The sequence below is a fragment of the Ornithorhynchus anatinus genome, chromosome 14, assembly GCF_004115215.2.
Source record: "Ornithorhynchus anatinus isolate Pmale09 chromosome 14, mOrnAna1.pri.v4, whole genome shotgun sequence".
Classification (NCBI taxonomy): Eukaryota; Metazoa; Chordata; class Mammalia; order Monotremata; family Ornithorhynchidae; genus Ornithorhynchus; species Ornithorhynchus anatinus.
Window position 1 is genome coordinate 41,672,808 of NC_041741.1, and position 492,821 is coordinate 42,165,628.

The following is a 492,821-nucleotide window of genomic DNA, read 5'->3' on the forward strand; positions in this document are numbered from 1 at the left end:
CCAGGTGAGATAGAGACCTGTTTCTGATCTGATTCTCTTAACTACCCCAGTGCGAGAACACAGCAAGCCCTTAACAGATGTCATTATTATTATTACTACAAACGTGTAGAAGTGGGATAAAATCCGCCAAGGATAGAACACGGGCTTGGGAGTCAGAAGAAACCGAGTTCTAACCCCAGCTCCGCCACATCTCTCCTGTGTGATCTTGGACATATCACAACTTCTCTGTGCCTCGGTTACCTCACGTGTAAGGTGGGGATTAAGACTGTGAGCCCCATGTGGGACACGGACCGTGTCCATCCTGGTCAGCTTCCATCGACCCTAGCGCTTAGTACAGTGCCTGACACATTGTAAGCACTTAAATACCGTCAAAAAGCAGAGGAATAATTAAAAAAGGGCTTTATGCTCATTGTGGAAGAGACAAGGGTGCAGATGGGAGTGATAAATCCCACCTTTGGCCTACCTCTGATACGTGATATAGCTCCCTAATCCCCCAACCGTGTGCAGAATAATTTCCCAGGCACTTCGTCCGTGCACATCGGAGGTTTTGCTCCACCCGCAACTGCCTCCGAGATCTGTACTTAATGATCCAAATGAGGCTGCCCAAACATCTGCCTCCTAGAGGGATTCCTCCGGGCTGGGCCTGCACAGACTTGCAGGTGCGCGCTCACGCCCCTCCTTCCCCCTCCCTCCCCCGCCAACAACCAACTTTGTTGTCAAACAAACACGGCTGCTCGCCACAGGCCTGCTGAGGTGATTTAATTGACGCCTTGCCCTTTTCAGATGAAAGAGTAAAATAAGCCAGCAGTATGCAAGACATCTAGAGTTGGCTTCTGTCCTTCTGCCTTTGGAAAAGAAAGGTTTTTTCACACCCCGAGCATCGAAGATAACTCTTTGGCTTTCTAAGGGGCTGGGCGGGCCATGTAGCAGCTTCGTTACCGGGGCTGCAAACTTCATATCCATAAAGAGAAAAAAATGAATAAAAAGAGTCCAATAAAAATTAATGTCATGCCATTACAATGAGCTAAACCACCATCATTCCCTGTGGTGACGTCAGCGGGCCGCGGAAAAAGTTTTTGCTTTCAAATGAAGACGTCATCGGACAAACCCAGTGCCCAACACCGGGCAACTGTCAACCTTCTCCTGCTTTCCTTCCTCGACAGCACCAGAACTTCTAAATGCACCTCTAAATGCGTCCCAGTTTCCACTAGCCAATCTGTGCCTCAAAGAGCCCACTCCATAAGACAGATTGGTCTGTTGCTATAAGATGTAAGGACCACAATGATTTCATTAAGAGTCACCATTAGGATCTACACCTACCAAGTGCTACTTCTCACACAGGGAATAGGCTTGTTATCTGGGCATAGTTACTCGGTGGTAGCTAGAAACACCACCTCATAAACGCGCATTTTAAGAGAAACCCTTATAGGACATAGGCAAGTTGATCCAGTTGGATCTATCTTGGGGGAAAGAAGGGCATATTGTTTATCTTGTACCTCGAGAGATGAGGAAAAAATGGTGGGGGGGGGGGGGGAAGGGAAGGGGGAGAGGGAAAAGAATAACTATTTGCATTCTTCCGAAACTGATTTAAGAAGTCCTTTCTCTTCAGATGCTTCTAAAATGCTGAGTCCAAAACAGAGAACAGCCGGCAGTGATTTATGCTATCTCCATTTTATTGATCGCTTGGTCACACCAAGGTCTCTGTAATTCACCATCCGGGGTTCCGTTCCAGTGGATACAGATCGGAAAATGAGATGTGCTCAGTCTCAACCGGAGTGCTTGCAGCTAATCAGGCCCAAGAGCCACTCTCAACCTCACAGTTGGGATGATTTAGCATTTATTTACTAAATGCAGAGGTATCCATTAGATACGATGGGACAGCGTACGTACCAAGAAGGTCTTTTATTTCAGCCTTTGCCTTCAGGGTGAGAGGTTGCTAACCAAACTCCCCTCGGGACAAGGATCAAACGTAGTTTTCCCCACTAGCTATTCAGCTAATGCCCCAATACGCCGTCAGGTAGCCGAGCTTTTATCCCGTCAGTAAGGCTTGCGTGTACTAAAGTTTAGATGATTCGGGTCTTTTGGGGGAATTTCCCCTCAACACCTGTCAAGCTACGTCGAGACTTTCTGGTAAGCCTGTCCCCGGATGGTGGGCTTTACATCTCTGATGCTAGTTACTGACTGAGCTGATTTCTTTTTTCAAAGTAAAAATTGAGGATCGCGTAAGAGTAGAGAAATTCATTAGTACTTTCTTAGAAGAGGCAGCACTGCCCTTTAAGAAAGGCCGGATAACCAAAGGAGCAACCTATCCTGTCAGTCATTTTGGAAATGGGAAGTGAAAGCTGCAAACTCAGGAGTCAGGACAGTGATTTGGAGACGGGGTAGAATTCCAGTCCATTTCTCAGCCAAGTCTGGTGACGCCTGGGTTTTCGTATGATCCTGGTCGGGTCACTAGCCTTTGATAACAGCGATAGGTCTCAGTTTAATGGCTTTCTTACTAATGCCGGCATCGTGACAGGTATTCACCACATCTGTGACGTTTTTATAGGATTCCGGAGCCTGCGAAGAGGGGAAAGGAGTACTTAGTTCTCCACCACCAATTTTTGTTCCATATACCCTACTTGAGAATCTTCTCCCTGTTCTGCTTCCCCTTCCCATCCACAGAGAGCATCTGTTAGACTCCGTATAACACAAAGGAGAAGGACTTAACGCCTGTATACTTCAAGAATGGATGGAGGTAAAGGTCACCGTGAAGAAAAACGATCATATCAGTTTACCGTCGTATTTCCGCTTCTTAAAATGGAAGAAACGAGGAGGAATCCTAATCCAGTGCAGATTTTCAAATATGAACGGGATTTTCTCTAGGTCCGGCAGGAGGGGGTCCCCTCTGGCCCGCCGCCCGTGCATTCACGCTTTAGAAAATCTTCTAATGCTCTATGGAACAATCAAGATCTCCACTAACCTCTTCCATCACCAGTTTGGGTGAAGCAACGCGGATCGCGATTCCCATGTCTGCCAGTTTATCTAAAACGTCCTGGAAGTCCAAATTTCGTCGAGATTTTGCTCGGGACAGTGCACGGCCCTGGGGAGGGGGAGAGGGAGGGTGTAGAGAGTACATGAAAATTTCAATACAAAGATATCCTATCTAGAACATGAGGAATCCGGAGGAGTAACAACAGGTTTTGCCCCTGGAATTTCTATCCAAGAGCACCCTCTAGGCTGAGATGATATTCAAGAACATAAAAGGTAGAAGGAATGTGTCCACCAACTGACAGAGTTATATTGTACTTTCCCAAGTGCTTAGGACAGTGCTCTGCACAAGGTAAGCAATTAGTAAATGCAGCACCCCCACAGAAGACAAGATAGAGCAGTTTAGAGAACGACACACTCTGCCCAGTAGAGTCTGACGCTCGAGGACCATTCCAGCCAGCAAGGTTGAGGGGACGGTGAAGCGTACGGCTTTCTGCTAGGTTTGGATAAGTCTGATTCGCCTAGATCATCCCACTGGAAACCCTGCTCCAGGGGAAATCTCTATGAAACCTCTGTGACCAAAAAACCCCTCAAAATTCTCCCCTTTTACCCCCCACCCTCACTCTTCCACCTCATTCAGCCTCTCCTAGTTCACTAGTACCCAGGGGCAGAGGGGCAAAGTCCATTTTCCCAGGTGACGATTCTCTCCATCCGTATGGCTCAAAGCTATTTCAGAACTAAAAGACCCGGGTTTTTGTTTTTTTAAATGGATGTCTACGGTCTTCCCAATTGCGGGTTCGGGATTGACGATTAAGTCCCTTGAACCCGGTATTAAACCGATCACACTGGGCTGCTGAGACACCAGAAAGCTCAAAGAACTGAATGGGAACTCGCCTTAGGGAGGCTGTTCTACTTACAGCTCCGTGGCAGGTTGTTCCGAAGGTCTCGGTCATGCCCTGCTCGGTGCCGGTGAGTACATAGCTGCAGGTCCCCATGGTCCCACCGATCAGCACGGGCTGTCCGGTCAGCTAAGGATACAAAAGGTTTATTTCAAGATTTCAACGGAAACCCCCCTCCCCCACGTTTTATACCCAATGAGTTCCTAAACTTGGTATCACACTGAGATGAACTGCAGTTCTGGAAAGTGAGTACCACAGAGGGGGTCACCTGAGTTTACCACAAACTCGCTGGAAGTCTATGACAGGGAGAAGTTCACTTGTGAAAGCTTATAATGATGTTGGTATTTGTGAAGCGCTTACTATGTGCAGAGCACTGTTCTAAGCGCGGGGGTAGATACAGGGTAATCGGGTTGTCCCACATGAGGCTCACAGTCTTAATCCCCATTTTACAGATGAGGGAACTGAGGCCTAGAGAAGTAAAGTGACTTGCTCACAGTCACACAGCTGACAAGTGGCAGAGCCGGGATTCGAACCCATGACCTCTGGCTCCCAAGCCCATGCTCTTTCCACTGAGCCATGCTGACCCCTACGATGTTCACCGAGCACTCCCCGGTTGACTGGCATTGCACTAAACCGGCAGATGCAGAGTGCGGTGGGGTCTGAAGGAAAAGGGGTCAAGAATAAACAAGGGAATTACTTAAGGAGAAAAGACAGCCAACTGTGAGCAGCTAGAGAACGCGGTCTTTTCTTGCTGGTTTTCCATTCTGACAATCAGAGTGAAACGGTCATAAAAATTCTTAGGCTGAAGTGATTGGAAGCAGTGTGGAGCAATGGAAAGAGTATGAGCCTGAGAGTCAAAGGACCTGGGTTCTAATCCTGGCTCTGCTACTTGCCTGCTGTGTGACTTTGACTTCCCTTCTTTGTGCCTCAGTTGCCTCAGGTGCAAAATGGGGATTCAAACCTGTTCTTCCTCCCACTTAGCGAGCCCCACGTGGGACGGGGACTGTGTCCAACCCGATTTTCTTGTACCTACTGCGGCGCTTAGTTTAGTGCTTGGTATATAGTAAGCACTTAACAAATACCACAGTTACTATTATCATTTGCCTCTGTACAGTTGGATCCTGAATGAACCCAGAACCACCTTTCCTTTCCCTCGGATGAATATCCAGGGCCACTTACCTGATAATCAACAGCAATGAGGGGATGGTGAGGAGGGAAAGCCCTGGTGGACCCTTTCCTGTGTACCAGAAGAGTTCGCTCTTTTCCATCCACCACATGCTGTTCTACCTTGGCAATATTGTGAGATACATCATAAATCACATGTAGGTCCAGGTCATCAGGGGTTGTGTTGAAGACTTTGGCAAAGGCCTAAAAAAGAGAAAGCCAAGCTTTAAATTTAAGACAGATAGGGCACATTGTAAACAACTAGTGAACACACACTGTGACCTCTGCTAAATTCTGCTTCAATGGATGAGAAAAAAATAAATTCATGCGTTCAAAAGAGAAGCCTCCCTTGTTTAACTCCCCAAACCCCAAATCTTGTCAACCCAACAGTTTACCTTAGCATTTATGTATTTATACTCAGATCAGCGTGACAGTATATTCAGTCGCATTTTCAATTTAATCTATTACTTCATCCATACATTCACATTACCACCCGTTCTATTCTCGTGCTTCCTCCTGCTGCCATTATGAGTAAATATTTTTGTCAAGTTCTCTTGTGAGATTGTAAAATTTTTGAGTACAGGAAATCTGTGTTTTGCTTCTGTTATACTTTCCCAAGATACAATAAAAATATCACTATTTGACTGTTTGGCAAGACTAACTGGGAGGACAGGTCCACGTTTTTAAGTTTCAAAATCACAGCAAGAGTAATGGTTTATTAAAACGGGCCCCTTTATTGGCTAAGCAAAATGACACACAAAGTAATAATCCAACTTGGATTCCTTTGTTTGAGACTTCTGAACTGCATTTCAATCTCCCCAGGCAGTATTAGATGCAAGAAATAGCTTACCGTTCACTAAAACTAAAAGATAAATGTAAAATCCAAAGGATTTTTTCAAAATATGGGCACCATGACGAAGGGAAGCTTTTGGTAGACAGGGAACATGTCTACCAACTCCGCTATAGTGTATTCTCCCAAGTGCCAGTGCTTTGCACACAGTAAGCACTCAATAGATAAATTCCACTGATTGATGGCCTAAGTCACAAAGGCATTTATTTATTTATACCCTTCCTTTGCCTTGACCACATTAATGATCAGAAGAGCCTTCTCTAACTGCACCAAGTTAATTTCGTTACCTTGGCAGAGTCACCGTTAGTGTTCCAATTCTTTTTTTGTATCAAAAACAATAAAGACGACGGGGTCACACTTTTTTTTTTGAGGGGAGGGGAAGACGTTTAGCCAGTTACAATGTTCGACGGGGTCACTGCGGTGGTACAGACCACACTTGCGGTAATGGTTTCAAAACTAGCACCGAGCCCTGAAGAGAGGCGGATTGCAAAATCCACTCTTCAAGACGCCTTCAAGTGTGATTCTCCTTCACAGCTCAACCTACCCACTCGGGGGGAATCTAGCTGCCGTCAGCTGGCTGCCTACTTCCCACCACCAGGACTGTGTAGGTGCCAGGGGGCAGAAGACCTGACCCGGGGGAGTGAGGTGGCCTCCAGCAAATCATCCAGTGCTGGGAAGATTGTGACTGTTTAGACTTAGGATGGTCCTGCCCGGGTGGTGAGGAGTCCAAGGATTCTCTCACCCCACAGTAACGCGTCACGCTTTTCTTGATGTTACTGTGATAACTGGGTTGCCTCGTAAAGCATTTGCCCAATTATTTCCTCCCTCACCTTTTGGATGAAAGGTATGTCCTCCCCAACCTTTTGGATGGAAAACTCCCGGTGGGCCAGGAATCGGAGCTGAGTCAATATCTGTGGAACTTTCTCTGGGGCTCAGGCCAGCAAATGTCATAAATTATAGATTATACCCAGGTTTCCCTGCTGGGGTGGGCAGCTATCCACGCTTGGGAGAATTCTGACACCTTACCTGTCGGGTTAGGAAAGTCATGGAAGAGCGGTTGACCCAGGCGTAGTTGCCAGCGGCCGCCATTCCCTTCAGGTAGTCCTGTCCCTCGGGAGAGGAGATTCGGGCGCAGGCCAGCTGGCGGTCATTCACTATGATCTTGTCCCGTTTCATAGCCTTTTCCATAGCCACCAGGGCATCTGGGGGAGAGGAGGGAAGGAGGGAAGAGAGCGAGAGAGATCATTTGAATCTACTGAGCACTTAATGGGTGAAAAGCACTGTACTGAGGGCTTGGGAGTGTACAACAAAACAGAGTTGGTAGACACGTATTATCCACAGTGTAGCTCAGGCCTGTGACAGTTCAAGACACTTTTCAGAGACTTTGGCAGCAAAAAATTGATATAGGTTAAAAACCTTTTCAGTTTCATGGCTCCTTAATGAATTGTGTCTACCAACTCCATTACAGTGACTCCTTAGGTCCTTAAATCCCCTACCCTCTTTGAAAGAAGACCTATCGTAAAATACCCTCTCTCAAATCCCTCCCTCCTTGCAAGACCGTCGAAAAAGCTACTTCCTTAATGCTGTAGCTCCACCCTTTCCCAGTCCCGCCAACTCATCATTCACTTCAGCACTCATGTGCTTATCTACTTATTCCTGATTTATTCCCTTGCCTCTATTACTTTTACCTATTCTCATGTTCTTTTAAATACAGGAGTATCCGCTGACCCGGGGTACCTCTTATAATGTCTCCAGACTTAGCTTATGTACTGGTATTATATCCAATCGCTGTAGGGAAGTCGATTCCCTCCTTACCCCTTCTTCCCATCCATTTCCCATCCCCAGCGGCTAGCCTCCCCCTCTTCTCTGACTCCCTGGTCCCTTCTGCCCGAGAGAGCCGCCATTTTTTTCTCTACTTGTGTTTTATTGCTAATAAAACCAGCAGCCCACCTTTCCCAGCTTTTAGTCCGGCCTCTCCACCCCGGCCAAAGCTGCAGAATATAAGGTCCCTTCCCAAACTCTCGTTACCTTCTCCCATCCCACCCCGAGGCCATAGAAGGGAGGCAGGGGAGCGGTGGAGCCCATAGCTACAGTTTTGCTTCGATTAACCTGCAAAGAAAAGATTATCGGAGTAGAGCGGAGGCACGAGGAGAAGGGAAGGGACAAGAAATCCTCTGGGAACTGGGGAAGGAGCATGGCAGGATTTACCGTAGGGCCCAGCCAGCACAGCAGGGTCGGGGCCGGAACGGACCCTAAATGATTATATGCAAGTCTACGGGAAAATGAACCCCACAACCAAACGCATTTTTGAGGAGCACAACCCGGCGGTCCGAGGAGTAGTGTAAATTAATCTATTTGCTTCTGTTCATCTTTCCTCAGCAGATCAAAAGTTCCTTAAGGACTGAGATCACGTCCTTTAGTTCTTGGTCTATTCAATTTTCCAGGCTCTGAATTCAGTGCTCTGCACAGAGTTAAACATCCAGAGTCAACACATCCTGTTGACGCTGACACTAATAGAATATGGATTAAGTAGAGACCTTCTGAAACTTTAATACCTTTCCCAGGTGTGGTGTGCATTTGACATTTCGACGCCCCTTTCGCCCAAGCCCCACAGGCGGTCACACACAGCCAACGAGAGAGGCCCCTCTACACGTACCTGTAGCGACCTGATGGCCCAGACCTCTGCTGCCGCTGTGGATCATCACGCACACTTGCCCTTTGTGGTCGATGCCCATTTTTTTGGCGGCATACTCGTTAAAAATCTCATCCACCACCTGGATTTCGGCATAGTGGTTTCCCGCTCCCAGGGTCCCTAGCTGTGAAAGTAAGAGTTGGAAAAACTGGTTTCTCCATCACAGGGGACTTACTGGGTCACGGTCTCACTAAGCACGTTTCTATTCAGAAACCTTCCCTAATAGCGTTACCGGAAACCGCACATCCATTCTACACACCATCAACTAGAAAGGGAAAAATTGATCCGTGGGCAAGGATGCTTTTCGGAACACAGCACGTAGCGGGGGGTGGCGGGGGAAGGCAGAAGGTTCGAATGTCAGGATAAACATCCTAGAGTAGCAGTGGAGAGCCGCTTCTGTCTTGCGGACCAGAAAGGATCGACTCCCGGCTCTGCCGCTTGTCAGCTGTGTGACTGTGGGCGAGTCACTTCACTTCTCTGTGCCTCAGTGACCTCATCTGGAAAATGGGGATTAACTGTGAGCCTCAGGTGGGACGATCCGATTCCCCTGTATCTCCCCCAGCGCTTACAACAGTGCTCTGCATATAGTAAGCGCTTAAATACCATCATCATCATTATTATTAAATAATATGCAATCTGTATTTTACTGGCAAGCCACGCTGGGTTTGGAGCTTAGAGAGTTTACAGAGCCGCATTCCATACGTAGAGCCAAGCAGCTGCAGTCGTAGTCTTTACGGGTAGCCTGCTGAGGGGATTCGACACTTCTCGCTCTGGCCTTTCCCAGGTTTTAGGTTACCTCCAGGATAGCACCTCTGTGACTTTAGCTCAACCCGGTCCTTCGGATATACCATACTGCATTTGGGACAACCGACCAGGCCAAGAGTCTCATGCCTGCTTCATTTATTGATGTTCACGTCTGTCTCCCCATCTAGACCGGAAGCTTGTTAATAATGTTGGTATTTGTTAAGCGCTTACTAGGTGCCGTGCACTGTTCTAAGCGCTGGGGTAGATACAGGGTCATCGGTCTGTCCCACGTGAGGCTCACAGTCTTAATCCCCATTTTACAGATGAGGTAACTGAGGCACCGAGAAGTAAAGTGACTTGCCCAAAGTCACACTGCTGGCAGGTGGTGGAGCCGGTTTTAGAACCCATGACCTCTGACTCCCAAGCCTGAGCTCTTTCCACTGAGCCCCGGCAGGAAATGTGTCTACCAACTCCGTTATAGTGGACTCCCCCAACCGCTCACTACAGTGCTCTACACTAGTAAGCGCTTAATAAATACAACCGATTGACTGAAAACCTGATGCACAATTTCCAACAGCCACTGAGCCTCTTTTGCAAAATGGGGAGAATAACCGCCTACCATTTTAGGACGATCTGGGAAGTACCTAAAGAAGAAGTTGGTCACATGGGACCATATCAATGCCACGTAATTATTTAAAGAAGAGAGGCAGCGTGGTTTAGTGGATAGAGTACTGGCCTGGGAGTCAGAAGGACCTGGGTTCTAATCACAGCTCTGCCACTTGTCTGCTGCATGACCTTGGGCAAGTCTCTTCACTTCTGTGGGCCTCAATTACCTCGTCTGAAAAATGGCGATTAAGACCTTGAGCCCCACGTAGGACACGGACTCCGTCTGACCTGATTAGCTTGTATCAATCCTAGTGCTTAGAACAGTGCCTGGCACATAATAAGTACTTAAATACCATAAAAAAAACTCCCTTTTTTTTGACCTTTTAAAAAAAAGCCTGCATATTCTTTCAGATAAGCAGATAACGTTGACGGGTTCCACCAACACCTGCTACTAGTATAATCACGTATGGGGTGACATTTCTGTTTTCACTCAAATCACTTATTTCCAATAAACAGCTGTAACAAGTCATTTCCTTATATTCTGTTTGTAATTTAATTAAATCGGTGGTATTTAATCTATATTGCCAGTGACTTAATCACACTCACGGTGGCTGGTCTGACAGTAATCTGTCCACTCTGCATCCCAACTAGCTCTTCAGGGATCTGATCCCGAGGATTCAGCTGGAAAGCAGAGAACGGCTTTAAAACCGGACGCAAAAGAGGAAGGAGATCCAAAGAGGTCTAAGATAGTCACCTGGGGCAGGCCTCTCTTCTTAGCCCGTGCGGACACCTTGTTGGGGTCAGCTTGCAGCATCCGTCCGTACTCCTCACAGTGCTCCTTGTCCTCGGCCCAGGCATAGCCCTCTCGTAAGGACCAGTCCACACCCATCTCCAGGGCCTCTTCTAGGTCCCTGAAAGCGTCAAAACCGTCCGATTGACGAGCAGCTCGAGGTCTACATTTTATTCAGACCCCTCACCCAGACTATGTCTACAGAGCCATCCCGAACGGGCACAGGTCTCCTTTCCTGACCTGAATTTAGTGGTGATTCAGATTCACACACGAGAGCAGGGTTGGGGTGCGTTCAAAAGTACACAGGCCCGCCATTTTGTCTGGTTCAACGGGACAAGACTAGGGCTTGACGAAGGCAATTTAGCGAGTAACTTGCTCCCTGTTCCTCACCCACGGCCGACTCATACCCGCCCGGCCACACCACATACCGAACCGGAACCACAGTTCTGCTGTGGATGCAGACAAGTTGGGCCGGGTGAATGGCAGGTTTGCAGGTCCCTAATTCTAGTAACTTCTGGGTAAAAGTGACAAGGTTAAGAACCCAAGATTCTGATAATACAACTACTCTTACCTTTAACATTGTCTTGGATTCATTTGGAAGGTGAGATGGAGATTGCTACATTCATTCTGTGACAGAGATATACTTATTAACTAGGTCCCTAAAGCTATTCGGCTGCCACAGTACTATGGATGCGTACAACCAACCGTCAAGCAAAAATTAAGCTAGGCCAAACTGCCATACGCTGTCACTTAAAATAGCACTGGATATAAGCGGGTGCTTAGCCTGCTGGTCCTATCCTCTTGCTTAGAGGATCAGTCGGTTCCGCGAATGGGGCAGTTTTTAAGGTGCTGTTGCATTTCAAAGCTGAGCTGTGTAGGTAGTAAACTGAGGGATAAAAAATAAAAATCAAAACCACTAAGCAGCGCTGCTTAGCGGATAGGGCAGGGGCCTGGGAGTCAGGTCACGGGTTCTCATCCCGACTCCGCCGCTCGTCTGCTGCCTGACCTTAACGTAACATATCCATCACATGTAAACATAACGTATCTGTCACAGCAGCTACTGTACAGAGCTGTCTTCTTTTCCACTCCAGCGTTAATGAGAGGAAAATCTCTGGAATAAAACAATTTACAGTGCTCCACGAGCGTGTTTTCCAAAGCTTTCCATTCTCGTGGTACACTAACCATCAACTCATCATTTCCCCCGTACTCCTCTCAGAAGAAGCGAGTGCCTTACTTGGCATTCATGGGGATCACCCCCTTAGATCCCACCCCGACGGGGATGTGGTCAAACATGGCCTGGGCGAGCTGCTCCTTCACCGGCTGGACGTCACTTTCATCCAAGTTGGTTCTCAGCAAGCGGACGCCACAGTTGATATCAAATCCGACGCCACCTGCGTAGGCAACAAAACTAAGGTTAAACTAGTAGCTGGGAAAGGGGATCTCAGGCCCCTCGTCTTCAGTCCAGGGAAATGAAAGCTAGAGATTCCAGGATGCACTAAACTATTCCAACTGCAACAACCTAAAAGTTTGGGTCACAGCAAAACATTGTAGGTGACTCTCCCTGGATCGTCTACGGGGTTTCAAAGACACCAAAGAGATCCTGAGGATGGGGAAAAAATGGTCATTCCGATAACAAAACTTAGTCGTGTAATTTCTTGTCCAGTGGACGGTATCTGGAACAGGAATCCACGTGGGTTGAAAGTTCTGGAATGGGGTGTCTTTAGTGAATGAATTCCACAATGGCGGTGGTGACTTATAGGGACAAGGGACAAAACCTATGATCTGTTTAGCTTCTGCTTTCCTGCCTGACACTGAGGCCCCACAACCATCTTTGCCATTGGCAAATTAGGAGACAACGGCCGAAGGACACGACCAAAGGACCGCTTGTGTTTCTGTTACAAACCCACAGAAGCTGATGTCAAACTGCAGTCCTGAAGGTGCCGGCTCAAAGAGAGAAAGTGGGGGAAAGAGCAATCCTTACCTGGGGACACCACCGCTTCTGGGTCACTCATGTCAAAGGCGGCCATATTCCCAATGGCAAATCCATAACCAGAGTGGACGTCGGGAAGCCCAATAGATCGCTGAGGGAGAAGGCGGAACATTTTGAGAGCATACAGTGATTTTCTCTCCCTCGCGAAACAATCTCCCACCTCTGAGTCCACACCTCCCTAGTAAGCGGGGGATTAGTCTGACCAGTGATAATACGCAGGCATAGTAAACGTCTCAGGATCGTTCATTCAATCGTAATAAGAGTGTTATGTGCGGAGCACTGTACTAAGCGCTTGGGAGAGTATGATACAACTCCAACCAGCTCTAAGAAGGTTGGAGAATACGGACTAGAGAGACGCTCGGCTTGAACAGCTCCGTAACATGGATGTGTTCTGGGCTCCATCGAAGGCCCATGGCCCAGAAACGGTGTGGCTTAGTGGAAAGAGCACGGGTTTGGGAGTCAGAGGACGTGGGTTCTAATCGGCTCCTATACTTGTCTGGTGTGTGACCTTGGGCAAGCCACTTGACTTCTCTGGGCCTGTTACCTCATCGGTAAAATGGGGATTAAGATGTGAGCCCCACGTGGGACAACCTGATTACCTTGTATCTTCCCCAGCACAGTGCTTGGCACAGAGTAAGTGCTTAACCAAGAGAAGCAGTGTGGCTCAGTGGAAAGAGCGGGGCTTGGGAGTCAGAGGTCATGGGTTTGAATCCCAGCTCTGCCACTTGTCAGCTGTGGGACTCTGGGCAAGTCACTTAACTGCTCTGTGCCTCAGTTACCTCATCTGTAAAATTGAGATTAACTGTGAGCCTCAGGTGGGACAATCTGATTACTCTGTATCTGCCCCAGCGCTTAGAACAGTGCTTTGCACATAATAAGCGCTTAACAAATACCTACATTATCATTGTTTTTTATTATTAATGTTCCCAGGTCCTGCCTTTGATCAGCCCAATACTGGGTCTAGCCAATACCTGCCCCCATCTGGTACCAGCCACAGTGGGAGAGTGGCCGAACCCAAGTGGACGTGGTCGAAAGCTTGCTGAAATGGGGACTGCGAGAGCCTGAGCATGGCCTGATTTGGGCACCCACTCCACTGGGGTGATGGTAGAGGCCGGGTGATGTTCGCCCCGCATCTCTAACCAAACCTGGTTTCCAATCAGGGCCCAAAAGCCTCCAAATACTGGGCTTTCCGACCCATGAGCTCTTCGAAGCCTATTCTTTCCCAGTCTCTAATCCCTCTTAAAATCCCTGCCCCAATATTCAAAACAAAAACCTGGTACCTACCTTCCCCTGGCCCATGCGTGGATTTCCCCGTCAAAGGGAAGGGATAGTTTCTATCTGTGGCCGAACTGTACATTCCAAGTGCTTAGTACAGTGCTCTGCACATAGTAAGCGCTCAATAAATACTATTGAATTAATGAATGAAATAATGGACAGATGGCAAAGTGAGACCACCTCAATTTGAAACATTAAAAAAATACCCGCTGGTAAAAGCCCACACTTCTGTAGTTCAGGCACCTAGGCAAAAATATCACACACACAAAATACACACATTCTGTTCCTTGGTGAGTCCCTTGAGGGACAAGAACTGTGTCCAACCTGATTATTTCCTGTTTTAGCATTGGCTAGAGTGCTTGGCCCAGAGTGAGCATTCAGTACAGGCTCTGCACACAGTAGTCGCTCAATAAATACGACTGAAAGACTGAATATTACAATTAAGTTGAATTTTTCCCACTTTGAACATAGCTGCAGAAGGACTCTCACTGGCGATGCATAAGCCCCAGGACACTATGGCATTAAGGAATCAAGAAAAAAACCTAACATCTACTTATAAAGCACCTGAAACATCATGGTCTACAGCGAGACTGGAAATGAGGTGGTCAGTCCAAAATTACTATTATTCTTCATATTTTATGGTATTTTTTAAGCACTTGTATGTCAGGCACTGTTCCAAGTGCTGGGGTAGATACAAGCTAACCGGGTTGGACACGGTCTGTGTCCCACATAGGGCTCGCAGTCATAATTCCCCATTTTACAGACGGGTAACTGCGGCACAGAGAAGTGAAGCGACTTGCCCGAGGTCACAGAGTAGATAAGCGGCAGAGTCGGGATTAGAACCCCGGTCCTTCCGGGCCCACGCTCTATCTACTAGGCCACGTTGCTTCTCAATACGTCCACGTTTCCTGGGGCGCTCCTCCCAGGAACTTCCAAGTTATCTGTCCTCAGGGGATTTACTATCGTTTCGGTTCGACACCCCGCCCCGAGAAAATGCTTCAGACAGGGAATGAGCGATCCGTTTTCCCAACTGGGACTTACGTGAACGATCCCGGGCAGGGCGGCCACGTTGCCGATCTGCTTCATGGCCGGCAGGAAGCCACCAGCACCTGAAGGAGGAAGACTGTTGCTGGAGAAAGAGCCCGCAACTGGACCTATCGATTCTTTTCTGGCGGGGGAAGGACTAGTAGTAAAGGTACCTGTGGGGCGCCGCGTGGGCGCAAAGCACTGCAATAAGCGTTGGGGAAAATTCGACAGAAGCACGAGACCCATTCCCCGATACCCGAGGGGGTCTAATCAATCAGTGGAATTGATTGTGCGCTGAGTACTGTACTAAGCACTTGGGACAGCTCAATACAAAACAGGGGTTGATGGGATCCCGGCTCACAAGAAGCACACAGTCTCAAAAGGGGAAGGCGGACATAAAAATATTCACAATATAGGGTAACCCAAATAAACTCACCAAAGAATCAACTGAACATATACACACAAGTTCTAAAGGAGGGCTTACATAAATACGGAAGTGCTGAGGGAAGCTGACGGACTGAAGCGATTTGGGGTGTTGGGCGTTAACCGGGAAAGGCTTCCTGAAGGAGATGTGAGTTTTGGAAGGACTTTGAACATGGGATTGAATCCAGGGGGAGGTTCAGCTCAAAGGTTGGCTCAAGCAGAGAACTGGGGAGGAATGGGAGAAGAGGGCCGACAGCTGGGATGGGGAGAGCTGTGGGAGGAGGTCAAAGCCAATTCACCGTGAGGAGTGTTTGCTTAACGTGGAGGGAAATGGGAAGCCCCTGGAGGTTTTCGAGGAGAGGGAAATGTGAGATGGTTCAAGAGCAACAAAAGTAGCTCTTCTTTTTTCCTTGGGCCCCACATTACCTTGTAAGGAGGATCAATATGGCTCACAGCACATGCTAAAGGCCAGAACAGAAGCCTCTTTAATAAATTCTCCTCTAGGAACAAAAACTTTCTGAGATGATATTGTGCACTCCCGGTCTAATCACAGACACAAATTTCACCTAATGGGGATATCAGTCACAAAAACAGCGATCAAACAATAAGCTATACGTTGCCTTCTCTTAAAGCCGTTTGAGTAACACTTTCTGAATTTGCATACACTTTTTTGGTGTCAGGAGACTAATCTCAACATACTTGAGCTTTTCTTAGGACCGGAGAAAGGACGAAGGAGTTGGGTTTTCAGAAAAACCACCCCCATCTGACAATGAAGTAAGGTGACTTTGATTCACTCACCACCACCTCGGCAGGCATTTCTTAACTCCTCAAACATGAGCTTCTCTAGAGGATCGTTCACATAGAATACTCCTTCCACCTGTGACAAAACCCAAACGGAAAGTCAAATTGGCTATTTAGTCCGCACCCATAAGATGTAGGCACCGTTCATAACACAGAAGACACGATCCCTTCTGTTCCCCCAAATTTCCTATCGAAGATTATCAAATGAGCAGAGATCAATCAATTATATTTACTGAGCGCTTACTCTGAGCAGACACATTCCTGGCCCACAGTGTAGAGGGGTAGAGCGAAAAGACATTTATCTGAATCACTAGTAACCTGAAACACGACGGGTTTGGATTATCAAGAGGAAACCACGAACCTAATTGAGCACATCTGTGTCTGAGTTGGGCTAATTTTGTGTATTACCTGAACCAAATAGTTTGGAAAATTGACTTTACTACTTTTCCACGAGTTGATTCCCTGGACAAAATCTCTGCCATCTGGCAGCAGAAATTACAGATGTTCATTTAATTCACCAACAACATAACCAATACAATACACTGCATTTCCATAACACTTCCAGGTAAGCGTGCAATTAATTAAAAAATTTTACTAAGTTACTTCTATTTATCTCATCGTCTCCTAAAACACACAGTAACCTACTCACAGGGCCAAAGCCTTTAATAGTAGTAGCAGAGAAGCAGTGTGGCTCAGTGGAAAGAGCCCGGCTTTGGCAGTCAGAGGTCGTGAGTTCTAATCCCAGCTCTGTCACTTGTCTGCTGTGTGACCTTGGGCAAGTCACTTCACTTCTCTGGGCCTCAGTGACCTCATCTGTAAAATGGGGATGAAGACTGGGAGCCTCGGGACCACCTGATGACCCTGTATCTCCCCCAGCGCTTAGAACAGTGCTCTGCACATAGTAGGTGCTTAATACCAACATTATTATTATTATTATTAAAAGGAGGATGAAGACTGTGAGCCCCACGTGGGACAACCTGATCACCCTGTATCTACCTTAGTGCTTAGAACAGTGCTTGGCACATAGTAAGCGCTTAACAAATACCAACATTATTATTATCATTAAAAGGGGGATGAAGACTGCGAGCCCCACGTGGGTCAACCTGATCACCTTGCTTCGGAGTCAGAGGTCATGGGTTCGAATCCCAGCTCTGCCACTTGTCAGCTGTGTGATGGTGGGCAAGTCACTTCACTTCTCTGTGCCTCAGTTCCCTCACCTGCAAAATGGGGATGAAGACTGGGAGCCTCACGTGGGACAACCTGATTCCCCTGTATCTAATCCAGCACTTAGAACAGTGCTTTGCACATAGTAAGCGCTTAACAAATACCAACATTATTATTGTATCTACTTTAGCACATAGAACAGTGCTCTGCACATAGTAAGCGCTTAACAAATACCAACATTATTATTATATCTACTTTAGCGCTTAGAACAGTGCTTGGCACATAGTAAGCGCTTAACAAATACCAACGTTATTATTATTGTATCTACTTTAGCGCTTAGAACAGTGCTTGGCACATAGTAAGCGCTTAACAAATACCAACGTTATTATTGTATCTACTTTAGCGCTTAGAACAGTGCTTGGCACATAGCAGGCGCTTAATAAACAACATTATTATTATATCTACTTTAGCGCTTAGAACAGCGCTGGGCACATAGTGAGCGCTTAACAAATACCAATGTTATTATTATTAAAAGGGGGATGAAGACTGTAAACCCCACGTGAGACAACCTGATCCCCTCAGCGCTTAGAACAGTGCACGGCACATAGTAAGCGCTTAAGAGAGGCTTTTATGATTATTATTACAGCGCCTGGCGCAAAGTAAGCGCTTAAGACATAGAAAAGGGCACCAGAAAGCTTGGGCGTTTTGATGCCCGTAGGAGGCCCCTCCGAGAAGGAGGAGGAGAAGGAGGAGGAGAAGGAGGAGGAAAAAGAGGAGGAGGAGAAGGAGGAGGAAAAAGAGGAGGAGGAGGAGGAGGCTTCTTTCCAAGCGCTCAGCGCAGCGCTCCGCACATGGTAAGCGCTCAGTCAATCGGGCTGGCGGCGGCGCTTGGGGCCGGGCCCAGCGCGGAGGAGCCGCTCACCTGCATGTTGGGCACGAAGCCCTTCTTGATCCTCCAGCAGTTCTTGTGGATCTTGTCCAGGTAGAGGAGCTCATCGTTGTAACTGCGACTCATGGCGGCGATGGCGGCTCGGCCGCCCCCGAACACTCGCCGCTCCCGTTGCCCGGCGCCGCTCCCTCAGCCTCTCACTGCGCAGGCGCCGGTGGGGGGGAGGGCTCCCTCAGCCTCTCACTGCGCAGGCGCCGGTCGGCTCCCTCAAGCGCCGAGGTCCCGCTGGCTCTCACTGCGCAGGCGCCCGGTGGGGGGGGGGGGAGGGCTCCCTCAGCCTCTCACTGCGCAGGCGCCGGTCGGCTCCCTCAAGCGCCGAGGTCCCGCTGGCTCTCACTGCGCAGGCGCCCGGTGGGGGGGGGGAGGGCTCCCTCAGCCTCTCACTGCGCAGGCGCCGGTCGGCTCCCTCAAGCGCCGAGGTCCCGCTGGCTCTCACTGCGCAGGCGCCCGGTGGGGGGGGAGGGCTCCCTCAGCCTCTCACTGCGCAGGCGCCGGTCGGCTCCCTCAAGCGCCGAGGTCCCGCTGGCTCTCACTGCGCAGGCGCCCGGTGGGGGGGGGGCTCCCTCAGCCTCTCACTCCGCAGGCGCCGGTCGGCTCCCTCAAGGGCCGGCGAGGTCCCGCTGGCTCTCACTGCGCAGGCGCCGGTAGGGGCTCCCTCAGCCTCTCACTGCGCAGGCGAGCTCCTTCAAGCGCCGGCGAGGTCCCCTTGGCTCTCACTGCTTAGGCGCTGGAGGCGCTCCCTCAGCCTCTCACTGCGCAGGCGCCGGTGGGGGGGCCTCCCTCAGCCTCTCACTGCGCAGGCGCCGGTGGAACTCCCTCAGCCTCTCACTGCGCAGGCGCCGGGGAGCTCCCTCTAAGCGCCGGCGAGGTCCCGCTGGCTCTCACTGCGCAGGCGCCGGCCGCCACGCCGGGCCCAGCGGGGAGGAGGCTCGGACGGAGAGCCCCAGGGGACAGACTTCCCCACCCAGCGGAGGCTATTCCCGCCCCTGCCGATGCTGCCCGCCTGCCGCCTGCGCTGCCCTCTAGCGTTCGCAACGTTAATAACAATAATGATGGTATTGGTTAAGCGCTATGTACCAGTAATAATAATAATAATAATGATGGTGATGGTATTTGTTAAGCGCCTACTATGTGCCAAGCACTATTCTTGGGAGATACAAGGTCATCAGGCTGTCCCACTTAGGGCTCACAGTCTTCATCCCCATTTTACAGATGAGGTCACTGAGGCCCAGAGAAGTGAAGTGACTTGCCCACGAACACACAGCTGACAAGGGGCAGAGTCGGGATTATAACTCAGGACCTCTGACTCCCCAGCCCGGGCTCTTTCCATTAAGGCTCTCTGCTTCATAATAATGTCATGAGCTTCTATCCGGGCTCCGCTGCTTGTCAGCTGTGTGACTTTAGGCAAGTCACTTTACTTCTCTGGGCCTCAGTTACCCCATCTGGAAAATGGGGATGAAGACCGGGAGCCCCACGTGGGACAACCTGATCACCTTGTATCCTCCCCAGTGCTTAGAACAGTGCTTGGCACCTAGTAAGCGCTTAACAAATGCCATCATTTTGATTAGACTGTAAGCCTGTCAGTGGGCAGGGACTGTCTCTACCTGTTGCCGATTTGTCCATTCCAAGCGCTTAGTACAGTGCTCTGCACATAGTAAGCGCTCAATAAATACTATTGAATGAATTGCATGCCTCAGAGAAGCAGCGCGGCCTCGTGGAAAGAGCATGGGCCTGGTAGTCAGGAGACCTGCGTTCGAATCCTGGCTCCACTTGTCTGCTGCGTGACCTGGGACATGTCACTTCACTTCTCTGTGCCTCAGTTACCTCACCTGTAAAATGGGGATTAAGACTGTGAGCCCCAGGTGGGACAGAGACTGGGTTCTGGTGAGCTTGTATCTACCCCAGCGCTTAGTATAGGGTCTGGCGCAGATTATTCTCTTAAATGCCATTAAGAAAATGGCCTGAATGTATCCCCTGAATCTGTACGCCATGCAAGGCCTACTCCCATCTTTATCCAAAGATGGTTAAAAGAGAGAAATTCCTGTTGGAGGGAAAACAAGAATATGGTAGTAATAATAATAATAATATTGTTGGTATTTGTTAAGCGCTTACTATGTGCAGAGCACTGTTCCAAGCACTGGGGTAGATTCAGGGTAATCAGGTTGTCCCACGTGAGGCTCACAGTCTTCATTCCCATTTTACAGATAAGGTAACTGAGGCCCAGAAAAGTGAAGTGACTTGCCCACAGTCACACAGCTGACAAGTGGCAGAGCTGGGATTCGAACCCATGACCTCTGACTCCCAAGCCCGGGCTCTTTCCACTGAGCCACGCTGCTTCTCTGGTACTTTTGAGAGATGACCCTAATCTAGGAGCTCTACTTACTTTGCATTTAGGTTGTAAGAAATTATACTAAACAGTGAACACTCTGACACTATAAAAATATAACATCGGTTTAATGGACTATATCAAAAAGCATAACCTTTCCAAGTGAATCTGTAGATGTGAACTCCGTGATCTTCCCAGACAAGAAAAACATCACTTCAGACGAAGGAACGCTGAAGCTCTTTAATAATATTACTTTTTTCAGCTTTGTAAGGACATAACAAAAATTCCTCCCTTAGGCACGAATCATCTTTGAGGTCTGTTGCCCTGCTCTGTCATTGAATTGAATCTCTGGCTATTTAACTTAATAAAAATCACAGGCACAAAATTGTTTGAAGTAACAGGACTAATTTCTTTTGTTGTCATTATACAATGTCAGAGGAAAGCTGAAAGAAGCACGGCAGGCAATGCCTAAACGTACTCAACCCCAAGTCTAAATTGAACCTAAAGTCCAAAGCCACGTGGACTTTTTAAGGTCTGCTGCCAACCGTCAGACTTAAAATTCAGCTGCTCACTGACTTCTTTCTTGAATGAAGTGGAGCCTGAGCTGAAGTACGTAGAAAATATTTTAATTAAAGGGCGGGCACAGTGAGCAGAAAATGTAATGGCGGGTACAAAACACAACAGAGTCCGACAGGAGGAAGGTCAAAATTTTAACAGCCTCTTACTAATGCGAGGAATTGCCAGGCCTGCTGTTCCATCCCGGCAACCATTCTCATGGACATGAACAGGACATTCATGTTCACACACGCACGGATGCGCACGCACAACACCCACACCACTGTAACCTATTCTTCTTTCTGGAGTTCTGAGGCTCTAGAAAGGAAAACCAATTTGAAAATCTGCCTGGGTTTAAAAAGCTCATCACTGTAGTAATAATAGACCGTAAGCTCATCGTGGGGAGGGAACGTATCTACCAATTCTTGTGATATCGTACTCTCCCAAGGGCTTAGTACTGTGTGTTTGGCAAACAGAGCACACGGTAAGCGCTCAATAAATACAATTGATTGATTGAGAGTATTTATTAAGCGCTTACTGTATGCAGACCACTATTCTATGGGCTAGGAAAGAGTGTACGGGTGGGAATTAGACTTTGACCCTACCCCTTGAGGGGTTCCTTGAATGCCAACGTTCCCCGGGCTCTTTCCTGTCTCTCTCCGAGGGACTCGTCTCAATTTTTTTCCTGGATGCTCCGTCGATAAGGAGGTTCAGGTCAGTCTTCCAAATCCAGCCGAAGGGCCCTCTCCTTTCTGGCCACTCTGGTGTACTGCTTTCTTAGGGAAGGATTGTAGTGAACATCAGTGGAAACCAAGAGGAACCCCTAAAGGAAAAAGAACATTTACAAAAATCTACCTTAAAATTATGACTCAGACTTTGCCTTTCTGATTTTCTCCTTGAATAAGTTTCTGCACACACGGAAAACTGGACCAAGTGTGAAGAATTCTAAATTCTATTTGGGTTTTACACCTGGATTCCCTTTCTTTCTTTCCTCCCTTGGTTCTCTCCATTTTCTCTACCCATAAATTGGAGATGATCAAGTTAAACTCGTCGTGTCAGAACTTAGAAAGACTTCTGGTTAAATCGGAGACTCTAAGGAACGTAACCTTCTTGCCTTTCCTTTTCAGTAACTGAATTTTATTCTTCCTTTAATAATAATAATAATAAGAAGAAGAAGAAGAAGAAGAAGAAGAATTATGGTATTTGTTAAACGCTTACTATGTGCCAAGCACTGTTTTAAGTGCTGGGGTAGACACAGAGTAGTCAGGTTGTCCCACGTGGGGCTCACACTTTTTAATCCCCATTTTACAGATGAGGTAGCTGAGGCCCAGAGAAGTTAAATGACTTGCTCAAGGTCACACAGCAGACAAGTGACGGAGCCGGGATTAGAACCCACGTCCTCTGACTCCCAAGCCCGGGCTCTTTCCGCTAAGCCACGCTGTTTCTCGCCGCTTTAGCCTAACTTCCTTCACAGTCACTGGTTTTACTGGAACCAGTTTCTGATCAAGAGGGGGAACTGAAGGAACAGGTCTGTCTGTGGAGGTACAGAAATAAGTGGTTGGCTAAGGGTCATAAGGTATGGTTCGGAACCAAGTTACAAAAGTATCCAAGCAGGGAGTCTATTAAGTAGCTTCTGGGTAGAAACAAGGCTATCCATGTCCAGCAGATTTTCCAAACTTTAGAAATGAGAGAGGACCTGATTATGGTTCTACGAAGAATGAGCACTACTTTGAGTTACTTGCACCTTAGACAAATAATAATAATAATAATGTTGGTATTTGTTAAGCGCTTACTATGTGCAGAGCACTGTTCTAAGCGCTGGGGTAGATATAGGGTAATCAGATTGTCCCACGTGGGGCTCACGGTAAATCCCCATTTTACAGATGAGGTAACTGAGGCCCAGAGAAGTTAAGTGACTTGCCCACAGTCACACAGCTGACAAGTGGCGGAGCCAGAATTCAAACCTATGACCTCTGACTCCCAAGCCCGGGCTCTTTCCACTGAGCTTCCCACAGCTTCCCACGCTGCTTCCCAAATAGCAACCCTGGGGCAAATCCCCAATGAATATCACTTCCAAACCCTCTGACGACTATGGAAAGTGCGTTGGTCACCGGGTGGCAACAGACTAATCCAGGTTCTCATCTCAAATTTTCCCGTTTACTGCATTTCCCAAGAGAGGCAAATGTTTCTGACTTGCAAAGTTCCCACTGGCAGAGGGAGAACTACCCCACCGTAGAGGAAAATATGTCATTTTTTAAGGGGAAACACACATTCTCACCTGATGAACTTCAATGTCGGAATTAACAAGGGTAATCTGGTCCAGGTTAGGCAAAGGGAATCCTTTCTGTAATTTTGCTGCAATATAAACCATGGCAAGAATAAAAAGCAACTCCCAACACGGTCAGTAGACATATGGATGAGCCTCTTCCCTGGTAAACTGGCTTGCAAACTGGTTTCCATTTGGTCATTCTTGCTGTTTCCAGTTTTCAGTTCAGCCTTTTCATCCTTTCCAGCATTTGCCAAAAAAAAAAACACCCCCAAAACTTCAAGCCCACTAACCTTATTGCTCGGTTGACCTTTAGTTATGACCGAGCACATGTGACCAACTGGAAAACCCAAAGACCTGCGGTACCTCTCCAGAAGCCCAAGATTATGAGTTCTGGGGATAGTTGATTTTTTCAAAATTAAAGAATAATTTGTGTGAAGCGAATGCGCATTCAAGGTTCTAGAATGGCAATAATTGAAGATGAGATTCTGTCTGTCTCCACAGGTCATTTCTCAAGTGGGTGTCTCCACTGATATGGTGATGACAGTATTTGTTAAGTGCTTACTACATGCCGAGCACTGTTCTAAGCAATGGGGTAGATACAAGGTCATCAGGTTGTCTCACGTGGGGCTCACAGACTTAATCCCCATTTTACAGAGGAGGTAACTGAGGCACAGAGAAGTTAAGCGGCTTGCCCAAGGTCACACAGCTGATAAGTGGCGGAGCCGGGATCAGAGTTGACATCGTCTGCAACGCCGTAATCCGAGAGTAGGGCCCTTGTCTTTTCTGAATTCTTCTATCCCCAAGCATCTAGTACAGTGCGCGGCAAACGGCAGACACCCAATAAGTCCATTGATGATGATGATGATGATGACAATCTAGATTCTCACTGATTTGAAAGGGAATTTCCCTGAGGAAGAAGATAGGTTCGCCTCCCTGTGTTGACTCCAAATCCCTTTTGAGACATCCAACCAGATCATAATTAGTGCTAAATCTTCCTGGACTTGACCTACATTTCATTTCAGCCCAAATTGCTTAAGATGGCAAAGTTTCATCACTACTGACTTGGGCTGGGCTGGAATGGAACCAGTGCCCTGGAGAGGAACAAGCCTCGGTGTGGGAGTAGGGCATAATCATAGGCACTTTACCAATCCCTCAAACCATGGAGTTTCCTGAGTGTTCAAAAGCCCTTTTAAGGGTTTCGGCCACTGACTTACCGTTGGCCAGCGGGATGAGCCCGAAATGCAGGACGGAGGACAGAATATTCTCAAATCTCAGCATCTGAAACAAAGGGAAGAGTTGAATGAGGGGCCTGGCTCTGAGATGGAGGTTGGACTTTAAGGGAATTGATCAGATTTGGGAAAACAGAGTTGTCAGGGACCTGTCATGATCCTAAACAGATGGACAGGTGAATTGGATCTTTTTATTATTTACTTATTTATTCATATTAATGTCTGTTTACCCCTCTAGACGGCAAGCTCGTTATGGGTCGGGAGCGTGTGTGCTAGTTCTGTTGGATTGTACACTCCCAAGCACTTAGTATAGTGCTCCGCACATAGTAAGCGCTCGATAAATACCACTGATGGATGGATTTTTATGTCCCGGTGGTGTTGGCAGTAGAATCGGAGCAATTTTCACCCGGTGTGGTTTACCGAGGAGAGTTTGGTGGGACGACTTGGAAGGTCTTGGTTGGTTTTCCATCTTCACTGGAAATCCAACCAGTGTTTGTCAAAATTAAGCCGTGCCCTTTGGGTAGCAGAGCTTATCTCCACTCTGCTTCCATGCCCAGAGGTTCCCAACTAGCTGTACGTGTATTTCCACTGGCATTTCAAATGTCTGACTGGCATTTAGGGCACAACCCACTTCCCACCTTCACGATGCTATTATTCTCCACCCACAACCGTAACCTAAAGGTTGAACTGCTCTCAGTGAATCGAAAATATCCTACTCACTTGGCCGTCATACTAACCACCTCATTTCCTCCCTTCCGCATCCACAGTGGGACTCCGGAATATCGGCTAGATTAAAAAAGGGCTAAGGAGATAAGGGTGTGGAAAAAGCTCTGGGAAGCTCCCCCGCTTCCAAGCCTTATTAAGGCACGACTCTTCCAAGAGCCCTTCTCCAACTAAGCCTTCTTTTCCCCGACTCCAACTCCCTTCTTCGTTGTCTTTGCACTATCCTTTGGGCAATCGATATTCACCTCACCCTCAGGCCTACAGCACTTATGTACATACCCATATTTATTTATATTAATGTCTGTCTCCTCCTCTAGAGCGTAAGCTCATTATGGGTAGGGAATGTGTCTACCAACTCTGTGGTACTCTCTCAGATGCTTAGTACAGTACTCTGCACACAGAAAGCACTCGAAAAATACCATCGACTGATGGGAGCTGCTGTAGTATCTTTTCTCCCAGTGATTTCAGAGGGTCAGGAGCAGGAAAGGGGGGAGAAGCATGCGGTGAGGTCCAGGAAGTACTCATTTACCTAGTAAAGTAAATCTGCACCACAACTATTAAGAAATGGCTATAGAAGTCTCAAGGAGTCTTTAGTCCAGGGCACTGTAGCTTCTTCTCCAGGCAGGTGAACTCAAAGGGTTATTTAATCTAGACAATCACAGAATGACTTGAAATTATGAGCTCTCTCTTGCTCCTCCTGCGTTCCGTAATATTTTGGCAGCACTGTGAATTCTTGAGCTAAAGCCACCACACAGGTAAAACTAGGTTGGAAAAGTTCTCTTTCTGGAGTATTAGTCCTCTGGGGGAAAGAGTAGTGTCGGGTACGGAGCTTGTAAGACAGAAAAAACAAAACCACCCAAGTTAAAAGGGAATTCTAGAAAAGATAGAAAATAACCAACCAGAGAAGAAGACAAACAGTAGAGTATGCTTAAAGGAGAACAAAGCGCTTTCCCCTTCCAATTAACCCTTTTATCTGAGATCCTTAATTCCTACCTCTATAGAGCTTCGATTGGACTGGGGCACAGAGAGGCGGAATCTAAAGGAAAATAAGGATAAGGAGAGACGTTTTTAAAAAGCCAAAACCCCCAAACCCAAAGGTATCCTTTAGGTCATGTTCTTTTTAGTCCAATTGGAAAATACAAAAATCCAGGAGGAAATGCTGTTTTACTGAAGAGGTTAAGAGGACTTGTCCTAATCCTGATATGAAGGAAATATTGGACTAAAAGGTGGAATTGATCCCTTGGCCTTCAGGGAGGTTCACATTTAACCAATACCAGGCAGCAGAGAATCCATTCTACTTTCAAAGACTTCCAGATCAAGAGATCTAGATCTAGAAAAGCAACATCACCCAGTGGATAGAGCATGGGCTTCGGAGTCAGAAGGACTTGGGTTCTAATTTTGGGTCTGCCACTTGTCTGCTGGGTGACCTTGGGCAAGTCATTTCACTTGTCTGGGCCTCAGTTCCCTCATCTGCAAAATGGGGATGAAGACTACGAGCCCCATGTGTGACTGGGACTGTGACCAACCCAATTTGCTTGTATCCATCCCGGTGTCTGACCAGAGTAATCGCTTAACAAATACCACAATTATTATTATTAAGAGATCCAGTAAGTATCCTTAGTAATCCATCTTAATGTTTAATGATCCCAAGTGTCCAGATGTCCTTCTTCTAAGCCCACCAAGCTATAAGTGAGATGTGCTAATAGTTCTCAGGGTCTACGAACTCCCGGAGAACTCACTCTTTATTTGCCCCATAGATTTCCCCCGAGCAATTCCTGAGAATATATTCCATTCGAGGCAGTAGTTCCTGATCTGGACCTCGTCGTAGGTGCTGACCCCTGCAGATTTCTTAGAAAAGGTGATGAACGAAGGGAACTCCACCTAGTCAAACCCCAGAGAAACCGCAGTCTCAGTCAGAGTTAGGTTAAAATTCCTGTTCTGGCCCTACCAGTTTGCCCTTCCCTAATTACTAAACATTTGGCTTACGTTTGGAGATGTTTATCTTTCGACATCCATAGACGAGAAGACAATTAGTGGAGTCTCATCCTCTTTCAGGACTGAACAGGTTTGGCTAATTATGATAACTTGATATAATGGAATGGGCTATGAGAAAGGGCTGATTTCAGGGTGGGAGAAGAGGGGTTATGGTCCGTGGTGATAGTGTAAACAAGTTGTAAATGATTCCACAGTAATGCTATGCATTATTCCCTCTGGTTTAGCAAAGTGTGGCTAGTTAGGAATGTCTTCTGGATGGGAATCATTAAAAAAATTATTAAACTTTGGTCTGTGAGTGAATCACAGGAGCTCCTTCACTGTGGAACAAGTACACAGGGGGCTAGATTGAGTATATAAAATGGATGGGAGATCCTGAATTCAAGTTAGTGAAAAAAATAATGGTTTACAGGTGAAAGCTAACACCAGTGGGCCAGGATTCCCAAATTCCAAGGCAAAGTCTTGAAATCAATCCTGTTTTATGATGAAACCCTCTCACACCCAAATTGTTGAACTACTGCACACTCTTCTCGTATTTTGATCAATAGGAGAGGTAATGGAGCGTTGGAATCAGTGCTAATTATACACACTATCTCCAACATCTTTACCTTATTTCGACTTGGGTCGGCACTTGGAGAGTTTCCAGTACTCTATCAACCTCGGCTAAGGGAGGGAGAGTCAAGCAGAGGCCTACCCCTTCCATTCCTAGCTTGGCCAGTGGCTAGCGAGTGGAAAGCCATCTGCTACAAATTAAAACTCTCCCATGCTGGGCTGCAGCGGCATGGGAGAGAGTCAAGGGCGGAGACTCAAGTTTACTGCGCGGAAGAAGGCAATGGTAAACCGCTTCTGTAATTTTACCAAGAAAACTCGCTGGATCCACTACCAGAAAGATGGCAGATGGAGAGCGGGGTGCCCTGGGAGAGATGCGTCCGTGGTGTCGCTATGGGTCAGAAACGACTCGACGGCATAAGAGAAGACAAGGCCAAATAAGTCCCGAGATCTGAGTCTGTTACCCAGCTACCAATGTCCCTCAAGGCCCTTTTGGATCTCTCTGTCTCTCTCTCTCCGATTGGTAAATTCTGGTTCTAAAAGATTTTCTAGTCTTTCTTTACTGAATTAATTAATGTTAATGTTGGTATTTGTTAAGCGCTTACTATGTGCCGAGCACTGTTCTAAGTGCTGGGGTAGACACAGGGGAATCAGGTTGTCCCACATGGGGCTCACAGTCTTCATCCCCATTTTACAGATGAGGGAACTGAGGCACCGAGAAGTTAAGTGACTTGCCCAAAGTCACACAGCTGATTAGTGGCTGAGCCGGGATTCGAACCCATGACCTCTGACTCCAAAGCCCGTGCTCTTTCCACTGAGCCACGCTGCTTTTGAACAGTACCTTGCAGAAGGCAAACCGTCTCATACTGTTACCCTTGGGAGGCTACAGCCAAAGCAGGGACAAAAAGACCAGGCCTTAAATTTGGGATGGTTGGGCCCCTGATTTGCCCTTTCAAGCAACATCAGGTGCACCTGAGAGTCAAGGTTTTCAACGTGGTGATGTTTTAGAGGTGATTTCTCACAGCACACCTGGGATACGCATTGTGCAAGAACACTTCACTGCCTAAGACACCTGCAAATTACTCTAATAGTTAGTGTTTCGGGAAGATTTTCCAAGAGGGACAATGAAAAATTCTAGCCCACGGTTAGGATTCTTAAAGCTAGCCAAAAAAACCCAAACCAGTTTCTTTAGGTGACACATTTTTACCTCTGTTAATTAACATACCAATTAATGATATCAACTGAACTCATTTATTTTAGCTTCTATACTGAAAATGCCCTGTTAAGCTTTTCCTCATACCTATCCAATTTTTAAAGTGTAACATGGTGATTTGAGGTTGCACACATTTTGGGATTCAGGCAGAGCCAGAAAACCCCGGAAAACATCTTGACATTTGCCCTGTGGCCTGAAGAATAAGATGTACTTTCTCCATCTGTCCAGAGGGGTTTGGGGCACGTCACAAATTGTGGCCTTCCTCTAATCTCACCTCCTAGTGATGTCGCCAAACTCCCCAGAAGCCCCACCTCAGAAAATAATAATTATAATAATAATAATGATAGTATTTGTTAAGCCCTTACTATGTGCCAAGCACTGTTCTAAGCACGGGAGTAGAGACAAGGTAATCAGGTTGTCACCCATGGGCTCACAGTCTTTATCCCCATTGTACAGATGAGGTAACTGAGGCACAGAGAAGTGAAGTGACTTGCCCAAAGTCACACAGCTGACAAGTGGCACAGCCAGGATTAGAATCCATGACCGCTGACTCCCAAGCCTTTGCTCTTTCCACTAAGCTTGCTTAACCTGTAGTGGAAATAGTATGACTTTGGAGTCAGCCACGAAGAATCCCTTTATACCTCCCATTACCTTGGTGAATATAATACACTGATGTGAGAGTATAATTATTAATACTGATATTCACAAAAAGAACATCCCAAGTTGTCATTACTTATGATTTACAGCAAAATAAGTCTAAATGACATTCAAAGTCGGCTTGGCAGCGAAGGTTTTTGGAGTATTTATTACTGTGGTCTTGGGAAGGCCAATCAATTTATTCTTACCTGTTCAGAGATAAGGAGCAGATCAGCTTCTGTCCTAAAATAACCAGATCAACGCTGGTACTGGCTACCTGGAGATGATGAAAGTTGCTTATTACTAAGTGCGGGGAATACAAATCGATTCCATAGTAAACACCGCTATCTTATGACATAAGAATCAAAAGGCCCAGTTTCTCTGATTTTTCAATCTGTTGACAATTAGACATTTAGGAAGTAGATTTTCATCATGGGGTTTAAGAATACTGATTTCATTCAAGAGTGGCTTCATTTTTTTAAGAGATAAAACCCATCTCTTCCTTCCCTTCTCCAATTCCCCATTTCCTCCCCAAAAGACCGTTGAAGACGTTTACTTGGAGCTCACTGAACTCCCTAATTCCACATACTCACAAAATTCATTGAAAGAATGGTTTCCGCAGTTGAATTTTCTGGTTGGGTAAACATCTTGATGGAGCCTGGGATTTCTACGGTAAAGTTGCCTGGTTGTAAATTGACTGCTGGCGGAGAAGTAACCACGACCATTGCTATAAACGGCTCAGTATTTAAATATATTTCTGCAATCTGCCAGGATTCAGAAAAATACAAATAAAATTTACAATCTACATCAGAATTTTTTTTTTAAAAAAACCCAGCAAAGTGGGAAGGAGAATTCAGAACTGAAAATGGATTTAGCAAATGCCCTTTCCTGGAGGTACTTTAATATTTTAGTTCATAAGCTCGAGAGCAGAACTGTACCTTCACGTAGTAACTCGATGTGGGCAGGGAACGTGCTTATTGTTATATTTTACTCTCCCAAGTTTTTAATACAGTGTTTTGCACACAGTAAGCCTCCAATAAATATGACTGACTGAATGAATACCTACAGCTCTTAACTGTATGTTGTGCAAGTATAATATTAATTATCTGCTTTAAAAAGTTCTCAAAATTAAGTATCTATTTTCTACTGATTACTTCAAACCATAAAAATCCTAAGGGAGAAAAAATGACTTCATGAAGCCTAAAAAGAAAACATGAATATGGAGCCAAAAGAATTCTAAGAGCAAATTGGATTTTGGAAACATTATCATTAGATGGAGGGTGAAGCCGAGAAAGAAAACATAGATCACTCACCTGAGAAATCACCCTGCCAAAGTTTTTGGAGTTTTGAGGAAAATGCTTGGAAATCTTGAAAAGAAAAAGACAGTCACTCTAGTGTCTCTTTTTGAAAGAATTCATAAAGATAGAAATATAACCTCTTGGGGGAGGAGACAGGGAACAACTAGAGAGGATGCATTTTATTTAAAAAAACAAGTCTGAAAAAAACTGTATGAGAGAATTAAAATGAGTAGTTCTAAAGAAACTTAGGAACAAAACTGATAATAATGCTGCAAATGCTGAGAGTACTCATTTCAAATTATTGTCATACTGCTATACTTGGAGTTGAGGCATAATTAGACATCAGCCTCTCAAGAGAAGAGATCATCTTGTGCGAAAGTTCTGCTCGGTATAATCCTGCAGGCACTATTTATTAAATGAGCGTCTTAACGAACTTTAAGTGCGTGACCCCTCTCACCTCTTTCGTCGTCAAGGTGATGTTGAAGACCCCTGCTGTGAAATAGGCAAATGATGCAGACCTAAAGAAATATTCTGAGATTCCGATGTACACCATGAAGTCATTGAGGTCTGGCAGAGTGAAAGGAGCTGGCCTGAAAGGAGGGTCAGTGAAATTTTCCATTAGATAGAATGTGCCCTACAGGGAAAAAGAAAGAAAAGCTAATACTGCATACACAAAGTCAAGTAGCACATAGTAAGGGAGCAAAGGGCCTATAGAGCTCACAGTAATAATAATAAATAAATCTGTTAAGCGCTGACTATGTGCAAAGCACTGTTCTAAGCGCTGGGGGATACAAGGTGATCAGGTTGTCCCATAATAACCATAATAATAATGTTGGTATTTGTTAAGCGCTTACTATGTGCAGAGCACTGTTCTAATTTGACAATCCCCATTTGACAGATGAGGTAACTGAAGCCCAGAGAAGTGAAGTGACTTGTCCATAGTCACACAGCTGACAAGCGGCAGAGCTGGGATTCGAACCCATGACCTCTGACTCCCAAGCCCGAGCTATTTCCACTGTGCCACGCTGCTCCTCTAACTCTAAGTTCACTGTAGGCAGGGAATGTGTCTCTTCTATTGAATACTCTCAAGTGCTCGCTATAGTGTGCTCTGCTCATGAGTAGAGAGGCAGTGTGGCTCAGTGGAAAGAGCCCGGGCTTGGGAGTCAGAGATCATGCGTTCGAATCCCACCTCTGCCACTTATCAGCTGTGTGACTGTGGGCAAGTCACTTCACTTCTCTGGGCTTCTGTAAAATATAAAATGGGGATTAAGACTGCGAGCCTCACGTGGGACAACCTGATTACCCTGTATCTCCCCCAGCGCTTAGAACAGTGCTCTGCCCATAGTAAGCGCTTAACAAATACCAACATCACCATAAGAGCTCAATAAAAACGACTGACTGACAGCGCAGGGCAGCTAAACTGCACGTGAGCTCCTTTTGAAGTCTCAGTCAGCTTGGAGGGACCTTTTCTTTTCCCCAGGCAAAGTCAGTTTGACACTTGTGTGGGGCCTGGAGCAAATTTATGACACCACAGAGTCACGAAGTTGTGAGACCATGGCATTGGGGTGATTTAGCTGTTTAACTATGGATGCTTGGTAAATATTCATTTCCCTTATCTGTAATTTATTTTAAAGTCCTCTCCCCTTCTAGACTGTAAGCTCCTTGTGGGCAAAGGATCCTCTCAACTGTATATATTTTCATTACCCTATTTATTTTGTTAATGAGATGTACATCACCTTGATTCTATTTATTTGCTACTGTTTTAATGAGATGTTCATCCCCTCGATCCTATTTACTGCTATTGTTCTTGTCTGTCCGTCTCCCCCGATTAGACCGTGAGCCCGTCAAAGGGCAGGGACTGTCTCTATCTGTTACGGATCTGTACATTCCAAGCGCTTAGTACAGTGCTCTGCACATAGTAAGCGCTCAATATACACTATTGAATGAATGAATCTACTAAGTCCGCTGTACTGTCCTCTCCCCAAGTGTTCAGTACTGTACTCTGCACTCAGTAAGGGATCAGTAAATACCACTGATTGATTGATTGATTCATTTATAGTGATGGCAAAGATAATGACGTCAAAATTACCTTCAAATCCATGTCGATGGCTGACTCTTGAATTTCCGGGGAGTTGATGAGAGAATAATCTAACAGAGTATTTTCATCAATCCTGGTTAGGACTGCACGGAGAGCGGAGGGAAGAAAACACCCCAAATTATAAAAATGCATTACAAATGATACTTGCTGTTCTCCCATCCTGAACTCTCAGTGGAATGAAAATGCACTCCCGTGGGTGCTGGGAGTAGAAAATACCTCATTGAACTGCCCCGCCCTTATTCTTGAAGCCATCAATAGTCAACTGTCATATCTGCTATTCCTCAATGTGCCTTTTTAAGGCACACCCACAAGGCGTGTTTTACAAGGCAGGGGAACAGAGTGATAGCGGCTGCGTTAAAGCTGGGGCACTGCCATTCCATCCCCAGCCACGACCCTAAATGGTACTTCAGGCATTCTCTAGCACCCCTAAAAATTAAAATGAAGAATAATTATGGCATGTGTTAAGCGCTTACTCTGTGACAAGCATTGTACTAGATGCGGAGTGCAGACAAGACAATCCGGTCGGACAGTCCCTGTCTGCCACGGTCTAAGTAGGAGGGAGACCAGGTGTTGAATCCCCATTTTACACATGAGGAAACTGAAGTCCAGAGACGTTAGCAGACTTGCCCAAGTTCACGCAGGTGGATAAGTTGGAAGCGGGATCAGGACCCAGAAAATCTTTCCACTAGATCAATGAATAACAAAGGAACACACGGGCCTAAATAGTTTCCATCGAGCCTTTTCTCCCATTTCATGTTTGCAAGGAGCTTTATTGTCTTTTTCTACTTAATACCCCTGGGACGTGGGTGGGAGATTCACTGTTAGTCCTCTGATTCTGCAGAAATGGAGGCAGCATGAGGAGCACCGTGGCCTAGTGGATCAATGGATGGGCCTGGGAGTCAGAAGGACCTGAGTTGTCTGCTGTGTGACCTTGGGCTTAATTTCTCTGTGCCTCGGTTCCCTCGTCTGTTAAATGGGAGCCCCATGTGGGACGTGACTGTGTCCAACCTGATTACTCTGTATCTACCCCAGCACTCAGAACAGTGGCTGGGACACGGTCAGTGAATAACAAACACCGTAAAAGAATGAAAAGTCCAGAAGTGACTGTGACTTTCCTGCTGACTGGCCAACAACCAGTCAGTGACAAAGTTAGATTAGAGCTCATCGGAGACTCTCCTGGGAAGGTGAATCTCTGCTCCCCAGACCACCTATTCATTTGGCTGATATTGGGACGGACAACACGGATCAGAGAAGGCACCGGGTATTTTAATAGCAGACTGGGAAAACCTAAAAAACATCAGTGAACGAATGGGGATTTTACAGAACTCACCATCCAGTGTTCGGAGCTCAGCATTTATCCTTTCCATTTCGTCTTTGATAATTGGACATAACTGAGTGAAGAAAAAGATTCATTTTAAAAAGTGCAAGATAGGTTTGCAGCAAAGCGCTAGATGAGCGGTTTGTATTCACCTTCTTATGCTGAGGGGCTTAAAAAGCACCAAGAAGCAACAACAGACTAATAATCATCAAGAGTATTTTTAAATGAACCATTTCCAACTCCTCATAGTGCATAATTTTCAGCGTTCAGTTGGAGAGACACTGAGAAGGTAAACTCCTTGAGGGCAGTGCCTATGTCTTTCTCAAGTTCTGTACCTTCCTACTGTTTGCCTAGGTGGGTGCTTAACTAATATTAGCTGAGGAGTTTTCATTCAGTCGAATTTCTTGAGCGCCTACTATGTGCAGAGCACTGTACTAAGCGCTTTGGAATGTACAATTCGGCAACAGGTAGAGACAATCCCTGCCCAGTGACGGGCTCCCAGGTTGATGAGGAGGTGCAGAATCACAGAATGCCCAAAGTGACAAAGTAGTGAGTCAGTGCCAAAATGGTTTGGCAAAGAAGTGCTAAAGCCCAATTCAGGTCACTGTCCGAATGTCCCTGCCCTCTGGTATTAAAATTGCTAGGATGACTGGGGAATTATAGCCTTTGAAAGCGGCCTGGAAATTGCTGCCGGGGGGAAAAGAGTGATAATTCGGATGATGGGGCAGGTTTCGCTTTCTCAGGATGCAACTTCTGCAGCCTTTCAGTTCCTAAGGGGAGGTTCCTGTTGACGTCTCTACTCTCCTTGTCATCAGCGTCTTCAGAGTCTTACTTTTTCATTCAAGTTCTTCAGGATGGGTTTCTCCATTGGCTCAGAGAAGGAGTTATAGAGGGGACTAGAAGAATAAGAAAAGAAAGCGCTTATTCATTTTGCTGAGATGGTACCCATCCTCAGTGGCCTGCTGGAATATTTCACCCACCCCCCGCCTTCTTTCCACTCTGGGGGCACCCATGTCTCTGGCCCTGCGGCCGTTTACCTGAGTTCTCCTGAAAACGCAATGTGGGCATGACTGATGTGAACGTAACAGTCTTCGAGCTTCATGGTCGGGTGGCCCATGGCGCTCCGGGACAAGTTGATGATGCCCGTGAAAAACACCTCAGAGAGGAACAGAGAAGCTCCTCCTTCATCTTTGCTGATCAGACCAAAAAATAAAAATAAAAATCACACAGCACTGGGTGAAAAGCTTGACTTGAAGGGGACCGAGATGGATTCTGTTTTTTTCCAAACTGCCACTCTGTGATCCCTGAATTGCAGAAGCTGTTATTCTTATCATAATCATCACCATCATCATTCCAACGTTAGCGTTATTCAAGTGCTTAGGACAGTGCTCTGCACCCAGGAGGTGCTCAATCAATACTATTGATTGATTATCGCCGAACATGCACACTATATAATCCTCGAATGAAGGGGTGAATGAAATGCCTTAGCAGGGAGAAAGGTTTTGCCCCTTGAAGAAATGATGGCATTTTCCTGAACGGAGGTGTGGAAGAAAATCATTACAACTACTTTCCTAGGGATTCCCCTCTGCACTCCCTCACACCCCACACCACAAAACTCCCCCTTCCCAAGATACCTAGCTATTTGGAAATCCCAGTTAAGATGGAACTTTTCAACTGTGCCTGACTGGAGTTTGCTTAGGGGGAGAAAAAAAGGGATTTTTGTGGATTTTTGTTTTGTTTTGGTTTCTTTTCGACTCTAAGACAATCGTAGGAGAAGGCTTTTGGAACAGTTGAGTGCTCGGTGATACATTGTGGCCTAGAATCTACACTTTCTATTTTAGTTCTCTTGTCAACAAAAGTAAAACTGACAATTGGTACTTACAAAAGTGGGGACTTTATTTCCCAGTCTGTGCTGATGTTTGCAGAACCGTGATTGGTTAACGCTTTAATCCCAGTTCCAGGTACAAGAATCAGTGAAGTATTTGGAAATGAAAAGGCACTGAATCGAATGCTATAAAACGGAAAACAGAAATGTTGGCTTGATATTTCTGCAGAACCTGGATGAAGCCCACATGTTCATCATTGAAACTGGCTAAAACAAGTCAAGAGGCACGTGTCTATTTACGCATATCCCCGGGGAGGAGATGCCATCATTCATTCATTCAATTGTATTTATTGAGCGCTTACTGTGTGCAGAACACTGTACTAAGCGCTTGGAAAGTACAATTCGGCAACAAATAGAGTCAATCCCTACCCAACGATGGGTTCATCATCATCATCATCCTTCTGCCTCAAGCTTCTGGCAGGAGGCAATATGCCCCATTCTGGAAGCCACAACTAGCCACCACAAGAGACTGCTAACTGGGCCACTGTGGGTCACGGACTGTGTTCAGACCTGATGAACTTGTATCCACCCCTTTATTCATCCCCCTTCCCAGCCCCACAGCACTTATATATTCATAATTTATTTATTTATGTTAATATCTGTCTTCCCCACTAGACTGTAAGCTCGTTGTGGGCAGGGGATGTGTCTGTTTATTGTTATATTGTACTCTCCCAAGCACTTAGTACAGTGCTCTGCACACAGTAAGTGTTCAATAAATATGATTGAATGAAGATAGTAGTTCTGGCTAAAAAACTCCATCCTCAAGGGTATGGCTGTATTTTGTACTCCGCACTCTGCCTACGGAGATAAACCTCCTGCCAATGACTTAAACATTACACCTTCTTTCTTTCACAGGACATCACATTTGTGGAGTAGTTCACACCCTGAATTTTCAAGACTCTAAGCTCTCATTTCCCATATCCGCCCTCCCTTTTGTGCCCCTTAAACACTTGATATTCATCCCGCCCCCAACCCCTCAGCATTTATATATATTTCTCTACCTTCTCTCATCTTTCCCTAACTTTAACTTATTAGAACGTCTAACTCCACTCTAGACCGTAAACCCCTTGTGGGCAAGGATTGTGACAATTTCTCTTGTGTTATACAGTCTCAAGCCCTTAGTACAGTATTCTGCCCACGGTAAGTGCTCAATAAATTCCATCGATTGACTGAAAAATAATACCCTGCTTCACTCACTTTGAAAAATTGTAGTCGATGTATTCAACTTTCAGAAAATCGAGGGTTTCAGAGCCTTTAAAATCTGGTATTCTCTTTTTCTTTATTAACTTCTCCAGGATCCCCATTCCAGCCTGTACACCTGCAAAAAGAACAGGCAAAATACCTACGACGTGGACTGGAAATTCCAAAGCACGGCCCAGAGTTAAGGTTATCACACTTCCACACGTTGCAAGTAAATAGCCACTAGGACCCTGGACATCCTGTGCATGGCTCCAACTGCCTGCCGTGTGACCTCAGGCAAGTCACTTAACTGCTCTTTGCCTCAGTTTCCTCATCTGTAAAATGGGAATTCAAATCGTGTTCTCCTTCCTACTTAGACTGTGAGCTCCCTTTGGGACAGGGACTGCATCTGACTAGAGTATCGTGTACCTGCCCCAGCACTCAGTACAGTGCTTGCTACATAGTAAGTATTTAACAAATAGCACAATTATTATCATTACTACTACTACTACTAATCATTATTTAGGGTCCTTCATCTTCCCATGCTGTATGGTTGTTATAGAAGCAGTGTGGCTTAGTGGAAAGAGCAGGGGCTTGAGAGTGAGAGGTTGTGAGTTCTAATCCCAGCTCCGCCACCTGTCAGCTGTGTGATCTTGGGCAAGCCACTTAACTTCTCTGTGCCTCAGTCACCTCATCTCTAAAATGGGGATTGAGGCTGTGAGCCTCACGTGGGACAACCTGATTACCTTGTATCTACCCCAGTGCTTAGAACAGTGCTAGGCACATAGTAGATACTTAACAAATCCCACCATCATCATCATTATTATTATTATTTTATAGTAAACCCCTCCTCAGGTGTCCATAGCCAGCTTCCCAGCTCTTTTTAGATTGGTTACCTCCTGAGGTCCAGGGACCAGGTTTTACATATCCTTAAGTGTATTATTCTCCAGCACTTAGTACAGTGCTTTGCACACAGTCAGTGCTCAAAAAATACCACTGAATGAAGACTACAAATCAGATGTGACACAAATGGGTCCCTAATTGTCCCTCACTGAGTCTCTCCTCATATCCTGCTGGGCTTGTCAAGCCCTGTACTCTGGTAACGGGAGAGAAAAACTGTCTCCGACCCTTGGTCAAGGCAAGAGGGCAGGAGGAGGGGTTGGTATTTTAGGGGTGTAGTTTTCTAAGACAGAAAATGTGGACAGTTTGCAAGGAGCGTTGGATGGTTGTCGGAGCTCTATCTGCTCCCATAAATTCCTTCTTGCTCCTGTCCACCCTCTGGTAGGGTCAGGTCCACATCTTTCTCATCACTAAACAGTGTTTCTCCCTTCGATCATCAAAGGTTGTGTCTTCCTGCTGCCAAACATGTTCTGGGCCCCATAAAGGGTTCCCAGGTTTTGGTGGAGGGAGGGACCCATTCTAAGTCAGAATGGGATCCTGCAAATAATAATAATAATAATGTCGGTATTTGTTAAGCGCTTACTATGTGCAGAGCACTGTCCTAAGCTCTGGGGTAGATACAGGGTAATGAGGTCGTCCCATGTGAGGCTCACAGTTAATCCCCATTTACGGATGAGGGAACTGAGGCACAGAGAAGTGAAGTGACTTCCCCAAGCGACGGTCCTTAGAACCAGTGTCCGGGAGACGTGAACCTGAAAGCCAGAAAGCCACGAAAAGCAATTCTGCTTATTTAGGTTGAAGAGGAGCTGAAATGGAAAGTGGCATTGCCATTTTGATTTAATCCAAATTCTAGGATGATATTCTGAGGCCCAAACCAATTCTGCACAATGATTGAAAATGTTTTCTCCACTCAACGCTATATCTTAAAAACGACTCACTTCTCCAGTTTGCCTCAGCATCCTTCCCCTCTTGTCCCAAGTCCTGACCTAGGAGTTTTACATTAGGGAGTTGTTCTTTTTCTTGGGTTCAAGAAGCCTGGTCCAGCCACTTCCTTTCTTCCCATTAATCTCTTCTTTAAAACCCTTTGCCCTTCAATCCGGCATCTCATTAGCAATATGAAAACACTGTGTATCAAAGGGTTTTTCTCTTAAATTATGTGTGTGGTGTCATAATTTCAGGAAGAGAACAGCTTACCATAGTCAAGGGCCTTCTGAGTGATCCTCACTTTGATCCCTGGCTGGTTGAGCGAAGTGATTGAAGATGCAGTTAAGAGGTTCCACAGTAGAAAAAAGCCCCAAACAGTCAGAATCTGCCTTGTTTCCATCGATCTCTGGAGTTTCCTGTTAACCAGGGTTTATGGTTGTAATCATTTTTGACTTTTGCACAAATTAGTCAGTTTCTCTGGGGTTTGTCGCCTACCTGCAAAACTTGGGGTCAATGTATTGTTTTTAAAAGGTGGGTGGAGAAGGCAATGTGGATGGCAAGGGAATGGTGGCTGGGGGCAGGAAATCTAGATTAGAAATGACCAAGATCTAAGTGCAAATTGTGCCCAGGATTGTCCCTGGGGAATGGCAGAGACGGTCATAAACTCACTGGGAGTTTCCTCATATTCCGACAGACTGGTCCAGCCCTGGATCTGTCCGACTCCATTTTTTTTGGAGTAGAAAACCCCGATTCTTCAGTTTAGAAATGACAGTGATTTTTCTGAAATCCCTTCCACATGCTGCATTAACGATTATTATTGCTGTATTTGCTAAGCATTTACTCTGTGCCAAGCACTGTACTAAGCGCTTGGTTAGATACAAGATGATTAGGCGAGGGCAGGCATGAAAAAGGGCAGCCTCAAAGGGAGCATTTCCTCTTTGCCTAAATTTGTGAGTAAACAAAAATCCTGGAAGTTTAAACCAATCACGTATTTATTGAGCGCTTCCTATGTACGGAGCACTGTACTAAACGCTGGGTGGAGTACAGTACGGCAGAATGAGCAAACCCATTCGCTGCCCATAATGAATTTACTGCTCAATGTTTGTGTTCATCCAGTTCTAACTACTTTTATAACTAATAATAATGATGATCTCTGTTAAGTGCTTACTATGTGCCAAGCCCTGTCCTAAGCGCTGGGGTAGATACAAGGTAATCAAGTTGTCCCACATGGGGCTGACAGTCCTAATCCCCATTTTCCAGATGAGATAACTGAGGCATAGAGAAGTGAAGTGACTTGACCGAAGTCACCCAGCTGCCAAGTGGCGGAGCCGGGATTAGAACCCATGACCTCTGACTCCCAAGCCCGGGCTCTTGCCACTGAGCCCCGCTGCTTCGGTTTTAGCAGCACTAATGTGACCCGACGCTAAGGCAATAAGAAAGGCAATTTTGGCCCCTTTGGTCACCCTTTATTAGAAAAAGGCTGGAAAACTCTAGGTTGTGTATTGTTGGGGACCAGGCTGGCCTGCTAGAGAACTGGATTCCCGAAGGATGCCGTCTGCTTTACCTTAGCTCACCGTCCTTAATACAGTCACTGTCTGGGGCTCTTAATGGCCTTGATTTTTTTGATGGTATTTGTTAAGCGCTTACTATGTGTCAAACACTCTTCTAAGCTTTGGGGTAGATAGAAGTGAATTAGATTGGACACAATCCCTGTCCCACATGGGGCTCACACTCTCAGTAGGAGGGAGAACAGATTTCTCCTCTGCATGGTCTCTGGCTTGCCTGGAATCTGGGAAATGCACTGAGGTAATAAGATGGGGATTCAGGGCATTCATTCATTCATTCATTCATTCATTCAATAGTATTTATTGAGCGCTTACTACGTGCAGAGCACCGTACTAAGCGCTTGGAATGTACATATCGGCCACAGATAGAGACCATCCCTGCCCAGTGAGGGGCTCACAGTCTAATGGGGGGAGACGGACGGCAGAGCAGAACAGAATGAAACAAAAATGAGACAACGTTATCACGATAAATAGAATCAAGGGGATGGACACCTCATTAACAAAATCAATAGGGTAATAAATAATATATACAAATGAGCACAGTGCTGAGGGGAAGGGAGAGGAGCAGAGGGGAGGGCATGAAGAGTCTGGTGCCATTCAGAATGCACGGTGAGGCAAGGACACCCAGGAAGGGGTTGGAAATGAGGCTGGGGGTCAGTCAGGCAGTCAGTCAGTCAATTGCCTAAAGAAGCAGCGTGGCTCAGTGGCAAGAGTCCGGGCTTGGGAGTCAGAGGGCGTGGGTTCTAATCCCGCCTCTGCCACTTGTCAGCTATGTGACTGCGGGCAAGTCACTTCACTTCTCTGTGTCTCAGTTACCTCATCTGGAAAATGGGGATTAACTGTGAGCCTCACGTGGGACAACCTGATTACCTTGTATCTACCCCAGCGCTTAGAACAGTGCTCTGCACATAGTAAGTGCTTAACAAATACCAACATTATTATTATTACTACTAAGCACTTGGGAGAGTACAATATAATAGACACCTTCTCTGCCCACAACAAACTTACAGTCTACAGGAGGAGAAAGACATATATATATATATATATATACAATTATATAGAGAGTAACAGTATGGCTTAGTGGAAAGAGCAGGGGCTTGGGAGTCAGAGGACATCAGTTCTAATCCTGGCTTCGCCACTTGTCTGCTGTGTAACCTTGGGCAAGCCGCTTCACTTCTCTGGGCCTCAGTTACCTCATCTGTAAAATGGGTATTAAAAGTATGTTTCCCCACATGGCACAACCTGATTACCCTGGATTTACCCCAGCGCTTAGCAGTGCTTGGCACATAGTCAGCGCTTAACAAATACCATCATTATTATTATAAATATAAAAAATATAGATCTGTACAAGTATGCGGCTCCATGATGGAAAGCGCTAATGTTGGGAAGGTGCTCGGTGTGGGGCTTTCCCAAGGTAGATTCAAGACGAGATCACCGTTTTCTATTGAAAAATCATCTCCCCAGCACACCCCCAATCTAGGCATATGGGTCCTGAAGAAAAACTTTATCTCCAATAGTTGGATGCAGCAGCATAATATGTGAAGAAGGAAATTAAAACCTTGCCTAACCAGTAAATGGTTATTAACAGGTTAAGTCTTTAATTTGCTTGACAAGTAAGGGCAGGTTCTTTCCCTGAAAGAAAGATACAAAGTGATTTTGTGTCAGCAACTTATTCAATTACGTCGTTTCAGGAAAGCTGTGCCTTTTAAAGATTAAAAGCCACAGGGGCTAAATCAATGCACTAAATTAAGGGAAGTTGGGTACAATTCCCCAGGAACTTTTTATTAGCCGCCGGCCTGGTACTGAGGTAAAAGTTTAGCTTACATTTCCCTCAAGGGACCGATAAGTTACCTCTCATTATGGAAGGGACGACTGATGGAATCTGTTGGATGGACATCACAATTTGCCAGCATATTCCTGACCATTAGAGATCAGCTTCCTTTCAGTATCAAATAAGGAAAAGAAAGTTTACAAGTTGTGGAAAAAAATGGAGAGAAATTGCTCATCAAATGCACCCGAGGTTAGGATTGCTCAGGATCTGCTCGGGAGTGCAGAGAATCGAATCCATTAGCTGCAAATGAGGTTGACAACATAATCGGGCAATGATCACTTAATTTTGAGCCTGTTACTTCAGTCGACAGGAAGGTGAATTGGGTGATATCCCAAGGAATTCAGTCCATGGGAAAACACCTAAGCAAAGTTTCTAACCCATGTTTTCACAGATGCGGTGACTGAAGCCTTAATTCAGTACTCTGCATACAGTGGGTCCTCATCACTGTTGTTACGGAAAGCTACGGCCTATCGTGAAAATTCAAGTCAAATTCCTCCGTATACTCTCTCTCCTCCTCTGGCCTCCCCCAAATACCTCATATTTCAGATGCAAGCACAAAGGGATGGGAGAAGGGAGGGTTGGCCAGAATTTTCCAGATCTCTGTGGTTTTCAAGGCAATGATAGGCCCCAGCCTGGCCCCCAGCAGCCTGCGTGCCACGCTGTGAGGCCCCCTACTCTCTGACCTATAACATCATGGATTCTGCCAGCTGTCTAGAAATTCCCACCACACTCCCCCACTACTGTCCCATCTCAGGCTCCCTGATTGTCTTTCCAATACTTGCCCAGATTTCCTAGATTTGGGTGCCTGGGAAACTGTGGGAGATGTTTTACTTGCTGAGACCGAGCCATTGACCCAGATACAGGAGGCCTTCCTTGCTCTTTTCTTCTTCCCTTCTTCAGGCCGGGATGTAATCTAAGAGAGCTGCCCATGGTGATATTAAAAGGTCTAAACTCTAACCAAGATGGGGGAGCAAGCTCTGGTTTCCCACTGAAAGAGAGCAGTGAGGTCTAGCGGAAAGAGCACAGCCTGGGAATCAGAGGACCTGGGTTCTATTCCTGACTTGGCCTCCTGCCTGCTGTGTGACCTTGGGCCAATCACTTAACTTCTCTGCGCCTCAGTTACCTCATCTGTAAAATGGGGATTAAGTCTGTGAGCCCTACGTGGGACAACCTGATTACCTTGTATCTACCCCAGTGCTTAGTACAGTGCCTGGGACATAGTAAGTGCTTAACGAATACCACAGTGATTATTATTAGCTATAATCATAATAATGTTTTTCCTGGGCATAACTAAAAAAGAAAACAAATTAAAAAAGTACCAACCAACTTGCTTTAAACTCCCCCACCAAACAAACCTGAGTAACATTTCCAAGGCTAGCCTCTTTTTTTTTTTTTCTTACAGGTGTTACTGATTTTCATCATGCCTTACATCTAATAGCCTTGAGGGAAGGGAGGGGCAGCATTGGAAAATCCAGAATAGCAAGAAAGGCAATCATCATTTTTGATCCTTATAAGATCAACTTTCAAAGAAATACAAATGGAATTGGGATGTATCCCAGTTTAAATGAAATCGTTCTCTTTGGGCTTCCCCTAAGACATGTCCTGACTGAGCCCTTCAGGTCGTTCACTTATTCTTACCTCGATCAAGCAGAAGTAGCTGTTCAGTTCTGTCTTTCTCACCACCTCCTTTGAAGCCAATATTCTTTCCACACTTGCGTCTTAAACTCAAGTGTATTGGAAAAAGCCAAGGTAATTATTGGCCTGAATAATTTCTGAGGTTTTTTTTTCAAGTCTCTTTCAAAATGTAATAGTAATTGCTTAAATGCCATTACCCAATAGCTTGGTTGAAATCAACAATCTAATTGGTAGCAAGGATAATATCACCTATGTAATTATCTCACCGGAAAACATATTCACTCATGAGGACCTTACAGCCTCGGCACCCAATCGGATTACTACCGAGTTTCAAACGCTTTCAAAAAAAGGTGTTGGAAAATTATATGGAGTAGAAACATGTAGAAATTTCCTTACCAGGATAGACCAAAGGCTCTTCTGAGCAGGGTTCCTATAAGCCGTGAATAATTCCAGTAGCGCTGCAGAAAGAAGGACGTCTTCCAGGTCTCAGCTAGTGGCCAGTTTATGTCTGAAAACGTGAAAATTGAGAACCCAGCAAATTTTTATCTGAAGAGTTTTCCTTCCAAATTTTGCCAATTAGCTTTTGAAAAGCGATCACGTTCTTTTGAAGGGAGTTCTATGGATTTTTGTAGTATTTTGAAATTCCCCACCTACCCACCCATGCCTCCAATCCTTCTCTGATGCTGAGGCTCACCTTTCCAAAACCTGAATCAGGGAACTGTACCTCCACCAACAGGCTAGGCCACTGGGTGGAGGCTTCTAGGGATTGGAGACATCCTGGGTGACATCACTGGGAGGGGTGGGGGGGTTGGGGCAGGCCTAAGGTACTGCTCTCTCTCCCTGCTCTCTGCCCTTCTCACTCACCCCTGAAAAATAGCAAAAAGTGCAGCTACTCCATGGGTCTCGTCTTGACTTACACCATAGAGTCGTTTCCGACCCACGGCGACACCAGGGACACGTCTGCCCGGAACGTCCCGCTCTCCATCTCCAATCGTTCTGGTAGTAGATCCATAGAGTTTTCTTGGTAAAAATATGGAAGTGGTTTACCACTGCCTCCTTCCATACGATAAACTTGAGTCTCCGCCCTTGACTCTCTCCCATGCCGCCACTGCCCAGCATGGGTGAGTTTTAACGCGTAGCAGATTGCCTTCCGCTCACTAGCCACGACCCAAGCTGGGAATGGAATGGACAGGCCTATGCTTGACTCTCCCTCCCATAGCCGAGACTGGTAGAGGACTGGAAACTCTCCAGGTGCGACCCCGAGAGGGGAACTCCATGGGTCACCCACCAGATACCTAAATGTGCTCTGTAGTAGACTGAGTCTGAAGACCATTTGATTTCAATAACCGGCCTAGTCACTGTTACATAATGGAGAATAAGGAACCGCAATAGGCCTTTTTCTATATTTTATCTGACTTGAAAATCTTCAAGTCTAACAAGCCTCCTATTACTTTTTCTTTCTAGCAAACTCAGTCATCCTAGCATTCTGTTTCTCTCTTCTGGTTGAACTGAATGAAGGACAATTGTATCCGGCACTTGGATACAATTCTCAAGAATATCAGCAAGAGCCGAGGGAAATCTTAGAGTGTGGGTTTATCCTTTTCATTATTTCTAGTGTTTAAGTTGGGAAGGAGCTGATTTGCCCAAATGCTTTATTATCAATCACTAGGAATAACATTTAGAAAGATTGTTTCACCCAGTAGTGGCTGTCTTTTGAGATGGTCCCTGGGGCACTCAAAGCAGCTTCATTTAAAACTCCACAAGACATAATGATTAATTTAAATATTTATGGTTTAAAAATGTCAAAGTAAGTATTGAGGGATTTAATAAACTAGTTCTTGGCATTGAAGAAATATTGACTCCTGACATCTACTTCTGGCGAGGAATTTCCTTCAGACTCGGCCTAAAAGAAATTCCCTTTTCTTCGACATGAGGGAACCAAGGCATCACAAAGTTGCTGTTATTATGGCTAACATTCATTAGGTATTTACAATAGGCAAAGCACTGTGCTGAGTGCTGGAGTGATTCTTCGAAAAAATCAGTTAAGACAGGGGGCTCGTCATCTAGAAGCGAGAGGACTGACACATGGAAGAAGGATATAATTCAATCAATAATAAAAAGTAAAAATGCAGCAAATAAAAATATCAACAGCACAGTATATAAGTTAAAATCTAATTGGGGGTGGGGAGCTGTCTTTGAGCACCTCACTACTCCTGGCAAAAGTCCTCAGGGAGAAACCGCCAAAGTCTTCCCAATTGGGAATTTAGGGAAGGAGTCCTTATCTGGTGCTCTGCTTCGGAGACCCTCGCTGGGTCAGGTGGGAAGAAGGGGGCCGCCTCAGACACTGGGAGGCTCCACGCAAACCCCAGAATCCGGCTGACACAGAGAAGCTCTAGGCTGCTGGGATCTAGAGTAAGTTAAGAGGAGATCACAGATAAAACCAGACAGATTATTTCCTTAACCGGTCTCACTAGTTTCTTTGACATTAGAGGTTAAGCTGGGAGTGATTCCCCTTGGGGTAAAACTCAAATCATAGAACTGGAAGGAACCTCAAGCCTTGTCCTGGGTCCCCTCTAATTAGCTTAGCATGAATTCCCAGAGTATAATTTAGTTCCTAAACCATAATCAAATCCATGAAGGAAGCTGAGCTTTCTCTGAAACTGAGTGACATACTTAATGCCCCTTGGAGGATCATTCTGACTTCTCCTAGTTTGGAAATGTTGACTTCTTTTTCTCTCAGAAAGTGATGTATTCGAAGGAATGTCCATTTCTCAAAAGAATGGACTCTTCAGTCATTTGCCTTTCGGATAGAAGAGTCAGGACTCATGTAAAATGGAGATATATAGGTGCTTTCTACCTATCGCGTGAACTGAGGGCAAACTTTGGAATTCATTAGAAGAAAGCAGCTTCACTAATGGTTCATTATTACAATTATAAATTTATATCTATAAAATGTGGATATTTATACTTATATATTTTCTTGATGAATGATGTATTCTTCGAATAGTTTGCTTTCTCATTTGAGAGACAGTGTTGAAAACCTTTAAATATTGAGGAGATGGTTGGAACTGGAGTTTTATCAAAACTCCCATTTCCTTGCCTAATTTGTATTCCTACAATTCACTAACTGAGGATACAATCAGCTACTTATGCTCCCCAGATGAGGATGACCCTGGGCAATTGTGTATGTCACTGTTTTATTGCCTAAGTAGGCAGCCAGCTGCTGATGTCATTCTTGGAGAATCCAGTTTCATGCTCCTAGTTCATCGGGAAGGGGAACAAGATGATCAGCAAATTTCTCTTTTTAATTCTCCGTTAAAATATCATTTAAATGCCCTACTGTATTTTCACGGACAAAGTATTCACCAGATCCTCTCTCACTGATGGATGCAATATCATCCCTGTGTCTCCCCCAGCGCTTAGAGCAGTGCTCTGCACATAGTAAGCACTTAACAAATACCAACATTATTATTATATCACTGTGGGCAGCTTCCAAATGTAATACTCCTACGATCATTTTTAAAGGACAAGCAACGGGGGTGGTTTGTTTTTCATCTACGGTAGAGATTCAAGGACAAGATTCAGAATTAAAAGAAAATTTATAAGATAGCATAGAAGGGGAAGGGGATCTTTTTCCTTGTCATCCAGGTTGTCTTCCAGGTATGCCTTCTTCCCAAGATACTGCCCGCTCTTTCTTTATCTTGTGTAGGCTAAGGCACTCATTCGTCTTCCAGTTCAGGTCCCGGTCTTTCAGGCAGTTTTACTGATCCATCCATCAAAGAGTGGTATTTACTGAGCACTTATTGTACAAAGCGCTTGGGAGATTACCATGCAACAGAGTTGGTAGACAGGTTTCCTGCCCACAACAAGCTGATTTATGATTCTTTTGGAGTCTGTGAGTATTGAAGAGTGGCTTGGCTTAATGGAAAACACAGAGGCCTGGGATTCAGGAGTTGCTAGGTTCTGCTCCCACCCCTGGCACTTGCTGGCTGTGCGGCCTTGGAAAGTCATTTAACTTCTCTGTGCCTCAGTTTCCTCATCTGTCAAATGGAGATTAAATACCTATGCTCCCTCCCTCTTAGACTGTGAGCCCCGTGTGGGACAACAGCTGTATCTGACTGTATTACATCTGTACCCATGCTTTGCGCGGTGCTTGGAACATAGTAAGCGCTTAACAAACAGAACAATTATTATTATTTCAGAACTCCATCACTAGCCCTTATTTTATATGTGTGCTATATGTTGGATTAAAGGTCTGTGAAAAATTTCTAACCTGGGAGATTTGAATTTCACATCAAAGGGAACATGTGAGAAAGCAACATTCTTCATGGTTTATTTCAATTTCAGAGACTATCAAAAATGATTTTGTATCACCATCCCCCAAATAATGTCATGCACTGTAACACTCTGTTCTTTGAGAAATGCCTTGAATTTGTGTGAAAATACCCTAATTTACAGGCAATCTATTCCTTGACATTTCTGAAGAGGCTCTTGCATTTTATTGTGTCCGAAGAGATATTTCTGACAAGGATGCATATGCAATTTTTAAAATCCAGAGAATAGCACTGATAGATGTACAGGCCTAGCAAAGCTTTCAGCTTTGATTCCGCAGGTAATGAAATAAGAGGAAATAGGTTCAAATTACAACAGGAGTAGCTACGTGGGAGAATGTCTCGACAATCAGGTTGCTGACTGTCATGTTGAAAAATGCATTTTCATCTGAAGTGTTTGAAGCCAAAGGATACTTTCAAGACTAAATGATCAAGATAATTTGGTGGAGTAGACCTCTGTATTTCTCTTTAATTTTACCTCATGGCTTTCGGTTTAGACCCATTTTGGCACTATTAAATGACCCTCTCAAAATTAAATGGGACCAATTTTAAAGAGTCCCACCTTATTGCCTAGATAGAGTGGGTTTTATTTTAACTAGGCCACTTGATATCGCCAGAGATGAATGGGGGTGATTTTGATAAAGTACTTTTAATAAAGTAAATCAACCAGTGGTATTCGGTGAGCCCTTACTAAAGGTAAACTAGGATCTGATCTGCGGAAGTGGATTAATGTGGAATCTCTGGAAGGGAATTGAGGAGACTTTGTGTTTTTTAAAAATGGTATTTGTTAAGCGCTTAATATGTGCCAGGCACTGTACTAAATGCTGGGGAGATACAAGTGAATCATGTCCCACATGGGGCTCACTGTCTTAATCCCTATTTTACAGATGAGATAATTTAGGCACAGGGAAGTGAAACGACTTACTCAAGATCACAAGGCAGGCAAGTGGCAGAGAAGGGTTTAGGACCCAGGTCCTTCTGTCTTCCAGGCCCATCCACTAGGCCTTGCTGCTTCTCTGGTCTGGGCTCATTTCCAGACAGAGAAACTAAAGTCACTCAGAAAGGATCTTTTTGGTAAAGCTCTACCGTGCGAGCTGGGAGGTGGAGTTGAAGAGTAGAACTACCCGTCTATCCAGTAGCCCTGCTCCTCGTACCTCCCCTTCCCTGGTTTGAGCTTGAGAAGGCTCAGTTCCAGGATCCCAGCTATGAGCTGGGGGCTAGGTCTGGGGAGGGGGCGGTTTAAGGAGTGGAACTACTGAAGTGGATGCAATTCTGCTTTTTATCCCACCCCCTCCCCGTGAAATGCCAACTTGCACAGGGCTGCCATTTTTCCCCCAAAGAGGAAACTCTGCTTGTACCACCCCAAATATATTCCCATCTCCGTAGCGTCCCAGGGAACCTAAGCCAGCGTCCTGATTGTCGAAACCTTCTTTCACTTAGCTACTCCTGCTTTCATCTGAACCTATTTCCTCTTATTCGGTTGCCTGTGGAAATGACGTCGACCTCATAAAAGAGTTTAATACACTCAGGCAAAATTTCAATTAGTGCCTTTATTTAACCGCGTTTGTTACAAGTTAAGGAGGATGCTGTTTAGGGAATGGGAGTGATTTATATTTAATGTTGGAGAACTTTCACTCAGAACCAAAGTCTCACTAAAATGATTCATTCTAATTTCTCAATTACAAAAATGATGTCAACATTTTTATTACACGGTACGCACCCAGTCCTATACAGTACCTACTTTCATGGCGCTGGGTTCCCCTTTAGATAAAGTTCAGGACAGAAATGACTGTTTCAAGCGGCGATCCTCGTTGGGTGACTCAAACTTGAGATGCAAAGATTTTGCCTTGATGTCTGCCTGGAGCCACCTATCTGGTAGCTGAATATTGTGTTTGGCTGGCTCAGTTGGCAGTCGAACAAGTGAACATATGGACCTTAAATACCGCAGATTGCTTGTTAAATCTGTTAACTGAGAATGCTGTGTCTGAATTTATTACAACCATAGAAATTAATACTAGTCCAGAGTGTGGGTGAAATTAGCTTATGCCCGAAGGAAGAATTTTCATAAAAAATTGAAAGCAGGACTCAACATCTTTCTCTGCTTCTTTCAGTTATTGATACTCAGTGACAACATTGATATAACACAAATAGAGATGGGAATAGCTGAAAAAATCTTCAGAAGGATAGATGATCTTGCATTTATTTTTGAGGCTGATATAGAATAGAGCAGCTATTTCATGTACATCTATTTCTGGCAGCTTAAATACCTGCTGATTTCTGATGGAGGGACATCAACTCCTATATCTATAGAACAGAACTCTAACAAAATATTGTTTCTTAAATGCTGCACTTCCTATCAACAAAAAAACCTCTCTGGGTGGCGGCAGGGGGGTCTACTTGCAAGCCTTCCAGGATTCAAATGAAACCCAGTTACCCTGGTAAATTCTATCTAATAATAATAATAATAATAATAATGTTGGTATTTGTTAAGCGCTCACTAGGTGCCGAGCACTGTTCTAAGCGCTGTGGGAGATACAGGGTAATCAGGTTGTCCCACGTGGGGCTCACACACTTTTAATCCCCATTTTACAGACGAGGGAACTGAGGCACAGAGAAGTTAAATGACTTGCCCACAGTCACACAGCTGACAAATGGCAGAGCCGGGAGTCGAACTCATGACCTCTGACTCCGAAGCCCAGGCTCGTTCCACTGAGCCATGCTGCTTCTCTATTCCTGGACTTCAAATTACTTTTATGTAAGGTTAAATTACTGAGCTACTGTTTTAATCATCATTCTCATAATGAACATTTTTTTATGCAGAACTTTATACTAGGGACTAAGGTCTAGGAGTCAGAGGACCTGGGTTCTAATCCCAGCCTCACCACCTGTCTGCTGTGTGACCTGGGCAAGTCACTAAACCTTTCTGTGCCTCGGTTTTCTCGTCTGTATAAATGGGGATTCAATACCAGTTCTTCCTCCTACTTAGACCGTGAGTCCCGTGTGGGAAAGAGACTGTGGCTGATCTAGTTGAGAAGCAGCGTGGCTCAGTGGAAAGAGCACAGGCTTGGGAGTCAGAGGGCATGGGTTCGAATTCCGGCTCTGCCACCTGTCAGCTGTGTGACTGTGGGCAAGTCACTTCACTTCTCTGGGCCTCAGTTACCTCATCTGTAAAATGGGGATGAAGACTGTGAGCTTCATGTGGGACAATCTGATTACCCTGTATCTACCCCAGCGCTTAGAACAGTGCTCTGCACATAGTAAGCGCTTAACAAAGACCAACATTATTATTATCTAGTTATCTGTATCTACCCCACTGCTTAGTACAGTGTTTGGCTCATAAGAAATGATTGTAATAATTATAATATACTTGTTAGGATTACTTTTCCATACAAACAGGGAATCCCCTGTGGAAAATGAAAGGCCTTTGAGTCCAGGGGAACGAAACTTTATCACCATACATGTTTACCCTTCTAGCCTTTTCGATGGTAATCAACCATCTTTAGGAATGAAAGTTTATTTACTGGATGGGTAGGGGAGAGGAATAATTTAAAATAGTATTTTATTACTGATTCTCTGCCTCTATAGGCCTCTGCATCATTATTCCGGCAGGTGGAGGGTGGGGAGTTGGTAAATGGAATTTCAGGAAGGTGATTATCAGCTTCCTTCAATTACCGTCTCATTGATTACCCATCGGAGAGCTGGGGACCCACCCTTACCTCTGAGTTATCAGATAGGGAAGACAGAGAGGATGAAGGTGTGGTTCATAAACTGGCATGACCTGAAAAAACTTCAAATGCCAACAATGGAGCATACAGGTCCTCAGGGAAGTTGGGTCACAAGCCAGATGCCCAAAATACATTCCAGATATTAACAAATTCAAGCATTAATAACAACGTCGGTCGGACACCAAATCCTCTCAGTTTTGTCTTCGTAACGTCTTCGGAATCCGCCCGGTTTTCTCCATCCAAACCACTGCGAGCCTGAGGTGGGACAGGGACTGTGTCCAACCCAATTACCTCGTATCTATTTAGTAAAGTGCTAAACTAAGTGTAAAGACTTAAATACGATAATAATAATAATAACAATAATATGAAAGAGACAACACTTGGGATTGCCTCAAAAGTTGAACAAATCAACTTCGAAAACAAAGGAAAACAAGTAAAGATGAAGAAACTGAAATTGGAACAAATTATAATGGATAAACACTGTCCTTAGGATAGGTACACTTGCTAAAATAATCTCTGGCCTTCAAAGGTTAGTGTCTTTAAACAGAATCCAGCAATATTTTGTGGTGGATTTTATCTTCCACATTGCTGTGACCACTATCAACTGATTGAGCTAAGCAGCATTAGTTCAAAATGACCCAGTCCCTGCCCTCCAAATAATACAATTAGGAAGATTGGGAGCAGGTATTGTGTTATTTTCTCCTCCATGCTATAAATGCAGGTGTCTTTTATATTCATTTAAAGATATAATCTATTTATTTAGCATTTATGTTGCTGCTCCATGGATTACCAATCTTTCCAACTCCGGGGTTTTTTGTTACTTTTTAGAACTTTCCAATCAGTGATCTTCCAGTTATTCATTTATTTGGACTCATTTCTTTTAATTAGGCACAACACCCGCACATACAAACACACCCCCACCACTTCCTCCGCTGTTATCGTCGTATCATCGATGTCATGGCTCAGATTAGGGAAGCAGCATCAGCAAATCCAAATTAACCACAGACCTGTTGATTTTCATTCCAAGATGTTTGAATAATCAATCCGACGGATGAAAATCGAAATTATTCAAAACATTTATTTAAAAAATGCCTGAGCATTTTGACTGGAAATGAGTCGAAGAAATAAACCTAGAATCCTACTTTTACATTTTGCCGCTCCTACAGTCTGGCTGTCTTCCAAACTCTAACCCTCTGCTCTATCATTGTAAATAAGGAGACTCAGGAATCTCATTAATGCATCCTGGCTCCAACGACCAGCGTTTGGCTCCTGCTACCATGATCGTAGGACCCGCCAGTGATGGTGCTGGTGACATGGGTAATATCAGCCGCTGTGGTTTCCATTCTTGGGAGTCAGAAGGACACGGGTTCCAATCCCGACTCTGTCACCTGTCTGCTGTACGGCCTTGGACAAGTCACCTCGCTTCTCCGTGCCTCAGTTACCCTGCCTGTAAAATGGAGGTTGAGACTGTGAGCCCAGGTGGGGCAGGGACTTTGCCCAACCCAATTTGCTTGTATCCACCCCAGCGCTTAGTACAGTGCCTGGCACATAGTAAGTGCTTAATGAATACCATCATTATTATTAATTATATCAGCTGCTGCTGAACTCCTTACTGCTGTAGATTTGCCTCTCTCTCCCACTTCCCTCTGTTGTGTATTTGCACACAGAGTTTTGTAGTTAAGTGTAAGTGAAGAAGGAAGAGGAGAAGGAAGGACAGAGAGAGTTTTTTTTCTGTGTATACGTATGTACGTGTAAACGCAAAAGGCTTTTGATCCGTTTAAGACCCCGAGGGAGTGAGTATGTTTTATTTGTGTTCTCTTACTTTTGGATGAACCCCGAAGTTATTTTGGAAATCTTCTATCCCTTTCTCATGCCCATGACACATGCATACACGTGTAGGAAATGTGTTCCAAATGTGCTTACAGAATTTCGAACCTCTAAATTGAGGATTAGAACTGAGGCAAGAAGGGCAGGCTCAATTCCTCCTCTCCTGCTCCCAGGATTGTCCCCAGTCCCACTCAGAGGGTGGCCAAGGGGGCCAATTATTTCCATGGAAATTCATATCTAAACTACAGAATTGAATTGAAGTCACTTTATGATTCATTCATTCATTCATTCAGTGGAAAGAGCACGGGCTTGGGAGTCAGAGATCATGAGTTCGAAACCCAGCTCTGCCACTTGTCAGCTGTGTGACTGTGGGCGAGTCACTTCACTTCTCTGTGCCTCAGTTACCTCATCTGTCAAATGGGGATTAACTGTGAGCCTCACGTGGGACATCCTGATTACCCTGTATCTACCCCAGCGCTTAGAACAGTGCTCTGCACATAGTAAGCACTTAACAAATACCAAAATTATTATTATTATCTATCGAGCACTTGCTGTGTGCAGAGCACAGTACGACAACAATAAACAGACACATTCCCTGCCCACAACGAGCTTACAGTCTAGAGGCGGGGAGACAGACGTTAATAAAAATAAATAAATTACAGATATGGACGTAAGTGCTGTGGAGCCGGGAAGGGGGGAAGAACAAGGGCAGCAAATCAGTGCAACGCAGAAGGGAGCGGGAGAAGAGGAGCGGGGAGGCTTAGTCAGGGAAGGCCTCCTGGAGGAGATGTGCCCTCAGTAAGGCTTTGAAGGTAGTAATTGTCTGTAGGATTTGAGGAAGGAGGGTGTTCCAGGCCAGAAGCAGGATATGGGCGAGGGGTGGGCAGCGAGGTAGATGAAATCGAGGCACTGGAGGAGCGAAGTGTGCAGGCCGAGTTGTAGTAGAAGAGTAGCGAGGTGAGGTAGCAAGGTGATGGAGTACTTTAAAGCCATCGGTGAGGAGTTTTTGCTCGACGTGGAGGTGGGTGGGCAATCACTGGAGTTTTTTGAGGAGTTGGGTGACGTGTCCCGAATGTTTCTGTGGAAAAATGATCCAGGCAGCAGGGTGAAGTATGGACTGGAGTGGGGAAAGGCAGGAGGCTGAGAGGTCAGCAAGGAGGCTAATCCGGGGAGGATAGGATGAGTGATCGTATTAATGTGGTACCTGTTGAAATGCTAGCGTTTCAAACTCCAACTTAAGGGACGCTTGTACTTTTCAAAGAGGATGTGACTGCAACGATGGGCCGAGACTTACTGGAGTGAAGGGTCGGTGGGGGCGAGTGGTTGACATTTATCGTGATTATGTTGTCTTGTTTTTGTTCGTCTGTCTCCCCCGATTACACTGTGAGCCCGTCATTGGGCAGGGGTTGTCTCTATATGTTGCCGAATTGTATATTCCAAGCGCTCAGTACAGTGGTCTGCACATACTAAGTGCTCAATAAATACTATCGAATGAATGAATGAATGAGCCCAAGCCTATAGAAACAGGGTCAGAGAGGCATTGAATAAACACTGAGAATGGAACAAACAGCCACACTTCATTTCTGTCAGTGTTAGTTACTCTCAGCTACATCACTACTGTGCCAGACCGGAAAGAGGTGGGGAAATAGGAGGATCAGTTAAAAATCTCTACAGGCTGACAGATTGTTTTAACCAAGAAAAGCATAATAATTTTAAAACCTCTGTTTATACATGAATTAGCCAGATACTAATAGCTCTGAGAGTCAAAATGATTTGCCGGATTTGCGTCTCGGGAACGTTCAGTTTGCGGACGAAGATATACGGAGAAAAAACCGAAGTGATCGGGGATGTTTGGAGGTGGTAGAACGGGGCTACAGATTAGAACAAAAGTGGCGGTTGGCGAGTTGTCTGATCTGACACAAACCGTATGGAGCAACGGCTGCTCGGAATCCGAGATGGAGGTATCATTTAGCGGAACTCTCCTTGCAGTCTGCACCAGCATTTGCTACCAGAGGGACAGACGGTGCAAAAACATGCGGCTGTGATGTACCATGACACATTTTTGTGGTGATGCTATACTTTGCCAATGCAGTCGACCAACTTAAAGCTCTTATTATCATTTTTTTTACGTGTGGTCTGTTGCAAACCACAGGTCGCTATTTGTTCTCTAGGGATCCCATCCCAAGCCTTACAGCAGCTCTGTGCGTGTTTTGCTTTGAATCTCTCTGAGAGGTCGGCATTTCGCCGCTTTACACTAAAGAAGGGGGAAGGGTGAAATGAGGACTGTTTTTGTTGCCCTCGGTCGGTCCTGAATAATACTTTGGTCTTTTGGGAGTTTCCTTTTAAATTATTTAAAGGGAGGTATTACTGTTTTCTCGGTGGAGGTGGTGGTTTGTTGAAATGCAAAGCGAAACAAAAATTTGCCAAGCCATCCAGAGGAGAGAAATCCACACCAAAAAAAAAAAAAAAAGAAATAAAAGATGGTTTGAGCAAAGTCCATATTGTTTTAATGAGATGTTCATCCCCTTGATTCTACTTATTGCTATTGTTCTTGTCTGTCCGTCTCCCCCGGTTAGACCGTAAGCCCGTCAAAGGGCAGGGACCGTCTCTATCTGTTACCGATCTGTACATTCCAAGTGCTTAGTACAGTGCTCTGCGCATAGTAAGCGCTCAATAAATACTATTGAATGAATGAATGAATGAACTTGGTGGCTTCATGAGAAAAGGAACCAAAAATGAAGCACACTGACAGAATCAGTCATTATCTTTTGGTGTACTCGGTAATGAAACAGACAGAAAAATGTATCCCTTCCACAGTTCAGCTACTGAGTTACAGCCACCAACTTAAAAAGGGAAAGAAATGGATACTTAAAAGAAAAGCCACCTTCATTTATCTCATGCTTACAGTTTGAAAAGCAGCTTTCCTTTAGGGAAACAATATGCATTTATATATTTGATGCTGTGGCCTAGTAAAAATGGGAACACCAAAAGTTGCTGTTCCTCCAAACTGAATTTATGGAATCTAGACTGTTAGGTCTCTAGATTGCAAGATCACTGTGGGTAAGGAATGTGTCTGTTATGTTGTTGTACTCTCCCAAGTGCTTAGTACCGTGCTCATCACACCATAAAGTGTTCAATAAATATGATTGATGATGCAACCTCAGTCAAGTAGACCAGATAATCTAATTTTGCTCTACATCATCATCTTCCCTGTTTTGGTGAATTTCAATTTAAATATGTTCTAATGAAGGTGTTTATTATGTAAGTTGGAGGTTTACTGGCTGTGGCTATGTTGAGGTCCCAAGAGGGTGTGATGTGAGCCCTGTCAATAAGCTTTAGGGTTCAGGAAATATTTGGTTTGTATCTTAATGTAAGAATGTTTCCAATAGCTGTGATAATAGTTTCTTGGGGGTAGCTTCCTGGTCTGACATAATAATGATGATATTCGTTAAAAGATTTATTCATTAAAATTCATTCATTCATTGAAATTCATTATTCATCGATGATATTCATGCTATCTGAGAAGCAGTGTGGTTTAGTGGAAAGAGCCCGGACTTGGGAATCAGGGGTCATGGTTTCGAATCCCTCCTCTGCCACTTGTCAGCTGACTGTGGGCAAGTCACTTCACTGGGCCTCAGTTACCGCATCTGTAAAATGGGGATTAACTGTGAGCCTCTCGAGGGACGACCCGATGACCCTGTATCTACCCCAGCGCTTAGAACAGTGCTCTGCACATAGTAAGCGCTTAAATACCAACATTATTATTATTAATAAACGCTCACTACATGCAAGCACATACTATGTGCAAACAGCACCGGGGTGGATTCGAGTCATCTGTTCAAGCCTGGCCCTTGTAGGGAAGCAGCGTGGCTCAGAGGAAAGAGCCTGGGCTTCGGAGTCAGAGTCATGAGTTCGACTCCCGGCTCTGCCGCTCGTCGGCTGTGTGACCGTGGGCAAGTCACTTCACTTCTCTGTGCCTCAGTTACCTCATCTGGAAAATGGGGATTAACTGTGAGCCTCACGTGGGACAACCTGATTACCCTGTACCTACCCCAGCGCTTAGAACAGTGCTCTGCACATAGTAAGCGCTTAACAAATGCCAACATTATTATTATTAAAAAATCACAGTCTAAGGAGAGGGGGATCAGGTGTTTTATTCCCATTTTCAGAGGAGGAAATTGAGGCTGAGGGAAGTTAAGTGACACGCCCAAGGTCATACCACCAGCAAAGGGCAGGGCCAACACTAGAACACAGGGAGGAAGCGTTCCAAGGCCGATCGATTGCCTGGTTGGCCGACCACGTGACCCAGCGAAAAGCGTGCAGGGCGAGGCCCTTCCGCTAGGGGGCGCCGGCGCCCCTTATGCTTTCTGCGCGCATGCGCGCGCCGAACCTTTTCCCCCCTTCCCCGGCGGGATTGCGCGTCCTCAAAGAGCGCAGAGCGAGGCTCCTCCGCTAGGGGGCGCCGGCGCCCCGCCCGCTGTCTGCGCGCATGCGCGCGCCGACCTTTCCCGCCTCCCCGGCGGGGTTGCGCGCGCAGCCGGCGCCGTCGATGGCTCGCGGGCTCCGAGCGCGCGCCCCGCCCCCCCACAGGGCGAGTATCGACTCATCGAGCGGGGCCGCGCGCGCCGCCCCAACAGCCGGCCAGGCGGAGGCGGCCGCCCGAGGAGGAGGAGGAGGAGGAGAAGGAGGCCGCCGGAGGAGGACGGGGAGAGGAGGGCGGCGCCGCGGGGCCTCATGAAGCTCCGCGTGCGCCTCGGGCGGCGGACGGGGCCGCTGGAGCTGCGAGGCGCCGAGCCCACGCTGGGGGACCTGCGCGCGCACCTCGCCCACACCCTCCTGCCCGGCTGGGGCTACAGGTGCCCGCCGGAAGGGGCGGGGCCGACGGCGGGGGGGAGGGGAGGGGAGGGGAGGGGGAGGGGCGGCGCGTGAGGAGAAGAGGGGGGGAGGGGCGGCGCCCAGCCTCGCTCTCCATCCATTCTTCCATTCATTCATTCATTCATTCCTTGCTTCCATTCATTCATTCCTTTCCTTTCCTTTCCTCTCTCCTTCCTTTCATTCCTTCCTTCCATTCATTCATTCCTTCCATTCATTCATTCCCTTCCTTCCTTTCTCCTTTCCTTTCTCCTTTCCTTTCTCCTTTCCTTTCTCCTTTCCTTCCTTTCCTTTCTCCTTTCCTTTCTCCTTTCCTTTCCTTCCTTTCTCCTTTCCTTTCCTTCCTTTCCTTTCTCCTTTCCTTTCCTTTCCTTCCTTTCTCCTTTCCTTTCCTTTCCTTCCTTTCCTTTCTCCTTTCCTTTCCTTCCTTTCTCCTTTCCTTTCCTTCCTTTCCTTTCTCCTTTCCTTTCCTTCCTTTCCTTTCTCCTTTCCTTTCCTTTCCTTCCTTTCCTTTCTCCTTTCCTTTCCTTCCTTTCTCCTTTCCTTTCCTTTCCTTCCTTTCTCCTTTCCTTTCCTTTCCTTCCTTTCCTTTCTCCTTTCCTTTCCTTCCTTTCTCCTTTCCTTTCCTTCCTTTCCTTTCTCCTTTCCTTTCCTTCCTTTCCTTTCTCCTTTCCTTTCCTTCCTTTCCTTTCTCCTTTTCTTTCCTTCCTTTCCTTTCTCCTTTCCTTTCCTTCCTTCCTTTCCTTCCTTCCTTTCCTTCCTTCTTTTCATTCCTTCCTTTCTTTCCTTCTTTCCTTCTTTCCTTCTTTCCTTCCTTCCTTTCTCCTTTTCCTTCCTTCCTTCCTTCCTTCCTTCCTTCCTTCCTTCCTTCCTTCCTTCCTTCCTTCCTTCCTTCCTTCCTTCCTTCCTTCCTTCCTTCCTCTCACTCATATTTATTGTTGCTGTTTTTGTTGTTGTTGTTGGTATTTGTTAATGATAATAATGTTGGTATTTGTGAGGCACTTACTTTGTGCAGAGCGCTGTGCGAAGCACTGGGGGAGATCCAGGGTCATCAGGTGGTCCCACGTGAGGCTCACAGGCTTCATCCCCATTTTAATAATAATAATAATGTTGGTGTTTGTTAAGCGCTTGCTATGTGCAAAGTGCTGTACCAAGCCCTGGGGGAGATGCCAGGGTCATCAGGTGGTCCCACGTGAGGCTCACAGTTAATAATCCCCATTTTAATAATAATAATGATAATAATGTTGGTATTTGTTAAGCGCTTGCTATGTGCAGAGCACTGTACTAAGCACTGGGGGGAGATGCAGGGTCACCAGGTGGTCCCCCGTGAGGCTCCCAGTCTTCATCCCCATTTGATAGATGAGGTCACTGAGGCCCAGAGAATAATGATCATGTTGGTATGTGTTAAGCGCTTGCTATGTGCAGAACACCGTTCTAAGCGCTGGGGGAGATACAGGGTCGTCAGGTTGTCCCACGTGAGGCAAACAGTCTTCATCCCCATTTTATACATAAGGTCACTGAGGCCCAGAGAGGTGAAGTGACTTGCCCAAAGTCACACAGCTGACAGGTGGCAGAGCCGGGATTTAACCCATGACCACTGACTCCTAAGCCCGGGCTCTTTGCCATGTGTTAGGGTCTGCTAATAAAAAAAACCAAACCCAAACAAACCCTCTAAACTATTGGTTTGGAAGTAGGGTTCATCTAGGTGCATTGTAGGTGATCTAGAAAGGAAAGAAAACTCACCGTTCATTTTTATTGGTCAAGTTGACTTTCTATAGGCTGCTCGCCGAGCCGTGCGATGCCCGTGAAACGGCAGGGACCGTCTCTATCTGTTGCCGACTTGTTCGTTCCAAGCGCTTAGTACAGTGCTCTGCACATAGTAAAGCGCTCAATAAATACTATTGAATGAATGCGATGTTATTTTAAAAGAGAAACTAGCCTAATGCGATCCCAACTTCAGCGGCACAGTTAGACTTGTGTGTAAGTTGGAAAAAGCGGAAACGGTCTTGAGGTGACTCATTTTCCCCCGTGGAACTGGTCATGTCGTTTCTGTATTTTGCTTTCAGTGCCTTCAGAGATGGGGCTGACCGCTAGCCACCCACGTGGAAAGAGCCCGGGCTTGGGAGTCAGAGGTCATTCATTCATTCAGTGGTATTTATTAAGCGCTTGCCATGTGCAGAGCACTGTACTAAGCGCTTGGAATGGACAAATCGGCCACAGATAGAGACGGTCCCTGCCCTTCGACGGGCTCACGGTCTAATCGGGGGAGACGGACAGACGAGAACGATGGCAATAAATAGAATCGAGGGGAAGAACATCTCATTAAAACAATAGCGAATAAATAGAATCAAGGTGATGTACATCTCATTAACAAAATAAATAGGGTAATGAAGATATATAAAGTTGAGTGGACGAGTACAGTGCTGGGGGGATGGAAAGGGAGAGGGGGAGGAGCAGAGGGAAAGGGGGGAGAAGAAGGATTAGCTGTGGAGAGGTGAAGAGGTGAGCGGGGTAGAAGGAGCAGAGGGAAAAGGGGAGCTCAGTCTGGGAAGGCCTCTTGGAGGAGGTGAGCTTTAAGTAGGGATTTGAAGAGGGGAAGAGAATTAGATTGTCTGAGGTGAGGAGGGAGGGCGTTCCGGGACCGCGGGAGGACGTGGCCCCGGGGGTCGACGGCGGGACGGGCGAGACCGGGGGACGGCGAGGAGGTGGGCGTTGGAGGAGCGGAGCGTGCGGGGTGGGCGGTGGAAAGAGAGAAGGGAGGAGAGGTAGGAAGGGGCAAGGTGATGGATGAGCCTCGAAGCCTAGAGTGAGGAGTTTCTGTTTGGAGCGGAGGTCGATAGGCAACCACTGGAGGTGTTTAAGAAGGGGAGTGACATGCCCAGAGCGTTTCTGCGGGAAGATGAGCCGGGCAGCGGAGTGAAGAAAAGACCGGAGCGGGGCGAGAGAGGAGGAAGGGAGATCGGAGAGAAGGCCGACACGGTAGTCTAGCCGGGATATAACGAGAGCCCGTAGCAGTAAGGTAGCCGTCTGGGTGGAGAGGAAAGGGCGGATCTTGGCGATATTTTAAAGGTGAAACCGGCAGGTCTCGGTGACGGATCGGATGCGTGGGGTGAACGAGAGAGACGAGTCAAAGATGACACCGAGGTCGCCGGCCCGAGGGACGGGAAGGATGGTCGTACCGTCCACGATGATAGGGAAGTCAGGGAGAGGACAGGGCTTGGGAGGGAAGATGAGGAGCTCAGTCTCGGTCATGTTGAATTTTAGGTGGCGGGCCGACATCCAAGTGGAGACATCCCGGAGGCAGGAGGAGATACGAGCCCGAAGGGAGGGCGAGAGGACAGGGGCGGAGATGTTGATCTGCGTGTCATCTGCGTAGTGATGGTAGTCGAAGCCGTGAGAGCGGATGAGTTCACCGAGGGACTGAGTGTAGATGGAGAACAGAAGAGGGCCGAGAACTGACCCTTGAGGAACCCCAACAGTTAGAGGATGGGAGGGGGAGGAGGAGCCTGCGAAGGAGCCCGAGAATGACCGGCCAGAGAGATAAGAGGAGAACCAGGAGAGGTCATGGGTTCTAATCCCAGCCTCGCCACCTGTCAGCTGTGTGACCTTGGGCAAGTCACTTCACTTCTCTGGGCCTCAGTGACCTCCTCTGTCAAATGGGGATGAAGACTGTGAGCCCCACGCGGGACAGCCTGATGACCTTGTATCCCCCCAGCGCTTAGAACAGTGCTTGACACAGAGTAAGCGCTTAACAAATGCCATTAAGAGGGAACCAGCTCGCCAGGATCTAGGCCCGAGACTGATTCATGCCCGTGTAGGGACCCAGTTAGTTTCACTTTCGAACTTTGTTTTCGTGGTCGAAACTGGGTCGTGCAAAAAGCTAGCTGTGAGCTTGGAGTAAATAGAGGGAGCATTCCTTTTGAAACAGCCTTTTTTGAACCTGAACTCTGGGAGATGCAGAATTTTTCTGGAGCGAGTACAAGCATCTTTTCTAACTCCCGTCATTGCTTTTTTAAAAGCCCCTTCGCCCTCTTCAAAAGTCTTCTCTGGTTTTCAGTAGAAGCCCCCCATTTTTACCAACCACATTTGAAAACCGCCCTCAGCCTTAGAAGCCGGTGCAGGAACGTCATCTGAAACGAGCAAGGGATAGCAGCAGCGTTGGCTCAGTGGAAAGAGCCCGGGCTGGGGAGTCAGAGGTCATGGGTTCTAATCCCGGCTCTGCCAGCTGGGTGACTTGGGGCAAGTCACTTCACTTCTCTGGGCCTCAGTTCCCTCATCTGTAAACTGGGGATTAAGACGGCGAGCCCCACGTGGGACAACTTAATTACCCTGTATCTCCCCCAGCGCTTAGAACAGTGCTCGGCACACAGTAAGGGCTTAACAAATTCCAACATTATTATTATTATATCAGGAACTATTTACCACAATATTTAAGCAGTAGCTTTTTCAGACAGCCCTTATCGGGGCGTGAGAGGGTAGAGGACGGTGCAGGGAGAGAGGGGGTGCAGAAAAAAGGAATTCTAGCCGCTGACAAACACACCCAGATCTGCTGGCTCATTTGAGATAATGTTTTTCCTCTTTCTGCCCCATCAACTTTGAGCAGCTGGCAGGTTTTTAGCATGCTGTTTACAGAAGCAGTAACTAGAGAACTAGCTTCCGTCGCCTAATTTCATCTAAAATGGATACAGCACCGACTCAAAAGCTTGTGATGCCTGATGTGTTCAAATAAGGTGTAGCTAATAAGTTTAATTACACTGGAAACAGGAGAAACTAGCCCGTGATCTCTGGGGAGTGCAAACCCAGAAGAGAATGCTTTTGACAGAATTTGTGGATCTGGTCTATTAGAATATCATTCTAATTTCATTAATATTTAACCGTGCTTTTCAATGTCCTGTTATTTCCGATAACAATCGTTTGAGGCTACTGTTTATACTTACTGTAAAACTAGAAGGTTTTAGCCCCACAATGTGGTGCCTAGGCTAAGGTGAGATACCAGACCTTGTGCTTGTCACTCGGTTGTGTTTATTGAGTGCTTACTGTGTACAGAACATTGTACTAAGCGCCTAGGAGAGAAGAATCTAACACATTCCCTCACAACGAGTTTACAGTCTAGAGGACTGTAAGCTAGAAATGAATGAATGTGCTAGAAATAATAATGTTGGTATTTGTTAAGCGCTTACTATGTGCAGAGCACTGTTCTGAGCGCTGGGGGAGATACAGGGTAATCGGGTCGTCCCACGTGAGGCTCACAGTTAATCCCCATTTGACAGATGAGGTAACTGAGGCACAGAGAAGTGAAGTGACTTGCCCACAGTCACACAGGTGACGAGTGGCAGAGCCGGGATTCAAACCCATGACCTCTGACTCCCAAGCCCGGGCTCTTATTGCAAATACCAAGAGTATTGTATTGCCGCACACTTAGTACAGTGCCCTGCACCTAGTAAGAGAAGCAGCGTGGCTCGGTGGAAAGAGCCCGGGCTGGGGAGTCAGAGGTCATGGGTTCTAATCCTGGCTCTTGTCAGCTGTGTGACTTTGGGCAAGTTACCTAACTTCTCTGTGCCTCAGTTCCCTCATCTATAAAACGGGGAATAAGACTGTGAGCCCCACTTGGACAACCTGATCACCTTGTAGACCCCCCCAGTGCTTTGCACATAGTATGCGCTTAACAAATACCATCATCATCATCAATAAATACCGTTGACCGATTCGTTCTTTGTAATTCAGAGCCCCTTGTTCCTCATCTTGTTGTGTGGTCTAGTGTGACATGGAAAAAATACAAAAAAAACCCGACCAAAAAACTTTTCCAGAGTCGCACAAGTGGTAGAATCAGGAGTAGGATTTGTACAAATATTTTGAAAGACCTCTCAAAAAAATTCATTCGTATTTATTGAGCACTTAATTCGTGCAGAGTTCTGTACCCAGTGCCCGGGAGAGTACGATACAGCGAGGACAGTAGAACTGATAGATGATAATAATAATGGTGGTATTTGTTAAGCGCTTACTATGTGCAGAGCACTGTTCTGAGCGCTGGGGGAGATACAGGGTAATCAGGTTGTCCCACGTGAGGCTCACAGTTACAGATGAGGGAACTGAGGCACAGAGCGGTGAAGTGACTTGCCCACAGTCACACAGCTGACAAGTGGCAGAGTGGGGATTCGAACCCATGACCCCTGACTCCCAAGCCCGGGCTCTTTCCACTGAGCCACGCTGATAGATGCAATGTTTGCCCATCAGGAGCTTACAGCCTTCTTTGTTGAGCTATCTTACGGTCACTGGTCCGCTCGTTGTCGTTTCTGAATATGCAATGAAGGGTATTGGTATCGAATAGTTATTTCTGTCCATCTCCACCATTTTCGCAGCCCTGATACCCGTTTTTCAATAACACTGAACAAGAAAGATGCCCTCACTGAAGATAACGAGACCTTGGCTTCATACGGAATTGTCTGCGGGGACCTGATATGTGTAGTCCTCGAAGATGCCAGCCTCCCTTCACCCACAGATTCAGCTCTTTCCGGACTTCAGGATAGGAGCGAGTCTCCCTCCTTGACCGCCAGCAGGCTCGAGAATCCGTCTCCGGCACATTCAGCCCAAGATGATGTCCAGAATGACGACTTTACGGTAAGTCCCTAAAGGTGAAGACCGGAACTGTTTAGGCGCCGTAAGACGTTAAATCAGCGTATTAAGTGAATTCTGTACTGCCTTACTGCCCGAGGGTTGTTCGGGAAAAAAACTCCTCGCACGATGCAGTTATACTCTATTGCCATTTACACCGTACTCAACCGAGCACTCAGTAGGGTGCGGAGCACCCACTAAGCTCTCGATAAATATACTTGATTGATTGACTGACACAGTAAGATACTTCAGGAGTCTCAGCCTCCCAGCAGTGAAGGTCAAGTGGCGTGGTCTAGTGGAAAGCCCGCGGGCCTGCGTTCTACTAATAATAATGTTGGTATTTGTTAAGCGCTTACTATGTGCCGAGCACTGTTCTAAGCGCTGGGGGTAGATACAGGGTCATCGGGTTGTCCCACGTGAGGCTCACAGTTAATCCCCATTTTCCAGATGAGGTAACTGAGGCACAGAGAAGTGAAGTGACTTGCCCACGGTCACACAGGTGACGAGTGGCAGAGCCGAGAGTCGAACCCATGACCTCTGACTCCGAAGCCCGGGCTCTTTCCACTGAGCCACGCTGCTTCTCTAATCCCGGCTCTGCCCGTTTGTCTTTTGTGTGACTTTGGGCGAGTCACTTCACTTCTCTGGACCTCAGTTCCCTCATCTGCAAAATGGGGATTCAAAACCCGTGCTCCCTCCGACTTAGATTGTGAGCCCTGTGTGGGACCTGATAATCTTGTTTCTACCCCAGCGCTCTCTTCAGTGCTTTGCACATAATAGGCGCTTAACAAATACCACAATTATTATTATTAGCACTATGGGCAGCTCCAGAGTCCTCAGGACGTGCGGTCAAATAGTTCAGGAGGATCAGCCTCCCTGGCAGTGTGGGGGTTCAGCACCATGGGAGGTGCAGTCTAGTCGCTAGAACTTGGGCCCGGGAGTCAGCGGCCCTGGATTCTAATCCTGCCTCTGCCAATCGCTTGCCCGTGACCTTGGGCAAGTCACTTAACTTCATGCCTTGGTTTCCTCGACTGTAAAATGGGGATTAAATACCTGTTCTCCCCCTACTTAGACTTCGAACCCCAGGCGGGACAGGGACTGTGTCCAACCCGATTAACTTGTACCTACCCCAGTGCTTAGCCCAGCATTTGACACCTAGTAAGCGCTTAACAGATACCCTAAAACGTAAATAAACGGGCAGCTCCGGAGTCCCCAGGCCCCTCGGGGTCAGGCTGGGAGGTCAGTCATCCCCAGGGGGATCAGCTCCAAGCCAGTCCGGCACCTGTATCCAGAGAACCTTGGGAGATGTCTCGTGTGTCTCAGATGGGAAGGGGAGGGATGGGAGAGGGAACTCAGTGGTCTGATTTCCTAGGCTCCATCTCTGCGTGACATGGATTTACAGGCTGGATCCCTGGTCCTTCCCAATTCATACCCACACAACTTACACCGTGAGCCCCCGGCGCACAGGGATTAGGGTCGACGTTGATTGCCTTGCATCTTGCCCGGCACTTGGAACGGTGCTTGACGCATAGTAAGCGCTTAACAAGTACCCTAATAATGATATTATTATCCCCAAGTCTCCGTGGTGGATGGGGAGGGGGAGGTGAGTGGCCCTCAGGCTCTTCCAGCGTCCAGTGCTGTCGGCTTGAGGTGCCCAAAATCTCCTGTTGGTTCTACCTGGAGGCGCTTCCCTGTGGCTTCATTCAGGGAAAGCTCCTTGCCGCTCAGGCAATTACGTTCTTATCAATCGGTGATATTTATTAAGCATCCTCTGGCGCCGTTCTAAGGACTCTAAGGATTTAAGGATCTCTAAGACTCGAAGGAGCACGTAGTGCTCAATGAATATTATTGAATGAATGATTCAGAAGGACAAGTGACATCCCCTTCTCTCAAAGAACTCACATTGTAAGGAGGCCCGATGCATCGATTACCTTTGGACCGTGTAGAGATGCGTCTTCTTGGCTCTTCTGTACCCAGAAAGATATTCATTCTAGTAGCAACTTTAGTTGCTCAGGTAAGTTTGGAAACCTTTCTAGGAGCCCAGATATTTCTAGATCGCTCAGCAGAAGTTTTTGGGTTGTTTGTTTTTTCTTGCGTGTGTGTGGGAGGTGGGAATGCATCTATTCCCTCCTGATTTAATTGCGTTTTTGAAATTCTCTTGCCGGGAGTAGCACATAGATTCTAGAGTGGGAGTCAGTTTTCCTCACTCATAAGAGTCCTTTGCTTTTGTTGGTGATAGTAAAATGTTTCAATATTAAGAGGGAGCTTGTGTTTCTTCTAGGCGACGTCATCATCAAATGTGAACGGCCCAGAGGTGAAACATAGTAGAGATTTTGGTTTACTCGCTTATTTTTAGAAAAAAGTTCCTTCTTTTGAAAAGAGTTTTCCCCTGGCTTCCTAATATCAGTCCTTAGGACACAAGCTCTGGAAGTCTTAATATGGGCACCAAACTTGAAAATTTAAAAAGGGAGATGTAGTGCGTTTGGCTTGGTGGAAGCTCCTATCGTGCATTCAGAAACCCCGACGTGTCTTGATTATCAGTGGAAATGGAAATAAATCTTCAAACTGGCGTTTTAGCATTCACTTAATTTTAGCTCCTGTAGATCTTTTTTTCCTCTAGTAACGAGTTACCTCCTTTCTCTGCCTTTGCAAAGCCTCAGGTAGAGTGTTTGTTATAAGCTTGTTGAAATGCCCCAGAGGTAGGCATCAGGAGCAAGAAGAAGCAAAAGAGTTGGAAAGCCAACTTCTGGATAATTCACAGTAGGCCGTATTAAATGATGCAGTAGTTATTTTTCAAAATGAGGGGAAAAATAACTTTTTCAGCCCTCCCACTCCTCAGCCCTCCTCCCACTTTGGAGGAAGCTCTTCATTTTCATTACTGAAGGTGACTTTCGCAGATTTATTTGATCCTGGAGTTTTTCATTTCCCCTTTTAGACCATCCCAACTATTGGATGAATTTAATAGGGGGTAGCAGCAACCCTCCCTCTGACTCTCTGAAACAGCTCTCTATTGCTGCTTCAACAGATCAGTTGCATGGGCAATAATTTGTGCCGAGCAAACCAATCTACACCTTAATGAGGTCTCATTCTAAAATCTCATTCATTCATTCATTCATTCAATAGTATTTATTGAGCGCTTACTATGTGCAGAGCACTGTACTAAGCGCTTGGGATGAACAAGTCGGCAACAGATAGAGACAGTCCCTGCCGTTTGACGGGCTTACGGTCTAATCGGGGCAAGAACAATGGCAATAAACAGCGTCAAGGGGTAGAACATCTCGTAAAAACAATGGCAACTAAATAGAATCAAGGCGATGTACAAGTCATTAACAAAATAAATAGGGTAACGAAAATATATACAGTTGAGCGGACGAGTACAGTGCTGTGGGGATGGGAAGAATCTCCTCCGTCTGAGGTCCGCGTCGCAGTTCGATTCTAGGTTGGGAATAGTATCAGAACAATAAAAAATCGTGCTCAGTTTCAGGAGATGGAAGAATAACGTGCAGTTAAGTTTAGGAATCGGCTACGTTCCTTATTTCTCGTCTCTTTCAGGCAGGAACTAGTTTAGAGTTTGATCCTGGATTAACTCAGCATGACATGGACCTGGAAGAGACTGCAGGAAGTTATTTCTTTGAACCAATGCTGTGCAGTGAAGCTGTGGATGGGCAGGTGCCTCATTCCCTGGAGACGTTATATCATTCAGCCGAATGCACCGGTACCAACGATGCCTTGATTGTCCTGGTTCATCTTCTCATGCTGGAGTCCGGCTATCTGCCCCTGGTAAGCTCTGAAATAAAAAGAAACTGTTTTCAGGTGTCGACAATAAGGACGGTGGTTTTTGGTAAGCGCCCTACCGTGTGTCCGGCGCTGTTCTAAGCGCTGGATCTCCTTTCCAATTTTTGTAAGCGCTAGAGGGGACTTGTATGTCCCTCTGGTGATAGATCGAGTGCCCTCTTCGCTCCGTCTTTTAGTGGTATGTCCTGAGTGCGTATTTTGTGCAGAGCACTGTCCTAAGCACTTGGGAGAGTACGAGACAATAGAGTTGGTCGACGGTCTCCTGCCATATGTACCCTCGTGGGTGCATTTCACCATCGGTAATGGCATCTGCCAAAACGAAGGACATTTTCGCAGTGACCCTGAAGCGTAGTGATCTCATCTACGAGGCTTATTCTTAGCGGACACGATTTCTTCCATCATTTTTTCGTCACGGAGACATTAAGGGACTGGAGAAAGACAGAAAGTGGCCTTGCGGAGAGAGCACGGGCCTGGGAGTCAGAAGACCCGGCTTCTAATCCCGGCTTTGGCACCTGCCTGCGGCGTGACCTTGGACAGGTCACTTTCATTTATCTCTACCGCAATTTCCTCCTCTCTAAAATGGGGACGAAATACCCGCTCTCCCTCCGGCTCGGTCTGTGAGTCCCAAGAGGGACAAGGACTGAGTCCCAGCTGATTATCGTGTGCCTAGCTTGGCACATTGTAAGTACTTAAATGCCACAATGATTAATATTACTATTGTCAATAATGTTGTTATTATTACTATGCCAGTATTACCGAAACTTATTTGAGATCCATGGTGCCCAGGAGCGCTTACATCTTCTTTTCTATCCTTACGTAGAGGCTTCTTGGGAGGATGGGCGATGCTCCCTTGTAGAGAATCTGGGGGCTCTTGCTATTTCAACCGCTTTCTTGGAGAGATTGTCGTTCAACAGCTTTGTCCTTCTCCTTATTTCCACAGGGGACTGAAGCAAAGGCAGGGTCCATGCCGGAGAAATGGCGATCGGGTGGCGTTTACAAATTGCAGTACACACATCCCCTCTGCGAAGATGGCTGTGCCGCCCTAATTTGCGTGCCTTTGGGGAACCTGATCGTTATAAACGGTAACTTTCTAGGACCGGCGATAGCCCTGGGCCGGTGGTGTCCTCGCTACTCTTTCCCAAACGTTTGCCCGCGCCACTCATTTCTTCTCTGAGAATCTGTTCTCATTTCCCAACTGGGATAAACACCACTGAAGAAAGGAGGGAACCTTCTGACCCGCCTGCGGCGTTCGTCAAGAACGTAAGGGAGAACTGAGCACATTTTCAGGGTTTTATCGTGAATCCCGGATCGAGGGTTCTTGGTGCCCATTCCAAAGCTATTACTTTTTTCTTCTCTCTCTATCGGTAGATTGTACTCTCCCAAGCGTTGGGTTCAGAGCTCTACACGCGGTAAGCGCTCGATAAATAAATACGATTAACCGACAAAACTCCGAGGCTCTGCATTTGAAGTGGCAGGCTTTTGCCAGTGTGGATTTGAGCGGCCTCATTTCCAGTTCGTTTTGTTCTTTAATTAGCTCAACTCTTCCACCAGAAGAATACTCTTATTCTCATGGTGGTACACTCAGAGGGCCTTCGGATCCGAGAAATGAGACAGAGCCACATTTGGATTCTGTGATAGAAAATGCGAGTTTTGTCTAGGAAGTAAATAGCCTTTTAAATTCTCAAAAATGTAGCTAAAATAGATGATCCCCTGACATCTATGGGAGCAGGCTACATTTTTTTCTTCCCCTCTTCACTGCCATTTATCATTTCAGAAAAGTGTCTTAAAGCTTGGCCTTAGGCAGAATCGACTGGAACTTGAATCCGAGACATCTCGCGTGCGGTGCCTAGGCAGTTCCCAGGACTTTGTTCCGCCAACCCGCGGGCCCTTGTCTACGCCCCACATATGTCTCCGTACGGGGCCGTAGCCGGACCCTGTTATTCTAGTCCATGTTTATTAGCATCGGGAGACTGTCAGATAGGACAGTCAAGAGAGTTGAGTGTAGCTCGTGAAACTCCTTGACCCTTTCTAACATTTGCCTGCTATAAAATCTTGTTCTTTGGCCATTCTTGGTGTATCAGCCACTTACTGGCACCCAGCCATCGTTTCTGACTTGATTCCGATCCCTGAAAAGCCGCAGTGTACCCTGGCATTTCCCCCTCCGCCCCGCCCCCCCCAAAAAACATCCTTCCATCTGCACGTGAGCCAGAGCCCATCACTGGGCCTTTCATGGAATGTGATGAAGCGCGCCTTTGTTCTTTTGATTCGAATGGAACCCTCCAGCAAAAGCCAGAAATACTGATCTAGGGGAGGGAAGATTCAGCGAAAAGCTGGACCGCAGCATTCATCCGCCGAACGGGGTCCGTGACTCGTTGCCAAGGGGTTAAGCCCAAAATAAACGGAATTATTAGTGACCTTGTTTGCAACAATAGTTTCTTTGTATTCAGCTGCCTCCTCATAACGGTGTGGAAGTCTGTTTCGATTGCTAACAAGTTGCTGCCGGCAGTGCTCGCTGGGCGTTTTTCTGTGGTTTTACGATGCTTTTACTTCATAATAAGGAGGGAAATTGAGACCAAGGGCCTCGCCGATGGTGGAACAACAGGTTAATGGCTTAGAATAACTTCTGCCCCTAGAGAAGGAGTTGGCGGGGTGACGGGGAACAAGGAAACGAAAGACAGTGAAACTTCTGGATTTGCTCATCATTCTTAATGTTTGTTTGCAGCCACATTGAAAATCAACAATGAGATAAGAAGCGTTAAAAGACTGCAGCTGCTGCCAGAATCTTTTATTTGCAACCAGGAGCAAGGTAATTTAAGTGTTGCCTTTCTTAGTTCCCCCCAGATCTCTGAGTAAAGCTTTGGGGAGGTGACGTGATCCTGGAAAACACTCCAAAGAGATATTCAGCAAAAACAGATTCCTGAAGACACTGGTAATACCAAGTAGGCGCTCGCTAATTGGCACGAGGAAATCAGATCAGGTTTTGATAATATTAAGTAGACACCATTTGAAGCAAAAAATCAGAACAGGTTCTCAGACCCGATTAGAGTTTTTCCGTTTCAGCGTTTTCCGGACTATTTTTATCCTTTGGGTGAAATATTTTCTCGTTGCAAAGACAGATAGATGTCTGTGGACCTCTTTGTCCCTGAGGAGTTTAAAGGTTGCTCAGCGTCTGCAGCGGCAGAGCCTCGGAGCAGATTTTGAACCCTGGAGTGGCAGGCGAAGCTCAGGGGTCGGTCAGACAGCCATTCCTATGTATTGAGCGCTGACTGTGGGCGGAGCACTGTACTAAGCATTTGGGAGAGAACAATATAATGACACATTCTCTGCCCACAAGGAGCTTACAGTCTAGAGGTCAGATCTTTCCTCCTCCAGATCACAGAATAATAATAATAATAATAATGGTTATTATTGCGGTATTTGTCAAGTACCAAGCTGTGGGCCAAGCATGTCCTAAGCACTGAAAGTCAGAGTGAAATGTGACCCCGAGTGATCTCGCGATTGCCAACGTCAAGTTCAAAACCCACCCTCGGGGAGGCAAGGAGGTTTGGTTTGATTTTGGTGGTTTTGCTCCATATGACTCTAGTGAAAATAACGATAGTAATAGTTTTATTTCTCAAGTGCTCACTATGTTACAGGCACTGGACTAAGCACTGGCAAAGATACAAGTTAATTGGGTTGGAAACCGTCCCTATCCCACGTAGGGTTTACGGTCTTAATCCCCATTTTACCGCTGAGGTAAACCGAGGCACCGAGAAGTGAAGTGATTTACCTAAGTTCACACAGTAGACAAGTGGCAGAGCCAGGATTGGAACCCAGGTCCTTCTGACTTCCAGGCCCGTGCCGTACCCGTTAGGCCACGCTGCTTTGGAATATTGAAAACAACCTCCTGAGCACTGCTCCATCTAGGAGGCTGATGCCGCGGACTTCTCCAAGTAGAGGAGCGAGAGAGAAGGGAATTTCAAATGACTTTTCCATCTCGACGCGTGGCTTTGGGGAAAGTAGATCTTGGGTTTCCGAATAATACCATACGGATTTAGAATCTTTACCAATTGGCGACGGGTGACATCTGCCTCATACTGTAGTATTTCTGCTGCTAATCGATACCTGTTCTAATAATAATAATAATGTTGGTATTTGTTAAGCGCTTACTATGTGCCGAGCACTGTTCTAAGCGCTGGGGTAGACACAGGGGAATCAGGTTGTCCCACGTGGGGCTCCCGGTCTTCATCCCCATTTTACAGATGAGGTAACTGAGGCACCGAGAAGTTAAGTGACTTGCCCAAAGTCACACAGCTGACAGGTGGTAGAGCCGGGGTTCGAACCCATGACCTCTGACTCCAAAGCCCGTGCTCTTTCCAGTGAGCCACGCTGTTCTCCCTCCTCTGTAGACGGGGAGACCCTTGTGGGACAGGGACAGCGTCTGACCTGATTAACCTGTGTCGGTCCCAGTGGCTTAGAACAGTGTTTGACAGCTAGGGAGTGTTTACCAAATGTAATAATAAATAATAATAATTATCAGCTGAGTGGACTTCTGAAGTCTTTCTGTCGAGTGTGTAGAGGAATAGCTTGGCCTAGCGGAGAGAGCACGGACCTGGGTTCTAATCCCGGGTCTGCCACGTGTCTGCTGGGTGAACCTGGGCAAGCCACTGGGCTCCGCCGTGCCTCAGTTACCTATCCGTAAAATGGAGATTAAGGTTGTGAGCCCCGTATGGGACGTGGACTGTGTCCAACCTGATTATCTTCTTCCTACCCCACTGTTTAGTGCAGTGCCTGGCACGTAGCTCTTAACGAATACCATGAAAAGCTGTATTTTATCAAGAGGATGAGGATCTATTCGGGAGTGACCAATAATCAGATTCTTCATTTTACGGCAAGGGGGTCGCGGAGAATAAGAGCCGCCCTCGATGCTTTTGATTCCGTGGAGCTAAACGGAGGATTACGCCGCTATTTATCTTGCTGTCGTGAGCTCTCGGGTATGTTCTGATTGGAATGTTGACTATTCAGGGGTTTTACTTAGATGTAAACTTGACGCAGATTGAAATTTCACCCAAGAGTTCCCATCCCGAGAGCGGATTTATCTCGTTCCTACGGCGGCTGTATGTATACAAAATGGAATCGAGGTTGCTGGCTCCGGAGGTCTATCCTGGGGTGAAAAGTGCAATCCTTGGTCCAGAGGCAGTGTGGAAGGACCAGCCCCGAGGAGAGATCAGTGAGCTGTTCCACAGTCTATTTTTCACCGTTCCTCTTTCTGCCGGGCTCCCAGTGGCAGTAGGAACCCCAGTTAGAAGTAATTATAATAATAATAACGGTCCTTGTTAGCCGCTCACTATACGCCAAGCGCTGTTGCACCGTTAATAGTAATAATGACATTTGTTCAGCGCTTAGTATGTGCAAAGCACGGTTCTAAGCACTAGGGAGGATACAAGGTGATCAGGTTGTCCCACATGGGGCTCACAGTCTTCTCATGCCCATTTTCCAGATGAGGTCACTGAGGCCCAGAGAAGTGAAACGACTTGCCCACAGTCACACGGCTGACAAGTGGCAGAGGCGGGATTCGAACCCATGAGTTCTGACTCCCAAACCCGGGCTCTTGCCACTGAGCCACGCTGCTAGGGGTAGATACCAGTTAATCAGGTCGGCCCCAGTTCCCATTCCACTTGGGGCTCGCACTCTTCATCCCCATTTTACAGACGAGGTAACTGAGGTGCCCAAAGTCACCCAACAGACAAGTGGCAGATCTGGGATTACAACCCAGGTCCTTCTGGCTCCCGGGCCCGGGCTCTATCGACTAAGTCACGCTGCTTCTCTACCCACTTGACAGAAAGACTTCAAAAATCCATTCAGCTTATAATGATCACTATTATTATAATGTTTCATAATGACGGTATTCAGCGCTTACTATGTTCCTGGCACAGTACTAAGCGCTGAAATGCATACAAGCAGATTGAGTTGGGCACAGTCCTTGTCCCACTCACAGTCTTAACCCTTATTTTACAGATGAGGTAACTGAGGCACAGAGAAGTGAAGTGACTTTCCCAGGGCCGCAGAGCACACAAGTGGCGGAGCTGGGATTAGAACCCATGACTCTCTGACTAACAGGCCCGTGCTCTGTCCACTGTGCCATACTGCTTCTCATATATTTGTTAAATGCTTACTATTTGTCAACACACATCTGCCCTTGTCCTCTTTTTTATAACCCGATCCCACGACCTTTTCGTATAAGAAACCTATAGGTTCGTAGAAACGAAGCAGAGTGATTTCTCCCTCGTGCTAGCCTTTAGGGCGAACTGGCAGCTGGAAATTGCCGGGCAGTCTCAATCAGGAGATTCTTATGAAATCTCTCAAACATCACACGCCCTTATTAAAATAGTTGGTGTTCGTGTCTGGTCTCTGAGATCTTTTGAAATTCTAAAACATCACACGTCCTTATTAAAATAGTTCGTGTTTGTGTCTGGTCTCTGAGAACCTTTGAAAGAGTGAAAACGGGGAAGTGTGTCTCAGGAAATGTTTCTAAAATTTCCATTCTGTTCCCGTTGGATGTGTTTCTTAAAAAGGTAAGTAGGGACAGTACTGTCTGTGAAACTGGCTACAGGTAAATTATGATGTTCACAAATTTTATAGGGATTTTTATGATATCTAAAGCATTCATTAATTAGTGTCATTGTCACTGTGACTCATTTAATAAGAACGTGTAATCGGGGATATGATTGGAGTTGTCACTAGCCATTTAATAACTTCCAATAAAACATTAAAGTGCTAGGCTATTGAGGGGATGGAAAAATATAATGCAAGTTAACAAGTCAGCTCTGACACTTTGACTAAAATAGTTTGTGAAAACACTATTCGGTTGTCTGTTTCAACGCAGGAATGTGGGAGGTATTTTGCCAGTGAAGATGAAGAATTAAGGCTGCATGCAGTATCTCTCTTTCCTGGTCCTTATCTGACAAAGTTATTACAGGAGCTTACTTGTTCAGTCTTCCTTGACGCTTAGGCACAACCCCCTGCATTAATGACTGGCTGGAATGTTTCACCTTATGGCTTTCATTCGGTACAGAAGTCTCAGTTCCTCTTGCAAAATCGGTTTTTTCTAATTTGAAAAAATCGACGGCCTGAAAGAAGATACGGCCAATTTTGTTGCGAAAGTGTACGCCTTGGGCTTACGTAGGATTGCTTGCCCTTACCAACTCTCTCTCTTTATATGTTTTGGCAGAGGAAAATGTAGCCAGGGTATACAAGGATCTTCAGAAGCTGTCCCGCCTCTTTAAAGACCAACTAGTTTATCCTCTCTTGGCTTTTGCCCGACAAGGTAAGGAATGACGAAGGCAGAATCCTTCAGTGAAGGATCGCTTAAACTCTTCATGATGACTTCAGGGATGACTGAAATAGAACAGACGTTACATACGGTATCTCTTTGTGATTATCGAAGAAGGTTTAGCAGAACGGATGAAAACTGGAGATTACTGGTGTAATAGGAGGCAAAAACAACTCTGAACGAACACAAGACTCGTTTCTTGGTGGAATCCTTGCTTTTGTTGTACCGTGAACTACGGGCTATGTACTTCGGGGCTTAGGTTTAACCTGGATAGTCAGATTCAAGGTGTGGGCGGGGACTGTGCCCACCAATTTGGTCGTATTATACTCTCCCAAGGGCTTAGTACAGTTCTCTGCTACAGTAAGCACTCAGTAAACACCACCGATGATGATGAAGAAGTGAATGGTATGTGGGAAGTGAAAGTAAGAGTAAAGAGGGCAATTTCCTTGTAAAGAAAGCCCTTGTCGGGGGAATTTGAGGTAGAAAAGACCGGGTGGTATCCTGGAGTTTGTTGCCTACTTTATACTTTCAAATATTTATCTAGACATTCTAAAAAGGACACTATTTGGCCACATTGCCCTGTCTAACTCACCTCACTGCTGATATTTTTCCTGATAAATGAGGTCTAAACCCTTCGTCTGTGATTTCATTCCCTATCTTCCCTTCACTGGACTAGATACTTTCCCTTCCCATCTTCTGGAGGTCTTTAGATGCAACCACCCCCCATCATTCCATCTCTAACGTTTTCCTTTCCGCAGACTGCGTCCCCTTAGAGGTGTTTCTCAGAGTTCATTGTCATAGCAGCAACTTGCAGGTATTTGTCACTGTCATAGCATCAACTTGCGGGTATTTCCCTTTCACGACCATTAATGAAGGCTTTCATTGAGCGCGCAACCCTGATGGATCGGCAAGAGGCCTCCAGATTTCCTTGTCTCCTTGTGACCAGTTGTTTTTAGGGATTGAGTGTGGGGGCCCTTCTAGTTATTAAGGCTCAGCTAGGGCTAAATGTTCAAGTTCTCCAGGATTACCCTGGTAAAGCTGTCCACACTGCCTGTCCCAACCAGCACTGGGAAGAATGCAGGGACAGAGATTTGTGCTTCCTTTGGGGTTCGAAATTCTCTGTGCTGAATTTCCCTTCCGTTAGTTCCAGATAATTTTTCTCTTTCAGACAGCTTTAGTTAACTCTTCATTTTCCTTTATCTTTATCTGACTTTGTTGTAGTCTACTCTCCAAAGTGCTTAGTACAGGGTTCTGCACACAGGAGGTGCTCAATAAATACCACCGATTAATAAGACACCTTTTTGGTCACCTGTATTCATGATGAAATATGCATTTTCAGAGTGTTGGGGTCGTGGGTGCTGTATGCATTTTGTGGCTCATTAATTCACCACTCGGGTAGCTTGTAACATAGGATTAGAGTTTTCGATTCAGTTATGTGAAGCATCAACAATAGTGGGTTTTAGCTGCCTATTGTGCTTGAGGGTTGGCATTGATAGAATAGACAATAGTTTTCTTCATTGAGTTGACTTGCAATATACCCATATAGCCTTTATGTACTATAGGAAAATTATATCAATTTCAGAATTCTTTTGAGTTAAAATAAACAACCTCCCCCATTTTGAATGGTTAACGGATTGCCAGTGACTCTCCTGTTCCCCTTTTTTTTCCTAGCCCTGAACCTCCCTGATGTTTTTGGCTTGGTGGTACTCCCTCTGGAACTGAAACTCCGGATTTTCCGCCTGCTGGACGTCCGTTCTGTCCTTTCTCTGTCCGCTGTCTGCCGAGACCTCTTAACGGCTTCCAATGACCAGCTCTTGTGGAGGTTTATGTATCTTCGGGACTTTAGAGGTGATTCCCGTAATGGCGTATCAGCGCGAAGCAAGAAAACTGGTCTTCCCACGGGAAGTCTTAATTGAGCGGAGGGAACCAAGGGCTTAATTCAGTGTGGGACTTAATTGTTAGCCCAACAGTGTCTGGAGTTTGTCCATCCAGCCGCACCTGAATCAGACAGCTTCTTGCCTTCGTAAAGGCCCTCTGTTCCCCCAGGCTTTGGCTTCTCCGGAGCACAGGGGACAGTTGCCCCAGATTGTAAACATAAAGTCTAAAAGGAATGGAACCGAAACACCCAGACTTTTTCACTTATCTCTTAAACCCGGATTTGAATTCCCAGGTGAAAGGCTATTCATTATTATGCATGAGAACCGCAATCTACCGTCTACTTGATTCCTCCCTTTTACTTTTTTGTATGCGTGTCGGTCCTCTATTTCTCAAGTTAAAGTGCATTTGAGAGTGGATAAGACTCTTTTTAAATGAGACTTTTTTGAATTAATGAGGAATTCCTCCGGTTTGGTGACCGTGGGCGCTGGCATTACATCCTTGAGTATTTCGAAGCCCTCACCGTGGTACGGAAGTATCTCCGATAAACAGTTTAGTCACCCTATAAAAACTGCAACTGCTGTGGATTGAGAAATTTGTTTTAAGATTCACGTGGGAAGAAATGCTGCCGTATCTGTAGCGTTAAGTGACAGATCCCTCGTTATTTTTTTATGGTATATCTTAAGCGCCTCTATGTGCCGGGCACGTTACCCAGCGCTGGGGTAGACGCAAGATAATTAGAATGGACACAGTCCTTGTCCCACATGGGGCTTACCAGTCTTATCCCCATTTTACGGATGAGGTGACTGAAGCACAGAGAAGTGAAGTGACTTACTCAAGGCCACACAGCAGACAAGTGGTGGAGCTGGAATTAGAACCCAGGTCCTTCTGACTCTCAGGCCCGTGCTCTCTCCACTAGCTCACACTGCTTCTCAATGTGGTATTTAATATGGTATGCCTTTCAGCCCATTTCCCTTATCATCAAAGTCGTAAAAGTTTGCTTCTTAAGGATCAGAGACCAAAGGTTGATCCGAATCGTGTGCAACAGGGCCAAGAGCTTAAAGAACATAGAAGGATAGTCAGAAGCGTGGAGTTCTGACTGGAATGATATGCGGAAACAATCCTGCTTATGTGGGACCCCGAATGAACAGAGTATCTCTACCTCCTAGAGAGAGCGCTCCTGGGGCTTCTGAAAGTACTCATGAGATAAAATAAGTATGAGCATAATCTTTTGGGACTCAGGAGAGAAATCAACACCTCTGCTGGTACTTAATGGGTCTCCCAGAGTCTGGAATGTCTGAACTCTTCCATCCCCTGCATCATCAAACGGCAAAGACAATGAAAGTATCAATAAAAGTGATGCCTTAACTCTTTCTTTTGTAGATTCTACTTCCAGGTCTCGAGACACAGATTGGAAAGAAGTAGGTGTCTTTTTTTTTTTTTTTTTTAACCCCCCCCCATACAAAAAAAACTAGATGCCAACTTTTGCTCCATCCTTCAATGAAGTAGTTTCAGAGTTTCTACTGACTGCCAACATGGCCCGGCAGAGGTGTTCTAAGCCACCTAGCCGGTGAAAGCTGTCTGCTGGGGTTAGCTATTGTTTGGGGACGTTGAAGATATCATAAGGGAGTTGGAATTTGTGTCTTAAAGCCTCGAAGGGACCCCTGGATCCCAATACTCAATCTGAGTGTTTTCCCTCTCCAAGATATGCGGTTGTTTTTTTTTTTTTTTAATGAATCCCTTTGACTAATTTGATATAAAAAAGTAAATCCAGTGCATCCCATTCTTTGATTTTAGTATTTGTTGAATGCAAGTTTAAGTAATTATGTTCCCCGTACGATCACTCTTCTTGGAAAGAGTTCAATTTAGAGATGCCCACAGTTGGCCCGGAAATAGATGGGAACCTCTCTCTTCAGGAAAGCAGATGGCTCTGACTCTGACCTGAGGTGGATCACAGCGTAGTTGCCTGTCTTGCCGAGGTATACAGACTAGTGGCCCAAACCAACATTCTGTCAGGAGCTTGCCTCATCCCTGCAGGTAGATGGAGTGAGATTTCTCCTGCCCTCTTTGATAAGAGGAGAAAATCAGGGTAGTCGGATATGTAAAGTCAATCGACGGTGTGTAGTGAGTGCTTACTCTGAGCAGTGCATTTCACTAAGCGCTTGGGAGAGTCCCAGGTCAGTTGGTAGGCACAATCCCTGCCCTCGAGGAACTCCAGGCGCTTAGTACAGTGCTCTGCAGACGGTAAGCGCTCGATAAATACAGCTGAATGAACTCCCAAGTGAAGGCAGAATTTAGGTGGAAAAGAAAAAGCACTCACCGTACTTGGCTTTATCTCCTTTCTGCAGCTCTACCGGCGGAAGCAGAAGCAGAGGAAGGATGCCCTGAGGTGGAGACACACCATGTTCCTGCCAACACAGCCCCACCCCATCCCCTTCCACCCCAACCCCTTCTACCCGAGTCCGTTCCCACCCAACCCCTTCTCTCCCAATCCTTTGTATCCCCCAGGGGTCATTGGTGGAGAATATGATGAAAGACCTTCACTCCCTTATGTTGGGGACCCAATCAATTCCCTCATCCCTAATCCCGGGGAGACCCGTGGCCATTTCCCTCCATTCCGACCACGTTTCGATCCGATTGGCCCGCTTCCGGGACCCAGTCCGGGGCTGCCGGGACGAAGTGGCCCCAATGACAGGTTTCCCCCCAGACCCGGCCGAGGGCGACCCACCGACATCCGCCTCTCATTTATGTGACCGATTTCCCCGCCTCTCCCCCTCTCCTCCGCCCGCGCGCGCCCCCCCCACCCCCCCCCCAGATCAGTTTTCCATTCGTGCGTGCTTTGGTTTTGTTTTCTTTCTAAAGCAGGAAGCAATATCCTTGGGGCATCGACTCCAGGTGTTTTATTTTGATTGCGGTGTTGAAGCGTGCTCGCTCAAGGGTCCCCTTGAGCACAGAGACAAAGTGCAGCGAAAACTCTGGGTGGGAGGGTCACGGGGAGTTGCCTAAAACTGAAGGCGGCTTCAGAAGAGCTTCACTGGGCATAACAGGCCACTGACTTTCTCCCTCATCGTCGTCTTCGAACAGGATGAGGAAGGGTGTCTATTTGATGCAGCACATCTTCCGCTCAAGAACTTATGAGGGCAAACAACAGGCCGGCTGTGACTTATTACCGAAAAGCGCGTAATAAATCCTCAGGATAACCTCATAACTTGTCGGCACTTCTTAGGAGACCGGCCTTTCGTATGTCGCCTTGCTGATGGGTCTGTATGACGTGGCTGTCGGGAGCTTTTGTGTAGGTTTGGCTGGGAGTTGCGTGAGATGGACGAATGACTCCTGAAAACTGGGCCGATTGAGTTTTACCTCAGACTCCTCCTTGTCTAGCTTTGTCTTCTGAGTTTCAGCTTTTGAAGAACCTTTTAATGTCGGAGAGTTGAGCGCTTGTTCTTCAGAGTCATTTATTGATTTTATTATTTCAAGAGCGGTTTTGGTATCGAGACTTGAAATACACAAAGAATGCAAGATTTATTTTTCTTACAACAGAAAAGACCAAACACAGAAACAGTCCAATGTACGAACAGATATATTTAAACATGCTACAGTGTGACCAGAAGAAAAAAAGAAATAGGAATTAGAGCACGGGGATATCAGAATCGGCCGCAAAAACACGAGTATTGCAAATGTAGGCTTCTGGCTTTTGTTTGTCTGTCTGTTTCATAACTAAGGAAATGGCCTGACAAGTTTTGCATATTATCTGGAGATAAGGGAACCCTCCTCTGTGCCATAAATAGAGAATGAAAGCGGAAGGGACTTGGAGGGAGAATCTTTGGAACGGTATAACTTTCGGTGAGGTTTGTCACCCTAACCTGTGAAACAGTAGCTTAAAAGGTAGGGCAATATTTGGTCCTAAGATCCTTCTTATTTATTGTAAAGTCACTAATCTTGAGGGTAAGCCATTTAAACAGGTTTAATGCAGTAAGAGTTTTAAGTGGGGACCTATTTCCCAGGGCTCACCCTGCATCTTTAGAGTGGGGCAAAGGGAATGGAATTCCTAGAGAGGTAGCCAGCACATTTCCCAGGTGTCGATGATCAATCAGTGAGATATATATATCACTGTATATATATATTGTATAGTACTATATATATATATATATATCACTTTATGCTTCTTCTCTTCCACCATTTTCTCCCCATGACACCGCAGTGCCTTCTGTTACATACCTAGTGCTCAGTACCGTGCCTGGCACATAGTAAGCGCTTAACAAATACCTTGATTTGTATATATGTATACGTACTATAGTACTATATAGCTATAGATCACTGATCGATATATATATATATATAGATGCTGTACTAAGCCCTCGGTAGAATGTAACGGAGTCGGTAGACACCTTTCCTGCCCCACAAGGCCCTTACAGTTTGGGGAGGTGGGGGAAAGACAGTCTTGAGGCGGAGATGTTAACTAATGCTTATCCTCTCATGATGGGGAGAGGATCAGTTAACAGTTATCAATAACATAAAATAGGAATTTATCCTAATACAAGAGGAATTCTAGGAAACGCTGCTGATGTCCAGGACTGGACAATGATGTTTTCTGTCTCTACTTATCTTCAACTTCAGAATGTATTGGCGCTAATTTAATGCTTAATCTCTCGTAGTTCAAACAACAAGCCCCATAAGCACTCTGCCTCAGATCCTGATGGGCAGCCATTCCTTCAGGGTAGCCTAGAACCTTCTTTGAAAAACAAGCCTCCCCCCACTCACTGAAGTCATGGTTAGAAGCTCTTAAATAAGAATTATTTTGAAACTAGAAGGCAGTACTTAATCTATATTGCTGGTGTTGACAAGGGTTAGTCCTGTTAGCAGTATACTGAAGAAGGGGATATGGAATATAGTTCTGATCCACTGAGTAAGGAACACACTTGCACCGCTTCAGTTTTGCAGGGAAGCCTAAACCACCTCTTCTGGCCCACTCTGTTATTTCCATTAATGGGGGCGCAGCCTAATTGTCGCTAATTGTATTTTAACGCAGTTGTAATTGTATTTCGAGGCATTGGGTGGGGAGACCTGGAGTCTCTAGTACCTTACTTCTACGTTTTCTAGTTCTGAGAGATTCCGAAGCCGTGAGGAGCAAGCTAAAGACATCTTTAGCTCAAGCCCATAATACTGGGCCCAACGACTCTTGCTCCACCTAGCTACAGTGTGTCCGGGAATGAAAAAGGTCCTGGGCTCGCACTGACCCTGATAAAGCCTGAGTGTGTCTGTGCATGTGTGATGAAAAAATGGGAGTGCCCAGGAGGGCAGGGGACAACCACTCTAGTCCATTCCGCTGGGCATGTGGAACGAGTTTCTATCCCTTATCCGCCACGTGCCTTGGCCTGGCGGAATTCCAGGGATGAGTAGGAATGGGAGCCTCATTGACTAATCTGTGGCAGTGTAAGAAGAATGCAATTTAGAAGTTAGATTGGGATTGGCAGGGAATTGGGTTGTTCCCTGTCCCCACCCTCATCCCCGCTCATACCTAGGCAGCCACTAAGGGGGGGAGGATGGAAAGAGAGATGGAGAAAGAGAGAAACTTCCCCCAAAACACTCCTATAGGTACTTTAAAAAAAGAAAGGACTAGTGCTTTAGGAAGAAGAAGCAGAAGCTACACGAGGGCATCGTCGCGTCGGTTTGAAAGGGCTCTGCGGTGTCCGTGCTTATTTGTGATTTCAATGAAACCTGTTAATGATTGGGGGTTTTGTTACTACTACGAATGATTATACTTCGGTCGGAAGGCCTGCGACGCATTTGGTTGAAGTCGCGGAGAAGGATTTTTCCTCTGGCGGTAAGATTTTTTGGGGGTTCGAAGCGACTCTGGAATCTGCTCAATTGAGAGCTGCTCCGATCCTGATTTCTGAACCCCACTCCCCGCCACCTTAGGCTCCCAGGGCGGCCCTATGAAGGAAGGGGACGGGGCGGGATGGCTGGCCGGAGAAACCTGAAGTTCTCTCTTGTCAATCGGGCAGACGTGCTGAAGAGTTGCTGGGGCAGGTGTGGCTGGGTTTGTGCTCCCCCCAGTCAAAGGGGCCGATCTTGGCTAGGGTTAGCGTAGCACTTAGGTTTGTCTTGGGCAGACACAGCCACTGCAATAATCAAGGTATCTGTTAAGCGCTTACTATGGGCCAGGCACCATACTGAGCACTAGGTATGTAACAAAAGGCGTTGCGGTGCCATGGGGAGAAAACGGTGGAAGAGAGGAAGCATAAAGGGGAGAGGTGGCAATTTAGTAAAGGCCAGTGAAGCTTGGGCTCATTTTCATTTAATATCTGGAACATTCTGCAAAGCAGCCCTCTCTCTGCCTCTTCTCCTTTCTTTCTTGTACGCTGAGTTTCCTGCAAACAAGATCTCAGTGTGCCAACTGGAGCTCGCCTATTTCTCCCGCCTCTGCGTTCCCAGCATAAAAGAGGGGCTTTGTGCTCTTTATACATCGTGTGACTCGCCCGTGGACGACTTCGACTTACTCGCCTCCAACCAACCTATCCTGGTCTCCACTCGAATAAGGCAGATTATAATGAGCAGTGCTGCCTGGCATTCGTCAGTCTTTAGGCCAGAAGGAGAAAACTGAACCAAACCCCGTTACTCCAAAGACGGCCATTCGAGAGTTTGCCGTGGCTTTCTAAGTACAAAAAGTCAGTCCACGGAAACTTTTCCTTAAAGGAAGAGCAGTATCGGGACTAGTGTGAGCTGTGTGAGGGCAGCGGGCTCTCCGAGAGAAAGGGGCTCTCTAATTTAGGATATTCTAATTGCCCTGGGCAGAGTGCTATTTTCCAGACTCACCAAAAAACAAAGAACTCTCTGTCCATTGGCAAAAAGCAAGGTGGGGTGGTACGGCGACTTTTAGGACAGAAGAAGGTGTGATCATAGGGTAGTTACCTACCTGGTTATCGCTGTTCTGGCAAGTGCTCATTACCACTGTTGGATTGAGAGCTCAGCGCCATGTAAGATTGCATTTGGATCTTGACTGGGCTCGTCTTCAAGCAGATGGCTAGATGCTTGATTGAGTTAGAGGGCAGACCTTGCTATTTCCTTTATCACTTGGTGGCAACTGTCACTGAACTGTCAAGTGCCACCTCTGTTTTATCTCAGCTCTAACTCTACTTACATTCTCATTCAGGCCTTCATCTCCCTCGGTCTGGACAATAGCAACCCTCCTGACTTTTGAAATACCAGCTTTCCAGCCTCCATCCGGTTTAAAGCACAAAGGAGCACGACAACGCAGCCCCTTCTAATTCAGGAATCAATTCTGAATCCCTTTCTTTGCGAGGAGGGAAAATCCCCCATCCTCTCCCTGGTTGCTCTAACCCTCTCATCGCTTATGAGTATTTTTTATCCCTCTCCGCCGTCTCTATCTGTTTTTCTTTCATCCTAATCCTTCCACTTAGAGCATCTGAAATTTAATTCAAAATTAGGATGAAGAGAAACCTACGCTATCGTTCACTGACAACGCTTTTTCCCTCGCCATCTGTGTTGCCTTGTGAAAGATTAGAGGGTTTTATAAGGCAAGATGGGGGCTCGCCCTTTTCAACACTTTTGTCCCGGCTGAGGGAGCCTCGATTTCTGAACGGCCCGACCAAGCTTTAATCTTGAAAAAGCCTAAATGCCTCTGATAACCATGCTTCCTCCTAGTGTGGCTGGTTCCTAGCTTCACTCCACTGCCGTAGCATCTCCAGATGAACTGAAATGGAATTGTCTTCTGTCAAGGTACTCCCCGGGGAGATTTGATTTTAGATTGACAGATTGTAAATGAGCAGGGAGTGAGGTGAGGAAGAAGAGGAGGGAGGCATTCAGTAAGCAGGTGCCTTGGCTAGGTTCAAATGGCCCTGCTTTGAGCATGATTGAATTAATCTGGGAGGCTTAATGTCGGTGGCCTCTCTGGGCCTCTTACGGCTCACTGTGGGCGGGGAGTGCGTCTGTTTATTGTCGTATTCTCCCAAGCGCTCAGTACAGTGTCCTGCACCTGGTAAGTGCTCAATAAGTACGATTGAATGAAGTTGCCTGCTCCAGAGGGCTTATCAAGGGTCAGTGGCTGCTTAAGTGGGCCCATTCGCCACTAGCCTTCGCTCTTAAAAAAGCTGAGGGCAGGGAGTTGAATACTTTCTCCACTCCCAGCTTTCATTCTCCCTATTTCTCTCTCTCCCTTTAAGATGTCACATCCAGACAAAAAGATGAGATTGGCTCTCTACCACACAAACTTGCCATATTTTAGATCAGTTGTCATCACACTACGTGGAATTGCTCAAGGGAGGATGATAATGATAATTGTGTCATTTGTTAAGTGCTTACTATGTGCCAAGCACCGTTCTAATCGCTGGGGTGGATATAAGATAATCAGGTCCCTCATGGGGCTCACAGTCTTAAGTAGGAGGGAGAACAGGTATCGAATCCCCATATTGCAGATGGGGGAACTGAGGCCCAGAGAAGTTGACTGACTTGACCAAGGTGACAAAGCCGGTAAGTGGCAGAACTGGATTTGGAACCTTGGTCTTCTGACTCCCGGGCCTGTGCACTGTCCTCTAGCCTAAGTTGCTTAAGCAGCATGGCTTGGTGGGAAAAGCCCGGGCTTGGGACACGGAGGTCGCGGGTTCTAATCCCAGCTGTGTGACTTTGGGCAAGTCACTTCGCCTCTCTGGGCCTCAGTTCCCTCATCTGTCAAACGGGGATGAAGACTGTGAGCCCCACGTGGGACGACCTGGTTACCTTGTATCTACCCCAGCGCTTAGAACAGTGCTTGGCGCATAGTAAGCGCTTAACAGATACCAACAATATTATTATTCATGGTTCAGAAAGCAGAGATGGCTTTGTACAAACCCCTAGAGGATAGTAAAAAAACACAAGCTATAGGATGACATTCCTGCAGTCACAGAGGTCTCTCGAAACCCGTATCGAAAAGACCTTCCGCTTGGACACGGACATCACACCAATTCTCCGTCCCTGCTTTGTTCATCTTTCCGACTGAGACTCAGCGTAAATGAATACCGACACCTCTTGCACAGCGAATACAAACAATGGCCAGAACGCATCACAAAAGTGGGGCCTGGAATTCCAAATCCACCCGAGCCTGAACTACCTACTGTAAAGGTCTGCCGAGCCTTTCCAACCTGAAACTTTTAGAATGTGTACAAGACGGTATTATGGCACTGAGGCCTCCCCCTGCCCTAGATTACCCCCAAGTTGATTTTCAGTCAGTCTATACAACCGCCCACCCTTGCAAAAGCCTTGCCGTCCGAACAGGTGTCCTCTCTCTTCCCCTACTCCCCTTCTGAAGAGGGTCCTAACGAGTAGGGAAAGGGCAAGGTAGCAGGAGGTAGAAGGAGAGAAGCAAATGGTCCAAGAGTAAATGGCGGCCAAAGAGTCCCCTGGTCCCAGGGGACCGACCACCTGGGAGAGAGACTCCACCGGGAGGGTTTCCGCCGCCACTCGGGGTTGAATACAAGTGCGGGGCCGGGCCTCTGCTAAGTCCACCGTTGCATAGAGCGCAGATATGAACGAGTGAGTGTGTGTATGTGCGTAAAACCTCCGGCAATTCTGGCAGGGAGCCGTTAGCCTGGCATCCGTGCGCCTGTACAGAAGACGTGTACTCACCATAAATACGCAGCTGAAAGAAAGGGGGTTTCTTCTACTAGAAGGACGGAAAGAAAGCACCAGAATTACATTATGCTCCCTTCTCGCTGCCCCGCCCCCGGACTCCGCTATACAATGGCTATTTCATTCATCTGGTATGTGGCCACCACGGCAGACCAGGCCCCAGACGATCCAGGAGCATTTATTGCTTCCCCAGGTTCGGGTGGTCACACGCTACTTGTCACCTCTCGCACGCGGGGAGCGAGGCTGTGGACCATCCCGGATCCTCATGAAAGCCACTCTACAGGAGAGGCGAACGAGGACGATTCATCCTCTCGATTCTCTTGCTTTTCCTGCGCTGCATGGGTGAGACCAAGACACCGGGGCTTTATTCGGAAGGCCAGCGCCGGGCTAGAACGTGCCCTAGAGAAAACAGGCCCACAGAGGCCGGCGTGTCACCTGTCAACGTCCGGAGCCCGGTGGGCTCGGCTCCCTGGCTTTCGGGCTGCAGGGGCGGTGATGGACAGGGGACCTCGGGCTTCCTCCTCACTGGCTCCTGGATCTAGTAACTTAAAGTGACAAAGCTGGGAGAATGAGGAGAGGAGGGGTAGTCCAGCGGGTCCCCGTCCAGGTTCAGAAATACAACTGGAGCTGGAGAACTGCAAAGCTGCAAATGACTCCTGGATCTGAAAATGGACGGTTTCCCCAACCCGCGAGAGGATTACAGACCTCACCGCTGAACGGCAGGCTCCGAGAATCAAGGGCACGATCCTGGAGACAAAAAAGAGGCTTGAATGGCCGCCTTATCGGGGAGGAAAGGCAGGGACCGGTATCCTTGCCAATGGCTTGCCTACTGTGCTGCATAGATTTCCTATCTTTCTTGTTAAGGAAGACTCAGCACTTATTTTGCGGTGGTACTCTGGCCAAAATGCGATCAAGCTTTTTGGTTGGGCTAGGGATGTTGGATTTGAATGGAAGAAAATGAATTTTTTTTTTTCCCCAATAAACGGTCGAAGTCTTACTCGCCTAGTATATCCTTGCCACCCGAATGCAGTTTCAGAATCCGGTGAGGAGATTGGAGAATCTTCTCTCCCAGAGATGGAGAAACGCACACAGAGAACTTGCTACCTGGCTCTGGGTAGGAAAACTAAAGTCCTCAGAGCAGTGAGCCTCACCTTTCGGCCCTGCTCAGAAGAGTCGAGCCTTCCCGGCTCTTCCCCCTTTTGCTTAACGCAGACAACCATGAAAGTGAAATTAGAGCACATATGAAGAATCGGTTTTGGGGTTAAAGGAAATGGGACAAGATCTCCTAAAAGGGCTCGGTTCACAGGGCCGCAACGGACCCGCCGACAAGCACTGAGTGAGGCTGGGAGATGCCAAGTGGGCAAACCGGAACGGAGCTGGGCGGTCGGGGCGGGGGGCTGGCTGGGCACTCACTCCGAGCGCGGGGTGGAGTTAATCAGAAAACAAACTAGCAAATGACTTTCTCAGGTTGCGGATGGTTTCTGCCTTCGCCTCGTCTTCGTTGGGGTTCCCCCGGGGAGAGGAGTCGGCGATGTTGAAGCTGTTGGTCAAAGACTGGGATTTGCTGAAACACAAGGGGGGGGAAGCCGGATTCAGGAGAGCTGCCAGATGAGGTGGTGTATTTTTTTTTTTTTAGTGGTATTTGGTAAGCGCTTACTATGTGCCAGCCACTGTACTAAGCGCTGGGATAGATCCCAGCTCATCAGGTTGGACGCAGCCCATGTCCCACATGGGGTTCACGGTAATAATCCCCATTTTACAGATGAGGTACCTGAGGCACAGAGAAGTTAAGTGACTTGTCCAAGGACATACAGCAGACAAGTGGCGGGGTCAGAATTAAAACCCAGGTCCTTCTTGAACCCAGTAAGCACTTAAAAAATACCAACATTATTATTGTTATTCTGACTCCCGGGCTCATTAGGCCGCACAGCTTCGGGTGGTCTCCTTCTCCCAGGGAGAATCAGTCTATGTCAGTGGTATTTATTGAGCACTTTCCGTGTGCAGAGCACTGTACCGAGCGCCTGGGAGAGTACGATACACCCGAGTTAGTAGTCACGTTCTCTTACTAGAGGAGGTCTGGTGGAGTCCCTCAAATTACCGCCACCTCAACCCTCTCCGCTTCAGAACCCGCCCGGCGGCTCCGTCCACCAAAACCGGGGAAGGGGGATTCGATCCACTGGTGGAATTTCTTCACTGTGTGCAGAGCACCGTACTAAGCGCTTGGGAGAGTACAATCCGACAGAGTTGGTAGGGAAAGGAAAGTCCCCTTCCGCCTTGGCAGTTCCGGTACACCCTGCCCCCTCACCCCAGGTTGGGGAAGGAAAGGAAAAGGAAGTGAAAGCTCTTTGAGGACAAGAATCATATTTACCACATGTAGTGTACTCTCCCAAGTGTTTAGTACAGTCCTCCGCACAAAGTAAGCACGCGATAAGTAGCGCCGACTGACGGGCCGGAGGAGGAGACGGCCGTTATGGAAACCTAATGATGATGATAACGTTGGTATTTGTTAAGCGCTTCCTATGTGCCGAGCACCGTTCTGAGCGCTGGGCGAGATACAGGGTCATCAGGTTGGCCCACGTGAGGCTCACGGGTTAATCCCCATTTGACAGATGAGGTGACTGAGGCACAGTCACACAGCTGACAGGTGGCCGATGTGGGATTCGAACTCACGACCTCTGACTCCCAAGCCCGTGCTCTTTCCGCTGAGCCACGGGATGACCCCTGCTGCGGCTTCCTTGGGAACCGGGACCGGGCCCAACAGCCCGGGGAGCGCCGCATCGGCTTTAAAGCTCTCCATCACCTCGCCCCCTGCTCCCTCGCCTCGCTCCTCTCCCCCTCCGATCCAGCCGGCACGCTTCGCTCCTCTAACGCCAGACTACACACCGTACCTCCATCCCGTCTAATCTCACCCCCGACCTCCCGCCCGCATCCTGCGCTTCTGCCCCGGAACGCCCTCCCTCTTCACATCCCACAGACAATTACATTCTCCACCTCCGAAGCCTTGTCGAAGACTCCTCCAAGAGGGCTGCCCTGACGAAGCCCTCGTCTCCTCTTGTCCCACTCCCTTCTTCCTCGTCCTTACACTTGGATCTGCTCCCCCTCTTCACCCTTCAGCCCCACGGCACTTACGTGACGATAATAATAACAGCGATGGTATTTAAGTGCTCACTATGTGCCAAGCACCGCTTTAAGCGCTGGGGTGGATACGGGCTAATCGGGTCGGACACATCCCCGGCCCAAAGGGGGGAGTCACGGTCTTAATTCCCATTTTACAGATAAGGGAACCGAGGCACGGAGAAGTTAAGTGACTTGCCCGAGGTCGTAGAGCAGAGCCGGGATTAGATCCCAGGACCTCTGCCGTCCGGGACCGCGCTTCTTTCCTCCACGGATACCACTCATCGATGGACCGATGGTATTTTAGCACGGATGGTGATCATTTTCCCGGGCTAAGCTCCACCGTCCCGTTGGAAACGGGAGTTTCCCCGGTCCACCCGGCCACTCCCGGTAGCGCGGCCCGGTCCCCGCAGCTCCCTCCCCGACACTCCGACGGTCAGCCGAAGTCCCCCGAGGCCTCACCCCAGCCCGGTGGGCCCCGCCCCGGCCCGGTAGCCCCCACGGCACCTACTTGAGATGAGGATGAGGAGGAGCCTGGGACTTAGAGACGTCGCCGAGGCCCGGCCGAGCGGGGCCGCGGCCCTGGGCCGGGGGCCGGGGCTGGGAAGGGGGCAGGGAGCCCGGCTTGGAGGTCTGACCGGCGGAGGCTCCGCTGGCAGCTCTGGATTGCTGGGGGGAGCCGGGAGATCTCTGGGGCGAGCTGGACTGCGGGCTCTGGGGCTGTTGGCCCTGCGGGGAGAGTCGCTGTTGAGGGGGCCCTCCTGACCGGGCGGGCTGAGGCGATGACATCTGGCGCGGGCCCCCTGCAAGAAGAAGACACACACACACGCACATCACACAGACGCACCCGGTCGGTGGCACCCCGGTGCTCCCACACGGGGTTCCCAGTCCGAGGGGGAGAGGGCGAGCGGGTGTTTTGTCTCCATTTTACAGAGGAGGAAACTGAGGCGAAGAGAAGTTTATGACTCGCCCGACGTCACACATCAGGCACGTGGCGGAACCGGAATTAGAACCCAGGTCCGTGCCCTTTCCACCCGGCCACGCTTTCTAGTGTTCTTCGGCTTTGCTTTTAGTCTGATAGATATTCCGAACGACACTGAATGGTAAGGATGGACCCTTATCATTATCCTCAGGTGACATTTGCGGAAACAGAGGTTCAGAGAGTCACGTGACTTCTTCCACTCTCACTTCAGGGCTCTCTCTTCGGCCTCTCCTCAGCAAACCCCGGCCGAAGGTGTGAACTTCACCGGGGGCCGGTAACGGCCAGTCGCATAATAATAACGATAATTAATAATTCTGGCATTTGCTAAGCTCTTACTATGTGCCGGGCACTGTTCTAAGCGCTGGGGTGGATAAGAGCAAATCGGGTTGGACACAGTCCCTGTCCCAGGTGGGGCTCACAGTCTCAAACCCCCTTCTACAGATGAGGCAAGTGAGGCAGAGAGAAGCGAATTGACTTGACCGAGGTCACACGGCAGATTAGCCCAAAACTCCTCATTTTGGGCTCCGAAGCCGTCGACCCCCTGGCCCCCTCCTTCCCCTCCCTTCCGTCCTCCTCCCCCTCCTCCCTGGCAGCCCGCACACTCCGTTCTTCTGCCGCCGCTCACCTCCTCCCCGGGCCTCCTCCTCGCCCGTCCCGCCGTCCACCCCGGGCCCGCGTCCTACCGCGGACTTGGAAGGCCCTCCCTCCTCACCTCCGACGAACTCCCTCCCTTCCCCTCTTCAGAGCCCTCCTGGGAGCTCACCTCCTCCAAGAGGCCTTCCCAGACTGAGCCCTCCCTTTTCTTCTGCTCCTCCTCCCCTCCCCATCTCCCCGACCCTCTCTCTCTGCTCTACCCCGCCTCCCCGCCCCACAGCACTTGTGTATAAATGCACATATTTATTATTCTATTTATTTTAATAATGATGTGTATATAGCTATAATTCTAGCGACGCATTCACACTGATGCCGCCGATGCCTGTCTCCTTGTTCGGCTTCGTTGTCCGTCTCCCCGCTTCTGGACCGTGAGCCCTTTCTCGGGCAAGGATCGTCTCCGTTGCCGAACCGCACTTTCCGAGCGCTTCGTACAGAGCTCTGCCCGCAGTGAGCGCTCAGTCAGTACAGTCGGATGAATGAATAAATGAAGTGGCAGAGCCAGGATTAGAACCTATGACTTTCTGAACATGGCTGGATGCTTGGGAGCGGAAGAAGGGCGCATTTCAACGTCGGGGAGAGAGTGGCGTCTATTTATGACTTCTGCGGATGCGGGAAGTGTCGACCTGATGATTTCCCCCCACTGTCCCTCACCCCCGTATCCCAACAACTGTACCTTGAGGGGGTGGGCGTGGCTGGGCTGGTTGTCCAAGATGGGGTTGCCCCTGAGATTTCACCGCCTTCGGCTGGACTTGCTGAAAAAACCGGGAAAAAATCAAATCGCTGAGTGACCCCCCCCCCCCCCCCCACCCGCCCTAGACCGTAAGCTCCCCCTAGACTGAAAGCTCACTGTGGGACGGGAACGTGCCTACCGACTGTTACGTTGTACTCTCCCAAGTGCCCAGTACGGTGTTCTGCCGGCAGTAAGTGCTCGGTAAATACAAATGATTGATTCCCTAATTAGGACATAACAGAGGGAAGGACAAGGAAAACAGTCGGAAGATAGAGATCTCTACGATCCGGCCGTGTGCTACGTGAGGCTGCTCGTACGCAACCACAGACGAGCACGTGCACACGTCTCTCCATCATCTTGACCCCTCCTACCTCACCCTCCCTTCTCTCCTTCTCCAACCCAGCCCGCACGCTCCGCTCCTCGGCCGCCGCTCGCCTCCTCGCCGGGCGTCCTTCTCGCCCGGCCCGCCGTCGACCCCCGGCCCGCGTCCTACCGCTGACCCGGAAGGCCCTCCCTCCTCACCTCCGCCAAAGTCCTCCTCTTCGAAGTCCTCCTGAGAGCTCACCTCCTCCGGGAGGCCTTCCCACACTGAGCCCTCCCTTTCCCTCCGCTCCTCCTCCCCTCCCCGTGGTCCCTACTCCCTCCCTCTGCTCTCCCCCCTTCCCCGCTCCACAGCGCTTGTGTATATTTGTACCTACTTATTATTCTATTTAGTTAATGATGTTATATATCCATGATTCCATTGATCTATTTTGATGCTATCGCTGCCTGTCTACTTGTTTCATTTTGTCTCCCCCTTCTAGACTGTGAATTGTCTCTGTTGCCGAATTATACTTCCCAAGCGCTCGGTACAGTGCTCTGCGCACAGTAAGTGCTCGATAAATACGATTAAATGAACGCATACACATACACACACACAACTTCGTATTCAGTGTACGGGGGACCACAGGTCTTTAAGGGCAGAAGGGAGACAGAGAGTGAGCGGATTAGGGGAAGAACATGGCCGGCTTGTTGTTATGTTAATAATCACTGATCGGTGCGGGCCAGAATACCACTGGGATATAATTTCTCCGCTTAGGGCGATGCTAGGAGAAGATGGTTTTCACCGAGCCCTGCGAGGGCTCTCACGCTTAAATACCAGACCAGAAATATCCCTCCCTAGCACTCTCCTCACCCGCTCTGAAAACAGTCCTAATAGTAATAATAACAAAAAATATTCTTTGTGGCATTTGTTAAGTGTTTTCTAAGTGCCAGACACTTGGGTAGATGCAAGATAATCAGGTCGGGCAGAGCCCCAGTATGACTCGGCTGAGGTCACCCAGCGGGCAGGGGGCCGAGCTGGGATTAGAACCCAGGTCCTCGGACTCCCAGGCAGCTCTTTCCACTGTACCAAGCGGCTCCTTTACTCATTCATTCCTTCGATAGCATTTATTGAGCGCTTACCGTGCGCAGAGCGCTGTACTAAGCGCTTGGAACGGACGGTTCGGCAACGGATAGAGATGATCCCCGCCCAGTGACGGGCTCACAGTCTAAGCAGCGTGGCTCAGTGGAAAGAGCCCGGGCTTGGGAGTCAGAGGTCGTGGGTTCTGATCCCGGCTCTGCCACTTTGCTGTGTGACCTTGGGCGAGTCACTTAACTTCTCTGTGCCTCAGTGACCTCATCCGTAAAAATGGGGATTAAAAAATGTGAGCCCATGGGGGACGATCTGATCACCCTGTATCTACCCCAGCGCTGAGAACAGTGCTCTGCACATAGTAAGCGTTTAACAAACACCATCGTTATTATTATTCATAATCTGGGGAGAGAGACGGACAAAAACAAGACAACGTAATCACGATAAATAGAATCAAAGGGACGGACACCTCATTAACAAAATTAATAGGGTAATAACCCTTCCCCCGTCTCCCTCCCCACCCGGTCTCCCCACCCACGGATCTGGATTCGGGGGCAGCCGGGGATTAGGGCGCACCGGCCGAGGATGTTCAGATCATCGGGAAACAGCGTGAAACGGCCCGGTGCAGTGGACAGACCACGGGCCTGGGTGTTGTTAGAAGGGAATAGCTTCTAATGCCGGCACCGCCTCCGGGTGGCCTTGGGCAAGTCACTTCGCTTCCCTGGGCCTCAGTAACCTCATCTGTAAACTGGGGATTAAGACCGTGAGCCCCATGCGCGAAAGGGGCCGAGTCCATCCCGAACTGCTTATGTCCACCCCGGCGCTTAGAACCGAGCGCTTAATAAATGCCATCATTATCATTACAATTATTCGATCAGGTTTGGTCAGGTTTAATTCTAAACTAGGTCTGCTTATTCCGGGTGCTCCACATCCCTCCCACCGCCTTCCCCGGATCTCTCCCATCCCCTCGGCCTTCCCCTCCCACCTTTCCCTCCGTCGGTTCATTCACTCATTCACCCGTATATTCCGAGAGCTTACTTGTGTAAAGCACTGTACTAAGCGCTTGGGAGAGTACAATATAACCACACACAGACGCATTCCCTGCCCACAGCGAGCTTCCAGTCTACCCTCCCAGCAGCCCTCCTACCCTCCCCAAGACGCCAGCGGTTTCCCTCTCCTATCCCACGTTCGTTTTACCCAAGGCCTCGGGGGCGAAGGGGAGGTCCCGCCCGGCGCCAGCATTTGAGTCATTTTGGAAACGACCAGGTCAGCCACTAGCTGTCTGTCCTCCTCCACGTGCTCCCCGATCAGGGGCATCGAACTGTCCATCACCTGCAAGGAAAGCAAAAGGCAGTGACGAGGATAATAACGTCGGTATCCGTTAAGCGCTCTCCACATGCCGAGCACCGTTCTGAGCGCTGGGGGGGGGGGGGGATACAGGGTAATCAGGTTGTCCCACGTGGGGCTCACGGTCTCCATCCCCATTTTACAGATGAGGTATCTGAGGCACCGAGAAGTGAAGTCACTCGCCCGAAGTCACGCAGCTGACAGGCGGCGGAGCCGGGATTAGAACCCACGACCTCTGACTCCTAAGCCCGGGCTCTTTCCACTGAGCCACGCTGCTAAGGTCGGGGGGGCTACCTGGTAAGGGAAGGGCAGCTCCGAGGCCCGGTTAACGACCCCTACGGCACTCTCTTTAGGACCTCCCCTCATCCTGGCACTAAGTGCTGAACAAAAACCGTCATTACTATTATCATTATTAATAATAATACAGATTAAGCCCCACTCTTCAGCTCCCACTCCCTTCCACATCACCACCACTTGCTCCCTTTGCTCTTCCCACCTCTCCCCGCCCCACAGCACTTATGTAGAGATCTGTAGGTATCTATAATTCCATTTCTTTCTATTGATGCCTGCTTACTAGTACTGATGTCTGTCTCCCCACCAGACCGTGAGCCCACGGTGGGCAAGGACTGTGTCCCTTCACTGCCGTATGGTACTTTCCAAGAGAAGCGGCGTGGCTCGGTGGAAAGAGCCCGGGCTTGGAAGTCAGAGGTCATGGCTTCTCATCCCGGCTCGGCCGCTGGTCAGCTGGGGGACTTTGGGCAAGTCACTTCACTTCTCTGGGCCTCGGTCACCTCCTCTGGAAAACGGGGATAATAAGAATGTCGGTATTTGTTAAGGGCTCACTACGTGCGGAGCACTGTTCTGATAATAATCATAACGTTGGTATTTGTTAAGCGCTTACTATGTGCAGAGCACTGTTCTGAGCGCTGGGGGAGACACAGGGGAATCAGGTGGTCCCCCGTGGGGCTCACAGTCTAAGCGCTGGGGTAGATCCAGGGTCATCGGGTTGTCCCACGTGAGACCCACGGTTAATCCCCGTTTTCCAGATGAGGTCACTGAGGCCCAGAGAAGTGAAGTCACTTGCCCACAGTCCCCCAGCTGACGGGGGGCAGAGTCGGGATTCGAACCCACGACCTCTGACCCGAGCCAGGGCTCTTTCCACTGAGCCACGCTGCTTCTCTGGGAGCCCCATGGGGGACCTCCTGATCACCTTGTATTCTCTCCAGCGCTTAGAACAGTGCTTGGCACATAGTAAGCGCTTAACAAATGCCCATCATCCATCCATCCATCCATCCATCCATCCAAGCGCTTAGTACAGTGCTCCGCACACGGTAAACGCTCAATAAATACGATCGAACGAATGATCACCCCTGGGCCGGGAGCAATCCAAACCCTTACCGCTAGATGGCACTATTCTCCATAATAAACCACATCCCCCTAAAATAGCCGAAAACGTGGGATGATTTGAGGGCTGCTTAATTAATAACTAACAATGACACCAATAATCATTAATAATAATTAACAAACATCGGTTTGTTAAGAGCTTAACTACGTGCCAGCCGCCGTACTAAGCGCCAAAGTGGATACAAGCAGATCGGGTTGGACACAGTCCACGTGGGGCTCGCGGTCTCCATCCCCATTTTACAGACGAGGTAACTGAGGCACAGAGAATAATAATGTAGGTATTTGTTAAGCGCTTACTATGGGCAGAGCACTGTTCTAAGCGCTGGGGTAGATACAGGGCAATCAGATCGTCCCACGTGGGGCTCACATGTTTTCTAATCCCCATTTTTACAGATGAGGTCACTGAGGCACAGAGAAGTGAAGTGACTTGCCCAAGGTCACACAGCAGACAAGTGGCAGAGCCGGGATCAGAGCCCACGACCTCTGACTCCCAAGCCCGGGCTCTTTCCACTGAGCCACGCCGAAGCGACTCGCCCAAGGTCACACAGCAGGCAACTGACGGAGCCGGGATTAGAACCCGTGACCTTCTGACTCCCAGGTCCGCGTTCCATCCGCTACGTCAAGCCGAACCGGAGAGCAAATCTCCCGGCTGCCCGGCACCTTCTGGCCCGCGTCCCCTTGGGGACAGGGTCACGCAGTTAAAGGACCGGGGCCTCGGGGCTGTCCTGGGCACCCGGTGGGGGCTTGGCAGAAGGGAGGGAGCCCAGTTCAGTAGGCTGAACCGCACCTAGGGAGCCGAGAGCCGGGAATCCAGGACCGAGCAACGGACAGGGCAGCAGGGAGCGGCGGATGGCTTCCGTCCACCTCGGCTAAGGCAAGCGCGCTTTCTCCCGGAGGACCCGGGGCATGTACGTCGGGCAGGGAAGACCCACGGAGAAGGCAATTTCCGTTTCCTCCCTAGGGACGGAAGCAGGTGGAAAGGAGAAGGCCCAATTCCACGGACTTCTGCTCTACCCCGCCACACTGATACCCAGAGAAGAACGTCCCCAGACCCCTCAAACGCACCGCCTTCCCTAGCAAACCTTCCCCCGTTTGTCGCCAGACTGTAAACCCCTCCGATACGGGGCCTGCTTCCAGGGGCGATAATAAACAACTGCGTTATCAGTTAAACACCTACTTTGTGCACTCTCCTGCACCGTACACTGTACAGAGAGATGGGGAAGAGCCAAGACAAGCAGGTCAAATGCAATCCCTGCCCCACATGGGCCTCACGGTCCAAATCACGGTCCTTAATCATCCTTCGTAACACCCTTCGGTAGCTAGAAAAGTTGCATCTGACCAGTATTTCTCAAGAACCGACCCCAGCCTTACCGTATAGAGAAGCAGCGTGGCTCACCGGAAAGAGCCCGGGCTTCCGAGTCAGGGGTCATGGGTTCCACTCCCGGCTCCGCCACCCGTCAGCTGTGTGACTGTGGGCGAGTCACTTCACTTCCCTGTGCCTCAGTTACCTCGTCTGGAAAATGGGGATTAACTGCGAGCCTCACGTGGGACGACCTGCTTACCCTGTATTCTCCCCCAGCGCTTAGAACAGTGCTCTGCCCATAGTAAACGCTTAACAAATACCAACATCATATAGATAATACTCATTTTTCAGGAACGGTGTTGAAACGGTTGGTGGTTTTCTAGTTTCTTCGGGTGACTCTACCTCAGGCCATCAGCGTGTTCCAAAAAAGAGAGAGAGACAGCAGCCCAGCGTGTGGGACAGAAAGTGAAAGCTCCAAATCGGATCACTTCTCCTCACCTGGCTTGCCACCCCTCTCGCCTCTTTCGTAACCGCCACAGAAGCCAACAAGATGTGCCGGGAACCCGAGGCCAGTAGACTCCCGAGATTCCCTTCCCCTTCGTGAAGAGTGGAATCTTTTGTCCGCTCCAGGGAAAACTTTTCCATCCCAGAATCACCCTCCTCACACAGGTCAGATGAAAGCGGTTCAACGAAACGGCTTCAAGCACCTCACGGGGCTGGGCTCTGGAAACACTCCACAGCAAACTTTCCATTCTCATCCAGGAGATGACCAGATTTGCTTTTGTGTTTCTTCAATGAAGGCCTGTGGATTTCCAGCCAAGTGGCCTCGTGAAAAGTGGACGGCTGGGCCCGGGAGTCCAGGGGCCTGGATTCTGATCTCGACTCTACCATCTGCCAGCTTTTTGACCTTGGCCAACTTCCCTTAACTTCTCTTTGCTTCAGTTTCCCCAACTGTAAAATGGGGACTCAATACAGATTCTCCCTCCTACTGAAAAGTGTGAGCCCCATGTGGGCCGGGGGACCGTGTCTGACCCGGTTGTCTTGACACGCTGGGCTTGGCACAGAGTAATCAGAGAAGCAGCGTGGCTCAGTGGAAAGAGCACGGGCTTGGGAGTCAGAGGTCATGAGTTCGAATGCCGGATCTGCCGCTTGTCAGCTGTGTGACCGTGGGCAAGTCACTCCACTTCTCTGGGCCTCAGTGACCTCATCTGGAAAATGGGGATTAACCGTGGGCCTCACGTGGGACGACCCGATGACCCTGGTTTCTACCCCAGCGCTTAGACCGTGAGCCCCACGTGGGACAACCTGATTCCCTTGTGTCTACCCCAGCGCTTAGAACAGTGTGTGACCGTGGGCAAGTCACTTCACTTCTCAGGGCCTCAGTGACCTCGTCTGGAAAATGGGGATTAACCGTGGGCCTCACGTGGGACAACCTGATGACCCTGTATCTACCCCAGCGCTTAGAACGGTGCTCGGCACATAGTGAGCGCTTCACAAACACCAACATTATTATTATTAATCACTAAAGTGCCCCAGTTAGCCAGTTAATCACATTTATTAAGCACTTACTGTGTGCAGAGCACTGTACCAAGCGCTTGGGAGAGTACAATATAACAAATATAACAGACACATTCCCTGCTCACAACGAGCTTACAGTCTAGAGGGGGCCATAGACATTAATATAAATAAATAAAATTACAGCTATGTACATAAGTGCCGTGGGGCTTCTTCTTCTTATTGGTCTAGGGAACACGTATGGTTTTGCAGACTCTCAGAACCACTCTACAACTGAAACAAGTCGATTTAAGTTTCCCCGGAGGACAGACCGGATCTCACGCGCCCTCCTAAGCAGTTGTATATCTGTACAGTTGGACATCTGTCAGCATGCTGTACCCAAGCACTCCGGGGAGAGGAATCTAGTGGAAGAACCACCGAATGGAGGGACAGAAGATGTGGTCTGATGGAGGGAGGCCGCAGAGCCCAGACAAGCCTTCCGAAGCAATCGTTCTGCTTTCCCTAAGCAACGTGAAGCAATCTTTCAGCTCTCTGCTTAAGAGCACTGTTTTAAGCGGGGGGAGTTGTAATGCTATTTGATTGTAATATCCTTGGGGCAGGGATTGTGTCTTTGGTGTAGCCTCAAAGGACCTAATTAAGTGCTCTGTAAACAGAAGGCACTCACTCATCCGTTCATTCGTTCAATCCGTCCTGCGCTTTGGCTTCCGGACTTGCTTGCCTTTTTCCTCCATGGCTAAACGGGGAATGGTAATGTTGGTATCTGTTAAGCGCTTACTATGTGCAGGGCACTGTTCTAAGCGCTGGGGGAGATACAGGGTCATCAGGTCGTCCCCCGTGAGGCTCACAGTTAATCCCCATTTTCCAGACGAGGTAACTGAGGCACCGAGAAGTGAAGTGACTCGCCCACAGTCACACAGCTGACGGGTGGCAGAGCCGGGAGTGGAACCCATGACCCCTGACTCGGAAGCCCAGGCTCTTTCCACCGAGCCACGCTGCTTCCCCAGCTACGTTCCCCAGGAAGGCTAGGAGACTCCAGGACGACAGCTCCGTGATGGAAGGTAAGAGGGAAAAGTTAAGGGAAGTTAGGTTTTTCTGGATTGGAGAACCCACAGTAGGGCTGTCTCAGCAAGGGTCACACTCCCATTGAGGAAAATACCACCAAAGCCCCCCTGCGTTCACGGTCTCCCCCTCTAAACTCGAAGCTTACTGTGGGCAGGGAACACACCTGCCAACTCCGTTGGATCGTACTCTCCGAAGGGTTTAATACAGTGCTCGGCACAAAGTAAATGCTCAGTAGATACCATCGATTAGTTGTGGCTAAAAAGCAAATATACGGTATGCTTTTCAATCTCACACCCACAGGTGAATAATACTAATAATGGTTGGTATTTGTTAAGCGTTTACTATGTGCCGAGCACTGTTCTAAGCGCTGGGGTAGATACAGGGTCATCAGGTCGTCCCACGTGAGGCTCACAGTTTTAATCCCCGTTTTCCAGACGAGGTAACTGAGGCCCAGAGAAGTGAAGCGACTTGCCCACCGTCACACAGCTGACAAGTGGAGAACTTCACCCTCAGTAAAAACACAGGGGTGCGCGTACACACGTACAAGCGAATGTGTACGTGCGCCCAGACGTGTCTGTCTGTGCGCTCCACCGTGTAGACTTTGTGTTCCCAAACTGGCTAATTTATGTGGGAGTTGGGGCTTCTCGGCAGTCGAATTGGACTATGCCAGGGTGACCAGGGCGTTTGAAGAATTCAGAATCAAGCGTTCACCTATGGAAAGTAGATAATAGTAACGATGGCGGCTGATAAGTACTGACTAGCTGCCAGGCACTGTACTAAAAACTGGGTCAGATACAAAATTATTAGGTCAGAGTCTCCGTCCCACATGAGACTCGCAGAACAGGAGGGAGGGAGAAGGGGTATTGAATCTCCATTTTACAAATGAGAAAACTGAGGCACAGAGCAGTTGAGTGAGTGGCCCGAGGCCACGCAGCAGGTAAGAGATAGAGCTGTGAGGGGAATCCCAGCCTTCTGACTCCCAGTGCTGGGCTCTCTCTACTGGGCCATGCTACCTAACGTCACGGGTAAAGAGATGCCCTCTGAAGCGTGCCTTCGGGTGACCACTTCTCTCTCTCTGCTGACATTTTGCTCTCCCTGACTCTTCCCCGGCCTCAGGTGCCCTAGTGGGCCTCGGCCGCTTGCTGGAGCACGGCTGGGTCGTGAACCAAGCGAGCCTCTGGAGTGAAGGTCGGGGGCCGCAGGCAAGGCATCGTCACCCGGGGGAATCGAGAGCTGGCCGTACAGAACTCCCATCGATCGTTCCGGTGGCCCTTTCGGTGGCCGGTAAATACTGCCGAGCAAGCTTGGACTTGCAGATGAACAGCAAGGGGACGGGCCCGTCACTGCTGGCCAGTAGCATCCGGGTTGCCCAGTGTGCCCATCTGGGCCACGTGCATACACATACGCGTGCCCTGTTGTCTTCTTTTGTGTCTGAAGATACTCCCGTTGATGTGGAACCACCGTCTCTCTCTACGAGTATAGCTGAAAACGCGCAAGCGATCGTGCACTCCAATCAGCACTCAGTACGGTACTCAGTGCTTTTTACAGTGCCCGACGCTTAGTACAGCGCCTGGCGCAGAGTAAGCATTTAACAAATACCACTGTTGTTATTATTTTTGTTAAAAGGGCGTTTCTCTGATCCACTTAAGGCCTAAGCAGCGTGGCTCAACGGAAAGAGGCCGGGCTCGGGAGTCAGAGGCCATGGGTTCTAATCCCGGCCCCGCCGCGTGCCAGCTGTGCGACTTTGGGCGAGTCACTTCACTTCTCTGGGCCTCAGTAACCTCATCTGTAAAACGGGGATTAAAAACTGAGCCCCATGTGGGACTACCTGATCACCTTGTATTCCCCCCCCAGTGCTTAGAACAGTGCTTGGCACGTAGTAAGCGCTTAACAAATACCATTAGGCTGGAAGCTCGTTGGGAGCGGGGAACGCGTCTGCCAACTCTGTTGTACGGTAGTCCCCCAAACGTTCAGTACAGTGCTACGCACGCAGTAAGCACTCAATAAATTCCACTGAAGATGACGACGGAGGAGATAGATCGCGCCCCGTGCTACACTGCTGTCCGAATCCCCGGCGATAACGATGTTCTTCAGGAGCTAGCCTAGTAGGACTCCTTCCAGACCGGAGGCCTATGGGACACTACAGTCGTTCCTCGTTTTTTTCCCTCGAAGGTGAGCTTGATTTTTAAGATCTTCTTCCTCAGAGCTGAGGAAGGAATGGCAGACGTTCACCCGAGTCACACGCCACTTCTGTGCCTGAAGATCTCAGCCGGTATAATAACTCGAGATCTGGGATATTTACCCTTCATCCTGAAGAGGAGATCGCTTCTTCATCGGGTGCCGAAGTCGTCTCTTCGCCGGCCGGCTGGTCCTCTTTTCTTCGTGGAGCCTCCTTTTCCTTACAGTCCCTTCTAGACTGTAAGCTCCTTCTAGGCAGAGGGCTCATCTACCGACAATATTCTATTGTATTTTCTCCCGATCGCTTCGTACGGCGCTCTGCGCACAGGAAGGGCTCGGTAAAAACCACTGATGGGTTGATTGATTTCAGTGGTAGAAGGTGATCGATTGCCACATTCTTGCGAGCGATGAGGATGAAAGCCTCAACGCTTTCCGGAAATCCGTGTGATAACAGTACTCTGAATTAGTAGAAGAGTGTTTTGCTTTTCCAATCATCTCATTTTATCCTCACCACATCCCTCTGAGGTAGGGAGGGGTAGGCATTTTCACTGTTACTTTATAGAAGAGGAAACTGGAGAACAGAGATGTTAGGTGACTCGGCCAAGGTCACCCAGCACATCAGTGGCAGAGCTTTTCTCCCCCCCCCCCCAATGGTATTTGTTCAGTGCTTACTATGTGCCAAGCACTGTACTGCGCTCTGGGGTAGATTTAAGATAATCAGGTTGGACACAGTCTCTGTTGCACTGGGGGCTCACAGCCTAAGTAGGAAGGAATAGGATGTAATCCTCATTTTCCGGATGAGGAAACTGAGGCCGAGAGAAGTGAAGTGACACGGTCACACAGCAGAAAAGCGGCGGAGCCGGCATCAGACCAGCAGCTGCAGAGAAGCGGCGTGGCTCAGTGGAAAGAGCACGAGCTTGGGAGTCAGAAGTCATGGGTTCGAATCCCGCCTCTGCCACTTGTCAGCTGGGTGACTCCAGGCAAGTCACTTAACTTCTCTGTGACTCAGTTACCGCATCTGTAAAATGGGGATGAAGACTGGGAGTCTCACGTGGGACAACCTGATTCCTCTGTATCTACCCCAGGGCTTAGAACAGTGCTCTGCACATAATAATAGTAATAATGTTGGTATTTGTTAAGCGCACAGAAAGCACTTAACAAATACCAACATTATTATTATTATTATTATTAGAACGCAGGCCCTCTGACTCCCAGGCTTGGGCTCTTTCCCCTAGGCCATGTTGCTTCCTTGGAATTAGCCCTGGGATTAGAACACAGGTCCCCTGACTTCCGGACCCTCCGCTCTTCCTCGAATCCCACTCAGCATCCTTAGTGCTTGCCAGGATGGAGAGAAGCGGCCCCTCGAGGCCTTCGCTCCCTTCAGACTTGCCGTTCCACCGTCGGACGCGGAGGTTCCTTAGTTCCACCTGGATCCAGCGCTAGGAGGATCCCGGGGCTCTGGGAGGTGCTGGTTTTGCTCCCAGCGGCGTCCCGGTCCCTGAGTCTGTGTCACGGGGCCCTCGGGAGCTGCTCTGCCCAGCTGGAGTCCACGGTCACCGCAGCTGGCCTCGAGGCTCACGTGTTTCTCATTAGCTGCTAAAACCTGAGTGGGCGGGAGAGATCTCCCACGCATAGTTTTCCGGCGCGTCAGCCGTCCCGACCGTAATCTCGGGGGAGGGCAGGGCTGAGAGGGTGAGGTCTCGGAAGGGGAGGTCAGTGGGGAGATGAGAACCGGGGGGCTCTTCCTGCGCCTGAGCTGAGGCGAGGGAATCTGCCAGCGGGCCCAGCTGCTGAGCCTCACCTCCGACGGCCGGTTCTTTTCCGCTCTGCCTAGTTTCGCTTTTCTCCGGCCCGGCCCGGGGCCGGCGAATGACAGAATGACGGGGCCCGAACCTCTTGGGTTTCTGACCCCGGCAAAATCTTCCCCGGGGTTCCGTTCGAAAGTCGTTGACGGCTCCTCCCTCACCACATTGCGGGGGGGTGGGAAGTTCAATAAGACGGAAAGAAATGTTCCCTCTTCTCACAGTGGGTGGGAAGCACACAGAATACATTAGCACAGGAAGTTGGGCAGACCAACCACATCAGTGGGTTTCAGAAGGGTTCGGTCGCGGCCGTGGATGAGAGGGCCGAGATGAGTTTCGAGGAGAAGTTAGGGGCGAATCGATCGGTCGATCAATCGTATTTCACTTACGGTGCGCGGAGCGCTGTACTAAGCGCTTGGGAGAGTGCTATACAGCAATAAAACAGACTATTTCACGGTGGTTGAAAATACCGTAGGAATTTATAGTGATAACAATAACGGTCATATCTGTATTGTACTGAGAAGTCCAGCTCTGTCACGAACACTTGAATGGTCACCACAGTCTGAGGACTTGTCTACCGGAGAAGTAAGTCCGCATTAATCCCTGTCACTTGGAAATGATAGATAGGCCCTCCTCGAGGGTGGTATTTGGGCTACAAGTCCAATGCTCGGGCACCAGAGCCAAATGAGAGACTTAAGAGGCCAGAGGTGAGTTGCTGGCTGAGTGCGACAAATCCGATCCCATTTTAGAGGCGGAGAAGCCGAAGCCCAGGACCGGTGAAGCCAAGGACACGCTGCCAGTCGGTAGCTAAGGTAGGAATGGAATCCGGACAATAACTCTCCCCATCTTCAAAGCCTTACTGGAGGCCCATCTCCTCCAAGAGGCCTTCCCAGCCTAAGCCCCACTTTCCTCATCTCCCATTCCCTTCTTCATCTCCCTGACTCGCTCCCTTTGCTCTGCTCCTCTCTCCCTGCCCTCAGCACTTATGTATATAACTGTAATTTTATGCATTTATATCGATGTCTGTTTATTTGTATTGATATCCGGCTCCCCCACCTTCAGAGTGTGAGCTCACTGTGAGCAGGGATTTTCTCTCCTGATTGTTGCACTTTCCCAAGGGCTTAGTACGGTGCTCCACACGCAGTAAGCACTCGATAAATACGATTGAATGAATGAACCCAGCAACCCAACACCCAGACCTCGATCTTGTCTCTCTTACCGCCGACCTCTTGCCCACATCCTGTCTCTGGCCTTTAGTGCCGTCCTCCCCGTATCCGACCGAAAATTACTCTCCCCGACTTCAAAGCCTCACTGAAGGCACATCTCCAAGAACCTTCCCCCAGTAAGCCCTCCTTTCCTCCTCTTCCTTTCCCTTCTGCGTTACCCTGACTTGCTACCTTTATTCGTTCCCCCCGCCCAGCCTCACGGCACTAAAGTATATACATGTAATTCATTTATTTATATTAATGTCTGCCTCCCTCCCTAGTCTGTAGCTCGTTATGGGCAGGGAATGTGTATTGTACTCTCCCAAGCATTCAGTACAGTGCTCTGCACACACTAGGCGCTCAGTAAATATGATCGACTGACTGACCCACACCTTTGGGCTAGCCCTGATCTCCAGATCCTACCTTTCTTTCTGTTTTCCCATCAGCCCTGAGCGAAGTTACCTCCTGTAGGCATCCAGAACCCCTCTCTAATCCCACCTTCTGCTGGAAGTCCTTCACCTCCTCACCTGAACAGCATGGTCTAATTGTCGGGTCTCCTGGAGTGGTTCACCCCACAACGCCGAAATGAGAACATGGCCAAATCGACCCTCTTCCTCCGCCCCACCACCATCCGCCTCTGGTCGGAAATCCAACCCCCCGAGCCTCAATCTGAGGCCCCGGTTGGCCAGTGGAGGACTCGAAGGAAATCACAGATGGTTTACCTACCCAAAGCGGAGAAGGGCGCCCGGCAGGAGAGAAAGAGACGCTAGTCACCTCATTTGACCAGGAGCATTTGCTAGGAAGTCAGCTTCCAGAGAGCGGGTGGTCATGACCCCCACGCCCTTATTCCCCGCCCCAACTGGATTCCTAAAACTTTCTTATTTTGGCTCCCCTCTGTAATGGGAAAAAACACTTTCACAAAGCACATCCTGGATCTGGTTGGGAATACCACAGTTCTGGACTTCTTCCCTGTGGGAAGTGTCTTTCCAAATCTGCTCACCATGGCTTGTGTGCCTTTTTCTGAGAAGTGAACCGCTCTCTTAGCTCAGAGCAAAGCAGAGCTAACCGTGTGCTCAACCACGGGTCGGCCATCCCTCCCCGGGAGCCTGCCCTTCTGACAGTGCTCTCTGGGCTCTAAGTCGATGCTTGCTCAGTGTTTACCGACGAGAGCAGTGATGACTGAATCGAAGGGGAAGATGGTGGGTGTTAACTCGTGTGTATGTTTGTGTGTGTGTTTGTGGGTAAGCAAGCTGGATAGTCTTCGGGCAACCTCAAAAATGACATCAGAAACCCAGAACCTTCCAAAGTCCAGAAAATGCCCTCCTCTTCCCTTTTGATGTGAGTGGCTATGAAAGAAGCGGTTGAGAAAGAACAAAGCTGGTTCTTGCTCATGTCTGTGCCTCGGCCTCTCCCCAGAGGTCACTCGCCAGCGACTTCCTCTCTCCCGTCTCCCCCCACGGCTCCTCTTCCCTGCAGAAAAGTTGTTATTCAGAAATCTGGGGGGGAAAAACACCCCTTCGAGTAAATTTTTTTTTGCTGGTATTTGTTAAGCGCTTACTATGTGCCGAGCACTGTTCTAAGCGCTGGGGTAGACCTAGGGGAATCAGGTTGTCCCACGTGGGGCTCACGGTCTTACTCCCCATTTTACAGATGAGGGAACTGAGGCACAGAGAAGTGAAGTGACTTGCCCACAGTCACACAGCCGACAAGTGGCAGAGCTGGGATTCGAACTCATGAGCCCTAGACTCCAAAGCCCGTGCTCTTTCCACTGAGCCACGCTGCTTCTAAATGACTAGTAAATGACTAGGCTGCGTCAATTTTTTGAGGTTGCGTTGTATTTAGGCACGAGTCTGAAGGAGAAGGTGAATTTGACTGGAATAAGGGAAACGAGTGTGCAACGTATGGGTTGGGTGAGGAGCTGGGCGGGGAAGGAAGGGGAGGGAGACAGATGTAGTTGGAATGCTGCATTTTAGAATATGGGTCTATGACAGAGAGTGCATCTAGGCCCTGAATCCTGAGATTCGTTTGTTCCTGAGAAAAGCTTGTATTTGTAGATTTACCTTCTGCTTCAAGGAACTCAAGCCCCTTACTGTGTACTGCTTTCCAGTATTATTAGTCCCATTTTGCAGACATGGAAATGGAGGCCAGAGACAAAGTAACTAGCTCATCCAGATCACCTCCCCAGCCTGGTGATTTGCAAAGTAGAACCTGAAAGGATTCGTGAGCTGAAAATTGTACATCTCTTGACACGAACGCATGCCTGTGGATACGCAGCTGTGCGCTCTGGAGGCAGGCCTATCGATGATGATAGTGGTACTCATTAACTACTCATTATATGCCAAGCACCAGAAGCAGAGTGCCTAGTGGGTAGAACACGGGCCTAGGAGCGAGAGGGACCTGGGTTCTACTCCGGCTCCTCCGTTTGTCGGCTCTGTGACTCTGAGCGGGTCACTTAACTTCCCTGGGCCTCGGCTATCTCATCTGTAAAATGGGGACGAAGACTGCGAGCCCCTTGTGGGACATGGACCAGGTCCGACCTGATTCGCTTATTTCTACTACAGTGCCCGGCACATAGGAAGCACTTCACAGATACCATCTTTTTCAAAAGGCACTGTGAGCTCTGGGATGGGCACAAGATAATCAAATGGGACACAGTCCCTGTCCCGCACGGAGCGCCCAGTCTATCGGGGAGAATGAGTATTTTATCCCCATTTTATCGATGAGGAAACCAAGGCACGGCGAAGCTGAGCGACGGGCCGCTAGGCCACACCGCCTCCGAAGGCCTCCTTGCCTTTCGATTGGTGGGAGGGGGGTCTCACCTCAATGATGTAATCCTTCCCATCCTTGCTGTGGACCGCTTTGACGGCACAGATGTCCAAGCCGCCGAACATTTCCGCGCAGGTGTCCACCCACAGTCTGTACCTGCGGACACCAGAGGAGACACGATCGGAGACCCGAGTTGACTCTTGGAGGATCGCTACGCGACACGGCCAGTCGACGCAGGGAGGGGAGGGAGTAGGGGAGTAAGGGGTGGGGGCAATGAAGCCTGAGTTGAGGAAGGCCTCTAAGAGGAGATGGGATCTCAGTAAGGCTTTGAAGGTGGGGAGAGTGGCCGACTGTCGTACGTGGAGGGGTAAGGCTTTCCAGGTCAGAGGGAGGACGTGGACAAAGGATCGGTGGTGAGGCGGACAAGAACGAGGTAGTGAGTAGGTTGGCACCGGAGGAGCAAAAAGTGAGAGTGCTAAGGTGGAGCAGGAGGTCAGAGAGGTAAGGTAGGAGAGGGAGAACTCGCTGAGCGCTTTAAAGCCGGCACCAAGGAGCTTCTGTTTGACATGGAAGTGGATGGGCAACCACTGGAGGTTCTTGAGGAATGGGGATTGTATTCGTCTACCAATTGTACTGGAGCGTTCTCTCCCAAGTGCTTAATTCAGTGTTGCGCCCACACTAAGTGCTCAAAAACACACCATGGATAGGGTACTTACAGTGCACAGAGCACTGTACTAAGCACTCGGGAGAATACAACGATATAACACACACATTTCCTGCCCACCACGAGCTCACAGTCTACAGTCGAGGGGCTGGGGGGGGGGGGGGGCCCTCTTTCTTCTGTCAATCAATCAATCGCTTTTACTGAGTGCTCACTGTGTACGACGTAACAGATTTGCTAGACGCGTCCCCTGTCCAACTGTGTCTCCTTTCCTCCTGACCTTCTCTTAGCCCCTACTCGGCCCTGGAAAAGGCTGGGCTTCGGCCGATGGACCAGGTGAGCTCACCCGCCCCCCCCCACCACCCCAACTTCCTCAGGCGAGAGGTGTACCGGGTGTCCTGGGCAGACCAAAGCACCTCGCTATTAAGATGGGGGTGATAACGCGGGAGTGGAGGCGAAGCAAGAAGGCGGAGTGGGAGCGAGGGAGAATTCAAACCATGGACTGAGGTAATAGGATGAGCTAAATGAACTCCTAAGAATCTAATTCACAAACCTAATAATAATAATAATAATAATGTTGGTATTTGTTAAGCGCTTACTATGTGCCGAGCACTGTTCTAAGCGCTGGGGTAGACACAGGGGAATCAGGTTGTCCCACGTGGGGCTCACAGTCTTAATCCCCATTTTACAGATGAGGTAACTGAGGCACCGAGAAGTTAAGTGACTTGCCCAAAGTCACACAGCTGACAAGTGGTAGAGCCCGGGTTCGAACCCATGACCTCTGACTCCAAAGCCCGTGCTCTTTCCAGTGAGCCACGCTGCTTCTCAACCAACCTAGCTGGGTTGGTTGTTCCACGCACGGCAGGCAGGGAACCGAGGCACAGGGAGACCGTGATCCGCCCAAGGTTCGTTGGCAATTAAATCGGGTTTAGATCGTTGATTCCCAAATGGCTGGGCTCACCGTTTGAGACCGAATAAAGAGCAGGGGTGTCTTGAGGCTGAATTTGGAGATGATGATGATGGGACTGGGGCCGTGTCCTCACCCCACTGCTTAGTACCACGGTTGGCTCATAATGAGGGCTCAACAGAAACTATTACTGTGATAGAGAAGCAGCGTGGCTCGGTGGAAAGAGTCCGGCCTTGGGAGTCAGAGGTCGTGGGTTTTCATCCCTCCTCCGCCACTTGCCAGCTGTGTGACTTTGGGCAAGTCGCTTCCCTTCTCTGGCCCTCAGTTACCTCATCTGTAAAATGGGGATTAAAACTGTGAGCCCCACGTGGGACAACCCGTTCACCTCGTACCCCCAGCGCTTCCAACAGTGCTCTGCACTTAGCAAGTGCTTAACAAATACCGCAATTTATTATTATGGTGGGGGTGAGCTTCCTCTCTGACAGCAAGGGACAGCAGGATAGCATAAGGATACCTCACCTCTTACTCTCTTCCTACTCTAGCTCAGCTATCCTTGGTTCCTTCAATCTGCCATACTTGATCCTAATCAAGAGGCCAAGGGGTGGGTGAGGAGGGGCAAAGGGAAGGAAGAGGGGAGGGGCTGAGTAGGGCTGAGTGCCGGTTGAATCATGGAAAGGGAATGGAATCTGCACTGGGGGGCTGGGGGCGGACTTCCCTCCCTGACCTCCTGGGCTAATCCTCAACCATACTACCCTCTCAGGACTCAGCACCTAGCAGTATAGAGCTGGGGGCTGGTGCAGGGTCCCAGAAACTGGAAGAATCATGGGGAGAGATGGAGGGGAGTGGTTGGAGAGAAATGACCAGGGCTGGGCATCAGACCCTTTTGATCCAACCTCCCCCTCCAGAAATGGGAGTTCCGGGGAGTAGGTCTGACCGGATTTTATGCCCCACCCTGCCCCACCGAGTTCAACTCGACTCTCTAGCTCCCCGCGTCCACTCCCTGCTCTGAGAGGCAGGGAGGCGTGGAGACCGGGCCGAGAATCCCGCGGGGGAGGCGGAAATCAACTCCTGGTCAGTCCCCCATCTCCAGGCTCCCTGGCCTTCACTCCTGGAGGCGGAGCGGAAGTGGGGAGCAATCCAGGAATCAGGATTACCGGGCTACCTCCACACCTCCAACCCCCCCTCTCATTTTGGGCAGATCAGAGGCGAGACACCGGGGCGCCTCTCCATCCCTCACCTCCGGACAACTCACCCCGATCAGTTTGGGAGCGAACCTGTTTTCTCTCTATCCCTAGAGCTAAACGGTCAATCGCCTCTAACCCCAGCACTGAATGGCCAACAGCAAGCCTCCGTCCTGAGGTCGTGACCCTTCCGGTCACGGCCTCTGAGAGGAGTTGGGAGTGGAACAGGAAACCCTCCCAGCAAGGCATCTGGCCCAGGGAAAGTGCATTGTGTGGATGGGACTCTCTCTTCCTGTGATGGGCATCTGGAGGTTATGTAACTTAAAAGCGAAAGCGAATTCCACTCCTCTGAATAAGCCCGTTCCCAGGCCGGGTCTCTGCAGAGGAGGATGACACCAGAAATGCACCACTTATCCTAGGGATCAGGGTGGGAGCAAGCAGGTTGTCCGTGGTACCGTCGCCCGGGCTCTTTGGGAGGGTGAAGGCTGGGCAAAACAAGCAGCGTGGCTCGGTGGAAAGAGCACGGGCTTGGGAGTCAGGAGTCGTGGCTTGGAATTCCGGCTCTGCCACCTGTCAGCTGGGTGACAGGTCACTTAACTTCTCTGTGCCTCAGTGACCTCATCTGCAAAATGGGGATGAAGACCGCGAGCCTCACGTGGGACAACCCGATTACCCTGTATCTACCCCAGCGCTTAGAACAGTGCTCTGCACATAGTACGCGCTTAACAAATCCCAACATTATTATTAAAACTAAGGGGCTCTAGGGTGGTCCGTGAAGAACAGGAGCTTTGGGCAAAGGGGGAGCCTATCCTTGAATTTACAGCCCTTTTGGCATCCGTGGGGGGGGGGGGGTGGGGGGAGCACAGCTACTCCAGCACTTTCGGCAGAGACGCGGTTGTGATGGCAGTCACGTTTACGTGAATTTACACAGAGTTGTCAACGCCGAGTCCAAGCCCGTGTCATTCCAACGGGCTACGTCTCCCAGCTGTTCTCCAGTAAAGGCAGAGCTTCTCAACTCCTGCCTGCCGCACCCAGCATCCTCATTTGCAGAATTCGTATCCCTCACCCGTTAAATGGCTTGCCCAAGGTCACACAGCTGGCAAGTCCCAGAGGTGGGAGTAGAACTCACCATCTCCTGCCTCCCAGGCTTACATACTTTCCACTAGCCAAGCTGCTCAATACTCACGTACTCTAAAAGAAGCATAAAGAGAAGTGCCTGGAAGCCCGGGAACTGAACTTGAAGAGGAACGAATGCCTCAGCCCTCATAAGAACCACAGAGAGCGTGCGGTGTCTTGGAAAGAAGGTGTAACTGGTAGACAATATGAGCCCCCTTGGATGACATTTAAAAAGGTCCCCTTCCCTCCTATGCTATCTTATAAATTTTCTTCTAATCCTGAATCTTGTCCTTGAATTTCTACCGTAGATGAAAAGCAAAACTGCCCTAGCGGCACGCCCTTGGAAAATTAGTGTAGTAATAGAGTTGTCGGGTTGGAAGCTGCCCATGGTGACATTGCATCCCCCAATGTGAGTGCCTCTGGGGGGGGTGGGGAGCTTTTGGGGGGGAATGGCCCATTTTAATCTCACCTAAGTCCGTAAGGCACGAGTGCCTTCCGCGACCAGTCTCTCCACAAGCAACTATAATTGCCAGTGGCTTAGTGGATAAAGCACAGGCCTGGGAGCCAGAGGACCTGGGTTCTAATCACGGCTCCACCACTTGCCTGCCGTGTGACCCTGGGTAAGTCACTTCACTTCCTCTGTGCCTCAGTTTTCTCAACTGCAAAGTGGGGGTTCAATACTTGTTCTCCCTCCCACTTAGACCGTGAGCCCCACGTGGGACAGGAACTGGGTCCGACCCGCTTAACTTGTATCATCCCCGGTGCTTAGAACAGGGCTTGACACGGAGTAAGTGCTTAACGAAACCAGCCAACGAACAAACCAAACAGCAAATACCATCATTATTAGGACCAGTCTGCCCCGTGCCCGGCCTGGCTAGCTGGTGGCATCTGAGTGTCAAGCAGGTAAGGCGTGAGTTTTGTGCCGGCCTGAGCCAGACCCAACAGGTTCAGGAGCCACAGGTTTCGCCAGCTGTCTCTACTCCGCATCGGCTGGACCAAGGTGACCGGGAGTAGGCTAGCTGGGGCAACTGGGGCTTAGGCCAGTCAGCCTCAGCCTGTACCACTCAAAACGAAAACCAGACCGGCCTTGCACCGCTTCTCGCCCGGCTCTTGCTGATCTTGGTCTCCGGCCTGCGAGCTTCCCCCTCACTTACCTCTCGGTCATGGCCACCTGTTCCAGCATAGCAGAGCCTGTGTTGGCCTTCCAGTTCCCGGAAATGGATGTCCTCCTGCGTGGGAGAAAACATACAGTCCTTTAGCTGGACGCCCCAAACCCTGTCCCCTACACACTTCACTCCCGAGAGCAAGAAGTGGTCTACTGCGGTTCTTGCCGGAGGGGGAATAGGAAACAGAAATAACATCCAAACAAAAAGGAAGGGCTCTTTTACAGTTCTCCATCACACACACACACACGCACTCATCAGAAATGGGGAAGGAGTTGAAAGGCAGGTTCTACCTTTTAATAAGAACAAACTCCCCCTGTGTAGATCTCGTTCTACAAATGATTCATTAAAAGGGTTTGGGTACTTGCTTCAGAGTCCCTTGAGCTCTCTTTCCCTGGATACGACCAGGCAGAGCCCAGAGCGACGCTCTCTTTATAGATGACGTGGCGTGCACGGTGAGTCTAAATGATTTGGTACAGACAGGGTAAGGAAGAAGCAGACTCGCACCAGAGAGGAGCAGGGGACTGGAGGGAGGAAAGGGAGGCTGAAAGTCATGAGGGCAGAAACCCAAGGAGGGGGAAGAAAGGGAGTGGGAAGTAATAGTTTAGCAAAGGATCGAGGCAGGGATGGAGTTTACTGGAAAATGAATACTGAGAGGGACTTCCTTTCTCCCTTCCCCTCATTCTCTGATTACTTCACCTCTCCCTTGGAAGGCGCTACGTCGTTTCAGTTAAAATGGAATGGGAAACAGTGATCGGGGGCAAAAGCAGGTGAACCCGAATGAAAAGGGTAATGGGAAATGAAGTTCAAATGGCTGGAGTGTGACCTTTTGGCTGCCACATACTGGGGCTAACGCTGGGCCAGATTTTTGCGCTCCAGCCTGGGAACAGATGTGGGGTGGAAATGGCACCTTTCAGTGCTGTTTTCCCAGTTGAACGATTAATTAGTTTGGTCTCCTTGACTGGTCCTTGGCCCGGACGCAGCGTTCGTCCAGTCCTACTCCCCTTTTCACCTTTCCCTGACAGGCTATTGACCCACTTGGGCAGTGGGTATCGAGCTGATTGTGAGCGGGGAATGGGTCTTTTTATTATTGCATTGTACTCTCCCAAGCACTTAGTACACTGCTCTGCACACAGTAAGTGCTCAATAAATACGATTGAATGAATTTAGGAGGGGAAGACAGCCGCGAATCTCCAAGTCACTGCACTTCTCTGTGCCTCAGTCACCTCATCTGTAAAATGGGGATTAAGACTGAGCCCCACATGTAACATGATTATCTTTTATCTACACCAGCACTTGGAAAGGTGCCTGGCATATAGTAAGTGCTTAACAAATACCATTTATTTTTTGAAAAGGCGGACCCAGAGTGACAAGCTTTGGGTGGCAAGTGTCAAAGGGGGAAAAAAAAAATTTCCCTCCCCATCTGAGGTGTTCCCCAACTGGAGCGAGGGTGGGTGGAGTCATTGGAGCGTCTGACTCCGTAAAAGCCACTCAGATTATCCTGGTTGAAGACATTGCAGCTCCCCTCTCCCCTCATGGGTCCAACTTCCCGATTTAAGGGTGTTCGTACTTTCGATTCATCTTTCCATTTGCGTTGGTCCTGTTTTTTCTATTAGACCGTAAACTCCTTGAGGATTCTGGCCATTTCTTTCTCTGCAACTCCCCGGAGTACCAACACAGTTCTCAAGGCCCAGTAGCTGCTCGATTCCCCCACCAAAGTCGTGCCCATCTCCCAGTAAGCACTGCGTCTGTGGAAACCTCCCAGTTTCCAGATTAAAAGCTATTTTCTTTCGACAAGATTTTGAGAGGCGAGGAGGAAAGAAGAGAAAGGTCGGAGATGAAAGGAAGGTCAGGGGAAGGGCGAGGCTAGGGAATGGAAGTTGGGTTTTTCTCCTCCCCTCCAGTGGGAGTTGAGCCGATTAAGGAATAGGCAGATTTGTCCCCTGGAAATGGCCGGGGGTAGTTAGAGTGATTCAGACAGAAATGGGGTAGGCTGGCAGACTGGGCAGTCAGAGAGGACAGGAAGAGAAGCAAAAGCCACTGAAAAGAATGAGAATTCCCACCAGCCGCTGACAAGGGTCCCCTGTTCTTTGACAGGAGGAGAGTGGAGAGGGTGGAATAGCCTCGCCATAAAACCACGCGCTTAGTACAGCGCTCTGCGCATAGTAAGCACTCAGATACCATCGATTGTTGGATAAAATGAGAAACTCTGAAGGCTTGCTCTGGACTCCCCTCCCATTCCCCGGGGCCCTGGCTCCTCTCCCAACTTCCCTGGCCAGGATCAGGCACTCACATGTAGGCCTTGTAGTTACTGCCAATTTTCTGGATCCGAATGTCATATTTGGAGTCAACAAAGGTCTCTGTGGTGGCATAAGTCTTGGCCATGGCCACCACGCTGGCGATGTCCTGGAAGTCATACTGGTTTTCCACTTTTACCTTCAACAGACAAAAGGGCACAGAATAAATAATAAAAGGAGGGTGAGAAGGAGGGGAAGGAGGAAAGGAGGAGGAGGAGAAGGAAGAGGGGGAGGCAGTGGAGTCAGCGTCCACTCAGTAGAGGAAGTTGAGGGGGGGCGGTGACTGGGAACGCAACCGGCTTTTCTCCCCAAGGAGGAATGCACGCCAGTGAACTGAGCGCGGTCCAAGAGTCCGGGGGCAAGCCCTCTGGATGGGGAGCAGGCAAGTCTCAGGGGTATCTCAGAGGCCAAGAGGAGCAGGAGTCGGAGAGTCAGTTACCCCGGCGTGACTCAGCACAGAGGATGCTCAGGGCCTCAGCCCGGCGGAGCCATCTCCATGGGGCCTGTTGCCTCCTGAAAGACTTTCAGCCCCAAATTAGGCCTAGAAACAGGCTCACTTCCTCTTGCCCTCTACCTCACCCATCCCCTAAAGCCCGGGGGGCTGTAGGGGTTTGTATCTTCCTCATCAAAATCCAAAACCTTTCAAGAGTGCCTCTCTGAGCGTAGCGCACCAGAGTGATCCTCGCCCACTACTAGATTCCAACGGCCTGGGTTAAGTCAGTTAAAGCTGGAGTTAACAGGTGAGCAGTTCGCTGAGGTTTGTGCCTGGCAGGTGCGCAAGGAGCCTTGGGGAGTTCTGAAGGCGTGTGGCACCCGGCCCGACAAGTGGGTGTCGGGTTTCCGTTTCGAGCCTCTCCTTCATGATCAAGTGGTGTTTCCTAGAATGGGGTCTCCGGTGGCCCTTGGGGGCTGAGTTTCATGCCAATGGAGTGAGCCTGGGGGCAGGATAGGAAAGGATATTCTAAAGGGAAGGGAGCAGGAGGGAGGAACCGTTCAGAAAGGTAAACTGACCCTGGGTATCGCCGACGACAAGAAACCACCACGGTTGTTGGTCCTGGAGGAAGTGTGAAGATAGAAAGGCTCGTATCCATCCCATCGCTTAGTACAGCGCCCGGCACATAGTAATTGCTTAACAAACACCACAGTTACAGTTATTATTGCCGGGGGCATTTTCCTATGCTGCCTGACCCCTGACCACCACCTCACATTGACCAGAGTCCTGGTTTCTAAGATGGTTCCCAAGGACGGGTATGACGGGCACTCCTTGAATCCACATTGAATCTACCACCATAAGCTCTTCCCAATAGCCATCCACCTAGCCAGGCTCCCAGTGCCTGTATGAATCTCCAAGATGTTCCCTTCCATGCCACATTCGCTTTCCTAATCTCCCTATGTCCTTATTCAGCTCAGAAAAAGAATGGCTGGGTGGGCAAGGCTAGGCTATAGGTGGGTGTGGGGAATAGGACTTAAGAAGAGCCTGAAATTCCTAGGGATCTGGGGTTGGGAGGCCCAACGGATTGATGTTGCCAATCAGTCAGCGATTAGCTATCGAACGTTTGCCGTGCGTAGAACACTGTACTAAGTGCTCGGGAGAGTACAAAGCGAAAGTATTGGTAGATACAACCTCTGCCCCCCAAGGAGCTTATAATCTACAGATATTACAATAAATTACGGGCAGGGCAAATGTTATAAATTACTGCTGGCAAAGTGAGCAAACACGCACACACACCCTTGACTTTTCAGTTTTATTTACTTGTTGGAAACCCCCTCTGAGTATTTCCTAAAGAAATACCAAAAACAGGAAGCCCCAAATGAACCATTCTTACTGGTGAACAGCTCTCTGCTCAGAAGTACTTGAGTGGAGAAAATCCTCATTTTCCTGCTGTAATTATTGATATGACTGTGATGTCTGGGAATGGAGAGACTCCTCAACTCTCAGCAAAGAACATAAAAGAGGGAGATTCTTGTCTCCACGAGAAGCCGTCTCCGCCACCTACCATCACCCCTTCCTTTCCACCGTGGCCTAATTCGGGATGAACAATAGGCCCTTCAGTGTCAGAGAGGGGAGAGTGCACCCAGAAGTAGCCCCAAGAAGGGTCAAAGGCCTGGCCTGGGGAGTCCTGCTGTGTTCCCTCTGCCTTGGGAGTGCCGGAGGTGGGGAACAAATTTTGAAATTGCCTCACCAACCCCAGACCGAGGAACTTATTGGATACCTACAGTGAGGCAACAACCGCCCATAGTGGCTCCCTCTTCTGAAGAATACTTTCCCACGATGCCCCAGCCAGCTTTTGGGCCTGCTCAGGGGTGGAGAAGGATGGGTTGCAGCTGCCTGGAGTCAATTTCTTGCAGCTGACCCTAAGAGGGGCTGACCGTCCTGCCACTCCCAAGCCTTCCCAGTCCCCGTCAGCAGGGTGGGTGGGGCAACGGGGATTGGAATGACCTGACTTGAAGCTGGACAGAATTTGGGGGCATGAGACTAAGGCTGTGGAGGGTTAAGGAAAATCCATCAGCCTGGAAATGTTCTTTCTAGCCGGAAGTCTTTTTCTCTGGGTCACTGGGATGGCCAAAACTGCTAGGAAAGGGTCACTGATTCCTCTAGTTGCAGCATTAAGAGGAATGAAAAAAAAGGTCTCTCAGGGAGATGAGCCGCATTTTCAAAATTTCATCGAATTCGTATCCGTCCAAATTTGATTCATTTCGCACTAAACCCAATCTCTTTTGGGGCCGCCAGGTTCATTCTCCCCATCTGCCTGAAAGGGGCTCATGACCTTGTTCCCATTCAGCTCCTCTCAGGAAGAGTGTGAGTGGCTGAGAATGACAGCAGGGCAGCCAGGCCGAGCTCCCTGAGAGAGGGTGCGACTGGCAAACAGAATTTTTCTTTCTCTACACTGTAAGCTCGTCGTGGTCAGGAAACACATCTACCAATTCTGTTATACCGTGCTCTCCCAAGCGCTTAATAAGGTGCTCTGCACATGGTAACGATTGATCTTTCTCATTCATCCCATTAGACTCTGGGTCGAGTGGGCGTCTGGTAGGACGGAAGGGCGGAGACCCATCCTCTATCTGGAGATGGCTCTCCGTTGAGTGTGCTCTGGACCTCGATCAATCACATTTATTGAGAGCTTACTGTGTGCAGACACTGTACTAATCTCTTGGGAGAGTATAAACTACAATTTCACAGACACAGTCTTGCCTACAATGAGCTTACAGTTTGGGGGGGAGACAGAAATTGATATAAATAAATTATGGATACATTCATAAGTGCTGTGGGGCTGGGGACGGGGTGGTGAATGATGGAAGCAAATCAAGGTGACTCATAGAGGAGTGGGAAAAGAGGAAATGAGGGCTTAGTCATGGAAGACCTCTTGGAGGAGATGCGCCTGCAATAAAGCTTTGAAGGTGGGAAGAGTAATCGTCTCTCGGATGTGAAAAGGGAGGGCGTTCCAGGACAGAGGCAGGACGCGGACGAGACGTTGGTGGCAAAGTAGATGAGACTGAGGTACAGTGAAAAGTTTGGCATTAGAAGAATGAAGCATGTGGGCAGGGTTGTAGGAGAGCAGCGAGGTGAGGTAGGAGTGGGCAAGATGATTGAATGCTTTAAAGCCAATAATAAGAGGCTTCTGTTTGTTGCGGAGGTGGATGGGCAGCCCCTGGAGGTTCTTGAGGAGTGGGGAAACGTGGACTGAATGTTTTTGTAGAAAAATGATCCAGGAATGGAGAGGAGACAGACAGAAGGCATTGAGGTCAGGAAGGAGGCTGATACAGTAATCAAGGTGAGATAGGGTAAGTACTTGGATTAAAGTGTAGCAGTTTGGATGGTTAAGAAAGAATGGATTTTAGCGATGTTGAATGGACAATTTAGAGATAGACTGAATGAGAGAGAGGAGTCAAGGATAACACCAAGGTTACAGGCTTGTGGGACAAGGAGGATGGTAAGGCTGTCTACAGGGATGGTAAAGTCACGGGGAGGACGGGGTTTGAACGGGAAGATAAGGAGATCCATTTTGGATATGCTAAGTTTGAGGTGATGGAAGGACATCCAAGTAATAATAACAATAATAATGGCATTTATGAAGTGCTTACTATGTGCCAGGTACTGTATTAAGCCCTGGGGTGGATACAAGAAAATCGGGTTGGATACAGTCCCTGTCCTGCATAGGGCTCATAGTCTTAATCCCTCTTTTACAGATGAGATAACTGAGGCCTAGAGAAGTGAAGTGACTGCCCAAAGCCACACAGCAGACAAGTGACAGACAGACATGACCTTCTGACTTCCAGGCCCACGCTCTATCCATCAGAGACGACTCGAAGGCGGGAGGAAATGCGAGACCGCGAAGAGGGAGAAAGATAAAGATTAGAGGTGTGGATTTGGGAATCAACTGAATAGAGGTGGTCATTGAAGCCAAGGCCGCAAATGAGCTCTCCAAGAGAGTGGCCGTAGATGGGAGAATAGAGATGGACCCAGAACTGAACCTTGAAGGATACCCACTGCAGTGTCTGGCACATAGTAAGTGCTTAACAAATGCCATTATTATTATTAGTTACGGGGTGGGAGGCAGAGGAGAAGCTCACGAAAAAGACTGAGAATGAGTGTTTAGAGAGATAGGAGGAGAACCTGGAGAGGGAGTGTCAGTGAAGCCGAGGTCGGAAAATACGTCCAGGAGTAGGAAGCGGTCAACAGCGTCAGAAGCACTTGAGAAGTTGAGCAGGATTGGGATAGAGTAGAAGCCATTGGATTTGGTAAAAAGGAGATCATTGGTGATCTTTGAGAGGATGATTTCTGTAGAGTGAAGGAGATAGAAGGCAGATTGGAGAGGGTGAAGGAGTGAATTGGAGAAGAACTTGAGACAGCGGGGGTAAACAACTCATCCAAGGAGTTTGGAGAGGAATGGTAATAGGGAGAAGAGGCGATAACTGGAGGGAGCCGTGGGGTCAAGGGAGGTTTCTCTTAGGATAGGGGAGACATGAGCGTATTTGAAATCGGTGGGGAAGAAGCCCCTGGAGAGTGGACGGTTGAAGTTGGTGGTCAGGGAGGGAAGAAGGAAGAGGGCAAGTGTTTCGTTAAGGTGCTGAGGGATGGGGTCAGATGCGCAGGTAGAGGGGTGGATTTTGAGAGAGGGCAGGCGATCTCCTCTTGAGATCCTGCTGGGAAGGATGAGAGAGTTGAAGAAGGGGCAGGAGGAAGGAGGAAGTGGAGCGGAGCAGGGGAGATTTTAGGGAGATCACTCCAGTTTCAATTTTTTCACTAAAGTAGTCAGGTCATTAGAGGCAAGGGTTGGGAGAGGTGAGGGGGACAGGAGGTTTGAGGAGGGAGTTAAACATCTGGAACAACTGGCGAGGGTAATGGGCACGGGGGGGTCAATAAGGATGAGCATCACAGTGGCTTCGGGTGAGACTTCAGGGGCTCGGTGTGGAAGGGTCTCTCCCAACCGGCATGGGGATGGCTGCTTGCTCAGGCCCAGAATTAACTCAGAGGGTGGGGTGGCCACCACCCGCAGCCACAGAGAGGAGAGGGGGTGGGAGAATGGGGGAGGGGACGGTGGGTCAGTTGGCACCTGAACCAGATAGGGCTCGCCATGAAAGTGTTGGGAGGAACTATGTTGCCCCAGGATGGGATCTGCTGTCTCCCCGACACCAACCTCGCTCCTGTCCCGCTCCCCCCGAGCCCGCACACTGCCCTCCACTAATACCAACCCAGTCCACGTGCCAGGCTCTTGTCTTTCTTGCCATCGACCCCTTGCTCATGCCCTCCCGCCTGCCTGGAACTCCCTCCCCATTCGCATCTGACAGCCCTAGACTGTAAGCTGGTTGTGGGCAGGGAATGTTCCTCTTTATTCTTATATTGTACTCTCCCAATTGAGCACACAGTCAGCGCTCGATAAGTATGATTGAACGAGACCACTCACCCCGTTTTCAGAGCCCCCCAAAAATCTTATCTGCTCCAATCATCGGTCAGTGATATTTACTGAGTGCTTACTCTGTGTGCAGAGCATTGTACTAAGCGCTCGGAAGAGTACGTGTTCTCTGTCCACAAGGAGCTTACAGTCTACTCTGCATCCTAAGCTTCACCCCCCCAGAAAAGTCTTCCCTGTACTCATCCTCGCTCCCTCTTAGTACATTTATAAATATAACCCATTATTATTATTATTATACTGGTTTGCCTCTCCTACCTGTAATTTATTTTAATGTCTCTCTCCCCCGACCTAGATTCTAAGATCCTTGAGGGCAGAGAGCTGGGCTACTAACTCTATTGTACAATCTCAAGTGCCAAAAATAATAGCGATTTGTATTAAGCTCTCACTATGGGCCAGGCACCGGAATAAATGCAGGTGTAGATACAAGATATTCAGGTCTCATAGGGGACCCACAGTCGTAGTAGAAGGGAGAACAGACATTTAATCCCTATTTTACAGATGAGGAACTGAGGCACAGGGAAGTTCTGTGACTTGCCCAAAGTAACGGACAGGAGGAGCTAGGATTAGAACTCGAGTCCTCTGCCTCCCAGGCCCGTGTTCTTTTCACTAGGTCACATTGCTTCTCAGTTCTTAGTACAGTAAGCTTTTGATAAACACCACTGATGGTTTGATTAATCTAGGTTACAAGAAACAGGGTACTTGCTGCAGGATTGGAACTGGGGTCCTCCAAAACATAGGCTAGAGAGCCCTCCCATTCTTATCTTCCCCACACCAAATTGTTGGGAAGAGTTTGATGTTGGGCCAGGAATGACAGGAGAGAGTGATCTCTTTTTCCCTTTCCTTCTGCCACTGTGGACACTTTAGTTTTTCAAATGGTATTTGTTAAACTCTTACCATGTGTCGAGCACTCTTCTAAGCGCTGGGGTAGATACCAGGTCATCAGGTTGGACATAGTCCCTGTCCCACTTGGGGCTCTAAGTCTTAATCCCCATTTTCCCGATGAGGTAACTGAGGCCCAGAGAAGTGAGATGACTTGCTCAGGTCACACAGCAGGCACGTGGCGGAGCCGGGATTAGAACCCACGTCCTTCTGACTCCCAGACCATGCCCTATCCACTAGGCCACACCGCTTCTCAAAAGGCCACTTCTGGCCCCTTCCGTGCTGCTGCCCATTTTCCTTCTCAGTGAGGTCTCCACCAGACAGAGCCCAAGCACCACAGCTTCAGAGTTGCCTCAGAAATTTCATTTTTGCCGTATCGTCCATGGGTCTGTCGAGGTTAGATCACCACTGAGGACTCCCACTATCTTGTCTGTAAGCTCCTTGAGGGCAGGGATCCTATCTACCAACTCTACCCAACTCTTCCAAGCACTTAGTTCAGTGCTCCGCAAACAGTAAGTGCTCAATAAATGCCATTAATCGATTGATTACTAGTCAGACATTTGCCCGGTGACCTTGAGGAAGAGGTGGCAAGAATCGGTACCTCTTCCCCAGCGGGTAATGGGGAGCACTAGCAAACTTAGTCTACCCCAAGTCCCACTCTCCTTTTCGGGTCCCACCGCCGCTCCTCCCCCGTGGCCTGACGAGGCCGTCCAGCCCCGCGGCACGGAAGACGGGGACCCCGGCTACCGTGACCCTTAGCCGGCGAACCTCGGGCCCCGTGCCAAGCTTGAGCCCCGAGGCTTGCCGGACTGTAAGTGGGGGGGGTGGGGGAGACGGCACGGACCCCACCGTCAGAGCCTCTTGGAGGGTGGGCGGCCTAGTCAGGCTGCGGGGGCAAGTGGCGGAGGAGTGAGCCAGGAAGACGATTACGATACAGGTGGCAACACGGGAGCTACGGTGGAAGCTGCCAGACAGCACTGGTGCCCTTAGCCCCTCGAGCACACGCGTGTGCGGTGGCGGGGAAAGAACCCCCTCCAAAGGTTCTCCAACAGGACCCTGCCTCCTTGGCCAGTGAGGAGTCCCCGAAATACGGCTTAGAATATTCCTCTCATTCCCTGTTTCTCTGAGTCCCAGCGGGACCAGTGTAAATTGTACGGGCTGCATAGGATTTCTGTGGCCTAAAGACTTGTGAAAAGTATTTGCCAGGAGGGAGGGAGAGGGTAGAAAGAATTAGGGAGGGCTCGTTACTCTTAAGTTCACCAAGAGCAAACTCCTCTGCCCATTAGCTGTGCAAATGTCGAAGGGCAGCTAAGACACCTTCTCCGGAGGGGGGTCGTGTTTGGCGAGCAGCCCCGGCTGTTTGTTCAGCGGGGGCTTCCTCCCGAAGCCCGGGCAGCCGTTTACCCTGGAGTTAGGTGGACCGACTGAGCAAAGGGTCTAGGCCAGCCACGTTGACAAAGGGTTTCTCCTCAGCAGAGAGGCCGCTGGACCCCGGGAGGCAGGCGGGTTGTCGGCGGCACCTCGCGCCGCCTCTCCGATTTGATCCCGGTTGGCCCGGACACAGACCTCGCCGCCGTCCAAACTGGGATCGGACCCGACGCGGACTCGGAAGGTCTCCCTCCCCTTTCCGGCCCTCCGTGCTCCGCACACAGTCAGAGCTGAAAAAATGGTTCTTTCTCCGCATATGTCCCGGCTTGACTTTCCCCCCGCCTCTGCCCACCTGCCCAGGAAGACCCCACTACTGGCCACCCCGCTACTCGGGAGACGCCCGCCCTGCTGGCCGGAGACCCGGAAGGCGGGGTCTTTTGGAAGCTCATCAATCTTGTTCTTTGGCCTCGAGTGACCTGAATCGTTTCCCCCATCCTGCACCCCTCCCCTCTGGGGTCTGAGAACGCGACCTCCAGACAAGGAGAAAGATCTCTCTCTCCTCCCGGCTGGGCAGGGCATTAATCACCCGTGAAATGAAAGACCTCGAAGTGAAAGACCCAAACGGGGAGAATCAACAAACAACCATCCCTCTCTCTGGCTCTTCCTCTGTGTGGGGGTGTCTGTCGGTCGGTCTTTCTGTCCATCGCTTTCCCTCTGGCCCCATCCCTCTCTTCCAGCTCTGGAAGGGCTTCTTTCTGAGCTGTTATATCCTGACTCGGTCCTGTGCCAGAAGACTGCTGGAGAGCATGCAAAGCCTGTTAGGCGGGATTCCAGATTGTTTTAATAAAAACAAACAAAACAAAACAAATACAACAGATTGTTGCCTAAGCCACACTTGTTATTGCAGGAACAGCCTGGACCATGTAATTGCTTTAGTTCCAACCCCGCGCGGGGTGATGAGTACTCCTTTTTTGGGGGGCGAGGGGGTGGGGAGTGAGGCTCAGACCCTTAAGGACAAGGTCTCATTGAACTTAAGGGAGACCTTCCGTATGTTACCTTTGCAAGGAATCCCTCGGTGCATGGCTTTGTAACCTTTTGATTTATAGAATTTTACTTAGACGCCACTTGACCTCTGTCTTCTACCATCCAGATGATAGCACTGAAGAACCCAAAATGAAGAGGGAAACAACCCTTCCTAGGAACAGAGCAAACTTTAACAGCAAACAACCTCTTTCTAACAGTTAACCTTCAGCAAACAAGTGAACAGAGACGGGCTTCAGGAACTCACCTCCCTTAATTACGGTACCCGTTAAGTGCTTACCCGGTGTGCACCGTTACACTGTTCTAAGCGCTGGGGTAGATTCAACTTAAGCGGGTTGTACACCATCCCTGGTCCACGTGGGGCTCACGCTCAATCCCCATTTTCCAGATGAGGAAACTGAGGCCCAGACAAGCAGAGTGACTTGCCCAAGATTCCCATGGCGGACTTAGAACAGTGCTCGGCACAGAGTAAGTGCCTAACATCTGCCATCATCATTATGTGGCGGAGTTGGGATTAGAACCGACGTCCTTGGGGCTCCCAGGCCTGCGCTCTATCCATCACGTCATGTTGCCTTTCTAAATTGAGCAAACACTTCAGTGATTTACCTAACTCCTTGTGGGGAGGGAATGTGTCCATTTATTGTCATACTGTACTCTCCCAAGTGTTCAGTACAGTGCTCCGCACATAGTAAGCACTCAATAAATATGACTGAATGAATGAAGGAATGATGCCTTACCCGGTCTGTGGGGAAGGGCTCTTAGCTACTAAATCAGAGAAGCGGCGGGGCAGTGGAAAGAGCCCGGGCTTGGGAGGCAGAGGTCATGGGTTCGAATCCTGACTCTGCCACTTGGCAGCTGTGTGACTGTGGGGAAGTCACTTAACTGCTCTGTGCCTCAGTTACCTCATCTGGAAAATGGGGATTAAGACTGTGAGCCTCACGAGGGACAACCTGATTACCCTGTAACTACCCCAGCGCTTAGAACAGCGCTCTGCACATAGTAAGCGCTTAACAAATACCAACATTATTAAATCCTCCGACTGCAAAGTTCTGCCCTGCGGGCCGAGAACTCTGCTCTCCAGATTTCTGGGCCCAGACTCCAAACCTGGCACTCCCGTGGACCAGGAACCATGAGCTGAAATCCTCTCCTTTTCTTGCCCCTCCGGGGCTGTTCAGTTAGGACTCCCAGCTGCCTTGTACAGTAGAAGGAACTGTCAGAAAAGGATTAGCAGCGTCTCTCAGAATGTCACCCATGTTCACTTCTCTTTAACAGAGACCTACCCCAAGTGCCTGCATCAGAGGCAGGGGTCCCTGTAGCCTATTTCAGGACATGATTCCAATGGCCTTTTTAAATTACTAGCGGGGCATTCGTTAAGCATTTGCTATGTGCCCGGCGCCGTTCTGATTGCTGGGGTAGATACAAGGCAATCAGGTTGGACCGTCCGTGTCTCACTTGGGGCTCGCATTCTTAACCCCCATTTTACAGATGAGGCAGCTGGAGCACCAATAAGTTAAGTGAATCGCCCAAGATCACACAGCAGACGGGTGGCAGAGCCAGGATTAGAACCCAGGTCCTTCTGCCTCCCGGGCCCGTGCTCTCCCCACTACGCCACCCTGCTTCTTTGTGGGGATCCAGGGGCTGTCGCCTCTTTGCCTGAATTTCCCTCCCTCCCTGACTTTTGTGAGGTGTATGTTTGGGGGGGGGAGGAGCCACACCACGTTCTCAGTGACCTGCCTCCAAGCCAAGCCACAAATAGATTTGACCCGTAAAGGGTGTGATGGTGGGGGAAGAGTGGGGAGAAGGATCTGATGGCCAAAGAGGGAGAGGAGGCTCTCTCTATCTCTAGGCTGGGGGGATGTTTCCTGAAACAGCATAGCTTAGTGGAAAGAGAACGGACCTGGGCGCCAGTGGGCCCGAGTTTCTGGCTCTGCCATTTGCCTGCTGCGTGACCTTGGGCCAGTCTCTTAACTACTCTGTGCCACTGTTTCCTCATCTGTAAACTGGAGATTAAAACAGCTGTTGCCCTCCTTCGTACACTCTGAGCCCCGAGTGAACTGGTCCAATCTGCTTATATTGTATCTACCGTACTGTTTAGTACAGTGCTTGGCACATCGTAAGTGCCTCACAAATACCACAGTTATGATTATCCTGACCACGGGCCTCTTCCGATGTGAGACCTTCCCTTAGGGTAAAGCCGGTGGCAAGAATCACGCTTGATCAGCCCTGTCAGCAAATGCTCAGGTCAAGGGTCCAGGATTTCTAAACCACTGCAACTGTGTAGATAGAGTCATTAAGTGAGATGGAAAAATCAAGGGGGTTAAGAGGCTGTAGTAATTAATACCTTCATCAAGATCCAAGTATTGGTTTTCTGAGTCCAGATGTCTCCTCTTAGATTCAAGTCCATTTGACACTTTGAAGTCACAAAAACAAAGTGCGTATGCACCCACACACACAAACACGCCCACCCTCCTATGGTGGAAAAAGCCAACGTAAATGGTCTATCTTTGGAATAGTTTATCTTTCCTCAGGCCTACCTAATAATAATAATAGTAACTATTGTATTTGTTAAGAATTTTCTATGTGCCAGGCATCGTACTATGCTCTGGGACAGATACAAGATAATCTGGTCGGGCACAGCCCCTTTCCCACATGGGGCTCACGGTCTCAGTTCCCATTTTACAGATGAGGTAACTGAGACCCAGAGAAGTGAAGTGACTCGTCCAAGGTCATACAGCAGACAAGTGGCGGAGCTGAGATTAGAACCCAGCTCCTCTGACTCCCAAGCCCATGCTCATTCCACTAGACGCCGCTGCTTCTCCAATGCCAGGTGTTTCGCTAGGATGAAGTGAGAACCACCTAGCCAGGCAAGGACCCTTCTCTCAGTCCAGCCTGCTGCTAAAACCATCATATGGTGTTTGGATGCCTTCCAAATCCCGATATATTTCCAGGTCTTGGATCACTTGAGATAGACTCAGGACTATTTCCTGAATCGTTTCTGGTCTCGCTGATTTTCTGGGAGGGATGGACTCTTCCTTATAAAGTCTATTTCATCATAGAACACGCTCTTTAGGTTTTGAGTCCCGAACGTAACTAACTCTGAAGCCGAACCAACTAAAGGCCTTCGGCAGCTTGAGGCTTTCTTTCTTTTTCTTTCCCAATTCTCTCACCTGCCAGCATGGCCTAGTGAAAAGGACACGGACCCGGGGGGTCAGAGGGCCTGGATTCTAATCCCGGTTCTCCCACGTGTCTGTTGTGTAACCTGTCATTTAATTTCTCTGTGCCTCAGTTACCTCATCTGTTCTCCTTCCTCTTGAGACTGTGAGCCCTGTGTGGGGCAGGGACTGTCTCTGACCTGATTCTCTTGTATCTTCCCCAGTGCTTGGAACAACACTTGAAGCCCTTAAAAAATATCACTATTATTATTATTGTGCCACTTTCCATTTCCAGCTAGTGATCTCTCAGGCACTGCCAGGCTGTCTTTTTTTTTATAATAACGTTGGCATTTGTTAAGCGCTTACTATGTGCAGAGCACTGTTCTAAGCGCTGGGGTAGATACAGGGTGATCAGGTTGTCCCGCGTGAGGCTCACAGTTAATCCCCATTTTCCAGATGAGGTAACTGAGGCACAGAGAAGTGAAGTGACTCGCCCACAGTCACACAGCTGACAAGTGGCGGAGCCGGGAGTCGAACCCATGACCTCCGACTCCGAAGCCCAGGCTCTTTCCACTGAGCCACGCTATTTGTTAAGCACTTATTATGAGTGCCGGGGTAGATACAAGCTAATCAGGTTGGACATGGTCTATGCTGGTTTATATCTAACATGGCATTCACAGTCTTAATCCCTATTTTACAGAGGAGGTAATCGAGGCACAGAGAAGCTAAGTAACTTGTCCAAAGTCACACAGTAGACAAGTGACGGAGCAAGGATTAGAACCCAGGTCCTTCTGACTCCCAGGCCCGTGATCTTTCCACTAGGCCACGTTGCTTCTCTTTACCAGGTCTTCACCAGTGACTGTGAGACTGGGTTAATCAGTCAGTGGTATTTATTGAGCACTTACTATGTATGAGCAGAGCACTGTACTAGGGCTTGGGAGAGCACAACACGACAGAAGTACTGGATGACCGTACTCTGAGGCAGAAGCTCCAATTAAATCATCTACTCTTTCCTTCATTGCTGAAACATCGAATTTGTCACTCGACAAACCCAGGTGACGACCGCTTTCTCGTTTGCCTCTTTAAATGGGCTGGATTTTCAAAGCTCTTGTTTTTTAAAACATTCTTCTATTTTTCTTTCTAAAACCTCAGGAGAGACAAGACGGCAGAAGTCTTTCCTGATAAAAAAGACTCCTGGTTTTTTTTCCCCCAATGAATAGAGGCTTTGTTTGTTAGGGAGGTGGGGGGGGGGGGTTATATTTAAAATAAATAAAAATAAAATTCTCCCCTCATCCTCCCAGAGGAAAATAGCCCTGGCCGCATCGTCAGGAACAACACGTTTTCCTCATGGAACAGAATGAATGCCAACTGAGCTGAGATTAGCATTGTGAGAAGGACTTTTAGAAAAATAATTACAGGGTGGGAGGGAGCTGGGGAAATAAGACGAGGGGCCCTTGAGATGGCCTAATTAAAAAGCCCCCAAATAAAAAATAGCAACAGGGTGTGTCTATGTGTGTGTGTGTGTGTGTATCTGTGCACATATAAATATCTCTCTCTTTCTCTCTCTCCAAAATAGGAGCTGTTTTCCTTCTCTCCAGATTTGGCACTTGTGACTCCTTCCCATGATCTGACTGGGGTGAGTGAAGAGGCTCTTTGAGTGAACTGGCAGGTCTGGGCTCCATTCCGGGGCCACTCCGGGGTCACCCAAGCCACCGCTCTTGGCAGGAATTCACACAGCTGGGACTTCGCCCTTGGAAGCCAGCTCAGTTCGGGGGTGGGTAGAGAGGGAGAGGGGAAAACAGAGACAAGTGTCTCCCCCGTCCCCTCACAGCTCAGTTTAATTTCTGCTGCCACAGCAGCGAGCTCTTCCACCATAGGGAGTGAGCAGAGGGCAGGCTTGTGCTGGTTTCGGTGCCCTGGATGGTCTTTTGGGGAAGTCTGAGTTGGATTTTTTTCATACCCACCTGCTGCTTTTCTGGAAAGGTTCTCCTTGCTCCTTCCATTCCTGAACCTTCCCCACCAGAACCAGAAATGCAATCACTTTCCCCTCCTCCCCATTCAAAAGGAGGCTCTTATAAACCCATTAGAAACGGTGGCACTGTAATTCACACCCTATGAAACCCCTACACAACCTTCTCCCTCGGTAAAGGGCGGCCGAATGACCTCTCGGGGTGGAAACGGGGTTTTCCCTGAGACCAAGCCTCGGTCGGCTCAATCAGCACATGGCCCGGGGACTGATCTTCAGCTCCGAGCCAGTTAAACTCGGGAATCTCCTCTGAATCTCCAGGGCCCGTGAGCTCGCATCTCCAGGTGGAGATGGGCTTCCCGCCCACACCAGAACCGAAGGAGTTCTGTTCTCAGAGCAGAGACAAGGGTTTGGGGAAGAACTGGGGCTCTCCGCTGGCCACCTTCAAAGCCTTATTGAAGGCACATCTCCTCCAAGAGGGCCTTCCCTGACAAGGCCCTCATTTCTTCTTCTCCCACTCCTTTCTGCGTCATCCTTGCGCTTGAATTTGCTCCCTTTATTCACCCCTCCCTCGGCCCTTCAGCACTTACTTACGTAACCGTAACTGTATGAATATTCATTCCATCAGATGTATTGAGTGCTTACTGTGTGCAAAGCACTGTACTCATCACTTGGATATCTGTCTCCCCCTCTAGGCTGTAAGCTCATTATGGGCAGGGAATGTGTCTACCAACTCTGTTATATTGTATTCTCCCAAGTGCTTAGTACAGTGCCCTGCACACAGTAAGCGCTTAATAAATACGATTGATCAGATCACGTGTCGCCTAAACAGTCTCCCGCACGGCAGCCGTGCGAGGGCTTGATTCTACTCTGAGAAAGGAGCTCTGTACCTTTGCCAACTGGCATCCTAAAGAAATGCCAACCTGTCTAGAGTGCAGAGTTGCACAGTTCCCTACTATCCAGAAGACACCCTCTACCCTGGAGAACTTAGTACTTAGAGGCGGTGTGGCTCGGAGGAAAGAGCCCGGGCTTGGGAGCCAGAGGTCCTGGGTTCGAATCCCGGCTCTGCCATCTGTCAGCTGCGTGACTGGGGGCAAGTCACTTTACTTCTCTGGGCCTCAGTTCCCTCATCTGTCAAATGGGTATGAAGACCGTGAGCCCCACGGGGGACAACCTGATTACCCTGTACCTACCCCAGCGCTTAGAACAGTGCTCTGCACATAGTAAGCGCTTAACAAATACCAACATTATTATTATTATTATTACTACCCTAGAACCCCGAACTCTAACCTCGACACTGGGCCCCACCCCGCTCTCCCCACTGTGGCGGCGAAGGGGGACGAAAGCATCAGCCAGAGGCCTGCGGAAATTTGTAGTTCGTTGGGGTTTTCGGGGTAGCGGCCACTGTGACTGTTGGACTCGGTTCTGTTGTCGTGAAAAGGACCCTCCTGAGTCTTGGGGGGAGAGAGAAAATTCTAAATAAATCTTTCTCAGCCCATTCCCTGGAGGTAGGTCTGGGGATAAAGCTTGTCCTGCAGACTGTAAATTCATCCTTTAAACTGTAAGCTAGCTGTGGTCAGAGAACATGTCTGCTAACTCTGTGGTTCTAATGGGTTCTAATCCCGGCTCTGCCGCAAGTTGCTGGGTGACCTTGGGTAAGTCACTTCACCGGGTCTCAGTTACCACATCCGTAAAATGGGGATTAAGAGTGTGAGCCGCACGTGGGACAGGGACTGTGTCCAACCTCATTAACTTGTACCTATTCCAGCGCTTAAAATGGAGAGCTGATTGTGGACAGGGAGTGTGTCTGTTGTTCTACTGTTACTCTCCCAAGCGCTTAGTACAGTGGTTTGCACGCAGTAAGCGCTCAATAAATGCGATTGAGTGAATGAAAGCTTGGCACACAGTAAGTGCTTAACAAATACCACTATTATCATTACTACTCTCCCGAGAGCATTTAGTACAGTGCTCTTCACAAAGTAAGCAGTCGATATATAAGGCTGAATGACAAGATCAAACCGAGTGATTTTTGGAACGCGACAGGCGAGTAAACAAGAGCACAAAACAAACACCAAAAAATATAAACTCACTAGGTGAAACTATTTCCTTCTTTCTTTGAGCCAGGTTCCTTCTTATGCAAGTCTGGAAAAACAGTCCTGGGACTGCCTGGCCCTGGAATTACGGAAGGGAGAGAGAGTGCGGAAAACCAGCCCTTCCCGGAACCTTTTCCAGCCTGGCCAAAACACAGAGGTGTGGCCCAGCTGGCTAGTTTGGGCCTCCAGTGCTCCCTCCACCTGATTCCCTGCCCCAGCACCTTCCCACTTCCCTCCTTCCAGAGAGGACATGCAACCCTCCGGCTTTTTTTTTTTTTTTTTTAGTAGTATCTGTTAAGCACTTACTGTGTGCCAGGCACTGTTTTAAGCGCTGGGGTAGATATAAACTAAAAAGATTAACCATAGTCCCTGTCACAGTCTTAATCCCCATTTTCCAGATGAGGTAACTGAGGCAAAGAGAAGCGAAGTGACTTCACACAGCAGGCAAGTGGCGGAGGTGGGTTTAATAATAGTAACTATAATAATAATTACTATGTGCCAGGCACTCTACTAGGCTCTGGGGTGGACACCAGCAAATTGGGTTGGACACATTTCCTGTCCCATATAGGGCTCACAATCTCAATCCACATTTTCCAGATGAAGTAACTGAGGCACAGAGAAGTGAAGTGACTTGCCCAAGGTCACACAACAGACGAGTGGCAGAGACGGGATTAGAACCCAAAGATCTGTGATTTATTTTAATGTTTGTCTCCTCCACTGGACTGTAAGCCGCGAAGGGCAGGGATCATGTCTTCCAACTCTATAGTTTTGTCCTCTCCCGAGCACTTACTTCAGTGCTCTGTACTCAGGAAGTGCTCAATAACTATCAGTAGATTGACTGATAGATCCCAGCTCTGCCACTTGCCAGCTGTGTGACTGTGGGCAAGTCACTCGACTTCTCTGTGCCTCGGTTCCCTCATCTGTGAAATGGGGATTAAGACTGTGAGCCTCACATGGGACAACCTGATTACCCTTTATCTACCCCAGCGCTTAGAACAGTGTTCTGCATATAGTAAGCGCTTATCAAATACCAACATTATTATTATCCTGTCAATTAGAGCGAGGAGCATGTCACTTTTTTTTTTTTTAAAAAAAGGAATTTGTTAAGCACTTACTAAGTGTTGGGGTAGATACAAGCTAATCAGGTTACGGGCCAGGTCCCTCATGGGGCTCACAGTCTTGCTCCCCATTCTGAAGATGAGGTAACTGAGGCATATAGAAGTTAAGTGATTTGCCCAAGATCACACTTCCAGAATGGAAGTGCTTACTACAGTGTTCTGTACACAGTAAGCATTCAACACAGAGCACTGTTTGATTGGCTGGAGATGGTATCAGTGTGAGTGTTTGAGCCCAGACGGAGCTGCCAAGTAAAGCATATTCTGAGAAACCAGAATCTACTCTGCTATGTAGCCCAAAGTATCACACTAGATTGGCGTTTAGCTGTTCACCTTCTTCTTCCTTTAAAGCACTCAATCGTCTTGACCCTTCCTACCTCACCTTGCTACTTTCCTACACAATCCATTTCACATTCTTCTCTCCTCCAACACCAACCTACTCCCTGTAACTCGATTTTGTCTATCTCACCGTCGCCACACGCCTCTGGCCCAGATTGTCCCCGCTTCTTATGTCAGATAATCACACACCCCACCTCCAAATGCTTATTAAAAGGATATCTCCTCCAAGAGGCCTTCCACGACTAAGCCCTCATTTCCTCTTCTCTCATTCCCTTCTTCGTGGCCCTTATACTCGGATTTACACTCCTTATTCACCTCACCCTCAGCCCCACAGCACTTACGTACATAGCTGTAATTTATTCGTCTATATTAATGTTTGTCTCTCCCTCTAGACCGTAAGCTCTCTGTGGGCGAGGAACATGTCTACTAAATCTGTTACACTGTACTCTCCCAAGTGCTTAGTACAGTGCTCTGCACGGACTATTGGCTCAATAAATCGATTGATTGATCGATTAGGTGCTCAGCTCGCACCTCCATGCCGCTGCATGCCTGAATCTTGGAGTCATTCCTAGGCCGGAAAAGTGTTCCCGCCTCTGCTGGAAAATTCACGGGCTGAGGCTCTTGGGAACGAGGAATGGCACCAGGAGTCATAGAGGAAGGGGATGGGAACGGGTTGCTTTATGGCGGGTTTTGGGAATTTCTTAATTATCCTGCTTATCTGTTTTGTTCTTTTCCTTTGCTCTTCCCCTTAATAAATCAACCTCCTTCTGGTGTTATTGTGCTCCTGAAGGTTCATTGATTCCCTTGAGCACATGTTTACTGTGTTGCAGTGTAAATGGAAGGGCCCTACCCGCAGGGGAAGGGCGGTGACCACATAAACGTCAACCCACAGGGTGACCCTGAAAACTTCTCAGCAATGGACAGAAGCCGCCACACCCTCATCTAGAGGAGTTCTCTCTCCTGGAGCACTTCTGGGCACTGACGAGTTGACTTGGGGCTGTTACCATATTTATCTGTCCATAAAGCGCGCTTTTGCGGAGGAAACACTGGCCTGACATTTCTCTGACTCTCATGGTCCAATATCCAAGTTTACTTTTAGGTGGGCCAGAGATTCGGAGGGTGGGGGCAGTCTCTGATGCTGGCACTGCTTGTCAGGCAGGATGACTCTCAGCTGAACTTCCTCCAGACTGACTCTGAGGTTATTATGGGCAGGGAATGTTTCTGTTATACTGTACTCTCCCAAGCACTTAGTACGCGGCCCCGCACACAGTCAGCGCCCAGTAAATACGATTTACTAACTGCGAGTCAGGATGCTTGAGTTCTAGTCCAGGATCCTCCATTGGCCCGCTGTATGACCCTGATAAGTCACTGAACTTCCCTCGCCTCAGTGTCTGCACCTGTAAAATGGGGATAAAATACCCTTTCTCCATCCTTCTCAGATGTGAGCCTCATGTGGGATAGGGAATGTTTCCCATCTGATGATCTTTTAAACCCCAGAGCTTAGTACAGTACCTGGCAAAAAGCAAGTACTTAAATTCCATTATTATAATTATTATTACCACCTCTGGGCTGGCCCAAGGGAGGTCTCTTTGGCTGATTCAGGAGGCAGGATCTTCAAGTAGGGTTACCCAATTTGCCTGACAATCCTGGGATTAGAGCCAGGGACCCAAACTTGCCTTCGGTGGGTTTTATCCCAGGTCCTATCTCGGACTGCAAATGTTGAGTGAATCCACTTATGTAAGCACCCCTCTGGCCCTGCTGGTTTATGGCCTTCACCTGCTAACCCCATGACATTCAGACATGCTAGAAAATGCACCCGGGCTTGGAAAGATCAATTTAGGGGGAAAATATCTCCCCCGAAATAATTTCCATATGTTTTTCATTTTTAAACCACGGTGCAAGGCCAATAGGAGAGTTGGGAGCCTCTGGAGGTGAGATAAAGAGCTAAAATTGTAAATACCTGGAGGGCATGGATGGTGTGATTACACTTGCTTGCTCCTCTCTCCAAGCCCAGGTGAAAGCTTAATAAAAGCTTCTGAGGAAGATGATGATGAAGACGAAGGTCTCCAATTTGTTCACCAAAGTGAGACCAATTGACAATCAGCGGTATTTACTGAGCGCTGACATTATGGTACACAGAACATTGTACTAAGCAGTTGGGAAAGTACAGTATAACGGATTGCTAGACAGGTTCCCTGCCCAAAGTGAGCTTACAGTCTTAGATAAGGTTCCCAGGGGTGACTTGGCTTGCCCTACATCTTCAGGATCAGTGTGGTATAGTAGAAAGACCGTAGACTCGGGAGTGAGAGAACCTGGGTTCTAATTTTGACTTTGCCCCCTGCCTGTTGTGAAACAAGTCACTTAACTTCTCTGGGCCTTTTTCCTTTTCCGTAAAATGGGGATCCGATGCCTGTTCTCCCACTACTTAGAGTGTTAGCTCCATGTGGGACAGGGACTGTTTCCAACCTGCTTAACTTGGATCTTCCCCAGTGCTTGACACAGGGCGAATAACTAACAGGTATAATAATAATAAAAAAAATTCCAATTAGCATCTCTTCTGCTTTACCACTGGAGCAGATTGAGGTCTCTTCTCCCTATATATTTTAGGGCAAAGTTTCTATAACCGCTTTGCTTTCTTTTACTCCTTTCACTCTTAAGGCCCCACCTTTAAACGATACCTGTGGCTCCTACTGCTAAGCCAATCCTGGGCCCTTCTACCATTTCCCCAAAATGGCTCTCAACTTTTCTTTTCCCCCCGTTTCATCCCGGGGCCCACTTTTCCTTCTCACAATTGTTTGGTAGTCTGTACATGGAGTGGTTGAACAGCTCCCCTTGGTTCTGTTTTTCCTCAGAGAAGACTGAGGGGATCCAGCCTGAACCCCACCGGGACCTTGCACTCCCTCCCCTTCTCGCTTCAGGGCAGCAGCAAGGAAAGCTCCAAGAAAGCCCTATAACCAAGCATCCACAAAGACCTTAGCATCAGCACCTACGTTCCCCTTTGTCTATCTGGCTGAGAGGATAGTGAACCCAGAGTTCTTCTTGGGCTGTAACCCTTGGCCTGAGGTCTTTCCACAACAGGCCATGCCACCATGATCCCGGGTTACTGAGGACACAGAATTCCAGGGGTAAAGTTCTCAGAGACTCCCCGACTTTCAATTTACAACTCCTCCAAACTGTCCGCATCCTGTGGGCGGGGAACGTATCTACCAATTATATTGTATTATACTCACCCAAGCACTCATGACAGTGCTTGAAAAACAGTGAGCACACCCGAGCAGTGTGGTCTAATGGAAAGAACCGAGGCCTAGGAGTCAGAGGACCTGGGTGCTAATCCCAGCTGGGATTAGCACAGCACTGTTCCTACTGTATGACCCTGGCCAAGACACTTAACTTCTCTGTGGTATTTGTCTCTGCCTACGAATTTATTTCTCTCTCCCATTTAAGATTATGAGCCCTCTGTGGGACAGGGAATGTGTCTGACCTGATTATCTTGTATTTTTCCCAGTCTTAGAACAGTGCTCGACTCATAGTGAGCGTTTCACAAATACCACAAGTGTCATTATTATTATTAATAAATTCCATCGATCGACTGATTGATTTCAATTTGGCCTTAGTTTCCACCTTCGCTTCCACCCAACATTTTATCACAAGGGCTGCAAAAGAACCCGAGTTTCGCTTCCCTAACTGCCCCCTCTGGTGGCAATAGCAAAGGCCACTGAGATAAGGGGACACTGACGATTCCCCACACCGTGACTTCGACTCCTGAATGTTCTCTGACGCGTCCGCAAGAATGTCCATCACGGGAGCTAAAAAAAAATAAAAATCTACCCTTTATCTCTCCCAGCTCCCCTAAGACAAGAACCTGCCTCAGTCACTGTCATCAGTCTAACTCCAATGTGAAAAAATCACAACGAAGCCATTCTTCCTCCTCCGACCCCTTTCCACTCCTCCGCCACTCAGTGGGTTGGCTGGGTGAGTTGCAGAGAGTTCTCCAAGGATTTTTAGAAGGCCAAGACGTGAAATGCAAGAATAGCTTCCCCAGACCCCACAAATAGTCTGCGCTCTCCGATGCCCACTGTCCCATTAAAGCTATTTCAGAACAAGCCCGAACAACAGAATACCAGTGGGCTGCTTGAATTTCTCTGCACTGTTGTTTGGAAGCCTGCCCAGGGCCCACCAGCAGTGAAAGGGAGCCCTCCCCTCCCAGACACGTCGCTCAGCGGGGGCGGTGAGGGGGAGGCACCGGGAGGGAGAGATGAGGTGAGAGGCCAAGGGACGGGAAAGAGGGATCTGGTCAAGGCTGAGGTCAATGATTTTTTTTTTTTCCCTAACAATCGCTATTTTATCCAATGTCAGTGTTCCTACCACCGTTTCCTCGAATGGAGTTTTCTAAGCCCGTGGCCAGAGCTGCGCAGCAGAGCCTCTGTGTTAGCTGGGGCTCTGATCGTGGGCCCCAAAACTTCATTAGTTCTCTATGGTATTTATTCAGACGCGGTATTTTATTTCTGTCTACCTCACAGGCAAAAATGAGATGAGTCACGTGAGAGAGCTCTGGGCATCCATTAACCTTAATGAAAGTACATCTCCTCCAAGAGGCCTCCATTCCTCTTCTCCCATCCCCTTCTGTGTCACCCTGACTTGCTTCTTTTATTCATTTCCCCTCCCAGCCCCACAACACTTAGGTACATATCTGTCATTTATTTGCGTTTCTTAATTTCTTTCTCCCCCTCCAGACTGTAAGCCCGTTGTGGGCAGGGAACGTGTCTGTTAATTGTTATAATGTACTCTCCCAAGCCCAGTACAGTTCACTGCACACAGTAAGAGCTCAAAAAATTACGATTGACTGATGTTAACCAAGGCATTGTTAAGCACTTACTATGCATCGTTCCCTGTGCTAAGCACTGGAATAGATATAAGAAAATCAGCTGAGATTCAGTCCCGTCCTTTCTGGGAACCACATTCAAAGAGGTAGGTTCTGATGGGGAAACTGAAGCACAGAGCAGTGGACTGACTAGGAGGGGGAATGTGGGCTAGAAAGAGAAAGGCTTAAAATAGGGGAGATTTGATTTCCTTCCTTAGTTAATATTATTCAGTGCCCATTCACTACATAGCCTAATTTAGGGCTCCAATATGCTAATCGGTGTTGCTGGATGTGGTGGTCTGCAGGATTAGATTTACTATGATCTGTTCTGTCAAGGGAGTAGGGAGGGGGCTTGTCTGAGATAGGAATTCATGGGTACTGGAAATGGGATGAAAAACTATGATTTGAATTATTAAAATTTTGTCTGATCGTTCCGGTCCTGAGAACTATTTACCTAGGCTGACAAACCCATCTTAATGTGTTTATAATCACCGGGAGAACACAGCAACGTTAATATATCTTACTAAAATCACATCTTCTCCAAGAGGCCTTACTTAAGGCCTCATTTCCTCATTTCCCTCTATTCTCTCCCTTCTGTTTCACCTAAGCCCCTGACTCTGTGTACCCTCTGAGCACTTGCTTTGATATTCACTCCACCCTCAGACCCACAGGATTTATGTCCATATCCATAATTTTTTTTTAAATGTCTGTCTCCTCCTCTAGACTGTGAACTTGTGGGCAGGGAATGTGTCTGTTTAGACGGTGAGCTCGCTGTGGGCAGGGAATGTGTCTGTTTATTGTTTTATTGTACTCTCTCAAGGACTTAGTATAGAACTCAGTAAGCACTAAATAAATACGATTGAATGAATAGACTGTAAGCTCCTTTGGGGAAGGAACATATCGACCAACTCTGCTGTACTGTACTTTCCCAAACAATACAGTGTTCTGCATATACTAAGCACTCAATAGATAGCATTGATTGATTGATAAGTACAGTGCTCTTCACACACAGTAAGCACTCAAATACTATTGATTGATTAATGGATTCTATCAGATGGGACAATAGATCAGATGATCTATCCTATCAGGGAGGATCCTATCCTATCCTATCAGATCGTCCTATCTCCCTACTACCCTTCCTTTCCAAAATCTTAGAACGAGTCGTCTACAATCGATGCCTAGAATTCCTTAACTCCCATTCTCTCCTAGACCCCCTCCAATCTGGCTTCCGTCCCCTCCACTCTACCGAGACTGCTCTCTCTAAGGTCACCCGTGACCTCCTTCTTGCCAAATTCAATGGCTCCTACTCCATTCTGATCCTCCTTGACCTCTCTGCTGCCTTTGACACTGTCGACCATCCCCTCCTCCTCCATACCTTATCTCACCTTGGCTTCACGGACTCTGTCCTCTCCCGGTTCTCCTCTCACCTCTCTGGCCGATCATTCTCGGTCTCCTACGCTGGAGCCTCCTCCCCCTCCCATCCTTTAACTGTTGGAGTTCCTCAAGGGTCAGTTCTTGGCCCTCTTCTGTTCTCCATTTACACTCACTCCCTCGGTGAACTCATCCGCTCTCACGGCTTCGACTACCATCTCTACGCAGATGACACGCAGATCTACATCTCCGCCCCTGTCCTCTCCCCCTCCCTTCAGGCTCGCATCTCCTCCCGCCTCCGGGACGTCTCCACCTGGATGTCGGCCCGCCACCTAAAACTCAACATGAGCAAGACTGAGCTCCTCATCTTCCCTCCCAAGCCCGGTCCGCTCCCAGACTTCTCCGTCACCGTGGATGGCACGACCATCCTTCCCGTCCCGCAGGCCCGCAATCTCGGTGTCATCCTTGACTCGTCCCTCTCGTTCACCCCACACATCCTATCCGTTACCAAGACCTGCCGGTTTCACCTCTACGATATCGCCAAGATCCGCCCTTTCCTCTCCACCCAAACGGCTACCTTACTATTACGGGCTCTCGTTATATCCCGGCTAGACTACCGTGTCAGCCTTCTCTCCGACCTCCCTTCCTCCTCTCTCGCCCCGCTCCGGTCTATTCTTCACTCCGCTGCCCGGCTCATCTTCCCGCAGAAACGATCTGGGCATGTCACTCCCCTTCTTAAACAACTCCAGTGGTTGCCTATCGACCTCCGCTCCAAACAAAAACTCCTCACTCTAGGCTTCGAGGCTCTCCATCACCTTGCCCCTTCCTACCTCTCCTCCCTTCTCTCTTTCTACCGCCCACCCCGCACGCTCCGCTCCTCTGCCGCCCACCTCCTCGCCGTCCCTCGGTCTCGCCTATCCCGCCGTCGACCCCCGGGTCACGTCCTCCCGCGGTCCTGGAACGCCCTCCCTCCTCACCTCCGCCAAACTGATTCTCTTTCCCTCTTCAAAACCTTACTTAAAAATCACCTCCTCCAAGAGGCGTTCCCAGACTGAGCTCCTCTTCCCCCTCTACTCCCTCTGCCATCCCCCTTTACCTCTCCGCAGCTAAAGCCTCATTTTCCCCTTTTCCCTCTGCTCCTCCACCTCTCCCTTCCCATCCCCACAGCACCGTACTCGTCCGCTCAACTGTATATATTTTCGTTACCCTATTTATTTTGTTAATGAATTGTACATCGCCTCGATTCTATTTAGTTGCCATTGTTTTTACGAGATGTTCTTCCCCTTGACGCTGTTTAGTGCCATTGTTCTTGTCTGTCCGTCTCCCCCGATTAGACTGTAAGCCCGTCAAACGGCAGGGACTGTCTCTATCTGTTGCCGACTTGTTCATCCCAAGCGCTTAGTACAGTGCTCTGCACATAGTAAGCGCTCAATAAATACTATTGAATGAATTGAATTGAATGAAATGAGTGAACAGGAGCAAACTGATTGACTTTCTCCTGGGTACTGCTTTTGTGTGCCACTTTGATCTTCTCTCCATTACTCATCTCCTTTCCTGACACCAAAGGCCCACTTTATTGGGTCTCCTATCCTGAAAGATTCTCCTCTACTCAGTGACTTTCTTTCTCCTGAGTCTTTTTGTTGTCTCAGCTTGCCTTGGTTGGAAAGAGGTTCCTAAAAACCAGCTAACAGCTTGAGTGTTGAGGTACCGTTGATTGGTTCTATTGCTACTTTTATTTTTTCTAAACTTCTTTGACAAGTATTTCATGTAATGCCTTTGGTCAACAGCCCTTAATAATAAGTGTGCCATTTGTTAAGCGCTTATTGTGTGCCCCGAATATTGAGAAAGATACAAGGCAATCAGGTAGGACACGCCCAGGATTCACAGTTTAAGGGGGAGCGAGAACACTCCCTATCTTACAGATGAGGAAACTGAGGCTCAGAGAAGTTAAATGACTGGCTCAAGGTCATACATCAGGCACAAGGCAGAGCTGGGTTAGGACCAGGGTTCCTGACACCCAGTCCTGTGCTCTTTCCACTAGGTTTCTTCCACAGAGTCATCCCCATAAACACATGAAAACGTTTGCTTCTTTCCCTCGACCCTTATAGAAACCTCCCTGGTTCATGTTCTGATCATCCCTGGCTCCATTTCAGTAACTATTAAATGTAGCAAATGATTTATTAAGCACGTACTTTGCGTAGAACACTTTACTAAGCTCTGGGAAATGACTACAAAACTCTTACTGCTCTCTTTGCTTCAGACTTTGTCTGTGCATTTTATTCTATTATCTTCTCCCTGGATCACCTATACCCCTCAAATCCCTCCACCGACTCATCACAAAACCTACTTTTCCCTATATTGAACACACTCTTATCTATTGTCTACTTTCCAGGCCCCTCCTTCTCGTCACTGCTACAACCCAGTTCGCACGCTTCGCTCTTCCCAAGCTAGCAGTCTCATTGCACATCATTCTTGACTTTCCCATCTCTGACCTATGGCTCAGTCCTTTCTCCCAGCCTGAAACTTCCTCCTTCAAATCTGCCCGATTATCAATCTCCCTATTTTCAAAGCCCTCTGAAAAGCTATTTTCCCAATCAAGACATCTCATCAGCCATCTTTCCTGTGCATATGTATATCAACCAGTGGTATTTATTGAGCTCTTACTGTGTTCGGGGCACTTTATATTGTGCTTACTTTGATTCTTAACAGTTGTATCTATGTTTCTCCTCTAGTTTGTAATCAATAATCCTGCCTGTCTTCCCAATTAGGTTGTAAATTTCTTGAGGACAGAAATTGTTTGTTATTCCTCAGATGAATTCTCCCAAACATCTAGAACGGTGCTTTCCATCCAAAAAGCACAGATTAACATACAAAGACCTACTGAGTTAGACCAATGATCCAAACAGTCCAGTATTCTTGTCCCAAGGCACGTATCTTTAAAATTATGGGTGTACCTCCTTCATCGTCTATAAACCTTGTTAACTCTAACTCATCGTGAGGTTTCCAACCAAAATAATAACAATAATGTTTGTTAAGTGATTACTATGTGCTGAGCACTGTACTAAGTGCTGGGGTATTCGGGGCATACCCAATCCCTGCCCCAACCAGGGTTCACGTTCTAAGTACAAGTGGTCAGATATTGGATTCTCATTTTACAGATGAAGAAACTGGGACACAGAGAATTTAAGTCACTCACTCTGGGTCACATGGAGGCATGTGGCAGAGCCAGGATTAGAACCCAGTCCCCTTATTCCTAGGCCCATGCCCTTTGCACAAAGTTATGCTGCTTTCCTAACATTTCCCAGGAACATCCTTAACTTTTTCAGTTAATAATTCATTTTGGGTCTCTATTTCTTGAACTCCTCTTTGACCTACTGATACTTTCTGTTTGTATCACTTCCTGTTTAACTTTTTCAGTATGCTTACCCTCCTTACTGGATTGCTCTCTGCAGTGCTCATTAATGTATCTACCCAGAATTTCATCCGCCCCTCAGCGGCACACCTTTTAGAAGAGCTGTGAACGGGGAAGGGGGTAAGGCGCGGAGAAGTTGAGATGGCCGGTTGATTGAGGCAGGGAGTAATAAGGATATGTGAGCAATAATAATAACGGCGATAGTTGTTCAGAGCTTCTTATGTGCACTGAACTGCGAACTGGGGGAGATACAAGATGATCAAGTTGGCTACAGTCCTTGTCCCTCAGTAGGCTCCACAGTCTAAGTAGAACGGATAGGTATTTAACCCCCATTTTGTGGATGAAGAAACTGAGGCATAGAGAGGTTAAGAGGCTCAACCATGGTCAAACAGCGGTCAGACAGCCGAGCTGGGAATAGAACCGATGTCCTCTGACTCCTAGGCCTGTGCTCTTTCCACTAGGCCACCCTGGGTCAGAGATGGGAGAGGGATGGCCACGCGACAAGTGTCCCAGTGCCATCTGGAGAAGCCCCGCCTCGGAGACTGAGTAAAATCATCCCTATCTCGGAAGCCCTCAGAACTGTGCTCCCGCATGCCTTGTGCTCTGTTTTGGAACCCGTAAGTGGCACTGAAACTCTCTATCCCTGGAAATCACTCTACTGTGTGGAAGCATTTTGATTTCTTAGCCCTTTCCTTCAGTTTTCTTTTCTATATGTTCATTTCTCATAATCCCTCTCTGGTGCAAGGGTGCAAAATGTTATTAGCGAGTCAGCTGAAAAGGAAAAGTCTGGACCCCAATCTCTCTCAGAGCCGACCCTCCAGCTGGGGTGGATGGGAGATGAGCATAGAAATGCAACCTTAGCATTCCCAGGAACAAACACGGCGGGTTCCCAATTTTGCCAGCTGCGACTTCTACTCCTTCTAAGCATGAGAACAGCCCCCATCACAGACCGTCAGCTTGTTGTGGGCGGCGGAAGTGTCCGCTAACTCTGTTGGAGTGTGCTCTCCCAAGAGTTTAGTACAGTGCTCTGCACCGTTGAGTGCACAATAAATACGATTTATTGATTGAGAGATGTGATCGACGGCAACGAGAAGACTCCGGTGGTGGGGTGGGCCTGAGGTAACCTGGCCCTTCGGGGGTTGCTGAGGCCTTGCTCGGCTCAGTTCGAGAATCCAGTTTGTGGGGCTAGCAGGGTTCAGAGGGACTGAGAATAGCCCAGACCTGCACAAACACAACGGCTTCTTTGCTCTGGGCCTGGGAAACACCGTGGCCTAGCGGGAAGAACACGGTCCTACGAGTCCGAGGATCTGGGTTCTAATCCCAGCTCCGCCACATGTCTGCTTTATGACCTTGTGCAGGTCAATTCACTTCTCTGTGCCTCAGTTACCTCATCTGTAAAATGGAGAGCCACATGCGGGGCAGGGGCTATGTTCAACTTAATTGTCTTGTATCTCACCAGTTTTTTTGGTACAAAGCGAGTGCTTCACGAATACCGTTATTATTCTTGTTATGCAATCGCTCACGTTTATCAGCTATTTGTGCATCTGTCCGTTCCTTAAGGATCTTCCAAGTCAATGGGCTCAATTGGAGATTGAGAGGGATTATTTCTTTGTTTAGCAGCAAGTGAGGTTGGCCACTTAATTATTTCCTTTATGAAGCAACATAGCCAATGGAAAGAGCAGAGTCCTAAGAGTCGGGGAGCAGGATTTTAATCCCAGCTCCACTCTGAGCCTGCTGTGTGACCTTGGACCAACTAGTTAACATCTCCATCCCTCAGTATCATCATCCGTAAAATGGAGACGAAATACTTGCTCTTCTCGCCCCTCAGACACAGGATAGGGATCGTGTCTGACCTGATTATCTTGCATTTACCCCAGTGTTAAATCCAGTGCTTAGCACGTAGCAGTGGCTTATCAAATGATCCAATTATTCCTATTATCCCAGTGGGTATGACCATAATACAGTGCTTATTTCTAAAGGGGTGGACACTCTGTGCTTCTTTTTCAGTGAGAACCACAATAATGTTTTGTACAGACTGAGTGGCTGCTCTCCAGAGCCAATATAGGCGCTTGCCTTTTATGACAAGGGGTTACTTGTGAGTTGAACTCAATTCCCTTCTGAACAACTTCCTAGTTGAATGGCTGATTCTCTTTCTTAGGCCCATGGTAAACTAAAAGATGGAGAGGGGGACCTTGGATCGTAGCAAAAGGCTTGGGTTGGGTAACTCAAGTGATGCATTACTTGCCTCCTCTGCCTTTCTCCTCACAGCTCGGACCCAACTGGAAAGGCTTTTGGTTTTGGTTTTGTTTTTTTAACGGTAGTCGTTAAGCCCTTACTACGTGCCAGCCACTGTACGAAATACTGGGGTGGATACAAGTAAATCGGTTGGTCACCGTCCTTGTTCCACCTGAGGCTCACAGTCTCAATCCCCATTTTACAGATGAGGTCACTGAGGCACAGAGAAGTGAAGTGACTTGCCCAAGGTCACCCAGCAGACAAGTGGTGGAGCTGAGATTAGAACCCACGACCTTCTGGCTCCCAGGCCCATGCCCTAGCCACTATGTCATGCTGCTTCTCACGCCATGCTTGTTAAACACAACCCTGCCCTCAACGAGCTTTCATTCTAGAGGGGGAGATCTGGATGAAAGTGAGTAAATGGGTGCGTTTGCGTGTCCTACTAGATTATAAACTCCTAGAAGACAGGGACCTTGTCTGCCATCTCTATTGTACTATACTTTCCCAAGTGCTTTGCACACAGCGTTCAGTAAATACAGTGGATAGTGTCGGGGTGACTCCCCAAACCGCCCCAACTGGAGACACCCAGGAGAAGGTTCTCGGAACCTGGGTTGACATGAGTCTTCTTGAGGCTCTGTGGTCGGCGAAGGGCTCTGTGGGTGCAAAACACTTCCTCGAAAGCCAACTTGGTTTTCCTTACCTTTCCCATTCCAGCGTGAGCATGTCCTAGTTTGACCACCACGGGGAAGTCCGGGCTTGTAAGCTGAAAAAGAGAATAAATCCTTGATCAGCATTTTAAGAATATACATTGCATAGGTGGTCTAATAGATAGAGCGTGGGCCTGGGAGTCAGAAGGATCTGGGTGCTAGTCCCGGCTCCACCACTTGTTTGCCGGGTAACCTTGGGCAAGTCACTTCATTTCTCTGGGCCTCAGTCACCTCGTCTATAAAATGGGGATTAGGACTGTGAACCCCACGTAGGACATGGACTGTGTCCAACGTGATTACCTGTGTCTGCCCCACCGCTTAGAACAGTGACTGGCAAATAGTAAGCATTTAACAAATACAACCCTCTCCCACTCACTCTCCCCCCCTCCCACCCACAGAGTTCCTAGATCACTGGATAACAATCGCATAGAATGATATTTGCCTAGCAACTTCTTTGTACATTACACCGTTCTTGGTGCTGAGAGAAATTACAGGTATAAAAACCATTTTCTACCCTTCAGCTGACACTATGTTAATGAGAAACAAGAAAAATACACAAGACACTCGAAATGCATACAAAATTATAAAGCTCTGGATGAGTGAACTGGGGGAAGCTTGAGTGGGTGGTGTAATAGCTAGAGCAGAAATGGATTAATCATATAAAGCTTCTTGAGCGGGATTTTGAAGGAAGAGGGGGATTGGGTTTAACAAACCAGGGAGGGGAAGACATTGTAATCGGAGAGGTTGTGTAGGTGGTTCGGTGGTGGGAGAGCCAGGTGCAGTGGCTACTGGAGAGGATTGTCAGGAGAATATGAGTTGAGGTGGAGTAACAGCGTGGCCTACTGGATCAAGCACAGACTTGGTTTCCAAATCCCTGCTTCATCCCCTTGCCTGCTGTGTGATGTTGGGCAAGTCACCTAACTTCTCTGTGCCTCAGTTTCCTCAACTCCACAATAGAGATTCAATAGCTCATGGTGGGCAGGGAATGTATCTGTTTACTGTTGTACTGTACTCTCCCAAGCGCTTCGTACAGTGGTCCGCACACAGTTGGCGCTCAATAAATACGATCGAATGATTGAACGAATGCCCTTTCTCCCTCCTACTTGGAATGTGAGCCTCATGTGGGATAGGGACTGTGTCTGACCTGATTAATATCTATCTACCCCAGTGCTTAGCACAGTTCTTGACATATAGTAAGTGCTTAATAAATACCATAAAAAAAATCAAGTAGGGGCAGATAAGTGAGGGAGTTAAAGGTTGAAGCGCTGCAGTTTGAGTATGAGAACTCTTTTTAAAGTTGAAGACATGAGACTGAGCTAAACTAAATTAATCCAAGCACTTAGCCTACCACCCCGCCCTGATTACTGCATCAGCCTCCTTGCTGTCTCCCGATTCGCCCCACTTCAGTCCATACTTCACTCTGATGCCCAGATCGCTTTTCTACAAAGGCGTTCAGTCTGCGTTTCCCCAGTTGTGAAGACCCCCGTTGGTTGCCCATCCACTTTCACACCATACAGAAACTCCTTACCATCGGCTTTAAAGCACTTAATCACCTTGCCCCCTCGTACCTTATCTCACTGCTTTCTTACTACAATCCAGCCCACACACTTTACTCCTCTAATGCCAACTTACTCCCTTTGCCTCCATCTCATCTATCTCACCACTCACCTCTTGCCCAGGACCTGCCTCGGGCCTGGAAAGCTCTCCCTCTTCATCTGACAGACGATCACTCTTCTCACTTTCAAAACCTTATTAAAAAAAAGCACATCTCCTTTCCTCCCACTCCCCTCTGCATTTCCCTTGCCTTAGATTTGCACCCTTTAATCACCCCTCTCTCAACTTCACAGCACTCATGTACATAACCACAAATTTTTAAAGTTATATTAATGCCTGTCCCTCTACTCTAGAATGTTAAGTGCACTGTGGACAGAAAAAGTGTCTACCATTTCTGTTATATTGTACTTTTCCAAGCACTTAGTACAATGTTCTATACAGAGTAAGTGCTCAATAAATACAACTGATCAGTTGATTGCCATTTGCCCACCTGGTACATTATTTTCACTTGTTATGAAAACCTACCCTTTCCTTGAAGGAATGGGAATCCAGTCCTTTTTTTTTTATGTTATTTGTTAAGTACTTACTACTGTGTATTACTTATTTTTGTACCAAGCACTGTTTTAAGTGCTAGGCAGCTACAAGCTAATCAGGCTGGGCACAACCTGTCCCACATGGGGCTCACAGTCTAAGTACGAGGGAGAACAGGTATTTAATCCTCATTTTACACTTGAGGAAAATGAGGCACAGGGAAGTTAAGTGACTTGCCCAAGGTCACACAGCAGGCACATGGCAGAGCTGGGATTTCTGCCACCCCCAGCCCCTCCCCTTCACCTTTCTTTCTTTCTCAGGCAGTTTTTATTTTCAGACTGTTTTGCATTTCCCCTGGAACCGAAGATTACAGCTAATCCTAGAGCAGAGACAGGTCAGCCCGCTCCCTCCCACCAAAGGAAAAAAAAAATCTCATTGGCTATTTTCTCTCTTTCCTTCCTAACAATAGTTTTATTTAGTTCTTCTGGAAGCCAGCCGGACCCTGATCCAGGCTCTCACCGGCTCTCCAGTCCCCGTTCACATGCCCTTCTCTGCCTCCTCTGACTCGCGTGAGAAAATGGTGCCCAATGGTTCCCTCCCCCAACCACCCACTGAAGTCAAGAACAATTTGATAAGCAAATGGACCTCACTGTGATGATCTGCTTTAACTCACGGTACCCTAAGAAAACAGATAGGTGGAGACGAAGGAAATGGTGGGACAAAATAGCTTTCTCCAAGGAGGGAATCAAAGTCAGTCATTAAATCGATATTATTTCCTGAGAGCTTCCTGTGTACAGAGCAACGTAGTAAGTGTTTGGGAGACTACAGTACAACTGAGATGGTAGACATCATCCCTGCCCTCAGCGAGCTTACATTCTAGCCTGGGAGCTAACAGTCTAACTGAATGATATGCCTTACGTCTTAAGAAATTTATATACAGTAAAGAGTTGAGAGTCAGCTCTGAACTTGCTAAACCCAGATAGAATTGCCTTTCTGGTGTGTCCAGGCATGAAATCTACACTACTGCCAATATTTTCCCTGGGCACCACCCCCCCCCCCCGCAACATCGATATCACTTTCTTCCTCACCTAAGCATTCCCTCTTCCCCAGCCCCAGCCCATTAGCCGTTTTTTAAAATGGTATTTGTTAAGGACTGGCTATGTGCCAGGCCCTGTACTAAGCTCTGTGTATGGAGCACTGTACTAAGGGGTTGGGAGAGTACATTACCGCAATAGACACATTCCCTGCCCACAATGAGCTTACACACGCACCCACCAGGCACTGCACTCAGAGAATGCTGTTGACATTATCACATTATATAGTATCTTTCTAGTCAAGACGCCCCCGAATGTGAAATTCACACAGATTGCACCTGTGTGCGTGTGTGTTTATGTGGTCAAAAAGGCCACTGTGGGACCCATAGTCCAGACCACACTCTATACCCACAAAGACTGTCCTTTGTTAGGCTAAATTGCATTACACAGGCACACGTGCTCATTAAAAAACAAATCCCAAAAGTAATAGAGAGGCAGAGCTTATTAAGTTTCTTCTGGCGCTCAGCCTAATTTCACAGGGGGGACAAAGATGTAGTAATAATAATAATGATAATAGTGGTGTTTGTTAAGCACCTTTTGGGTGCCAAGCATCGTACTAAGCGACCGCTTGGTACCGTGATTTAGAAAGGGCTCGGTAAATGATGACGGGGATGAACTCCAGAATGCAGCTGGACAATCACTTGGGGACAGAACTGTGTCAAGGACACAAAGGAAGAGCCACTGGACTTGCTCCCAGTAATAAGCCTCAAGGGACCACAGGTTCATATTTGCTAATCTTAAAAATGAGTTGTATTGAAACTGGCTCAGTTCACTTTGGGAAAGCTTCCAAATGCACGGGTTCTTAAAAATGAAAAGATTTGTTATCATGGCGTTATTTTTAAAAGAAGTGTCGTATGTTCAGCTTGGTTCATTTTACTGCCACTAAACAGTCGGGGCATCAGCAGTTCCGTAGAGACGTGTGATAGGTACCTTAAGAATATTTATGCATTTAGAAGATTTATCAAATCCTAAATGCTTTTTTGCGTTGAGGCTATTATCAGCAAGGAGGTTTTCAGTGCCTCAGTGAGACCGACCAGTTACAGGACTGACCAGAGAGAGTTGGACAAGGGGACCTCTCAAAGACCCTTCTGGCCCTATGATTTTATGGCAGCCGAAAAGACTGAAGTATGTAAAGAGGCTGAAGCCCGTGGTTGGAAGTTTGGCTGAATTAATTAACCAGCGGGATTTTACTGAGGACTTACCGGGCGCAGGGCACTGTACTAAGCACTTGGGAGAGTGCAACGGAGTTGGTAGGCAAATTCTCTGCCCATAAGGAGCTTACAATTTAGGGGATTCTTTCAGATTTCACAATTCTATCTATTTTTCACCTATTGACAATCTTTCTTTTTGCATGTAACAACAACACACTCAGAATGTAGTAATAACAATACAAACTGACAAGAGACCCTTTTCTTTCCTTGCATTTTCTCTTTCTCAGAAAAATGGAATTGTCAAAAAATAAACAAACCCATTGGAGGAGAAAGGGATATCTGTTACACAATCTGTCTGCAACTCTATTTTTCCTGTTTACCTCTTCTGTTTTGCTTGAGATTTACAAAGCTTCACTCTGATAAATTCTCAGAAAAATGTCCTCTGAGAAGTTATGAATAAGAAATGTGTACCATACACTTTTCTCAAGTTATTTTGGATGGCTCCAGTTGGCTTGGAAATAAGCTGCCTTTCATTAATCAATGAATAGAAGATATTAATTGAGCGCTTACTGTGTGCAGAGCACTGAATTAAGCGCTTGGGAGAGTACAATATAACAGAGTTGGTAAATTGAAGTCCATAAATTTGTGAAATTCATCTAAAACTAGATTTTGACATAATGCTGTCCCTTATCCGTAGACTATAAAGTCATCTTCAGACGGTAAGTTCGTTGTGGGCTGGAACGTGTCCACCAATTCTGTTGTATCGCACACTCCCATTCACTCAGTATAGTGCCATGCACAAGGTAAACCCTTAATAAATCCATTCATAGTTACATTATACCGAATGATTAGTTATTTACATATCTATAAACATCCTGAATATGCATATATCTGGACTTCAATATAGATACACCAAAATCTTGTATGAGATAGTAATAGCCAAACGATTGAATTATAAGGATATTTTCATGCCAACTTTTACTTTAAACATACGTATGTGGGAATACAATTTCTGCACAAACGAAAGTGAACAAAGAATATCCTCTCACTTCTGCTTCTCAAGTCTATGCCTGTAATCTTAAAGATTTATTTATAGTATTCATGACCTGACACTGTTTTATTCACTTGATCGTGTTTCTGTTTGTTTGCCGTCTCGTCGCTTACCTATAAGATTGCAAACGTTTTAGAGGGTAGGAATATGTCTTACACGTCTCTTGAAATTCACTGAGAAGCAGCGTGGCCTAGTTGAAAGAGCAGTGGGAGGATGAGAGTTCTAATCCCAGCTCTGGCACTTGTTAACTCTGTGTGACCTTAGGCAAGTCACTTAACTTCTCCGTGCCTCAGTTCCCTCATCAGTAAAATGGGGTTTCAATACCTGTTCTCCCTCCACTTTAGACGGGGTAGGACCATATATGAAAGGTTCTATGCCTGGCCTAATTATCTTGTATTTATACCAATGCTTATTACAGTGCTTGACACATGGTAGGTGCTTAAAATACCACAACCAGTAATGCTATTATTATTTTACCATCAAATATTCACAGATTCATTCATTCATTCACAAATAGATGTTCAATACATATTATTGACGATGGCAGTAGCTAAACTTCATTTAACGTCAGTTTAATAATAATTGAATTTAAGTGTTTACCATATGTCAAGTGCTATACTAAGTGTGGAGCAGATTCCAGATTATCAGTTTGGACACGATCCATTTTCCACACGGGGCTCACGATCACAATCTATTTCTTAGGTTCCGATGGACTGATCCTCATTTTACAGATGAGGTGACTGAGGCCCAGAGAGGTTAAGTGGCTTGCCCACGGTCACCCAGCAGACAAGCGGTGACTGGACAGAGACACTTATCTCAAGCTCCAGCCGAATACTGAACACGCCTATCCTCTGACATGTCTCGCTCTTTCCTGTAAACATATTTTCCGGAGGAGGTCAATCTCTCCTGGACCCGTCAGTTTGGATCGCGGCAGGAAATATTTCCTGAGCGAAGTACATTCCAGCCCATCTCCCCTCTGCCAACACTACCTCCGTACCCCTGGCGCTTGTTCAGATACGAATACCATCATCCTCATCCTCATCTGACAGGAGAAAAATCTGACGACCAGCGTGGCTCTGTGAATCTTTACCAAAGGCAATTACCTGGCTGCCGTGACCCCGCTTCCCCCCCCCCAGGGCATAAGATCCCAGAGACAGTCATTTTTTTTCATGGTATTTGTTGAGCGCTTACTTATTATTACTACTATTAATAATAACGATGGCATTTGTTAAGCACTATGTGCCGGGCACCGAACTAAGCCCTGGGGAGGATACAGGGAAATGGGGTCAGACACATTCCCTGTCCCACGTGGGGCTCACAGTCTCAATCCCCATTTTACAGATGATGTAACTGAGGCACAGAGAAGTAAACTGACTTACCCAAGGTCACACCGCAGACACGTGGTGGACCTGGGATTAGAACCCATGACCTTCTGACTCCCAGGCCCATGCTCCATCCACTGCGCCATGCTGCTTCTCATATCCCCCCAGTGTATGGGAAACTGATCCTGAGGTAGAGGTGGCTGTGCCTCCTGTTTAGGAAGTGGCGGTTTCTTGCCAATTCATGGGATCCGGAGTCCCTGCCAGAACAATCAGGGGTTTTATGGACTGATGGAGTTGGAAAAACAGGAGCTGGGATTTGTTCACTTCAGTTCCCACCCCCAGTGACCTCTCTTCCCTATATCTGCCCTCTCCCTTTGATGGATCCAGCCTAATGCTTCCTCTATCCCAATGGGCAAAAATAAAAAGAAGAGTCCGAATGCTATTCAATTAAGCAAATAAGCAAAGTGGGGGTGTTCGTTTTTGAATTTTGAAAACGTACTGTGTGCCAAGCGACCTCAGGACCGAAAGTACGTGGTTTATACAATAGAACAAATGACCTTCCAGTTTCCAGGATCATAAATAACTCACCGGATGGGGCAGTTCAACTTCTGTCCACTTAGATACCACTGAGGTCAATCCTGGGCCACGACTCAAAGACCGGCCGACTTGATCTCCGGAGCGAAGGCCCCGTTTCCAGATCTCGGAACTCGGAGGGGAGAAGAGAGGAGGTTACCCTCTCCCCACAACACTCCAGTGAGTGCCCCCAGATTGGGAGAACACCCACCCATGGGAGTACGGGCTCAGAGCATAAAATCAATAGCTGCAATTGGGTAGCACGGATGGAATCAGGTTGAGAACTGAAGGCCAACCAAGAAGACGAGCAAGATTGAGCTCCGTATTCTCAACAGCCTTGGAAGTTGTTTGGAACCAGTGTGGTCTAGTGGAAAGATCACGGGCCTGGGAGTCAGAGGGCCTGATTTTCCTTTTTAATGGTATTTGCTAAGCGCTTACTATGTGCCAGACACTGTACTAAGTGCTGGGGTAGATTCAAACGGTCATGCTCACAGTCTTACAGCATGCTCAAAGCATGTCCTCGGGTAAAGAGCCCAGACCTGGGTGTCAGATGACCCTTGGTCTTTCTCCCAGCTCTGCCACTTGCCTGCTGTGTGACCTTGGACAAGTCAATTAATTTCTCAGTGCTTCAGTTACATCATCTGTAAAATGGAGATTAAAACTGTGAGCCCTATGTGAGACAAGGACTGTGTCCAACCGGACAGACTTCTATCTACCCCAGTGCTCAGAGCACTGCCAGGCACAAAGTAAGCCCTTAACAGATACGATTAAAAAAAGAAAATGACAACACCTGATTCTACTCCTTAGCCCTCTGGAACTGTCTTTTAAACTTCTTGGAATCCATTTTGCAAAAAATAAAGACTACTTTTCAATTCTAAGAAATACATTTCAATGTTGGTTCATAATTCCGGGAAGAAAACTGCTGAATTAAATGCTGGAGGTCGAAGTCCAATATCTCTTTTATTTTCTGAAATCTAGGCTTCTATCTACTAGCCTGTAAATTCCCCAGTATGTCGTAAGCTACTTGAAGGCAGGAATTGTCAACGCTCTTTTACTGTACTCCCTCAAGCACTTAGTACCGTCCTCTGCACGCAGTAAGCATTCGATAAGAACCTTTGATTGATTGCTACCCCAGTGTTTAGTGGAGTGCTCGGCACTTAGTACTACTAATATTATTATTATCGTTAATAATAATAAGCCAAAGCTTCAAGAAACCCAGATTCTGAGGCCAAGAAGCAATTCTGCTTTCCAGCACCACTCATTCTAAGGTAGTCCCTCCTAGAAGCCTTTTTGGTCTTTTCTTTCAATCATTTAAATGTATTTATTGAGTGCTTACTGTGTGCAGAGCACTGTACTACGTGCTTGGAAAGTACATTTCAGCAATAGAGACAATCCCTGCCCACACGGGGTTTACAGTCTAGCGTGGTGGGAGAGAGACAGACATCCAAACAAGTGAACAGGCATCAGTATAAATAAATAGAATTATAGGGGTGTATACACATCAAAATAAGTAAACAGGCATCGATATAAATAAGTAGAATGAATGAATAGAATAAATAAATAGAATTTCCTCTCCTTCAACCCCTGAATCATCCTGGAGGATCTTGGAATGGGCTCAAGTTCTTGGGCTCAGTGCCACTCCCACGTTAGGACTTTGCTCCCTCATCAGTGGCATTTTTTGAGCACCCTCCCTCCTGTCCTGTTCCTGGACCCTCACTTTCTGTCCTAGCCCCTAAGTGTGCATTACCTGAAATCCAAGGGGAAATTGTACCGTTCTGTACTTTCCAAGCGCTAAGTACAGTGTTCTGCACACAGTAAGCGCTCAATAGATACCAGTGAATGAATGAATGAATGAAATACTACATGACCAGGAGTGATTCACAGGCTTAGGACCACCCAGCCGGGGTGGATTATTAAAGCCTTGAACATAATTTTCATCCATCAATAGCCGGACAATCTGTTGTCCCTCTCTCTTAGATTCGTGTCTAAGGAGGGATGGTCTTTGTGTCTGACTTGATCATCTTGTATCTACCCCAGCTTTTAGTACAGTGCATGGCACATAGAAAGCTCTTTAATATCCCAGCGTGGCCTAGTGGATAGGGCCTAAAAGTCAGAAGAACTTGGATTCTAATCACAGCTCCGCCACTTGTCTGCTGTGTGACCTTGGGCAAGTCATTTATCTTTTCTGTGCTTTAGTTATCTCGTCTATAAAATGAGGAGTAAGACTGTAAACCTCATGTGGGGCAGCGACTGTGTCCAACCCAATTACCAATTCCAGTCCTCACTATAGTGCCTGGCACATTGTAAGCGCTTAAGAAATACCACTATTATTATTATTAATAATTAGAATTAACTAGTATTTCACCCTTGAAATTTGCATTGGTTTTGCTCCCCTTTCCCACTTCCTTGTCTTATTTTCTTCTAATGCTCCCCATTTCCCGAGCCTAGGAGGACGCAAACAACCACCTCAGAGTTCCTCTGAGGATTCTCATGGAAACAAAACCAAAAAGCCATAAAAAGGATAGGAGGAGTGGCATGGACCAATTAATCCCCTTAGGCCAAATGCCTGATTTTCATTCAGCCCGTCGCCTGACTTCCATTCTCAATTCTTCTGGGCCCTGGGCACTAGAGTCAGTGCTCATTTACATGACAGGATTAGCAAATAATAAAGCTAGGGCTCATCAGCACACCCGTTCCCCAGCCTTCCATCCCTTCGGTGCAGAATGAATGCCGGGAGCTTGGTCAATTTTAGTGTCAGCGGGGGTGGATTAGAACAGCAGAATGTGCAGTAAAATAGGAAAACCAAAACAATATTTATTATAGGGGAAAAAGGACCTGGTGTCCAGTCAGACTGCAGGAGGTCAGCACCTGGGATCATAAAGGGACTTCCCTTAATTCAGAATTGCTTGAGCTCGCACAGTTAAGTAGCCTCCAACGCCTAGCGTAAAGAGGACGCGTGCCTCCGTTGCTGGGAGGGCAAATTAAAGTTTATTAATTTTGAATTAAATGTTCCTTACAATGACCACCTCACCGTTGTTTTGCGCAACTCTGAGGACGCTGCTGATGCTCAGCTAATAGCAAATGACATTAATAAGCCGGCCATGCCCTCCTCTTTTATGAAGCAATCAGCCGAATCCCTTGCCAAGATAAACTGCAAGGCCTCCTGCCTCGCCAGCCCACGTTCCCCCGGCCCCAGCCAGATCATCGCTTTGCGAAGAGAGGGGCACTGACATCATCGCTCAGCGACCGGCTGGAAAGCCATAATGGTCAACCACAGAGCCCGGCCTTGACAGAGAGGCCCTTTGCCTGGGAGGTGCCCATCGTTACAATAATAATAACGTTGGTATTTGTTAAGCGCTGACTATGTGCAGAGCGCTGTTCTAAGCGCTGGGGTAGATACAGGGTAATCAGGTGAGGCTCACAGTTAATCCCCATTTTACAGATGAGGTAACTGAGGCACAGAGAAGCGAAGTGACTTGCCCACAGTCACACAGCTGACAAGTGGCGGAGCTGTGATTAGAACCCAGGTTCCCCAAACTGGTCGACTCTGTTGGTCCGTCAGTGGTCATCGATAGTATTTACTGAGCGATTAATGTGTGCAGAGCACTGTACTAATCACCCAAATTCTTACGGTGGGGATGGGACAGATGGGTGGAAAGCCCACTCCCACAACAACTTTTCCTCACTGCACGGCAACCTCTCTACTCCCATAGAACATCCAGCCGATTGTTCCAGGCTAAAGGCTTTTTAATAACGTTGGCATTTGTTAAGCGCTTACTATGTGCAGAGCACTGTTCTAAGTGCTGGGGGAGATACAGGGTAATGAGGTTGTCCCTCGTGAGGCTCACAGTCTTCATCCCCATTTTACGGATGAGGTCACTGAGGCACAGAGAAGTTAAGTGACTTGCCCACGGTCACACAGCTGACAGGTGGCAGAGCCGGGAGTCGAACCCACGACCTCTGTCTCCCAAGCCCGGGTTCTTTCCACTGAGCCACGCTGCTTTCGACCTTTGTTGCTAGATATGTCTTACCATCGGCTGCTCTTCTCATTTGACCTCTGGACAAATAGTAATAATAATTACATTACTCGTTAAGCGCTTACTATGTGCCAAGCACTGTTCTAAGTGCTGGGGTAGATACGAGTTAATCAGCTTGGACACAGTCCCTGTCCCACATGTGGCTCACGCTCTTCATCCCCATTTTACAGATGAGACAACTGGGGCCTAGAGAAGTTAAATGACTTGCCCAGGGTCACACAGCAGACAAATGGTGGAGCCAGGATTAGAACCCAGGTCCTCCCCAGGCCCTTGCTCTAGCCACTAAGCCACACTGCTTCTCATTTGATATTCTGCCCCCTGCCAACCCCACAGCACTTACGTACATATCATTAAATTGCCTATTATAAATTAAATCACGTATTACAAATTAGTTATTTATTCATATTAAGTTCTATTTCTCCCTCTAGACTGTAAGCCTGTTATGGCCACGGAAAGTGTCTTTTAATTCCGTTGCACTGTACTCTCCCAAGTGCTCAAGTACCGCACAAAGAGAGTGTACTCTCCCAAGTGCTCAAGTGCCGCACAAAGAAAGTACTCAATAAATACGATTGATCGATTGATTGACCTGGCCTACGTGTTGCTTTGTTGGTGACCCGGTCAGCTCTTCTAGGTCATGTGTGGTTCTAGCATGACCTAATCCCGGTTAGACTGACCTCCTTCCCCCCAGGGCTGCCGTCGAGTTTGAATGCCCCTAGGCAAAGTCTGTCTAGAATAAATCATAATAATCGTGATATTTGTTAAGCAACGACGATACGATAAAACACGACGACTAGGTGGGAGACAGTCTCTGTCCCACACGGTGCTTCCGGTCTAAAGGGGAGGGAGAAGAGGCATTGAATCCCCATTTTTCAGATGAGGAGACCTGAGGTGCAGAGAAATGAAATGACTCGCCCAAGGACACACATCAGGTAAGTGGCAGGATCAGGAATACGACACAGGTCATCTGACTCGCAAGCCCGTGTTCTCTCCATTAGGCCAGGCTGCTTCCCGGCAATCTTTTCCAGGCTGGAGAATCCAAATTAGCACAGCAGGGCAATACCGACATGGAGCCGGGGGAGGAGGGAAGAGGTACTGCCGGGAAATGAGAAGCGGCATGGCCTAGTGGGCAGAGCACGGGCCTGGGAGTGGGAGGGACCTGGGTTCTAATTCCATCTCTGTCATTTGTCTGCCGTGTGGCCTTGGACAAGTGGCTCCACTTCTCTGTGCCTCAGCTGCCTCATCAATACAATGGGATTAAGACTGTGTACCACCTGATTAGCTTGTATCTACCCCAGCACTTAGAACACTGCCTGCTTAACAAACACCATTAAAAAACCAGAACATTAGCACCTACTCTTAGACAAGTTTAGGCCCCTTGTCCTCTGAAGAGGAAGCGGGGGATCTCTCCTGGCTATCAGAGTAGATGCCCTCAGTCCCCCAATTGGAGGAGGCCTGAATCTGGGGCCCGGGGGCAACACGTGGGCTTGTGAAAGATCTCCGATTATTCCCGAGTGGGTGTGTGGGGAGGGAGTAAACGGACTTTGATCTCCTGGCCCCTTTTCAAAGAAGATTTTGCATTCCCTCTCTCCGAATCTTCCACTTAGCCAGGGAGGTGGGTGCCCGGTTAAATCAGGCTGGCATTTTGAGGGCTTTTCCACTCCCAGCTCCCTTTGCCCCCATGCCCCGGCCCCTGGCCGTTTGGATAATAGGTGTTATGTGACTATAAGGTACGGTATTAGCAGTGTGACTGCTACTTCCTCAGTTGGGCGTCGCAACTGGGCACAGCATTCTGAACATTTGGGAACACAGGAAGGGAAGCCTTTTTAAAGCTCTCTTTGTTCGGCCGAGGGCGAGAGAACAGGGGCAGGAAAGAAGCGGGACCAGGGAAACAGATGACCAGCAAGGGCAAGGTGGGTGCAGTGGATGTTTTGCAAATACATCTGAGGTGGCTTCTGCCCTTCACCCCACCTGCCTAAACACACAGAGCACTTTTCAAAGGAGACCAGAAAGCGGCAGGACGCCGGCCTTTTATGAAGGTCACTCGGTTGGAAATCTATTTCGGGAGGGTGCGGACCCAGGTCCCCGCCGTCGTCTTGAGCTTGCTGAACTCTGCCCTCTGGGGATAGAGGGCAGGGGAGATCTGTTTTTAAACGTTCCTTCCAGCCCCCCAAAAGTCCTCTTTCATTCTTTTTCTGGAGATGTTTGTGTTTCTAAATTGTTCCAGTTCGTGTCCTCGTTTCATTTACTAGTTAGAATACTCCCCTCCCAAAGTAAACATATTACAAAGTGAGCAGGGAGGAGGAGGGCCACGTATGTGAGGTCGGGTGCGGTGGGAGTGTGTGTGTGTTCGTGTGTGCTGAACACATAGTCCTGCCGGGGGTGGGATTCTGTTGAGGACCCTCTGGAAGGTTCCTGTGGCTTGGAAATCATCTGTTATGAAGCAGAGAGGAAGATGAGGAGATTGAGGAAAACGTTCTCTTTTCCCTAGCCATTCTGGGAAACAGGACTCAACTCGTGCCTGTTAGGCCTGAGAATCTCGATATCTTGGGACAGATCCTTGGAACCTCTAAAGGAAATACTACTACTACTACTAACATTGGATGAGCCCTCACTCTGTGCGAAGCACTTAGATACAAGATAATCAGTTCGGACCCTGTCTCTGTCCCTTAGAAGGCTCACGGTCTAATTAGGAGGGAGAACAGCTGACGAATCCCCATTTTTCCAGATGAAGAAACAGAAGCACACGTCACACAGCAGGTGATTGGCAGAGCTGGGATTAGAACCCAGGTCTTCGGATTTCCTGGCCCTTGCTCTGACCACTAGACCGCTATCCATGCAGCTGAGAGGAAACTGGGTCGGGATGCATTCCGTCCCAGAAGTAAACAAGCTTCCACTCATCATCCTCAGTACCTGACATTATTGAGGGCTTATTGAGTGCACAGCACCGTGCCAAACCCTTGGAAGCCACCACAGAAGGAAGAGGCAAAGTCCCTGGACAACTAATAGGGGAGACAAGTGGACTCAAATGGCCAAATGTATGAGCAGATAAAAGAGTAAGTACGTATATACAGATGATGAATGCAAAAGCACAGATTTAAATAGTCACCCTAGTAATGGGGGGTTGAGGGGCTGACCTTCACCCTCTGCCCTGTTTGACCTTCCGGCCAGTAGACATTTAATGTGACAGTGGAGACCTGAAGAGGTGCTGGTGTTGAACACTGGGATCCCTCTCCCAATCCACATTAAACGCTACTTGGAAGAGCAGGAAAGTTAAAAATCAGTTAAACTGTCCAACGCTGACAGCCTGGGAATCAGAGGACCTGGGCTCTAATCCTGGCTCCTCCACTTGCGTCTCATAATCAATCGGTCAGTCGATCGGTGGTATTTACTGAGCACTTACTACGTGCAGAGCACCGTCCTAAGCGCCTGGGAGAGTGCAACAGAGTTGGCATATACATTCCCTGCCCTCAATTTAACTTTCCTGTGGCACAGTTTCCTCATCTGGAAAATGGGGACTCAATACCTGTTCTCTCTCCTCCTCAGATTGTGAGCCCCTTGTGGGACAGAGACCGTCTCTCACCTGATTATCCTGCGTCTATTCCAGTGTTTGGCACAGAGTGTGTATTTAAAAAACATAAAAAAACATTACCACAGTAACAACCCAGGAGAGAGAACTCTGTTGGAATCATAATCTCTCTTCTTCACACGTGCGGCTGCCTGTCCTACCGCCTTAGCGTTACCCTCCTGTTCAGCTCAGGAATTAGATCTCAGCCCTCCAACTGAAAATCTCTAGGATCCTGAGAGTCTGCTAGTTTCCACTGCTCTCCTACCAGCCCTGGTGATCCCATTTGACATTTATTGCAGCTGGCTGACTGCAAGCGCTTAGTACAATGCTCTGCAGATATTAAGTGTTGAACAGATACCACTGCTTGACTGGCATGATTTTCAGCTCAGCTGAGACTGACCAAAGTGCTTTCAGCTAAAATTCCCAGAGTTTCCAGGGGGCAAGACCCCCATATTCCTCGACTTGCCTGTTTTCTTAGAAAGCTCCGCCTTGCCATTCATTCATTCAATCTTATTTATTGAGCGCTCACTGTGTGCAGAGCACTGTACTAAGGGCTCAGAAGGTACAATTCAGCAACAAATAGAGACAATCCCTACCCAACAACGGGCTCACAGTCTAGAAGGGTATACCTGGACTGATGATGATGAAGGTGATGGGGATAAATGACAGATCAGTCTCAGTCCACCCGAGAATAATTTGGGAATGAGAGCCTGAGTGAATAATAACAATAATAGTGGTATTTGATAAGCGCTTACTCTGTGCCAGACACTATACTAAGCGCTGGGGTAGATACAAGTAAATCAGGTTGGACACAGTCCCTGTCTCACATGGGGTTCACAGACTTAATCTTCATTTTACAGATGAGGTAACTGAGGCACAGAGAAGCCGAGTGACCTGCCCAAAGTCATGCAGCAGAAAAGCATCAGGGCCGAGATTGGAACCCAGGTCCTTCTGACGTCCAGTCCCATGCTCGATCCACTAGACCTCCCTGCGAAGGAACCGAGGAAGGTGTTCGCGGATCGACTAGCGCCGAGAGTGGGTGCCACAAGTAAGCGGGCAGGAAAGAACCCCTCTCCAACCCCGCCACGGCAAAATGCTCCCAGGGATTACACATCCAAAGCCCACGCAGGGCTAAAGTGGCCGGGGCCCAGTGCCAAGGTTGTGCTGGACCACCCCGGACCAGCAGGAGGTGGAACACGGATCCGGGATAGAAGGTCATCCCGACGGAGTCCTGGCCGCCGTTCCCCAACCCGGAATTGGGATCCCCAAGCCTTCAAATGTCACCGGGTCTTGGCTAAATGCCATCGCCTCTGGCGAGTAGTCCACAGTTACAGCAGGGAGTCAAATGGCTCAAACCGAAGAAGTGAATTTGCAGAGAACAAAATCTGGCCAACGGAAGGAGGGAGCCCGCGGTGCGCTTTCTTTTAGCTTCTCCAATTAGGTTGGTCACAAAAACCAGTTCAATAGAGAAGAGCTACGATGCTACAGTTAGCCCTCACTGAATCATATCTGAGCACTTGCTGTGTACGTAGCACTGTGCTAAGCACTTCGGAGGATGCACTGTAATCAGTGATATCTGTTAAATCCTTACTAGGTGCAGGACATTGATCTAAGCACTTGGGAGAGTGCAATACAACAGGATTAGCAGACACTTTCCCTGCCCATAATAAGCTTAGCTCTTTAGAATTGGTAGGCTCGTTCCCTGTCCACAACGAGTTCTCAGTCTAGAGGGAGAGACAGACGTAAATATAAATTACGGATATAGGGGTTGTGGGCTGAGGGAGGGGTGAGTAACGGGAGCAAACCCAAGTGCCAAGGGTGACGCAGAAGAGAGAGGAAATGAGGATTTAGGGAAGGCCTCTTGGAGGAAGGGGTCTCCAGTAAAGGTTTGATGGTGGGGAGAGTCTCTAGACTGTGAGCTCGTTTTGGGCAGGGAATGCACCTGTTTATAGTTGTATTGTATTCTCCCAGACGCTTAGTTCGGGGCTCTACGCACAGCAAGTGCTCAGTAAATACGACTGGCTGACTGACAAAGTGATTATCTGTCACTCCCCCAATCACAGTTCACCCCTTCAAAGCCCTACTGAAGACTCACCTCCTCCAGGAGACCTTCCCAGACTAAGCCTCCCTTTTCCTCTGTTCCTCCTCCCCTCCTCATCGCCCCAACTCAGTCCCTTTCCGCTACCTCCCTCCCCGCCATACAGAATGGGTATATTATGTACATATTTATAATTCCATTTATTTATATTAATGATGTGCATATTGACGCTATTGATGCCTGTCTCCCTCCTTCTAGACTGTGAGCCCATTATAGACAGGGATGGCCTCTACCCCAGTGCTTAGAACAGTGCCTGGACCATAGAAAGCACTTAAATAGAATCACAGGCCCTGCTCTCAAGGAGTTTATAATCTAGCGGGTTGTAAAATCTGTGCAATTTTTAGAGGCGGCGGGTGCCGCCTTAATAGTGATCTTGCTGCTGAGATGGTAGGGGAGTCACCTGACAGCCCAGAATCTAAACTCCCAACAGGAATTAGGTAAATCCACAGTACAGGCCGTATCGGTTGAAACATTTCCTTCCCATTTCCAGTTGTTTGTAAAGAAGAGTCCCACTGTAGGATTAACAGCAGGGAGGAAGCAACTACCCTGCTGAATGAAAGCTCTGGGGCTGAGGCTGCCTGATGGAAATCTTGGTTTGAATCCAAGTCTCACTAAAGGGACAGGGTTGCTTTTGATCAAATGTCAGGCCTGAAGGATCGGATCCCAACATCCTGTAGGCCACTCTGGCATTTGCCCGGTTCTCAGGCTTCGCTAGTCCTTTAGTCGGACTGGAGGTTGGATGTCCGTTGTGGGGCAGTCAAGAGTGTGTTGGTGCTAGGGGGAAAAGGCTGAGAGGAGACGGTGGCCCCTTTAGAAACCTAATAATAATAGTCGTGGTGTTTGTTGAGTGTTATGTGTCAAGAACTGTACTAAGCGCTGGGGTAGATACAAGATAAACAGGTCTCAGATGGGGCTAGCAGTCTGAGTAAGAGGGAGAACAGATATTGAATCCCCATTATGCAGATGAGAGAACTGAGGCACAGCAAAGTGACTTGCCCAAGATGATGCAACAGACAAGTAGTGGAGCCAGGATTAAAACCCAGATCCTCTAATTGTAGACTAGCTAGACCATCTGGTCCAGTCCCTGGCCTTTAGGCAGGTGAATAATCAATCGAATTTACTGAGTGCTTACTGCGTGCAGAGCACTGTACTAAGCGCTTGGGAGAGTACGATATAACCGCATTGGTAGACACGTTCCCTGCTCACGATAAACTTACATTATAGAGGGGGAGATGGACATTAATATAAATAAATTACGGATATGTACAGAAGTGCTGTGGGGCTGGGGACCAAATCAGGGAGATGGAGAAGGGAGTGGGAAAAGAGGAAATGAAGGCCTGGTCAGGAAAGACCTCTTGGAGGAGATGTCCCCTCGAAAGAGCTTTGAAGGCAGCGAGAGTGACTGCCCGTTATATATGAAGAGGGAGGGGGTTCCAGGCCAGAGGCAGGATGTGGGTCAAGGTGAATGCTCAAGTCATTCTGGCCGCCTGGCTGCCCATTCTTTCTTCCAAGATCCATGGGAAATTTGGATAGTTCACACCCTCTTTTAAGATGGGGGAGCAGCTGTGTGGTCTACTAAGAAGCGCATGGGCCTGAGGACAAGGAGATTAGGATTTTTAACCACTTGGCCCGCTGTGTGTCCTTGGGAAAGACACTTAACTTCTCTCTGCTTCAGTTTCCTCATCTGTAAAATGGGGATTCAGTACCAGTTCTCCCTCCCGCTTAGATGGTGAGCCTTATGTGGGACAGGGACTGTGTCTGGTGTGGCTATCTTGTTTCTACCCCAAAAGCTTACCATAAGGCAAATGATTAATAAATACCACAATTAAGATTGCTTCCTGCCATGATTTTAGAAACACTTTGGCATTACATAAATTCAGCTGTTCTCACAGCCATCCAGCAAGGCGAGAGAGGGCAGGTATTCCCTGTTTTACAGATAGGGCACTACAGAACAGAGAAGCTATGTAACTTATGAAAGGTCAACCAGTGGTGGGCTCAGGGCTTGAACCTGGCTCTTTTTTAATGGTATTTGTTAAACATTTACTATGTCCCAGATATTGTTCTAAGCGCTGGGGTAGTTTCAAGGTAATCGGGTTGGACACAGTCCATGTCCCAGATGGGCTCACAGTCATAATCCCCATTTTACAGATGAGGTAACAGGCACAGAGAAGTTAAGTGACTTGCCCAAGGTCACACAGTAGACAAGTGGCAGAGATGGGACTAGAACCCTGCTCCTTCTGACTCCCGGGCCAGTGCTCTATCCACTAGGCCATGCTGCTTCTGAGCATTGCCTGCTTAGTCAAGTGCTATTTTTTCCAGGTATTTACTGATTACTAACTGTTTAAGAAGTACTGAAATATGATCCCTTCAGCCATCTCTAGCACTTCTGAATTTATCTACACGCTCCCTACCACATATTTATGCCCACAAAATATACTTCTTTTTGAGTTCCATAAACCCATCTCCCCCATTAGAACGCAAGTAACTTGTGGGCAGGGAACCTGTCACTTCTTTATTCCGTGCTTCCCAACTTCAGTGCAACCAGTTAAAACTACTATTGATTGATATGAGCCTTCAATAAATGCTGCCGTTCCTGTTCCTACTCCTATTATCTCAGATATCAGGCTTCTTCCACGGAGCTCCAAGTATCAAGCCTGCTCTTTGGTCAGTGGGAGAATCAGCCATTTAATAAAGATATTTGATGTTGAGGATGGTGGTGGTGATGATGTTTCTTTGAATTTGCTTTGTGACTGCTCCCTGAAAGGATCAGCTGCTTCTGCACTAGCTAACATTGTGGGATTTAAGTGCTTACTCTGTGCCAAAATGAGCACTGGAGGAGATCAGACATGGTTGCTGTCCCTACGTGAGCTCACAGTCCCCGGGGGAAGGAAAAACAGGTTTTGAATCCCCATTTTATGGATGGGAAATGGAAGCAAAGAGAAGGTAAGCGATCTCCCCAAGGTCACACAACAAGCCCGGACCCTTCAACTCTTTAATTTTCACCCCAGCTCCACAGAACTTGTGTACGTAACCATCTGTAATTGATTTAAATGTCTGTCTCCTCTAGCTATGAGCTCCTGGTGGATAGGGATTGTGTCTACCAACTCTATTGTATTACACGCCTCCAAGCGCTTAGTACAGTGCTCTGCCCACTCAAATACCTTATGGTTGGCATCTCTGTGGATCCTACACGCCGCTACCCTGCCACTCCCAAATGGTTCAGAGCGCATACCTTTTAAATCATCATTACAGCTGATGTTGTTAGTGATGATACTAAATCGTTAAATGCGTGTCTTTTAAGGATCTGGGAAAAATGCAACATTCGTTCATTCAATCGTATTTATTGAGCCCTTACTATATGCATAGCACTGTACTAAGCGCTTGGAAAGTACAGTTCAACAACAGATTGCTTTTCTTTGAGCATCAACTGCGTTTAAAGTGAGATTATTTGAGCATGGAGTTTCTTCAGTGTAATTTGAAGGCCAAAAACAAACTAAAAAATGAGTTCCAGAGGAGTGGAAGTTCTGGTCCATTACTGGGAGAAGAAATGCAGCGTGCACCAAAAGCGAATTAATCTCCCTGTTGAGGAACAGGTCACGCCTCGTATATATTTATTTAACATCCGTTCCATTGACAGGTCAATGACATTTTAATGCATTGGAACTTTGGGTGTAATGGAAATTCACTCTTTCAGTGAGATACGTCCTGTGTCCAGAAGCAAATGCAGCAGTTGAGCTGCACTTCGGTCCGTTCGCCCACCCTATTGTCTTCTCTTAAAAGTTTTCTGCCCTGCAACCTCTCCAAACACACACACAAGCACACACACTTCCCTTCCTCCCTTTCTCTCCCCTTCTACATTTTATGGTGCCATTTTTCCTAAGCCTGGAAATTCCTTGGAGCTGGGCACCTGGAGCGGTTCAAAGGATTCAGCAGAGGGGGACTTGGCTTGAGGAAGGAGAGCGACAGCCAGAGAGAGAGTGGAGGGAAGGGGAAAAGGGAGCTGCAGGAGGAGGTAGGGAAGAGAGGGAGCGACACAAAGAGGAGGAGAGAGAGGGACGAAGAGGAAGATGGGTGGGAGGAGGGGAGAGAGGAGAAGGAATTTATTAGAAGGGGCAAAGAAAGGGGGTCAATTAGGAGGTAGGTGAACAACAGAGGGCTTCTCTCCTCACTCCCCCATTCCGACCAGGAAGTCGGCTACTCTCGCAAGGCTGCAGGCGGCAGCTGCCCCACCAGGTGAGCTAGGAGGGAAGCCAGCCTAAACTGAGTTACATTTTCAGCTGCTCTTGGCTCTTCCTAACATCTGAGATGAGCCTTTTCCAGCCTTAACAAGCAGGAGGCTTGTTGAACTGACAGACACGCACACACGCATAAATACACGGGAGAAACAGAGCAGACCTCTGTACAGATTATTTTTGTTTTCAGCTAACCACCACCGTCCCAATTAATGGCATTCCTCTCCCTCCTAAACAAACACATTTGTGTATTGGAGACTACGGAGCTGGGGGGTTCTGGAAGCAGGAAGTGAAAAAGTTCCCTCTGGAAAAACACAGCGAGCCCACCCCCTCTTCTTTACCCTGGCACATCTGAGCCTCAACCTAGGCTGCGGTCTTGAGGAGCCCTCTTGCCGTCTCAGGTCGGGGAGGAAGGCCGCGTCCTTTACTGGAAACAGAACGCTGATTCAGTCACGTCACTGTCACACTCTGGCTCTTCTTACCACTGTGGCCATCTCCCCCGCCTTTCCCCGCAACCACAGCGTTGACTCTTTGCAAGTTTTTCAAATGACAAAGAGGAGAATGTGGTGGATTCCCCCTCACCGCCCCCGCCCATCATCTAGTAGGACAGCCGGAGGAGATTCCCAGACGCAGGGTGGGACCCGCCGGGCGCTTGGCGGAGCGGTGACAGTCTGGAGAGTTGGCCAAGGGCCTTCCGGTCTCGCCCAGTCAGGTGCCAGCCCCCCTCACCGTCATGGCAACAAACCCCACCCAAGGCTAGGGGTTGGTGGGTCCTATTAGGCTCGCTCTCTTCCACTCCGGCCTGCTCTGCCCGAGAGGCCAACGTCCCAATTCCCTCAGCCTGTTCGGGAACGGACCCGAGATACGGCGTGGCCTAGCGGATAAAGCATGGGCCTGGGAGTCAGAAGGACTTGGGTTCTAATCCCGGCTCTGTCACTTGTCTGCTGTGACCTGGGGGAAGTCACTTTACTCCTCTGTGCCTCAGTTACCTCATCTGTACAGTGGGGATTAAGGCTGTGAGCCCTAAGTGGGACACGGATTGTGTCCAGCCTGATCAGTCAGAGGTCATGGGTTCTAATCCCAGCTCCGCCGCCTGCCAGCTGTGTGACTTTGGGCAAGTCACTTCACTTCTCGGCATCTCGGTTACTTCATCTGTAAAATGAGGATTAAGACTGTGAGCCTCATGAGCCTGATTACACTGTATCTGGAGAAGCAGCGTGGCTCAGTGGAAAGAGCACGGGCTTTGGAGTCAGGGCTCATGAGTTCGAATCCCAGCTCTGCCACTTGTCGGCTGTGTGACTGTGGGCAAGTCACTTCACTTCTCTGTGCCTCACTTCCCTCATCTGTAAAATGGGGATTAAGACTGTGAGCCCCACGTGGGACAACCTGATTCCCCTAGGTCTACCCCAGCACTTAGAACAGTGCTCGGCACATAGTAAGCGCTTAACGAATACCAACATTATTATTATTATTATTATTATCCCAGCGCTTAGAACAGTGCTCGCCACATAGTAAGCACTTAAATACCAACATTATTATTATTATTATTATTAACTTGTATCTAACCCAGCATTTAGTACAGCAGCATGGCATCGTGGATAGAGCACGGGCCTGGGAGTCAGAAGGTCACTGGCTCTACTCCCAGTTCCTCCACTTGTTCGCTCTGAGGCCTTGGACAAGTCACTTCACTTCTCTGTGCCTCAGTTACCTCATCTGTAAAATGGGGATTAAGATGGTGGGCCCTATGCGGTACGGGACAATGTCCAACCCGATTTACTTGTATTCATTTCGGCACTTAGTACAGCACCTGGCTTATAGAGTAAATACTTAACAAATGCCATAATAATTATTATTACAATGCCTGGCACATAATAAGAGTTTAACAAATACCATGAAAAAAAAATCTCAGCTAGAAGGAGCACAAGGATTTTGGGCAGGAATTGCCGGGTCTCCAGTTGCGGGCTAAGAAGTTTCTTCTCCACCGTCCTCCCGAACTGCGGTTCCCTCCCACAGCTGGAAGCAGGAAGTTTGAGGGAGCAGGAGGGCAGGAAGAAGGGGCGGGAGGGTGCTCGGCCCCCTACCTGTCTCCCCTCTGTGCATTTTCCTAGACTCCCTTTCCTTTCACTCTAAAATCCTGTGTTGCCCGTTTGGGAAAAGCCACTTGAAGGTGAAATCCTAAAACTTTCTGAAAGAGGCACCCCAAATCCCAGCCTCTTACAGATGCCCCAAGTACAGGGGACTGTGGCCGACCTGACTTGAATCTACCCCAGAGCTTAGAACAGTGCTTGACACAAAGTTAGCTTTTTAACAAGTACCACTGTTCACTGTGGTTAACTGTTTGACCCCCACCTTGAATGTTTGCAAATCCTGAAGAACCCAGAAAGGCAGGAAGGCTTTGGAACTGGTTTCTCTCTCAAGTGTGCAGTGAGGCAGGTGGTGATGGGCTGATACCTGCTCAGTGTACATGCAGGACCGACATTAGGAGGAAGGGAAATGGTGATAATAAGAATTGTTAAGCACATCTACGTGCCCAGCACTAAGTTCTGGGGTAGACAAAATATAATCAGGTCAAGTACGCTTTCTGGGGGTTCACAGACTAAATAGGAGGGAGAACGGGTGCTTAATCCCCATTTTATAGATGAGAAAACTAAGGCACAAAGAAGTTAAGTGGCTTGACCAAAGCCACACAGCAGGCAAGTGGCAGGGCCAGGATAAGAACCCACGTTCTCTACCTCCCAGGTCCGCGCTCTTTCCACTAGGCCACAGTGACGTAATAGTAATAATAATAGTTATGGTATTTGTTACACGCGTACTGTGTGCCAAGCACCAATCTAAGGCTGGGGTGGATTCAGGTTAATCAAGTTGGACACTGTCACCGTCCCTCATGGAGCTCGCGACCTTAATCTCCATTTTACGGATGAGGTAACTGAGGCCCCGAGAAGTTAAGTCACTTGCCCGAGGTCACACGGGAGTCACGTGACGGAGCTGGTGGGCACTGCCTTCTCCTGAAGGGAGAATTGTCCATAGCACCGGCACCAGTTCCTGTCGGGGGGAGGGGGGTGGGGTCACCCAGTACAACAGGTGTGACATCCAAGGGCAGATAGATCACTGCCTGGTTCTCTTGGATGGAGCTTAAGGACCCACAACCCTGACAGCTTTTCTACTGTGGAGCCGGCGTTGCTTACTTCACACTGAAAGTGTTTCTTGCCAATCCGGATTCCCTGAATTTCACCCTCTTAGATGTTTTCACCAGGACAATAATCTAATTGCTCTTGCTGAGGGCCAAAGGGAATCGGTTCTACAAACTTCCTACCTGGTAGTCCAGCAAGAAAGCCACAGACAGATGTGTGTGTGTGTGTGTTGTGTGTGTGTGAGCACACGCACATGTGTTCCTGAGCTCGCTCTCTGTTTAGATTGCATCTCAAACACATCATCTCATGGCAGGGATATTATTTCATAACCACTTTTCCAGAATGTGGTGTCCCAGCCATAACTGGCCGAGTAGACTCGTTTTCATTGGAAATGTAAAGCGGGGCTATGGTGAGTTTGTCTCTCCGCTCAAGGATGCTATCTGGTTGCACAAACATCCCTGCTTTCTTCCCATCCTCTTAAATTTAATACTCGGATGACTGTTTCTCCCCTACTCCCTACCAATTTGCAAAGGGTTTCAGTAGCAGAATATGTGTATGCAGGTAGGAGCCCACGTATAAACGTATATTTCCTTAGTACCAGAGTTTAAAATACAGGGCCCTCGGTCTGCCAAGAAAGGGGTATTAGAACTTTTTGAGGACACTCTCCCCCATAATCCATGAAAACTCGCTCTCTCTCACACCCCTCCCCGCTGTGAAATTTTTAAGAGTTGGGAGTGAGTACCGAAATGGCATCAGTAGTCTCCTTCACCCTTCTGATTCTCCTCTTCCAAACCTCTAACACCCCCTCCCTGCCCAAACCATAAGAAGAAATGGGGGAAAAGGGAGTGAAAATCTTCTGGGTAGCCCTTTATTGGGACCCCTGGCATTCTGCAGCTGTTTGGCCAGAACGTGCACTCCCCGGCAGGTGCGTGATTGAATTAATCAGTGGTACTTTTGGGGTGTTTACTGTGTGCAGAGGACTATACTAAACACTTGGGAGTATAGAATAGAGCTGATAGACATGACGGATAATTCAATGCCTTCAGCTAGTGAGCTTCCACATCTGCTGGAGACGCGGAGGCTCCTGAAAGCAGAAGTGGGACATGCCACGAATCAATGAGGCCGGAGGTGTTTGAGGGGGGCTGTTGAGGGAAGCCCCGACTTTGGGTTCTTCACCTTTTGGATCTCTGTAAATCAAGGATGAAGCAGTGACATCTATTCTAAGGGGCAGCCCAGTACGCTGGATTGTTCGGGCCACATGATGATCCTCTCTTTTTGAACATTTCTCTTCAGTGTCTGTCTTCCCCATGAGATTTTAAAGGCCGTGAGGGCAGGGATTGTGTCTACTAATTCTATTGTAGTCTCTCAAGTGCTAAATACAATGAGATTTGCTTCCCTGGAGTCTCCCCCTCTAGACTGTAAGCTCCTTGTGGGCAGGGAATGTGTCAGCCAACTCTGCTGTGTTGTATTCTCTCAAGCATTTAGTACAGCGCTCTGTGCACAGTAAATGCTCAGTAAGTATCACCGATTGAATGATTAATTGAGCAGTTCTCACCCTCCTGGATAGTCCAGGAAGCAGCTCAGAGGGGTCCTGGTTCATCATCTTCTCCCACCTCAGAACTCTTGTGCCAAACCCACTTATATCAATTTATACCCTACTATTTCAGCACTCCCTCATCTACACAGCCATTTTTCCTTTCCTTCTATTTATAAATGATCTTGTGTCTGCTTCCCTCACTGGTCTATAAGCTCTTGGAGGGCAGGGATCTGCTAACTCTATTGTATTGTCCCAAATACTGCCTCAGTAAAGGTCTCTGCACACACTAGGTGCTCAGTACATATAACTGACATTGTGGGACTGGAATCATCTACAAGGGACCTGGCAGAAGAGAAGGCAGAAATATAAATTTGGGCATGACATATTTTTATGCATCCTGGGCAGTCAATCATATTTATTGAGCGCTTACTGTGCGCAGAGCACTGTGCTGTTTGGGAGAATACGATATACTAGAACTGGTAGACACATTCCCTGCCCACGATGAGCTTACATTTCTTTCAGGTTCCAGTGCATGTTAGCAGGATGCATCTAGATTATTATGTTGTGTTTGGAGTGGTTAAATTGTTTCCCACAGAATAATTTTCAGGTGGTCTCCTCTATTTCTCATGCACTGGCGGGGTTAGGATCTCTTCTTCTAAATACAGTCCTAGCTTCGATTGATGAATCTCTCTCATATCAACAAACGCATGTGATTAGTTAAAAATCACTTCACTTTCTTCCAATTAGCACAGATATTAAAGATTAAGTTTTTTTGGGTTTTTTTTTAACCTAGATCCCCAAATCACCTTTACGCTTCAGCAAGTAAGCACATTCGCCGGTTCAGAAAGAACCGACCCTGAGAACAACACTAATCTAAGGAGACACAACTAACTTTACGCATTCCCGCCTGGGTACCCTGAGGAGTCTAAGAGGATCCTTGAAGGGGAGTTTTTTCCTCCAGTGACTGCAGCCAGGAGGGCCTGCTCATTCTCAAATTCAAATTTAGATCCCAACACTAAACTCGAACGTGCGTACCAGTAAATGTGTTTGATAGCTGTGTTGAATGGAGAAGAGCCCACTGGAGATTTCTCCCTCCCCTCTGCCTGTCTCCAGTACACCCTCTCGCTACACACAGGCCTGGTGTTTATGCACAAAGGCATGACATCCTTCTTCCCCTCAACTTAATGATCTCCACCTAACCAATACATTCCAGCTGTCGGTTCTGGTTTCCTTTCAGGCCGATGCAGGATACAAATGGTTCTCCTGTAAAGTTCCTCTCCTATTTCTTTTCTGTCTCCCACCCTCATAACTCCTTCCACCCTCCTTCCGCCTCTCCCCTCTAGAGAAATAAGGAAGCACTCAAGGGCCAGATACCAACCTCCCTACCTCTCCACAGCTGGATGGAGAGGAGAAGAGGCTGCCTGGTATTTCACTTGGCACAGAAGGGAATTCTCAGGTCCTTACACCTGGAAACGAACTGCCTTCTGGTCAGCCTCAACGGGGTCAGGGCAGGAAATAGCCTGTAGCCAAACTTCGGTTTTCTGTCCCGGAGGACGGGAGTCTGCGAAGAGGGGGAAGACTGCTGGGATAAGCGTAGAGCACTGAGAATTCCCCCGTTCACGCTGCCTGTTTGAAAACGCTGGCACGTGCCAGGCTGAATGGGGATCCTTCAGGCAAGAGACAATAGCACGGGTACTACCCACGCATTAAGAAAGGCCCATTGAGGCCTTGGTCTGGGCTGTTGTCGCCAGGTGTCTCTGAAGGGAACTCGTGAAAACAAATTGAGGCCTCAGTTCCTTTGAAGCAGGCTTCTCAGGGGGCTCCCTCGGGCCTTGTGAGCTGTCCTTTCGCCTGAAACAGGTGCACCAAAGAATAAATCCTTCTTACTCAGCCCATTGTGGATGCAGGAAAATGACTAAGAGGCCAAGAACGACTTAAGGAATTAGAGTAGGCTCAGCTTCTAGGGGAATAACCTCCCCAGGGTACCACCCTAGAAAAAGGCCTACCTCCTGCTTCCCATGATGTTGCAGTTTGTACCTTTTTCGCGGTGTTGGTGAGCAGCAATAAGTAAGCTACACACATTCAGCCTATTTCTCCCCAACCCCAATTACCTAGGAATGGGTAACCGCCATATTGGCTGGTTCGGTCTCATTTTTAGGCATTTCAAACCCTAGTACTTGGAAGGCAGCATGACAAATTCCCAAGCTCCACTCCGCGGAATCCCAAATCCCACCCTTGCCCTCACCCTCATTACCCCCAAGACACAGACCCAGCTGGTCACCCCACCAGGGCCTCACTTTCTGACCTTTTTTTTTTTTTTTTTAATGGACATATTTTCCCTTCTGAGCCCCCCCTCAGTTGTGCTGGCCGTCTCGCTGGCTGGAGCCTCTAAGCGCCGATGAAATGGATCTCACTTTATAAACTTAAGCCAACTGATGGCTTTTCAGTACCCGCTCCCCACCCCCAACCCGAAAACGGACCCAGACATTCAAGCCCTGAGAGGAAGCTTTTCTTCCGAACTGTAAACACAGTACAAATGGGAAGAGGAGGGGGTGATTCAAGGGGAGCTGGGAAAGGGGGGCGGTGGGCAAAGGGAGCTAGATCTTGAAAGCCCGAGAAGCAGAGACAGGAAAAAGAGAGGGCGGGGGGGAGAGGATGGGGGGCACTCAGGGGTGGGCTGGCTTGGCAGCAGAAGGCAGTGGGCTTTAAGACTGTCCTTTTAAAGGAAGGTTAATCACTCCCCACGCTAACAACCGACTTGTGACTTCCCAAAAATCCAGGGGTGAGTCGGCCTGCTGAATGTATGGGAAGCGTGGGAGAGAGCCGTCCTTGAGAAGGAACTTGTGTTTGCAAGGCCGAGGGAGGTGACGCCGGAGACCGTGACCCTCCGAGGCGAGCCTGGCCTGAGAGAGCAGGCCCCGCCGGAGCGGCCGGCGGCTCTCTTCCAATTCCTGCCCGCCTCTCCTCTACCTGATTGCTTTTCTGTGGAGAACCGACGAGCAGCTGAGCCCTAAGAATCCGGCCCCATGGAAAAAGAAGTTCAGGTTTTCCCCCACGCTCCCCGCAGCTCTACCGTGTTTCAGCTGGTCCATGAAACACAGTTGGGGGCGGGCAGGAGAAATTTGGCATTTTGCCCGGCAAACCCAGAGCGCTAGACTCTACAGACACCACCGGCTAAACCTGCGCCCCGATAGGCAGAGGGTGACAGAGATGAACCCGACGACGACTTGAAGCATTCCCAGAGGAATCCCGAGGGCCCCAGCCTGGGGACGAGGGGGTGTCGGAGGCCGGGAACCGGCCGGAGAGAAGCAGAGAGCCTTGCGTTTGAAACCAAAGCGGAGATTTGGACCGTCTGCCCAGAGCCAGCGACCATCAGAGCTGAGCCCCGAAGAAAGGCTTGTCACATCCGAGAAATGGAGAACGGGCACGGAAGCCCAAGAGAAATCATCCACTCATTTGGACTGCTGACTAGAAACGCTAGAGGAGGGAGAGAATGAGCAGCATAGGGCCGGTGTTTTTCTTGTGCCTCTCTCCCTCTCAATGAAGGGTGAAACCAACGCTTTCTTCGGCCTTATAAATTCAAGACATTCTGAGTCTTACGGAGACTCTGGTGAGCTCATCGTAGTGACACCTCCAGGGCTTGGCAGGAAACTCTAAGAGATTGCGGGAGGGCACTGCCAATGCTAGACGTCATAGCCTCCATCCGTATTCTTATTTTTTTATGGTATTTGTTAAGTGCTTGACTTTGCCTGACTACTTGTTTTGCTGTCTGTCTCCCCCTTTCAGACTGTGAGCCCGCTGTTGGGCAGGGATCGTCTCTATCTGTTGCCAAATTGTATATTCTAAGCACTTAGCACAGTGCTCTGCACACTGAATGAAGTGCTTCGTGGCTCAGTGGAAAGAGCCTGGGCTTCGGAGTCAGAGGTCATGGGTTCGACTCCCGGCTCTGCCACTCGTCAGCTGTGTGACTGTGGGCAAGTCACTTAACTTGTCTGTGCCTCAGTTCCCTCATCGGTAAAATGGGGATTAACTGAGAGCCTCACGTGGGATGACCTGATTACCCTCTATCTACCCCACCACTTACAACAGTGCTCTGCACATAGTAAGCGCTTAAATACCAACAATATTATTAAGTGCCAGGCACTGTTCTAAGTGCTGGGGTAGACAAAAGTTAATCAGGTTGGCTACAGTGCCTGTCCCACATAGGGCTCACAGTCTTATTCTCCATTTTGCAACTGAGGTAACTAAGGCACAGAGAAGGTAAGTGACATGCCTAAGGTCACACGGCAGACAAGCGACGGAGTCAGGATTAGAACCCAGGTCCTTCCGCCTCCCAGGCCTGTGTTCTATCCACTAGGTCATGCTGCTTCTCAATAGACCACGCTTAAACTTCCGAAGTGCTTTCTCATCAGTGATATTCTTTTATCTTCACGACACCTCTGAGTGACAGGAAGCTACGGGGCAGGCCTCAGTGCATACATTTGACAGGTGGGAAAGTTTTGATTCAGATTAGTAAAGGGGCTTGTCCGAGGGCGTAGACCGTATCCGTCGCCGATCTGGAACTCGGGGGAAGCAGTGTGGTCTAGTGGAAAGACCACGGGCCTGGATTCGAATCCCCAACTCTACCACTTGTCTGCTGTCTGACCTTGGGCAAATCACTTCTCTTCTCTGTGCCTCAGTTATCTCGTCTGTAAAACGGGGATTGAGACTGAGCCCCACATTGGACATGGATTGCGACCAACCTCAATACCTTGTTCCTACCTCAGAGCTTAGTAGAGTGCCTGGCATGTAGTAAGCAGTTAAATACCATCAAAAAAAAAAAAAAAAACAACCCCCAAGTCAGCTGATTTTTGTCTTTCCACTGAACTGGCTCTCGGTGGGACAGAAGCTGCAGGAGTAACTCCTTCCTGTTGATTTCAGTTCCTTTCCCCGCAGATGTTGCTACAGTCTGCCCGGCTACCCAATTCTCTCCACTCTTTAGTAATCAATTGGCCTGTGAACAAACCCTTTCACTAAGAACGGGGCTGGTCTGTTAAATAACATTAAATAACAATAATAATGTGGGCAGGTCGCTTCTCTGGGCCTCAGTTCCCTCATCTGGAAAATGGGGATGAAGACTGGGAGCCCCACGGGGGACCACCTGATGACCCTGTCTCTCCCCCAGCGCTTAGAACTGTGCTCTGCACATAGTAAGCGCTTAACAGATACCAACGTTACTGTGGTCTGCGTTTTTTATACTCCCGCAGGTTCGTGAGCTCCTTGAGGGTAGAGGGTCAGGCTTACTAATTTTAATGTACTCTCCCAACCGGTTAGCACAGTGCTCTGACCGTAGTAGGAGCTCAAGAAATACCAGTGATTGGTTGCCATCAGGGTGGGTCTGCAGCTCGGCCCGTTTTCCTTCTTTTCGGGAGCTCAGGTCAAAACCACATGGCTCAGTGGAAGGAGCCCGGGCTTGGGAGTCAGAGGTCATGGGTTCTAATCCCGGCTCCGCCACTTGTCAGCTGTGTGACTGTGGGCAAGTCACTTCACTTCTCTGTGCCTCAGTTCCCTCATCTGGAAAATGGGGATTAAAACTGTGAGCCCCACGTGGGGCAAGCTGATGACCCTGCATCTACTCCAGCGCTTAGAACAGTGCTCTGCACATAGTAAGCACTTAAATACCAACATTATTGTTAGGGGTGACAATCGGCAGAGTGTCTGTAGGTGGGGAAGAGCAGGGAGGAGAGGGGACTGACTGGGAGCAGGGGTGTCTTACCGGATTACCTGATTACCCTGTCTCTCCCCCAGCGCTTAGAACAGTGCTCTGCACATAGTAAGCGCTTAACAGATACCACCATTATTAAAACCAACCCCCCCACCATCTGGAAGTGCGGGGTTTTTCTGGAAGATCCCACAAGGGGGCGGCATTCCAGCACACTCCACTCCATCCCCCTCTCCTTCCCTTCCCTGGGAAGACAGGTCACGACCGCCAAAGGCCCAAATCCAGTTTAAACAAAAACAGCAATAATAATGTTGGCATTTGGTAAGCCCTTACTAGGCGCCGAGCACCGTTCTAAGCGCTGGGGGAGATACAGGGTCATCGGGTTGTCCCACGTGCGGCTCCCAGTCTTCACCCCCATTTTACAGATGAGGTCTCTGAGGCCCGGAGAAGTGAAGTAATAATAATAACGTTAGGATTCGTCAAGCGCTTACTATGTGCCGACCACTGTTCCAAGCTCTGGGGGAAGATATAGGGTCATCAGGTTGTCCCACGTGAGGCTCACAATCAATCCCCATTGTACAGATGAGGTCACTGAGGCCCAGAGAAGTGAAGTGACTTGCCCACAGTCACCCAGCTGACAAGCGGCAGAGCCGGGATTCGAACCCATGACCTCTGACTCCCCAGCCCGGGCTCTCTCCACTGAGCCACGCTGCTTCTCCAAACCGACTCTTCCCAAGGGCTGCTGTAAAGGTATCTGGGTTCTGATCCCGGCTCCACCACTTGCCTCTTTTATGACCGTGGGCAAATCACTTAACTTCTCCCGGCCTCAGTTACCTCATCCGGAACACGGGGATTAAGACTATGAGCCCTGTGTGGGTTCAACCCCTGAATAGTTCGTCTCTAATCCAGCCCTTAGCGCGGTGTCTGGAAGATAATAAGCACTTAAATGCCATGGAAAACAAACCCTAAATATATCTTGGTTGGGGCAAATGCCTCCTCTTCTAAAACCAGGGAGGTGGATCTTTCTCTACGGTGGAAGCTTCGAAAGTCCCCTGGATGGAGAAGAGTGGGAAATTCGTGGAAGGAGAGGGCATGGGGGAAAAGGAGGCAGGGCTGCACCCCGGATTCTTCTGACTTTGATTCTTGCGGGTGTGAACCGGAACCCCTTCCTTCTCCCACTCCCCTCGGCCTTTCACCTTCCTCAAAGATCAACGGGATTTCCACAGAGAAAACGCGATTCCCTTCAGGATTTAGCTACCCCAAGCGGGGAGCCGAACAGGTGGAGAGTTGATTAGCAGTGTTGCCCAACAGATGTAGACCATGAGCCTAGGAGTCAGCAGGATCTGGGTTCTGATCCTGTCACTCATCTTCTGGGTAACCTTGGGCAAGTCACTTCATTTCTCTGTGCCTCAGTTACCTCATCTGTAAAATAGGGATTAAGACTGGGAGTCCCATGTACCACATGGACTGTGTTCGACTTTATCAGGTTGAATGCACCCCAGTGCTTAGTATAGTGCCTGGCAAATATATAAAAAATGCTTAAATACCATGAGAGAAAAAGAGAGAGAATGAGAATGAACGAATCCTAGTGGCGCGCTAAGGCCCGTTAAAGAGGGCCGAAGCTGCTTCTGACTTCCGACACTGGGAAAGATGGTCCTTTCGGGGATGGAGATGGGGAAGGAGGACGGAATGTGAGAGTGAATCAGAGATCATTTCTATTCGAAATCCAATTTTAGAAGTGGGTTCTCTGCCACCTCCTCCTCTCTCTAGGGAGTTTCTCCAGAACACCCCAGCCCCTGGGTATGAGGGCGTACTGGAGGTGGATCTCCCCCCGACCCTCACCTAGGGAGTAACCCCCAAACCTCCACCCGAACCATCTTCCCAAAGGGCCTCATGCAAATCCGACAACAGCGGAGAGAGAAGGAAACGCATTCGGGACAAGTCCTTGAGACTCGGCGTTCCAGCTCAGCAGAGAGTCCCTGGAACAAGTGGACAGAGCCTCACGGAGGAAGTGATTCAGAGGCATCTGAAGGCCCGGCGGCCATGACTCATAAGAATGACATCAATGGGAGAATTGTCTGGAGAGGCTGAGAGTACCAAGAGTCTTTTATTTTCTTATCCTTTTTTTTTAAAAAAACCGACGGCGGGTTTGCACAACACTTCTGCTGCTCAGAAAAATGTGTTTCCCATTATCGGTTTGAGCATCAACGTTTGCCGATGGGGCGGAGGCAGACAATCTGGAGGAGAACACAGAGAAAATGAGCAGAAGGGGACGCCGTTAGAAGGACGAGATGCAAGGAGGAGATTGGCTACTAGCAATGGAGCCCAGGCCGGTGGTCTTTCCAGCTGGCCACGCCGCGTCCGATCTGGTCTGCTCAACTGAAAACACTCCACTTCTAGGTCAGACCGGTGGCCCACTTAGCTCACTAGTTTCTCTCTCTCTAACAGGAGTCTAAAGACACCTGTCAGACCAGTCAGCATCATCACCCGAACCATCACCGTCGACAGTACAACCCCGTACAAACTACACTACCGGATGTTTAGGGGAATAGACAGATGGAAGGTGCACTTTTTACGGTATTGGTTAAGCGTTTACGAGGCGCTGGGGTAGATACAAGATAATCAAGATAGCTCAGTCTCAATCCTTATTTTACCGTTGACTAACAGACACAGAGAAGTTAAGTGACTTGCCCAAGTTCACACAGCAGACATGTGGCAGAACTGGGATTAGAACCCAGGTGCTCTGATGCCCAGCCCCATGCTCCTTCCACTAAGCCATGCTCCTTCTCCCACTTGCCTCTGAGCAAGCCACATCTTGTAACCCTTACAGGATGCCGTTTCCGGAGCCGCGGTGTGTCAGATGCCACCGGCATCCGCGGATGGCTTGGAGATAAGGTATAGATGGCCCCCGTTTAAGCGTTTGCCAAGTACTGCGCTAAGCACTGGGGCAGATCAAGGATAATCATATAATCAGGATAACTCTAGGCCGTAAGCTCCCTGTGGGAAGGAAGCATGTCCTCTCCTAAGCACTTAACGCAGTGCTGCGCACACAGTGACCTCTCAATAAATACTACTGATGGATCGTTTTGCCCACCTCCTTCCTTCTCATCACCTTGGTGGTCCTCTTCTAAACCTTTTCCACTTCTCTTTAATTCCTTCCTATGACACTGCTCACAGCCCTCCTCTATGGCCAGGGAGAAAATGTTTCATGGACTAATTGTTTTCTATTCTGATTTGCGAGGCTGTTCTAAAGGGAACAGAATTAGATAGCCCTCAAACCTATGACACAGTTCATCCCTGAAAACTGTGTTCTAAGTCTCTGAGGACCAATTTTCTCATAGGAGCAAGAGACGATTGATTTCTGAATCAAGAAATGATGACCTTTTTTTTTTTCCAAAAACTTACCACAATTGTGTACTTAATTACAGGTGTCTATCATAGGTCCATCGATGTGCTTATATTGAGTCAGAGAGGTTCCAAGAGAGGTGAACTGACCTTTGCTTCGTTAGAAGATGGACGAGCCATCAACCCATCCCGGGGCCCAAGTAAGCCCTCCCCTCCGGGCTTCCGACTCCCCATCTCCGCCCTCTTTAAACTGCTCCCCAACCCCACCCCGCCATTCCCATTTCAGCTTTTAAAATTGCTTCTCTCTGGCTCTTGCCTGCCCTTGGAGTTACTGCCTAATGAAGCAGCGTGGCTCAGTGAACAGGCCACAGGTCTGGGAGTCGGAAGGATTTGAGTTCTAATCCTGGCTCCACCACTCGTCTGACCTTCTCTGTGCCTCAGTTGCCTCGTTTGAAAAATGGGGGATTAAGACCATGAGCCCTATTGTAGGACAGGGACTGTGTCCAAGCTGATTAGCTTGTCCCTACCCCAGTGCTTAATATAGTGGCTGGCGTATAGTAAGCACTTAAATACCATAAAATAAATAAAGGAGTCTAGCGCTGCAAAGTCGAAACAGGTCGTAACCACAGATACAGTATAAATGCTGTACGTCAACTCAAAATGGCTCAAGTCGAGGACCGCCTGTATTTTTGAAAGAAAAAGTTGGGAGGGGCAGAAGGATTAGGAAATGAGAACATGGAGGAGGAAATGAAGTATTTTTCAAAATGGCACATGCAATACTGGAAATTATAAATTTCCTGGACTTTTAAATATGCTCCAGATTCTAGTACGCTTCATTTAACCAAATAATGGAAATTTCAACTGCCCTGCTTCACCACTGAGATCCAGAAGGAAATGGGTTTCTCTCCCTTGATTTTATACCAATGGGATGTGCTAGTGACGTTCTTTTGTTTTTTTGCAATTTGAAGCACGTACTGTTTTCTGCGCTTGGTTCTTCTTTTCACCACCCTGTACCCTTGCTTAGTGAACCGATCAATTTCAGCAGAAATATATCCTCTATTGAGTTGGCACCTTCTCTCCCGGGAGCTCAAAGCACTGAACACACAATCCATTCATCAATTAAATCGGTCAATGGGATTTAATCTGTCCCAAGATCCTACGAGGTAAGTCAAGAAAAATTTCCTTTGCCAAATCTGGCAGCAAGGTCAGTTGGCAAGTCATCACTTACTACAGTGCCGATGTTTAGGACAGGGCTTGGCACAAAGAAAGTGTTTAATACCCTAATTTTTTATGGTATTTGTTAAGCACTTACTACTTGTTAAACACTGTTCTAAGCACTGGGGTAGATGTAAGTTAATTAGGTTGGGCACAGTCCCTGAACCACATGGGGCTCAAAGTCTAAGAGGTGGGGAGAACTATTATGGGTAGATGGGCCGTTGGTTTAGCAAGGAGAAGCTATTGGCTCACGATCATGGTGTTTATGATGTGCCAAGCACCGTACTAAGCACTGTGGAGATGAAAGATCTTCAGGTCAGACCCAGTCCCTGTTCCACATGGAGTCCACAGTTTAAGTGAGAGGGAGAACAGGTATTGAATCCCCATTTTTCAGATGAGGAAATCGAGGCATAGGCAAGGTAATAATAAAATAATAATAATTGTGGTATTTGTTAGGTCCTTACCATGTACCAGTCACTGTACTAAGCGCTGGGGTGGGTACAAGCAAATCGGTTTGGACACAGTCCCTGTCCCATGTGGGGCTCAGTCTCCAATCTCCAGGCTTAGAAAAGTGAAGAGACAGGCCCAAGGTCACACAGCAGATGTGGCAGAACTGGGATTAGAACCTATGACCTTCTGAGTCCCAGGCCTGTGCTCTACATCATGGCACTGCAGATATGGCAAGGATGGGGGGAAAAACCAAGAAAGAGGGCAGAAATGAGAAAACCAGGTAGGTAGCTGATAAGGAATGGATATGGAGTGATAAAGAAGCAAACCAAGCTAATGAGACACTTAGGCATCATAGGTGCTTAGAAGTTCTGACACAATATAATCAATCAATAGTATTTACCGAGTACTTAATCTGTGCAGAAAATTGTTCTCATCTCTTGGGAGAGTACAATAGAGTTAGCAGAGGACTTGGATTGGAATTCACCCCCGGAGTCTATTATCAGGACTGGAGGGAGTTTGAAAAGAAACACATTTGACCCTGACTTTGATGCCCCTGTAGTTGCTGGGAGCCAGTTTCAATTTACTTGTGCAATTTTCTAAAATTGCCTCGGGGCACTTTTCTAAAATTCTGAAACATCCTCACTCAAACAGGTACGTAGCATCTTCACGTTTCAGCTGGCCCCTGTAGCATCAAGAGTCAACCCTCGAGTAATTTTTAGAGTTAAGACGCGGTGGGAAGGGCGGGGGGGAAGGAACTCCTCCTGGAGAAGAATTTGAGAGGAATTTAGGTGAAATCTGAGGAAAAGAAATTAAATTTGTCGACCATGTGATTCTGAGACAATTGCTCAAGACACTGAATAATCTACTGATTCTGATAAAGCCCACTGTCGGGGAGGTATACCAGCTGGTTTGAACGCTCCGGTGGCTCTTTTTGGATTGTGGCAGCTCATCTCCGAACTCCTTTCAGTTCCGCCTCCCCCTCAATCCTGGAGGATCCTCCTTTTCAGCTCAGTCTTTCCACAACCACGGCTCTTGCCCGATCCCGTACCCCTTTCCAGCTCTCTCCTCCCCAGTGCCGGCTACTGAGAAGCAGCATGGCCTCGTGGTTAAGGTATGGGCATAAGAGTCAGAAGGAGCTGGGTTCTAATTCCGGCTCCACCACTTGTCTGCTGTGTCACCTTGGGCAAGTAACTTCACTTCTCTATGCCTCAGTTCCCTCATCTGTAAATATGTGATATGGCCTGGGTCCATCTTGAATTGCTGGTATCTACCCCAGCGCTTAGTACAGTGCCCGGCATATAGTAAGCACTTAAATACCACAATTATTATTGTTCTACAGGTGGTCAGGCTGTTGGTTAGCAGTGTCCCGACATTACTGCCTACTTGAAGCAGCTGACACTGAGTTGTCCTGGTACTCTGAGAGGTTGCTCTCACTCCTCCCCTCCGCCCCCCTACACTTTTTAATGGTATCTGTTAAGCACTCACTATGCGTCAAACACTGTTCTAAGTGCCGGGGTAGGTACTGGTTAATTAGGTTGGACACAGCCCCTGTCCCGCATGGGACTCACAGTCTAAATAGGAGGGAGGACAGCTATTTAATCCCTTTGTACAGTTGAGGAACTGAGGTACAGAGAAGTTAAGAACTTGCCCAAGGTCACACAGCAAGCAGTTGGCAGATCCGGGGTTAGAATCCTGGTCCTCTGACTCCAAGGCCCGAGACTCCAAGGTGGTACTTCTCGACCATCTTCCCGCCATTTTCAGAGGTAGAAACCCATCCATTTTCAGTGGGTAAAAATTTAGTCACTTGGTTAGAGAAGCAGCGTGGTGTAGTGGAAAGATTATGGTCTTAGGAGTCCGAGGCCCTTGGTTCTATTCCTGGCTCTTCCACTTGCCTGCTGTAGACCTTGGGCAAGTCACTTAACTTCTCTGGGCCTTAGTTTCCTTATCTGTAAAAGGGGGACTAAACACATATTTTCTCTTCCCTTAGACTGTCCAATCTAATTACCCTATATCCATCCCAGTGCTTGGCACATAGTAAGCTATAATCAAGGCCGGGGAAAAGGAGGTAAACAGCCTCTAGACTGCAAGCTCATTATGGGCAGGGAATGAGTCCACTAATTGTGCGGTTTTGTACTCTCCCAAGTGCTTAATACGGTGCTCGGTAAATAGTCATCGCTCAATAAGTACCGTCGGTTGATTACACAAATATGGTTGAGTCAGTTGTTGTTCTTAACGAGGGAAATATAACAACATTGGAACCAATCAACCAGAGCGCTTTCAAAAACCACCCCATGGCAAGTCTGACTTCAACCTGTTGTTGTGAAATTTGCTTTGGGAAATAAACCAAACCCAGCATCCTACAGAGGAGCTTTTTACTTCAGACTTCTTGTATGGTACTTGTTAAGCACTTGTTATGTGTTCAACTCTATACTAAGCGCTGGGGAGATACAATATAATCAAGTTAGACGCAGTCCATGTTCTAGATGGGGCTTACAGTTTAAGTAGTAGGAAAGAGGATTTAATCCCCATTTTACAGATGAGGTAACCGAGGCAAAGAGAAATAATAATAATAATGTTGGTATTTAAGCGCTTACTATGTGCAGAGCATTGTTCTAAGCTCTGGGGTAGATACAGAGTAATCAGGTTGTCCCACGTGAGGCTCGCAGTCTTCATCCCCATTTTACAGATGAGGGAATTGAGGCAGAGAGAAGTTAAGTGACTTGTCCACAGTCACCCAGCTGACAAGTGGCAGAGCTGGGATTAGAACTCATGACCTCTGACTCCCAAGCCCGGGCTCTTTCCACTGAGCCACGGCACTGTTAGAAATTAAGTCACTTGCTCCCAGTTACACGGTAGAAGTGTGTCTCCCCATCTAGACTGCAAACCTGCTGTGGAAAAGGAACAAGTTTACCAACTCAATTGTGTCGTACTCTCCCGAGTGCTAAGTACAGTGCTCTGCAATCAGTGGTATTTATTGAGCGTTTACTGTGTGCACAACACAGTAAACGCTCAATAAATACAATCGATTGGTAAGTGGTGGAACTGGGATTAGAACCCAGATCTTTTGACCACCAGCCCCCCGCTCTCCCACTAGGCCACGCTGCTTGTCAAGGGCCTTCAAGGGCAGCGCACCGCCTGGGGACAGCTACTGTGGAAGGAATGAGGGTGTTGAAAGGAGGAGGGGATTTTAATTAATATTGCCATCTTATTATTTGTGAAGTGCCCTCAGCGTGATGGGTCGGCTCCATAGTGTGGCCAATACACTGCTCCTGTCCCTCCAGGGTGTGTTGACAAGGAGAGATGTCAATTATTTCTAGGGAGGTTCACAAAAATCTGGAAAGAGTCGCGCAGTGCCAGAACAGCCCAGACTCTTCGGCACCTGTTGGAATTCACTTGGTATTTGAATGCCAGCCTGTTCCATCAGGAGAGATTCCCCGATCGGCACGATCCCGAGGTATGGTGGGCGGGACCCATCACCAGCCAAAGTGACCCAATCTGTTTCCTTATGCCAATCCTAATTTAGGCATCCCCCAGCTTCCTCTATAGCTCCTGTCTGGTAGGCAGCGAGGAAACATCAGGACAAACGACTGAAGGCTTTTAATAATAAAACGAACTCCCAACACCTAACGCCTTTACTTATCGAAGCAACGTGGCCTAGTGGAAAAAGCACGAACCTGGGAGTCAGAGGACTTGGGTTACAATTCCGGCACTGCCGACAGCTAGCTTTGTGACCTTGGGCAAGTCATTTAACTTCTCTGCGTTTCAGATTCCTCAGCTGTAAAATGGGGATGAAATATCACCTCCCTGTCCCACCTAGACTGTGAGCCCCACGTGAGACAGGGACAGCGTCCAACCTGATTAATTCGTATGTATCCCAGGATTTAGAACAGTGCTTGACACGCAGAGTTCTTAGCACAATATCATTATTAATAATAACAGTAGTAATTATAATAATGACGACGGAGTTATGGGGCTCCAGCCTGGGAGTCTGGAGGGCAGAGATCTCATCCGGACTCGGCCACTAATAGGGGCTGATGGGCTAATCGGACTCAGTGGGTCTTATTTATCCCTCTGGAAGACGGAAGTCAGTGCCACGCTCTAGGTAGCTGAGCACGACGACCTTCTCCAGGAGGTCTGGAGAGGTGGGTGAAGGAGGCAAGGGTGACGAGAGAGCAGAGCATATCCATCGTACTGTATAATCAATCGACAATTTGCTGATAGCACACTCTGTGTACAGCACACTACTGAACGCTTGGGAGCGTACAATAGGTCGGTAGACCCGGGAGTTTATAATCTACTGGGGGAGACAGACTCTAAAAGAGTTTACAGGTCGGAAGAGGGAGTGGCTATGTATATCAATCAGGTTTAAACAGTGGGATATGTGAGTCGGTATGTACAGATGGGCTTCACTTGCTGTGTTCCTGACTGTAAGCTCGTTGTGGGCAGGGATGGGTGTGTTTGCTGTTACATTGTACTCTCCCAAGAGCTTAGTACAGGGCTTTGGACACAGTTAAGCACTCGAATACGAATGAGTACATACGTGCATAGTTGATGGCTAGGGCATCGGGGTAAAGTCAACCTCTTAACCACCCCTAACCGCGCCCCCCCCCCCTTTACTATCTCTATGCCTCAACTACCTCATCTATAAAATAGAGTTAGAAATGCGTGCCCAATGTGGGAAATAGACTGTGTCCACCCTGATTGGCTTGTATTTACCTCAGCACTTAGTACAGTGCCTGGCATATAGTAAGCATTTAGCAAATACCATTATAAAACAATTCAGCCTCTGTTCCTTGGTCGTTATTCCCATGGATGTTTCCCAGGACAGCAGGACCACTGGACACAAATCCCCGAGTGAATCAATTTCCACTTTACAGGAACAACAGAACTAGAAGGGACCTCGAGAGATCGTTTGGTGCAGAGAATGCCTGGAGCCAGGAAAAAAAAACAAACACCAAAATCATCCAAGACACATGTATCTTTCTTCGTCTTGAAAATCTCTAGGGCTGGTGACTCCATTCACCTCTTGAATAAACCTGCCTTGTTAGCCTATTCCAATCTTTTAAAATCCCAATTAATCAAGACCTATTGCTAAGGCTCAACTAAAAATTCTCCTCCTTCAAACGAATTTCCTTTCGAATTGGTGCCCACGAAGAACGGGCCGCCCACTAAAGGCCTTCCATAGAGGCAAAGGCAGCTGTTAAATCACTCCCTCTTCTCTACGCTTTTCTCACAGGACCTAGTTTCCATCCCTCCAATCCCGTTTATTGCTTCTCTCTGGCCTCTCTCCAATTACTACTCATCTTCCTTTAAACTGCAGTGACCAAAATTGGACCCACTTTTTTTAACAAGGGTCTGGCTAGCGCAGACTAAAGCGGTGTCAACCCACGGCCCCACCCTCTCACATTCCTCCTTGGCCCTGCTTCCTGGCGGGGTGATGTCTGACGTGTTAAGGGAAACCCTCGGGAATGGCATGGGCGAAGTACAGCTCACGGCCCCTTTCCCTCTGAATTAACCACATTGTCTGGTTCCTATTATGTGTGTTCAGTGGGACTCCCTAACCACATTCCACTGGGACCAGGGTGTGTCTCAGGCGGGGAGGAGGAAGAAGTCGGGCTGCTCCACGTCCACTCCCGCAGGTGCATGAGCAGCAGCATGGTCTAGTGGATAGAGCACGGGCCCAGGAGTCAGAAGATCTTGGGTTCTAAACCGGCTCTGCCCCTTGTCTGCTGTGTGACCTTGAGCAAGTCACTTCACTTTTCTGGGCCTCAGTTACCTCATCTGTAAAATGGGGATTAAGACTGTGAGCCTGTGCGGGACAGGGACTGTGTCCAACCTGATTTGCTTGTATTCACCCCAGCGCTTAGCACAGTGCCTTGCATATAGTAAGCACTTAACTAAATATAATAAAAACACTAAGATCGACAATCAGAATAATAATAGTAGTATTTGTCACGCATTACCAACTCTACTGTACTGTTTACTAGGGTAAAGTGCTTGGCACATAGTAAGAGCTCATCATCGGGCAATCAGGTCACACATAAACTCTGTCTCACATGGGGCTCGGAGTCTAAGTAGGTATGGAACCCCCCGTTTCACAGATGAGGAACTGAGGCACGGAGCTGTTAAGTGACTTACCCAAGCTCACACAGCAATCACGTAGGAGAACCAGGATTAGAACTAAGGTCCTGTGATCCCAGGCCTGTGCTCTTTCCACTAGGTCACACTGCTTCCATGTTGCCTTCAGGATGATGGAGGGGAAAGGAAGTCTCATCACCCAGTGAGCTGGGGCTTCCTTCTCCATGGGTATGGAGAGGATGGTTGAAAATTCGGGAGAGGAAGGACTCTTTGCAACTTTTCTGTGTTTTTTTCCCTCGTAAGGAAAAAGCTGTCCCTTGGTCGTTATTCCCATGGAGGTTTCCCAGGACAGCAGGACCAATGGAGACAAGTCCCCGAGTGAATCAATTTCCACTTTACAGAAACATCATGAAAAGCAGTGGCCCCTGTCCCTCCCTCCCCAAGGAAGCTTAACGTTTGATTGAAAGTTTGGGTAGGTGGGGCGAGGCTCCTCCGTTCCAAGCTAGACCCAAACAGGAATCTTGTGCTTAGGAACCTTGTAAATTCCTTAAGGGCAGGGACCTCCTCTACTACAACTCTATTGTATCCTACTCTCCTAAGAGCTTAGTCCAGTGCTCTGCACGCGGTAAGTGCTCAATAAATACCACTGATCGGTGGCAACTTTGTCGACTGCCCATCACCCTAACGAGAGCTTAGAAACTGGGATTAAGGGGAAGGGGGGAGATCGAGGCCTTCCTTTATTTAAGTAACAAGCTGTGTGGCCTCGTGGAAAGAGCACGGACCTAGGAGTCGGAGAATCTGGCTTCTCATCAAAGCTCCATCACATACCTGCTAGGTGACCTTGGGCAAGTCACTTTACTTCTCTGTGCCTCAGGTACCTCATCGCTAAAATGGGAACTAAGACTGTGAGCTCTCTGTGAGACAGGGACTGGATCCAACCTGATCGTCTTGTATCTACCCCAGTGCTTGGCGCATAGCAGCTACTTTATAAATACCATTAAAAAAAAAAAAGTGAGGCCAGGGGTGGCAGAGCTCAGGTTAGCTGTGAGTGAGGATGGGCAGGTTATCAGTTTGCAATCCCCTCTGGCCTGAAAGAATCACACGATGGCCTGACTAAATGAGTGCTCACCTCTATTCTACAGTAAGGGATGTTGGGGAAGAAGATTCTAGAAGAGGGCTGATAGAAGACCCTGACTCTGGAACCTCTCAAGAAAGAAGGGAAAAGATTTAGATCTCACTCGGTGAGTCAAAGAATGAAACAAAGTACTTGACCAAGGGAGAAGATGGCGGGCCTCTTCTAAGCTTAGGGAAAGATTTGAATGCAAATGCAATATTCTAGCCAAAACCCAACCCCGATGATTTCATTCTCATTTATTAAAATTGCCTCTCTTGGAAGTGATATTCAATTTCATGTTTCACCCTAGAATATGATAGCATATCCCTGAAGTGTATCCCAGAGGCAGGACATTGCTGTTGGGTGAAATGTCTCTTTCACATCCTGTACTTTCTTCCACAGGATGTTGTGAGACTCAACTAATTTGTGTGGGTAAGATATTTTGATACTTTGGATGAAAGGATTTATGGAGGGGCCAAGAGTTGTTGCATTTCTAAACTCGCTTAATTTGAAATGCATTTGTCTGGGATTATGAAATGTTATCGACTATGGGTACACTTGCGATAAATCCAGAAGTCACATCTCTGGAGGACCCAGTAAAGTGTGAAAGATGGGATGCTAATTATTGCCCACTTCTTATTTCGTACCTCTGCCCAGGGACTTTGATAATAGAAGCGTTAAGAAAAGTCACCTCCCCTGAGACGTCTCAAGACCTTTGCAAATGACCGGCTGTGGTACGTCTGACCCAGAGATTCACAGAACAACCAACCCTAGAGAGCCAAGAACAACGGGCTAGCAAGATGCTCCAAGTCAGTCAAGTGTTTACTGAGTGACTAATAGGTGCAGAGCACGGCGTACCACCAGCGTTGCTTAGTGGAAAGAAGTTGGGAGGCCTGGGTTCTACTCCCAGTTCCGTCACTTGGCTGCCGTGGGACAAGTCACTTGACTTCTCTGGGCCTCCATTTCCTCCTCTGTAAAATGGGGCTTCAATGCATGTTCTCTCTTCCCATGAAATTCTGAGTCCCGTGTAGGATAGGAGTCGTGTCTGATCTGATTATCCTATATCTATCCCAGCATTTAGCGTGGCACTGGCACATAGGAAGTGCTTAACTAATACCATAGTTAGGAGTAATATACTGGGTACACGGGCAAGAGGAATTTAAAGGGGACCGATACTGAACTGTCCCTGTGAGCCACTTTGATTTCAAATGAAAAATTCATTTGATCCTGCCATGCTGAAACATATAAAACCAATAGATTGTGAGCACCTCGAGGGATGGGGTCTGCATCTAATTCTCATGTGTTTGCTCTTGCCCGATGTTTAACACTGTGCTCTGCAAATAGTAAGTGCTTTTAACATATGTTATTACTGTTACCGCATCAATCCAAAAGGTGAGGCCACACATTAAAACTCCTTAACGATGATTTGTAGAATGTCACCTTTGGTGGCGTGGGAAGTTAAGAGACTAAGAAAATTGCACTTCCCAAGTCTGTACACGTTGGGATGGTCTTCTATGATCCCACCACCAAAGCCATCCCTGTAAACCTCGAGAAGCCTCGGTCCTCTCTCTCAATTTTCTTATTAGCGAGGCTCAGCGGAAAGAGCCCGGGCTTGGGAGTCAGAGGTCATGGGTTTGATTCCCCACTCAGCCACTTGTCAGCTGTGTGACTGTGGGCAAGTCGCTTATCTTCTCTGTGCCTCAGTTACCCCATCTGTAAAATGGGGATTAAGACTGTGAGCCTCACATGGGACAACTTAATTACCCTGTATCTAACCCAGCGCTTAGAACGGTGCTCTGCACATAGTAAGCGCTTAACAAATACCAACGTTATTATTATTGTTAGGGGTGACAATCTGCAGAGTGTCTGTAGGTGGGGAAGAGCAGGGAGGAGAGGGGACTGACTGGGAGCAGGGGTGTCTTACCTCAGAATCAAACCTCTCGGTTGTGACCTGTTAGAGAGAGGCGAGTCAAAGCCTAGCGAGCCTGAGTGACTGGTAGTCACCTGGCAAGGTAGCGGCTGGTCTGGGGCCGAGGCACAGGCGGGAGGCTAGTGTCTCGGCACGGTGCCCCTCCTCCAGAGCCCGCTGCCAACTCCAACCGGAAGAGTGGTTGGGCCAGCTCTGCTCTTCCACAGAAAAGATTCATTGTCTCGCCCCTGCGACAATGTGCCTCGACTCATATCAGGTGAAAAGGAAATACTTTCCCCTTCATTAGCCGGCTCTGGCCACTTCTGAATAACTCCTACCCCTACTCTCTGATGCTGGGGACATAATGGTCCACTGTAAATCCCATTCATTTTATGGGTTTTCCGATGGGAATTTCAAAAGTGCTTCCTAAATTCCGGGCCTCGGATGGTCTCCCAACTCTCTACACCTGATTTTCCGGAAATTTATTGCCTTCCAGTGCTTCAGGCGGAACTTCGTTGCTTGCTTCGGAACTTCTCGGCCTCTGGCTTCAAGCCTCACTTACCGCCCAGACTGACGGCTTTCTTCGCCACCCATCACTAGGGCCGTGCCTCTCCGGCCTATTCATCCGCTGGAGGTTTTTCCAGTGAGCTCAATTTCTAAACAGGTAATTCTGAAGGGGCCTCTTTCAAAGTGGATTGTCCAAAGATGCTGCTGTTCTCTGGAGCCCATTTCTGACTCCTGAACTGTCGACAGCCGAAGCTGCTCCTTAGCAACTAACGGTTGAGAGTCCATTTATATATTGGTCCCTCTGGGGAGCTGTGACCTGCTCTCTGTGGGAAAGGAGGGGGAGGAAGGGAGATTCCTCCTTAGGGTAGCTGAGGGAACTGAAACAGATCAAAGAGGGTGTTTTGAAGGTCAAGATTTCATGGTCGGCGTTCTGGATCTCGGCGAGAGGCCTTTCAAACTCCCTATGCAGTTCCTCACATCTTTCAGTCACTGGATTTTCTCTTTTTTGTGACGTGCCTACTTTGTGCCAGGCACTGTTCTAAGCACTGGAGTAGATACAAGATAATCAGACTGGACACAGTCCCTGTCCCACCCTGAGACTCACAGTCTAAGTAGTAGAAGTGGGATTTAACACCCATTTTACAGATGAGGCACAGGGAAATTAAGAGACTTGCCCAGGTTCACACAGCAGACAAGTGGTGAAGCTGGGATTAGAACTCAGGTCCTCCGAATCCCAGGCCTGAGCTCTTTCCACTAGGCTAATTTGCCGCTTCATTTTTCCAGTGAAGTTTTGTCATCATCTTGCGCTTCATCAACACACTCTGAACTGGGGCCGCAGTTCTCATAAGATCTCTTCTCTCCTCCCTTTGCAAGCAGGGACCGCAATAAACTGAACTGCGGTGGCACTGGCCCCATCTGGGCAACTCAAAATGTCCTGGGCAGGGAACGTGCCCACCAGCTAGGCTATATTGTAGTCTCCCAAACGCTCAGTACAGTGCTCTGAAATAGAAAATGCTCAATAAATGATTGAGGTAGTAACTCCAAGTACTAAGTCAACTAGAGATACAAGAAGCAACGCAGCCTAGTGGCTAGAGCACAGGCCTGGGAGTCAGAAGGACCTGGGTTCTAATCCCGACTCCACCACTTGTCAGTAGTGTGACGTTGGTCAAGTCACTTCAATTCTCTGTGCCTCAGTTACCTCATCTACAAAATGGGGATTAAGGCTTTGAACCCCATGTGAGACGTGGACTGTGTCCAACCTGTTTAGCTTGCGTCTACCCCAGCGCTCAGTAAGGTACCTGGCACATGGTAAGCACTTGAATTCAATAAAAAAAAGAACTCTGTTCAGAGTCTTTGGCCTTTTCATCCTGATGTGCGCAAAGGCAGACATACACATGAACGCTTTCTAAAATGGGGATTAACTGTGAGCCTCACGTGGGACAACCTGATTACCCTGTATCTCCCCCAGCGCTTAGAACAGTGCTCTGCACATAGTAAGCGCTTAACAAATACCGACATTATTATCGAGAAGCAGCGTGGCTCAGTGGAAAGAGCCCGGGCTTGGGAGTCAGAGATCATGGGTTCGAATCCCGGATCTGCCACCTGTCAGCTGTGTGACTGTGGGCAAGTCATTTCACTTCTCTGTGCCTCAGTTCCCTCATCTGGAAAATGGGGATTAACTGTGAGCCTCACGTGGGACAACCTGATGACCCTGTATCTCCCCTAGCGCTTAGAACAGTGCTCTGCACATAGTAAGCGCTTAACAAATACCAACATTATTATTACTATTATCTAGACACAGGGACAAACCCTCACGGCTTTCCTCTAGTCTAGATTTCACACTTGACAGTCTCTCAAGTGGGTTTTTACTCTCCCAAGCATTTTTAGTACAGTATTCTACATTAAGTAAGTGCTCGATAAATACCGCTGATTGATAGGTTTAGTTGACAGAGGGTGGGGACCAACTGTTTTCCACTTCACTAAATCCATTTTTAATCACTCGTATTTATTGAGCCCTTACTCTGAGCACGGTACTAAGTGCTTGGGAGAGTATAACGATATAACAGGTGGTAGACATTCCCTGCCCATAGCGAGCTTACAGTCTGGAAGGGGAGACAGATATTAACAGATAAGTACGTAAGTGCTCTACGGTTGATGGAGGTGTGTATAAAGGGTACAAATCATTCATTCATTCAATAGTATTTATTGAGCGCTTACTATGTGCAGAGCAACTGTACTAAGTGCTTGGAATGTACCTCTCCTCCCTTCTCTCTTTCTACCGCCCACCCCGCTCCTCCGCCGCCCACCTCCTCACCGTCCCTGGGTGTCGCCCATCCCGCCGTCGACCCCCGGGCCACGTCCTCCCGCGGTCCCGGAACGCCCTCCCTCCTCACCTCAGACAATCTAATTCTCTTCCCCTCTTCAAATCCCTACTTAAAGCTCACCTCCTCCAAGAGGCCTTCCCAGACTGAGCACCCCTCTTTTTCCCTCTGCGCCCTCTACCCCCACCCCCTTCACCTCTCCACTGCTAAACCCTCTTCTCCCCCCTTTCCCTCTCCTCCTCCCCCTCTCCCGTCCCGCCCCCTCAGCACTGTACTCGTCCGCTCAACTGTATATATCTTCATCACCCTATTTATTTTGTTTAATGAGATGTACATCACCCTGATTCTATTTATTTGCCATTGTTTTTATGAGATGTTCTTCCCCTTGACTCTATTTATTGCCGTTGTTCTTGTCTACCTCTCCCCCCCCCCCCGATTAGACCGTAAGCCCGTCAAAGGGCAGGGACTGTCTCTATCTGTTGCTGATTTGTACATTCCATGCGCTTAGAACAGTGCTCAGCACATAGTAAGCGCTCAATAAATACTATTGAATGAATGAATGAATTATTCGGCAACAGATAGAGACGATCCCTGCCCAGTGACGGGCTCATAGTCCAATCGGGGGAGACAGACGGCAGAGTAAAACAGAACGAAACAAAAACAAGACATCATCATCACGATAAATAGAATCAAGGGGATGGACACCTCATTAACAAAATAAAATAAATCCAAGGTCAAGGGTGAAACAGAGGAAGTGGGAGAAGAGGAAGAGAGAGCCTGATCGGGGAAGGCCTCTTGGAGGAGATGTGCCTTCAATAATGCTTTGAAGGTGGGTTTTGGCTAACTTTAGGAAAGAATTTCAAGACTGTGAGGACTGTCAAAACTTGGAATGAGTTCCTGAGGATTCTCTCAAGGTAGAGGTCAGGAGATAGATTAATTAAGCTCTCAGCTCCATTCCAGACTTAAATTTCTGCAACTAAGCATAAAATTCCTTCCTTTAATCTTCCATGGCACAAACAGGGGATCTTTGATTCTAGGTATCAGAGTAGGATTGTCCTGCAGTCTCTATTTGGTTCCAGAAGGGTTAGGAAAACAGAGTGAAATCAAGGCCTCTTTTATCCACAGGCTGACTTAAACTGCCAATGGGCCACGCAAGTGCTTGGGGCCAAACCGAAGTCAAGATCAGAGGAGGAAGATCTCAACTGCCAGAATGGCCTAGTGTATAGAGCACAGGCCTGGGAGTCAAGAAGGGCTTGAGTTCGAATCCTGACTCTGCTACTTGTCTGCTGCGGGACCTTGGGCAAATCGCTTCACTTCTCTGTGGCTCAGTTACTGCATCCGTAAAATTCATTTGGTACATGGACTGTTTTCAACTTGATTAGCTTGTGTCTACCCAGTGTCCAATTAAACTCAGTTCTCCCGTGACGTGAGGGTTATGTTTTTGTGAAACCTAACCCTGATTAAGGAAAATTCAAGTTGTAGTATTCACCTGCTCCAATGCCACATTGCATTCACACATGCTGTTCTTTTCAATCCCATGGCAGACCAAGTCCAACTGGGTCTGTGCTGCTGGAAGAACATTCCCTAATTGAATTTCAGCCAAAATGCTTATTGAAAACATACTTAATGGGAGAAGTAAGCGTCATTTAAACAGGAACAGTTAAATATTTAAATAATTCCTGCTCCGCCACTTGCCTGCTGCGACATCTTGGGCAAGTCACTTAACTTCCCTGTGCCTCAGTTTCCTCATCAGTAATATAGGGATTTGATACTTCTTCTCTCTCTCCCTGAGACCATGAGCTCTATGAGGGTAAGGGACTGGGTCCGATGGGATTATCCAGTGCTTACCCCAATGCAAGTGTTTAATAAATGCCACAGTTTTTATTTAAAATGAGCATTTGCTCTACAGGATGGCCACTCAGTCCTAGATTTGGAGACACTCTGCTCACATTTGGGGAAATCTGGAATTTTGGAGCTATAGTATTCTGGACCAGGGAATACTTTCCAAGCAATTTAATCAACTCTCACTTCCCTCCACAATCCAGATGAAAACAAATAAGTGAAAAAATAAAATGGGCAGGTTGGGGAAAAGTAATAAAAATGGAAATGCTTGCTAATGCAGGGAGAGGATCTTTTGGTACAGAGAGCAGTCATGTGACATCAAGAAAGCATCCTGGCTATGCAAGAGAAAACTTCATGACCCTGAGAGTAAATCCCTCAGTGGGCAGAGATCCGGGGCTAGAATTTAGAAGCTTAGGGGCTGGCAAGAACTGAGAATCAACTGGGTCAGTACCATGGTCCTGGCCCACTCAGATGCCCCAGGGGGAATCAATTTACTGACAAGAGATTTGAGTGGCAAGAGAAAACGCCTTTCTCTTTCAGAAACTTAGCTGTCTCGAGAAATGCAAAGAGAACTGACCAAGACATGTAGTAATAATAATAATAATAATAATAAATACTTAAGAGCTTAGTACATGCCGGGCACTTTTCTAAGCTCTGGGGTAGATACAAGGTAATCAGGTTGTCCCCGGTGGGGTTCACAGTCTTAATCCCCATTTTACAGATGAGGTAACTGAGGCACAGAGAAGTTAAGTGACTGGCCCAAAGTCATACATCCTCCTGTGCTTCTCATCTCAAAACTAGTGGCCCCAGGTATCTAGATACACAGTTTCTTTGGGCCCCTACTGAAGTGAATCAGTTGGCATAGGATCTCATTTGGATACTGTATTAACATTTTTTATTTTCTGCATTTTAGTATTGTGCTAGAAAGCCCTGCAGCTCAACAACAAGTTCAACTACTATAGAAAAGTAGTAAATCAAATAGAAGAACTAAGAAGCAAATTTGATTTTAAAAAAACCCTTGAATTTGGAAGAAGTAAGAGGATCTAAACAGAAAGCTATGATTCTGACAAAATGCTAAGAGCAATATGGTTTAGGAAAAGACAGTGGAGGATTAAAAGATAGTGAAAAATCAGTAATGGAAGTGGAAAAATGAGAGCAGGGAACCAGAGTTGAATATTTTCCTACAATTAAGGGGCAATGAGAAGAATAGCCAGTAGTCAGACATTAATGGCAGCAAAAAGACTAACAGAGTAGCCAATATCCCAGTATTGACTGACCAGTATCCAATCTCTAAAATTCAAATATCCTATCAGCTGCCTCAGTTGTCCTGATTTAGAAGAGGAGGTCGTGTCCACTATTATCTGTAAGCCTGTCGAAGGGCAGGGACTGTCTCTATCTGTTACCAATTTGTACATTCCAAGCGCTTAGTACAGTGCTCTGCATATAGTAAGTGCTCAATAAATACTATTGAATGAATATTATCTCCTCCTCTAAACTATGAGCCCCTTGCAGGTAGGGATTGTGTCTACCAACTCAGTTGTATTGTGCTCTTCCAAGTGCTTAGTACAATGCTCTGCATAAAGTAGGTGCTCAAAAGATTCCATCGACTGACTGATCCCCATTTTGCACATGAGGAAATGCAGGCACAGAAAAGTCGCATGACCCGCTCAAAGTTTCACAGAAAGTCAATAGTCGAGTAGGACAAGAACTTAAAGAACAAGTTATTTAAAGTTTGATGGTGCTTGATGGAAGTTTTAAAGTTTGATGGTGAATGACACATTCTAGTCTGATGACAAGCCTGAAAGAATTCTAATTTAGCTTCCCAAAAACCTCAACCATCAGCCGCAGCAGCATCGGTATCTGAGTATTTCAGTGGGCCAACGACTAGACTAGCAACTTCAAAACACATACTCAAAGAGAGTGACATGGTAACTGTCATATAACTGAAGCAGTTGTAAGAGAAGCAGCGGGGCTCAGTGGAAAGAGCCCGGGCTTGGGAGTCAGAGGTCATGGGTTCGAATCCCAGCTCTGCCGCTTGTCAGCTGTGTGACTGTGGGCAAGTCACTTAGCTTCTCTGTGCCTCAGTTACCGCATCTGTAAAATGGGGATTAAGACTGTGAGCCCCACGTGGGACAACCTGATTACCCTCTATCTACCCCAGCACTTAGAACAGTGCTCTGCACATAGTAAGTGCTTAAATTCCAACATTATTATTATTATTATTATTATAACTGCCATGGTAACTGTCTAGAAAAAGAAAAACTTACTCTCTAATGGGGAAGACAGCGGACACGAGTTACGAATAGGAACAATAATAAGAGCAGAAATGCTACTGATTAAAAGAAAAATACTTCATCAGATAAACAGCTTGTGTGTGCTAATTCTGCCCTATTGTACTCTCTTAGTATTGCACTTAATACAGTGATTTGAAGATAGTAAGCGCTCAGTAAACACCACTGATTGATTATACACAGGAATACTGAGGATGGCTTAGAAGATAAACTGTGTATGAAAAAGTTCAAAAGGTTTCTGGTAAATCCAATCAATCGGTCCCACAAAAGTGGAAAAGTCAGGGCCTTTTTAACAAAAACAACGATACGCACTGGGTAAAAAGCAGGGACTTTTCAGCGGATATAGATTGCGGCCAAAACTGATCTACATTAAGCAAAGAGCGGAGACTTTCAGCCAAGACATCTGTTGCACCAAGGCTCATCTGCACCGGGCAAGATAAAACATTTATTTACCTCCATTTACCCCAACATTTCCTGAACCTCTTGAGCATTGTTTCCCTTATGCAAGCTCCTTGAGGACAGTAATCTTGTCTACAAACTCTACTGTATTATTCCAAGTGCTTAGTACAGTGCTCTACACATAGTAAGCCCTCAATAAATACCTCGGATTGATCTGGTATGCCAACGGCATAATTTTATCCTATCTGCTGGGTGGACCTGGATCCGGCCTTTGATTTTCAGTATGGGCATACCTCTGATGATTGTATGTACTGGATAATGTTCAGATAGCCGATTACTGCCTCCTCTCTCTTCCCAGTCCAATCCATATTTCCTACAAAAACCATTCAGGCCATGATTCCCCACTCCTCAAGATATTCTAGTGGCTGCCCATCCACCTCCACATCAAACAAAAACTCCTCACCATTGGCTTTAAAGCACTCCATCACCTTGCCCTCTCCCGTCTCACTGTTCTCCTTCAACCACCCAGCTCACACACTTCGCTCCTCTCTAAGGCTAACCTTCTCACTCTACCTCGATGTCATCTATCTCTCCACCGACCTCTCGCCCACGTCCCGCCTCTGGCCTCCTTCCTAATACGCAACAGACGAACACTCTCCCCCACTTCAAAGCCTTACTGAAGGCACAACTCCTCCACGAGGCCTTCCCTAAGCCCTCCTTCCCTCTTCTTCCACTCCCTTCTTCATCGCTCTGACTTGCTCCCTTTATTCATCTCCCCTCCCAGCCCCACAGCACTTATGTACATATCTACAATTTATTTAATCTATTTACATTAATGTCTGTCTCTCCCTCTAGACTGTAAGTTCACTGTGGTCAGGGAATGTGTCTATTTGTTGCATTGTATTCTCCCAAATGCTTAGTAAAGTGTTTTGTACACACTAAGCGCTCAATAAATATGAGGGAATGAATGGATAACCAGTGCTGGAAGTTGTATTTTCTATTAAAATTGCTCCCTATCTTTAGTTTGACTTTTCAGACCCTAATTCTCAGGCATAGCTGTATTCCCCTAATGTCAGAGACTCAGCAGCAAACTGGACAGCCATTCCTGACCCCATCACTGGAGATCTGCTGCCCCACTGGAGTCAAGGCCTAGCCACTGAAAAGAAGGAAGGTTTGAAAAATGAGGAGCTGGGTCATAGTTTAAAGATGACTCATCTGCTGATTTGAAATCTGCCTTAAACTGGAAAAACAAACAACCGCAACAAACTTAAACTTGAGCCACTTAGGAAAGAAGAAAGTAACAGAAGGCTTTCCGCTACAGGCACAGGCCAAAAGTGTGTGGGAATCTTGGCAAAGAGGAACTCCTCTTGATTTGGCAGGTGTCAGGGATATAGTCCGCGCCGGGAAGAGAACCGTTGTGCACAGACAGGGTCTTTTGAAAAATGGTTAGCGATCAGGGAGCAGCAGATGTATGGAGTTTGGAAAGAGAGAAATCAAGCACAGTTTTGAAAACAATGAAAGAAGGAGTGTGGCCTAGTGAACAGAACATGGCCCAGGAGTCAGAAGGTCATGGGTTCTAATCCCTACTCCTCCACTTGTCTGCCGTGTGACCTTGAGCAAGTCATTTAACTTCTCTGTGCCTCAGTTGCCTCATCTGTGAAATGGGGATTAAGGCTGAGCCCCATGTGGGACAGACTGTTCCAACCTGATTAGCTTCTATCTATTCCCAGTGCTTAGTAGAGTGACTGGCACACAGTAAACACGTAAATGCCATTTAAAACAAAAGAAAGAATGTGTTCTCTGCTCTCCTAGAACTGTGTTGTGCACTTCCCAGTGATGGAATTCAATCTGAGTTGTAGTTCTTTTGCCGTTCTCTAGACTGTAAGCTCCTTGTGGGCAGGGATCATATCTACCAACTCTGTTATATTGGTTTCTCCCAAGCACTTAGTACAATGCTCTGCACGTAGTAAGAAGTCAGTGAATATCACTGGTTGATTTTGTCAGGTGGGTGTGGGGAGAAGTTCCGAACTAAGAACAGGATTATGTTTTCTCACAGAAGACAGTGGGAGAGGCTCGGCAGGAACGTGGAAGACACTTGTAAAACCTGGCCGGCCAAGATAACGTGGATCTCCAAGGGAGCTGAGGAGACACATGTTGAGTTTTTTCCCCCCAGTCATTTGTATTTCTCCAGTGCTTTCTATGTGCAGGACATTGTACTAAGCGCTTGGGAGAATATAATGTAGCAGAGTTGGTAGACATGTTCCCTGCCTACCAGGAGCAGTCTAGAGGAGGAGTTTACAGTTTAGAGGTTACAATTTACAGTTCACAGTCCATGTCTCATGCTAGGATTCTGGGATGAGAGAGAAAATGAATGCAATAGGTTCTGACTTCACTCCAATTCTTTTTAAACTGGTGCCCTATCACTTTTTAGGGTTGAGCATTATTATTAGTAATAATAGTGTCTGTTAAGTGCTTACTACGTGTCAAGGACTATACTAAGTGCTGAGGTAGATACAAGACAATCAGGTCCCACATTGGACTCGCAGTCTAAGTAGGAGGGAGAACAGGCATTGATCCCCCATTTTGCAGATGAGGGAACCGAGGCACAGAGACGTCAAGTGACTTGGGCAAGTCAAGGTCACGCAGGACACAGGTGACGGAGGCAGAATTGGAACCCAGGTCCTCTGACTCGCAGGCCCATGCTCCTTCCACTAAACCATGCTGCTTCTCGACATTAAGACCACGAGCACGTAGGAAATGTCATTAATGGTCATTCGGATGGTCTACCAGCTCAGGATTCCAACTCCAGCAGTAACAACAAAACGCTGGGAGGTTTAGGGTGAAAGTTGCCCTCTGTGACATCCATTCTCATAGCTAGGCATGTGCTAACATCCCTACCTTGCCCTTTAGCTCCCTTCGTTTGGTGTTTAACAATTCTGCCTTGGTTTAGGAATAATGGTACTGACTGAGTACCCATTGATGCATTTTATTAAATCCTTGAAAAAGTACACTAGGAGCATGAGAAACTTTCCTTGTCCACAGGAAGCTGGCACTCTACTATGAGAGACAGACTTTAAAATATTTACAAATAGATCAAAAAAGACTATGCAATTAATTCTATCATACATAATTGTATATAATTAGACATACATGCTGATGGAGGGTATAAATATGTAAATAATAGAGGTGGCTGCTTTATTGATGTGACTAAGGGTGTGGGGGAGTAAATCAGGGAAGCCTTGTTGGAGGAGGTGAGAATTTAGGAGGGCTTTGGATGTGGGGAACATAGTGGTCTATTGGATTTTGAGAGGGAGGAAGTTCCAGGGTGGGGAAACAGCATATGCGAAGGGAAGGACACAAGAAACTGACACCTGGGAAGAGAAAAGAAGGATGAACTGGAGACTATCAAGTGAAGAGGGAATGAGTGAAGCCACTCGTGAGGTACTTTTTCCTGTTAATAATAGAAATGGGAACCCGGGGGTGGATATTTGAGGAGAGAAGAGATCAATCAGTGGTATTTATTGAGTACTTATTGTGTGCAAAGTGTTGAACTAAGCACTTGGGAGAGTACAACAGAAACTGTAGACATGATCCCTGCTCACAAGGAGTTTACAATCTAGAGGGAGGTGTGAGACAAATCGATGCCAGAAAGCGGCGATCCAGGCAACAGAGAGTATTATAGATTGGAGGGGGAGAGGTCGGTGGCAGGGAGATAAGGTATTTTTTAAAAAATAGTATTTATTAAGTGCTTACTATGTACCAGGCACCAAACCTGGGCACTGGGTAATAATAATGATGATAATACTGATGGTATCTGCTAAGCACTTCCTATGTGCCAAGCGCCATTCTAAGCGCTGGGGTAGATTCAAAAGTATCAGGTTGTCCCACATGGGGCTCACAGTTTTAATCCCCATTTTACAGATGAGGTAACCGAGGCACAGAGAAGTTAAGGGACTTGCTCAAAGTCACACAGCTGACAAATAGCTGAGCCGGGATTAGATCCCACAACCCCTGACTCCCAAGCCCGGGGTCTTTCCACTAAGCCACACAGCTTCCCGTGAAGTTGCAAGGTAATGAGGTTGGACACTGTCCATGTCCCACATGGGGTTCATAGTCTTAATCTCCATTTTACAGATGAGGTAACTGAGGCCTAGGGAAGTTGGGGGTCCCGATCACATTCAAAGTGCAAGATCTCCAAAATAAACTGCCTCAGTACCTGTCTTTTCCACCGTCTACCTCCTTCACACCACCCCAACTCCAAGCCAGTACCCGCTTAATATAGTGCTCATCTGTGAGGAAACAGACACCCAGAGAGGGTTAATCGGTTTGCCTCGGCCTCGAGGTAAGTCTACGGCTAGGCAAGGTGGAGGCTTGCGGAGATCCTGGTGGAAAATGGACTCTCTCAATTCAGTTCTCTACAGAACTACAAAATGGTGAAGGCAGGCAATTACTTGGATAATTCAAAGGAAAAAAGTCTGCCTTGCCTGAATTGCTCTCATAATTGCTTCCATTCTCCTCTTCTCTTTGAAGCAAAGCGAGGCCTGGACTCTGTTTAGTTCTCAGTGTGGAAAAGGCCGTTAGCAAAGGGGGTGGGTAGGAGGGCATTGGGCTGGGTCTGCCCCAACTTACTAACATTCTGTCTTCCATTCTGATCCAGGTGTGTGTAATTTTCACCTTCCTCTCTCTCTTCCTGGGTAAGAGGCAGCGGGGACCAGTGCTCCACCAGAAAAGCAAAGTGAGAGAACCGAGTCTGGGATCTAGATCACACAAGTGAAACAAACAGCTATTTTTGGCCCAGTTATCCAAATAATTCAATGTCAGTTTTTCCTCACGGTGATTTGATTCCGTTCTCCCTTTGGCTTTGTCTGAGGAGACATGGCCCGGGAAAGCTCTGCATTTTCTCCCTCAGAGATTGGGATGCCTGAATTTATTAACACCAAGTTTACAAATTTGGGTTGACATGGGGATATTAAGTCACCATCCTAATTAAAACCTGGAGCAGCGTGGCCTAGTGGAAAGAGCATAAGCCTGGGAGTTTGAGGACCTGGGTTCCAAACCCAAGTCTGCTACTTGTGTGCTGTGTGACCTTGGGCAAGTCACTTAACTCCTCTGTGCCTCAGTTCCCGCATCTGTCAAATGGGGATTCAATGCCTGCTCTCCCTTCTGCTTAGACTGTCAGCCCCAAGTGGGATCTGATTCTCTTGTAGTTATCCACCCTTCAGTACAGTGTTTGGCACATCGTAATCTCTTAAATATTATTATTATTATTCTCACCTGGAGAAGCCAAAAGGGACTAAGACCAATCCTAGAATTCTGTGGGATCAGAAATGAGCAAGAATTGGATTCATGCGTGGCTCAGTGGAAAGAGCCCGGGCTTGGGAGTCAGAGGTCAGGGGTTTGAATCCCAGCTCTGCCACTTGGCAGTTGCGTGACCGTGGGCAAGTCACAACTTCTCTGTGCCTCAGTTACCTCATCTGTAAAATGGGGATTAAGACTGCGAGCCTCACGTGGGACAACCTGATGACCCTGTATCTACCCCAGCGCTTAGAACAGTGTTCTGCACATAAGCGCTTAAATACCAACATTATTATTATTACTGTTGAAATGAACAAGAATAGCAGGGATGCAGTGCAGAGTAAGCTGATCAAGTTACTTGAGATAGTGCCCATTTATGGAACAACTTGAAAAATCCCAAATTGTCCAGCTGTACCGGAATGAATGGTCAAGCTACTTAACTCCCGCTGGTCAATCAAGGAACAGTGCATTTCGTCTCTTTATGGGTAGGAAAGATAGCAGTTCCTCATCTGAGGAAGGGTGTTCGGCATAGGAGCAGAACTGAGAAGCAACACACAGAGAGGACCGTACCTTTGAAAGAGAACAGTGCTTTGCACACAGTAAGTGCTTAGCAAATACCATAAAAAAGAAGTCTGCAGCAGACAGTGCGCAACGTACTGGCAGATAGCTCTATTGTGCTCCAGCAGTCAGCGGTTCAGAAACAACATGGCCTAGTGGATAGAGCTTGAGCCCAGTAGTCAGAAGGACCTGGATTCTCATCCCAGCTCTGCCACTTGTCTGTTGGGTGACATTGGTCAAGTCACTTCTCTGTGCCTCGGTTACTCATCGGTAAAATGAGGATTAAGACTGTGAGCCCCATATGGGACGGGGACTGTGTTCAACCCGATGAGCTTGTGTTTACACTGGTGCTTAGAACAGTGCCTGACACATAATAAACACTTTACCATTATTATTATTATTGAGTGCAGAGAATTGTACTAAGCGCTTGGAAGATTAAAATACAATAGAGGAGTAGACATGATCCCTGCCCGCGAGGAGCTAACAGACTATAAAGCAACGCAAATCCCCTGCATAAACATCAGAATTAGTTGCACAAGAATATAATGTTGGAAACCCAATCAATTCAACCTGCACACACAATGAAGCCTGAATCTTTCTTCCTCAACCCCTGAAGTGCCGATTTCTAAGACCATGTCTTGCGTGTAGAGGAAATGGTTAGGGAGGACCAATTGTAAACAGGAAAAAGGTTATTTTTATGTCTCAGGAAGGAAATTATCCTGCCCTTTAGGTTGTCAGTTCCTGAAGGCCCCTCTCCAGGAAGATAACTACTTTGTAGTTTATCTCCTGATGATTCAGAAGTGGATTACCCAGTTATATTTAATCTATTTCATATAGACTTGCTTAAAAACAATCAAGAACTTGGAAACAGGCCTTAAGGCAACGTTTTAGGTCCTCCGGCAAAAACTTTCAACTCAACAGGCAATGGTCATCCTCCAGAAATCTTTGAGATAGTCGTACCAGATCATCAGAATGCTGACGTCTCTGCTCTCGAGCATACTTCCAAGATGATTTGCGAGAGATTAGCAACTACCTGCTGTGTCTGCTTAGCTTGTATCTATCCCAGTGCTTAGTACAGTGCCTGTCACACAGTAAGCTCTTAATAAATAACATTATTATTCTAATCTGGATAATTTAAGGGCAGAAGAGATTAAGACTGATCATAGAATTCTATGGGCTACCATTAAAAAAATAAAGTATGCACAGCATTTGGGTGGGAGTAAGCTTGAAGGTGAGTTTTTGTATGAAACTGCAAAATAATAATAACAGTGATTATAATAAAGGTATTCGGTAGGTACTTACTATGTGCCAAGAATGGTACAGAGTGCTAATGAAGATAGAAGATAAAACATGCCGTACACAGTCCCTGTCCCACATGGAGCTCACAGTCTAAGGAGGAGGGAGAAAAGGTATTGAGTCCCCATTTTATAGATGAGGAAATGGAAGCACGAGAAGTTAAATGACTTGCCCAAGGTGACACGACAAGCAAGTGGTGGAGCCAGGATCAGCAACCAGGTCCTCCGACTCCCAGACCTGTGCTCTTTAGACTAGGCCACACTGCTACTCAAAGGGGAAAATGGTATCTTGAGCTAAGAATTTTCACTGGAAATACAAAACAAAGTTATCAACTAATTTTCCTACCTGGGAAGGGTATAAAAGGGAGACGAAAGATGGTGGATAATCGAACCACGATTGCCAACAGATAATCATAGTATTTGTTAAGTGCTTACTATAATAACAATAATGTTGGTATTTAAGCGCTTACTATGTGCTGAACACTGTTCTAAGCGCTGGGGTAGATTTAGGGTAATCAGGTTGTCCCACTTGGGGCTCACAGTCTTAATCCCCATTTTACAGACGAGGTAATTGAGGCACCGAGAGGTCAAGTGACTTGCCCAAAGTCACACAGCTGACAGGTGACGGAGCTGGATTAGAACCCCCGACCTCTGACTCCTAAGCCCGTGCTCTTTTCACTGAGCCATGCTGCCAGGCACCCCAAGTGCTGGGGTGGATATAGGCAGATTGGGTTGGACACAGTCCATGTGCCACATGGGGCTTACAGTCGTAACCCCCACCGATTAAGGTAACCGATAAGGTAACTGAGGCATAAAGAAGTGACTTGCACAAGGTCACACAGCAGACAAATGGTGGAGCCAGTATTAGAACCCAGTTCCTTCTGACTCCAAGGCCCATACTCTATCCACTAGACTAGGCTTCTCATTTTTCCTACTGCTGCCATTTCAGCACTTCAATTCAGGTACTCACCCCACCCCATGTTGTATTTTTATACATATTTCTTTGTAGTTTATTGCTTCCTACTCCCTGAAATTTACCCACTAGATTGTAAACACCTGGAAGGCAAGGATCCTTTCTAATTCTTGTACTCTCCCAAGTAGCGCAGGTCAAAGAATAAGCACTCAATACTATTGATTACTATGCCGATCATTGGCATTTATTGAGAACTTACTGTGTGCAGAGCACTCTTGGCAGAGTACGATAAAGTAGACATGATTTCCTGCCTTCAAGAAGCGGACAATCCAGTGGGAATCTGTATAAACGCAACATCGATTCCAGAACTAAACCAAGTCTGAGGGCTAATACTGTCCAATCCTCTTTAGGCCCTGAACACCAGCACTTGCCATAGATATCACATCCACTTTTAGAATACTTCCATCGTTATCTTAATTAACATTAAAGGGATTTTAGAGAATTCCGACTGTGAGGTATGAGGATCTGGAAACTTTGCATTTGCCCTCCCTGTTCCTACCTTTCAAGTGCAGGCACGCATTAGGGTGGACAAAAACAGTCTATCACTGAACATGAGGATTGTAGCATTTCCTTTTGGGATAGTTGGCACGTACTCATCCCTGGAGACAAGGAGATGGAATAGATGACCTCTTGAGGTATGTCATAGTCCTAGAAGTTGATCCACGTTGATCCAGGTCCCAGATATTTCCCTCTCCCTTACCCCCTCCCCAGCTTGGTTAGCTCCAAAATGACCTGGATCCTAAAAATGAATGGATCTCAAGACAGACCGAAAATCTGGAAGTCAAATACTCCTTCCCCCGAAAGTGAAAACCTTTTCACCTAGTGATGCAAATCAGGATTGGAACAGGTGAGGGAACCCAATGCCTGCTCAGCATCTTTTATTGAATTTCTATTTTCCACGTCCTCATGCTCCTCAATCTCTCTTGGGTCCAATCAAATGAAAGAATTGGAGCAGGGAAAGGAGCCGAGATCTACTCGAGTTATGCCTTGGGGATGTCAAGCAGAGTCCAAACTAAAGCAGAAGGCGTTTCTTTCTAGCCATTTCATGACCCCAAAGCATCTACTTTAAAACCTAACAAAGATGGTAGACTATGAAGGTTTTCCACCTTCCTTAAAGACACCATAGACTTTTGCCTTGCTCAACCCCATTCTCCAGGGTAATTAACTGTTCCCGTCTGGAGATTGAACCAAATACTATATATCGATTGACTAAACTGAGAAGGGTTTCTGAGAGTTAACCTTGGAGAAAACGATGGTCTGGAAAATCAGTTTCCCAGCCCCAGGAGAGTGGGCCTCTTTGGGTAAGTGCTGACACAGCCCAGATCAGGTCCCTCCTGGTTCAGTGGGACCAGGCCTGGTTATTTTCCTCCGGTGTCGGGTAACAAGGCCTAATGAGCGGTAGCATGAGGAAACTGCCCAGCTCCAATGGTGCCGCTGGGGCTGGCTCCTCCTGCCTGAAATCCAATCCAAACCCAAGCAGTTGATGGGGTTCAGCATCACCCCTTCAGTTCCTCTTCCTCCTTTACCCCCCCATTTTCTTTCTGTCAATCAGTGATTAGCAAGCGAATGGCTGAAGCCAGAGTCACATTGCTAGCCCTGAATAAGCTTGTCAGAGAGCTTTGCCTGAAGACCCGAATGCTTAGTACAGTGTTCTGCTCACGGTAAACTCTCAATAAATATCTTTAATTGATTTGGTACTTGTCTCAAGCTCCCTCAAGAATGGAGCAGAAATCAGCCTGGATTTTGAAGTGGCTTAGGATCCTAGAGACAGATTTTTGGAAGCCACTGTGACCCAGACCTGTAAATCAATCAACTGTATTTACTGAGTGCTTACTATGTTCAGAGTATTGTACTAAGCATTTGGGAGAGTACATTATAACAGAGTCGGTAGACATGCTCCCTGCCCACAACAAGCTCACTTCACTTCTAGTCCAAAACAAAATATGAACACATCATCAGAAGGTGGTGGTTTACATGACATTATTCCCTTTACTCTTGGCTTCATCTGCCTCCCATCTTGTATATTTCCATGTTTTCAAATTGTTCACTATTGGATATGCACATAGCCACCCCTGTTCCAAGCAAATCACATCCAAGCAGAGACTTGGAAGAGTTCAATACAAAACAGTTGGGAGACATTTTCCCTACCCAGAAAAAAGGGGCAACAGACATTTAAATAAATCTTGGATATGTACCTAAGTACCGAGGGACTTAGGTTGGGGGGCCTGAATATCAAGTGATTAGAGGAGACAGGTCCAAGTGCATAGGTGACACAGAAGGAAGAGGGAGTACAGGAAAATGAGAGGGTAGTCAGGGAAGGCCTCTTGGAAGAAATGTGATTTCAATAAGTCTTTAAAGGTGGAGAGAGAGGTGGTTTGCCATATATGAAAGGGAAAGGAGTTCCAGGCCAGACAGGGAGCCTGGGCAAGGGTCGGTGGTGAGATAGGTGAGATACAGTGAGTAGGTGGGCATTAGAGGAGCAATGTGTGTTGCCTGGGTTGCGGTAGAAATAAGAGAGGTAAGATAAGAGGGAGGGAGCGGCTTTAAAGCCGATGGCAAGCAGTTTCTGTTCGATGTGAAGGTGGATGGAGAGGCATTCACCTGGATGGAGAGGCAGGAGGCAGGGAGGTCAGTAAAGAGGCTGATGCAGGAGGCAAGATGGGATAGAAGTGTTTGGATCAGTACAGTAGCAGTTGGGAAGGAGAGGAGAAGGTGGATTTTAGCAATGTTGTGAAGGTAGAAGAACTGACAGGATTTGGAGACAGAATGAATATGAGGTTTGAATGGGAGAGACGAGTTGAGGACAACACCAAGTTCACAGGCCTGTGGAACAGGGAGGATCGTGGTGTTGCCTACAGTGATGGGAAAGATAGGGGGAGGACAGTTTAAGGACTATTCAGTTTCCATTCCCGGATCCATTATGTTACGAGTCTGTTTGACTGGTTCATTACTCTTAATCCCAATTTTCTGGTTGACAGAATGGCTTTCAGGCCACATGGTTGACCCACATTCATTCTCCCTCCTCCTCCTCTCTCCCATTCCTGTGAGCACTAGGTCGCTGGAGAAGTTCCTCAACCGTGATTAGGAACAGATATCATCTTCTCAGCCAACGACTGGGCAGAAATGCACAGGCCTAAAGACAAAGGCACACAGTTCCTGAAGCAACATCTAGAGCCATGGCTGTCTGGATGGGGCTCTCTAGCTGACAGGATCCACCCACAACCTCCTCTATCTGCTGGTTCCTGGGGTCCCTCCGTGGGGAACCAAGTACATCGGGACTCAGAATTGAGGCCGAAAAAAACCCTGTCCTTTAGCCATCGACGGAAAAAGCCGTCTCCATTTCTAGGGGACCCTAGGCAAGAGAAGGAAAGGCGAACATACCTTGCGGTCAGCGTTAAGCATTTGTCTGCTGCTCTGCAAAGCCACTCCCATTCAGCGTGACACTAGCTACAGATGACAGGAATCATTCCAGGACTGTCGGGCACAGTTTCCTACAGACACCAGCTGGCTCTCCTCTCCTTCCTGGGGGCAGCTCCCACCAGTCTCCGGAGGAGGAGAAAGAAATTTCCCCTTCAGTGCAATTATTCCAATTGTAGGTATTGGGGGTCCTTTTCCTCTTTCTTCAGTGATCTTGGACTTTCAGCTAAAGCCAAAGAATCTGTTTTTCATTAGCTGTACTTTTGCTGGAAACCGTAATTGCTCTTTGAACCTACGGGAGCAGGAAGCCCATTAAAACCCTGACAGGACAGGCCAAAACATTCCTTCGGCTCCTTTCATCCCCTGGGCAAAGCACTACCGAGCTCTCTCTACGGCCGAGCTCTCTCTACCGCCTTAAAGGGAGCAGATACCGCTTCCGGTCAGGTTTCCTGAAAGGGGAATAACAACTCTGTTGACTCACGGTGAGACCTGAAGCCCCAACTCACCAGCCTGATTTTCTCGTTGGAACTGATCCTCTTTCCGCCTGTAGCCCAGGTGGCTCCAATAAAACCCTTTATAAGCTGGAAGGGCAATTGTTAGCAGGTGCTATCACCACGGTCTCATCACCTTCTCTTGTGAAAATGGTTGCCCTTGTCTCTTCAGAGGCAGCTCAGCAACCTCAGGAGTTGGCGGGGCTTTACGGTAATTAGACCACAGCCTGGACAGACCAATCAATCAATCATATTTACTGAGCGCCTTTTGCCCGCAGAACGTTGTACTAAGCGCTTGGGAGAGTACAGTGTAACGGAGTTGGTAGACACTTTCCCTGCCCACAGCCTAGAGGGGGAGATGGAAGAGCAGCGTCGCTTAGTGGAAAGAGCACGGGCTTGGGAGTCCGAGGACGTGGGTTCCGATTCCGGCTCCACCGCTTGTCTTCTGTGTGACTGTGGGCAAGCCACTTAACTTCTCTGAGCCTCACTTACCTCATCTGTAAAAGGGGGATTAAGACTGTGAGCCCCACGTGGGCCAACCCGATTACCTTCTATCTACCCCAGCCCTTAGAACAGTACTTGGCACATAATAAGCGCTTAACAAATACCATTATTAATAGGGAAGAAATAAATGAACAATTAATAAACCAAGTGTGTATCCCACAGCTACCAAATCGCAGGGTTACACCTCACCTGGTGGCCACAGCAGGGACTCACTCCCAACCCCAACTGCTAATAATAATCAGTGGTACTTGTTAAGCACTAGGGCCGCACACTGTACTAAGCGCTGGGGTAGAATCAAGATAATGAGGTCAGACCCAGTGCCCGTCCCACCACTCTCCGGTCCCTTCCAACTTTAGCTCTTGACCGCCTGACCTAATAACGCTCAGTCTTTCCGTCCCTCCCCTCCCCGTCCTGCTTCGTCAGATCTGAGGAAGACTTAGGAGACTGGGCCTGTGTGAAGAAAATAAGGAGGGAGGGAGAAATGGGCAGAGTGCCCGTGGCCGTACACAGTTGTGGTCACTTAATGAGATGATGGCTCACACATCTCTCATACACACATACACACTCACATACACACTCACACCACACCCCTTCCCACCCACCAAGGCTCCGGGGACAGAGGCAACTTCGTGCCAGAGAGAGCGGTGCCATCTCAAATCACGCCCATACACACACACACACACACACAAACATCCATCCGAGCAGACCCACCCCGTCTTCACAAAGACATCCCCTCACGCCTCTTGCTTACTCACTGGGCCGAGCATCTGCGGCTCCTCCCTGGCAGAGGGGCCTCCGGAGCTAGGGAAGAATCAGGTTCCCCACAGGCATTTTTTCTACTGGGGCCGCGGAAGAGGTAGCACAAGTTTTGGTTCCGGTTTAACTGGCTCGGTCCTCGTGTGTAAATAGAACCGGGCCAGCGAAAGGCCACACAGAAATGGCCGCAAGCAGAACCGCTAAGTGAACACACGCTGCAAGCGCTTGGCTCCATTCGCCATGACCTGATACTTTCATCCTGGACCTGAATGACGACGACCAGTCACCTCTCTGTGCCTCAGTTACCTCATCTGTAAAATGGGGATTAAGATGGTGACCCCCATGGGGTACAGGGAGTGTGTCCAACTCGATTTGCTTGTCTCCACCCCAGTGTTGAGTATAGTGCCTGGCACATAATAAGTGCTTAAAAAATACCACAACTGTTATGCATAATTCTTTTTTTTCTAATGGTGTCCCACATGGGGCTCACAGTCTTAATCTCCATTTTACAGACTGTGAGGTACATGAGTCTCCGAGAAGTAAAGCGAGTTGCCCAAGGTCACACAGCAGACACGTGGCGGGGCCGGGATCAGAACCCAGGTCCTTCTCACTTCCGGGCTCATGCTTTTTCCACTCAGTCACACTGCTTCTCAGGTGTAAAGTCCTCCTCCCTCTCCCTGGTTCGGAGCTGAGGGAGAAACAGTGTAAGATTCCCTCGCTCGACACTCAGGTACGCTCCAAGAGGCCAACGTGAGGCAACTTCTCTTCTATCTCCAACTCCATGCTGGTTCTGTCTCTGCTTTAGCGGAGGACACTCAAAGAGTCAAATTATTTAATTGCTTAAATTGTTCTTGTGTTTCTATCGGCACTACTGTATAAACGCCCAAGCGCGTGTCCCGCTGACATTATCCCGTGCTGGTTAGTCAGGGGTGTCGGAGTAGCACTCTTTCCTGAATGCCAACGGGACCAGAAAAGGTGCCCGACTATTTTCATGGGCAATTCATGCGAATATGGAAGAGAGATGCTCTTGACTCCTCTGCAGCTGCTCCTTCTGCTGCTGCTGTCAATCACAGACAATAAGATCCTAGAATGTCATCTACCAGCATTGAAGAAGCTTGGTAAACATTCCTTCTCTGGAAAGGACATATTGTAACAATAATAATAATAATAAAAATGATAATAAAAGTATTTGTTAAATCCTTACTATGTAATACTCAGTGCTGGGGGAGATTCAAGATGATCAGGTCAGACGCATTCTCTGTTTCTCCTGGAGCTCACAGTCCAAGTGAAAAAAGAGAAAAGGAGGCACAGAGGAGTTGAGTGACTTGCTGAAGGTCACACAGCAGGCAAAAGGCAGAGCCAGGATATGGCACAAGAGGAGGGGTAGTAATAATAATAATGTTGGTATTTGTTAAGCGCTTACTATGTGCCGAGCACTGTTCTAAGCGCTGGGGTAGATACAGGGTAATCAGGTCGTCCCACGTGAGGCTCAAAGTTAATCCCCATTTTACAGATGAGGTAACCGAGGCCCAGAGAAGTGAAGTGACTTGCCCACAGTCACACAGCTGACGAGCGGCAGAGCCGGGAGTCGAACCCATGACTTCTGACTCCCAAGCCCGGGCTCTTTCCACTGAGCCACGCTGCTTCTCAGCAGGTGTGATGATAGGGATGATAGAACCCCCCTGTCGAGGAAGGGCTTGTGATTTTGGATACCCAAGTTGGCTAGAGAAGCAGCGTGGCTCAGTGGAAAGAGCGTGGGCTTTGGAGTCAGGGCTCATGAGTTCGAATCCCAGCTCTGCCACTTGTCGGCTGTGTGACTGTGGGCGAGTCACTTAACTTCTCTGTGCCTCAGTTCCCTCATCTGTAAAATGGGGATTAAGACTGTGAGCCCCACGTGGGACAACCTGATTCCCCTAGGTCTACCCCAGCGCTTAGAACAGTGCTCAGCACATAGTAAGCGCTTAACAAATACCAACATTATTATTATTATAGTGAACTAAAGAGGGAAGTAATGGTGCGGAGGGGGAGTGGGGGGAGAAAGGGGCAATAACTCTGGAGAGTAGAAGAAATTTTTAAAATACACAATGAGGGGCAACCTTAAACTGTGCAGCAGAACCGAGGATTGTTGGGGCACCGCATCAAAGGAGCGATCAGCTTGGCGTGCTGGAATTGGGAAAGTGGTAGCTTTTTTAGACCAAAGATTCAGGAAGAAACACTAATGATGATGATGATAGATAATAATAATGGCATTAAGTGCTTATTAAGGGCCAATATAATCAGACTAACTTACATCGATCCCAGTTCCGAGAACAGGGCTTGACACATAGTAAGCACTTAACAAATATAATAATAATAATGATAATAAGATTAGGTCTTTGTTCCACATGAAGTTCACAGTCTAAGGGAAGGGAGAACAGATTTGTAATTCCCGATTTACAGATGAAGAAACTGAGGGAAAGAGAAGATGTGTGGCCTAATAATAATAAAGGCATTTATTTAAGCACTTACTATGTGCACAGCACTATTCTAAGCGCTGGGGAGGATACAAGGCGATCGGGTTGTCCCATGTGGGGCCTAATGGAAATAGCATGGGACTGGGAGTCAGGAGAGCTGGGTTCTGATCCTGCTCCACTCCTGGCCTGCTGCATGACTTTGGGCAAGTCACTTAAGTTCCTCAGTTTCCTCATCCGTAAAATGGGGATTAAATAGCTGTTCTCCCTCCACTTTAGCCTGGGAGCCCCAGGTGGGACTAGGAATATGTCCAATCTGATCGTATTATATCATTACTCTGCTTGACACATATATAGTGCTTAACTAATACTATGATGATGATGATGATGATTAAAGTTAAGTGACTCGTCCAAGGTCACGCAACAGGCACGTGGCAGAGCCGGTCATTGGCTGGAGACATCCAAGTCCCTTCTATCACTGCAATTCCGAGATGCTTTGGGCAAGTCACTTAACTTCTCCGTGCCTCAGTTACCTCATCTGTAAAATGGGGAGTAAGACTGTGAGCCCCACGTGGGACAACCTGATTACCTCGTATCTACCCCAGCGCTTAGAACAGTGCTTGGCACTTGATAAGCGCTGAACAAATAACATGATGGTGGTGATGATGATGATGATGATGGCGATGCTGTAGAATGAAAAGGAGAGGTCTTGTCCTTGGAGGCTGCTCTGGCTCTCTCTCTCTCTGTTCATGGGAATTGGGTTCTGTGCCTGAAGCAAGGTTTAACACTGGGCAAAACAACTAGTTTTTCCTCTTGTCTCTGCAGCACGAGCAATCTTCCGTCACCATCTACTTCGCCAGAAGGGCAAATTTAATCCAAACAAACAGCCCTGAGCCCGAACCCAGCTGACCCAAGGCCCGTTCCGCAGGCTCGGGGATCCGAAGCGTCAGAGCGGGCGCTCTGGCGACTAGGCAAGGATCCAGGCTCCGGCCATCCAGGAGATAAAGGGTCCAGCTCGCTTTAGGAAGCACGAAGTATGTATGTGTTTTTCCGCTGGCCTGATGTGATGACAAAATAAAAGAATGTGAGGGTTTGGAGTTGAATCGTTAACCTCAGCGTGGCCTCTCTCTTTTGTTCCCATTGAGCACTGAGATCAGAAGTAGTCAGGGAGGGTAGAGAAAAGAAAACCGAAGGCATGTCTGTCTGCTTTGCTGGACCAGAACTCCTATCCCACTGGAGCTCCGGGAATCCGGTGGTCCGGGGGGAAGGGAGGCTACTCCGCTACCCAGATCAGTTCCCCTCTCCCAGAAACCTGGCCTGTCACTATGGAAACCAAGTCGCACCCCCCAGTAAAAGGGAAATGCGGTAGAAGATGCCAAGCCAACCCAAAGTACTGGGAAACCAATCAGTCATTCAATCAATCAATCATATTTATTTGGAAGCTAACATGTATAGAATGTGGATCTAAGCACTTGGGAGAGTACAGTATAACAATAAACAGACACATTCCCTGCCCACAACAAGCCTACAGTCTAGAAGGGGAAATAGATATTAATATAAATAAAGTACAGATATGTACATAAGGGCTGTGGGGCTGGGAAGGGGGATGAATAAAGGGAACCAGTCAGGGTGACACAAAAGAGAGTGGGAGAAGAGGAAAGGAGGGCTTAGGGAAGGCCTCTTGGAGTAGAGGTGCCTTCAACAAGGTTTTGAAGGAGGGGAGAGTAATTCCCTGTCAGCTATGAGGAAGGAGGGCATTCCAGGCCAGAGGCAGGACGTGGGTGAGAGGTCAGTGGCAAGATAGACGAGAGCGAGGTACAGTGAGAGAGTTGGCGTTAGCGTGCTGGCTGGGTTGTAGAAGGAGAGCAGGGAGGCAAGGTAGGAGGAGGCAGGGAGATCGAACGCTTTAAAGCCAGCGGTGAAGGTCAGTGGGAGCGGAAAGTTTGAGAGTGCCCGGCTCCTCTCCACTTGAGTTGGAACTTTGGTATAGGAATGCAGTGACTCTGCAACAAGACTGGGGGGTTCAGGGGATCCTCCAGAGAATCATCCCACGCTCAGGTGGGTTTCCGTACGGCTGCATTACGATTCGCTGCAAGACGTACAGGGGCACCTACGCTAGGGAGGGGCTGGCATTTTTTTCCTACCTCAGGATGACCAAATATCTGAAGCCGACCCCCAGGGCAAGAGCGAAAGAGTTGTAAAAATAATAATAATGTTGGTATCTGTTAGGCACTTACTATGTGCAGAGCACTGTTCTAAGCGCTGGGGGAGATACAGGGTAATCAGGTTGTCCCACGTGAGGCTCACAGTTAATCCCCATTTTACAGATGAGGGAACTGAGGCACAGAGAAGTTAAGTGATTTGCCCACAGTCCCGCAGCTGACAAGTGTCAGAAGCAGGATTCGAACCCACGACCAATGACTCTCAAGCCCGGGCTCTTTCCACTGAACCACGCTACTTCTCTAGAGTTGTCTGGACCCTCTCGCCCCTCTCTCTCTCTCTCTCTCTCACACACACAAAATCCAGTATTCCAAGTCACTGTTGTCCACCTCTGCCAACCACTCCAGCTCCTGGTGGCCAGCAGATAAGCCTCTCCGGGTCTCACCGTGAAATCTCTTGATGACTCTAGTGCCTTTTCCACCTCCCCGTTTTCTATCTTTTCAGTTCCATCCCCTACATTACTCCTCGAGGGCTTCGATATCGTTGTCAATGATTTTGCTGACCTCCCGGCTGTCTGCTTCCACCTCCACTGAATTCTACCGATCTCCAGCCCCGTACTGCATCCGCCACACACTGACACGGACGCACACGTAGACACTGCACCATTTTACAAACTCCCCCTCCTAAGCCACCAAAATCATCAGTGGCACCATTAAGTGATCACTATGCGCAGAGCCCCGTACCAAACGCTTGGGAGAGTACAAAACGACAGAATTAGTGGACATTTTCCCTGCCCATAATGTGGCCTGGGGGAGAGAGCACGGGTCGGGAGTCCGAAGGACCTGCGTTTTAATTCCGGCTCTGCCAATTTTTTGCTGTGCTACCTTGGGCAAGTCACTTCATTCTTCTGTGCCTCAGTTTCCTCCACTGTAAAATGGGGACAACTACTTTCCCTCCTACTTAGACTGTGAGCGCCTTGAAAGACAGGGACAGTGTCCAACCTAATTAACTTATACCTACTCCAGTACTTAGTGTTTGGTGTATTATAAGCGCTTAGCAAATACCTAAAAATCCCTACCCCCAAACCAACCATTTTCTGACAGTGATCTTCTAACCAGCCTCCTCACATATCTTCACCAAGCCCTCTAGAACTATATTCCCCCAACCAGGACTCTGGACCGTCTCCCCCAAGCCCTGTCCCACGCTATTTAGGCACCCCCTGGCCTCCCTAACCTCTACCACCGCCCCTTCCCTAGACTGAAAGACCCAGCCCTTCAACACCGCCCTCTCTACTAAACTCAACTCTCTGGTCTCCGAGTCCCACCCTCACTCTTCCCTGACCAATCCCAAATCCCAGATCATCTGCCCAGTTTGCCAGGAGGAGGTTGTGCACCCAGGCAGTTGAGTGTCGGTGGCAGACATTCAGAGTCCAGGTCAACCTCAGTTCCTGCAAATCCTCCCTCAAACTACCAAGAACTGCCCTTTCATCAGCTCAGCTTCACTATGATGCCTTCCTCATTGACCTCCTCCCGCTTGCTCCCTTCCCAACACCATTCCAGACCTTTAGCTCCTCCCTAAGGCCTTCATTCATTCATTCAATAGTATTTATTGAGCGCTTACTATGTGCAGAGCACTTCAGCTTTCCCAATCTTTCCTCTCTAGCCTCAGTTGCCCTCACTATTTTGTGAACAAGATAGAGGATACCTTCTCCAAGAGCAACCTTCCTCTCATTATCCTTCTCTTGTTCCTCCTTCCCATCTAGCTTTTCAGAGGTCTTCCCCGACCTCTCGTCTCTTCTCTTTCTCCCCTACCCCAGTGCAACTGACCCCCACTCCCTTTCACCTTTTCAAAATTCTCACTTTCATCCTCCCACCCTTGCTTAATACTACTGTCTAACTCTCACTTTCCTCTTGCTCCCTCCCCTCTACCTTCAATCACTCTCAAGTCTCCCCTAGAAAACCCTCCTCTTGACTCCGCCGCACCCCGCAGCTATTGCCTCACAGCTCTCCTCCCACCCACCTACTCCTATTCAAATTCCTTGAATGGGATGTCCACACCCGCTGCCTTCACTTCCTCTCTGCCCACTCTCTTTCTGACCCTCTGCAGGCTGATTTTCTCTCTCTTCACACTTACCGAGGCCACATTCACCCAGATCTAAAGTCAATCAATCAGTGATATGTAGTGAGTGCTTAATTAAATAACGGAGGTATTTGTTAAGCGCTTATTGTGGTCAAGCACCATACTAAATGCTAGGGTAGATCCAAGATAATAATAATAATAATAATGTCGGTATTTGTTAAGCGCTTACTCTGTGCAGAGCACTGTTCTAAGCTCTGGGGTAGACATAGGGGAATCAGGTTGTCCCACGTGGGGCTCACAGCCTTAATCCCCATTTTACAGATGAGGGAACTGAGGCCCAGAGAAGTTAAGTGACTTGCCCACAGTCACACAGCCGCCAAGTGGCAGAGCTGGGATTCGAACTCATGAGCCCTGACTCCCGAGCCCAGGCTCTTTCCACTGAGCCACGCTCCAACACGGTCCCAGTTCCAACATGGGATTTAAGATTTTAGGACTGGTCCTGGCTAACGGTTTTTAGTCACACATCACTGCGTCCTTTCCAGAATTTTAATGGTTCTCAAGGTAGAAATAGGCCTTCTTGGCTCCCTTTCTGCTGGACCAGAGGTGGCTCTCTGCTGTTACTTCTCCCAGGCTGCCTTTCTTAGCCCTTTCCCAACCTTTTTTTATTTTTAAATGGTATTTGTCAAGTGCTTACTATGTGCCAGGCACTGTCATAAACTCGGGGGCAGATTGAAGCTACTCAAGTTGCATAAAGTCCCTGTCCCACATTGAGCTCACAGCGTTAATCCCCATTTTACAGATGAGGGAATTGAGGCACAGAGAAGTGAAGTGGCTTGGCCAAGGTTACACAACAGACAAGTGGCAGAGCCAGGATTAGACCCCAGCCCCTCCCCAGTCAACCTCCCTTTCAATTCCCCTCACCCATTGCAAATGCCCTCTCCCTGGCTTGGAACTCCCTCCCTCCCACCTCAAACTTGTCAACCAAGTACTTCTCCATCTCCAAAATCCCCCCGCAATCATTCTCCACCTCCCTGGTCATGTCAGCCTCTCAGCCACTCTCAACACTTGCGTAACCTTTTCGTTTGTTCTATTGTTTCTAATAATAATGATAATGTTGGTATTTGTTAAGTGCTTACTATGTGCAGAGCACTGTTCTAAGCGCTGGGGAAGATACAGGGGAATCAGATTGTCCCTCCTGAGGCTCACAGTCTTAATCCCCATTTCACAGATGAGGGAACTGAGGCACAAAGAAGTTAAGTGACTTGCCCACAGTCACCCAGCTGAAAAGTGGCGCAGTCAGGATTTGAACCCATGACCAATGACTCCCAAGCCTTTTCACTGAGCCACGTTATTTATGTGTTGGGTGGGGCAATTTTCATTTCTGTCAGTTTTAGTTTTGCTTTTATTTTTGTTCCCACTGTGTGAATTCACCTTGCCTGCCTTCTAAAAGAATATTGTAAGAGAAGCAGGGTGGTCTACTGGAAAGAGCACAGGATTGAGGAGACTGGGTTCTAATCCTTGCTCCACCACTGGCCTGCTGTGTGACCAAGGGGCAAGTCATTTAGCTCTCTGTGCCTCTGTTTCATCATTTGGAAATAAATACCTATTTTCCCTTGCCCTTCGACCGTGAGACCCACAAAGGAGAGGGGCTCTGTCCGAACTGATTGTCTTGTATCTACCCAGTGCTTAGTGCAGGGCTTGGCACATAGTAAGTGCTTAACCAACACCATTATTATTATGCTTTCCGTGGGCAGGGACTTTGTTTTCTATGTTTACTGCATGCTCCCAAGGGGCTAGTACAGTGCTCTGAACCCAGCTGGTGCTCAGTAAATACTGAAAATCATGATGCGAGCTATTCAATCAATCAACCAGCTAACCAATCGAGTGCTTACTGTGTGCAGTGTTTGGGAGAGTACAGTACAATAAAGTTGGAAGACGGGATTCCTGGCCACAAGATTGGTAGACACGATCGCTTGCCCATAAAGAGCTGTCAATGGGAGCTTGTTCAAAGTCCAAGTACCTTGAAAAATGTTGTTAGTGCCTTAGAGAATGTTGAAGAAGGAATATTCTGAGACCCGTCAGAGAGGAAGGATGAGATTTTCTTCATCTTCTTGAGAATCCTTTTTGGATGAAAGCTAATGACCAGAAGAAGAATGTTTGCATAGAGCTCCACGTCAGACACACCCAAGGATAGTGTGGAGCGCCGGCAACTTGAGAAAATCTGAATCCATGCACGCTGTGGTCCAGGAAGGAGCACTTTGTTCTTCCAGGGAGGGATTCACAGTAGGGTGGGGTGGGAAGTGGACGGATAAATTTATATTGCACAATAACGATGACGCAAAAAACCTCTCGGATCTAAAATGGCTCCCGCTGCCCTCCACCCTAGGGGAAAAAGATGAATACCTTATTGTACCCACAGAGGATGAAAGAACAAAGAACTCTTAACTTCTAGACTTGCAGTGCTGATAACAGCATTTTTGCAGATTCTCAGGGTGTCGTCTCTTCCTTTATGTAGACGTGGGCCCTATTTTCCTTTCTCTCTACTATGGAACGCGGCTGAGATCTCAGTTGGGCCTAGTGGTGTAGACTAAACTCCCGGTTCTTTCTTGCCTTGGCTTGAGGTACTAGATCAGCTGTTTAGGATGATCTCTTGTGAAAGTTGTACAGTTCTAATCTTCGCTTAGGCTTTTCTTGAACCCTCAAGAAGCGTTAGAACCCCCAGCCACAGATGGAGAGGAAGCAAATTCGTGTCTGACCAGATGAGAGAAGCAGTGTGGCCCAGTGAAAAGAGCACGGGCCTGGACATCAGAGGACCTGGGTTCTCATCCCAGTTGGGCAAGACACTTGACTTCTCTTTGCCTCAGTTCCCTCATGTGCAGAATGGGGATTTAATACCTGATTTCCCTCCTACTTAGGCTGTGAGGCCCTATGAGGAACCTGATTATCTTGTATCTATCCCAGTGCTTAGCATAGTGCTTGGCATGTAGCAAACACAACAAAAACCACAATTATTATATTATTGTTTTAAAAAATGAGCCAAATTTTAGGCTCTTGCCTGTGCTTCTGGTTCCTAATCTGGGAATGGGAATCACACCATTGACTTCTCTCACAGGTCGGGGCCAGAGTCTTATTTTGGCAATGCCTTCATCACGTGCTGAGGGCAAGATGCCTTTTCAGGGTTTTGAGAGTTTTGCCTCAAGCAGTTGCACCCAGCATTCAAAGCAGCCTGACGTAAATCAGCAAACTACTAACTTTTTCATCTGAGTACCTGTCTGCTTAGTTGCCTGCTCGTAAGAATATAGGATGGATGAAAAAAGGGGGAATCCAATTTATTTACCACCAGCACAAAAAAACTGTAGCTAAGTGGGCTAGATGGATGGATGTCAATTATCTTGGCTCCCTTAAAGTCCCGTCAGTAGGAGAGTCTTGTGCTAAATCCCAGCATTACCTTTTGTGGAGCTGACCCAAAGAGAGGGATTAGAGATCAGACATTCTTGAAAGGGTTAGCGAGCAGAGGCAGGAGAATAATCTGGGAAAATCCCTGATTACCTTCTCTGAAAGACCACCGTCGACAATCAACATAATTTTATATTGTCTACCACACGGCACCCCCACTTTCAAAGCTGCTTCAAAAAGAACTGTGCCCAAACCCGGCAAATATCTGTGTGTCCGGGCTCAGAGGAATAACCTAGTCTCCCAACTCTACTGCACTCTGTGCAGAACACCGTGCTAAACACCTGGAAGAGGACACTCTCTATTTTCTTAGCAGGAACCCAGCTGGCAGTGATGAGCGTGTGAGTGATGCTTTTCAAAACCATGAACCTGAGAGTCAATTCCTTTGTGCAGGTTCTCAGTTTCCAAGTCTTCCTACCAGACTGATTGATTGATTAATTAATTGATTGATTACCAGACCGAGGCTTGTCTATCATAGTATCATCACTTCTCTCCCAAGGGTTTGGGTCAGATTATAAACTCAATGTGGGCATGAAATGTGCCTATCTCTCTCTCTCTCTCTCTCTGTATATATATGAATATATTGTGTGCTGTATAATAATGTACTCTCCTGAGCTCTTAGTACAGAGTTCTGCACGCAGTAAGCACCTAAAAAATATGATGGATTGACTGGTTGCTCTGAGCACTGTAGGAACTCTTTTGGGTCGTAAACTCACTGTGGTTGGGAATGTATCTGTTTATCATTATGTTGCACTCTCCCAAGTGCTTAGTACCAAGTTCTGCACACAGCAAGCACTCAGTAAATGACTGGAATATCACCGACTGACATATGGAAGAATTACTAGTAGTTTCACTCCCCACCCCACCCCGGCTGGGCCCTGAACAGCCCCTGTCTGTTGCTCTCGCTTTGCTCTTGCTTTGGTCCAATCTCAGGCACAGACCTTCCTAGTGCTTTGGCAGCCAATCCCCGATGACTGCAACCTGAAAATAATAAGGTTGGTATTTGTTAAGCGCTTACCATGTGCGGAGCACTGTTCTAAGCGCCGGGGTAGATACGGGGTGATCAGGTTGTCCCACATGGGGCTCACAGTTTTAATCCCCATTTTCCAGATGAGGTAACTGAGGCCCAGAGAAGTGAAGTGACTTGCCCACAGTCACGCAGCTGACAAGTGGCAGAGCCGGGATTAGAACCCATGACCTCTGACTCCCAAGCCCGGGCTCTTTCCACTGAGCCACGCTGCTAGAACACGTGTTTTCAGACAGGTGTCTCTCTGCAGGATGGAGAAGTTTCCGTTTAACAACGACTGAGAATTTCTGTCAAGAGTCCTGGGCCGCCTCAAACCCAAACCGCTAATCAGCCTCCGGATGCCTAGGAGCCGGCCGACCGTCTGGGCCTCTCTCTTAGGGACGTTATTTGATCAGACGAGGGATGGTGTGCGAGAGCTACGCGAGGAGCCCGGACGAGGTCCACTTCTGAGGCCGGAGCCCCTGCTGTCACGGTGAATCACGGCCCTCGCCCGGAGTCGGGGGCGGGGGTGTCCCCCTGGGGAATTGAGGGGGCAAAAATTCCAAGCAAAACAATCACCGTGACACTGCTGCTCCCACTCCTGTCTGGGGCGTGGTGTCCCAGAATGCTTCCTCCTCTGTATATTGGCCCAGGGGAAGGATCGGGGGCTGCAGCGCTTGGGTCAGGGGGCGGGAAGCCGGACGAATACAAAGCTAGGGTAGGAGAAGCGGTGGGAGTCGGGGTCCCCGGGGAATGCCAAGGACTATAAATACAATTGAATGAATAATGAATTTATGAATGAATGACTAATTTAAGCCCTCTCTCCCTGCGGGCAACGTGGGCACCGGGACGCTACTTCAGAGTGGAACTTTCTTGCGGCTGGCTTTAAATTAGGCAAGAGCCCCTAGGCCCTGAGGTCCAGACTGGAGAAAAGAGCTAGGAAAGTCTGCAGGGCACAGAGGAACTGGCTTCGGGCCTGGGAGTCACTTGCCTGCTGTGTGATCTTGGGCAAGCTCCTTATCTTTGCAGTGCCTCAGTTTCCTCAGCGGTAAAACGGGGATTAAGATTGTGAGCCCCATGTGGGACATGAACTGGGTCCAAACTGACCAGCTTTTATCTACCCCAGAGTTCAGTATAGTGCCTGACACATAATAAGCACTTAAGAAATACCATTAAAAAAACTCATCCATCAGTGGTATTTATTCTGTTCAGAGCTCTCTATTAAGGGCTTGGGGTAGTTCAAAATAATGTTGGTATTTGTTAAGCGCTTACTATGTGCAGAGCACTGTTCTAAACGCTGGGGTAGATGCAGGGTAATCAGATTGTCCCACATGAGGCTCACAGTCTTAATCCCCATTTTACAGATGAGGTCACTGAGGCCCAGAGAAGTGAAATGACTTGCCCACAGTCACACGGCTGCCAAGTGGCAGAGCTGAGATGCCACACTCCCTGCCCTCGAGGAGTCTACATGCTAGCAGGGGAGACAGAGATTAAAATAAATGAGCGGTAGGCAAAGCAGCCTGATCATTTAAGCGGTGGGGCGGGATGAGTAATTTGGGGGAGAAAAAAATGGGGAGGAAGGTGTAGAGGAGAGAGGTAGAGGGAAGGAGAAAGCCTAGAAAGAAAAGAAGAAACAGGAAGAGAGGGGGGAGGAGAAGGGAAAGGAGGAAACTAGAAGGAGGCTGGAAATTCCTTGCGGCCAATGAGCATCCCTACCAACTCTGTTATATTGCACTCTTCCAAGTGTTTAGCACAGTGCCTGGCACAGAGTAAGGGCTTTAAAAATACAAGTGATCGATTGTTTTATGACATTTGTTAAGCACTCTGTGCACTGTGCTAGGCACTGAGGTAGATAGAAGGTTATCAGGTTGGACACAGTTCCTGTCCCACACAGGGTTCACCATCTAAGTAGGAGGGAGAACAGCTTTTGAATCCCCATTTTACAGATTAGGTAACTAAGGCACAGAGAAGTTACGTGGCTCGACCAAGGTCACCCAGCAGGCAGGCGGTGAAGCCGGGATTAGAACCTAGGTCCTCTGACTCCCGGGCCCTGACTCTTTCCACTGAGCCATGCTGCTCCTCCATTAGTGAGTGTTTACTGTCATTCAAATGGATACGTTGTTATTACGATTACTGGAAAGGGATCTTGGAGGGGCCAGAGATAGGTGGTTCCAGAAATGTTTACTTCAGTCAATTAATTCATTCATTCAATAGTATTTATTGAGCACTTACTATGTGCAGAACACTGTACTAAGCGCTTGGAATGTACAAATCGCTAACAGATAGAGACAGTCCCTGCCCTTTGACGGGCCTACAGTCTAATTAATCAATCAATGGCATTTACCGAGTGCTTATTTTGTGTCGATCCGCCTGACGATCTCCTCACAAACAGTGGTTCCGCACTGAGATTGACTCCAGAAAAGATTTAAATCACAAGGGAAATCTTCCATTTGAAAAATCCGCTCCCAAAAGACTCTCTTTTGCACTGAATTTCTTAGTGGCATTTGTTAAGTGCTTATTATGTGCCAGGCACTGTACTAAGTGCCGGGGTAGATATAAAATAATCAGGTTGGAGACACACGGTGTTCAGTCTTAATCCCCATTTTATAGATGCAGAAACTGAGGCATAGAGAAGTTAAGCGACTCGTCCAGAATCACACAGCTGAAAAGTGGTGGAGATGGGTTTAGAACCCAGGTCCTCCGACCCTCAGGACCAGGCAGCGTGGCTCAGCGGAAAGAGCACGGGCTTGGGAGTCAGAGGTCATGGGTTCGAAACCCAGCTCTGCCACTTGTCAGCTGTGTGACTGTGGGCAAGTCACTTAACTTCTCTGTGCCTCAGTTACCTCATCTGTCAAATGGGGATTAAGACCGTGAGGCTCATGTGGCCCTATACCCCAGCGCTTAGAACAGTGCTCTGCACATAGTAAGCGCCTAACAAATACCGACATTATTATCTTTCCACTAAACCTCAGATTTATTGCTATTGTTTTTGTCTGTCTCCCCCGATTAGACTGTAAGCCCGTCAGAGGGCAGGGACTGTCTCTGTCTGTTACCGATTTGTACATTCTAAGCGCTTAGTACAGTGCTCTGCACATAGTAAGCGCTCAATAAATACTATTGAATGAATGAATGAATGAATGAGCAACATCACTGAATCAACCGACCTAGAGTTAGCAGCCCTGAAAAGCATTCAATCTAGCTGGTAGGTTCCTTTAAAAAATAAATTACCATTTAACTAGATATACAGTAGGGAAGTGAGTTCCCTAGGAGAGACCTTCCTTAGAAAGACACTTGCTTAGGAGGAAGCCTGGCTTTGCAAGGATGAAACAGGAAACCCCCCATTCTTTGCAACCCACTGCTAAATTCAACATTACTGTCATTGCTGAGGTTAAGAGAGGGTCGTCTGGGGGGACAAACTGTGACTGACTTACAAACAAGCCTCTGATGGAACACCATTTCTTGCTATTTCGTGCCCATCAGGGATTTAGTCAGTCAGTCGTATTTATTGAGCGCTTACTGCCTGCAGAGTACTGTACTAAGTGGTTGGGAGAGTAAGATTTAACAATAAACAGACACATGCCCTGCCCACCACAAGTTTACAGTCTAGAGGACAGGTCGGTGGGCAAAGAGAGTGAAAAGATCCTTTTGAGTCCAGAGAGCACTGTGTGCACCCACTTAAAACGCCCCTTAATCCACGGAAAAGAAAAGACGTCAAAGGATTCTGGGAAAACCCAGCGATCTCTGATTTTCTTTGTCCTGTCTCTGGTTTCCTGACACATTCTTCTTTGAGGTGGGAGGGACCTGACGGGAAAAGAGAGTTGGGACCTCTTGAATTTTGTTTCTAATTTTTTAGATCATGCTCAGAGATTTCCCCACCAGGAGAAGATCACCAAGAACGATCTGACCTGAAGGGGAAATCCCCAAGAATAAATCTCCACCCCTCCACGGCCTAGTTCACCTGGGGATACAGGTTTTCCGGGCGTTTGAATCTCAGCCCCTGCCGCGCTCCTATTTTGGGGAGATGTTTCTTTCTCGCTCTAAAGAGAGTTACAATAATACTGGATACTGCAAATGGCGGCTCTAGCCGCCCCCAGATCTGTATGTTTGTTCCAGGTGGGTAGCCGTGTGGCCCGGTGGATAGAGAACGGGGCGGGGAATCTGCAAGGACCTGGATTCTCACCCCAGCTCTACCACTTGTCCGCTGTGTGATTTGGGGCAAATCGCTTCACTTCCCTGTGTCTGTTACCTTATCCGTTGAAAGCGGGGAGGGGGATGAAAACCGTGAGCCCCACGTGGGTCGTGGACTGTGTCCAACCTGATTAACTTGTATCTACCCCAGTGCTTGACACATAGTAAGTGCTTAACAGATACCATTAAAAAACAAAAGTACAGCTACATCCACAGCCTGTGATCACCCATTCTTTGAAGACTAAACAAAGATAGATGCATGTTTCCAGGATGCTTCCTTGTTAATGTCTCTTGCAGTAGTAAAATGACCTGTTCAGAATCCCAAGTTACCAACTTCCTAGAAGACGCAACTTGAAAGTTTGTTTTAAAAAGAGTCTTTACATATTTTCCCTGGGACACCCTCCACTCCCATTACTAATGGCTAGTGAAATCACTGCTTTCCTCCTCTGAATGTTGCTCCACCCTTAATCAGTCTCAAGACTTCAACCCCACCCATAACCAAAACAGATGTTTGGGGGTTGGGGAGGGGGGAATCGGAGTAGGAGTGGGTGGCCGTGATGAGTGCTAACTCACGTTGTTCTATTCTTTTAAACCTCCTTTCGTCTCCCGACAAGTGAAAGTTTCAGTTTTGGAACTGACCTGGTCAGACTAACGTATTAGATTTTCTCCAGTTTCCTATACCGCATGTGTCTGGAAGGTTAAAACAGAACGACATTCTCATCTTTCACAGTTTGCACATAAAGATAGGTGCTGTGCTAATGAGATTTTCCTGTCGGGATTATTAATAATCATAACAATAATAGTAATACTGATATCTGTTAAGCGTTGACTACGTTCCGAGTTCTGTACTGAGCGCTGGGGTTGACGCAAGGTAATCAGGTTGGACACAGTCCATGCCCCACATGGGGCTCACGGTCTAAGTGGGAGGGAGAACAGGTTTTGAATCCCCATTTTTCAGAGGAGGAAGCTGAGGCCAGGAGAAGTTAAGCCATTTGCCCGAGGTCACGCAGAAGGCAAGTAGTGGAGCTGGGATTAAAGCTCATTTTTAAAGCTAGGACTGAGGACTGTTCCTCAGGTAAGTAGCCTGTCAGTCGCAGTGACTTCAGCTGCGCTATCAAGTGAAACGTGAATAACTGAACTTCTCTCTTCAAGCTGTACTAAAATTAGTGCTGATCCCTCCAAGGCGCATAAAACCAGTCCTGCTCCTTCCCTCCCTCTCCATGAAGAAACAATCCTAAATTTCATCTGAAAATGAACAAGCAATCATTTCCACTGAAATCCGAGTCTGACGGAAGAGAACTCCTGCCTGAACGAGGGGGCTGAGCCCCTTGGGGTTCAAGGACCCTGTCTATTTTTCATCAGTGTATTTTTTTCCAGCACTTAACCCAGTTCTTTGTAGGCACTAGGTGTTTAATAAATGTTACTACCATTCTCAATCAATCATATTTATTGAGTGCTTACTGTATGTAGAACACTGTACTAAGCGCCTGGGAGAGTTGGTAGACACACTACCTGTCCACAAAATACTATTACTATTGCTATCATCACTGGGAAGAGATTGTCACTGTTTGCAGAAAGCCAACCTTGGGTGATAGACGCAGTTTTTATGGCTTTTGGTTCCTGGCAGTTGTTCTGAGATCCTGGAGGATTCACCTAGTTTGGAAAGGAACCCACCCACTTATGAGGAGTTTAAAAATGATTTATGGGCGCTTGGGGGATTGAGGGCAATTGTTTTGTCTTGAAGTCTCAGGCATCACAGGAGACTAAATCATCGGTGCGCCGGGTACTATGTCCTACAAGATTCCAGTGCCGCAAAGTAGATCTAGCGCAGATAGGGAGTCCAGGACTGGCAGTGAGCTAAGCCCCCTGCCAGTCATGACTTAGCTGAGCATCAATTCTGCACGGATCATCTGGTAACAACAGCAGCAACAGGGAATTTCAGGATTGGGGACCTTCCAGCTCCCTGCCTGAAATGGAACAGATTAAACCCAGCTGAGGAGAGGGGTCCGTTCAATGGGACCCAAGCACGATCTGTGGGTTTGGATCTCTGAGACTGTCCGTTCTATTTCAAGAGAAGTATTGCGGCCTAATGGATAGAGCATGGGCTCGGGAGTCAGGAAGACCTGGGTTCCAATCCCACCTCTGCCGCTTTGCTGCGTGTCCTTGGGCTAGTCATTTCCCATCTCTGTGCCTCAGTTTCCTCATCTGTAAAATGGGGAGTAAGACGGTGAGCTTCATGTGGACAGGTGTCCAACCTGATTAGTTTGTATCTACCCCAGCACTTCATATAGTGCCTAACACATGGTGAGTACCGGACAAATACCATAAAAAAGAAGGAGGACAGGCCTATTGGTGGGACCAGAGAACAGTACGGCGGTTAGGGATAGGGTGCAGGTGCTAGGTTTACTTCCTGGTTCGACAGATTAACGAGGATGTCCCTATCCCCCTAAGTAAGTCACGATGGGTGGGAGTAAAGTAAAAAAATGCTCATGCTCACTTTTTTTCATTTCTCCCTTCCTTCTCTCCCTCCTTCCTAGAAGAAGAAACAACAGCTTTTTTTACTCGGGAGGGTTCAAAAAGTTGGGAAGTGTGCTGGGTTCAAAGTGCAGTAGAAATGTACGTGTCACTGGGCTCCATAAGCTAGTGCCATTCTTCCTGCCCTCGCTCACATGCCTGGAGCGCCAGAGATTTCTCCTCGCTCCCTTGACAGTCCCAGTGGGATGGGTATCAGGCCTCTCTGCCAAAGGCCTCCAGAAATTCCTGATGTCTTAGCTGGTTCAGGGAGATGCGAAGCTCCCTGGGCTGGAAGGATTGGTTTGAGGCTCTTGACATAGATCAAGGCCAAGGTCGAACCCCCCTGGTTGGGGTGGCTCTACAAGGAAGGAGGACTGCAGGAGATTGCTACTTCTTCGGTTCTCCCCTTTCGACCGGGGTTAAAAGTTCCCTGGTGAGTTAACTGGGCCACTGTGGAAAGGGAAGAGTGTTATTCAGGGAGAATTTTGGTTAAAAAGTCTCGAGCTAGTTGAGTACCCCGAATAAAAACCGAGTGCTCTACCAGGTGGGAGTAAGATGTTTTTACTTAATGGAAGCCCACCCCATAGTGTTTTGCACTGAAGGGAGTAAGGGGAGGATCCTACCTTCTCAGGGAAAGGAGGGACTGGTATCCTGGAATATATCCTTGACAGGAGAGGGAAGGAGGAGGAGGAATAGTAAGATGAGAACCAGGGCAGCCTAGCAGAGAGAACCTGGACCTGGGTGGCAGAAGACCCAAGTTCTAATCCCAACTTGGCCACCTGTCTGCTGTGTGACCTTGGGCAGTCACTTCACTTCTTTGTGCCTCAGTTACCTCATCTGTAAAATGGGGGTTAAGACTGGGAGCCCCATTTGTGGGACACGGACCGCGTCCAACCTTGATTAGCTTGTATCTACTCCAGTGCTTAGTACAGTGCCTGGTAAGTGCTTAGCAAATACCTTAAAATACCAGGGAAGCAGTGTGCCTCAGTGGAAAGAGCCTGGGCTTCGGAGTCAGAGGTCATGGGTTCGACTCCCGGCTCTGCCCCTTGTCGGCTGTGTGACTGTGGGCGAGTCACTTCACTTCTCTGGGCCTCAGTTCCCTCATCTGGAAAATGGGGATGAAGACTGTGAGCCTCACGTGGGACAACCTGATGACCCTGTATCTCCCCCAGCGCTTAGAACGGTGTTCTGCACACAGTAAGCGCTTAACAAATACCAACATTAGTATTAAAAAAATAGATGGCATGCTGAATCAGCAATCCACCATCCTTTTTCTGCTGGAGAGGGGACTTTGTCAGTGGTGGGTCACAACAATGACGGGGGTCACGGAAGTCCCGTCTCCCCTCTCGATTCTCTCGCGACACGGGGCTGCTAAGGATGTAGCCGCCATTTAGGGTGGCAGGAGTAGTCTTCTGTCGACTATCTTGTAAATCTGTTTCCTGGGTTCCAGAGGGGACTGGAACGAGTCAGAACCCTTAGACCTTCCCCTGGAGCTCCCTGAAATGGGTTGAAGCTCCATCTGTTTCGGTCTAGGCCACATTCACCTCTGCGGAGGCTGAGAGAGAGTCCTTGGAGGATCCCTAGACTGAACCCTGATGGTCTCAGGGTACCCCGGGCTTCTCCTGGGGTTCGCCCCCCCCCCCGCCCCATCCCCCCCAGTGCTGGCAAATTTGATACGGGGTTATCCAGGGTTGGGGATGGGGAAGTTATCTGGGCTCTGGAGGAGCTCCTCGGTCACTGGAGCGTAAGAGGCAGTGTTAGAGCGGTGGGGCCTGACGATTGAACTGACTTTTGCACTTTCACTACTGAATGCCATGCGCGGTATCTTGTAGTCCTAGGGCCGGAAGGATAATCTTGGGCTCTGCAGACACCTACACAAAGAACCCTGGGAAGATCCCTGTCTGGGTTTTTCTTACTCATCTCCATGGTACAAGATGCTATCTACAACCTCCCACGCATTTTTACTTTGCAGTGTTTCCCCTTTCCGACCAACCAATTGTATCTACTGAGCGCTTACTACGTGCAAAGCACCACACTAAGTGGTTAGGAGAGTACAGTAGTGAAGCAGCATGGCTCAGTGGAAAGAGCACGGGCTTTGGAGTCGGAGATCATGAGTTCGAATCCCAGCTCTGCCACATGTCAGCTGTGTGATTGTGGGCAAGTCACTGAACTTCTCTGTGCCTCAGTTACCTCATCTGTAAAATGGGGATGAAGACTGTGAGCCCCATGTGGGACAACCTGATTCCCCTATGTCTACCCCAGCGCTTAGAACAGTGCTCTGCACATAGTAAGCGCTTAACAAATACCAACGTTGTTATTATTATTATTATTATTACAGTATAAAAGTATTAACAGGCGTGTTCCCTTGCCCATAACGAGCTTACAATTTAGAGGGAAGTTTTCAGTCAGGAACCTCTTTCCAATCCCTGTTCTAAATCCTGCTGCATTTTTAAAAAAATATCTGTTAAGCTTTTACTACACAATAATAATAATAATAATTTGGTATTTGTTAAGCGCTTACTATGTGCCGAGCACTCTTCTAAGCTGGGTAGATACAAGGTAATCAGGTTGCCTCACCTGGGGCTCACGGTTCTAATCCCCATTTTCCAGATGAGGTAACTGAGGCACAGAGAAGTTCAGTGACTTGCCCAGGGTCCCACAGCGGATAAGAGGCAGAGCCGGGATGAGACCCCATGACCTCTGAGTCCCAAGCCCGGGCTCTTTCCACTGAGCCACGCTGCTTCTCTACACGGTGCCCGGTACGTACCGGGCACCGTGCTAAACACTGGGGTAGGTACAAGCTTATCGGGTCGGACCCGATCCCTGTCCCAGATGGGGTTCGCCATCTTAATCCCCGTTTTACAGATGAGGTAACTGAGGCCCGGAGAAGTGAAGTGACTTGCCCAAGGTCACATAGCAGACAAGTGAAGCATCTGGGATTAGAGCCCAGATCCCTCTGACTGCCAGGCGTGGGCTCCATCCACTGGGCCACACCGCTTCTCAGCGTCTCTTCCCACCGAGCCGCGCGGCACGGCATAGGAAGGGCCTAGGCTCCACGGCACCTACCACCCGGAGGAGACTGTCCGGTCCCACTGTAACAACGTCTGTGGGCCAGCCCCATCCTCTCAGCGTCGTCGGAGACGATGTCCGGAGGCCCCCCCCGGGCAGGGGATAAGGCAGAAGGCCGATCACTTTCCCCAGACCCTAGCTTCTGCCGGCCAAGTGGTGAGAAAATCCCCGTCTAGCTCACTCCTTCGACAAGTCAGGATCCCCGCGGTGCACAGAAGCTGAAAGAGGAGCGAAGGGAGGGTCAGAACCAGGGACCGGGAAGAGCGACGCGGGGGTAGGCTCGGCCGAAGTCGAGGAGTTGGAGAGACCCGGGGAAACAGAGCTGAAGCAAATGACCCGTGTGGAAATAGGGCCGGAAACGTAGGATGCAGTGACACTGAACAGGAGCTTCTGGGCCTTAGAACGGTCCGGGTGTTTGATCTTTCGCTAAACGGCTGGGGAAAAAAAGCTCCGTCTGCCAAATGTACCCTGGCAGCCAACGTAGCCATAGAGAGCAGGATGAAACTTAATTAGGAGGCAAATCTGATGGGCTCCGCTTGTCCCTAAACAAGTCATGACGTGACAGAGCAAAATCAATCACTCTACTCCCACCAAAGACAAAACAGGGCTTGTTTTTTACGCTCTGGAGCCCGATGGGGTCAGAAGGTTTGGAAGCATGTTGCTGGAGGAAAATGCTCACTGCTGGGACCCTCCTCAGGCCGGTGCCATTGTGACAGGGCTCACGTGCTCTGGGGCTGAGAGAGCGTGCTCCTCTTATTCATTCATTCATTCAATAGTATTTATTGAGCGCTTACTATGTGCCGAGCACTGTACTAAGCGCTTGGGATGAACAAGTCGGCAACAGATAGAGACGGTCCCTGCCGTTTGACGGGCTCACGGTCTAATCGGGGCAGACGGACAGACAAGAACAATCCCTCTGGCTTCGACAGTTCCCGTGGGACCGGTGTTGTAGCCCTGCCAAAGCCCTCCAGAGATTCCCGCTTCCTTGGTCACTTGGGTCGCAGCAGAATTCACAGCTGGTTTGAGGAGCGTGGAACCTCCCAATTTAGGAAGAGTGACCCCGAACACTTTTGACCTCTGGATTTTTTTTGGGGTGAAGGGGAATATGTTCAAGTTCAGCAGGGTCGAGCCCAAGTTTACCCTAGGGAGTGGAGAGAGGGCTGACGGCTGGACAGGGACCCCAAGGATAATTTCCCTCATGACGATAAAGTGAAGGAGGAGACGGACTCCTCGCACTGGAGATCCACAGCGCGGACCGTTCAGGGAAAATGGAAGTCCCCGTGCAATCACGGGGCCAGGCTTGTGGAGCGGGGGCTAAACTGAGAATACTTAACTGGAGCGAGCCCCTCAGAACAGAACTCCCAGCTCCCCCAAAAGGCCCTAAAACCCCCTTTGATGATGACTCTCACTCGATTAACAACCAGAATTTCTTCCTGGCAGGATTCGTAACGCTTAGAGCGAAACCGTTAGCTGAAATAGCCTCCGCAACTGTTTTCGGTGGAAGGATTCGGACAGGACCAGTTACTTCATTTAGTGTGAGTTCTTACTGGGTTTTTTTTTTTCCACGCTCGTGACTTAAAATAACTATATTTGCGCAGCAGTGATAGCTGGCATAGGTATATGGGTGAAATGCAGTGGGATTCAGGAGAGTCAAAATTTAGAAAGTTTTTTTTTTAGTATTTACCGCCTGGTGGAAAAGTTCCAGGTAAAGTAGAGGAGTTTTAGAATCCTAGAGCAGGAAGGGGACTAGTTTTCACGTCTTCCCTGCCTCATCAAGATACAGAGCAAGTCCCAGGAGAAAAACAAATTAGACTCTCTGGATAAATCATCTCTATTCCCAGTGCTGAATTTGGTAATCCTATGGGTCCGTTTGCTTGTTTTCTTATTCCTTGGAAAGAGACATGGGACATGACAAGGGAGACGTAGAAGGTGGCAGTGAAGAAGAATCTGCACACAGACCTCCTTGATATTTTGGGTTCAAACCAGTGTGGAAAGTGATGTGGGATGGTTAGAACTTGGCTGTATTGTTAAGAAAAAAGACCACAATAGTTGTTCCCATTATGAAAATGGCTCCCTGGGGGGGGGGGGGGGTGGCCCTTTGGGTTAGCGGGGGGTGGTGACCCCAGGCCAGAGAAGGGTTGTGGCACCAGACCCAATCACCGGCAGGTGTAGCCAGAAACTGGGCTCCGGGTGGAGACTGGGGAAGGACAGGGTAGAGACACTCCTAGGAGATCCATGAGGAAGCTTTTCCGCTAGACTCTAAGTTCTCCGAGGGCAGGGATCACGCACGCCAACTCTATTGCACTGTACTCTCCCGAGTACTGAGTACAGTGACCTGCAAAAGGTGAGTGCTCCATAAATTCCCTTGATCTATTGAGCAAGCACTGCCCAGGGAAGTAGCTGAAGGCAAAGCCGCAACGAGGACGCTATGTGCACCTCTCCAGCCTGGCCCAGTCCTGTCAGTACGGTTCAGTCCATCCATTCATTCATTCAATAGTACTCACTGAGTGCTTACTACGTGCAGAGCAGCCTGGCACCTCTCTAGCGCGGTGCATCCGCTGCAACAAGTCTGACACCTTTCCAGCAGGGCCCAGTCCAACCAGTCCAGCCCGTAAGCCACCATCCTGTCATCTAGGTACCCACTGCCGCTCTCTAACCCCCGAGGTAGGGCGGAAGAGACGATAATGACCCCCTCGCTTGCTCCCTCCTCCCTCCCTTCTGCCCTTTCTCATTCCCGGCCTCCTGCGGAGCTCCAGGGAGTAGGAGAGAGGCCTCAGGTCCAAATGAGAGGCAGTCCGGCCTTACAGCCCTTGTGGGACCTGAACTGTGGGCTTGGGTTCTCATGGGCTGCTGGGAGAACTGCTTCCGGGGTGAGGGAAAAGGGAAGAAGGAAAACCTTTTTCTGGGGATTCCTGTGCCTGACCCAAAAGATAGAGGCCAGCGGTGGGGAGAGGTGGAAGGGTCAGGGCCCCTGGCCCCATCACGTTAAGCTGTGCACCCAGTGCAACGTGTGTGACGTAAGACGACGCTTGGCCTAGTGGATGGAGCATGGGCCTGGGTGTCAGAAGGACCTGGGTTCTAATCCCGGCTCCCCCTCTTGTCTGTGACCTTGGGAAAGTTGCTTCCCTTCTCTGTGCCTCAGTTACCCTCTCCGATTGAGGGATTGAGACCGTGAGCCCCACGTGGGAAAGAGACCGTGTCCAATCCAACAATCTTGTATCTACTCCAGTGCTTAGAACAGTGCCCGGCACGTAGTAAGCTGGAATGGGTCTGTTCATTGTTGTACTGTACTCTCCTAAGCGCTTAGTACAGGCTGTGCTCAAAAAGTGCTATTGAATGAATGAACAAATGCCAAAATTATTTATTATTATTACATGACGGGCATCCCAGGAAGAAATATTTTTCTAGCTTCAGCACTGGTGCAAATGGAGATTGAAATACGAGAAAGCAGAGACGGCTGATTTTAGAGGACACCAGAGCTTGGAAATCAGGACTGGGACTCCAGTTCTATTCTTGGAACTGACGGGAAGCTCCCGGGGAGAGCTAAAGCTCCTTGTGAGCAGCCTCCACCTCAAGTCCTTTTTTGGTTTCTCTGCCTGTGGGAGGGTGAAGGGTGGGGAGCTGAGAATAATAATAATGCTAATTGTGGAATCTGTTAAGTGCTTACCATGTGTCAGGCACCGAACTAAACGCTGGGGTGGATATAAGCAGTCAGGGTCGGACACAGTCCCTGTCCCAGGTGGGGCTCACAGTCGCAATCCCCGTTTTACGGATGAGGTAACTGAGGCACAGAGAAGTGAAGTGACTTGCCCAAGGTCATACAGCAGACAAGTGGCGGAGCAGGGATTAGAACCCACGACCTCCTGACTCCCAGGCCCGTGGGAGCTGAAGTGTGGGGCCCCAGAATGCTCTTGTCTGACTAAACTGACCAGCTTCAAGTCTTCTCCTACTTTGACCTCAATTTTCCCTTTCACTCAGTGGCCCTGAATCACAGCAGCGTCGCTGACTTACTAAACGGAAACACTGCTGAAAGGGTTACGTCCCTCCACGAGGTGCCATTTGCTGCGTGGTGGGCGTGGATTTGTTGTTTTTAAACAGAGAGGGCTTTTTTTTCAAAGGTCTAATAAACTTGACATTGGCCGTGCGCTTTGGAAGGAAGAGAACCGAACCCTTCAGGGACCTTCAGATGCTGTGTTCTGACTGGATGTTTGTGAGCTAATGACTGATGGGATAAACATAATCTCCTTATTTGGGACGAAGAAAGCCATTCCGCGTGCCCCCTCGATTCTCCTTCCCACCCCCCGCCCCCCCCTCGGTTTCCTGCTTGCAGACGGGAGGCTTATGTTGCGTTGGTTTTCGATTTGTCTGGAGATTTTTACATTGTTGGGCAGGATTACCACTTCATCCCTCAGCCCACTCAAAGCCTTCCTTAGGTCAGGGTGCACGTGTGTGTGAGAGGGTGAGGGAGAGACGGAGAGGTAAGAGCCCGGGAAGATTTCAGAGAAGCTGGGATGAGGATCGCTAAAACTGGCCAACTCCAAGTACCTAAAATTAGCTCTGGGAACTGGAATGCTGGGGTCTCCAAGGAACTGCCTCTAGGAAAGGGAAGGAAAAAAAGAACCCCACCAGCAATTGCAAAAACCTCTGCTGAACTCCTCTGCCGAGGTTTTAGCTGAACTCCTACTCATTCTATTCTCCCCAGGGTGTCCACAGCTCTCAGTCCGCTCCCAGAATATCTCAAGATACACCCGGCTGGTCAGAAGGAATCTCCCCCCCCTGCATGCGGTCACTTTCCTCTTCGGCGACTGCACAGTAACGTAGCCTAGGGTTTCTCCGAAAGGGACCAGGTTCTAATTGGAAACAGGGAAGCGAGGGACGGAACTTGCTGCTTGGCTCTGATGATAAGAAGAGAATGTCAACCTAGACCGGGCGGCAGAGGCAAGACCCACTGGGGTTTGGGGAACGGGGTGCAGGGGATGGGAAGGAGCAGAATAAAGCTCACACATGGAAATGATCCTTCTGGAAATAGGATGCGGGAGGTCTTACGGGGGGCTTAGGGGAAATGAGACGAAATCGCCTAGGTACGGGAGAAAGGGTATGCGATACCTGCTGTCGGAACTCAGAAGTTATGCGGTAAATCCTGGGGATTTTGCTTTGGGGGACTAGTAAATTTGAGGTATTGAGGATCCATGTGACTGAAGCATGCGGGCTAAGTTTGAGCCCCGGGAAGAGCAGACTGAATGAGAGGCAGGAAGCCAAAACCTGATTGAAAGAATGTGCGGAGAACTCTCCCTCACAAGCGGGCTTGAAAGACAGACCACATTTTCCAGAAATTCTTGGAACCGAGGTCACTGAGCATCGGGACTTCTCCTTTCCTGGCTTCCGAAGTTCTCGCTAGAAAGCAGGGATAGCTAGGATCTTTTGAGTCAGTGCCCCCCACCCCTTCTCCCTCGCCCCCTGCTCCCATGATGGGCATCGCCGGGGCGGGAATAAGGGAGAAATGATTAAGCGATTAATGCAGATCAGGGGTTAAACCACATAGAAAACAGTTTCCTCTTATAGCTCTCCCTCCCGGGCAAAGCCCAGCCGGGGCCTATCACACTGCAGTCTACAATATTAATTATAATAATGATGATAATAATAAACTATTCATTCAGCATTTCCTATGTGCCAAGCATTCATTCATTCAATAGTATTTATTGAGCCCTTACTAGGTGCAGAGCACTGTACTGAGCGCTTGGAATGGACAAATCGGTAACAGATAGAGACGGTCCCTGCCCTTTGACGGGCTCACGGTCTAATCGAAGCACTGGGGTAGATATAGGATAATCAGGTCAGACGCAGTCCCTGTACCACACAGGGCTCACGGTCCAAGTAGGAAGGGGACAAGGTATTTAATCCCTCTTTTACAGATGAGGAAACTGAGGCCCAGAGAGGTTTAAGTGACTTGCCCAAGGTCACACAGCAGGCAAGTGGCAAAGCTGGGATTAGAACACAGTTTCCGTGACTCCCAGGCCCATGCTCTTTCCACTAGGCCATACTACTTGTCAGCATGATTCCTAGATCCATCCATTCGATCCTATTTATTGAGTGCTTACTGTGTGCAGAGCACTGTACTAAGCTCTTAGGAGAGCACGGTATAAGAAGAAGGAGCAGCGTGGCTCAGTGGAGAGAGCACGGGCTTGGGGGTCAGAGGTCATGAGTTCGAATCCCAGCTCTGCCACTTGTCAGCTGTGTGACTGTGGGCAAGTCACTTCACTTCTCTGTGCCTCAGTTACCTCATCTGGAAAATGGGGATTAGAACTGTGAGCCCCAGGTGAGGCAACCTGATTACCTTGTATCTACCCAGCGCTTAGAAGAGTGCTCTGCACACAGTAAGCGCTTAACAAATACCAACATCATAACAACAAACAGACACATTCCTGCCCACGATGAGCTGAGTGGTGTGGGCTAGTGGAAAGGGCACGGGCCTGGGAATTAGAGGACCCCAGTTCTCATCCTGGCTCCAACACTTGCCTGCTATGTGACCTTGGGCAAGTCACTTAACTTCTCTGTGCCTCAGTTCCCTCATCTGAAAAATGGGGGCCTGTTCCCCCTCCTACTTAGAGTGTGAGTTCCAGGTAGGACCTGACAATCTCGTATCTACCCCGGCGCTTAATAATAATGTTGGTATTTGTTAAGCGCTTACTATGTGCAGAGCACCGTTCTAAGCGCTGGGGTAGACACAGGGGAATGAGGTTGTCCCACGTGGGGCTCACAGTCTTCATCCCCATTTTACAGATGAGGTAACTGAGGAACAGAGAAGCGAAGTGACTCGCCCACAGTCACACAGCTGACAAGTGGCAGAGCTGGGAGTCGAACTCATGACCTCTGACTCCGAAGCCCTGGCTCTTTCCACTGAGCCGGATGGAATTGCTGCCTCTAGAAGATGTCCCGATCAAATCACCTAGTTCAGCCTGTGGCTAATAATAATAACTGTGGTTTTGGTTAAGCTTTTATATTTGTTGAGCTTTTACTATGTCCCGGGCATTGTACTGAAAGCTGGGGTGGACACAAGCAAATTGGGTAGGACACAGTCCCTGTCCCACGTTGGGCTCACCGTCTTAATCCCCATTTTACAGACGAAGTAACTGAGTCACAGAGAAGTGAAGTGACTTGCCCAGGGCCACCCAGCAGACAGGTGGCAGAGATGGGATTAGAACCTCGTGTCTCCCAGTGCCCGTGCTCTGTCTACTAGGCAGTGGCTCCAGCCTCTATGTCCCTTCTGGACCTCAGAGAGCCCGATGAGCTCCTGGGAAGGTGATTCCTTAACCTTCCCATCGAAGGGTTTAACAGTTTTTCCCGCTAAAGGTTCTGCTGTGATATTGAATCTAAGCTTCTCCTGGTGCACTGACTCTTGTTTTAAGCTCAGAGGAAATGGAGACGAGCCAATGAAATTATTCCATGAACGCTCATTTATTTTCTTGAAGACAGTGAAGAGGTCTCTCAGAGAGGATGAATTCTCCTGATTCTTTGAACCTTCTCTCAATTTTCCAATTCTTTGTGATCACTTACCTTGCTCTTCTCTGAAACCTCTCCAGATTTTCCAAACTCCACATTTTCTTTAAAAAGGGATCAAAAACTCTTATCCGAGACTTCTGAGTAATTGCTGCCTCGTGCGGCTTCCAGAATTTACATTTGGCTTTCTAAGGCTGAATTTTGTCTTCCTTGGAATTACCTTTAACCAACCAGGTCTGACCAATATAAATCTGCTTCTGAAATGTTTCTTTCAGAACAATTCAACAGGAGATTATCCAGGAACAGACTTTGGAGAGCTTCTGAGGCTCCGGAGGAAAATCACAGCCCAGCAGTGCCAGGGGAGGGGTGCCTTCGCTTTTTTCCCCACAACCCTGAATATGAAAAATATTCAATAAATGCATTTTCCCTCTTGACTATTTTTGCTCTCCCCGTGTCTTAATGAGAGGTATGGTCCAAAGGCATTCTCCTGTTGAATAGAGTGGAGCTTCTGAAATCCTCTAAGACCTATTGCCCCAGTCTCCCATCCAGGTTATCTCAGAGCACACCGTCTCCTCAAGTCCGCGAGAGTACCCTCTGTCACCCAGACTGAGGAGTTGCTGGAAATCCAGAGGTGTGCTAAGTAGATTCCTTCAGTTTCTTACCGTAGTCCAGGACACCCAGAATATTTAGGTGCTCTTCTTGTGGCTTAGCCCAAGACATCACTCTGGCAAATAAGCACATCAGATCTTCTAATTCAGCAGACCACCAATTAATCAGTCAAGTAATCAATCACATTTATTGAGCGCTTCCTCTGTGTAGGGCCCCATACTAAGCACTTGGGAGTATTTTTAATGGTATTTGTTAAGTGTTTACTATGTGACAGGCACTGCACTATAAGCTGACAAAGAGATGAGATAATCAGACCGGACACAGTCCCGCTCCTGCGTAGGGCGCGGAGTCTTATTTCCCATTTTGCAGATGAGAAAACTGAGGCACCGATTAGTGAAGTGACTTGCCCGAGGTCACCCAGCAGACAAGAGGCAGAGCTGGGATTAGAATCTAGGTCCTGGGACTCCCGGGCCCGTGCTCTTTCCACTAGGCCATGCTACTTCTCAATATAGTTCCACAGAGTTAGTAGACATGATCTCGGCCCCTCAAAGAGTTCGCAATCCAACGGGGGAAAGAGACACTAAAATAAATAACAGGTGGGGGAAGCAAAAGAGTTTAAAGATGGGAGACAGTGGGGCTGGGGGCTGGATGATTATCCAAGTGTGAAGGTGAAGGGGGAGAGGTGAAGAAGCATCTGGGGAGCGGGGAGGGGAGATGAGGTAGAGGAATGAGAGATTAATCAGGAAAGACCTCCTGGAGGATGTGTGAATTCAGAAGGGTCTTGAAGATGGAGAGAATAGAGGTCCGCAAAGATGTGAAGATGGAGAGAGTTCCATACGGATGGGAGGGTCTACGGCAAGAGAGAAGAGAACGCAGTACAGTGAGTAGGTTGGCTTGAGAGGAGTGAAGAGTGCAAGCTGGGTTGCAGTGGAAGAGGAGGGAGGATAGATAAGTAGGGAGGAGGGGGGATTGAGTGTCCTAAGGCCAATGGTTAGGCGTTTCTGCTTGGTGCTGAGAGAAATAGAGAAGCCGCGGGGCTTAGTGGAAAGATCCCGGGCTTGGGATCAGAGCACGTGGCTTCTGATCCCGGCCCCGCCGCTCATCTGCTCTGTGAACTTGGGCAAGTCACTTAACTTCTCTGTGCCTCAGTTACCTCATCTTTAAGATGGGGATTAAGACTGTGAGCCCCATGTGGGACAACCTGATTACCTTGTATTTACCCTAGCAATTAGAACAGTGCTTGGCACACAGTCAGCGCTTATCAAATACCTTCATTTTATTAAATAGGCTACCATTAGAGGATTTTGAGGAGTAGAGGGACAGGCTGCTTTTTCACTGGTTTTGTAACCGTTCCTGGATGGAACTTGCTTTTCTTCACTCCTAGAATAGGATTACCTTCTCAAAAGTATCCCTGAATGACCAGCCTATGGTTATTCATTTGCAGGCAGACAAGAGCTTAAGGTTCAATTCTGGGTTTATCTCTTGCCCACATGACCATCTCTAGTTTGGTTTGAGGTTCCGTCCTTTGCAGAGCAACATAGGCTGATTTCCTTCAGTGAATAGGAGCATAGCAGATGGGAAATTATGTTCGATATTTAGCCAGGCCCAGAGATTTCTCTTTCTCCCTTGAGCATGGGACGTTTGTTTTTCAAGTGCATCCTGGTGCATTTTAGTCATTTTGATGACAAATCATCTCTGCAACAAAGGTAGGCCTTTGACCACAGCTTTGATTCTTGATCACATCTCTATTGGAATGGAGAGAGAGACAGATGCCAGACCTGTCTTCATTCCGTCATGTGTCTGCCTGGGACCTGGCTTCGAATCATCGGTACCGAATGTCCCCTTGGTACTCGACTTTGCTAAGAAGGGGAATGTTTTTAACATTCCCTGAAGATTGGTTTTCCTGGGACTTAAACATCATTTTATCCTCTTTGGATTATCCAGTTTTGTTTACTTCTAAAATTCTGCACCATTTCCACTTCTGGAACTTGTACAGGATTTTCCATTTTTTAGCTCTTACTGGTATGCGTTTGCTTTCTCCCACATCTGTAACAATTTTCTGACCTTCTGGTCTTGTTTTTATCTCCCTTGAGTGCCTGTTCCTCCCTCGTGGACCGAACGGATGGGAGAATATTTTAGCAGAGATTTTTGGTTCTCAACTGCAAAGCATTTTATTCACTGTCAATCCATGGTGATGCTGGTGGTGGAGGGGGGGGGGTGAGGGGGGGGAGCGCTGATGGTTTTCCCAGTTCATTCAAGAGTGTTTTTCATGGCTCGCTCCCGGCTAAAGCTATTTCACAGGCAAACTAGAGATTCAAATCTTGCTCAAGCAAAAAACTTTTTCCGGGTTAAACTTCTTTGCATTCCACCCTCCAAACTGCCTCTCATTCAACACCTCTGACTCAGGAATGCTCTAAAGTCGTAATTGACAAAGGCCGAATCTCCAGCAGAGACAGGTAGTTAGAGACAGTTTCATTTTCTTTCTGCAGCCCAGGAAATGAGAATGATTTGTAGCATAATACGTAGTTGGGTTGAGAGTGGCTTAAGGATGTATTTGCTGGCGTGTTTTTCTGCAGCTTTTAAGCTAGATGTTCTTTAATAAGAGGATTGTCCCAGCCTGGTTTTACTTGATGCGTGTCAAGAGTCGACTTGAGTGGGTCAACCTCTTCAGACCCAATCTTCCTACTTCTCTCTACCTAAGTTCACAAGAAGGGCATTTTGCTGTTGATTCTTTGCTAACCGGATGACCCTATGGTTATAAAAGCTCGTCTTCTAGGTCTAAGCTCCTTGTGGGCAGGGAACGGCTCTGTTTATCGTTATAGTGTCCTCTCCCAAGCGCTTAGTACACTGCTCTGCACACAGTAAGCGCTCATTAAATATGATTGAATGTATAATGGAAGGATAGGAAAAATATCCCACCATGGAATCTGTGGGATCATATCAAAAACCTCATACGATTGCCCATTCTACTCCACCTCAAGCAAAATCTCCTGACCCTTGGTCTTAAGGCGGTCAATTAGCTCTCTTCTTCCTACTTATTCACCCTCTTCTCCCACTATACCAGTTCACCCTCTTGGCTCCTTTGACCAGCTCATTTGTAAGAGTGCTGATCCATTGAGGATGATTAGTTTCTCCTAAGAGCCAAGGCAAAGCCACCCCAAAACTGATAGGCAAAATCCAGCACCTGCACACAGTAAGCACTCTGATCGATTGATGATGTCAAGTCAGTCAGCAAAGGCAGGGGCAGAATCCAGAATCAAGAGTCTCTGTGTCATCTTCTAGCCAATAGACCACACTTTTGGACTCCCGTGGCCACTGAGAATCTTACGTAGAAATTAATAAGGGCTCGTAAGGCTGTCCTTAAGGCTGAATGAATCTGAACCAGTATTTTTCCTTCACAGGTTTCCTGGTTACAAATTAACTGTCTCCAGTTAGTGTTGTACACTGGGGCTTGTTTGTGCTTTCCTCAAACACGTTGGAATTTCACTGCATGGCAGCCGTCTCTGCCGGGATCGAGAGGTAAATGAGATGGGCATCTTAGCAACCTACCCCAGAAAGTAAGATTAGAAACCAACAGACGGTCATTGCACAATGTTTATCAGCCCCTGCCTCGTAATGGGATCCAAAGAGACTTTGATAAATGGCTTGAAAGCTGGTTGGGTTCCATTTTTGAAACTTTTCTAGCCCCTAAATTTCCACCAGGCACTTACCGAGAACTCTCTATTACTATTCTCAGTAAATTGCAACCAACACCCACCTCATTTGTAAGAGTGCTGATCCACTTAGGATGATTAGTTTCTCCTAAGAGCCGAGGCGAAGCCGCCCCGAAACTGATAGGCCAAATCTTGTCTGCATGAAACTAATAAGTTTGGCTCTTGGTACTCATAAGAAAGTGTTTTCTTGTTTTTAGTGAACAATTTTTTTTTCCTCTTGATACAGAAAGAACGAACATGAACAAAAGACTCCCTTTTTTCCCTAGGGAAATGTTCTCTCTGAATGGTCTCCTTTATATCGATCAATGGAACAATCAATTAATGGTATTTATTGAGCACTTACTATGTGCAGAGCATAATAATAATTGCGGCATTTGTTAACCACTTACTGTGTGCCAGGCACTGTACTAAGCGCTGAAGTAGATACAAGCAAATAGGGTTGGAAACAGTCCCTGTCCTACAAGGGGCTCACAGTCTCAACTCCCATTTAAAAGATGAGGACCTGAGGCACAGAGAAGTGACGTGACTTGCCCAAGGTCATACAACAGACAAGTGGTGGAGCAGGGATTAGAACCCAGGCCCTTCTGACTCCCAGGTCAGTGCTCGCTCCAATAGGCCACACTGCTTCTCACTGTACTAAGCACTTGGGAGAGTACAATATAACAGAGTTGGTAGACGGGTTCCCTGCCTACAAGGGGCTTGCAGTCTAGAGGGGGAGACAGACATTAGAATAAATTCTTGGGTGGGCATTCGAAGGAAAATTCCACAGTAGGAAGGAAAACACAATAGTTCTCTTGCCTAGGAGCTTCCACAGAGAGAGCTCTGGGGTTCCGTTTTATACTAGGGCTTTTTCACGAGGCGTGAGGGATCAAAATACAAACTAAACAAGGACTCCCTATTCTTTTCAATTAATCAATCAATCGGTGACATTTCCCGAGCATCGACTGTGTGCAGAGCTCTGTGTTAAGCACGTGGGAGAGTTGAGTGCAACAGAGCCGGAGCTCCCAGCCCCAAGGAGGTTACATTCTAGAGGACTTGACTAACCCTTTCTTTGGGTGAGCCTTGGACTGAAGGACTCCTAGGTAGGTACAAGGGAAGAATGCCATTACGCAGTTACGTTTCTTTTATAGCTTGGCTGGGGGGTCCCTATCAGGAAAATAACCACCGCCTTAGATTACATCAAACAAAGGGACAGAAAAATCCATTTGTCTTCAGAATCGTTTCCAGAATTTTATAATCCATCCCGAGCCCAGGGTTGCCTGGCAGCCTCCAGGGGACTGCTTCCGTGATAATAATGTTGGTATTTGCATTTGTTAAGCGCTTACTATGTGCCAAGCACTGTTCTAAGCGCTGGGGTAGATACAAGGTAATCAGGTTGTCCCACGTGGGGCTCGCAGTTTTGATCCCCATTTTACAGATGAGGTGACTGAGGCACAGAGAAGTTAAGTGACTTGCCCAAAGTCACACCGCTGACAGGCGGCAGACCGGGATTCAAACCCGTGACCTCTGACTCCCAATGTGTGGAGTGCTCTGCACGCTGTGATAATGGTAATAATAATAATGCTCACTGTGGTATTTGCTAAGGGCTTACGACGCGCCAAGCATTGTACGAAGTACTAGGGTAGGTACAAGTTAGGTCCCATATGGGACTCAGAGTTTATGTAGGAGGAGGAACACGTATTGAATTCCCATTTTGCAGATGAAGGAACTGAACACAGAGAAGTTAAGTGACTTACCTAGTGTCACACAGAAGGTAAGAGGTGGAGCTGGAATCACCACTCGGGTCTTCTGACTCCCAGGCCCGTGCTCTTTCCACTAGGCCATACTGCTCAGTGATGGAATGATTAACTCGGTACGCAACTTGCGGCTTTTAGTGTCCTCCTCCCCTCTCTAAATACCAACCCTATTTTGAAGGCCAAATCTGCTAGCAATATGAAGCAAATTGATGAAATGAATAATCCTCAAATCTAACCGTATCTGTGATCCTGATCTCTCCCTTCCTCCTTTCAGCTTTGGCTGATGATAATAACCACCACAATGGTGGTGCTGAAACCAACTATTTTGCTAAAGCCTTTCATCCTCAGGCATCCGAAAGGTTTCCAGTGACGAACCATAAACATACGTTTCCTTTTCCAGATATACCTCCATATGAATCTTCTTGAGTGAAAAGCCTTGGCCCCAACCTCCTGCTTCAGTGTCCCAGGACAGGAAGGAAAGAACGAGGCCGCCAAGCAGGTGGGAATTGGGTTGGCAAAAGGTAATTAGCCACCTGGAGAGCCAGGCTTGGAGACTGGGGAAGCTTCCTTCTCCCCATAGTCAGGAGAAAACCCCTGAACAAATGGGTAGGGGCCACAAGGGGTTGGCAAACCTACATTTTATATCTTTTATTCAAAAGATGGACAGGGTAGAACAATTTCTAAGAGGGAATTGATCTTTGTCTCTCTATTACCGAATCGTACTTTCCCAGTGCTTAGTCGATGAGACTGTAAGCCCGTCAAAGGGCAGGGACTGTCTCTGTTACCGATTTGTACATTCCAAGCACTTAGTACAGTGCTCTGCACAGAGTAAGCGCTCAATAAATACTACTATTGAATGAATGAATGCACCCAGTAAGTGCTCAGTAAATATGATTGAATGAATCAGTGGCGTTTAGTGAGCAGTTACTGTTAGCAGAGCTCTCTGTTAAGCCCTGGAAGGAATCAATCAGCCAATCAGTGGTATTTATTGAGCACTTACTATGTACGGAGCACTATGCTAAGCGCTTGGGAAAGTACAACATAATTAGCATACATCTCTCCTGCCCATAAAGAACTAAACAGTCTAGACGGAAGAGGGAAGTAGTAGAAACACTGACTAATCGCTCACTTGTTGCAGGGCACTGTCATAGGTGCTTGGAAAATAATCATAATTACGGTATTGGTTAAGCGCTTACTATGTGCCGAGCAGTGTTCGAAGCACTGGCCAAGATACAAGGTCGTCAGGTTGTCTCACGTGGGGCTCACAGTCTTAACAACCCAGGGACACGTTCCTTGCCCTTGCGACAAACGTAAAGGCATTTAATAATAATTGCAGTATTTGTTAAGCGCTTACTGTGTGCCAAGCACTGTAACAATAATAATAATAATGGTATTTATTAAGTGCTTACTCTGTGCCAAGCGCTGTTCAAAGTGCTGGGGTAGGAGCGAGGTAATCAGGTTGTCCCATGTGGGGCTCACAGTCTTAATCCCCATTTTACAAATGAGGGAACTGAGGCACAGAGAAGTTAAGTGATTTGCTCAAAGTCACACAGAAGACAAGGGGCAGAGCCGGGATTAGAACCCACGTGCCCTGACTCCCAAGCCCGGGCTTATTCCACCAAGTCACACTGCTTCTCGCTGGAGAAGCAAATCGGGTTGGACACAGTCCCTGTATCACATGGGGCTCCCAGTCTCAATCCCTATTTTACAGATGAAGTAACTGAGGCCCAGAGAAGTGAAGTGACTTGCCCGAAGTCACACAGTAGACAAGGGGCGGAGCCGGGACGGGAACCCACCTTCTGATTCCCGGGCCGGTGCTCTACCCACTGCCCCATGCTGCTTCTCTATTTACAACTGGGGTGTCAAAAGAAATGAACCGAGCGGACCCGAGTTCTAGAGAAGGGGGGGGGGGGAATCAGTCCCAGAGCACTAGAGAGAGGGGCAAAGAAGGGGGCAGCGAGTTAGGGGGACCCGATGGAGACTGTTCTACTTCTCTACCCGCTCCAGCTCCTGTAGCAGGCGGAGCGGCTGTCAGGCGCTCTGTGGTTGCCGTCATTCAGCAGGCCGCCAGCCTCCTTAATGCTGCCTTAAAAATGTAAAGCATTCAAGCCATTTTAATTACCAGCCACTGCATAAGCCAGAAACCAGCTCGTACAAAGGGACAACAGAGGGAAGAAAATTATTTTTCAAGCAATCCCTCCACCCTCCTGCCGCACTCCTCCCCTCCCCTCGCTCCAAGCCAGGCTCCGATGATCACTGGCAACCCTGGCTCTCGTTACCATCTGAAATGCTCTGGCTATTTGAAATCTCTATGTACGGTGGTTTTAAAGTTGTCGATGCCTTGGAGAAGGTGGGTTTTTCCCTCCCCCTCCACATACCTTGGCTGCAAGCGGTTCCAACAGCCTCAGAGCAGATTAAATCGGTTTCTCCCATTCCTTCTTATTAAGTACCTTGGATCGTGCTTTGGGGAAAGGCAAGGATCAGACCGATATTTGGTCCTAGAGAGCTACCGCAGCAATCGGTATCCTCCCCAGTACCACTTCTCAGGCCTGAACGGTGGGTGGGGTTTTCCCTTGCTTGCCGGCGGAAACCGGGATGGATCCCGGAGCACTTTTCACTGGACGGAATGGCATGAGGGCCGGCAACGGAAAGAGTGCGGCCCGGTGGAAGAAGCACGGCCCGAAAGCCAGGGCACCTGGGTTCTAATCCCAACTCCACCGCTTGTCTGCTGTGCGATATTGGGCAAGTTACTTTGTGCTTCAGTGCTACAGTGGGGATTCAATATCTGTCCTCTCTCTTAGACTGTGAATCCTGTGTAGTTCAGGGACTACGTCCAACCTCATTATCTTGTCTCCATCCCGGCCCTTAGTGCAGTTCTTGCCACAGAGCAAATGCTTAGCAAATACCGCAATTATTATTCCTATTATTAGGGATGACCCTGCAGCTCATCCTAGGAGAGGTGTACCCAAGCATCCTGATAAAGAAAGCTATTGTTCCCGTGGTTCGTCGTCCTTCTCGTCATCGACAGCGTTTACCGAGTCCCTGCTGTGGACAGAGGACAGTACTAGATGCTTGAGAACAAACAACAGAAGTTAAAGTGTCAGTCCTAGCCCTCCAAACTAATGCGGGGAGACAGACATAATTGCCAGATGGACTTGGCCTGTGAACTGTCTCTTTTTCTCATTTGCTCCTGATTTTTTTCCATGACACAGACTTCTTTTTTCTTTTCACGCATCCTTAGTGAGACCACAAAATGCCCTCTGTTCTGGTGCCCAAGAGAGTGTTTTTCTCTTTTGTGTTGCGTGAGTATGTGTCAGGGGTGGGACAAGAGATGGTCACCAGCTCGACCCACCCCTCAAATAGTTCTATCAGGCCAGCGGGGAAAGAGCTGCTAATCGAACTGGGAAGGTGTCCGCACTTCTGTCCACAGGGTTCCTACCTGTCTATGAGTCCATCACAGAGATAGTTGGGAACACACGCACGTGGCGGTGTTCTTGGGGCCACGGTATTGCTGGATGTGACTGCATCAGCCCTGGAGCCAGTTAGCAGCCACCATGGTGGAAGTAACCACATTTCTGTCTTCCTTCCCTTAACTCCCTCTCCTTGGGCAGCCAATTTCATCCTCACTGAGGGGAGGGGAAGCTTTGAGCTAAGTGGTCCTGCAGCCCAAATAATTTCCCTCTATGATAGAGGTAGATCCAATATGGTCTTCGAGAAGGAAAGGGAATGCGTTTCAGTAGCTCCCTGGCGAGGTCAAGGGGGAAGAGGGGCCGGCGACGTTCACACCCACGGGCGGACTTTCACCCTCAGCAGCATTATCTTATAGCATCAGAGATGACACCATTGGCGGTGTAGTTTTTATCAGTGACTGTGAGCGCGGTTAAGACCAACGCATGACCACCGTCTCTTACACATTGCGTGCCGGCAAATACACACCCTTGCTGTACTGTTGCGTTCACTCCCCGTGGCACCTGGCTCCATCTGGGTAAGGGTCTTCATGAAAATCGCCCAAAATGTTTTTGGTAAATAGGGGCCCTACCTGTCTTACTGTGACATGGTCTGATTTTGGCCACCATTTTGAAGCCCTCCTTGTCCCAGTGCAACACATTGCCTTTTTGTTGCATTGGTACCCTAATTGTCATGTGGGATTTTAAGGGGTTCCCCCGCCTCTTGAAACTCACACAGGAAGACATCACTCTTCTTTTTCCTTTAGAAACTAGGCTAAAAGTCAGAAGACATTAGCCAAACCAACCAGACAGACCCATTTGAATCTCCGCAGAAACAAAAAAATAACATCTAAGAGCACAAACCAAACCAAAAAAACCAAACTAAAAAATTTTCTGCAATTAACCGACCAACAGAAATCTTTTGTTTTCTAGTTAAAAATCTTCTAGAATTTTAGGACCGGTTTTGAAATAGCAAGCACTTATATGATATCTCCTATTGTCCTTATAAAGTATCAAGTATTGACTGAACAACCCTCGGAGAGCATATCGCTATACTAGGAGCTAGATGTACACTTTAAGGAAAAAGTCACAGTTCCTGCTCTCAAAGAACTTATGGGGCAGACAAGAAGGATGTAAAAATAAATCAGTACATTCAGTCCTTTTTGCCATAAGGTGTTTTCATCGAACAGTTTGGATAAAACAGGATGGAAGTTCAGGAAAAGTTCTTCCCAAATAAAATATCTGTTCTGGGTAGAACACAAGTCACAGGTTGGTGCAGTTAGATTTAGTGGAAGAAGAAATGTTTGCATGAATGAGCGTGGTGTCAGTCGAGTGATGCTTCTATGACTTCCAGTGTCTGCCTCGGGCTACTGCACTATCCCATACAGCACTTCTGTCTCATTGTATTTTTGCAACTCTACAGTACAGTTTGGCCAGATTAAGCATTTTCAGGGTGCATTTTGGCCAGAAAGGGAATGATCTTCCCACAGTACTCATCTGTCTGGATACATAATGATGCAAGGTGAAAAGAAACAGCCGCGATCAAGGCATGAGCAGATTTTCCTTGGATAGAGTTCCGATAGAGTTCTAGGACTGGATGAATTTAATTTAATACAGTAGAATAACAAGGAGTGGTGAAGGGGTAAGGTATTCCGCTTGTGACGATAATAATTCAGGAATTCGTATTGAAAAATGGCAGGCATGGAATCCATTAACTCTATGGCTGTTTTAAAGCAATCTCCTCATAACATGAGGTTCTTCAAGAACCCAACTATCCCCCTGTAGCAAAAGAGACTACCCCAAATTTCAAGAATGGGGTGAGGGAGAAGAACAGTCATGGATTGTGCTGTGGGAGCCGAATGGGTACAGTTGATAAGGAATCTCCCGAAAGAAGGTCATCTTTGAGTTAAGATTTTAGAGCGGAGTAATGGGGGAGGGAGGACAAAGGTAAATCTCTTTGCTGTGTGTCGAACGACGTGTGCTAATCTTTTTTTTTTTAAATGGTATTTGTTAAGCGCTTACTGTGTGCCAGGCACTCTACTAAGCTCCGGGGTAGATACAAGCTGATCAGGTTGGACACAGTCCATGTCCCACATGGGGCTCACAGTCTTAATCCCCATTTTACAGATGAGGTAACTGAGGCACAGAGAAGTTAAATGACTTGTCCAAGGTCACGCAGCAGACAAGGAGCAGACTGAGGGAAAGCGATCGGTCCCATCTCCCGAAGCGTATTTTCGGGGTTGCTTCATCTTTGGCTGCCTCCCGGCGATCGGAAGCTCAGCTAGCCTGGCGCCGGCATGGTTCTTTTCTAACTTTTCTTTTCCGGCAGATACACGTGCAATACCCTCCCGTAGTTTTCTGAGGGCCCAGCCTCCGGAAACATCACATAGAAATGACTTGCTTTTAGGACAAACTCACAGAAGTTGTCTGGTAGAAGAAAGGGAAGAGCATTTCCCCCCTCAAGTTTCTCTTCATCCGATTCATCTCCTTCAACTGCATGGAAAAAATGAAAACGTCCTGTCCGTTCGGAATGCTTTTCAGTTCTCCTGTGCTGAACCGTGACAAAAAGAACCTGTAACAATTCCTTGAGACGTAGCTGGCGGACGTGTCAGACACCCTATAGTAGGTTGCCCGGTCTGCTGGTGGTGTTTAAATGATAACACCCCCAATATACAAACATCCCTATCGGGCAGGCTCCTGAAAATCAACTGGGAGAAACTGAGAGAGGCCGACCCCCATGAAAAGGACACCGAGGGAAAGCCCCCGTCAGTTCAGCCGGGAGACCGTCTACGGTCTGGACCGGCACGAGGCAAGAGGGATGAGAGACACTTGGGAATTTTACAGGCATGGAATAGGCTCCAGAGAGGAAAGGTGTTTCTCCCCTGCTGCAGTGGAGCACATGGAGGGAGCCCCTGAGATAGAGGTGCGGAGGACTAATCATCTTGGTTAGCCAGAGCTTGGCAAGATAGCAAGTCACAGGGTTTGGACTGCCTGAAAGATAATCTTGGGGGTCAGTGGTACTTGCTGCTTTTAGAAATCAGGGGTTAATATGAGTTACATTCTGAGCGATGGTGAGGTTTGTTTGGAGGAGCTGTTTCTACTGAAGCCTCAGAAATGGTACATCTAGCACAGTGTTCTTCCTCTAGCAGATGCTCTCTCCCAAATAATGATAAAAAAAGATGGTATTTGTGAAGCACTTACTATGTGCCAGGCACCGTACCGGTAAATACAAGCAAGTCCCTGTCCCACATGAGGCTCCCGGTCTCAATCCCCATTTTACAGATGAGGGAACTGAAGCACGGAGAAGTAAAGTGACTTGCTCAAGATCACACAGCAGACAAGTGGCAGAACCTGGATTAGAACTCATGACCTTCTCATTCCCAGGCCTGTGCTCTATCCACTACGCCATGCTGCTTTTCAAATGCTTAGCTCAATGCCTTCCCCTAGGTGCATTTACGAGGGAGAAGCAGCGTGGCTTAGTGGAAAGAGCCTGGGCTTGGGAGTCACAGGGTGTGGGTTCTAATGCCGGCTCCGCCACTCGTCTGCTGTGTGACCTTAGGCGAGGCCACTTAACTTCTCCGTGCCTCAGCTGCCTCATCTGCAAAAGTGGGGATTAAAAAATGTGAGCCCCACATGGGACAATCTGATTATCCTGTGCTTAGAACAGTGCTCTGCACACAGTAAGTGCTTAACAAATACCATAATTCCATGGCTCAGTGGAAAGAGCCTGGGCTTCGGAGTCAGAGGTCATGGGTTCGACTCCCGGCTCTGCCACTTGTCAGCTGTATGACTGTGGGCGAGTCACTTCACTTCTCTGTGCCTCAGTTCCCTCATCTGTAAAATGGGGATTAACTGTGAGCCTCACGTGGGACGACCTGATTACCCTGTATCTCCCCCAGCGCTTAGAACAGTGCTCTGCACGTAGTAAGCGCTTAACAAATACCAACATTATTATTATTATTATTATTAAGGGGGCACCCATAACACGTATACATTGACAGTGGAGTAAATTTGCCCCTCTTTGCTCCCCTCTCCCCCCAATTCCAGGCCCCTTAGTAGCCAGTGAGAGCCCTCTCCCCTCTCTGATGGATCCCTGATAGGCAACAAGCTCCAGCAATCGAGCAATCAATCGGTGGTATTTATTGAGTGCCTACTGGATGCAGAGCACGGTACCAAAGCACTTAGAGAAGTACAATAGAATAGAGCTGACAGATGCAATCCTTGCCCACAAGAAGCTTACAGTCTCCCGAAGGAGACAAACATTTAAATAAATGACAAACAGGGGAAATAGTAGAGTCAAAGGAGATCGGGGTGAGTATCAAACGGTCTTTATTCATCCATTCAACAGAATTTATTGAGCGCTTACTACGTGCGGAGCACTGAGTACTAAGCTCTTGGACTGTACAATTTGGCAACATGCCACTTTTCAGGAGGGAAACAGTATCGCCTACGGACTCTTTCCTTTACACTGTTCGAGATTCACTGACGATCCCAGTTTGGAAGATTTCTCTCCACCTACTCTTGCCTCTGTCCAGAGGGCCAGACCCGTGATATCTTCAAGCCTCTGAGGGTTGGTTGCTGAAGCGACATCGTCAACTGGCCGTCAACTCCATTCTGCATTTATGTAATTGACGTTCCCTTATTCTACTGCAAATGCCAGGATCCAGCTGGATTTCGTCCTCAAAGACGGAACGCCGGCCAATCTTGGGGTGGAGAAGGATGCCGGATTCCGAGATAGCTTCGCCCCAGACTTAAAGTCCCCACCGACTCCTGTGGATCGGTGCCTCATTTTCCCCTGTGAGAGTCCAACCTGCTGTCTTTCTCTCCGGGAAGAGAATTCCCCGGCAGTACATCTCCCCCTAGTCCTAAACTCGGGGATTGCCTCAATCCAGAGCTGCTGCACAGGGAAGAGAATCCATCGCCCGATGAACGGCACAATTCCCTCAGGAATCTGCAAGTTTTTTGGAAGCCACCCTGCCCCACCTCTCCAATCAATCAATCAATCAATCAATCGTATTTACGGAGCGCTTACTCTGTGCACTGTACTAAGCGCTTGGGACAGTACAATGTAACTGAGGTGGTAGACAAATTCAGGCTCTGAGGCCGAACGAGCCCAGCACACCGGTCGCCGAGGCGCCTTCTCTCCTTCCTTTCTGTCACCGGCCCCTCTGAAAATTTCGCGTTTCCAACCCCATACGGATCCGTGGAAGACTGCCAACTAATTCTCCGGCCGATTCTGGGGCAGTTTGTAAATCTTTTTCCGGCAACGGTAACCCGAGAGAGCTCCATGTCAGGATCTGGTCTACCCCATAAGTTGTATTCTTAAAGTCCAACCGAATATCCGGATATTCCTCTTCCCTTTCTCATTTATTTCCTAAAGGGATGTATTTGCACACGTCACACGGCAATAGCCCGGCTCAGAAACCCGGGAGGTCGATAGAATAAAACGGAAGAGCCGGCAGTAGCAGAGGAAATGAACCCAGAGGATAAACATTTCCAAAAAGCAACTTTGTCTGTCATGGCAGAGAGTGATTATTATTACGGCAATCACTGCCTATCCGTGAACCTGGCAGGCCTTATCATTTTCTGGAATGCAAGAACTCTGCCCAGAATTTTAATACGTTTTAAATTGCAGCAGAAGAGATTCAGGCTCTGCTTTAGAAAAAAACTTTCCAACACCAAACTTGCGTCTGTGTGGGACTCTGTCTCACCTGATCGAACAATGCCCTCCTTCAAAGCCCTTCTTAAAAGCCGCTTCGTCCCCGAGACATTCCTTGATTGACTCCTCCGATTTCTCAATCGTGCCACTCCCTCAGTCACCTCAACATTCTTATCCGCTTCTCTCGCCTTTATATGTAAAGCGATCGATTTATTCATCCACCTGTCTATTCTCAATCTCTTTGAACTACTGTATAGCTTATCCATTTACGTCTGCTTGTCTTCCTTTAGATTGCAAGCTGTCTGAGGGCACTACTTCTTCTGTAGGCCTCCCAAGCACCTCCCGCAGTTCTCTTACTACAGCTGGTGCTCAATAAATGTCGATGGCGGTGGTAATGGGGTGGCAGATTTGCCCAGAGTGAACCCAAAGTTAAATGCCAATTTAATGCCAACGGACACCGTGCCTTTCTAACACGACTAATGTTCTGGACCTCGGCAGTCACATCTTCTCCTTTTCCATCCCCCTACCAACTAGTGAGCCAGTCAATCAACCGATGGTATTTATTGAGCACTCACTTTGTACAGAGCACTGTACTAAGCGTTCGGGAGAGTGCAATACACCGGAGATGGTAGATGTGATTCCTGCCTTCAAGGAGCTCCTATTTCTAACTTGTCACCTTGATGCTGCCCTGAAAATCCTGGGGAAGATTCTAGATCCCAGCCAGCTTAGCACCTGGGAAGATGGAGAGGGGTCCAGAGCTTTTAAGTCTTTGGGATCGCCCGGGGGGGCAATCAGGCAGACTTCTGAACCAATCAAGAGCCAGCATGAAGATGCAATCATATGGAGAAAAAAAATCCCTGTCTACCCATGATAATTTTCAGTTTTGAGCTGAATCACAACACCAAGAACCCTCTAACGGCAGCTGGCAGACACAGCGTTTGGCTTAGTGGAAAGAGCCCGGTCTTGGGAGTCAGAGGACATGGGTTCTAATCCTGTCTCAGCCACTTGTCTGTTGTGTGACCTTGGGCAGGCCACTTAACTTCTCTGTGCCTCAGTTACCTCATCTGTAAAATGAGAATTAAGACTGCGAGTCCCACGTGGGACAACCTGATTACCTTTGTAAGCACCCCAGCGCTTAGAACAGTGGTTGGCACACAGTAAGCACTTGACGAGTGCCATAATCAATGAATTAATAACCCTCATTAAAATCACGTCTCCTCCAAGAGGTCTTCTCTGAATAAGCCCTCTTCTCCCATACTCTCTCCCGTTTTTGCATCACCTCTGCACTTAGACCTGTACCACATAGGTACTGGATATTCACCCCACAGCACTTAAGTAGATAATGATTATTTATATTAAGCTCTGAATCCCACTCTAGACTGTAAGCTCCTACTGAACAGGGAACATGCTTACCAACTCTGTTGTATTATACTCTCTCAAGCATTTAGTACAGTGCTCTGCCCAGAATAAGTGCTCAATAAATACCACCGACTGACCACTGACCGACGTCAGTTACCAGCGGCATCGCTAATAAACAGGTAGAGCCTAATGTGAAATCGATTTACGTTGGCCCAGAGCAGACACGGTCAATGAGTTCTGAGCCACTGGAATGTACTGCCGAGGGAGATTTTCGAGTATTCGGTTTATCTCTGGAAAATTTTAAGGGTACACGTTATTCTGCCTATTATGGGACTAATTCAGCTGCACCTGGAGACATGGGGATGGAGACATGGGGATGTACTTGGTTACCTCTTTTGATCTCGCCCAGTTCTCTGACTCTATGATTGTCTTTGTCTCTCTGGGAAGAAGGCGAGTTGGCAACTGCTTACTATTAAACCCCTGGAAAAAAATCCTACCCTTCTCAACATGTCATTAAGAAAGCAGGCCATACAGATGGCTGGCTCATAGAGCAGGTTGGGTCTTCTGGACAGAACAGTGACTCTCCCCTTCTTCTCCCTCTTGTGTTCCTGCTATTCTTCGTCTTGTGTTCCCTGAGACCCGGATCACCCGTTCTCAACACGTGGGGCAGAGGGAGAGGGGGTTGCCAAGGAAAATACATCATAAACATTTCACAATCTGTTAGTTGGAAGAGCAATCAGATGAACTCTTTAGATTACTTAATTAAGGGGTTCCCATAATCAGTTGCTTCCCTAATGAGCCTACTGCTGGCATTATGACCCTCTGGCAGGCTCCAGGAGAAATCACCTACCTCACACTGACCCCAAGCGAGACTTCGCCTCGGAGAGATCAGAGTTGCTCTTTGCCCTCCCGCCTTCCTTTTGACAGACCGTACAACGGGATGAATATTATTATTATTATTATCATTATTATTACTGGCCCCTTTTCCCCGACTAAACCAGAGCATCCAACAGGAAGCCTGAACTGGTCCTTTGGAATTGTCGGTAGGTCTTTGAAACCTGCCCATCGAACAATAATTGAAGAGTAAATCTCGGGAAACCCCAAAGCATAAAAGCGTGATAAATTTAGTGGCTCGATACTGTCACTGATGGTTCCCCAAAAGCTTGTCTGAGAGGTTGCCTTTTTTTTTGCCATTCGCACCTGTCTGCATAAAGAAAACTGTGCAATTCCAGGTGGGTTATGAAGGATCTCACCCAATCGACGGAATCTATTCAGCGCTTACTATGTACGGAGCACCGCACTAAGCGTTTGGGAGAGTACAATTCAACAGAATTAACAGATAGGTTCCCTGCACATATAATCCGATTTAAGGGTCGCTAATTCCCAGGAAGCTAGAGACCGCGAAGCACTTCCGCCGCAGGCTGAAACCATCCGCTGAAACCCACTCGAAAGGGGAGAACTGAGTGTCCGAGTTCAATCGAGAGCCCGGGGTCGCTCCCCTTCGCTTCACCCCAACCGAAGGATCACCTGGCGCCCGCGTGGCAATTCGACTAAGGAGAGGGAGAACTGGGTACGATGTGGCGGCGAAGTGCATTTCTGGGATAGCGCGCATTGTCCCGTATTTTAGATTTCTGAAAAGAGAACCAGCGTGTTTCCTATTAACATTCCCAAACCGATTCCTAAACGTCTCTGAAGTAAGCCCTATTGATTTATCCTCCAAGTAACCACAGCAATGTGTGTGTGAGAGAGGAGATTATCGGAGTGGGGGCGTTGGGGGGGAAGAGGGGAGGCGGCCTGCTAGAGGTGGGAGCCTTGGAGGGGGCCAGGATGGGAAATGGGGGAGGTGGGAAGGGGACGAGGAAGACTAAAGCCCGGAGCCGGCCTGCTAGAGGTGGGAGCCCTGAGGGGCCAGGATGGGAATTGGGGGGAGGTGGGAAGGGGACGAGGAAACTAAAGCCCGGGGCCGGGCTGCTAGGGGTGGGAGCCCTGGGGGGCCAGGATGGGAATTGGGGGGAGGTGGGAAGGGGACGAGGAAACTAAAGCCCGGGGCCGGGCTGCTAGGGGTGGGAGCCTTGGGGGGCCAGGATGGGAATTGGGGGGAGGTGGGGAGGGGACGAGGAAACTAAAGCCCGGAGCCGGGCTGCTAGGGGTGGGAGCCTTGGGGGGCCAGGATGGGAATTGGGGGGAGGTGGGAAGGGGACGAGGAAACTAAAGCCCGGAGCCGGGCTGCTAGGGGTGGGAGCCTTGGGGGGCCAGGATGGGAATTGGGGGGAGGTGGGAAGGGGACGAGGAAACTAAAGCCCGGAGCCGGGCTGCTAGGGGTGGGAGCCTTGGGGGGCCAGGATGGGAATTTGGGGGGAGGTGGGGAGGGGACGAGGAAGACTAACCCCCCCCCCCAAGGCTCCCACCCCCAGCAGGCCACCTCCCCTCTCTCCCCCAGTTCCCGTCCCGATGCGCTTCGCTTCTTTGCTCCCTTCTCCTCTTTGCCCCAGAACTCCGGCCAAGGGGTCGCCCGACAGATTCCCCTCCCGGCGGGGGAGGATGAGAAAAAAGTATCATCTGCCATCTGCGTGGGGTTTGCCGGGGCTCAGCCCCTCCGCCCTTCCCCGGGAAGGGGGGAAAGGCGCCGTGGGCCTCTCTGCGAAGCCGGGCTGCTCTCCACCTGCCCACCTCGGATGTGGGGCGGGGGCGGGGGGATGGATGTGCACCGGGGCCGGGAGGGTGGCCCCCCTCCGGGGAGCAGGCCAGGTAGGGGGGCATTCCGGCCTCCCTCTCTCCGTCCTTCCACCCCGAGGAGGGAGGGGAAGGCGAAGCAGACGGGGCCCTCCCGCTCCCGGTCCACATTATTCCCTATAAGGATCTGAAACGTACCAGGTGCCCCGCCTCTGCAGGAGGAGGAGGAGGAGGAGGAGGAGAGATGAGGTAATAGGCCTTGGTCCCCTGGCCGTGGTGGGGGGAAGAGAGAGAGAGGAGGAGCCCGGCGGTCCGAGGGGAGGCGGGGGAGGGGCCGGGGCGTCCAGCCTATAAGTGGGCCGGCGCCCAGCACGGCGGGGAGAGAGAGAGAGGGAGGCTGAGGCGAGCGGCCGGGACCAGCCATGGCCCTCTGGCTCAGCCTCGTCATGCTCCTGGGCAGCTGGACCCTCGACGACTCGGGGGCGGAGGCCTGCACTTGCTCCCCCAGCCACCCCCAGGAAGCCTTCTGCAACTCCGACGTCGGTAAGGGGGGCTGGGGGAGACGCCGCCGGGGCGGCGGGAGGGCGGCCCTCCAACGCCGCCGCCGCCGCCGCTAAGGAGGGCATTTCTTCAGCGCTTACTCTGTGCTGAGCGCCGGAGTGATAACAGTCCTACGGAGGATGGCATTTCTTAAGCGCTCACTGTGTGCCGAGCACCGTTCTGAGCGCCGGGGTAATGACAGCAACGCGGATGATGGCATTTCTTAAACTCTCACTATGTGCCGAGCCCTGTTCTGAGCGCCGGGGAAGTGATAGTGACACGGATGATGGCATTTCTTAAGCGCTCACTATGTGCCGAGCACTGTTGTAAGCGCCGGGGAAGTGATAGTGACACGGATGATGGCATTTCTTAAGCGCTTATGATGTGCCTGGCACTGTTCTAAGCGCTGGGGTAATAACAGTAATGCGAATGATTTTTTTCTAAGCGTTCGCTATGTGCGAAGCACTGTTCTAAGCGCTGGGGTGATAATGGCTCAGTGGAAAGAGCACGGGCTTTGGAGTCAGGGCTCATGAGTTCGAATCCCAGCTCTGCCCCTTGTCGGCTGTGTGACTGTGGGCGAGTACCTTCACTTCTCTGTGCCTCAGTTCCCTCATCTGTAAAATGAGGATGAAGACCGTGAGCCCCACGTGGGACGACCTGATTCCCCTAGGTCTACCCCAGCGCTTAGAACAGTGCTCGGCACATAGTAAGCGCTTAACAAATACCAACATTATTATTATTCATAACACTAACGATGGCATCTGTTGAACGCTCGCTATGTGCCGAGCTCTGGTCTAAGCGCTGGGGTACGAATAGTAATAATGATGGCATTTAAGCGCTTAGTATGCGCCGAGCACCGTTCTGAGGGCTGGGGGAGATAGGAGGGAATCAGGTTGTCCCACGCGAGGCCCAGAGAAGCGAACGGTCTTGCCCAAAGTGACAGAGCTGACAAGTGGCGGAGCGGGATTAGAACCCACGACCTCTGACTCCCAAGCCCGGGCTCTGGCTACTGAGCCACGCTGCTTCTCTGCCCTGGGCGGTTCGAGATGGGCTACGGATGGACCCGCTTTTTGTGTATGTATGTGTGTTGGGGAGGTGTGTGTAGGGGTGTCTGTGTGTGATGCATGTGTGTGTGAATGTGTGCATGCGCTCCCCGCGTGTTCCTATGTGTCCCCAGCTCCTTCTCCTGGCCCAGTCCCAAAGAACCTGTTCCTCAGCTGGGAAATCCCAGTTAACTCCATTTACCTTCCTACGAAGAAAGGCAGGTGTCCTGGTAATAATGTCGGTATTTGTTAAGTGCTCACTATGTGCAGAGCACCAGCGCTTAGAACAGTGCTCTGCACGTAGTAAGCGCTTAGCAAATACCGACATTATTATTATTATTCTAAGCGCTGGGGTAGACACAAGGGAATCAGGTTGTCCCCCGTCTTAATCCCCATTTTACAGATGAGGCCCAGAGAAGTGAAGTGACTTGCCCACAGTCACCCGGCTGACAAGTGGTGGAGCCGCGATTCGAACCCATCACCTCGGACTCCAAAGCCCGTTCTCTTTCCACCGAGCCACGCTGCTTCTCTAAGTAGTAGCAGCAGATCTCACGGCAGCTAGAAAGTTCCTAAGGAGAAGGAGGGGAATGGGAGGGGGAAAGAAAGAGGGATTCTCCCAGATTCTTCTGCTGCAACTTTTAGAGGGAACGAGGGTCTGGGGAGAGAGAATGTTGGACTTTAAAAGATCTAATCCAAACCACACAGGGTCAGTGACAACGTTAAAGAGAATACTGTAGCGGTTTTGGGGTTTTTTTTTTTTTGAATTTGCCTCTTAGTCCCCATCGAAAAATGCTATCGACTGTCTGTCAGTCTGCTAAATGCTTAGTACAAAGCTGTGCACACCGTAAGCGTCTAATAAATAGGATGGACTGAGTGTTGGTAGAACGCTCGTTATTGACGCTTAACGAGGTGTTAACGGTAAGAAGTGCAGAAGAGTCAAGTTTCGGGGATGAGAAGCAACTGGTGGAACGATGAAAATGTCGGAAAGTTGGCCCTCACCCTCAAGAGAAAATGTTTTTGAAAGTGTTGGTAGCAAGTGGGAGAGGGTATTAAATAAGGGATATCCCGGCTCGCAGTTGTCAAAATCGGCAAGTTGGATAAATTTCTGGAAACTCTCCCTCTTTAAAAAAAAAAAAAAAAAAATAAGAAACCTCCCCAAATCTCCAACTAGTTTCCCGTTTTCTGTTTCTGGAAAGCCGAGGGCTGGCAGAGAGGGGCTGTTACCAAATGGAAGAGTGCAGAATTTACCGATTCGGGGCTTGAACGGGTTGGGCGACTGAAGAAGCCTAGAACGGAGAAGCAGATCCGATCAACCCAGGGCTCGGAAGAGCCGGGACGTTTGGAATAGATCTAAGTTTCCACTGCAATAATGACAAAAGTAATGGAGGTGCTAAAAGCGCGCCGTTATTCTGGAAAGAAAGTGGAAAGGAACACTGGGCCGCCACCCCTGCGGAGGTCAGGAGTAAGAATGAAGTAAAGTGTGTGTGTTTGTGCAAGGGGAAATACATTTTCCACCGGGTCCTGCCTTAGAGACGGGCATGCTGATTCTCCACCCAAGATCTGCCTTGGATGGGGGGTGAGAAGGGGAGAATGACCCAAGATCTGCCTTGGATGGGGGGTGAGAAGGGGAGAATGACCCAAGATCTGCCTTGGATGGGGGATGAGAAGGGGAGAATGACAAAAATCGGCAGCAGACCTTTGTCACTGGAAGGTCCCTAATAATAATAATATGGATGATAATTGTGGAACCAAGCACGTTAATAAGGTAGCTACTGGGATAGATACAGGATAGTCAGGTTGGACATAATCCCTGTCGCACATGGGGTCCAGAGTCCAAGCAGAGGGACTTACAATGGATTCCTTGAACATCATCTCCTTCTAAAGGAGATGGAAGGAGGAGGCTGATGGGATGGAGGTGGAGCCATTAGTAGCAGTCGGGTGTTTGCAACCTGTGCTCACCTTGATTTAGCAGTCCGGGTAATGGGGATAAGACTTCTCTTCTGTTTTTCTAGTGGGACTCTTTCTCTCTGGTGGAGGGTGGGAGTGGGAGGTTTAGAAATTAAAGTATGATTGCTGATCAGCTGAGAAGAACCGCTCCATTGAAGGGTGGGTACTCGGGAAGGGCTGATAATTGACTAACAAAGGTTGAAGGGTTTTCAGCTCCTCCGTGGCCACAAAAAAATAAACCTTCCTGGGATATACCTTTCTCTCCCAATCCTCACATAGGGATATTACACGTTTTCCAAAAGCCTAACCTGAATCTGAAAATTAATGACAATGAAAACTTCACTCCTAAATTCTGTTTGCCTTTTTTCATCGTCGTCGTCGTTGAAAATTGTCGTCACTGCTTCGCTCCTGGCAAGCCGAGGGAAAACATGGCATTGGGATGTTTATGCAGTCTTCTGTGTGGGGCTGAGTGGGTGGTGGTGTGACCCAGGGATCCGCTCTGAGAGTAAGTGAAAGGGTCTGGGCTTCTCAGAAGGTCTTTTGGAGGTTTTTATAGCTGCTGTTATTTTCCCCTTTCTTTTAGAAAACTTTTCCCTGGGAGGCAGGCCAGGGAAGGGCAAAGCACCACTGTAGTTTGGCCTTCTGTGAGAATCGTAGAAAGGATGGAAAGGGAGAGGGAGCTAGTGGTGGGGAAAGGAAGGAGGGAGGGAGGGGAGGGGAGAGGAGGAGGTAGAGAAGGAAGAAGAGAGGGAGGGAAGGGAAGAGGGAGGCAAGAAGGGCTTGATCCCTGCCTCAGGAGCAGGTGGTCTCTTTCTCGTGAGGGCTTCCTTTGCCCTGATTTAGTGAATTGACCTGGATCAAGAGTAGTTTCCCTACTGACCCAACTTGAATGGTGTTATGTCAAGGTCTGCCGGATTTCCCTGGGTCTATTTAAGAAGCTGGGAATTTAGGAGTTCATGGCTATTTAATGCTCCGCACTCAGTAAGCATTCGATAAATACCACAGATTGATTGTTGGTGATCTAAGAGTCAGGCCCTTCACATCCCTACAGAAAGAATGAATCAAGTTATTCCCAATTTCCTCCTGGGAGCCGGACTCCCCCGAACTGCTCTGCAGCCCACAGATACTAAGGGATCCGGAACCAGAACAAGCTTAGGACTCGAGAGCTGCCAATTTCAAACACAGAGCATAGATGTGACGTGACCACCGGTTTTGTCGTTTAACAGAAGAATACAAAGGCCCAACTCAAGATGGAAGTCAGTCCCGGGGTAAAAATCGGGCTTAGGACCTTCCACTCTTCCAGGGGGTGGTTGGCAGTGGGGAGGAGAGGTAAAATTCCACAAGTGGCTGGGAAAGATAGGTGTAGGCCTCTTTTTTAATTTTTTTAGGTGGGATTGACATCTGAAATTCCCTGTTAGGTCCTTGTGCTGATTGCTTATTGTGGAATGTCTTTCTGGCCTCCAGGAGACATAGCATTTATGCCTCGTGCAGTCTCCGGTTTTAAGCGTGTGTGGTTTAGAAAGGGGCTTGGAAGATTCCTCCTGCCAGCCTCACTTTCTTCCTCCTCCTCCCAACCGGCATCCCATCGCCCCACCAGGTCCAGTGGATATGGTTTGAGTCCTAGCCTGCTTCATAGCTCGCCTTGTCAATCCTCCACTGCGTGCAGGATAGAGATTCACACTTCCATCTGGGAAGTGAGTAGACCTCTTTTAAAGCAGCCCCCACCCCCCACCCCCTTCCGCGACTCCCCCTGCTGAATTCCCACCCTCCCCCTTCGGCCAATCTGCCAGGGCTTTTCCCCTAAAGAACCCAAAAGAGTCTTGTGAGAGTAGCCGCACCGTTTGGATGAAGAGGAGTTAAAAGTGTCTCTATGGTAACCCTTGGGCTGTGTATGAGTGTAGTGTTTAGAAGGAGAATAAACTACATGCCGGGTTATAAAACACATTGTGGGGAAGAAAAGGACTTGGCAGCGGCCAGATTTCCTTTTTTTTTATCATCTTTCCTCCAAACTCCTGACAAAGTCCTGACTGGAGAGCGGGAAGGGGTCAGGGCGGAGAGGGCCAAGAATTAAGGAGACAGCCCTGGGTGGGCACAGCCTACTAGAACAGGATAAGCAAGACAGAGACCCACGAGGGGGCAACCTAGCAAGCTTTCGGAAAGTCGCCCGTAGGTGAGGGATTTCTGTGTGGGACAGTTGGGATCGCATGGCGCTGGAGGCAGATAGCCGAGGAGAGGGCCCTCGAGCTTGGAAAGAGAGGGGTAAGATTTGGGCGATCCCTGGGGTCGAGAAACCATAATGCACCTTTGAGATTGATTTGCTGGTGTGAGTAACAATTGGGTTTTTTATCTTTCTAATTGCACCAGGACTTAATAAGGAAAAGCAAATGAAACAGCATGGCCGAGTAGACAGGACAAGGGAAGGGGAGCCAGAGGACCTGGGTTCTAACGCTGCCTCTGACGCTTGTCTGTTCTATGACGTCACTTCTCTGGGCCTCGGTTTCCTCATCTGTAAAATGGAGATTAAATGCCTGTTCTCCCTCCCGATTGGACTGTGAACCCCATCTGGGAGAGGGACTACAGCTACCTGGTATCTACCACAATGCTGGATGCTTAAGAAATACCACAATTATTACTATTAATAATCACTTTCCTAAACCAAAAAACGACCCCCTCCTCTGAACAGAATCACCTGAGCTCCTCTCTCCGAGGACTAGTTCTCTCCCTGCCCCTCTAACAGTGCCGTCAGAGATCTGACTAGAACAGTTGGATGTGAGCCTGACTTGTTTGGTGGTGGATTTTTTGTTGTTGTTGTTTGTGTGGAGTTTTTTTGCAGTAACAGCAGGAAACTCACCTCTCAACTGCTGAATGTTACAACCCTGCAGGTTTGCGGGGAGGGGAGGCGGGGAGAAATCAAAGCACAATGCCCACAAAACCTAATCAGTCAACCTCCTGGAATAAAACGGACCCCTGAACCTGATTCTGCTGTTGCTATCGCAACCTGCACTTAACAATGAAGTCCCTCTGCTTTCCCCGGGCAATCCTGCCAACCTCACCACCCTTTCATTATACAGTACATGTCCTTTGAAGGGGGCTCACTGTGTGATGCTCAGCAGGATGGATGTCATAGGGGAAAGGGGGTGTCCCCTTTGCATTGAGGATTCTTTCTTCTTTCCGCCTTCCCCTCGATGAAGAGAAAGACTTGACGTTTCGCCATCCATTTTAGTCTCTCCTTGGTTTCCCTGGGGCTGGGTGGGCATATTTTAGGGTCAGAGTGATCTGAGGGCCCCGATCTCTGAATGTCCAACCCCCTTGGCGGGGGCGTCAAAGTGGGCAATTGGGGGTTTGCGTCGGTTATGTCGTTGGCCTGTTGGAGACTTGAGAATAATTCTTTCCCTGCAATTTAGCCCGGTGCTTTGCACACAGTAAGCGCTTAATAAATGCTATTACTCCTGCTACTGCTCTACAGCTTTCCTCCTCACAATAAGAAACGGGGCTCTTAATACACTTGTTTGTTTGGCTTTTGGGTTTCCATTTGTTAATGGCTTGCCCCGGCTCTGGAACATAACAACCAAAACAAAGAAAACAAAATAGTCCGCTCTGAGTTCTAAAATAAATACAGCTGCACCCGGGTCCTCTGTGGTCCTTGAACTTGCCTTGTTTGCTGAATCAACATCAAATGTCACTTTTGGTGGTCCTCATCTAAGTTGGTGCCCCTGCGGAACATTTGGGTTGTTGGATCTGAGACATCGGGGGGCAGGTCTTCCCTTTCCTCTTCACGACTTACACCTCTTTTCTCTTTCTCCTCCTCCTCCACCCCCAGTCCCTGTCGCTTACTTATTAAGTGCAGGCTCGAGGGGAGCCGTAGTATATATTAGGGAGGGCGTAGTCGAGGTGAGGATGCAAGCTTGTCCAATCAAGAAAAATGGTTGTGTATTAGACCACATTCTGCTAACCCTGAGGTTTTCATCGTGCATTCCTTCAAGCTTTTAAACCCAGGGCTCCCTTGTAAAACAACTGTAGCTGTCATAGGTTCAGACCTGACTGGCGATTTACAGTCTAAAGTACACCCACCTCGCCTTCATTTGGAGAACAGTTTAACAGGAAGAATTAAAAAAAAAAGGACAGTCCCCCCCACCCAGATTTCATTAAAGTCACCAGCTAAACCTTCTCCTCCACTAAACGTTTCACCAGATTGGCTACCGAGTTGCAAAATCGATTAGTTCACGCTGCCTTTTGTTTATTTTGTCTGCACACTCCCTTGAAGAGAGCATCTAGGGGAGGAGGGACGCAAAGGATACTTTACAAACTAGGCCACTGCTGGTACCAAATTAAGAGAGAAATCTAATTTATTACTTCTCCAAACCTCCTTTGTTCCTTCGTAAAATTTCTCCAGCTTTTCCCCCAACACTCCCCCGAAAGAAAGAAGGGCTGTGGTATATTTCACAAGGCGGTGCACATGGGTTTTCCTCTTATCTGGTTCATGCTGTGAATGCCTACATCAGATGTTTGCAGGAAATGGCACTGTGGAGGCCTCTATCCCAGCAGAGGGCCAGATGTGCTCAGCCAGCTTTTCTAGCCCCAAGACTCAGAAATTCAGGCCTGCAGCTGGAGTCCCCCCTCGCCTCATCCTCTCTGCTTCCCGTCTCCCGCTCAACACTCTCCCTGTCCATTTCATCACTCCATCCCTCCTCCTCCTCCTGCAACCGGCCAGATGTTTCTGCGGAATTTGGCCCATTAGACGGAGAAACACATCACTTTAATAACCTTTGAAAACTGTGATTGTGGGAGAATTCTCAGGGCTTGACGATCAGTGAGAGAGAAAACACTATTGCTACCAAGCTGTGGGATTTTACCAATCTTAGAAGAGGAAGTGTTGTCAGAAGCAGGACACTCTTTTGAATGATCCATTATCCTAGAAGTGCTGAAAACACCAGAAGATGGGCAGCCCGTAACGACGAGCAAAAGCCGGAGAGCTTGATGTTCTTCTGGGAGGTGAACTTTGAGGAGGCAGCCGGTTTGTGGCGGGTGGGGAAGGGTTGCTTTGGGTCCTCGGGAACTGCATTTAGAACTTTGGGAAGTGTGTGGGAAGCGGAAGGTGGGTCCAGATGGGTGTCCTTTGAAGTTTCTTGTCTACTGTATTGTACTTTCCCAAGCACTTAGTACAGTGATCTGCACACAGTAAGCGCTCAATAAATACGATCGACCCAGAGAGGACCCAAGGACTCAGCACTCAAGTACTGCATGCCAGACCTTTGACTGTACCACCACAAGACAGAACTAGCTACTCCACGCCGTCTCTCAGAAAGCCAAAGAAGCATCTCAATCTATTTTCAATCCACTCTCCCAAGACAGATGCCCTACCTTCTACACCCCTCTCCAACCTAGTTTTTCAGCATTCGGAGAGTTGCAAGCCTCTCATAACTAGGTAGGTTCATGCAGGGCCAGACTCGGCTCTGAAATTCTTACCAGGAAGTTCTTGCATTGGGGAGAGAGGGGTGGAGAGAAGGGGAGGGAGGTTGAGGAGAGGGAGACTCTCCCCTCATTGGGCTCAAGTTTGCTGCAGGCAAATAGAGAGTTGCTTGGAACCAGTCAGGAGAGCAGTGTGGCAGACAGAGATAGGGAGGTGGCCAACAACAACTCAGGATCCAGAAGCCTCTTCAGCCTCGATTTCCCCACTCGTCATAATTGTTGGATTTCAGTGTCGCCAAGATATGAAAATTAGTCCTTTCTTTGTCCTTTCAGTGGATGTTGGCATGTCCAGCAGAGAGGAGAGAAACAGTGTGGTCTAGTGAAAAGAACAAGGGCCTGGAAGTCAGAGGATCAGGGTTCTAATCGCGGCTTTGACCTCCTCTGCTGTGTGACCCTACGCAAGTCACTTTGTTTCTCTGTGCCTGTTTCCTTTTCTGTAAAAGGGGAATTGGTACCTGTTCTCCCTTCCTACAGGCTGTGAGACCCAGATGGGATGGGCCCATGTCTAATCTGATTATCTGGCAACTACCTTGATGCTTAATTCAGTACAGTTACTATTATTGTTGGAGAAACACACCATGGAATGTCTTAGGAAATTCTTCCTCTTCCCTTCCAACCCCAGGAACTCGGCCAATTATAGCCAACTTTGGGGATGCGGGTCTGGATGGGCCAAGAAAGGAAGGGGTTTTGCTTCCCAAATGATAGCCCAAAAGACCAAGTCAGTCTGGGGACCTGGCGGGGGGACTCACAAGCTCGCCCCACTTCACCCCAACTGGGCCAAACTCCTTAGATTGGCCTTAGAGTGGCTTAAACTTCCCGAGGATCTTCTGGACCTGCGATGATCCAGGTCCAGCTCCGAACTGCAGCTGACCTCCCGAGCCGGCACTTCTGGGGCCGGACATCCACTGGACCCACTGCCGGGGATGGCCAGGTGCAGTTCCACGGGACATTGATCCTGGAATTAGTCTCAGATGTTGGCCCCCGCTGCTGGAGGGAATAAGAGGAGCAGGATGAGCAACGGGACTCCCCAAACGAGGCCCCAAACATTATCTCCCAAACCTAGTGCGGAACCGATGCTCTGTTCAGTCCATTTCTCCAAGGAACCGATTATTCTCGGCAAACAGGTGAGAGGAGAAGGTGGTAAATATTGGGCAGTGACGGGTAGGGGCGGCCAACAGGGTGTTTTCATTCTATCCAGGCAATTCCCCTAGCCGCTTTTGGGATACATCTGCGACTGTGGAATAAATCGTCTTTCGGTCAAACCCGATCGACTCCAGATCCCTGATTTATGTTGTCTTAGTCCTTATCACCTAACGGGAGCTTTAACAAAGCTTGGAGAACAAAGGCTTGGCATTTTCCTAGAGTGACAGTCCCCTGGTTTGGGGGAGGGTGAGCAGGGTGTGCTGGCCTTAAACAGCCAAGTTAAAGTTCACGGAGTGGAATAACAGATCAGGTCGGATGACTGGCTGTGGAAGAGGAGAAGGGAATCCATCTGGGATTCTGTCGGAGCCAGGGGGCTGTGTGTGTTCATTATTCCAGAATGAGGGCACCCAGGCATCAAATAGCTCCTTTTGTGGGAGTATGGGAAAAACTCCTTTTAGAAACCTTGAAGGATTCCTTTTTGAGATTACCGGCTGGGCCAGAAAGCCAGGTGTCAAATTCAAGGTCAGGCAGCAGAGCTCCACGTCTCCATGTCTTTAGGATTTTATCATCACCATCGTTTGGGAACGGGTAGAGTGCCGCTGTGAGTTCAGTTAATTAGTAGACGTCTCTTGTTGTGACTGGCGCTGGATAATTGTCCCTTTCCAGGCATCAAAAGTAAACATCCACCAATTTGCAGCACAGAAAGAGGGGTGGGAGGGAGGATAGAGGAACATGAAAGCAACCACCAGTTCTGCACCCCAGGTGGGAGAAGAGGATGAAAGAAGGGGAAAGGAAGAGACGGGATTCGACGTCCAGAGACTCTTCCCATAAAGTAAAGGCTAACGACATCAGGAGCGGGGTTGCTGAGTCTGGAAACTCCGAGCCTTGAATGGACATCCAGATGGCAGTGTCAAGAAGGTCGTGTAGCGCTTGGTTGTGGGAGAGTGTGATTCATCAGTTACGACCACAACTGAGTAGACAGCCTTAGGATCTGCTACGCTCACCCGACACTGGGAGGCGGCTAGAAAAAATGCCCTAAGTCTGCTTCACCTTTTCCGAGCTGCCCTAAATAACAACGCTTGTTGGGGACAGAATCAGGGCTCCTCGATGAGTCGAGGACGGTTCTCTGCACAGAGGAGACTGTCGATGCGATGCGACGAGCTCAGGCGGCAGAGTATGAGGCTCTTAATCTCAGGGTCGTGGGTTCTAGCCCCATGTTGGGTGTAATCATTTTAGTGCTTAGTACAGTGCTCTGCACACAGTAAGTGCTCAATCAATATGATTGATTGATGTATGGTTAAATTGGGGAGCAGAAATTTGAATACTTTTGGAAAGGTGGTATTTTTGCTCCGACTGTTTTCTGAGGTCTTTTTCCCCCACTGTGATACGTTTTCTGGCAGTCACGTAATGGGGATGGAAATTACATACGAGTGGCCGAACTCTTCTGACTTTGGTATAACTTGGTTCACTACGCCTTGCTGGAACGGACTCAAGACCGGTAGTCTCTCAACTCCCATGAAAGCATTGATCACCACCTGTAAACTTAGGTGGAGTTCCAGGAGGAGAACTGTGTGAAGAATGGGTAGTGGGAAAGCAAAATAAAGCAGATTCAAAATACACATCGGATGCTTTGTTTCTTCAGCGGCACCAAAGCCATCTACGACCTTAAACCTTAGGGACACTCTCTCTCGGGTTCAGGGTATGGGAGATATCTGTTCGATGAAGCTGAAGCTGTCAGGAGAACTGTGTGAAGAATGGATGGTGGGAAATCAAAATAAAACAGATTCAAAATACACATCGGACGCTTTGTTTCTTCACTGGCACCAAAGCTATCCACGATCTTAAGCCTTAGGGACCGTCCTCCTCGGGATCAGAGTGTGGAAGATATCTGTTAGAGGAGGCCGAAGCTGTCATGGCATGCTAGAGCCATGAGTTTGAACCATCTCGATTGAAATGGTTGCTGATGTGAATGCTCTCAAGCGCGGGCTTTGGAGTCAGAGATCATGGGTTCGAATCCCGGCTCTGCCACTTAGCTGTGTGACTTTGGGCAAGTCACTTAACTTCTCTGTGCCTCAGTTACCTCATCTGACTAAGACTGTGAGCCCCACGTGGGACAACCTGATTCCCTTGTGTCTACCCCAGTGCTTAGAACAGTGCTCTGCACATAGTAAGCGCTTAACAAATACCAACATTATTATTCATTTAGAAGTGAGCTCAGAATCTACTCAGACCTTGAAAAAGTAAGGAAAGTCACCAGGTACACATGAAAAACAGCAGGTGTCTGGAATATCTAGGGCTTCAAGCTAGGAGTAGTCACCACGCATCTTTCATCGTGTGGGATTTGGAGTGCAGCAGAAATCCTAGCTGAACTCAGGAATAATCACAGTCATGGTAGTTTTTAAATTTTAAGAAAGCTTCCACTGCAGAGGAATCAGAGGCTTCCCCTTGTTCGTAATTCTCCCATTCGCTGAAGCGTTCCTTCTGGAAACTGTGGTTTTAAGCCATAAGCTGATATTAAAACTCTGCTCATACTCTTAAATCTCCTTAAGTTTGTCACCCGAGAAGCTCTCAGTTGAGGAAAATTCTTAATTACACGAGCCCATGGAAATTCATCACCATTGTTTGGTGACTTCCAGGCAAGAGATAAATGGTGATTCTGAGTCACAGGGGCAAAAAGACACATCTGAGCTAGGTCAGGCATCAAATAAGGATTCTGTCGTCATTCTAGCGCATCGCTCAATATTTATTCTTGCTTGTTGTGGACAGGGAACGTTTCTACCAATTCTGTTATAATGTATCCTCCTAAGCACTTAGTACAACACTCTGCACACAGTAAGTGCTCAATAAATGTAACCGATCGACTGATCGACTGGCAATAAATTTAATCACCGACAAGCTTTCCTCAGGAAGTGAAACTCATGTACTAAAGATAGTAAAGCATCTTCAGCTAACTCAGCTCTAGAACCGAAGTCACCTAAATTTGAGCCATCAAACTCGAGGAGACGGTCAGTAATGAGCTCACCCAGAAGCAAATCTTCAGACACTGTTGGTGTTTATACTGAAGGTTGTGAGAAAGTGGGACCCTCAAAACCAATGATCCCCTTAAATGGGCTCCAGCATCAACATGCAAATTAACGGCTCACCTACCAAAGCTTTGCAGGGTGAGACTTTTGTGTCGAGTAGAGGACGGCAGGCCATCCAAACGGCTTCTGTTTGGGGAGCTGAAATGGGGTGTCCGAAAGCACACTACATATTTTAAAGAGACAGTGAATGAAGAGGTGTGGCCCCCGGACTAAGACTGACATTACAACTACAAGTAACATTTGTTGAGTGCTTCCCATGTGCTTTGATGCCTATTGGATGGAGCCCTGGAATGATTATGAGATTCAGCTAAGACCTGGAAACGGTCCCACCAGAGGCTCACAATCGAAGTAGGGGAAAGACAGACACGTAGAACAACGAGAGTGTAATCAGAACACCGGAAGATTGGTAAAACTTTCAGGGTCAAAAATATCCACGATACAATTATGTTCAAATTTGAACTAGGGGATAGGCTGAGGGCATCTCACTGAATTGGCACCAAAACCATCCAGGGGGAGGAAGTCCCCAGTATTTTAAATGTTGAGACAATCTCTTCCACCGATCCTCGACTCCTACAGAGGGTAGGTCTACTCCTTTTTTTTTCTTTAATGTGGTATCTGTTAAGAATTTACAATGTGCCACGTACTGTTCTAAGAGCCGGGGTACTTATAAGTAAATCAGGGTGGACACAGTCCATTTCCCACAAGGGACTCCTAGTCTTAATCCCCACTTTACAGATGAGGTAACTGAGGCACCAAGAAGTGAAATGATACACAGCTGACCAGGGGCGGAGCGGGGACTAGAACCCAAATCCTTCTGACTGCCAGGCCTGTGCTCTATCCGCTAGGACACACCGCTTCCCGCGCTACTCCTGGATGATGATAGAATGGGGTGGGACTGGGTATCTCACAATGAAGGGAACCAAGAGGGGCAGAGAGGACCAGAGCAGCTCAAATCAATAGTTGCTCTTTTTGAGCAGGTGCTTCTTGAAGATTGCGAGATTGAAGGTAGATTATAAACTGGACTGTAAGCTCCACTAGACTGTAACCTCCCCGACGGCAGGAATTGTACCTACCAATTCTATGTACTCTCCCGAGTGTTTAGCACTAATGCCGTTGATTAATTGATTGAGGCAAACTCAAAAACTATTTCAGATACCCCAAAGAGCAGAGTTATCAATACAACATGGGGCATCCTTTTATGTGTTCTTAGTGAGGCAGGGGCAGTGCGCGTTCCACTTGCTGAGAAATGGAAAAAGAGCTGTCAGTTGATTCTTCTTAAAATATAAAGGACACATGTACTCATTTGCACAAGCATAACGTGTGTGTCTATTTATGGGTGTGTGTGTGTATGTGTGTGTCAGGTCGGGGGTGGTGACAGATTGAGAGCATTGTCAGTATATTCCAAATGGAGGAGAGACAAAACAAAAAAAAACAAGAGATATTGATTGCAGGTGGCTGAGATGATGTTATTTTGTAAACAGTAGAGAGTGTTTTGGAACTTATAGTGAAAGACTCTTTTGAAACAGAAAACCAGATCCCTTAGAGAAAATGGAATGAAGATTTAGTTCTTCGATAACATCTAAAGCCTTAGAGAAGTAAAATGGTTTATGCCGTCTTTAATGATTTTATTTATTCAAGGTTCCTTCAAACCAGATAGGGAGTCTCATGTGGGACAGGGATTGTGTCTGACTTGATTATCTTGTATCTACCCCGGCATCTAATACAGTGCTTGGCACAGAGTAAGCACTTACCAAATATCATATTTATTATTATTATTATTATTATTAATAATAAATTTTAGAATGATAGCTCTTTGAGTTAGTTCCTCATTTTTTTTAAAAAAGAACAGAAACATCATTTATAATTCCATATTCCTGCCTGTGTTGACAATTGTTACTTTAGTGAATGTGAGGTTCAGGGCCTGGAAGTGTTTACCGGTTATACCGAATACAAAATGTGCCCTCTGCGAACTTGTAAGAATGGAACGGCTTCCTTCGTCTTTTGTTTCTGACCTGCCTGCAGGTGGGCTAGCAAGCTATTTGTTTTCCTCAAGGCTAATCCAATATTAGTGCACATGTTGTGACATCAGATTGAGACTATGTGTGAGAATGTGTGTTTGTGTATGTGTGTGTGCCTGTTGGACGAGGGGAAATAAGTAGGGTCAGTGAGATCTGGGAGTCAGAAGGACCTGGGTCCTAATCCTGGCTCCTCCACTTGTCTTCTGTGTGACCCTGGGCAAGTCACTTCATTTCTCTGTGCTTCAGTTAACTCATCTGTAAAATGGGGATTAAGACCGTGAGCCCCATCTGGGACGTGGACTGTGTTCAACCTTGGTTAACTTGTATCTAATCCTGTGCTTAGAACAGTGCTTGGCACATAATAAGTGCTTAAAAAATACCATACAAAAAATAAAGACAGAGGATGGGCTTGCTCCAGATTCCCACACCAAGGGCAAATAAAGAAAATCTAGGTATGGAAGAGCAGAAGGAGCTCCAGCCAGGATGGAAGGACCAGGGCGGCATTCACGGGTGTTGTTGTTTCTCTATCTGACTTTTTCCATTGCTCTCATGACCCTTGAAAGGAGGAGGCTAAATTTACCCAATGGCCTGACAAGGGAGTCGGGGTGAAGTGGAAGAGAATTCACCCAACTTGCTCTTGCGTTCAGCCAGGGAGGAAATATTGGACTGTGTTGGACCCTAGCACCAATCTAACTGTAGGTGATGGAGACAAGGAGCATTAACACTCTCTAAAAATACCCAAGAAAACTAAGAATATCCTGACTGTCAGGAAATACATGAATAACAGCAGCAGGCCCAAGTTCCCCGAGCTGCAGGCAGGAAGGTTCCGGATTCCTGGTGCGTATTCATTCCAGGCCAAGGTTATTTCAGTTTCCCTGAGCAGTGAGGGACTCTTCCAGGGGATCTTCCAGGGGATGTCATCACCTTTCCTCCTATAATCCTGGGGTCTTGTGTGTGGGATGGAGCAGGAAGCCATAAGAAATCAGGGGAAAGAACACAATCTCTTGGCTTGCTCGTTACTTCCATCCTTAACTTTCTGAGTAGTGCCTTAAAAGTCCTCGGAGAGTTGATTTACTTCCCCTCGCTTCCTGATCAGAGTTTCAGGATGTGGTCTCCACTGCAATCTCAGCCCTCATTCCTCTCCAAAAGGAGAGCCTATAAAATAGGAACTCACTATTGTTTTCAAAATTGATCCCCTGGCCATCTGATTTTCCTTGGGAGGTGATTTGCGGTTAGTCAGTAAATTGATGTTATAGGATTAGCAGTGGAGCTGTTGCCATTTTACTCTCCTTTAGGGAAGAAGAGTGTGTATGGGGGAGAGTGGGGAGGAGGAGATTAGGGGACAAATGAGGAAACAGAAGAGAGGGAGAAGGTGTGTGTGTGTGAGAGAGAGAGAGAGAGAGAGAGAGAAAGACTGTGGTAAGGAAGTTGATGGTCTATTGGAGATAAATGAACATAGGGCTTGAGTGTCTTTTCCTCATCGGTGTAATGTTCAAGTGAAGGAATACTAGACAGGAGAGAAAGATTAGGAACTAAAGGCAAGGGTGGTGACACTCTGAGTCAGGGATCTGAAATTCATCATCGAAGGTGGGCAGTGGACATACATCAGGGCAAAAGCATCATGACGTGGAGTACGAAGGAAAAATTCATGGGGGAAATGGTAGGATTGGCAGGAGTGAGAATTAATAACTCCCTGCCTCTCTGCCTCCCTTCTTCCCCTTTGGCTCTATGTCCTGCCCCCTTTTCGGCCACACCGTCTCATTTTGAAGGTCTGGACTTGGAATCGGTCATTTTGGACTGGGAGTCAGCTCGGCATAGTGGACTGAGCATGGACCTGGGAGTCAGAAGGACCTAGGTTCTAATCCTGGCTCTGCCACTTGCCTTCTGTGGGACCTTGGGCAAGTCAGTTCATTTCAGTGGGCCTCTGTTTTCTCATCTGTAAAATGGAGATTCAATGCCTGTTTTCCATTTCCCTGTGACTCCCGGGCGGGGTGGAGACTGCATCTGATCTGATCGCATTATAAGTCAACAGATATTACCGTTATTAATATTATCTGGGTCATTGAGAGTTGGTAGACAAGTCAGAACCGAGTAGTAATAATAACTGTGGCATTTGTTAAGTGCTTCTTATGTGCCACGATCTAAGTAGATTGGACCCAATCTCTATCCTTCATGGGGCTCTTAGTCCAAAGAGAAAAGGAATTTTTATCTCCAATCTGCCGGTGAGATAACTGAGGCCCAGAGAAGTCAAGTGGCCTACCCAAGATCACACAGCAGGCAAGTAGCGGAGCCGGGATTAGAACCCAGGAAGGAATGGAAAGAAAAATCAGGAAACAACCTCCCTGGGTGGAGGGGGTGGTGGTGGGGAGTACTAAAAGTCTGTGATCCTTCATACTTAGACAGAGAGCGAAGTTGGTAGCCAATACTGAGTGAAGTCCTGCCGTAGACCCTTCCTGATTCAGGCCCCCCCGGGAAATCCTTGTGGTGTCTAAACTTAGTCCAGCCTCTCCCCAGCTTTCTCCCGAGTTCCCCACGTGTCCAGAGAGAACCTGGATTTCTGAGGAGGCCGCGGGATGATTCAGAAAGTTCGAGGCTCCGGCGGGGGAGAGAAGCAGTGGGACCAGAACCACTGTTTAATGGCAGGGAGGAGCCGGCGGAGAACGTGTGAACAAGAGGCCTTTTGGCCCGGAGCTCTCCTAGCTCGGCACTGTGGATCGTGATTCACCGGTTGACGGGGACGCTAGTTTCCAACACTTCAAGGGAGTAAACACGGGGTGGGGGGAAGCCAGAGTCCTATTATTGACTAAGGGAGGGAAGACCGGGTGGGAAGGATTGGCCTCTTTTAAAATTCGAGTAGCAAAACACTTACAGGAGTGTTGACCAAAGGGTGGGTTGAGCGGCCGGCTAGGATTGTCTGTACTATTCTCAGAGGTTTGCACTGAAGAAATTTATTCCAGGAACTCTGCAAATAAATAATCACGGCTGTGTTTCCTCTCCACTAGCCCCCAACACACACACACACTCTTCCTCCTTTTCAATAGTTCGTTCATTTCTCAGGATAACAGAAAACAGAGCGAGCCCGGAGGGAAAATGGTCAATGAGGAATATGCAGTACAGTAATTGCATTCTCAGGGCAAGTTTAATATTAAACCTTTCCCGCTTGCCAGAAGTTGGTACGGCTGGAAGTCTGTGTTTGCTCTAGGAAGCCAGTGAGTTAGTTTATGTCTTCTCTTCTACCCAGTTAAAGTCAGGAAAGGCAGACCTGTCTGTGGCGCGACAGGGGGAGAAGCCACGGAACGAAAGCGACTTCCACCTGACGCTGGAAAGAACAGGGAAGTGGTTAGGGCTGAAAGGCGACGGGTGGGGACTGGACGGGTGGGGACAGAGGCCACTGGGGCCAAGTCAGTCATTCCCTGTCACATGTCGCCAATCCAGCATGTAGTTCTGGGAATTAACATTCTGGGAATGTAATCCAGGCTGGCAGGATGGCTTAGCCTCCTCTTCCAAATCTTTTTCTCCCAAATCCCTTGCCCCTCTGCCCCTACCACTTCCCACTCGCTGCCTCCTTCTCCTATATCACTGCTATAAATACCCCTTGTTGCCGCTCGGCCTGTGGAAGGTGAGCGGGAGCAGAGTGGAGAAGGAAATCGGTAGGGCCTTCGCTCTTTGCAGATGGCAAGGTTATTGGAGATTGCTGGATTTCTGATTCCACACAGCTTGGGCTTGGTTTTCATTACGGTCGCCCCGGTTTCCCTTTGGCCCCGGGCAAGCGAGCCGGTGTGTGTTCCTCCAGCCGGCGACCCTCCCATGAGGTCTGGGAGGACACAGATCCCAACCCCGGGCCCAGAGCAAAGACTGACCCTGCCTGGTGTGGGGCTGACCGCCGGCTCTGTGCCGACTGGCGGCCTTGAGGGGCGTGACCCCAGGTGACCTCGGGTCAGGTTGGGAGCAGGAATTTTCCGGAGAATGTGACCTTCAAAGCTCTGCCTCTCTCCCGCTGGGTGGTCTCCTGTGGCCTGCTGAGTTTTCAACTCTTTCCCCCTTTCCTCCTCCTTTAGACACACATGTTCTTTCTCACCATCTACTCTCCCCGCCCCCTCAGCCGTACCCTCCCCCGTGGACCGGGGGCCTTTCCTTCCTCTTTCCCCCCCTGGAACCAATTGATGCGGCTTTTTTGATAGGAAGGTGGGGGTTGTCAGGGGGATCACAAGGGAAAAATGTGAGGCATTTCCTCTCCCGTCCCTGGCTCCCTTCCCTCCTGCCGCCTCTGAGCATGCTGACTGCAGCACTCCCGGCACCTGCTGGCCCGGGAAACACGAGACCGGGGGACGGGGCATCCGACCTGGCTCGGCAAACATGGTAATGCACAAGGCAGCCACAGCGCTGGCATTTTTCTCTCACGTGCTCCCCAGACGGGCAGATTCTCCAGGCAGCATAAGGGCCCTGCTTGGCGTCAGCCTTTTTTAATGTTTTATTTATCAGCCCTGTCTGATTTTCAGGGATGGGAATAGCAATAGCATTTGCAAGAGGACAGGGGAGAGGGAGAGTGGGAGGGCAGGGAACTGGGGGAGGGGAGAAGGTTAATTACTTGCTGGTCAGGAAAAGGTCAGCAAGAAACATGGGCCAGAGAGAAGATTTTCTGGGGGGAGATATGAAGGGAGGTGGGATGCTCACTGCCTTAATGGCTGCCAGAAACTAGACTTTCCACTTGAGGGTCTTTGCCAAAGTCATAATTCCTAAACTGCGAGATCGCAGTGGGCATTTTTCCCCCCAACCTCTTTTATGGGGGAAAAAAACAACAGACCCGCCAACACCGTTCCTTCCTTCACCCTCTCTGCTTCTGTCTCTGCCCTGAGAAAAAGTCTTTTCTTCCTTTTCTTGCTGTCTATCTGTGACATTTGCAACCACCAAAGCTGGGATTCACGGTACGTGCTGTTTCCCTCATACAGTTCACAGGTCCCAGGAGATGGCAGTTGTGGGTACTTAAGGAGACTGTGCCCCGCTCAGAGAAATGGCAGTTCTGAAGAATTGGACGTTCTAGGTCCTTTTGCAAAAACTACATAGTGGGAGAGGAGGTGTCTCTCTGCTAGACAGTTGCTCTCTGCAGGTGCCCAAACCTACCGGCTCCGCTTCTTGACGGCAGAGTCAGCAAGTGAGAACCAAAGTAAAATTGTTTGGTCAGAGAAAGAATCCTCTGCTCCTTATTACCTGTGGCATCGACTCACTTGTTTTCACTGGACATTTTCTCCGTTTCAACCTCTGAACTTGCTCAAATTCACGGCCAGGGGCTTTGACAAGAAGCCGTCACCAGAAGCAGAAGTTGAACTTGGCATTCAACGGACACCGTCCCACTGGGTCCTCCCATTGCTCCCGCGAGCAGGGCTGCAGGAATGGGGAAAGATGAATGGGGAGACTTTCCCCCAGTCTGCCCAAAGTGGGGCTTGGGATTCCTGCCCAGGTCTGGCCTTGCCACCGGAGCCTGAACGTTTCAGCTGCCATGGCAGGACCTTAGAACGGCAGCGCTGGCGGCTGCCTGTACAGTGTGGCCTAATGGATAGAGCACAGGCCTGGGAGTCAGAAGGACCTGGGTTCTAATCTTGGCTCCACCACCTGTGTGCTGTGTGACCTTAGGCCAGATACTTCTCTTCTCCGGGCCTCAGTAACCTCATCTGTAAAATGGGGATTAAGACTGTGAGCCCCAGGTGGGACATGGACTGTCAGGCCTGATTAGCTTGTATCTACCCCAGTGCTTAGAACAGTGCCTGGCATGTAGTAAGTTCTTAAGAAATATCATAAAAAAAACCAAACCTACAACCCCTCTTGGTTGCCATCACCGGTTCCCTTGATGCAGCATCGATTATCCTCCGAGCTTCCCTCGTCCACTACATGCACCAGTCCAATCTTATCAGGCTAGCGCTACCCTAGAGCCGGCCTGACCCGTGACATGTAGACAGAGGATAGTTATTCCCCCATTTTAACTAAGGGGAGCAAGGAAAACTGAGGCACAGATCCCAGAGCCAGGATCAAAACCCAGGTTTTCGGAGTTTCGTCTGAACCCACTGCCCATTACCCTTTAGCAGCTTCCCGCCCTCAAACCGACTTCCAAGATAAACTGGAAATAATGAAATGCAATGGGATAGTCCTCTGCCCCGATGCCTTCGGAAGTGGAGGAACTGTCAAATCGGAGCCCTTAGAGAGAGAAGAGATGGGTTCCAAAAGCTGGCTGAGCTTGCTCTCCAGACCTGCCTCTCTCTCCTTGGAGCAGTGCAAGACAGCTGAGGGGTGAGAGACTGCGGAAACTCCTGGCCTGGATGTACGCCTGGTGTGTCACAGCTGAAGGATGGGGCCCGATAACTTTGTGGCTGTGGCGCTGACAACATCACCACCTGCCTCTCGTTAACCTGAAATCTGGCGTCCCTCCCTTCCCGGAGTCCAAGATGGTCAGTCCATCAGTCAGTCATATTGGTTGAGCGCTTACTGTGTGCAGAGCACTTCACAAAGCCCTTGAGAGAGTACAGTACAACAATATAACAGACACATTTCCTGCCCACAGTGAGCTTACAGTCTAGAGGGGGAGACAAACGTTAATATAAACTCTGCCACTTGTCAGCTGTGTGACTGTGGGCAAGTCACTTAACTTCTCTGGGCCTCAGTTCCCTCATCTGTAAAATGGGGATTAAGACTGTGAGCCCCACGTGGGACAACCTGATTCCCCTGTGTCTACCCCAGCGCTTAGAACAGTGCTCTGCACAGAGTAAGCGCTTAACAAATACCAACATTATTATTATTATTAAACAAATTTGCAGACAAGTGCAGCGGGGCTGAGAGAGGGGATAAGTAAAGGGAGCAAGTCAGGGTGATGCAGAAGGGAGTGGGAGAGGAGGAAAGGAGGGCTTTGTCAGGGAAGGCTCTTGGAGGAGATGTGCCTTCAATAAGTCATTGTCGTTTCAGGCCAGAGGCGGGACGTGGGCGAGAGGCCGATGGAGAGAGAGATGAGATGGAGGTACAGTGAGAAGGTTAGCATTAGAGGAGCTAAGTGTGAGGGCTGGTTTGTAGGAGGAGAGTAGCCCGGTAAATTAGGAAGGGGCAAGGTGACTGAATGCTTCAGAGCCAATGGTGAGGCCCTTCTGTTTGATGTAGAGGTGGATGGGCAACCAGGAGGCGGGACACAAAAGTGGCTCCCATTTTTCCTAAACCCTTTGGGATTTTCAAACAGGATGAGCATGTCCCAGTCTGAGCAAAGGTTGGGAGCTCCCCTTCCCTTGGGTTTCCTGTTCCTACCTTCTGCTCCTCTAGCCACAGCACCCTACTGTACATTTGTCTCTGTTGGTTTTCAATAATAATTATTAATAATAATGATAATTATGGTACTTGTTAAGAGCATACTATACACCAAAAACTCTTTTGAGTGCTGGAGTAAACACAAGTTAATCAGGATGGACAAAGTCCCTGTCTCACATGGGGCTCACAGTCTCAATCCCCATTTTACAGACAAGAGAACTGAGGCCCAGAGAATTGCCCAAGGTCACACAGTAGACAAATAGTGGAGCAGGGATTAGAACCCATGACTTACTGACTCCTAGGCCCGTGCTCTATCCAATACATCATACTACCACCCCTACTGACTTTAAAAGGCTCAAACAGTGCTGGATTCCACTCAGGTGAGCTCTCAGCAGGGACTCTTGGAAGAACCAGCTGTGGAAAAATCTTTCTTGTATTTTTTTCTCTTCCTCTGTGAAGCTTTTAAGTAGCTACAGTCACCTCCCAGTTTAGCGGCCTGTCATTACTGCATTTGTGAGCATATTGTCATAGCCCTCCTCGACCACTGCATCAACCTCCTCGCTGACCTTCCTACCTCGAGCCTCTCCCCACCACAGTCCATATTTCACTCTGCTCCTTGAATCATTTTTTCCAAAGAAGCCATTCTTTGCACGTCTCCCCGCTCCTAAAAAACCTCCGGTGGTTGCTCATCCGTCTCTGCATGGGGCAGAAACTCCTCACCGTCAACTACAAAGCTCTCAGTGAGGTTTCCCCATCCTGCCTGTCATTGTTCCAAACCCAGTACTACCCAGTTCCAATCCCAGAACCACCCAGTTCCAATCCCTTTACAACTCAACCATCCAAGCCATCTTTCTTACTTTGCTTTGATCTCCTTGCCTTCATCTCTTGATCCCTTTGGGCGCTTAGTATTCACCCCACCCTCAGCCCCACAGCACTTATGCAATAATAAAAATAATGGTGGTATTTGTTTAAGCTCTTACTATGTGCCAAGCACTGTACTAAGCGCTGGGTGGATGCAAGCAAATCGGATTGGACGCAGTCCCCGTCCCACGTAAGACTCAGTCCTAATTTCCATTTAACGATGAGGTAACTGAGGCCCAGAGAAGTGAAGTGACTTGCCCAAGGTCACACAACAGACAAGTGGCAGAGCCGGGATTAGAACCCAGGTTCTTCTGACCGTGCTCTATGCATTGGGCCACTCTGCTTCCCATTAGGCCACGGTGCTTTCCATGCACAATTCGTATTTTATTTATTTATATCAATCTCTGTCTCCTCCTTAAAATGTAAGTCCGTTGTGGTCAGGGAACCTGTCTACCAAATCTGAAGCACTGTACGCTTCCAAACTCGTAGCATAGTGCTCTACACACAGTAAGGGCTCAATAAGTACCATCTGTGAATTAATTGATGGATCTCGTCTATCTTCCCTTTGCCCCCTTGCTCACTCCCGGCCTCACGCCCTTCTCGCTGCCTGGAATTCTTTCCCCCAACTGATCTGACGGAGCACCGTTCTCCCCATCTTCAAAGCCCTATTATTAAACTCGCTTCCTCCGGAAAGCCTCCCTTGACTAACTTCTCATCGCCCCACCTTATGCTCTGCTCCCTTCTGCTTCACCTGAGCACTTGGGCTCTGTGCCCCCTAAATCCATCTTGAGCCCCACAATATTTATGTACATATCTTTATACTCTGCTGCTTCTCCTATCTGAAATGTATTTGGAAAGCCTGCTACCCTGACTAGATTGTTAGCTCCTCGAGGGCAGGGAACATGTCCACGGATCGTATTGTAGTCTCCCAAGAGCATAGTTCAATGCTCTGCACTCAGTAACTGCTCATTAAATACCACTGATTGAACACATGATCCTAAAGCGTGTTTCCTCCTTCCCCCAGTGTTCGGTTTGGGAAAATGAGGTGTGAGAGGGGAGTCTCTTTACGTTGCAGGCTTAGCCAGACTTGTCAGGGCTTAGTGGGTAGAGAATTCACATTTCATTTCTAGAGGCCCTGGTCTAAGCTGGAGATCATAATGGCAGGTCACCTTTTTCTTGGAACAGACGATCCGCACATCACAATTCCCGGCAGCAGAGATTTTGGAGCCTGATGGGGAGGACAAGAGGAGAATGCAGATTCCTGTGGCTTGTTTATCATCATCAGTGGCATTTACTGAGCACTTCCTGAGTGCAGCGCATTGTACCAAGTGCTTGGGAGAGTACTATTTAAAGCTAATTACGTGGCCATTTCCTTCCTGGGCAATTCTTCCCATGGGGAGGCGGTGAGGAAAAAAGCATCAATAATTAACAGTAAATTCAGAGAGGAACAAACAAAAAGTCCCAAGTTTACCACGCCCTAGGTGATGATTTATTAAGGATCTTTAAGCAGGCCAGAAATAAATGGAAAGCAGCTTGGCCTCGTGAATAGAGCACAGGCCTGGGAGTCAGAAGGATCTGGGTTCTAATCTCAGCTTTACTGCTCGTCTGCTGTGTGAACTTGGACAAGACACTTTACTGGGTCTCAGATACTTCATCTGTTAAATGGGGATTAAGGCTGAGCCCCGTGCGGGACATCCGACCTGATTAGCTTGTATCTACCCCAGCACTTAGTACAGTGTCTGGCACGTCGTAAGTGCTTAACGAATACCATTAAAAAAAAAGAAGCCAGAGATCCAACACCTCTTCAGCTGAGGTCAGGAAGAAACCTGTTTTTGGCCTGTTGTAAAAGAACTAGACAGTGAGAAGTTTCCCAATAACTTTACGAGTGGTTCTTCTGTGACTGTTCGGAGTCTGTTTTTCGGGACTGGTGAGCCAGCCAGAATTTGTATGGAGATCATGAAACGCACTCTTTTGGAGAGGAGGACAGTGGAGGAGGAGTAGTTTGCATGAATAAAGTGATCCAAAGGGACTTTTTCTCACCCTTTCATTTGTTAAATGGATCTATTTATAACTCATCATGTATATATTGCAAATAAAAAAAATCACCCTCACTGGTCCAGAAAAGACTAAGGGTTTTAACAAATGGCCTGTTGCTATATTTCATTGAAAACTCTCTCAAATGTCCACCTGTCTTTGGCTATTTATTCAAGCCCACAGCTTTGAATTAGCAGTTTGGTTTCTCCAAAAGATACACGGCCAAGAAAGAAAAGTCCAAGAGATAGAGTTCTTCTGACTTTGCCCTGCCTGCTGAGTAGTGATATTTCTTCCCAATTTTATCTAGTGACGTGCTTCTTTCTGCTTCTTAAGAGGACCTGAGTTAGTGAACTGGGTCTTGTCTAGGTTTGAAACTAGCAGTTTCCAGTTGCTACGAAAGCAGAAAGGTCTAGGCAGTTTCTGAAAATGGGAAAATACCTGTTTGAGGGGATGCACTCGGAACAAGGACAGTGTTCTGCCGCTTGCCTGTTGTGTGACCTTGGACAAGTCACTTCACTTTTCTGGGCCTCAGTTTCCTCCTCTGTAAAATCGGGATTAAATCCTACTCAGATTGGGAGCCCTACATGGGTCAGACTCTGATCTGATTATCTTATATCTAGACTGTAAGCGCACTGTGGGCAGTCCGTCGGTCGGTCGGTCAGCCAGTCAAAATTATTAAGCACTTACTGTGTGCAGAGCACTGTACTAGGCGCTTGGGAGAGTACAATATAACAATATAACAGACACATTCCCTACCCACAGTGAGCTTACAGTCTAGAGGGAATATGTCTACCAACTTTGCTGTATTGTACTCCCCTAAGTGCTTAGTACAGTGCTTTGCACACAGTAAGTGCTCATTAAGTACCAGTGATTGATTGATCACTGCTTAATTGATTGCTTAATACAGTGCTGGACACATAGCAAGTGCTCAACAAATTTCCCCTAATTCCTCTCCCTTCTTTGTCGCCTCTGTACTTGGATTTGTACCCTTTATTCACTCCACCCTCAAACTTTCAGCACTTTATGTACAGATTCGTCATTTAATGTCTGTTTTCCCCTCTAGACTTTGAGTTCCTTATGATCAGGGAGCGTTTCTTCCAACTCTGTTATACTGTACTCTCTCATTTGCTTAGTACAGTCCTCTGCACATAGTAAGCGGCCAATAAATATGATTGACTAAAATACCATTGCCAGACCCAGGTGATGTCCATGGGGACCTCTCTAATCAATCCCCCACAAATACCGAGGACTGTTTTAAGCCGCCCAGGAGTCTAGTACAGTTCTCTGTAGCAGGTACTCAATAAATACCACTGACACTGTTGCTGGCACTCTGACTAGGAGGAGCCGCTAGTCATTGGGTCGGCACTCTCTTAACGTGTACAGTCTCCCTATGTACCATGTAAAAGGTCCTGCATTTGCCACGTGGACAGGACGTTTTCATGAAGTGTCGGTGTTCCCGAATCGTGCGGTGTTAACTGGGTGCTGGCCTAGCGCAAATGGAAAAAGCCAAGCAAAGCGTAGCCTATAGCTTAGGGCACCACTTAAATATATAAGTTCCTTTTGCCTCAGACAGCTGCTTGGTCTGTTGGTTTCGCCAGATTTTGCAATACAGGATAGGATTGGCCAGCTATCCCTGCTTGTTTGAAATCTCTTCGGGAGAGGTTTCCAAACAGCTCGTGGTGCTAAATCCTACAGCTCCTATGTGCTGAAATGTGTTGAAAATGTGCGATTGATTCATTCCCATCTCGGTCTAGATGCTGGCACCCACTCTGGTCCTGGGAGGTGCTTAGGGAAGCAGCGTGGCCTAGAGGCAAAACCACGGGCCTCAGAGTCAGATGACCTGGATTCCAATCCCAGCTCGGCCACCTGTCTGCTGTGTTGCCCTGAGCAAGTTAGTGAACTCCTGTGCCTCAGTTACCTCACCATTTTTTTGTTATGTGCTTACTATGTGCTTACTGTGTGCCAGACACTGTTCTGAGCACTGGGTTATATACAAAATAATCAAGTAGGACACAGTCCATGTCCCAAATGGGGCTCACAGTCTTCATCCCAATTTTTCAGATGAGGTAACTGAGGCACGGATAAGTTAAGCGACTTGCCCAAGGTCACAGAGCAGACGAGTGGCGGGGCTGGGATTAGAACCCAGGTCCTTCTGACTCCCAGGCCTTTGCTCTAACTACTAAGCAATGTTGCTTCATCTGTAAAATGTAGATTAAAAATGTGAGCCCGGTGTGGGACAGAGACTATGTCCGATGTGATTATCTGCCTCAGTGCTTAGCACCGTGCCTGGCACACAGTAAAAACACAACAGATACCATTAAAAAACAAAGGTGCACTCTTCAACTGTGGGTGAGAACTGCCCTTCTCTAGTTTGGAAGAGCCATGCATGCTTGCTCTCCCTCTCTCTCCCCTCCTTCCTCTCATCCCTTTTCTCTCCCTCTCTTCCTCCCTCCCTCTCTCTTTTTGGCAGAAAGTCCAGTGGGGGCAGGATTTCCCCATCTCTGTGCTTCTTTGGCATTGGGCGGCTCCTGGTCCGATGAGAATTTTAAAAAGCTGCATGTTGTGAAGGCATTAGTTGTGCTGAAGCAGGAGAGGGGGAGGTTCATTCAACGGCTTTTCTGGCTCTTTGTGGGGAGGGTCTCGGCCCGCCGGTGGCCCCCCACCCGAGGGGAGCCGGGGGATGGCGCCCGAACCCGTGGCCTCCGTGCTCTTGGGGCTCTGGCTCATCGGAGCCGGGTTCTGGTCCCGGGGATTCAAAGTGGGGAGAGGAAACAATAGGGGCCTGGGGTCCATTAGAAAGCCGCACTGGCATGAGCCCGAGAGAAAGGCGGATGGGGAGGAAATTCTCATTTTTTCTGGCTTGAGGATAATGCCCTTGCCTGTCTGACTGGGCCCGGGCAAGACAAAGCAGAGAGGAGGGCCTTCCTTCCTCACTTGTGGTCAGTGAGGGAAAGGGCCCGGGGGGAGGAATGCATGGAAACTCATTAATGGGCTCTCCTGGCTCCACCAACACGCAGATTGTTTATTAGTAACATTGTCAAGAGGTCCAGAGTAAATGGCTTCCAGCCTCAGCACTGCATGGTGAAGCCTGCTCTCCCTGGCAGAGAGGAGGAGAGTGAGACCACCGATCCCATCTTTTGCCGGGTTCGGAGTCCGAGCCGGGGATGAAGAAGAGCCTGTGGAGATTTCCAAGGTTTGGGGGTTACCCCCCCCCCCCCACGTGCCAGCTGGACAGGCGAATCGAAACGATCGATCACCAACTCAGGCCCTTTTCACTCCCTCTTTACCCATCTAAACACTTGGGATGGGTAGCAAATGGACTTCACCTATGATCACAGCTGTTCTTTGTCTCCGCTAGTCGTTCAGAAGAGTTGGGCCCTTTGCGGGCATGCAAACACACACCCACACACCCACGGTTTAGGCAGAAACAATGCCGTAATTGTTATAAAACTGTGGAAGTAGAACATCGACGTTTCCTCTTTTACACAGCTGGTTTCCAAACGGCACTTGGTGAAAAAGAAGGAAAAGAGAGAGGGAGAGGGAGAGAAAGAGAGAAAATTGTCTTTCCTTTAAAAGACTGCATGTGCTCCCCATGCTCCTGTCTGCTTCATGGCTTGGGAAATGAGGATTGCCAATCAGGCAGTAAGTGGCCCTCCAGCAATACACCCCACACCGGCTTCTCATTTAATTAAAACAACATACGGTTTCGGTTGGCCCCTAATTGGTTTGATCTCAGTTCTGCCATGGGTGGAATCCTAGAGCCCCAAGCTCTTCCAGTAACAGAGCCCGAGGGCCTGAGAGAAAATTTAGGATGGGAGAACTGGGATTCGTTCCTCCAAACGAGGTCCCGTCGCTTCTGGAAGAGGAAAAGGTGGGGTGGGGTGGGGGGGTGGTTAATCTCTGTTCAAGAGACATCTTTAATCCCGGCGAAGCTTCCTGTTTTGTTTGTCACTGTCACTTGAGCGGGTGGAAGTTTGAAGGCCACATAGCAAGGCCGGGGCCCACAGATGATCAGTGAGCAGTGCTATAACATCACCACTAAAGGGTGCTTAACCGATCCAGATTGTAAGGGCAGAGAAGACGATTTCTACTTGGATGAACCCCAAAGTGGCCTCTTAAGTGGGAAGGGTATAGCTAACTAAATCTAGTAATACGGGGTGTTTGATAGGCTTCTTTTCCTCCCTAATCTGTAGCCCTTCTCGATCAATCTGTGGTATTAATTCAGCACCTGCCGTGGGTAGAACTTGGGTAGAGTATGACAGATCCAAAACAGAAAAAAACCCCAAAAAAACGGTCGTTGCCCTCAGGGGATTGACAATTATTTTCTCCACTTCATGTTCCACCCCAATCTCTCCAGCTGCCCTGTAGCTCCTGCCTGAGCCGTGACTCTTCAGGTTTGTTGAGAACAAAGCCCTCATGAAACATCTCTGAGCTCTTCAGAGACCATTATGGCCCATCTCAGGACACACCTAGTGTTTCTGGTTCAGAAGAAGTTCCAAGGTGCCAAGCAGCTTGGCAGATGCTCTCTTTTTCCAAAGGGGCTGAAACACATGGAGAACAGAGTGGCCTACTGGATAAAGCACAGGCCTGGTGGTCCAAAGGGCCTGGGTTCTAATCCTGGCTCCGTCACTTGACTACTGTGTGACCTTGAGCGAGTTGCTTAACTTCTCTGTGCCTCAGTCCCCTCATCCCTACGTGGGACAAGGACGGTGTCCAAACTGATTATCTTGCATCTCCCCCATGGCTTAAAACAGTGCCTGGCACAGAGTAAGCACTTAATTACCACAATTGTTACTATCATTATTATTGTTGTTGTCTTAAGCATGGTCCCTCTCTCACACGGGGCTCACAGTCTAAAGAGGAGGGAGAACAGGTATTTAATTCCCATTTTACAGATGAAGAAACTGAGGCTCCGAGAAGCCAAGGGACTAGCCCATGGTCACAAGGCAGACAATTGGCAGAGCTGGGATTAGACTCCGGGTCCTCTGACTCCCAGGCCCATCCTCTTCCCACTAGGCCATGCTATATCTCTAACTCCTAGTGGCACCCTCAACTGCCCCGAGATCCCCCCCTAAAATTATTCCAAGTGTCTACAGACCTCTGTGTATGTAATTCTAGAAATGTAGAGCCCTGTGAGGGTAAAGAACTCACCCTTCCATTGACACCAGTCTGTCCTGTAGACAGTCCTCATCTCCGGACAGCTCTGTGCCGGTGTGCCGTGCACCTTCGAGAAACTCGCTGCACAGGGATAATCTGGATTCTGGAGTCGTGGAATGGGGGAAGGGCAGACGGGAGGCTTCTGTGGCATCTCAGGGCTTCTGCCAATCTCCCTGACTGCTGTAAATTCCTTAGATGGCTGGAAAAGCTCTCGAGAGCCAAACCAACAAGTAGATGGAAGGCCACACTCTGCCCCTGTTTTTGTACTTGATGGTGCCACCCAGAGTTCTCAGGGCTGCTTGGCTACTCTGTTTTTTTTTTTACCTTCGTTTAGACTCGTAATGCTGGAAGAGTCTTGCAGAGATCACTTAGTCTAGCCACCTGCCTCTAGTTGGGTGAGCCTGTTGTTGGGTAGGGATTGTCTCTATTTGTTGCCAAGTTGTACTTTCCAAGCACTTAGTACAGTGCTCTGCACACAGTAAGCGCTCAATAAATATGATTGAATGAATGAATGAATTGAAGCAGTATGGCCTAGTGGAAAGAACCCGGGCCTGGGAGTCAGAGGACCTGGGTTCTAATTCCGACTCTGCCACCTGCCTGCTGAGTACCCTCGGGTTAAGTCACTTATTTTCTTGGTGCTTCAGTTTCAAATGGCGACTCAATACCTGTTCTCCTTCCCACTTAGACCGTGGGCCTGATTACCCGGCATCTCTCCTAGCACTCGTGCAGGGCTTGGCACACAGTAAGAACTTAACAAATAACACAGTATTATTATTATTATTACTATTATCATTTTTGAAAGTACCTAGCACTATTTCTTCTTGAAGAAAGGTGTCCCCCAGATCCTAGCTAGCTAGCGTTTCACATTCATGGCTGCAGAAGGTCTTTCTGAATTGGGTGGAGATATGACTGGTCCACTCTATATCGTAAAATATACCGAAGACCTTCCTCTTGATTTGGAAAATTCAAGAAAAAAACCCCCTGAGTGTTCTGAGTGCCTAGCTTGTGTTTTATTCTCAGTCGACAAAGCTTTTTGAGAGTCCGATGTAAGCAGAGCTCCAGTTAAGGGAGTTTTAAAGAAAGTAGAGGAAACATATCTTCTCTCGAGGAGTGTATGGAGCGACGAGTTTAGCAGCTTGAGAGTCATCTCATTTGGAGGAATGGGCAAAAGAAAGCCTCCCTGTGCTTCCTAGTAACAGATTATGAGAAAACAGCATATCAAGGAGTATGGAGGATGACCCGGTCATTATCAAAATGTGGGCTGGAAGGGAGAAGATCACTTTACACATTCGTCAGAGGACTGTGGATGTTGACCCCAAAATACCTAGAGGCCCCAGGAATGGCCTGCTCAGCAACATGGAATGGTATCTTTGATAAGGACAATTAGCAAGTCTGGCCTAATGGGAATTTTTAACTCATTTGAGGAATTACATTCTACCGCTCTGAAGCTTTTGAAGGTTAATTAGTCATGATCTTTTGTGTCTTAGACCTGAGGTACTCTGGAAAGAGATACAGTCGAAATGCCTTTTAGAAAAATATTAATGGGCTGTAACTCTGGAGGGCCAGACTTCTACCTCTGCATTTGCTAAGTAGAAGCTTCCTTTAGGAAAATCTTCCCCTTCAGAGCTTTAGTGCAGTTTATCCAGTCAGCCCTCTGAGGGGGCAAGGAGGTGTAAGCGGCTACCAGCCCGTTTTGCCCCAGTGCTTCCGATAGAGGCATCCTGCTCGGGTTACCATCCTGCCCTCATTTGATTTGGCAAAGTAACTTTGAATCCAGGCCTGGTGACCCTCAGAACATTCCCACTCATGCAAACCAGATTTGGGCAAGGGAAGTGTGGGGGAAGGATTAAAGGGAGGCAAGACTAGGTAGGGGCTTAGCAGGGGAACGGTAGCGAGAGAGACCGAAGGTGATAGCTTGCCCGGCATAAAATTGTGCCCTCCGAGCCAGTCCCAGGGCAGGAGGGCCAACACTGCAATAGTCCACGAAGGGGCCTGAAGCCGATGGAAGCCTGCGGAATGACACTTAGCGGTGATGCTGCGGTTCAGATGTTCGGCAGATGCTTAATCGCGTGTGAGTTGGCTAAGATGGACCTGTATTCCCCGCGGCAATGTTGTGCGAGCCAAGTGCTGTTCCTTGTTCACAAAGTGTAATGAGACACCAGGCGGCAACAACTTTACGGGCTGGGAAGTCTCCTTTCCTTAGAGTCTGCCCAACCTGAGAATCTAGTGTCACTACTCGAAACAGGCTACGACATTACCATCCGGATAGGGATTCAAGCTAAGATAGGGATGAAACAACTGGATAGGGGAGGGGACGCCCTGTATATAAAGGGCACCGGACCACTTCAAGGACCGCTGCAACTAGGGTGTTCTGTTTAGGAGGCTCAGGGTTAGGTGGGTAGAAGCCATTGAAAACACCAACTGGGAACCTTTGACCGAGATCCTCAGATTGCTCCAGGGTTCCTTGCCACACTGGCCAGGCAGAGGCAATCATGAGATCCTCTGGTGGTCAACCCACTGTGAAAACCAACACTAGTGGTCAACAAATCTGTCGACATATCGGAGGACCTTGGGGCACCCTCTGTGCTGATACACAGAGCTTATTATTTATTTGCTATTGTTTTAATGAGATGTGCATCCCCTTGACTCTACTGCTGTTGTTTTTGTCTGTCGGTCTCCCCCGATTAGACCGTAAGCCCGTCAAAGGGCAGGGACTGTCTCTATCTGTTACCGATTTGTACGTTCCAAGGGCTTGGTACAGTGCTCTACACATAGTAAGCGCTCAATAAATACTATTGAATGAATGAATGAATACCTGTAATTTTTTTTTCATCTTCCCTGCTCCTTTTGGGCAGGGATCTATTGGAATAATAATGATTATTATTATTATAGTACGTGTTACATGTTTACTATGTGCCAGGCACCATTCTAAGCGCTGGGGCAGATATAAGATAGTCGGGTTGGACACAGTCCCTGTCCCACATAGGGCTCACAGTCTTAATCTGCATTTTGCAGATGAGGGAACTGAGGCCCAAGGTCACACAGCAAACAAGGGGCGGAGCTGGGATTAGAACCCATGACCTTCTGACTCCCAGACCCATGCTTTGTCTGCTAGGCCATGCTGCCTCTATGTACTCTCCCAAGCCCTTAGTTCACTGCTCTGCACACAGCAAGTGCTCCATAAATGCCACTGACTGATGAAGAAATGGTGGCGTGGGTCTACACAGGCATAATGTGAAAGGAGATGTGTTCCCAACTGCTCCTCCATCTGCACAAATGAGTCAAGGGCCATTGGAAAAGCGAGGGGCAGAGCCAGTAGCAGTTGGCTTAAGTCCACAACTGTCTGTGTTTCCTGAAGGGAGGGACAGGAAGGGGTAGAATCCCAGGTTACGCTTCAAAGAGGCACACCCCACCAACGAGCTCTCTCAGAGCAGAAAATACACCGGACGGGTCAGTTTTACCCTGCCTGTTAAGGTCATTCATTATTGTCGTATGCTCCATTGTGACTGTCACAAATGGTGACTCTCCTTGAGCTTCTCCAAGTGAACAGACTGAAGATCTAGTCTCCTTTATCACACCTTCTGCCAGCAGAGCAGACGTCTAGGAAACGGTGAGGATGATCGCAAACAGCCACCAGGGTCGTGTTTGAAGTAGGAGAGCGAGAGGGGTGTTTGAGGAGAGCCTTGTCTAGACAGAACCACCCCCAGTTTTGTGGCATTGTATGAACCCTGGGACATTAAAATAAAAAGAAAATTAAAATGTTTTTAAAGACCAACCAAACAATAAAAGTTATAAATGTGCTCCTGTCTTTGGCATTTGGGATGTATAAATCTCTGGAGACTTGGCAAACCACACTGTTCGTTCAGAACGGCAAGAAAGTCGTTTTTTTTCTTACCAAGCACATTTTAGAAAAGGGTCCCTATCTGCACCTTGTTCTTCCACCCCTCTGGGGCGTAGCCGTCTCCCTGCCAAACTGCGATGCGAGGAGCGCCACGGTTATCGTACTGTAGATTTAACTCTCCTGCCTAGTGCGGAGCTCTGTAAGTAATCACAGATTGCTCTCCAGACTACTCCAACCACTTCAATCCCACAAAATGACCCCACCTGAAACCCCAAAGTTCTGAGAAACATTCGTCCCCCAAGTATTTTTATGCGCACCACTTCAAAGAGGCTGTGGTTTCGAAATATGCTGCTATTTTGGTGACCACTTGTGTGGGATAAAATTTCCCATCGGCAGTTGCAGGCCTGTAACGGAACTCTGGGGAGGGGCAGGGGAGTTCAGTGGGGAGCGCTTCCCGCACCCCTCGCTGGCCTGAGCTTGCGCCGTATTGATGAAATCGGAGCCTCTGAAAGTAAACACACACCTCTTAGCCTGACTGGGCTTGCTGGAGACCAGTACATACTGCAGACGCTCGGGAGAATGCGGGGACTTGCAGAAGGTAAAGGACGAGACACCCCACCAAGAAACCCAAGCCCTACTTTGCCCTTTCCAGGGGTGGGGAGTGTGGGGGCGTGGGGAAAGAATTCCCTTGGGAACTATTTGCCAATGAAGAGTTGGGAGTGGAAATGAAATGCACAGCTGTGCAAGAAGATGACTGACGGAGCTGAAATCTAGCAAATGGGGAAGAGGGGAAATCCACAGGATGGGTGCCTGTCTCTCTCCAAGGTCACTGAGATGCAAACAGAGAGATGTCTCATGCTCGAGGATGAGGCTAGGGATTGAAATGAAGAGTGTAGGTTGTGTTCTTCACCCGACTGCAAACACTAGTGATGCCTTAGCTTTGGTTTTCTGAAGCGCTCCAAGTGCTTTTCCATTTATTTTTATTATTATTTTATGCAGGGAATGTGTCTGTTCTATCGTGCTGTACTCTCCCAAGCACTTAGTGCTCTGTAAGTGCTCAGTTATTACATGCTGAGCGCTGTACTAACCCCTGGGGTATGTACAAGATAATCAGGTCAGACACAGACCCTGTCCCATATGGGGCTCACAGTAGGAGGGAAGCCAGGTTTTCATTCCCCATTTTACAGATGAGGAAACTGAAGCACAGAGAACTTCAGTGACTGGCCCAAGGTCATACAGCATTTCATTTCTTCCTTCTCAGTTTCTGGGAAAGAGGAAGGGGCAAGTAACTTGCAGTCTGAAAGTTACTCACTCATTTAGGGGCAGGTACGGAACTAGGTCCCCTAGCTCAAGGCAGTTCCTGCTGTCCTACCTCCCTGTAAATTCATTCCTTCTCTTACACCAACTCCCAAAGGCCTGAAGTTCCTTCCTCTAGACTGTCAGCTCCTTAAGGGCAGAGATCCTGTCTATCAACTCTATTGCATTATACTCTCCCAAGGGTTTAGTACAGAGCTCCACCCCAGTAAGCGCTCAATAAATACCATTGATCGATTGACTGATTCCCAAGAGCAGTGACAGGGTTTGAATTCAGTACCTGCAGCTCTTTGCCGTTGTTTTGGTGAGCTCCGTGGAGCAACTGCCAAGCACTGGACATTTACAGACCCCAACATGATAACACTCTACATCCCACGTATCCGGGGTAAATCATCGCTACTGAAGGTGAGCGGATCAGAATGTTTCTGATTGTCCTCAAGTGTGGGAGGAAAGCTCAATTTTGAAATTGAAGCCCTGGGAAAGAAGAGCGAACAGATCGTGAACAATGTCTGGTGGTAAAGTGGATGTATTTGTAATAAGTCTAGATATATGATATGAACTGGGGAATCTTACGCCTTTTGCTTAAAAGTGTTAAAAATGAGGACAGTGCTTTAATCAAAGAAGCAACACGCTTGCCTTTGCTCTCGATTGAGAAGCCTGAAGTTTCTGGTAACTTTGTCCTTCCTGGCCAGGGTTTCATTTCTCTCCCTCTCCCCTGACCTTTTTTATTTTCAGATCCAGTAGATGTTGAGCATGGCTCCCTATTGCTTATTATGTTTCTGTACCATTCAATAGTATTTATTGAGCGCTTACTGTGTGCAGAGCACTGTACTAAGCACTTGTACCAGCAGAAGGGCTGGAGAGTTGGGCCTGCTGTAAACGTTGCCTCTGCTTCATCAGCCAGCATGGCCTAGTGAATAGAGCAAGTTTCTAATCCCGGCTGCCCGACTTGACTGCTCTGTTACCTTGGGCAAGTCACTTAGCTTCTCTGTGCCTCAGTTACTTCATCTGGAAAATGGGATTAAGACTGTGAGCCCCATACGGGACGGTGTTCAACCCGATTCACTTGTCTCTACCCCAGTGCTTAGTACAGTGCCTGGCACATCGTAAGTGCTTAACAAATACCACTTATATATATTTATGTCTGCCACTCAGGGGTGGGGACATTAGTGTGGCATAGAAATAAAAACAACCTTCATTGGTGGGCTTCGCAAATCCAGCAGTCATTGAAAAACAGGAGGGGAGATTTAATAACCTCCTGATTTTTAATAGCTTTAATGTCGATGGAAACTTGGGTTGAAAGGACTTGACTCCCTGACTCCCTCCAGATTTTTCATTTGCATGTTTGTGTGTGTGTGTTTAGATTTATTTTTAGCCTCAGGGTTCTCTTAGCTGAAGAATCCACTGAAATAAAACAAAGATTAATATTTTTACTTAACGGAAAGAGTTAGTCAGTGAAGCTTTGAACTGTCAGACTCCTTATCTTCTGCAGAATGGATTTTAAAAGTCTGGCCTTGGCTTTGAGATCAACAAAAAGGGTCTTTGAATCTGACAAGAGAGAAGAGCCCTCAGGGCAGGCTTGGGTGGGATACAGGAAAAGACTGTTATTGCTTGTGTGTCAGATGGAACTGAGTCTTCCTACTCGCCCTTCGCCGGCCCCCTCCCTCTACTGTGTTTCCAGCTGCTGAGGAGAACGGCCCTGACTTTGTTCATCCCCCTACCAAACCCTGCAGCTGACAGGATACCTGCATCCTTACATCTCCCACCTGTGCCAAGGCCCCTCTCCAGTGCCAACCTGGGAGAGGCCCTATTCCAAGAGCCTCTCTGACCTCTAGACTGTAAGCTCGTTGTGGGCAGAGAATGTGTCTTTTATTGTTACGCTGTACTCTCCCACGTACTAATACAGTGCTCTGCACCCAGTAAGTGCTCAATAAATACGAATGACTGACTACTGGGTTTTCAATGGCTCACTGAATCAGTGGTATTTGCTGAACATTTACTGTGTGTGGAGCACTCTACTAAGTGCTTAGGAGACTACAGCAGAATCAGTAAACACAGTCCCTACCCTTGAGGAATTTCCAATCTATTGGCGGGGGGCAAACATTAAAATTATTTACAGTCAGGGGAGGCAGCAGATAATAAGGATATGTACATAACAGACCTGAGTGCTCGTTTGAGGACATGAGACGTTAGTCAGTTAGAAGGCTTCCGGAAGGAGATGTGTATTTGTGGGATTTTGAAAATGGGGAGAGGGCTGGTCTGTGGGTCGTGAAGGGGGAAGGAGTTCCAGCCAGGAGGGAGGGCAGGGTTCGAAACCCTGTTGAAACTTCTAGAGCTCTCCTTGTCTACCTTTTTTCCATCTGGAAGTGGCTGGAATGAAGAAAGACCCCGCAGCAGCATCGGAGGATTTGAGAATTCAGGAGAAGGGGAGAGTTAATTGAGACAGATCAATAATAATAATAATGAATAATTATGGTATTCGTTAAGCGCTTACTGTCGGCCGAGCACTGCTCTAAGCACTTTGGTAGATACAAGTTAATCAGGTTGGACGTGGTCTCTGTCCCGCATTATTATTATGGTATTATTATGGTATTTGTTAAGTGCTTACTAAGCTTCCAGCTCTGTCCTAAGTGCCAGGCTAGATGCAAGATATTCAGGTCGGACACAGTCCTTGTCCCATATTGGGCTCACGGTCCAACTAGAACAAAGGAGGATTTAATCCCCATTTTACAGATGAGGATACTGGGGATAACAGTCTAAGTAGGAGCTTAGACTGCAGCTTTAATAGGGACAGGATTACACAGATAGATACAGATGCCTCTGAGTAGAAAAACCTAATTTTAAACCAAAAAAATAATTTTAATAGCCCACTTTTAAACCAGAAACCGAATTTTAAACCAAAAACCGAACCTCCCAGGTCCCTGGGACTGGGAAGGGCCGCATTGGTGGGGCTTCTAAGGATCGGTGGCATCTTTAGAGGGTGGCCAGCGGGGTTGCTACTCTCCAGTGCCCCCCAAACCCAGCCCCACAGAGTATAAAAAGTGCCAAAGTGCAAGGTACGAACCTATTCTTGCTCCACTAAAACTTTAACCAGAGCTGTAGCGAAAGGGGTTGATTTGCATTCATTTTTTCCTGCTGCTTACTCACTGATGGAGTAGCGAAAAGCAAGCGGCAAGGGGATGAAACCCAGAGCTGTCCACAGACCGGATAATGAAGAATTGATTGAACTGCCAATAATGGTTAGCTTCGTGGGCTTGTTGGGCAGACCGAAGCTGGTTTGGTTGGGAAACAGGAAATGAGGAAACAGGACTAGGCTGAGGGCTTGCTCTCCGAGTGAGGGGAATACAGAAATGACTGAAATGTTCCTGTGCTAGAGCCTCTTGGCTATCCAGAAGGAGAATTTCATCGTAAACCCTGGTTAGAGCAGTCTGGATTCAATCGGGCAAGAGGTGGGGAATGGAGGGCAGAGGGTGAGAGGGCAGGCACCTCCTCCGGAATCCACTCCTGAATGGAGAAAAGTAAAGTCTCTGGAAACAAAGACCGGAGGCTGACATGAATCTCCATTTTGCCACTGAAACTCCTTTTCTTCTCAAAACCCTCACTGACTGCAGCCAAATAGGGGACAAAGGGCAAATTTCGTACTTGAGTAGAAATAATTTTGCCAAGAAAAAAATGCTAACCCTGAGCCTTTTCTACCTGGGCTTGAGATGAAGTAAGACTGTATGTACTAGGCCGATACTGTGTACTAAAGGACTTCATGCTCCCTCCTCAAAAGCTTGATAGTATTTTGAGTTTTCTCATTTCTTTGTACCTCTTCACTATCACTGACCTGTATCCCCTGCATATGAAGTGTACAGTGGAGAGCGATGGTGATACCCCAGAGTCAAGTCAGTAGAGAAGAGAAGCTGCTTGGCCTAGTGGATAGAATATGGGGCTGAAAGTCAGAAGATCTGGGTTCTAATCCTGGCTCTGCCACCTCTCTGCTGTGTTACCTTGGGCAAGTCATTTCACTTCTCTGTGCCTCGGTTACCTCATCTGTAAAATGGGGATTAAGACTGTGAGCCCTATGTGAGATAGGGACTGTTTCCAACTGATTAACTTGTAACTGCCCCAGTGCTTAGTACAGTGCCTGGAACAAAGTAAGCATTTAATAAATATCATTAAAGAAATTAAAAACGGGTGAGGGCCATCACAAGTTTAGAATCCAAAGTTTTAGAGGAAACTGTCATCAGTAGAGCACATGAAAAACTATCTCTTAGGGTAAAACAAAACAGGCCTTTGGTCCAGTGAGTTCTATTAGGGAGGGGACTGATTATGTTGTTGGGCTGCCTGCTGTTCGTTGGGCATCTTCTGTCTCAATGCTTGGCGTGTACAAATTATTTTTCTTTTGGACTGAAATGGGCTCCTTTTCTCTCCACTCTGGCTCCTTTTTCTGGTGGAGACCCAAGGGAGGAGTACTTTGCCAAAAAGGAAAGTAAAAGATTTTGTTTACCCAACACTGAAGAGAGAAAACTGAAACCAACAAACGTTTCAGGGAAAAGATGATTTTTATAATACTCTTGGCACAGATTATTCTGTGGAAAATGTGGGTGATATGGGTTCATAAGATGGCCTTTGGTTTTTGAAAAAATGGGGGAACGGCCAGATAGGTAAACTTACTGAGGGGTTGGAATAGCATAATTACAAAAAAAAATGCACGATAAAGTCTTTTAACCCAGGACCACTTTTACATATTTGGAAGGACGGGCAATTTCAGGCTCATGGAGTTGGGGGGAAGAGAAGGCATCAACAAAAATGTATCGGTGGAATTGGGGCATTTACCTCACTTCAGTTTTAAGCAATTCAGCAGAGCTGACTGTATGGACTCTTCCAAATATGGGTTAATCTGCCTTGTCCTGCCAGTTGACCGTGTCCCCAGCCTTCAGGCTGAGGTGGTTTTATCTCACTGCCCAATCCTGTCATCCTTTACTTTTAGAATATCTTGTGAGGCATAGAGGGATGACAGGACACGGATTATCATGTCTTGACAGGGAATCACCTCACACCTCCTGACTCCTTGGCCCAACTTTCTCCAGGCAAATTTAATCTTAAATCTAACTTGCCACTTCATATGTTTTAAACTCACAAGCCCATGAAATGCACCTCCAGCTAGTCCCACCCTAAAGATGGGTCATGGTGGTAAATGTAGTGAAAGTGAGCTTGAAGAATCAATGCCATGGGTTGACTTTTCAATTTGGATTAGCAGGCTTTCTTGTTTGCTGTTCTATTTTTTCTTTAGGGCCAGACTCTAAATGGCAGGCTGGGGAGTGTCCTTGCTTGGGGTAGGCAAGCAGTCTTTTGTACATTCCGTACTACATTTGTTGGTTCTCAGCAAACATAGACTCGAGATGAATCCTCGAAGAAATTGAAAGCATGGTTTCGGAACACAGGTGACGGCTACAAGGGTGGTCTCAGGCCGAATGCAGGATCTTTGGCTCTTGGATGTTCATTTTGCTGAGTTTTTAAAAAGTTAAAGCAGCCTCGGAAATAACCAATTGTTCAGAAACGATTCAATTCTTGCTTCGTTCATTTTCTGTCGGTCTACCCTCCAAGGAGCGGGGTGGACTCGAAATAATTTTTGCCCTACTGACAAGTTTGTTTCAAAGGATTTTTGCGTTTTAATCTGACCTCTAGTTCGATGGAGAATCGCCCTCTACTGGGATTTAACCAATCACCCCAAAGATAAGCAGTTTGTTTTAAAGTACGGTGGTGTCAGAGGATGGAGCAATCAGGAAGGGACAAGTTATCTGGGTAGACAGATTTTGATAAATCGTCTTGTTATGCAGAAGAGATCTGTATTAATACAGAAAAAAATCCAAGTGCCAAAAGCATCTGGAAGCTTCTTGGAGGCTGTAGGCTCTCCCAGAGGGAGCCTTGGATCATACTTGGGTGGAGGCAGAGGCTGCTTGTAACAGTAGTTTTAAAATTTGGGATGGAGCCTTTGCCTACACAAGGGGGGAAATAGGAGCTCTTGCCCCACCAATAGTGCATCCATACAGCTCTTAAGCCTTTGAAGAAACTACTGAATAATTCGAGAAGATGGGGTCCCCTTTCGGAAGAGAAATCAACTCAGTTCTTCTAAAATGCCGGGGTTGTGTTCTTGCCAAACCCTGGTTTAAGGAAGACACGCACCGGGTCCCTGCGAACCTGCCTACAAACCATTTCTCCTGACAGCACGACACGAACAAACTTGTGTTATCTGCTAAACGGCCCCACATTCCATAACCACGTCCCAGCTCCGACGCCTAGTGAATACACATATTATGGCACAACTAGTTGAAGTAAAAATTCACAGAAATTATTGGCAGAATAAATCTGTTCACTGGCTAGTTTTCCTTTTGTCTCCCTTTAGAGTTCTTGCTCAAATAAACAAAGTTATCCATCCAGCTGGCTCTAGGATGAAATAACTATTCTCTGGCCTGGGGACCCCAAAGAGACTTGCTATTAGAATGCTAACTTTACTGTTTCCTCTATCTCTATTCTATTTTAACATCTGTCTTCCCCTGTAGACTCTAAGCTTCTTGTGGGCGGGGATCACGTGTACCAGCTTTGTTATATTGCACAGTGCTCTGCACCCAGTAAGCACTCAACAAATACCATTTATGGATTGACTGATAATGCGATATTGGTTCATTTACCACAGTCTATTTTTTTCTTTTTGTCTTGGCAGTGATACGTGCCAAGGTGGTGGGGAAAAAGCTTGTGAAGGAGGGGCCTTTTGGAACCCTGAGATACACCATCAAGCAAATGAAGGTGAGTTCTAGCCTCAGCTACTGAAACGTGGAAATATCTTTGTGGTAACAACTTCTGCAAGGTCAGGGAAAGGGGTGGAGGAAGAATAGCGTGTAAGTGAGGCACCGGCGAATGTGAGGGGTTCCCTTTCACTCTGAATTTTCACACTGAAGTCCTTGAGCGAGGACCTGAAGATGGAGAAGCCAACAATTTGTACATGCATACAGAGTGGCGTTTTCAAGCACACCTACCCGTGGATAAGAGCTTATGGTCAGTGGCTTCATCTTCAAACTGGAAGATAGCTAAACTTACTATCCCAAACCAGTTTTTATTTGCTGAAGCTTCTGCATTCTGGATGGAGAGTCCTCATTTCTATTTCATAACTCTGGATCCTCTCTGTGTCGGTGTATCATCAATAAAAGACTTCTCTGGCAACGATGGTTTTCCCAACTGAAGTTTGGCATGATCATAATTAGCATTCTGAAGATGCAACACCGTGGTAATTAACTTTAAGCAGTGTATGACTAGAAGGGTAAGGGTTTTGGTCCTACAATCTTTTTTGAATTTCACCTGGTTGGACAGAAGCTAGAGAGTTCCGAGACCCTATCATCCCATAAACCTGTGGTATACCATCTGTGGTTTGGCCAGCCACGAACCTTTTGAGAAATTGAACCTCAGCGGGGACAAGGGTAACCTCAACTCTTGGATTTCACACACCCGCACTAGAAATAATTCCCCACACTTTTCCCTGCAATGATCTCTCTGACCACAATAACAATCCCTTGAGGTAGAGATGAGCAAGTATTATCCCCATTTTATAGATGGGGAAACCAAGGCGCAGAGAGGTTTGCCCAACATCACACACTGAGTCAGTAGCAGAGTTGAGGGTAGAACCCAAGCCTTACTGACACATTCCTCTGGATCATGTGCCCCGTACTTAGTGTTGGAGGATGCCAGTCATCCTGAGCCTTGGTACACCATGTTCTCCTATAAAATGGGGATCGCATTCTTGAAGAAACCCGTGTTAAGGAAAACTTGCGTTGTAGTACTCCTTCTGCGTCCACTCTCATCCCCAATCACTGCTTCTGACACATCACCGCAACGCATCCCGACAGTCGATCAGAGAAGCAGCGTGGCTCAGTGGAAAGAGCACGGGCTTTGGAGTCAGGGCTCATGAGTTCGAATCCCAGCTCTGCCACTTGTCGGCTGTGGGACTGTGGGCAAGTCACTTAACTTCTCTGTGCCTCAGTTCCCTCATCTGTAAAATGGGGATTAAGACTGTGAGCCCCACGTGGGACAACCTGATTCCCCTTTGTCTACCCCAGCGCTTAGAACAGTGCTCGGCACATAGTAAGCGCTTAACAAATACCAACATTATTATTATTATTATTAACTTTTCTGATCCTGATCGAAAATCTGTAGTGATAGAGTGCGTTCTGACAGAAGGGAGCCTATTAGCTCGGAAAAGTCTGGCAGCTGCCGCTAGATTGAGGGCCAGAAGTTTAAAGGTAAATATTGTGATATTCTTTAAAGCTTTCTATGTGCCATCCGCTGTACTAAGCATTAGGGTACGTACAAGTTAATCAGATCAGGCATGGTCTCTGCCCCTCAACCTTGGGGGAACAGGGAGTAATTCCCTGAGGAAACTGAGGCACAGAGAAGTTAAGCAACTTGACCAAAGTGATATAGCAGGCATAGTGCTGGAGATAGGATTAGAGCCCAAGTCCATGCTCTTTTCACTAGGCCGTGCTGATTCTTTTCTCTTAAAAGTCGGGTCCAACTGCCCCCCCCCCCCCCCCAACAAGCCCAGGGGAGGAGGGGAGTTTGGGTGAGCCTGTTCCCTGTTCCCACCCTCAGGCTCCATCCTCTCGGCTGTTTTGGCACAGGGTGCGTGACGCTGCCCCGACATGGCCGACGGCATCCCATCGGCCACTGGTGTGGCTGCTGCCAGGTGGTCACCCTAGTCATTTGACCTGGTGCCCTGGGGGAAAAAGACTCCCCAGATCTCTCATTACCCACTACTCCCCTGGGTCTTACATTGTAATTGCAGCTTTCACAGAACCTGCTGCTTTGGAAAGAAAAAAAAAAATTTTTTTTGAAGAGCCAATTGACCTCTTGTTATGTAATGTTAAAAGAAAAAAATCAGCCCTGGATTGTTTTCCTTGGCTGCTTCGTCTGCCTCATCTCAGCCGTAAGGCCAGTTCGTGTCTTCTGGGAGGTGGCTGCAGAGGATGGGTGGGGGAAGGGAAGCAACAACCCAAAAAACCCACTGCAAAGCCTTTGGCAGTGATTACAGCAAATCTGAAACATATTAGACCAAGTAAAGGTTCAGAAAACACAGTCACACGCTTGCCTCATAACAATCATTCTCTTTATGAGGCTCTTTATGGCCCGGCAACAAAGCTGCGGGGAAGACAGCTGGAAAGTGGTTTCATAAGCTATCCCAGCAACCCCCTGTCACCAAGGCCAACGCAGCCAAGGTTTGATCCCTGGGGTTGGAATTTCCCCTTTTCATCCTTTCCTGGGTTTTCTGAGGCCCAGGGCTGGGGAGTCCTTTATGCTTTCCTAACGGGCGCGTCTCACAAAATCGAGGCGCTGGTCGGGATTGGCTAGAGGCCTGATAACTCCCGCCCCTCCATCCGTGCCTTCTCCTGTACCTTGTCTACCAATTCAACCACAGTTCGGAGATGAATCCTTTGCCTCCTAAGCTCTGTCCCCCGTCCCCTTCTTGGTTCTATTTGATTCTATTTATTGCTCTTGATTCTATTTATCGCTATTGTTCTCGTCCGTCCGTCTCCCCCGATTAGACCGTGAGCCCGTCAGAGGGCAGGGACCGTCTCTATCTGTTCCCGATTTGTACATTCCAAGTGCTTAGTACAGTGCTCTGCGCACAGTAAGCGCTCAATAAATACTATTGAATGAATGAATGAATGGTTCTGACCATGCCGCTCCACCAGGACAGAGCAACCCCTTCATCACCAACAAAATATCAACCTTCAAAAAAAAAATATGAAATAGGGGCGCCTCCCCCTTGCCCGGTTATCAGGGTCATCTGTGGACCCCATCTATGCTGATGCCTCCCTGGCTCCTTCCCCCTACCACACGAATAACAGATGTGGCCCCGCTAATGTTGGAATGAGGAAAAAGCCATCCCCCCCTCCAAAGCTTGGGAAGACCAGATCACTTCTTCCACCTTAGGCCAGGATCACCTGGGTTTGCTCTGTAGTCAGTTCTTTCTTGGTGACTTCTTGCCAAGGGTGCATCAGAGTATACCGTAAGAGGGAGGAGAAAACAAGCTTGACTTGTGTTTTGGCAGTTGCATCACGCTGTCTGCAACAGCGTACCAGATTAGATTAGAGCGTACCAGAGTCAGATGGGGTGAAAGCTCACTCAAAGCATAGTGATGGAGTGTCAAAAACGTGAGCGCTCAGAGACTGGGCATCCAATCACACTCCTTTTAGTTTTGGAGGGGAGTCGCTCACCCTCTCAGCGCCGAACAAAGCCTTGAACCTGAATGAAAACTGAAAGGTAACTCTTCTCAACCCTTCCTCTCCACTCTCTTCCCCTCGTCTCCCCAACTTCTCTCCCCAGCCCTGATCGAAGAGGCAGCCATCTGCTCTGCAAACTTGGAAGGAAAAGCGTAGGTCTGCATGCATTGGAAATTGGAAACGGTTCATGACAGACCCAAACCCCCAGATTAAACCCCGGGGCCTCCTAGCCTGAGGATGGTGGCTTGTAGCAGTTCTTGGCTTAATGTGCCCAATTCTGATTTCTCCTGAGACTCACTGATAGCAGCAGCTGCTCTTGGCCAGTAGAAATCATGTTCTGCAAAATGTCTCCGCAGCAAGAGCAAGGCGTTGGTCACGGGAAGGTAGCATGTATTGGCTAATGTGCTGTGGTGGCCAGCATCGATGTCCCACATGGAGAGGAACAAAAGGTCACGCCTTTTAACTTGTCCTAGGGCAGGAAGGGATTGTGATCGAACCGTTCAACTCTGGAAGAGCTTACTTCCTGCAGGTGCATCAACTAGCAAAATAAAATAATAATGGAGGAAAATCTGCTTTGAAGCTCCCCTGCCTCTCTGGCAGAATGGAATAATAATAACAATGATCATGGTACTTGTTAAGTGCTTACCATGTGCCAAACACTGTTCTAAGCACTGGGGTAGATACAAGTTAATCAGGTTAGACACAGTCCCTGTCCCACATGGGGCTCACAGTCTTAAGCCCCATTTTACAGATGAGGAAATGAAGCCCAGAGAAGTAAAGTGACTTGCCCGAGGTCACACAGCGGACATGTGGTGGAGTCAGGATTAGAACCCAGGTCCTTCCGACTCCCCGGTCGGTGGTCTATCCACTAAGCCACATTACTTCTCAATGGAAACCGGATATATGGTTCGAATCCCGGCTCGGCCACTCGTCAGCTGTGTGACTGTGGGCAAGTCACTTCACTTCTCTGTGCCTCAGTTACCTCATCTGTAAAATGGGGATGAAGACCGTGAGCCTCACGTGGGACAGTCTGATTACCCTGAATCTACCCCAGCGCTTAGAACTGTGCTTTGCACATAGTAGGCGCTTAACAAATACCAACATTATTATTATTATTATATGTAGAGGGAGGGGAAGGTGGTTATGAAATGGACCCAGCCCTGAACTCCATGACATCGTCTCCCCTTCCCCCTCTCCCTCAGTGAGCATCACCTTTAACCTGAGGGGAGCAGAAGTTGGTTTACTTTGCTCAGATCCTTCTGGAGCGAGAACAGTTCCTAAGCTAATTGGGGAAGGTGGATTGAAGACCCTTGGTCTTTTTTTTGCCCCTTTCATCTATCCCCCACCACCGCCTCAATGGAAATGATTCTCCTCAGCCTCTAATTCCTGAAACCAGAGAGGAACGTCTAGAAAAATGTCTAGAGACTTGAGAAGCAACGTTACCTAGTGGATAGAGCCTGGGTCTGGGAGCCAGAAGGACCTGGCGTCTAATCTGTGCTCCACCACTTGTCTGCTGCGTAACCTTGGGCAGCTCACTTAATTCCTCTTTGCCTCGGTTACCTCATCTGGAAAGTGGGGATGAAGACTAGGAGTCTCATGTGGGACATGAACCGTGTCCCCCCGATTAGCCTGCATCTACCCCAGCACTTAATACAGTGCCTGGCACATAGTATGCACTTAACAAATACCATTACAAAAATTAAAGGAGTTAAAGCCACAGTCCCCACGTAGATTGGAAGGCCACTTCAATCACGTCAACATCCCAGCACTGCCTCCATCCACTTCCCACTCCTACATCCCCAATTCCAAACCGATGTAGCATGACTGTGCACGGAGGCCTGAAATCCTGCCCTGAGAGCGCAGAGCAGACGCAGGCTCGGCCCATATTGGCTCCGATCAATCAGTGGATGGTATTTATTGAGCAGATGCATTGGTTCGGAAACACAACTGCCATTTCTCACCTCAAAGAGCCACCACCAGATCTGCCAACGAGATGGGAAACTGGCTTACTTTTATGCACTGGAAAAGCCCCCAGCATGAGGTGGTGGACTGCATTCCCAGACCCTGGAAAGTCCCAGTTCCGGTCATCCGGAAAGGGATATGGGAGAAACCCCGGAGCAGTGCAATGTAGTCTACATGCAAACAGCAACCTTTTCAAAACCTTGTGGTGGATCAGTTCCCGAACAGGATTTCCACTAGGAAGCATGGCCTAGTGGATAGAGCACGGGCCTGGGAGTCAGAAGGTTATGGGTTCTAATCCCAGCTCTGTCACGTGTCTGCTTGGGCACGTCACTGTACTAAGTGCTTTGGAGCGTACAATGCAGCAGAACCGGCAGAGATGTTCCCTGCCCACCACGGGTTTACAGTCTAGTTTGAAAGAAATAACAAGGAGATGGGAATTCCATCTGGGGGTACTTCGGTAGGGCCCGCTTCTTTGTGGGAGAACTTTGGATGACAGGAGGGAAGAGAGGCTATTCTAAGAACTTGGGGTAATGGGGATCGAACACCAGGGTGGGAATGAGGAGAAAGTAATGGACGGTAAGGCAGGGATGGGGACTGCCCAACTCTATTGTACTCTCCCAAGCGTTTAGTACAGTGCTCTTCATCAGACAAGCACTCCATAAATACCACTGATGGATTGACTGAAAGGTGACTTATTAGAAGAGCAGCGGGGAGTGCTGAGGGGAGAGGGGAAAAGGAATGAACCTGAAAACCAAGGTGAGAATCGAATTTGCCATTGAGCGATCCCTTTTTAGGCTCCCTGGATTCTAACAGAGCCCGTACTCTTTCCCACAGATGTACCGAGGCTTCAGCAAGATGCCTCACGTGCAGTACATCTACACGGAAGCTTCTGAAAGTCTTTGTGGGCTGAAGCTGGAGGTGAACAAGTACCAGTACCTGCTGACAGGTAAAGCTTCTTCCGCACACCTGAGAAACCCTTTTTCTGTCAAGGGACCTCCCCACCCCTTTGCTGTGGATGCGGAAAAGAAATGAGTGAAGAGCAGCGTGGCCTCGTGGGCAGAACACAGGCATTGGAGTCAGAAGGACCTGGGTTCTAATCCTGACCTCTCCATTTGTCTGCTGGGCAACCCTGAGCAAGTCACTTCACTTCTCTGTGCCTCAGTTACCTATAAAATGGGGAATAAGACTGTGCGCTCCATGTGGGACAGGGACCGTGTCCAACCTGATAAGTTCGTATCAACTCCACAGCACTTAGAACAGTGCCAGGAACGTAATACGCACTTAAATACCTTTTTTTTTTTAAAAAAAAGGAAAGTGTATTAGTGCCCTTGCAGGCCGTAGTGTCTGCAGAAGGTGCTCTGGAAAGGAAAACTAGCTGAACCCAGCTACTCTAGGCATGACTGAAATTCTCCTCCCCTTTTAGCATGACCTGGGTACACAAGTAAATATTTACATCGCACTGACTTGGAAGGTGGGGTTGTAGGTTACGCCCCGACAAGCCTACATTAAGATCCACTGGCTATTTTAAAAGAAGGCGCATTACATTTTGCCCTCGCTTCATATCTATTCCAAGGAAAAACATTATGTTGGATCAGATAAAGTAATTCTAGCCAAAGTCACTTGGGGCTTTTGGCAAGGTTTCTCTTCTGGGAAGCAAAGTTCAACATTGGTGGAAGCCAGCTTGGCAAAACTGAATTCTTGTTGTAGGCAACCCAAACAAAACTTGGTTCCCCAACAGTCAAAGCACGAGCTTTGACAATGCATAGTCTTTGAGCAGAGCTCGGTAGCCCATTTTCTAGAAGGGCTAAGTGGAAGGGCTGCCTTCCTACCAGGGCCAGATTAGGATGATAATTAGGATCAAACCGCCATCTCCTAAACCATGCCACCTCTCCAAAGCCCCCACCCATCCCAGTCAGATGATTCACAGTTATAAAGGAGCGGGACCTAGTGGAAGGAGCCTGAGCTGGGAGTCAGGGGGCCTAGATTCTAATCCTTCCTCCACCACCTGCCTGTTGAGTGACTTAGGGCAAGTCACTTCACTTCTCTGTGCCTCAGTTTCCTCTCTCTGGGAAATCTACACCTGTTCTCCCTCCCGCTTCACCCGTGACTATGTCCGAATGGATTGGATTGTACCTATCCCGGTGTTTAACACAGTGCTTGGCACAAAGGAAGCATATAACAAATAGTACAACGATCGTTATCCTTAGGCAGAGGATTTATCTCATCTATTCATTTCTCCTTCCTTTCCTCCCCCAGGCCGTGTTTATGACGGGAAGGTGTACACTGGCCTGTGTAACTTCGTTGAGCGATGGGACCAGCTGACCCTCTCCCAGCGCAAAGGCCTGAATTATCGTTACCATCTGGGCTGCAACTGCAAGGTAACGGCGGTTGTCGGGCCGGGGAAGCAAGGGGTCTGCCTGTGAGCTCGAGCCCAAGGTGAGGATTGTCCTGCCAGGCTGCGCTGCCGGGGAGGAGACTGTGTCAGCGGTAGTAAATGTAAATGATGTAAATAGGGGGGAAGGAATGTCTTTTAGCTCCTCTCTTGGAAAAGATGTGGTGCCCATTGTGTATTTAATGGACAGTGGATAGCTTTAGCCTTGAACGAGCACAGGCCTACGAGTCAAAAGGTCTAATCCTGGCTCTGCCACTTATCTGCTGGGTGACCTTAGGCAAGTCACTTCACTTCTCTGAGCCCCAGTTACCTCATCTGTAAAATGGGGATCGAGACTTGGAGCACCACCTGGGACAGAGACCGTGTCCAACTCAGTTTGCTTGTAACCACCCCAGTGCTTAGTACAGTGCCTGTCACATAGTAAGTGCTTAACAAACATCATAATTATTATTAGCATTATTATTGAAATGGTGATGAAGGCTGTGAGCCCAATGTGGCAGATGGACGATGTCCAACCTGATTAGCCTATATCTACCCCAGCGCTTAGTACAGTGCCTGGATCCTAGTAAGTGCTCAACAAATACCACTCTCATTGTTGGCCATATATTAGCCAGTATCACAAAGCTTCAGTTGGTAAAAAGCACTTCTAGGCGGAATGAACCACAGCGCGGCTGAGAGTTAGGGCTGGCAGTGGGGGCTGACTAAGTTCAAGGTTTAGGATCCGGGCTCAGAGAGCGTAGGAGGGACAGATCTCCTCTATAAGTCTCTATTTCAGGTCTTCCTCACCCCAGACTTCTACTCTGAAAGGGCCGCTTTCTTGCTGGGCATGCGATGTGGGTTGGGCTTCCGTCTGAACGAGCCTTGCTCAGACAAGCAAACACCTGCTCCTCTCAGACCTCAAGCCCAGGACCTGCAGGGGTCCCGGGAGAGAAATGAATGAGCCATTGAGGATTTCCTCAGGCTCCAAGAGCTCCTCTTGTCTCGGGAGTTAGGGGACAAGGAAAGACCGACCGGATTTTTACCTCTTCGTGTAAAAATCACCACCGTGTTCCCCGGGCCCAAAACATACCTGCTGCCCAGCGCTTAGAACAGTGCCTGGCACATAGTAAGCACTTAAATACCATAACTATTTTTAGTTCATCTTTTTTCAGAGTGCTGACTTCCCCCCCCACTCCCATGCTGAAAAAAAATAACCGGTCAAAACTAAATACATTTCGGTAAACTGCAGGGACTTTTGAAGCTTCTTTTGAAGTTCGCTTTCCTTTGGGGTCCTAGGTGTAGAGGCTGGCAGCGGAAGGAGTGATCTGAATAGCGTCAGCTTTTCTTCCGGGCCCTTACCTTTCGTTTTCTGTCACGGCAGATCAAATCCTGCTACTACCTGCCTTGTTTCGTGACCTCCAAGAACGAGTGCCTCTGGACGGACATGCTCTCCAACTTCGGCTATCCCGGATACCAGTCCAAGCACTATGCTTGCATCCGGCAGAAGGGAGGTTACTGCAGCTGGTACAGAGGCTGGGCGCCTCCCGACAAGACGATCATCAATGCTACAGACCCCTGAGCGCCTCTCCCCTCCCCCTGTCTCTTCCCTCCCTCTTGGCAGAGCTTCCCTCGGACACTAACTCTTACCAGATGATGATGACAATGAAAATTAGTGCCTGTTTTCTTGCAAATTTAGCACTTCGAACACTTAAAGAAAAGTCTATGCCGTCATACTGAGTTTATTGTTAATCACACTTTTTATTTCCTTCTTTTTGGTTAGCTACCACCCATTTCCCTCAGACATGTTGTTCTGGGGATTTAGGACGGCATGCCAGAAAGAACAAGGAGCTTGTACTCCTCTTATCAGTGTCTATATAATCTATATTTTTTTAGGAAAACAAAAATCTAAAAACTATCCCAGTTGGGCATTGTAATCTCTGCTCTTTCACCTCCCTGCCCCCTTCGCCTCAGTGCGCAAATTACACGAGTCATTTTCTAAAGGACTAAGGGGATGGCGATTGGTTGAGGTCCATAGCCCGTTGGCCCCGGAAGAATCTGGGCCATTTTTTTTAATGTAAAAGATATGGGATTGGACTACAACAGCAGGGGGAGAATCTGGATAGGTGGGTGAGAGAGAGAAAGAGAGAGAGAGTGTGTGTGTGAGAGATAGAGAGAGAGAGAGAGAGAGAGGAGTAGAGTGTGAGTGAGTGCGTAGAGTGTTTTGACTTCACCCACCTGGGTATGTTAAAGAAACTGGCAAGTAAGCATCCCTCTTTTCTAAACTCACTTTCTGGAGGAATCTAACCCCATGTCAGAATTCCTGAGCCTCCTGAATATAAAGAGTTAAATCTCCGCCTGAGGCCGGGGGGGCAATTATCCTGCCTTGAAGAGCAGACCAGGTGAAGCTCTGAGATTAATGTCTTTACTTTCCTAAACCCCCACAAGAATTGCTCCTGGAAATTCTGTGGTTTATATTTGGCAGGAAATCTGTCTCATGTACGTTTTAGAAAAACACTCATTCACACACACACACATACACATGCACACACATAGACACACACACACAGTCTACAAGATCTAGTTAAGTAGAGCAGATGGGGAAAGGGAGACGGGCTGGAGATGAGTGGAGTTTTGTTGCCAACTAGTATTTAGCTCAACTAGAGAATGTGCTCATATACACACATTCATACAGACAGGGATATAAGCTAATTTTTTTGGACAGGACCCACAGTTGTTTGTTGATAAAACTAAGTCAATAATTTAATCTTTTTTTTGTGTGTGCGGGGTGGGGGGGGAAAGGGTTTAAAAATGGAAACCCTGACATTCCAAGTTGTTGAACTGTTTTTTCTTCCCTAATTAAATTTTAAACATTGAAACTCCAGCACAGTGCCTGTAGCAGCTAGACCCTCTCCCCACACACATTCTGTGGTCCCCAGCATCAGCGCCTCTCTAGGATCAGTGGCAGGCTCAGGAGACCTAACAGATGGGCGTTAGGATGGGTTGGACTGAGAACGGGAAGAGGTGAAAAATCCTAGTCCATCGGGCAAGTTCATTCCCTTGCAGTTCTCATTTTCCCAACCAAAGAACTCCATCTGGTCCCAAAGCTCCTCAGACTACAATTATTGGAGGCCCTGGCGCTGGGATTTTCTGATTCCTGGTGCTCCACATTAACAATGGCACCAGCGGGATGGTACCTGGGGATTCGTTTCGTTGGCGGCTGGAGGAATTTTTTTTTTTTAAAGAAAACTATAATATAAATTCTCTAAATAAAATTATTTTACGTTTTAATGTTGATAAAGAGGAGTTGCTGACAGAATGGGTGACAGTGTATATTTTACAGAGTTGGGGATGGTGACACTTAACATGATTTTTTTTCTTTTTTTTATGATTATAGTTATTTATCTTTTGATTCTTTGTATCTTCCATTCATTCCACTTAGGAACTAGAGCTGCCTCGGTTTGTCATTTCCCCCTCAGATTCATCGGACGAATGACACCTAAAAATACAGTCTGGCCTCAGCGGCCTGAAAGAACCCGATGGTTCAGATCGTGTGTTTTGGGGGTTTGAGCCTTGGGGGTTATTAACCAGTAAAGACACATCTGCCAGTCCCCTCTCACCTGGAATCAGGCATCTGGCATAAAAGGCATTCAAATGTGCTGGGGCAGAAGAGAAAGAATGCCTCATGGGGGGAAAAAGTACCACCTTGTTCTTGTTTGACGAAGGAGCTGCTGCCCACAGTCGATAGGGTTTTGTCAAGGCTGACAACTGACGTTTCAGAGTGTTGCTGGGATTATCTCTGAATTTAGCCCTGACCCGGTCAGGTGGTTGTCACTACCCCAGAGGCCAATGATCCAGCAACCATGTGGGTCCAACACCACGACTGGAGCAAAACTGGGAAAGGAATCACTCAATCGGGGTTTCCTGCAGGTGGAAAGAAGGGTGAAATGACAGAAATTTTTCCCATTCAAGGGGAGGGAGAAATGGTGTTTAGGCAAAGAACCGTTTGCAGAGAGTTGTGAGAGGGCAGCTTAAGCTTTTCGTGAGCTCTAGCTTTTGTGTATTTTTACCTGTTCACTTACTGTATATTGTTATGGTCTTTTAATTAGCTGAGACACTTTGGAATTTGAATTAAATTATTGTGGCTTTTTTGGCTAGCTCATATGTCCTAAGTAGGCTGTAATATTTCCGCACCTGGTCGAAAAAACGAAACAAAAAACTCCACACGGGCTATCGCTTTCCTCTTCCAAACTACAGGGGATGCCGGGGGACGTCAGCTCGGCAAGTGGGTGGGGGCGAGACAGCAGTGCTTCACCCTCTGCATTTGCCGAGCTGCGGGCAGTAGCCCAGGCCGGGTTGAAAGAAGGTGCCGTCATGTGTTCGGTCCTGAGGGGAACTCAGGAGGAAAAGAGGTTCCTCTTTTGTTCTAGGAGGCTTGTAGGCTTTACACGGTTGGGGACAAACGGCCTCCAACTGTTGCCCTCTCAGCCTCAGGCTCCGCCCAGCCTTAATCCCTGACCCTCCGCTTAGAGTTGCAACAAAGAAGGCCCGTAGTCAAAGACGGAGGGGAAGCCCCCTTGAATCATTCTTTCCCCTCTGACGAAGCCCAACCCACCGGTACATATAATCACACCCCCTACAAACTGAGCAGAGGAATCGAACAGAAGATCTGACTCCGAGTTAACTGTCAATCTGGCCAGACTCCTCCCTAACTGAGAGGAGCCTGCGGTGAATCTGCTCTTCGATCTATCATCCTTCCTGTCATTCACCTAAACCACCCACCCCGAGACTGGAGGCACTAGAAAGAAGACGGAGTTCTTGGTGACCCTAAGCTAATAATTGGGGATGGGAGGAGGGGAGAGGGAAGGGGAGGATGCTAGCTACAGGAGCCCAATTAGAAATACACTCCCCCAATTCCAAATGACCCCATCTAGGAGGATTTCATGACTTGGGACGTTTTCGTCTTCTGATTGTAACATGTCCTTGGCTTGAAAACTGTAATGTCTTTCCTTCCCCTTGTTTTTCCCCTCCAACTTGTGGGTAGCACCTAAGTGTTTGGCTGCTGGCTATTCAAAAACCTAGACTGAAGTACATTTACAGGGAAAAAAAAAAAAGCCAATTTAAAATCTGGATGGCTCTGGCAAAAATTAAACTACATGGTTAATCGACGGCTTCCAAATCAGACGCAACTCTGCAGGGGCCCACCTTCTCATGGTGGGAAGAGAACGCCGCAGAAAAGAAATCCACAAAAGTCCGTTTTAGCGCTTTGGGGCACTGGCTTCTCAGAGGCCCAGGTATCTCCAATTTTTCCATGTAGCCAGTGGACCGTCCTTGAGTCGCAGAAAGTTACGGAAGGGAAACCACCCAGGAGAAAACCTTGTCTGGAAGGAATGTATTTGTTGCTAAATTTTGTAGCACTGTTTACAGTTTTCCTCCATGTTATTTATGAATTTTATATTCAGTGAATGTATATTGTCTTTTAAGGTAATGTTGCATAATGTTCACTTTTTATAGGGTGTCCTTTATTCTAAACAGTAAAATGGTTTTATTTCTATCACAGACATTCCGTCTCTTGCCTCACTTAAGTTCTTCTATTTCTCTCCTTCTGCTTAATACAAACATGGGAGGTCCCTGGAGACTCACGTTTACTTTGCCAAAAGAAGCTTCTTAGCGATCGTACAGTGATCCCTCTTGGCCGGAAAAATCGCCAGCCACCTTACGCTTCAAGCGGAGTTAGGAGTCTCTGGAGCCGTCCCGTCTTGCTGAGAATCCCCTTACCCCCAATGAATTGCTTTCCAAAATTTACCATTTCCTCCATACATCATGACATCTGACCTGCTACATGGTACCTTAACCAGAGTTTTCCTGAGAGAACTGGCTTCACGGAAGATCGGTGCAGAGACTTTTCCCACAGCTATTATTTCCCAGCTTATATTGTTTTCTTTTTCTTCCCCGATAATGCCCTCCGCCCTTCCAAAGGTCCCTTAAAATGGTAACGATATCAACACTGCCGCAACATCAGGCAAATTTACGGCACTCCCGGAGTCCTCCAGGCTCCCCAGGCTCCCCTTCCAAAGCGTGATTAAAAAGCACCAAGAGTACTCACCATCTGTTTATGGTTGGGGAAAAACGTCTGCTCCACAAGAGGAAACTTCTCTGGACCCAGCGAATTGAAGATCTTAATGAGTTGGGAGAACTGAAAGAGCAGAAGAGAGAAGGCTTACTAATTGTTCGCCCCGCCACCCATTTGAGGTGATCTCCCTGACCCTTGGATGACCATGGATTCTCCCAAGTCACTCTCTCCCCTCCAGCATAATAATGTTAATAATAATGTCGGTATTTGTTAAGCGCTTCCTATGTGCAGAGCGCTGTTCTAAGCGCTGGGGTAGACACACGGGAATCAGGTTGTCCCCCGTGGGGCTCACAGTCTTAATCCCCATTTTACAGCCGAGGTGACTGAAGCCCAGAGAAGTGACTTGCCCAAAGTCACACAACTCACAAGTGGCAGAGCCGGGATTCGAACCCATGATCTCTGACTCCAAAGCCCATGCTCTCTCCACTGAGCCCCGCCGCTTCTACCGTAACAGCATAACAGTGTGCTACCGTCATCGATCCCATTTCCCATTCATTCATCCCTTCCCGCATTACATTTCTGAAAAATAAGGAGCAGTATCTGAGAAGGGCGAGGTTGGAAGAAAGATATGGCAGAGAGGTAGACTACCAATGAGAAGGAAAGAAAAGGACAAGTGGAGACTCGTAAACGGAGGGAGGAAAGGACTCTCAGAGGAGTAGGGGAAGAGGAAGGGAGTGTTCATGGGAGAACAGAATGACAGAGAAGAAAAGAAGGGAGGAAAATGACAGCACTGAACTGATCTGAGAGACAAATCTTAATTAAGCCATCTCGATTAGCATTCTAGACAGTAAACTCTAGTCTGCAAGCTCTCTACACTATAAGACTGTCTCTAGACTGTAAGCTCATCGTGGGCGGGGAACGTGTCTACCGACTTTTTTATTGTACTATCCCAAGTGCTTAGTACAATGCTCTGCACGCTTAAGTGCTCAGTAAATAGCATCGATCGAGTGATAGGTCTCAAAAAAGAACCTGTAACTGACTGACGCTGGTGGATCCCAGAAAGGACTCCTGGTGAAATCTGAACGGGAAATATTTGCTTCAACACCCGAGAGTTCCCTCGTCTCCTTCTCTATTTACGGTTCCCTGATTACCTGTTGACCCTCTATATTCTCCCGGTAGAAACCCTGCCGGTTGGATTTCTTCAGTTCTCTTACCGTTGGCTTCGAAGTAAGCTTAAGGTTACTGAAGGAACAAAATGGTATTTGGCCAACTCTGTGGACAGGTACCTGCAGCTTGGTCCATGACCTGGGTTCTAATCCTGGCTCTGCCAACTTCCCTGCTGGGTGACTTGGGGCAAGTCACTTCGCTTCTTTGTGCCTCAGTTTCCTCATCTATAAAATGGGGATTCGATACCCGTTCTCCCTCCAACATAATAATAATAATGTTGGTATTTGTTAAGCGCTTACTACGTGCAGAGCACTGTTCTAAGCGCTGGGGCAGATACAGGGTCATCAGGTTGTCCCACATGGGGCTCACAGTCTTCAATCCCCGTTTGACAGATGAGGTAACTGAGGCCCAGAGAAGTGTCGTGACTCGCCCACAGCCACACAGCTGACGAGTGGCAGATGCGGGATTCGAACCCGTGACCTCTGACTCCCAAGCCCGGGCTCTTCCCACTGAGCCGCGCTGCTTCTAGACTTTGAATCCTATGTGAACATAGACTTTGAGTCCTATGTGGAACAGGGCCTGTGACCTACTCCAGGCTTTAAAACAGTGCTTGACACAAAACACTTAATAGATGCCGTGATTATTAAATACAAACTTTCTTCCTTTTCACTAGCCCACCCTAACCCCAGAGGATTAAAATGAAAAAAATAAGAAATGGGAATCTGTGTACTACTTGTCCGGCACAAACCGGTATTTACTTCAAGCATGTGTCTATTTTCAAGACGGATTTAGTTCTTGTGGAAAAAAGATTTTCTGCATAGCAGTCTGATCCACATCTGACGGACAGTCAATGCGGTCTCAGTAAGGCCCATTAGTAGAGAGCGAGAAGCAGCGTGGCTCAGTGGAAAGAGCACGGGCTTTGGAGTCAGAGGTCATGGGTTCGAATCCTGTCTCTGCCACTTGTCAGCTGTGTGACTGTGAGCGAGTCACGTCGCTTCTCTGTGCCTCAGTTCCCTCATCTGTAAAATGGGGATGAAGACTGTGAGCCCCACGTGGGACAACCCGATTCCCCTGTGTCTACCCCGGCGCTTAGAACAGTGCTCGGCACCTAGTAAGCGCTTAACAAATTCCAACATTATTGACAAGCAGCATGGCCTGGTGGATAGAGCACGGGCCTGGGAGTCAGAAGGTCTTGGTTTCTAATTCCGGCTCTTCCTCTCGTCTGCTGTGTGACCTTGGGCAAGTCACTTTACTTCCCTGTGCCTCAGTTACCTCATCTGTAAAATGGTGATTAAGGCTGTGAGCCCCATGTGGGACAGGGGCTGTGTCCAACCCGTTTTCCTTGTATTTACTCCAGCACTTAGTACAGTGCCTTGCACATAGTAAGTACTTAACAAATAATGTTATTATTGTTATTATTATTAACAACCCTCAAAACTACCGCCTTTGGTCGAGGTCAGGGCATTGCCTCTAATGGACAACTGACCTATTCTGGAATTTTACTGTGATCTGTTGCTGAATTATAACTTCCCAAGAGCTTAGTACAGTGCTCTGCACACAGTAAGCGCTCAATAAATACGATCGAACGAATGAATGAATGAGCTCGGGGAGCTGGAAGTGCCTCAGGTAAGCGATGAGATTAACAAGTCATCCTGAGAACGGGCACTTCACTCTCGCTTCAGTTCTCTCTCGAACCCGGGTGAACCTTTCAACGTTTTTGCAGCTTCCGTTTTCCTGGTCTTCTTTCCAGGTCAGATGCTTTCAGGCTTGAGCATGCAGGCCCAGGGGCCTTAATGATAAAGATAATTGTGGTATTTGCTAAGCATTTACTGTGTGCCAAGCCCCATACTGGGCGCTGGGGAAGAAGCAAGATGATTGGCTCATACCAAGACCATGGCTCACACCAAGTTCACAGTCTAAGTAGGAGGGAGACAATTAATGAATCCTCTTTTATAGTTGAGGAAATTGAGGCACAGAGAGGTTAAGTGGCTTGCCAGGGGCAACATAGTCTGCAAGTGGCAGTGGAACCCAGGTCTCTGATTCCCAGGCCTGGGCTCTTTCAATTAGATCACGCCGCTTCCACTAAATTAAAAAACATTTAAACTACGTGACGAAGGGAAGGGTATTTTCAGGCCAGACACAGTTTGCCGATACAGAAAAAGGTTGGAAAGAATGAAATCAAGGTTTCTTCCTGTATTGATCTGGTTCCCTAGAGAGGAGGGGAGCTGGCTGGCAGAGGGGCGGACCCTGGCAAAAAGCAGCACGGCCTAGTGGATAGAACCCGTCCTGGGAGTTAGAAAGACCTAGGTTCTATTCCCACCTCCCCCTCTTGTCTGCTGTGTGACCTTGGACAAGCCACTTGACTTCTCCGTACCGCAGTTACCTCATCTGTAAAATGGGGATTAAGCCTGTGAGTCCCATGTGGGACGTGGACTGTGTCCAACCTGATTAGCTTATATTTTCCCCAGCGCTTAGTACAGTGTCTGGCATATAGTAAGCCCTTAGCCAAGAGCAGAATAAAACAATTGAGCCATACAGAGGACAAATAACCAAATATTCCTTGAAGGCAGCTGGACAGCATGTCCCTCTTCTCCAGGCAGCCACATGCTAAAGATGTGCAAAACCCAGCAATCCCAGCCAGGTCTTCCAGAGAGGCTTTGGGAGCTCTGGAATCTCTCTTTCCCAGCATCTGTTTTAATGGTGAACCATGCCCCGAGTGGCCCTAGGAATCATATAATGTGAACCTGAGCTGATTGTTAATGGATAAAGTTATGGGCTGTACCACGCTTATTGGGAATTCTGGAACAAGGCGTGCTAAGGAAAATTTTCCTGGGTGGAGGGTCTAGTTTTCAACTATTTAAACACATTTTTAGGGTATTTATTATGCCCTTCCTATGGGCCAGTCACTGTTCTAAGCGCTCTGGTAGATTCGAAGTAATCAGGTTGGACACAATCCGTGTCTCGCATGCTTCTCACAGCCTTAATCCCCATTTTACAGGCCCAGAGAAGTGACTCGCCAGAGGTCACACAGCAGACAAGTGACTGAGCCAGGGTTAAAATCCAGGTCCCTGTGAGTCAAGGCACCGGGCTTCTAACCCCAGATTTGTCACTTGCCTGTTGTGTGACCTTGGCCAAGTCACTTAATTTCTCTGTGCCTCAGTTTCCTCATCTGTTCAGGAGGGATTAAATACCTGTTTTCCCTTTCTCTTGTATTGTGAGCCATATGTGGGGCGGGGACTACGTCTGGCTTGATTATCTTGCCTCTTACCCGGTAGTTAGTTCAGTGAGCATTTAAGAAATTCCACAATTATTCTTATTATTAGGAGCCTAGACATGAGCCTCATAAAGAGAGGCTCATTCTCTTCCCCCTTGGCTGCGTAGGCTACAGATGCCTTTCTCCTAAAGGGAATACCTCACTCAATGAAAGAAGCTTCCCATTTCTATATCTAGAATGAAACTTAATATGTTACTATTGGACAGTGTCCAACCTGATTATCTTATATCTACCCCAGGGCTTAGAACAGTGCCTGGCACCTAGTAAGCACTTAACAAATATTGCAATTATCATTATTAACATTAGCATTGTTAATGCATGAGTAAAGGGGTTTCATTCTGGGGGATAACGGAGCAGGGGGTAAGGAGTGGGGATCAGCTATGATTCTGCACCTCGTTTAGATGCATTCAAATCAAAGTTGTGAGGAAGACCCGTGCCCTGAAGTATCATCTTTGAGGATTTCCTTTTGGGAAAAAGAATCATCTGCCACTGGTTCCTAGGGGTATTTGGGAAGTCATATAACCGCCTAGGCTCCATCCAAGGAAGTGAACTGGCTAAGCATGGTTGGAAAGAATCACAGAAATGCTTTAGTCAAGTCAGACCACCAAACGTCAGGGCAGGATACCGGCGTTTTCCTCAAAATTCATTTAAACCTTGGCCTCACTGGCTGGGGTGGGTCGACGGGGTCACAGATATTTGGGGACTGGGCAGGCACAACCAAGGAGCCACAGATGTCAAACAGAAACTACTACCTACCACCCAGGGTTTGCTGCAGAAGTTGTAGATGGAGTACAGAGAGTTCACACTGGGCAGGCCGCCATACTGGAGGCCGATGATCAGGCTGCGGAAGTCTTCCCCAAGAGTCATGCTGTAGGCATGTTGTCTGACCAGGACAAAGTCGGGCTTGAAGGATCTGAAATGAGATAAGCAGGGGAAATATTTTTAATCATCCCAAATAGTCAGAGGTGAATTTTCAGGTGAGGAGTGTGGCCTTCCATGATTATTTCATAAAGGTAGAGTTGTGAGTCAGGCATTTTCCTCTCAGAAGTGTTGCCTCAGTGAAAATCACACAGTATAAATCATCGAGAAGCAATTTAAAATGTATACATATATACACACATGCAATTCTATAGGGTGGGGGACCATCTCCTCACGGGGTTTAATGTTGGTATTTGTTACGCGGTTACTATGTGCAGAGCACTGTTCTAAGCGGTGGGGAAGACCCAGGGTAATCAGGTTGTCCCACGTGAGGCTCACGCTCAGATTAAGGTAACCGAAGCACCGAGAAGCGAACTGACTTATCCACAGTCACACAGCCGACGAGTGGCGGAGCTGGGATTCGAACCCATGACCCCTGACTCGCAAGCCCGGGCTCTTTCCACTGAGCCAAGCTGCTTCTCTGTTGACACAGTTGACACTGTGGGCTCAAAGCCTTTATTTTCATTAAACTGTCTTTTAGGTAGGGTAGGCTCGCTCTCCCCTTGGGAGCCAGAAACAGATCCAGAGATACTGAGTCCACCTCTTGCATCCGGCAAGTGAATGCCCTTCCCTTCTTCTCCCTTCCCTCTCTTATAGTTTCCCGGGTCTTCCCCTCTTATCTGCCTCCTTCTGCCACCCTACCTCTCTTTCCCTCTCTGTCCCCCTCGGAGTCTTGCTCCTTCGCCGTTTCACCTCAACGTCTCACCCTAACTCCACCCCACATTCACCATTCAGAGTCGGCGTCCCCGTCTACGTGAACGCATACGCCCTCACTTCTGCGATAACACGTGTTTTCCATATGCTTTCTGGCCTGATCCTTGCGAGGGAATCAGGGAGCCCTGGCCCAAGAAATGGTTGCGTGCACGTGTCCGGCGTTGGGAAGGGAGGCCAGTTGCTACAGAGCAACTCTTCCGTAAAACCGGGGTTTGTGAGAACACGATGCTCACATTGCTGGAGAAGCGGGTGTAAATTTGTTTTCAGGAAGCCGATCATTTTGCTGCTGCCCAAGAACATTGGTCCACAGGTCACCAATTTCCTGGAGACGAACGGATGAAGCCCCTTTATAGCCCCCATGGTTACTCACTAAATTTAAATGGAGAAGGAGGCTCTTAAAGGACAAGATCGATGCGGTTTAACCAACTGTAGAAGAGAATTGGTTCTTGCAAAAGAAATATATCCCTCCTCTATTCTCTTGTCTCTTCTCCTCCTCCTCTTATATTTCACAGATACAAATAAGGCCCTGGGACCTGGGTTCTAATCCCGATTCCGCCACTGGTCTGCTGGGTGACGTTGGGCAAGTCACTTCACTTCTCTGTGCCTCGGTTACCTCATCTTTTAAATGGGGATTGAATCCTACTCCCTCCTACTTAGACTGTGAGCCCCATGTGGGACAGTGTCTGTGTCCTACCTGATCAACTTGTATATAGCCCAGTATTTAGAACAGTGTTTGGCACAAAGTAAGTGTTTAACAAGTACCATAATTATTATTATTTGACTTGCTGTAGGTCGAACATTAGACTGGGGCCCAAGCCAGGGTTACAACTCCCTTTATTCATCCCTCCTCCCACCTCCACAGCACTTTTGTACATATCTGTACTTCACTTATTTACAGACTGTAAGCTCGTTGTGGGCAGGCAATGTATCTTTCTGTTTATTGTTATATTGTACTCTCCCAAGTGCTTAGTAATAATAATAACGTTGGTATTCGTTAAGCGCTTACTCTGTGCAGAGCACTGTTCTAAGCGCTGGGGGAGATACAGGGTCATCAGGTGGTCCCACGTGAGGCTCACAGTTAATCCCCATTTTCCAGATGAGGGAACTGAGGCACAGGGAAGTGAAGTGACTTGCCCACGGTCACACAGCTGACAAGTGGCAGAGCTGGGAGTCGAACTCATGACCTCTGACTCTGAAGCCCAGGCTCTTTCCACTGAGCCAGGCTGCTTCCCAGTCCTCTGCACACAGTAAGCGATCAGTAAATATGATTGAATGAATTAGAACTGTGAGGTTCCTAACTCCTTATGCCACCAGATCAGATTACATTTATCGGATGCTTACTGTGTGCAGTGTACTGTACTAGGCGCTTCGGGGACTGAAAGCTCTGCTCTGCCACTTGTCGGCTGTGTGACCGTGGGCAAGTCACTTCACTTCTCTGTGCCTCAGTTACCTCATCTGGAAAACGGGGATTGACTGTGAGCCTCACGTGGGACCACCTGATGACCCCGTATCTACCCCAGCGCTTAGAACAGTGCTCTGCACATAGTGAGTGCTCAACAAATACCAACATTATTATTATTATTATTATGAAAATACAACAGAGTTGGTAGACATGTTCCCTGCCCACGAGGAGCTTACAGTCAGTCAGTCAATTAATCGTATTTATCGAGCGCTTACTTGTGCAGAGCACTGTACTAAGCACTTGGGAGAGTACAAGATGATAATAGACACGTTCCCTGCCCACAGCAAGCACACAGTCTTGAGGGGGAAGAGGAAAGAAGGGCTTAGACAGGGAAGGCTTCTTGGAAGAATTGTGCCTTCAATAAGGCTTTGCAGTTGGAGAGAGTAACTGTCCAACGGATAGGAGGAGGGAGGGCGTTCCAGGCCAGAGGCAGGACGAGGGAGAGAGGTTGGGGGCGAGATAATAATGTTGGTATTTGTTAAGCGCTTACTAAGTGCAGAGCACTGCTCTAAGCGCTGGGGTAGATACAGGGTGATCAGGTTGTCCCACGTGAGGCTCACAGTCTTAATCCCCATTTGCCAGATGAGGTAACTGAGGCATAGAGAAGTTAAGTGACTTGCCCACAGTCACACAGCTGACAAGTGGCAGGTCCGGGATTCGAACCCATGACCTCCGACCCCCAAGCTCGTGCTCTTTCCACTGACCCACGCTGCTTCTCTAGATAGACTGGATCGAGGTACAGTCCAGAGACCATCTTGGACCACGTGTTGTTGAAGTGTTGGCAGTATTTTAAGGCCCATGGATGGGATTGACTGGTCCTCAGACCAAACTCCTGATATCCTGTGATTCCCTGGCCACCACCTCATCCCCCAAACCAGCTTTATCCCTAAAGAAGTCACCACTCTCTGGGAACCAGAGGACACATCTACAGCAACCTCCCGTCTGCACGGAAACACACCAGCCGCGTTTAGCCATGGACAGACAGTCTCAGAAACAATGGGATAGGCACCGAAAAGGAGAGATTCTTGTGGGCCACGCTAACCTCTAGGAATTCTTCTTGGAAATTTTTTTAAAAACCCCACTTGTTATGGTCAGAATTCATTGTCGCAATGTAGGACAGTAATGGTGCAACAGATGGAATAGCAAAGGTTTTTTTGGCAACAAGAAAATTGGATTCCTGAAGGAAGCCCACCATGGAGGACAGACTGAAAGCTGACCCATTTTTTTTTTTTTTATAAATAACATTTTTTCTTCTCTAAAGGGGAGCACCACCTAGAAAGTAGAAACCAGACCTACACTGTCTAACAACTTGAGGGAATGGAAGGGCTTGGGGTTCCCTAAGCAGCCGAACCCAACTCACTGGACTCCTTTCGTTTTAGCCCTTTCCCTGCAGGGAACCACAGCCCAGACCCCCCAAAAAAGAGCGACTAAAAAACAAACCAGAATCCATGCGGCTCCCCCGGCGCCAGCTCTATTAGAATACGATCAGAGGGAGTTACTTTTTTATGTGCTTCAGTAGCCAAATGGTTTCCAGCTCAGTGCATCTCTGGGCTTGGCGGGCAGAGGAGAGAGCATCAGATTCAAAAGCTCTGGCGACCCAGAGGCGATAAGAAGAGTCAAAGAGCGATCTAAAACTTCCAGAAGGAAGATGCAAGGAACGAAGCTTCTTCCCTCAGAACAGTAATAATGATAATAATAATAAAAATAGAGACACTGATAATAGTGGAAAGAACACAGGTCTGGGAATTAGAGGACCCTGGATTGGTTCTAGTTCCAGCTCTGTCACTTACCTGCTGTGTGACCATCGACAAATCACTTCACTTCTCTGTGCTTCAGTTCCCTCAACTGCAAAATGGGGTTTCAATACCTGTTCTCCCTCCTACTTAGACTGCGAGCTCCACGTAGGATCTGATTATTTTGTATTTATCCCAGTGCTTACTACAGTGCTTGACACAATAAGTGCTTAATAAATACTACTGTTGTTAAAATTATTAATTAAGTGCCTGCTCTATTCCCAGCTGTGGGGAAGATAAAAGAGGAACAGGTCAGACGCAGTCCCTTTCCCCCCCCCCCCCCGCATCGGGCTCATAGCCTGAGGGAGGGTGGCAGGGGGGTGGGACAGGTACTTAATCCCCCTTTTCCTGATGAAGGAACTGAGGACCAGAGAAGTTAAGCGATTTGCTCAAGGTCACACGGCAGACAAGTGGCAATCCCTGGACTCCCAGATCCATACTTTTTCCACTCGGCCACACTTGAACTGCTTTGCGTTCAAGCGGGGAAACTAGGGTGTTGGGGAGAAAATATAAAGGAATTTCTGCTCTGACCCATCTCTGCCCTGCCTGGAAGGTCATAGAAGGTGAAAATCTCAGGCCATCCCAGAGTGGCCTGGGTCCACTCTGGGAAAGGAAGAGGCCCAGGCTGTTCTTTGGGAACTATGCGAATGTGGGGTGCATTGACCGGACCCCCTTGATCCACGGGATTGTGGGGATTTCAAACGATTTACCTAACTTATCCCTGGAGTCATGTGTCATTTTTAACTCCTTGAGGTCAGGGGTTGTGTCTGTTGACCTTCTTATACTCTCCCACGTGCTTAGAATAACACTCTGCACATACTAAGCACTCAATAAAACCGCTGACTGATATGTCTTGCACCTTATCCCCCTGTCTCGGGCCTTCCTTCAAGTCCTTCATGTCTCCTTCTCAGTGCGGTCAAGGTGTCTCCTGAAAAGGTAACGATGCACTTATCCAACATTTTGGAACAACGAAGGACTCTCTCCCTTTCTCAGTTAGATGACGTCGTTTATTTTTCACGCCTCGGCAGCAGAAAAGCATCTTTTGATCCTCAGACGGCACCTGCACCTCGGCTTTAGGCTGCATCTGGATTTCCAGGTTGCTTCGGTTTAAACCAGCTAGGAGATGGCTGTTCAGCTTTGGTAAGCCATTCTCCATAGCTGCTGTTAGCACCCAAGAGGAAAACGAGAAAAATATATAATTAAGCCGAAAGATGTGACAGGCATTACGTTGTCGGTGCCCCGGGCGGCGGTAGGAGGCAGAGGGCCAAAGGCCGAATGACTTTTAACCACCTGAGAAGTGTAATAATTCCCTCAAATATCCAGCGCCTGGGGCATCAGGAACCAATCTTGGCTGAGTTTCACCCAAGAACTAAGTTAACCATTCAGCTAATGACAACACTGAAAGCCAATTCAAGAGCCTCATTATTCTCTGTTGCTTGACAGCTATTTCATAACTGTTCCATGTTCCCTCATTAAAGAATTATGGTATATGTGAGTAGAAAAGTGTTTGCAATTATTCTGATTTAGATCTTATGATGCAATGGAAAAAAAACCCAACATTTTCCAAGAAGGATCCAATTATGCATTCGAAGCCTTCTTGCTTTCTCCACTGGCCCGGCATTCTGGACTCACTTTACTGGCATCTTGCTTTGCCTTTGGTTGCTAAGTTGCCGAGGCCCAGGTTGAATTGGACATCGAATTTGATACGATTTGATTTTGGTATTTGTTAAGTACTCACTCTGCTTGAAGCGCTGGATTAAGCGCTGGGCGTAGATACAATAAAAGCAGATTGGACAGAGTCCCCGTCCCACAGTATAAGAGGGAGGAAGGGAGACAAGACATTTTATTCCCTGTATACAGATACGGAAACTGAGGCCCAGAGAAGTGAAGTCCAAGGACACAGAGTAGGCAAGTGGGAAAGCCAGGATTAGAACCCAAGTCTCCTGTCCCCCAAGCCCACGCTCATTCCACTGGACCACACTGTTTTTCGTGTGTCTTAACGACACTGACCCAAACGAGGAGATTCTCTCGATTCTATTTATCGCCATTGTTCTCGTCTGTCCGTCTCCCCCGATTAGACCGTAAGCCCGTCGAAGGCAGGGACTGTCTCTACCTGTTACCGATCTGTACATTCCAAGCGCTTAGTACAGTGCTCTGCACATAGTAAGCGCTCAACAAATACTATCGAATGAATGGAAAGGAGAGATTTGCTACCCTGTTGTATTGTTTGTTTCCCTCAGCACAGTCAGGCTGAAAAAAGTTCGATTGTGGTGATGGATTGGGATTTCAAAGGTGCTCTCTAATTGGCCCGGGGACGTATCAACTGGCAGCTGTAGTCACCCTCTGACTCCACCACCAGCCCGTCCGTCCCATGAGGCCCTCCCAGAAGTTGCCCAGGGCGGCCACGCCGCTTCGAAAGGCAGCGTGGAGACGCGACTAGAGCACGGGCCAGGGAGTCACAAGGTCACGGGTTCTAATACTAGCTCCGCCGCTCATCTGCCGTGTGACCTTGGGCAAGTCACTTCACTTCTCTGTGCCTCAGTTACCTCAACTGTAAAACGGGGATTGAGACCGCGAAGACGGGGAATGTGTCCAACCCTATTGGCTTGTATCCACCGCAGCACTCGGTACAGTGCCTGGCACATAGTAAGCGCTTAACAAATACCACAGTACTACAAGACGGGGGCTGGTGCTAGAGGGGCGGTAAAGCCAATAATAATGTTGGTATTTGTTAAGCGCTTACTATGTGCCGAGCACTGTTCTAAGCGCTGGGGTAGACACAGGGGAATCGGGTTGTCCCACGTGGGGCTCCCAGTCTTAATCCCCGTTTTACAGATGAGGGAACTGAGGCACAGAGAAGTTAAGCGACCTGCCCACGGTCACACAGCTGACAAGTGGCCGAGCCGGGATTCGAACCCATGACCTCTGACTCCAAAGCCCGGGCTCCTTCCGCTGAGCCACGCTGCTTCTCTAAGCCAAGATGCCCTGAGATGGACCGTTGTCAAAGGCTCCCGGAGGGGGCTAGCGGCACATGACACACTTGTTTGGTTTGTCTGGAGCAATTTGACTCACACTTAATGCCGGGTTCCCCTTGAGAAGACTTGGGCCAAACCAGATTTTTCTCCCTCCCAAAAAAGAGAGAAGAAAATTATTCCAAAAATGCTTGCCCCGCATAGACTCAAGCTTTGGGCTTTTTCTCCACTGATTACTCTGAAAAAGGAGGCTCAACACGCTGAACTGCAGATGAACCAAGACAGGAGAATGGATAAAACAATCACTTACAGAAGAGCAAGAAAAGGAAAGTAAGGCCAACAGGAGACTACGCAGGTTTTAAAGATACGATCAGGGATTGTACAGTGATGGGAGATGGCTCTGTGCCTTCGGAGAGAGCCCACCAAGAGGAAACGGACTTCAGATGCCAAAGGGGAAGAGAGGTAAGCCTAGACATAAGGAACAGCTTTGTTAGGGCCTGGAAGAAATTAGGCATGGCCTAAAAGAAATCAGATTGCAGACGAGGAAGAATTTCTATAAAAATGAAAAATACGACCAACAAAACTGGCATTCTGTTTTGGTGGGGCATCAGCAACAACACTGAGGTGGAAAAAGCTGGGGCAAATTTTTGCAGGCCCGAAAAACAACAACAACGTGCAGCTTATTTGCAGAAGCTTCACGCAAGCCCGCTGTGGGGTTGATAATACATAGGAATGAGTTATCGAAGGAAGCAGTCAAATGGTTTTCCCAAGAAGCTTTTGGAAGAAGAACATACTGGAATGCAGCTAAGGGTTGTTGCGCCGAAAGCAGATGCCAAGAGAGGTTAATGGAGTCGCCTTTTCTGGAGGTCTTTAAAAATAGACACTCCTCATCAGTCTGGGGTTGTTCAAGTGTGGTTTGGATTAGATGGTGACCTGTAGGGTCACATCCAGTCCCATGATCCTCCGCAGGAATAGGGTAGTTCTTTAGAGGAAGAACTTAGAGAGGCAGCACCAAAAAGAGTAACCAGGCCTAGCCAATAACCACTGCTGCACCCAGATTGATTGATGGGAGCCGACTGCTGCGTGGCAGTCTTTCCGGATAAATCCCGCTGCCTGATAAAAACCCACAAATCCCTCCTCCCGGATTAAAAACCCTCTTTTTTCTAGTAACGGTATTTGCTAAGCGCTTACTGTGTTCCAGGGACTATGCTAAACACCGGGATAGCTACAGGCTAATCAGGGTGGACACGGTCCCTGTCCCACGTGGGGCTCACAGTCTTCATCCCCATTTTGCAGATGAGGTAACCGAGGCACAGAGAAGGGAAGTGACTTTGTGACATGGTCACAAAACAGACGCGTGGAGGAGCCGGCATTGGAACCAGGTCCTTCTGACTCCCAGGCCCGTGCTCTAACCGCTAGGCCACACCGATTCTCTTCTTTGGGCTGTTCTCTCGCCAGGAACTGGGGCCAAGGATCCTAAAACTAATGTACTCAGCAGAATCGATACTCAAATTCCCCATCTTTCCGACAGACTATCACGTTCCTTGTGGGCGGGAGAACAGTGGTTGGCACATAGTAAGCGCTTAACAAATACGATCATCATTATTATTAATAATAATAATAATAATGTTGGTATTTGTTAAGCGCTCACTATGTGCAGAGCAGCGTTCTAAGCGCTGGGGTAAATACAGGGTGATCAGATCGTCCTCCGTGAGGCTCTCAATCTTACTCCCCATTTGACAGATGAGGGAACTGAGGCACAGAGAAGTGAAGTGACTTGCCCGCAGCCACCCAACTAACAAGTGGCAGAGCCGGAATTCGAACCCTTGACCTCTGACTCCCAAGCCCGGGCTCTTTCCACTGAGCCACGCTGCTTCTCATAATCAGAACTACTAACTCTACTGCACTGACCCAAGCAGTTAGTACAGCGTTCCCCACAAAATAAAAGCTCGATAAATACTATCTACATCCAAAGAGATCCGTAAAGCTTGCAGATTACAAGAGAAACATCCCACTCCCAGAAATCGGAGATGGAAGTCAGCCGCAGCTCTGGGGCGAGAGCACTCAGATCCAGTTATATCGTACTCTCCCGAGAGCTTAGTACAGGGGCTGTGCACATAGTAAGCGCTCAATAAATACCAGTGGTGGACTGACGGATGGAATCGGGCAGAACGGGCAAGTCTCTCGTCTGCAGGGAGTCGGTGCTGTGACAGAAACAGAGCCAAAACCTGCTGCAGGGTTTTGCTCTTCACCTTCCCTGGGTAACGGCGATTTCAGCTTTTTGGCAGCCGCCGCCACTCCTAATGTTTCCCCAATAACTGCCAGCATCCCGTTCGCGCGTCGGCTGCCTGCCAGCTGCCGCGGAGGCGAAGAGGGACATTATTCATGTGGGAGATAAGTACCGGCCGACGAGAGAGGCGGTTCCTCGAAGCAGCTGTTGAACAGCAGCAATTGGAATGGATGGAAGAAAAAGGCAGGGATTGAGGAGGGAAGGAAGACTAGAGACAGAGAGTTAGAAAGAGGGAGAGAGAGAGAGAGAGAAAGAGAGAGAAAGGCCCTTGTGTTGTAGATAAAAAAAACGATAGTAATGACAGGGAGACGACAGAGTTGGTTCACCTCAAATCCAGGAAGACTTCTGGGAAAAATAGCGAGAGCCTACGGCTGACCAAACCGCTTCTCAACATCTTCCCCCCGCCCCAACAAAAAAGGCAAACAACCTAACCTATGAGTTATTGAATTGGAACTAAGACTACACGGTAAGTGAAATTAAATATTTAGAACAAGTCGAAATGGTTGAACTCACTTATCAACTCTTTCCATAGAAAACCCCACCTGATGGAAGTGTTTTTCCATATACCAAACAAATCATTTTGCACTCATTCAGGGCAAGCAGGCCTGCTGTACGTCAACTGACATTAAATGCCCTGTCACGGGACACCACTGAAAAAATCACTGGTTTCCTCACCCACATAGTGCTTAAGTGTTGATTATTTCATAAGGGACAAGCAGGGTCCTCCCTTAAGTCCCATTTTCCTTCAAATAGTACGTGGGTTTCTGAGAGGTCTGCTCCGTTTAAAGGGGCCCAGGGCATCGTCTCTGTATCCGCTGGGAAAGAAGGGACGCGAGATACGGCATCCAAGTGGAGCGGAAGACTACCAGGGATGCTCCTAGACCACCTTGGAGACCTGCTGGAATTCATCAACTCCCATCGTGGGTAACGAATACCAGTGGACATGAATGAATGGTGGTTCAAATACCAGTGGAGGTGGGAAGATGTAGAAATAATCTGGGGCTCCCCAATCTGCCAGCGCGCGAATCGGTGAAAATCAGGGAAACGTTCTATTAGTAGCAATGCAGTCATGGTTCCTGCCGACATTTCCTTAGCACGGCTTTCAGTCGGTCGATAGTATGCATTGAGTGCTTACTGTATGCAGAGCACTGTGCTGAGCACTTGGGAGAGCGGAGTACAGCAATACAACAGGCACCGTCCCTGCCCACAACGAGCTCGCAGTCCAGATGGGGAGACAGAAATGAATATAAAATTAAATTACAGAGATGTACGTAAGTGCCGCGGGGATGGGAAGGGGGACGGATAAAGGGAGCAAGTCAAGGCAACACAGAAAGGAGTGGGAGAAGAAGAAAGGAGGGCTCGGTCAGGGAAGGACCCAGGTCTTTCTGACTCCCAGGCCTGTGTCTATCCACTAGGCCATGCCGTTTCTCCTAGTATTTGCCCAGTGCTTACTAGGTGCCAAGCATTCTAAGCATACTAAGTGCTGAAGTGGATATAAGATAATTTAGCCAGATGCAGCCTGTTCCATATAGTGCTCACTGTCTAAGGGAAACAGGTATTTTACCCCCATTTTATACACGAGGAAACCGAGTCACAGAGAAGTCAAGTGACTTTCCCGAGGAAAGTGGTGGAGCCGGGATTAGAACCCAGGTCCCCTGACTCCCAGACCCTTGCTCTTTCCACTAGGCCATGTAGGGGTGGAAAAATAACACACGGCAGTCTTTTCTTTGGCCTCTCAGGAGTGTCTCCAGCTGCTCAGAGTAGGAGGAAAGGGGATGACGGGAGAAATGTGATAAGAGACCTTTCCTTCATGACTCTCTAGGGCCCCATCAGCTATAGCATCACCCGCTCTCACCTCCATCTGCAGGCCATAGACTAAGAGAAGCTGGTGTCCTCAGTGTTTGGCCGAGGAAGTGGAAGAACGGGGGTGACGGAGTGAGAGGTGTAAGGTGTGGGCCCGGGGTCCTTGACTCAGGGTCATGGCTTCTCCCGGTCACACCTGGCACCGAAGCAGCAAACTCCTCTATTTAAGGCCGCAGAAACCCTGTTTATGTTGGCACCATCTGAACTGTATGGGAGCTGTTCTCAACCCTATGTTAAATATACAGTGGGCAGTACAGGGCCCCATACCGCATGTGCTCAAGGAACATTTTATGAATCACGGAAACTAACGTGCAAGCTAAAAATATGTGACTTTTTTCCATCTGGGATCCGGGAGCCATTGCCCCCAGGTTGATTCCTCAGTTCCAAATAGCTCTACCTTATAGGGACCTCCAGATTCTGGCTCTCCCGCCCCACTGAAGTTTTCCTAAAGCCCGTGTTAAACTTATCCGGATGACGATCGGATGCCAGCCCGCCCAGGCTCCTGAAGGATGGCGTAACCCAGCCACGTTTTGCCACCCAAGACCTTCTTGGATAACGTTTCTCCAACCTAAACACTCTATACGAATTAGGGTTCAAAGAGTAGAGCGCGTAAGTCGATACACTTAGAATTGCTACCGGTCGTTCAAAGAAAACAAGGTGGGCAGAGGAAACGTTTTAAGAATAAGATGAAACGAATCCTCAGACAAGGTTGCATTTCAATTGAGAACTGGGCGTCAGTTGCCCGAGATAGCTCACTATGACTGCGCAGCCATCATGAGAAGGAGTGGCTCTTTGAGCTAAGGCTTTGAAAGGAACGCGTGACAAGAAAGGAAAGGAGAAAACAGCACCAGGCACTGCAAACGTCTAGGACTTCAAACAACAAGGGGAAGCCTTTTTGTGTCCACCCTGTGGCTGGGACTGTAGGCCCTGTATGGGCCTTTTTTTATGGTATTTGTTAAACACTTCTTATATGCCAGACACTGTTCTAAGCCCTGGATAGATACAAGGTAACCTGGTTGGACACAGTCCATGTCCCACACAAGGCTCACAGTCTTATTCTCTATTTTACAGATGAGATAACTGAGGCACAGAGGAGTGAAGTGACTTTCCCAGTGTCACACAGCAGACATGGGGCAGAACCGGGATTAGAACCCAAGTCCTTCTGACTCCCAGGTTTTAATCACCTTTCAACTACCCATCCACTCAGGGGTGAAATTCACAGTTGGTGATGTCTTCTTTGACTATGGATGTATACATGTCTGTTGGGGTTTTTTCGGGGGGGGGGGGTTCGAGGTATCTGCTAAGGACTTTTCATCTGCTAGACACCATATTGAGCTCCAGTGTAGATACAGAATGATCAGTTTGGACACAGTCCCTCACAGTCTTAATCCCTGGTTTACAGATGAGGTGCCTAAAACACAGAGAATTTAAGTAACTCGCTCAAAGTCACACAGCAGACAAGTAGTGGAACCGGATTAAGAACGCAGATCCTCTGACTCCAAGGCCCCTGCTCTTTCCTCTAGGCCAATTAGTTCTTCACACACAGAAGTACAGTCACCTCATCTGTAAAATGGGGATTGAGACTGTGAGCCCCACATGAGACATGGACAGTGTCCAACCTTATTTGCTCGTATCCATCCCAGCGCTTAGTACAGTGCCTGGAACATAGTAAACGCCTAACAAATATGACAATTATACACGTCTGCAAATACAGGAGTGTGCATTTGGTGTAAAAGTGCTGAAGTGGTAGGGGGTGGGAGGGAAGACGTCCTAGAAGAGATGTCATTTCAGAGATACTTTGAAGAGATTAGAATGATGGCTGGGTCGATTTGAATACGGAAGGGAATTCTAGGCCGAGGGGAAAGCATGAGCATGAGATCATAGGGAGAAGAGGTGAAAACAAGGCACATTGAATAGGTTATCTTGATAGGAATGAAGGACGAAGGACCGGAGGGAATTGGGATAAGTGGTTTAAGGGCATTGATCAGGAGTTTCTACTCTGTGAAGAGAGGAATGGGTAACTATTGGAAGTGTTTGAGGAGAAGGAGAAAATCGTGCACAGCGACATTTTAATGAAGTGATTCAGGCTGGAGGGTGAAGTATGGACTGGAGAGGGGAGAGTCTAGAGGCAGGGAGGAGGCCGATGCTGTAGTCATGTGACAAATGTCTGCACCAGTGTAGTGGTTATTTGGATGGAGAGGACGGGGCAGACCCTGGACACGTTGCAGGAGAATAGTCGGCAGGATTTAGTGACAGACTGACTGAATCTGGAAGTGGAAAGAATCAAGCATAACATCAAGGTGGGGGACTTCGAATACAGGGAGGCTGGTGTGGGGTCAAGCGTGAAGGGAAAGATACGTGGAAGAGAAGAGACGACCCGCTCAGCCCCCTCTTCCCGAAGCCGCTTGGGAACGAAATCGCAGGATAAAGGGTGACCTGAGGCAAACTAGCCAAGGTCAGCCAATGCCATCCTGCTCCAGTCAGCTGCTGAGGCAGCAGAAGCCAGTCGGACCCGGCCAGACCTAGAAACCTCTGCTCTGAATAGCTCACAAGTGTACTCCGTCTCTGAAACCCCACTCGGACCACCTTTTTTTTTTTTTTGACAAAAAAATTCCGCCTGGCTCGAGAGGATTCAGGAATGCAGCTGGCTTTTGAGATTTCAGGTACAGCCAGTGCAGATAAATGGGCAGTGAGTCGTTCGTCAAAGAATCTGATAAATTCCTGCTGCATGAATGCATTTCCAGACTCAGGAACGCAGGGGCAGATCACTGAGAGCTAGACCAGCGGAGACAAATAATGAAACAGCTGCCCCGGGGATCAGATATTGAACTAGAGATGACGAGTCCAATTCAATCCCATCCTCTAGTTTGGTAATGAGAATCGGTGTTTAAAACATAAAGCAACTGAGGCTGTAAGTCTGCTTCATTGATTCTCCTTCCTTCTGGATTTATTTATTCTCCTCCTTTCTGGATTCCAGATAGTCTGGTTACATCATTTTTCCCACCCTCCCCACCATCCCCACAAAATTTCCTTTCTTCTCCCTTCAAGCTGCAGAAATATTTAAGGAAAAAAAAGTTTCTAGTCGCGACGATTAAAATGAAATGGAGTTTGGAAGCTCCCTCTGTATCTTCCTTAGAGACTTTTTCTTGACAGACCCTCATTCCCAGCTTGACCATTAATAGGTTCTTTCACACCAACCTAGCTCAATTCCCCTTCCAACTTCCCCACCCAACCCGTTACGTCCGGTAATGGATCTGACAAAAGTTCAAAATCTACTCCCGGATATTTAGCAGGTAGAAAAGCATTAGGTAGCACCCTCACAGCCTACACCACAAAATCGAAATGTATCACTTCTTCTTCCCTTAGAGTGTCAGCTCCAAGTAGGACAGGGGTTATATCCAACCTGAATACCTTTTCTCTATCCAGTGCTTAACACAATGAGTGGTAAATAGTAAGCGCTTAATGAATGTCACTTTTTTATGGGATTTGTTCATTACTATTAACTATTCATTACTGTGGAATTACTACGCATCAAACACTGTTTAAAGAACCGGGGTAGATGCGAGTAAATTAGATTGGACACAGTCCCTGTCCCTCGTAGGGCTCACAGTCCAAGTAAGAGGGAGAAGAGGAGAACTGAGGCACTGAGAAGTCAGGTGACTTGCCCAAGGTCACAGAGCAAGCATTCGGCAGAGCTGGGATTAGGTCCTCTGACTCCCAGGACCGTGCTCTTTCCACTAGGCCATGCTGCTTCTCTATTCTTCTCATTATTATAATTATTTTATACTTGCCAAGCTGTTCCCCAGGAATTCAGGGAGAATTGGGTGGGTTTAAAATAGATAGGGGACCAAGAAGACAACTGATTAAGCATCAGAAATATCTTGAGGATTGGGTTAGACCGTGAACTCCATGTGGGGCGGGGGCTCTGCCTGACCTGATCTTCTGGTTTCTACCCCAGCACTTAATACAGTACTTGACCTCGAGTAAGTGTTTAACAAATACCACAATTATTCTTAGGAAGAGCTTCATCCCCCGACGCATCTTGACCTTTACGGATTCCCTTTAATCCTGGGGGAAAGATGCGTCGGTCCTCTCTACTACTGAAAAAGGAACAAGAGTAATCATCTTTTTTCCGGCTATTTCAGCCACATGACATGCTAATGGACCAAGGGTGCCTCGAAAGCAGAGAGAACTTATGTCATAAATGGCATTCTTCCAAAGAAAATGGAGCTAAGAAAATACGCATAATGATATTTCTGAGATACCTGGCTTTTACAATAAAATCCTTGCTCTGTTCTAACTTGTAAATAAGCCAGGCGATTGATAATAGCTGATTCATATTTTACGAGCTGAGCAAAAGATGGGTGTGATTGGGGAACAAAGTCAGGGAAAATTTCACTCAAACCCTGCCTAACTGTAAGGGAATGTGCTTACCAACTCTGTTGCATTGTACTCTCCCAAGTGCTCCGTGCAGTGCTCTGTATACAATAAGTGCTCAATAAATATGATTCATTGATGCTCTTCCCAACCCCATAATTGCCTCCCCCTTCTTGAAAATACGCTCCCATAGCTTTGCTTATTCAATCGGTGCTTACCTCTTATCATCAGTGGTATCTTTTGCCACAAGCAAACTCCTTCAGCAACATTCACTCTTTTGACACCCACAGCCCTTCACAATGTAGGGCAGGGCTGCTTCCTAAGAACAGCTTTATCTTAAAACCCTAAACTGTAAATCTTCAGATTTGGGAGGAGAAATCTCCATTCACAGTGCAAATCACAACACCACTAGAACTCCTTTGCTTCTCTACTTCACCCGGAGCCTCAGCTCAGCACAGGACTCTTGTTTCTGGCAAGGAGAGGAAGTGGGATGATGGCAGAGTGGAAGCAACTATAAATTCACTTCTGGGGGGCTTGCAAGTTCGTCTCAGGTGGTTGGCCCCAGAGGCGAGTTTCCAAGCTTTATTTGGGTCAGTGTCGAGCGGTAGGGTAAGTCATTCGTTCAGTCATACTTACTGAGCACTGACTAGGTACAGAACACTGTACTAAGTGTTTGGAAGAGTACAATATAACACATCCCCTGCCCACAGTGAGCTTACAATCTAGAGGTCGAGGGTCTCCACTGATCAGTGATTGATTGGCTCTCGCCAGGCCGGGGCTTGGGTTGTTGGCTGGCTGTCCCCTGGAACCGAAGGTTTTGGGGTTGAACAACGAATCGAGGGCCGTCTAGAGCACTGACCATAGTTGGGGGCAGAAAGCAACCCCCAGAGAACCAGAAGCAGCATGGCCTAGTGGATACATCAGAAACCTGGAAGTCAGAAGGACCTAGGTTCTAATCCTGGCTCCCCCACTTGTCTGCTGTGACCTTGGACAAGTCACTTAACTTCTCTCTGTCTCAGTTACCTCATCTGCAAAATGGGGATTAAGGCTGTGAGTCCCTTGTGGGAAGTGGACTGTGTCCAACCTCATCAGCTCGTATCGACTCCAGAGCTTAGTACAGTGCCTGGCACAGAATAAGCGCTTAACAAAATATTATTCAAAAAAGCAAAAAGCAGCAGGTACAGGATGATCCAACTGCCCTCATCGCGTGGCTCAGTGGAAAGAGCATGGGCGTGGGAGTCAGGGGTCATGGGTTCGAATTCCGGCTCCGCCACTTGTCAGCTGTGTGACTGTGGGCAAGTCACTTAACCTTTCTGTGCCTCAGTTCCCTCATCTGTAAAATAGGGATGAATGCCTCACGTGGGGCAACCTGATTGCCCTGTACCTACCCCAGCGCTTAGAACAGTGCTCTGCACATAGTAAGCGCTTAACAAGTACCAACATTATTATTATTATTACCGGGGAAGGAGACACCTGTGATGTCTTAGTATATCACATTAAGCGCTTAATACAGTGTTCTGCACACAGTAAGCATTCAATAAATACAACTGAATGAATGAATAAATGTCACAGACATTCTGCCGAACCTGTTGTGCACTGGGATGATTTTACAGAATACACCAATTTAGACTGTAAGCTTGTAGGGAACGTACCTACCAACTCTTTTATATTGTAGTCTCCCAGAGTGCTTAGTACAGTGGTCTGCACACAGTAAGCACTCAATAAATAGGAGCGACTGAAATACAATCGAGCGATTTCACGTGATCTGAGAGAGGTTCTCCCGGGGGACCCTGGAAACACCCAATTTGCTCCAGGTCTTCTACATTCCCCTCCAGAGTAGGCAAAAACTCCTTCGATGTGTCCAAGTCACAGAAGTTGGCAGCAGGAGCTGGGGCAGAGGGGAGCTGGGCTTTTTAAATAAAAATGGACAGAGAAGCATCCTGTTTGGTATCAGTGACCGATCGGGCAATTGAATGACAAGTCACTTAATTTCTCCGTACTTCAGTTGCCTTATCTGTAAAATCTGGATGACACACTTGTTCTCCCCCCCTTATACTATGAGGTGCGTGTGGGACAGGGACTACGTATAATCTGCTTATACTGTATCGACCCCAGGGCTGAACACTGTGTTTGTGGCGGAGTAAGCGCTTAAAAAACCCCACAGTGATCATTTAGGGGAAAACCAGCAGAAAACTGCACTTCCCAAGATAAAACCAGATGAATGACTATTCGAGAGCAAGGTTAAGTGTACTGGGGCTGTAAGCACTGAGGTGGTGAGTTCCCACCAGCAAAAGGAGGAAATTAAGCTTCTTGATTTTGCTTTAACTACCATGGTGCTTGACTTTTAATATCGACTCAATTCTGTACAGCGACTGGCTGTTGGACATCTGGCCGGAGGGTACAGCCTGCTCAGGCAAAGAAAGTGGTGGAAAACTCTCTACTTTCGGGTCACCGAGAAAGCAGAGCTGCCAGTTTATTATGAAGAAATGCTCACAATCCCCACTTCAGAATAATGGGTGTTGAGTCACCCGCTAGTCACGGATGTCAAACTGACCCCGTTCCTGCTCCTCTGCAGAGCCTCAAGGTCCCAGCTCCTTTTGATTCCACAAATGATCATTAGCTCCCACGTCCGTACTCCAGTTTAACCGTCCTAAGACTGTGAGCCCCGGGTAGGATCGGGGTTGCGTCCCACCTGACTAACTTGTAACCACCTCAGCGCTTAAAACAGTGCTCTGTACAGAAGTGCTAAACAAATACCACAGTAACAACACAAAACTAAAAAAAAAAATCCTCTCCTAGTTGGGCTTCAGTCGGTCAAATTTATTGAGCTTTTACTGCGTGCGGAGAACTGGGGTAAGTGCTTGGGAGAGTATGATATAACAATAAACAGACACATTCCCTGCCCACAATGAGCTTACAGTCTAGAGGGGGAGACAGACATTAATACCGCCAGCTACGGCAGATACTGTGGGCCTTCGATGCTAAAGAGATGTCTCTGATAATAATGTTGGCATTTGTTAAGCGCTTACTATGTGCAGAGCACTGTTCTAAGCGCTGGAGGGGATACAGGGTAATCAGGTTGTCCCACGTGAGGCTCACGGTCTTAATCCCCATTTTTCCAGATGAGGTAACCGAGGCACCGAGAAGTTAAGTGACTCGCCCACAGTCACACAGCTGACAAGTGGCAGAGCTGGGATCCAGATGCATGTCTCTGATACATCCCACTTGACCAAAAAACAGAATGTAAAATTGTCCCAGAGATTTGGACTTAAAGTCGGGACAGAGAGTAGGAGGAAGGCAGTGGGCACAGGGCAAAATAAGCAGCCATCCACTGAAGGATCACGGGGGCGAGGGTTACCAGAGGCGCCTCTCCGATGGAGGCGGCTCCTCAGTCTTAGCTACTGGTGGCTTTTTTCAAAAACCGGTATCTGTTAAGCGCTTACTATGTACCAGTTGGACACAGTCCATGTCCCATGTGGGGCTCACGGTCGCTTACTATGTACCAGTTGGACACAGTCCATGTCCCATGTGGGGCTCACAGTCTTAATCTCCATTTTACAGCTGAGGTAGCTGAGACCCAGAGAATCCAGGTCCTCTGATTTCCAGACCCGTACTCTTTCCACTAGGCTACAGGGCTTACTAAATATGTCTGAGAATACTCAAGAACCATTTGGAACACGTAGGTCTCCCACCCATCTGCTTCCAGCCCATTCCTTCCTCCCTGGCTGTCATGCTTCATGAGGCTGTGGGGAAGCACAAGGCATAATACTACCTGGCCCGGTCCCCGAACCGCCCTAACGCCGACTTAATTAGGGGGTATGGCTTAGATGAACATCTGCAGAAGAAACTTCAATGTTCAGTACTCTTTTTTTGGTTTGTTCGTTCACCTTGAAGCCCAACCTTTAAGCCCGGGAAGCGGGGTGACCTAACGGAAAGAACACGCCGCCGGAGGTCAGAGGACCTGGGTTCTAATCTAGCCACCTGCCTACTGTACTGGGACCCCGGGCTGTAAGCCGGTGGCTGGGAAGCGGTGGGGTTGTGTGGGACTGAGGGAACTGACTGACCTGCCGCGATGAGCCGCAGTATCGGAGGCAGCGTATATCTGCACGTCGGTTGGCGTACGCCAGCGTGTTTTTCCAGATTGCACATCCTCTGGGGTGCTCTTTAAACCCGCCGTGTGCCTGCAGTCGGATTGATCGCTTGCTTTCAGGGTCTAATTAAGCCAAGGTCGCCGACGGCTCCTAGGTCCCCGAAAGAATCTCTCCTACTCCACTTCTGAAGAGAGGATCTCCTGGAGGCCCAAGTCACGGGCTTTGAGGTTTGGCTCTTCCAGCAACTCTCTCCTCCTTGGCCAGAATTTCTAAATAACATTTATGAAACACATCTCGAATGGATCCCATTTGCATTATGAATCTGTCAGTCCTTCTCTTCCCACTTAGGATCTAACTATCCCCAGCGTAAACGGAAAGCGAGATTCCAAGAATTGCATATGAAGCATCTATGTCCGAAAGCAGTGCTCGTACTGGTTTAAGATGGTTCTGGGTAGCCAAAGGAACCTGCAGTTACGGATAGGTACAAGACCGTGAGCCCGTTGTTGGGTAGGGATTGTCTCTATCTGCTGCTGAACCGTACTTTCCAAACGCTTAGTCCAGTCCTCCGCACATAGTAAAATGCTCAGTAAATACAACCGAAGGAATGAAAATGTCTAATCCGGAGCTGTAGAAGCTCAGGAAATGTTGACTGACTGAGATACACATTCATTCATTCCTTCAATAGTATTTATTGAGCGCTTACTATGTGCAGAGCACTGTACTAAGCACTTGGAATGTACAAATGGGTAACAGATAGAGACAGTCCCTGCCCTTTGACGGGCTTGCGGTCTAATCGGGGGAGACGGACAGACAAGATACGTGAAGGTATGTGAAGTCTTCCCGAGGTCTCTTCTCAAGGGATCAAAGGACTTGCCGGATGACCTTGGACGAGTCATCCAACTTCTCTGGGTCTCAGTTCTGGAAAATGGGGATGAGCTTTCTTTCCTCCTCCCCTCTAAGACAGAGCCCATGCGGGACAGAGACTGATTTGTTCATTTTGTATCTCACCCAGCACTTAGTTTACGACTGCTTCATGATGAAAGCAGTGGGGTCTAGTGATTAGAGCACGGGCCTGGGAATCAGAAGGACTTGGGTTCTAATCCCAGCTCCGCTACTTGTCTGTTGTGGGATCTTGGGCAAGTCAGTTCCCTCACCGCCCCTTTCTTCGGTTGCCCTATCTCCTTTTCAGCCACTCTTTTGCCATGCCCCCTCGACCGTCCAGCCCTCGTCCCTCACACACAACCCCACCGCTTCCCAATCACTGGCTTACAGCCCGAGGTCACAGTACAGTAGGCAAGTGGCTGGATCAGAACCCAGCTCCCCTGACTCCTGGGGCCGTGTTCTTTCCATTAGGTCACCCTGCTTCCCAGGCTTACAGATTGGGCTTCAAGGTGAACGAACAAACCAAAAAAGGAGTACTGTACATTGAAGTTTCTTCAGCAGACGTTCGTCTAAGCCATTCCCTCTAACTTAAACCTCTATGTGCCTCAGTTACCTCATCTGTAGAGTGGGGATTAAGACTGTGACACCCCTGTGGGACAGGAACTGTATCCAAACTGATTATCCTGTATCTACCTCAACGCTTAGAACCGTGCGTGGCACATACTATGCACTTAACAAATACCGTAAAATAAAAATAGTAAGCTTAGTAGAGTGCTTGGCACATAGAATGATAATAATAATGTTGGTATTTGTTAAGCGCTTACTATGTGCAGAGCGCTGTTCTAAGCGCTGGGATAGACACAGGGGAATCAGATGGTCCCACGTGGGGCTCACAGTCTTTATCCCCATTTTCCAGATGAGGTAACTGAGGCCCAGAGAAGTGAAGCGACTTGCCCACAGTCACACAGCTGACGAGTGGCCGAGCCGGGATTCGAACCCACGACCTCCGACTCCAAAGCCCGGGCTCTTTCCACTGAGCCACGCTGCTTCTCCTAAGCTTAGCAGAATTTTTGATACACAGTAAGCACTTCAATACCAAGACCCAAAGATTTTTCCTGCCGTCCTAGTTCACGGGAGCCCTGTTTCACCGCATCAGTGAGCCAGTTTGCATTTACTGAGCATTTACTGCGTGCAGAGCAGTGTACTAAGCACTTGGGAGAGTATAACAGCATAACACATTCTCTGCCCCCAGAGAGCTTACAGTCAATCGTATTTATTGAGTGATTACTGTGTGCAGAGCACCGTACTAAGTGCCTGGGAGAGTACAGTACAAGAAACACATTCCCTGCCCACAAAGAGTTTACAGTCTCTCAGTCAATCGTATCTATTGAGCACTTACAGTGTGCAGAGCATTGTACCAAGCGTTTGGAAGCGTACAATATAACAATATTCCCTGGCCACAACTTCCCCACACAGCAGCTGCTTAGGTAGTGGGTCATTTGCCTCTCACGACCCAGTATTACCGTATCCCTCTATTCGTTACGCCTTTACGACGTGGCAAGCGCTGTATTAAGCGCTGGGATAGATATGAATTAATCGTGTTGGACAAAGTCCCCGTCGCACAGGGGGCTCATGGCCTAAATAGGAGGGAGACCAGGGATTGAATCCCCCTCAGATGAGGAAACTGAGGCACAGAGAAGTGAAGCGATTTGCCCGAGGTCACCCAGCAGGCAACCGGCAGAGCCAGAACTAGAACAGGGTCCTCTGACTCCCAGGGATGGGCTCTTTCCACTAGACCACACTGCCTCTCATTGCTCTCCATGCACCAAATTTTCTAGTTACAGTCCAGTGTGCCGGAGCCCAACCAGTCTAGGTGTGTTACAACTAGAATTACGGCAGTAGAATGATTTTTAATGAGCAAATTCCTAATGTGTAATGATCGACAGGTTTTCATTTACCTTATCACAGTTATCAGCACAGGCTGGTGATCTCATTCATTCATTCATTCCGCAGTATCTACTGAGCGCTCGCTATGTGCAGAGCACTAAGTGCTTGGAAGGTACGATTTGGCAACAGAGACAGTCCCTGCATTTAAAAATGCCATTCCAATTTACCAGCAGTCGAAGCAGCGTGGCTCAGTGGAAAGAGCGAGGGCTTCGGAGTCAGAGGTCATGAGTTCGAATCCCGGCTCGGCCACGCGTCAGCTGTGTGACTGTGGGCAAGTCACTTCACTTCTCTGCGCCTCAGTTACCTCATCTGGAAAATGGGGATGAAGACTGTGAGCCCCACGTGGGACATCCTGATTCCCCCGTGTCTACCCCAGCGCTTAGAGCAGTGCTCGGCACATAGTAAGCGCTTAACAAATACCAACATCATTAGTATTATTATTATCATTATCAACAGCCAAGTGGGCATAGGTTTATGCATTATCTGTTCATACACAAAAGTGGTTGAGAGGAGGGTGGTTTTTTTTTTAAAAAAAAATACAGGGACAGGTGTGTCTGATAAAAAAAAAAAATTATAAAGTGATATTTTCCGGTGTTTTCCCTTCCTTGAGCTCAGCTTTCAGTGGGATTGAAAACAAGAGTAGGATTTATATGGCTGGACAAGATTCTTAGAAGAGGGAATGAGAGTTCAGGGTCTTTCTGAGAAATCGGATCAGTCACTCCTTGTAACAGAATGTACATGCTGCTGGTGGGAATTTGGGGAAACAGAAGGGAGGAGATTGTCTACCCAATGCACTCATGATAAATGTATTTCCGAAGTGATTTTTTTAGGGAAAATGAGTGACACACACACAACACACACACACTCCCTCCCCATGTCTCTGTTGAGCAACACGGAGGGTAGTAATGAAAGATGGCTGCACAATGCTCTCTGGGGAACTCTGCAGGGGCCAAGCCAGCACATATGGGGAACAAATGCTGGGTTTGCAGTATGGTATAGATTGTAAATGACATTAGGTTGGCTAGATCATCTCCCCTTCACCCCACAAAAGAGAGCTATATATCCACCCATAAGGACCCAATAAAAGGCCTCTAGCAGAGGGGCAACCTATCTGGGAAAAAGAACTAGCTAAATGCTTGTCAGGAAAAAAAAAATATTAGCAGCGTCGCCTCTAAATTAGGAAAGCTCATCCATTCTAGGAAAGAATAACCCAGAAAACACGGCGAAAACTGCTCTCAGAGAGATATCTGGAAAGCAGGAAGATTAGAAAAATGTTTGGGAGGGAACGGTCTATCCTATCCGGCCATGGCTAAAGTCGAGTTGAGCCTGTGGCATGTTTCTGGCTTGGGACAAGAAGCCTAGGCCACATTCCCAGGAGGTTTTTCTGCTTCCCGGGTGATTGTCCCGAAAGGCTTCTGGGGATGGAAGAGAGTCAATTCTGGGCTAAGCCTAGAGAGGCTCAGGACCGTTGTACCACTGGGGCCCAAAAGAGCCAGTGACCTCAGCGGTTTTGGGAGGTCCAGTGGATAGAGAGCGGGCCTGGGAGTCAGAAGGACCTAGGTTCTAATCCTGGCTCTGCCACTTGCCTGCTGTGTGACCCTGGGCAGGTCCTTTCACTTCTCTGTGCTTCAGCGACCTCATCTGTAAAATGGGGATTAAACCTGTGAGCCCCATATGGGACTTGGACCGTGTCCAACCTCATTAATGCGCATCCATCCCAGTGTCTAGTAGATAACGCCTGGCACACGGTAAGCGTTTAACAAATAGCATCCTCGAGACGGTAAGATTGTTGTGTGCGGGGAATGTGCCTGCCATATTATTACATTGTATTCTCCCAATCACTTAGGGGAACGGTGTGGCTTAGTGGAAAGAGCACGGAGTCAGAGGTCGTGGGTTCTAATTCTGGCTCTGCCACTTATCAGCTGGGTGAGTTGGGCAAGTCACTTAACTTCTATGTGCCTTAGTGACCTCATCTGTAAAATGGGGAATTAAGACTATGAGCCCCACGTGGGACAACCTGATTACCTTGTATCTACCCCAGTGCTTAGAACAGTGCCTGGCACATAGTAAGCGCTTAACAAGTACCATCATTATCATTATTATTATTACAGTGCTCCACAAGCAGTACGCGCTCAATAAATACAAGTTATGGTGACAATGAAGGGGAATACGTGAGGAGAGGTGGACCTACGTCAATTCCAAGAGAGGGCAGATTTTCACCTGGGGTCGGTTCAGACCTTCCAAGACCCGAACGGGACCCTATCCACCCTTTGATTTGCCCCCCTCCTCTTTTCTGGTCCCACGTTCCTGGGGAGAGGGGGGTGTGGGCAACAGGGAAGAACGTCATTGCCACAAGAACTTCCCTGCTCTTGGAAGCCGTGAGATCCAGCGGTTCTCCCAGTGGGGCATAATGACTACTTTAATGATTATCATTAGATTGTAAACTCCTTGAGCACAGGGACTTACTATGGTACTGTTTTGCACACAGTAGATACTCAAGAAATGCTACCGCTGCTGATCATGAGGAGACGGCGTAGTGTAGTGGAAAGAGCGTGGGACTGAGCACTAATAATAATAATAATAATAATGTTGGTATTTGTTAAGCGCTTACTATGTGGCGAGCACTGTTCTCAGTGCTGGGGTAGACACGGGGGAATCAGGTTGTCCCACGTGGGGCTCACAGTCTTCATCCCCATTTTCCAGATGAGGTAACTGAGGCCCAGAGAAGGTAAGTGACTCGCCCAAAGTCACACAGCTGACAAGTGGCCGAGCTGGGATTCGAACCCATGAACTCTGACTCCAAAGCCCGTGCTCTTTCCACTGAGCCACGCTGCTTCTCCGATGTAGGCTCTAGCCCTGACCTCCGGGGAACTTCAAGCAAGACACTTGACTTCCTCAGCTTCCGCGCCGAGATTAAAAAACGTGCGCTCCTTCCAACTTGGACCGTTAGCCCAAGCGAGACGGGGACTGTGCCTCATCTGATCCTCTTGCAACTCGCTCAGAGCTCAGGGCAGTGCATGACATAAAAGAACCGCTTAAGAGAAAACATTATCGCCATTATTATCTTATTATCATGATGATACGTGTTGAGTTCTTACTCCGTGTCAACCGCTGTTCTAAGCTCTGGGAAGATAACAGTTAATCGGGTTGGACCCAGTTCCGGTCCCACAAGGGGCTCGCGGTCTAGGTAGGAGGGAGAACAGGTAGGGTTAGGGTTGTTTGAGTAGGGTTGTCATTTGACATCCGGGTGGTGGACGGAGAACACCCTTGTGCAGTCCTAGGGGTCGGGGTACTCCGGGGCAGCAGCGGGGGCTGGAGTCAGGGGTCCCAGCCCAGCCCAAGACCAGTAGAGCCGGGGACCCAGAGGAAAGACCGTGGGCCTGGGAGCCGGGGGACCCAAGTTCTGATCCCCACTCTCCCCTGTGCCTGCCGGGTCACCCTGGGCAAGTCGCTTCATTGCTCTGGACCTCCTTTCCTCCCCTCCAAAATGGGGACACCGTATCTGTCCTCCCCAGCTCTAGACTGTGAGACCTGTGGGGGACAGGGACCACGACTGGCCTGATCATCCTGCATCACCCCGGCATTTAGCACGGCGCTCGGGATAACACAGCGCTTAACCAATACCACAAGTATTATTAGTGATGGAGGAGATAAAAGTCTGACAGGAGCAAACTCCCAAAAGAGGTGATACTTTAGTCTACAGGGTCAGTCGGTTGTATCTACTGAGTGCTTACTGTGTGCGGAGCACCGTACTAAGCTCTTGGGAGAGCGCGATAAAACGACGTAACAGACACACTCCCTGCCCACAGTGAGCTTACAGTCTAGAATGGGTACAGTCTACAGGTTCCCCAAGGAACCCGAGTAGAGCTCCGAACCGCAATACTGGTCTCGGAGCCAACTCCGCTTGCTGGTGGGGTGAATAAGGACCCAGCCAAGTGGTGCGAGTCTGGCTTCTTGAGTTATTTAATAATGGAGTAGACAGAACTCTGTGAGTATCCATCGTAACGGTGGTCCTAAAAGACTAGCAGGGAACTGAATGGATGACATCACAGGTCTTTTCCATCTCTGATTTCTATGATTTGATGAAATAAGAATCTTGGTGCCAAATGGTTCTCTCATCCTCCCGCCCCCGACCTCCCCTGCCCCCAGGGGAGATAAAACTCCTCCCTTTCACTAGAATATTGGCAGACTGGCAGGCAGAGCTTTGGCTCATTTGAGATATTCATGAGTAACTTGGGAATGTAACATATCGTTACAGATTTCACACTGTCTCCTCTTGGCTTCCTTGCCCTCTCCATCTCCCCTCAGAGGGCGAAGTCTCTGGATACACGATGCTCACAGAATGGATTATGCCCCAGTCTATCTACAAGACCTCTTCAGCAGCCTTGTTGTATATTTTGTTTTTCCGTTGCACGCTCAGATGATCTATTTTGACTCAGTTACTTGTCGGTGTCTTATATCCATTTCCCCTGGATAGGGAATAAGCTGCTTAATTAATGTTAATGTTGGTATTTGTTAAGCGCTTACTATGTGCAGAGCACCGTTCTAAGCGCTGGGGCAGATACAGGGTAATCAGTTTGTCCCACGTGAGGCTCACAGATAAGCCCCATTTTCCAGATGAGGTAACTGAGGCCCAGAGAAGTGAAGTGACTCGCCCACAGTCACACAGCTGACAAGTGGCAGAGCCGGGAGTCGAACCCATGACCTCTGATTCCGAAGCCCACGCTCTTTTCACTGAGCCAGAGAATTCAAAATGAAATCCCCCTCCTCCCTCAAATGACAATCGAGTGCATTTCCTCTGGATAGGGAATAAGCTGCTTGTGAACATAGAATTCACAACGAAATCCCCCTCCTCCCTCAACTGAGGATCAAGTGAATTTTCTTGGGACATGGTACTTCCCTTGGGTTCTCCTGGGGGTGATCATTCGATCTCCATTAACATCCTGGGATCCCTCTACTGTCCCCAGGATGAGACCCGAGATCCAACCCCGATGAACAGGCCAAAAAATAATAAAAACCCCCTATTATATTTGTCATATAATAGAGAAGAAGAAGAGAGGAATACACAAAGAGAGGAATTCCTTCTCTTAGAATTCCTTTCCTTAAGAGTCCAAGTTTTGTAGCCCTCTTCCTAGTCTTGACTCTTTGTACCTCTAAACTGTAAGCTCCTGGTGGGCAGGTAAAGTGCCTACCAACTCTGTTATATTATGCTCCCCCTAATGCTTAGTGCTCTGCACACAGTAAGTGTTCGGGAAATACTTGGGATTGATTAATGAAATGCTAATCGAGCAGCCGTCGGGGGCACTGGAAGGGGACGGATAATAGGTCCCCTCCTGCAAGCTATTTCAGCCCAAAGCTGCAGACCAGATACTCTGGTGGAGAAGAGCAAGAAATGAATTCATCAATAGGACTCTGTACCAAAGTGAGAGAAAAGTAAAGGAGCATGGCCTAGGGGAAAGAGCACAGGCCTGGGAGTCAGATGACCTGGGTTCCAATCCAAGCTCTGCCACTTTTCTGCTGCCTGACCCTGAACAAGTCACTTCACTTCTCTGTGCCTCAGTTTCCTCACCTATAAAATTGGGAATTCAATCCCTGGTGCCTTACCTACCGAGACTGAGCCCCGGGTGGGTCATGGACTGTGTCCAACCTGATTGTACGCCCCAGAGCTTAGAACAGTGCTAAGCACTGAACAAATACTACAGAGATAATAATTATTACTATCATCAGAGCAGAGGTGAAAGGTGTGAGGGGAGACAGGAAAGGGAGCGGAGATGAAATGCAAAAGCAACAATTCTGTTTCTTGTTTAGAAGCTTTGGTTCATATGTTAGGGGGGGAGAAGGTTTTGTAGTTGGCTGAAGGAAGGCACTTGAGTTTCTCTGTGGGCTTCGCTTTTATCCCTACTATTCTCTTCTCTCTGGTCTCGAATAATATCGTTAAGATCTACGAGCTCCTTGGAGAAAGGCGCCGGATCAGCCACGGGTGTAATTACATCACGAGCATAAAGCTGTACAGCTCGTACCCACTTCCTTCCAATTGGCAAGGGACGAGGGAATCAGATTTTAGCACGCCTTACTTCACAACTTTGGTCCCGTTCCTGATGACCTGCACATCCACCATACAGCCCCCCGTGACATAGGCCGCCAGGTTCAACTCTGAAAATTCAGCCTGGAAGGAAAGGGAAAAAAACAAAAACAAAAACAAAAAACAGGCATGTGTTATATAATAAATAGAGAAGAGGAAGAGGACAGTGTGCTCTGTACACAAAGAGTCGATTATCAATCATTCACGTCTATCGAGTGCTCACTGTGCGCAGGGCACCGCGGTAAGCATTTGGGAGAGTACAATATAACAGAGTAGGTAGGCACGTTCCCTGCCTACAACGCGCTTACGGTCTACAGGGAGTCTACAGTCTACTTGGTTGAGAGTTTACTTCAAACTTTATACTTTTCGAAGATTCCTGGTAGTTCTAATCCTCTTGGAGAGCGAGCGAAAATGGTCCTAGAATTGCTTATGACATCCAAAGTCCTTTTTTCTTTTTTTTTAATGGCATCTGCTAAACTTTTATGATATGCCAGTCGCTGTACTAAGCACTGGAGTAATAATGATAATAATGTTGGTATTTGTTAAGCGCTTACTAAGCGCTGGGGCAGATACAGGGTCATCAGGTCGTCCCACGTGAGGCTCGCAGTTAATCCCCATCTGCAGATGAGGTAACTGAGGCCCAGAGAAGTGACTCGCCCACAGTCACACAGCTGACAAGTGGCGGAGCCGGGATTCGAACCCATGGCCTCTGACTCCCAAGCCCGGGCTCCTTCCACTGAGCCACGCTGCTTAATCAGGCTGAACGTGAACAGGGTCCCACATGGTGCTCAGTCTTAATCCCCATTTTACAGATGTTGCAACTGTGGCGTGGGGAAGTGAAATGACTTGCCCAAGGTCACACGACAGCAGGTGGCGGAGCCAGAATTAGAACCCAGGTCCTTCTGACTACCAGGCCTACGCTCCATCCACTAGGCCAGGCTGCTCCTCTGCTGAGTGGCAATCTGGTTTAAATCTGGTAGCGTGGCCACGGATACTTAAAACATGATCAATCCAGCAAATAGGAAATATGGGTATGTTGGGGAGAGGGTGAAGAATTATTCCACGGTTATTCAGTCCCCGCTCGGAAACCCTTGTCGAGGGAATTAGGCCCAAAGCCCACTCCAGCTCTCTGGAAGGAGGAAAAACAAACGTGAAAAATGCAGGGCTTTTTTTTCCTAATTAAAAGCCTTATTTTGTAGGAAGGTGATACAGAAAAGAATATCATATCTTTACATTATACATTATAAATTATTTATTGATCTTACTATCGGTCTCCCCCTTTAGACTGCAAGTTCACAGTGGACAGGGACCATGTCTGCCGACTCTGTTGTGCTGTACTCTCCCAAGGGCTTAACACAGTGATCTGCACATAGTAAGCTCTCAATAAATAATAATGATAATCGTGGTATTCGTTAAGCGCTTACTATGTGTCATGCACCGGTTTAAGCACTGGGATAGATCCAAGCAAATGGGGTTGGATATAGTCCCCACCTCACGTGGAGCTCACAGACTCAATCCCCATTTTACTGATGAGGTAACTGAGGCCCGGAGAAGAAAACGACTTGCACAAGGTCACGCACAGGAACCGGGAATAGAACCCGTGCCCGTGCTCTCTCCGCTGTACCACTGATGAACTCCGATCTGTTTAATGCTGGCAAATGACGCTAATCGTCTAAGGACTAAATCCAATAGCTGAAAATGCCATTAGGTTTGCAACATCATCATCACGAGCAAAGGCATTTATTGAGCGCCTACTGCGTGCAGAGCACTGTACTAAGCACTTGGCAGAGTACCACACAACAGCATCGGTAGAGAGTTCCCTGCCCACGACAAATTGAACGCTGTACAGTAACGCTAGGGAGGGAAAGCGTCATTCATCATGCAGAGAACCCCCAAAATATTACACTTAAGGATTTGGGTGTCGTGAATCTATCCAAAGCTGCCGTTCAACCGGCACAGCCTCTTCCGCTCCGGTCTCTGCTCTGACTGACGGTGTCATCTGCTAGAACGGCCATAAAAGTTCTGACTGGAGACTCACCCACAAGAATGAGAGGGAAGCTGTACTGATCGATGAAACCCTCCTCTACTCCAGCCGGAGTCCAGACCACTCCTTTCCAGCAGACCGAGTTCTGATCGGAGCCCTTGGCCTCAGGCCCCCTCCTCTAATAATAATGATTAATAATCACGGTGTCCGTTGAGAGCTCACTATGCCTCCGGCATAGTGCTGAGTGCTGGGCTGGATACAAGCCAATCGGGTTGGACCCAATCCCCGTCCCAAGTGGGGCTTACAGTCTCCATCCCCATTTTACAGATGAGGTGACTGAGGCACCGAAAAGTGAAGGGACTTGCCTAAGGGCACACAGCCGAGAAATGGTGGAGTCAGGATTAGAACCCATTACCTTCTGACACTCGGGCCCGTCCTCTCTCCACTAAACCAAGCCGCTTCTCCACACGCCATGCTGTTTCTCTAGATCGTAAGCTCTCTGTGGGCAAGGAATGTGTCTCTTATACTGTTAAACTGTACCATCTCAAGCTCTCCTATAAATCGACGCCTTAAATCGCGGCAGGAGAGTTTGCGTACGCTGATGAAGATTAGAGCATTTGAAGTTGGCATTTGCCGCCTGTGCTCTTTTTTCCCCTCACTAGGCCTCACTGCTTCTCTGGATGATGATAAAATGATCTGACACCAAACAGCCGTAAAAATGTGGACAATTAAGCCCGTCGGGCAACCCTGATTTCCCACAGCTGAATGATTCAGAGTTGATTTTTGCCTGTTTTAGGTCACATGCAGTCAACTAATCAACGGTGTATGCACAGAACTGTACTTGGCACTAGTACTAAATAATGTTGGTATTTGTGGAGCGCTCACTACGTGCAGAGCACTGTTCTAAGCGCTGGGGTAGATACAGGGTAATCAGGTTGTCCCACGTGAGGCTCACGGTTAATCCCCATTTTACAGATGAGGTACCTGAGGCCCAGAGAAGTGAAGTGACTTGCCCACAGTCAGGCAGCTGACAAGGGGCAGAGCCGGGAGTCGAACCCATGACCTCTGACTCCCAAGCCCTTCTCTATGTGAACACTGAAGTGGGCTAAATGGCCCAGTGACTTGTTGGTCCCCGTCAATCTGGACTGCTAAACACGCAAGCTGTCACCGAGTTAGTTTCTGCTTTGGGGAACATCGACGTGACTCTGTCAGTGATTATACATTTGCAACTGATTTGAGGGCGTTTTCTCCGGGAGGATTTGCCATGCGCTCATACCTATTAGTTTGGTTTCATCAGGGATCAGCATCGCTTAGGAGAGGGCAGTGTGGCTTTTGTGGAAAGAACACAAGCCTGGAAGTCAGGAGATCTGGGTTCTAGTCCCAAACCCGCCACTGGCCTGCTGTGTGGCCTTGGGCAAGTCACTTAGGCTCCCTGGTCCTCAGTGTCCGCAGTTATAAAATGGGGATCAGACACCTGTTCTCCCTAGTACTAGTAGTAGTAATGTTTATTAAGCATTCCAAGCGCTTAGTTCAGTGCTCTGCACCTAGTGAGCGCTCAATAAATACTACTGAATGAATTTATTTTGAGCAGAGCACTATACTAAATGCTGGGAAAGAGCGTACGGATGGGACTTCGACCTGTCCTGGTCTCTCAGGGGTTTACAGTTTATGAATATAGGTTGGGGAGAGGATTTGGAGACAGTTTGAGATTAGCAGACATTGTAAATCACAAGCCCCATAAGTGGGACAGGGATTTTTCCAATTGTAGTCTCTTGTATCTTCCCCAGTGCTTTGCACAGAGCTAATGATTAATACCATAATTATTTTTGCTCGTGTTTACTGAGCAGTTACTGCGCTCAATGCACTGTGCTAAGCTCATGGTACCGTACAATAAGAATAAAAGAACAGTGTATATTAGAATAGGGGGAGACAGACGGGCACAAACTATAAAACTTTGAGGGCAGGGGTAGAATCTTTTCTATGTTAAATGTCTCCATCCATTGTAATATTTGTCGTGTTTGTTAAGCACTTCCTACGTGCCACACACTGTGCGTAGATACGGATCAGATACAGGGCCTTGTCTCACATGGGGCTCACAACCACAGGGAGCGGGAGGCCAGGTGTTGTACTGCCATTCTGTAAATGAGGAAACAGGTGCAGAAAACATATAATGATGATGGTATTTGTTAAGCGCTTACTATGTGCAAAGCACTGTTCTAAGCGCTGGGGGATACAAAGCGATCAGGTCGTCCCACGTGGGGCTCACGGTCATAATCCCCATTTTACAGATGAGGAAACCGAGGCACAGAGAAGTGAAGTGACTTGCCCAAAGTCACACAGCTGACAAGAGGCGGAGCCGGGATTAGAACCCATGACCTCTGACTCCCAAGCCCGGGCTCTTTCCCCTGAGTCACGCTGCTTCTCTAAGTCAGACTTGCTCAAGATCACACAGTAGGCAAATGTCCAGAGCCAGGATTAGAATTCATGCCTCCCGGCCCCGGGTTCTGCACTCCATTTTTTTTGTTTTCTTAGGATATTTGTCAAGCCCCTTCTATGTTCCAGGCACTGTTCTAAGTGCTGGGGTAGACACAAGCTAATGATGATAATTATGGTATTTCTTAAATGCTTACTAAGTACCAGGCACTGTACAAGCGCTAGTCTGGAAACAAGTGAAGTGGGTCGGACACGGTCCCTGTCCCACATGGGGCTTTACTGTCCTTTCACAGATTTGACAGATGAGGTGACTGAGGCACCGAGAAGTGAAGTCACTTGCCCAAGGTCACACAGCAGACAAGTGGTAAGAGCCGGGATTAGAACCCAGTTCCTTCTGATTCCCAAGCCCAAGCTCTAGCCACAAGGCCGCACTCCCCTCCAGCTGAGATGCTCAACAAATACTCTGCGGCCATTCCACGACGGCAGGCAACAACGAGGATCATACCTACTGCCGAATCCTGCTTTCCACCTGGGGACCCGGAGGGGGGGACCAGGCCCAGAGCCTCCAAGGTAATCATGTTTGGAGCATGATTAATCCACTCAGGTATCACTTTGCGCGCAAGGAGCTCAACACACTTCACAGCCATTTTCTAATCTTCTCAAAACATCTCCGTTCGTGAGCCAGGGGATAACGTGACCACCGCGCTGAGTGGTTGCCCAACAAGTCAACAGAGGAGCCGGATGGGTATCAGAGTCCCAGGTGCAGTGTTCTATCCACCAGCCAGAGTGCTCAGCTGCCTGAAATACTTCTGTGGCTCACCTAGATTTAGCAGCGTTATTCTTGTTCCCCCCTCCTTCCCCACCCTCCATCCACAGCCAGACGCTCTCTACGACATCAGTCTACGAGGATACGAGCAACTGTCTACGCTTAAGCCCTTAAACACCAATACGAAAGGAGAAGTGGAATTTATGGCAATTCTCACGGAGTCTCTGTGTGAATACGCATGGTCTCATAAATGCAGAACCCCAGCAAATTTGCCAGACCTTTAAGCCGTCTCCCAGTCACTCTACAGAATGTGTTTTAATCACGGTCTCTGTTAAGCACTGTGTGTCAAGCCCTGTTCTAAGCAGTGAGGTACACACAAGTTAAAAAGGCCAGATAGAGTCTCTGTCTCACCTGGGGCTCACCGTCTAGGTAGGTGGGAGATTCATTCCCTCAGCAGTATTTATTGAGCGCTTACTATGTGCAGAGCACTGTATTAAGCGCTTGGGACGAACAAGTCGGCAACGGATAGAGACGGTCCCTGCCGTTTGACGGGCTTACGGTCTGATCGGGGGAGACGGGCGGACGAGAACGATGGCGATAAATAGAGTCGAGGGGAAGAACGTCTCCTAAAAACAATGGCGACTGAGCAGAATCGAGGCGATGTACATCTCATTAACAAAATAAATAGGGTAATGAAAATATATACAGTCGAGCGGACGAATACAGTGCCGAGGGGACGGGAAGGGAGAGGGGGAGGAGCAGAGGGAGATGGGGGGAAAAGAGGGTTAAGCTGCGGAGAGGTGAAGGGGGGGGGAGCGGTAGAGGGAGTAGAGGGAGAAGAGGAGCTCGGTCTGGGAAGGCCTCTCGGAGGAGGTGAGTTTTAAGTAGGGTTTTGAAGGGGGGAAGAGAATCAGTTTGGCGGAGGTGAGGAGATCAGCTATTGAATCTACATATGAGGAAATTGAGGCACGGAGAAGTAGAGTGACCTGCCCGAGGTCTTAAAGGAGGCAAGTGGCAGAGCTGGGATTAGAGCCCAGGCCCTCTTTCTCCCAGGTCCATGCTCTTTCCACTAGGCCACACTGCCTCCCTCGTTTTCTCCTTCTCTTCAACTTCGACCGTCAGTCTCGGTCAGCTCAACCAACAGACCCTGCCTTTCCATAATTACTTTGCCTGGTCAAACGGTCCACTGCTAGCAAACATTTGGGAGGCAGCCCAAGTCCTCTCGTCAGCAAGAAGTGTTTCCTGTTGACTTTCCGCCGCCTGCGGTATTTTTAGCTCCGTGGGTTGGGTGGGCTCAGTGACTTCTTTGGCTGGCAGCTTCGGGCTCGAGGACACCACCAGTAGCCCAAGCTCACTCTAGAAACCAAGGAAGCTTGAAAGGCAGAACTAGATAATCTGGCAGGTAACAGTGGCATGTATGGGCAGAAGATCTCTCTGAGTATTTGCGTCTAAACTGGAAGAGCCAGTGATCTGAAAAACACCATCAGTTCAAGAACACTTTGTTCTGGGGATGCCTTGGAAATAACCACTTATCCTCTTGCGAAGGGTGAGCCACAATTTATGCCTGGAAAATAAGAATAATAGCTTCTGCCATTTTACCATAGAGGCTGGTAAAAAAAAAAAAACCCAACAACTTGCTGGTGGGATGGTATTTCGGTTTTATTTATTTGCAGGGCTGGTCATGTAGACTGTTCACTTTAAATCGACCTCATTGGTAAACAAATAATTCCCTCCCCCATTTGGTTAGGTATGGGGGTTCGAGAACTCAGATAAACTCATAGAGATGGTTCAGGATGGGTTGCAAGAGGGCGAGATGGGGACGTTCGATAGGACGTCCGGAATCTTTAGCTTTCAAGGAAGGCGACTGTCACATGGCTCCTCCGAGCGTCTGGTTGCCACTGTCGGGGACAGAGTATTGCTCAAAATGTTGGTTTGACCCAGTAACGACATCGCTCACGTACTTAACCTCTAAAGATCCATTTTACAAGAGAAAAATGAGGTCTTAGAGATGAGGTCTTCTGATTTCTGTTGTCTCAACTTAATAATATTAGAAACTTAAGCGCTTCCTATGAGCCACGCTTGGATTCTCATCCTCACACCCTGGGCCTCAGTTTCTCCACCTGTAAAATAAGTTATCTGGTTTTACCTCATAGGGATATTGCCTCAAGTATTCAAAAATCATCACAAATTATTCCCATTATGCTCTCTTAAGGAGAAAGGAAAGGAATAGAATTTATTCAGCACTTAGTGTGGGCAGAGCACTTTACTAAGCGCTTGGGAGAGTATGATAACAGAGTTGGTAGACATGTTTCCCTGACCCCAACGAGCTTACAGTCTAGAGGGAAGAGGGAAGGGTGAGGTCTTCGAGGATGATCTTTGGTGGTCTACATCGCTTAATCTTCAGAAGCTTTGAGGATGAGCCCTAAATTTTCTTTTGGCTCCCACCCCATAAAAGTTCTAGGCATTTCAAGACTTAAAATCAGATAAGAACCTCCCCTCTTCTCCTCCCACTTAGTCCCGGTGAGCGAGAACAGGATGAGTGCATTTTTTTGGAGAAGGGAGCAGGTTTTTGGATGATTTCAAAAAATGCTAAGAAAAAAATCATTAAAACGCTGGTGAAAAAACAAACTTCTTTGAACACTGTCTCCGACCTTAAGTCACTCATAACCACGTTACGAATTTGACTCACATTTCTTGTTTCTAAGGCATGTAGGAGAAACTTGGGTACCACTTTCAGGGAGTATAAGACTCTAAGCTCCTTGTGGGCAGGGAATATGTTACCAAATCTATTACATTGTACTCTCCCAAGTGCTTAGTACAGTATTCTGCACATAGTAAGCACTCAATAAATACCACTGATTGATTGGTGGAGGTTATTTAGAAATGCCTGTAGTGCACAGCAGTAATTTGGGCTACAGACAGACAGAATGGGTGAAGTTCAAGTGACATGGGCAAGATTTTCTAGCTTGTATTGGAGTTGTTGAGCCAGAGAGAGAGCTTGAAATCTCCTCAGGTCCCTTCAGAAGGGAAAAATGGGGAAGAAGAGAAAGAGGAAATGTCTCGTGGACATCATGGCCAGCTAGCAGATCTCCTCACAGACGGTTGATGGCTCTGGGAAAGATTATGGGATTGGAGCAATCTGAGAGTGGAAAGGACAATCATTTGCATAGCTCCCAGAAAAAACATGCCAAAAACAAAACCCCTTCCTCGCCCCTACGCCAGCGAGCCTGTTGTACGGGACTAACTAGAGGGTTAACCCAAGAAAATCACGCATATTAGCTCCGAACTGAGACACTACATGGCCCAATTGGACACATCTGAAACTGGAGTAATAATCTTGTGTGACAGGATGGAAGGCAGGCAGGGAGTGAAAGGGTTTGTGCATATGTGCATTTCATTAAGAAAGAGAACCTAGCGTGCACACATAATTCCCCAGCACTTTCCATGCCGTAGTTTCCTTGAGCTACTGAATATCTTAAACACCCATCTGTTTTCAATCTTGTTAAAAGTGCCTCAAGTTAAGTCCCATTTAAAATAACGCATTCGAGGATTTTTTTTTTTTTAATTAAAAAAAAAAATCTATCCACATCCATGGTCTGTGTGTTTATCTTGGAACAGAACTTGGGAGTTTCAAGACAGACAGAGCTAATTTCTGTTCCCCTGTTTTCCCGCCCCCTTCGGGGCTTTCACTCTTTGGATTTGATGAAAGCTCAGTATGAACTGGTTATCCCCTTGGGAGCCCAACTTTCAACTCAAGGTCACACAGAGGAAAAGGAAGGACAAGGGGATGAATGAAATATTCTGGTCTTCCCTCTTCCCTCGGTAAGGGATTCCATGTTCTTAATGGATCGATCCATGCTCCCCCGATGCCACAGCTCCTGAATTCTTCCAACGAAAGCTCTCTACATGCCCAGCTCCACTCCCAAGGCAGACAGACCCAGAGAGGGCTCTAAACCAGCCCAGATTCTCTTCTAAAAATGGATGTAGGAGAGAAGTCAGGCAGTGCTATCTTTTCTAAATTAAGGCACTCCCGTGCCAACCAGATCCCAAAAGCAGAGGTACTCAAGGGGCAGCACCAGGGAACAGAACTAAACGTTGCAGTACTTTGCCCACAGTAAACACTCAATAAATATGGCTGAATGAATAGATTCATTCATTCATTCATCCAATAGTATTTATTGAGCGCTTACTATGTGCAGAGCACTGTACTAAGCGCTTGGAAGGTACAAATCGGTAATAGAGACGATCCCTGCCCTTTGACGGGCTCACAGTCTAATCGGGGGAGACGGACAGACGAGAACAATGGCAATAAATAGAATCGAGGGGAAGAACATCTCATTAAAACAATAGCAAATAAATAGAATCAAGGTGATGTACATCTCATTAACAAAATAAATAGGGTAACGAAGACATATACAGTTGAGCGGACGAGTACGGTGCTGAGGGGAGGGGACGGGAGAGGGGGAGGAGCAGAGGGAAAGGGGGGAGAAGCGGGTTTAGCTGCGGAGAGGTGAAGGGAGGGTAGAGGGAGCAGAGGGAAAAGGGGAGCTCAGTCTGGGAAGGCCTCTCGGAGGAGGCGAGATGTAAGTAGGGTTTTGAAGAGAGGAAGAGAATGAGTTTGGCGGAGGTGAGGAGGGAGGGCGTTCCGGGACCGCGGGAGGACGCGGCCCGGGGGTCGACGGGGGGATAGGCGAGAACGGGGGACGGCGAGGAGGCGGGCGGCGGAGGAGCGGAGCGTGCGGGGAGGGCGGTGGAAAGAGAGAAGGGAGGAGAGGTAGGAAGGGGCGAGGTGATGGACAGCCTCGAAGCCTAGAGTGAAAAGTTTTTTTGTGCGGAGATTGATAGGCAACCACTGGAGGTTTTTAAGAAGCACACTTGAATAAACAGAGAAGCAGCAAGGCCTTATGATAGAGAACATGATAGAGAAGGGAGTCGGAAGGAACTGGGTTCTGATCCTGCTTCTGCCCCCTTGTGTGCCTGTGTGACACTGGGCAAGTCGCTTAACTTCTCTGTGCTGCCCGGCACAGAGTGAGTGTTTAACAACTACCATAAAATAAAATAAAAAAACAACAAACTAAAAGAGAAAAAGCTTTTCTCCCGAGAGCAAAGAGGCCTACAGGATTTGAGACCCAGCTTTTACCTGTAAATGACATTCTTCACTCATGGGATATTTCCATTTCCAGGATATTTCCATTTCCAGGGTCAACAAATCATTATAACGGATTATTTCCGATTTTCGAGGCTAACAGAAAACACTTCATAAACCTAGAATCACCCTCCAACATCATCAGCAGCTGGCTTACAGGTTTTAGGGTTTAATGAATAACCGGTCCCTAGACATTGCACAAGGAAAGTGCAAACAGGATACGGGGAGGGAAGGGATTAGTGTATGAATGTTTCCTTACAAGAAAGGAAACCTTCTCTATCAAATATTGCTCTTTAAGACTCACCCTTGTTTGGCTCTACTTAGCCTTGCCACTTCAGATGGCCTCAGTGCCTCAGTGGCAGAAATGCACAGAGGAACTTGCGTGAGGGATGTCGAGATTTTTTTCTTTCCTCCAAGTTCGTTGTTATGCAGCTGCTAAAAGCTCTCTTCCAAACCTCAACTCACTCTACTCTGGACCAACAATTGTACTCCCAGTTCTAGGTTTGGGGAAGAATTAGGGAAATGTTGGGAAGATTGTGTGGATTGAATAATAATAGCAACAATAATAATGATGATATTAATTATGGCATTTGTTAAGGGTCTATTCTATGCCAAGTGCTATACTAAATACTGGGGTAGGTAGAAGATAATCAGATCAGACACATTTCGCGTCTCACATGGGGCTCACAGTGTAAATAGGAGGGAAACTAGGCAGTGGATCTCCATTTTACAAATGAGGAAACTGAGGCACAAAGAAATGAAGTGACTCACACAAGGTCACACTAAAGGAAGGTGGTGGAGCTGAAACTGGAACCTAGGTCCTCTGACTCTCAGGTCTGTGTTCTTTCCACAAGACCACATTACCCCTCTGGACTGTAAGCCCGTTGTGGGCAGGGATTCTTTCTATTGCTGTATTGTACTTTCCAAGTGCTTATTACAGTGCTCTGCACACAGTAAGCGCTCAGTAAATACGACTGAACGAATGAAATGCTTGTGGTAGAATTGTGATTTGTTAAACGTGAATTGTCTCCATGTGACTGGGACATTATTTCCCATCCCATCTTCCATTATCAGAAGGGAACTGAAAGTATCCTAACACCAAAGTCAACATTCCAGCCTTGTCCCGAATGCTTAGAAACGGAAGATTATGTCCCTATGAGCCCAAATGAAATCTGATATTCTCTGCCTCTCCTGTCTGTTTCCCATTTTTGCATTGAGCTAGAAATACACGTCTGTACGGGAAAGCGGAGGGAATGTACTGTAGGCAGTAATAATAATAATAACGTTGGTATTCGTTAAGCGCTTACTACGTGCCGAGCACTGTTCTAAGCGCTGGGGTAGACACGGGGGAATCAGGCTGTCCCACGTGGGGCTCACAGTCTTAATCCCCATTCTACAGATGAGGGAACTGAGGCACCGAGAAGTTAAGTGACTTGCCCGAAGTCAGGCAGCTGACAAGTGGCCGAGCCGCGATTCGAACCCATGACCTCTGACTCCAAAGCCCGGGCTCTTTCCACTGAGCCACAGTACCCGCGCTCATTTTTCTAGCCCGGGGAGGAGAAGGAAGTCGAGTTAGTTTCCTCTTCTATCTGATGGGTTTGCGTTCAGAGAATCCTGAGAGATGGGGTCAAGTAAACTGCCACTTCGTTTTATCTGCTATCATTACTTCCTCTTGGAAGACAGGCACGCAAAGCTTCATTTTGAAAACCTGCTAGTTAATAATAATTTTATTAATGGTATTTGTTAAGCGCTTACTACGGGCCAAGGGCTGGTCTAAGCGCTGGGCTAGATACGAAGTAAGCAGGTTGCCCCACGCGGGACTCAAAGTCTTAATCCCCATTTTACAGATGAGGTAACCGAGGCACAGAGAAGTTAAGTGACTTGCCCAAAGCGACACAGCAGACAAGTGGCGGAGCCAGGATTAGAACCCAAGACCTCTGACTCCCAAGCCCGGGCTCCTTCCACTAAGCCATGCCGGTTGAGGAGAGCATCGGATGGCGAATGAGCTGGGGGAAAGTTGTTTCTTCAGTGGGAAAAGGCCTAACGTGTTGCTCTAGAGTAGTTTATCGCAACAAGACAGTAACCAATTTACAAGGACTTCCCACGTCGGTTAGAAAAATAAAGATAGCTTTAGCCCGCAGCTAGGATTCGAAGCGACCCCCAGCAAGTCTTCATGGAGCCTTTTTCTCTCCAAGTCTCTTCAGTTCTTTTCAACTTACATTTATTTGCCCATCAGACACAGACGCGCATACAAAATTCCTAACCAACCAAAACCGTGGCTTGAAAACGTCCTGCCTCTTATGGGGCTGTGGTAAACCTTCTGCCTCAATCCTGGCAAGAAATTGCATTCCTTTCTCCCAGCTTTCTCTTCCCTTCTGGGATTCAGCAAGCAGGAACCAGCCAAAACTACAGCCAAGTGCCTCTGGAGAAACCGACGCGGTTTCTTTCCAAATTCCCCTACGCGGCTCCCACTGTGCCGGGCGCTACTTCGAGGGATCCGCCACTTAATAAAAGGAAGACAACAATCGTCAGAATAAGGATAATGGCGGGTGGTATCTGTTAAGTGCTCACTCTATGCCAGATGGGATGCTAAATGGCGGGGTAGGTAGAAGATCATCAGGTCAGACGAAGCCCACGTCCCGCATGGGGCTCACTGTCTAAGTAGGAGGGGGAGAAGGTATTGGGTCTCCATTTTACAAAAGAGGAGTCTGGGGTACAAAGAAGTGAAGTGACTCGCCCCAGGTCTCCGAACAGGCAGGTGGCATTTGTCGAGTCCTTACTGTCTGCCAGTACTGGAACAGATAGCGTGGCTCAGTGGAAAAGGCACGGGCATGGGAGTCCGAGGTCAAAGAGCCCGGCGTGGGAGTCAGAGGTCATGGGTTCGAATCCCATGTCAGCTGTGTGACTGTGGGCGAGTCGCTTAACTTCTCCGTGCCTCAGATGCCTCATCTGTAAAATGGGGATGAAGACTGCGAGCCTCACGTGGGACAACCTGATGACCCTGCATCTCCCCCAGCGCTTAGAACAGTGCTCTGCACCTAGTAAGCGCTAAACAAATACCAACATTATTATAATCAGATAAGACCTGATCTCTGACCCACAGTTAACTCACAGTCTCAAAAAGAAGGCCAATAGGTATTTTAGTCCCATTCCATGTGAGGAAACTGAGGCTCAGAACGGTTCAACGCCTTGTCCATGGTCTCAAACCAGGCAAATAAGTGGCAGAAGCAGAATAGAACCTGGTTCTCCTGATTCTTGTTCTTGTGCTCTCTCTATCGGACCGGGCTGCCTCTCAAAGTTCTGGATCCAAGAGCTATCAGTGAATCATATCTTTTAGAGAAGCAGCAAGAGCATGGGCTTGGGAGTCAGAGGACCTGGGTTCTAAACCTGGCTCCGCTACTTGTCTGCTGTGTGACCTCGGGCCAGTCACTTCACTTCGCTGGGCCTCAGTTCCCTCATCTGTAAAATGGGGATTAAGACCTGTGAGTTCCATACGGGACAGCCTGATTACCTTGTGCCTACTTCAGTGCTTAGAACAGCGCTTGGCACGGAGGAAGTGCTTAACAGATACCATCGTTATTATTTTGAACGTCGAACGTGTGTACGGCACTGTACGAAGCTATTGGGAAAGTACAACGTGACAACAGAACAGACCCGTTGCCTGCCCACAACGAGTTTATAATCTAGAGGGGGATAATGGCATTTGTTAAATACCATGTGTCCAAGCACTGTTCTAACCACTAGGGTAGATACAAGCTCATCAGGCTGGACCCAGTCCCTCTCCCACATAGGGTTCACAGTTTTAATCCCCATTTTACAGATGAAGTAACTGAGGCCCCGAGAAGTGAAGTGACTTGCCCAAGGTCACACGGCAGACAGGTGGCAGAGCCGGGATTAGAACGCAGGTCCTTTGGACTCTCAGGTCCATGCCCTATAATAACGTCGGTGTTTGTTCAGCGCTTACTATGTGCAGAGCACCGTTCTAAGCGCTGGGGGAGATACAGGGTCATCAGGTGGTCCCACGGGAGGCTCACGGTTAATCCCCATTTTACAGATGAGGGAACTGAGGCACAGAGAAGTGAAGTGACTTGCCCACGGTCACGCGGCTGACAGGTGGCAGAGCCGGGAGTCGAACTCACGACCCCTGATTCCGAAGCCCAGGCTCTTTCCACTGAGCCGCGCTGCTTGCCTATCTACTGAGCCATGCTGCTTCTAGATGCCTTCGTTCGTTCTTTAATTGTATTTATGGAGCCCTCACTCTATGCAGAGCACTGTACTAAGTGCCTGGGAGAGTACAATACAAGAACCAGTCACATTCCCTGCCTACGGTGAGCTTCAGACGTCACCGAGTTCAAACCCCCGGCCCGGAACTATTTCCATGACGTCGTCGGATCAGAGTCACTAACATTTCCCCGGCTACTGATCTTTCGATCCTCCTGAAGCGCGCAAATGGGGCCGGAAAGACTTATGAAGCTTCAACCCGTCTTTCCACGTTGTTTACGAGTAAGGGGAGATCCTGGTTGTGCTACTGGGTGCGGTCCCCATCCAGCCTGTTGGGTTTCAACATTGTCTCCTTACCTTCCCGTCCTCTGGAAGTCTTTATTAGAGCAAAGCAAGCCCTCACCTGAGTTTCTGCCCTCCAGGCTGGCTGAACAACAATAACGTTGGTATTTGTTAAGCGCTTACTATGTGCAGGGCACTTTTCTAAGCGCTGGGGTAGTTACAGGGTGATCAGGTTGTCCACGTGAGGCTCCCAGTCTTCATCCCCATTTTATAGTTGAGGGAACTGAGGCCCAGAGAAGTTAAGCGACCTGCCCACAGTCACGCAGCTGACCAGCGGCAGAGCCGGCATTCGGACCCATGATCTCTGACTCCCAAGCCGCGCTGTTTCTCTCAAGCAGCAGTCGAGCGGCAGAAGCCGAAGCAGTCCATCGATCAATCGGTGGTATTTATTAAGCACTTACTGTGCGCACAGCGCCGTATTAAAAGCTTGGGAGAGTAAAGTTCTACAGTCTTCCGACAGTCCCGGTTCATATCGCTCTGTTCGAGACCGCGCTTCACGATGTCCCGAAAACATTTTTGCCGCCCTAGAGGGATGCGTGTGCCCCTTGCGTTTCCCTCACGACAACCGAGTGGGCGTCCTGCCGATAGCCACACACAGAGCGAGGTTGCCGGGAGCACTGCTTTGATGTCGGTGAGCTGGCTGCATTTCAGGACCTTGTTGTCGATAATCTCGACCTGCCGTCTGATGTTACCCCGCCGGACCGCGCTAAACTCTACAAGGCTGGGGTGTCGTCCAACTGTGGCGTGAGACCTGGACCACACACAGATGCCCCAGCTGGCTCCTCGAGCGTTATTTACGGGCCGTACTTAGGTTCGAATGGCGAGACCGGATCACAGACGATGACGTTCCGGGACGCAGCCCGCCTCCTGACGTCGAAGCTGTACTCACATTAACGTGGCTCCGCCGGGTGGGACGTGCGAAGAGAACGACAGAGCGAGACACACGAGAGACACACAAGCTCAGTGGAGAGCTGAAATTGGGAAACCGAACTTAAGGAGGGTAGAGGAGATATGTTAAGGACACGGGAAAACAGAGCCTTTGACAGGGCCGTGTCCCAACTGAAAACCGGGAGTAAATTGCTGAGGATAGATTGATATGGCATATTGCTATCAATTCGAGAGCGGCTCTCTTTGAGTGAAAGCTTCGTGAGAGACAAGAGGCTAGGAGGCAAAAGAGAAAACAACATCAACTCAGCGAACGTTAAGTGCGACGACACAACAAAGGATGGTCTTTTCGTGTCCATAAGTGGACGGGGCTTCGGGTACTACATTGGCCTTTTCGGACACACGCGAATTTTACCATCAGTGGTGTCCTTCTTTGAATACAGAGAACTATAAACACTGTCAAGTTGGAGTGTCTGCATTAAGGCCCAGATCACATCTGGCATCTTTTGCTTTGGAAATTGGTTTTGCCCGGGACCCAGAGTTAATGACCCTGAAGACTCGGAGAGCGCCGGCCATTTGGGCCTCGCAGGGAAATGCCTTTTTAGCCCGAGTGTGTATTAACCCTGTCCTCATGCATTGCTGCTGCTTAATGATGGTCAGAAATGCCGATTACAAGGACCACAAATGTCAGAAGCACCATCACACCTGAACGCCTTCCTGGCAAATAGCAAAGATTTTATGGGTCACTTAAACTAAATGAGCCTCTCCTCACTGGCTGTGTCCAGTCCAGGTCAGGGTCAAGGGCTGCTTGGCTGAGCTACGTGGGAAAGCTTGCAGTTCTGCCAAACAAGCCCTCCCCATTCTTAGCAGGAAGAGACTTCAGTCTTCGGGGAAATCTGTCCGGTTTTGAGTTTATTAAAAACTATGAAGTGGAAGGGGAGGAGGATTGAAAGATGGAGGAGGCGGTGGGGACAGAGACCGATAGAGTCAGGGTAAAGAGAGAGGGGGAAGGTGAAGGGGGAAAGAGAGAAAGGGAAGAGGGAAGGGGAAGAGAGAGGGCAAAGGAGAAAGGAAGGAGGAAGAGCGAGGGGCAAGAGATGGGAAAGAGGGAAAGGGGGGAGAGGGGAAAGAGGGGGAAGAAAAGGGGAAAGGGGGCGAAGGGAGATAATGGAAGAGGAAGGGAGAGAGGGGAAGAGGATGGGTGCAGAGGGGGGAAAAAAGAGGGAAGAGAGGGGAGAAAGAAGAAGAAGGGCAGAGAGAGGAAGAGGGAAGAGGGAGGAGAGGGGGAAGAGGGGAAGAGGAGAAGAGAGGGAAAAGAGAGGAGAGAGAGAGAAAAAAGAAAGAGAAAGAGAGAGGGAGGCAAGCATGGGAGAAAGGTGTGAAACACACTCACGAGAGCTTGGGAGAACAAATGATTGGGCAAACGATGATGATAGTCATACTCAAGGGCATAGGGAAGGGCATAGGGAAGTTAGGAGGTTAAAATGTTCATCAGATAGCAGGGTAAACCTGCTCCAGAAGTCAAATAAGGACATTAGATTGTAGATAAAGGCTGTACGCTCCATCAATCAGCCAATTTGGTGGAGTTTGAACCATCTTGCTATTTTTGCTAACTTTTACTGAGTGCCTTCTTCACTCTTAACAAGACACTAGGTGCTTCAGAATGTAAAAAGACAGACTGCAGGCGGTCTCTAGCCAGGAGGCACTAACCATGAAGCGCATGGAAAGACAAAGAGAAACAACCAACGATTCAACATCAGAGTAATAGCAGCAACAGTATTTATGAAGCATTTACTGTACGCGGTACTAAGCCGCGGGAGAGAAACACACAGGTGAGATTTAGACGTGGTCCCTGGTCCACACGGTCTAAGCATAGAAACGAGGAGAGGGGACCGGCAACAGATACAGGAGAGGTACAACCAAATACTAAGACAACATAAAAGGACAAAATAACAAAAACAAAGTTAACATACAGGAGTAGCCTTGCGATGCTACAGCCCTTTTTCCCTCAGCCTATGTCAGTGGGGGAAGAGTGGGACCATCAATCCCCCTTTAGACTATTAACTCATTTTAGGCAGGGAATGTGCTTATTTAGAGTTATATCATACTCTCCCAAGCGCTTAGTACAGTCATCTGCACACAGTTAGTGACAACTGACAGTGAATGAATCGATCGAACAGTGACATCTGTTGAGGGCTTACTGGGTGCAGAGCGCTCGAATTAAGCACTTGGAAAAGTACAAAACAACAGAATTGGAAGACACTATCCCTAGCCACAAAGACCTGCCTCCCTAGTTCGCCCATCTTCCACTCCAGCGGGGCACAGGAGGGAGGTGGGGCATGCGAGTCCTGACTTCAAAATCTCCGGCCGCGCTCGCCCCTACACCCACCCTCTACTCCGGCAAACTTCCACCGGCCTTCGGACAAATGTAATCTGAGTTGGTTCAAATGGGGTCTGCGAGGCTCAGCGCTAAGGAGAGAAACGCGAACAACTAGAGAGATGCAAGCTCGTTATAGGCGGGGATCGTGTCTACGTCTGTCGCGTTGGACTCTCCCAAGTGTTCAGCACAGTGCTCCGCACCTAGTAAGCACTCGATAAATATCACTGATGGATCGGCTTGAAAAGGACGCTTAGGTTCAAAGATCATGCTGCTGATAGATTGTATTCACGGAGGGCTCACCAGTAGCTCCTCTCGTATGCAGTTCCCCGGGGAAAATAAAGCAATGCACCTTTTAGCTCGTTCGTGACGTTGGTATTTGTTAAGCGCTGACTATGTGCCGAGCACTGTTCTAAGCGCTGGGGTAGACACAGGGGAATCAGGTTGTCCCACGTGGGGCTCACGGTCTTAATCCCCATTTTACGGATGAGGTAACGGAGGCACAGAGAAGCGAAGTGACTTGCCCCAAGTCACGCAGCTGACAAGTGGCCGAGCCGGGATTCGAACCCATGACCTCCGACTCCAAAGCCCACGCTCTTTCCACTGAGCCACGCTGCTTCTCTTCATCATTTGAGCTGAGCACTGCTCAGACACCTGTGGGTGAAGAGGAGAATGGTATAGACTCCTGACATCAGGGCATGGACTTGGCTAGTTTATGCAGGAATGGAGACGGTTGGTATTTATTGAGCGCTTACTGCGTTCGGAGCACCAAGCACTTCAGAGAGTCCAATACAATAAAGTTGGTAAACATGATCCTTGCCCATAAGGAGCTTACAGTCTAGAGGGAGAACAGATGCTAAAATAAATTTCAGATAGAAGTAACAGTAGAATAAATTTGGAATTGTACATAATAATAATGTTGGTATTTGTTAAGCGCTTACTCTGTGCCGAGCACTGTTCTAAGCGCTGGGGTAGACACAGGGGAATCAGGTTGTCCCACTTGGGGCTCACAATCTTAATCCCCATCTTCCAGATGAGGTAACCGAGGCACCGAGAAGTTAAGTGACTTGCCCAAAGTCACACAGCGGACAGGTGGCCGAGCAGGGATTCGAACCCATGACCCCTGACCCCAAAGCCCGGGCTCTTTCCACTGAGCCGCGCTGCAGTGGGGTTGAGGTGAATAGCAAATTTTTTTTCCAAAGGTTTTGTTCCGCGCTTACTGTGTGCCAGACACACTAAGGGCGGAGACAGATACAAGCTAGTTAGGTTGGAAACAGTCCCGGTCCCACATAGGGCTCCCGGTCTTAATCACCATTTTGCAAATGAGGGAAATGAGGCACAGAGAAGTTGAGTGATTTGCCCACGGTCACAGAGCAGACACGTGGCATCTCCTCTACGTTGCTGTTAAATCACAAATGGGGGGATGGGTGATTCCGGAAAGCGGGGAAGCAGGCACACGGCTTTTAAGGAGTTTAAATCTATTCATTCATTCAATCGCATTTATTGAGTTCTGCAGAGCACTGTACTAAGCGCTTGAGAGAGTACATTACAACAATTCCCCTCCCACAGTGAGCTTACAGTCTGGTGGGGGACTTACAGTCTGTCAATCCATCAATCAGTGGCGTTTAGTGAGCGTTTACTATGGGTAGAGTAAGCTCTTGAAGTTGTACTTCGATTATTTTTCTAATCTTACTGAACTGGAGCCACTAAGGAGAGAAATGGCTGGCCCTCACAGCAATAATAATAATGTTGGTATTTGTTATGCGCTTACTATGCGCAGAGCACCGTTCTAAGCGCTGGGGTAGATACAGGGTCATCAGGTTGTCCCCCGTGAGACTCACAGTTGATCCCCATTTTAGAGCTGAGGGAACAACTGAGGCCCAGAAAAGCGAAGTGACTTGCCCACAGTCACACAGCTGACAAGTGGCAGAGCCGGGATTCGAACCCATGAACAGCACCCAGTCAGTGGCAAAGAGGGCAGTGGGCTGGGCTCCACGCCACAAAAGAAAAAAAAATGGCAGAGTTTGGAAGGCCGAGGAGACGAAAGCAAAGTCGTCCCCCGAGAAAAGGGAAACGGAAACAAGGAAACGGAGGCCTCATCCCTTTGAGTAAATAGATGGCTTCGGCAGGAACAGGGTGGGAGAGCGTGCGGGCCTCGCAGCTTAGCTCCTCGCTGCTTTTTCTGGCTCCACCGCCGGAAAATGAAAGAAACGCCCCTCTTCTCGCTGCCGGGTGAGGTTTATAATTAGCTGTCCGGCAGGCGAGCCCAGGATGAAGGAGAGCTGGTGGCCGGGGAGGTCACTGAGTCCATTTCCATTATCAACCACCTGGGAACTGGACCCGTTCACATGCAAGAAACTGCACATAACAATAATGATGAGAATTGTATTTAAGCGCTTACTACGTGTCAGGCACTGTGCTAAGCACTTGGGTGGATTCAAGGAAATTGGGTTGGACACAATCCCCGTCCCACGTGGGGCTCACACTCTCGATCCCCACTTTACAGATGAGGTAACTGAGGCGCAGAGAAGTGGAGTGACTTGCCCGAGGTCACGCAGCAGTCAGGTGGCGGGGCCGGGATTAGAACGCAGGTCCTTCCGACTCCCGGGTCTGTGCTCTATCCACCGGGCAACACTGCTTCTCAGTTCATACCTGAGCCGAAATTGGCACCTCATACAGTTCTCTGCCCGGGATGAATGGAGGAAGATGCGGGGGGAAGAGAGTCCTGCCTGTAGAAGAGCAGATAGACTAGACGGTGTTCCAGAGTCCCTTCCAAACCTGCCATCTGATGATCTCCCAAAGGTTCTACTACAGTCTAAACGGTACTGAGCCCAAGAATATCCAGAATTTATAATAATGTTGATATTGGTTAAGCGCTTACTAGGTGCAGGGCACCGTTCTAAGCGCCGGGGTAGATACAGGGTGATCAGGTTGTCCCACGTGAGGCTCACGGTCTTCATCCCCATTTTACAGATGAGGTCACTGAGGCCCAGAGAAGTGAAGTGACTTGCCCACAGTCACACAGCTGACAAGGGGCAGAGCCGGGACACGAAGCCGTGACCTCTGACTCCCAAGCCCGGGCTCGTTCCACTGAGCCACGCTGCAATTTATGATAGAATCTGCAGTGGTGACCACCTCCCTCTCAACTCTTAATCATACATTAGTATAGGATGGATTCAAAACAATCAGTCCCCGCCCTTGACAGGATTTGAAGAGCTCCCAAAGACTCTATCTACAGTCTAAATGGTGCTGAGCCAAAGGATATTCAGAATCTATGATGGAATCTGCCGTGGTGACCACCTCCGCTCAACCCTTAATCGTGCAATAGCGTCCTTAGCTTTGGGACTGTCATTTCAGGATAAAAGCCCAGCATTCATTTCCTCAACTTCAACTCACGCTATTCTCCCACGAAACGAAAAGAACCCTAGCTGTCTAGAATGCAGTTTTTTTTTCAGCCTAGGAAACGGGCTGGATGAGTAGTAAAGACTCGGGAACGCCTAAAAATCCACCCTCCGCTCTCTTGCTTAGGGGGCTGAAAAACACGCAGAACCCAAGCCCGCGAAAGGGGGATGTACACGCATCTGAGTTCCTCTGCTTCAGTTCTATTTATGGGGTCAGCTCCACTCCCCTTTCTCTGGAGACCCGAATCAGGGTGGATTCGACCGTTTCTTAGACAATCCAATAGATTAATTTCAAGTTTAGCATAACAGCCAGACAGATTTTTGCGGTGAAGTCATCTAATTCAATTAAAAGGCATTTTTCCCTGCTGTGAGTTCAGAAGCTCCTGCAGGGGTGTTCCGACTTTCTGGGATGTTTCCTTATGGGTTCCGGGCTGGGGTTAATTAATAACCCTTAATTCCTACTCAAACTGGAGTGGCTCAAATACAACATGCTGACACATCCTCTCTCTCCGGGCCAAGGATCAACCATCCACCTCTTCATTCCCAGTCGCTAACATAGGCTTTCAATCCCATCGTAAATAACGGATGAAGGTTAAAATGGCCGAAGAACGACACTGAAAGTGATATCCCGCAACATGTAATCATATCACGTATTCAAGCTTATGGGTGTTTTGCCCCATTTTCCCTGCCAAAAGCCAGAGACATAATCCCAGATTTCCCAGGGGAACTGAATCACAGTCCCCTGCAGCGCTGCTATTTAACTCTTGATCATACACGATGAATGGAACAAACCGACCCTGGCTCGGTTACGTCCACAAGACGGACCCCAGATATCATTTTGACCAATAATCGTGATTTCCTCTCTCTCAGTTCTCGCGACAGAGTTGCTTACAAAGTACGATATTCCGCGTAGACATTTCATCCCCTCGATTTCTCAAACACACCCTCTGGCTGAGGTTTTAATAAGAAGAGAAATGGCTAAGGGAGGCAGCAAGAGAAGAAAAGAACCTGGAAAATCCAGAGACTTGGTTGACAGTTCCTGAATTATTGAGAAGGGACTGACACATGCCCTTGCCCTCTGCCTCTCCCCATCTGTCACTGTTATGGTCTTTAGGCTCTTTGAAAAGCGAGGCTTCCTAGGATGAAATCATGTAGGAGACAGGATATTCTCGGAGTTTCTGTTGCCGAGACTCAACCCGGCGCTCGCTTCTTTCGTAACCTCGGTTAAATTGGTTGATCTCTCTGATGAATGAATTTCTTCCTTAACTCACTGGGTGCACAACACCATTCTAGGTGTATTAAGGGTGATATAGAGAACAGTTACTTTTCCTGGGGGCCCATAAGGTCATAGGAACCGAATGACACTGGTTTAGAACCAAACGCTGAACTAGATTGGAGAGGATACCAGATTAGGAAGAGGGTGAGGTTGATCTGGGTTGCAAAAGAAGAAAGGTCAGAAGAGAGAAGCTTGAACTGGAATAATATCAGGGAGACTGACGAAGAGGGAAGCAGAAACATGGCAGTAGGCGTTTATGTAATAATAAGGATAATCATGAAAATAATAATAGCAGTAGTGATACTTGTAAAGCGCTTATAATGTCCCAAGCACTACATTAAACACTGTGGTAGATACAATCACACTGGACACAGTCTCTGTCCTACATGGAATACACAGTCTAAGGGGGAGGGAGAAAAGGAATTTAAATTCCAGTTTGCCAATGAGGAAACTGAGGCCTAGAAAAGTGAAGTAGCTTGCCCGAGGTCTCACGGCGTAAGTGGAGCCAAGATTGGAACCCATGACTCCTGACTTACACTTTCCCTAGGCACTTTCCACCTGGTCACGCCGCTTCTTATGAGGCCCTTTGCTGGCCTGCCTCCTATTTCTCCACATCCTTCTTACACCCAAAAGCCTGAAACTAGACGTGGTGCTTTAAGAAGGGACTTAGTCAAAGCCAGATATCAGGAGGGAATGGTGGTATTTGTTAAATGCTTACACTGTGCCAAGCACTGTACTAAGAACTGGGGTAGATAAGCAGGTAGCGATGATAATCATGGGACTCGCATTCTAAGTGGGAAGGAGAACAGGTATTGAATCCCCATTTTGCACAGAGAAGTTAAGTGACTTGCCCGAGGTCACTCAGCAGGTACGTGGCAGAGCCGGGCTTAGAACCCAGGTCCTCTGGCTCCCAGGCCCCTGTTCTTCCCGAGAGAAGTCTCACACAGCCCTCGTCCATCATATCTCTATTCAGCGATGCAAGTTTCAGTCCACGTTTAGTCATATTTTAGATCCAAAATGAAAAATGCAACCATTTCGGAGAGCCTGGATGTAGGCGAACTTTTCAAACAATACAAAATGACTGCAACTCATCAGGCCCCTTAAGTCAAAGGGAAGCCAAGCCAAACAAATATTTCTTGGGTTGTTACGTTAACAAAATAGAACTCCGTTGGATCAGAAAAGGAAGGGAGCCCTAAGGACCCAGCCCTCTGCAGAAATGCCAAGCCCTATGGCTGATGGAACTTAAATTTAGACACTGCCAGGAAAAACCCTCTGGATAACATCAGATACTCGGAGATCGCGTAGGGAGACCAAACTCAAAAGGGATTCAGAGTCGAGCATAAATCCTGGACCTACAGCAAGCCGAGTTAGTCAGGGCAGAGTCCGGGAGTCATAATAATGATAATTGTAGCCGTACTTACTTTGTGCCAAACGCTGTACAAAGCCTGGAGTAGATACAAGATCATAGGTCAGACACAGTCCCTGTTCCACTTAGAGCTGACACTCTAAGGAGAGGGAAAACAGGCGTAGACTCTCCATTTTACAGGGGAGGAACCCGGGGTTCAGAGAAGTGAGGTGACTTACCCAAGATAATAATAATAAGGGTATTTGATAAGCGCTTTCTATGTGCCGAGCACTGTTCTAAATGTTAGGGCAGATACGAGGTAATAAGGCTGTCCCACGTGGGGCTCACAGTCTTAACCCCCATTTTACAGATGAGGTAACTGAGGCACAGAGAAGTTCAGTGACCTGCCCAAGGTGACACAGCCGACAAGCGGCGGAGCCGGGATTACACCGCCGAGAGACGGCAGAGCCTGGATCGGAACCCAGATCCTCTCCCCGGCTAGGCCACCCTGACCCGCGTGCCCTATGTCCTATCTCGGCAGGAAGGTCGTTGCCGGCAACAGCCACTGAAACTTCTGAGTGGGACGCAAGGAACTCGTCCAAGCGACTGCACTGAGTTAAGAGTGCCATGATCCGCTCTGGAAGTCAGGAAAGATGACGATCATGGGAGAGGAACCCCACCAGTCTAGGGGGACTGAAACTCACAAGCCAGGTCAGTCCTGCCTTGAATCCCTGGGCCCCTTGAAGCCATCGACCCTCCTGGCCCCGGCCCTACCCCTTCCCTCTGCACCGGAGAGTCTGAATGGATTCACCTGCCGTATTTCCCCGACGCTTCCCCTTGTTACCATCATCCCAGTTAGGTTGGGGTCTGGCCCGAGCGAATTCTCCTGGGCCTAATCTGAATCCCTATCTCAGACAGTGTTGAAAGAGTCAAGAAGCTACAGCAGCTGTGGGACAGAGGGAAAGACGGGAGTGGGACTGGGCTTTGTCCGTTTAATAAAGGCCCTCAAGGGCCCCAGGCCCCTGGTTCCCGTCATTTCGAGTGACACGATGATTAGATAGCCAAGCCGCGGGCCTTTCTGATTGAAGAGAGCAGAGGCCACGTTTGTCACCCGGCCTGCTCGGAGACATAGGCGCGGTGCTTCAACTCAACTCTGACTGTTCCCGGGGGCCCGTAGAATGAGATTGCAGGAGATGGCCTCGCTGGAGTGAAGAAAAGGCAAAAACGGGGTTGCACGGTGCATTATCTCGCAACAAAGCGACGGGCACCTCGTTGTCGGTTAATGTCGTGAGGCCAGTAATTCATCTGGAAATCTCATTCCTCAAATCCACAGAGGAGTGGCTCGAAGAAGGGGAGACAAAGAAGACCTTTTGCCACGAGGAAAAACAGAAAAGAATTTGGAACATGAACTGCCGCACCCAAATCTCGCAGGTTTATTGCCAGAACGCTGCCGGCGGGGGGGGTGGGCGGGGGATACAGAGAGCTAGGACAGCACGTTGGGTGATCTGTAAATGGAGCACCCCTCCCATCAGGTACCAGGGCCGACTCGATAAGCAGTCTTTGGACTGGTGCAGAGACTGGGCTAGGTCTAGAGGAGTGCGATTATCTGGTTAATTTGGCAAGGCGGTTCAGACTAAAGGAGCAGCTTGTGACCCGGGAATTTTCCCAAGGGCTCATTTGCATGTGTGGAATTCTCACTGGAAGCAGCGGGGGGGGGGGGGGGGGCGGGGCGGGGAGCTGGTGTTTGAACCACCTTGCTGATTTATAAATCAAACCTGTTTAGCATCTCGACTCCCGGCCTCCCCTCCTAACCATCCCGGTGAAGTGCCCTAACGGCTACCTGACTGGGCCCATCTCAACACCACCGGCTAATTCACTTCCTTTATCCAAATGGGAAGTCAGTCATCTGGACTCCTTAAAGTTATCCAGCAGGCCTTCGTTTTACCCGCCCAACTAGCCGGATGGTTGGGTCTCTCCCGGGACCGTTGCCCAAAGGCTAAGTGGCCCGGTCGACGAGAGCGGGGATGGCGATGGGGCTGAGGACGGGAAGGGGAGCTTCTATCCTTCCGCGTTTCAGAGATCTGGGAACGCCGCGTGGGAAGTGGACGGCATTCCAGGGGCTACATATAATCTCAGGAACTCTCGGGGAGGAAGAACTGACAGCGGCGGTGGCGTTGAAAGATCATACATCTGCGTCGTGATAGCGGGGTCCCCCCCTCGCCCCCCACTGCGGTTTCTCAACAGTGATGGCACGCCTTCTCGCGAGCTCTGGACTCCTTTCCCACTGTTAGAATGAATCCCTCCTGCATTCCAGCTCACAGCTACTTCATGCACATTCCACCACGATCCAAAGGAAGACTAGTGGTGCATTTTGTGCGGATTTGCACAATAACTCCCTGCTCAGATATTTTCCACTTACAAATTGCAGCAACTTGAGACCGCCTTGCAGATAAGAACCAGGAATTTATAACACACTACTATTTTTTTCAAGCCAGTCTGCCCCATCCTTAGGCTACCGAGTTTATAACATCAGTAAGATAAATAAGACCGACACTCCTTATCACTGGCCTTCCACCATTGTACTCTAGGCCTTAAGCGACACTGATCGTGAGCTTCCGTTAGAAAGAAATGATCTGCCAGAATACCCTGTTTCAATTTGGGGATGAGGAGGGGCAGGGGAGAAAGATGTGCAAGGAGGAGAAGTGAAAAGCAGAGAAAATAATGAACTGGGAGGGCGGATCCAATTTACATGCATACATGCCAAGAATCAAAGGAGGAGCATGAGAGACAAGAATCCCAGACGTGACGTGTATGAGCATGAACACACAAAGAGCAGAGTCTTCACGGAAATGCGCCTCCCTCCCATTCTGATTGATATGCGCGAGGGGCTTGGGTCACGACCAAGGGCTGCCGGTCACAATGCAACTTCTGTATTCCCATTGAGAGTCAGTGATCTAACCGGGTTGGGGGAAATCGAGGCCCAGGCCGGTGTTCGAGGTCAGATGGAGGAGGAGACAACCCACGGTCTGTCACTCTTAGCAGGGACTGTCATTTAAGAAAGGGCCGTTGTTTGTTTTCTACAGAAGACTGCGGACCTTCTGCTAAAATAAATAATTCATTTCCTTACACAATACTTTGGTTGTTTCCTTTGGAGTAAAACCTGTTCGTAACAAATCCCAGGGGCAGGAGGGAGAAGGTTATTGTTCATGTATTCTGGCTCTGGGAAAACTCTCGCATCACCCTCTCCCTGGCCTTCCTGGGTTCCTTGGTTCTGTCTCACGAAAGCCAGGCACCGGGCGGTGAAGGGGATTAGGAAGAAAACCTGGGAGATGAGGCAAAGGACTAAACAACAACAAAAAATCTCATCACGTTCCAGCGATCCCTCACAACCACCGCTCCCACGGTAGGTATTATCCTCCCATATGTCCAGACAGATCGGGGCCAAGCTGAAGCAGGGTAGTGCTGCTTCGGGGGTGGGGGAGGCTTTGCCCCTCTTCAATTGGGGTGGGGAGGGCGGTGACGGGGCCTGGAGCCCATCTGCAAGCAGGAGACCCACCCACCAGCCTCTACATCCTCAGTGGGTGTTTTTATTGAAGGGTCTTTGTCTGTCTAGTCTTCCCTGCTACACTGTTTGCTTCTTGAGGTCAGGGGCTGTGAGAATTCCATCATCTGCCAATTCTGAGCGTCGCCATCTTGAAAAGCAGTGACTCCATGCCATGCCACCCGAAGTGAATTCCACAGACGCAGGACTCGCCCTCTAGGAGCTTAGGGTCTGGAACTTTTGCATGGCATAGGTTTAGCGAAAAGTGACAGTGATGACAGCGAGGTTTAGCAAATAATCTAGCAAATCAGGGAGAAGAGGTGCCGTCAGTATCAAAATCGATCTTCCTCCTAGACCGATCCGTTTCTGAAATAATCTTGGAATAGCTTTGCGTACCAGAAGATGAATGAGCCAAAGGGATACAGGGTGAGAATGACTGAGCCTCACCCACCCAAGGCAGAGGAGAATTTAGCTGCTCACACAGATCAGATTACAATTTCAACCAGGTAAACAGCAAAGAAAGCAGATCAAACTAACTTCCTTTCTTTGTATCCCGTGTGGGATGTGTCCTGGGATGGCGCTTGACTCACAGGGCAGGAAGCAATTGATCAGTACGCAGAGCTGAAAACGAGGGTATGATCTGGGTGAGGCCAAATCAAGGGGGCCCGTGTTCACCCTCAACGGGCGAGGGGACCCGCGGACATTTAGTCACCCTAAGGACCCCGCCCATCAGCGTTATTGCTTTTGAGCCTCCATCTGTCACCGTCAAACGGCGCTGACATCAGTGGTGGAGACCCTCAGAACCGGCCCCTCAAACCACAGTTGCATTGGCCAGCTTGGCGACAGGGATAAAGCTTCCCGTCTCACTGACCTGTTCCACTCGGATCTCCAGCTCTCCATTCGTCCTCTTTGCGTGGAAATACTTGGCCCTGTGAGAGAAGGGAGAAGGAGATGGTTAAATGAGGCTGTAATTTAGGGGTCTTCTCCGCCCTGCCGGGGCAACGGCACCGTCCTCCCACCTCTGAGTGACAGATCCCTCGTCAGTTTCCCTTATTTTCCCGTCCGCGAATACCACCGATGGATTGATGGAGAAACCAAAGGGGAGAGAGCAGAGAGAATGGCCTGGTGGATAGAGCACGAAGCTGGGAGTCGGAAGGATCTGGGTTCTTCTACTCCCAGTTCCGAGGCTCGGCTGCTCTGTGACCTTGGCCAGGCCACTTCACTTTCCTGGGCCTCAGTCACCTAGTCTGATTGAGACTGTGAGCCCCACAGGGGAAAGGGATTGTGTCCAACTTAATTATCTTGTATCAACCCCAGAACTTAGTACACTGCCCGGTACGTAGTATGTACTTCCCAAATGCCATTTAAAAGAAAAAAAAAGACCCCAGAATCAGGCCACTAAGTTGGTCAATCCATCAACCAGGACTCACGGAGTGGCTCCAGGGATGATCCCTGCTTGGATCAAGCCCGGCTCTAAGATCTAAGACGGGGGGGGCCAGGTCAGTCAGCCCAGAGCCGAACCTGGGTGGGCTTGGGTTGGGCTCAGAAGATGAAGTTGAACAGAAGTCTGGATACTTGGATAGAAAAAGAGTGAGGTAGAGAAGCAACGGAAGAAAGGAAAGGTAGGGGACTCCAGACTGCAACCTTCTTGTGGGCAGAGAACATTTCTGCCATTTCTGTTGTAGTGTGCTCTCCCTAATCACACAGTAAGCACTCAATAAATACGATCGGATGAATGAATACTATTGAATGAGTGAATGAATGCTCTGTATACGGCAAGTGCTCCCTAAATACCACTGATTGATTGACCGATGAAAGCGCAAGCTCGGCCATACTCTATGCCCGATCGGAGGGTCCCACGGGTCAATAGTGAATGCCCCGGGCGGGGCATTTGTGATGAACAGTGGAGAGAATTACCTGCATAAATCCTCCACTTCTGAACGGCAGAACGTGCCATAAAATCTCCGGCTCTGCTCCAACTTGGGGCCTGCAGCTGTCTCTCTTGTGTTTGCAGTTAATGGGAGCTGCACCGTGAAAGCTCCGTTAAACCAGGCGAGGCCACATCTCAGGGTGGTGGGGATTTGGCCGGGAGCAAATCGGCAGCCTCTCGGGCTGGGGAGGGTGGGTGGTGCTTCTCTGCCCCGAGGAACCAAACTCCGGAGCGCTCTGCTCATCCCTCCCCGGCCGTTCCTTGAAGGAAGCAGTAGTAGAAGTGGCATTTTGTGAGTGCTTTCATTGCGCAGGCCAACGCGCTAAGCGACGGGGAGAATGCGTAAGTGGGAATCGGACGCTATCCCTATCCCTTCGGAGGGGCTGCTCACAATCTAAAAGTGAAAAAGGGGGAGGGGAGGCTGGCAACAGACACAGAGGAGCAGTGTGGCCTAGCGGATAGAGCACAGGCCTGGGAGTCAGAAGGACCTGGGTTCTAATCCTGACTTCCACTAATGGTCTGCTGCGTGACCTTGGGCAGATCACTTAACCTCTCCGTGCCTCCGTTACGTCATCTGTAAAATGGCGATTAAGCTTGTGAGCCCCAGGTGGGGCAGGGACTGTGTCCAACCTGATTAGCGTGGCTTAGTGGAAAGAGCCCCTGCTTGGGAGTCAGAGGTCATGGGTGCTAATCCCCCCTCCGCCACTTGTCCGCCGGGTGACCTTGGGCAAGTCAGTTCACTTCTCTGGGCCTCAGTTACCTCATCTGTAAAATGGGGACTGAGTCTGGGAGCCCCACGTGGGACAGGGGCTGTGTTCAACCTCATATGCGGTATCTACCCCAGCGCTTAGTACGGTGCTTGGCACATAGTAAGCGCTTAACAAATACCACAGTTATCATTATTATTATTATTAGCTTGTATGTACCTAGCATTTAGCGCAATGCCTGGCATATAGTGAGCATATAACAAATGCCATAAAAAAGACACGTTAAGAAGAGATGAGGCAAAACGCTAAGAACAACACGGAGACCAAAAACAGAGGGGGAATTCAGCTTTTGCCACGGGGCGCTTCTAACCAGTTGGAAGGAAGCAGAGGAATGTGTCGGGTACCAACACCTGCTTAAAAAAGAGATTTGCTTAAGACAGAAGGAAGAACTTCCCCTCAGGGAGGATCATTAAAGTTCTGGAACAGGTTGCCGAGAGACAGTGTGGAATCTTCTTCCTCAGAAATCTTTCAAAACGATGTGTCCGGGCTGGCTCGCTTACCGTCTTTTCTGAACACATGGAATGCCACAGAATGTTTCTTCCGTGAAATGCCCTCAGGAGGTTCATGCTTCATATCAGTAGCGATAGGATTTCTGAACACCTACTGTGAGCATGCTGTACCAGTCACAATAATGATAATAATAATGGTATTTGCTAAGTGCTTACTCTAGATAGCAAGCACTGTTCTAAGCACCGGGCAGATACCAGCTAATTATGTCGGGACACAGTCCTCGTCCCACATTTGGCTCCCAGTCTTCATCCCCATTTTACAGATGAGGTAACAGAGGCACACAGATGTTAAGTGACTTGCCCAAGGACACGCAGCAGACAAGTGGTGGAGTCAGGATTAGAAGCCAGGTCCTTCTGACTCCCAGTCCTGTGCTCTATCCACTAGGCAATTGTAACATACCGAAGAATCAAGGGAGCAAATGGGTTCAAGGGTGAGACGGAAGACACAGATTAACCAACAGGGATATAAATGATAAACGTGGGACATAAGTTTTCAAGAACTCGGAGGCAGGTTAAGGAGAAGGTGGAGCTTAGGAGAGAAGCTGAGGGTAGGTACTTCGGTCCAGAAGAAATTTAAGGTGTCGGGGGGGGTCATTCGGAGAGCTGTCCCGAATGCAGGAGAAAACGCCGGGTTGCAGAGGAGGTGAGACGACAGGAGGAGATGTGGATTTTGGAGCCACCAGAATCACAGTGGGAGTTGAAATCCTGGAAACAGATGCGCATCCCAAGAGAGCTGAGTACAGTGAGAAGAGTAGAAGACACAGAACTTGTCGGTGAAATAGGTAGTATCACCCCCATTTTGCAGGTGAGGAAACTGAAGCTCAGAGAGATTAAATGATTTGTTTAAGGACGCACTGCGGGCCAGGCGCGGAGCCAGGACTAGAGAACTCAGATCACCTAACTCAAAGTTCCATGATCTTTCTACAAGGTCACAAAGGATGAAGAGCCAGCGGAGGAAATTGAAGACTGGCTGGAGATATAGGATGAAAATCAGGAGAGCATTGCTTCCATAGGAGATCCAGCACCCGCAGGAGACCCCTGCATCTCTCCTGGACCATAGAATACCTCTCCTCCCTTCTGTCTTTCCACCGCCCACCCCGCACGCTCCGCTCCTCCGCCGCCCACCTCCTCGCCGTCCCCCGTTCTCGCCCATCCCGCCGTCCACCCCCGGGCCACGTCCTCCCGCGGTCCCGGAACGCCCTCCCTCCTCACCTCGGCCAAACTGATTCTCTTCCCCTCTTCCAAACCCTTCTTAGAGCTCACCTCCTCCAAGAGGCCTTCCCAGACTGAGCTCTCCCTTTTCCCTCTGCTCCCTCTGCTCCCCCTCTACCCTCCCTTCACCTCCCCTCAGCTAAGCCCTCTTTTCCCCCTTTTTCCCTCTGCTCCTCCCCCTCTCCCTTCCCCTCCCCTCAGCACCGTACTCGTCTGCTCAACTGTATACATTTTCATTACCCTATTTATTTTGTTAATGAGATGTACATCACCCTGATTCTTTTTATTTGCTATTGTTTTAATGAGATGTTCATCCCCTTGATTCTATTTATTGCTATTGTTTTTGTCCGTCTCCCCCGATTTGACCGTAAGCCCATCAAAGGGCAGGGACTGTCTCTATCTGTTACCGATTTGTACATTCCAAGCGCTCTGTGTACAGTGCTCTGCACATAGTAAGCGCTCAATAAATATTATTGATTGAATGAATGAATCCCATTCCGGACTGTAATTCTGTATTCATAAGTGGGTCCAGTGGTAGAGTCAGGAAAATGGGGCCCTTCAAATGATGGAACCAATAATTCCAGCCTTCTTCTCAAGTTTCAGTACATCAGAGAGAGAATTCATCATAGAGGGATTTGTAAAACAATGGTCCATCCGGGATAGGGAAAAGCCCAGGAGAGAGGAGATATGGTGGAGGTGGGCGGGGAGAGAGAAAAGGAAGTTTGGGATTTATGAGGAAAGAGTTCTGAGATTTCTTTCACAGCTAAAGCCTTAGCGGAGGGAAGTGGAGAACTGAAGTCAACAGCATCCCTGTGGCAGAGAGAGGGACTTCCATAAATCAGTTCAGGTTTCTCCGGGAGCTGACTTTTTGCATTGAGAAGATGAAACTGTTCCTTTGAAGGACAGGGTTAAAACTTGCCCCAGTGCCTCAGCTAAAAGACCAATCACAAAAAGCAGAGTAGGGCTCAGGAAATTATAATAATAATAATGTTGATGGTGATAAGTACCTTTTATGCCCTTACTATGTGCCAAACGCTGGAGATACAAAACGACCAGTCTTTGAGGACAGAGTGGCTGAAGCTCTGAGCTTGAAGCTCCAAGAGAAGTAGGCTCCAGTGGCATCCAGAAGAGATCACAACTTTTGACCTGAACCAAGTCGTCCCTGGTGGAATCAGGCATAACTGGCTCTGGTTCCGAGGAGAGATTCCTCTGCAGCAGACGAATTATTTGGCTGGCGGTTGCCATAGGCCAATTCTTGGGTTTTAGGAATCAGTCCGTCGATTGTATTTACTGACTGCTCACTATGTACAGACCACTGTACTAAGGTTTTGGGAGAGTACCAAATAACGGTTGATAGACACATCCCCCGCCCACAAGGAGTTTACGGTTTAGAGGGGAAGACGGACATTAATATAAATAAATAAATGACAGATCTGTACTAAGCGCTGAGGGGTTGAGGGAGGGATGAATAAAGGGAGCAAATCCAAATGCAATTCAGGACCATGCTTATTCCATCCATGGACATTTTCAAAGCCCATGGGATAACTGGGTGGGGTGCACGGAACCCGGCTTGGTCCGGTGACCACAGACTGGTTGCTTTAAAGGCCACTTATCTGCCGTGTGTGTGACCTTGGGAAAATCACTTCACTTCTCGGTGCCTCACTGACTTCATCTGTAAAATGAGGATGAAGACTGGCAGCCCCACGAAGGACAGGGACTGTGTCCAACCTGATTAGCTTGTACCCCAGTGCTTAGCACAGTGCCTGGCCCACGGTAAGTGTTTAACAATTATGATTTTAAAAAAAAGGTCCGCTCCCCGAGAGCTCTCTGGAACTCGATTCTAGCTCTCTCTCACCTGGCTGGTAATAATTATTGTGGTATTTGCTAAGCACTTACTCTGTGCCAGGCACCTTTCTAAGCACCGGGGTAGATACAAGCTAATCAGGTTGGACACTGTCCGTGTCCCACCTGGGGCTCACAGTCGTAATCCCCATTTAAAAGATGAGGTACCTGAGGCACAGAGAAGTGAAGTGAACTGCCCCAAGTCACACAGCAGACACGGGGTAGAGCTAGGACAAGAACTCAGGACCTTCTGACTCCCAGGCCCGTGCTCCACCCACTAGGCCAAGCTGCTTCTCTGGGTCCCATCTCCGCTCTCCCGTGTCCCCGCTGTCCTTCCGGTGGTCCCTCCCCAGTGGCCCCGTGAGAAAAAAGGTATCTCAGTGGCCCCGGAGCTCATGTGTGAAATTGGATTTGTTGGGTCCTGGCTCCAGCCCTGCCCCAAAGAGAGGCACTCTGACCTGGGGAATAGCTCCCCGGGGCCCCGACTTCCCTCCTTCAATCTAAGTTTCGTCTGGTCTAATGATCCGGTTAATTTGGCATTTTTCCAGAAGACTGGTTCCCAAACTGCCGGCTCATGAATCATGCTACGCTAGCGTTTGCCGCCTCAGGAGCCGTACAAGGGTTCACTTGTAGATGGGAAATCTTTGCTTTTAGACTCCGACCCTTTGGACCGGATTTAAAAGTCAAATTTGTTAAGTGAGAGTAGCTCCCCCCCACTGTAAGGAACTCTCCCTCTAGGCTCTCTGCTAGGGAATCTGCTCTTGAACCATTGGGAGCTGGATGTTGCAGATGATCCTAAGCGTTGCCTCAGTCTCTCAGGAATCAGAAACCCTCAAGAGAGGATGAGAGCACAAGAGAAAAGTCGAGGAAGGATAATTAAAAAAAAAAAGAGAGAGAGTGAAGAGTGGGAGGGGAACAAGATAATGAGAGAGACCGAGAGAGAAAGAGGAGGAGGAGGAGGAGGAAAAAAAAAATCAGAGCTGAAAGAAGGTGATTAAAGCCCTCAAGCCATTTCCTCCGGTCATGGAACCCCCTGATTCCTTCAGCCTGGAATCAAGGGCAAAGCTCTCCCCCAAGAGTCCAGAGGGGGGAAAAAAAAAATGACATCGCTGCCTTCACGCCAAGATCCGGGCAGGAACGCGGCGAGGACTGGAGCCGTCAGGATTGGACAGACACGGGACCTCACGGAGAGGGGTCAGCCACTTGAAGAATTCCTCAAGTCGAAGGGCCCGGGGGCTTGGGTGCCACACAAGGCCCTCACTGTATGTCCGCATTGTCTCCTTGATAAAAGGGGCTGGGACTGGGATAAAGGAGTCTGTTTCCAGGCTACTGGCAAGTTAGCTGTACAATGCTGAGCTAACCCTCTCCCACCACTGACCGCACCGGGGCTCATCCATGGGGAGGGCAACAGGAAAGGAGAGGGCAAAGAGGGAAAGGGACGAATGGCCACGGGTGTGTCGGGAGTTGCTTCTAATAATAGGTGGCGGGCACGGAGGCGGGGGGATGCCCCTTTTAGGCCCGTTCATTCATACAAAACTCCGAGATGCTCAGGAGGATATGAAGGAAACCGTTGACTCCAGGTTGAGCCCTGTCTTGTGGCCTGTTCAGATACAGGACAAACTAACTATAATAATAATGACAGTAATATTAGCGAAGCGCTTACTACGCATCCAGCACATAGAGGATAATCAGGTTGGACACAGTCCCTGTCCTTCAAGGGACTCCTGGTCTAAGCGGGAGGGAGTACCGGTATCGAGTCCCCATTGTACAGATGAGGAAACTAAGGCCCAGAGAAATTAAGTGACTTGACCCAGGATATTCAGCAGGGAAGTGGCGAAGCTAAGATTAGAAGGCGGGTCTCCCGACACCCACTCCCGTGCTCGTGCGGTAGGCCGTGCTAGTTCCGGGAAGCCGCTTCCCATCGGAAGAACTCAACCGCCCGACAGACACAAGGGAAAAGAGAAGAAGCTCTGCCATTCAGTCTTTCCAGAGAATTTCATGGAGTGCCTGCGTGCAGAGCACTGTACTACATTCTGGGGAGAAGAGCGATGATGATAAATCCGACACAGATCCCACAGTTCCACCAGGAGGCCATTTTTTCCACCCTGTTTCACTGGGGGGCTCAGCCTGCATCCTAAAAAAAACTCCGTCGTCTTACTGCTTTTCCCAGAAAGGTTCTTGGAGGGGAGAAACTGAGCCTCAGAACACCCCGTCAAACATTTGTTACCTTCTTCGGTGAAGGAGGCACCTTGCTGGCGTCAAAGAGCTTTGGGGGCAGGGAATGGGTCTTGACGTGATACAGCGGGGAGAGACAGGAGGCTGGGAAATCAGCAGAAGGGAGACGCAGTAGTCAAGGTGCGATAGGATAATTTCTTGGACAGTGTGTCTATCAATTCAACTGCACTATACTCTCCCAAGAGCTTGGTACAAGGCTCCGCGCATAGTAAGCGCTCAGTAAATACCACCGATAGATTCGATCCTGGAAGCTCAGAGGCAGTTACGGGTGGGGGTGCTTATTCCCGCTCTCTCAGCCGGGGACCACACCGCTCCGTCCCGGACTTTCGACTCCTGACTTGGATCACGGCCTCGTGGTTTTCCTCTTCCCGAAGACCACCCAGGAGCCGCAGCTGGTGTAGAATGCGGCTGTTTGACTTCCGAGTGGTAAAGGTTTCTCCGGTGCCACGTGCCGACTGGCCGTTCGCTTTGAAGCGCGAGCCCCGTTCCTCGGTGGCCTGTGATGTTACCCTAGAGAGATTGCCTTCCTGCTCCTCAAGATGCCAAGCCGGAACAGCTGGGTGACCGCAGGAAGGCAAAGTGTTTTTCCAGGCAGGGCGTTGAATAGTAGAACCCCCTTCCCCAAACCCTACCTGCTCCAGTCCGGTGAGATATGCCTTATTCCTCTCCTCCCAGAGCCGACTTTTGCTTAGGAGCATCCTCAGCTTAAAAAAAAAACCCCCGTTTTTGGTGTTTTAAATAGGATTTCTAACATCAGCGGTCATCTGGGGAGCTTTAACTTTGTCCTCATCCCACTGGTCCAGAGCCACTGCTGTCTCCTTAAGGGAAATAGAGCCATTAAATTCCTCCAAATTTTGCAGCAGGAAGAGAATTTCCAGAGGTGGGAATCTTTTCCTCCTGGATGAGGTCATGGATCCCGTGCTTGGCTGTGGCAAAGTAACATGGAGTCCTGCCACTCCGCTTCCCTCGTGTTCCGTCGTGTGGCTGTGGGTGTCTGGAATCCTTGGCAGTGGGGTTACACGGGAATGTGAGGTGGGGCAGGATTGGCTTGGTCCTTACATCCTGAGGCCAACTGCTAAGGGAAGACTGCCCGGAGGCACCCGGGAAGTGGGCTGGAAAGGGACAGGGTGAGGTCCTGCTCACAGGGCTTCGGCGTCAAGTTTCAGGCTCTGGGGGACCCAAAGTGTCCCGGAGACCCCCCCCCCTACATTCGTCAGAGCCAATCCCAGGCCAGATGCCCTACCCCACAAGAGAACAGGGGAGAGAAAACACCCTTCTTCCCTCCCTCTCAGACGGTGTCTGATGTGATTATTTTGCCTCGGCCCCTGCGCTTGGCTTATAGCTCGCGCTCAATATCGTTCTCGTTCTCCTTCTTTTGCCCTAAAGCCAGAGTTGCTTGCCAGATCTGTCAGCTGAGGTAGAAGACGCTGCAAATTGAGCTCTGGGTCACATCAGGCCATGGCGCGTGGCTCAGTGGAAAGAGCACGGGCTTTGGAGTCAGAGGTCGTGAGTTCGAATCCCAGCTCCGCCACTTGTCAGCTGCGTGACTGTGGGCAAGTCACTTCACTTCTCTGGGCCTCGGTTACCTCATCTGGAAAATGGGGATGAAGACTGTGGGCCCCATGTCTCCCCCAGCGCTTAGAACAGTGCTCTGCACATAGTAAGCGCTTGACAGATACCAACATTATCATCATCATTATGGCGCTGGGACTTGCGAGAATGAATCCGTCGAGGTCTCCGGCCTAACTGAGCTGGCACGGGCAGCACTGGCTTCACTCCTCTGCTGGGCCTTCACCCTCAGGACCCTGCAAGCAGCTTCCCCCCTCTCCCTGCACGGGGCCTACCCTTCCCACTTCACCCCTCGCTCCCGACCAGGAGGAAGGAGTCAGACACGGAGAAGCCAGGCCAAAGGGGAGGGAGCTGTGGAAAAGTTTCAACATGCACTGCCCCTTTCATTGCCTCTCCAAAAAGTTATAAAAAAAAAAAATGGGGGGCAGAGGAGAAGAGAGAGAAGGTAACAATAGGTCATTGTTCAGATGGAATAGTGGACATTCCGGGAACGGTGCCATGGGTGAGGTAACAAGAGGGCGGTCGGCATTCCAGAACATCCTGGCTCTTTGGGGAAAGAGGAAAGAAGGAGCTGTGCTAAGGCATGGAAAAGCAGGCTGGGGCAAGAACTTCCTTAATAGCTCAGATGGCACCACCCCTTCCCTCACTCTGGCAGTGGCTTCTATTTTGATTATTTAGATATTCACTTTCTGGGTTCAATTTAGAAATCGTAACTTTAGGCACCAGGGCTGGGTTTGGGCCCTTAACACCATATGCGCCTATACTATTAAGTACTGAGAAGCAGCGTGGCCCGGTGGGTGGACGTGAGCCTAGGAGTCAAAGGATCTGGGTTCTAATTCCAGTTCTGCCACTTGTCGGCTGTGTGACCTTGGAGTAGCCACTTAACTCCTCCACGCCTCAGCTGCCTCATCTGTAAAATGGGAATTAGAATTGTGAGCCCCCTGTGGGACAGGGACTGTGTCCAACCTGATCAGCTTGGGGCAACCTGAGCGCTTAAAACAGTGCCTGGCACATAGTTAATGCTTAAGACCACAGTTATTTTCATTATTATTTACTCCTCTAGCATGTGTTGGGGGGAACACATGGAAAATTCAGAGATTTCATATAAATAGCTCAATGTTTTCTCAAAGATTATTCGTGCGCCTGAATTTTAGGCAGAGAGGAGAGGGAGATGAGCAAGGATGAAGTCTTAAGCTGCAAAGTAGTCTCCACTTTCTAAAACGGTATTAGCGGGACCACAGAGGAAGACTAGCAAGGGCGCTCCTTGGTCGGGGAACCGAGTGGGTAATAAATCCTGGTTCCCTTAAACTTGCCTGAGTGAAGGGAAGAGGCACACGCCATATGGAGGTGCCATTGAAGTGGAGGGTGGTAGAATGCAGGTCCCAGCTCCCGTCAGCAGCTCTCCTCCCCTCAGCCCTCCTCCAGGTCACCACTTCCATTCGAGAGAGAGGTGTAGTCCTAGTTGGCATCAGTAACCTCCCCCTTCGGTCCCGTGGGGGTGACATAATGTCTTGGGGATAAGGGCGGTGGCTGGGGAGAAGCTTGTTACAGAGCAGCGCCTTGGTCTTAGCCACGTCAATATGGCGGCAAGAGAATCTGAACAGGAGCCGGAGCAGAGAAACCAATCGGTGGTCTCTGATTGGGAAGAAACAACCCAATCCCAGACGACCAGAACCCGATCGCTGACAGAGTGGGCTGAGAGAGCGGCCCCAACCACCAGACCCCAAACGCAAACTCTTGGTTCTAAGAGATGGGGAACAGAGTAATATCGTTCACCGGGTTTCATTTTCGATCCAGGGCTGTCCACCCTTTAATAATGTCGGTATCTGTTCAGCGCTTACTATGCGCAGAGCACTGTTCTAAGCGCTGGGGGAGATACAGGGGAATCAGGTCGTCCCACGTGAGGCTCACGGTTAATCCCCATTTTACAGATGAGGTGACTGAGGCACAGAGAAGTGAAGTGACTCGCCCACGGTCACACAGCTGACAAGCGGCAGAGCCGGGAGTCAAACCCATGACCTCTGACTCGGCAGCCCAGGCTCTTTCCACCGATAAGCGGTGTGGTATTTGTTAAGTGTTTACTACGAGCCAAGGACCGTACTAAGCACCGGGGTAAATACAAGATGAGTCCGGCAGACATAGTTCCTAAACCACATGGGACGCGCAGTTGAAGTAGGAGGAAGAACAGGTAGCGAATCCCCACTTCATAGATGAGGAAACTGAAGCACAGAGAAACTGTGACTTGCCCAAAGCCATACAGCCCCACGTGGGACAACCTGATTCCCCTGTGTCTACCCCAGCGCTTAGAACGGTGCTCGGCACATAGTAAGCGCTTAACAAATACCAACATTATTATTATTATTACAGCCGACAAGTGCAATTGAAACCCAGGTCCTCTAACTTCCAGACCTGATCCCTTCCCACTAGGCCACCCTGCCTCTCACACCTTATTCTCTTGAACGGATCTTTAAATGATGTTTTATAAATTATTCATTCACACTGGTGTTTGTCTCCCCGTCTAGATATGGGCGGGGAAAGTGCTACTCCTGCGGCACTTTCCCAAGCGCTCAGTACAGCGCACATTGTAAGCACTCAGGAAATGATTTATTGATTGAAAACGGAAGCGCTGGGGCTAGAGGAATTTACTTCTCGGAAAATTTCTTCTTCTAGAAGGAACATTTGAACTAAATGCCTGAACAGCGAAGCGACGGGGCCCACAAGGGAGCAGCGCATGGCCAGCGAAAGAAGGCAGTGTGGTGTAGACCTGCCACCTGCTGGTGTCTAATGGGACCCGGGAATGTGTTCTGACTGGTTCTTACTGGGCCGCACTTGGAGGATTCTGGCCCCCAGACTAAGGGGCCAACAACTGAGCCGAAGACAGAGTGCAGCTCTTTGGAAACGTCATGACGTAGGGCACCCGGGGCTGCTTTCAAAAGAGAAAAGTCAGCACCACACAAGGGAGCTGGCCTGGTTTTTGACCAACCACGAGATGGGAGAGAAAAAGGAGAGAGGTCGAGAGCAGAGGTGGCACAGATGAGGAGAGCTGGGGGGACACTGAATTCTGCGGCTCGCAGAGCTGTGCGTCTTCTGACGAAGCTCCCGAACGTTTAGTACAGCGGTCGGAGAGCAGTACGCACCCGGTAAATACCGCCGGCTCAGGGGAATGTAAGCCCGTCAAAGGGCAGGGACTGTATCTGTTACCGATTCGTCCGTTCCAAGCGCTTAGTACGGTGCTCTGCACGTAGTAAGCGCTCAATAAATACTATTGAATGAATGAGAAAAGGGAAATTTGGGTTAAGTGACGAGCTGACCATTTCAGGTCCACACTGTTATAACAGCATTAGGAGAGAGGTGGGACGATATTTAATTCCGAAGGTCCTCGGCCTAGCCCTCCCCGTGGTAGTCAAAGAGAAGTCAGAAAGGCCACTGGATTCTCCTTTCCTGCAGTTCTCTCCATCAGCCTACTGATTCCCTCATGCTCCAGTGGCACTTTTTTAATCGAGGAAAGCTGCATTCAAAACCAACACACCAAGCTGCCACTTTTCTCCCTCCTCCATGTCTCACACACGCACCTCCACCCTAAACCTTAGACGTTTGGCTAGAGAGGACAAAGCATATATCACATCACAGCCGAATTAACCGAAGTGAGTTTGGAAACAGTCTAACCGCAGCCGCTGTCACAAGCTTCTCATCAGTTTCGCGGAGAAAATCGGGGAAATCATAACGACGGCCGTTCCAAGCAAGAACAGTAATACGCTGAACCGCAAGTTAAGGGATAAAATCACACTGGGGCCACAAGATTGGCTCAAGGGATACTTGTAACGTGGGAAAAACTGGGTTCTACAGGCCACATCAAGGCTGATGTTGAGAAATTTGATGCTGTTGTCCCGGAGTCTGTTTACTTTGTATTTAATTGGCTCTAGATGGGCTCTAATCCTTTCCTGCCATAAAGATAAGGGTCATTGAAAGTACTACTCACTAATCCCAGCCCCAGATAACCGGTACACAACCCCCCTTCTTTAAACCAGTCCTCCTTCCGGATTTTCCAACTTGCCTCTTTTGGCTTGAGCTAAAGCTGCCAAGAATTCCAAGAAAGCTTTTCCAAGCCCAGGTTTCCTGGGGGAGGTTTCAGGCTTGGTGCTCAAATTCAGAGAGATCAGTGGCCCAAGGTTTCAGCATCTCTGACTCTGGGGGTTCCTACCCAGCCCTGGTGACATTGTTTGAACTAGGGGATCCTACCCCAACACCCCCAGTTGGCTTACCAATCTGTGTGGGCATCATCCACTACCAACAGGATCTTAGGTTTCTGAGGTATGGGTGCCGGGCTTCCCGCTGGTTCCGACAGCCCCGAGGTGGCTTGTGCGGTCTGTTTCATGGCGCTCGAGAATGAGCTGAAGAGACTGGGCCCCGAGGAGGATGAAGACGGTGTGGTAGGGCCCTGAAGATGCCTCCTCTCAGTTGCCGGGGAAACCGGAGAGCTGGTGGAGCTGTCGGGACGTTGCAGGTCCATCATGTAGCCATTGGGCAAGTTGGCCACGAAGCTGCTGTCCGACAGACGTCGTCTGAGGAAATTCATGATGGGGAGTCTCAGATAGGAGCAACGCGTTCAGAGGGCTGTGGAGAAGCTCCAGGAAATGCTGGATCCTGCTTCGGGTTAGCTCCACAGGGGACTTCCTTTTATTTCGGGTTCCAGCTATATTTTCTTTCCTGTTGAAAGGGAAAAGAGAAAGCACACCTTCACATTCAGATCCACGTGAAGAGTTTCATGCTGGGACAAGCCACCCTGGCTTTGAGGAGAGTTACCATCCTGTTTATTGGATGGGGAGAGAAGTCACTGAAAGGCAGCAGATGAAGGAAAGCTTGTTAGAGAGCGGTTTCTCGGGGGGTGCCTTTTTCTGTCACCCTCTGTCCGCTTTCTGTCCTTTCAGGGAGACTCTTGGGGAGTTTATCTTTCTTCTTCCAAGAGATGATCTAATTAGGTAGCCTGTAAATAGTATTTCCATGCACTGGGACCTCCGTGTCAGATTGGCTTATAATTTCTGGTGAGCTACTCTTCGCTGCTTATGTCTCACACGGAATTCTTGGAATTGAAAGTCAAGTGATGCAAGCAAAATTAATGAGGGCCCTGAAGAGTCCACAACATTAGGGCTGCTTTATCAATGAATGGTACTTAATGAGTGCTCACTGTGTGCACAGAGCTGTACTAAGCGCTAGGGAGAATACAATGTCCCGGAGTTGTTCATAGACGCAATTTCATTGGAAATAAATGTGTCCCATCGTAACGATGGTGTTTGTTAAGAGCTTACCACGTGTCAACCACTGTTCTAAACGCTGGGGTAGATACAAGGTAATCAGGTTGTCCCACTGTCTTCCTCCCTATTTTACAGATGAGGTAACTGAGGCACAGAGAAGTTAAATGACCTGCCCAAAGTCACACAGCTGACCAGTGGTGGAGCCGGGGTTAGAACCCACGACCTCTGTCTCCCAACCTCGGGCTTTTTCTACTGAGCCACACTGCTTCTCATCATCCCACCCTGGCATCTCTGAGTGGCAATCGCATGGATTCACGCTCGCCCCGTCACCTTCTCTGCCACCTCCTGCCCCCACAGTGCCGCCCCCAATCCCTGCTCTTTATATTCCTCTTTAAACTTCACTCTCCTTTCCACTAGTGCTTGAAAAGTTTTTTTCCAGAGTACCCATGGACCCACTTCAGCCCACACCGCCAACACCCAGAAACCTCTAAAAACGTCTCCCCCTCTCGAGGCACCTCTATCTCAATTCTTGTCCTCCTGGCCTGGTGCCATTCAAAAGATTATTTTCTGAAACTTGTTCATCACTGTGGTTGACCACTACCCTGGTGTGTCATCTCTGGAACAGTTGCTATTATCATCATCAACTGCTGTCGAGTCATTTCCAATTCATGGCTACTCTATGAATATATTTTCTCCAGAACGCCCTGTCTTCTGCCTTAATCTGTAACCTAACAGTTCTCCCGTTATATTTGTTATGGTCTCTATCCATCTAGATGCTGCTCTGCCTCTTCCATGTTTTCCCTGGATTTTTCCTAGCATTAGTGTCTTCTCCAGAGAATTAGTCCTCCTGATTATGTGTCCCAAATATGCTAATCTAAGTCGAGTCCTGTGGTTTTCCAAAGAGCACTTTGCCTTAATTTGCTCCAAAATCCATTTTTTTGTGTTATGTTTTTTGGGCAGTCCATGCCATTTCACAAAAGCCTTCTCCAACACCACATTTCAAATAATCGATGCTCTTTCTATCCTGTTTTAGGGGTTGGGCAATACCAATCCCCTCCCAGATCCCTTCTCCTGACCAGCCTGCTCACATACACCCAAAGAAGTTTTCCATCACTCCTAAGAAAGGTTCCGTCTACTTTCCCCAAATGATGAAGTCTCCAAGGCACTAACATACCTAGACTTGTAAACTCATTATGGACGGGGAACATGTCTGCTAATTCTCTTGAACTGTACACTCCCAAGAGCTTAGAACAGTGCTGTGCACCTAGTAAGCGCTCAATAAATACCATTGACTGTTTGAGGCAAGGCCTTAGAAACTGTTATTCAATTCAAAGGACTCTTACGATATCGACCACAAGAGGGAAGCAATGGCCAAACAAAAATCAGGATTTACACTTTTGCAAATATTGCATAAAACAGAGATTCCCACAGTTACCTGGAGGAAAGCCACGGGTTCAAAGTTCACATAAAATCCAATAAATCAAATATACATTTATTGATAACCCCAGCATACTTCTTTTCAGCAGATATACAGGCTGCTGCTGATAGAAATAAATCAATCATCTATTGAGCACTTAGTGTGCAGAACACTGTACTAAACGGTGGGGAGAGCACAATACAACAAAGTCGATAGACACGTTCCCTGCGCACAGTGAGCTTGCAGTATAAAGTGGAAGACATATTAATATTAATAAATGACGGATAGGTACGTAATTGCTGCGGGGTTGAGGGAGGGGTGAATAAAGGGTGCAAATGCAGGGGTGACAAAGAAGATAATGGGAGAAGAGGAAATGAGGGCTTAATCAGGGAAGGCCATTGGGAAGAGATGTGCTTTTAATAAGGTTCTGTCATGGAGAGAGCGCCCATCCGTCGGAAATGAAGAGGGAGGACATTCCAGGCCAGAGGTAGGAGGTGGGCGAGAGATCGGCGGTGAGATAGATGAGATTGAGGTACAGTGAGTAGGTTGGCGTTAGGGGAGCCAAGTGTGTGGGCTGGGTTGCAGAAGGCAAGCACGGCGCTTGGCACATAGTAAGCGCTTAACCAATGCCATCATCATCATCGTCAAAATAGTGAGGCAAGGTAGGAGAGGGCTTTAAAGTCAGTGGTAAAGATGATTCTGTTTAATATGGCGGTGGATGGGCAACCACTGGAGGTTTGAGGAGTAGAGAAACACGGTTTTGTAGAAAAAAATAGTATCAATATTTTAAGCATTTTTCTCCTACTTAAGCACGTTAAACTAAATCACTGTTATATTTTTACAGTTGCTTGAAGTCTAAACACGTGCCATTATGGGCCACATTTGCCCTGCCGGCTTCACTTTGAGCATCTCTGGCATAAACAGTACTAATAATGACATCTAATGAGCTACCACTTGGATCAAAGCACTATACTAAGCACTCGGAGCTGAGTTCAACCCAAAGTATTTACACATGCCCTACCCACAATTAATCAATGGTATTTATTGAGTGCTTACTCTGTGAAGAACACGGTACTTAACACTTGGAGCTTATATTCTAATGTGGGTGGGGGAGGAGATGTGAAGGGTGCCGCTCTCTAATTGTTAAGTGACAAAATATGTAGCATTTCGGCACATTCATCTGAAAACAACCCGAAAGTACAGAGGCGGCCAGAGTCTTCCCAAGACAGCCTGGAAATTCTGTTTCAGAAAAGCCACTAGACTTCCAGTTGTTCTACAATTTTAGACAGGCCCTACCCTATTTACCAGTCACCTCTTTTAGCCCTCCACTAGCCACCCCTACCAACTTCCCTTCTCTTACGAGAACGCTGAGAAACGCACTCAGGGATTCCCTCTCAGATATTCCCCTAAATCAATCAATCGGTCGTATATATCGAATGCTTACTGTGCGCAGAGCGCTGTACTAAGCACTTGGGAGAGTACAACACCACAGAGTTGGTAGATACTTCCCCGCCCACAATGAACTTAGAGTGTAGAGGGACAAGTTTACAGTCGAGAGGGACCTAAACCCTAAATGAAGAGAGAAAAGAAAGAAGAGTTTCCTTTGGGCTCCCTGTCTGATTTTCATTAAGCCCGCTGTATGATTTCTTCTAGGTCTTCGATCCGTGGTCCAAACCTATCTGTGAGTGGGAGTATTTCTTGGTCATTACTTCACAAGCGTGACTATTCCAAGTCCTCTATAATAATAACGTTGGTATTCGTTAAGCGCTTACTATGTGCCGAGCACTGTTCTAAGCGCTGGGGTAGATAGAGGGTAATCAGGTTGTCCCATGTGAGGCTCACAGTCTCCATCCCCATTTTACAGATGAGGGAACTGAGGCACAGAGAAGTTGAGTGACTTGCCCACAGTCACACAGCTGATGCTATATAGACTGTGAGCCCCATGTAGAGCCCGATTATCTTGTATCTACACCGGTTTTTAGTACAGTGCTTGATACTTAAGTAAGCACTTAAATACCACAATTAGTAGCAGTAGTAGTACCAGCCACGAGTGTATAGTTCATTCATTCATTCAAAAGTATTTATTGAGCGCTTAGCATGTGCAGAGCACTGTACTAAGCGCTTGGAATGTACAAATCGGTAACAGATAGAGACGGTCCCTGCCCTTTGACGGGCTCACGGTCTAATCGGGGGAGACGGACAGACGAGAACGATGGCAATAAATAGAATCGAGGGGAAAGAACATCTCATTAAAACAATAGCAAATAAATAGAATCAAGGTGATGTACATCTCATTAACAAAATAAATAGGGTAACGAAGATATATACAGTTGAGCGGACGAGCACGGTGCTGAGGGGAGGGGAAGGGAGAGGGGGAGGAGCAGAGGGAAAGGGGGGAAAAGAGGGCTTGGCTGAGGGGAGGTGGCGGGGGGTAGAGGGAGCAGAGGGAAAAGAGGAGCTCAGTCTGGGAAGGCCTCTTGGAGGAGGTGAGCTGTAAGTAGGGTTTTGAAGAGGGGAAGAGAATGAGTTTGGCGGAGGTGAGGAGGGAGCGAAAAGGTCTGATCTTCCCAAAGTTTCTGTTCAAGAAGAACCAACACTTCTTATTCATCGCTTCCAGGCTGGAGCGGCTGATGTCATCATCTCCCTAAAGTGAACAGCTCAGTGGTCTCATCTTTGCTCTTCACAAAGTCTTTAAAATATTTGGTCTGCCCACTTTGCATACATCATATGCCAGTTGTTTGTTCCCTCTAGACTATAAGCTCCCTGTGGGCAGGAAATATCTTCCAACTCTGTCGTACTGTACTCTCCCTAGTGCTTATTACAGTGCTCTATCTAAAATAAGTGCTCAGTACATATCCCTGATTGAGTCTCTTCAAATAACCCATCCAGCAAAGCTATGTTCTAATAAGCATGACTTCAGTCCTGGTGAGATGACTGAATTTTCAATCCCTCACTTCTTTTTTTTATGGTTATTGTTAAGAGTTTACTTGGTGCCAGGCACTATACTAAGCACTGGGGTAGATATAAGATAATCAGGTTGGACACAGTCCATGTCCCACATGGGGCTCATGGTCTTAATCACCGTTTTACAGATGAGGTAACTGAGTCACAGAGAAGTAAAGTGACTTGCCCAAGGTCACACAGCGGACAAATGGCGGAGCCTGGGATGAGAACCTAGATCCTTCGGACTCCCAGGCCCGTGCTCCATCTTCTCATTGCTCATTTCTCCTGATCCTATCTAGACACAAGGTCGTAGACGATGCTGAAAAAATTTCTTGATTAGCCCGAATTATCTCTGGGGTGAGTCCAGGTGTCACATATTTAGCCATATTTAGTAGTAGCAGGGCATCTATTGTGTGTGCAAAGCACTGAACTAAGCACTGGGAAAGAATGCATGGATGAGAATTAGAGAAGCAGCATGGCCTAGGGGAAAGAGCATGGCACGGGAGACAGAGGACGTGGGTTCTAATCCCGGCTCCGCCACCTGTCTGCTGTGTGATCTTGGGCAAGTCATTTCACTTCTATGTACCGCAGTTACCTCATCTGTAAAATGAGGATTGACTCCTCCTCCTTCCAATTTAGACTGTGAACCTCAGGTGAGGCAACCTGATTATCTTGTTTCTACCCCAGATATTAGAAAAAGCGCGAGACACACAGTCAGCACTTAAGTACTACTCCAAAAAAAAAAAAAAAAAAATAGTCTCTGGCCCTCCAGGCGGGGTTCACGGTCTAAGAATAAGAAACGTTGGACAGCACGTCAGTTTTGCATCAGATTAATGGTATTTGAGGTCAGAACACCGTACCAAGGGCTTGGGAGAGTACGATAGGGTTGGTAGACGCGATCGTTGATATTTATGGAGTGCTTTCTACTTACATAACACTGTAATAAAAGCTTGGGGGATTGCAGTACAACGGAGTTGGTAGACTCAATCCCTGCCACAGGACTGTACATTATACAGTGCTATCGGTGGATCGACGCGAAGCTGAAGTAGACCAGGCTGCCCTTTGCTTGTACAATTGTACGGCCTGTAACTCGCAGATGGGGAAAGGTTTGGATAGGACATTAAAAGGGCATCAAGTCTGACAAGTAGACTAGCATCTTGCAGTAGCCATAAGACCCGGCGAATGCCCACGTTTGTCTGGGCACCGGAAAACGTGGACATCGAAGGGGATTTTCTTCACCGATCAGAAACTAGAGTGTTGGATAATTGACAGTCACTGAAACCAGTTTTTCACCAGTTTAAAAACTAGCAGTCACAGTTCCCACTGTGCCAAAACACTGGTTACAGTACCCGCTACACATTAAGCCCAGAGCGAGGCGGAGAAATCACAGAAAGGCTAAATAAAGCTAAAGAAAAAGCTCAACTTGCAAGGAAAAGTCAAACCCATCCACTGAGAGACAGTTCAATTTCCACATCACACAATTGCTCCCACACCTCCTCTCCAGTTCGCTCCTCAGGGGAAGAGTTGCTTAAAAGCTGCATTCTCCGCTTTGAAGAGTTCGGGTCTGCTTGTGCAGATTTTTTTTCTATCTGATGTTTGAGTCCCTTGTCACTGGTGTTGCTGTCTTTTCCCCAGGATCAATTTTTGATTTCGCATTAGGGCTTCGGCCCGAGTCAGGTACAATTTAGAAAGCTAACCATAACCTTCTCACCTACCTCATCTCTCACACTCCCTCCCCCTGCAAATCTTCGCTACTGCCCCACAGAGACCTCCGCTCTCTCGATCCCATCCGTCTTTCCAATAGCATCTCTCCTCACCTCGCCGCCCTGTCCTCTCTTCCCACTCTCGACGATCGGGTCTCCGCTCTCAACTCCATCCTCTCTACTCATCTCGACTCTCTCGCCCCCCTTTCCCTCCGCCGCTCTCGCTCCACTAACCCACAGCCCTGGATCACCTCCTCCGTCCGCCTCCTGCGCTCCTATGCTCGAGCTGCCGAGCGCTGCTGGCGAAAGTCCAAGCACCGAGCCGACCTCACACACTTGAAATTTATCCTTTCCTGCCTTAACTCTGCCCTCTCCTCCGCCAGGCAAAGCTTCTTCTCCTCCCTCATCGACACCCATGCCCGTCACCCCCGCCGATTGTTCCGGACCTTTAACTCTCTCCTTAGGCCCCCTGTTCCTCCCCCTCCCCCATCTCTCACCCCCAATGATCTGGCCACCTATTTCCTCACGAAAATCAACACGATCAGGTCTGAGCTCCCCAAAGTCACCCCTCCGCCTCTCCCCTCCCCCCCCACCGACCCCCTCCCCTACTTTCCCATCCTTCCCTGCAGTATCCTCAGAAGAGATCTCCTCCCTCCTCGCAAGCGCCACCCCCTCCACCTGCGCCTCGGACCCCATTCCCTCTCACCTTCTTAAAACCATCGCCCCTGCCCTCCTCCCTTCCTTAACTTCTATTTTTAATCACTCAATCTCCAAGGGCTCCTTCCCCTCTGCCTTCAAACATGTCCACGTCTCCCCCATCCTAAAAAAACCCGCTCTTGACCCCACTTCCCCCTCCAGTTATCGTCCTATCTCCCTACTACCCTTCCTTTCCAAAATCCTAGAACGAGTCGTCTACGATCGATGCCTAGAATTCCTTAACTCCCATTCTCTCCTAGACCCCCTCCGATCTGGCTTCCGTCCCCTCCGCTCTACCGAGACTGCTCTCTCTAAGGTCACCCGTGACCTCCTTCTTGCCAAATCCAATGGCTCCTACTCCATTCTGATCCTCCTTGACCTCTCTGCTGCCTTTGACACCGTCGACCATCCCCTCCTCCTCCATACCTTATCTCACCTTGGCTTCACGGACTCTGTCCTCTCCCGGTTCTCCTCTCACCTCTCTGGCCGATCATTCTCGGTCTCCTTCGCTGGAGCCTCCTCCCCCTCCCATCCTTTAACTGTTGGAGTTCCTCAAGGGTCAGTTCTCGGCCCTCTTCTGTTCCCCATTTACACTCACTCCCTCGGTGAACTCATCCGCTCTCACGGCTTTGACTACCATCTCTACTCAGATGACACGCAGATCTACATCTCCGCCCCTGTCCTCTCCCCCTCCCTTCAGGCTCGCATCTCCTCCCGCCTCCGGGACGTCTCCGCCTGGATGTCGGCCCGCCACCTAAAACTCAACATGAGCGAGACTGAGCTCCTCATCTTCCCTCCCAAACCCGGTCCTCTCCCAGACTTCTCTATCACCGTGGATGGCACGACCGTCCTTCCCGTCTCTCAGGCCCGCAATCTCGGTGTCATCCTTGACTCGTCCCTCTCGTTCACCCCACACATCCTATCCGTTACCGAGACCTGCCGGTTTCACCTCTACGATATCGCCAAGATCCGCCCTCTCCTCTCCACCCAAACGGCTACCTTACTATTACGGGCTCTCGTTATATCCCGGCTAGACTACCGTGTCGGCCTTCTCTCTGACCTCCCTTCCTCCTCTCTCGCCCCGCTCCGGTCTATTCTTCACTCCGCCGCCCGGCTCATCTTCCCGCAGAAACGATCTGGGCATGTCACTCCCCTTCTTAAACGACTCCAGTGGTTGCCTATCGACCTCCACTCTGGGCTTCGAGGCTCTCCATCACCTTGCCCCTTCCTACCTCTCCTCCCTTCTCTCTTTCTACCGCCCACCCCGCACGCTCCGCTCCTCCGCCGCCCACCTCCTCGCCGTCCCTCGGTCTCGCCTATCCCGCCGTCGACCCCCCGGGTCGCGTCCTCCCACGGTCCCGGAACGCCCTCCCTCCTCACCTCCGCCAAACTGATTCTCTTTCCCTCTTCCAAACCCTACTTAAAAATCACCTCCTCCAAGAGGCGTTCCCAGACTGAGCTCCTCTTCCCCCTCTACTCCCTCTGCCGTCCCCCCTTTACCTCTCCGCAGCTAAAGCCTCATTTTCCCCTTTTCCCTCTGCTCCTCCACCTCTCCCTTCCCATCCCCACAGCACTGTACTCGTCCGCTCAACTGTATATGTTGATGAATTGTACATCGCCTCGATTCTATTTAGTTGCCATCGTTTTTACGAGATGTTCTTCCCCTCGACGCTGTTTATTGCCATCGTTCTCGTCCGTCCGTCTCCCCCGATTAGACTGTAAGCCCGTCAAACGGCAGGGACTGTCTCTATCTGTTGCCGACTTGTTCATCCCAAGTGCTTAGTACAGTGCTCTGCACATAGTAAGCGCTCAATAAATACTATTGAATTGAAAGCTAAGTGGCGAAACGTTCCCGGAGTCACGCAAATCTCTCTCCTGCTTAGGACCTCGCAACAGTCAACCCACTTGCAAAGTGGACAGGAATCGATTTTTATTTTTAGGAAAGAGCGGCGGTGACACTGTCACCCATGGAGCATGAGATAAAGGATGAGATCCATGAAGGGAAAATCTGAAAAATTTAAAATAGCTCACGTACCGTAGGAATGGTCTATTATTAAGGGAGAAATGTACTTGGAAGGCACAGAATAAACTCTGGTACATTGTACTCTCCGGAGCACTTAGCGTAGTGTTATGCACACAGTGGGCGCTCAATGACCTAGTGGCTAGAGCACGGGCCCCCCACTTGTCTGCTGTGTGAGCTTGGGCAAGTCACTTCACTTCTCTGCATCCTCATCTGTAAAATGGGGACTGAAACTGTGATCCCCATGTGGGATAAGAACTGTGTCCATCCTGCTTTGCTGAGAAGCAGCATGGCTCAGCAGAAAGAGCCTGGGCTTGGGAGTCAGAGGTCATGGGTTCGAATCCCGGCTCTGCCACCTGGCAGCTGCGTGACTGTAGGCAAGTCACAACTTCTCTGTGTCTCGGTAACCTCATCTGTAAAATGGGGATTAAGACTGTGAGCCTCAAGTGGGACAACCCGATTACCCTGTATCTAGCCCGGCACTTAGAACAGTGCTCGGCACATAGTGAGCGCTTAACAACTACCAATGTTATTATTATTATCCACCCCAGTGCTTAGTACAGTGCCTGGCACATAGTAAGTGCTTAACAAATACCAGAATTATTATTAATAGTAATAGTATACTATAGTAAGAATTATTATTAATAGTAATGATAATTTTGGTATTTGTTAAGCACTTGCTTTGTGTCAGGGAGAGTACAATATAACAATAACAAGTGCTTGGAAGAGTATAACAATAAACAGAGACATTTCCTGCCCAGAAGCTCGTACTACCAATTCCAACCTAGAGAAGAGTAAGTCCCATAATAAGGATCCGCCAGGACGGGGAAAATTAAGCTTCCTGAGGGCAAGGATGGTGTCTATTATTTTCATTACCTTATTTAATTTGTTAATGAGATGTACATCACCTTGATCCTATTTATTGTTATTGTTTTAATGAGATGTTCATCCCCTTGATTCTATTTATTGCTATTGTTTTTATCCGTCTCCCCCGATTAGACCGTAAGCCCATCAAAGGGCAGGGATCGTCTCCATCTGTTGCCGATTTGTACATTCCAAGCGCTTAGTACAGTGCTCTGCACATAGTAGGCGCTCAGTAAATACTATTGAATGAATGAATTGTTCTCTCCCAAGCACTTAGTAGAGCACTTTGCAGAGTGGGTGTTCAATACATACTATCAACGGATTGCTGCGAAGCTGAAGTGGACCAGGCTGCCCTTTGCTTCAGCTCTTACGCCTGTGGCCAGGACTAGATGATTCATTCATTCAGTAGTATTTATCGAGCGCTTACTATGTGCAGAGCACTAAGCGCTTGGAACGTACAAATCGGCAACAGATAGAGACGGTCCCTGTCCTTTGACGGGCTTACAGTCTAATCGGGGAGACAGGCAGACAAGAACAATGGCAATAAAACAAGAAGAATGGCAATAAAACAAGAACAGTGGCAATAATGATGATGATCTGATTCACAAGGACCCAGAGGAGAACAGTGAGGTAAAGAGGGGTGGGGGTCCGGAGTGGCCCCGAGAGTTACAGTCTGGGATTCCAAAATGTTCTGGACGTCATCACTATGCCATGCTACCAGATCAAGGCAACACAAAGTATAAAAATAATCATTTCCATACGTGTTAAGTGCCAGACACTGTACTAAGTGCTGGGGTAGACACAAGGTGATCGGGTTGGACACGGTCCGGATATCAGGTAAATCTGGCATCCAAGAGTGTCAGCACGGGCCATCCCTCGGGCTATTTGTGACTGGGGGGTATAATGACCATCCCTAGCAACTGGAAGCCTAGACGATGGGAAATATCTGTGTGAGGGGCGTCTAAATGAATAATGGGAACTTCGAGCCCGGGAGGTGAGCCTGGTGAGAAGGCTAGGAAGAAAAAAGATTTCAAAAGGCGCTATGCTCTTCTTTTTCTGCACCTGACCCACTTTCTGAACGTGGATTCTGGTCTGAGGCAGCCCTGGAGAGAGTCGGGGTGGGGGGGGGGGGAGGATATCAGTGTGTGAATTTGAGGGGGGGGGGGGGGGTCCTGCCTGGCCCCAACTCATTCCTAATCCAGAGGAATCTCAAACTGGAGCAGACTCAGTGTTCCTAGTTTAGCCCAAACAAAACTAGATCTCGTTCACTTTACGATAGCCTCACCACAGCCTTACCATCTAGTTAAGAATCGATGTCCCAGTGATCTTCCAGACTGTGGAGACCTGAAGCAGAGTTTCTTCCAAACCAACTCTCTAACTGTATCTTGTTCTTGACTCTGCTGCTTTTCTCCGCCCTTCACCCCGCGGCCCCCGGCACTTTGCTCCCCTAGCTTGGTATGCCCCCCTCCCCCCCCCCGCCAAATCCAACAGACCAAAATCCTCCCCATAATGAGAGCCCTCCCGAGAGCCCACCTACTCCAACATTTTTCCCAATTCCCAGCTCCCGAGTCAGATTAATCCACGGACCACCGCTGGCATTTCTGTGACTCGACTTTTCGTCTGCACTAACGCGTACGTTCAATCAACCGCCCCGTCAATTATTTACTTTGATTTCTCTGCCTTCCTCGTTAAAAGTACCTTACGGGAAGAGAATAATGTCAATCCCTCGCTTTGTCAGTCGATTAGTGGTATTTATCGAACACTTACCATGTGCAGAGCACTGGACTAAGCACTTGGGAGAGTAAATAGAGTGAGTAGATATGATCCCCGTCCACAAGGAGTTTAGTCTACTGAGGACCGTAGTGTAGTACATAACACCTATTAGGCAATTTATCATATTTCTTGAGCACTTATTGTATGTACAGCCCTGTATTAGGGGTTTGGGAGACTACACTATAAGAGGAAGTTAGAGAAGCAGCGTGGCTCAGTGGAAAGAGCACGGACTTGGGAGTCAGAGGTCATGGGTTCGAATCCCATCTCTGCCACTTAGCCGTGTGACTGTGGGCGAGTCACTTCACTTCTCTGTGCCTCAGTTCCCTCATCTGTAAAATGGGGGTGAAGACTGTGAGCCTCACGTGGGACAACCTGATTCCCCTATGTCTACCCCAGGGCTTAGAACAGCGTTCGGCACATAGTAAGCGCTTAAGAGATACCCACGTCATTATTATTAGGGAGACAGAGTCGGTAGGCACGTTCCCTGGGCACAGTGAGCTGGAGGTCTAGAAGGCTGTTGTTAGTAAAATCATTACTAAATAAAAGTGGGAGCTCAGAAAGTACTAATATGACTACTACTAGTCATAATGGAAACAGCATAGGTTAGTGGAACGAGCGCAGGCCTGGGAGTCAGAGGGCACGGGTTCTAATTCTGGCTCTGCCTTATTTCTCTGTGCCTCGGTTCCCTTCTCTGCAAAAGGGGGACTCAATAGCTGTTCTCCCTCCTGCTTAGACTATGAACCCCATGTGGGACCTGATTAGCTTGTATGTCGTACCCCATGAGAAGCAGTGTGGCTTAGTGGAAAGCGTCAGAGGTCATGGGTTCTAATCCCGGATCCGCTGCTTGCCAGCTGTGTGACTTAATACTAATAATAATAATGATAGTATTTGTTAAGTGCTTACTATGTGCAGAGCACTGTTCTAAGGCCTGGGGTAGACACGGGGCACCAGACTGTCCCACACGAGGCTCACAGTCTTAATCCCCATTTTACAGAGGAGGGAACCGAGGCACAGAGAAGTTAAGTTACTTGCCCACAGTCACCCAGCTGCTGTCAAGTGGCAGAGCCGGGAATCGAACCCATGATCTCTGACTCCCAAGCCCGGGCTCTTTCCACTGAGCCACGCTGCTTAACTTCTCTGTGCCTCAGTTATCTCATCTGTAAAATGGGGATTAAAACTGTGAGCCCCATGTGGGACAACCTGATCACCCTCTATCCCCCCCCCCCAGTGCTTAGAACAGTGCTTTGCACATAGTAAGCGCTTAACAAATACCACGATTATTATTACTACAGTGCTTGGAACATAGAAAGTGCCTAAATAGCACAGGTATTATTATCATTATCATTACTATTGGTACAGTGTGCTGTACTAGGTACTTGGGAAATACAAAATATTCATTCAATAGTATTTATTCAATAGTATTTATTGAGCGCTTACTATGTGCAGAGCACTGTACTAAGCACTTGGAATGTACAAATCGGTAACAGGTAGAGACGGTCCCTGCCCTTCGACGGGCTTCCGGGCTAATGGGGGGGATAATAATAAAGGAACACATCCCCAACCCACAGGGAGCAGTGTGGCTTAGTGGATAGAGCCCGGGCCTGGGAGTCAAAAGGACCTGGATTCTAATCCCGGCTCTGCCACATGTCTACTGTGTGACCTTGGGCAAGTCACTTCACATCTCTGGGCTTCAGTTACCTCATCTGTAAAACAGAGATAAGAGTGTGAACCCCATGTGGGACACGGACTGTGTCTGACCTGATAAACTCGTATCTACTCCAGCTTTTAGAACGGTGTTTGGCCCATAATAAGAACTTAACAAGTACTATTATCATCGTCGTCATCACTACCACCATTTGAAATTTACAAAAGTGTTAATCTTCCACAGGTCTGCCCGGCTGGGGGAGATCAGTCAATCGACGGGGAGGCAGCGTGGCTCAGGGGAAAGAGCCTGGGCTTCGGAGTCAGAGGTCATGAGTTCGACTCCCGGCTCTGCCGCCTGTCAGCTGTGTGACCGTGGGCAAGTCACTTCACTTCTCTGGGCCTCAGTTACCTCATCTGGAAAATGGGGATTAACTGCGAGCCTCACGTGGGACGACCCGATTCCCCCGTATCTCCCCCAGCGCTTAGAACAGTGCTCTGCACATAGTGAGCGCTTAACAAATACCAACATTATTATGGTACTTATTGAGTGCTTACTATGTAGAGAGCACTGTACTAAGCACTTGGAAGATTATAAGAGTTAGCAGCCACATTCCAAGCTCACAGCGAGCTTACGGTCTCGAGTGGGAAACAGATATTAACATAAGTAAATAATTTATCGTATCTAACTTAAAAATATGTACATAAGTGCAAGGGGTGAATATCAAATGCCGAATGTCAAATGCCTGAAAGTCACAGATTTAAAGCTGAGGCAGACTAAAGGGCTGAAATGTGGTGAGGTGGTCTGGTGGAAGAAGTGGAAAGATAGCAACCCTGGGTAAAATCACCACCTCTCTGGCCCTCAGCTTTCTCATCCATAAAATGCGGATTATTACCTTATGAAATGCTTCAACCTCTAAACCAGAGAATGGAGGATAAAGAAAAGAGATCAGAGATAAGAAGCTGAAAATCCTTATACCAAGCCATTATAAGGTAAGATATGAAGACAGAGTGATCTTTGACGGGTATGAGACAAGAGAAAAATGAAAGAACTTTATGAGGATATCTCGGTAAATCGAGAGATAATATACAGCTCGTAAATCTGGTGAAAAATAACAAATTTCAGCAGTGCATAAAGGAGGTTGGGCCCTGGGGTAGAATACGGAGGCACTGAATTCTAGATGACCCAGGAAAAGATTGGTACAATTAGCAAAAAAAATTGCAAGGCCAAAAAGTGAATAGCTAAAGAAAAATAAAACATGACAGGAAAATTATACCACAGTAGTAGCCCTGGTATTAATAGGATTGAAGGAGTCCAAGGGTAATGGAATCAATAGTGATATATTAGACAGCTTAAAATTATACCATTTAATAAACAAGAGATGAATAAATGGAGTTAATTCTTCAAATGGGCCTACCTAAAATTAGATTTCCTTGTAGGAGAATGATTAATTGAACGGTTGAAGGTCCATATGAAAACCATGAGAGCTTCGTAATATGCATATACGATAGGCATATATATCAAGTAGATGCCTCCCGAGAAATTATTTTCATTTTTGAAAATCCGCTGATCCTGACCCTCCCAGGCGAGTGATATCGAGATCAGTAAGACAAGAGAGGACAGTCACCAGCGGAGCGGAGTGACACTGCTAGATGCGGGTGAAGCCACTGCAATCTTATACGTCTAATCGGACTGTCAAAGACTTGCCCATCTATATTTTTTTTTTTAAGCATCAGCTGAGCCAGGTCATGGCATAACGGGCTCGCCTGACTCCGGGGGCCAACTCTGGCTCTTGCACAGTAAATGATTTAAAGAGATAACATTCCAGGACTCAGCAGACTACTTTAGGGCTGGTACTTTTCATTTCTTCATCTATCCGTTCCAGCTAACTTCTCCAGGCCTACAACTCTGCTTTAAACATTTCAAGCGATACATTTGGGTCACTGCCTCCTTGGAAAACAGTGCTTGCTGATGCTTCCATCTACAACACGAGCCAAACTATGGCATTTGCCAAGTCAGATCGAGGGGGAAAGTGGGGCGGGTCTTTCTTAGACTGTAAGCTTCCTGGGGGCAGGGATTATATCTACCAACTCTGTTAGGTCGCACTCTCAGTTTCCTCCTCTATAAAATGGGGATGAGAGAAGCAGCGTGGTTCAGCGGAAACGGCTCCGGCTTGGGAGTCAGGGGTCGCGGGTTCTACTCCCGGCTCCGCCGCTTATCAGCTGTGCGACTTCGGGCAAGTCACTCAACTTCTCTGTGCCTCAGTTACCTCATCTGTAAAATGGGGATTAAGACTGTGAGCCTCACGTGGTTACCCTGTATCTATCCCAGCGCTTAGAACGGTGCTGGGCACATAGTAAGAGCTTAACAAATACCAACATTATTATTCCATCAATGACTGGGGTCAGAGGTTGAAAAAGACAAGGACTACACTGTATTTCATTCTCCCAAAGCTTAATATAGTGCTCTGCACACAGCAAGTGTTCAGTAAAGACCAACTGACTGGGCTTTGGAGTCAGAGGTCATGGGTTCGAATCCTGGCTCGGCCACTTGTCGGCTGTGTGACTGTGGGCGAGTCACTTAACTTCTCGGTGCCTCAGTTACCTCACCTGTAAAATGGGGATTAAGACTGTGAGCCCCACGTGGGACAACCTGATTCCCCTGTGTCTACCCCAGCGCTTAGAACAATGCTCGGCACATAGTAAGCGCTTAACAAATACCAACATTATTATTATTATTATTATTAAAAGGTCTTTATTGAGCATTTACTGTGTGCAGAGCACTGTACTAAGCTCTTGGGAGAGTGCGATAACAGAGTTGGTAGAAATATTCCCTCCCCACAAGCTTACGCGCTTAGGACGACTCCCTCTGCCCCCTCCTTTCTATTTGCTTTCTCGTTGATTTTAATTAAATTAGCAATATTTGCACCTGCCGAGCTCTAGTTAGCCAGGCTTCTGAAAAAAGCCACATAAACCTTGATTTCATTGTGGTGAGTAAAACAGAACCGGTCTGGAAAGAAAACAGAGGTTTCCTCGGCCCACAGGGCAGCTATTTTGAAATGAGCTGAATGAAATAAAGGAGCTGGGTGAATTGAAATCCATCTGCCCTATCCACATCCATCAGCGACCCTCTAGATAACAGGCTGCAAAGTGGGAGAAACAGGTCATTGTGATTTCATGAGCGAATCACAGTCTAACCCTGCTAATCTCTCTCCTCTCCCACCCCCATAGGATTTCCGAATACCCTGGACTAATAAACGTACGCTGCAAAACTGTTTGAAACTTCAAGCCCAGCACTTGAACTTCCCTGAAAATAAATCCCCTCCATTCCATTTTCTTGTTGGTTACGGAAATGAAAGGCTTATCCTCTTATCTAGACTGTAAATTCCTTGTGGGCAAGGAACGTGGCTACCAATTCTGTTATTCCGCACTCTCCGAAGCTAAGAATAACGCTCTGCGCACAGTAAGTGTTCAATAAATACAACTGATCCACCGACCAAAGGGGAAATCGAGTACTTTGAACTCCAGGGGAATTACCATTTTAAAAGAGAAATAATATATATGGTGAATTGATCAGGAGGAGGTCCAGTCATTTAGACAAGTTTTCAACAGCATCTTCTTCACATGAAACTTTTCTCAATCCCAAAAGAAATTCACACATTTCCATCTGCAACAGTGCTCAAAGATAGAAGGAATGATGTAGTGGATAGAGCGTGGGCCTGGGAGTCAGAAGACCTGGGTTCTAATTCTGGTTCTGCCACATACCTCCTGTGAGACCTTGGGCAAGTCATGTCACCTCTCAATACCTCAGTTACCTCGTCTGTAAATTGGACAGTCGATGCCTGATGTCCTTTATTTAGACCGTGAACCCTCTGTGGGACCTATCTTGTATCTAACCCACCGCTTAATACAGTGCTTGGCACATAGTAAGTGCTAAACAAATGCCACAATTTTTATTATTACTATTACATGAACCAGATACTGAGCAAGGGACCTGGAAAACACGTGAATGGGATCTTCTCCTGTCCTTCATTCCCCTTCAAGGAACATGTCAGTCAGAGCTACACATCCAAATTTTAAATTTAACCCTCGGTTTATCGGGAACTGACTGTCCTTGGCCTCTGTTCACTCTTCCCCCTGTTCTCATTTGCTAACTCCCACTTTCTGAATTTATCTACTCCAGGTGCTGTCGAGGCAGGACGTTTTGCTTCTCACTGCACCTCATTTCAGACCTATCTTTCTCTCCCTCTCACTCCCTTCTCTCTCTGCCTCAGGCAATCGGGGGCTCCGGGCGCTGCTCATTAGCTAGGCTCCTCAGGGCCGGTCCTCCTTCATGGCTCTCACATTGCCCTGTAGCTCAGTTTCACTGAATGAGAGCCAACACTGAGCCAGAGAAGCAGCTCGGCCAACCAACGGAACACGGGCCCGGGAGGCCGAAGGAGCTGGGTTCTAATCCCAGCTCTGCCACTTGTCTGTTGTGTGATCTCGTGCCTAAATCACCTCATCTGTAACATGGAGATTGAGATTGTGAACCAGGACAAATAAAAATAACTATTTTTGAGTCAGAGGGAACTTTCCTTCCCCAGGCCTTCGGAGTCGCACTTTTTTTTATGGTATTTGTTTAGTGCTTCCTATGTGCCAGACATTGTACTAAGCACTGGTGTAGATGCAAGATAATCATGGTGGATGCAGTCCATGTCCCACATATTTGCTATTGTTCTTGTCTGTCCGTCTCCCCCGATTAGACCGTAAGCCCGTCAAAGGGCAGGGACCGTCTCTATCTGTTACCGATTTGTCCATTCCAAGCGCTTAGTACAGTGCTCTGCACATAGTAAGCGCTCAATAAATACTATTGAATGAATGAGGGACTGGACTGTGTCCAACCAAATTAGCTTGCATCTACCCCGGTGCTTAGCAGAGTGCCTGGCACATAGTAAGCGTTTAACAAATGCCATAAATAATAATCATGATGATAATAGAAAGATGCTTGCAAAGCTTCCACTGGAAACTCTTCTCCTGGATAACTGAAGTTGGATTCCATCCTAAGCCATGGAGATGAGGGATATTAACATGGATCTGTGACACAATACGAAGCGTTATTCCCCAGCACGACTTTAAAGCTACAACCTCGAGTAGAAGCCGGAGTTTCTTTCTGCAGCAGGGTCTCTAGGTAGCCGTCTTGACGCAGACTGTAAGCTCGTTATGGGCAGGGAATGTTTCCTCTAATTCTGTTGTACTTTCCCAAGCACTCGGTACAGCGCTCTGCACAGAGTAAGTGCTCAATAAATATCATTGATTGATTCATTGATAGCACATAAAACTGTAACCTCAGCAGAAGCACTATCCTGCTCCCTGGGAAAAAAAAAAAATATTCAGTACCAAGCTGCAGACATGAATCGGAGCCAAACAATAATAAATTCTCCCTCAAGACTATGACACCTACTGCTAGATGACTCCAGACAAGAAGAAGGTAAAAGCCTGGGGGAACCATATAAGAAAGCACTTTCATAGTTATGAGTGGAGGGGAAAAATGAATCATAGGATCCTGAACTGTCTTTTTTCCAGAGAGCTTTTCATTTCTCAAGTTTTGTCCCATTAAGTCAATAAAGGTATTTCTCATACCCCCAGACCAAGATTATTGCCTTCTCTTCTCCTCCTTCTCCCAGCCCGTGGCGGGGAACCGCAGTTCAATGTTGTTGTGGGTTCCTAAGGGGTTTTGTTGCGGCGCTAAATCCGTCTGAGCTTCAGGACAACCGACGGGGCCATTTTTTATTGCCGCCTTATTTTAAATCACCAAAAGTTCTCCCTCCTCTCATCTCTCCATTTTTCCAAAGAGCCCGGAACTTAGATGTTCACGAAAAGTGTGCAAATCTAATAAACTACAAATTGCCATGGCTTGATCAGCTCCAGGGTGACCACCTGTGATTGCATTCCACCGGTTAAACACAATATTTTACCAGCCACCCACGGGCTGCCTTCTCTGGTTGGTTCCCATAGGCTTCGACTGGTGGGCAATTAGACCGTAAGCCCGTCAAAGGGCAGGGACCGTCTCTATCTGTTACCGATTTGTCCATTCCAAGCGCTCAGTACGGTGCTCTGCACATAGTAAGCGCTCAATAAATACTCTTGAATGAAATAAATACTATTGAATGAATGGGCACAGCTTCCAATCTATCTGTTGAGCCGAGACTCTGGGATCTGACGCAAAATATTATGTCGGTATTTGTTAAGCGCTTACTATGTGCAGAGCACCGTTCTAAGCGCTGGGGTAGATACAGGGCAAAATACACGCACATTTACGTGTGTGTGTGTGTGTTGGTGCTGAGGGCAGACGGGATCTGATTGGTGGCTCAACCCATTGAATGGTTGCTCAATAAATCCTTAGATCAAGCACCTGACCAAAATCCTACAAGCTTCAAGGACCAGAGAAGGGTGCCAACTCCCAGGCTCCGACTCCCCTAGGCATTTCATTCATTCACTCAATAGTATTTATCGAGCGCTTACTATGTGCAGAGCACTGTACTAAGCGCTTGGAATGGACGAATCGGTAACATTTCCCAAACTGATCTAAATTTCATGCTTGTTTGAGTAAAGGAAAGGAGACGCTGCTAGTGAACTCCGTCCTCTCGTTCCGACTCTCTACTGGGAAGTTCGGAATCACCACCTGCCAATCAGAACTTCCTCATTTGGAATAATAACTGGGAGAGGGGAAGGTTGGAAAGCAGAAGTGGGGGCCAGGAAGAAAAGGATGCGATGAGAAATCAGAACATGGCAAACTCACTGGCCCAAGTTCTGTTTGTTCTGTTCCTTGTGGGCAAGGAATCTGCTGCTTGCTTTTGGCAGCATCGCTCGGTGGAAAGTGCCCGGGCTTGGGAGTCAGAGGTCATGGGTTCTAATCCCCCCTCTGCCACTTATCAGCTGTGGGACCTTGGGCAAGTCACTAAACTTCTCTGTGCTTCAGTTACCTCATCTGTAAAATGGGGATTAAGACTGTGAGCCCCACCTGGGATAACCCGATTACCTTGTAATAATAATGTTGGTATTTGTTAAGCACTTACTATGTGCAGAGCACTGTTCTAAGCGCTGGGGGAGATACAGGGTCAGCAGGTGGTCCCACGAGAGGCTCACAGTTAATCCCCATTTTCCAGATGAGGTAACTGAGGCCCAGAGAAGTGAAGTGACTTGCCCACGGTCACACAGCTGACAAGTGGCAGAGCCGGGATTCAAACCCATGATCTCTGACTCCCAAGCCCGGGCTCTTTCCACTGAGCCACGCTGCTTCCACCTAATGCTTAGAACAGTGCTTGGCTCACATTAAGCACTTAAATGCAATCATTATTATAATTATTATCATCATCACTATAGTCTCCCTGCCCAACTGCCTGCCCGATTCCAGATCGGATGACTCGTGCTGCAAGCACACTCCTTGGTGAGGAAGATTTTCAGGGCTTAACATGTAACAGTTTCCGTTCTCCTTCAAAAGGCTTCCCACAGTCCCCATTTTTTTTTTTAATGGTTTTTGTTAAGAACTTACTATGTGCCAGAGACTGTACTAAGAGCTGGGGTAGCTCCAAGTTAATCAGGTTGCACATAGTCCATGTCTCACATGGAGCTCACAGTCTTAATTTCCATTATACAGATGAGGCAACTGAGTCCTAGAGAAGTGATTTGCCCAAGGTCGCGGAGCGGACAAGCGACGGAGCTGAGATTAGAACCCACGCCCTCTGACTTCCAGGCCTGTGCCTGTAGCCAACGATTCCCATCCCATTTCTCACTTCAGTGGATGAAGCGCATCTTTTCCCGAGCAGCTCGCTCAACAGCAGGCTTGGTTTCTCCAGAGCCAGAACGGAAACTTCATAAGAGGTTCATTGTTTCTTCCTCAACAGCCCTCATCTATTAATAATAATAATAATGTTGGTATTTGTTAAGCGCTTACTATGTGCCGAGCACTGTTCTAAGCGCTGGGGTAGACAGAGGGGAATCAGGTTGTCCCACGTGGGGCTCACGGTCTTAATCCCCATTTTACAGATGAGGGATCTGAGGCACAGAGAAGTTGAGTGACTCGCCCACAGTCACACAGCCGACAAGTGGCAGAGCTGGGATTCGAACTCATGAGCCCTGACTCCAAAGCCCGTGCTCTTTCCACTGAGCCACGCTGCTTCTCAGCGTATTATTGGCCGTGCGGCTGCTTAAGGAGCCCAGTCACCTCAAATTCACCTGGGTCTCTTCAGGTTGGGGCCTTCTGTCACTTCTGCTACAACATGGTTGCCATTTTAGCGAAACTCGCTATTTGGGGAGATGAAACAGTAATTTCCTCCGTCCCTCTAGACTGTAAGTTCACTGTGGGCAGGGACTGTGTCTACCAGCTTGTGGGTGAGTGGAAAGAGCAGGGCCTGGGAGTCCGAGGACCTGGGTGCTAATCCCAGCTCCAGTCCTTATCTGCTTGGTGACCTTAGGCAAGTCACCTCACTTCTCAATACCTGAGTTACCTCAACCGTAAAATGGGGATTAAGACTGTGAGCCATACGTGGGACAGGAATTGTGTCCAAACCGATTATCTTGTAACTACCCCAGTGCTTAGCGTACAGTAAGCACTTAAATACCACAGAAACTGTTATATTCTACTCTCTCCCAAGTGCTCAGTAGGGTGCTCTGCACACAGTAAGCCCTTAATAAATACGATAGATCGATTCTAGCATCCATGCTACACAGAAAGACAAAAGCATCGGGCTGAAAAATGAGGGATCCTTAAAACAGTTCCATATTAGGCCTCTCCCTTTCTGGCATCTGAACATTTTAGTTTCTGGACAGGAGGGTTGTGAGAAGCAGCACGGCGCGTGGATGGATGGAGCACGGGCCTGGGAGTCAGAAGGCCCTGGGTGGTAATCCTAGCTCCACCCCTTGTCCGTGTGACCTTGAGCAAGTCGCTTTACTTTTCTGAGCCTCAGTTACCTCATCTGTTAAATGGGGATTCAGACTGAGAGCCCAAGTGACTCATGAACTGTGTCCAACCTGATTAGCGTCTGTCGACCCCAGTGCTTAGTGCAGTGAATGGCACATAGTAAGCGCTTAACAAATACCTTAAAAAGGGGGGTTGAGCTAGGGGTTGACCCTCTGCTACACTAACACTGAGTAGTAAGAGCAGGTAGGGGAACTAAAAGTGTAAGGGAGAGCTTACTAAAATGGTCCCTATATGGTCAAAGTGAAACAGAGTTATTATCTGAATTTTTTTGATAACTAATGTTGGAAAAAATATTAAAAAATGAATTTAAAAAAAAGAGGGTCTGGGACCCAAATCTGGGACCCTTTCTTATCCAGGCTACAATATTAATGAGTTCAGCAGCCTGCGAAAAAAATGTATTTAAAAAAAAAAGAAGTTCAGAAACACCCCCCTCCTCCAACCCCCAAAATTATACTTAAGGCTTCCATTCTCTCCTTTCCACCATTATATTTCATCTAGAAGACACACAAAATATGCTTTATGCAGAGTTACTCTGTGACAGGTCATTTCAAATCTCCAGATTTGGACTTCTCCTAGCCCCGATGTTGACCATACAATATACGGCTCCTCCCATACGATGTGATGAGGCTCCTCACACGCCCCTTGACATGAATTCAAAGGAGAAAAAAAATCCAAGGATATAGATATATTAGTTGCTATATGTGTATTTATATCTGCTCTTCATAGTACAAGGTGCCACCACTGATGGCAAAATTCTAGACTATAAACTAGTTGTAGGCAGGGAACGTGTCAGCTAATTCAGTTGTATTGTACTCTCCCAAGTGCTTAGGACAGTGCTCTGCACATAGTAAATGCTCAGTAAATACCACTGATTGATGTGAGATTGAAAAAATCAATACAAGACCCAATCTCGTCTGCACTGACTGTCGTCTTAAGCCGTCAAGTCACCTTTGACTGCAATCGTTCTGGTAGTTTTCTTGGTAAAAATAAGAACGTTGCTATTTGTGAAGCACTTACTATGTGCAGAGCACTGTTCTAAGCGCTGGGGTAGCCACAGGGGAATCAGATTGTCCCACGCGAGGCTCACGGTCTTCATCCCCATTTTACAGATGAGGGAACTGAGGCCCAGAGAAGTGAAGTGACTCGCCCACAGTCACCCAGCTGCTGACAAGTGGCAGAGCCACGTCTACCAACTCTATTAATAATGTTATCATTTGTTAAGCGCTTACTATGTGCCGAGCACTGTTCTACGGGCTGGGGTAGACACAAGGGAATCGGGTTGTCCCAGGTGGGGCTCACAGTCTTAATCCCCATTTTACAGATGAGGTAACTGAGGCACCCCGAAGTGAAGTGACTTGCCCCAAGTCACACAGCTGACAAATGGCCGAGCCGCCATTCGAACCCGTGACCTCTGGCTCCCGAGCCCGTGCTCTTTCCACTGAGCCACGCTCCTTCTCTAATCAAACACTTCAACAACAAAATAAATAGGGTAAAAAATAATATATACGAATGAGCATTTAAAATAAAAATCAAATACAAAATAAATCCAATAAATAAAAAAAAAAAATACAGAAGTGGTTCACCATCGCACAGTAAACCCGAATCTTCACCCTGGACTCTCTTCCGCGCCAGCTCAGGGGAGTTTAGACTTGGAGCAGATGGCCCTTCCCTCGCTAGCCCACTGCTCAAGCTAGAAATGGAATGGGTAAGCAGAGCCCTAAACACTGTACTAATCATACAATACTGTTATATTGTATTCTCCCGAGAGTTTAGCACAGTGCTCTGCACACAGTAAGTGCTCAATAAATGCCACTGACTGAATGACTGATTGAAAAAAGGTCAACATGTTTCCCCGGCCTGTTTTTTGGCAGGATCTGCCCCTGGAAATCGCTCACGTGATTATTTATAATAATCATAATAATACTTGTTAGACTTTTACTAAGTGCCAGGTGTTGGACTAAGCGGTGGGATGGATACAAGCAGATCAGGGGACACAGTGAAGCGCTTAACAAATACCAACAAGGGGAAGCAGCGCGGCTTAGTGGAAAAGAGCCTGGGCTTCGGAGTCACAGGTCATGAGTTCGACTCCCGGCTCTGCCACTTGTCGGCCGGGTGACTGTGGGCGAGTCACTCCACTTCTCTGGGCCTCAGTTCCCTCATCTGGAAAATGGGGATGAAGACCGGGAGCCTCACGTGGGACCACCTGATGACCCTGGATCTCCCCCAGCGCTTAGAACAGTGCTCGGCACATAGTGAGCGCTTAACAAATCCCAACGTTATTATTAGTACAGTGCACCGCGCACAGTGAGCGCTCAATAAATCCGAATGAATGAATGAATGAAAGGCTGAGTGAGTGGATGAATGGAGGCCCCGGGCATTACCGTGCCGTGTTCCCGCCTGCCCGTAGGGGGCGTGCGTGGCCGAGCTCCGTTGCCAGGGCAACGGGGCCGGCGGAGCGGCAAGGCGCAACTTGCGCGCAAACCTCTCCTCCTCGGGATAATGATAATAATGTTGGTATTTGTTAAGCGCTTACTACGTGCAGAGCACTGTTCTAAGCGCTGGGGGAGATACAGGGTCATCTGGTCGTCCCACATGAGGCTCACAGTCTTAATCCCCATTTTACAGATGAGGGAACTGAGGCACAGAGAAGTCGCAAACGCTTCCCCCTCGGGCTGCACCACGAGCTCACCTCCTCCGGGAGGCCTTCCCAGACTGAGCTCCCCCTTCCCTCCGCTCCTCCTCCCCTCCCCTCCTCTCAGCACTGTGCTCATTTGTATATATTATTTATTACCCTATTTATTTTGTTAACGAGGTGTCCATCCCCTTCACTCTATTTATTTTGATGATGTCTTGTTTTTGTTTTGTTCTCTTTTGCTTTGCCCTCTGTCTCCCCCGTTTATTAATAATAATAATAATAATAATGTCGGTATTTGTTAAGCGCTTACTATGTGCCGAGCACCGTTCTAAGCGCTGGGATAGCTACAGGGCAATCAGGTTGTCCCACGTGAGGCTCACAGTTAATGCCCATTTTACAGATGAGGTAACTGAGGCCCAGTGAAGTGACTTGCCCACAGTCACGCCCTGACAAGAGGCGGAGCTGGGATTCGAACCCATGACCTCTGACTCCCAAGCCCGGCCTCTTCCCACTGAGCCACGTGAGCTCGTCACTGGGCAGGGATTGTTGCTGTCTGTGGCCGAATTGTACATTCCAAGCGCCTAGTACAGTGCTGTGCACATAGTAAGCGCTCAATAAATACTACTAAATGAATGAATGAAGCCCTGTTTCCAGACAAGCACGCCGTCCCGCAGCGGGCACCGCAGAGAGTGAGGCCTTCTCTAGCTAGCCCCTTTAGGAAGCAACTTCCCCGGGCTCCTCCTGCTCAGCTTGGGGGAGAAATGCTCCTGGGTCGACGTGCTGCCCATCCGATTCCTGCCTCGCTCCGGGAAGGAAGGGCTCAGAGTTGAGCTTTCTTCTCCGGCTCGGGAGGCGGAACTTGGAAAACGCTCTCCTTCTTAACCCTCACCCGCTCCCCGCCGCAAGCAAGGCCCAGAGGGGGCCCCATTCTGCTCGACTGGAGCATAATAGAAAATTGGAAAACAGCTCCTTATTAAGGAAGAGTAGGATTTGTTCCATTGAGTCCGACACACGCAGCAGGATGAAATAATTATTTATCCTATTGGTTTCTTTTCTCGGACTACCAATATCTTCAACCAATGAAGAGTCAAACAAGAACATTACCTCACCGAGGAGGCCGCTCATTGGCACATCGTTCCTGGAAGGCTGAACTCTGATTGTAATTGTTTAAAATCCATCCCCACAGGCCCGAGGATGGGGATTGATCTCTAGGAACCCAACCTGCATAAATGCGGGCACTGAATGCTTTCGCGCCTGGACGAGTACACCGTGACCCCAATTTAGCCCCAAGGACGATGGCTAACACACAACACGGCTGGTTCCAGACCAGAGGGGGGGAGGTGTCGGCATAGGAGTACAGGGAAAACAACATCGGCGGCCTTTTTAGAACAGTTTTCAGGGATCACCAAAATATCTGAATTATAATGGAGAGAATTAGGTCTGTGCTAAAGGTCTAATTGAAAAATCGCCTCCTCTTCATTGCAGATAAAATTCATTTGCCTTTCTTCTCAAAGAACAAACCATTAGGTCATCTCCTATGTAGGAAGAGTAGCTATGGACATGGTAGACCATTGCCAGGAGCGAAAAGGGTACAGAAGGGTGAGATGCCCCTGAGTATTCGAATTCTCAATCCCAGTTCACGATGACACATTATTTTGAGGATCAACTGGCCACTAAACTGAGGGGAAGCCTCGAATCCCCAACTCTGGGGCAGAGGGGCCAGCTTTGTGTTCATTATGAAGCTCTGCCTTGGTGAGACATTCATCGCCAACCCTAACTTAACCAGAGTTGTTCAGAATTCAGCTCAGCTCAAAAACGCTTAAAGATCCGGGTGCGTTCTCCCGCAAATGAATCCGGTTCCGACCGACTGCCTGCACTGGCCCAAATGCAAGAAAGACATAGATGATTACAAATTTAATCTCTCACGACCATCTAGAATTAGAAAAGCATTATTTCAGGAGGAAACAAAGAGTCTTTCAAAAGCAGTGACACTACCCAGAGGCATCTTCTGTCCTCTTTGCCTGATGATTGACTGTGATGGCCTGGCTGGGAGAAGTGCTTTCATATTCCACTCCAACCTTCCATTTTTCCCAACCAAATGATTTCTGAACTGCAATCCCTTCACCCCAGGGATTCACTGCACTGCTTTCTGTGAAGGAAAAAAAAAGCCTAACCCAAAGAATAATTTTTGAAATCTAAACACTCCAGGGAAATACTTTTCCTTTTTGCCGTTATTCATGAGGCCTTAAACTCAACTCAAGAAACGAGAGAGTTTAAAGACAAAATGGAAAGTGTTTAGCCCTGGAGGCCTGATGACAGTGCAGGAGGAGAATCCTAGGGCCAGTTACCCTGATAAGTGGTAGGAGAAACTCCAGTGGCTTCAGAAAAGTTATGGTACCACATTTACTTGGGCAATTGCCCCATTCTTTTGCAACACTGCTATTCAATTAACCAATCGAGTTTATTGCTTGCTTACGGTACCGCAGAACACTGTATTAAGTGCTGGGGAGAGTTTAACCTAATATAACAGACACATTTCCTGCCTAGAACAAGTTTGCGCGGGATCAGAGAAGAAGCCTAGTAAGGGGAGCAAAAGAAGAAGGAAGAAGTTAGCGGAATATAAAAGGGTATTTGAGATGGAGTCTTGCTTCTAGTGCACTCTCAAGTGCTGCCTACAGCAAACCCTCCAAGAATTAATCCCCCTTCCCTACTTCCTCCCCCACAACACCCATTTCAAAGAAGAAAATCCCCATTGGTATAAGCTGAATCTGCTATGTTAATATGCTCTGACCTTTCTCCTCTCCCTACCCTGGTGTGGTCCGCTATTGCTATTTATGATTGTGGTACAAAAAATAATCTTTTATTTCCTCTCAAAAATTGGTTTGGCAGTAAACATGCAGTCAAGGCAATTAAGTGGGTAAATGTGGTATTTATCATCCTGCCCCAAGCACTGGGGTTAGTGGAAGATAACCAGACCAGATGCTGTCCCTATCCCACACAAGTCTCAGTGTAAGAGGGAGGGAGAACAAGTATCTTATCCCGCTTTCAGAGATGACGAGACCAGTCACCAAGGTGATGTGAACTTGCCCAGAGTTACCTACAGGCCAGTGGCAGTGCAAGAAATAAAACCCAAGTTCTCTAACTCCCAGTCCTATAGTGTCCTTATTATAATAATCGTTATTATTATTATCCTTCCCAATAGACCCTGCTCTTCTGGAAAGCTGGGGTTTCACCCAGAGGCATCTCTCTTCATGGCTGATCTACCTAAGGCTATACTTCGGCGACGCTCTAATGTGCTCCTTCTCTGAACAGCTCCCCTTCCAAGGGAAAACAAAGTCACAGGTTCCTGTCTCCTCTTCAAGAGGCATCTCCATGATAAATCCTATTTGTCTATTTGCAACCCAAATCCTCTGTTCTCTACCTAGTATATTGATCAACCCTGTAGCTGCTTTGGTGCTGTGAGTTCTAATCAAGCACTTACTAAATTGCTGTGTGCCGAGTAAGTGCTCAGTGAATGAATTGATTGACGGTAACCCAAGGCCCATCCCTGGCTTCTCTTCTCCTCGCTTCTTTCTCTTTGTTTTAGTTTGAGAATCCATAAACTAAATAACTCCATGCTTCATTTTATAGCTTTTGACTGGATCATGTCTACCAACTCTATTGTCTTGTGCTCTCTTAAGTGCTTAGTACAGTGTTCTGCACACGAATCAATGGTCACTCAACTCCAATTTCCCTCAAAGTAGCGCTAGGCACCTGTGCCCTATTCTCTGATGATAGTGATGTGAGGCACTTTATTCTGCAGTGGAAGAGAAGGATGGGGAAAGGAAATTGTGACAAGGTTCCTAATTAGGAACATCTCTTCTAAAGTCTACCTGGATTCCTGCTCAGGAAAGACAATAATAATAATAATGATGTTGGTATTTGTTAAGCGCTTACTATGTGCCGAGCACTGTTCTAAGCGCTGGGGGAGATACAGGGTAATCAGGCTGTCCCACGTGAGGCTCCCGGTCTTAATCCCCATTTTCCAGATGAGGTAACTGAGGCACAGAGAAGTCAAGTGACTTGCCCACAGTCACCCAGCCGCCAAGTGGCGGAGCCGGGATTCGAACCCCTGACCTCGGCCTCCCGAGCCCTTGCCACTGAGCCACGCTGCTTCTCTAAGGAAAGGTTGTGAGGAGAGCGGTATTAAAGTTTCCTTACTGGGTGAAGGTGAACGTGCGATGGTGTCTGTACTACAAATGTGAGGCTGTCACAAGATGTTCCCGGACATCAATTTGGAGGAAATAGGGTTATAAGAAGAGATAGTCTATTTGCAAATATCCTTCCCCGGTCTCTTTTTTGCCAGTCACCCGGGGGGCCAGCGGAAAGAAAGGGGATGGATTCATTCATTCAGGTCATATTTATTCACGGATCCAACCGACGCTGCTCCTGGCTGCCAAGGGAAAATCCTAATTAACGGTCTCCCTATCCCACACGCAAAGCAGTGGTTTCTGATCTTCTCATAGCCGTCCTGTTTTTTTTTTTTTCCACAAGGAGATCCCACGGGAAGTAAGAAGGATTCGCAATCTCTTCCGGAACGAGAGGAAGACCAACACTTTAGCAACAGGTTAAGAACTACGGGCAGATAGAATCCATTTGTCAGTCGGCTTCTTACTGTGGGCGGACCACTGTACCAAGCGCTTAGGAGGGCGCGGTGCGTAATAGAGAAGCAGCGCGGCTCGGTGGAGAGAGCCTGGGAGTCAGAGGTCATGGGTTCAAATCCCCGCTCGGCCATCTGTCAGCTGTGTGACTTTGGGCGAGTCGCTTCACTTCTGGGTGCCTCAGTGACCTCATCTGTAAAATGGGGATTAAGACTGTGAGCCCCACGTGGGACAGCCCGATTCCCTTGTGTCTACCCCAGCGCTTAGAACAGTGCTCGGCACATAGTAAGCGCCGAACAAATGATAACATCATTAATAGAGCTGGTAGACGCATTCCCTGCGTCTATTCCACCAGAGAAGCAGCGTGGCTCAGTGGCGTGAGCACGGGCTTGGGAGGCAGAGGTCACGAGTTCGAGTCCCGGCTCTGCCACTTGTCAGCTGGGTGACTGGGGGCGAGTCGCTTCACTTCTCGGGGCCTCAGTTCCCTCATCTGGAAAATGGGGCTTAACCGGGAGCCTCACGCGGGACGACCCGATGACCCTGTGTCTCCCCCGGCGCTTAGAACGCTGCTCTGCACAGAGTAAGCGCTTAACAAGTACCGACATCATCATCACCTGGGCTTGCCCCATTCATTCTCCTCTTTCCCCCCTTTTCCTCTCCACGAGAGAGAGAGAAGTAGTGGACATCTAGTTCTACCTGCCATGATCCGTGGGTCGGTTGGCCCTCCCCTCGCTTAGCCCCACATCTCATTACCCATCTCCATACGCCGCCTCGTTTTCTTCTGCTTCCGATTTTTAACCCGGCTGTAAGGGACCCAAGCAGACCCATTTCCCTCCTCCCAGCCTCACCGCCTCTGGGCCTCTCGGTTGATCGCCCCGCCGACCCATCCCTTCCTACTCAATCGAGCAATTCTACTACTGAGCGCTCGCTATGTGCAGAGCACCCAACACTCGGGAGGGCGCGAGATAAGGGACTCGACGGTCACGTTCCCGGACCACAGTATTGACCAAACGCAGTCGCCTTTTACATTAGGTTAACGAAGCGATGGGGGATCTACCGTGTAGTCAAGGGACAGTGTTTTCTCTCCGGGAGCATCAGACCTAAGCATGGTGCAGTGAGGATAAAATAGAAAAAGAAAAAAAAAAAAACCAGCCAGGAAGAAATGCAGGAAGCTTTAGAAGCCTGCAGATCAATCCCCTGTGCGGATACTCTTACCGGGCCGCCTGGCTCTGCCGATTGGGGTGGTCCCTGATTCCCTGCTTCGCTCTTCCCCCACACAAAACTGCGAGCTCCTTCCTCGGCTTCACATTCCCAGCACACTGAGCAGGCTGCCGTCATCCCCTTCTCTTAGCTCCCTGCCTCCCCATTGGCTCAAGCCTTCCAGAAAAGTCAATTAAGCCCCTCCCTGGGATTACATTACCCCAGGAGCTGGACGCATAATTCAGTGAAACAACTGGTTGGCAGACTCCGGATCCCAGAGTTACCACCAACCTGCTGGTGTGTGATTTTTTTTTTTTTGCCCCCGGTTGTCACCACTGAATGTGGGTTTGGGAAGTAGCCAGATTTTAGCTAGGGGGAGGGGGGAGGAGGGGAGTGAGTGCGTGTGTGTGTGTGAGAGAGAGAAAGTGCAAAAGATGCCTTTGACATCAGCCCCCTTATCTCTCTTAAAATGGATCATTCGGACCCCTCCTCGGTAGCACAGAGTGAGGTTGGTGCAGGGAAAAGGGAAGCCAGAGAGAAAAAAAAAAAGTGAGGCTGAAGTAATTCTACCCTGACTAATTCCGGATTTAACTTTTCCCCTCCTCCCTTTCACTTTCTCTAGGGAGGCAAGCAGATTTTTAACTCAGACTTTAGCAAGGGGACGACCTGACCCCACCCTTCAGAAAGTATTCTACTGCCGTATTTAGGAGCGGAATAATAATAATGATTGTATCTGTTAAGTTCTTACGATGTGCCAAGCATCGGTCTAAACATTGGGGGAGGCACAAGGTAATCGGGTTGTCCCTCGTGGGGCTCACAGTCTTTATCCCCATTTTACAGGTGAGGTAACCGAGGTGCGGAGAAGTCGTGACTACCCCAATGTCACCCAGTAGACAAGTGGCAGAATGGGGATGAGAACCCATGACACGGGTTTTGGAGTCAGACGGTCATGGGTTCGAATCCCGGCCCGGCCACTTGTCAGCTGTGTGACTTTGGGCAAGTCGCTAAACTTCTCGGTGCCTCGGTTCCCTCACCTGTAAAATGGGGATTAAGACCGTGAGCCCCACGTGGGACAACCTGACTCCCCTGTGTCTACCCCAGCGCTTAGAACAGTGCTTGGCACATAGTAAGCGCTTAACAAATACCAACGTTATTATTATTATTATGACGCTGACTCTCAAGTCCGTGCTCTTTCCACTGAGCCATGCATAGCTTGGAGACAAAAAACTCACGAATGAGGCCCCATTAGAATATTAGTTTTGAAGGAGTAAAAAGCATGAGCAAGAGCAAAACAGTAGTAGAGAAGGGAGAGGTAAAGAATAGTAAGCAGACATTATGGTATTTATTAAGTACCTACTTTGTACTAAGCATTTATACACCATCTTATCAAGAGGTAGATGATTAATGGAGAGCCTTGAAGTTCCCCGTTTTCGCTCTGAGAGGTATTTTGAGGTTAGGAGCTGTGTGTTCTAAATATCATTTTAAGAAAAAGATATATCCGGTTGTGTATCGATTAGACTGAAGAAGGGAGGCATTTGAGATGAAACTAGTAAGAAGGTTGTTTTGGCAATCCAGCCAAGTGATGAGGATTTGAAGCAAAGTTGCAGTAGCAAAGATGGAAAGAAAAGTGCAGATCTGTGAATTTTTATCGAGGGAGGACTGAGAAGTTGTTTAAAACTCAGATTGAGGTTTCTCTTTTTTTATGGTATTGGTTAAGAATGAACTATGTGTCAGGTACTGTGCTAAGCCCTGGGGTAGATACCACCTAATCAGATTAGACTGTAAGCCCGTCAAACGGCAGGGACTGTCTCTATCTGTTGCCAACTTGTTCATCCCAAGCGCTTAGTACAGTGCTCTGCACATAGTAAGCGCTCAATAAATACTACTGAATGAAAGATTGGATGGGCACCGTCCACGTCCCACATGGGGCTCATGGTCTCAATCCCCATTTTACACATGAGGTAACTGGATCACAGAGACATTAGGCCACTTTCCCAAGGCGACACAGCAGATAAGTGGCAGAGCTGGGGTTAGAAACCGGTTCTTTCCGACTGCCAGGCCTATGCTCTATCCACTAGACCACGCTGCTTCTTGGTCTCTCGCCTTCAGAGATGACGTCCATGTTGAGCCTTTCTGTGACAGGGAAGATGGTGGCAAATGATGGGGAAGTTAGGAAAGGCACTGGATCAGAGTCAAGGTAGATTTCAGCTTTTGACCTTCGAGGCAGAGCTGCTGTTCATATTCATCTCTGGCTTCCCCTCTAGACGGTCGGCTCGTTGTGGTTGGGAAACATGTCTACCAACGCCTAGGTATTGTACTCTTCCAAGTGCTTTGTACAATGCTCCGCACACAGAAAGACCTCAATAAATAGTACTGATTGACTGCTAAAGAAGAGAAGCGGCATGATTTAGTGGAAAGAGCACGGCCTTGGTAGTCAGAGGACGTGCGATCTAATCCTGGCTCCATCAATTGTCTGCTGTGTGACCTCGGGCAAGCCACTTCTCCGTGCCTCAGTTACCTCAGCTGGAAAATAGGGATTAAGACTGTGAGCCCCGAGTGGGACACCCTGCTGACGTATCTACCTTAGTGCTTACAACAGTGCCTGGTACATAGTAAGTGCTTAACAAATGCAATTATTATTAAAGGTGGGGACTAGTCAGAGGCATGAGGAGACGAGATTATAGAGCAGGTGAGAGGACATGGTGGAGGTGTGGATTTGGGAAGAATCTGTTAGAGGTGGTAGCTGAAATCATGTGAGCAGATGAGTTCCTCAAGAGAAAGTGTTTAGAGGAAGATGAGTAATGTAGAATGAGAAATGTATTTATTATTCATCCTTCAAAATGTCTTTATGATTGGGTGTGCAAGCAGTAAATGCCTTAATGGACCAAGGTATCTGACTGGTCCATATCCCCTTTCTTTACACAACTGTTTCCCCTTCCTTCCTATTATCTCGCCCCAAGATTAGTCCCATTAAGATAAGGGAAAATAAACAATATCTATGACTAATTGAACAAGACACTGCCTCTTGTCTGGGACACGTTTTTTTTTTTTAGAGCACCAGGGTAGGTATCTGGTGGCTGGAAAGGAAGAATTAGGTTATATCCCTTGGGCAGGAGGAAAATCATGTTTATTCTCCCATGCCAATTTTTAATGGGAAGACTAGCCATATATATCAATATCAGGGCCATTGTACGGTTCTTGAAAGGGGACATAAAAATGAAGAGTCTCACTGAAATATAACACCAATGAGATGGTATTGTACATGTTCAATATCTTTCCAAAAAAAGGTAGCAATTTTTATTTATGTGGTACCTGGTCACAAAGCACTCTGCTTTCACCTCATTTTTTGATGTGGGGTTTTTCAGCTTTCATGGAATTGTCAATACTCAAAACTTCCCGTTCTTTAAGGGTTAAAATAATTAGCCTCATCAGCTATATACGCAGAGCGCTAGGTACTTAAGGGCATCAATCAATGGTATTTACTGAGTGCTTGCAATATACTGTACTAAGCACTTGGAAGCGTAAAACAGAATTGGAAGATACATTCCCTGCCCACAACGAGCTTATTATAGTCTAGAGGGAGACATGCAATAGAAGTAAAACTAAAGTGACACAGTCTCTGCACTTGAAGGAACCAAGATTCAAATGACAAATACAAAAATAAGCAATTGGATAAATAAATATAATAAACTGGCCTAGTTGAAAGAACATAAAACTGGGAGTAATAATAATAATGTTGGTATTTGTTAAGCGCTTCCTATGTGCAGAGCACTGTTCTAAGCGCTGGGGTAGATGCAGGGTAATCAGGTTGTCCCACGTGAGGCTCACAGACTTCATCCCCATTTTACAGATGAGGTATCTGAGGCACAGAGAAGTGAAGTGACTTGCCCACAGTCACACAGCTGCCAAGTGGCAGAGCTGGGATTCAAACCCATGACCTCTGACTCCCAAGCCCATGCTCTTTCCACTGAGCCACGCTGTAAGAGGACTCGGATTTTAATCCTGGCTCTGTCGCTTACCGGCAGTGTGATCTTGGGCAAGTTATTTGACTCTTCTGTGCTTCAGTTTCTTCATCTGTAAAAAGGAAACTAAATACCTGCTCTCTCTACTTCTAAGACTGTAAGCTCCATGAGGGCCAGGGCAGCGTCTGATCGGATTGTATCGTATCTATCCCTGCTATAGCACAGTTCGGCACATAGCAAGTACTTAACCACAATTATTAGTAGTATTAGATAAACTCTATCTCCCCGGATTAGACCGTAAGCCCGTCAAAGGGCAGGGACCGTCTCTATCTGTTACCGATTTGTCCATTCCAAGCGCTTAGTACAGTGCTCTGCACATAGTAAGTGCTCAATAAATACTATTGAATGAACGAATGAATGAATAAACAGGAATGACACGGCCAGGGAGGGAGAAGATTCGCTAGGGAACGCCTCCTAGGAAGATGATTCCTACAGGGAGAGAAGTATGAGCAATGGGCTGGAAATGGGACTGCTAAGAGCGAGGCAGTTAAAAGGTTAGTTTGGGTGGAGTGGAGAATCCAAGTTGAGTGTAGCAGGGAAAAAGAGCACACTGGTAAAAGGGAAAAACCTGATGGGGAGCCTTAAATCCAACGGTTAAGACTCTCTGTTTGATGTGGAGAGAAATGAATCACTCCGAGGAGGGGAGTGATGCTCGCTGAGCAGCACTTGAAGAAGATAATCTGAGTGGCCAAATGCAGGAGAGACAGAAGAAGGGAGAGGCTACAGGATACTTACGTACATATCTGAAATTCATTTATTTATATTAAATGTCTATCTCTCCTTCCTAAGATCATCATGGCCAGGGAATGTGTCTGTTATATTGTGGTCTCCCAAGCATTCAGTACAGTGCTCCGCACGCAGTAAGCGCTCAATAAATGATTGATTGATCGGGTGGTACCTGGTTTTCCCTCATTTTCCACTGGCATGGCTTTCTATCCTTCAGGGCTTTCAAGGACTTGTAGAAAATGGAGATTTGGAATTTGGCACTTAGCAGGAGCCGTGAAGTGATGAAATTACTCTGCCTGGCACCCTGCCAAGTTCTGCTCTCTAAGCTCAAAATCATTTTTAAGAGTTTTAGGAGATATTGTCGCACACGCCCATGTGTGAGTGTGCGTATTCGTATTTTGCTTAAGTTGTAAAAAGAGAAAGAAATTGGGAAGTTGTTATAGCAACGGGAACAATCTGTTGGAAGTCAAGGAGGTACTGTTGAAGGAAGACAGCTGATTTTTTTGGGTATCTAGGACAATCGTAGGCTATTAGATACGCATCGTTTTCAAGTTAATTCCCAATAGGACTTCCAACCGGGAGAAATAAGAGATGGTTTGTAAAGATTACAAGCTTCATGAGGACAGATGTTGCCTCTTATACTTCTGAATGTTCTCCAGGAGTCTAGTATAGTGTTTAGCACCACCGTACTGTATCTGACCTGGTTATGTTGTATCTACCTTAGCGCTTAGTATAGTGCTTGACACATAAGCACTTAAATACCACCATCATCATTATTAATAAATATTGTTGATGATAATGGGGAGGCGGGGGAGGGGGAAGAGAGTTAAGATTTCGAATAATATTTTAACCCAATACTGTTCACTTGTAATTGTGTAGATTTTGCTGTCTAAATCAGCCAGAACAAAAATAAGGTGCCCATTTTTTTCTTGCAGTATGAACAAAACTGCTGTGTTTTAGTATATAATTCATCTTATAATATTTATCATGTGCTAACTAAATGTCCCCTATATTCTAGGCACCGGGGTAGATACAAGTTAATCAAGTCAGACGCAGTCCCTGTCCACATGGGACTCACATTTTAAGTAGGAGGGAGAATAAGTATTGAACCCTCATTTTACAGCTGAGGAAACTGAGGCTTGGAAAAATTAAGTGACTGCCCAACCTTACTCATCAGGCAAGGGGTGGAGTAAGAATTAGAACCCAGGTCCTCTGACTCCCAGACCTGTTTTTTTCCCACCAGAGCAGGCTGCTTCTTTCCCCTATTAGACAAATCCCTAATCACCACCAGCCCCTCTCTTCATTCAATCAATGTTATTTACTGAGAACTGTACTAAGCCCTTGGGAGAAGACAGTACAACAGAGTTGGTTGATTCAATCCCTGCCAGAAGCAGCTTACAGTCTAGAGTGAGAGATGGACATTAATATAAACAAATAACGTCTACTCTTTCCCTCTGTCGCCAGGGAAAATAAGAGAGTTTGCTAGAAAAAAGACCTTTCACTCTGAGGTCTCCAAACCAAACTGGTTGTTTGATGGGTGGGAAGAATTTTGGGATGTAAAACTGAGTCTGTGGAATCCTAGCATAATTGTATAGGGGGTAGAGAGGAAGGGATTGTCTCCAAACCAAACCGGGTGTTAGATGTGGGGCAAGGGAAGAGTTTTAGGATCTAAAAGTGAGTCCGTGGGCTCTTAGCATGATTCTACATGGGTGGAGGGAGGGGGGTGATCGCCAAACCATACCGGGTACAAGATGCGGAGCACGGGAAGGTTTTTAGGATCTAAAAACTGAGTCCGTGGGACCTTAGCATAAGCCTCTACGGGGTGGGGAACGAGGTGGCCACATCTAAGGAGACGAATCTCCAAAGCACGAACTTCTCCGTTCCACATTAGGAATTCATGGACTTTGCCAAGCCTCCGAGGGCTGGACAGCGAGGTTTGACACCAGTTGGCCGTGATTAGTTGTACCGGGTTATAAAGAGGGTAAAAGCTATTCAAGTCTGAGAGAACGCTAGAACTATGGAAAAGATCCAGGTGGGCAGGGAATAACTGTGGAAAGGCAATTCCGAGAAGGGGTGAGATGACCAAGAAAACAAGTATCCATATATTGACCTAGAACCTTTCTCCACTCACCATTAGCAAGAGGAAGGTTTCTTCCAGTCGGCTTTAGAGGTTAGTGTCACCGGAAGGGTGGAGGAGGCCACTTGGGTTCTCGGTGGATTCAAGGAAGTTGCTGGTTCTTCCTCCTTTCAGCCTTGCTGTTCTACTAAATCAGGAAGGGTGTAAAGGAAGGGAAGCAATAGAAGCAGCCACTTTTAAACTGGCCTAAGTTCTCTGCTGTTTGGAATGCTCCAGTGTTTAGAGAATGAACCTCACACTCCTAACTCCCAGGCCCTGAAGGGAGAATTCCAACCTGCGGCCATCAGACAGCTGCTTTTTCCCCCTTTAAATTACAAGACCACCTGCCACACCTGAGCACACTTTGCCCCCTCAGTGACAGACAGAGGGGAACACTCAAGAACCAAAGCTCAGAGACAGCCTACCTTCCCAGTTGAGATGCGGAGACGCGATCTAGCCCTGCCTTTCTTTCCCGAAGGACGGCTTTGTTTTACCTACGGTGGCTCTGTGGACTAGGAGATGAGTCTGAATTCCTCCCTGGAAGCTCTCCTCCTTTCTGGGCCTAAAATTCACCTCCCCGCGATCACGGGAGCTGAGATGGCAGGGGATGATGTGACTCACAAGGACCAGGTGTCAGGGCAGGTGTTAATTCAGCCAACTGGGTCCCTGCGGCATCACTGATGCAGCCGCCTCTGCCGTGCTCATTCACTATACCTTCAAGTCCCTCTGTGCTCTTTAACAGTCCGCCTCCTCGATCTCGTTTCCGGGCAACAGAAACAGCATCCCTGCATGACTGAAAAGGGCCAATCCACCAATCAGCCTCCTCCGCTGGAACTTTTCCTACTAACCTTAGGCCGCGTAATGACCAGGCTCATTCCTCTGGGAAGGATGCGTCAGAGCAATAGCCACAGACTGAACAGAGTAATAATAATCATTTTACTTGTGGCATTTAGTCAGTGCTTACTGGGACTGACTAGAAGCAGCGTGGCTCAGTGGAAAGAGCCGGGGCTTGGGAGTCAGAGGTCATGGGTTCTCATCCCGGCTCCCCCGCTTGTCAGCTGTGTGACCTTAGGCAAGTCACTTAACTTCTCTGGGCCTCAGTTACTTCAAGTGTAAAATGGGGATGAAGGCTGTGAGCCCTTCGTGGGACAACCTGAACAGTGCTTGGCACGTAAATACCGTTATTATTAGAGAAGCAGCGTGGCTCAGTGGAAAGAGCCCGGGATTCGGAGTCAGAGGTCATGGGTTCAACTCCCGGCTCTGCCACTTGTCAGCTGTGGGACTGTGGGCAAGTCACTTAACTTCTCTGTGCTTCAGTTACCTCATCTGTAAAATGAGGATTAACTGTGAGCCTCACGTGGGACAACCCGATTACCCTGTATCTGCCCCAGCGCTTAGAACAGTGCTCTGCACATAGTAAGCGTTTAACAAATACCAACATTATTATTAGTATTAGTAAGCGCTAAACAAATACCAACATTATTATTATTACTGTGCACTAAGCACTGGGAGAGATAGTAATCATCGCATCATTTGTTCAGCACTTTATATTCATTCAGTTGTATTTATTGAGCGTTTACTATGCGCAGAACACTGCACTAAGTGCTTGGGATGTACAATTCGGCCACAGATGTGTTAAGCACTATACTAAGTGCTGGGGAAGATGCAGTAGAATCTAATCAGACACAGTTCCCGTCCCACACAGGGCTCCCAGTTTCAGTATTTAATTCTCACTTTATAGATGAGGAGGCCGAACACCAGAAAAGCCTCCCCCTCTAGACGGCAAGCTCGTTGTGGGCAGGGAACGTGTCCCTTTTGTTGTGTTGTACCCTTCCAAGTGCGCAGTACAGTGCCCTGAATACAGGAAGCAGTAATCAATAAATACCGTGGATTAATGGATTTTCCAAGGTCACAACTGGCAAGTGGCTGGGATCGGAACCTGGGTCTTCTGATTCCCAGGCCTGTGCTCCGTCCACCAGGCTGCTGCGGTCGCCTGTCTCTAATCCGGTGTCTGGAACTTTATTCTGCCTTCAAGCTCGGAGGTGATAGAGCTTCTGGGGTTTCTTTCAGGCTTTCCCGTCTCTCTCCAGACCTCACGGAGACATTCTTGAAACTTGGGAATTAAAGGGACCAGCAGAAGAACCCCCAGTTCATTCTGGGCCTAGCTCTGTCTGGGGTGCGGGCTGGTCAGACTCCCATTACTGCAGGTCACTAGATGGGATTTTCAGGGGCTGGAGCTTCCAAATCTACTCCGCCGTAGACGACGGAGATGCACCCTAGATCAGCCTGTTCTCCTGAATCCCATCCTATCCAAAGATGTTCCCTTAAAGAGAAGCTAAGGGAGATGAGATCTGTTGATCCTCCTCTGTTCCCAACACCATCACCGCTTTTTTACGGTATTTGTTTAGTGCCTGCTGTGTGCTAGACCCTGCACTAGGTGCTGGGGGTAGAAACAAGCTTATTGGGTTGGACACAGTCCCCATCCTTCCTGGCGCTCACCGTCTTATTCCCCATTTTCAGATAAGGAAACTGGCCCAGGGAATTTAAGTGACTTGCCCAAGGTCACACAAAACAGAAAAGTGGAGGAGCTGGGATTCGATCCAGGGCCTTCTGACTCCAGGCCCGTGCTCTATCCAATAGATCGGGCAGTTTCTCTTTCTCCTCTCTGGCTCCTCACTGCCTCCCTCCCCGCCTCACCCCCTTCAGCCGGGGTTTATCCCCGCCATTTGTCTCTGGGTAAAGTGGCCATTATAATTTTTTAAGTTGGACTAAGTTGTTACTCGTCCTGCGCTCAGCAGCATTCTGACAGTACAGGACACTGCATTTCCCAGCAGTTCAACTGGCAAGACGCACTCCCCTGTCCCTGGAGCAGGATTGTCAATAATTTCTCCATGATTATAGTAGTGTCAGCCTTCCCCTTTGGCAGGAACCCTCGGAGGAGATTTTAATTATCATGGGGTCACTGTCTCCTTATCCTGCAGGGAAGGGCTAGGAAGATGGCTCCTTACTTACTGACAACCCCCACCAGCCTACAGGGATTTATCTTGCCCTTGACCACTTCCATTAGTCTTCAGACTGGTTTTCTAATCAGTAAGGGGGAAGGTTTTCAGGGTCTCTGTGTGCATGCTTCTGTGTGCGTGAGAGAGCGAGAGAGCGAGAAAGTGCACGTTGCTCTTTGACTGGCGCGTATGTGTGTACCGCATTCATAAATTCATCGATTCGATCGTATTTATCGAGCGCTTACCGTGTGCGGAGCACCGTAATGAGCTACTGGGAGAAGACGGTGCAACAATAAACAGACATTCCCTGCCCACAACAAGCTGAGAGTCTAGAGGAGGAGGCAGACGTTGCTATAAATAAATTACAGATACGCACATAAGTGCTTTGGGGCTCGGAGGAGGGATGAATAAAGGGAGCAAGTCAGAAGGGAGTGGGAGATGAGGAAAGGAGGGCTTAGTCAGGGAAGGTCTACTGTAGTGTGGGTGAGTAATTGTGCACGGTATGTGAGTGTGATATGGTTGGGTACCTGAATGTGGGTGTGGCATGAGTGTGCAGTGGATGGGGGCGGATGGTGTGCCGTGCGTGTGCGACTGTGTTGTGTGGGAGTATGGTGTGTGCATGACTGTGATAGATGAGTGGATGGGATAGTGCATACGCGTGTTTTACCGTCTTTATTACGCTCGTACTATGTGTCGAACACCGTTCTAAGCACCGGAGAAGGTACAAGTTAATTAGGTTGGACACAGTCCCTGTTCCGTTCACAGTCTAAGTAGGAGAGAAAACAGGAATCCTCATTTTACAATTGAGAAAACTCAGGCCCAGAGAAGTTGAGTGATTTGCCCGAGCTCACAGAGCAAGCATTCGGCAAAGCTGGTATTAGAACCCGCGTCCTTCTGACTCCCAGGCCCATGCTCTATCCACTAGGCCTTGCTCCTTCCCACGTAATTGTACATATGGTTTCCCCTCTGCTTTGGGAATTATAATTCAACAGACCTTGAAAATGTATTTTCTAATAATAAACAGAAACACAAACCCAGAAGGAGTAAAAGAAAAATCCAAAGGAAGCTACCGACATTAGCACCTTCCCCGGGCCAGGGTTGTGTCTTTTTGGCCTAGGACCCTCTCGGTCAGATAGGAAGTCCGCCAGTCATATTTATTGAGTGCCGGACTAAGTACTGGACTTAGGGGAGAACAAAATGACAGACTCATTCCCTGCCCACAGTGCGCTTACTGTCCCTCCTTCCTGCCCCTTGGCATGAATTTCTGTACTTCTCCACAGTGGAAGCTTGTGCGGAAGACAATATATCAGAAGCCTTTGGGGTAACCCTAATTCCCTAATCAGACTCTATCCAAAATGGATATTAAAAACACACGTTATGCCACGGTTGAGTATACTACTATTACCAGAGGAAAAAAACATGATCTTCCATTCCCGGGATCAGCGAGGACTCCCCCAGCAGAGATCATTCTCTGTTTTTCTCTGGGGGGCGGTTTATCGTCAACCGGTTCCTGCAATCCTACTGACGTCACCAAGATGGAAGTATATCGTGTTTTTCTTATGCCGTTCCTACTGACAGTTCGCCTTCCTAAGGGATGTTCGGTGCAGCCAGCTACAAATCTAATAACCGCAAATGGCCAAGGTAGAGTCTTAATGTACCAGACTGCTTTGTCGTAAATTCAGGGACAATGGAAGGGGCCTTGTGAGCTGTATGTCTGGAATACGTTGAAATATTTCGTCTAGAAACTTTGACTTAACACGGATCGCTTAACACAAGCTCTTTCCTGCTTCATCTAAGCCAAGATACCGTTTCCCGCTTTTCATTACTTAACTGAAAAAGAGGCTTTCCTCTTTGTGAAGACGATTGTTTCTCTTGAGAAGCAGCGGGCTTGGGAGTCGGAGGTCATGGGTTCTAATCCCAGCTCCGCCGCTAGTCAGCTGTGTGACCTTGGACAAGTCACTTAACTTCTCTGTGCCTCAGTTACCTCATCTGTCAAATGGGGATTAAAAAACGGTGAGCCCCACGTGGGACAATCTGATCACCTTGTATCCCCCAGCACTTAGAACAGTGCTTTGCACATGGTAAGCGCTTAACAAATACCACAATTTTATTTTTGTGTGTGTGTGTAGCATTCAAGCTATCTGCATGGCTACCATATTTTTAGGTCCCCAATTCATTCAGTTGTATTTATTGAGCGCTTACTGTGTGCAGAGCACTCTGCTAAGCTCCTGTAAAGTACAATTCAGCAACAGAGACCGTCCTTACCCAGCAACGGGCTCGCAATCCCCGGTGCAACGAATGCACTGTGCACATTTTGTCTAAGATTGGTCATATGAAAAAGCATAACTTTCTAGCTATACATTAGTAGGATACAATACACGGCTTTGTCTTTTTTTATGGTATTTGTTAAGTGCTTTCTATGTGTCAAAAACAGTTTTAAGCACTGGGGTGAATACAAGTTAATTAGGTCAGACACATTCTCTGTCGCACGTGGGGCTTACGGTCTCAGTATTTGGTATTAGGCCCGTACTACGTGCTAAGCATTGTACTTAAGCACTGAGCACTGTACTATCCCCTTGGCTAGGGTACACACAGACCAGATTCTGGCACAGAGTCTCATCTCTCCCCACTTCTTCAAGACATTACAGAAGGAGAATATATATATTTTTTTCTTTCTGCAAGCTATTCGGAGAGGGTGTCTCCATTGCCTCTACACGTTCTGTCCCTGGTACTGAATTTCAAGAGTGTTTTGAAATCGAAAATGTGTCTCCTCATCTTGAATAAGACACCGAGAACAAAAGTAAATGGCCTATCTTAAAAATAGAGGTGTAAATGAGAATTTGACCAAGTGCCCAGACTCTAAAAGAACACAGACTGAGATTGAAGAAAACTCTCCCAAAGAACTAAAAGAAACTTAACCACTCTCTTCCTGATTCTGAGATTGTGAGGCCCGTATGTGTTCTACCTCTTAAGGTTGTATCTTTCCCAGTATTTAACACATAGTAAGCATTTAACAAATGCCATAATTATTAAACCCACGTTTCTTCTGCTGGGTTTTAATGTTCAAATCAAGCAGTAGCCTTTATTGGGCCTCTACTAAATGCAGGACACTGAGATGATGACGGAATTAATATATACTCTAGCTGCCCTCAAGGACTCTGCAATCTAGAGCTTGGCATATATTATTTATAGGAGGGATAAGCATAGATAAGGGAGAGAAGGAATTGGCCTGGAGAAAATTTGGCAGCGATACTTTCCTGCTTCATGTTCACCAGGAGTCCACTGTGACACTTAGATCTTTTTCTGCTGTTCACATTCAAAGCTAATTATTCTCCAGCTTAGGTCTTTGCTGTCTGTTTTTCCCCCCTCTCTGCTATATTGAGTTGTCTTATACTATACTATATTTTTCCTTGTTTCTATCCACTTCTCCAGCTTCATACATCTATTGCCCCCTTTAGAATACCACTAAATGGATTCGTTTTCTTTCAGTTCATTTACATATACAGTTCAAGTCTGCTCTTAATTGTAATCGATTTAATGAAATTCAGCTTGCATGAAGTAGTTATTCTTTACGAGGGATAATTGATTTATAGCATTTCATATTTCTTTGGCTTCTGCCCAAACTAATGTCTACTTTAGTTAGAATTTCATTTCCTACAAAGGACAGAAGAAAAATGGGCCCGTGAAGCACCAGGAGACCGAGCGGTACTGAAAGGAATCAGTGTAATCCGCATCTCACTGCCATTTTCAGTGACAATAAATTTACAGGTGACGGGGCTTCAAGGAGCACCTGATCCATCCATCTTGGGCAAGTCATTTCACTTCACTGGGCTTGAATTTCCTCATCTGTAAAATGGGGATTAAATACCTGTTCTCCCTCCTAATTAGTCCATGAACCCCATGAGGAACATGGACCGCATCTCACCTGATTATCTGAAGCAGTGTGGCCTAGTAGATAGAGCCCGGAGCTGGGAGTCAGAAAGACCTGGGTTCTAATCCTGGCTCTGCCATTTGTCTGCTGTGTGACCTTGGGCAAGTCACCTAACTTCTCTAGACCTCAGTTCCCTCATCTGTAAAGTGGGGATTAAGACTTTGAGCCCTGTGTGGGACAGGGACTGTGTCCAACCCGATTATCTTGTATCTACCCCAGTGCTTAGAACAGTGCCTGGCACAAAGTAAGCACTTAGCAAATATAATTATTATTATTTTTTTATCTTCCCCAGAATTTAGTGGTAGAAATAGTATTTTTTAAGTGCTTCCCATGTTCAGAGCAGGGTAATAAGTGCTGGGAGAGAATATGCAGGAGGGGAGAAGCAGTGTGGCTTAGTGGGAAGAGCACGGGCTTGGGAGCCAGAGGACAGAGGTTTTAATCCCGACTCCACCACTTGTCTGCTATGTGACCTTGGGCAAGCCACTTAACTTCTCTGTGCCTCACTTACCTCATCTGTAAAATGGGGATTAATACCGTGAGCCCCACGTGGGACAGCCTGATTACTTTGTATCTACCCCAGTGCTTAGAACATTACTTGGCATATAGTAAGCGCTTAAGAAATGCCATTATTATTATTATTACATAGCTCCATTCCTTGGGGAGCTCATCATCTAAGAAGCATTTGATTGTAAGCATTGTAATTGTAAATTTAGTTCAGGGCTTGGCACATAGTAAGTGCTTAAGAAATATTACAATTTTCATTGTCATCGAATCCATGCATCTCTGAAGTTGCTTATATTCTGTGACTTTTTTCTGTCTACTTTGAGGGATGGGGCAGCACTCTCACATTGCGTGGCTGTTTCCCTGCATCTCGACCTTTCCCCCCAAGCTTCCCATGGTTAGTTTTTAGAGCTGGTTTTTTTTTTCCTTAGGGGAGGCTCTGAATTCTGAGCATCTCGAAAAGTCTATTAAAAATGTTTCCATTTATGGAGCCTGATAGCATGGGGGAATCTTCCCTCTGTTGCCACTTCTCCTTACAGGATTATCAAGTCGGCTGCTGTTTCTCTCCACTGAACCCTGAAAGAGAAAACCTGGTGTTTCAGCGAGCGAATGGAGACTTTAGCCGATGCACGGTTTCCATGTTGGTGCAGGGACAGGGACCCATATTCTACTCAAAGGACCCAATTGCTGGCTTCAAATCCTTCTTAATTAGGAGTCTAGCTGATTGCAGCTGGCCCCTTGCAGTTAGAGCGTGAAGGAGGGTTAGGGAACATGGCAGGCATATACATTCTGTGGTAATCAGCTTCAAGTTACTTGACATCAGGTAGTGATGATTTAATCCTTGGAAAATCTCCCAGAGTGAAATTTTGGATCTCTCTGTAAAAAGAATCCAGACATTTTCCAAAGTCAGTGAGTTTATCTGACCACTACATAAAGCCAGAAAATGCGATTGAGACAGGAATGGACTTTTCCAAAAAAGAACCTTGAAAGACCATGATTCAGAAGTGAACCGAGTGGAAATTACAGGTTACGAACTATGTCTTTTTCCTCCCTCTCTGGATTTTAGAAGGTCCCTGAACGTGAATGCAGAGAATTAGTTTGTACTTTTGTCTTTTCCTCTCCTCTCTACTGTCAGAGACGATGGTATAGTGTATTGAGCGCCTTTCATATTCAGAGAGCACAAAATAGGAACAAAAGGTAGGATTCCTGCTCTCAAGATGTTTACAGACTAAAATAGGTGACAGACAAAAGGACAAATACATAAGAGGAACAAGGGTGAGTGAGTGAACAACTACTTAATAAGCAGCATGGCCTACTGGATAAGATCTCACATCTGGGAGTCAGGAGGATGTGGGTTCTAATCATGGCTCTGCCACTTGTCTGCTGTGTGACCTTGAGCAAGTCACTTCACTTCTCTGTGCCTCAGTTACCTCATCTGTAAAAAGTGGATTAAAACTGTGAACCCTATGTGGGACGGGGACTCTGTCCAACCTGATTATCTTGTGTCTACTTCAGCACTTAGGACAGTGTGTGACACATAGTAAGCACTAACAAATATGTTTATTACTATTATCATCGTGATGAAGATAAATTTGAGCCATCCAGATACAGCATCACATTTTCAGTCTGGTCTCTGGTTCAGCCACATTTCTCCCACTCTAAAAGAGAAGCTGGCAGTCCTGCCGTCCGTGTTCATGACTAATTCACCACCATGGAAGCTGTGAGTTCAGGATAGAGGAAATCCAGCTAGGACCTCTTTCCCAGGCTCTCTTGTTCCGGCTCCACTGGGATTTCCCGTGGCCTCTGCTCTGGCTGCATCCAGCTGGGCCATCAATTATGCACTTACTGGACCGCAAGACGGAAGCCACCCCTGGGCTCTCTGCTGGGCCATATGCTGCTCGGGAAAGAGATGGAAATAGACCCTCCACATGGCTACAGGTTTGCAGCTGAAGGGAGGACAGCGGGGGGCATTATCTTCATTCATCAAGCACCAAATATTGCAAAACACTCCAAGCTGGAAACTCTCAGCATTCCAGAAGTTCTGGCTACTTACTACACAATGTCAGAGACTCCACTCACACACCAAAACTCTCCTTTTAGAATAATCAATCTGTGGTATTGATTGAACACCATGTGCAGAGCACTGTACTAAGTGCTTGGAAGAGTACAATAAGACAGAAATAGACACATTCCTTGCCCATTACGAGTTTAACGTTCTAGAGGAGGAGAAAGACATTAATAGGAATAAATTATTTATGATCTGTAATTTAAAGATACGTACCTAAGTGCTGTTGGGTTGGTGGTGGGGGTGAATATCAGATGTCCAAAGGTCACAGATCCAAGTGCATCTCTGATGCAGAAGGGAGAATGCGGTGAAGAAAAGAAAGCTTAATTGAGGAAGACTCCTTGGAGGGGCTGTGACCTTAATAATGCTTTGAAGGTGGAGAAGAGTGGTGGTTTGGCATATATAAAGGGGGAGGGAATTCCAAGCTAGGGGAGGATGTGGTCAAGGGGTCAACGGTGAGATAGATGAGATCGGGACACAGTGAGTAAGCGGGTGCTAGAGGAGATTGTGCAGGTTGGGCTGTAGTAGAAGACCAGTGAGGTGAGTTAGGATGGGGTGAGCAGATAATCTTCAGAGCCGCATTTCTGTTGGCCTACAGATGGTCTCCAACTAGGAAAAACCTTCTAAAGGAGTCTCTCACTGGACAATTTATCTTTCAAAGCTAAAAGATAAATAATGAAAGCTAAATGTATCTTTTTATTTTAGGTGAATCGCTTCTATCGCTGTAAATAGTCTCCAGGTGCAAATGCTCTCAGAAATTCCCACTGATTACATGTTATAGAAGAAATAGGGAACGATGTCCAGGAGCAGCAAAATGGATAATCTTTAACCTAAAAGTGTACCAAGAAGCAGCTTCTCAGGCAGCCTGAGACAGAACCATCTCCGTGAGCATTCTCTAAACCAAGCTGCTTCTGCTTCTATGGCTGCAGCTGGAACAGGGAGGTGGTAGGTGGTGGGGGCTAATTTAGGGGCTGGCAGATTAGTGCTTCATGTCTGCTTCTGAAATGACCAGGCCTCTCTTTCCATTCTGAACGAGGTTAAGCGTGAGAAGCAGTGGGGCCTAGGGGATAGAACACGGGCCTGGGAGTCAGAAGAACCTGGGTTCTAATCCTGGTTCTGCCACATGTCTGCTTTGTGACTCGGGCAAGTCGCTCACTTCTCTGTACCTCAGGTACCTCATTTGTGCAGTGGGGATTAAGACTGTGAGCCCCATGTGGGACATGGATGACTACCTTCAAATTGATTAGCTTGTCTTTACCCCAGTGCTTACTACAGTCCCCGGCACATAGTAAGCACTTAACGAATACCACAGTTAATATTTTTAGAGCTAGGACTAGTACCTAGTTCTCTGACTTCCAGTTCCACGGCCTTTTCACTAAGCCACGCTAGTTTCTTCTCCAGATGACATCTGGCTCACGCTTTTCCACGTTCAGTGGTTCCTCTAGTCTGTGAGCTCATTGTGGGCAGGGACTGTCTCTCTTTATTGCTGTATTGTACTTTCCCAAGCGTTTAGTACAGTGCTCTGCACACAGTAAGTGCTTAATAAATACGGCTGAATGAATTTGGCTCCACCAAACCCAAACGGGCCACGCTGAGTTTCCTGCCATTACTGTGTGACAGACCGAGGGAACGGGGTTAAGGTATCGACAGGCAGAGATTTGGACTGACTTGAAATCCTGGCTCTGGACAGACTCAACTCTGACTCTGAAACTCTAAATCTGAACCTCTAAATGAATTAAGGATAAAGAAATAAATCAATTAACAGCAAATGCAATTACTTCTCTTTGCAGAACAGAGAAAATCCCTGGATTAAATCAGCACATCCTCCTCTCGTTTACTCTGGCCTGATCCGAGCCAGGCCCGCTAATAGCCATCGGCTCACGGGGGGCATTTTAGCCCCCCACAAGCTAGCAGGGAGCTGACACTGAGTCGGGAAAGAGTAGGAGAAGCTGGCCAACGTAATTCAAGGGATCTTCGAGACCGTAAACTCCTAGAGAGCAGGGAATACCTCTAATAACTATTGTATGCTCTCAAGGACTCAGCACAGTGCTCTGTACAGACAGAGGTGCTCGAATTGACTGATAGAATAAAGAGTCTGTTTCAAATCAGTCAACTACCCCTATGAGGCCTGAGGTGTCCTCTCTCAAGGCTTCAGGGAACCTTATCCGGTCAGCTCAATGGAAAACGCATCTGACTACAGATCAGTGGATTCACTGAAGAGTATTTATTGAGAACTTTCCGTGGGCAGAGGTTCTAGGTTCGACTCCTGGCTGGCCTGACTTCCTTCTTTGAGAAGCAGCAAGGCACGGCGGACAGAGGATGGGTCTGGGAGTCAGAAGGTCAAGGGTTCTAATCCCAGCTCCACCATTCTTCTCCCGTGTGGTCTTGAGCGAATCGCTTCGCTTCTCTGTGCCTCAGTTACCTCATCTGTAAAATGGGGATGGAGACCGTGAGCCCCACATGGGACAGGGACTGTCTCCGATCTGATTTGCTCGTGAACAGAACAGTGCCTGGGACATAGTAAGTGCTTAAAAATACCATTATTATTATTAGTAGTAGTAGTAATAAAGGGGTACATTCCCTGTGATCCCCATCACAGCAGGAGATTACTACCAAGGCAGGGTTGAAGCTGGTCCTTGTGGGCTGGGCTAAGCCACTTCCGCAGACCCTTCCAACTCCAGTAGCCAAGGGGACTTCTGCAAAGGGAATTATTCCTGGGCATCTGAGCTGCACTGAAAAGAAGATGGAGGGGTATCGGGTTCTCCGCTCCTTCCTCCAGGCTCTAATGCCCTCCGCTCCATCTCCCCCCCACGGCTAAAAGCGCACGCTCCAAAATGGTGAAGGGCAGGTAGAATTCACATTGATTCCTGAAAGCTGAGTGATTCCTGGATCGCCACCTGGGGAAGGCAACACTGCTTCTGAGGACCATTATCAATCCATCAATCAATTTAATACACTGAACTCTTACTGCACGCAGAACACCGTAGGAAACATTTGGAGAGTACAGTAGAGTTGGTAGGCACCATCCCAGCCCTCGAGGAGTTTACACTCCAACGAGGGAGACGGAAACATAAAAAAGTTACAGGTAAAATCACCTGATTATAAACGTATTGTTCGTAATTGCTGAGAGGAGAGGAGGTGAGATGAATTTCCAAATCTTAGGTGGGTAAGGACTCAAGAGGAAAAGTGATGCAACAGGGAGGACAGTAGATAGTGGGAATTGTAAAAACTGAAAAAGAAACCAACCCCAAGGCAGGCTCGGAAGATATTCATCTCCCATTGACAGAATGCCATTTGATAGAGGGACTTTCTGTCTCTTCATTCTTAGCTGTCCCATTCGTACATCTTCTGTTACAGGCCTATCAGCACCTCAAAGACGATTGCTTTCTCTCATTAATAATGCTAATTTGTGTTGGTCAGGCAGACAGAAAGTCCATTAGAAACAGCTGAAACCTTGCCCATGAGCTAAAGAAAATCAGGTTGTGAACTTAAAGAAACCGGATGAAGTCTGCCCAGTGGCGGTGGTTTTCAATGAATCTGTGAGAAACTCGTTCATTCATTCATTCATTCATCTTTTCAATCGTATTTATTGAGTGCTTACTGTGTGCAGTGCACTGTACTAAACACTTGGGACACATTCCCTGCTCACAAGCAGCTTACAGTCTAGGGGGGTAGACATTAATATAAATAAACAAATTATAACTATAGGATCATGATATCTGGGAAGCAGCGTGGCTCAGTGGAAAGAGCCCCGGCTTCGGAGTCAGAGGTCGCGGCTTCGACTCCCGGCTGTGCCACTTGACAGCTGTGCGACTGTGGGCAAGTCACTTCACTTCTCTGTGCCTCAGTGACCTCATCTGTCAAATGGGGATTAACTGTGAGCCTCACGTGGGGCAATCTGATTACCCTGTATCTACCCCAGCGCTTAGAACAGTGTTCTGCACATAGTAAGCGCTTAACAAATACCAACCTTATATCTTTGGGTGGGGAGGAGGAGGAGGGAGTACTGGTAAGTCTGAATGGAGGGAATTTGGGATTTGCTCGTGAAAATCAGGACATGCCCAAGCATTCTTGGGACTCACTGGTCTACCCATCTGGTGGTGGTCGACTGGATCACGCAGGCCTATAAGGCTCTGGTCTCAGTTTTTCTACAGCTCGTGTACCTCAACCAAGCCCCTCCACCGCCCTGCGCTGCCCCTTTCTCTCCTGTAAAAGGGGGGAACGATTCTCGTCCCCCGCCAGAGGCGAGTTTCTAAGTAACATCGGTCCGAGGCTCTTACAAGAATCCACCAGGCAGACCTTGACTGGGACCTTGGCCCAGCATCAGAGAAGCAGCGTGGCTCAGTGGAAAGAGCACGGGCTTCGGAGTCAGAGGTCCTGGGTTCGAATCCCGGCTCCGCCACTGGTCAGCTGTGTGACGGTGGGCAAGTCACTTCACTTCTCTGTGCCTCAGTGACCTCATCTGTCAAAGGGGGATGAAAACTGTGAGCCCCACCTGGGACAACCTGATTCCCTTGTGCCTACCCCAGCGCTTAGAACAGTGCTCTGCACATAGTAAGCGCTTAACAAATACCACCGTTATTATTACTACCTTTTGCGGCATGGTAGCTGGGACAGCCGCTAAGAGTCAGAGCACTTCCACTTGCACTCCTGCATGGCACCTCCGAGCGCTTAGTACAGTGCTCCGCATACAGTAAGCACTCAATAAATACGAATGAATGAATAGCATTTATTGAGCGCTCACGGTATGCAGGGCGTTTCCAGAACTATATAGAAGAGTTGGTAGACACTATACCCGCCCACAAGGAGCTTACAATCTATGGAAGGAGACAGAAATTAAAATAAATCACACCTAGGGAAAATAATAAACCAAATGATGAATAAATAAATGATAAACCAAAGTGATCTTTGGAAGGGCAAATGACTCGAGTTAGATTAGCATATTTTGGACACATAAACAGGAGGACCGATTCTCCGGAGAGGACCCGAATGCCGGGGAAAGGTCCGGGGAAAACGTGGAAGAGGGAGACCGGCAGCTAGATGGATAGAGACCGTAACGACGATAACGGAAGAACCACTAGAAAGGTTGCGGATTACGGCGGAGGACGGGACCTTCTGGAGAAAGTATATCCACGGAGTCGCTATGAATTGGAAACGACTTGATGCCACTTAATATTGTCATTATAATATTTTAAAGAGAAAATAATAGAGCATAAATATACCGACATAAGGATCGTGGGGCTGAGGCGAATATCAAAAGACTCAGGCATCTTTCAAAGGCAGCTGAGGTAGATGAGGATCTGAATAAGTGCCCATCATTACATCACCTCACCCTTGGTAGGCATATGACCGCAGTGTGGGCTGGGTCATTTTACCAGCTGCTCTTCTCCAAGCCCCTCCGAGCATCTCCGTGGGCAGAGCCCAGCACACCCACACACTGCTGTCCGTTTGTTTCAAACCAGAAACTCTCTTCTGGTCGTCTTGCAGAGCTCAAACTGTGCTTCCGAGGCCTCCCTGTTTCCAAGAAACACCTCTGGCGGCTGTGGGGGTGAGAGCGGGAGTCATTCCCCTGCCGGGATAGCAAACTAGTGTGGCCTAGTGGAGAGAGCACGGGGCTGGGAGTCAGAGGCCAGGGATTCTAATCCTGACTCTGCCACTTGTCTACTCTGTGACCTTGAGCAAGTCATTTAACCTCTCTGTGCTTCATTGACCTCATCTGTAAAATGGGGATGAAAACTGTGAGCCCCATATGAGACATGGACTGTGTCTAACCTGATAAACTGGTATCTACCCCGGCCTGGTACAGGGTAAGCATTTAAGAACCATGAAAACAAATAAGCAAAAAAATAAAACAACCTTTAAGGACATCTCCCCCACCGAAGTGTAGAGAAGCAGCGTGGCTTAGTGGAAAGAGCCCGGGCTTCGGAGTCAGAGGTCATGGGTTCGAATTCCGCTCTGCCACTTGTCAGCTGTGTGACTGTGGGCAGGTCACTTCACTTCTCTGTGCCTCAGTTATCTCATCTGTAAAATGGGGATTAACTGTGAGCCTCACGTGGGACGACCTGATTACCCTGTATCTCCCCCAGCGCTTAGAACAGTGCTCTGCACATAGTAAGCGCTTAACAAATACCAACATTACTATTATTATTCTCGGTGCCTCAGTTACCTCATCTGTAAAATGGGGATTAACTGTGAGCCTCAATGTGGGACGACCTGATTACCCTGTATCTACCCCAGTGCACATAGTAATCGCTTAACAAATACCAACATTATTATTACGCTCCTTGTAGGCAGGGAATGTATCAATTAATTATTCCACATTTCCCTAGCACCTAATACACTGCGCCACCTCAAATGGGTGCTCAGTAAATGCTACTATTACATCTGTGCTGGCAGGACTACCCCATATATGGGCTACACTAGTTGCAAGTTCACCGTGTTTAGTAACAAAACCTCTTTTAAGGATAACGCCTTGGTAGAGAGAGAGGGAGGGAAGGAGAGGTAATATTTCCTAGCAACCAAGCAGGTGAACAGCTCTCGAAAACCAATTTCTCATACAGTCATGGCACTGCAGGTAACAGAGACCTACCGATGGCTCTCTCCTCCAGTCATGAATCTATGTCCCACGTGCCCGGAGAGCACGGAAACCAAGAATTCATGGGGAAATTAGTGCTTTCATGCAGCCCTACCCCAGATCACCCCCCTCCGCTGTTTAGAAAAAGATTACTCTGGCTTGCTTCATTGCAGGCATGAATAAAACAGCTCTTTTATTTACAGACAATGCTAAGTGAGGAAAGCAGCTCTGATTGCAGAGCCTGAAATTCAATCTCCAGTCCACGCTGAACTCCTGAACCCCAGAGTGATTTTATATATCGGTTTCAGCCCCACTGCTTGAACTGAGGCCTTGTGAGCCTTCCCTTTCCATCAGCAGTGCTCACCCGAGGTCATTTTTCACCTGTCAGTAAGCCTCGGTCAGCAGGTTTGTGTGGGAACTGAGGGATAAGAAGCAGAGACTAAGGCATCAGTTCAGTTTCCCCAATATTTTGGAATGTTTACTGGTCTCTCCCCCGTGCTTGGTACAGTATGGGGCACCCTGGGTTCAACCTGATTGATTTATAATCTACCCCAGTGCTTAGTGAAGAGCCTGCCACATAGTAAGTGCTAAACAGATACCATTAAAAGATAATGGTCCCTGCCCTCCGAGTCAGGCAGGTTGAGTATCTAATGAGTGTTGGAGAAATTTCTATAGCCCAGGTATTTAGGAGGACTGGCAGCTGCATTTTATTTCCAAAATGATTTGGGAATTCTGGTTCTCCCGAGTTGTCATCTCTTCACCCCAGCACTTCTGAAATTTTTTTTTCAGAGGCCGAAAAAGTAGAGGGATTAGAGAGCACCTGGTTCCTTCTTTGGGCCAGTTTGGAAGCCCGAACACACTACTAATCTCATCCTCACAGCATCACTGTGAGGAAGGGAGAAGCGGTTGTTCCCATTTTACAGGCAGGGGAACCGAGGCTCATGGAGGTTAAATTGAGTGGCCCCAAATGGCACAGCCAACTAATGGCAGAATTGAGACTAGAATCCAAGTCTCCTCATTCCCCAGACGCTTGGCCTAGAATCTGGACTATGCTCACTCCCATCACAAGAGTTTACTGGGTCCTTTAATGGCACCCCTTCAGAATGCAAGTTTGTTGTGGGCAGGGAAGGTGTCTGTTTATTGTTGGGCTCTCCCATGCGCTCAGTACAGTGCTCTGCACACAGTAAGCTCTCAATAAATATGATTGAATGAATGAAGCTCAGCATCAGCCCCTTTCCTCATGGAGTTTATCCCCCGGAAGGGTGATTTCTATGCTCCATCTAGGGGCTTGAAAGGGAGAATCTTCAGGTGTGTGAAGTGATGGGAGTCTCTCATCACTAAGCTACTTCGACTCCACGGAAGAAATTGTCACCCTGAGCCCTAGAGAATGAATCACAAAGTAATCCAACCCTGCGGACTCCGGTACAAACTGCCAGCAGGTCAGACCATAGCTTCACGACGTGACTGGGACATTTTTACATTTCTTTAATGGCGCTTGCTAAGCACTTACGGTGTGCCAGTCACTGTGCTAAGCGCCGGACTGGATCCGAGCTAATCGGGGCGGACACAGTCCGTGTCTCACACGGGGTTCACGGTTTACAGAGGAGGTAATTGAGGCACAGAAGAATGAAGTGACTTGCCTAGGGTGGCACAGCAGACAAGTGGCGGAGTCAGTATTAGAACCCATGTTTTCTGATGCCCAGCCCTGTGGTCTTTCCACTTGGCAACCCTGCTTCCCATGCCAGGCTATGGCTTGCACTCTCCCCAACGCTTAGTAGGGTGCTCTGCGCACGGTAGGGAAGGAGTCTCTATCTGATGGGAACAGTGACCGTCAGAAGCGCATCCACTGAGCTCTAGTAGCGGTCGGCATCATTAGACGTTGGAATGCGACCCAACGGATCGAAAGAGGAGGACTCAACGAGCCACTCTGCACAGTCCTCAGGGCAATACTACTGGCTTTGAACGCTGCTCCCCCCTCACACAACCTTACCGGGCTTCTGACAATAGTAAAATCAGTCAGTGGTATTTATTGAACAATTACTGCAAGCAGAACACCACGACCTGGTGGATAGAAGAGTCCAAAGGACCCGGGATCTAATCCCGGCTCCCCCACCTTTCTGTTGCGTGACCTCAGGCAAGTCACTTTGCTTCTCTGTGCTTCAGTTCTCTCATCTGTAAAATGGGGATTAAGACTGGGCGTTCCAGGTGGGACGGGACTATGCCCAACTTGATTTGCCTGTATTCACCCCAGGGTGTAGCATATCCCTGGCAAATAGTGAGCACCTAACAAATACCATGATAATAATAATATTGTACTTGGAAAAGTATAATACAACAGAGTTGGTAGACATGATCCCTGCCCACAAAGCACTTACAGTCCGCAGGGGGATAGAGACATTAAAATAGATCGGGGTGGGAGAAATAAGTAGAGTACTGTGGGGCTGGAGTGAGTATCAAAATTCTTAAGGGATACATAGCTAGGTTCACAGGGCAGGCTTGGCTTCATATTTGTTCTCATCCAGAGAGGGAACCGACAGTTCTCGGAGAAGGTAAGATCCTCAAGGGCAGGGATCATGTCTTCTTCTTCTGATTGCTCCCTAGTGCTTAATACAGTGCTCTGCACAGCAGGAGCTTAAGAGAGTTATTGGAGAGGGGCAGAGAGTTGGGGGTCTGACCTACACACTCTGGAGTCTTGTTCCAAGAATGATCCCTCTTCCCTATTAGCGTAGACAACACCACCTTCCTCAGCAAAAAGCAACTATATTTCTAGAGGCCTTTAACCCCCCTACGGTTTTGAGTCGTTGGAGCCGGGAGGGTCACTAATTATCGATGTTTCCAACGTGATTTTCAAGAAAATCATACTGCTTGCCCAACACTCTGTTTAAAGAGTCCATTCAGTTTCCACCAGGTCAGGGGCAGGCAGCAGAGAGGGATGAGAGCAGCAGCTGAAGGAAGGAGACCAAGGGCTACAAATTGTGAATTCGGTTCTGTAAGGAACTTCCCTGAAGGCCCTGAGTAGAGATGAAACGGAGGCAAATTTAATCAATGAACCGGAAAAGATCTATCAGAATTTCCTTACTGAGTGATTCAGTGAATGGGCTGCAGTTTTTTTTATCAGCCTCTTAATGGAAGCGTTACATCTCCCAGGACTTCCTTCCTGAGTTAATATTATTCAGGGCCCATGCCTAGCTCAGAGCTCAAATGTCTTAATTGGTGGTTATAGACGTGGTGGGGTTAGAAGATTTAATATGATCTAGTTTGTCCAGGGAATTGGGAAGGGGCTTGTCTGAGATAAGAACTTGGGAGCACTGGAAATTGATGAAGGCCAAACACTTGAATTATTAATCATCTGGTCTGAAATTCACAGAACTGAGAACTCTGGGTCTTGAATGTCCTAATTTCCATCATATTGTAATGTGCTGGGACAAGAGACGAGCTATCACACTAAATCCAAATGCTCATTTTCCTGGTTCCTACACCTGGAAGGGCTCTTCTTTGTGTTAATTAAGAGGAACCATTCAGTGCTGGGGTTTTTTTGTTTGGTTGGGGTTTTTTGGGTACTTATTAAACTCATTATATGCCAGGCAACGTACTATGCTCTGAGGTAGATAAAAAATAATCAGGTTGGACACAATCCCCGTCCCACATGGAACTCACAGTTTAAGCCAATGGGGCAACAGGTATTTAATCCCTATTTCACAGATGAGGTAACTGAGGACCAGAGAAGTTGAGTGACTTACTCAAGGTCACACAGCAGAAGAGAGATGGAGCCCAAATTAGAACCCAGGTCCTCTGACTCCCAGATCCGTGCTCTTTCCATTAGGACATGCTGTTTTCCTCTGTCCTGGGGGGTACTTGAATTCCCATTCTCTTCCACTCGCTCCGAGACTCAACCTCTGGTTTAATATCTTCAGTTCTAAGAGAGCAGGGTGATACCAAATTACCTAAAACAGTCTATTCATTCACCATGGGGTCTAGCCGCTCATACATTGAACCAGATCCTTACCGCAGAACAGTCGTGTGCCCGATTAATGAATATCTACTCCGGGGCTTAGAACAGTCCTGGACACATAGTAAGTGCATAAATACCATAAAAAAAATACCAAGTATTGAACCAAATGCTTGGGATAGTCTCAAGATAATCAGGTCAGATACGTCCCTGACCCTCATGGGGATTATTTATTTATTTACATACGTATATTAATGTCTGGTCTCCCCTTTTAGGCTGTGAGCTTGTCACGGGCAGGAAAAGTATCTTTTTGTTGTTGTATCGTACTCTCCCAACGCTTAGTAAAGTGCTGTGCGCACAGTAAGCCTTCAATAAATACAATTCATTCATTCATTCAATAGTATTTATTGAGCGCCTACTATGTGCAGAGCACAGTACTAAGCGCTTGGAATGTACAAATCGGCAACAGATAGAGACCGTCCCTCCCCATCGACGAGCTTACAGTCTAATCGGTAGAGAAGCAGCGTGGCCCAGTGGAAAGAACACGGGCTCCGGAGTCGGGGCTCATGAGTTCGAATCCCAGCTCTGCCACTTGTCAGCTGTGTGACTGTGGGCGAGTCACTTCACTTCTCTGTGCCTCAGTGACCTCATCTGTAAAATGGGGATTAAGACTGTGAGCCCCACGTGGGACAACCTGATTCCCCTGTGTCTACCCCAGCGCTTAGAACAGTGCTCTGCACATAGTAAGCGCTTAACAAATGCCAACATTAATCGGGGGAGACAGGCAAAAACGATAGCAATAAATAGAATCAAGGGGATGTACATATCATTAAAACCATAGCAATAAATAGAATCAAGGTGATGTACATCTCATCGACAGAATAAATAGGGTAAATTGAGCAGACGAGCACAGTGCTGAGGGGAGGGGAAGGGAGGAGGGAGAAGCATCGAATTCCTATTCTATAGATGAGGAAACTGAGGCAAGTTAAGTGACTTCCCCAAAGTCACAAAGCAGGTAATCGGCAGAGTTGGAATTAGAAGTCAGGTCTTCTGTCACTCAGGACAAGGTTCTTTCCTCTGGGCCATGCTGAGCATTTGTGTTCAGAGCAAGGAATATTCCTCCTTGAGGGCAGGAAGCACGTCTACCATCTTTGTTGTACTCTCCCAAGGCCTTCGTAGAGTGCTCTGTCCACATTAAGCGCTCAATAAATACCACACTGACTGATCCAAGTGAAATATTTCAGGCCACATTCCAAATTACCTGCTCAAAAGCGATAATAAATCTCTTTAAACACCCCACTGGTTCCCAGGGAGCAGAGATCAATACTATTTATCGATCATTCCACCGTTTGGATAGACAGAAAGGGATGGATTCGGGAAGCGGAGGAAGAACCGGAAGGCTTGAACAACTGGTTGAATGTGAAAGCGGAAAGACGGTGGCAAGTCACGGATGGCTCCAAGTTTCAAGGTTCCTCTGACAGTAGAAGACGCAAGTGCCTGGGAATCACGAAATTTGAGTTCTAATCCCAGCTCTGCCAGTTGCCTTCTAAGTGATTTTGGGCAAGTCGCTTTATTTCTATCATTAATTATTTAATGGTATTTATTAAGTGCTTACTATGAGCCACCCACAGTTCTCAGCCCTGGGATAGGTACAAGGTAATCAGATTGGACACAGTTTGTGTCCCACACAGGGCTCACAGTCTCAGTCTCCATTTTACAGATGAGGTAACTGAGGCCCAGAGAAGTTAAATGACGTGCCCTAGGTCATGCAGCAGACAGGTGGCGGAACTGGGATTAGAACTCAGGGCCTTTTGACTCCTAGGTCTGAGGCAATGACTTCTCTCTGCCTTTTCCCTCATCTGAAAAATGGGGATTCAAAACCTGTTCTCCCTTCTACTTAGACTGCGAGCCTCATCTGGTCCCGAGACTGTCCGACCCGATTGGTTTGTATCTACCCCAGTGCCGAGAAGAGTGCTTGACACATAGTAAGCGCTTAAATACTACATAAAAACGTAGAGAGCAGCATGGGCTAGTGGAAAGAACGTAGGCCTGGCAGTCAGAGGACATGGGTTCTAATCCCAGCTCCGCTCCAAGGCTGCCGTGTGACTTTGGGCAAATCACTTAACTTTTCCGTGGCTCAGTTCCCTCATCCGTAAAGTGGGAATTCAATACCTGTTTCCCTTCCTATTTAAGCTGTGATCCCTGTGTGTAACAGTGCCTGATACACGCCATTATTATTATACGGGCAAAATGGGGCGGGGGGTGACTTTGCAGCATGGCTCAGTGGAAAGGGCTCGGGCTTTGGAGACAGAAGTCATGGATTCGAATCCCCGCTCCGCCACTTGTCAGCTGTGTGACTGTGGGCAAGTCACTTCACTTCTCTGTGCCTCAGTCACCTCATCTGTAAAATGGGGATTAACTGTGAGCCTCCTGTGGGACAACCTGATGACCCTGTATCTCCTCCAGTGCTTAGAACAGTGCTGGGCACGTAGTAAGCGGTTAACAAATACCAACATCATTATTATTCTCAGTATCTCAGTTCCCTCATATGCCAAATGGGGATGAAGACTGTGAGCCTCACGTGGGACCACCTGATGACCCCGTATCCCCCCCCCCCCAGCGCTTAGAACAGTGCTCTGCACATAGTAAGCGCTTAACAAATACCAACATTATTATTATTGTTGTTGTTATTATTATTCTCAGTGTCTTAGTTCCCTCATCTGTAAAATGGGGATGAAGACTGTGAGCCTCACGTGGGACCACCTGATGACCCCGTATCCCCCCCAGCGCTTAGAACACTGTAGAACTTAGAACTATGTGCAGAGCACTGTACTAAGCGCTTGGAATGAACAAGTCGGCAACAGATAGAGACAGTCCCTGCCGTTTGATGGGCTTACAGTTCTAATCGACTGTAACAAATACCAACATTATTATTATTATACGGGAAAAATGGGAGGGGGGGTGACTTTATGAGGTTATACGTGCCGAATGTCTGATGCAGGTGGGCGGATTACAACAAACTAGGGTTGGGGAGCGACACAAACCTGGACAGGCGTGGGGGGAGAGGAGGAGGAGGAGGAACGATGAAGTCTGTTTGGCTGTGAGAGAGGCCAGGGCCTAGGGAGGAGGGGTGAAAAGGGAACCCGGGGGGGGGGCAACTTTATCTTCCCATAGTCCTTCCTTGGTGAAGAGTGGTTTGGAGGTGCCATCTAGAGGCAAAATCCACAAGCCGCCACCTGACTACCTCCAGAGCGCTTATCGCAAGGTCTTCACTTTCCGCAGGTCATCACCTCTATTCAGGGCAGAGCGAGGGTCCCTCTCCTCTTCTAAGTCTCGGGAAATGACCACCCCTACTCGAGCTCAGTGATGAGAGCAGAGTGAAGGGTCCAGAGCAAGCTGGGAGATCCCCGCTGTCTCCCCAGAGATTCGTAGAGGGACGGTCGGCTGTCAGAACCCCTTAAAGCTACTACCCAGGAATGGAAGCCACTTGGGGGCCGAGGCGACCTCGCAAACAAAACCGTTTCTCGCCCGAAACCGGAGCAAGGAAAATTCACCAACAGAGGCTTTTCTCCATCCTCCTCCTCCCAGGAGTTGGAACTGATCCGGTTCCGCCACCCCCCTTTAGCCCCTTAAGGCCGGGGCTTTCTTTCGCTATTATAACTTCAAAATAACAATAGTAATATCTGTTAAGAATTTATGTGCCAAGGACTGAACTAAAGGCTGGAGAGGATACAGGATGCCCCACATGGGGTTCAAAGGCCAAGGGGAGGCTAAACAGGTAGGCTCGTTGTTGGCCGTCAGTCAGTTGTATTTATTGAGCGCTTACTATGTGCAGAGCACTGTACTAAGCGCTTGGGAGAGCACGATATAACAACAAACAGACACATTCCCTACCCACGACGAGCAGGGAACGTGTCTATCAACTCTGTTATATCGCACTCTTCCAAGTGCTTAGTACTTCTCTGTGCCTCAGTTACCTCATCTGTAAAATGGGGATTGAGACTGTGAGCCCCACGTGGGACAATCTGATGACCTTATATCTACCTCAGCTCTTAGAACGGTGCCTGGCACACGGTAAGCACTTAACAAATACCATTATTTTTATTCGTAGTAGTAGTAGTAACAATAGTACAGGGCTCTGGACACAGTAAGCACTCAAATATAACCGATCAATCCTGATTTTACAGATAAGGAGGCACAGAAAAGTGAGTCACCCGGATATCATTCACAATTCTCAGGAGAATTTTGACCAGGCCATGGGTGTTTTCATCTGCAGATAGTGGTTTTAGATGGTGGCTTCCGTTGGGCTGGTGAAGACTATTTTAATCCCCGGAATCATTCTCCGATTGTACTGTCACTCTGAGACTACTGAGCAAAGGCCATATTCCTTTAAATATAGATAAATCAAACTGCACCAGCCCATTCTTTGGTCTCCAAAGGGTGTGTGCCGTTCCTGAAGGTCCACTCAAAGGTTCTTACTGTTGTGTGGCACCATTGTTTGGACACAAATCTACCTGTTCCCTACTAAGGTCTTTAAAATAACCATAGAAAAAGCTATTTCATACCCCTGGGTCCCTGCTTAAAGCAGATGCGGCAGTTACACAAAGAATCATTTTTGCTCAGTTGTGATACTTAAAAATGCAGTATACGTGGTTCAGTGCCCTCACGTTCATATGAACCAGGTATAAGTGGCCTACTATGAGGGATCGGGGAAGTTTAAGAGTGCCTCTGTGCATTTGAATTTTCCAAAGTAGGAGTTCTCGTAAAATGTGCACTTTTTCATCAGTGTGCACTTTTCCATCACAGATCCTCCCCTCGTAGACTGTAAGTTCTCTGTGGACAGGGATCGTGTACATCAACTCCAGCGGATAGTACTTTCCCAAGTGGTTAGTATAGTTTTCTGCACGCAGTAACGCAACACGGTCAATTGTATTTATTGAGCTTTTACCGTGTGCAGAGTACCGAACCAGCAATATTACAGACATATTCCCTGCCCACACGAGCTTATAGTCTAGAGGATGAGCTTACATTTAGAGAAGTTAAGTGACTTGCCCAAGGTCACTCTATAGACATGTGTCAGAGCCAGGATTAGAACCCAGGTCCTCTTTCCATAAGTTGCACTGCTTTTGCTCTCCTAGAATAAGGATCTAGGCACATTCTTGATACGCCTGACCTAATTGTCTCGATGATTACTACAGTATATGGCAAATAGTACACACTTAACAAATATCACAATTATTATCATCATCATTACTTTTATGATCCTCATTATTAAACCTCATTTGGTTATGCCACGTTAGTGAGCATGGAGAGAACCAAGACGGTTGAGCGGTGGATTGGCCTGAAGGCAGAGAGCTGGAATAAGTGATTTCTCCAAATCCCTCTCAGTCCTATCATAACTGATTTTTGGGGGGGAAGATGGAACTGAAGAATTGAAGATTGAGAGATGATCTTTCCCAGCTACATTTTGAGTTGGTCCCTTCTGAGAAGGATGCTCAGCCGTAGCACTGTCCCCGGGACTATTTCCTACTTTCGAAAGAGTTAATATCTGAAGGCTTTGGTCCTCATATAAATCATTTATCACTAAGCTTTCGTTCAGCTCTAAAAAAACTTTTTCATTTCCACAACTGTTGATTTTTCCTCTTCACAGCATTTTTGATGCTTTTGATCTTATAAGTAAAATAGGGTCTCAGTGTCCTGATCCTGCTAAGGTTCAGCATGAAATTTTCTATATTTTATGGGCAATTAAACATTGAAAACTGCACCTTTTAGCCTAGCAAAGTAAATTCGTTGGGTTTGAAATTCCCCGTTCCTTTCTGGAAAGGCAAGAGAGTTCAATCTTGTCTCCCTCAGGAGATGACACAGTAATGAGCAGAGAACATTCTCTCCCTCTGCCTTTCCTCCTCTCCCAGCCTGTGCATCCTTAGATTTCCTCAGTTTTATTTCTTCTTTCCCACTTTTTCTCCTGTTCTACAATCATTCAATAAGTGATATTTATTGAGGGTTTATTATGTGCAGAACACTGAACCAAACTCTTGGGAGACTGAAATACAGCAGAGTTAACAGACCCATTCCTTGCCCTCAAGGAGCTTAAAATCTAGTGGGGGAGACAGATATTAAAATAAATGAAAGGTTGGGAGAAGCAACAGAGGCTGGGCATATTAATATCTGTCTTCCCCTTTAGACTGTAAGCTCATTGGAGACAGGGAACCTTTCTGCCATCTCTGTTGTGTTGTATTCTCCCAAGTGCTTAATACAGTGCTCTGCACATAGTAAGTGCTCAAAAAATACCAGGATTTGATATAACCCAACCTGCGCACTTCACTCCTCTAACACCAACCGACTTGCCGTCCCTTGAACTCATCTATCTCGCCGTCGAACGCTAGCTCATGACCTCCCTCTACCTTGGAGCAGAGTGGCTCAGTGGAAAGAGCACGGGCCTGGGAGTCAGAGGTCATGGGTTCCAATCCCGGCTCCACCACTTGTCAGCTGTGTGACTGTGGGCAAATCACTTAACTTCTCTGTGCCTCAGTTACCTCATCTGGAAAATGGGGATTAAGACCGTGAGCCCCACGTGGGCCAAGCTGATTCCCTCGTGTCTACCCCAGCGCTTAGAACAGCGCTCTGCACATAGTAAGCGCTTAACAAATACCAACATTATTATTCTCCCTTCATATCCGACAGTTCACCACTCTCCCCGCCTCCAAAGCCCTACTAAAATCATATCTCCTCCAGGAAGCCTTCCCTGACCAACCTTTCAGCTCTGCACCTTATTCTCTCTGCCTTCTGCGTCACCTACGCACTTAGGTTGGTACCCCCAAGCACGAAGTGCTCACCCCACCTGCCAACCTCCAGCACTTTTATACATCATCATCATCGGTACACATCTAAGGGGGAGACAGGCATCAATGTAAATAAATTACGGACGCGTACACAGGTGGTGTGGGGCTGAGGGAAAAGGAGCTTATCCAAGTTCAGGGATGATGCAGAAGTGGGAGGGAGAAGAGGAAATGAAGATTTAGTCAGGGAAGCTTAGAGAATTTAGACTGTAAGATTGTTACGCGCAAGGAATGTCTGCTAATTCTGTTGTACTCGCCAGAGCACTTAGTACAGTGCTCTGCACACAGTACAAGATTGATCAGAAGTCCTCTGGGAGACGTGCCTTCAATAAGGCTTTGAATGTGGGGAGAGTAATTGTCGGATTTGAAGGCGTTGGGAGTTCCGGGCCAGAGGCGGGACGTGGGCAAGAGGTCGGCAACAGGATAGATGTGATGGACGTGCAGTGAGTAGTCTGGCAATAGAGGAGTGAAGTGTGAGGTCTGGGTTGTAGTAGGACAGCAGCTAAGGTAGGAGGGGGCAAGCTGTCTGACTCTTTTATGAGAGTCCCGAATCTTGTAATTCATTTCCACTTCCATATCCAGCACTGCTGCTCTCCAGAAAGAGTTCCTTATTCGATTCAATTCCATCGTATTTATTGAGCGCTTACTATGTTCAGAGCACTGTACTAAGCGCTTGGAATGGACAATTCGGCCGCAGATAGAGACAGTCCCTGCCCGATGACGGGCTCACAGCCTAATCGGGGGAGACAGATGGCAGAGCAAAACGGAACGAAACAAAAACAAGACAACCTTGTCACGATTAAATAGTGTGATGCAGAAGAAGACCAAGCTTTTGCAAGGCGCTAGTTCCCTTGGAAAACTGCAATTACGATGGAGTTTGACGACCCTAGAGACCGACCATCGGGCCGACACTCTTTTGAGGTGGATTGGAAATGGCAGCCTGAGGAAAAACTCCAGCAGAGGGCAGCCTGGGAGCGAGTAGGGCCCCCCTAACCAGGGAAGCTTTTGGGGGGATTAAGGGATTCAATATTCCAGGAATCAATCCCTGCCGTCACCCCATCGGATGACTTATCGGTAGCCGTTTTCTCAGAGGAACTCGGGTTGCCCAAACATTATGTTAAACCCGGCAGCGTTAAATAATTAAGCAAATTTCCCCCCCAAAAAACCCCCAAGACTCAAGAGGATGGAACCAGAAAGCCAGAGGCTGGAAATGCAATGTGCTGATAGCTCAGATCAGAAGTGAGTTGGGAGATGATCTATTCCAGGATCCCACAGTCATCAGACTTCCCCCAAAGCGGATCCGGGTTTGTTCTTGGCTCTGGAGAATTCCTCCCTTTCCATTAAAAATGTAGAGGCGAACTGCACGAATGCACTTTGAAGCTAAGCACTTCTTGACTCCGGTTCATGTAAAATGGATGGGGCACAGTCTGAAATTCCAGGGGCAGAAGAGACCTGTGGCGAGGAGCAGCGCAGAGGGCCCGGAAACAGTCAAGCGTCACAACGATTACCAGCTCAGACGGACTTCAGCCTCTGTAGAGAGAGAGAGAGGTCTGCGGCAGATTTATATAATGGTTTCGGCGTGATGACTTGTCTGCTCTGTGACCTTGGACAAGTTACTTAACTTCTCTGTGCCTCAGTTTCCTCCTCTGAACCATGGGGATGCATTACTTGTTTTCTCTCCCTTTTAGAATGTGAGCTCACGGATTCTTTTTTTTTAACGGTGCTTGTTAAGAGGAGTTTTTATGGTATTTGTTAAGTGCTTACTCAGCGGACTAAGTGCTGGGGGAGATCCAAGTTAGTCGGGTTGGACGCAGTCCACGGAGTTCACAGTCTTAATCCCCATTTTACAGATAATGATAGTATTAGTTTAGGCGCTTACTACGTGTCAGACACTGTACTGTGCGCTGGGGTAGATACAAGCAAATCGAGCTGGACACGTCCCTGTCCCCCGTGGGACTCAGGGTCTCAAGCTGGCACAGGGAAGTTAAATGACTTGCCCAAGGTCCCAAAACAGAAGCAGATTAGAACTCAGTTCCTAGCAGCGTGGCTTAGTGGAAAGAGCACGGGCTTCGGAGTCAGAGGTCATGGGTTCAAATCCCCGCTCGGCCACTTGTCAGCCGTGTGACTTTGGGCAAGTCACTTCACTTCTCGGTGCCTCAGTGACCTCATCTGTAAAATGGGGATTAAGACCGTGAGCCCCACGTGGGACAACCCGATTCCCTTGTGTCTACCCCAGCGCTTAGAACAGTGCTCGGCACATAGTAAGCGCTTAACAAATACCAACATTCTGACTCCCAGGCCTGTGCTCTATACACCAGGCTACGCTGCTTCTCAAATGTGTCAAGCACTGTATTGACCCTGGAGTAGATAGAAGATAATCAGGTTGGACACAGTCCCCGTCCACATGAGGCTCACAGTCTAAGCGGAAGGGAGAAGGATCCGACTGCATCGTATTTACCTCAGAGCACGGCACATGCTTGACTCATAGCTGAGCGCTCGACAAACACCACATTATTATTATTGCTATTATTATTATTGCCGGCATCCTTTGTCCCACATCCGTCTTTCACCACCATCTTTCTAGCACTTCCACACGATTCCTCATCTCCCAGCTGCTCTGGATCCTTTGATTTATATATACTACTAATTATTTATTTATATTAATGCCTGTCTCTCTTCTTGACTGTAAGCCCGTAGGGGCAGAGAATGTGTCTGTCAACTGATGTACCTGCGTCTACCACCTGAGCCCCCTGTGGGACAGGGACTGTCCAACTGGTACTCTTCTCTCCACCCCAGTGTTTAGAACAGTGCTCGGCACACACTGTAAATACTTAATAATAATAATAATGTTGGTATTTGTTAAGCGCTTCCCATGTGCAGAGCGCCGTTCTAAGCGCTGGGGGAGATCCAGGGTCATCAGGTTGTCCCACGTGAGGCTCACAGTTAATCCCCATTTTCCGGATGAGGTAACTGAGGCACAGAGAAGTGAAGTGACTCGCCCACGGTCACACAGCTGACGAGTGGCAGAGCCGGGAGTCGAACTCATGACCTCCGACTCCGAAGCCCAGGCTCTTTTCCACTGAGCCACGCTGCTTCCCAAGTACCATAATGATTATAATAATTAACTTTCTCCTCAGTAGTGATTATTATTGTTATTACCGTTGAGGGGAAGGTAAATGAACGGCCCTAAGCACCACACACGGTCACGCTCAGCCAACAGGATTTCAGATTTGGTAGAGACCAAGCAAAATAAAGCAACGTTTTCCTCTTGTGAGAATTACAGTGGAAAGAGTGGGTTTGTAGCGGCTTTGGCCTAGCTGCTCATCTGGCAAGCTGGAGGCTCAGAATCACAAATAAGTAGCAGTGGGATTATTGCTAATATTTTAAAGCACTGACAACGTTCCAAGCCCTGTGCTAACTGCTGGGGTGAATTATATGAAAATCAACTGAGACCTGGGTTCCTTGCTCCCAAGAGACTCACTCCGTATGTGGGAGAGTGCTTGGTTCAGCGGTCTGCACACAGTGAGGACTCTGTGAATATGACTGATTGAGAGGATAGACCCTTAGAAGTACAGATTATCATTTAATCAAAAACAAATTAAAATTCAACAATCAAAAGTTAAATCATTTGGGGATTAAATATCACTGTTCGTGTTGAAATATCACTGTTCCAGTTTTGCCAATAAATCACCACTGATATAATTGGTAAAAAGCAAGTGGCCTCGACCAAGATGGATTTCTTTTTGTTTGACATCATATTTATTGTATTTCTATAACTCTAGGCAATACAATTGGTCCTTGATGTCTCAACGCCACAGTTTAATGAAACTTTAATAAGTTTCAATTTTCCACCTTCAAAGAGCTGAATTAAACTTAAACCAAGCTCCCAAACTCTTCTTTTCTAGAGTTACCCAGCAATTCCACTGTTTTAGTAATGGAAAGTTCTACAAGCCTCGTGACACTAGTTCAAACCTTCTTAGAGATGTTTTTCAAAATAACAGTAATAATAATAATAATGGTATTTGTGAAGCACTTAATGTGTGCCAGGCACTGTATTAAGCGCTGGAGTGGGCACGAGCTAATCAGGTTGGACACAGTCCCTGTCCCATGTGGGGGCTCACGGTCTCGATCCCCATTTTACAGATGAGAGAACTGAGGCCAAGAGAAGTGAAGTGACTTTCCCAGGGTCACAGAGCGGACAAGTGATGGAGTCAGGATTAGAACCCATGATTCAGTAGAGGAAATAGATACCAACTCTCCCTCAGAGAGCTTATTGGGTAGGATGAGAAAAAGTCCCCGGGGCAGACGCTGGGTTAGACTAATGGCTGGTGACTCCATACACATTCTTTCTGAGTGCCCAAGACTAGCCAGATGAAGACAGATGTACCATTGTTTGGAGAACCACAAGATTGATAGGAATAAAAATGCAGCTCCCTCTTTGTCAAGAGTCGGACCATGTTGCTTCTCCAGGCATGAAGAGTGTTACAGTTAGTAAATTTCCCTTTGTTGTTTTTTTCTCTTTTTTGTCCTTTACATTTCACACTCAGAATAGGATATTCTGACTGGATTATTTACTGCATCGAGTAAATCTCACCTCGCAGTGAAGAAAGCCAACCCTAACCCACTCGTCCGGTCCCTTCGCTTCAGAAAAAGCCTTTTTTATTGGCCATTTTTCAACTGGAGGTTTTTTTGGGTACTGATTTAACTCTCCTTTGTGTTAGAAACTGTTATCGTTGCTGCAGATGGGAAATTATGGGCAAGAGATGTGCATATTTAGGGGTTTTATTGTTAAAGTCCCTAGAACTCTCTCCTTCTGTGACTTCCTGATTCATCTGCCAAGGGCAGGGCCTGGCAGTTAATATTCCAACCTCTGCTCTGGGTTGCATAAGGAACAGCAGTGTCAGCTGGTCTCTGCTCTATTTACTTCTCCGACTGTGTGATAGCCTTGGCTAGCAGTCTCGACGGGAACGGGGTGTTGGGGGATTCGAGGTGCTGGGTAAGCCTTCCTACGGCAATGGCGGAGGCCGAACATACGCAGATTAATGGACAAATGCAAGCCCTTAGTAAGTAAAGTCCATATGATTTTTTGAAGGCGAGAAAACATTCTGATCTGTAGAGTTTCAGAGGATAATTGATGATGATGGTATTTGTTAAGCACTTCCTCTGTGCCAAGCACTGCTCTAAGCTCCGGGGTAGATACAAGGTAATCAGGTTGTCCCACGTGGGGCTCACAGTCTTAATCGCCATCGTACAGATGAGGTAACCGAGGTACGGAGAAGTGAAGTGACTCGCCCAAAGTCACACAGCTGACAAGTGGAGGAGCCGGGATTAGAACCCATGACTTCTGACTTCCAAGACCGCGCTCTTTCCACTATGCCTCGCTGCTTCTCGTTGGAGAAGGGGAAAAGGGGAAAAAAAATAGATAGAAGGACCTGAAACTCTTGAACTTGTGTGTCCCCTTTTTTATAATAATGATAATTCTGGTTTTGTTAAGGACTTACTATATTAACAGATCAGAGCCAAACCCTGTCCCACAATGTAAGTAGTGTGGTCTAGTACAAAGCGCACAGGCCTGGGAATCAGGGCACCTGGGTTTGAATCCCAGCTCCACCACTTACCTGACCACTTACCTTGTCAGAACTTTTCTGTGCCTCACTTTCCTCATCTGTAAAATGGAGATTCTGAAATAGTTCTCCCTTTCTCTCAGCTTATGAGCCCTGTGTGGGTAACTGAGCTTAATCTGATTCTATCTACCCCAGCATTTAGCACAGAGTTTGGCATGTAGTAAAGCCACTTAACAAATACTACAGTAGATTTTTATTATTATCTTTATTATTATTATTAGGGGTCTTACAGTCCAAAAGGAAAGGAGCCTGGGTATTTCATTCTCACTTTACAGTTAGGGAAACTGAAACTATGAGAAGTTAAGTGACTAGTCCAAGGTCACAAAATTCATATTCCTGTTCCACCCCTTTTTCTCATTCTCCCAACTAGTTTTTGGCTTGCAAGAGTGGCATATCTGTGTGGGAGGGGACTGGTAGGGAATAAAGGGAGAGGGCCAAATCTTCAACAAGCTAAAGGCCACTTTTGTTGGATTCCTACTCCGGGCTTCAGTGTACGTCCAGGAGCCAGGATAGAATTAATCCCCTAGATTGAACCTCGGCAACTTCCTTCAGAGAGAGGGAGTGGTAAAACACGGAGGGAAGATGTAAAGGAAAGAGGTAGAGAAGACATTAAAGGAGGTGACAAGCTCAAAATTCATGAATCAGGCATGAAGCTGCTCTTTGATCGGCAGTATCTGGGAACCCCACTCTCCTGATTCTGTCATTCCTTCTCAGGTCTACCTTATTACTTTATGGCCAGTCTCTCTGAGAAAGATTTCTACTTTTTCCACCAAGAGAAAAAGCAGCAGGCCATAGGTTTTTTTTAAAAATTCATTCCACCTCACTCATGCGCCCGAAGCAGCCCAAACCTCCCGCAGAATCTTAGCGCCATCCTTTGTGACGGCAGGCTGAGGTTCCAGGAACTGGGCTCAGAACATGGCAAAGGGTTTCACTCTGGCAATGTTTTGCAAGAATTGTCCACCACAGCCAGCGCTTGGGAGAGTGCAGTGGATGTCAATGGCTCAGTCCCTGCCCTCAAGGGGAATGCAGTCTAAATGGGTGCGACGAGTAGACACAAATTATTTGGGGCTAAGGGGAAAAGAAGAGAGAGCCACGGGTAATAACAAAAATAGTGAAAAACGATTAAGTCATTAAGCAGAAGAGAACGTAAATCAGTATGTACATCAATCAATCCTATTTATAGAGCACTTACTGTGTGCAAAGCTCTGCACTAAGGACTCGGGCGAGAACGGTATAACAGAGTTGGTAGATACATTCCCTGTCCACAGAGGACTTACATTTATACGTGGCTGAAATTACATACACACACAGAGACAGAGTTGAACAGGACTCCTTTACCTTCGGTCCTCTCCTAGGGTCCTTTCTTTGGTCCTTCTAGCCATTAAGACAATAGGTTGGGTCAGCATTCGGTCTATCTCTGGTGGTGGACAAAGAATTCTTGGGAGCACTATGTAGTAGAATCCACTCAGAATTAAGGGACCAGATTTATGGATGAAGGCAAGAGGAGGAAGGGGAAAGCCAGAGATAGAGAGTGGGAGGATTGAGGAGGGGAAGTGAATAAGAGCAGATGGAAGGGAGAGAAGAGAGTCATAGAAGAAGGTGAAACTCACCACTCTGTTATCTAATCGGTGCCTGTCCCACTTGGGGATCCTAGTCTAAGGGGGCAAGTTTGTTGGTTTGGGGTTTTTTTAATTTTTTTTAAGTGCTTACTATGTGCCAGGCACTGTACTAAGTGCTGGGGTAGATACGAGCTTATCAGGTTGGACACGGTTTAGGTCCCAAATTGGGGCTCACAGCCTTAATCCCCAATTTACAGGCACTGGGGTAGATAAAAGCCTATCAGGTTGGACACTGTTTCTGTCCCAAATTGGGGCTCACAGCCTTAATCTCCATTTTACAGGCATTGGGGTAGATACAGGTTTATCAGGTTGGACACTGTCTACATCCCATCAGGGATTCGCAACCTTAATCCTCACTTGACAGTTGAGGTAATCGAGGCGCAGAGAAGTGAAGTGACTTGCCCAAGGCCAAAGAGCAGATAAATGGCAGAACCAGGATTATAAACCAGGTCCTTTGAGTCCAGGCGTGCGCTCTATCCCTCCATTCATTCATTTAATCATACTTAATTGAGCTCTTACTATGTGCAGAGCGCTGTATTAAGCATTTGGGCGAGTACAGTATACCAGTAAACTGATACATTCCCTGCCCACACTGAGTTTATAGTCGAGAGGCACTGTAAGCCACGCTGCTTCTCTCAGTCATCTAAACTCTGAGGAATGTCAAACTCTGAGGATTGGGTTTTTCTCAAGGGTCATGTGGGACAAGCGGCGTGGCTCAGTGGCAAGAGCACGGGCTCGGGAGTCAGAGGTCATGAGTTCGAATCCCGGCTCTGCCACTCGTCAGCTGTGTGACTGTGGGCAAGTCGCTTAACTTCTCTGTAAAATGGGGATGAAGACTGTGAGCCTCACGCGGGACAACCTGATTACCCTGCATCTACTCCGGCGCTTAGAACAGTGCTCGGCACACAGCAAGCGCTTAACAAATACCAACATTATTAACGAGCAATAGGCCCCGGAGAAAAGGGCTGTAGGATGAAAGAGTTGAAGAGGCTAGAGCCGCCTTGGAGCAGAAGTTTGGAAAAGTGGGGTAACCGGGACAACTAGTGACCAAAGATGATTTTTTTCAATCACCTCCACTTCCATTCCACCGACCACCTCAGCGATGAAGGACCAGCACCAGAGACTGGAGCATCTCTACAGATATGGAGACTAACAAGCTGCTCAAAGGAAACCAATGGGAGACCTGCATCAGACTGCACTGAGGCAGCGTAACTGAATGGAAAACGAGCATTAGCCTCAGGTTCCCCATCTGTAGAATGGAGACCAACCAATTAATCAATCAAACAATTGTATTTATTGAATACTTACTATGTGCAGAGCGCTGTACTAAGCGCTTGGGAGAGAACAATGCAACAGAGTTGGTAGATGTGTTCCCTGCCTACAGTGAGCTCGCAGTCTAGATATCTCACAGGGATGCAAGGGATAGGAACGGGGAATACAGAGCTTCCAACTGAGCTCCTCTGAGCGAGGGCTTCCGCCAGCTGGAGGGCCTTGGGGAAATCACTTGAATTTTTGGTGACTCAGTTATCTCGTCTGTAGAATGGGGATGAATACTGTGAATCCTACGTGAGACAAGCTGATAAGCTTGTATCTACCCCGGTTCTTAGTACAGTGCTTGGCATATTGTAAGTATTTAAAAAATACCATAAAAAATATCAGAATGCCAGGTCAGGAGGATCTCTGAGGTTAGGTCCGAGATTCAGCTCAGAGTCTCTCTCTGTTGGAAGGGGAGTGTGGTTCCGGGTACTTTCTCTCTCCCTCTCTCTATCTGTCGCTCGTAGAAAAGACTCAACCGCTCCCTGCAATTTCCAAATATGGGAGCACTTCTTCCTCTAACATCAAATGATTCACCAATTAATCAATCAGTAGTACTTACTGAGCGCTTACTGTATGCAGAGCACTGTACTCAACACTTGGGAGAGTACAATATAACAGAGTCCGTAGACATGATTCCTGCCCTCCAGAAACTGACAAAATACTGGGGGGGAAGCATAATAGTCTTTCATCTTTTAATTTTTTACTGCGTTCTGGATAATCAAAGACATCTTAGAAAATTTTGAAAAAAAAATTAAGTATCAAAAATATAAAGACCCCACAAAACATAAAGTCTGTCTCCCCAGTTAACCTCTGTGGGCTGGGATTGTATCTTCTACCTCTTCCAAGTGCCTAATATAGTACCTTGCCCACAGTAGGTGTTCAGTAGATACTTCCTTTGACTCTTTTCCCATCCTCCCTCCCCTGTCCGCTACTCTCGATTTTTCTCCGGTAAAGAGAAAAACTTTAAATTTCAATTTAGGGGAGAGGTCGTTCTCTCTGGACCTGAAGGACACCATTCTGCTAGCTGCCGTGGTTGGGATCATTAGGGCAGTTTTCTGGCTCCCTGCATCCCGCTGGAGGGGAAGTGCAGTGAGCTGAGCAGCCGTCCGCTGCCCCGGGGACCAATGACAGGTAGTCAACGAAAACAGCTATTTTAAGGCTGTCTACATCCCAAGCTTAATATTTAGCCCCTGGCCTCATTTCATTCATATTCAGGGCATTTTCTCAAAATAACTATTTCTAGAGTGGATTTTTTTTTCCCCTGTAGAAAACTGGAGGGACGATAGCTTGCTCCAATAAAATAGTGACAGATAGGAGCAGTTTTGGAAGCTTCTTCTAAGGCGGTGGGTGCGCATACACCCCCCACCCGCACACAAAAACACCCCAAAATTCTAACCCCCGGCTCCACCACTTCATTCATTCATTCAATCTATTTATTGAGAGCATACTGCACGCAAAGCACTGTATTAAGCGCTTGGGAGAGTACAGTGTAACAGTAGACAGACACATTCCCTGCCCACGACAAGTTTGTCTGCTCTGAGATCTTGGGGAAGCCACTTAATTTTTCCGTGCTTGTTTCCTCATTTGTAAACTGGGGATTCGATTCTATTCCCTCCTACTTAGACTGTGAGCCCCATGTAGGGCAAGGACTCAGAATTGTAGCATTTGGGCATTTGGCATTCATCCCATCCTCAGCCCCACAACACTTAGGTATATATCCAAACTTTATTTATATTAATGTCTTTCTCCCCCTCTAGAATATAAACTTATTTTGGAAAGGAAAAGTGTCTATTAACTCTTTTGTTGCACTCTCCCAAGTGCTTAGTAGAGTGATCTGCACACAGTGAGCTCTCAATAAATACAATTATTGACTGTGTCCAATATTATTATATTGTATCTACTCCAGTGCTTAGGACGGTGCTTGGCACACAGTACGCACTTAATAAATACCATTTAAAAAAATACTACTTTAGCTATACTGAGTAGGGCCATTTGAGAACAACATGGGACACCTAAAGGGGAAGGTTTTGAAATACCGAAAGGGGGCTATTGAAAAACAACTATGGTGAAATTATAAATGCCTTTGCAAATGAATGAACAGTGAAACACATCTAGAATACAGTATTATTCCCCCGAGCAAGCTTAGAAATCAAAACCCAAGGGGGTTTCAGAGATTTCTGTGAAAAGCTGAGTAAGGAGATAGTATCTAAACACAAATTGGGGTTGTGTCAAAATGCATCTAAAAGAATGAGTACTAAATTCATACAAGGGCTGTTTGGAACCATCTTAAGTTGGGCTTGTTTATGGGACATGGAAGGAGGCGGATTTCAGGATGGGAGAGGAGTTTAGCTTGAAATGGTGAATGTGAAAATTAGTTTTGGAAAGTGAAAATGGGGTGGAATGGAGACATAAATGGTGAGTATTTTGGGAAGGGCAGTTGAGGGTGGTTTCAAGGTATGAAGCAGGAAGAATTTTCCAACACCCCCTATCTGGGTGTGTGGGGAAACAAGTCAATTCATCCCCAGAATTTAATGAGTGGCTGCAACCAAGGGTCATCAGACTGTTCATTTTCAAGGAAGAACAAGGGAAATGCTTTCAAAATGCATTAGCGGGAGGCAGTTTCATCACATGATTTCATCACATGAGCCGAGGGGTGATTTATAATCTCACCAAGGGGTATTTTAGAAGCTTGCAATGAGTGAATTTGGGCTTTTAGATCATTCCAGCTTCGGGACGAAGGTTGGTCTTGAAAGGGACGTTCATCGGAAGAAATAAGCTGAGATCCATGGCATTTGAGGGGACACTGCAGGGCGAATGAGCTATCTAGCATGTAGAGAGGCTGTTTCAAGACTCAGAAATAGAGCAACATCAAAATCTGCCTCGGGACATTTATATAATAAAAATAATACTTGTCAAATGCCTAATGTGTGCCAAAGACTGTTCTAAACACTGGGGTAGAACCAGGTTAATCAGGTTGGAACACGGTCGTTGTCCCACATGGGGCTCACGGTCTAAGTAGGAGGGAGTAGAATTTAATCCACATCTTACAGATGAGGCAACTGAAGCTCAGAGAGGTTAAGTGTTTTGCTCTAAGGTCACCCAGCAGACATGTGGCAGAGCAAGGGTTAGAACTCAGGTCTTCTGAATCCCATGGCCTATACTCTTTCCCCTCGGCCACACTGCTCCTACTTCTACTTCTAAATCTGAAGCTGGAGGAGGAGGGGGTGAGGGGAGAAAAGGTTCAGAATCCTAAAATGGGGGAATGGTCTTGTCAAACTGCCTTCCACCTTGCTCAGAATGCTATTCACATCTACAATCTCTGTGGGCGTGATTTGCTCTAACCTTTAGATTATTGATTTTAATATTAGAGTATTAAATAAACCCTGGTGCTCAAACCCAGCAGCTGGCAGTTCATTCGTTGGAAAATAGATGCCGTTCCATGTATTAAGCATATTCTCTGGCCTTCAAATTGGACAGACTTTCATTAGGCTCAACTAATGACGTCAAAAGAAGTAATAATGTTGGTATTTGTTAAGCGCTTACTATGTGCCGAGCACTGTTCTAAGCGCTGGGGTAGGCACAGGAGGCTCACAGTTAATCCCCTTTTTACAGATGAGGTAACAGGGGCACCGAAAAGTGAAGTGACTTGCCCAAAGTCACACAGCTGACAAGTGGCCGAGCGGCGATTCGAACCCATGACCTCTGACTCCAAAGCCCGTGCTCTTTCAACTGAGCCACGCTGCTTCTCTATGGGGAGACTTCAGCTCCAACTCAGTTGCAAAGGGAACACATTTAAGACGCAGGGACTATGGCCAAGTAATTAAGGGAGAAATAGATGGCAGTGAGGATTCTTCACATCTGCTTCAGAGGCTTTTGGGCCTCCAGTTTCAGTGATCCTCACCCTCTTTGCCCGCTGTCTCAGATTCCCAAAGAGAAGAGTTGGACATTAATAGTCAGCTCTCTGCTCACCTGCACTTAGTTCCTGTCAGACTCTAAAGTGGAGGCAGACAAGCGGAAGGGAAGTTTGAAAAGAAGTGGTATCTTTCCTTCGCTGAACTCTAACACAGCTGAGAATTTTCTTTTCCAGCCGCTGACTGAAAAGTCAAGCTCCAAATGCTCTTTTTCCTGACCTCGTGTCTTTCATTAACCTCTTGCTATAAAACAGATTCTTACTCCGGGATCTGACTTCTTGCCTGAACCCTTACTATGGGGGTCCTAAGAAGGGCGAGTGAAGGGCTCCCCAGAAATTCATTAGCCCCTTGCTGGGGAATTGGGCAGGCAGAATCCCCGGAAGCTGGCAAGAGGGAGGATCCAATCGTAGGCAAAGGAAGCTTAAGTTTCCCGCTATTCCATGTTGGCTGGGGAGTGGGATTCTTGAAATGCTGGAAGAACAGAATTTTCTGAGGGTCTGGTGATCTTCAAGAAGAGGGTGAGGGAAAATGCTGGACGGAGCCTCGTCTGGGCCAAATGGGCAATCCGTGGGCCAACGGCAATTCTGAAGTGCTAAGTAAGATACTATGCCCTTGCGAGAGGACCACAGAAGGAAGATGCAAGTCCTCTACCCTCCAGGAGTTAAGAACGGAATGGATGGAGACAGACAAAAATGATTTCCAAATAGAGGCTATCTTTCTTTATATGACAAAGACATACCCACCGCCAGAATGGCTCTTGACAGCATATAATCTGTTCACTTTCTTAATACTTCTTTAGGGGAAGATGTGTGTCACATGATCAGCCTGTTTCCCAGTCAATACTTCAAGCTTTTTTTAATGCCTCTAGTTTTCTTCCACAGGGAAAACCCCCAAATCAATAAAGCCAGGCTTTCTGTGACTTACACTCAACCCAAATTTGGCTATCTTTGCCCAGAAAGCAGCAAGTTCAGCCTGCAAATTGCCCAAGGCAATGATTTGACTTTGATGAAATTACAGGAGGCCATTAAGAGTGGGAAGTACATTGACATGGGCCCAAAGCAATTCCCCCAGCCTAAATTCCTCAAACCACAGTGCCTAAGTGGTGAATGCACCTCAAGTTGCATTGTCTTCCCCAAACCTCAGACAGAAAGCCATCAGGGGCAGGTTTGCTCCTCAGCAGAGCAGCAGGGGAGAATCAGGGCGGTCTAATGGGAAGAACACAGGCCTAAGGGCTGAGCTTCTGGATTCCAATCAAAGCTCTGCACCGTATTATTATTATTTTTATTATTTGGTATTGAAGTGCTTACTTTTTTATGGTATTGAAGTGCTTACTATGTTCCAGGCACTGTTCTAAGCACCGGTGTAGATAAAAGCTAATCAGATGGTCCATGGCCACATAGGACTCACACTTTTAATCCCCATATTAGAGATAAGGTGAGGCATAGAGAAGCTAAGTGACTTGTCCAAGGTCACACAGCAGACAAGTGGGTAAACTGGGATTAGAACCCAGGTCCTCTGACTCCCAGGCCCATGCTCTATGCACTAGGCCATGCTACTCCTCAATACTGTGGATCAAGCATTGTTCTTGCCTGCTGTGTGACTTCTCTTTGACTCAGTTGCCTCATCTGTAAAATGGAATTCAAAACCTCTTCTCCCTCTCACTTAAATGGAGCACCCCAAAGGGGATGGAGTCTGAGTCCAATCTGGCTATCTCCTATCTATCCCTGTAGCAGCTTAGTATACTACTTGGCACCCAGTACAACACTTAACCAATAACACAATTCATTCACTTTTCCCCCATTAGGAAAGAGAGAGAGAAAAGAGAACCGCGATCGATTTGGATCGCATTTCTTCTTCTGGCTTTGAATCAGCTGAAGAGGAGACTCACGAAGTTTGATTCCCCCCGCCAGTCATTCCTGCAGTAGCTGACATGTTTCCGGTGCTTGTTACTGGCTTGTTGTGTTCCAGCTCTGGGTCTGATTACTGTGATGAAGTGCACCCATAAATCACGTCCCGGCAGGAGTCTAATTGACAGGAAGGAACTGAGCTGGAATGAGAGAGAAAGCAGCCCTGTACAGGGAGCGGGGGGGGATATATGGGGCCTACTTACAGGCACAGGTGAAAAATGGGAGAATAATGACATCCATTTTGCAAGGTATTTGACTTATGGGCCCATAAGTCTTCAAAACCTGGCAAATGTGCTTCAAAAAGATGGAGAAATATGAGAAATTTACTACTCGCTAAACCTTCTCCCCCTTGTGTAAAGGATGGAGCCCTTTCTTCTCACCTTGGGTTTTTTTTTTTTTTTACCCCTCTCCATCACCCATATGAGGAAATCACAAGCTTCCAAGCGAATAGGCAGAAATATGCTGCCAACAAGGAGTTTTACACCTCCACCTACTTCTCGTTTCTCTAGGGGCTACTGTGCATCATCGGTCAGTCAGTACAATACATCTGGGAGAATAACGGACGGGGGAGAGGAAACGAAGGGAAATTCTTTCAAAGTAGGTGTCAGAAACAGGGAGCGACTGAATGAGAGAGAGAAAAAAAATGTGTGGGGAGTAGATCCCCTATAAACAGAAAGATTTCACAGCCTGGAATTGAATATACTTTTGGAACCCAACAGATGCCTAGCTCAACTCAGTTCTGCTCTAACCCCTGCTTTCCCTAGGCATTTTAGCTAAAATCAATCAATCAATCAATCAGTGGTTTTAGGTGAGTGCTTACCATGTGCAGAGCACTATGCTAAGTGCTCGAGAGCCTACAACAGAGTTAGTGGACCCATTCCCTGCCCTTAACGAGCTTACAGTATAGAGGCCAGCTTTCGATCTAAATGGAGTTAAGGAATCAAGGAATTCGCAGGGAACCGTCCAAACTCAACAGGATCTGGCTAGACATTTCCCACTGGAGGATGAAAGGACCGAAGCAAGAGGCTGGAAGAGGCTCTCCCGGATGGACTGGGTGTAGTCTGTTATAATATGATGAAACACTGCTGCATGTCGCCCACCAAAAGAGGCAACCTTCACCTCAGTCTACAGCATGAGCCGTTCGGGTGTGGCAAACCAGGGTCGGAAGGGAAGACTGTGGTTAAGCGTTCAGGTTCAGAGTGGCTGAGTCCTAACTACAGTGAGAGTTTTCCCTAATTTAGAGTTTTGCATAAAGACTACCCTTGCAATATGGTAAAACGTTACTCACGGCGTCATCGTAATCACACCAATACCAGCATGCATGAAGTAGAAATCTTTTTACTCCCCCGAACATATTGCTTTATATCGTACTTACTTTTCTAGAAGATTACAATATACCGTATGATACATATGACTCTTCATTCTTGCAATGCTATAAAAGTAGTTGGAATGAGGTTAAGAAATAGCATCTTATACATTTTTTTAAGCTCTACAAAACACCCGGTGGATTTCAGAACGTAAGATCAAAGTGATTTCTGCTCTCCCAGGACACACTGTTGAGTTGCTTCTGGGCAGGCGTCCTGTCTGCCGACTTTATTGTACTGTACTGTCCCAAGCATGTAGTACAGTGCACTGCACACAGTAAGCACTCAAGAAATACCAGTGATTGATTGATTGCTGCTGAGACCTCATGAACAAATTCTTTTTCCCCTGGTGATTTGGTTTTCCATTGTTTTTTGTGGACCTCACTTCCCCATCCCACCACCCCGACTGCCTTAGATTGGCCTGAGGCGGCTAAGATTTATTTTAGGCAGTCCGCTATCGGTTATTTCCTGAAGGCTGAGAGTGAGAGAGAGCAGAGCTTCTAGGAAAGGCAAATGGCAAGAGAGTCGCTTCCTCAGAGAGATAAAGCAAAGTGGTTGGGTACTGCCAGTATTTCATTTAATCGTCATCCCCGTGATTGACCAGATTTACATTTTCAGTGTGATGTTTTGCACCCGCATCCCAGCTCGCTCTTGCTCGGCTGGCAGTAAAAGCGTAATCATCCAGATTACACAAGTCAGTTGCCATGGAAATGGTGGTGCCAGTGCCCTAAACTTGGCAAATGCCATTTCAGAGCCAGAAGAGATGATGGGTGTAATGGAGGAAGCATTGGATTGGGCTCAAAAGTTTCTATATTCATTCATTCATTCAATAGTATTTATTGACAGCTTACTACGTGCAGAGCGCTGTACTAAGCGCTGGGAATGTACAAGTCTATAATGAGCAAGCCCCTCAGGAAAAATGATATGAACTGTCAAAATGGAAAATCATCTTATTGCTAAAAGAGACTCAAACCCTCTTTTGTTCTGTGGCATCTGTTACGTGCTGTCAGGCACTGTACTAAGCGCTGAGGTAGATACAGTGTACAGTAATTAGAAGCAGCATGGCCTAGTGGAAGGATGATGGGCCTGGGAGTTAGAGGACCTGGGTTTTAATCCCGCCTCTACCACAAACTTGCTGCGTGACCTTGGGCACATCACTTAACTTCTCTGTGCCTCAGGTCCCTCATCTGCAAAATTGGGGATTCAATACCCGTTTCCCCTCCTACTTAGACTGTGAGCCCATGTGAGATCTGATTATCTTGTATTTATCCCAGTGTTTAGTACAGGGCTTCACCCGCAGTAAGCACTTAATACCACAATTCTTATTATTGTTATCATTAGTTCTCCTTATTATTGCGCTACTTAAGTGCTACGTGCCAAACACTGTACTAAGCACAGTGGTAGATACATTGCAATCAGATTAGACACAGTCCCGGTCCCAGATGGAGCCAGGCATTCTTAACTTCCAGCAGTTGAACAAGCCACATGTTCTGGTTGAGAATGAAAACAAAACTCTTCCCTCTCCCGAAGCAGACCTCTTTTCCTAATTTCTGGAGTGTTAATCAGATTTCAATCAGACTCCGTTCTCAATGTTCCTTTTGTCTGCTTTCCCTCATTTGGAATGGGAGTCCCTGAGGTGCCAGAGATCTGTCTAAATTGAGTTCCATGGAATCACCCCAGCACTTAGTATCGCACTGCAAATTCGTTACATGTTCTTTCATTCATTCAGTCAATCACATCATGCTCATTCCAAGATAGCTACTCGCTGTTGAGTTTGCCCCAGATTGGGTCAGTGTCTTTTTTCGACAATGCTCTTTAGCATCCTTGTCATCCTCTCAAGAATAGCAACCCACCTCCTGATTTTTCCTTACCAGGCTGGCCTGCCCATTATGGTAGTGTCCAAACAGTCCGCTGCTGTGTTACGTTATTAGAGGCCAGATTTTACCCTGTCTTAAAAGTGTTTTTCTACACACCCTGATTGCATCGTGCAGCTGTCTTTTCGGTTCACTTTATTGGGGCTGATTGGGTATTCTGCTATCACCCAAATGCTCCTAAAAGAGTCAGTGGATTTTCTCTTACAAAACCTTAGCTAACCAGATTCACTCACCTATTCCCTCTCTATGGGAAGATCCATTCATTCCTTCAATTACTGAGCACTTACTGTGTGCAGAGCACTATACTAAGCGCTCCGGAGAGTACAACGTAACAGACACGTTCCCTGCCCTCCACGCGCTCACAGTCTAGAGGGGGAGATGCTTCCTTCTTTACTTCATATCATGATTAAGGACCTATTTCCTATCTAAACCAGATCAAGCTAGAGTTTTTTTTCCCCAGTGATTCAATACCCTCCACCTTTTCTATTCCACCTGGTGATGAAGAATGGCAGCCCTTTGTTTTATAGACAGGCCTTTCTTTCATTCATGGAACTCAATTTGTATCACTCAATTTGCCATCCCTGTCACCAGCGTCCCCATTTAGCCAATGAGAAGCCAGGACCCCAAAAGCTAAGAGCTTTGGCCAGTGAGTTAAGTGGCCGAGTCTGAACTTATATTAAATCTTCAGGATTCCCCATTCAGGGCTCTCACTCTATTGTTCTTGGTTTCAAAGCACTTTCTCAACTCTATGGTAAGTAACTCCCCCTGGGCCTGGTTCCTTTGAAGCGGCTCTAGGCTAGGATTGAGTAAAGTCACTGACATTATAAGCGATTCCCTTGCGACTGGAACACAAAGAACTGTAATTAAAAAGTCGGGCTGCTGCTTCTCTCCAGTTCTTCCTCAGAAGCCCAGGCGGCAGAAGAATTAAAAGAAGGGGAAAACACAACAGCGACGAAACAGGTATGTTGACTACATTCATGCCAGTTCCCCAGGATCCGGAAGAAAATAAATCACACGACTCAGAGTCCCAAATCTCGGCAGTGGGTTGAGTTTCTTGAAGAAACAGTAACTTCTCTAGGAATATTTTTTACCATCTTCCCTTCATGACTACCATCTTCAACTACTCACTCCAATGCCTCCTTCTCCTCCGCCTTCAAACATGCCCATGTTTCGAAATAAACCCTCCCTCAGCCCCATAGCACCCTCCACTTAATCACCCCATCTCCTCCCTATCAATCTCTCAAACAAGCTGTTAACCCCAGCTGTCTTCATTTCCTCTCCACCAATTCTCTCCTCGACCCTCTCCAATCTGGCTTCCGCCCCCTCTACTCCAAGGAAATGGCCCTTTCTAAAAAGTAAGTTCACCGTGGGCAGGGAATGGGTCTGCTTATCGTTATGCTGTATTCTCCCAAGCGTTCAGTACAGTGCTCTACATACATCAAGTGCTCGGTATGATTAAAATACGATTGAATAAAGACCAATGACCTAATTCCTGTCAAGTCCAGTGATCTCTACTCCATTCTTCTCCTCCTTGACCTCTTGCTACCTTTGATACAGCAGACAATCCTCTTCTCTTGGAAACATTATCTAACCTTGTCTTCCCTGACACACTGTCCTCTCCTGGTTCTCCTATCTTTCTGACTGCTCCTTCTCAGTATCTTTTGCTGGCTCCATCAATCCCTCGATCAGGGATATCTATTGAGCACTTACTGTGTGCTGAGCACTGTACAGAGCACTTAGAAGAGTACAATATAACAGAGTTGGTAGACACATTCCCTACCCACAATGAGCTCCTCCTCTGCCTCCAACCCACCAACTGAGAGTTCCTTATGCCTTGGTTCTGCATCCCCTTCTATAATCAATCAACCAATAAATTAATTAATTGTATTTTTTGAGCACTATCTGCAGAACAGTGTACTAAGCGCTTAGAAGAGTACAGTACAGCAGAATCGATCTATCTACTCCATTCCCTCAGAAAACTCGTGTGCTTCCTCTGCTTCAACTACCATCTCTATACGGATGATTTCCAAATCCGCCTCTCCAGCCCTGATCGCTCCTTCTCTGCAGTCTCACACTTTCTCCCGCTTTCGGGACAATTCTTTTTGCAAGGAGGGGGTGAGTGGGGGAGAAGTCAGGTGAGGAAGTTGTGGTGGGAAAGTAGAATTTCAGAGTGTGAGGGTGTGTGTGAGCAGAATTGCTGAGTGTGAGATGAATTGCGGAGTGTGAGATGTCCCACCAACGCCTCAAACTTAACATATCCAAAACCTAGCTCATCGTCCTGCCCAAACTCTGTCCTCCTCTTGCCTTTCGCATCACTCTCAGAAACACCGCTATCTTCCCTGTCTCACCAGCCAGAATGGTGGCATTACTTTAGACTCATCTCTTTCATTCAGAGAAGCAGCGTGGCTCAGTGGAAAGAGCATGGCCTCGGGAGTCAGAGGTCATGGGTTCGAATCCCAGCTCTGCCCCTGTCAGCTGTGTGACTGTGGCAAGTCACTTAACTTCTCTGTGCCTCGGTGACCTCATCTGGAAAATGGGGATGAAGACTGGGTGCCTCATGTGGGACAACCTGATTATCCTGTATCTACCCCAGCGCTTAGAAGAGTGCTCTGCACATAGTAAGCGCTTAACCAATACCAACATTATTATTCCACCCACATATTCAATCTGTCACCCGCTTCTAGCTGAATGGCCGATGTTTTGCTAATGGTCCTCTAGTCGGTAACCTCACTGTGGGCAGGGAATTCGTTTAACGACTCTGTTATACTGCACTCTCCCAAGTGCTTCGTAATAACAATAATAATATTTGTTAAGCGCTCACTATGTGTCTGATACTGTACTAAGTGCTGGGGTACATACAAGATGATAAGGTTCGACACAGTCCATGTCCCATTTGGGGTTCACAGCTTTAATTCCTATTTTCACAGATGAGGTACCTGAGGGACATGGACGTGAAATGACTTGCCCAAGGTCACATAGCAGACAAGTGGCAGAACTGGCATTAGAACCCAGGGCCTTCTGAGTTCCAGGCCAGTGTTCTTTCTGCTAGGCCACACTGCTGTTCTGCACACAGTAAACAGTCAATACAATTGATTGGTCCAGTTGCACGGTGAGAATGAAACAGGGTGGCTCTTTTGCACATTTCCCGTTTCCCCATCAAAGCCTTCCTCTGATGCTGACAGCTCGATTTCTGGATCAACGTTCCAGCCAAACATGCTATCCTAGGAACAGGGGCAGGGGAAGGTGAGAAGAAGTTGATGAGATGATGCTCTGTGCAAATCCCTGGGCTCAGTTTGCCTTGCCAGCAGTTGATCTACGCTACGGCGATCAGGCTTAATAACCGAACTGCGCTCCGAAAAGGAAGTTGTGGTGGTCCCCAGCATACTAATGATTCGAAGGTCTCTCTTCCGGAGCAAGTCCTGCAACACACTGGGCGGCTCTGTGGCTCCCCGTGCTTCCAAGACTATCAAAATGATTTCTGAGACTGCTGTGAACCCCTCGATAGTGTTGAAAGAATTACACCTGGTTTTAAACGTTCACCACGGAGGGAAATACCACCATGCCATATTGAGGAGAAAACAGGTCCGGTGGGCAACTGTGGTGGGTGCCACAGAGGAAAACAAAGTGTCAAAGGAGTACTCTAATGCCAACTTACTGTGTCTGCTCAACTGTATATATTTTCATTCCCCTATTTATTTTGTTAATGAAACGTACATCGCCTTGATTCTATTTATTTGCTGTTGTTTTAATGAGACGTTCATCCCCTTGATTCTATTTATTGCTATTGTTCTGTCTGTCCGTTTCTCCCGATTAGACCGTAAGCCCGTCAAAGGGCAGGGGCTGTCTCTGTTACCGATTTGTACATTCCAAGGGCTTAGTACAGTGCTCTGCGCATAGTAAGCGCTCAATAAATACTATTGAATGAATGAATGAATGCTTCACTCGCTCAATAAATACGACTGACTGACTGACTGACTGACTGAATACTTGGCCTCCTACCTGGAACTCCTCCTCCTTCTCATCCAACGGGCCACTTGTCTTCCCATTTTCAGTGTCTTATTTAAATCACCTTCCTCCAGGCAGCCTCCCTGACTAACCTCTCATCTCCCCACCCTATTTTCCTCCCTATTGCCTCTCCAACACCTCCGCTTCACCTGTGCTTTAGTTCTTACTCACTAAGCCCTTAAGCACTCATCCTATCCTCTCCTTCACAGCCCCTTGGCTGTATCTCCAAACTCTGTTGCCTCTCCCTACCTGTTATTTAATTTAGTGTCTGTCTCCCTCACTAGACCGTAAGCTCCTTGAGGACTGGAGTTCGGACTATTGTAGTCTCATTCGTTCAATCATATTTATCGAGCGCTTACTGGGTGCGGAGGTAATCACTGTACTAATCACTTGGAAAGTACAATACAGCAATAAAGAGAGACAAACCTTGCCCAAAATGGGCGTACGGTCTAGAGGGGGAGAGACAGACGTCAAAAGAAGTAAACAGTCATCAATATAAATAAATAGAATTATAGATATATACATACATACACAAGTGCTGTGGTTGGGGGTGAGGGGACCACAAGGAGCAAGTCGAGGTGATGCAGAAGGAAGGGGGAGGCAAAGGGGGCTTAGTCTGGGAAAGCCAAGCACGTAGCACAGTGCTCTTCACAGAGTAAGTGCTCAGTAAATACCAGTGATTGATTGGCTAGGTGATGAATCGATCAATTGCATTTTTTGAAGTGAGCGTTTTCCCTCTGAGCAAATCAAAAATTCTCATGCCTGAGAATTGCCGGGACAGGAGTTACCTGCATCTGCCAAATTTGCTTGTATCCATTCCAGAGCTTAGCACAGTGCTTGAGACGTAGTAAGAGCTTACCAAATACCATAATAATAATTATTATCTGCCTTTTCTGGGCTGTGGGAGGTTAGTGGGGCTGGGTGGGAGGGGGGCGTGTTGGGGATTACACAGACAGGGGAAGGCAGGAAGGAGGTGGTGGGGAGGGGAGAGGCCAGAGTCCATCTTTTAAGTACTTAGTAAGCACTTAGTACAGTGCTCTATACACAGTAAGTGCTCAGTAACTAGGATTGATCAGTTGATTGATCTGTTTTGCAAAGTGAAAGCTCATTCTCAGAGATTTTCCTTGCGGTGTGGCCATCGTGGAGAAAATCCTTGAGGAAAATGCTTAAGAACTATCACTTTCTAAACCCCACTGGAAGTCACGGCCCCTCCCTTACCCTGTCCCCCATGCCAAGCAGGCTGCCTCCAGTGGATGATGATGATGATGATTATTATTAGTTTTTCAAATGGTACTGAAAGGCTTACTTTGAGCCAGACACTGTACTAAGCACTGGAGTAGATACAAGATAATCTGGTTATACCCTGTCCATATCCCACATGGGGCTCACAGTCTTAATCCCCACTTTACAGGGGCACAGAGAAGTGAAGTGACTTGCTCAAGGCCACACAGCAGAATAGTGACAGAGCTGGGATTAGAACCCAGGTCTTCTGACTCCAAACCCAGGTTCTTTCCAACAGGTCACGCTATTTCTCGACTATGTTTCTGTTATCTCTGTCAGTCAAGCAGTCAGGCAGTCAATCATATTTGTTGAGCACTTAGTGCTTGCAGAGCACTGTATTAAGAACTTGGGAGAGTACAATAAACACACATTCCCTGCCCACAATGAGCTCACAGTCTAGACGAACTGATCGCACAATGCTTGGTCATGGCCGCCTGCAAAAGGTGGGTAATAAGGACCCCCCTCGCTTCATTTACTTTTCTACCCGCACACCTCGTCGACAGAAAGCAGAGGCCGATTACCAGATACATGATTCAAACTGTTCTAATTTGCAAGCCTGGTATAGGGGCTCTAAATACACTTCACCATCTCGTACATATTGTCTTGGTATTGCAGAAACAGTAAGAAACCTTACTGCGATTAATCCCAATTAATTCCAATTAGTTTATCCATCTGGGCCATTTGATCTGCCAATTACTTACTCTCGAGATGTTACAAATGATGCCTTCCCCAACTGTCCACAGAATGAAGATAATGAAATTATGAGGCCTCTGGTGGTGTTTTTAAGCTCCGGTCTGTAGGAACAGCGTTGCCTAGTGGAGCAGGGCCCTGGGAGTCAGAGAACCTGGGTTCTAATCCCGGCTCCACCAATTACCCGCTGTGGGGACCTTGGAGTTCACTTCTCTGTGCCTCAGTCCTCTCATCTGCAAAATAGGGATTCAATATCTGTTCTCTTATCTTCATTAGACCATAAGCCCTTTGTCGTTCCTGATTATCTTCTCTCTACCCTAGTGCTTACGACAGTGCTTGGCACATAATAATTGTTTAACAAGTACCACTATTATTACTATTATTATCTCTAGAAATTGTTCACAAGCTCAAGCAGCTCAAGAGAAGCAGCCTGACCTAGTGGAAAGAGCAGGGGTCTGGGAATCAGAGGACCTGGAGTCTAATCCTGGCTCCACCACCTGTCTGCTGAGTGACCTTGGACAATTCATTTCACTTCACTGTGCTTCAGTTACCTCATCTCTAAAATGGGGATTAAGATGGTGAGCTCTATGTGGAACAAAGCTTGTGTCCAACCAGTTCCCTGATCTGAAAAATGGGGATTCAATACCTGTTCTTCCTCCAACATAGACCGTGAGCCCTAGGTGGGGCAGATACTGTGTCCAACCTGATTAACTTGTATCTATCCTAGTGCTTAGAACAGTGCTTGGCACATTAAAATAAAAAATAAAGTAAGTACTTTAAAAGTATCATAACAATAATTATCATTATTATTAAGGAACCAAAGCGTCTGAAAGGCGGCTTTGTGCGCAGTCCTGTCTGAAAACAGGAATCTTTCTAAGTTTATTCTAGCTCTCAGCATCTAGAAAGAAAAAACAAAAAAGGTTCAGTACACTCATTAGTACCCAACAAGACCGACTCCAAAGACAAGCAGGAGAGATTATTTCACAATTTTATTGCACAACTGAAAATTAACAATTTTTAAATTGATTGATTTATTTACAAGCCATTTCCCCCCCACCACACACAGTCAAAACAGCACTTTCCTCAATAGGATGATCACCTAGAAAATGGACACACAGACAGAAGCCAACAGGCAAAACTAAGTGGCCTTAGGTGAAATGCCAGAAAAGGACCCAGAGCCGCAGCATCAATCACTTGGTTGTGGGGAGGTTAGGCAGGAAGAGAAGGGACTAACCAACTGTTTGCAAGGCAAAAAAAATCACTGATTTCACCTCATGCCGGTGGGTGCCATATTGCCTAGTTCTTCTACTCAGGAAGGAGCTTGGTCAGAAAGACAAACCAACAGGCGGGGATTTCTTTTTCAGGTTCCCAACCTTCTGCCGAACACTTCCAGTATCTGAGATGTCTCCACAGCAGGACATCTCCTCCCGGCTTGCCAAGAGAAGACCCTTTGGGTCACTGAAGGAACGATAAGTCAGGAGGGTCAGCCCGAAACCGGAGTAAGTTCCTAGGACAAAGGATGGGGGCAAAGGAAGAAGTGGAGACTCTTCCTCAGGGCTAACGGCACTCCCCCAAACATTTATCAATCGCCATGGCCGCGTCCCACTCCCCTTCAAGAAGGCAGCAGCTGAAGACAAGGGACTTTGGGACTATTGAGTTGGGCTTTCTGGAGTGGAAATGAAGATTTATCCTTGCCTCCGGTCAACAAACAGATCGATTCACAGCTCCGGTTCTCTTGGGCCAATGAAGAGAGGACCTGTGGGTGGTGACACATTAAGGAAATCCTCTTGGGGAAATTCCAGCGTCTTCCCACTCCGACAGTCCACTACTTCAAAGAGATTGTCACCCTTTTGGGCCTAAGTAAAAATTAGCAAGGCCTGGGGATCCGATTATTAATAATAATGCTAATGATATTGATAGGCTGGAGAAGCAGCATCGCCCAGCGGACAGGGCACGGGCCTGGGAGTCAGAAGGACCTGGGTTCTAATCCCAGCACTGACACGTCTTTGGGCAAGTCACTGAACTTCTCTGTGCCTCAGTTACCTTATCTGTAAAATGGAGATTAAGCCTGTGAGCCCATGTGGAACGTGGACTGTATCCAACCTGATTAACTTCTATCGCAGCTCTTAGTACAATGCCTGGCACATACTAAGCGCTTAACAAATACAACTAAAAAAGATAATGATAATAATGGCTATGGGATAGGAGCTAGAGCAGATGTAAGGTTTATCAGATCAGACATGGCCTTTGTCCTATGCAGGGCTTGCAGTCTATCTTATCCCCATTGTACAGATGAGGAAACCGAAGCCTCAAAAGTTAAACAAACAGCCCAAAGTCACACAATAGGTAGAGCTCTAGCGTAAACCCATGTTCTCCGACTCCCAGCCTTATGCACTTTTCACTGGTGGCAATTCAAAAAATAATATCAAAAGCAAAATTATCAGGAATTCCCCTTCTCCTAGAGGATTCCATGCCTGAATTACATACGTTGCCACTGAGCACTGCAAAATTGAAGAGGGGGCTCTGGCACATGTGCGGTGTAGTTCAATTCTTTGCATGAGTATCTTTGCCTTCACAGGCTTCAAACTGCTCTACTCGTCCCTCTTCTTCCCTTTGCAGATCCCTGAAAACCAGTTGCTCCTGGTGGCTGTCTTCTTTCCACCGCCCATTTGATCCATTAATCAATCGACCAACTGCATTTATGGAGTGCTTACTGTGTGCAGAGCACTGTACTAAGTATTTGATACTTTATCTCCCCACACACATGCATTGCTTGTTTACACTCTGGGATGTCTTTCCCGGGACTGTCAACTAGTCCCGAGCAATACATTATGGCAAAACTGATGCCTAAACAAGGCTTGGCTTCAATTATCTGGATATTTCAGTGACACACCCCCTTCTAGATCTCTAGATAATTGAGGCCCAAGTGTCTTTTCTAGGCCTGAATTATGAGGATAATTCCTCTGGGTGGAACCGAACTAGAGAAGATTCTCCCGATGATGCTTCGTTGAACTATATATTTCCGGTGGGGTATGGAAGGACAGAAAAGTGAGAACGATCAGCACCGGAGGGGTCGCTTGCACTATCCATCTGAACGGTGACAACCACGATCAGTACCACAAGAAAGAAATTCCTAACTAGAAGGGGGGAGGGTGCGGAACCATGCCATCATTTCTTTGAAGCTCATGGTTTTGCCAGTGGAATATCTAGCTACTAGCTCTTTGCCAGTTGTCCCACTAGGACGTTAGGAGTTATGTCAAAGGATGGGAGAGTGAATCAAATGCTAGGGCATGTAGAATTTCCTTCGGATTTCTGAGTCACGTCAAAGCGACTGCTGGGAGAAACGTTTGGAGGGAAGAGATGCTTAAGGGCGGTGGGATCTCTTAGGGCAGCTCATTTACATCCATCCACCATCAACCCTGGTTTGAACTCTCTTCTTCCCAACAAAACTAACCATTCCATTTCTGCTTGGAGCTCTCCTTCTGATGACCATCTGCTAAGTTCTCTCTGTTTCGAGGATTCCAGCTGACCGAAACCAATGGGGCAACAGCTGAGAAATCATTAGGGAAAGTTCACCTCATAAGGGTGTGAGGCAGTAATGTGAAGATGAAGTGGACACGTGCAGAAAGGTAGGAGCCGCCCCCGCCCCGACCTACCCATAGAGGAAGGAGTTCAAGCAGCAAAGGGAATTAAGATTTCCACTTCCCTACTGAGGTGGTCTTCCCTGCCCAGTAGGAGATCATGGGCCTAGGAGTCAGAAGGACCTGGGCTCTAATCCCAGCTACCCCACTTGCCTGCTTTGTGAGTTTGGGCAAGTCATTTCACTTCTCTGGGCCTCAGTTCCCTCATCTGTAAAATTTGGACTGTGTCCAACCTGATTAACTTGTATTTATCTCAGCGATTAGTACAGGGCCTGGCACATACTAAGCACTTAACATATTCCATTGACAACAAAAAAAAAAAACCACTCACTTCTTGTGGAACTCTAGACTGTAAACTCAGTGTGGGCCAAGAATGTGTCTACCAACTCTGTTATATTGTACTCTCCCAAGGGCTTAGTACAGTGCTATGCACACAGTAAGCGCTCAATAAAAACAAGTGATTGATTGATAGTCCATCTGAGGGCTTGGACAATGCCCAGGGAAATGCTCTGAGGCATCCTACAAATTCACTTAGGTAGGGTTTCTGCCACTTTACCAGTAGAATTTTCGGACTTGCAGGCCACGCTAGAGAAAGACACATAGAAAACGCCCCCTTGACTGAAATGAGGAGTGGGCTCACAGCTGGGCTCCAGGAAGATTGGGCCACCTTGGACATCACTTGTCTAGTACAGAAATTCGGGAACAAAAATAAAAAGGCAGCAACTCACAATGCGTTATAAGCATTTGGTCTTTTTGTAAGGGAGAGTCTGTTCTGAGGATGACATCGATGACATGAGTTGCAGCTTGGCCTAGTGGAAAACCCCCTGCCCCGAGATTCAGAGGACCTGGGCTCTAATCTTGGCTCTGCAATGTCTTCTGTGTCACCTTGGGCAAGTCAGTTAACGTCTCTCTGCCTCAAATCTCTCATCTGTCTCTACCTGTTGCCGACTTGTACATTCCAAGCGCTTAGTACAGTGCTCTGCACATAGTAAGCGCTCAGTAAATACTACTGAATGAATGAATCTGCAAAATGCCTATTCTCCTTCCTACTTAGGCTGTGAGGCCTGTGGGGGACCTGATGATCTTGTACCTACACCAGCACTTAGTACAATGCTTGGCACATAGTAAGTGCTTAACAAATACTATTATTATTATTATTATACATTAGGTCTCTAAATGCTCGCAGAGCAGAGGGCTTGCAGCATACCTAAAGAAGCAAGGCCAGAGAGGATTAAGCCCAAGTCCAAGGGCATGATGTTTACTGCATTCCAGCATTGCCTATCAGAATAAGCAGATTTACCCAGCAGTTTTATGTAACAGCTCCTACACTAAAAGTAACTCATCCCCTCCTCTCCTTCCACCCCTCCTCTCTTTTCTACTGGCAAGTTTTTAGTTGGCTAGGATAAGTAAGCAGGGGAGCAATCAAAGTATCCTTCTTTCCCCTTAAGGACTGCAGTTTTTTAAAGTTATTGCAGCGGCTGTTGATGCTGCAATTAATCTCCCTTGAAATCAAGAAGAAAAGCTTGAAAGGACACCAGTAATCTAGAGCCATTAGCTATTAACTAAAGCACCCAATTGTTAAGAGCAGGTGGGAACAATTGCCGAAGGAACACTGCCCTGATTGGGGTCATTACCCAGTTGCTAGAGGCTAGTGAGGTTTTTCTTCAGTTTGGGGTCGTTCCAAAACTGACTGGGAGACCAACTTGACAAAATCGAGGACCAGGAGAACTCATGGTTTAGGATTATCCATTGTGTCTCCAGCCCACTCATTTATAAGGAGAGAGTCAGGAGGATCCAGGGATTGTAAGAGGAGAATAGGGAGCCCCATGGGCTAGAACCGATCCCCAGGAATCATTCCTTCTTGGGTTCTAATGCAAGACTGAAAAGTGTTAAATATTCCATAATGAAACACAGCATTCCACCGCATTCCTCTCTTCTGGCTCTTCTCCATTCCCCTACTTCTTTTAAAATAAGGGACCTCTCAGAATCTTGGGAAGGAGCATGACCTACTGGCCTGGGAGACACGACCTGGGTTCTAATTCCGCCTCTGCCACTTCTTTGCTTTGAGACCTAGGGCAAGTCACTTAACTTCTTTAGGTCTTAATTCCCTCATCTGTAAAATGGGAATTAAGACTGTGAGTCCCATGTGTGACAGGGACTATGTCCAACCCGATTAACTTGACTCTATTTATGGCCATCGTTCTCGTCTGTCCGTCTCCCCCGATTAGACCGTAAGCCCGTCAAACGGCAGGGACTGTCTCTATCTGTTGCCGATTTGTTCATTCCAAGCGCTTAGTACAGTGCTCTGCACATAGTAAGCGCTCAATAAATACTATTGAATGAATGAATGAATGAACTTGTATCTACTCCAGCGCTTAGTACACTGCCTGGCATTTAGTAAGTGTAAACAAAAATCTCCACTCAAAGAGTGATTTCCAGGAAACATAAATATAACTGAGACGAAAGTTGAGAAGACACTTCAGGAAAATTCCATAAAGTTTAGATCCTACTAAACTGTTCGGAGCCTTCAACTCGGGGTAAAAGATGTGATTTCAAAACACCGATACAATGGTCAACTCATATCGGACCCTGTTTATTAACTTAAATGGCAGTTTTCTGTGACCATTGGAGATATAAAGGGAAAAAGAGGCAGAGGTTCATCTGCTCATGGCCTTTTAGAACAAAAGTTAAAATTCCTCTGGTGAGGAAGTTGAAGCTACTCTCCTGAGTTCTTGGAGCACACGTACTCTTCCCAGATCTGGACTTTCACCTACAGCACAGACCTCGGACATTTTAGTGGATAGAGCACGGGCCCAGGAGTCAGAAGGTCATGGATTCTAATCCCAGCTCTTCCTCTTGTCTGCTGTGTGACCTTAGGCAAGTCACATCACTTTTCTGGGCCTCGGTTACCTCATTTGTAAAATGGGGACTGAGACTGTGAGCCCATGAGGGACAGGGACTCTGTTCAACCCACTTTGGTTGTTTCCACTCCAGTGCTTAATACGGTGCCTGACAGTAAGCACTTAACAAATTATTATTATTATTCAGTTCAGAACACTCGTGACTGACTACACAGCAGCAAAGGCAACACAGACATACAAGCCAACTAGGTTTGCAATCAGAGCAGAAAGTGTCATGCTTCAGTCTCTACTGTATTTAGAAGTCGCAGCTCTTGTGACTCATGGGTGTAGACACACACTGCTTTCCCATTCCATCTGGGCTCTCTCTTTGAACCACCTGAGCCATATCTGCGTGCAGCACTTTAAATCACAATAATAAATAATAATAATGATATTTCTAAAGTGTTTACCATGTACTAAACCCTGCAGGAGGCGCTGGGGTAGATACAAGATGATCAGGTTGCTCGCAGAACCTGTTTCACACAAGTTGCCTCCTTAAGTTCTGAATCAGAATCAAGGGAAAGAGAATCCTTTTAAGATTATGGAATGCCTGCCAGGCCTTTCAGCCATCATGGCTGGAGTTCCAATAAAGAATTTTCTCTTTTGCTCTTCCTCTTGGGCTAGGATCTCTGTCGGGGAGAAACACCATTCCTGAGGACCGCAAGGAGGAAGTTTTAACAAGGGGCCACAGAAAATGAGAATGAAAATCAGCAGTAACCTAGAGTTTATACAACTCCTCAAACTCAAGTCGACTCTTTATTTCAGGCAAAAACATACACGTAGCCAGACTGTGAAAGGTTGAATAGATATGTCAGGTTTAGAGATCTTTTGGAGCCTGAAAAATGTCTGGTGTGAAAGGACCACATTTAGAAGAATTTTGAGGATTATCAGGTGGCTTTCAGTGTCTCCGAAGAGCAACCAAATCACAATGCAGGAAGGAATCTCCTCCAACTGAAGTGTGAGTCCTGAGTGGGTCTACTGATTGATACTCCACACTCACAGTGGTCCCTTCATTGGCCCTTCATTCATTCAGTTGTATTTATTGAGCACTTACTGTGTGCACAGCACTGTACTAAGCGCTTTATGTGTCTACACGGTCAATCAAGAGATAGATCAATCTATCATGTCTAGTAGGATATCATAAATCATAACTCACTGCGCTGTCCAGAAGACTTTTCAGATATGCCAACCAATTGCATGATCGTTATTTTCTTGAGAAAAGAAGCCAAATAGTATATAGCTATGTGCTAAGTTATCCTTCCCTCCAAACCTAGACTTCCACATATGAATAGGCTTTGTAATGTCCATCCTGACTAACCCTTCTTTTTCTCATTCTATTTACTCTCCCTTCTGCATTACCTATGCATTTGGGTCTATACTCCTTATGGACTTTGATACTCACCCTCAGCAGTCATGTACCTAGCCTTATACTCTGCCATTTCCCCTACCTGTAATTTATTTTAATGTCTACCTCTCCCCCCGTCAAAGGCTGTAAGCTTCTTGTGGGCAGCGGTAGTGATTCCCAACTCTGTTGTATTTTCCCAAGTACTCAGTATTGTGCGTTACACACAGTAAGCAAGCAATCATATTCACTGATATGCTCATCGTGTGCAGAGCACTGGATTAAGCACTCGGGAGAGTACAATATAACAGAGTTGACAGACATATTCTCTGCCCATAACAAGTTTACAGTCTAGAGTAAGCACTCAATAAATACCATCGACTGACTATTTAAAACCAGTAGTACTAGAGAGACTTGTATTTGGGGGAGAAAGGTAGGAGTCCTTAAATTCCCACTCAGATATTATAAATTACATTTATACTCCTCGGGTCACCGATCTTGAAACCGGGAGCATTAATATCTACTCCAAAGGGTTACTGTGGAGGTTTACCAAGCATCTGGATGATAAAGAAAACATTGAGAAGTATTACTAAAAACTAAAAGCTCTGGCAGGGCTCCAGTTGTAAGGCTCCAGCCTAACGTGTTTAACGTCCCTTTTAGTGATTCTCTTCCTAGGCGCTTCTAGGCTGGGATAAGTCCCAGTACCTGTCAGAGTGACGTCCACTGGAATGAGAGGGGCTGGCTCAGCGATGGGGTAACGATATCTCCGAATCTGCCAACTGAAAAATCTGGAAAAAGTCCCACATCAAAGTATGGCTCCTTGAAGGCCCCTCTCCTATTACCTTAAGTCACAGATGTTCGTTGGAACTGCAGACTATCTTCTCTCAGACTGAGGGATCAGCATCTCCCCGTCTCCTCCTCCTCAATAGCAAGATGGTGGCCAGTGAAACTAACGGTCCATAGTGACGGTTCCAAATGGACAGAAAGAAGTGGCTGAGCAGGATATCTATTGGTCAGAAATGTGGTGGTGCATTTATAGGCACCAAATATTTAACTGAACTGGATGAAAATCCATACTTAGAAAGGATAGGGGACCAAGAACAAAAAGGGGAAAATATGCGTCGGTACACAACCGGTGGCATTTATAAACCACAAGGGTCAGTTGTTTTAGCACCGTATGTGTAGGGAGCACAAGGCTGTGTCTAAGAGGAGTTTTTCATCATGTTTCTTCCACTAAGACAAAGCTCACTGCAGCCTGATAAACCACAAGGGAGTCTTAGCGGAATACAGTGGAGTCATTCAAAGCAACTGAATTAAAGTGAGGTCTGTGCTTTCATTATGGAACACAAAGAAGCTATTAGAGGCTGCTGAGCAAATAATGTGTGCTCTGAAAACGTTCAGCGACTCAAATGCAATCTGTGGGGGTCCACTAGCCCACACCCAACGAGGAGCTAAAAGATCCAGCAACCTCTCCCTGTTTTCCAGGAACTGCCCCAGGGGATGGATTTTTTTTAAGACCAAAATTCAAAATGCGTTAAGCTAAAAAACCAAACATCTGCATATTTGGTGAGATTTCAACTGGTGCAGACTAAGGTTCAATGGAGCAGCCTAACAGTTAAATCATCAGAATACCACTGCATTGCTAAAACCTCGCCCCACGGGGGACATGGGTAGGACATGGGGCCCTAGATGTGGGAGGGAAGATGAGGATTAGTAAATAAAGCCTACTTCTTTATCACATTTTCATTCCTTAAGAATCAGCCCGTCCTCTTGGCAGGCCTGGGAGGCGAATATCTGCAATCAGCATTCTTTACCATCTTCTGGCCGGAAGCGTCATTCCTCTTGGATGAGGGCACGAGGGCATGGCTGCAGCTGCTCGAAAAGGGAAACGGGAGAGTAAAGGGAAGAATCCCGGGATGGGCTTTGCAGTCTCGACTTCTTCTGAGTCGGGAGACCAGAACCTCAGAGTTGAGCCCGCTAACGCCCCAGCAGTGTGACAGGAGCTGGGCCTTGCTTTCGGAAAGTCGGGAGACCAGAACCTCAGAGTTGAGCCCGCTAACGCCCCAGCAGTGTGACAGGAGCTGGGACTTGCTTTCGGAAAGCAGAAGCACCTTCAAGGGGGCATATGTCCTGTAACTCCCTGGCTGGAAAGCCAAATTCCAGGGCTAATAAATTACACAGCATGGACCTCC

The 492,821-nt window shown here is 47.9% G+C and overlaps 5 protein-coding genes across 8 annotated transcripts; 2 read left to right on the plus strand and 3 right to left on the minus strand.

Moving 5' to 3' along the window:
- Window positions 1–1,652: 1,652 nt before the first annotated feature.
- RTCB (RNA 2',3'-cyclic phosphate and 5'-OH ligase) lies at window positions 1,653–19,128 on the minus strand. The gene is made up of 12 exons (XM_001510054.5): window positions 18,317–19,128; window positions 16,228–16,306; window positions 15,022–15,089; window positions 12,697–12,796; window positions 11,950–12,106; window positions 10,680–10,836; window positions 8,540–8,699; window positions 6,910–7,085; window positions 5,049–5,237; window positions 3,888–3,998; window positions 2,963–3,082; window positions 1,653–2,559 (listed from the first exon to the last, which is right to left on the minus strand). The coding sequence occupies exons 1-12, from the start codon at window positions 18,407–18,409 to the stop codon at window positions 2,452–2,454; spliced, it is 1,518 nt and encodes a 505-aa protein (XP_001510104.1). The 5' UTR covers window positions 18,410–19,128; the 3' UTR covers window positions 1,653–2,451.
- Window positions 19,129–21,762: 2,634 nt separating this feature from the next.
- BPIFC (BPI fold containing family C) lies at window positions 21,763–39,840 on the minus strand. The gene is made up of 15 exons (XM_001508907.4): window positions 39,708–39,840; window positions 37,632–37,752; window positions 36,432–36,560; window positions 35,587–35,742; window positions 35,382–35,445; window positions 34,562–34,622; window positions 33,223–33,314; window positions 31,591–31,767; window positions 31,149–31,202; window positions 30,429–30,599; window positions 30,045–30,112; window positions 26,439–26,481; window positions 24,708–24,771; window positions 23,503–23,579; window positions 21,763–22,047 (listed from the first exon to the last, which is right to left on the minus strand). The coding sequence occupies exons 1-15, from the start codon at window positions 39,835–39,837 to the stop codon at window positions 21,940–21,942; spliced, it is 1,515 nt and encodes a 504-aa protein (XP_001508957.2). The 5' UTR covers window positions 39,838–39,840; the 3' UTR covers window positions 21,763–21,939.
- A 19,062-nt stretch (window positions 39,841–58,902) lies between these two features.
- Window positions 58,903–82,019, plus strand: FBXO7 (F-box protein 7). 2 transcript variants are annotated; one of them, XM_029078844.2, is made up of 9 exons: window positions 58,905–59,207; window positions 65,583–65,841; window positions 69,385–69,612; window positions 70,568–70,709; window positions 72,350–72,433; window positions 76,838–76,933; window positions 78,611–78,787; window positions 80,198–80,235; window positions 81,163–82,019. In XM_029078844.2, the coding sequence occupies exons 1-9, from the start codon at window positions 59,086–59,088 to the stop codon at window positions 81,565–81,567; spliced, it is 1,551 nt and encodes a 516-aa protein (XP_028934677.1). In that variant the 5' UTR covers window positions 58,905–59,085; the 3' UTR covers window positions 81,568–82,019. The 2 variants fall into 2 exon arrangements, with proteins under 2 accessions (XP_028934678.1, XP_028934677.1); XM_029078845.2 differs by lacking the exon at window positions 76,838–76,933 and having other exon boundaries at window positions 58,903–59,207.
- Window positions 82,020–87,774: 5,755 nt separating this feature from the next.
- On the minus strand, window positions 87,775–425,554 carry SYN3 (synapsin III). Of its 2 annotated transcripts, XM_029078852.2 has the most exons (14): window positions 425,448–425,554; window positions 393,949–394,393; window positions 380,494–380,551; window positions 351,898–351,989; window positions 323,211–323,367; window positions 318,047–318,136; window positions 147,666–147,728; window positions 117,215–117,357; window positions 114,913–114,987; window positions 109,947–110,049; window positions 96,509–96,643; window positions 93,862–93,940; window positions 92,064–92,355; window positions 87,775–90,002 (listed from the first exon to the last, which is right to left on the minus strand). In XM_029078852.2, the coding sequence occupies exons 2-14, from the start codon at window positions 394,260–394,262 to the stop codon at window positions 89,870–89,872; spliced, it is 1,734 nt and encodes a 577-aa protein (XP_028934685.1). In that variant the 5' UTR covers window positions 394,263–394,393; window positions 425,448–425,554; the 3' UTR covers window positions 87,775–89,869. The 2 variants fall into 2 exon arrangements, with proteins under 2 accessions (XP_028934685.1, XP_028934688.1); XM_029078855.2 differs by lacking the exons at window positions 393,949–394,393; window positions 425,448–425,554 and adding an exon at window positions 388,750–388,835.
- Window positions 261,998–317,503, plus strand: TIMP3 (TIMP metallopeptidase inhibitor 3). 2 transcript variants are annotated; one of them, XM_029078856.1, is made up of 5 exons: window positions 261,998–262,163; window positions 304,061–304,143; window positions 310,407–310,518; window positions 311,829–311,950; window positions 313,325–317,503. In XM_029078856.1, the coding sequence occupies exons 1-5, from the start codon at window positions 262,043–262,045 to the stop codon at window positions 313,520–313,522; spliced, it is 636 nt and encodes a 211-aa protein (XP_028934689.1). In that variant the 5' UTR covers window positions 261,998–262,042; the 3' UTR covers window positions 313,523–317,503. The 2 variants fall into 2 exon arrangements, with proteins under 2 accessions (XP_028934689.1, XP_028934690.1); XM_029078857.1 differs by lacking the exon at window positions 261,998–262,163 and adding an exon at window positions 296,602–296,635.
- Window positions 425,555–492,821: the final 67,267 nt, after the last annotated feature.

Excerpts from the sequence above, each read along its gene's own strand:
- TIMP3 (XM_029078856.1), top strand. The coding sequence starts at position 262,043 with ATGGCCCTCTGGCTCAGCCTCGTCATGCTCCTGGGCAGCTGGACCCTC. Across the intron at positions 262,164-304,060 it reads CTTCTGCAACTCCGACGTCG|TGATACGTGCCAAGGTGGTG; the intron begins GTAAGGGGGGCT and ends TTGTCTTGGCAG. Across the intron at positions 304,144-310,406 it reads ACACCATCAAGCAAATGAAG|ATGTACCGAGGCTTCAGCAA; the intron begins GTGAGTTCTAGC and ends TCTTTCCCACAG.
- FBXO7 (XM_029078844.2), top strand. The coding sequence starts at position 59,086 with ATGAAGCTCCGCGTGCGCCTCGGGCGGCGGACGGGGCCGCTGGAGCTG. Across the intron at positions 59,208-65,582 it reads CTGCCCGGCTGGGGCTACAG|CCCTGATACCCGTTTTTCAA; the intron begins GTGCCCGCCGGA and ends CCATTTTCGCAG. Across the intron at positions 80,236-81,162 it reads GAGACACAGATTGGAAAGAA|CTCTACCGGCGGAAGCAGAA; the intron begins GTAGGTGTCTTT and ends TCCTTTCTGCAG.
- RTCB (XM_001510054.5), bottom strand. The coding sequence starts at position 18,409 with ATGAGTCGCAGTTACAACGATGAGCTCCTCTACCTGGACAAGATCCAC. Across the intron at positions 15,090-16,227 it reads AAATGCCTGCCGAGGTGGTG|GTGCTGGTGGCTTCCTGCCG; the intron begins GTGAGTGAATCA and ends TTCCTCCTTCAG. Across the intron at positions 12,107-12,696 it reads AGAAGCGGTGGTGTCCCCAG|GTGGCGTCGGATTTGATATC; the intron begins GTAAGGATTGCT and ends TTGCCTACGCAG.
- BPIFC (XM_001508907.4), bottom strand. The coding sequence starts at position 39,837 with ATGGAAACAAGGCAGATTCTGACTGTTTGGGGCTTTTTTCTACTGTGG. Across the intron at positions 31,768-33,222 it reads CCATCGACATGGATTTGAAG|GGCACATTCTATCTAATGGA; the intron begins GTAATTTTGACG and ends TTTTCCCTGTAG. Across the intron at positions 26,482-30,044 it reads TGCTCCTTATCTCTGAACAG|ATTCCGCCTCTCTGTGCCCC; the intron begins GTAAGAATAAAT and ends ATTTTCCTTTAG.
- SYN3 (XM_029078852.2), bottom strand. The coding sequence starts at position 394,262 with ATGAATTTCCTCAGACGACGTCTGTCGGACAGCAGCTTCGTGGCCAAC. Across the intron at positions 117,358-147,665 it reads CTCACGCTGGAATGGGAAAG|GTAAAAGTGGAAAACCAGTA; the intron begins GTAAGGAAAACC and ends TGTCTGTTGAAG. Across the intron at positions 110,050-114,912 it reads CAGGTGGCCATGACCGAGAG|GTACAGACTGTGGGTGGACA; the intron begins GTAAGTGAGGGG and ends TGGTGTCCGCAG.